The sequence below is a fragment of the Anticarsia gemmatalis genome, chromosome 26 (assembly GCF_050436995.1).
Source record: "Anticarsia gemmatalis isolate Benzon Research Colony breed Stoneville strain chromosome 26, ilAntGemm2 primary, whole genome shotgun sequence".
Taxonomy (NCBI): Eukaryota; Metazoa; Arthropoda; class Insecta; order Lepidoptera; family Erebidae; genus Anticarsia; species Anticarsia gemmatalis.
In genome coordinates, this window is record NC_134770.1 from 6,930,889 (window position 1) to 7,507,604 (window position 576,716).

General features: G+C 34.9%; 22 protein-coding genes across 33 annotated transcripts; 12 read left to right on the forward strand and 10 right to left on the reverse strand.

Moving 5' to 3' along the window:
* The first annotated feature begins 13,958 nt into the window (after window positions 1-13,958).
* On the forward strand, window positions 13,959-19,659 carry Tbce (Tubulin-binding cofactor E). Its single transcript, XM_076131672.1, has 7 exons — window positions 13,959-14,402; window positions 15,726-15,832; window positions 16,701-16,880; window positions 17,355-17,766; window positions 18,214-18,345; window positions 18,659-18,815; window positions 19,163-19,659. Exons 1-7 carry the CDS (start codon window positions 14,055-14,057, stop codon window positions 19,477-19,479), a joined length of 1,653 nt encoding a protein of 550 aa, XP_075987787.1. The 5' UTR covers window positions 13,959-14,054; the 3' UTR covers window positions 19,480-19,659.
* Window positions 19,660-20,466: 807 nt separating this feature from the next.
* On the forward strand, window positions 20,467-27,681 carry LOC142984328 (uncharacterized). Its single transcript, XM_076131854.1, has 7 exons — window positions 20,467-20,979; window positions 23,934-24,033; window positions 24,435-25,038; window positions 25,366-25,543; window positions 26,052-26,195; window positions 26,589-26,712; window positions 27,270-27,681. The coding sequence occupies exons 1-6, from the start codon at window positions 20,628-20,630 to the stop codon at window positions 26,702-26,704; spliced, it is 1,494 nt and encodes a 497-aa protein (XP_075987969.1). The 5' UTR covers window positions 20,467-20,627; the 3' UTR covers window positions 26,705-26,712; window positions 27,270-27,681.
* Window positions 27,682-29,593: 1,912 nt separating this feature from the next.
* Window positions 29,594-44,270, reverse strand: LOC142984323 (transmembrane channel-like protein 7). Of its 2 annotated transcripts, XM_076131847.1 has the most exons (6): window positions 43,555-44,270; window positions 43,363-43,458; window positions 41,194-41,387; window positions 39,676-39,783; window positions 37,520-37,620; window positions 29,594-36,687 (listed from the first exon to the last, which is right to left on the reverse strand). In XM_076131847.1, the coding sequence occupies exons 3-6, from the start codon at window positions 41,372-41,374 to the stop codon at window positions 34,699-34,701; spliced, it is 2,379 nt and encodes a 792-aa protein (XP_075987962.1). In that variant the 5' UTR covers window positions 41,375-41,387; window positions 43,363-43,458; window positions 43,555-44,270; the 3' UTR covers window positions 29,594-34,698. The 2 variants fall into 2 exon arrangements, with proteins under 2 accessions (XP_075987962.1, XP_075987961.1); XM_076131846.1 differs by having other exon boundaries at window positions 43,363-44,270.
* Window positions 44,271-44,401: 131 nt separating this feature from the next.
* On the forward strand, window positions 44,402-89,641 carry Alk (Anaplastic lymphoma kinase). Its single transcript, XM_076131848.1, has 29 exons — window positions 44,402-45,659; window positions 63,588-63,676; window positions 64,329-64,447; window positions 65,480-65,675; window positions 66,123-66,204; window positions 66,523-66,595; window positions 66,877-67,195; window positions 67,821-67,987; window positions 68,856-69,043; window positions 69,776-69,935; window positions 70,364-70,511; window positions 71,821-71,964; window positions 72,656-72,815; window positions 73,991-74,170; window positions 74,605-74,750; window positions 75,161-75,272; window positions 75,760-75,861; window positions 77,064-77,277; window positions 79,357-79,572; window positions 80,098-80,265; window positions 80,733-80,927; window positions 81,850-81,968; window positions 82,248-82,354; window positions 82,916-83,005; window positions 84,616-84,680; window positions 87,010-87,104; window positions 87,531-87,663; window positions 88,238-88,376; window positions 88,884-89,641. Exons 1-29 carry the CDS (start codon window positions 45,041-45,043, stop codon window positions 89,496-89,498), a joined length of 5,160 nt encoding a protein of 1,719 aa, XP_075987963.1. The 5' UTR covers window positions 44,402-45,040; the 3' UTR covers window positions 89,499-89,641.
* A 5,003-nt stretch (window positions 89,642-94,644) lies between these two features.
* On the reverse strand, window positions 94,645-167,327 carry LOC142984310 (uncharacterized). Of its 4 annotated transcripts, none has more exons than XR_012960147.1 (10): window positions 165,265-167,327; window positions 154,150-154,223; window positions 107,279-108,455; window positions 102,807-102,984; window positions 101,388-101,634; window positions 100,644-100,984; window positions 99,890-100,095; window positions 99,336-99,441; window positions 98,538-98,607; window positions 97,501-97,638 (listed from the first exon to the last, which is right to left on the reverse strand). XR_012960147.1 is itself a non-coding variant. In XM_076131829.1 (9 exons), the coding sequence occupies exons 1-9, from the start codon at window positions 167,051-167,053 to the stop codon at window positions 97,518-97,520; spliced, it is 4,239 nt and encodes a 1,412-aa protein (XP_075987944.1). In that variant the 5' UTR covers window positions 167,054-167,327; the 3' UTR covers window positions 94,645-97,517. The 4 variants fall into 4 exon arrangements, 2 of the variants coding, with proteins under 2 accessions (XP_075987944.1, XP_075987943.1); XR_012960146.1 differs by having other exon boundaries at window positions 97,503-97,641; XM_076131829.1 differs by lacking the exon at window positions 98,538-98,607 and having other exon boundaries at window positions 94,645-97,638.
* A 540-nt stretch (window positions 167,328-167,867) lies between these two features.
* LOC142984312 (WD repeat-containing protein 43) lies at window positions 167,868-178,101 on the forward strand. Its single transcript, XM_076131830.1, has 11 exons — window positions 167,868-168,071; window positions 168,903-169,229; window positions 169,963-170,129; window positions 170,608-170,877; window positions 172,119-172,266; window positions 172,786-172,950; window positions 173,321-173,445; window positions 173,880-174,008; window positions 174,418-174,540; window positions 176,530-176,642; window positions 177,928-178,101. Exons 1-11 carry the CDS (start codon window positions 167,898-167,900, stop codon window positions 178,074-178,076), a joined length of 1,890 nt encoding a protein of 629 aa, XP_075987945.1. The 5' UTR covers window positions 167,868-167,897; the 3' UTR covers window positions 178,077-178,101.
* A 384-nt stretch (window positions 178,102-178,485) lies between these two features.
* Window positions 178,486-185,025, reverse strand: Fib (rRNA 2'-O-methyltransferase fibrillarin). Its single transcript, XM_076131836.1, has 8 exons — window positions 184,866-185,025; window positions 183,001-183,207; window positions 182,409-182,493; window positions 181,270-181,372; window positions 180,564-180,734; window positions 179,969-180,090; window positions 179,383-179,506; window positions 178,486-179,007 (listed from the first exon to the last, which is right to left on the reverse strand). The coding sequence occupies exons 1-8, from the start codon at window positions 184,876-184,878 to the stop codon at window positions 178,840-178,842; spliced, it is 993 nt and encodes a 330-aa protein (XP_075987951.1). The 5' UTR covers window positions 184,879-185,025; the 3' UTR covers window positions 178,486-178,839.
* Window positions 178,927-187,445, forward strand: LOC142984317 (uncharacterized). The gene is made up of 4 exons (XM_076131838.1): window positions 178,927-179,061; window positions 185,285-185,802; window positions 186,175-186,331; window positions 186,687-187,445. Exons 2-4 carry the CDS (start codon window positions 185,602-185,604, stop codon window positions 186,926-186,928), a joined length of 600 nt encoding a protein of 199 aa, XP_075987953.1. The 5' UTR covers window positions 178,927-179,061; window positions 185,285-185,601; the 3' UTR covers window positions 186,929-187,445.
* Window positions 187,446-187,471: 26 nt separating this feature from the next.
* On the reverse strand, window positions 187,472-263,212 carry LOC142984314 (uncharacterized). 2 transcript variants are annotated; one of them, XM_076131835.1, is made up of 6 exons: window positions 262,843-263,212; window positions 191,884-192,040; window positions 190,549-191,086; window positions 190,253-190,315; window positions 189,678-189,824; window positions 187,472-189,159 (listed from the first exon to the last, which is right to left on the reverse strand). In XM_076131835.1, exons 1-6 carry the CDS (start codon window positions 263,036-263,038, stop codon window positions 189,061-189,063), a joined length of 1,200 nt encoding a protein of 399 aa, XP_075987950.1. In that variant the 5' UTR covers window positions 263,039-263,212; the 3' UTR covers window positions 187,472-189,060. The 2 variants fall into 2 exon arrangements, with proteins under 2 accessions (XP_075987950.1, XP_075987949.1); XM_076131834.1 differs by lacking the exon at window positions 262,843-263,212 and adding an exon at window positions 217,754-218,292 and having other exon boundaries at window positions 187,477-189,159.
* A 9,820-nt stretch (window positions 263,213-273,032) lies between these two features.
* Window positions 273,033-274,324, reverse strand: LOC142984318 (uncharacterized). The gene is made up of 4 exons (XM_076131839.1): window positions 274,116-274,324; window positions 273,846-273,930; window positions 273,437-273,573; window positions 273,033-273,161 (listed from the first exon to the last, which is right to left on the reverse strand). The coding sequence occupies exons 1-4, from the start codon at window positions 274,197-274,199 to the stop codon at window positions 273,117-273,119; spliced, it is 351 nt and encodes a 116-aa protein (XP_075987954.1). The 5' UTR covers window positions 274,200-274,324; the 3' UTR covers window positions 273,033-273,116.
* Window positions 274,325-274,797: 473 nt separating this feature from the next.
* icln (chloride nucleotide-sensitive channel icln) lies at window positions 274,798-281,044 on the forward strand. The gene is made up of 6 exons (XM_076131588.1): window positions 274,798-275,083; window positions 276,094-276,216; window positions 276,629-276,733; window positions 277,215-277,354; window positions 277,712-277,813; window positions 278,233-281,044. The coding sequence occupies exons 1-6, from the start codon at window positions 274,962-274,964 to the stop codon at window positions 278,265-278,267; spliced, it is 627 nt and encodes a 208-aa protein (XP_075987703.1). The 5' UTR covers window positions 274,798-274,961; the 3' UTR covers window positions 278,268-281,044.
* A 316-nt stretch (window positions 281,045-281,360) lies between these two features.
* Window positions 281,361-297,115, reverse strand: Rcc1 (Regulator of chromosome condensation 1). 3 transcript variants are annotated; one of them, XM_076131405.1, is made up of 15 exons: window positions 296,962-297,115; window positions 296,579-296,674; window positions 292,584-292,695; window positions 292,106-292,193; window positions 291,806-291,985; window positions 291,265-291,396; window positions 290,691-290,787; window positions 290,213-290,350; window positions 289,559-289,724; window positions 289,045-289,166; window positions 288,551-288,705; window positions 287,993-288,199; window positions 287,351-287,422; window positions 285,219-285,270; window positions 281,361-284,810 (listed from the first exon to the last, which is right to left on the reverse strand). In XM_076131405.1, the coding sequence occupies exons 2-15, from the start codon at window positions 296,667-296,669 to the stop codon at window positions 284,497-284,499; spliced, it is 1,926 nt and encodes a 641-aa protein (XP_075987520.1). In that variant the 5' UTR covers window positions 296,670-296,674; window positions 296,962-297,115; the 3' UTR covers window positions 281,361-284,496. The 3 variants fall into 3 exon arrangements, 2 of the variants coding, with proteins under 2 accessions (XP_075987520.1, XP_075987521.1); XR_012960133.1 differs by having other exon boundaries at window positions 284,723-284,810; window positions 287,336-287,422; XM_076131406.1 differs by lacking the exon at window positions 287,351-287,422.
* Window positions 297,116-309,185: 12,070 nt separating this feature from the next.
* Window positions 309,186-343,327, forward strand: LOC142984316 (homeobox protein six1-like). Its single transcript, XM_076131837.1, has 7 exons — window positions 309,186-309,452; window positions 317,085-317,715; window positions 326,116-326,326; window positions 326,834-326,961; window positions 328,553-328,657; window positions 330,012-330,070; window positions 338,185-343,327. The coding sequence occupies exons 2-7, from the start codon at window positions 317,611-317,613 to the stop codon at window positions 338,342-338,344; spliced, it is 768 nt and encodes a 255-aa protein (XP_075987952.1). The 5' UTR covers window positions 309,186-309,452; window positions 317,085-317,610; the 3' UTR covers window positions 338,345-343,327.
* Window positions 343,328-343,412: 85 nt separating this feature from the next.
* LOC142984313 (U-megalopygitoxin(8)-Mo12-like) lies at window positions 343,413-348,458 on the reverse strand. Of its 2 annotated transcripts, none has more exons than XM_076131831.1 (2): window positions 348,253-348,458; window positions 343,413-344,621 (listed from the first exon to the last, which is right to left on the reverse strand). In XM_076131831.1, exons 1-2 carry the CDS (start codon window positions 348,443-348,445, stop codon window positions 343,729-343,731), a joined length of 1,086 nt encoding a protein of 361 aa, XP_075987946.1. In that variant the 5' UTR covers window positions 348,446-348,458; the 3' UTR covers window positions 343,413-343,728. The 2 variants fall into 2 exon arrangements, with proteins under 2 accessions (XP_075987946.1, XP_075987947.1); XM_076131832.1 differs by lacking the exon at window positions 348,253-348,458 and adding an exon at window positions 347,068-347,169.
* A 2,887-nt stretch (window positions 348,459-351,345) lies between these two features.
* LOC142984300 (U-megalopygitoxin(8)-Mc8-like) lies at window positions 351,346-355,939 on the forward strand. Its single transcript, XM_076131795.1, has 2 exons — window positions 351,346-351,368; window positions 354,448-355,939. The coding sequence occupies exon 2, from the start codon at window positions 354,454-354,456 to the stop codon at window positions 355,381-355,383; it is 930 nt and encodes a 309-aa protein (XP_075987910.1). The 5' UTR covers window positions 351,346-351,368; window positions 354,448-354,453; the 3' UTR covers window positions 355,384-355,939.
* An 11,419-nt stretch (window positions 355,940-367,358) lies between these two features.
* Window positions 367,359-384,321, reverse strand: LOC142984084 (RNA polymerase-associated protein Rtf1-like). The gene is made up of 19 exons (XM_076131401.1): window positions 384,167-384,321; window positions 383,158-383,281; window positions 382,275-382,493; window positions 381,661-381,724; window positions 380,406-380,525; window positions 379,870-380,030; window positions 379,512-379,610; window positions 378,914-379,092; window positions 378,002-378,113; window positions 377,398-377,518; window positions 376,922-377,027; window positions 376,335-376,466; window positions 375,659-375,787; window positions 375,212-375,324; window positions 374,472-374,640; window positions 374,066-374,161; window positions 373,572-373,667; window positions 373,027-373,138; window positions 367,359-372,475 (listed from the first exon to the last, which is right to left on the reverse strand). Exons 1-19 carry the CDS (start codon window positions 384,233-384,235, stop codon window positions 372,369-372,371), a joined length of 2,328 nt encoding a protein of 775 aa, XP_075987516.1. The 5' UTR covers window positions 384,236-384,321; the 3' UTR covers window positions 367,359-372,368.
* Window positions 384,322-384,570: 249 nt separating this feature from the next.
* Window positions 384,571-396,046, forward strand: maf-S (MAF bZIP transcription factor K). 2 transcript variants are annotated; one of them, XM_076131403.1, is made up of 4 exons: window positions 384,571-384,865; window positions 391,696-391,814; window positions 392,727-392,829; window positions 394,101-396,046. In XM_076131403.1, the coding sequence occupies exons 1-4, from the start codon at window positions 384,821-384,823 to the stop codon at window positions 394,245-394,247; spliced, it is 414 nt and encodes a 137-aa protein (XP_075987518.1). In that variant the 5' UTR covers window positions 384,571-384,820; the 3' UTR covers window positions 394,248-396,046. The 2 variants fall into 2 exon arrangements, with proteins under 2 accessions (XP_075987518.1, XP_075987517.1); XM_076131402.1 differs by lacking the exon at window positions 384,571-384,865 and adding an exon at window positions 389,174-389,312.
* A 76,907-nt stretch (window positions 396,047-472,953) lies between these two features.
* LOC142984163 (ecdysone oxidase-like) lies at window positions 472,954-477,565 on the reverse strand. Of its 2 annotated transcripts, none has more exons than XM_076131580.1 (4): window positions 477,096-477,128; window positions 476,647-476,768; window positions 475,194-475,336; window positions 472,954-474,820 (listed from the first exon to the last, which is right to left on the reverse strand). In XM_076131580.1, the coding sequence occupies exons 2-4, from the start codon at window positions 476,756-476,758 to the stop codon at window positions 473,309-473,311; spliced, it is 1,767 nt and encodes a 588-aa protein (XP_075987695.1). In that variant the 5' UTR covers window positions 476,759-476,768; window positions 477,096-477,128; the 3' UTR covers window positions 472,954-473,308. The 2 variants fall into 2 exon arrangements, with proteins under 2 accessions (XP_075987695.1, XP_075987694.1); XM_076131579.1 differs by lacking the exon at window positions 477,096-477,128 and adding an exon at window positions 477,467-477,565 and having other exon boundaries at window positions 472,955-474,820.
* Window positions 477,566-481,384: 3,819 nt separating this feature from the next.
* LOC142984231 (serine protease SP24D-like) lies at window positions 481,385-483,082 on the reverse strand. 2 transcript variants are annotated; one of them, XM_076131681.1, is made up of 2 exons: window positions 482,981-483,082; window positions 481,385-482,481 (listed from the first exon to the last, which is right to left on the reverse strand). In XM_076131681.1, exon 2 carries the CDS (start codon window positions 482,181-482,183, stop codon window positions 481,410-481,412), a length of 774 nt encoding a protein of 257 aa, XP_075987796.1. In that variant the 5' UTR covers window positions 482,184-482,481; window positions 482,981-483,082; the 3' UTR covers window positions 481,385-481,409. The 2 variants fall into 2 exon arrangements, with proteins under 2 accessions (XP_075987796.1, XP_075987797.1); XM_076131682.1 differs by lacking the exon at window positions 482,981-483,082 and adding an exon at window positions 482,855-482,979.
* A 53,328-nt stretch (window positions 483,083-536,410) lies between these two features.
* LOC142984076 (ecdysone oxidase-like) lies at window positions 536,411-539,396 on the forward strand. The gene is made up of 4 exons (XM_076131387.1): window positions 536,411-536,528; window positions 537,014-537,147; window positions 537,451-538,913; window positions 539,291-539,396. The coding sequence occupies exons 1-4, from the start codon at window positions 536,411-536,413 to the stop codon at window positions 539,394-539,396; spliced, it is 1,821 nt and encodes a 606-aa protein (XP_075987502.1).
* An 11-nt stretch (window positions 539,397-539,407) lies between these two features.
* LOC142984077 (ecdysone oxidase-like) lies at window positions 539,408-540,799 on the forward strand. The gene is made up of 2 exons (XM_076131388.1): window positions 539,408-539,714; window positions 539,976-540,799. The coding sequence occupies exons 1-2, from the start codon at window positions 539,408-539,410 to the stop codon at window positions 540,797-540,799; spliced, it is 1,131 nt and encodes a 376-aa protein (XP_075987503.1).
* Window positions 540,800-542,992: 2,193 nt separating this feature from the next.
* On the forward strand, window positions 542,993-545,922 carry LOC142984265 (ecdysone oxidase-like). The gene is made up of 4 exons (XM_076131740.1): window positions 542,993-543,129; window positions 543,515-543,610; window positions 543,975-544,108; window positions 544,409-545,922. The coding sequence occupies exons 2-4, from the start codon at window positions 543,526-543,528 to the stop codon at window positions 545,915-545,917; spliced, it is 1,728 nt and encodes a 575-aa protein (XP_075987855.1). The 5' UTR covers window positions 542,993-543,129; window positions 543,515-543,525; the 3' UTR covers window positions 545,918-545,922.
* Window positions 545,923-576,716: the final 30,794 nt, after the last annotated feature.

Consider the following 576,716-nt stretch of genomic DNA (forward strand, 5'->3'; position numbering starts at 1 on the left):
CGTTACTGGTAATGTCGTACATTGCGTTGTAAGTGGAGCAGCGGAAGGTAATAGCTCACGAGACGGGGAGATGGTTGCAACATTCTTTTTTAGTATCGTTAAAGATCGATCGCTTTGTAGTTTGTAAATAAAATTGTGTAGGTTATTTTGACGTGTGGTTCTGGGGCGTAAAAGAATAGGTCAACTGGTGGTTGACTTAATTAGTACTTACATTAAAAAACTAAATAAAGTGGTGATAAACTTGTTGATAGTAGGCACCAAGGGAAGGCACTATAAAACAATCCCATAGATGCAAGGAAATTCATCCTGAAGTCTGCCAACTACTCTCGTTAATTCTTCAAAACAGTTGGGGGCGGAAACGTCACCACAAAAAAACTTTTTCTTGTAGAAACTAGAATTATTACCCCTAAAATCTGTAATATCATCTCATTTTATGTTATAATGTTTATGGTAAACATAGTGTCAAAGCCCAAACCTAGGACTTTACTTCCGAAGTTTACGAAATAGAACTGACCTACCGTGGTACAATGATTCTAATCCTACCAATTGAAAACAGACTGTCAAGTATTAAAATAGACTATCTATACTATGTAAGTAAGAGCTTTAAAACCCTTGAACATCAATGACAACGTTTAAACTCAATGTTGACATTGCAATCGAATGGAAGCTAAAACGCGATACAGAATCGATCCAGTCGAGTCGCAATAGTTAGAACAAGCTGCTCATAGTTATTGTTTGCTATGAGGTTTACTTATCAAGACTATTACTACGAATTCGTACGTCCGTTACGGGGTTTCCTACCTAACTGATAGGTAGGAAGAATAAAAAGAAAGGACTGTCCCTGTGGTCTCCGCGATAGTGTATACTAGCTGACCCGCGCAATTTCGCTTGCGTCACATAAGAGAGAATGGGTCATAATTTTCCCCGTTTTTGTAACATTTTTCGTTGCTACTCCGCTCCGAATAGTTGCAACGTGACGTTATATAGCCTTAAGTCTTCCTCGATAAATGGTCTACCCATGATGTTGCCTTAGTATTTACCTATGTTATAAATGGTATAGTTCTCTATATTACATGGTGTGTTATTATTATCGATTATAACGTATCTGCTACTAATAATATACGTACACCTGCCTCTGAATCATCTGTTTACGACTGACAATATAGATTTGAGTGACGTCATCTTTGTTATCCATAATCCCTGAATTTACTAACCCTTCAGCTTATACACTTAAATACGATTCAATTTATTTGGGTAATACGGTAAATACAAACCTTACATCCATTTTAGTGTCACACTATGCAGCAATATCTTGTTCAGGGGTAATCTACGGAAAACCACATCGTGGTAGGCTAAGAATATGTTAGCGTGCCGACTAGGACACCTATTTGGATTATTGGCAAAAAATAGCTGATGCTATAGACAAGTGGAAGAACTTGAAGGAAAAAAAATCCGGAGCTGCTAAACTGATTCTAGGTAGGTATCTTTTCACCAATATAAATCTTTATTATTCACAGCTTTCCTCTACTCACTGTTGGGTAAAAACCACCTCCCATTCACATCAACCATTCCTGTTCCATGGAACTCTTGGGTTTCATAACAAACGTTACTTATCCCTGATTAAAATACCTACCTTAGGTCATAATATTATATCTCGAAATTAACCCACATACATAATGATAAATCTTTCAATGCGCCATTCTTATAATAAATCTATAGCATAATTCTCTCATTCAGAGTCCTGTTGCATACAATATGCATAGGTAACATGTTTACATCCATATATACATACATACATACACACATACATACATGAAATCTGTTCTATATACCACCACATTTAATATTGTCTATCGCAACAATCAGCATCATCTTCATCCATCATCGATCGAGACGAGATATGATTCACTCACGTATTCCTCATTATAATATAACTAAATGTAATAACTTGTATTGGTACTAATAGATCGTTAACGAGATTTCGTTGTACCGTGGGTCTGTGGTAATGATGAAATTAAGACAGTAGTTTAAGTTAGGAGTGTCGTAGCAAATTGAGACTTTAGATAACTGTTTAGGCAATAGGCAGTAAAAGAACAATCAAATACGGTATACTAACTACTAACAACAGTCCATACCGTGCCACGGATGGAAAGCCTGACCTTCCCTCTTCAATCACTAATTAAATATTATTTTTAACTAGTGACAAGATCAAGGATAGCATACTTATTCATAAAACTACGTAAATATCTTACATTTAAAAAACGTTTTCCATAACGCATATTGTTTAAGACCAAGGACGGGATCAACGGCTACATTAATTACAAACTCATATTATTATACACTTTCATTCATATAAATACAAATAGATTATCTTAGTCTCTATATTTTTTTATTTGTACAAAACACAATTAACTCAAAACAAAACCGTATTGCTGTACAAACAGCACTTGAGCTGGATATTCCACTGACACGACAGCTCGGAAAGTCGAGTGGCGTGAAAAGCTTATAACTTAGTTTCGAAACTACGTAGCCCAGTTACAAAAAATATAAGCACGTGAAAATTCCATGCAAATGAAACGTCAGGCAAGTTTTTCAGTTAACTTTTGAAACCGCAGTCAAGGGCTGGGGAGGATTTTTTTTGCAATTCATTATGTCACAGCCTCGTTATGGCTTGGCATGGATTTAAAGCCGGGGTTATTTTTTAGGGTAGTGTTAATTTGTGCAGATTTATGTGGTAGACAATAGGTGTTAGGAGATAAGTGACTAGAAGGAAAATAATAAATGATTCAAATTCAGCAGAGGATCTGTGCGAAATCTGTAAGTAGTATCCACTCCAGGTTTCCAACAAAGGTAAGGTTTAATTAAAAAATCGAGACCTTACTAAGCAGCAAAAGGCTGTAACATCGCAAAAAAATCATCTTCATCATCATTTTTTTGCTATGTAAATAAATAAAAAAAAAATCCCACTAGTAATCTAAATTTTTGTTACTTAGACTTGTGCTATACCTGTCATGTGACAATATTGGAAATTGACTAATAAAACGTTAATTAGAAACCGTTTAAGTTCATTTTTAACCTTGACATATAAAAAGTAATAGCCCTTCTATGAGTAATGACGACATTTTACTAGAAGTGTGACTCGACAATCAATACTAACTAGTATAACAAATATGGATGTGTGTCTGTCTGTAACGCCTTTACTCCTGTATAGCTGAACATAGGTTCAGCGATCTTTTGCAGGACTAAAAATACATATACACCGCAGAAGGCAATGTGTTTTCTTTACAAAAATATCAACGTAAGCAGTTTCTTTTCTCTCTTTATAAAAATCATCTCTCGCATTAAGAACTACTGCTGTTTTGCGACGACTTTTACAAACATACAAACAATGGACACAAAAACAAAAACTAGACTCGAAACAACTATTTGTGGGTCGCACAAATATTGGAATCGAAACGCAATGGTAAACTTTTAACGCAATGGTATTGGCGTGGCGACAAACTTAACCATTGCGACACGGAGTACATGCAATATTACGTACCTGGTATTAATCAGGTAGGTATTACGGAAAAGTTTATTTAAATATCTGGATAATTGATTGTCCCATATTCCTAGTACTACAATTATAGCTCGGATAATAATGTTCGACCTCATTAACTGCTACTAAAACGGTAATATTGTGTATTTTCCCTGTCTGGTACAAAGGTATTTGCATTTAATTGCTCATTTACTAAAACAATCACTAATGCATTATGCAAGTGACTTTCGCTTAGGCACTGTAGAGATACCAAGCAAATCAACGAGATGAGTTGGTGAACTAGGTATGCCCTTGCGCAAACAACGTTTCAGTTGTCATTCTAATCTATGACTACCAGAACTGACTTCGCCATATGGCAAAGAAGGAATTATTTCCAGATATTCACAACGTCTTATGAAGAACCCATCATTAACTTGCATATTCTTCGTACCGATTATTCATTACCTTTGCGCGAAAGAAATTATTCACTCCTTATGCCTGAACCATCTTTAAAACAAAGATAGGTACGCAAAAACAACTCCTTCCTTACAGACAAGTAAAAAGTGTAAATGTAAATGTGACACAGTTTAAATTGTCAGCACTTACTAGAGCTGGTACGTAGGCAGGTAGGATAAGTGAAGCCAGTTGCACTGACTGGTTTGTTTACTATACATCATGGAACTTGAAATAGGTGACCGTTTAGATAGGTAATTAAGTGTAGTTCGTGTAAAAAAAAATGTGTCTTCATGTTTTAAACGGTGCGTTGAAAATCAATCCCGTTTTTCAGTTAGGACAGCCGTCTTTAACCCATCCAAAATACATTCCGGACATTAGAAAAACTTAGCACCTGTTTTATGGTTCATGGATAAGTGTAGAAAAACCTATCCGACACATTAAAGTGACCGGTAAATGTATGAAAGCAACTGCCTAATTTCCACCTGAAAAGCTAACCGATTTATTTATTTTACAAGTGACACCAGATGACACTGGGGTTTAAAAAGTGGAGTTTCTTAGTATCGCGGCCCTATGTTGAAAAGACGGGATTTTATTATATAAAAATAGCGCAGGTTATCCTCACAATAATCAAAGAAACAGCTACACAAAGAATCACAAACGCATTAAACACAGATTTATATAATTAAACGGTGAGTAATAAAGCAAGTGATCTTTCAATTGTATACTGCATCACACCAATTACACTCGTGACCTATCAATTAGTCACAAACTCGCGTTTTTCTCAGTACACGCTACGCACAACATCATGAATGAATGGCACTTCCTTGAACCCGCTCCCACTGCTTCTATTTACATTTTTTTTAACGAAAGTATATAGAGCGGTTTATGATTTACACGATTGATTGGTCGCATTGATTGATTAGTACGTCAGTGTGGTGTTTATAAATGTGTGATTGTTAAGTGAATCGGAACAGAGATTTGAAGCTAGATTCCGAGGTCAGGCTAAGTGCTATTTTACAAATTCCGGTACATTACTAATGGTAGCCGGAAGCTTGGTTAGTTATTGGACCATTAGACTGGTCTAATATTACAAACGAATAACTTTATAGTTCTATCCGTTTTTTCTTTTCACTACATTTTCATTTATCTTTAAACCCATTAATGTCCCACTGCTGGACAAGGGTCTCCTTCAAAACGAGGAAGGGGTTAGGCCTTGAGTCTACATCAATGGCCAAGTGCGGGTCTTTGCATGCCTTCAATAAACGAATTTTAGGTATGCAAGCCTACTTACACTTCTTACTTACGTTACTAATATTAAGAGAGCTTTCGTACACGACTTCCAAGCAAAGCTACTCCGCATTTAAAATGAAAGTCTTACACGGTACGAGAAATAACCGAAAAGCCCGCAATCCTTAACTTCGCCTAACGGTTATGCGGTTTCACTTCGTCGAGAGCCTAAAGATTAGCTCAATCAAACTGTACCACTTCGGAGCAGGAACCACAAAACCACAGGTGAGCTGCGTGTGTAAGGTAAAGACTTCTTGGTTTAGTAATTAAAGGTACTCAAGAGAACTGTTCTGACACAGAAATACGTTTTTTTAGATAATTCAAATGTCCTTTTTCATCCTATGTATGATATATAGGATCAATTAGAGTAAGATGGATAGACAGACGCGAATACGTCTAATTGGGCACAATTATTGAAAATGATGAGAGAAATAAATAAAAAAATAGCAAGGCTCGTGAAAATTTAAATCCTTGATCAGTCAATGGCGGTATCCTTGCTTCGTATTTGCTACGTAGGTAAGAAAAAAACATTATTATGTTATTCTAGAAGCACCAATATCAAAACAAAGCAATAACACGCTAACTCTGTAATAAACCTAATTTTTGAACTTCACATTTTCCGCGCCAAAACATCAAACAATTCAAGGTAAAATGAACTTCTAACCAGTATTTTTCAATCACAATACGACGACTGAATAAATAAAAAATAGATAGGTACTTTACCGAACTAAAAACCTCACTTTACACTTCATCATTGTAACACACTATAACCACAACAAAACAGCACTACACAACTGTCATAATAATATAAATTTGTCCATTTGTTTATGTTCCCAAAAATGTTGTCAAAAGTCCTTCACAGAGCAGTCAGCAAACTATGTAAAATAATATTAATTGGAGTTAATTGTGTCCGTCCGTTGTGGAAGTACGAGTTATGTCATGTAATTTCGGCATTTTATGCGTTTTGGTACTTACTTTACTTCATCGTATGGTTAGTGGTGAAGATTAAAAAGAGTGGCCAGGAGTTTGTTGCCAGCTTCTCATTGGCCCTACCTTCCGAACTGGCGGTAAATTCACTCTCTGTATCATTCACTATCATAAGTGTCAGTATTTGACTTAAATAAATATGTAAATGATTTGATTTTGATCAGAGAAGCAGTTACATCACCTATTATGTGATCCTAAGGGTCCATTTTTAGTTCTAAAAAGCAGGCAATAACTTACAATAACTTTTTGTCGTATGGTTAGTGGTCAACCTAGTGTTGTTGTTCAAGCGAAAAGCCTTTGACATGACTTAATGATGATCTATACAACTTATAACAGAACACAAAATTTATGAAGGCACGTTAGATATAGCGATTTTATGTAATCTAGATATATTGTGTACGCCAAGGATCTCATGTCCGTATACCCAGCAGGGCCCTTCGTCTGATTCGATTGAATACTAAAGTTTCACTTAGGTAATATTTTATACCTTCCGAATAGTGTAAGTAAAATAATTGTACCTCAACAGTTATGCGAGAAAATTGAATTAATTTCCAGCAGGGCCCTCCGTGGTTTGAAGGTCTTCAGACCTGTAGTGTATGTGCCTGTATAGCGGTGCATTAGTACCTTTAGATTATCTTCGTTTTCTTGAAAAAAAGTTATTAGTTTATAAGAAATATACCTACAAAATGTTTATAATGCCAGCAGGGCCCTTTTTTGTTTTGGGGGTTTCAGTCCAAACAATCATATTTCCTAGCAGCATTCTATTTGTACTTTTCAAAAAACTTATCGCTTAATTCAAATAATGAATAATAATAAGTAAATAAATCAGATAAAAAAAATCTAAAAAAATAAAATTACTCTGATATCTAAAGATGGCTATACTTATTATTTGATTATTTATGTGATGCGACCAATGAAATAAAAATCAGTTTGTATGTTATACTAGCTGTTGCCAGCGACTCCACCCGCGTGGTCAAATGAATGAGAGGTTTTACCGCGGTAAAAAGTAGCCTATGTCGCTCTCCAGTCTCCTAACTATCTATCTATAAAAAAAATCATAATTACCATAACATCGCTACATAATACATAAACAAACTAACAAACACACTTTCGCATTTATAATATTAGTAAGGTTTAGGCAGGTACGTAGTTGAATATCTTCGAAAAACATATAGAATTGAATAATATAAAAAATTGAGGGTAGATGATAAAATTTGCCGATACCGTAGTGTATGGATGTCGCACATCAGTTACAGAGTTTCATTTGTGAGATTACGTATTGTCATTTAGAACTTATTTGTGATAAAAATGGTTAGAAGAAAGAAGCTAGTGAAAAAAATACCTGTGAAAAGAGGTAAAAGAGCAGCAGTTAGTTTCATCGAACAAAAAATAGTGATTGAACAGTTTGAAGACAAATTTAAAAATTCATTACCGCCACCCAGTGACGTAGTTTATAGTGACATTGTGCGGCAACTTAACAAACGTATGACGGTTAAAGCAGTTTATTTATCTATTAAAAGAAACTATGAACTATGTAGGTACTTTTTTCGAAGATATTAATATACGTACCTGATATAACATACGAACTGATTTTTATTTAATTGCTTGCATCACATAAATAATACAACAATAAGTATATGCGATGTTATGGTAATTATGATTTTGGAGATTTATGAGACTGGAGAGTGACATAGGCTACTTTTTACCGCGGTAAAACCTCTCATTCATTTGACCACGCGGGTGGAGTCGCTGGCAACAGCTAGTATAACATACAAACTGATTTTTATTTCATTGGTCGCATCACATAAATAATCAAATAATAAGTATAGCCATCTTTAGATATCAGAGTAATTTTATTTTTTTAGATTTTTTTTATCTGATTTATTTACTTATTATTATTCATTATTTGAATTAAGCGATAAGTTTTTTGAAAAGTACAAATAGAATGCTGCTAGGAAATATGATTGTTTGGACTGAAACCCCCAAAACAAAAAAGGGCCCTGCTGGCATTATAAACATTTTGTAGGTATATTTCTTATAAACTAATAACTTTTTTTCAAGAAAACGAAGATAATCTAAAGGTACTAATGCACCGCTATACAGGCACATACACTACAGGTCTGAAGACCTTCAAACCACGGAGGGCCCTGCTGGAAATTAATTCAATTTTCTCGCATAACTGTTGAGGTACAATTATTTTACTTACACTATTCGGAAGGTATAAAATATTACCTAAGTGAAACTTTAGTATTCAATCGAATCAGACGAAGGGCCCTGCTGGGTATACGGACATAAGGATCTCTACTAAAATTTTCGGACTATAACACACTACCAGTTAGATTTCGAACTCGTCTATCTATAAAACTAAAAGTCGGATTTGAAAAAATCTTTTGGCATATGATAGCCACGTTTATTAAGAAGGCTGTAATCTATCTAACATCACGCTATAACCCAAAGTGGAGTAATCATCGTAAACACGAGTGAAATAGCGAGGCAGATCTATAGCTCATAAACCCTAAGGGCCTTGAACACGATGCCTTCGGCTACGCACGTTTTTGATAAGTAATCAGTGTGTCTTATATGTGAAGTATTGTTTATAGATACACTTTGTTTTGTTCTAGCGTACAGTAATAAAAGCTTTAGATACATAATACATACATAAAATCACGCCCTTTTGCCCATAGGAGTAGAAATTTAGTTACATACATACATAAAATCAAGACATTTTCCCATAGGGGTAGAAAATGACAAGAGAACGCAACTTGGTACGACCCTTACAAACTTCCTTAGCCTCATTTTTACCTTACAAACATACAAACAACGGACACGAAGCACAACCACACTCGAAACAATTATTTCTGTATCGCACAAATAATAGTCCCATGTGGGAATCGAACCCACGACCTCCCGGCGAGGTGACTTAAACCACCGTGCCACGGAGGCATTCATCATTCACATCCACACATCTTGTCATACAATCCTGTCACTATGCATCGGACCTTTTTGCAAGACATTGATATGATTTGTGTATGAACAAGCAATATCTATAAGCTTTAGTTTTGCTATTTAATTCTAGCTTATAGAAAGAACCAAGGACTGCGTTGTTACGTCTCCATCACACTGTCTTCCATATCTCTTGTTTTAATTATTATCTTCCTAAAAACTGCTGTTATAATCAAACAAAAAGTGGCGTTTTCTTTACCCCTATAATGATAATAAACGCGACTCAATTTCTGACTGTAAACCTATTGCACATTTAACTTAAACCTTGCAATATTAACGACATAATAAAATAATGTATCAATCTCATAAATCGTAATACAAGTGCGTTAAAGTACCAAAACGAGAAATCACTTCATCAAACGCTAAAAAACTTTGGACATTTATAAATGCAATTTTAAGAAGAGCATAAACTCATAACTACTTCATACTATAGTACTTATATGTGTACCATACGTTTTTGAGTTAAAAACGCCGCGTGGGCGAGACGGTTGGTCGAGTGTAAAATATGAATGTGAGTTATGTACGGCAGGATATAACTGCCACATGTATGGAGTCACAGGAACTGGCCTGACATTGCTCAATCATAGTCTTTAGCTATTCTGACTGCCTATGTAACTTTACAAACATTTAGTTCTCATGGTGCATAACAGCATATATTTCTAGGAAGATTATATCAAAAGAGTTAAAAAGGAATGGCCAGAATAGTCATGAATGCACTTTGCTGAATAAAGTGCATTCTACTGCTGAAATGGTTTAGCAGGCATTTCTTATCTAGTTTAGCGTGCCAAAACACCTGAGATTATTTTTATGAAGTTGGAAGCTCCACACAAAACAGACTGAATAAACCTGGTTATCAATAAGTTTCAAAAGAATGAGTATAATCAGGGAATTTATGATCAGACATATGGGAATTCTATGGGGTAGGGATGTACAATGCTATATTCAGCAATTGATGAGTTTTAGTTGACATGATGATGATAACACAATAGGTACTCAGGTAAAGCTCATATCATTCAAAAGTTTAAGCTAAAGATTCACCACTGATGATCAGAGACTTTCATATAAAGAAAACATGTTACAAAAATGACGAAATAACTACAGCCATAATAAATAATGTCCATCAATTATTTCAACAGAACAGAATACAAATTAATATGAATATAACTGTGAACTACCTTGAACAGAACCAGTTAAAGGATGGACATATGACAGGTGGGAGCGGCCATTTAAACACAATTGTTTTGCAATAATTAAATACATGACTCTAGGGTTTACTTGTTTGTCATATTTGGTACTAGTTTTTAAATTAATTACCTAGATTGGTAGGTATGGTAAAAGATATTTTATATGACAAGTGCTAGATATCTGAGGCACATTTAGCGGTAGTTTATCTATTCAAACTGTCATATTTTATGAGCTTAAAAGCACCCAGAAAATGACCTAGAAAAGCACCTAGAAACCGGGGGTAGGTAATCTAGGTGTGTTTTTGGTATTAAACTCTGTTTAACTATTGCATCTTTTACACCTTATTTAACTGTAAATGGGTCCTATATAAGAATGTACACTTTCATTTAATCTATAGGAAAAGGACAGTATTATTGTATTATTGTATGTTCAGAACAATTGATTTGCTATTCAATTGCGAGGATACAATAAATAATGCATTCAGGATGCATACATGAATTAAGTCAAAGCCTCATTAGAATTTTTTATGATTCTAGACTGGTACTGAAATAGAAGTCATTAATAAGTCTATTTAGTATAAGTAGATCTTAAATATATCTTTCTATTATCGCATTACATCAATACTAACTCATTTCTTTTACATACTATAGTCACAAACATCCTAAATATCACTAAAGCCTATATTAACAAATAAGTAAACCACAAACTAACCGTTAACTTTACATTACTTTATTTGGCATTTGAGAATAACTTGATTACTCACTCACACTCAAGCTAACCGAGGGATGAGTCATCTAAAATATTGCATGAGTTAGCTTGAAAATTGTCATACTAATATATAAAGTATACAATCCATTATGTACAATATTAATGAAACTATTGGGGCCAAGGTTGGCAATGCAAGTTATTATGAAAACTTTTAATCAAATATGGCCGGTTCAATTTAAAAAATTGGTTGCATTACAGCCAGTGTGTAATGATATTTTTATGCATGGATTCTGTTTTACAGAGTTGGTAAACAACTTACAGTAACTATTTTTACTTTGGTTAAATGCATCGCGGACTTCTTTTTCAGGAGATGGATCTAGTGGTATAGAAAATGGTCTAGTAGACTTAGATAATAATATGATAACAGACTTTTATGCGAACATGAATCCTGGATTTAATTTTCTATTAAGGGTGTTGATTTTTTGGTTCTGTTTCATGTAATAAGAGAATATTGCCCATGCTGTATTAATGATTGTTTCATGCTTTGAAATTCCACTTATAATTGAATGGCTAAGTCTAGTAAAAGCCAATTGCATGTTGACAAACTATGCACTATCAAAAACTTTAAAATATCTAGTTTCCCAATTAAACTGCCTTAGTTTTTAAGCAATAAACATATTACCAAACTTAACTGTTTTCCTGTGATTTTTTTATAAATTGAGATGATAATAAACCACTCTGATTTAAATAAATGTGTAACTAAATATTTTCTATGGACCAATAATGGTTTGATAAAAGACTATTTCCTCTATTATTAAAATTTAAATCAATCAATTATATATTTAATTGATTATGTTTTATTTATCATGTAACACATTGTTTGTTTCTTTGATAAAACATCATTAACTAATTAGATAGATGATAGTAAATAAATATGTACTTATTATTGTTTTAGTAATTGTTAATGACTGATAATAAATAATAGAGCTTTTACAACTAAGTAGGTAAATAAATAACATTTCTAAGAATTGTAACTTTTGTACAACAGGTAAATGATAACAGATTTAGAATAAATTTATATGAATCACTTATATATTTTTTCCATAAAGTGACTCAAACTTTATGCAAATAAGAATGAATGGGCTACAAAACTGGAATTTCTTGAATGGGTTTAGCAGTTTCGTCTTATTGTTTGCTAACTGAATTTTCATGATGTCATCAAAACAATTGTGACACTATTGTCCCCTGATAAGGGCTTCAAATCACAATCAATCATTACAATAACGTGACTCAAGAACTACGTAATTACGACAGGTTACAAACGTTTATCTATAGAAACAATTACAATTCTTAGTATCAACTGATTAAAATAAAGATAACATACCAAATTACTGAAATAACTTATTGCATTCAAGAATTTAAGTTTATTTTTACGCGGCTGTAACGTTAGGGTGTGTATTATTAGTCATATGCAGCCGAGACACCCTTCCTGGGGGTCCCAAACACCCCATTTCGCCGAAACATTACGCATATGGTCATCCCCTACGTACAGAACGTGCCCCAATTTAACAAATTACCTCTGAACTTGCGCAAGGTCATTACTAAATCGCTATTGCAATACCCAAAAAGAAAATAATACTACATCAACACCGTGTGGGGTCACCCTTCACGATGCAAAGAAAAAATCAATATGAACCACAAATATCTTCATCTTTAACACAAATGCATCGAAGAATGACTGAGGCACACTTTTTTACAGCCTTTAATTACGATGTCATTCATAAACGTGTGTAATTATGATCGTAATCAACTAATCGATGAACCGTAACCACCGCACGCCCGTGCAGTGTTTACGTTCTCTATCTATGAAAAAAACACCCGGAGAACAAAAAGGAACCCCGACGATGCAGTAAATACTATATGGACGTAAATAGATCGACGCGTGCAAGATGATCGTTGTAATTATTTATTTGTTTTGCTAACGAAAGCTCTGGTACGATGAACTCGATGTACATACCTCATTTTGACGCTCTTATCCTTTGTCGTGACCAATCCGTATGCACTACTGCACAGCACGAAACAATTGTTCACTTATAAACTGCATATTTCCACTGACACAAACGGACATTTCCGTATTATCGACTGGCGTATACGGCTGGGACACTTTCGGTAGCCATTTTTGTCAAAAAACACTTTTTACGTCCCGATTCCCGATTTCGGAAAACTATGAGCGAGATGACGCTAGCGCCGCACCGAGACAACGAATGAAAATAAATGGAACATTGAACCGGGCGGTTGCAAATCCTAGTGTAGTAATGTCCGATTCACACAATAAAACTAACTTAGCTTCCGTCAAAAGCTTCCACGTCGAACGTTATGCGCCTGCTTTCTGATAGACCAACTGGCAGCTTTAAAGATCAGTATGCGCTCCGGAACGCAAATTTACATTTTTCGTCCTTATTCGGTGTTTCCACCATACTTGGGCGGATAATATACTATTCCCGTCGACCGCCAATCACCTTTCAAGCAACTATTCCAAAATGAGGTACACATCGCCATCTGTTGAGTAATAGCTAAACTATCACATATCCAACAACAATGACATATTTTATGCATGGCAACATCGTTATAATTCAATCAAAAAGTTCTGTTATACTTTGTTGCAGTTTTTTTATCAATAAAAAATACAGAAGATATCCTGGTCAGTAAACACTAAGCTAATCTAGACACCCTTGAATACACTTGAATTTAGTTATTTAATTTTAATGAAATCGACTTTATGTTTAAAATATCATAGGACAACCCTACTACGTACAATAAGTTTGACAAGTGATTGACAACAGTTTTCGGGAAAAGAAGTCAGCCTGTTTTTCTTTTGATAAACAGTTCCTTTTTCGAAAACACAAAAATAATGGTGGGCGCAATGCCTGTTAACTTGATACCAAAATTTTGCAACGGTACCATGGACAGTCACAATGGTACTGACGAAAGCGAAATTCAAGTTCACATCGGTAGTCGCGTAAAGTGTAACGACGATTTTGGTACGGTGAAATATATTGGTGAAGTGCAAGGATATAAAGGTGTTTGGTATGGAGTGGAATGGGATGATCCTGCTAGAGGAAAGCATGATGGATCTTTGGATGACGTCCAGTATTTTAAGACGTCAAAACCTGGTGCTGGTTCTTTCATTCGTCCGAACAAAATTAGTCCATTTAGGACTTGCGCTGAAGCCATTCAGAAGTATTACGGAGATCGCGAAGTAAGTTGATCAAGTTTAACTTTTTAAAATATTTTTTTTAAATTGTCCTATAGTGGTAAAGGTAGATTAGGTCATACCACCTACACTAAAAAGTCTTGTTGAATAAGTTAGTATTTGTGTGGGTGTAGTGTGTTGTTGCTTGTTTTGGTTGAGTTTCAGCATGTCAAGGCCTCTTATTGTTTAATTTACTTGTTATTCAAGCTAAAAAGGTTTATTTTGAGGTTCTATATCAATTCTTGTCTAGTAAAATACTGTTAGTTAACTTGTTATGAGTCACACTTATTTTCTTTTGTATGATAACAACAAAACAAAGAAAAAAGTTGTGCCAAAAAGTTGTTAAACTACATTTTAGATCTGAATGTTGCTATTCTAGCTTCAGTTGATCAAACTGTAGTGATTCATGTTTACTTTTACAATGTATGAGTCATTCATCTAATTTAAATTTGTGCAAACAACTCAACATTAATGTACCTATGTGATGTTGTTGTTTATAAACCAATGTTAATGTCACACAGAATTAATATTCCATTATGATTTTCTGTGCTTGCATCATCATTTGAATGTATCTGTGGATTTTTAGATTCTTGTTATAAAAAAAATACTTGCACCTATGTTACTACAAATATGTGATATTTTGTAGCAAAAAATAATAAAAGTATTTTTCAAATATATTTTTGACAGAAAATCTATTAACACATGACTTATTTTTACAACATATATTTGAACAAGTTTTATGTATCCAATTTTTTCAGATTTCTATTCAACCAGTCTCTATAGAAATCTACTGAAAAAAAAAAACTACAAATGACGTATCTTATAACTAGGTAGTGAAATGAATGTATACATTATTAAAGTTTGGCATAACAATGGCAGGATATAGGAGTGGGAACTAACTGTCATAGTTATAAACAGATTATGATGCCATTTGCTATGAATGATTGAACTAAGATTGTTATCATGTGGATACTTATCTAAAAACTGTCTAGTAGGTTTAGTAGTAGTCAAAAAGAGTATAATGTTGTTTTGTTTTTATGTACCTGCTGCAATGTCCAATTTGGTTGATCAATAACATGACATTATTTGTAGCAGAAAGTACCTTTTTCATATTTAATTTGTCAGGTTTTTGGCCTATATGACCTCCAAACCTATAGAATACAGATTGATTTTCTCTCAAACTGATGTTTCATTTAAAAAAGACAAGCAGTATGTATTAGTAATATACACATAAATCCATTTTTGGTTTAGTTAATTCTGCCAATAATCTATCTAAGTTAACTTATCCAAAGAAATAGCAGAAATATAGATTTATTTGTATAATTTCAGGATGAGACAGTGGCTGCTCACCGAAGGACTGTTATCAATGAGTGGAAGAGAGAAATGGGAGCCCCCTTCATTGAGATGGTGGGCTTCGAGAAAATACATCAGAAACAGTGAGTTTTTCATTATTTACATTATAAAAATACATCTACTGTTTTTTTAATCTGCCAACTAGGTATTCCGAGTTTGTGTATAGGTAAATAGGTAGTTTTTAATGACCTAGTGTGTGCAAAACAGACAAGTAGGTACACTCCTTACCCTCTTATAACCCAATGGGACATTATTCCAAGACAACCAGTAGGAGGGCAGGCACTGGACTGAAAGCATTTTACGTGGTCTTCGAGGCATAAAGGTCTTCAATCGATAGTAATACCGATCGACAGTGTATCGCTACATTGGCAAGAAGTCACTATCAATACTTCGTAAATATCGTTGGATCGGCATCGTTGGTTTGCGACCTTAACTCCCCTTCTTAGGGCCTGAGAATTTCGTAGCAGAGAAACTCAGGAATAACTTTTCGGCAGATATGAAACTGGCGACGGCTACGCGGCATTCACGTACACTGCCCATAGAGCCCAAGCGCCTCAGAGGCCGTCAGTAACTTAAATAATCCAATAAGTATTGAACAAATCTTTTTTTATTTAGTACAAGACCTTATGTAAACTTATTTTATTATGTCAATACTTTTTCCTTGTCAAGTCAAGCTAATGACTCTATTAAGAGGAGAATGACCTATAATGTATATTTATACTACATAGCTGACCAACGGGCCTCTATTCGAGTGAAGTTTGAATAAAATAAAATACAGATCGAGGGATTGATTTTTGACAAGAAAATTCGCCATGACCCCATGTTCCTTTACTATTCCTAAACCAAAGTTCACAAAAATCTGCTCTACACTAAGACTTAAGCTGTATATGCCTAACAGACACGATATGGTATTCATAGAAAGTTTTAAATCTGTAACTCAAAATGTTGCAGAAAATTCGACCGGCTGTTAGAAGTGTGCGTGCACGACCAGAACGTGGCGAAGCCGGGCGACGTGGCGGGGCTGTGCCCCAACGTCCGCAGCCTGGACGTGTCGCGCAACTTGTTCTCCAACTGGCGCGAGGTCATACAGCTGTCGGCGCAGTTGCCCGACCTGAGGGAACTCGATGTCAGGTATATACACTCGTTTACATTTGTTGAGTATCCTATCTGCGTTGGAACTATGAAAATGTTTAGTATTGATGCAGTTTTTTATCCATTTAATCATACATACATAAAAATAAACGATTTTCTTATGACAGCAGGGAATGGGTTATAGTCTTAGCCTTTTTTTAGCCCTTTTCAAAAAGACATACAAGTGGTAATTTGGTTTTATCACACGTTATCTCGATTAGGATAGCTTAAAGGCATGGTAGGTGTAGATATGCCTTTAATAAAAAACTTTTGGTTTCCACTCTCCTTATTAACTTATTCCAGATAATTCGTTTTATATAATTTATACCGTGAATTTCGATGATCGGTCGCGAAACGCAGTTCCAAAATAGACTATACTTTGGACCCTACTCTTGCACTCTTATAGCATCATAAATGTATTTTATATACTTACTTCTTCACTGTAATAATTAATTACTTTTATTCATCTTCCAGCAAAAACCGCATGGCAATCGACATGCCAGAGGAAACATTAACCCAACTATCAATCAACTTTGCAAGCTTGGAGAAACTCAACATTTCTGTCTGTGACTATGAATGGGCAGACATTCTCTCCCTCTCACACCTATGGCCGAAAATATCAGAAATAATTGCAGCGTACAACAGAATTAAAACCATCATACCACCATCAGTTACTATGAGAACGTTGACTACTATAAGGCTGGATGGAAACCCGTTAGACTCTTGGTATGAAATCATGAACCTCGGTTTACTGAAAAACTTGAAGATTTTGAGCTTAAACGACTGTCAGATTGCTGAAATACGGTTTAACGATGATCCTAATGAGAAGGTTGATGTGTTTGAGAATTTGGAAGTGCTGTTCTTGAATAGAAATAGGGTTAATGATGTGAGTATTGCATGTTTATTATTTAAATATTTCTTACTTTCGCATTATACTGAATGCGCATGACAATCTACAAAGTACACAGAACCAATAAATCTATGGTATAGGTGGCAGTAAAATATTAGTGGTCAGTATGGCTAAAAACTAGATTACTGTTATTGTCAGTCATTAAAACATCTTCAAAGGCCTTTAAAGTTGTATGTTGTAAAAGTACCAATAATAAGGGATGTGATGCAGAGTACACTTGTTTAGTTTCTTACGTAATAGTAGGCCTAGGGCACTACTTTTTGAATCAATCTCTCCTGGATTCCTGATTTCGGCATTCACGGGTATCAAAGTATCAGCTTACAAGACAAAAGTTCCTAATGTGGGTACACTGTTGTGTTATGAACATATTAGTGATGTTATAATGTCAGAAATGTAATTACTGACTGTATTGTATTGTTACAGTGGCGATCTCTGAGCGAACTGAACAAGCTGCACCGGTTGAGGAAGCTGTACTTCTTGAAGAACCCTATACAGAACACTGAGGACTACGACACGGGATCACAACTTATTATTGCCAAGATTGACACGCTACAGGTAACATATCATAAAACATGCATACATAATGCATAATCATTATGCCTGTTATAATGATTAGGCAGAGGTGTATGAAATACACCCACGTTCCGCCATTTACTATGTTAGTCCCTTGTAATCGGGTGCGACATTATTGCTATATACCAGGCATGTAATGAAACTTCGAACTACTATTACGACAAGACATTGAAAAATCCTGCAGCACTCTCTGACCCGAAAATACAAAGAGATCTCATGTTTAATAGTCTTTTACCGTGCTGCTAGACCACATGCAGTCTTTAAAAGTATAATGATATATTGATTTGTGTTTCAGGAACTGAACGGGTCGACAATAACGCGTGAGCTGCGTCGCGGCGCGGAGTACGACTACATGAAACGTTACGGCGCCGAGTGGAAGCTGGCGCAGACAGACATGCAGCTACAGCGAGCCTTCTGTCTCGAACACTGCAGATTTACACAACTTATTAACAGTACGTATTATTGAAAATTTCACTTGAATCCCATTTATGCTCCATTTTGACGGCATAATAACTGGATTAAAAAAGAAGAACCGTTTTGAAGTTGACATATTCTCCATTAACGATGACTTTATCTATCGTAATGTATTTTCCACATACATACATAAAATCAAGCTATTTTCCCATTTTTAACTCTGTGTTGTTCCATTATCTTACTAAAAAACTTCCCTGAATCTGAATTTTCTTACCCACCCATATGAATGCTCAATATGTAATGCACATTTGTTCGTTTTATATGATTTTATTGTTTTGAAACGTTTTTTATTGTATTTGCTAATGCATTGTTTTATAAATTACAGAATACGGCATCCCAGAAGACAGCTTACTCGTAAAACAACCGAAAACAATGACGCTCACCTCACAACTACTAGAAATTATACTGCGAGACGAAACCGGCAAAACTTTGAAAAAGAAATTCCCGTCTTCCATGCTTGTACAAAAACTGGTAACACTGGCGCAAAGACTGTTCAACAAGGCTGGCCGCACTGGAAGTCCTATATTATATTTACTTGACGACCAGATGCAAGGGGCTGAAATATGTTTAGATAATGTCATGAAAGATCTCGCCTATTTTTCAGTCAAAAATGGCGACACAATCCTCGTGAGATTCAGATAATTTTATTTCCCCAACTGGCAACACAGAACAAGATGGCCGTTGATTTTAATTGGCGCGCATTTTAATGTATTTATTTAATAAATCATATTGAGCTTTGTAAATAATGTTATGTCGAAATTGTACCTGTATTTATGGTGAATATTATTTTTCTCAAAATAAATGTTCAATTATGTATTTTTATTGGTTCGTTTTATTTCGTTAACGTCAAAAAATAATGTAACTAGCACATACCTACACATAGATAGTACTTAAACTAAATAGACATAAACACTTTTTTTATAAAGTACACTTAGAATAGAAAAAAGACGTCTACGGCCGAGAGGTTGAGGCGTACCACGCCTGTCTATAACACGTGAAGAATAAGGTTCTAAAAATCTGCGTCATTAGAAATCAATAGGTCTACGCGTAAAATACAAGATACTATTAATTAAAGTATCAACTTAAAATATTACGCTGTACGTTTAATCCATTCAATGAAGTTATAAACAGACAGATATTTGAAGGACACTACAGTTACTACGAAACAGCTGTGACCTTTAACTTACAATGATTATTGTGAAATTGAATAAATACAGATGTCGCCTTGAAGTAGTCAAGTTTAATACAATCGCAATCAATTTCATATCAGTATACGTTCTGGAAACTATAGTGAGAGATCAATTAAATATATTTAACATAGCAGTGACATTCATGTGATAGGTAAAACGTGAAAGTCGATTCCTTGAAAATATCTAGAAATAACAGAAAGAAAGAAGTGGATCTCGACCTCTTTGACTAAGATAATTATGCTAAAATAGACAATAGATATTTTTTTTATCATCAGGTTAATTAAAAAAGCACAAAGGACTTTATTTAAACGACATTCACTTTCATTATATTTTAATGTTTATTAATACCATAAAAGTGCAATTTAATTTATTTCATCATTTTAATGTCGATAAAAATGAGAATAAAAATAAATGGGGTAACGAAAACGAACCATGATAACACTGGCCACATTCAACTCGATCGCTATTGGTAACCGTTGTGTCAACAAAAGTTTTTTGTTTACAAATGGCTACTAGTGACAAATTCAAATTTGAAACACGTATTTGTGATATGAAAAGTGATTTTTTATCGTTAATCTAGTTGTATAAGTGGTGTATAAAATGGGAAATTGTTTCGGTAGTATTTTTCGTCGTCGTAAACAGCGCCGTCAGATCGTATTGATATTGATAGGTTTAGATAACGCGGGAAAAACAAAAACTGTGAACAATTTGGCTGGTGAAAAAGATGACAAGGTTTTGCCGACTGTGGGATTTAAAGCTGTGAATCTTGTGCATAAAGATACGCCTGTGACGATATACGACTTGGGCGGAGGGCCACACTTTCGTCAAATATGGTCTCAGTACTACAGCGAAGTACATGGAGTGATTTTTGTTATCGATTCAAGTGATTTTTCACGGTTGGACGAATGCAGAGCTGTACTTGAAGAGGTTTTATCGCACGACAAAATATCAGGTGTGTTATTTTTACAATATTTTGCTGTAATATCGCCATGGTTACCGGAATACCGGTGATTCAATGTACCATGTGAAAATGCGAAGTACTCGAGATTTTTGGGGAAATTACACATTTTTACAAGAATCGCAAACTCTTTAAACATTAAACAACAATAATTTAACTAAACAAGAAGTATTGCAAGTGTACAAACATCGAGTCTGCTCTGGTTTATTATACCTACCTACTTACCTACATCTATGAAGGGGCTAACTGAAATGTTATGCTAACAAATTGATTCATCCAATTAGCCTTGATTTCACGTATCAATAATTCAAAGCTACCACTGAATCCACCTACTACATAAACCATGCATTAAGCCTATTATTTGCAGTCGGAAAATAAGCTAATAAGAAAACACTAGTCGTTTCCAAAATGTACTTTAAATATGATCGGTTAAAACAATATTTTCTCGTTAATGTCTATCACCTACCGAATTAAGGAATCTATTAATCAAGATTGATGCGGTCCTGTATGACAAGATGTATGGATGTGAATGTAGCAAGGGAAGTTTGTAAGGATCGTACCAAGTGCCGTTCTTTGGTCTTTGCCTACCACTATGGGAAAAAGGCGTGATACTATGTATTAACCAAGAAACCCTAGTCGAAAAAATCGCCTATATTGATTAACGAAGTGCTCAACCCGCACTTGGCTACCGTGGTGGGAATAAGGCCTAACCCATCATTCGAAAATTTCGAGCCAAGACCCTTGTACAACATTAGGTCAGCACTGGGTTTTCACATTTATTTCCTCTAACGTTATCAGCACTCAGGAAAAACAGTCTTGATAATATAAGGATAAAAAAAACGTACAAAATAAGTAAGTAGGTACCTAAGTGGGTATTAAACTTAAATATCAGATTTTATCGCTCAAATCCAGTTTCACCACTTCTGAAAAAGTGCCAGTTAAATTTTCAAGGAGAATATGTTAACAACAGTGTTATTGTAACTAGTTGTAATCTGTATCGATCTGTTAAGTCAACGCGCAGGTCATGGGATGAATCACACGGACTTAGTCAGCGGCTTAACACCGGCCGTGTGTAAAGTAGGTCGTATACATGCCCTACAGCCATACTAACCTTCTTTTTTTACTTCGTTGTTGTGGAAAACTGAATTTTAGATGAGAACTACCTGACCCGTAAAAGTTTCATTGCCATATAAAAAAAATTGTGTCACTTAGGTGTATGAAAAATATGTAGATGTTGGCCGATTCTCAGACCTAGTCAATATGCTCACAAAATTTCATGAGAATCGGTCGAAAACTGTGACGCGAGAATTTTATATATTAGATAACGCACGTAAAGCCGTCGGTCCTGCACCTGACCTCTCACTGGTCGTGTCGGTTATCCGTCCCACCGGACTGTGACAGTGACGGAATAGAGAGTGTACCTGTGTATTGTGCACACACTTGGACACTAAAAACCAAGTCCTGCACCGTTGGCCAGTTTCAATGAGACTGACCGCTGTAGCCGGATACCGGCTAGGACAATACTATTATTATTTTACCTAAAAGCCTTTCTTCCTTGAGGGTAGGCAAAGATTGGCAGAGACCGAAGAATGTAATTTCCACGATAGATTTTTTCGTGAAAGTGTAACCAACATATATTATTATGTCCATTCATCCACACAAACTTTTGCATTAAAATGTATGATTAAACAAAAGGAAAAAAATTTGAAAAAATAGGTACCTATTATTATTGAACGTAGTTTTTCCTAAAACACCATTATGCGTACAAGTCGGTAATACACTGATAAAGTTAATTTTAATTAAATCGCTTATCACCTCGATGTGAAAATAAGTTGGTTATTATCGAAGCGTTATACCGTAACAATGTCGGCTATAAAATATAAATATATCTTAGTTCCGTGCACGTTTTTCTAGTATACATACTAGCTTTTTTAAATACGAGTTGATCTGTTAAGAAAGATTTTTCATGATATACTTAGGTAGATACTCGTCTACACCTGTGTAATACATAAGTAGACGGATTTTGAGTAATGCTTGCTATACACATATTTGGTTCGGCGTTAATCGGCCAAGTCAGGCAGCAAAACCGAATATGACTAGATGAACCTGATCAGCACAAGCCGAATGATTGAGTGGAGTCAGTTTTGTTGTTCGATAAATATTGCCGAACGTGCCGAACCGAATTGGTATGTATGTACTAAGGCGGAATTCTTACTTCGAAAACGGCACAAAACTATAAGTAACTTGACAAAGCAAATATACGAAATCCCGACCATTGCAGTCCTCTTAAAAATACGTCTACCACTAGAAGATACTACACTATGCAAATATTTCTTCTAGCCCTTGAAAACTTGAACTTTTACTAGATTCACTCTAAAATACAAAATATCGATCAGTCCTAAAGTTCGTGACTAAACCTTCTAAAACACCACTATTTTAATGAGGTCTCTGACCTTAGACAGGCGTCTTGAACGAGTAATGTACAAGTCAATTACTATAGGTGCGATAAACTCAGACAGAAGTAACGATAAGGTTTCTAACCTTACTAAGTTTATTATCCAGTTGCGCTCACCGGTCGGTAAACGACCTGTGGGTTAAGCAAACCTTGGCGCAGTCATTCCATAGATGGGTAACCACGTATTGGTATTCGAGCTGGGTGTCTCCGTGCTTCAGTTTTGCACGTAAAAAGTCGGTCCCGATTGTTGTCAATTAAGATAACAGTCGTTAAGCCACGTCAAAGGGCGGCGTGGACAACTTTGACACTAGGTTGACTACGATAAAAGAAGAATTCATAAAGTTAACTGGCTATAACTACTGGCAGTTACTTCACAAGAGTGTATAAGAGTTTAAATATACAATACTTACTCTGTTAAAAATGGGAGAGAATCGATCCACTTACTTTGTTAAAATCGTGTCTTGAGAGAATTGATGAGAGGTTCCATCATCAGGTAAACCGGTGCTGGTGTTGGCCAACAAGCAGGACAAGTCTGGTGCGCTGGATGACATCGATGTTGTGGATAAACTTAATATTGAACCACTCGTTAACAAGTAAGTTATGAAATAGTTAAATATTTATGATTATTCAATAATGTGTCATGTGTAAGACAGTTTAATGATTTTTGTGGGTAGTTTGACAAAAATGTAAGACGTAGTGAGAATAATGTAGCTTTTATAGTTTTTGTCAGATAGTTTCTTTAATAGGTATGTCAAAAGAAATTATTTTCTACCCCCCTCAAATCTACAAGGATAATGATTCGATGAGGTGGATAGTTATGAAAAAAAATTTTGATTTGTTAAAAGATTCGTAATGATATTGACAAAGTTTTATTTCTTATCTGAGCAAATTAAATTCTAGCATAATAAGTTTGATTTCATTTGAGATTAAAATGTATGGGGCCTTTTCTTAATATTTCTCAGCATTGTGATTATCTACTAATTTTCATTTTCAGATACCGTTGCCCAACTTTAGTAGAATCCTACAGCGCTTACACAGACAACACAAGATCTAAAAAACTGAAAATAGACCCGGGCTTGCGAAAAGGCTACCATTGGCTTCTAAACTACATTATACGTCGTTACGGCGACATCAATTTACGGGTACAGACAGACATCCACGCAGACCTGGAGCGACGCAAACGAATGCTGAACAAGGCATCGAACACCACACTACAGACTTTCACAGCCGTCAGTGACGACATAGCAACACAGACAGGTTTCGAAAACCCAAATTTCGATTTGGATAAATCGACTAAAATCGATTCGGATGATATGCAACACGGTTTGATTATCGTGAAACCGATTACTCACAATCCTAATAGTATCGATTCGACTATAACGATTGAGAGTGTTGAGTCCGATGTTGCCAAGCCTAAATTATCGCCGTTGTTCGGTAGAGCTAGCAACTCTACCGTGGAGACGGTTCGAATAGAGTTGGAGCCACGGAGTGAGTTTAGGAAACTGTCGCCGATTGTTAGAAACAAGAGCGGTGCTAATCAACATATTGATTTCAAGAATAGACCACAGTCTAGTCCTACTTTTAAGAAGCAGAATAAGGTAAATATTTATATTTTTTGGAGCTTTATATTTTACACGATTACCTCGACAGCGACAGTTACGTGTAGTGCATTAACTTCACAGTGGTCTCGGGTTTGATTCCCAAGTTTGCATAGTTATTTTGCCTGAGTATTTTTAGATAGTCGACGTAAAAATGTAGTATGATTCTGATTCTTGGCTTTGCTTAAAGCTAAAATGCTTAAAGCTAAATTAATTTACTCTCATAAAAAACTTTGTGCCCTTTCCTTTAGAGTTTAGAAAGTCCTTAATTTTAGCAGGAGAATAATTAATTTTATGAAAAGTCTAATTTTACTTTTATACCCTCAGTTGGAAGTCCTAAGCAAGAACTCATCTCTTCAAGACGATGATCTGAAGCCGGACGGTGACCTCGCGTACATCGGCGACAGGAACCGAACCTGGGACGTGCTGGACAAGAAGCACACGGTGCTCGTCAACGATGCTGAACTGTCGCAGATGCATAGAGAGATTGTGTTAACTGAGAGAGGTAAGTATGAGATATATTTTATTCGTTTCTATAAAATTGAGAACTTAGATTAGGGATTATTCACACACAGGATCGCGATAATAGAGTGCAGGTCTTATCGTTAGCCTATCACCCAAGTCGTCGACGGTTCGAACCCAAGCCAACACATCAATTTCTTCTCCAAGCCTGTATTAGAAATCTGTGTCACGGGATCTAAAGGAACACGAATAAATGTGTATTTGAAGTAATTGTCACTTGTTCTAACGGTAAAGGAAAACATCGTGCTGGAATATTGCAATATTTCAGCACGATGTTTTCCTTTACAAAAACTCTCAGACTGTCAGTCTGAGAGTCAGTCGTGAGTGTCAGTCTGAGAGATTTTTAATACAGGCCTTTTGAGTCCCCAACTCGCACTTGGCAAGCGATCATGCAATTACGGCGTAGCCTCTCCTTCATTATGGAAGAAGACCCTTGCCCAGTAAAGGGAACTATTTTTATTCAATTACTAACAATGATCTCTTTCCACCAGACTTCACCAACAAGACGGCATGCTCGGAGGTGACCCTGCAGGCGGCCACGCTCCCGCTGAGCCCGCGGCCCGCCTCCGCCTCGGCGCTGGTGCGGCGACAGCTGGAGCTGTGCTCGCAACACAAGCGCAGGCTTAGTCTTAGATGTGAGTACTTAGGACATCAGCTGACCAGCAAAGAAATAAAATATGGACGTTTAGTCTAATAAGTATTGTGGTACTGATCACAGTTGGCTAGATTAAAGGAAAAAATAGATCCTTAAGTTTACATTTTAGTTCTATGTTAGTTGACTGACTATATGGCGCGGTCTGTAGTCCCAACTGCCGCGCAGAAGTCTCAGGTTTCATTCCCAGACCGGGCCGAAATTAATTTCTTAATGACTGCTAAATGTAAGGAACCTGTAGTTGTATAACGGTAGTTTATCTATTCATTAGCGTTTTTTTGTATAAGTTTTAACGCTATTGAATAGATAAACTATCGCTAAATGTACCTCAGAAACCGGGGGTTAGTGACGTAATGAACGATTAATTTTGTTATAGACATGCAGCGCAACAAGACAAGTCCGGAGCGCGTGTCGATGTTGATCTACGAGCCGAAGGCGCCGCAGCGTCACCTCGACAAGGGCGACTTCACACACTCCGCCACCATCAACTGATTATATACGTGAGTTTTATATACTATAACTACCCTACCCACTAAACCACCAAGGTGTTGCCTCCTCGCCGCATAGTGCCGAGGCCACGGGAACGCCTTAGGGCACACATCCGCGGCCCCGACGCGGCCGTCCACAGTGTGGGACGACACCCCAACACACGGGTGCCGTCCCTACACGTGCCCCCTTGTACAATGGTCGGAAAACTCCCCCGAGTTCGCCAGCCAGGGGGTATTATAACTACCCTACTTTTACTTCCATATGCTATACTGCCAGAAAATGTAGGCAAGGATTTTTCAGTCAGGATTTTTTATGTGGCAACACTGGAGTTTTCAAATGAGATATGTGTTTGTATGCGGGTATGTTCCTCTGAAGTAAAATAATGTCACTTTTAGTAAGCACTGAAAATAATCAAGTATTTCTTGAAGCTCCAAAATAAATATTTATAGATATTTAAGAATAGGTTCAATATTTTCAGTGCATACTGGATGCACCATCCCCCATTAAGTAAATATACATTGTTAATTACAAAAAAGTACAGTAACTTCAAATACTTGTTCTGTTTCAGGTATACGTGAATTTCGTGATTCGAATATGTTATCTAGAACTAATATTAATAATTATTATTTAGTACTTGTTGATTAGTAAGCAAATATTGTTGAAACACACAACAGGGTATAGATATAATAGCAAAGGTGCTCCGAATTTGGATACTTTACTGCGCTAGCAAGAACTACCCAAGACAACCCTATAAAAAAACATAAATTATAATCTGACAGCTGTCAAATTTGACACATGTCAACATGACAGCTGTCATTCTTTGTATGATTGGTCGTTTTAAGGGTTAATTATACATTTTAGTGTTAAAAACAAGCCCCATAGTATATATTTAGTTATAGATAAATTTAAATGCAAAGTATATCGGATAGAAATAATTTAGTTTTGTATTTTGTGTACTGCAAGATTATTCCTAATAAAAGTTATGTTATGATATTATTGTTTTATTTTAACTTTAAGACACTCAGCTAAGTATTACTATTTTAGCATCTTACTGTGAACTAAGTCTTACCAGAAATTAGAAGTAACATTCTGTCTTTGCATCATTATTCTGAACATTTTCAGTGTTCTAAGCGGGAATCAAACCCGCTATATTTTGAAAAGCAAGGTTTATCAATATTAATTAAGTATCTTATCCAGCTCGTTACAATATTTGGTGTGAATTAAAAGTCGAAAGTCAAGTGTACAATTATTTATTTCCATAATTACGTTTAGGATAATTATTTATAATAAATACAGTCCCTGGCCAAATTATTAGACGCACTATAACATTTTATATTAAATGTTAATTGTCAGGTCATATTATACAGATCTATGGTTTTTGCTAGATATAATGTAATTTTTTTTATTATTCACCTATTTATCTCACTTTTCAATATAAATAAAACATCATACATAGAAAAAAAATGTATTTATTAGACATTGAAAATAAATTTAATGGATGTGAGTAAATTTTAATATTTTGTTGGGCCACCTTTAGCCGCTATAAGAGCTTTTATTCTGCGTGGCATACTATTAATGCATGACTGCACCATCTCCTGCATTCGAGAATGATGATTCCACACATGTATGATCTTTCCTAAGACCTGGGTTTTGTTAATGATCACATCTTTAGCCACTTCTCTTTTCATGAGCTCCCCACGATTTCAATTGGATTCATATCGGGGCTATTGCCCGGCCAATCCAACAGAGGGATGTTTTGTTCTAAATATGCTTTGCTAAATATGCTTTGACAGACCGAGCTGTATGACAGGGAGCTCCGTCTTGCATAAAAGTGAAGAGTTCTCCATTTGGAAACCACTCTTGGAGCTGCGGAATCAATCGATTTTGTAAGACTTCCTTGTACTGATCCTGTCTCATCATGCCATTTACCACGTACAGACGTCCAGTACCCTTGCCACAGATGACTGACCAAATCATAACTTTTGTAGGATGCTTTACAGTCTGTAGGACACAGTCAGGATGAAACTTTTCTCCATGACGACGCCGCACAAATTGAGCTTTAGTTTGTAAAATTTCAAATGCACATTCATCACTAAAGCAGACCTGAAAACAATAGAAAAAAATAACATAAACATCAAGAGTTGCACATACTCTTGCTTAATTTCATAGAGAATTATGAAAAATACCACTTCTGATGAAATAATAACATCTTACCGATCTTCAGAAGTCCACATCTTTATCACACCACCGTTTGGCCCATTTCAGTCGCTTTGCCTTCATTGCAGCTGTTAATTTGGGTTTCCTGGTGGGGCGGCAGGCCTTAAAACCTAAATCATTCAATTTCCTTCTAACACTGCGCTCAGAAGTATTGACATTAGCTTCTTGGAGTTGCGATGTTATCAGTTTCGTGGTGGCAAATCGGCTTTCCAGGCATATTTTCTTTAAACAAACTTTCTGACCTTCGAGTGAAAATAGGCTTTCTGCCGCATCTCTTCTTTCTTTCGGGCTCAATTCCTCCCCTGACTAATTTTCTTCTTTATGCGACGACACTAGCTTCAGAATTTTTCAGTCTTCGTGATATTTCTCGGTTTGAGAAAATGTTAGCATTCACGAGGGCCTTTACTTCAGCTCTTTTACGTGGTGAAAGATCGCCTTTTTTATCCATGTTGAAAATGCTATTATCGATTATTTAAACTGTGCACACGAAATAAACAAATAACTGCATAGCATAAAACTACGAAACAAATAACACAGCGCATAAAGTCACAAAAATACATCCGCAACTCAAAAACACGCGCGAACGCGACTAGAACAGGTTTGGACTTACTTACGTTCGTTTTTCTAAAGTTTAACATAGTATTGCCATACCTTCAAATAAATACAAATACGAAGTATAAAACAAATCTCTTTAATAAACTAATTATTTTATTAATGTGAAAATACAAAAATACTACATTAAAACTAGTATAAAATACTAATCATTCAAAATACTACAGTGCGTCTAATAATTTGGCCAGGGACGGTATATTATGTTGTTATGGCAGTGTGTCGTGGTAACGTTCTGTAGCTCCTAACTGTAAAACTTACAATATTACTACATACAACCCGCGACTTCTCCTTATTTTTACTACTGAGATGAAATTACTATGAACATTTATAAAAAAAAATCACTTTGATTTTACCCCCCGAGTGTGATTTTCGATGACTATTCCATCAATTCTATATTAAAGATATTTAAGTTTTTTTTTCGTTTTTATAATTTAATGGGTACTTTAAATTGATTTTTTGACAGACTTACCTGTATGAAGTTGTTATATTGACTTTCCGTAAATCAGGGATTTTACAATTTGAGCTTAATTTCTGCTTTACATAATTTTCATAGTAATTTCCTATCAGTAGTAAATAATTACAAAAAAAATCTAGAAAAATTAAATTAGGGGATACATTTTATATCTTAAAATGTAGGTTTACTTTATATTCATAAAAATCTTTGCCATTTATTTTGTATTTAATATTAAATGCGTTTATAGGATAATTGATTAACTTATGTAAAATATTTTTATGAATAAAAGTGTAATTTCGGTCAAAATTATTATTACGAAATTTAATTTTAACCGAAGATTGTTTACTTAATATTTTTGAGACATAGTTTAATCTCTATAAATGGTATTAACCATTTAATAGTATATTAATTACAACAGAAATAAATTATGCAAAATTTACAAACACCAATTTATAATACATAGATCTTTATACAATTATTATGTCATGAATCAATTGACAATATTTTTATTTTATATTTCCATAATTTCCTTTATTAAATTAAAAGTACGGTCGAATTGAAAACCTCCTTCTTTAATTGAAGCCGGTTCAAAATACACGAAAGAAAATCGCAATGAGGAATAACTTTTCATATTTTTTTGACATATAAAGTTTTCAGAATATCATAGACCTGTACCTTCTTTCTTGAGTAAAACAGGCGTAATGTTATGAATGTAAAGTATATTATTTATAAATTTATTCTTTAAACTGATGATGAAATATAAAATAATACTATTAGTACTATTACACTAATAGGAGACAACATAAAACTACAATTTCTACTACACATACAAAAATTGGGGCTATTTGGGGTACATAACTTTTAGAGTATTTTCAATTAATTTTATAAATATTATAAGCCATAATATGCTTAAACAAAATATTCAAAACATATAGAAGTTGTTAGTTTTTCCATCTAATAATACAAGTAAAAAAAAAATACTAAAAATGTTTTCTGACTAGACATTTTAAAACGCCATCAAAATAAATAGATAAGGTACTAGTAGTATATAACACATAATATACAATTTAAAATAAATATAACTTAGCATTTAAAATAATTGCCTACATTGTACTTAAAGAAAATTAATTAATTTCGTTTCTATATACGTTTAACTAAATAGACCACCATTTTGAAAGATCTTTGCCGAACAGTGGGACAAACCCTTCGTACACAAGGCTACGCAAATGTCCGATATTCAATGATTATTATGATAATGAATTAGTATTCAAGCGACTATCGATTCATACAAATCTATTGGCGAGGCGAGAGGGTAGGCGTAGAAACTCGCGTCGCAAGGAGACGACGCTTAGCAGCCACGTCAGTCAGCCCGTGACAACGGTCGATGTAACTCGATCGAAACGTCGGGTGAACAAATAAGGCTCATAGCCAGTTGTGCTCATCAGTCGGTCAACGATCTGTGGGATCAGATGGGTGACCGCATAGTGGTATTTGAACTGAGCGTCTCCGTGCATCGGTGGGCACGTAAAAAGTCGGTCCCGGTTGTTGTCAATCAAGATAACAGTCGTTAAGCCATGTCAAAGGTCTTTCGGGTGGCTTGAACAACTTTGACACTAGGTTGACCACTAACCATATGATAGATAGAAACCTTTGACTTTCTATCGCGTTTAAGCCGCGTTGCATTATAATATTGTGTGTACAAGTCGCAAAAGTTTTAAAACATTACATTGAGGTTGAGTCGCGTTACCGACATACATATGTCTCGCGTGTAGATTTGTATAGCGGTGGTCGAAATCATTGAGTATCGAAGACTTGCGTAATCACTAGTCGGCCTAATAGGTTAGTAAAATATAGTTAAAGACAGGCGTAGCCACGGGCTGTCCTAGTATACAATGAATCTATACTGAGATCACTAAAAAACCTACTTATTCTAATAAATGCTAAAACGTAGGTATGTACAGATTTACATGAGAGCCTCGTATGATATAATGTTGATAAATTGATAAAAAACACTAATAAATTGATTACAAAAATTTTGAATGAGCGTTAAGTAAAATTAGTAATGGTTTTTACATACTAGACTTGAATATTTTGAGCCAAATTATGTGTCTATAATAAATTATAGGGTACATAGTAAAAATGACATCATTACAAAACAACTAATTTATTCAATATTTTTGGCATCATTTTCAATTGAATGAAACAATGGTCCTAATTATATAAGAAAACAAATCTATGAAAGTTTTTCTTTCCTGGAAATCTATAAAAATGGATGAAAATGTTAATATACAAAATTAATAGGTACTAATAAAAAATTGTAAACCATCTTACGTCTTACATAATTTTTATTTTTGCAATTTCAACCGCTAAACCGCGCGTCTAAGCGTCTAGTGTGTAAAAACCGTAAACATATCTAAACAATGTACAATAAGTCTTAGAATTGAGCAAGACATTAAATTATGAATTTTTAGAAACAGTCTTGCTTAATAAATAACATATACATATAAAATTTTAATTATCATACAATATATTTTATTTTTAACATATACATCGATAATTTGTAGTCGTTTTGCAACCGAAACGAATTTTAGGATATTTTAAAGTGCCTGTGTGGTCTTGTTGGGGAAGATGTGACTTCTGATCACGAAGTCTCGGTTTCGGATCCTGGGTCGAAGCAGGTCTATTTAGTTATTTCAATTACTCTTACAATTATCTAAATAGAAGCAGTGTGGTAACTTCTGTGGTGGACAATACAGGGTTTTTATTATTATTTATGAAATCCTGAAGTTAAGATTGCAAGGATCATACCAAGTGGTGTTTTTTGGTCTCTGCCTACCCGTTTGAAGAAAAAGTCGTAACTTTACGTATTATTTAGTCGTACCTTTGGTTAAAGGCGTGTTATTGTTAAAAATGAACATACCTTCAACATTTTTCTTTACAGCTATATAAAATCATCGCTTCTGATACAAAATTGAAATGCTGTTTCAAAACGACTACAAACGTGTGTATCATAAGAATTTGTCGAAAATTTTCACCGAATAAACGAAAGGTGCATGAAGTGATGTTTATTTAAGATGGCTACTACGAGTAATTTCGTTCGTTCAGTCTTAACATTGGGTTGTAGGAAGGCTGTGGCGGAATGTGGGTGAAATGTTAAGTTAATGGCTACGTAGAGTGGATGTGTGTTTTATTTCAAGAGTTTCAGATCTGACGGACGCTTTATAATGTTTTGAGTACTAGGGATCAGACCTTTTGCCTGCAGTGAGACAGTAATGTGTTTAAGTTAATGATACTGGTTGTCCATGTGTATGGTTGCCATTGGTTCCCAAACTTTGTGTGTATTTATAAGGAAATAAGTCCAGCTTAACATAGTTATATTTTTTTATGTTATTAATCATATGTTTTTGTGCATTCATGAATAGCTTTACCATCTAGAAGGTAGGTCCATATTAGGAACCTATGGCATGTGAGTTAAATATAGAGAGTTGTCTGCATGATGTCTTTTATAAATGAGACATGACAAATACGATTAAATAAAGCCTAATATTTGACGCAAAATATTGTCTTAAAAACGCGGTAAACGTAGAAGTATGTCTTCAATTTCTTCTTCTTTCTTGTACGTATAAGGGAAGTCCTTAGTGATTTAAATTTGATCAAAAAAATCATCTACGTAATGCAGAAAAATTGGTATAATGGTCTACTGTCTTATGCATTATAGGTAAATTTATATGAATAATTATAGTAATTATCTCAGCAATTATTCATATAATTATGATCTTAAATAATGATTATTGCAAATTACCAATATTATTAATGAAATTAATTTTCTATAATCGTCCGTCAGAATCTTAGATATAGTATTATCAATGAATAGAGATATTTGTATCTTACTGATTTTATTTATTACGTGTCATGGTTTGCGAATTATCAATAACTTAAGTAAGAGAAGTAAGATTTGTGACAATTTTGTTTTACACTAAATAAATTTTAATTTCTTTAATGCTAATTTTTAACTGTGAACTTTTCATACATTTGGCGTAGAATATTGAAAATTAGCAATTCGAAATAACATTTAATAATTCGTCAAACACGCACTTGGTCAGGTAGACTCAAGGCCTTACCTCTCCCTTATTCCGAGAGGAGACCCTTACCCAAACGTAATGGGTCCTTATAAATTTTAAGACAATGAAATTAAAATTTATTTAATGTAATACCAAATAAGTATATTTTTTGTTATAATTTGAGCACTCCAAGAGACAGTAAAAAGTAATGAAATATAAAAAATCATGACTAAATATTTTTTCAGATGGCAACACACCACTAGAGGGGTCATAAATAATGGCATTTATAATCTATATCGATATTTAACATACTTTTATTATTATGTACTTATAAAAACGTTTTGTCGGATATTTGTGTTTAAATTTCATGTTATATAAGAAAGATTAACTTCTGACTCACAGGATAATCCATTCAATCTATCCTTATCTGTAGATAGATTATTGAAACCGGCCGATGGTAAGTTCAAACACTGTCTGTTTGTGACGCATTATCTCCAAAATGGCTACAATTATTTTGACTAGATTTCCACTGTCAGCTGATGTCATAAAGACTTAGATTCTTCGATAAAAATCTACGCGAAAGTTTCAAAAATTTCCAATACAACATGATTTTCAAACACAATCCCAGACAAATAATTAATCTAGACAATATTTTACCTAGAACTCTGCCTAATATCTGAATCATCGTCCGCAAAACTAGCCCGATTCCGTCTCTCACATCTTTTCTGATGCTGCCTTATGAAAGCGCTGAGCCTGTTCAATAGAAACTGTTTATCATGCCCTTCTAACACCAACTGGTTTTTCAGAACAGTCACCATATGCCTATTAGCGGCCGCCACAGCCCAATAATAATATAAAAAGAATAATAAAATCGCGAATGCTGGGACTGCGAAGTTTGAAGTCCCTATAAGGAAGATAATCTCTCTTATAAAGGTAGGGAAGCCGTCGAAGGTCGTGACTACGAACAACCAGACTGTTTCATAACCTCTATATGGGCCGCAGTTGATGGAAGGAAGAATTTCAGCCACGGAGTAAGCAACAGGAGCTATGGATACTACAAAACCTAGTAGCAACACAGACATGAACAAAGATTTTGACTTAGAAGCTTTATAAACCACTGGCGAAGGCGTACAGTTAATCAAGCAAGTAAACTTTTTAATATAAAATATCATAAAGTAGAACACAGTGCCAATTATTGGTAAAAATGGGCAGAAAAAGGACCCCATCCATATAATAGTTTGTGTATAAACTATGTCTAAAACATGTTTTGGCAAGTAGAAGTCTTGTTCACCGATAATTTTCAAGCAACGACTGTTCGTATGCCTCGCTATAAAAGCCCTAGGCAAGTTAATAAAGAAAGTTGTAACAAATTGTACGGCAAAATCTGTTAGAATCAATTTGTACAGTTGCTGCCCAACATAAGTCTCCCAGCATTCCAGTTTCTTAGCATCAGTATTAGTTGACGAACAGACAAACCCATTTGTCGATATATATCTGTACATTTGACTTAGTAAGACTGCAAGCGAAGACAGCCTTAACAAGACAGTCCTTAGTAAAGTCACTATGATAATGCTCGGGGGCATGAAATTCTCAAATTTTATTAAATAACTAAATATCTCCGGGACTATTAAGTTTAATACTACTATAGTTATAAACGGGAGGAATTCTAGCACTGTGTTTTGTAGCTGACCGAATATCATTTGCTCTTTATACTGACTGAAGATCAAACCGGCGTTGGTCGAGTTGATCACTTCAGTAAAACTGGGCTCAGATAATTCCTGATTCAATTTATCAGTGGAATAATTAAACGTGACATATATAAGTATGCCTGACGCTATTAATATGATAAACACTATAATATTAATGAGTAACCGTTTCAAATGTAACAAGATCTGTGTTTCTCGACTCCGTAGTTGCTTTTCTTCTTTAAAACGTTCCTCTTCGAGACAGCCTTTGACTTCGTTATATAAAGCTTTATGTTTTATTTTAGCTGACTTATCATTATGTATACAGAAGTCCCAGCCACCAAACACTAGATTACAGTACATATAAAATTGTCCTTCGCTCTCTACTAACCGTTCCTTGAATCCTTTAGCTGCAGTCTTGACTATAGCGACTAAAGATAACAACACCCATGAAATAGCTACGAGAATATAAGCCATAGGGTTGTTGTAATAAAGCTCACTGTCCCATAACTTTGGCAGGTTGTACGAGTAGATTTGATCTGAGTATACTCCGTAGAATAAAATGGTACGTTCCATCCATCCAGTGCCTTGAATGACATCAAGCACTAGGTTGTCATATGACATGTTTTGTGATAAATAATGATTAGAACAACACCCTGATGTGTTCTGATTTGGATTGTCACAGAAATACTCGGTTTCTGTCAATAAAGTTTTTGGTAAAATCATAAAAGTAATTATAAGTAAAGATATAGTTATGTTGAGAAATAATAACCATCTTAGGAATATAAAGTATGAGACTACGCCGGTACCGAACTTTCCTTCTATTTCCCTCATGGGTGACTGCCATAGTTCTAACTTGCCGACTATTTCGGAGAATCGAATGCTGAACCGGTGCCACACTTTGCGCTGTCGCCATTGAAGCTGCTCTAGACCTTGGAGACGGAGTTTTGTTGCGTTCTGTAAGTAGAAAAGAGAGAAATATAATATAGATTGTACTATTTACTAAATACTTATACATAAATAGATGAGTTTAATCTATCCATGTCCCATTACAATGCAAATGTTTACACCCGGAATTATTTAAGCATGGAGGTCTTGCAGTGTTTCAAGAACCGTTTTGAAAAAACTCTTAGGTACTGATTCATTGCGATGTTTTCTTACAGCATTAGAAAAAGTATATCTAATACACACATAACGTCGAAAAAGTAGATATTGCAATGGGTTCGAAGCCTCGACCACATTCGCGAATATTGAAAGCGTATACCACTGGGCATCTAGCGAAATAGAACCTACAATCCCATGACAAAGTTATATAAGTTTATTTGGCACTTATTTCAATATTTATATGATATTGAGATACAGATGATTTTAAATCTGTTGTTTTCATAACTGCAATTTTCGTTTAATTTTCGTTAGGTAGGTATAGCCGTGACCTCGAAAGTTAAATGTATGCGAGTCAAGGCGATGTTATAATGATACAAACCAAACTACATGTAGGTACCACGCGGTTTTGCTCGCATATTACCTATGTCAATATCATATAGACTTTATTTATTTATTTACAGGTACAGACCTGAAGACATGTTGTAAAGATTTCGCTCAGAAAATAAGTATTATTGGACAACTTACACACAATCATTTGATTCCAAACTAAGCAGAGCTTGTACTATGGTGACCAGACAACTGATAAACATACTTATATACTTCTAAATATATACTTACTATACTATACTCTATATCAAATAGCCGTGTGTAAATTGCCAGAAAAATATATTTTCGTGAAAATTACCTGTAGCCTGGCTTTCAGTTCACGTTTCTGATTCATGGGCACCGGCATCGCTTTGATCTGCATAATCTCTTCCCAGGTTCGTTCCTCGTTCGATAAGTTTTCTGAAAATTACAATTACAAATTAAGTTTACTATTTTGTAATTAATTTCGAGTTAAGTATGTCTGCGCTTTGTTGTACACAATATATTAGGTCGGGGAAAAAGTCTTTTCGCATTATAGTATGTATGAACTTGTAATAAAATCTTTTCTCTACACAAAAAAGCTTGATATTTAGGTACCTCACGAGCCTACTGAAAGAAACCTAATGAATCGTGTACTCATTTGTGATTCTTGAAGCCAAAGAGATTTTATTACAAGTTCATACATACTATAATGCGAAAATACTTTTTCCCCGACCTAATAGTTAATTTCCAGTGGGACGGATAACCGATACGACCAGTGAAAGGTCAGATGCAGGACCGACGGCACGGAAGTCTACAGCAATAACTTCGTAACTTAGAGCATTGGCAAATTTTGAAAAATATTTTTTTTGTTTCGACCCGGGATCTGAACCTTGGACCACAGCGCAGCAGTCACATATACTACCCACTACGACCTAGATCAGATCAGTCTCAATCAGACTCAAAACTACTATCACTGAATTTCGAAAACATCTGTCTCGTATAGAAATTGAACTCACGACACTTGATGCAAGAGTCGCGATCACCTTAGTTGCGTCACACACGTGCAGTTCAATGCAATTACAAATGCATTGTTAATTATTATTCTATAAATGACATTGAATTGTGTATTGTAATTTTCAAATTGCAATTCAACAATTGTATCTCAAATCATCGAGCACTATTAACTTTTTTTTTAAGTAAAATAGTTAAATGTCTCGATAATTGCAACATAAATGTATACTATCGTTATAAATTCATAATAATTATACAAAAATTGTTAGTCAATTACTTAAAAAATAATAAATTATTAAATATATCCTCATGAACCACTTTTTTTAGTGATATGATTCAATTATTTAGAGGCAACCGTCAAACACATTAACCGATGCGATTGTTTTTTTTGTTAAATAACAGCATCCGAAAAATTTTGGCAATGTGAAAACGCAAATCATTATTATAAGTTAAAAAATACCTGTCACATTTTGACACGAATTTTCCAAAGAAATCGCACTATACATTGCAACAACTCCAATATTTTTGCACCAAATATTTTAAAATTTACTATTAAAAAAGGACACCATGAAAAGGTACGAAATTGTTTATCTATTCCATAAAAAATCGCCCAATTGTAGGTAAATTGTAGGTAAAATGTATTCCAAAAAAATTTCGCACTAAAATTGTCAAGATATAGGTACTATCGGAAGGAAGCACAATAAAACCGTATTCCCACGTTCAATTCCGTTCAGCGCCGTACCTTGAATGTTTCTCAAGCATTGTCTTAGTGATAATTGTTCGTTCGTTCACATTACACGTCATAACTGTACGTTATTGAACTGTAATTAATGAGAATTGAGGTAATAACCTGGCAAATTAATCTAGGATGTTATCGGTCAGAATCTGTAAGTTCGCTCTAAGAGTATCTATACTAATATTATAAAGCTGAAGAGTTTGTTTCTTTGAACGCGCTAATCTCAGGAACTACTGGTCCAATTTGAAAAATTCTTTCAGTGTTAGATAGCCCATTTATCGAGGCAGGCTATAGGCTATATATCATCACGCTACGACAAATAGGAGCAGAGTACCAGTAAAAAACATTACAAAAATGGGGAAAGTTATCACCCATTCTCTCTTATGTGTCGCAAGCGAAGTTGCGGGGGTCAGCTAGTACTTAATAATACTGGATATTTGGATTAAAGGTGCTATATCAGGACTCTTAAAATTTCAGTAGTTCGTAATATGAAAATGTCTATTTGAAAACTTACAGTGAAGGAAAACAAAAAAACGTGATCATTTGAAAACATTGTGATGAAACCTGACAGTACCTACTTTAATACACTTCAGGAGTTTAAAGTTCTCAAACCTCTTAGAAGGTTTAATCTCTGCTTTATTTCGGGAGCCGATACCTACCGTACCTAGCCGGGAGTTAGCAATAACTTTTTGGCCTAGCCCGGGACATATGTATATTTATTTATTTATCAAAACTATATGTGTTACCTGAGAGGTCCGGCAACATAGACAGGTGTATGTCGCGGCTCTGCGTGGTGCGCGCGTACGTCGACTGTCGCCTCTCATTCTGAGAGCGGGCGCGCTTCACCGTCGTCGCTACAAACATACAAACAAACATGTTATTTCCTTAATAATACGAGACAAACGACTATATCCAACAAAGAATGTAACACACCAAGTAGTTCTATGTATTCATAATAAAGTAAAGGACACTTTGTAAAACATTTTTACAAATAAAAACCATAACCAGAGTTAAAAAAGTTTGGTATAATTATTGTTTAGCATAGGAATCGAACCCACGATCTCCTAACACTGTTGCAGCAGTAACTTCAAATTCTGGGAATGCCCTACAAGTAGGATAAATTTAGGTTATATTTTTTAAAAATGTACCTACCTAACTCTAGACTTAATTTAGTAGCCACAGGAAAGTATTAAGTCAAATAGGTTATTAACCTATCATAATAATAAATCGATAATTATATGCAAACATAGATTACTTAGAATTCCTTTATCAATACCGACAATGTTATCAATGATTAGCTTTTTTTATCATAATTGGGAATTGCGTCTAGGTAGGTACCTATATTATCAATGACTATTAGAGTCCGAGACAATTTTCCGTATTAATTTTAGGATTTCCGGATTCTGATTGGATCAAGAACAGAACTCTATTACTGAGACTTTGCTGTTTATTTGTCTGCCACCAGGCTGTACCTCGTGAACCGTGATAATTATTTACAGTTAGTTTGCATTTCACCGCTTAATGGATTCGTTTTTCTTTAAAATCTATAGAAATCTTATAAACGCGAGAGGACTTACTACACCAATCAAAATAAATGAAGTCAATATTTTATTTGTTAAAATGGGTTAAAGTTATTTAGTTCCAAATACTCGGTTTTCAGGCCAAGTACCTATGCAAAATAGTGTATTTTTAGATAGACAGAACTAATTGATATAAACATTTAACTTTTATAACTTTATTACAATCCATGTTTACGTTTATTGAGCTTATCGTGTCAATATTTATTGCGTATATCAAAATAATTCGCCGAGACGGTCATAGTTGTTATTTGTGTTAGATTTTTCATCATAATTGCACAATATATTTTATCAAAGACATAGGTAGGTACATACATACATGATTATTCAGTCCACTTTAAAAACTAAAAAAACCTAACATACATAATATCACGCCTGTTATACTTGAAGGTGTAGGTAAAAATGAATTAAATACAACTACATTTTCCCATTATCAATGTTAGTCCCATGACTCCCATGCAATAGGAGGCGAGCCTATTGCCATTGTACGGTCACGTTACACGTGAATGAGAAAAGATCAATACGACTTTACCAGACCGCCTTAGACTTCATAATCAGTAGTCAACCACTCCACAGAGGCAGTCATAACATACTCAAATAAACTGAAACCCGTATTCCAGAAAGAGACTTTAGCCCAGCAGTGAAAAAATAATAAATTAAAATTTATTAAATGTTTTTGTAACTTACTATTCCTAGCCTGTTTAGAAGGCAGTAACGTAGCAAGCTTTGCAGCATCAGCTCTCTGGAGGTTATCAAAGAGTTCCTGCTCCGCCCCAGGGTACAGCTCCTGATAGAACTCCCCTCCAGCCTCCTCCCAGCCCTCCTGTTTCTTGCTGCGAGCTTTGTTCTTTGAGTTGCCGCCTGACATCTTTTTAGTTCATCTGAAATTGCATCATGATTGAGAAAATTATGATTTATGTGGTAAAAGGCTGGTATATGTGATAGTATTTAATGTTATCTTAGCTAATATTTGTCAATGGCAGCATGTTTTAACTGAAATAATTTAAAAACAGGTTTTTGGTAGGGATACCTGAGTATTTTGTATGCAAGGAGTAATAGTTAGTTAACCACGATGTGTATAAGAGATTTGTATTTGAAACCTGGTGCATAAAGAATTATTTAAAACTAAACTTATCATGATTAAATTCAAATGAATACAAGGCTTTATTTTTTTTTATTGTCAATAGAGCAACCTATTTATAAAAATAACAACTTTTATGTTTTTTTTAAACAAAAAACATGTTATTATACCTAGTTGTAGCAAAATGAGGTCTTAACTAGATGACAAAAATAAACAAATTGTTTCTGACTAACTTACAACATATTATCCTCTCGAGCGCCCAACGTCAAAATTCAAATATACCGTTAAGCGTCCAGGCCAAAAATGGCGCGCGAAATTGAATTGGCGGTTGGCGTTTAAGCGCCGATTCCGTCATATTTTGATACTAACACCCTAGTCATACCTTATATATTTGAAATCTACATAAAATTTGCTATATATTAAAAAAATAAACCACAAATAATATTTGATAGTGGTGGTACAATAGTCGGTTTAATCTGAATATTGTGTGCTTTAGGCATGTGTTTGAAGAAAGTCTAATAAATATTTTTAGGCATAAAAAATAATATGACGGAAGGTCTTATCGTGTAGTTAATGAATAATGACATTAAAATCCAACTGTAAAATATACTCAAATCTTTAAAATTAGTTAAAAAAAGTATTTACAATATTGGTCATAAAGGAACATGTCGTTGGGTCAGATGTTGTTTAAGGTGCTCTCTGGCCTATATCAACCACTTATTTAAGTGTGTGCATTAGATCGTCGTCTCGTTTCATCAGCTTCAATGTCAAATATGTTTGAAAGGGATAAACATAGTTTTAGCATTTAATTTCTACGTTTTTTTAATGTAAGATCGTTTTGCCGTACCACGGTGGCGGGACGCTTGACGGGGGTAGCACATTCAACCGTGACACGGTGGCCGGGCGCTTGAGAGGTTATTACAGTGAAAGTAGGTTACAAATGACAAAACAATCAATCTCACTCATTAGGCTATTATGTACTTAGAAAGCTGTACATAATAAACTATCTAGCCAAGTAAATGTAGGTAATAATGTAGCATAAACTTAACAAGGATTTTAAATAAAATACCATTGCCTAAAATATTTCAGTAAATGTAAAAATAAATTAACTTGTCTATGCTGTTAGTCATTCTCAGCAACAAAAAATGATGCAGTTTTTTCTTAAGATTTAAATGCTTAGTCATATTATTCAATTGTAATTGCTATTTCTGGATTTAAAAGAGTTTTGTATTGTGTGAATTTCGTATCATATTGTGATCCTCAAGCTTGAGTGTAATAAGTAAGGATTTATGACGAAAATGGAAATCCATCAATTGTGGTGAGTAAAAAAAACAACCACTATATTGTTCTAATTTTAATAGGTTAATTTCAAATTAAATTATGACCAACATGTTTCCTGTTTAATCATACACATAGAAATGTGGAATGGACTAAAATAATTGTTGTTTTACCTGTTATGTCAACTATTAGCACAATAAACGCGTGTACAATGAAATTTGACGAATGGCGATCGCTAGTTTACAATATCTAAAATAAACATCGGTGATTATTATTCAGAGTGATTAGATTATCTCAATAAACAACGGTTTTAATTTATGATTCATCGTAATTGGCATTCCAACTTTCCTATGTTAAAACGACAGTTATCATAAATAAATCGTAATTTATTGCGCTGAGCACAATGAAAATACCATTTCATATTTAGAACACAAAGCACTGATAAACGATTCAGCTTTTTTTTTCAAAATAAGGGCAAAGGTACTGTTAACACTCACCGTATAACATAAACAATAGATTTCAATCCAACTATCACACCACACACGTCACTCCGCGACTGCCAGACATCGTTACAAGATAGTTATTCAAAAACTCTGCAAGATAAATAATTTAACGTTAATTTGATGTAAAAAATCTAGGTATACGAGACCAAAATAGTCTACATTCAAAGCCCAAGGAGTGGTACGTACTGCATTGGCTGACTGTCTGCATTCGTTCTGAAACCGATGTGATTTATTTTTTATCTGTCAAAGTCACTATTTATAGATTTAATAAAAATGGAATAAAAATTATTTATATCTTATTTAACGTTAATATTATCTAAAATTACTAGTCTATAGTATTTACACAGTATTTAATTATGTTTATTATTTACAAGTTGATATTTATAGAAACACAGTTACGTGATTCGGAATGTACATTTTTAATTGCGGTAATCTGTCACTGCACTGATTTAAATTGTTCAATTGTTTATGTTAGCATTAATCCACACACTCACAATACATTGCGATTTAATTGTACACAGAAACCAAAAACACTAGCTATCCATTATTCAAAAACATTATTTTTAATTCAGCAGATAAACAATAGGAGTCTTTATCGATCACTTTTATAAATGGAACGAGTCTGTCGCCGTTCTATGAGATGAGATTAGCATCAGTCTCTCCGCACTGATCGTAACGACGTTTTTCTAAGGAATTGAATAGTCATGGAGCCGATAAAAACACCAATCTGATATCCGCAGTCGGCAAAAAATCGACGACCGCCCGCCGTTCACGTAAACAAATTTCTGAGGAAATTTTCTTTATACAATATCCGGTTTTGCTCGCGATTGGTAAGTTTTCGCGGCATTTCCACCGGCAGCCAATGGCAGCGGGCCACCTGTAGATACAGCCAATAGTGCGCGTCTGACGTGAGCGGTGATCCTAATTGAGCCAATGCAATATCCGGTGTGCGATGCGACTACATCCTGCGCGAAAAGCCCGGGAACGGGCCGGGGCGGGACTACACCTGCGCAGCATCCCTTCAGACGCCGCTCCAAGATCACATCTCGCGAAAAGTAATGATTATTTCTGTCCTCGGGCGTTTAGTTCCGCATACTCCCGCGGTGGCGCTGCGCACGGGAGCCCGACCTCGGCGTACGTACTTCGTTATATGGATTTTAAAACGTATTAACAGTATTGTAAATTGATAAATTACGTGTTATAATTTGTTTAAGTGGAAATAAAACATATAACAGTGTGTTGTGGTGAAGATAGTAGCAGTGGGAGCGTACAGTAGTGTCGGATCGCACAGTGTCACGCAGCTCGGTGTCCTCCATTAGCGAAGGTTTTCCAGGGGCTGCGAGGGTGTGCGAGATAAAAGTGTATTGTGATGTGCGGAGTGAGACAGTGGTGTTGTTAGATGGTGGCGACGGTACAGATGAGTGTTGTTGCAGCATGTGTGTGTGCGGGAGAGTATCGACCGAGCGGGCCGCACGGCTGGCCGTTTTCCAACACGGCGCGGCTCGCGCTCCAGATCACACGCGCTTAACAAGATAATCGCGTACCTATTTCGCACTGAACTTTGGTGTTAACTATTGTTATGAGTGTATACGACGCACCGAACGATAATGCATCCGATACGAGCGACCGCGTCGCGCGGCATACACATCTGAAAACAATATTGTATCACTAAATGGCGTTTGGCAAGTTTATTATCACCGTACTGGTCGTGGTTGCGATCGTGCTGGCCGACCATGATGTCGAGAAAGAAGTTAAAGCGAAGAAAACCATGGCGCCGGAGAAGGAACAAAAGTTTAGAAGCGCTAATCCGGGGAAAGAGAAGGGCTCATTCCACAAACTGAGCTCTATGATGAACCGCACGGAGGACAGGCGACAGAACCGACGGAACGGCGAGAAATGGGGTGTGGATAAAGTGCTCGGTCGATTGAATAACAAGAAGTACAACAACGACATAATGAACGACAATCAAGGAGCGGTCACCGTCAATCAGAAGAGTAAAAACAATGAATCGCTAACGTTGACGGATAAGATAATAGCTCTGCGCCCCAACGGGCCGATGTACGAGGCGGTGAACAAGAACAACTATGTGTCTCAGGCGAGGGGGGTGTACTGTGGCTTCGAGAACGGCACAGATGGTGGGGACATGTGTCTGTGGTCGTGGAACTCCACGGTCTCGAGCCACGGCCTCGGGTTCCGGGTGGTGACGGCCGCAGACCTGGTGGTCATGAACCAGACGACCAGAGGGCTGAGGTTCACTGGCCCCACGACTGACGGGGACGAGAACGCAGGAGGTGGGTTGTGTCGTGAGGCCTTAGACCCTGCGGTCTTGGCAATTGGAAAGGTATAAGGTTTTCTTCTAAATATAGAACGGGGGATATTATTTCTTGCCGTGGGTGTGGAAGGTTTATGCAAAGGAAAACTTTATACTCTTCCAATTTGTGATTGGCTTGTTTGTTTGTTGTAAGCTGGATTTGCAGTAAAAATAACAAGACGGTTATATTTATAGTGTTCGGAGAAAACAATGATACAATTTATGACCACTTCTTATATCAATACCTGATTTTAGTTGATATATCTACGTTTTCTAAGGTCCATCTGTATTGGAGGAACAATTTTAACTTTTTGACAGATAATGTATGCAGTTTCTGTTAAAAATGTTAAAACGAATTTAACTAAAATTATTACATGATAACAAAATCTACTCTAGCCTATATAAAACCAGTTATAATACAAAATTGTTACTTCAAGTATCATCACAAGACTTAACAATGGAAATATGAATGAAGCAAAATAAGAAGTAGAAATAGTACAATGAGTCGAAAAGATCTTAAATACATAAAATGACAAAACTAAAGATTTAATAAACTTACAAGTTTCAGAAAATATCCTTTCAATAATAAATATAACACACAATAGTATTATCTGTAAATATTGCGGCAGATAATTTCAGATTATAACAAAACCCAAGTTGTCATTTTGTGATTTATCAATGGAATGCATAAGAGTATGAAACATTTTATACACTAGTTTACACACGTGTATAAATCTTTAAGTAGAAGTAAAATGAGTAAAAACTATTCTATGAAATAAATTTATCCTTTATTTAGAGGTGAATCGAAAATCATCAGTATCATCAACCTTATTTAATACCTGTGACAAGCTTCAAGCAATTGAAGCTGACATTTGAATTTTCCCATAACAACACACCTGTTATACCCGAAGGTGTAGACAGAGGTGTATAAAATACAACCACGTTTCGCCACTAACATTGTTATTACTATGTTATAGTGAGCCTGTTGCCATAAACCGGGCACAAATAAGTAAAATAAAATTTGAAAATACCGTATTTTGCCAGGTCCAAGAATCGAACTCGAGACATCACGATCAGCAGTCGATTATACTATCAACCACGCCACAGATTCTGATAGATAGATAATATTCTGATTTAATTATTTATAAAATTAATTACTTACAATCAGAGAAAAGGCTACATCATTTCGTATCTTCCCAACGACAAATGGGCCATCAGTTTTGGACATAAATTACATTGTTTTATCTCTACCATTATGGTCACGCCTGTTGCACAGGGTGTAAGCGTAGGTGTATAGACAACCATGCTTCTTTTGTATCAACTTTCTGATGTAACAGGCGCGAATGTTGCCATATCTAACTATCTTTGAAGCCTACTTCTCCCAACTGTTTTGTAAAGACCTCCTTCACAACATGCAAATCTCATAAACTGCTTTTAGTCCATTGAAGAGTTACATTTTGGGTAGCGTTGCTCTGAAAAACGCAAATATTTTTTTTTACTTTTCAGTGGACCATGAACAAGTTTGATGATGCTTTATTACTATAATGAAATAGTTCAGGCTTATTTAGATTACTAAATTGAATGAACGAGTAAACAAAAATTATATGGTTGTCAAAGTTACAGATAGTGCCTGTGTGTCATTTCGAAAGTTAGGGAAGGGAAGAGAGAGTTCTAATATATAAAGTTCTCGCGTCACAGTTTTCGTGACCATACTCCTCCGAAACGGCTTGACCGATTCTTATGAAATTTTGTGAGCATATTGAGTAGGTCTGAGAATCGGCCAACACCTATTTTTTATACCCCTAAGTGACACTTTTTTATATGGCAGAACAACGTCTGCCGGGTCAGCTAGTATTATTATAAATCTTGGCCACTATCTATTTCAGAATGTATTTTTTTCTATTTCTCTTTGATATCGACAATATTTAATTTTTACTCGTAAACCAATAGCTGTCTCGATTAAAGTAAGGTGACAGAAAAATTACTAAATTAGAGCAATATAACAATTCTCGTGAAACTACTTTTAGTTGGTATCCGATCTTAAGTTGAAAAGGCGAGGAATCGATGATCAATCTTTTAACATAATTCCTGGCTCGATTAGCGCCAGTTTATTCTTGTAATTAACCTTGTAAAAGCTGTAATTTTACCACAAAATTCATTTTAGTCACAACTTTGTGCAATAATGTAGGTACGGAACAAAGACGTGACCGTTTAAAAGAATCCACGTGTTAGCTTTTTTTGCAGTCATTAAGTGATTTTAGAGTTGGATTGTAACACATATGCAACTCTATGCCTGTATCTAGTATCTGTATCTTGGGGCTAATAAGGATAGAATTATTATATTATAGACAGATATTATTGTTACTTACTGTTTAATTTATTCATCTTGGCAATATAGAGACTAATAATATTGGTATAATATGTAAACATATGTTAAAGTTTAAGAAATAAAGCGTACCTATTTGACTTTGACTTACCATATAAACACATAGCACACTTTTTACCCTGTTAAATCTTTTCTCGAAACCATTTGCTATTAAAAATATTGTAATCAATATTTGGACAACTCACACACGGTCATCTAATTCCAAACTGAGCAGAGCTTGTACTATGGTAACCAGACAACTGATAAACATACTTATATACTTCTAAATACATACTTATATACATAAATTAACATCCAGGCTCAGAACAAATGCTCGTGCTCATCACACAAAGATTTGTCCCGGGTGGGATTCGAACCCGCCACACGCGGCGCTACGGTTATTGCAGCGAGGTGACCGCTTAAACCACTGCGCCAAACGTAATCGCAAAAGCCACTAAAACAAACACATATTTTGGTTAAAAATATACAAACAGCATCATAAAGTGTTCCGCTCAAATCTGTAGTAGTGAGCGCTGAGTATCATTCAGTTATGACGGCTTAAATGTCAGAGGTTAGTTATGTAAGCCACGTTCAACAGATGGTACTGTTGCTTTACCTACCTAAATGTTCTATGTCGCGATTGAAAAACCATGCTAGGTAGCTGTAAAAGAAAATTATTCGTATTTTAACAAAATGTTAACTAAATGAGTTAGTTAAGTAGGTACGCTACGAAATCCAGTAGTTTAAGCTCAAGTTAATTAAACTATAGACTATTTTATATTGCCTGTAAATGGATGAAAATTATCGGTGTGATTTTTGTGAAAATTATTTATTTAACTGGACTTCAACGTTTTTTATTGAAAGGTATGCGGACAAGGAATGAGAATGACAACTAGTATACATATATTACGTCGGGGAAAAAGTCTTTTCGCATTATAGTATGTATGAACTTGTAATTAAATCTTTTCTCTACACAAAAAGCTCGATATTTGGGTACCTCACGAGCTCACTGAAAGAAACCTATTGAACCGTGTACTCATTTGTGATTCTTGAAGCTAAAGAGATGTTATTACAAGTTCATACATACTGTAATGCGAAAAGACTTTTTCCCCGACCTAATATTATACTATACTCTCAAAAACATGCTACACTTTTCTCTTCTCTCTTGATCTTCTAATATTATGCAGCTATGGCCTATACCCAAAGCCGAGCCGTGCTTGTCATCCAGCTGAAATTCTTAATGTCGAGCTGGGAGGGAATGTTTAAACCAAGAAGCTCAAGTTCCATAGCCAAGACAGCCCTCCTAGATCTATTAATTGACACAACTAGTTGACCAAATGTCGGGAGGTCGAAGCTTGGGTTCGATTCCCACACGGAACAATTATATTGTGTGATCCGCAAATAATTGTTTCGGGTCTGGTTGTACTTTGTGTCCGTTGTTTATATGTTTGTAAAAGGCCCCGCGACACAATAGCAATTCTTAGAGGGAGTTGTCTTTAAAATATGAAATGAATACCTAGGCGTGTGCCTGTACCGCCAATTCAAAACTTTCACAAGTGTGTTTTCAGAATTCTGTCATATCAGCTTTCTATATTTTCAGTAACTTAACCAAAATGGCTGTAAAAATTCGCCATTTGTTTTTTTCTAAACAATGCCTATAGCCAGTGAATTCAATTTGACATTCCAATTTCCAACGTCCAGTTCATCGGACCGCCAAAATGGACTGTCAAAGTTCGTTTCACTAAAGCCGTTTCTAGGAATGGCATAGATGTTTAGATTCTGCCAATGGCTATTTAATCCGAGGGATGCATTCATGGGAAATGTACGGCTTTATTTACGCTGAAATGCAGAATGTTTTTGAAAGAAAATCGTGCTATTTTTATTTCTTTGTTTATAGTTGGAATGGATGATATAATGGTTGTTTGGATTTGTTTGAAGACTTATATTACAGTGCTTTTTATAAATGAAATAAATGCTGTATCTATGAAATTATGTAAAAGTTGAAAAACTTTTACATCTTTTTACAATATCTATGATTAGGTACTTCTCAATATATTGATAAGAGTTTGTGGACACTATCAATACTCAATCACGCAAAAACTAAACAGATTTAGATAATTACCAGACATGCTGCTACGACAGTAAGAACCAGTTTCACGGCTTATTGATAAACTATCCAGAAGATAAAGTGACAGTTAGTGTATGAACACAACTGTAAAAAAATTCTTGATCACCTACAGTCCAACAACTTAGTAAAGAACCTTGTGTGCAAGATTTAAGGCCGCCTATGCATACATAATTTAGAATTTAAAACTTCTGTTAGTAGACTTATGCAGCTGACGGTAGCCCGTTTGATGCAGCTACTTTATTTTGGCCATACACAAAAGTATTAATTTAATATAACACAAATCTTGCATGTCGAAACTACTAAGTTGTCGGATTTAGTAAGTTATCCAGAAGTAAGAGAAAATGGGCATAAAAATGCCTGAAAGAAAATATTAAATTTTGACCTATCACCTTTCCACACAAGCCTTTTGTGAAACAATACAATATTTACATTTACAATGCTATAAATACATTATAGCGATTCCGGTGACGCAGCGTGGCAATGTTTTTACAAGTTAATTTAATTTCATCGTGTATGCCTTTTAATTTATCATTTATTGATTAAATTGTGGTACTCGTTGATACTATTTCCATTTTCCGGCTTTTCAACTGGATTCTGTGAATTCGGAGCTTTATATGGAGTAGTTCAGGAATGTATGAATCCAAAAACTTACTTATTAGTACGTGTTTTACGAACACAAGACTTTTTGTGTGGCATAGGGTATTTTAGGTTAAAACAAAAAAAATGCTTGTGTTATGGATAAAATGTAGGAAATAATAATATGCTTAAATTATATTATTTAGGTCTGCACGGATTTTAATAAAGTTATCCAGTATTTAAACACACATCCATACTAATATTATAAATGCGAAAGTAACTCTGTCTGTCTGTTACTCAATCACGCCTAAACTACTGAACCAATTTGCATAAAATTCGCGCGGGTAAAAGCTAGTAGTTTATAATCTGGATAAACACACGATTCTTTTTACCCCGGGTAATCTTTCCACACGGACGAAGTAGCGGGCAGAAGTTAGTTAAATATATTTTCTAAGCTAAAATACACAATGTCTGTAAAAAAAGTCTTTCACGGCAAGAGTTAGAGATTTTCTTAGTATTATAGTTATTTCCGTGCACTACAAAGCGCTCAGCTTAGTCTTTTTACACAAAAAGCGTGAAGCAACGAGCTCGGCGCATCAAGTTCTAAACGACGATATATTTAGACATTCTTTGTTATGTGCATTTAATTAACTAGGCAGGCACGGACTTGGGTTAAAATGTTTAAAATTTTTAAGCCATTTCTTCGCTACAAGTACGCCTATGCACTCGACTTTGCTTGAGTAGTCTGTAGAATCGGTTCTTTTGGGATATGAGGCATACAAACTTTCATATAAATGCCTGGTTAGGGAGCTGGCATAAAAAAATATATCAGAGAGGGTTAATTATTCGTCTCTAAAGGTGTCATTGATTGGAATTTTGGTTGCTGTAGCCCATCTCGGAAAGGCTCTTGCAAATGACTGCCTCCGTGGCACAGTAGTTTAGGTCGCCACGCCGATACCACTGCGTCGGGAGGTCGTGGGTGCGATCCACGAATGATTGTTTCGGGTCTGGTTGTACTTTGTGTCCGTTGTTTGTAAAAGTCCCCGCGACACAAGAGCAATTGTTAGTGCGGGAGATGTCTTTAAAAAAAAGTAATGGTCAGGGGCTCAACCTTATACAACACACTAAAGATTTTTCCAAGTTAATATGTAATTTATATAATTACTAGCTGACTCGCGCAACTTCGCTTGCGTCACATAAGAGAGAATGGGTCATAATGTTCCCCGTTTTTGTAAAATTTTTTACTGATACTCTGATCCTATTGGTCGTAGCGTGATGATATATAGCCTATAGCCTTCCTCGATAAATGGGCTATCTAACACTGAAATCATTTTTCAAATCGGACCAGTAGTTCTTGAGATTAGCGCGTTCAAACAAATAAACTCTTCAGCTTTATAATATTAGTATACATAGATTAGTATAGATCATTCGCATTAACCGTGAAAGAGAACCTAAGTCTTTGAGATCTAAAAACGGTAACTAAAGAAATAAGTACAAAGTACTTATTTAAGTTGACAATAAATAAATTAACTACACATGCCGTAACACTACATTTTCTATTATCATTGTGCAGTTTATCTGAAAAACGTATGACGCATTTTACTCCGGCGTAGCTCGTGACCTTATGAAGTAATGACCTTTTTCATTGAGATGTTTCATGCGTCTATGGAAGCTAAAGATTTGAACACGGATTGCAGTGTGCAAAGAAATTACAGTCAATTTGAAGGAACAATCAGTTGTGTGATCTTAAGTTTGGTTTGTTCAACTTCTTGTTAAATTATTTACTGCTTAGTAGTTTACGAAGGTATAAATAATTTAAATAAAATAGCACTATGATTGTCAATTGACTCCATAATCATTTTGCACATGCATTGAATTACGCATGGTCTTTTCTAGACTAAATTGAATATTTCAGCTAAAATCTGTTGATTTTCCTCATTTTGATAATGAGGACTGAATTTCTCTTGTTTCACTAGTTAGAAATTACGGATGTATATTTAAAAACAACTTACCAATCAATTTCACTTTAATTTTCACTATCAATGTGAGTGTTATCAAATCATAAAACATTTTTTTAAGGCCCTACCCTCATTCGAAACTGTGTTCAGGTGCATCCGGTGAGATTGGAGGAAAGGCTAGTCTGATAATTAATTATTCTACAAGCTAACATAATTTCTAAGAGCCCAATATCTAAGAATTTTATTCCGATTTTTAACACTTATCGCAAAAATCTTCTTTACATCCTGTTTAAATTCATGTGCATTTCCCGCTATAACTTAATAACACTAACGATCATAGAGTAATTCACTCAGCGCTACTCACTTTTATACGGCGGCCATTTATTAATCCTATTATGTATCCGAGTAATTCACACGCGTATCTCACAACAAGATAATGTGCAACTTTAACGAAAATCTTTGAATGCAAGTAACATTATGCTTAGAAATAAAGGCATTTTGGGATTCAGTCAATTGAGATATTTTCAATATTTCAAATAGTTTCCCTCGATGCCCCAACATATTTCCACAGGGTGGAAAAAAAATCCACCCTGTATAGATAAGTTTTACTTATAAAAACAAACATAACATTTTTTTTAAAATTTATGATCCCCATATCGCAATTGACCAGTTTGGACTCAAGGCCTTATCCCTCCCTCATTACGGGAGGAGACCCTTGCCCAGCAGTGGGACATTAATGGGTTAAATTTATTGTTATTTTATGATCATCTTATACAGATTTAGATACTTGAATTCTTAATGTTAAGAATATTTAGCGAGTTCTCTACAATTAACAAAAATCTTTACGTAATTAATAAACAAACCAAACACATTTTTAACTACAAATACCGAGACGACATTGAAACACAAATATAAACATAACAAGACATTCGTCTGTGATGAAAGGAAGTGACCTATAAAATCTATTTGAGACCATTACGTTGATCGTGATTCTCTGTCCACTGGCTCTGCGGTCCGCCGGCTTATCACGTATCTCAGTTGACAACTAGTGTACGTCAAATTGATGGTCACTATTCATAACACTATAATCTAAAGGAGCAATGTACAGCATAGTAGCTTTGAAATAGTTGTCAACTGAGTCTGGTGGGTCTATTATGTATTTCAGTTGACAACTAGCGTACCCTCCCCCTGAGAAAATAATCTATACTAATATTATAAAGCTGAAGAGTTTATTTGTTTGTTTGAACGCGCTAATCTCAGGAACTACTGGTCCGATTTAAAAAAATCTTTCACTGTTAGATAGCTCATTTATCGAGGAAGGCTATAGGCTTTATAATCATCACGCTACGACCAATAGGAGCAGAGTACCAGTTAAAAATGTTACAAAAACGGGGAAAATTATGACCCATCCTCTCTTATGTGACGCAAGCGAAGTTGCGCGGGTCAGCTAGTGACAAAATATAAATAGTCGAGGACTGCATTTTTTTGCCAACAATCTGTCATAAACCGCCAAAATATTCTGATTCAAACCTTACAAAGTTCGTCCCTGTTCACGTCGGTCTAAAACTCCGCCATTTTCGAGCAATTATTTTGGATGCAGCGTCGCCTTTCTATTAATAGTTAAAACTGTTACTTACGCGAATTGCTCCTAATATACTCCGTTGACGTTAACGTTCCGTTAGAGCGAGATAGATATATATAACTAGCGTTGGAGAGAAGAAGACGGAACGATGTGGGTGTAATTCCTTTTTACTGTCAGTTAAAATTAAAACGTGGTTGTTATTTAGGGTTCCTTGTCTAAATGGTAAAGGCGGAACCCTATTACTGAGACTTCGCTGTCTTTCTTTCACCAAGCTGTACTCCATAAACCGTGATACAGTTGGCATTTTCACAGTTGATGTATTTCTGTTACCACTTTATTAATAAATACTAATACTAAAAAGCAGAATAAAATAAATATTTAAAGGGGCTCCCGTTCAGTAGCCGGAATTTATTTCATAAAAGTAAAAATAAATGAAATAGTAAAAAGCACATAGGTATTAGGCAAAACTTTTAGTTGAACAACGTCTTCACATCTAAAGTATAAATCCCGGTTTTACCACATTCAGATAACTTTGAGATAGCTTATGAAATGGAATTTTGTCAGTCATTATTTCACCCATTTGCTGTCACTTTATTTATCAGTTAAGTTAACTGACACTTTTTAAGCTGTGCAACAGATTCTAAACAACGAGAAGAACCGGGCTAGTCAGCAAGAGTTAAAATAAAGTTAAATAAATAAAAGCAGTGATAACTGGTACATTACATTAATTCCTACGCGTTCGAACTGAAGACAATCACCTCTGACTTTTACAAGTTGTGTGGGTATTTGTTAATTGTACGCTGCTCAGAAAATATTGAGAGCACAAGCACGTATTATACTAGCTATAGCATAATGTCTAGCTGTAGGTAATCATTGATTCTGTCTTAAATATCTATTACTCGAAGGTGACTGACTGACATACCCCCGATTTCTGAGGTACATTTAATTTCAAAACCGTCTAAAATCATTTAAAATATGCTATTGGGTAGATAAACTACTGCTGAATGTACTCAGAAACCGGGCAATAGTGATTTATCAAGCACAGCCCAAACCACTGGACGGATCGGGTCGAAATTTGGCATGCAGGTAGATGTTATGACGTAGGCAACCTTTAAGACAGGATTTTGAAAACGCATATCGCGGTCGTTACCATGCATGCGGGGAGTTCCTGCATTCGGAAGTGTGCGTTACAGCAGGGAGTTTCATACAAATAATACTGATGAACAGCTCGAGTTGATACGGCAACGATTAGTCTCTTAGTTGATACGTGTGCTACGACCTTAAAACAACTTCAAAGTGGTCGCTTTACAATGGCAATAGCTTCAGATAGTTAATTCTAGCAATATCAATCATTATTTTATGTTTTACAGCACTTTCCGAAATGAAAAACTGTTTGAAAATGATGAATCTTCAAACTTGTATAACTCGGTTCAAAGTGATTCTACAGATTTTGTGCCATACTAATTATTGCTCTAAATGGCTATTCTATCGATATATGCCATTTTTTGTTGGCCGGCACTTTAAAAATAGGCCTAAAATGGTTGATCTCCTTTGAATCTAATTTGACATGCTCACCATATGACAAAAAACCCCTGACACCACGCTCAACATTGAACCATTAGTACAAAGTTACCCAACAGCAACATTTTACAAGCTATATTGAGTGGTCCACATCTTCGCTGCAGCCTCACGAACTGGGTTAAGCATATTGACTTTTTGAAAGGGGTGAATGTGTCGTTGAAGCACTGTTTAATGTTGCAACGGTAGTAGAAAATGGGTTGAAAAGTTTTCTGTTTAGTTGAGTTGTAGTATTTTTATTATGCAGTTTATCTATAACATTGCCATAGACTAAGCCCCTGTTTCGCGACTACTAGATAAATATCCGATAGATTACGGAATATTGGCAGTTTTTTTATACATTTCCTCATTGCACGTTTGGCACAATGGTTAACGTGGTCAACTCTCTGCAACAAACGAAACTTTCTTTCTATCGTATGGTTAGTGGTCAACCTAATAGTGTCAAAGTTGTTAAAAAACCGCCCGAAAGCTTTTGACATGGCTTAACGACTGTTATCTTGATTGACAACAACCGGGACCGAGTTTTTACGTGCCCTCCGAATCACGGAGATGCCCAGTTCAAATACCACTATGCGGTCACCCATCTATGGAATGAGTGCGCCAGAGGTTAATTAACCCACGAATCGAAATCGAAATCGAATCGTTTAGCGACTGGTGAGCGCAGCTGGCTATGGGCGCCTCAAATGTACGTCAGGCTGGCCCGGCCCCATGGAATTTCATAATGAGATTGTTATCAATCCAATGTACCCGGGTATACTAATATATGTAACACCTTCATTTTCAATGTAACTCTTTTTAAAAGAAATTACGTGCACTTCTTAGTGGCCGGGCCAGCCTGACGTTTTCAGCCCGGCCACCTTGTTTCCCACTAATCTACAAAAAATACTGGCAATATTGTGCTACAGATGAAATATACCCTATAATTTATGCATATGTAACACAAAATCGAATCCTAAAATGCAATAGCATACGAAATATTAGCGGTTGCAGGTGGCCGGGCTGAAATTATTTCGTTAATATAAAACAGTAAAACTGCAACACCTACCAAAAACTAATACCAGTACATAATGAGATATAGAGATATAGAATACATGTAACGCTTTCATTTTAAATTATAATACATATTTAGAAAGAATAATCACTTGAAATTATATTTCAGCCCGGCCACCTAAAAGCGGTAATATTCCCTAAAATCTTATGCCAATTTGTACAGTAAAACCTGATACAGCTATGAAATGAAAGTTACATTCGTTTCGTTTTAGTCGTATACCTTTAAGCCTTCTGTTTGACTAGATTATCAAAATCTGAGAAACTTGCCGAAGAGTGACTATCATTTATTAACTAATTCCAGGACATTTGGTTTGTTGAGTGAAACAAAATTGGTAATTGTCATATTTTTTTAATAATCATTTTTGAAATTAGTTAGACAACATTTGTACTTATATTAATTAGGTACTATAACAATTGTTAATTATAAATAATGTAAAAAAAGGTTACACATCGATAATAACACAGTTATCAAAAAATTATAGTAATATCAATATTACCTTAACATCGAACATTCATTCATTCAGAATATAGACGTTATTTCGAAGGATTGTGAACACGATTGCCCGGGCACTGTTTTGTCCAGCTATAATGTAAAGAATATTATATCTTTTGATTTAAATGGAACAGATCAAATAATATTGAACGATATACCTTTATCTATCAAAGTTAGAACTAATATTTATGTGATTGTAGGTGCTTAAGTGTGTATTTAAGAATTGTTGTAATAATTATATTAGCATAATTTTAATTGAAAGTTTTCAAAACTTTAAATTCAAAGTTGATGTAAAAATCATCATGAAAATCTGTGATTTTTTACCAAGGTATAATAAGTATTTAACCAAAAATTATCTTCTAATATTCTGAATGAATGAATGTTCGATGTTAAGGTAATATTGATATTACTATAATTTTTTGATAACTGTGTTATTATCAATGTGTAACCTTTTTTTACATTATTTATAATTAACAATTGTTATAGTACCTAATTAATATAAGTACAAATGTTGTCTAACTAATTTCAAAAATGATTATTAAAAAAATATGACAATTACCAATTTTGTTTCACTCAACAAACCAAATGTCCTGAAATTAGTTAATAAATGATAGTCACTCTTCGGCAAGTTTCTCAGATTTTGATAATCTAGTCAAACAGAAGGCTTAAAGGTATACGACTAAAACGAAACGAATGTAACTTTCATTTCATAGCTGTATCAGGTTTTACTGTACAAATTGGCATAAGTTTTTGGGGAATATTACCGCTTTTAGGTGGCCGGGCTGAAATATAATTTCAAGTGATTATTCTTTCTAAATATGTATTATAATTTAAAATGAAAGCGTTACATGTATTCTATATCTCTATATCTCATTATGTACTGGTATTAGTTTTTGGTAGGTGTTGCAGTTTTACTGTTTTATATTAACGAAATAATTTCAGCCCGGCCACCTGCAACCGCTAATATTTCGTATGCTATTGCATTTTAGGATTCGATTTTGTGTTACATTTGCATAAATTATAGGGTACATTTCATCTGTAGCACAATATTGCCAGTATTTTTTGTAGATTAGTGGGAAACAAGGTGGCCGGGCTGAAAACGTCAGGCTGGCCCGGCCACTAAGAAGTGCACGTAATTTCTTTTAAAAAGAGTTACATTGAAAATGAAGGTGTTACATATATTAGTATACCCGGGTACATTGGATTGATAACAATCTCATTATGAAATTCCATGGGGCCGGGCCAGCCTGACGTACATCGCCTCAAACATATGAATATAAAACAGATTTTTCTATGGCATTATCTAGCGCTACGTGTGATGGGTTCGAATACTACCCGGGACAAATATTTTTGTGATGAGCACGAGTGTTACAATGGTATATGGCAAGAGATAAAATAAGTACCTATATTATAAAAAATATCAGAAGAAAAGAAGAAAATTCCCAGTTGTTCTTTCTTACACTGTCCCCCGGGCTGACAACTGGGTCTTCTTTTCCTCCTACTGGGTGTTAGTCTATTTAAAAAGGAAACCGATCGATATTTTTTTATAATATAAGTACCTAGGTACTTATTTTATCTCTTGCTAGTAAATCTCAGTAACGTAGGGTTTCTAAGAAATTCTCGAAGATCTTGAAATATGAGAAAAAAGCATCCGAACGTCGCCGTGGGCGAAGTGTAGTATTGATTTTATACCGAGAAATAATGAGAGAGCAACTTTTTATATGATAGGTATTATTTTATATTTCTAGAATATGGGCATAAATCAAGGCGTTTAATTTTTCAGACCCTTCATTCAATTTAGGTACTTATTCATATAGAAGTCATTGTAGAAAACGCATTGACCAATTTGGATAAAAGTTTTGTAAAAGAAAATTCAGTACATTGATTTGTTCGAAGCGTACTTGTTTAGTTTTTTTTTTTTCCATTACAAGATTTTTTGCCATCCCATAGGTAGCTTTCGAAAAGCAATCAAGAAATGTTATATGAAAAACTGATATCTACTACTTCTACTTTCTGACTTACTTATTGAAACACTAATTAAATTGTCAAATTCTCGAAAAATAGTACCAAGTGTAGCAAATACATAAAATATTAACTTGTTTTAACTCTAACCCTCTTATTATAACCCTATAAGACAAAATTTTATCTAGACCCAGCACAGATACTCATGTTCATCACACACTACATCCAACAATGCAATAATCTTAGGTGTAATTTATCAAAACTCGTTCTCTGACTGCACGTCAAAAAGTAATACGAAAATAATCAAAATTTGGAAATCTCCATCCCCCATTTCCCATATCATCCCTTACACCGTTGCTTGCAATCAACCCTCATTTAGGGGTGTAGCAACCCCAACACGATGATGTTTTAATTAGCGCTCATTCACTCACTTTGTATTTATTATCTCAATTGATCGCCGCTCTCCGGCCACTCGGCCAGATGTCCTTGTGTTACTGTACAGGTTTGTTACAGAAGGTTAACTTGGAATTACTTTGAAAATATGAAAATTGGGATTTGAGAATTGTACTACTTAAGTAAGTACATATTGTGGCATAATTTTCAATGGTCGCTTTATAGCAAGTTCATGGCTTTTACTGATGCAATTTAAAATTAATTAATATAAAGGTAATAAGTAGTTTTTTTATTCTCATTAACTTTTCATCTCTTCTTTTTCTTGCGAGGAGCATAGATGAAGTACACGAATATTAGCCTAGTATACTCAAGAACTACGGTTAAACACGGTTCAACTAGACTACGGTTTAAACTATTAACGAAACAGGAATCTGTCCTCTTACATTTTGTCAGCTTTAAATTCAAGAGGGGTCAAGTAAGCTTATGTAGGTCAACTGAAAAATAGGTTAATTTTAAAATACAGTAACAACTTCTGTAAATCTGTATACGTAACTAAGTCGGACAACTTAGTATAATGATTGATCCTAAGTGTTTCCGAGATAAAGTGGCTGTATCACAAAGAACATAGTCGGCTGCCTAAGCTGAATCACTGATGTCCTAAAGTTCTGAATTTTGTATAATAATATACATGTATATTTTATAGTATAGGATCCCGCTATACATCGAACTTCACCGAACTGATTAATGTATGCATTTTTTATCAAATAAAATATTATGTCAAGAAATACACTCAGCGGCAGAAAAAGTGGCCCAAAGCAAAACTACGATAAAACTTTTTAGAATATTAATATATGGTTATTATTTTGGCTATAACTATTAGTTAAACAGTTTATACATAAGTTTAGTTACAATTTACACTAAATAGTCGTAATTTTTAATCAAAAATGGGAAAAATTTAAAAATACAGCTTTTGTTGAAATCGCTTATTGAAAGTTTATGCAAAAAACTAATTCTGCACCAAAGAAAAAATCTAGTTTATACCGCGTGTTAACTCCTCTAGCATTTATGGTGACCTGCATGCATTCTGGCATGCTTTGGAGGATGTTTTAATTACTTCTTGAAGAACTTTATCCCACACTCTGACTAGAGCGGTTCTTCGCTCACCAAGTGATTCTGATGGGTTGGGCAGTGCACATACACTGTTTTTTAGCATGTGCCAGACATGTTCTATGGGGTTGATGTCTGGACTGCGAGCAGGCTAAGCCAGTTTTTGAATCCCGATATCAGCAAGGTGCGATTCCACAACGCGGGCGCTACGAGCGCGCGCATAAAACTGCATTAGAGTTAATCCTCCGGACCAATGAAATCCATAAGTGGTACAACATGGTCTTGGAAGATTTCTTCAAAGTACCCGGCTGCTGTTAGGCGCTGATCTACGATGACAAGCTCCGTACGTGCCTCCAAACATACATCTCTTCATACCATAACAGACCTACCTTTGTAACTGACCGTCTGACGTGTTGTGTTGGGAAAAAACCGTCCTTAATGGCGTCTTTACACTCTATCACGACCATTTGGTGCTCTTAATGCTACTCAACACTCATCGGTAAACAAGAAGTTGCTCCATTGGTCGATAGCCAATTCACATGTTTACGAGCAAATCATAATCGCGCAACTCGATGGTGTCTCTCGAGTTCTGGTACTCGGGTTGGTCTTCCTGCCCGTAAATTACGTTCTTTTATCCTTCGCCTCATGTTCCGTTCACTAAGAATGACTCTGCGTGCCGCTTGAAGCCTCTATTGAATCTCAAACGCTGTTGGAAAGCGATTTCTCAGCACCTCGAGGTTAACAAATCGGTCATCTCTTGCGGATGTACATCGTGTTCGTCCAATTCCTGGTCGCCGCGTGTAGAGACCAGTCTCACGATACCTCCTAATCGCAGACCTTAAAGTGGTACGCGATACATTGAAAAATGCAGCCACCTCTCAATGGTAATGGCCCTGATCGGACAACAAGACCACCTAAGCCACTTGTTCAGCAGTAAGTGGCATCTTCAAATCTTTTCTAAATTCTAAATAGACCAATAATCAATAAAAATCATAAAGAAAATCGTTTCCGTGCAGCAATATTTCAAAATACAGAATTCAACTGACCTCTCGAATCAACACTGAATTCAGTTCTAACACACATTGTTAGAAAAAGTCATCCGTCACTTAAATTAATCTGAAATTCAACACTTCATAACACTAAACAGATCACTTCGCAACTACTTACAACAATATATCTTTCATATATTACTTAATTTGTTTACAAATTCACTATAAGCGCTTGGGCCACTTTTTCTGCCGCTGAGTGTATATTGCGAACGGGTTGTCGAAAAAATTCAGTCCAGAATATGTTTTTTTTTACTACTAATAATACCTCTACAAGCTGCGAAGCTTTCATACAAGGCCCCCTATAACATTTTTGGATTATAGTAATAGAAGCTTATACTAAACCTTCTGTGTCGCATCTGTACATTGTACGTACATTTAAATCTCATTTCTCCCACGTGCGTCTCGTATCGTCTTAAACTTAACATGGTTGTAATAGTCCAATGTCGGACATATTGAGAATATCTTACAACCATATTGGTTATTAGACATGGATAAAGGAAAATTTTATTGAGAACGGGTGCTTTTAGTATTGTAGTAGCATGTTTTCTGTTAAACGTGAGACAAAACTTTAAACCAAAGAGAGAAATTAAGTGCAAGTTTTATTGCGAATTCTATAATACAAACCGAGTTCCTCCGTGTCTCGCAAGGCACGTTAAATTGTGAAGTCATTTTCAAAGATCTTTCACAGTCGTTACCAGTTGTCCGAAGCTAGAAAGTCTGACAACCAGTCTTACCTAAAACCTATCGCGTTACATCCCAGGTAAAAGGGTTCTGGAAGTCCGATAGGCAGTCGCTCCATGTAAATCATTGGCCTTTGGTGAGACTGGAAGCCGACTCCAACATAGTTGGAAGAAAGACTAGGCTGATGAAAGTTTCATTGCAAATGTGTATTTATAATTTAAGATGGCTGTCTTCTAATACATGGGACAACAGTTTACCTAAAGAATTATATTAGGGCTAGTTAGTTTCCTTTTAAATAAAAACTAATGACTTCATCAGAGCGTTACAAACGGTTCATGATTGATCTCAGATTACCTAGGTATCAAAACATGTCCTAGACCTTAGTAAAGATATGCGTAGCAAACTCTACAAGGTTTGTTTACATAGGAAATCAACTCCCTGTGGAGAAAATTATAGAAATTGTTGCCAATTAGGTTATACAGCGTTGTAAAGTCTTGTTTACATCTTTGCTATTAGGTATTACGTATTATTATCGTTAGAAAGTAATTTGTCAAGGTTTGTAAATATGTTATTTGATTTATTTGTTACTTACGACATTCTTCGGTAAAAATATGCTAAGAACCTTATAGCCACTTAACCGGTCACGTAATCGAACCCTGGACTTTCATTGGTATTCACTATGGTCTACTAAAGACTTGGTGTTTTTGATCTGAGCCGATCTATATACTTTGAATAGATACATCTTAATTGCTTTCAGCAAAATGATATATCTATATTATTAATAATATCGTGTACATTTAAAATACATTTACTATATCTATCATCTATATCTTCTACTTTGCTTCATTCATATTTCGTCACTGCAAATTGAAAATACGCAGTATAAAATCTTGAAGATTGTTGTGTATGTGTGCTTAGAAAATCTGGTAATGATAAAGAACTTTGTATGGTGAAACAAAACTGTAAGATTGTATTTTCTGTTACAGGACACTTCCTATACTTGGCTGTAGATCCCACCATGGAGAACATGGTGATCAAATCACCACCCTTCAGAGGATTATGGGATTTCTGCAAGGTAAGTAGTAGACACTGAGCTTTGGTATTATCTATACTAATATAATAAAGCTGAAGAGTTTGTTTGTTTGTTTGTTTGAACGCGCTAATCTCAGGAACTACTGGTCCGATTTGAAAAATTCTTTCAGTGTTAGATAGCCCATTTATCGAGGAAGGCTATAGGCTATATAACATCACGCTACAGTCATTAGGAGCGGAGTAGCAACGAAAAATGTTACAAAAACGGGGAAAATTTTGACCCATTCTCTTAGGTTACGCAAGCGAAGTTGCGCGGGTCAGCTAGTTACAATTATTTAGCATTGTTATAGATACTACTTTTGCAAATAATTTATTGATTGTTGTGGATTTGATACCTACATGTGAAAAATATTTGATCTAGAAATATTTTTTTCGTCATAAACCGTAATATTTTTGTTACGTTAACATTATATGTTTATTGGTATGTCCTTTCTTACCCTTACCGGCAGCCTTGGCAACCAGCTTGCCATGGCTTTCCTCCTTCACGAGAGAGTATAGGTCTTTAAAACTCAACACTTAATTGTTTTTGTACCATTTTCATGGTTTCTAAAGCTAATATTCTCCTAGGTCCGTATAATCTCACTATACATACAACTTACTTGATTTTATTACTAATGTATCCTTTCTTCTCTCAGTTCGAAGCCAGACTCCACCAGAGCAAGATGCAGAACGCAAGCATCCGCCTGGTGGCCGAGTCCACGGAGTCAGGAGTGCAATGGTTGCTGCAGGAGATGGCTGGAGACAACTATGGGACGTAAGTGCTGTTACTACTTATCCATTCAAACTTCAAAGTTAGGTAGTGTCAGTTTCAAAACCCGGTTACAAGTAAATCTATACTAATATAATAAAGCTAAAGAGTTTGTTTGTTTGTTTGTTTGTTTGTTTGTTTGTTTGAACGCGCTAATCTCAGGAACTACTGATCCGATTTGAAAAATTCTTTCAGTGTTAGATAGCCCATTTATCGAGGAAGGTTATAGGCTATATAACATCACGCTACGACCAATAGGAGCGGAGTAGCAACGAGAAATGTTACAAAAACGGGAAAAATTATCTATACTAATATAATAAAGCTAAAGAGTTTGTTTGTTTGTTTGTTTGTTTGTTTGTTTGAACGCGCTAATCTCAGGAACTACTGATCCGATTTGAAAAATTCTTTCAGTGTTAGATAGCCCATTTATCGAGGAAGGTTATAGGCTATATAACATCACGCTACGACCAATAGGAGCGGAGTAGCAACGAGAAATGTTACAAAAACGGGAAAAATTATGACGCATTCTCTCTTATGTGACGCAAGCGAAGTTGCGCGGGTCAGCTAGTACATTATATGAGTAAAAGATACTTACTGCCTTTTTTACACAGTGATTCAACATGTACCTATAGATTTCCCAGTAGATAGTGTTAAAAAAGAGATGGATCACATAATAGGTAATGTAACAGCATCTTATCGCAGCTATTTTATTTTAAACATGTCATCATTCTGCTTTGAAAAAATTTTGCAGGTCATTTATTTGATCGGTTGAATTTCAGTGAGAAAACTTACATACCTGATCTAGCTGCCACTTTTTCAAATCCTGAGTTGTTATAAGCAATATTTCTAACGAAAAAAAGAACAATTAAATTGCTGGATTCACGAACGTAAAATAACATTACCAATGCCGAGCAGCTTAAAAGCATAAAAAATATAAACTTCTAAGGACACGATCTACCGCTTTTTTGAAGCAGCATAAACATACAGGGTTACAACCTCGGATCATAAAACAATAGTAACACAATTTTTCTTTTCCAGTTGGAACCTGATGCGCTTCACGATCGGCAAGGTGTTCCAGAAGGTCCGCATCATCATCGAGATCACTCGCCCCAACTACGTCAACCTGAGTCAGACGCTGCCGCATCTGGCCATAGACAATATACGCATGATCGACTGCGTGCCAGAGCCGCCGGGGAACTGCGAACCTGGCCAGATGAAGTGCAAGATTATGAGTGTGAGTTGATGACTGGTTTTTATTTTAAAGACTTGCCGACCCCGCTAAATCTGTATCGCCTAATAGCCGACTTCTAATTATTAAGTAAAAATAAGTAAGAAATCTTTTGTAAAAGAATTAGTGAATTCCAGGTCCAGCCGTTCACGCGTAATGGCATGACCAAAAGAAATAGGGATTATTTTTTTTTATTTGTAAGGCTAATTTCTCTTTTAAGTGATGTAATGTAGTGTTTACCTGTGTACGGTGCAGACATATACTCTAGGACATTATTAGTATATTGCAAAGATATTTATACTTAATTACTAAGTGCATTTAGAAAAAAAAATACGATATACCTTCTTTCGATAAATTACAGTTGACCTCTAAATGCTAAATATAGTCAAATAAAGGTTTTAAACCACACACTCTTACTAGAAATATTTATCACAAGGTATTTTATCTTTGCAGAAAGACTCATGCATCAAGCAGCAGCAAGTGTGTGACCTCGTCAAGGACTGTGATGATGACTCCGACGAGAATCAGAGTTGTGGTGAGTACCTTTAAGATCTGGCGTATAACTTGTCCCTGGTCCCCACGGAATAAGATGTACTTACTTGCTTTACTGATTTAGCAAGAGTCTTGACTTCAAAAACTCTTCGCTAACAGATTTGTGAATTCAATTTGTAGTTTGACATACGTAATTATGTCTTAAAGGTGTTGAATTATACTTTTAAATGTAAGACCAGCCATAAATTTTGATTATTTCGCAATCTTTACCTTCACAATTAAAATACGATAAATCATCACAGGGAAGGAACTTCACTGGTATAACTATTTTTCTGTTTCTACATATTTGATTTTGTTCCAGATAAAATGCCATATGGATCATATTGCAACTTTGAGCTGGACACGTGTGGTTTCGAAAATGTTTTTGAAGCGCAGTAAGTATATATTTCTATTATAGATATATGTAAAACTTAAGAATAATTCAATTTAAATTAGTTTTGGTAAGAAAGATACTAAAAGCCCGATAAGGCTATACACATATTCGGCATATAGCCGGGCGGCAAAACTGAATACGTGTAGTGTACCTACGGCTCAAGCCGAACATGTGAGTCAAGTCAGTTTTGTTGTTCGATAATTATTACCGAACCGTTAAGACATATAAACTAGATTTTAAAATCCACCGTACAAGAAGCTAAATAACATATTCTCCCAACAGCTCAATCCTCAAATGGTCCCGCCACTACGGGCCAACGCCAACCGACAACACGGGGCCAAACTACGACCACACTTGCCATCCTGCCATCCCGCACCTTGCCATCCCGGTCCCAACTCTCATGATGCCGCCACTGGTCCCTGCCCACATGGAGTCTAACACCCAGTGTGTGGGCTACTATATGTTCGTGAATATGAATGTGACTGGCCCTAACCAGGAGAGACCGGACTTCGCCTCCACGGCTGTGATGAGGACAGTCGTCTTTAATCCACCGCCCCAAGTCCATGGGAATATTACGTCAAGATATTATAATTGTTGTATTGTAAGTATTGTTTGTTTTTGTAGTTGTATTTTGAATTTAGTGTTATCATTTACATAAGAATATTTGCGATTTATGAAAGGTATTTTAACTAAACTCTATATTAATGTATTAATACAATATATTTTGTTATTGTTTAAGAAATTGGCTAGTATTTTTTAAAATCAGTAAATTACGCGTGTTGAAGTTTTACATGACGTCATCTTTTCGTGTACTTTTTTACAAAAAAAGCTTTTTAAAAATAAGTATGAATGTTTTGCACTTATTTTAAAAAACCTACAAAATGATATTGACTGACTACAAAATGCGATTTGGAGACTTAGCATGCCTTCTAGATCTGATAAGTTTCTAGTTTCTATACATATGATATTTTTTTTCAACGGTAGAGCAAGCGATTTATATTTTTAACAAATTTATTACGCCCTGGGTAGTTTTCTGAATCTTTCTGCACTTTTGTTAGGTACCTATACATAAAAATTATTGACTAAAACAATGTCTGTGACCATAACTTTTAAACTCTCGCGTTGCATGTTTAATGTATAATAGAATATGGGAATTAACGCGAACACGCATTTTACCTTAATGTCTGTGACTTTCTTAGTCATTCTAACTCCCTCTTCCCCCCCAGATTCGCTTCTACTACCAGCAGAACGGGCGCAACTACGGCTCGCTGAGCCTCAACGTGGTGGAGCTGACGAACCGCGGCAACATCACCACGCCGCTCTGGTTCTCCACCAAGGATAAGGGAGAGTTCTGGTACAGGGCCTCCATTATACTACCTAATATTACCAGAAGGTGAGTAACCAAATACATTTTTTACAGTGTTTTAAGGAAAAAATTAAATAAATATACGGCTTTTTCGCAGATTTTTTATATAGATTGTAAAGATCTTGTATGTTCCAGAATTACTTAAAAAATTGTTTATGGTCACTTGATTGCGCTCGAAAGTTTGTTTTAGGAGTAGTCGTTACGCAACTCGTGGGATTTGAACTTACGTCTTTTCAGAGTTTTATAGTGTGTTTTTGAGAACTATTATTTTATCATTATATAAGGTCGTAGGAGAAGTAATATGAAACACGAAAAATTTTGAGTACTTTTAGTTTCTTAAGCAGGTTTTTAATATTATTTCGGCCAGACTTAGTTGCTTAAGGAATATCACATACTGTTTTTTCATAAGCCGATCAAAGCTAAGCTCACTAGAAAATGTAATTGTCCAAAATTATTTGGCAAAATGGCAACGAACTTGATCATGCATAAGAACCGTTAGCACTAAACTATATACGTCTATTACAAAACTAAAACTACGAGGCGCATAAAACGAGTAGGTTAAGAAACCTTTGTGCGGACATTCCAAGGGTGGGTTGCCGGTTACCTACTGGTATTTTAGCTGATCGTCTCCATGTTTCTGCAGGCACGTAAAGACCTGCGGACTTATCACGTATCTCAGTTGACAACTAGTGTACGTCAAATTGATAGCCACTATGATGTACATTGCTGCTTTGACGTAACATGTTAATCATTATATTTAAAGCGAGAAAACAATGTACAGCATAGTGACTTTCAGATAGTTGTCAACAGAGATACGTGATAGCCCCCCAAGTTTCAAACTAGTTTTACTATTTAGCTCCTTAAAAATATTCTACAACAAAATTTTCTTTCACAGATATTACCTAGAATTTAAGACTCGTCGCGGCATGCGTATCTACTCGGACTCGGCGATAGACGACTTCTCGATGGCGCCGGAGTGCTTCGGTCTGAACATGGACCCTGATGAGCTGGGCGAGTACAACTACTATGATCCCGTGTTCGACGAGAAGACCACGCCGCATGATGCGTTTGCTGATAAAACTTGTAAGTCGTTTTCTATATATTCCATTTGTCGCTCTTTGAGTAGGTTTTATAATAAAAATATTAATTTCAATTACATAAGTGCAAAACATTACAAAACATGGTTTGGAGTCGCCATTTAAGCAAAGGGATTGCTTGTATTAGGAAAACTCCGCTCTACCACTTAACATAATCTAAGAATATTCAATTAATTAGTGACTTAAATTTTCTCCTTAGTAAGACTCATGTACATCCATATTTTGAGTAATAAATGGTAAACATTTAGTTGCAATGTGGCATCGTCATCTTATGTCCAATATATTCAGCCCACTGTTGCCCAATGGTGTATTATTGAATATAAGGATCCCCTTTCATTAGCCTTTTCGTAGTCCTAATGTCAGTCTCTTTTATTGTAGCTCAACATTTCGACGATATTATCAATTAGGTCTTCCCTAAAAGCTTACGTTACCTCTTAATATGAGTAACTTTATACTGATAAAAAGTTAAACCACTGTTCAAATACTGTTTGCAACTTTACTAGAAAAGTTAAAGGAATATTTCTTGATTTCTCTATCTTTATTACTGTGGAGGGCTGTTCTTTGTTACATTTCAAGTACATATCATTTAACACAATAAAATAATATTATTATCTCCGGCATTTAGAAACCAATGAGCTACTCTGTAGACAGTTGCTAACCCGTCAATCACAGTCAAACATTCAAAAAGAACAGCTCCTCAAAATTCATATTTCCTCAGACTACCGTTTCACAACGTGCGGTGCAACTGGTCGCTTTGGTCCCAACCAGACGATGTGCGACGTGGCGTACAACAACACGGCCGTGACCGTCAGCGTGGTGCAGGACCCGCCCTACCAGGGGATACAAGTGTGGGAGGTGCCTGCTGAAGGACTTTATACGTAAGTGTTATTCACTTATGGCTTTTTACATTGAGAAGGTATTAGTTAAAAGATATTGTGCTGGAGAATTGTGAGTTAAAGCGTCATTTTGTCGCACTCACTACCAAGCTTGTTAACTTGCATTTTGTTATCAAAGTTGTTCAAGCCGCCCGAAGGCCTTTGACGTGGCTTAACGACTGTTATCTTAATTGACAACAACCGGGACCGACTTTTTACGTGCCCTCCGAAGCACGGAGACGCCCAATTTAAATACCACTATGCGGTCACCATCAATATATGGAATGAGCGCGCCAAGGTTTACTTAACCCCCCGATCGATTACCGACCGGTGAGCGCAACTGGCTATGGGCGCCTTGAACTCGACTTGAACGATTTACTATAACGTTTTAATAAATCACTAGCTTCTTACTTATATACTTCTGTCACCAGTATAATAGCGACCGGCGCGAGTGGTGGCCTGGGCTCAGCGTGGGCCGGAGTCTCCCACGCTGCCAGTGTGAGGATCCTCATAGAACTACACAAGGCTGAACGTCTTTATGTACTCGTTGGACAACAGGGCCATAATGCGTGCAAGAAGGTGAGTTGCTACCAGTTTGACTGTCTTACCCCCGGTTTCTGAGGTACATTTAGCGGTAGTTTATCTATTCAATAGCGTTTAAAGTCATACAAAAAAAGAATGCTATTGAATAGATAAACTACCGCTAAATGTACCTCAGAAACCGGGGGTCATCCCCAGTTTCTGAGGTACAGCGGTAGTTTATCTATTCAAAATGTCGTGTTTATACAAGCTTAAACGCTATTAAATAGATAAACTACCGCAAAATTTGCCTCAGAATTCGGGCATTACTGATGCATTGCAGGGTCTTTGAATAGGAAAGGCTAGAGCTCTACTTTTATGTATCAAAGTCTATCCAGACGGTGGACACTGTTCAGGACTGTTCTGGCAGAAGCTCGGGCAATTTTAGCCTTTCTAAAGACTTCATTTCATCATCATCGGTTCATCCTGATGTTCATTTTTACGCTATATCGACTTATCACGATTTAGCTTATTTCTCTTTTAACTATCTGTAGAAATAGTTAGTTAGTTAGTTTTTTTTTTTTTCTTTTTAAATTAATACATACTAGTTAGTTAGTTTTTTTTTAACAATTAAAGAACCGGTTTCATAACTTATGAATAAACTGTTTAATAGATACTTACTTAGCGTGGTGAATTCAAGATCATCACGGGAGGAATCTCGCGCTTAACAGTGCGACAGCAAATGGGGTTATTTCTGTTACACCTTTTATTAAGAAGCTAAATTCTCGTCTGACACAAAACGCCTGTTAGAAACCGCTCCGTCTAGTGTGGTTAGACTAAAGACCTTATTACGGTAAAAACCCGTGTTTAACAATTGGTTTCAAGTATTTCGTGGAAAATCCACAACTATCGTAGATTTAATGCATTTTACTTTTTAATGTCGGACATTCCAACGCTGGTTATAATAATGTCCTCCTAGCCGATATACGGCTACGGCGGTCAGTTTCATTGAAACTGGCCATCTGTGCAGGACTTTGTTTATAGTGTGCAAGTGTGTGCACAATACACAGGTACACTCTCTATTCCATCACTCTCATAGTCTGGTGGGACGGATAACCGACACAACCAGTGAGAGGTCAGGCGCAGGACCGACGGCTTTACGTGCTCTCCGAGGCACGGAGGTCTTCGACCTCAACTTCCCAACTCCGGGCAATCTCTAAGAAATTCTGAACAGAAAATCTCAGAAAAGACTTTTTGGCCCGACCCAGGATTCGAACCCGAGACCTCTCGCACGGCAGCCGCATATACTACCGACCGCGCCACAATACACAATTACAATAGTCTTCACTAAGGAACTGTTCTTCCACAGACACTATCAGCTCAAGAGAGTCATGAGTGCTCTCGTCGTCAGTTCAACTCGTCGGTGGTGTTCACGAGCAAGGCGCAGGAGGTGCGCAACACCACCGTGTCGGACGGCGGCGGCGGGGGAGGCGGCGCCACCTATGTGTTCTTTGTAAGTCACTTTTATTTCGCTCTTTATTTATTTGACCAGCTTTTGCCCGTGGTTTGTGACTTAGGACAGAATTTTCATACAAACTTTCATCCTCTATTTTATCCTCTTGGGTGTAGAAATGATCAAAAACCTGTCTTAGTGGATAGCACCTACCTGCATGCCAAATTTCAGCCCGATCCGTCCAGTGGTTTGGGCTCTACATTGATAGATCACTGTGTCAGTCGGTCACCTTTGAATACCTCTATATGTTACAAGTAATAGGAAGACAGGTGCAGTAGAATTCGTGGTGAAGAGATAATAGAAGAAGAGGATTTTTATGGTTAAATTATGATGAGTGGTATACAAATGCTTTGTATTAAGAGAATAAAGTAGATTTTGAAAGCAGATACTTAAGTGTAATAGTAATCTTCAGAGCTAGAGCTAGAGCAGAGCAGGTGCATAGGTTAAATCAGCCTCGCACACCAGTCGTCACTTCTTTGAGCAAAATGACAGTTAAATTGGGCTTGCTTTACATAGGAAGTCTTGTATATTTTCTACTATTCGGTAACTGTGGTAGACGTTCCTCACGTCTGTTTATAAAGTCCCCAGTCACAAACGTTTGATTAATTGAAAAGTCATGTTTAAAAAAATATGCCATCGCGTAACTTTCGGAATAATTTTCTTAATCTTATGGTATTGATTCTTCTCGTAGCTGGACAAAGAAGGGCAAGCAGTACCGCTGGTGGTGGCTGGCGGTGGTGGTGGAATATCAGTGGGCAGCTTCAGAGACGACGGCTCTCAGTACGCGAGAGCACTCACTAACGCTACTCCCGAGTCTGGCTACATGTATGGACAGCCAGGGAAGACTTCAGGTGGGTTGCAGATTTAATTGTTATTTTTAGTGTCCGACCGAATGTTCGGTCTTTTAACGGCCGAAACGCAAATTTCGCTTTAGTTTCTTTTTCGACGACAAACCTGCCGAAACAATGGCCAAAACCGAAAGTGCATTCGGGAGATTTCGGGCTTGATCGGCCATCAGCGCGTTGAATTAATGACTCCTATCGATTTGTCTTAAATTGATTGATTATAAACGGTTTTTTTTTATTTTCCCTCAAAAAATGATCTTTGTAAGGAAGTTTCGGTTTCGGCCGAATCTAAACTGTTGCCGAAATTCAGTTTCAGTTTCTACTAGTTATTTTTTGTTTGTGATATAGGTACATAATATGACGCAATATTGCTATTTTAATTAAACTTCCATGTTAAGGTAGTGTGACATCGTTAGTTTTTACTTACAGTCGGTGACTAAATTTTCTTTGTTTTCATAATATGCCTACCACTGTATAATCATCTTCTTCGTCAAAAAAAATTCAACCGTTTTATTCAGTATCTTAACTACACAGCTCAATACGTCATCATCGTTATATCAGCTAAATTACGTAAAGGTAATGATGGTCGTTCTTTCATAAAATCATTTCAATAGAGGAGTAGACCATGGCTTGATACGGGCCTATATGCCGCGCTTACTATCAAAATCAAATCATTTATTCATATAGGTCAAATGCTGACACTTATGATAATCAATGATACAGAGAGTGAATTTACCGCCAGTTCGGAAGGTAGGGAATAAGAAGAGCTGGCAAGAAACTCCAGGCCACTCTTTTTAATCGCCAAATAGTTTTAACAATATTTCTAATAGGTATAAATCATTATCGAGGCTCTTAAAGGATTAGTAATGGTTTGTGGGCTGATATTCAAACAAAAGATCCGGAATTTATGCAGGGTTTGTTCATAGCGCGTTTATGCAAAATTCAGAAGTAGTCTTGTTTCCCACACTAAGAGTTCGATGGAACGATATAATATCGACCGGTGACTGATCAATTGGTTGTGATATAAACTCATGAATCATTATAAGGCCTGGCCTGGGAAAAATTGAATCAACCCTTGGGGGACAATATTTCTAATAATATAAATCTATCATATCAGGCAGACCGTGTGTTTGTCCACCAGAGTTGGTCAAGCATACCTTCAATTTCCTTTCTCTTCCTAGGTGCGGGTGGCGGCTGGCTGGCCCGGCCCGGCCCGTCGACGCCCGGCTTCGAGCTGGTGCGCGGCGCCGCGCTGCAGGACGGCGGCGCGGGCGGCGCGGCCTGCGAGGGGGGGGCTCATGGAGGGTTCGGCGGGGGAGGGGGCGGCTGTCTGCGGGGCGGCGGCGGCGGGGGCTGGCTGGGTATGTGACTACTTTCGTAGTAGTGTAGTATATTATGAAACTGATATGTAGTCAAAACGTCATTGATGTAGACTTCATTTAAGGGCCGCCAAAAACTTCCACACACTTTAATTTTGTGTGATTGTTTTAAAGTAAAAAAGAATTTTGCCTACTAATAATCTCTTATGTAAAAAAATGTAGGTATTGGCTTTAATACATAATTCTTCAATGTTTTATTTAAATTTTTGCCAAAAGTCATCATCTTATAAGTGTTCTATAAACTGTGTGCTGTATATAAAAACCGCTACCTTGCCACATCGAACTTCTGTTTGTATTGACACAATAGTCAGACAAAGGTCATCTTCGCCAGACTTCGGCTAACTTCGTAAATCTTCGTACACTCTCGTCAACCTTCGTACCCTTTCGTCAAAAGTCTCTTCTACCTCGTTGTGCAGGAGGCAACACAGCCGAAGGTGGTGGTCTCCACGGCGGGGGAGGCTGGTCGTACGTGGCAGCCTCCAGGGTCATACGAGACTACAGCCAAGCCGCCGTCCTGCCCAGGACCGGCCCCGGAGAACTGCTCATCATACCCGCTATACATGTAAGTATTCAACATAATGTCATTTTGTTTTTTGTTAGGATTACGTTTAGAATTGAGCTGTTATACTCAGGCCATTCAAACGTGCGAACTAAGTCATGTCATTATATCGAAGTCTTTCGCTTGCACTTACACATTGCGACACTCTTATGTTTTTTATGATTACGACGTAGTTCGTACGTTTGTAACAGTGAGTATAGCCGAAATGCTGAAACCCTCTAGTCACAGTTTGGCGTGGTAAAAGTCAAAACAGTAACAGATCTGTTTCCAATTTTATTGAATCTAGATGAAAACTTACGACTGCTGCAATTTGGCTGAAAAATCTTTATTGCAGAAATGTTACCTTACTATCTTTTTGAAAGGATCTTTTTATTGTACTGTTTTCTTTATATAAAATTCGTGCTTTCTACTAGAACTGTGGCTGCGACTACCGCTGCGTGTCGTTGAACGAGTACCGCAGCGAGGTGAAGTGCTACTGCCCCGCCACCTGGACCACTGACGCTCATGATCCCACCAAGTGTATCCGTGAGTATATTTTTACTACTACATATTTCTTTATTACTATCTGAAACTTCAGGTGACAATTGACTGCAATATTTTACGACATATTATATTTTACTCATGTCATATTATGTATTTTAATCGTGCTCTACTAAATAATCGACACTTAAATACAGAGATTCCGTGTCTTCTTTTCAAGCCAGTGATTCCATTTCGCTGCAAATCAAATAGAGGGTGTATTGAAATATGGAAACTACGTGTTTATTCTCTATATTTCATTGCTGGGCACAGGCCTCTTCTTTTCTTTCCAAATCACCTTGTCGCCCTCAACTCCATGGGAATCGTAGTTTTAGCGAAGCTCAACCAGCAGATATTTGAAATCTAATTTCAAAACCCGAAATAGTTAAGTAATTCTGAATGTCTTTTAAAAATTACTTCAGAAGAGAGAGCGTTAAAAGAAATAGCAGCAATTTAATGGAATATGTGATAATGTGTTTGTTTGTATGTATAGTGGAGAACTCATGGCCGCGCACGCCGTGGGTGGTGATCATCGTGCTGTCCGTCGCCGTGTTCGTGTGCGCGCTCGCCGTGCTCTGCGTCTGTCTGTACCTGTGTAAGTATTATATACTTAGCAGATATAGCTTTGTATTATGTACTGTAGAGTTACTGACAATTGCTGCCACAAAGAGAAGATGCCTGATGATGTTAAATGTTAAGATTTGCGTGCATATTCATATTGGTGGTAGCAGAGCAAACAATATGAAGAATATCACAACATTTTATTTAAGAGAGTATTTAAGACCGTTTTGAAAAATGAATTTATTTTTCTTAGTTTTTCATCGTGTTAGAAAATACATTTACGATTCCGGTTACGGTCCTAAATTGAAGCAAGGTCAGTGGGACTTGAAAATCCATCCGACTTTTAAAGAACAATTTATAATAGAAAAATTAATCGCTAAATGTTTTGCTAAACGCAACTCTCGAGAGCGGCTGAACGCATTTTTTTTTGATAATAGTCCTTGAAGTACGAGAACGGTTTTTACGGAGAAAAAAAATTTAAATAGCAAAAAAAAATAAATGAAAGAATCGTCTGTTAGGCAGTACGAAGTTCATCGGGTCAGTTAGCCTGAAGTATAAAGTGTATCAAAAATATATATTTTATTTTATTTATTTATTTAAGGAAACTTAACAGCTTATTATTTTACATTAACATGATACTAAATTATTGCTCACTCAACTGTCAGCCACCTCCGAACACACCGCACCCATAGTTCACAGTTAAAAGCTACAAGAAAAAATAAAAATAGGACACACATGTAAGGGTAGCGACCGACAACAGAGCAGCATACATAAACACTTAAGCCTATAACAAAGTTTCACTACATGCATGTAAATAAATGTTGAAGTAACATACAAGTATTTCCAGTTGCTGAACAGACTGACTTATAAACTATTACACATACATAAACGCAACCATGGCTAAAATTGTGTTCTTAATATGAGCAGAAATTTAGAACGAAATAAAAAAGTTAACTTAAACCATGTAAACTGGGCTAGATTCATTTACCAATGAGTATGTCCATAATTTCTTTGCGGTATGAGTTTTTAGATAGATGAAATATATCAACGTTTTCAAAACTTTCGGTGTAAGTGCGAACCAGTCGAGTCATAACTGCATTCTTGCCGTAATTGGTACGGTGGTGGGGTATACTGAATAAATGAGTATGTCTAGTGCGAAACCTTGGAGTACAGAACTCTACACATGACAACAGATCACTACTGTCCAATCTAACAGTTCAAAACTCTTTCTCCCAGACAACACGTACCAGCGTAAAAAAGAAGCTGAACAGCAACAGAAGCGTCTCCTGGAGCAAGACGTGCAGTTACAGCGCCTGCGCACCAACCCCAGCGGCACCGACAACATGACCATGGCCTTCAACCCGCACTACGGCAGCGAGAGCATGCTGCCCAAGGGCATCGACGTCAGGGGCCTGCCGCAAGTGTCCCGGGAGAGCTTGAAGCTTGTCAAGTAAGTTGTAGTTTTAAGGTGTTTATTTGACTTTTTGAAGCCGTAGGAAGGCACGTTAAATTGTGGGTCCCGGCTGTCATTTACGAAGATCTTTAACAGTCGTTAACAGTAGTCAGAAGCTTGAAAGTCTGACAACCAGTCTTACCGAAAGGGTATCGTGTTATAACCCAGGTATTGGGTTGTGGAGGTCAGATAGGCAGTCGCTTCATGTAAACAATGGTATCCAGCTGCATCCGGTGAGACTGGAAGCCGACTCCAAAAAGAATCCGCAACCGTTCTCCTATGACCGGTTCGCCATTGGACTGTTCGTCGACAGGATGATTCATTTATTTCCTTTTCCCCAACAGAGTCTTTCACCTATGGACATTGCGTCGACAGAAACTATCATCTATGTCAATTTCGACGACAGGTCTTTCCAGCTACAGAATATTCCACCGACACGACGATAAACCTATTACTCTGGTAACTACAGACCTTTTCATCTAAGGAGAATAGGCTGTCAGCAGAGTCGTGTCTTTACCACGTTTAGATTTCACTATTTCACACTTACTCATTTTAAAAGCATCAAATAATTGTTAAGACGAAGATGCACTACACCCAGAAACAAGTAAAGAAAAATGTTACTGATAATATGAAACTACCCACTTTTATTTACAATTATTCGTTATGTGCAAGCACCTACTCACAAATAAATTAAAATTTGCTACCTATAAATATGTTCGTAGTATGTAAAATAAATGAATTGTAACGCAATATTAACATAGATCATTTCCGGTGCAATACATAGTAAGTAAAGGATGCAACTGTGGTATCTATGCACATGCAATAAAATTATCACTACAATACTTATGTATAAGATAATTTTGTTGTTTTATTTTCATAGAATCGAATAGGATGTAAGTAATCAAAACTACATAAATTAGTAGTTAATGCTTTTTTATAGGTAAGACTAACTCATTTTGAGAATTAAGTTCTTTATGTTGTAAGCAAAGTTTGACTTCTCTAAGGCAAGTAACCAACCCTGTTCTCTTAGTAAAGATACAGTAAGCTGTAGCTGTTAGATATGTATATTTTTGTTTTATCGCTTGTGTTAAAATTGACAGCCTATTCTCCTTAGATGAAAAGGTCTGTAGTTACCAGAGTAATAGGTTTATCGTCGTGTCGGTGGAATATTCTGTAGCTGGAAAGACCTGTCGTCGAAATTGACATAGATGAAAGTTTCTGTCGACGCAATGTCCATAGGTGAAAGACTCTGTTGGGGAAAAGGAAATAAATGAATCATCCTGTCGACGAACAGTCCAATGGCGAACCGGTCATAGGAGAACGGTTGCGGATTCCTCCAAAAAAGTTTGGAACAAAGGCTAAGCCAGCTAATATATATAGGTATGATTGAAATAATATATCAGAGAATATGATGAACTTAATATGGGCGAGTGATGTTCCTCTATTACTTTTTAGTATTGTAATGAGGACTTAAATAGATAATAGACAATGATAAAGAGTTGTATTAAATTTTTCCCTGCAATACAGCGATAAAGAAGATGTATTTACGAGACAAACTATGTATTTTCATAAGATTGTGTCCTTGACAACAATTGTGTTAAAAAATTTATACATGCAAGGTTTCATCACGATGTTTTCCTTTAACACATTTCTAGAGGGCATGCAAAGTGCCCGTACGACAAAGTACCCGCATTAGGCTAGCTTGGTAGACTCAAGGCCCTACCTCTCCCTCGGTTGGGAGGAGACCCTTGCCCAGCAGTGGGACAGCATTGAGTTAAAAAAAGTCATTTTACAGAAACTTGTGCTATCACAAGTTTCTGTAAAATTACTTTTTTTTTGGGAAATGGGAATTTTGCAATGGGACTGTTGGGTCTATATCCAACAGTCCCATTGCGTTGCCCGTGACAACTGACACTATTTTGGTAGCAGAAATTCCATTTGCATTTACATTATGGTACTATTCTTTCGAAATCACATATTTAAATAACCTATAATTTTGTTACCAGCTTCTCAACTACGACAAAGTCACAATTCAGCCACTTTCCTTTCATAAGTATAAATATCTTTTCCTCCCAGGGCTCTGGGGCAGGGTGCATTCGGCGAGGTGTACCAAGGCCTCTACCGGCACCGAACCGGCGACACGGTGGAGATGCCGGTCGCGGTGAAGACTCTCCCGGAGTTGTCCACCGGCCAGGCCGAGTCTGACTTCCTCATGGAGGCGGCCATCATGGCCAAGTTCAGCCATCCTAATATCGTACACCTAATTGGTGTCTGTTTTGATAGACATCCCAGGTATGTGTTTTATAAAGCTACTATTATTTTTGTTTAGTAATTTAATTATAAGTAAATACATACTTAAAATTACGCCTTTTTCCCATAGGGGTAGACCAAAGATTAGTAATTATTAGAGAGTAATTTAATTATTTTGTACTAAATAGTTATACCTAACTTATTTTTGATGTACATGATAAATGAACAGCTAAAATAAATATAACGTATTTGATCTAGAAACAATACAAAATTACCAACACATTTGCATTGCTTTACACATTTTCCTGAAATTAAACTGCACTTCATAGAAAAGGACTCTTCAGGCAAAAGAGACCGAGGACTTTTTAGAAGAATATTATGCATAAATGAACTGCAGAATTAAAACCCTATAATCCAAAATCCTAACCATTAAACAGAATAAAATAATTAACATGCACTTAAATGATATAAATGTCTGAAAGCAGAATTATAACTAGGTTAAAAATCTGCTTTCATGAATAAAATTTTGATTATGTTATCCCAATCTGCCCCTTTTCCTCCTAACAGGTTCATAGTCCTGGAGCTGCTAGCGGGAGGGGATCTGAAGAACTTCCTCCGCGAGAGCAGGCCCAAGCCTGAGCGAGCCAGCGCGCTCACCATGAAGGACCTCCTGCTGTGCTCCCTCGACGTCTGCAAGGGATGCAGATATCTGGAGACCAAGCGGTTTATACACAGGTAACTTGGAAACATCACTGTTTTATTGCTAGTTTATTAAGCTGGGTGTCTTTTTAATGCTGTAAAGGAGCTCGTGGCTTAGTTAACAACAGCCGTGTATCGATCTCTGAGATTAAGCTACGCTTGACGAAGTTGATCTTATGCATATCGAGTTCCTCCGTGTTTCGGAAGACACGTTAAATTGTGAGTTCCGGCTATCATTTTCGAAGATCTTTGACGGTCGTTAACAGTAGTCAGAAAATTTAAAGTCTGACCATTATAACCGAGGGGTAGAATTGATCAAAATACTGATGATTACGTCATAACATCTACCTGCATGCCAAATTTCAGCTCGATCCGTCCAGTGGTTTGGGCTGTGCGTTGATAGATCACTGTGTCAATCAGTCACCTTTGAGTTACATTATATTTAGATAGTATTGGAACATAAAAGACTATAAAACCTTACTGACACTCAATTTCTCCCCCAGGGATATAGCAGCGCGCAACTGCCTGCTGACGTCCCGCGGGCCGGGCCGCGTGGTGAAGATCGCGGACTTCGGCATGGCGCGCGACATCTACCGCTCCGACTACTACAAGAAGGGCGGCAAGGCCATGCTGCCCATCAAGTGGATGCCGCCCGAGGCCTACATCGATGGCGTCTTCACCATCAAAACTGATGTCTGGTGAGTTGTACACAGTTTTTCTTGACTTCACACACTGTCTCCCAGGCTTAAACCTAGTTTGGTCATCATCAATACCTTTTGTAACATATTTTGAAAGACCTCTTATTTGTATCGTTGATGTGACTTTTGATAACTTTCCTATGAAAACAGTCTGAAGCAAGAACTTTTTTTTAGTCTAAAATAATAATATCGAGAAGTCGAATATAGGAAATCACACCAAAGTTTTTAAAACGGAATGTATTTATTTAATGTCCGGTTTCTGAGTACATTTAGCAGTAGTCGTCTATTCAATGGCATTCTTTTTGTATGAGTTTAAACGCTATCAAATAGTTAAACTACCGCTATATGTACCTCAGAATCGGGGGTAAACCGTTTCTAATAAATATTTATCAAGGATATTATAATGTCGTTCTTTACTAATCTGTCTTTTAACTAACTGCCATTTGCGAGCATCAATACAGAAGTCGCCAAAGGTTTGATTCAATTATCCCAGGCCAGGCCTAATAATGATTCATGCAATTTGCAAAATTGCAATTGATTAGTCATCGGTCGATATATCGTTCCATCGGACTCTTAGTGCGGGAAACGAGACTACTTGTGTATTTTGCTCACACATGCTATTAACAAACCCTGCAAAATTCACTGATCTTTTGTATGTATACCAGCCAAGAAACCATTACTAATCCTTTAAGAGCCTCGATAATGATTTATACCTAATAGAAATATTGTTAAAACTATTTGGCGATTAAAAAGAGTAGCCAGGAGTTTCTTGCTAGCTCTTCTCATTCCCTACCTTCCGAACTGGCGGTAAATTCACTCTCTGTATCATTGACTGTCATAAGTGTCAGCATTTGACCTATATGAATAAATGATTTGGTTTAGATTTTTTGATTTTGATAAAAACTGTGAGTGTATGGTGCAGGTCGTTCGGCGTGTTGCTATGGGAGGTGTTCTCTCTGGGCGTGATGCCGTACACGGGCTGCGCCAACCGCGAGGTCATGGAGATGGTCTCCGGCGGGGGACGACTCGAGAAACCATACGGTGAGTACATCAGTAGAATATTCAGCTTTTACCCGCGACTTCGTTCGCCACTGAATTTTCTCCTGGGAATGTGTCATTTTCCCGGGGTAAAAAGTAGCCTATGTCCTTGTATGCAAAAAAACTACTTAGTAGTTTTAGCAAACATTGGTGCTTTGATTCCATAGATGGATAGCCTTTTAGTGGTATTTGAACTAAGCTACGTGCTCCTTAAGAGCAAAAATCAGCTTTAACTTGTTAATATGTTAATAATATTTTAATATGTCTGTCTGTTATGTACAGGGTGTCCACAAGAAATATACAGGCTGATGTGTGAGTGTTGGAACCCCACACCCACCGCACGGCCTGCCTTCCAAGCAATGTTCGAGACGCTACAGTCGTTCTTACAGGTAAATACATAAATATGGACAACTTACGCACGAATCTAAACTTAGCAGAGTTTTTAACGGGCGCTCATAGCCATTCGTACTCGTCCGTCCGTAAACGATTAGGTTAAGCAACTTTGGATATGGACGTCTCACTGATGGGTGGACGCTTGCTAATATGTTAAGATAAATTACGCAAGGAGTGCAAGTGATTGTGCGAAAAGATGCCGTCTTTAATAGATCTTTATAATCTGCAGTATCTTGATTTATATTTTCGTCTTCAGATGCATAGAATCATTTGGTGATCAAAATTTATAATGGATCAATCTAATTTCCTTAATGAACCAAAAAAATAATAAAATAAAAAACCAACTTATCCATTTCTACAAAAATGGCCATATTATTAGATTGGGTTAAGATATAGGAATATTTGTTAGACCAAAAGATGCGGCATATATTGGATTACGAAAATGGTAAAAAGTCAATTTGGCCAAAATCAGAGTTATTTAGTTCTCCTATTATAACGATGATATTTTGAACCTGACTTTCTTCATTATAATAAAAACCCTTGTATTTGTACACCAGGACGCAGCCATAGTGGGCGCGCCACTGCCCGTGGTCCGCTCGCTGCTGCCGCCGCCGGCCGACGTGCAGTACAACGCCAACGGGCCGCAGGTGAGACAACACCTTTATTTGTTACATATATTACATTTATAGTTACAATATGGGAGGCGTTGTTCTTTATACCAGTTAAGAGATATATGAGTTTTGTTTGATGAAGAGAGATGACATTTTTGAGATATACTTTGTATATATGTACTTGGATAGAGACACAGTATTTTTATTATTTTAGAAATTATACTGTTGAGAGATATTCATAAAAGATATAGTATTGAATGAAATCTGTGGGTTACTAAATATAATAGAAGGAGATATTTTAAATTACATTTACATAACTAGATCCGATTGATTTAAACAGTTATTATGATATTTTGCTTATATACAACTTCGATTTTATCTAGACAAAATAGCACAATATTTGATTTACTTACATACATACTAATAAGTCAATTTAAATTACAAAAGGAAACTTAATTCATGCTACTTTTAGTTATTATTGAATTTAACATCAATTTTATTTTTATAGTTGTACTTGTGAGCATCTATTAAAACACAACAATATTCTAAGGTACAAAGTAACCCAGCACCCACTCGTCTCGACCCAGAACAACGCCTCTACCAATATGTCATGATAACCCAAAAGAACCCGACCCCAAATGTACAAACCTCCCCTCTGTAAAAAAAACAATAACAAAATTAAAAAAAGCAAAAATACTAATTCGTAACTACGTTTTTTTTCTCTTTTTCCAAATGTTTTCGCTCTGGCTACTAGAAGCAAGTAAATGGATTTTTTTATATATATAAAACTTTTACTAAAATTACAAATTTAAAATAAATATCTTTAATTCGGTGTTAGTGGTCCTTTCTGAGCCCGTGCTTAAGAGTTCGCATGACGTCCATTTTGTTTTTATTTATCATTTTTTTTCTAACTATTCCTCCCCATATCCTGAATGAAAAATCGCGTAGAAATTAGTTCCCCTGTAGTTAGACGGAGATTCATTGGAATGTTTCATAAGATGCATGTTACATTGAACATGTTGGTTAACACATTATTTTTTCACTTCGGCCATATTGCTTTTGACATTTCAAAGAATCTCTCAAGTCGGTTTATTAAGAAACTTGGGTGTTTACTTGCCTAGTAGCTATAGCGGGAATCTATTACCTATATCTATTTTCTTTATTTTACCTTTGTCCCTGCCATTGGGTTTTATAAAAGAATATTTACTTAAGAATAAAAATAAACTTCAATAAACGAAATTTTATAAAAGCCAATGGTATGCACGCGTAGTATTTAAAGGAACACAGGGTGATTTGTAATAATTAAACAAATATAACATACGAAGAGCTTTTCCGCGATTTTTAACAAAGCTTTAACCAGAAACTAAGTATCATTACTTAATACAATAAATTAAGTCCTTCAACTTGACACAATAGCAGAAAACTTAACCTTATCTTTAACAAAAACGAATTCAACAACATTTATTGAATTAAATCAAGTCTGATCAACTAACAACTGAATTTTACTTCAAACATCAGACAATTATTAATAAATTTAATTACCAAAAGCTTTGCTCACATTATAAAAGTCCCGGAAAGCTTATAAACATATGAGAAGGTGACTCGATCCCCCTGTGTGATGTGAACTGAGAATGGCATGTTGGCAGCGAGCGCCGGCGTGTGACTACCTCGTGCCGATGTCGCCGCAGGACAACGCGCCGACAACCAATAGGTAACACCGCATTCTATATGCGAGGAAACTGGCAGATAACTGGCTGATAAAATACATACATTTATATAAAGTCTTTACCACCTTTACCCCCGGTTTCTGTACGTTTAGCGGTAGTTTATCTGTTCAATAACGTTAAATCTATACCAATATTATAATCTATACCAATATTATAAAGCTGAAGAGTTTGTTTGTTAGAACGCGCAAATCTCAGGAACTACTGGTCCGATTTGAAAATTATTTCAGTTTTAGATAGCCCATTTATCGAAGAAGGCTATAGGCTATATAACATCACGCTAGGGCCATTAGGAGCAGAGTAGTAACGAGAAATGTTACAAAAACGGGGAAAATTATTACCCATTCTCTCTTATGTGACGCAAGCGAAGTTGAGCGAGTCAGTTAGTCGTTAATAACGTCCAGTTGCACTCACAGTTCGATAAACGATCTGTGGGTTAAGCAAACGTTGGCACGGTCATTCCATAGTTGGGTGACCGCATAGTGGTATTTGAACTGGACGTCTCTGTGCTTCGGAGGGCACGTAAAAAGTCGGTCCCGGTTGTTGTCAGTTAAGATAACAGTCGTTAAGCCACGTCAAAGGCCTTCGGCTTGAACAACTTTGACACTAGGTTGACTACTAACTATACGATGAGAGAGAGAATAACGTTTAAACTCACATAAAAAACGCTATTGAATAGATAAACTACGGTTAAATGTACTCAGAAACCGCGGGTAGTTATGTGTTGATTAGTTTATTTAGTGAAATTACAGATAATGTGGCTAAAGTATTTCGGTAATGTCTGTCTTTTCATTAGGTACGCTATTTGACGCGAAGGTGGGAAAAAGTGAGCTTAAATGCACTGAATAATATGAAAAATGGAGATTGTTTTCAAAATTATAAATTGTGAAATATATGCGTTTGGAAGTTTCACAATGTTTTGTTAATTCTACTTTTTGTTTTACGAACAAATTGAATGGTGATCGGTTAAAATGAATTTAAGGTTGATGAATGCTATGCGCTAATATAATGATATCGTCTGAATACAAGTTGAAATCAACTCAAAATAAATACGGCTTTACCGTACACAGATTGTATATAGAGTCTTTTGTCACAATTTTATAGAAGCCGAACACAAAAACTAGTGTTTGATTTTAAAGAACCAATATAATACTCTCGAAACTGCGTAACTTTTGTCCAACTTAACTTGGTGATACGAAATTTTCACATCTACATTGCCTCATCAGAATGTAACCTACGGGCCTGTCCAGTATCTGTTAACAACTAGTGTACGTATGTAGTCACTATTCAGTACATTGCTGATTTGACATAACTTGATGGTCACTATAATCTAAGGGAGAAAACAATGTACAGCATAGTGGCTTTCAAATAGTTGTCAACTGAATTACGTGATCTGGTGTGTGCTTCCAAACTTAATTGGCTATTAAAACAATAACTGCCAGTATCCTCGAATACTAATAAACAAGCTATTTCTAAATCTAACTCTATGTGGCACCTCCTTTCACAATTTGATGTCGTATAGTAACAAAATTCTATGATTGTCAAACTACTTTTTTGTGCATCGAAACTTTCTCAAAGCTTAACATAAACATTCGTAAATTTTATCCAAATTCAATATTGAAATTTAAAACTAAATCTTTTTTATTATATTAATGAAGATTGCAAGTAATTTGATAAGGTAATTTGGTTTTTTAAAAACGTTTTCTTTGAGAAAGTTTCGATATAAAACCGAGCAGTAACAGAATAAAACTGCTTTACACAGACAGAGCAGTGGCAGCATGTTAGTCGCCGATCTATCCTTACCACAAACTTCCGATAAAAGCGACCCATAAACAAACTAATAAAACACTACACTAAATAGCTGCAGAAAGAAAACAGAGCGATATTTTACATTTCAGTTGAAAAAGCCAGAAATTATTATTTCAAAGTACATCAATTCACATTTGCAAATCTTTGCTTATTGCAGTCACGATATTTCGGCTTGTAAATCATTCCTGCACAGATATATCTAGGGTCGGCAGACTAAAGAACATAAGTCAAAAAGTCAAACTTTACAGGAACAAAAAAAACCGTTTTTTATTCCGTCTTGGAATTTTCAAATTGTGCGAGGCTGATAAGGTACACCACTTAGTATGCTGGGAATTATTTCTCAGTGACTTAAGTGCTTTAGTCAGATGGCGTATTGAATTATTTGAAGTCGAGAGACCTAATAAAAAAATATCGTTTTTTTTTACTTATGTTCGTTAGTCCGCCGATCCTACATATATGTTTGTATTTGTTGTATTATTGTGTATTAAGATGAAGGTATTGTTATAGCTCAACGGATCAGCTGGTACTTCATAGCAAATCGCCAACGGCGGCACAGGACAAGCCCGAAACGGAGGATTTACAATATCCACCTCTACTGAGAGGTAAATACAATTTAAAATCATTTGTTTCAATATAATTGTTTCATGTTTTTCTTCGCCAGCTCACTCAAGGGATCGTAGTTAAGTATATTTGCTGTTTAGATATTTTCTTATACATTTTTATGATTTTATTCACTTTTAAACATTATTATGTCCCAAAATATAGCCTATTTTTATGAACCTTAATATAACCGAATATTATACCTTCTCCTCATTCTACGGTTTGTCATAATTATGTTAAGATTACTACGTTTAGATAGTTATATCTTCACAATAAATATTATATTATTAAAAACTGCAAACTGAAGCAGGTATTAAAATTAATTAGTGTGCGATCTACTAACCTTTTGAAACATTTCTTTTGATGCTATTTATTCTTGTGTATCAAGAATTAGATGTAACACATGGTAACATTATATTTTGATCCAGCATCACAAGAATATGGCAACATTCCAATGGTGTGCCGGAGCGGCAGCGTCGGCGCAAGGCGCGATGCCTCGGCTACCTCCGGCGCAGAGACAAGGACCAACACAAAGTTTCTGCCGTCTAATTCCACCGATAGGTAACGAATAACGATCACTTCTTACAAACTTACATATTAATAGAAATAGTTTTTGTCTGCGTGGTTTGTGATTTAGGACAAAATTTTCATACAAACTTTCATCTCCTTTTTTATGTCCTTGGGGATAGAATTGATCAAAATCCTTTCTTAGCGGATGCCTTTGTCATAACACCTAACTGCATGCAAGAGGAGATCATTCAGGCTCCATATATTTTCTAAAGCTGCATATATTCATGGACTAGTTTCAATGAGACTGACCGCCATAGCTAGGACAATATTATTATTAAAATAGCATTTCAGCACTATGTCAGTTTTCATTTAGAAAAGATCTTGCAGTGAGTTATGCGGAACATTTTCGGTAGTATTTTCGCTTCTACCATAATTGTATCGTATTTGACATAAGGAAGCAAATACTTGGGCAATCTATGTATTGCAGATTGTGGTGGCTAGACTGGCTAGTCTAAAAAACATACAAGACTACTACGTTTAATCTCATCGCTAGATTCACTCTTAACTTGTTGCATAGACCAATTTAAATGCAATAAAATTTTAACTCGATCTCTTCTTATCTAAGGTTGCTAAGCTCAGTAGGAGGGCCGTCACTGGATGATGAAACAGCCTCGGAGGCCTCCGAGAGGCCTGTCATATGGGAGACGTCGTTCACCGAGAAACCCAAGCCCGAGCCGCGACGGAGCGTCGACAACGGACCAGCCGTGAGTCTCACACATACTTATCTCTCTTTATTAATATTGTTTTTGTAGGACAATAATTTTTATTGAAAACATCACCTTGACCGCATACTGGTCATCATCAGTTCAATCTCAGACAAAATCATGGTCACTATTCAGTACATTGCTGCTTTTGATTTAACGTGTAATCTAAGGGAGAAATTAATGTACAGCATAGTAGCTTTCAAATAGTTGTCAACTGTGATACGTGATAGCCTATCCAAGAATGTGTATTTAATGCAACTAAAAACTAAGACGATTAATACAATACGCTTCCTGAAATTAATAGGAATATTGCTCGTATCATCTACGTATAATCCCTGATGTTAACATTTTTTTCAGAATGGATTAACTCTGTCCTTCAAGTTTTGTCTATTAAAATAAGTCGAGATTTTATGTATATTTTATTGTGCGATTACAGAATAGTTGGCAGAGAGAAGCATACAACACACAATTTTTTTCAATATTAACTTGATGATATCCTCCTTCCAGGTCGAGAAACTAATAAGCATAACTCCTACATCACCCAAACCGCCTGAGAACCCGCTATCAATAGCAATCGAATCAAACGTCATTGACAAAACTAACCACAAGAACACGCTCGTACCGGAACGGAAAACCGCTCCCATCGCGTCACCAGACCCACCGCGAATCAACGCGTGGGCTAAAGAGCCACCCAAATACAACCCTAAGCCAAAACCACTGTGCTTAGATGCCGCACAACTAGAGCAAAACCTTAACGCGTTAAAGAAAAACAGCGGTTCCGTTAACCTTACTACAATGAACATACTCCCACCCTACATCAATGTCGTCACACCGAACAAACTATCAGAATCAAAAACCATACAAATTGATCCTAAAAAAGCCGTAATAGATGATTTACCGAAGGAAATAGAGCCTAAAGAAGAAAAAGTCAAACTGAAACAGTCTAATTCAGCGGCCAGCTTGCTAAATGGACCCATGACAGACGTTCCTTATGCTGACAGTGATAACGCCTCCTCCAGCTCGGGGAGCAATACTGTCAGCAAGAAATACGATGACAGGAATATAGTGATCAAACAGGGTAGCAACGGTGAATACGTCGGGGACTCCGAGATCAGCTGTTAATTCTGACAGTTGACAGTTGACAGTGACAGGTTGTGTGCCGCCGTGACACTTAGTGCAATGTTACCTAATATTAGTTGTAAATATTTTTTTAAAATAAATAGACTTTGTGGAGATTAATATTAAAGAATATATTTATTTTGAAATTTGTATTTTTATTGATACGTGTACAAATGTTTTTTGGTTGTGTAGTTTATTTGATGAAATGGCTTCCTGATCGCTTTTAGTCATAGTTTATTGTTGCTCAATTTACTCGGATGTTTTGCAAAAATTAGGTGAAATATAATAAACAGTTAGTTTTTCTACTTAGATATTTTAAATGACGATCAGTTGAACATATTCTAAAATACTTTTTATAAACAAATTGGGCTTGGTAGCTATTGTTTTATACAAATTCTAGTCTAATTATTTATGCCATCTTTGAAGACATTCAGAACTAACGTTTGTTGTCAAATACTTAACGATATGTCGCGAGAATTAGTATAAGAATTCAAATTTATATAAAAATTTTAAACAAATTTACAGGCGCGACTGATTCATTACAATATTTGACAACAAGCGTTGTCTGTGGAACTACATATTGTGAGAACTAACGCACATGCGAACATTTTGCTTCAGAAATATCTAAGAATAAGGCAAATATACGAATTATCTACGGATCTGTATATTTTGTTCAATCTTCGGGACCTTTCGTTGATTTTGGTATTTTATTAAAACATAAATAACGTACAATGTATAAGATTGCATTGTAACAATTTTTCGTATTATATATTAATTTTATTTATACTATTTACATGAAAAATCTCGGAAGGTCCATTTTTCACTTCTAGACTAATTAGATAACTGTAGTATCGCTTAAAATGTTTGTACATAATATAAAAGGAATGTAGAGATTGGTGTAAATCCGCCCTAAAATACATTTTATTTAAATATTATAAGATATATATATTACGTTTCGTAGTTGTAAATTGTATGTACATGTAATTTCATTTGTAAAAAAGTTTATGTGATGTTAAAATTAAATTTTTCATTAGAGTTAAAATGCATTGTTAGTATTGCCACATAAGAATATACACTTAGCAGGTATAAAAAAATAGTTTTATTATATATATATGTATGAAATTAAACATGTGAAAAACATGGATGCTTTAATTATCGTAAGATAGTGTAAGAAATAAAGGACCTTTGTTTTTGATTTCACTCTGAGTAGTGCCATTATGTTGTGTTACTGCCCACATGATATGCATTTAGTTATATTGAGGCATGAAATCACAGGGTATAATTCCTTTCTTTTCCCGGATTTAAAATAATAACATCTTCAAGCATTATATTTAAAATATTTGTAAGTTTGATATGTTCCTTGGTGCCAAATTTTATTAATTTTAAACTGAATAAAAAAATACAAATTTGAACTGAGTTGTCCGCTTGTAAACCGCCCATTTTTTCTGGCTACATTTGTCTGTCAACCTTTTACATAGTGCCTGTCTTTTCCTTACCCAATGTTACCAAAATTACAAAAAAAAAACAGTTATAAACATTTTCTTGGTACATTGGTCCGTTTCTCTCAAGACTAAATTCTAAATCAATAAATGTTTTCGTGCCAAGTAGTTGTATGTCGCATCCAGTCTCTCTCATTTCGGATCCAATTGAATGACAAATTGTTTAATTTGAAAACCATTTTGACAATTGATATTCGCGCTATTTTGCCGCCATTGTTTTCAACGACAACTGTCAAAGATTTGAAAAATCAAATGTCAGTAATAAAAAAAATGTAGACAGCCAATATTTTTAATCACTTTTTTTGTAATGTTCATTCAAATGGATCCTTTATCTCCAACTTGACACGAGAGGCTGGAAGCGTCACGAATAAAACCTCCATGTTAAAATTAAGATATCCATGAACATGTAATATAGGATAATGAATGTTCCAGTTAGTCTGAGACCGACATTTGTAATCAAGAGATACAAAACATGATAAAATTACGTGAAAATACTGGTTTTATAGACATACCAACCAACATGCTTAAAAACAAAAATAAACTCGAAATCCAGTGATCTATAGAATGACCAAAATATTTTTATTCTTTTTTTCTGAAAATATGACAATTCTCTTCCAATTAAGTTAATTTATGATTGTTTAATACAAAAGTGTAATAGCTGGTATACGAACCTACGTAGTCTAGATTGTAAGTTCCATTGGGAAGTATTGAGCCATTGCCATTGGGCTTCCAATCCTTTCAAAAGAGAGTAACTATCCATTTGCTGAAATTAAAATTTTTCCCATTTTAAGCCACCTTTAGACACATCCTCTATCGCGCATGAAACAACAATCGCGCGTGAAAGAGCGAGTGTATAAAGGGTGAGCAAGGAGAAAGGAAAGACCAAGCGCTGCGCCCATCTGTCAAGCCCGCGAAGAAAATCGCGAGCGAAGAGCGCCCTGACTTTCCCGCGCGTAATCCTATACGCTCCTAAGAACGAGCGATAGAGTGTGTGTAAAGCTGGCTATTCTATTAAATTGATGGAAGGGAACAAAGATATGTATACATAAATTGTACAATATAAATAACATATAAAGCATCAAGTTATTAAAATACGATGCAATTACAACTTATTAAATCGAATGCAATTTTTTTTTATGTGCGTTTCGTTTCGCCATCTTGGTGTGTCTATAAAATCAGTGTACAAAAGCCATATTGTAGTTTAGATTGTAAAAACTATGTACAGATACATAAAATGTGTTAAAATATTTCCTGTGCAGTGTGCCAACAGATAGTAATTTAATGCTCAACAAATAATCAGTTTTTACCTTTGCTATTTATTTTTATTTACATTTTTTAACGCGTAATGCGTTTGGTTTTGATGATAAACATCTTTTTTTTTCGTGATGTATTGTATTGTTTATACAAAATAAGTGGGGTTTTATTTGTGCCGCTAAAGTTACTTTTTCTTTCGCCGTTTTACTATTGCGTGGAGTGTCAAGGGCTCGATACTCACTCAATTAAACTTTTTTTTTTCTAAGAGCGGGAAATTTTCCCTTCTGATTTATTTTTAAAGATTTTATCGTTTATCATCAATTCCACTTTCAACGCTAAATAAGACCTATATTATAAAAATCTTCAAATTACGAATTAAGTCAATCGGAGTCGTAAAACTGACTTTAAATTCCAAAAAAATATGTCTTTGATGAATAACGTTTGATTGTCACTTTCTAACGTTGCTCAATTTAGTAATTACTTTGAAACTAGAAATTGAATCTTTTTAAACCTTTTTTTAATAAAAAAAGTGTATAATGTGGTTGTGACTTACGTATAGCTACGGTTGAACACGAGAATGAGACAAAAGAGTTCCTTTTTAATTAAAAAATAAAGAGTGACTCTGAAATGTTATTCTTCATGTTTTAAGTTTTTAAATTGTAAGTACTGGTTTAGAACAACGAAAAAGATTTGTGAAAAAAAATAATATCAGGACCTTTTGTAATTTATTTTTTAAATAAAAGCACTGTTTTAGTTTATGGTTTCCCTATATTTTGTATGAAGCTATTAGTAATGTGTTAAGTAATGTAATGCTAAATTCTAGAGAAAGCACATTTATATATTACATAATATATAAAATACGAAATGAAATGTAAAATTTATAAAATAACAATAACAAGTGTAATTGATATTCAAGAATAAAATCATTATTAATAAATGTATATCGTGTTTTATTTTGTCGTTTTAATGTTGCTTTTTATATCTATGAAGCTAAGACAATCAGCCTAATTGCAATAGAACATCTACCGTCATTGTCATATCAACGTGCCGTAGGACTAGAGGCCAGTCTCAGTCATATTAAATACAACAATAATTGTTTATTAATAATTATTTGTATTATTATTATTAATTAAAGAGTTATCAAATATAACCAACAAATATGATTGAATAATTAGGTAAAATAGGTATAAAGAAATTTCCACAGCCTGTACGTAATCAACTTTGACATAAAGTTCGTTCACCCGGCTCTAGAGTCATATGATATTCGAATCAATGAAACTAAAATGAGAGAGAATGCTACTACAATCAAGCCTCTCTTTCCTAGCGTCCTGCTATTGGGCGGGCGGCGCACGCGACGCTGCGGCTCCGTTTGATGTACCTACAAACTTTGATCTATTCCGCCAGTGCCGCACGAACCTGTGGTACTTTAGTACTTAATATTCTGTGCCTGTGGCCTTGACAAATTAATTTCCGCGCGCTAAAAACAAAAAAAAAGTTAACTTTACGAAAAAGGACGCACATTTGCAGTTTTGTATTAGTTTTTAGTGTAAGCAAATAGTAATCGTTACTGTTTTGTGTAGTAAAGACTTTTCTATAATAAGTGTTTACCTACCTACTGCGATAAGGACGCCATAGTGTTATTGATGGTTTATCATTAATAGGGAGTGAGTGTTTGTGTTGTTTTTCTCGGTGCTTATACACACCGTATACGTTCTTTGGATTCGGCGCGAGATTTGTTATTAGCAATTGCTCGGTAATATGCAACACCGATTAGAACTTTGTATCCGTCGAGATGGCGATCACATTTAGCACGTTTAAATTTAAACATTGTGCATTGCTTTTCCAAAATAAGTGCTTAAAGTGATTAGTGATGATTAATAAGTAATAAGTAACAACATATACCTAAGTGATAATAACTAGTAAGTAGGTAATGCATTCGCCGCACGAAGTGTCAGTGTCGTCACAGGGTCGAGACGCGCCGGCGCCGAGCTCGCGAGCCTTGCTTCGTTGCCGCCATTGCTCCAGCGTACAGGTAAGTAATAATAATAATAATATGTAGTCATGGCCGAATAATACTTACTTATGTTATGAATAAATGTTTGTACAGAGTGATACTGTTTTGACTAGGTACATTACTTTATTATTTAGTACGCGTAACGTTTAATTATTTCAATTAGCCAACTGTGTTATTTTTCTGCTTGTCACATGATCATTGTTGACCTCTAGCCCTAACCATACGTTGAAAGAAACAAGCCATGGTAGCAGCACGTTGTATAATGCCATATTAATAGACGTGTAAAACAGCCATAAGGTTCTATTTCAGTATGTCAAATGGATACTCAAAACCTTGCTCCCTAGTTTATTTATTCGAAGGTATCAAAATGAAACAACAAAGGTAATTTTAAACATTGTTTTTATTCGTTTCCTATTTAAATAATATTTTTACAAAACTCTAAACATCAATTGTTTACAAATATCAACGCTTCCAGCGTTTATGTTACAATTTCCGCGTTCATTTAAATAAAGCCAGGCCTACTGCTAGTTTATATTTTAATTCTACACAAAATTGAGATAATATGCTTAGAATTATAGCTAAAATCTCGAAATTCGCAATTTTCACTATAATTTTAAGATACTTAGAATTATTCATAAATAATAGCAGACTTATTTTTATTAGACTTTAGATGTGTACTCTTTGCGTAAAAATGTAAAAAAGCATTTGAAAACATTATTCTTTTTACAGAAAATATAAAACTAAAGATTGGTCTGCGACAGAAAATAATACTTGGATATAAAGTTACATATTTTCTACTATTTTCAGCAAAGAGTCGAAAGTTCTACATGCGTAAAGCTTAGGTATGTGCGGTGTCTATAGCCTGGCAACATTAAACCAACGTCAAATGTACCACCTCATTTCTCTTGTATTTCATAAACTTTAAAAATCGCCAAAAATACTGTGCTTAGCTTTCAAACGAAAAAATAATTCTTTAATCCATCATATTGAGTATTTTATCTGCATAATACATATCAAATACTCGAAAAATACAAAAATATCAGTAAACGAATACTTTGTTCTTATTTTAAGCTTGACATATGTGATGTGGTATTGCACTATACAAAAACTAAAAAGGTTAAATACTTCTAAAATACATCGATGTATGAATGATATGAGCAATATAAAAAGGATATTTTAATATGATATAATTAAAGAAAACTTTACCTAAATCGGATATCATTGAAAAAGTAATCTCATACACTTTTAGTGGTAAATAATAATGATAGCCAATCCTAAAGATATCGTAGGCATTATTAATTAAATCACATTTAATTATTATTTAATATGTTATCCTAATCATATCTTAAGTTTACGAGAAAATTATATTTTACAAAAAGACATCAAGAACTTGAAAGTAAAAAAAAAGATATTTAAAAAGCTGACGTCTGAACAGAATTTTCAATTTGTGCGGAATAACTTAAAACGTAATAAAAAAATTGCATCGCTCCCAATCTATGAACATTTCATAAAAATCGTCAAGTGATTAAAATCAATAATACAATCAGGCCGGTAAAGCATCAACACTAAATTCTGTATTTGGCGGGAAATCTGACAGCTGTCAAAATTTATTTTTTAATTCCATGCGATTCTGCCCCAGCAATTTCATCTACAATTCCTAATTTGGACAGACTACGATAATACGTCAACTCATTAAGATTTAAATCGACTAATTTATAATTTAGTAACACAGAATCTCACATGACGCCAACAGAATTACTACAATACCGTTTGAAACATAATTTTAACCGAGGATAACGGTTTAAAAAGAGAAATAACAATATATTTTATAGTTTCGCAGTATTGTAGCATCACACACACGGTAATAAATTAAAAAAACGCTCTTTTCTTTGACTAATAATCGCATTACACAAGTCCCTCTCTTATTTCTGGTCTGACATCAAAATGATACAAATTTTAAATTATTTTTATAAAATTTGCATCGTTGACATTTAATTATTATGAACACACTTGTACTTAAATGTGTCGATGCAAGAATAATCGTAGGCCTTTGTAATCGATAGTTGAAACTGACTAGGAAGACCACTTAATTTCATTAAATTATATTGTACTACGTATAGTACTAACTCAATGCTTTTCTTGTGATATTTAAATACTTATATGGTTTTCGTTTTAAGCCATATTTTAATTTTTTTAAAGTAAGTTTGAATTTTGCGTCATATGATTTTATTTTTCACTGAACTGGACTGGAAAATCTTTAATTTATTGTTATGTTTTGTCATAATCGTAACGATTTTACCATAATAAAACACTGTTAGACTTAACCATTAAGTATGCAATACATTTTTTTATCTCAAATGCAAATTTTGTAACAACATTCATAATTCATTGAAAATCGTTACCACATTGAGATCAGCATATTCCCGCCAACGACTATTATTGCATCGACACAGCACTAAACGACCATAGACTAGTCTATCTCGATACAAGTAACGCGCTACCATCACAAGTCGTAGTCGACAACTGAACTTGAAACTCGAAACTTATGAAATAGTCAACTTACAGCACAATACTATGGTAAAGCAACACAATAGCCTTTGCAAACGCCCCTAAAATTTATTTCCAAGCGGACCTAAGTCGTTCACTAAGATATAGAGAAATTGTTCAAGTTGTATGGCTACTGACACCAGATAAAAATTCGAAGCAAAACCTTTATAGGTACTGACCAACGCATAAAACTGACTTCCCATTTGCATTTTTCGCATGCCGTCGCATTGCGCTTGTCGTTGACATTAGACAAAAGTTTAAATAATATTGACATCCTGTTTGCATTATCATAGTATTGTATTGAAGCCTGGTATCTGCATTATAAGACATTGACTTTACATTCCAGAATTGGCATACAAATATTGTTTTTAATTGATTTTGTAAATAAAATCTGCCGGATAAATTAAAAAATGACGAAAATGGATCGACTGGGAGTTTAACGAGGTCATAAATGGGTCCGTTTTCCGGCGATTGAAACGAGGCTTCACGAAGAGAGCATCGGTCGTGAAAAATCTAGGGTCTTCTATTTGTAATCGCCTTTTCATTCCCACTGTCAGAGTCATATTGATCAAATGGTTATGATTTTCGATTTAATTTGCTATTTATTTACTCACAGAAATATCTTATAATAACAGCTGACCATATGAGACTGTAAGTTGAAGTCAATACAAGTCGTTATCGACAAATAAGTCAAAGTCGACGTTATCGTTAGAAGTCGTTGTCGCTGGACGCGTCGTACGCCCCACAGATCTGGTCCGGCGGGGGGCGAAGCCCTGGTGACGTCATCGGCGTCATCACCGGCCCGTGGAACGATTGTGAACGGAGCACACTACTGAAATAATAACAAGTTTTAGTTGTTAAGTTAATGTTGGGTAAATGAAATTTTTAGTGTGTCATTTTGATAGAATTATTTGCTTTTTTGAGCCTCTGTAAGGAATATTATCTTCTATTTTATTATATTTTTTTTGTGATTGTTCTTGTGTGTTTAGAACAACTTTCGATCATGGTCCTTTATTTTTTTGTTATTGAAGGCAGAAAGTAGGCTTTAATTTTGTTACTGTTTGTAGGGAGTATTTGTATCGTTTCAATTATGAATGGTTAATTAGTAGTAGAAATTACACAGTGTCATTGTAGTGCTGGAAATTACTATAGTGTTAAGTGTAGGTCACAAACAGTGTAAACTATAAAAACCCTTGTGATCTAAAATAAAGCGTTTTTTTTTTCATGGCAACATCGACAAACTAAAAATTTCATTCTTCTGTGCATTTTGTGAAAATATTTGGGTTAGTTATTAGTTGCTAGCGGTACACCATTTAGAATGTAAAATAGTAGAAATAGGGGATAGATTTAGCCATTAACCACACTTAATAAAGCGTTAATAATAAAAAAATGGCCAAAACAGGACGCTATTTACAACTGCACCTAGAAACCAGAAAGGAAACCTAACGATAAAAAACACGAATTTCAATTTTTATTTACCAATCAGAAAAAAGCAAGTGAAATCTTGATTTTTCATACACAATACATAGATAGATATAAAAAAAGTAAAAATCACAACATCTATATTTAAAAATAATAAATAAAATGAAAAACCAAGACAAAAATGAAACGTGTAAGCATTTGAAGCAAAAATTAAATTAAACCACCAATAGTGCCCAGCAGGATTTGACAGCTTGTCAGTTTGACAGCTGGCTGACGTCACAGCTGTCACTTTGACATTAGACTAACCTTACACATCAAGATGGCGGCTCGAATGTCACTTACACGGAATTGCATGCATTTTGAGTATTGTCACGCTCTAAAATTTACAACAAACGATTTAAAATCTTATATTAAACTTAATGTTATGTAAGTAAATAAAAAGGAAAATGTTAACAAAAGAATATTTACAAATAAAAGGTATATATTTTTACAGGAAATCAAAGTTATATTGATATAATGGCGAACTGAAAATGTAAAACACCTCCACTTAGTAGCTAGTATAATTAAGTTTGTATTAGACATTAGTTCATTTTAGTTGTTTAATGAACATCCATGTTATTTAATAATTAAAGAATTGGTATCAATTAAGGTCTTAAATTCTGAATTACTTATTTGACCAATGGTTTCCTAGAATGTTCCAAATAGGTGAGTTTGCCGATGCCCTTTTGTGATAAGTAGGTACACAAGTTTATTTATTTTTCGCTCTTTATTGATGTAGGTCCTCAACCCGCACTTGGTTAGCGTGGTGGACTAAAGGTCTTACTACTCCCTCATTCACAACACACAACAGTGGGATAATTATGGGTTAAATGTACCTATTAATTCTTAATAGAAACTATTTAAAAGAATCTCTTAACGACTTTACGCAAAAATACATTTTGACTCATAAATCAAAATCGACTTAGTATATAAATACAAAGTTCAGTGTATTTTTTGTTTTTCAAACCTAAATCTTGTTTCATTAGCTTGTGGGTACATCGGCAAACGTATCATTCTATTCATCCTACCATAGACAATACATAGAATAGATGATAGACAGCTCACCTGGCGGTCTTCGAGGGAGTCTTGGTGGTCTTGCCAAGGGCCGCCGCCTTCCTCGGGTCGTATGAAGCCCTACGTTTCCACTTCTCTAACTCTTGCTTCTTTTGTTCTGAAAATATATATTATTTGTTATTAAATGAATACCTTTGTAAACGAAATATACCGATACTTTTTCTGTTAAACTGTCTTTTTAAATGAATAAAAAAGTCTCAATAATATAAGAAACATCTCGAATGAAAAACAAGAGTTGTTTCATTTTACTAATCAAATAACTCAGTATTATATTGTTGGTTGCGCTCTCCAGTCGGTAAACTAAAAGGGGGTTTAACAACCAATTCTGAGTACGGGCATAACATAGATGTGTGGCCACTAAGTGGCATTTAATCTAGGCGTCTTTATGCTTCGAAAGGCACGTAAAAAATCGGTCACCGTTGTTGTCAATTCAGATAAAACAGTTTGCAAGCCACGTATTTTATATGGCATAGTTATTCAATCTTCGGGCGGATTGAACAACTATGCCATATAAAATAAATAAATAACAGTGTTCATAAACTGACCCATTTCATAATGCTGTGCACTACCCTTGCTGACGGGCTTGACATCGCCGAGCACGCCGACGTACGTCTTGCTCGGGTCCCGGCGCAGGAAGTTCTTGGGACTCTGCTCGTTCTTGTACTTGGAGATGTCCAGGTAGCGCGGCTGCACCGGCTGCTTGCGGCTGATTGAGGTCGTCGACGATGACATGGAGTAGTCACCGCTGTACCTGCGTATTAAGATGGTCATTTTTGTGTCAATTCTCATTCTCCTAAGTCTTGATATATCCTTTAATCACGCCTTTAGTCATAATTTAACCTTTGAATCAGTATTAACGGCCAGTTTATTTGTCATAAGTAACAACCAAAATATAGGGGTAACGTAAAAATGTCTGCCAAAATTGGCTTTAGTAGTTACTTTAAATTACTGTGAAGAAACTAGCCGTAAGTCTTTGATCGAAAACACAAAGTAATTTACGTAAGTATACTTACTAGGAGGCAAAAATGTAACAAATTTCATAAGAAACAGGACCCGAGTATTTCAATGTGAAAACGATAGCAAGTATTCCCCAAAACATAAGCGTTAAATTCGAGGAAAACTGAATGCCGCAGGACATTCCAGAAAACTCTAGTCCTATCTCATTTTCAGCAGTAAAACCGAAATTGCATTCATACTGTAGTTTAGGATTCTTTGAAATATGGTGAAAGCTGTTAATAGATCCATGTTTCAAATCCATTTCGAAGTCATTCTAAATCTACGGGAGAAAATAACACTCACCTCTGTTTAGCCTGCACGGGCGCACTCCTCTTCCCTCCCGGATGCCTCATCACAACAGGAGCACTCTCCGTCCCGCTCTCGCCCTCCGTGTCACTAGTCCCCGTCGTCAAAGAATTCTTCTCATGACTAAATATTGAAGAGTTCCTCGGGCTGCTGCCATTTGTCGTAGAATTAGTATCACTATCGAGAATGAAAGTCTTTCGTTTATCTGTGGCGCACTCCTCTCTTGTCTTTGTAAGAAAGTCTATGTTCTCTTTGGTCGGAGTTATGTCGTCTATGATGAATGTTTTACGCTTGTCTATGTCGCTGCGGTGTTTTTTGTCGCGAGTGTGTTGGTTTACCTGTAATACAAACATACAAACATAACATTATGTATGTTATACTCGCAGATGTAGGCTGAGGTGTATGAAATCCACCAATTTCACCATTAATAACCGTAACGCCGCATGTGGCGGATTCGAGTCCCACCCGGGACATTTTTGGGGCCACGAACGGAATCAGAGTTTTGGTCACTGGCCCGAGACTACACAAAGTATCGTAGTATCGAAACTTTGTAAAAATACTAGTATTTTTTCATTCCGGGGCAGCAAAAGTTAACGTGGTCACCTCGTCGCAATAATCGTAGCGTATTTAGAAGTACAAAAGTATGTTTATCAGTTATCTGATTATCACAGTACTCTGTTTAGTATGAAATTGGATGACCATGTGTGAATTGTCCCAAAATATTCAATTCAATAAAGTTACCTGGAAGTTAGTGACGTATTCCCTGGATAGCACCACATCATTGGTCATGGCCTGCCTCCTCAAGTTCTCCCTGTAGTCTTTACCCCTCAGGTCGAGGATATCGGAGTGGGTGGACGTGATCATGGGGTCCACCGGCAGCGTCACCACCTGGTCGTCTTCCGTCTCCTCGGAGGAGTAGTCCAGGGTCTCCAGGTCGGCGATGTTGGTCGTGTGGAAGGATTGAGAGCGGTGGACGGGGGATGAGTGGCTGGAAGACAGAAATTTTTAAAATTAGTTTTGGAAATAAAGTTGAGTAAGTTTTTGGGAAGTATCGATCAACAAATGCATATTTTTTAGATTGCATTAATATTTGCAAAATAGTAACAAATTTATTAAGGACTAGCTGACCCGCGCAACTTCGCTTGCGTAACATAAGAGAGAATGGGTCAAAATTTTCCACGTTTTTGTAACACTTTTTACTGTTACTCTGCTCCTATTGGTCGTAGCGTGATGATATAAAATATGCTTTTTTTCACGAAAAATATTCTCAAAATTATTTATATCTCTTAATATAACGACGTTGCGCTAAGGCATATCCGCCATTTAAACAGTTGCCATGACAACGGAATTTTGTTAATTCAATTGTCATTATAATATTGATTACTCGCGACTTCGTCCCCCACCTGAATTTTCCCGGGAAATGCGTCATTTTCCCGGGGTAAAAAGTAGCCTATGTCCTTTCTCGGATATTAAAATATCTCCATACCAAATTTCATGCAAATTGGTTCAGTAGTTTAGGCGTGATTGAGTAGCAGACAGACAGACAGACAGACAGACAGATTTACTTTCGCATTTATAATATTAGTATGGATTGAGAATGACAAAATGAAGTTGTTTTGTAAGTACAAAAGACGAGATGAATTGTCAAATATTTAAAAAAGAACTTTATAATAACACAGGTTTCTTCTCATGATTATCATTTGCTCAAATCGTGAAAGAAAACATCGTGATGGACACTTGCATGCAATTCCAACAACCCACACTAGGCCAGCGGGGTGGACACTCACCACGAGGAGACTTGCGTAGGACTGGGATAGTAACCGGATAATTTTATTTTTACTAATGTATTGATGTTTGCAGTGATCGCCGAGTGGTTTAAGTTGGCACCTCCAGGTCGCAGGTTCGAATCCGATGCAACACACCAATGACTTCTCGAAGATATGTGTGTATTAGAAATAAATATCACTTGTTCCAACGGTGAAGGAAAACATCGTGAGAAAACCTTGCTTGCCTAAAATTCATTTCTTGAGGTCATGCAAAGTCCCTTGTACTTGGCCAGCGTAGTGGACTCAAGGCTTAACCCCTCCCCCTCGTTTGGGAGGAGACCCTTGCCCAGCAGTGGGACATTAATGGGTTAAATGTAAATATATTTATGTTTACCTTGGCGAGCTAAGATCATCCTTGTTACAATCCTGCCGCTTGGCCATCTGTTGCCGTCTCCTTCCCTCCTGGGCCGCCTTCATCGGGTCGTACGAGGAGCGCTTCTTCCAGTTGGAGAACTCTATCTCTTTGGACGCTAGGGCTGACGATGAACGGTGCTGGCTGGGTTTCTTTGGCCCTGGAGAGAAAATAATTGTTTAGAAATGATTCCGGATTTATTAGTTTAACAAGTAATTAAATAACGGGCTACTAAATGCTAAGATATAAAATTACGAGTAGTCCATTGAAATGTTACATGAGATTTACATTTATTAGAGGACGCAATTTTATTTTTGGAACATGTACGGGGGGTCAATAGAAGCTTAACTTGAAGTTTGTGGGGTCGCCACCCTTGTCCCCCGGCCGCCATCTTGGAAAAGGGGGTGGAAACACTTTTTTCGCTATATCTCGGAAACTATGCGTCTTACAATAAAATTGCAAAAGCATAATTTGTAGCAAATTATTTTGTCTACAAATATTTTTAATAACTTTTTGCCCTAAATTAACAATTAAGGAAGTTATAAGCAAAAAAGTGCAATGTTTTTTATAATTATTTTCTTTATTGCTCTATAACTTTTCATAGCGACAGCCGCGCGGATGGATCTCTGAGGTTAAGCCACGCTTGCCGAGGTTGTTTTGTGGATGGGTGACCATCTTACACACATCGAGTTCCTCCCTGTTTCGGAAGGCACGTTAAATTGTTGGTCCCGGCTGTCATTTTCGAAGATATTTGACAGTCGTTAACAGTACTCAGAAGCTTGAAAGTCTGACAACCAGTCTTAACCAGGGGTATCGTTTTATATCCCAGGTAAATGGGTTGTAGAGGTCAGATAGGCAGTCGCTCCATGTAAAACACTGGTATTGAGCTGCGTCTGGTGAGACTGGAAGCCGACTCTAACATAGTTTGGAAAAAAGGCTAAGCTGATATGAATAAATTAAAAAAAATAACTCAGACCAATCTTGTAGAGTATTTTTCGAGGAAAATTTTGCCTAATATTTTTTTTTAATTTCATTAATTAGAAACTCAGTAACAGCGCTCCGAAATAGACCACATTTGGAAAGAAAATTTTTGTGAAAAAAATTTCACTATTTTGCTTATAACTTCTTTAATTGTTAATTTAGGACAAAAAGTTTTTAGACATATTTGTAAGCAAAATAATTTGCTACAAATTAAGCTTTGACAATTTTATTGTAAGACGCATAGTTTCCGAGATATAGCGAAAAAAGTGTTTCTACCCCCTTTTCCAAGATGGCGGCCGGGGGACAAGGGTGGCGACCCCACAAACTTCAAGTTAAGCTTCTATTGACCTCCCCTACATGTTCCAAAAATAAAATTGCGTCCTCTAAGAAATGCAATATTCGGCCCTCAAATTGTAACATTTCAATGGACTAGAGTTCTTGGTAAGAAGATTGTAACAGAAAAACCTAGGTACGTTTTTATTTCTTTATTTGTTGTATAGATCGTACCAAGTGGCATTCTTTGGTCTCTGCCTACACCTAAGCGAAAAAACCATGATATTATGTATGTATGTATATGTTACTGTAAAAGCCCGAACTGTGGTAAATCCTAAGATTTTCCAGTAAAACCTAAGATTTACCAACTCTCAATGGTAAAAGTCCGAACAAGCCAGAGTTTAAAAACTATGTTACGATATATAAAAAGATCCTTCTTCATAACTATGTTTATAACTATTTCACGGTATAATTATATACTGTGACATTGTTATAAAGAAGGAGTTTTGGGCATAGCGACATGGGTAGGTTAGGTTAGAAGGCTAAGGTGGGAGCGAGCGAAGCGAAGCTCCCACCTTAGCCTTCGTGGTTATTTTTTTTTAACCACCCAGAAGGAGGAGCCCCGCGAAGCGGGGCTCCGGCGACATCTCGATATCATCAAGTGAATATAGGTAAAAGTTCGAAATAAAAGAATTGTTCGGACTTTTACCAATGCGAGTTGGTAAATCTTAGGTTATACCGGAAAATCTTAGGATTTACCAGCGTTCGGGCTTTTACAGTAACATATATAATTTCTGAGTTCATCCATTACAAACAAACAAAAAAAAAACAAATCTAACCTTTTCTATGATAATATTAGTATAGACATAGATTAAGTAGGATTACTAAAGTAATTAATCGCATCAACACATTCAGCCCAAACACCATTTTAAAAAATCAATGAATATAAATGACTAACAATAAAACCATATCGAGCACCATACAAAGCTTGTCATTGCCGGTGTTAATACGATTACACCATCAGTCATGGCCCCCTTATGGGGATTATAGGGCAACACTTAACATTTATGAGATCATTTTATTGCCGTATCTAAAAATTTAACTTTTGCTTTTTAATTGATGTGCTTCTGTAGTTCCGTTTACGTAAAAATGTATTGTTTAGAATGTTTTATTGGCTAATAAAGCGATCTGTGGGTGAAGCAACCGTCGGCGCGGTCATTCTATAGATGGGTGACCGCATAGTGGTATTTGAGCTGGGCGTCTCCGTGCTTCGGAGGGCACGTAAAAAGTCGGTCCCGGTTGTTGTCTACTAAGATAACAGTCGTTAAGCCACGTCAAAGGTAGGTTGACCACTAACCATACGATAAGAAGAAGAATTGGCTAATATAATTTTGTTAGAGCAACTATTTGTGGCTTTTGACGTTGCTATATACATTGTCCTTCCAAAATGAAAACATATTCTTCAATTCAGTCAAATTGGTGATGGAAAGAGCAAGCAGATTATGGTTGTTTGTTAAAGATAACTGAAAAAATGTTAAATAGGGATCCGAACCCCTAACTTGACAATATCAAATTCTTGTAAAAGTTTAGGACATAAAATATAGTTGTTTAAGCCAATTTGTTAGGTAAAACTTTAGTAATAGACGGACGAACGAATGATAAAAAAAATGAATTCTATTTTCAAAAAACTGGTGATAAACTTTCCCTTTTTAATCTTTTTAAATATTTCGCCATTAATAAGCACCATTCAACAATAGGTGTTAGACAAATAAAATATTAATCTATGACATAACCTAAATCTAACCAAAAACTAATACAGTAACTGTCAGTCAAGTCGCAATTTGGCGGCAAATTGCATTCCAACATGGCCGCCGGTGTTGCAAGCGTGACGAATTATTAAACGGCTGCCTCAAGGATAACTCGATTCTATATTAGCCACGGCGTGTGTTCAATAGAAATTATCAATTGTATTGTTACTTGTGAAATTCTTGAATCAATGGAGGCAACCTCCTTTTCCCTTCCGTTATTTTTATAAGGAAATAAGACCTTAGATATTTGTGTAAGATTAGGTCATCAAAAACAAAATCTTGAATAATATGGAAACGAAACTATTCTATCCATAGAGTAAATTATTCAATATTTGCGTCCTACATAAAAGAATAATTTCTAGACTTACTTTTTACTTTGTGCATTTTTAACCCCTTAAAAGTAGACCACTGTGGGATAACGAAAAGCCCCATGTAATAATAGAGAACAAGCTACTATGTATTTGCTTTATTAACATCCATACATAACTTCATCCACGCCTTTCCCATACGAAGAGACCAAATAACGCCAGATAGTACGGACCTTACAAACTTCCCTTGTCTCATGCACGTCCATACATCTTTTCTTCATGAAATCCCAATAATAATACTATTAAATGGAACTCTTGAACGCCTACCTCTTAGACAACTAAGGCATCTTTTTATCCAATAATTCACTATTTTTATCCTAAGTTAAACATTCTGCTAACTAGTTTTAAAACTTTAATTCAAAATGGCGATCAGTTCTAGTTTAGCTCTTAGTTTAGAAGCAATAAATAAAACTGTTTAAGGTCAGTTAAACGATGTGCGACAAAAACATTGCCAATTAATTAATCCTTTCACCAATGTTTTAATCTATTGATCGAGATAATGTATTTTTTATTATGTAATGAACTGTTGCATATTAAAAAGTTATGCATTTGGATTGAGGCAAATAACAAAACGATTTGTCGTGCATATTGGTGTTTCTTTTTTAACAAGATATGAATAGGTCTGACTAATGGGTAATAAGATGGCATTTCTGCATCTTTATTATAGGTTTCCGAGAAAGGCTATAATTATATTTGGATACATTTTTCTTAGTTAAGTAAGTATGGAATTTCTTTTGGAAAAAGTTGATTCTTAAGGCAAAGAATCCAATTTGAAATCGAAAATCAGAAGAATCCTTTAGGCCATGTTTGCCAATAGTAATGTTAATAAACTAAGCAAATAGCATCGATATACTTGAAATATATAAGTAATCTGGGTAATTTTACAGAAAAAACTACGGCTTGACAGGTTACAAAAAAATAAATCGACACCTGAAGAAATCAAAGCGAAAACCTATTTTTTACAGCTATCCACAATATTGCCACACCAATCATTGTTAACGTACAAACAAAAAATGATACCAACCTTTATCTAGGTGTTTAGGCTGACTGACTTCTCTCGTCGAAGACCTAGATTTCGTCAACCGACTTAAAGTCGTTGGCCGGGGCTCCGCTGACCTCCTACTTTGATGATTCGTGGGCTTAGACCTCTCTTCCCTCACAATCGGCTGCTCAGGCACTCTAGGACTCAGCCTCTCCTTATTCGTCACTCTGACCGAATTTCTAACCAACCCTGGGCCAAATTTCCTTTGCATCTCAGGTGTGTTCGGACATCTAGGCGAATTAGCCGGCGCTATAGACTTCAAATCGGGCGAATCTATCCTTCCTCGATTAATAATCTGTCTTTTGTATCTAAAATCTTGCGATTTGTCGTAAGACCCGTTGTCAGATTCATCGGAATAATCCTTGTATTCCTCAGAATGGCCGCTCGAACGCCTCGACGTTATCCTCGGGTCTATATAATTGTTGTTCTTATTAACAGTGTTGAAAGAACTCGATCTTTTAATCGATGATCCAAAACCGATGTTACTCGATTTAAACTTAATACTATCACTAGAAACTCTCTGGTGAACTTTCTTATCTCCAAGACAACGCGTTGGATCGATTCTTGGGTATTTCGATTCAATCGCGTTGTTTTTCAGCACATTCTTGAGACAGACTGTAGGGTTCGCGTTGCTAACGTCACTCAGTTCCATATTTCGGCCGTCGATAGACCTGTTCCTGGAGTGAGACTTTCTATGTGGTGATAGAATAGCTTCTACATCGTACTGAGGTCTATTAGACAGTGTTTTATCATCAGAACTATTGCTTAGTAACCCTTTATCTGAAGAAGGACTGTTCATATTCGAGTCATGCCGTCTATCAGTGTCTAAAGACCTGGACGCGGAATTGAGTAGTATTTTCGTACTTTCTGGGACTTTGGAAGAGCCAGTGATGACGTAATGGCCGGGACTTCTTAAAGGACTGCTGTCGGTCGAGTGGTCTTTTCTTCTGAGACGATAATTGAGTGAGTTTGAGCGACTGAGCTGTGAGATCGGGAGGCGGGAGATGGCTGTCTTCTCGCTGATGAGACTGGACGTGAGCTGGGAAGGAATGCTGCTGAAGTTGTTCGTTCTAGAAGACTGCAGTTTCGCTTGCAGGTTCGTGATAGCGTTTTGAGTTTTCAGAAGGTAGGATTCTGTGTCTTGTGCGGGGATGAGGTCCTGTAACAAATGAAAGATCATGTTAATTTGTTGATTTGAACATAAAAATTGAGTAAACCCTAAACAATACATATTACGAATGATGAATCATAACAATAATAAATAAGTTAACTTATAAATATGTTATACCAAATAGTTCGTTTTCGCATTATCATTTTGCGTATTTTAAGCAAATTAAGGTTTGTTTGTTTCGGTTAATCTGTCAAACGGCTAGACCTATTTTATCAAGAGTTTAAATAGTACTTCGGCATAATATAAGTAAGATAATAAGTTATTTATATAGTTTTTTTTATCAAAATAAGATTTTTTTTGAGTTGCGGGACAGCTAGTACTATATCCTTGAACCAAAATCAGCTTGATTAATTTAATAGTAATTAATTAACTAACTAATTCAAAAGTCGTGTTTTCAACATAAACAAGATAACTAATTAACAGGTTATTCTCAACACCGGTAATGGTTGATTATAAAACCTTAATTAATACATATTGTTATATACGACCGTGAAAACACCCACGTTACATTCCATACAAGTTACATTCATATAATGTTGCTACATGTCATAATATGACACATGTCACTTGAAAGGCCAAAAGCACTCGTGCTTAAATTGTTTATTATTCTCAAGTCCCAATTTCCTTAAAATAAGCCAGAAAATCCCGGTTACTTTTAATTCTAGTCTCATATTTAGGTTTCTTTGACTTACAAGCTTCAAAAAACAAATAAAATATTTTGGAAATATTTGAGCTGAACGTCTCCGTGCTTCGGAAGGCATGTAAAAAGTCCCAGTTGCGCTCACCAGTCGGTAAATGATCTTAAAGTTAAGTAAACCTTGGCGTGGTCATTCCATAGATGGGTGATCGCATAGTGGTATTTGAACTGAGCTTCTCCGTGCTTCGGAGGGCATATAAAAAGACCCGGTTGTCGTCAAATAAGATAACAGTTGTTAAGCCATGTTAATGGCATGTCGGGTGGCTAGAACAACTTTGACACTAGGTTGACCACTAACCATACGATATAATAAAATGAATATTATTTACTCCCGGTTACTGAGTACATTTAGCGGCAGATTATCTGTTGAATAGCGTTTTTTTATATGAGTTTCAACGCTATTGAATAGATAAACTACCGCTAAATGTACCTCAGAAACCGGGGGTTAGTAATATAAACTAAACAGTATTATAACTTAGTTGGCAGGTAAATGTCAAAGCGGCATGCGGTTGTATTAAGTGGTTTTGTATCGATTAAACGTCGCCATTGTAAATGTTCAGTGTTGTTTGTATGCAACATTCTGCACTAGAAGATATCGTATTTACGTTATTTCAATGTTTATGATGAGTTTATGTCATTCTATCCGACTTGATACGTTTTTGGAGAAAGAAAACTAACAATAATACTATTTTGAAGGCAAAGATCAATAGATACTTAAGTCACAAAAATTTTAAATTTTATTTTATAAACAAGTTAGTCTTGTAATCTGCAGTAATATCGAAGAGAGAACCCGAGTTACGGCCGGATTCCTAACTTCTGGATATCTAAAGTATTGGTTAGCTCAAAGCTAAGATAGACAGACACTTATCCTTAATTCGCATATTATTATTTTAATTTATTCCTTCAATGGTCAGGTGCGTAGTACTCGTAACTGGCGGTCCTGTATGACAAGATGTATGGATGTGAATAAAGCAAGGGAAATTTGTAGGGATTGGCAAGTGGCAAGACTGGTAGCCTACCCCTATGGAAAAAGGCGAGATTTTATGTATGCTTGATTACTTGTACTTCTTGTTATTTTAGTTTCATCACAGTAGGTACCTATTTTTCAAATGATCTAACTAACAAAATCTTTTATTACCTAATAGAAAGCCTAAACAATTATTTAATAGTCCATTACGAGACAATATGTAAAAAACAATAAAAAAAAACAAACAATGCTACACATACGTTCCATGTATTTAAATCCTTGTCAAGATATTTAACTTAAATAATAGTTGTTTAAACAATAGACGTGTTTGAAATTCTCTAGTCTATTGTTCAAAATGGCCGACAGTTATCTCAATATTATGTATTGTAGTTTAAATTCTAGTGAAAATGTTATGATGTGTGATTAAAACTGTTATTATTATAATTAAAGATGACTTCCGATTGACAAACATATACAAATCATAGACATTTATTGCTTACATCCAAGATTGCGATGATTTGTGTTCACATTTTTGTTTTTTTTTGCCATTCAAATATGGCGTCTTAGCTACAACAATATCTACTAGGTACTTTCTGCGTATCACATACATTTAAAACACCATGCCCGTTATATCCCAAGGTGTAGGCAAAGATGTTTAAGGTACACCCTCGGTTCTCTATTTATAATGTCCCCATGTACCATGATATGTTAACAATCTAGTAAAACTAACTAAACTTAATAAATACCAACAATACTTCGCCCGGAATTGAAGTCGAGACCTCGAGATCATCAGTCTTATACTCTTACGCCCAGAGATTTTTTTGTAATAATATTTGTTCGGAACATGTAGTAATAGGACTTCATTGTATCATGACACCATTACACTTTTATAGTTGAAATAAAACGCCAATCTATAAATATTCCATTCCTTTTCAATTGCTGCGAAATGTAGCGAGCCAAAAATAAAGTTTTCTACTCGACATTCATTTCCGAACAACCATTTGGCCTAACATTTTGGCAGAAAACACGTTCCGTTTCACGTATTGAGAATCCTGCAATGCGATAGTTACGTCAGATACTGAATTTGCGGCCATATTCCCGCGTTTTTACTGTGACCCAAATAAGTGAGGTTATTTTAAGGTAGGTCGTGACATTCTTAAAGAGCTCGTGTTACAACGAATTAGATCAAAACGATGAATTAATTCAGAGAATCTTGCGTTTAAATCGCGGGTTAAAATTAAATCCGACTCGCGGGAGTACTTTGCTTCTAATCTGTGGATTATTCCAACTAGTTCAACTTTAAATTGAAAATAATTAATGAATTATGTAAATATAATTTGGCAAAAACCTTTATAGAGATTAAGGAAAGACCCTAACAAATACACAACGACAGATTTTAGACAAACTTTCGCATTTATAATATGATTCTAAGCTAAGTTTAATAAAAAAAGATTCTCGAGGTTAACTATAAAAAGAAAGGATTAATAATAAACACAGTATATATGATTAAAATTAAATGTCAAAATTGCACTCATAGATAACATTACCCGAAGATATAGAAGCTTATGTAAGCTTTTAAACTTACATGTCTTCGCAAATAGCAACAATAATTCAAAAATATATTCAGTTACTATACACTACGTTTATATTTGTTTATTTATTCTAAACAGCGAAGTTCTGAGTCAGTGTACACTGAACAGACGGACAGGCGGAACACATGACTATAACCAGAGCTAACGAATTAGGCCTCCGTTCATAATCCGATACAAATTATTAGACGCTTCTGATAAATTCAGTTCGATGTATATAAGTCATGATTTTGATATCTTCGAGCATTCATTATAATAAATTTAACCCATTTTTGTCCCACTGGGCTAGGGTCTCCTCCTATAATAAGGAAGGGGTTAGGCCTTGAGTCCACCATGCTGGCCAATTGCGGGTTGAAGACTTTGCATACCTTCAAGAACTGTTCTAGAGAACTCTCAGGCATGCAAGGTTGCATCAAGATGTTTTCCTTCACCGTTAGAGCAAGTGATAATTATTTCTAATACACAACTTCGAAAAGTCATTGGTGTGTTGCTTCGGGTTCGTACCTGCAACCACTTGTTTAGGAGGTGCCAACTTATACCACTCGGCTATCACTGCTCTATTATTTAATGTATCCATTATAATGAGTGAAGGAAAACATAGTGATGAAACCTTGCATGCCTAAAATTTGTTTAATACATTTATTGAGGGCATGCAAAGTCCCCAACCCGCACTTGGTCAGCGTGGTGGACTCAAGGCAAAATCCCAGTAGTGGGACAGTTATGGGTTAAAAAAATATATCAACAAATAATTTAAATAAGCGTTCAATACTCTAAATTCCATAACAGAACTATTATAATAGTAGTGAATAAAATGAAACACACATAAAAGAGAAAGTGATTACGTGTCGGAATGCGACGACTAAACACAATTGTGAAATATTTGTATCGATGATATCGTAACACAGATTATAAAAGCGCTAAAATAATAAACTAACTGCCTCTATGGTTCAGGTAGTACTGTATACAACTGCTGATCATGAGGCCTCGAGTTCCATTCCCGAGTCAGAGAAAGTGCAATTTTTTTTTTCTCTATTTTATTGAAGTTTGATAACGTGCACGGTATATGGCAATAGGTTCGCCACATATCACAAGAAACTATTATTGCAAATCTCATATTATTATCATCATCTCCGCCTATAAGTATTTATATGCAATAGTCTGACAACCTGGTAGAGAGCCACAGCATGCAGGGTATATGTAGATTATAATAACGAAATTGTGGATATTGAAAAAATATGTAACTCCTCTAATCTATGCTTCAGACAGCCGATAACTTTGCATACAAGACTCTCTACTAAATTGTTGAACTACAAGATTTCCTGTTTGCAGTGTGGGAGCTTAAATAAATAGATTTACTTCAGTCATTCTAGTTGTTATATAAGACTAGCTGACCCGCGCAACTTCCCTTGCGTCACCTAAGATAATGGGTCAAAATTTTCCCCGTTTTTGTAACGTTTTTCGTTGCTGCTCCGCTCCTAACGACCGTAGCGTGATGTTATATAGCCTATGTCCTTTCTCGGGTATCAAACTATCTCCATACCAAATTTCATGCAAATTGGTTCAGTAGTTTAGGCGTGATTGAGTAGCAGACAGACAGACAGACAGACAGAGTTACTTTCGCATTTATAATATTAGTATGGATGAATATGAATACTTAGATACTTAAGAACAAAGTGCTTAAGTTCTTTTAGTTATCATAAAAAACAAGTTTTATGAGTTTGTTTTTATTGTTGTGAGGAAAACATGTCATCCGTTTATGTACATACATGCCTATTATTGTCTTTATTTATAGACATATGATATAGTTATAATTCATTACTTTTAACCACAAAATAAAATATTAACTTATTTTAATTTCCTCTATACCTAGGGTATAGCCTACCTTATCGCAAAAACAAAAATAATAATCCACTACCTGTTCCTTACAAAAATATTTTTTCATAATCAGTTGCGCCCCCCGGTTGGTAAACGATCTGTGGGTTAACCAAACTTTGTTGCGTGGTCATTCTGTGGATGGGTGACCGCATAGTGGTATTTGAAAGGCTGAAGTTGCTCCACAAATCGTTGTTTCGGATCTAGTTGTATTTTGTCTCCGTAGTTTGTATGTTTGTAAAAGCCCCCGCAACACAAAACCAAACATAGTGCGAGAGTTGACTAAAAAAACTATTATTAAGCAGTTTAGCCGTGAAAGCATAACAAACCTACATACTTTCGCACTTATAATATTAGTAGATCTAATGGTACAAATAAACGTATATAACACCAAAACGCAGTAGTCATAAGGTCATTTACCAGTAAGCTCTATTAGAAAGTGACATTACATATAACATCGTAATATTCCTCTATTGTGAAACTAATCCGTTTCGAATCACCGTGAAACACCTGTCTCATCATAGCAATACATTGACGACTAGACAGCATAGAGCAATATATTGCCGAATATCGGGCAACAGTCTCTCTCTGAATTATTAGCATTTTTAATATGTATTCTTATATTATTACTACTCTTATATCATTAGCCTGAAATAAATAAATATTATTGGAAAAGTCACAGGTCATTTGATTCCAAACTAAGCAGAGCCTGTACCATGGTAACCAAATAACTAATAAACATTCTAAAAGACTGCCTCTGTGGCGCAGTGGTTTAGGTCGCCACGCCTAAATCGTGGGGAGGTCGTGGGTTCGATTCCCACACGGAACAATTATTTGTGCGATCCACAAAAAACTGTCTAAATACATTCAAAAGATTAGATTGATTGTAAAATTAGTGACTGTTTATCAAATATCAAAAACATATTTTAGTTTAGAAATACAATATAGTGACGTCACAAGTTCGTATTCTTGTTGGAATTGAGTGCCTAATTTAATGGTCTAACCCGTAATAGCATTCATTTCAAAATAGTTAACCAGGTTTACAAAGGGTTAATGAAAAAAATTTACATAGCATGAACATTTTGGATGAACCATTTATGAGTACAAGTTGAATAAGTTTTTTTTTAACGTAAGGACGCAATAACAAAGACAAAAGGCGAGCTACAAATTTTGGCATGTCCATTTCCAATTTAAAATGGAAGGCGACAAGTTGTTTGGCGATTAGTCCTTATGTCGTAAATGTATGGTGTGGAAGCGTTATCTTAGAATATTATGACACAGTTAGTGGGTATCACAAGGTTGAGTGAAAGTGACGGTCATTGTCATACTGAACTAGACGGATTTATATGTTAGACCTAGTTTATGTTCAGATGCAAACGTGAATAAGTTATTGCTTAGTTAATTAATAAGATTCCATACCCGATGAGGAACCGTATTATAAAGACTTCGCTGTCTGTCTGTCACCAGAATGTGAATCTTAAACCGTGATAGTTAGACAGTTGACATATTGTTGTTGTTGCTTCAACAAATACAAAAACAAGAATAAAAAGAAACAGTGTACGATAATCCATTTGTAGAAATAAATACAAAAGTGGGCTCATATACAACAAACGAGTGTTTTTATTGTTAAGCCATAGAGCGTTTTATGTAGTTTATAAAAGAAATATGACGATATTCGACAATCTGTATAGGTACATAGCATTTCAAAAATCAGTCATAACCATAAATAAAAATAATATTTAAATATAAATAAAACAGTTAAAACACGTAATTATAACTAATTTAAAGATTTCAGATAGCATCTCATAAGATACAAGTTTAAACAGTTATTATCTTTTCGTTGTTTGTTACATGTAATATAATGTTGTATTTACAACTGCGAAATAGAATGTGCAAACAAGTAAGCTAATTATATTCAAATTAACTTAACAAAATAAAATCAATATTCCACCATGTAAAGTTTTACAAATAAAGCCATGACAACAATATGATGTCATGATTGACTCAACTCTGACTCAGTGATTGCCAAAAATGGCTGACCGCTGAGAATCTCCTCCCGCGATACTTTTGAACTTGGCCTTCAATTTTATTATGGTTTTAAAGCCTTATTCTTTTGTATGGTGGGTTGAAAACAAGATAAATATTAGGTCGGGGAAAAAGTCTTTTCGCATTATAGTATGTATGAACTTGTAAAAAAATCTCTTTGGCTTCAAGAATCACAAATGAGTACACGGTTCATTAGGTTTCTTTCAGTGAGCTCGTGAGGTACCCAAATATCGAGCTTTTTTGTGTAGAGAAGATTTTATTACAAGTTCATACATACTATAATGCGAAAAGACTTTTTCCCCGACCTAATATTTTAAAACTATTATTATACCATTATAATGTACTAGTTTCCTTAGTAGATATGATTTATGAGACACACTGGTTAATCGTAATCTTAGAAACTAAATGTGAAACAAATTTTACAAAATCATCCCAGAGTAATACAACTTTACCGTTAACTATGAAAAAATCACGGGGAATTCTATCATTCGACTAGCTGACCCGCACAACTTCGCTTGCGTCACATAAGAGAGAATGCGTCATAATTTTCCCCGTTTTTGTAACATTTCTCGTTGCTACTCCGCTCCTATTGGTCGTAGCGTGATGATATATAGCCTTTAGCCTTCCTCAATAAATAGGCTATCTAACACTGAAATAATTTTTCAAATCGGATCAGTAGTTCCTGAGATTAGCGCGTTCAAACAAACAAACAAACTCTTCAGCTTTATAATATTAGTATAGATTGAATCTTATTTATTAAAGTGTCTTTAGAAAGTGCTTTTAAATAAATATTAAAGTAAAGAAACAAGTTTTTATAAATGGATGTATTTATCTATTTTGGTAGTATAACGTATTAGTGAATTCTCTACATTTGGTATTCAAACAGTTAGTTCGTTAGAAATGTGCTATACCGTTCACATTTGCGAATAATAATGTTCTGTTTGTGTTCAAAATAAAAGTATCTCTCGGCTTTGTAAGCCATTTAATAGGCCTTCGCGCGGTTTGAACAATTTTGACACTTGACCAGTATAGTTCGACAACTAAGTAGAGTTTTTGCATGCTCGGTTTATCCAGATTATAATTCTGTGTATTTGGAAAAATAAAATAGCTGTATTAAACAGACAACTGACGGTGCAGCTGCATAAGTCAGCGGGTCACTGATGTTTTAAGTTCTCAATTTTGTATACCGCCGCCAAGCCTTGCACATAAGGCACTTTACTTAGTTGTTAGGGCCATGTTAGGAGCTAAAAATTGTTTAGTATCAATTAAATCTTGTGGTTAAGGTGGTCGCCACGCCACTACCAGTGCGTCGATACGTCGTAAGTTGGATTCCCACACGGTGCAAACATTTGTGTTACCAAATAGTCGTTCCGCGTCTGGTTATACTTTGCATCCGTTGTTTGTATGTATGATTGAGAGTCGAAATCCCATAAAAAAATAACTCCGTGTCGACATCTGCGATATATTTTATCAGAAATTCTAAGTCTAGAATATAGCATGAAACATTCTAAAGACCCTTGCGCCATTGCGCAGCGCGTTAGTTTCTTTATATCACACAAATAAACAAGAGAAAAAACGAAAATAAAATTCAAATCAGGTTAAAAATTAAGGTCAATGTTTGTAATAGACAAAACAATGTAATAATAAAAGTGTTATATTGTTTTAGGCACAAAGGGTACAATGTGCGGATATGACGTCACCGGCAGGTGCATGGTATATTAGACTGCCCTACACCACAATACTTGTGGTATAAGTTGAAAAAAATTAGCGATTTACGCGGTTGTCCAACAACTTAGTAAAGCGGCTTGGCATGCTTGATTTATCTAGATGATAATTAATAATTCTACCCCTGTGGCGCGGTCGGTAGTGTTGCGACTGTTGCGCAAGAGATCTCGGGTTCGAATCCCGGGTCGGGCAAAAAAGTATTTTCTGAGATTTTCTGTTAAGAATTTCTCACAGATTGCTTGGAGTTAAGAAGTTGAGTCTTAGATCTCCGTACCTCGGAGAACACGTAGAGCTGACGGTCCCACTGACCCCTCACTGGTCGTGTCACTTATCTGTCCCAACAGTCTATGAGAGTGAAAAAATAGCGAGTGCATCTGTGTATTGTGCAGTTTCAAATTATTTTTTTTTTACTTTATAAGTGGTTTTGGTGAAACATATACTTACATACATATATACCGCGATACAAAAGCCATTCTTAGCACCAACATTTTATAACAATAATATCAACGAGACTACGTAATCGTTTACCAACGGGCGGTCTGCTCAAATAGACATACAAATACATTATTTCTATCATAATGGGTGCAGCCAATAATGAAGTCAATGTCATATTTTCACGTAGATTAGATTAACCCACAATCATACTGACCCATAAACAAAATACATGACTCATGCGATAGACAGACGAGCATATTTTTTATATAAATGAGGACAGACACGCCTACTTAGCGTCTGACAGAAAATAATGACTTTTGTTACACTGTTTAGTTCTTTGTATAAGTTAATTATAGATTTGTGCAAGTGATGAGCTGAGTGGTCTAACCCCCGGTTTCTGAGTACATTTAGCGGTAGTTTATATATTCAATAACGTTTAAGCTCATATAAAAATGACAGTTTGAATAGATAAACTACCGCTAAATGTACCTAAGAAACCGGGGGTTAGAAATTGCGATATTTATTGTTCTCCTAACCGATATCTTGCAGGTGCGATATCGGTTTCTGAGGCACATTTAGCGGTAGTTTATCAAACTGTCATTTTTATATGTTTAAACGCTATTGAATAGATAAACTACCGCTAAATGTACCTCAGAAACTGGGGGTTTGTCCTGGATGTATAACAAGTCCAGTGAGAGGTCAGACGCAAGACAGACAGATTTATGTGCTCTCCGAGGCACGGAGATGCACTTCAACTGAAAAGACATTGGTGTGTTGCCTTGGGTTCGATTTCTTGCCACTTGTGTAGGAGGTGCCTGCTTACCCCCGGTTTCTTAGATACATTCAGCGGCAGTTTTTCTATTCAATAGCATTAAAACTCATATAAAGCAAACGCTATTGAATAGATAAACTACCGCTAAATGTACTCAGAAACCGGGGGTAAGTGATGACGCTCGCAGTTAACTTAAACTTTAACATATAACTAAGCATAAGTTTTTAACTTACACCATAAAGCTCCCAACACATCGTGACCAGCGGAGCGTGATACCTCAATCGTTATTGTTATTGACAATTCGTGTCAAGTTACTCTAGCCATAGACACGTCACGTCTTATCCGTGTCATTCGTCACTTCCGTTAATGTCTATGGTAGTATAGGTTATGTTACGAGGCCTTTTTAGATTAGGGGGTGAAAGTTTGTAGTCAAAAAAATATTTGTGTCATTTACATATAATGCTCCTTTTTGTATAGCTTATAATAATGAGTGTTTATATCCATTAACAGTTTTAACGAAGATAATATTGTTTAATGAGCCTTTAAATCTTACTTTTGTATCAGGGGCATGACATTATTTGTCTTTGTGATGTGGTCGGTACTTTATCCAGCAGACTAAAGGTCTCGAGTTCTATTCCCGGGTTGGGTAAAGAGCTATAGGTCTTTTTTGATTTGTATTAAATAATTTTCAGTAGTCATTCGGTATACGGCAGCAGGCTCGCCCCCTATTACATGGGACTAACATTGTTAATGGCGAAAACAGAGTGTATTTCATTTCGTGATATTATGTATACAATGTATGTAAGTGTAAAGAAAAATACCATACCTACCTATGTGTACACGAGGCTTTCTCGTGATTTTATCATTAATTTACATTTCTAAATATAATTCTAAAACAAAAAATATTTTAAACTAGTTTTACCAAATACAAGTGACCTTTCATCATATTATATCAAAACTACTAAATCTAGATCTATATAGATAAACTTAATTAAATTCATTCATATTCTCAACAAGATTACTGATAATGTTATCTTAGCTAGGCTTTAATTCTTGATAATTACTTCGAAATAGTCTTGAAATAAAAAAACCTTATTTCATTTTGTAAACTTGAATTTGCCATTAAAAAAATGGTGCTTAGACTGTCAAAAAGGGGCGAAAGGCATACAGGCGCTCATAGCTAGTTGCGCTCACCGGTCGGTAAACGATCTTTGGGTTAAGCAACCGTTGGCACGGTCATTCTATAGATGGGTGACCACATAGTGGTATTTAAGTTGAGCGCCTCCGTGCTTCGGAGGGCACGTAAAAAGTCGGTCCCGGCTGTAGTTTACTAAGATAATAGTCGTTAAGCCATGTCAAAGGCCTCTCGGACGGCTTGAACAATTTTGACACTAGGTTGACCACTAACCTTACGACAAACAACTAACAAAACAACAGCAAGGCATATTTTAATCTTCATAAAAGTAACCTTACTTGTTACAGCGGCCTTGGTGAAGTCATTAGGCAAATATGAAATTAGTGTAATTTCACCACCGCACGAGGTTACGGACAAGCCTTATTGTTGCATGATATGGTACACATGGAATATCGTATGACTTGTGTTTTTATAATATGGTGATATACTATTTGACTTATTTGCCCTTATTTAATCTTGTGCCTTTTGCATTTAAAATTATGGCGATAGAATTAGCTAACTTTATGTTTACGCAATGTCTTTATCTACGTGTGTATCTTAAATAATTATATTTTTTGCGACAAAGGAAGGGAACTTTTTTGTGGTAATACAAGAAATTTCATATTATACTAAGATAATAACTAACTATAACTAATTTACAAAAAGAAGTACAAAATATAGTAACTTACATTAGCTATCTTAGTAAGAAAAGAGAATAGGATTTTTTCTTTTATCTATTCCATACAATAGGACTGCTTTAAGAACTCTGCTAAAATTGACTTCACAAACCAACTGCGGACTCATCAGGTCATCAGTGCTGCCGGTCAGATAAAGAGTCGAAGCAGTCGCTATCTTCGAAATCGGTTGGATAAATCATAATAGGCGTGAAAAACTTTCATATCATTATTTTGATACATTTTTTTTTGTTGTCCTGTACCTACTGTCTCACTGCTGGGCAAATGCCATTTTTCAGTCCTCCCTATCTCCAGTTGTGCGTCTCCAATTAGCTTAGTAAAAAAAACGTAGTCATTTTCATTTCCTTCAAAAAAAGTACATTTAAAAGTAAAAGTTTAACATTGCAATGTCATAGTATATACCTACATACATAAGTATATAAGTACATACATACATATGTACATGTAACACGCTTGCAAATCGTTTGAACGCAACTGTTGCGTGTTTATTACATAATATAAATATGTAACTTATTTACAAACGACCTTTTATATAAATAAGTGTCACCTCTAAAACATACTTGTTGCCTTACTTATGACTTGTTGGGTTTGAATCCCGAGTTGAACAAAGTGGAAGAGGGTTTTTTCAATTTTTGTTTTGGTACATACTTAATAGTTCGGAGTATAGTTAAGTAAGGATACAGAAATAATTTGAGTATCGCTTGAAATTGATTGTATTTTAACATTAAGGGGCTTGTTATCGTCATTTACAAGGAAAAGGATCCTTTGGCATCCCTACCACTTGCATGTGTGCCGCAAAATCCTTTTTCTTGCATACATAAAATCACGCCTTTTTCCCATAGTGGTAGGCAGAGATCCTTACAAATTTTCTTTGTTTCATTCACATCCCACAACACATTAATGGCCGCCGGGCGTTTATATCAAAATGTCTTTGATTAAAATCATAAAAGACATTCACAACTCATAAAATAACACATAATAATCACGATCAGAGATTATAAATATAAAACAATATGAACAATCGTAAGAGATTCGATAGCATTGTCGATCCACTTTCTGTTCAATGTCAAAGCACACGTTCCGCTGTTTAGTTGAAAATGGCGTCGTATGCACTACTTGTGTCTTATTATAGCGTCTTGACATCGATATTGTAAGATTACTGTGATTTACTGTGATCTTCTTATCGTATCTATGGTTAGTGTTCAACCTAGTGTCAAAGTTGTTCAATCTGAAGGCCTTTGACGTGGTTTACCGACTGTTATCTTAATTGACTACAACCGGGACCGACTTTTTACTTGCCCTCTGAAGCATGGAGACGCGCAGTTCAAATACCAATATGCGGTCACCTATGGAATTACCGCGGCAAGGTTTGCGTAACTTTATTTAGTCTAATGAAATTAGTTATTCTAAAAACAGATTGCTGCTGTAAAACTGGCTTTAAGCGGTTAGTTGCTTAAAAAATGAAAATTGTCCAGACCTATAGTATTTTTTGTAATAAACACAAAACTTGACTTATTAAATTTTACATTAAGGGAAAAGTTGGGTTAGCGGATGCTGACGTCTGCCTTTTATAATAAAAAGCGTAGTTCCTCATTACAACGTTATAGTTAAGAAATATACTAAAATTATTCCACACGGTTACTTTCTAAAAACGAAACAAAATTCGCGCCATTTTGTCAATGACATTTTTATTTTTTTACACATTATGGCAACGGACATTACTTCAACGGCCAATAAAATAGACAATTCTTATTCCGCGTTTGTGCAACATTTGGCAAGAATACGTTAACTTGTTTTTATTTCTATTAATTTTAGAGTGTAATTGTTAATGAGCGGTTACGGTTCGATCCCACCATAGCGGGACCGATGAGTCAACCGTACTTGTACCGACAGAAGTTTTTACGGTTTTTTAGCAGTAAAAGGAGGTCATTGATTATAATTTTCGTATTAAATGGTTATTTATACTTTGGCTTTATTGTATTTAAAGTTTGATTGCGAAATATTTGGCACGTATTTTTTATAAAAATGCGAGATTTTAGGATGTAGGTTTTCAAGCTAATCTAGCCTTAACCATAGACAAACCCATAAATTGAAACTTCTTCGTTTTTAACACATGACTTATACTTAAATATACAGAAAAACACTAAAATAAAGAGTATTTCCAGTAAATAAAACGCTTATAACTAATTTTAAAAGATAATTCATCTCTTTATCGACACGAAAGTTACACAGAACGTATATTTGAATGAAATGAGACCTCAATACCTTGAACTATCGTAAAACTGTTTTATTTCCGTAGATTGTAAAGTCTCACATCAATGCCAACGTTTACATCTGGACAAGGTTGGTTTCAAGACGAATGATTTAAGAAAGTACGTTAATATGTAATCGTATGTTTGTAATTTTTGACAGCGTAGATTAAGCGCGGGAAAAAAATTACAATTAGTCCTTTATTTTTATTGGATATAAAGATTATTAGTTACTAGTTGACCAGCACAACTTGCGTCATATAAGCGAGAATGGGTGATAATTTTCCCCGTTTTTTTAAGACATTTTTTTTTGATATGGTTGTTTCGTTGTGTTAGTAAATTAGTAATTTTTTAAAGTCGTTTTTAATATTAAATAAAGTTATCTCTTAGTAGTCCACCTGAAAATAGTGTTAAAAAGTATTGATATTTACTTACGATGCGTATTTTTATATTTTTACATGCATTATTAATTATTGGCTTTTATTTCAGGAAACATCGTCTTAATAACTTTTAATAATACATCGCACGTTTCCGCATACTATACACATAAACCGCTAATTTTGGTAATTCAATAAATTAATTAAATACAGTAATAAGTGTTATAACACATAAAACTTACGTACTATAAATAAATCGTAAAAAAAAATAGAATTTCACAAACATTTTAATATATTTATTTAAAACACATACACAGATAATATCAGTGATGTCTTGCAAAAATGTCAGGTGCGTAGTACTCGTAACCGGCGGCGGTTCTGTATGACAAGATGTACAGATGTGAATAAAGCAAGGTAAATTTCTAAGGGTCGTTAATGGCGATCTCTGGTCTTAGCCTACCCGCTAAAAAATGCGTAATTTTATATATCTATCACTTAATTGTAAGCTTATTTAAATTGCAACCGAATAATTTGTATATGTTACTGTAAAAGCCCGAACGGTGGTAAATCCTAAGATTTTCCGGTATAACCTAAGATTTACCAACTCGCAATGGTTAAAGTCCGAACAATTCTTTTCTTTCGAACTTTTACCTATATTCACTTGATGATGTCGAGATGTCGCCGGAGGCCCGCTACGCGGGGCTCCTCCTTCTGGGTGGTTAAAAAAAATAACCACGAAAGCTAAGGTGGGAGCTTCGCTTCGCTCGCTCCCACCTTAGCCTTCTAACCTAACCTACCCATGTCGCTTTGCCCAAAACTCCTTCTTTATAAGTATGTCACAGTATATAGTTATACCGTGAAATGGTTATAAACATAGTTATGAAGAAGGATTTTTTTATATATCGTAACATAGTTTTTAAACTCTGGCTTGTTCGGACTTTTACCATTGAGAGTTGGTAAATCTTAGGTTTTACCGGAAAATCTTAGGATTTACCACAGTTCGGGCTTTTACAGTAACATATACATATCAAGACTACGTATATTTCTCATTTCAAACAATCAACTACCTACATTTTATTGCTTCATTTTAACCGTCATAATACGGAGAAACTATATTATTACACATTTAAGTCACCGAGTGTACATTAAAAGATGATTTTAGATAAAACATGGCGGAAGACTGAGCTCGCGCGTGACGGCACTGGATTTATACCACTTTCCTTTGCTCTTACATATGTTAAGTATAAACTTCGTGTCTATGGATACATGTTAGACGTTTACGCGCTTTTTTCGTGTATTTTTTAGGTTATGTTAAATTCGGATCGTGTTTCACTTTTTCATCTACAAAATAATAGGTACCTACTGAGGTTTATTGAAGACAAGATACAAAAAATTTGTTAGTTTTTGGTAATATTGCTTAAAATACAAAAATAGTATTATCTGCGTCTATTTCAATCCGATCCTTGTTCAATACAAATTTAATTTACATTTAATTTAGAGAATAGCGATCGTAAAGTTTTGAATACACATTTATTAGGTCGGGGAAAAAGTCTTTTCGCATGATAGTATGTATGAACTTGTAATAAAATCTATTTGGCTTCAAGAATCACAAATGAGTACACGGTTTATTAGGTTTCTTTCAGTAAGCTCGTGAGGTACCCAAATATCAAGTTCATACATACTATAATGCGAAAAGACTTTTTCCCCGACCTAATATTTGGACCTCCACAAACCGTAGGTATAACATGATATCTCTCGGTAAGACTGTATGTCAGATATTTCAGCTTTTGACACTAGTAACAGCTGTCAAAGACCTTTCAAAACGACATCTACGATGTAACGTTCCTAAACACGGAAGAACTCAGTAGGTATGTATAATACGGTCAACCATCCACTAACCAACCTAGGCAAGCGTAGCTTAGCCTCAAAAATAGTTCCGCACGATTATTACCTACCCAAGAACTTTTCTAAGGAGATAAAGTAAATAAATGTGTTTTCATAATAAATATCTTGAAAGTTATTCTCTATCATGTTTTCCGACATCGTGAGCGCTCGGGAATGTTCGTAAGTGTTCGTAAACACTCGTAATTGTCAACTTCCTTGCTCTCATAACTTATGTTGTGTAATTTATTCACTGGCAACATCTTAAAGAAAATAGTTTGTGAACTAATCAGACTAGTCATTCGTTTTTCTTTTTATGATTATTGGATTGAGAAAAATAGGCTGTTTGATAAAGTTATAGAGTTAATTATTGCTTGTTTTTTTTATTTGTTTGATTTGTATAAAGAATATAATAATTCTAGACTTTTATTAAACTTATCGTACTGAATCGTTCCTTAGACAGCTAATGAAACGAATCAAATACTTAAGTCTATTTATAGTTGGAGGTTTGGACTATTTCCTTGCAGAAGTAATTATGTTTAACTAGGTAAAAAAACTTGGTTTTATCTTCTGACTTCTGATCGTATGGTTAGTGGTCAACCTAGTGTCAAAGTTGTTCAAGCCGCCCGAATGCCTTTGACATGGCTTAACGACTGTTATCCTAATTGACAACAATCGGGCCGACTTTTTACTTGTCCTCCGAAACACGGAGACGCCCAGTTCAAATACCACTATGCGGTCACCCATCTATGGAATGACCGCGCCAACGGTTGCTTAACCCACAGATCGTTTACCGAACGGTGAGCGCAACTGGCTATATAAGCTATTTATAATTTTTTCAGATACTTAATTTGAAAACGTTTCGACAGTTCAAGCTTTTCTTTAATACGACTCCATAGTCAATATGTTATAGGTAAAACATCAACAAAGAATGTCCAATAAATAAATAATATCTATACTAATATTATAAAGCTGAAGAGTTTGTTTGTTTGTTTGTTTGATTGTTTGTTTGTTTGTTTGTTTGAACGCGCTAATCTCAGGAACTACTGGACCGATTTGAAAAATTCTTTCACTGTTAGATAGCCCATTTATCGAGGAAGGCTATATATCATCAGGCCACGACCAATAATAGCAGAGTACCAGTAAAAAATGTTACAAAAACGGGGAAAAATTTCGCCCATTCACTTATGTGACGCAAGCGAAGTTGCGCGGGTCAGCTAGTGAGTCATACTAATCCCAAAACCTCTTTTTTAAAGTCCGTTTATTAACACCCACATGTAAATAATATTAACGGTAATACATACGATTAATATTGACATTGTTCAGTTGCAATCACGTAACGGTTTCTGAACGGAATAAAAAATAAACTCCCACGTTCCTGATCTATGGTACAGAATAAACAGTCTAGCTTTTCTTCCAACTACGTTGGAGTCGGCTTCCAGTCTCACCGGATGCAGCTGAACACTTGTATTTTATATGTATATATGGAGCGACTGCCTATCTGACCTCCGCAACCCAGTTACCTAGGTTACACAATACTCCTTGGTAAGACTGGTTGCTAGACTTTCAAGCTTCTGACTACTGTAATTAACGACTGTCAAAGATCTTCGAAAATGACAGCCGGGACCCACAATTTAACGTGCTATCCAAAACACGGAGGAACTCGATATGTATAAGATGGTCACCCATCCACAGAAGAACCTCGTCAAGATTAACTGCAGAGATCCGTGGGGCTTAGGGATTGCAATCCGGTATCATTTATAATCCGGCCGGATTTTACCGTATTGTCGCCAATCCGATTTAGATGATAATATATCATATAATTTAAACTCTCGCGTTGCATGTTTAATGTATAATAGGATACGGGAATTAACGCAAACACGCATTTTACCTTAAATTGCCTAAAATTTCGTCGCAGGTTGCACCAAGATGATAGTACCTATAGTTATGGCCGGCAGATAATTGCTTGTTTTATAGCTTTACTTACTTTTCACTGTGACATATACGGTAAAATAAAACAATACATTAGTTCTACAATACTAAAACATTATTCATACTTAAATTAAAATAACTTTGAAAGCTCAAAGGAGTGGCAATACTAAGCTTGATGTCATAATTCAACAAATAACCTAAAATCAACTCTAAATATAAGTTGATAAGGTTTAATTTACATTAACGTGATGACAGACAAGGCGCGGTTACGATGATCACGAATTGAAAATGGAATTTAACGTTTGACATTTTGTTTTGTTGTTTTAGAACATGTTTTTTTAGGTTAGAATGTAAGAAGTCATGTTAAATCCGGTTATATGTGTTGATATTATGATTTTTTGCGTTGTTTTCCAATATAAGTATTTGTTTTTTTACCTGATTTATATTTTGATCTTTCTATTAGCACTTATACCAGTTTAAACTATCTGTGTACCAAATTTCACCAAATTTTGGTACAATCAAGTAAAAAACATCCAAACCGTCGCATTTTCACGTTATAAGTAACATTGACTCAGCATTTAATCATTATTTCGTACTGTACGAAAGTCAAGTACCTACATAATAAAGTTTCCCTTTTTAATTTTAACAACAAATTTACCCATTTACATCAACAAACTCAGAAAAGAATATTAAAATAACACCTATGCTTATACATACTAAAAAAAAAAGGATTTTTACTACCAAATTTTAGACCAAACTACTGACATCAGTTAAATCCTGCAACTTAATAGGATACCCCAGATTCTACACTTATCTATTTAAATCTAAAATCTCAAGTTACCTACTTAACCCTACTCAGAATGCAACAAACATAACAGTTTTCAAGGACCACCATTCTTTTTTAAACAGTCAAAGACAATAATGCACGTCGCTTCGTCATAACGGAAGTGTGAACAATGACCATTGACAATATTACTACGAGCAACCGCCATTCAAAGACAACACGTCATTTTTATCTTAGAAAATGAGGTATTGTTGTATTTCCTTAAGTTTCGACAGTCGTGAAATAATGTCAACTGAAATTACTGAAATAGTAATAGAAATAGGTACTACTGACTACCTCTGTGGTGTGGTCGGTAGTGTATCGGACTACTTATCATGAAGTTTAGGTTCGAATTAGGGGCGAAATAAAATTAGGAATTAGTCTTTTCTAATTTACCTTTGAAATATTTTTGAAAAGTAGCCCAGTGTTTGATAAAATGCCCGGTATATGACAATAGACTCGCCCCCTATCACATGAGATTGTATTGGCGTGAAACGTGTATGCGTTTTTACATCTTTGGGATAACACGCGTAATATAGTGCATGTATGTATGGAGTAATATCTCCAAAACCATATTTTGTTTAGTAGGAAAAATTACTTAATCTTAGTATAGTCGGAAAATCACAGGATATCTGTACCTATACATGGAAAAAGCTAGTAAATTTTGATTTAAAAATAAACATGAGGTCATCTTCATCACTGACCAAATAACCCCCTTTACTACCAAATTTTGAAAACTGGTTTCTTAAAACATGCGCGTGCATTCTAACTTTATGGTAATTGAAAAAAAATATACAGGTTTTACTAGTTATTTGAGGTCTTAGATAAAAAATTGGCCTATGGCGAAAAATATTTGAATATCTGTTAGTTGGCCTCATTATTTGGTCCAAAATAACATTTTGGGAACACGTGTGAGACCATTGAATAGTCAAATTGCCCTGAGATCCACAATAGTCCTGGAATCTGTTTCAATAGTAACCATTTTATTACAATGTTTAGGTAATAGGCACAATAATTGCCCCGGAAATCATAAATTAAATTTAATTAACTATTAATTATCCTAATTCACAGCTTTTTCTCCATCCACAACATATGACTCCTCAAAAGCCCTTCAATTGTAAACGGATTATGAATATTATGTACGGTCTACACGGGAAGTTTATGACCCGGTTTGACACATAGGACACTTTTTAGCCCCAAGCGATCTTTTCACAGCAACGAAGTCGCAGGCAAAAGCTATTCTACTCTACAATGTGCAAAATCATAAGATTAAACAATCATAATATTACTCCGCCTTTTTAAAGTAAGGTGTTACCGGACATAATATCAACAATAATGAGATAATTTTATGACTAAGCATCAATAACTGAACATAATTTCAAGTGTGATTTGACAGCAAAAAACCCGCCATTTTTTCAACCACAGATATTGAAACATCAAATCATAGACAACATGATGAATCATTGTAACGGTAAAGTAATAATGGCCGGTAGCACTCTATCTCAATAATTATTGTAATTTTCGAATCTGTTACGCTATTTTACTTGTGTAAATTGAAAATATTAAAGTTTTAATACCACGGTAAGTTTATATTCAATTAATGTCAAAGTTATGTAATTTCACGATTTGGTTGAAACCTTGGCTGAATGAAGATAATTTGGTACAAGATCTTTTGTTCTAATGAAAATTCAATCGGCAAATATTTTATTAGAATGAAGATTTAATATCCGTTAATAAAAAAATTTAAAAAGAATGTTCTTAAAGAGATATATGCACATTGCACACCAATTATATCTTTGATGTTCTTTAGAAAGGTCAGGTGCATAGTACACGTAACCGGCGACTTTGTTCGCGTGAAAACATTACCCAGGAAAAAAGTATCCCATGTTATAAACTATCTGTGTACGAAAATTCATGTAAATTAATTCAGTAGTATTTTTATCTTACAAACTTTCGCATTCATAATATTTAGTAGGAGTAACGGATAAAGTTGGAACAGTACTGAAGACATACTCCATAAAGACTGTATATAGTCCGTTCTCCAAAGTAGCTAACCATTTGCGCACGCCAAAGGATGTAATTCCTCTTCAGACACCTGGCGTTTACAAGGTGGATTGTAGCTGCGGTAGTTCATACATCGGACAGACCAAAAGAACAATAGCTGAAAGGGTCAAGGAACATATCGCAGCTGTCAAGAACCGGCAAGTCAACAAATCCGCGATAGCTGAGCACTTGTTGGAAGCAGGAACCAATCACTGGATCGAGCTACATCAACCCCGGGTCCTCTCCACAGATCGTCACTATTACTCCAGGATAGTACGAGAAGCGGTTGAAATCAAAAAACATCCCAATTTCAACCGTGAAGAGGGATACCGTTTATCATCTACGTGGAATCCTGTCATCAGCAAGTGCAGCCGTCGCCGGCATGACGTAACGCGCCAGTGTAAAGACGTCGTTAGTGTTGTGTGTCGAAGTACCGACAATTCCGAACAATCTACATTAAGTGAAAACCAAGTGAGGGTAGGCGTCGAAACTCGCGCCGCAAGAAGACGACGCTTAGCAGCCACATCAGTCAGTTCGTGACCACGGTCGTTGTAATGCGATCGAAACGTCGGGCAGCAAATAAGGTATCCAAACCTTTAAATTTTCAATCGCGTATAAGACCCGTTGCATTATAATATTATTTATCTACAGAGATGAGAGATGATAAAATCACGACTTATTCTAGACAGAGACTAAAGAACGCCACTTGTTTCGATCCTTACAAACTTTTTTCACTTCATTCACATCCATACATCTTGTCATACAGGACCGCCGGTTACGAGTACTACGCACCCGATCTTTTTCAAATAAAATAATCTATCTTAAACGTCCAATTCAATTTACAAAAACAGATTTTTCAAGTGGCAACACTAGCCTACAGATTAAATATTTATTCCTTGTTCCAAAGCACACTCTTCCCTGAATATGTATATCTTTAACAATTTAAGCAAATCTAGACCCTATTACATTAAACCTAAAGTTCAAAATACATTTTCACTTCTATAGCTGGAATTGTCAAAGGAATTTAAACCTTATTGTTTAGGTAATAGAGTAAGTATTTCTATAGTGTTGTTTTTCATTGTTAATTCAGTTGTATGCTGGCACATTTTTGGCGGCAAATAGGTGCATAGGGAAAACTTGGGTGTTAGTGAAACTCCTTGGCACGTTATAGAGGAATTTATTTAAAAGTAATTAGATAGGTAGTTGTACTTTATATTGAAAACATTTTTTATATTTTCCTTGATTCTTTTCGTTGATTATTTTAAGACTTAATGTTGACTACTTTACATTAACTGTGGTTATTTTTAAGATTCTTCATACCAAGATAATCGCCTGATTGTGGCCAGTCTATACATAATGAACAACTTAGAGAATGAAGCTGAGTGTCTACGTGCTTTGGAGGGCACGAAAAGAACCAGTCCAGCGGGCTTATCACGTATCTCAGTTGACAGCTAGTATACGTCAAATCTATGGTCACTATTCAGTACATTGCTGCTTTGACGTAAAGTATTAATCACTATAATCTAAGTGAGAAAACAATGGACAGCATAGTGTCTTTCAAATGGCTGTCAACTGAGATACGTGATAGCCCCCCTGATTTGAGTAGGTATTAGTCGTTAAGCCATCTCAAAGGCTTTTCGGGACCATTAATCGTACGAATAATAAAAATTTTCCTTTTAAATGAAATACAAAATTGACGCTATTATTCGTTTTAACTATAATTAATAGTAAGTAATATATGTACTACGCATTTTCCTTCTAAATTCTAATGAATTAAATAAGGAAAATAATTGCAATTAAATTTCACAGTAACTGCACAACTAGGCTTGTTACAAATTATGAATGAAATGAGTAAAATATTATATTGTAATTTCTTTCCTTCATTCTCTTACTACGGCCATGAAACTTGTTTGAAAATAAATATAAGTAAAACATACATACATATTCGTCAACATACATCTATACTATACTATAATATTATAAAGCTGAAGAGTTTGTTTGTTTGAACGCGCTAATCTCAGGAACTACTACTGGTCCGATTTGAAAAATTATGTGTCTGCAATAGATAGCCCATTTATCAAGAAAAGCTATCATCATCATCATTGGCCTGAATACATCTATTGCAGATGATTTAAAGAAAAAAAAAAGAAAAGCTATAGGCTATACATATATCATCACGCTACGACCAATAGGAGCAGAGTACCAGTAAAAAATGTTACAAAATCGGGGAAAATTATGACCCATTCTCTCTTATGTGACGCAAGCGAAGTTACGCGGGTCAGCTAGTACTTACATAATATCACGCCTTTTTCCCGTAGGGGTAGGAACTAAAAAGCGCCACTTGATACGCTGGTAATTTAAAACACATCTATAAAAAATACTGTTATTAGTATATGCTACCTAATAAAATAATTCAAGTCGACGCCAAGGCCTGAACCAAACAAATCTTGTTAAAATAAAAAAGGCTCAATATTAGAAATCTCCTCCTTTTTCAAGAAGCTTAATAAAAAAATAACTCCAACAATTTATTTCGCTAACTGCGCCCAAATTATAAAAATATAATAAATAGAATCTGAAAAACCTTTTTCGCAGATAAAATAAAAAGAACAAATCCCTTTTAGTCAGAGACAAAATAAACGGCTGAATTCGGACAAAGACTCACTTAAAGAGAGTACAGATAATAAATCTTATTTCACTTTGATAACTAGACTGTATGAAAGTCTGACAAGCAGTCTTACCGAAGGGTATCATGTTATAACCCAGGTAACTGGGTTGTGGAGGTCCGATATGCAGTCGCTCCATGTAAAATACTGGTATCCAGCTGCATCCGGTGAGATTGGAAGCCGACTCCAACATAGTTGGAAGAAAGGCTAGGCTGATATAATACTAGGATGTAAGAATTTTTTTCGGTGTATTTTAATATTTGAAACATTCAAAATGGCGGTCGCCGCGAATTGTGCTTGTTACTTTAAAATTAAATTGAAACACAGATGGACCGTAAAAGCGTCTATATTGCGTGGCGAAATTAAAATTCTGGTAATAGGATTCGTTATGAACGCAATTTTATTTGGCGTTATTGTTCTTTTTGCTAAAAACTTATGTTTTATAAACCTAAGTACTGAATTTGACTTAAGTATTTTCATTGCCTATACCTTCATGAAAGATTTATCACTACAACAAATTGTCAACAGATAGTTCCAAGAAGGCCGTATAACTGTCCAAAGATATTTATTAATTTAATTAAACTTCTACACATCGCGAGTTTAAAATGTTTTTCCCTTTTATTTTTTCTACTTTCGAAATTAATTTGGCGTCCAGTCAACATTGGAGCAACGACCTTTAGTTGCAGAAAACTAATTGCATATGAACTCTTCTCTGAAAACTCTTTAGTAGGCAAGTCATTGCAAAACTAGCAATGCGTATCGAGAATTCATGTTAAGTCATGAATCCGTCTATGGAAGTATAGTTAATTAATTAAAGACAATGTATTTGGATATTAATGATTACATGGATGCATCTATATTTATAAAATAAACACGAAGATAACTGTGTTTCAGACTCTAATAGCGTTTCGCTAAATAAGTAGACTAAGATTTTTTTTAGATAAATAAAAAAGCTAATACAAAAACCAAAAAATATACCATAAATTTTTTGGCGATCGAAGAGAGTGCTAGCTCTTCTCATAAGGCGGTACCCCCTTTCCGAGCTAGTGGTAGATTCAGTTTGTCAACTTTAAATGTTTAAATCAGACAGTTATCATGAAAACAGTCATTCCTTTTTTTTCATAAAGACACTCGAACGCCTGAAAACTAAACACAATTCTAAGAGTTAATGAACAAATTCTTGGCCAGCACTTAGCCTGTATTTGAGCTGGCTTTAGTATTAGGTCACCGCTTGGGTCAATATCTCCCTGAATACATACAGTATGGTAAATTGAGCCATGACCTGAAAACATGCTTCACCCCCGGGCTGCGCTGTGCGGACGTTTAGTGGTCACTATTTGAAAATATTTCAGCCGGAATTGGAGGGTTAAATGAATTTGGTCAATAAAGAACGATATTTTTACGGCCAAACTGCATCAAAAAATGTAAGTAAGAATTTTATATACTTGATAATTTATTAATTGCGAGGAATGGTAAAAATATAGCAGTTAGAACCATTAAACAAGACGAAATAATATAAAAAATATGTTCGTATTCATCTTACTGACCTTTTTTTTAATATAAACACAAAAAATGTTTACCTATCATTCTGATTTAGAAATTTATAATTTTTTTATCATAAACATTAGAAATTGTAGTTATTTAATACAGTTTAAGCAAATTTAAAGCTTTGTAGCAGTTCTTACAGGTGCATAAAAAATTATATAGCTCTTCTTAATTCTTAATTTCAGGACGATTGAAAACTCACAATGCATAATAATATCAACTTCACATAACATTAATAACAAGATATTCGCCCACAAACGTACCACACTATATCGAAGGTTTAAACTTTCGTGCACATTCCACGAATCATGTGGAACTGATGCCGTGTAATCGTACATCGCGATTATAATCGTAAGTCCCATCACTGATTCACCGTGACGCCATCTTGGTTACGTAATCAACGTGTTTTCGCGGTATTTTTGCTAATGTCACTTAATTTAGCAAGGAATTTTTAATGGCGTAAAATTTGGTTTTTATGTTTTACATGACTTTTAGACCTGAAATTAAAGCCGAAATTAAAGACAACTTAGTAGATAGCCTCGAAATTCATGATTTATTTAGATTACATTGAATATACATAAACATAAAATTACGCCTTATTCCCATAGGGGTAGGCAGAGACCGAAGAATGCCACTTGGTACGATCCTTACGAACTTCCTTTGATTGTCAAATAATTTTCAAATAAGATACTTCTCTACTGCTGAGTTGCAGTACAGACCCTTTAATAGGACACTGTAGTCATCTTCTGCTTTCTATTAACACATAAAAAGTCCAAAGACTTGTGTCTTTCTTCACACATAGACTGTTTGAACTAGTGTCCAAATAATAGCAAGCAAATCTCAAACCCAGGCGATTTACAAAACCATATTACCTAATCATAAATTACACTTCGCTTTTTATCCAAATATTTAAATCCCCGTAAAACAGCCATCAAATCTAAATTCAAATACTCAAAAACAAACATTATCTATGGTAATCTGTCAAATTTGAACATACGTCATATGACGTCATGTAGAACGAAAGGCACTCGCTTTCATAAGAAAACGCAAGTGCTCTCAGTTATGTTTCGTTGTGTACGAATATTGTAAGATATTGTACGATTATTTACACGTACAACATATTTACGGTGAATTACGATTATTATCATTGCTGGAATGTTTTTAAACTGTTGAGGTTCTTAGTTGGAGTACTTAGAAACATACAGCCTTGGCCAAAAGTATTAGGCACCCTATAAATTACTGCATATTTCAAGATTACAGAGAAATAAAACTAATTGTAATGATTAAAGTACTTTATTTCCATTAGAACATTATAAAAACACCAATACTTTGTTGAGTCACCCTTTGATTTTATGACAGCAGCATCTCTGTGGTCATACTACGTACAAGTTTCGTACAATCCTCTGTTGAAAATGCATCCCATTTTTGCACTAACGCGTTTTTTGAAGCAGTTTTTGATGTTTTCGAGTGTTCTGTTATTGTTTCTTCTTAAAATACATCACAAATGCTTAATAGGGCTTAGGCCCAGGGACTGGACAAGCCATTCCAACGGATCAATACAATTATCAGTAAACCAGCGCAATGTGGTGGCTGACTTGTGATACAAAGCATTGCCTTGATGGAATTTCACCATTTAGGTTAGTGTCACAAAAAAAAACCCCAAAACGAAGGTACGAGAGCAGTTTCCAGGACATTAATGTACTTTTAACTTTTTATGCGAGTTTTGCAATTGAACATTTGGCCGACTCCATCAGCAGCCATTCAACCCCAAATCATTACACTGTCTGCGCCGTGTTTTATGCGTGGGACTACGCAATCTAGGTGATAATCTTCACCTCTGCGTCGCCTCACGAACGCCACACCTGGTGTTTAAAATACCTGTAAATTAGAAAAAAAATCACACATTACAAACCCTTCTAACATTTTAGATTGCAGACTAGCATTACATTGATCGTTGTTATTGTGTTATAGACTGAATTAGTAAAACTAACCTCAAGTTGGAATTCATCACACCACAGCACATTAGACCAATCCTCCTCCGTGAAATGTTGGTGTCTCAGAGCCCACTCAAGTCGTTTTCTTTTGTCGCCTCCTGAAAGCCACGGCTGCTTCCTGGCTTTGCAACCTTTTAAGCCTTCTTCTACCAGCCTCTGTCTTGCAGTTCGAGCGCTTATCGGGTTTCTAATCTCTTCAGTTAAAGCGGCAGCGAGCTTCAAAGAAGTTTTTTTTCTGTATTTTACAGACCCACAGATAAGTTACCTATTCTAACGGCTAGTAGGCACTCGTTTTCTGCCTGTTCTTGGTTTATTTGTGGGAATGCTAGTCTCAGCGAATTGTTTAATAGCTGATTGCACTGAACACCACGAACATTTCACCAACTGCGCGATATCTTTCTGATTCTTACCTTGCTCATGGAAAAGTTCGAAATTAACACGATTTTTAAAACTAATTTCGTTTGTTTTTGGCATTTTCAAATAGATTTCTTCTTGCTTTAATCACAAAACCACAAATGTTCTAGCTTTAAGCTTAGACTTTCAAATGCAGACTGACAAAACATCAAAAACAAAGTTGTAAGAAATTATGATATTTGGTCATTGTTGCACCAGTTGTTAATCGACCACTAAAATTTGCCACTCATTGTTTTTAATAGTGATTTAAGACACCAAGATCAATTTTCAATAGAATATTTATTCATTATTCAAATAGCACAAGTGTGTTGTAACTTTATTGGGGGTGCCTAATACTTCTGGCCAAGGCTGTATTTCTTTGTATTCCGGAACAAAAACTTCCAAAAAAATATATATTTGCCTAATTTTGTACTCAAGACTTAACTGAAGCGTTCCATTTACAGTGAAATAGGTTTAAATGGGCCAGTATCTGAGTGGTTTTACGATTTTTGAAGCAATGCATTACATAAAAAAAATTATATGTACCTGGTTTTATTTTGCAGTTTAGTATGTTTCCAGTCAATGGCGCATTCTTAATTGCCGAGAAAATCTCAGAAAATACTTTTTGGCTCGACCCAGGGTTTGAACCCGAAGTCAGCCGAAGATCGTGTTACAAGCCTTGTAACGTTTCATACAACTATAAGTATGACTATTAGAATGTTAATGCCTAAACATTTGCAAGAAAACCACAAACAACCACAGTTTCTTCACGTCCTAAGTAAAAAGATATTAAAATTCTGTCTTTTGCCAATTAGCGTAACCTCGTAACTAATTTGTTGTAATTTATTCTTTTTCCGTACTTATACTGACTTCCATCTTGAAAAAAGGACTGCAAAATAAACGTCGTTTAATTTTACGTGGTACTCAAAAGTAGTTTTATTTTCATTACAAAGTTAACGCCAGATATTCTAGTTTGGCTACTAGTTGTTTACAATTATTTGACATTGAAATGTATAAAAACTATGTTTTGGTACGTGATTTATCTATGTTCTTAAAAGAACACCATGTCATACATTGTTTAATTTTTACCTATCCTAGTATTTTTAACAGAATAAGTAAGGAAAGAATAATCATGACTGCAACAATGATACACGAATGAAAACCCATATTTACTAGTAAAAGCAATAAATACTTTTGTGTTTTATCGAAAAAGTAAATTTAGAAAGACTCAAAGACTGACCCCTTCCTCGTTTGGGAGGAGACCCTAGCCCAAAAGTTAAGACAGTAATGAGTAAAAAAAAAATTGAAAAAATCTTTGTACTTAAAAAAAGTAAAATACAACAACTGCGTCGTTTTCTTAAATAAATTTTAACATCAGCTGTTGACCAAATAGCAACAAACCGAGAAATTACTATTAAAGTTTATATCCACAAACAAAATTTCCCACATTCTAAATAAAAAGCCTAGTTCAAGTTTGTTCAGAGATTATAATCTGTGCTCATCTTCTCACGAGGAAAACAAAATAATGACATAAGACTGACATCATCTGTGTTTCTTAGAAGTTAATACTTAGTTTATGATCTAGGATATAATGATACTAGGTAACGGTACATGGAAATTTAGTAATCGCAATGTAGAAAAGTAAAACGAGATGTTAGAGTGAATAAAATTAAATATGAAAATGTCATATGTTGGTAGAGAGATGGCTTACTTGCTTCGATTTATTTATCATATTAATATTATTAGATTTCGATTAGTTCTTTGGTTTTTTCCTACCACTATGAGAAAAAGGTGTGATATGTATGTATGTTTGTTTGTATATGAGATTCTTACGACCCCCTTGCTTTAAATAAAAACGTGTGGTCTATGTTCCGTTTTAGTGGCAAAATGCCGAACTTATTTTAATAAACTTAGATAAGGTGAAAATTTATTTACACCATGAGTAATTAAGGACGTAGGAGCGCACAGGGAATAGGGAATAGGACATCAGCTAGCTACCTTAGCTTTTATTTCATTTACTATTTTTTATCAAAAATAATAATATGAGATACAATATCCTTCGCTAGGAAAAAATACTACGAGCTACGACCCAAACATCTTTCACATAGAATCATACATTAATCTTCTTTAAATCTATTAAATAAATAAAATCCTACTCCATCATTCCATTTGTCTACCAAGAAAACAGATTTAACTCCGGATAAACCAATAAACAATAATTTGAAACTGTCATTTCTTTCCCGCCATAACAACCACGCACTATGTCAAAATGTACTTTTTTAATTCGTTTGACACACTCATACCTCTGAAGTGTCAAGACAATGCTTGAGTCATAGACTAGAGAGCGTTGCCCCCGACTCCCGCGCAGCAAGATGGCGCAGGGATGGCTTCCGGCACACATTGTTTATTTATTTAACTTTATGATTTATTAAATATAAATTTTATGTCGTTAATTTTTATTACTCAACTAGCTTATTTCCGTGACTACGTCCGCGTGGTTTGTGACTTAGAACAGAATTTTCATCCCCTTTTTTATCTTGGGAAAAGAATGAATAAAAATCCTTTCTTAGCTGATGCCTACGTCATAACATCTACCTGCATGCCAAATTTCAGCCCGATCCGTCCAGCGGTTTGGACTGTGCGTTGATAGATCACTATGTCAGTCAGTCACCTTTGAGTTTTATTTATTTAGATTAAATATAAATATTAATAAGTCGATAAAGTTTATAAGTTAATTCTTCTTTTTATGATAGTGGTTTAGTTAGTTGTGTATAGTTGTTCTTATTACGAGAATATTATTATCAAACGTTAAAGATAATCTTGACATAATAATTAATAATCACAAATATCATATAAACATATTATCTTATATGTAAACAAATCACTTGCTTTGACCTATTGACATACATTCACAGATAATTAATATTATAACCTCATCCGTTTACACACTTGTATAACATTATGTACTGCAAGTACATGTATATTAAGTAATATATAACAGATGACGTTCTCTTTAAGATATTGGGAAATAAGTTCTATGTGACGTTGGTTATATATACATAATAAATGTCGCTTTTTCTCATTGGGGTAGGTCAAGGCCAAAGAACGACACTTGCTAGAATCCTTACAAACTTCTTTTGCTTAATTCCCATTAATACATCTTGTAATACACAATAAAATAATATGTTTGGTCATAAAATATTCTATAATTATACTATATACTATCTTATATAGTCTTGTATATTTGCGTGAAATATGCATACTCACAAACTTTCGCATTTAGTAGGATAGTAGGATATGAGTAAACAAAACCAAATTACTTTTAATTCTAACGTATATTTTATAGAGTATTATTTCTATAGAATACTCTAAGTGAATGTAGGATTAAAACTAGTTTATTTTAAGGTTATTCAAATAATTGTTTTGAGTTAAGAGATGGCACATTACATCATTGTTTGCAAAGGTTGAATTAAGAGGCACCATTGCCTGATACGGAAGTCATTTAGAAAAAAAAACAACGTTGTTATAACAATCTTTTACAAAATTGGTATTTTTAGGTAGTTTTTGATGTCTCTCTCCCCAAACATTTTATGTCCTTTCGTGTTATGTACTAACCTACTACCTTTACTACTAATATTATAAATGCTATATTTTCTGAAGATGGATTATGTATGTTTGTTATTCTTTCACGGCAAAACTACTGAACGGACCTTGATAAAATTTGGCACACAGATAGTTTATAACTTGGATTAACACATAGGATACTTTTGACTCGGGAAAATCTGTCCATGTGTACATATTCTCGAATTTTATCATTAGGTAACGGCAATTATGATAGCAAAAAATATCAAAACCTCTAATTAAGCCGATCAGTAATAAATAACGAATGCATTAAACGTTAAGCTACTTACCGTATAATCCAGACATTGATACGACGGCAAATGCACGCAATACATCAAATACTAAAAAAACTATAAATGATTAAATCAACAGTGAAATAATTGTAAGAACCAGTTGTATTGTGTAACTTGCGCTAGTTTTTACTACAATTGGTCAAGGTGCTGAATTTGTGCGTTTTAGTTGCTTTAGTAAGTCTAAGTTAAATTAAACTAACTAAACCTCGATTTCTGAGGTACATTTGGCGGTAGTTTATCTATTCAATAGCGTAAGTAACAGCTCAAATTCAAACATTACATCAGTAAAGGCAGTCAAGCGAGCATTACAATTATTTAGGTGTTAAAAAGAGAAGAATATGCTCCTTTTGTGTTTAGACATTTAGCAATCTCCATAGAACTAACTTATTAACTCAAACAAGGCATTCAAATGTCAAACTCATACACACTAAATTTTTATACATAGATTACATCACTAACTATCAAAGTAAAAAAAACAGTGCGTAATCTATATTTATATTTTTTAACCATTAATATTCTAAACCGCATCCAATTTTAGTTTAACACCGCATAAAATAAACTTTAATAGACTAATAGTCTACTTTATAAGATGAACCATTAACACCTTAGCCGCAGTTTCACTGCTCGGCGGCCATTTTGCCGTCAACGTTTCAATTTACGCAGTTTATGTCAGCAACAGAAAGTAATAACGCTAATAACAACGTTTTATAGCATAAAATATTAAGGTTTTAAAAGAGAAAGTCATATCAAAATCGGTTCAGTGATTTTCAAGATTAAATACGTGTGCGTGCAAAAATAATTGTGATTTTATGTTAATGTACACTAGTATTACGGTAGTTATACTTTTGCCAAGGTTGATCCTTGGCAAAGTAATTATAACTACGTAAATTACTTTTGCACATTTTATTTTATTGCTAGCTCTTGTCCGCCGCGCTGTCCGCATGGACGATTTTATTGTTAAGCCAGCTCTTTTTAATATTTCTAAAACCAGCAAAGTTAATCTAGTAAATAAGCATCAACACTGTTAAAGGGCAAAAATCATTTAAATCCGTTCAGTAGTTTTGGCGTGTTTGAGCAACAAACATCCATCCGAGCTCTTAAACATTCAAACTTTTGCATTTACAATATAAGCAGTATGAATCATATAAATACTTCAAATCGGGGGGGAATTAAGACGTCCCTCCAGAAAATTTGTATTAACCTGGTAATGGAAAAAGACTCTCCAATGTGCTATATAATATATGAAAAAAAAAATGTTTTACATCAGGCACGGTTACCAAAATGATCAACCATGCAAAAAAAGTAACCATAAAAATATGCAGTTGGTAGCATTGAAAAAAAAGTTCATCGCATAATGTTGGTAACAATCGCTTAACGCAAAGGTATTCGCCATTCAGTTTCATGGATATAAAACGTACAATTGTCAGGCATTATCACACGATCGGAATGCACAGTTCCACTCTTCAAGATAAAATGACTCACGTTTGCAGTAAACCAAAATACCTTTACAAAACTGGAAATTTAACTTAACACGCATTCCATTGCGCTTTTGCGAAACAATTGTTTAACAAACGCGGTGCAAATGGGTCAATGGACTTAGTAATGTAGTAAGTAAATATTGTTTGGAATTAATTGTGACGAATTCTATGAATCAGGCTGTTTAGGCTTTGTGATTATTCAACCTAGATATTTGAATTAAATAAATAGCCTAGTTTAAACAGGAAATTGTTTAGTATTTGTATTACGAAAATGTATTTTTTGTGTTTTTACCCGACTTCACAAAAGTAGGAGGTTCTCAAGTCGTCTGTACTTTTTATGTTTATTATTGCATAACTTTTTATTGGATTGACCGATTTTGATCGTTCTTTTTTTATATCTATGCTAGTAAGAAATGTTTGCTAGGATAAGAAAAAATAAATTCAAATCGGACTTTAAATACTAGTTATCTGCGTACAAACATTAAAGAATTGAGTAACCTCTTCCTTTTTATAAGTCGGTTAAATATAAGTCCGAAATCCGTTTTATTGGTTAGATAGTAGTAGATATATTAGATAGTAGGTCACTATTTCCAAATATTAAATAAAAAACTAATATTAGTTTAGAAAAAGGCGACTGTTTTTATCAGTCGGATTTAGCGGTTAATTCTTTAGCTACAATTTCAGCAAAGTTTATCAGCAAATAAGAGATTACTCTGAATCTAGGGCACTTGAAGTATTATCTAAAATACACAAGGGTTATCAAGATGCAGTTTATATGCATAAATATAATACAGTGAAGTAAAATTACTATTAATTTGTGTACATTTCATTTTTAAAGTATGTATTTTTGGAACGGGCATGTCGGGCAATAAGATAGTTAAGTATTTTTTTCATTATGTTTGGTAACATGCCACGCTGTAGCTAACATTGTTTATGGCGAAAAGTGAGCGTATTGCACTTCTGCCTACACCTTCGGGTATAATATATGTGTAAAGGTAAAAGTCATTCACAATCAAGTAAAATCAAGGTGTTTAATAATGGCAACACGTTTTACTTAGTGTTGCCAATACTAAACTAATTATGACTTTAAAATGAAGCAAGGCCTGGATCGTTAACTAAATTGTGGTCCTGTTAATAGAGGAAGCGTTTGACACTAAGTAAAAGTACCTAGCGAAGTTTGCTATTTTATAAAACTAAGCTATTTCAATTAATTTCTGGGCGACGGACGTTTAAAAAGATATTCACCAAAAACCTAGTTATTATTTTTTTTATCAATGTTATTTAAAAACCTAGCATTTTGAGTGTAACTCTGATTTCGTTGAATTTCTCTTATTATGGCTGTCGATTGTCATACTCCATTGACACTCGAAATAAAAAAGAAAATAAAATATTTTCAATTGAACGAAAGCTACTTTCACTGAAAAATAAGCAATTTATTTGCACTAACTTCTACAACTTGCGCGTAAACTTAAAAAAAATAGCAACCAAAGACAAAAATTCACTTCAAAAAATAATATTAATAACTTTCACCCAAAAAGTCGATTAGCAACAGTTTAATGGCGATAAATCTTTAATTTTCTTTCGAGACAGAACAAAAAATATACATTCCATTGCAGAATGTAGAAATAAAAGAGTTGAACCGCAATCATCATGATTCAGTGGCCACCGTAACAGCGCCATTTTTGTTATTCACCCGCCATTTTTCCCGCGCGAAAGTTTGACAGGTGAATCACGTTTGACATTCTTAGGGTTGCCAATACCAATATACTTTGTTGCACTGCTGGTTACGCATTCTGTTTACTGATTGATTGTTTTGAATTATTTATGACAGCTGCGTGCAATACTATGTAGGTGTAATTATATTGCATTGTTGCTGGCTGCGTATAACTATGTATGTTGAATGAAATTTTATTTTATTGTTTGGTTCAATTTAAAATTAGCCCACTCGATATAACTTTGACTTATTTTTCTAACTTAAATTCTAACTTCCAAACAACTTACGTTAAATTATTATTGAAAGGTTAACTAATATTAAAAAGATTTTATCAAAAACTGAACTTTGGGCACATGACATCGTTAATTTTGTAAGTAAACCGCTGTTTTAAAATGGCAACCACACAAGACGTGAAATATAGTCACATTGACATTCTAACATCTATCCGTCACTTCCAAGACCGACATTACATAAATCTAATTAAAACAGTGAAAGAAAAACAAAAACACAATTAACATAAACTTAAATATTTCTCATAATTTTCTTGTTCGTTCCGCCATAATCGCGAACAATATAGTACAATTATGACGTAAGAGATTTGTTTAAAGATAAGTAATGATGCAGCGTATCCCGCACGTGTTCAAACACTGGCACTATCGCGGCGCTCCTTGAGTAAACAAAACAAACGTCAAATTAGATTACAAGTGCTTAATTAGATATTTTTTTGAGTACCGTTATAGTAGCGCCGTGGGTGGAATTGTGGGAAAAGATGTATGTTCTTGACTGTGTTAATGAGTAGTGAGTACCTATATCTTTAATACATACATTTTTCATACATTTTGTTGAAACTAAAAAACCACAAGATTGAACCACTTTGAATTCGATAAAAATAAAAATAAAACATTTCTATCGAATTTAAGAACATATATTATATTAAATCACACCTTGTTTACATATGGGTATACAGACACGGTTTATATAAATTTTCGATAATAATACGAATTGTTTTTATTCGATAATGTCATTGTGAGTGTTAACAAATTATTCAAGTTCACTTGACTTATGAGATGACAGCCAAAAAGAGTGAAAATGTTCTTCGTTTCAATCAAAAACTTTGTTTAAATGGATTTTTTTTAAATCAATTTAAGATCGTTTGTTATCTTGTCAAAAACATTAAACTACTAATTAAGAACAATAACCGATTAAAATAAAAGAACATTATTGCGATATTTTTAACTAATAACACATTAGCGGTCAACCACATAAAAAAATCAATAACAATAAAAAATGTCAAATCGATTTCAAAACGTTCATACTGACAGCCCTACAACGTACAAGTTGAACCAATTTAACATTTTTTTTGCGCGGTGAAGACGTTGGCATTTCGCTGTACAGCCAACCCATTGTTTCGATTCCATCTCTCCATAGTAATTATGTTACTATGAGACTAATTCAACGTAGAATCGTAACTCAGCGTGTAATTAAATACTGAATTGTTTTATTACAACATTTTTGTTTTGGAAACTTTATTATAACATCTTTTTTAAATGGCAACTCCCGCAAGAATTGCTCTTGTGTCGCGGGGACCTTTACAAACATACAAACAACGAACACAAAGTACAACTAGACCCGAAACAATTATTATTTGTGGATCGCACAAATAATTGTTCCGTGTGGGAATCGAACCCACGACTTCCCAACGCAATGGTAGTGGCGTGATGGCTTAAACCACTGCGCCACTGAGTCAGTCAAGTATCATATTTCGTGGCTTAGTAATCTGTGGAACAATTTTGTCGAAACTAAAAAACCACAAGATTGATTTTGAATCACTTTGAATGCGATAAAAATAGAACTGAAACATTTCAATCGAATTTAAGAAACAATTTGACAACTTTACCATTATCTCAGAAAGTCAGAACTAACGGCTAAAGTTAGCCGACTTTGTCAAAAGTAATTTTTACCAATATTTTCCAACTTCTAGAAATACGCTTATAATTTAGACATCTAGAGAATAAATAAACAATAAATAACACAAGACTGGAGTAAATTACGAAAAATTCTTAAAAAATAGTACATTATCACAGTTCCTATCAATTATTAACTTATATTTCAAATAGAATGTCATGAGGCAATCCGCCATTAAACAAACCATAAATTTTCGCGCTAAAACGCTTTCAAAATGGCGGCGGTGAAAATTATTTATATCCAAATGACACAGTAACAAAGCTTCCTTGTTTAGTCACGTATTAAAATTAAAACAAAACGATAGAATTAAACGTTCAACTAATTTTAGAGTTAATCGTGTAGTGAATAATGGCGTTTCCAGAGCGCTGCACTTGTGTTTTGTTCTTTCAAGCTTTGCAATAGACAATGTTAGTATTTTTATAATAATCGACTAAAAACTGCAATTGAACTAATTAATTGGTTTTATCTTGATACTGCATTGTTTCGTGAAAATATGTTTTTAAAGAAAATTATTGAATAAATTTTGCCGATTCTTTGCACCTAAATCAACAGGAATCATGAATCTATACTAATATTATAAAGCTAATGAGTTTGTTTGTTTGAACGCGCTAATCTCAGGAACTACGTCCGATTTGAAAAATTATTTCAGTGTTAGATAGCCCATTTATAGAGGAAGGCTATAGGCTATATATCATAACGCTACGACGATTAGGAGCAGAGCACCAGTAAAAAAAGTTACAAAAACGGAGAAAAACTTCACCCATTCTCTCTTATGTGACGCAAGCGAAGTTGCGTGGGTCAGCTAGTTATACTATAGGATTTGAACTAATATTATAGAATATTGATTCAATGTTTAACATAGTTTTTATTTCAATATAAGGGCTCTTTCAATTTAGCCGTATCGTGTCGGACCGCAGCAGTGCCGAAACGGTGCGTTTGTCGTACGGTGCACGGACGGTCATTTGTTTTCATACAAATCGCACGGTGCGGCAACAGTGCGGTGTCGGTACCGAGAACGCACGACGACAGGACGGCAACGTCGCAAGCTCCACGTGTTCATTTCGCTGTTGAATAGTGCGGTGACTAAACGTGACAGCTAATTTCATTGAATTTTCATGTTTATTATTTGCTTAAAATGGATGATATATACGAGGAAGAATTTATAAATGAAATTGAATTATTGAGTAATTCGTAGAAACATTCTCTTGACATTCTTAAGTAATTAAAAAATTAGCTTGGGTCTTGTTTTAACCTAGGATAAAGAATATGGAAATCACGAAAATTACATGTTAATGAAAACATCGGTAGTGTTCTTTTACGGGCGCGGCGTTTTTGTTTCTGTTTGATAATTTTTAACAGGAGCACTAACAGTAATGTTTCTTCGTCAGAGTCCATGGCTACACTGCTGTCACATGAATTTAAAACAACACTAACATACAAACGCACGGCAGTCAGATACGCTTTCAATTTAGGCGTTTGGTGTCGGACGGCTAACGTACCGCAGCGGTACGGCAGCGGGCTATAACCAGCGGCACGGTTAACGTGCGGCAGCCGTACGACACGAAACGTCTAAATTGAAAGAGCCCTAAAGAAGGACATTATGATTATAACGCATACATGTAGGGACTGTAAAACATTTTCCTTACTGAATGAGATACTTGACTGACTGATGGACAACGCCAAGCCGAAACAACCGCGGAAACAACTGAGCGTAGATGTAGATAGTTGAAATTTGCTATGAAGATAGGTACTTTAAGAAGTGTAGAGGAGCGCTAAGAGATTCTACCCTTAAGAGGGCGAATGAGGAGTAATATTATATCCACTATTGGTGACGCAATAAATGAAATACATATAATGTTCGCGTACCCCTGAGGTCACTGAAATTATAATAGTCAAGCGTAAAATTTTAATTCTAACTAATGCCTGTCAAAGTCTTACGAAATGCAAACAAAAAGTCAACCAAGCTTCAATTCTTACAAATCCTAAGACGTTGTCAAAATTTAAATATTTATTTTAATAAATAAAATTATAATATTTCGAAGGCAGCATAGACAATAAACATTTTACTTCCTTTAAGTTAGATTCTAATTTCAAAACGGTTCTAAATATAAATGTAGCCTACGTAACGGCAGGAGTTGTTCTAAATTTAAAACACAGTAATGAGTAAGTTCGTTGTAAACTTGTAACACAGTCCAAGTAACAGTGTTTACTAGAAAAGAGTGAAAATAAAAAATCTTTTTAAAGTTATGTATGTATTAGAAATAATTATTACTTGTTCTAACGGATAAGGAAGACATGACAAAAAACTGTACAAGCTGAAAAATATTGTTAAACAGATTTTGAACGAATGCGAAATACCACACTTGGTCAACAAAAATGACTCAAAGCATATCTTTCAATCCGGGAGGAGATTCTTACCCGGCAATGTAGAGTAATAAAAAATGCATCCATATTGTTATTTTAAATATACATTCTAGTAATTCATCGTTTCTGCGAAATAGTTTAATCAAAAAACATTTTAACGATATAATTTATACTACCCGACTTTAATTACCAACTTCAAAATAACAAGGTACTATTAAAATCAAAGATAATTCTGTTATTTAATTATGCAAGCCGCCATTCAGAGCAGAACAGTGAAAATCATATGATTTCACTTAGCGCTATCATTATTCGTAATCTGTATTTAGTGAAAGAAACCTATGTCGGCCATTTTGCCGGACATGTTGCGAAGTTACGCTAAAGAACTGTCATTACTGTCATTTAAAAAAAAGTAATTGGTTTATGAAAACTGCGGATATTTTTTTTTGTTTCTCCCACGTTTATCTTTGTAACTGTTCAAATTTGTAAAACAATCCTTTTATTTATTGCGTGGAATTTCATACCCTTAAGGGGGATTTTCCTAAAATCCTCTCTTAACCCCGGTTTCTGAGGTACATTTAGCGGTAGTTTATCTTTTCAATAGCATTAAAACTCATATAAAAAAACACTATTGTATAGATAAACTACCGCTAAATGTACTTAGAAACCGGGCGTTAGTGCTTCTCTGCACTTCCTAAGGAATCTTCATACCAAATAGTAACTTTCTTCACTCAGTAGTTTCGACTGTGCGTTGTCTATTAGTAAGTTAGTAACTGAAGAGTTTTATAAATATTGATAAGTATTTTCACGAGAGACAATACTATAATTTATTATAAATTATCTTTCACCACGCTACTATTTAGGGAGGTGAGGTAATTAATCTGACGGCCTCTGTGGTGCTGTGTTTAAGGTGGGTCACCACGCCACCACCAGTGCGTCGAGAAGTCGTGGGTTCGATTCCCACACGTAGCAAATATTTGTGCGATCCACAAATTTTGTTTCGGGTCTGGTTGTACTTTGTGTCCTTTGTTTGTATGATTGTAAAAGTCCCCGCGACACAATAGCAATTCTTAGTGCGGGAGTTATATTTTGAAAAAAAGCGAATTAAAAATACACAGATAGTTAATAATAAAGTTAATTTAATTGATAAGAATTTTATTCGAAAAGAGTAACAATAAACTAAGAATACAGAATACAACGTTTGATATCAGATATCGCTTGTTAAGTCTTGTGGGAACGTAACAGGACTCCATATGACATGTCGTTACGAAACCGCTAACTGTCAATAACTTGAAGTATGCATAGGTATTTATTGTAAACAAAATTAAATACAGTCAATTTGGGTAACATTGAACGTGGGAATTTGAACTAGTTTCGATTATTTTTTCATATGGTTGACTGTACAGCATTTTGTAGTTTTACAAACCACTGAATTTCACGGATGAATTTTTTTTATTATTGTTATCCCTGAAACAGCTCTTTCAACTACTGGAAACTTTAATTAAAACCACTGGGACTGAATTAGACACTTTAAGTAAACAAGTAACAGTGTTATTGTCGCATTCAAATGGTGAAATAATTTCTAAAATCGGTCCAATACATTTTGAGCCCACAATTTTTTCGTCTTATAATATTAACATAAAAAGTGTAGACAAAACTAAATCATTTAATGTTTAAATAAAAGACTACAAGATCATAGATCATTAATATATTTTTAATAATGATTTAATATTACTTGTTTTATTAACTTGCTTCGTAAACGCCCACATAATAGCTGTATTTGTAAACGAGCAATAAAATATGGCCGGTGATCTCAGACACAATGGCATAATATGTGTATTTAACGTGTATTAGAAGTCAATTATCACTTGCTATAACAGTAAAAAAAGCATAGATTTCTAAGAATATTTCAAAAGAAATGAAGCAAACTACTAATTTTGGCACTCAAAACAAACTTACAACATTTGCTAAATCATTATTTTTGTTCATATAGTCTTACTTTAAAGTTATTATGTTGTATTTAATAAATCCTTATTTTTTGTTATTCAGGCATACTTTAAAGACTTAGGACTTGCTTTAGTCTATAGATGGGTGACCGTATTAGAGGTCTTCTTGCTTCAGAAGGCATGTAAAAAGTCGACCTCAGTATTCAACTAATATAACAGTCGTTAAACCGTGTCAAAGGGATTCGGGTGGCTTGAACAACTATGATACTAGGTTGACCACTAACCATACGATAAATAAAATGATTGAATAATGACTAAAGACCCAACTAATACCAATAATTTTGCATCATCCAAATCTTGTCTTTGCCAAACTTTTTTTATCCAACTGACCTCTATTCTAAAAGATTGCCATATCTAAATATAGATTTTACGATGTTGCCATACAGTAGCGTAGGAAAGATTAAGAGTGGACATAAAAGGTATTTTATGAGACAATCGTAGTTATTACATGTTATTAAAACCGATTTGGGAAAACATGACACCTTCAAAATGGCTTTAATTCAGAAATATGTTTCTAAGATTTGGTTAATAGACTCTCGATTTTTCTTAACAACTTTATGTTAATAAACTAACGAAACTGGACGTATTAGGTCGGGAAAAAAGTCTTTTCGCGTTATAGTATGTATGAACTTGTAATAAAATCTTTTCTCTGCACAAAAAAGCTCGATATTTGGGTAACTCACGTGCTCACTGAAAGAAACCTAATGAACCGTATACTCATTTGTGATTCTTGAAGCCAAAGAGATTTTATTGCAAGTTCATACATACTTTAATGCGAAAATACTTTTTCCCCGACCTAATATGTACACTATGGTCTAAAGGTATGTCTTCGTATGAAATAGCATCCCTTATTTCGATTAGGGGTTGATGTTTGAATAATAGCTTATGTTTGGTTTCGAGTGTAAACTATATGCTTTTGACTAAACTCGACTTTAAGCCGTTATAGCTTAACAGACAAACGAACAGACTTACGCACTTGTAATACTTGCTTCTGCGAATCCGTCTGCGTGAAATTAATTTTCAGGATGAAAAAGCGTCATTAATCTAGGCTACAAACTTACTGTGTACCGAATTTCATCAAAATTCATGGAGTTATTTTGGCATGAGAGAAGAAAAACATCCCAACATTCGTATATACAAAATTATAGTATACATTTAAACGTAAGCGACACTTAGCTTGAACTACATCCACCATCTTTACTTCAATCCGTTGTAATATTTCAGCTTTCAGCAAAAATAACTAGAATCAGTAACAATAAAAAATCGCCTGTTCAATTACTTTCGCTCCACAAATACTCGCTGTAACTGTAAACTGAAAGTGTGTCCGCAATAAAACTAACCTTGATCTTATAATAGCACAAACGTATTAATAAACATGCATTTATTTGTGAAACGAATCAAGAAATTTCAATTAAAAACAGTACAGTGAATCTGGGTAACTTTGAATCATATGGGTAACATTGACAGTGGGAATTTGAACTAGTTTCGATTATTTTTTCATATGAAACCATAGTTCCCGAGTTTCCGCCAGTTTGCGCTTGTATGGGGGGATGCCAAAGAATCCTACTCCTTGCCAATACCGATATAATCCGAACTGGTTCGTATACCTATTGTTTTGGCAATAAACTCACTCGTTAAACGGTATAAAGATTATTCTCTTAATAGTTAATAGTAAGAACATAAAACCAGATATTTTATATTACATTTATTCAATAAAACTTTAAAATACAAACTAATTAAAAACTATCTAAAACACTAATTCTTCAAACTAAAACAATAGAAACAGAATTTAATAAAATATTATCTAAAATTAATTGTAAATATCAATCAACAATAATAATTAGGTGTTTATTAAGAATTCATCTATCAACATTAATTGGCACATTTTATCTAATATTGAGGCGCCCATAGCCAGTTGCGCTCACCGGTCGGTAAACGATCTGTGGGTTAAGCAACCATTGGCGCGGTCATTCTATAGATGGGTGACCGCATAGTGGTATTTGAAATGGGCGTCTCCGTGCTTCGGAGGGTACGTTAAAAGTCGGACCCGGTTGTTGTCTACTAAGATAACAGTCTTTAAGCCACGTCACGAACAACTTTGACACTAGGTTGACCACTAACCATACGACAAACAAACAAACAAATCTAGTATTTAGCGTCTTCAGGTAAGCTAGAAGGCTTGATAAGGCTCTTCAATCATCCATAGGAAAGAACATAGTAAATATTCTCAAATTCTTGGGAGGAGGTACCTAGAAAATAGAGTATAGTTAGGTTGGGAATATAAGGAATAGGAAATGAGGAGAGAGTTGTCGCTTTGATGTCCACCAGGAACAAATATTAGTGTGACTATTCAGTACTGTCTGGTACTAACATTTTTGTGTATATAAATCGTATGGTTATAGCCCGAAACCAAATTATTCTTATGGAAAGATGGGCAGTCGACCAAACATTTTCCCCGTTGCTGAAACCCTTGCTAAAGACGCAATTAAATAATTAATCTCTACATTTTCTAATATCTATCTAACTTTAAAATAGCTCAAACATATTGTAACTAATAATTTTGCAAGCAGTTCTAATTATCTCTGACCTAAATAATCACACAAGTTGTGCTGTCAATCATTTTATTAGGTTCAAAGTTGAACTAACAATATTGCAATTACTATTCTGTTATAGGCGCCCATAGCCAGTTGCGCTCACCGATCGGTCTACGATCTGTGAGTTAAGCAACCCTTGGCGCGGTCATTCTATAGATGGGCATAAACATTTTGGCAGTACATTCTAAATGTCAAAATGTCGATAGCCAGCCGGTTGTCGGTAGTCGATAGTAGTAGAGAATTGAAGTACTGGTTCGAACCGTCGACCACCAACATGGGAATTCAAACCCCTTGGTTATCATTACTTCTTATCCGAGGTCACACCATGTTTATTAGTAAGACAGTATATATATTTACAAAACAACACTACCTACATAAATCTATTTACAATACGACTAACTCTTTTCCGCCTGCTCCGTATGACGGTGGTGCGAGCGGGAGAGAGTGACCCTGAGTCATGACTCTCACTGCTGCTTGAAGATAGCACCATAGTCTTGGACATGGAATGTGAGGACTTGGGAGTAGAGGTGTGAGGAGGTTGAGGGCATTCGGTATTCTCCTGGAAATAGGAAGGATTAGGATTTTTTCGGATGTCTACTACTGAACTTATAACCTTTTTTTTGCGGGAGTAAAGGTCCTTTGCCACTGGTCGTGTTCCGTCCCACAGGGCTATGTGAGTGAAGGAATAGAGAGTGTACTTGTATATTGTGCACACACTTAGACACCATAAACAAAGTTTTTTTTATTTTATTTTTAAGACAACTTCTGCACTAGGAATTGCTCTTGTGTCGCGGGGACTTTTACAAACATACAAACAACGGACACAAAGCACAACCAGACCCGAAACAATTGTTTGTGGATCGCACAAATAATTGCTCCGTGTGGGAATCGAACACACGACCTCCCGACGCAATGGTATTGGCGTGGTGACTTAAACCACAGTCAGTGTTGGCCGGTTTCAATAAAAGCTGTAGCCGACTATCGGCTAGGAGGACATTATTTTCAGTATAATTACTTGAAGCGTATTTTTGCCGAAGATCTTAAAAAAATACTAAACAAATCAAGAACACATAATAGAATAAGCTTTGCCTTAAAAAGTGTCACTATTTCAAAACTAATATCTTCCTCTAACGTACAATATAAGATCCGTTTTCTCGCCATCTTAGTTTATAAACACAGGCCACTTCACACGAGTATATACGAGTACGGCAGATGAAACATTCCACGATTAGTATGGATTGTAGCGATTGTAAAGCTTACAACTTCTCACGGTCGTTGTAGCGATGAGGAATATCGATGAGTCTATGTTATCGGTGATCTAGAGTTCATAGAGAGACTAGCTGAACCGGCAAACGTTGTTTTGCCACATTTTTTTAATGTTGGGGTTGGGTATGAAAAATATATGTTTCTGGTGAATGAGATTCTCAGACCTACTCAATATGCTCACAAAATTTCGTGAGAATCGGTCAAGCCTTTTCGGAGGAGTACGGGAACGAATATTGTGACACGAGAATTTTATATATAAGGCAAACGCAACTCAATACATAAGAGCTTCCAGATTATTTCTTATACGTGTGTATATCTGGTGTGTATTAAATGATACTTCTTCATATAAAAATCTTCTTATCACTTTTACACCTGTTTGAAGATAAAATATTTTCTCCTCAGTGTCTATTTCTTGCGTTCCTAACTAAACAGTTCTTAAAAGCTAGATATCTAAAGTAGTTATAAAGGTAATGATACCTAAAAGGCTAAATAGATATAAAGTATTAACTTACCGGAGTTCTCCTATGCATGAGTGTGCCGACCGGGCTCGGTATCTTTGTCGGAGTACCCGCATGCGGGCTGCGAGCTGCAACAATACAGTTATCATTAGTTTTGATAGTACATGAAAGTTCGTGTATTATTAAGTTAATTTGTCATAAGTGGGAGAAATTATAATTTAAATAACGTAAAGTCCCCAACCCGCACTTGGCCAGCGTGGTGGACTCAAGGCCAAAACCCTCCCTCATTACGGGAGGAGACCCTTGCCCTGCAGTGGGACATTAATGGGTTAAATTTATTTATTTTATTTATTATAGTTCAAGAACTAAGTACAGAGTCTTGTGTGATAGGTAGCCGTTCGATGCCGTTTGGTACAGCTTCAGTTTGAAATAAAACCGGATGTTTAATTATAATCTAGATAAATTATACATGCCAATGCTTTCTACGAAGTTGTAAAATTGAAGGTGCAATTGAGAGTTTGCCTAAATCTTAAAATACTGCCTTTTTAGTACATCGATCGGTCATTCATAGATGGGTGACCGCATAGTGGTATTTGAACTGGGCGTCTCCGTGCTTCGGAGGGCACGTAAAAAGTTAAGCCATGTCAAAAGCCTTCGGGCGGCTTGAACAACTTTGACACTAGGTTGACCACTGACCATACGATAAGAAGAAGAAGTACATCGATGAATCTTTTATGCCAAGGCCCTCTATAAAGTTGTCGTGCAATTTTGGTAAAAGCGAATAAGACTCTCAATTTGAAAATAAATATAACCCATTAATGTCCCACTGCTGGGCAAGAGTTTCCTCCCGTAATGAGGGAGGGGTTAGGCCTTGAGTCCACCACGCTGGCCAAGTGCGGGTTGGGCTATTTACGTGTAACAATTTGAAAATACTGTAAGTATTTTTATTAAGTTTTACAAATAATTTACCTCCTCTACACAAAGCTGATGTTACCTATCGGCTATCGATTACCCATCAATAATTAAACCTAGCTTAAATAACTGCTCGTTTACAGGTGAGTGCAACTGGCTAATGTTTGACGATAATCCCTAGTTAGTTAGTCTAAAATGCGCCTTTCCCGCTTGGCAATGTTCCAGACTCCTCGCTACACACAATTTCCTGATAATAAACCTAATTAACTCTTAGAAAACCAACTTTTAGACCTCAAAGCTCTGAACCTAAAAGGTATGAACACCACTGTCAAAATTTCATTTGATAAGCTATCTGTATAGATATCCAGAAATGGTGAAACCGGGCTTTGATTCGCGCTATTTTAATTTTTTCAAAGCATGCTGAATCTTCACTTAATTTTAAATTGGTCTCTATAGTAATTCTGTCGCTACAAAGCTCGCGAAAAAAGACAATTTTATATTTAGACATAACTATAATGATTTTGTATATATTAGCTTTTAACCGCGACTTCGTCCGCCACCTGAATTTTCCCATGGGAAGGCGTCATTTTCCCAGGGTAAAAAGTAGCCTATGTCCTTTCTCGGGTATCAAAATATCTCCATACCAAATTTCATGCAAATTGGTTCAGTAGTTTAGGCGTGATTGAGTAATGGACAGACAGACAGACAGAGTTACTTTCGCATTTATAATATTAGTATGGAAGTATTGATGAGTACATCAAGATATTTCGACAAACAGATACAATATTCGGAAAAAAAATAAAAATTACGTCGCCTAGACACCTTTAAAAAATCCCAAAAAATATTATGAATCTTCTGATTTATACGTACCATCATTTGCTTAACCTATTCAGATGGAGGTAAAGACAAGTCAAAACAATATGAATCAGATATCTAATTATTATCCTGTGTTGGTGTCAGCCATATTAAGTGCTAGGCTACAGTATATAGTGACTACCTGCCGTCACTGCTAGCTTCCGTGAATAAATATACTCAATGTGGGTGTAAGATGTTAAATCAATCTTTGTTTCTATGATCTTTGTTAAGTAATGTAGCTTCTGCCCGTAAATTATTGGGTTTTTCTAGGTGTTATTTATATTGTCCCCACTTTAAAAGATCTGTGGGTTAAGCAACCGTTGGCGCGGTCATTCCATAGATGGGTGACTGCATAGTCGTATTTGAACTTGGTGTCTCCGTGCTTCGAAGAGCACGTTACAATTCGGTTGTTGTCAATTAAGATAACAGTCGTTAAGCCATGTAAAAGGCCTTCGGTCGGCTTGAACAACTTTGAAACTAGGTTGACCACTAGCCATACGATTAGTAGTTGTAGTAGCTGTAGTAGTATCGGGAAAAAGAACGAGTACACCTAATCTATCAACTAGTGGGCCCTCAAATCACGCAATTTGTTGTTTGTTTACAACCAGCAATTTTTATAACCCACTATCCTTGATCACCAAGGTACACCAAATCTACCTACTAGTCGGGCAACAGATCGCATCATTTGTTTCACGAGTGAGGTAATGACTGCCATCAAATTACCATAATGACCATGAAATGTTATTTTGGCGGTGTTATGCTAAGTTGGCATATACTTGTCAATATTATTTTAAATACGGGCTTCGTAACTTGTAGGATATATGTAAATTTCACCTTGAAATTAAAACAATAGGATTTTGTATAGAAAAATAAATCTTACTAATGTTATAAATGCGAAGGTTTGTGAGGATGGATGTTCACTTTGTATCTATGTTTGTTTGTTACTCTTTCACGACAAAACGACAGAACGGATTTCAATGAAATTTCACAGGCAGATAGTTTATAACCTAGATTAACACATAGGATACTTTTTACCAAGCGTTTTTTTTGTTGCACGCTGAAAAAGTCGAGTGCGAAAGCTAGTTTAAAGTTGTGTGAATCAAGTGAGTTTCGAAACCAATTGTGTCCTTAAATTGTGATAATAAGCAAATCAAGGAAAACCATTGACCGGGGAACATCAGTAAATAAGAACCAGAATTGCTTTTTCAAAAAAATCTAGGTATCTAACATGGTGAAATCTTATAAAATGGATCCAAATCCAAAATCTTTTCTAGCTGAAAAGTTAGCACAAATGCACAGACATAAATCGTCGTTTAAAGATTTAATAAATTCGATTATCCATATCTAAAATCCAATAATGGCCGATTTCCCGCCACTATTAAGTTAGGTTAGAAAAGGCGGGAGAAAAACAAAATGGCGCCGACTGGAATGCTGACAGGGTAATATTGCAATGTGTCGTAGTTTTATTAGATTTTTATATGAGAGTAGGTTTTATTTATAAGATAAAATGTAGTTTATTTTTACTAAGCTCCATCTTGAGATTATTTTATCTTATTAACCCCCGGTTTCTGAGGAACATTAGCGGTAGTTTATCTATTCAATAGCGTTTAAACTCATATAAAATACATAAACTACTGCAAAATGTACTCAGAAACCGGAGGTTAGTGATTTAGTTTTCTCTCAAGTATTCATCATCTAGATAATTATAATGTCAAGTAGTACTATGTACTGTACAATAAAATGTACCCACTGCAATAACTCAGATATTTTTCTATACAAAAATACTTATTATACATCTCATGCAAAGATAATTAGTATAGTCTCTTATAAAAGACAACTCCCGCACTAAGAATTGCTCTTGTGTCGCGAGTACTTTTACAGACATACAAACAACGAACACAAAGTACAACCAGTCCCTAAACAACTATTTGTGAAGCGCACAAAAGTTGTTCCGTGTGGGAATCGAACCCTCTCGAACGACCTTTCGACACACTAGTAGAGGCGTAGTGGCGGCGACCTAAACCACTGCACCACTTATCCCCGGTTTCTGAGTACATTAAGCAGTAGTTTATCTATTCGATAGCGTTTCTTTTATATGTGTTTAAGGGTTATTGAATAGATAAACTACCGCCAAATGTACCTCAGATACCGGGAGTTAGATCGTCAAAATCATACTAAATAACTGAAATAACACAACACTATCCCTCCACAATCTCAATTACAAAGATATCGACATCTCCAGTTCAGAAGCTCAGCCGTTTAGGAGATAAACGTACACAAACAAACAGACTGCAGTACAAATTGAAAATCTAAACATTTACATTAGTAACTTTGATGTTCAGTATTTACTGAACATGTTATAAATAAAATAAATTTAACCCATTACTGTCCCACTGCTGGGCAAGGGTCTCCTCCCGTAATGAGGGAGGGGTTAGGCCTTGAGTCCACCACGCTGGCCAAGTGCGGGTTGGGGACTTTGCATGCCCTCAATAAAAGTATTAAACAAATTTTAGGCATGCAAGGTTTCCTCACGATGTTTTCCTTCACCGTTGGAGCATGTGACAATTATTTCTAATACACACATAACTTCAAAAAGTCATTGGTGTGTTGCCTCGGGTTCGAACCTGCGACCACTTGCGTGGGAGGTGTCAACTTATACCACTCGGCTATCACTGCTCTTTTATATTATAGTTTATTTAAACAAGATTTCTTTGTTATAGTTTATTTTCATAGTAAAGTGTGAAGTGATGTGATAATTATGATAATTGTACTATAAGAAAGAGTTGTAACTATGAGAGATTGTTGAACTAAACACACGAGTATCTGTTCTAAATGCATACATCTATACTTATTACTTATATTATAAAGCTGAAGAGTTTGTTTGTTTGTTTGAACGCGCTAATCTCAGGAACTACTGGTCCGATTTCAAAAAATCTTTCAGTGTTAGATAGCCCCTTTATCGAAGAAGGCTATAGGCTATATATCATCACGCTACGACAAATAGGAGTAGAGTACCAGTGAAAAATGTTACAAAAACGGGGAAAATTATGATATATTCTCTCTTATGTGATATTAGGTATATTAGGACCACATAATTACCTAATATCTGACCTCCACAACCAAGTTACCTGGGTTATAACACGATACCTTTCGGTAAGACTTTCAAGCTTCTGACTACTGTTAACGACTGTCAAAGATTTTTAAAAACGACAGCCCATAATTTAACGTGCCTTACGATACACGGAGGAACTCGATATGTATAAGATGATCACCCATCCACAGAACAACCTCGGCAAGCGTTGCTTAACCTCAGATCGATCCGCGCGGCTGTTGTTAACTAAGCCACGAGCTCCTCTATAATAAAAACAAATACCATAGACAAAAAAACTTGGTACCATAGAGCACAATAAAAAGGTCAATGTAACTGGCACTAATGTTCATTGATTAGTGCGCCCTTAGTCCGACGTGCCAGGTTCAATGCTCGCGCGTAGCTTTATTTATACAGCTGATTAGTGCGTTTATAATCTGTCATGGCGGATTGAGATATTTTTATTTATGACTATTTTGCCTAGTGGTTAACATTGAATTGTTTAAACAATTTGAAAAAGTTCAAACATAAGATAAATACCGTAATTTTTTAAGGTTAGGTACAAAACTCAAATGCTTCGGTTGCAAAATGGTAGTGAATTCAACTTCTATACAGAGAGGTATTGGGTTCAAATCCCAGGTTTGCAAGCAAGAAACTTATTAGGCGTTATTAGTAACAGACAGACAGAGTTACTTTCGTATTTCTAATATTAGTATGGGTATGGATTTCAATAAATTTTCTAAAAAACCAACACCTGTCTATGACTAATTCTTTAAAGAAAAAATATTTAAAGAACCATCCATTAACTTGCATACAAAGTCAATTTCCCTTTACAATCGTGTGGTGAAACATTTATGAGGTGGCACGTACCATACATACATAATACATTGACCCTTAGAACAAAGGGAACACACATTGTTCAAATAGTTACAATGAGAGCAGGTTCGAGGTCTGTACAAAGCTTTTTTTAAGATTTGAATAGGGTTTTTTTGGTACTTTTGTTTGAAGTACTTATTAGATTTGTTTTAAATTACTTTGAAAAACGAAAGATTTTTTAATGTGACATTGATTTCAAAATCTAGTTGTGTTTATATTAGGTCGGGGCAAAAGTCTTTTCGCATTATAGTATATGTATGAACTTGTAATAAAATCTCTTTGGCTTCAAGAATCACAAATGAGTACACGGTTCATAAGCTTCTTTCAGTGAGCTCGTGAGGTACCCAAATTTCGAGCTTTTTTGTGTAGGGAAAAGATTTTATTACAAGTTCATACATACTATAATGCGAAAAGACTTTTTCCCCGACCTAAGATTTCGGCGTAATGGTCAATAATAAGGACCTCTTAGTTAAAGACTGACAGGAAGAGGTTATGCGTAGTAAATCGGGTCATATTTAATTATACTCAAATTAATTGCCGTTTCATAACTACATATAAAATACACACATAAATACACAAAAAACAGACATATAGTTTGTAAAACATTTCTTCCCCTTTTTCATTTTTTAAGCACATGCTCAATTCATCGAAATCAGTGCAGCGGTTTCCTTATACGTCAATCAGACTTATTACTAACGAAATATAGTTGATCTATACATAATTTTACTAAAGCAGACAAGCTCTTTTCTCTTTAGATAGTCTTTTTTTTAACTATACTGGTAGAGCCGCAAGAATAAGACAGTTTCTCGTAATAAACAAATGTACAAAGAAATAACAATCATCTTTATGTCCAAAAGTGCAATAAAAACCAGTGTGTAGGAACTAATGTGTAGCACATTACTATCACCATATTATTATATGTGTATGTCGCGCTCTGCTTACCCCCTATGGCGAAATTGTTACGTATTCATATACCTAAGTCAGTAGTGTAATTTGTGCGAAATCTCTTGTTAAAGAAGCTGTGGGTCGTCTTGTCGTACAGTTTTTTTGACTGCCTCCGTGGCGCAGTGGCTTAGGTCACCACGCCGATACCACTGCATCGGGAGGTCGTGGGTTCGATTTCCACAGGGAGCAATTATTTGTGCGATCCACAAATAGTTGTTTCGGGTCTGGTTGTGCTTTGTGTCCGTTGTTTGTATGTTTGTAAAAGTCCCCGCGACACAAGACCAATTTTTAGTGTGGGAGTTGTCTTTTAAAAAGAAAAAAATAAAGAAGAAAGTTTAATAACTTATGCCCCATACGTTGACAAAATCAAAATCAAATTATTCATATAGGTCAAATGCTAACTTAGATAGTCAATGATACAGAGAATGAATTTACCGCCATTTCGGAAGGTAGGGCAAATGAGAAGAGCTGGCAACAAACTCCTGGCCACTTCTTTTAATCATCAAACGGTTTAACAATATTTATGTTTGGTATAAATATATAACTTTTTTCACACAGTGATTTGAAATAAGCTCCAATAGTAACTATTATAGTACACTAGCCAACCCGCGCAACTTCGCTTGCGTCACATAAGAGAGAATGGGTCAAAATTTTCCCCGTTTTTGTAACATTTTTCGTTGCTACTTCGCTCCTATTGGTCGTAGCGTGATGAAATATAGCCTATAGCCTTTCTCGATAAATGGACTGTCTAACACTGAAAGAATTTTTCAAATCGGACCAGTAGTTCCTGAGATCAGCGCGTTCAAACAAACAAACAAACAAACTCTTCAGATTTATAATATTAGTATAGATTAGTATAGATAGTATAGATTATAAGACCTTTCTTATCACATATGCCACGTCGTTATTGGTTCTTGGACCAGCTACCATACATTTTGCCGGTCCTTCCTTTCTAGTAGATAAACCTAATTATGTATTTCACCCGGTCTTTAGCAACTCAAGAGATTGAGACCCGACAGAAGGCTACCATTGCAACACTAAACCACTTAATTCTTATCACACAAATATTACATAAGTGCAGTTTTCTAATTATACCGCTGTTATCTGAAGTGACAGTCCGATAACTTTATCAGTGTGCATTTAGATAACACTGAATAAATTAATCTTAGGTTTCTAACAAAGGATATTTATGCGTAGTTGTGAGAGTAGGTGCTAAGTAGTTTTATAGTACTTAAGTACGTATATTATGATATTAGCTGACCCGCGCAACTTCGCTTGCGTCCAATAAGAGAGAATGGGTAAAATTTTCCCCCATTTTTGTAACATTAATTACTAGTACTCTGCTGCTTTTGGTCATAGCGTGATGATATATAGCATATGTCCTTTCTCGGGTATCAAAATATCTCCATATCAAATTTCATGCAAATTGGTTCCGTAGTTTAGGCGTGATTGAGTAGCAGACAGACAGAGTTACTTTCGCATTTATAATATTAGTACGGATTGTATTTGTACATTGCTTACTAGGTAGTTTCGAAGTACATAAGTACATAATAATATTGTGTGCGGCCATTGCCCCACTGATTGCATGTGTAAAAGCAAAGTTCTTGGCTATTATGATGGCTAAATACTGAATTACTTTTTTACAGATTACAGCCCAGAACCTTTTTTTTTAAAGACAACTCCTGCTCTAAGAATTGTTCTCGTGTCGCGGGCACTTTTACAAACATACATACAACGGACACAAAGCATAACCAGACCCGAAACAGTTATTTGTGGATCCCTCAAATAATTGCTCCGGGTGGGAAACGAACCCACGACCTCCCGTTGCAATGGTAGCGGCGTGACGACCTAAACCACTGCACCACGGGGGCTGTCAAGGACTTATTTTATAACAGATTTTTATTTTTCGGAATTTTTAAATAATATGTTTAGTTCATTAATTTCGATTGTCGTTTCTGTATCACAATATGTTTGAATATAGATAAAGCAAAAGTAGTTTAATTGGGAAAATGGCATAAGTTTACGTATATAGTAGCGGACCCGACAGGCGTTGTCCTGTCTATACGTCTTTAATTTGAAAAAATTGACAATTTAAACCATTCTCAGATCTCCTTGAACACAGACAAAAAAATCGTCAAAATCAGTCCAGTCGTTTAAGAGAAGTTCAGTGACATACACACTTACAACAACAAAAAAATTGCACCTTACAAGCCAGCCGACTCAGAAATGACGAGAGAAACGACTCAGAAGTGGATAAGAGTTTCATAGACATACTCCTGGCTGTCTTGCCAAGCTTACAAATTAACCTATCCTTCTATACATCAATACAAACGCATTGCAAGCTTAAGCTATGATTAATAGTCTCTTGCGATCACACTTCACAGTTGATTGCTAAATGTCAAGCTAGCGACATGTTGCCACATGTTGCTAAGCTATTGATGTACTGTTGCGACACGGCTTGCAAATAACACATACGTTGGAATTTGATTGCTGTATCATATATTTCGATAGCATTAAGCAATAGTTAAACTACACCCTTTAACATGGGTAGTTGATTAACCCCTGGTTTCTGAGGCACATTTAGCGGTAGTTTATCTTTTCATTTGCGTTTTTTTTAGATAAGTTTTAACGGTATTGAATAGATAAACTACCGCTAATGGTACCTCAGACACCGGGGGTTAAACACCACTGAATGAGGATCGGTTTGTTTATTAAAAGAAAAACATAAAATCATGCTTTCTTTCCATAGGGAGACCAGGGAACGCTACTTCGTACGACCCTTACATTTGCTGTCTTTATCCATCGGATAGGTTATCCGTATCTTATATGGTCAAGTGTTTATAGTTACGTCTATTGCTTTTGTCATCAATAGGCATTATTTAGAAAAAATATCAATCTTAGAGGTTTACTAAGTATTTACCACTGCACTTGGCTAGCGTGATGTTCTAAGAACCTGACTCCTCTTTCATAGCGGGAGGAGACATTTACTTAGCAGCTGAACAGTAAAAAACTACGTTTATAGGTATTTTAATAAAGGAAACCCTTAAGAGAAGGGAGTAAATTATTGCATTAATCAGGTAGGTAATATGTATCTGTTAGCCCAACTTGACTGTCCTATAAGACGGCTTCATAACTGCCGGTTATAAGCATAGCGTGATATTATTTACGTTAAATAAGTTTACATTAACAGTAATAAGAAAGTCTATTAAGATTAGTTAATCGCCGTACCAATTAACTAAAAACATTCCGACAAAAAATAACTAGGCATACAACAATTACTTATTTACAGCCATAAATACAAATTACACAGGAACGTTATACTGGTATAATTAGGTTTGTTTGTTACGCTTTTACTGTGAAACGGATGGACCGATTTTGATAACATTTTGCTATCATATAGCCCGTATTCCGTTGTGAAATGGCATTTCAAATAGGTTTAAGGTACTTGATTTTGGGACTAATCTAGAGGCTTACTCCCGACGGAATTGAATTTGAATCGATGGACATGGATTCGAGTATTTCGAGTTAATGTAAAATCGTACCCTCTTACCCGCACTTGGCCAGAGTGGTGGAGTCAAGACCTAACCCCTTCCGCGTTTAGAAGGAGACCCTTGCCCAGCAGAGGGACAATTAAGGTCAAAAAAACAAAAGAGAAGATCACAAACTTCAGATTAAACCAACATTCAAACATGTGCTAGTTTGTAATTTAGGAGTACGATCTGATAAGAACTCGAATCTGACTGATCAATTTCTAATTAGATCCTGTCCAGAGCAAGCCACTTGTTTATGTTTTATTACAGAGTATGTTTTTATAAGAATGCAATGAGGACCAATAGGAAATGATTATCATCATTTGTAGTAGCCTATAAATTCTATGATTTCATTTGCTATGAATTCTAACCCAAATCTTTCCTCCCTATTTAACACTAAAATACAATTGCTAAAAGGTAAATAATAAGGATATTTTCGTACATTTTGTGAGTGAATCACTCAAAAATCGCTATACCAATATTGCCTTCACAAATGGTTAACTTATGGTGTCATGGTCGGTATACGGTAAATCAAATACACAGAATTAAGACCAAATAAGACTATAGTACTTATTATAATACCTAAGGTTACATTTAGTGCTAAAATTAAAATTATTGGTATTTATTTTCCTCTATAGTACTTAACAATAAGACTGAACACTATGCACTTATAGATAGGTAGGTATGCATTATTATTTAAACAAATTATTAAGGCAAAAATATCTTGCCCACCAAGCTTACCAAATTTTTCATACTTTTCTGTATTTTGTAGAGAGCTAAGTGATCCATATGGCTTTGGTCGCCTAAATTGCTAATTTCAGGTGTTTAGTGGTGAATTTTGAGAAAAAATTACCTAAATAAGCTTAAAAGATAGACAGTCTCAGGTCTCTTAATAAATCTAATATTCTCATAACAAAGGATTTAAGATTCATGCAAGTAGTTAAGTGGTACAAAATAACTTACGTTTGCCAGCCAGTGTCCTCGGACTCAACGGTGGTCTATCATTGTCCAAAACTAGCACCGTTCCTTCGCTAGTCAAAGTATTATTGTTATACTTTTTAGCACTCTCCGCCCAGTCCTGGATCCACGTCTTGTCCCCTTTACACCTGTTCAAGCTCAAATAAGACAGCTTTCCTACCACTTGGTCCGCAGTAATATCTGAAGAAACACCACTGTCTTCTCTCAACGCCTTTTGAGCGAATTTTAAAGCACTACTCTCAAATGTAGCCGTTTCTAAAGTGAGTTTATTACTCGGTAGTGATACGGGTACAGATGATTCCCTTGATAGTCTGTGTACGTAGTCCGTTTGATCAATCTCAGACTTTGTTAAACTACATCTTCGTTTAACGGGCACCATTTTTGGTATCTTGTTAGAACTTAGTACACCGGACGTTGTGACAGAAGTGAAGCTACCAATGTCTACCTCATCGTCATGCTTCGGTGGTGATTTAGCAAACGTCTTCTCTGTTATAGTCCTGACTCTATTTTTTATTTTTTCTAAATAACTCCTTGTAGATTTGATTTGTTTAGACGTTTGTGCTGCCAAATCGTTTTCAGTCGGTGATTCGTAACAGCATGAGATCTCTAGAACGTTTTTGTCTTTAGAAACTTTTGTAGGTAGATCAAATGTTTGGTTTAACAACGGACTACGTAAGCCTATTTCTCTTCTAGGCTCTTTCGTTATCACTTTTGGAAAGTCAAACACTAATTCTGGGTCTTTTTCTGGAACCGATTTCTTTAATGTGTCTTCAATAACACTTGATAACAAATCTGTACCGAAACTCCTGTCGATACTCATTCTAGCTTTCTGTTCTTCTGTGTAATTGTCTCCTTCTATTGTGTACGTACCTGTTGATGAGTTATTTGACTGATTGTCTACATCATCGTCAATGTACAACGGTTCATTTGCAATGCATTTCTTAAACAAGTCTGGAGTTTCTGAAACAGCCCTGCCCTTCCTTGTCAAAGGGCTTTTAGACTGCTCAGGAGTAGACAAACCGTTATCGGGTGTCAAAATATCTAATTCTGGACTTGATATGTCTGTCAACATCACAACTTCAGGGCTCTGGTCAATAATATCGGCCATTGCATGCTTATTAATGTTACCGTAACTAGGTGTTCTATGTACTTCTCTCATATACGTGTTATTCTTAAGTGGCAGGTTCAGACCTTGTCGGGAAGTGAAGTTATCACTTCTAGACATTATACTATCAACTACAGGACTTTTGGACGTGCGTTTTGGCAGGACAGTGTCTGTTATAGGGGACTTTATATGTCTATTTGTTATTGGACTGGTTATGTGCGTAGCGTTTTGTGCTAGAGGACTGTTGCGGAGCTTCACGGAGCCTGATAGACCACTGTCTTCCTGATCCGAGGAGAAATAGCCTTCAGAGTTGTAGCCTTGAGCTTTACGAGGGAGTTTGGCGCTCATCGGAGGCCTTTGAAGCGTCGGGCTAGGCCGTGTCGTGCCCGCAGACATCGACTGCACCCGCTGGTGACGAGCCTGCGATTTCTTCGCTAGCTCCTCCAGTCTGCTGTTGTTAACAGACTTTCCCTCACCAAAGTCAATGGTGAAAGCCATCGGGTGCACCTTCGGAGTGCTCGGCTCTGATTTCTCATCCTGACCTGCCTCAACCTCCTCGTTTTTCAAGCTGTGGCTATCTGAAGACGATTTCGATATCGTGCGGTCCAGAGTCGCGTCCTGCCCGTCCGACAGAGGGCTAGACACGTCTGCTTCAACACTAACACTCATGTTTTCAAGGTATCACGTATAATAATGACATCATAATCACAATATACTGTCTTGTAAACAGCCTTCACACATCACTTTAGACACGAAATTACAAGAAATTAACAGCACAAAGCGTTGAATTTTGAAACTAGAAAAGAATACTTTCAAAAAGTGGAACGAGAGCACAAAAACTAAAAAAATTACGAGCTCCGCCTACAACATTCGCGAGCACAGATGAACGCGAAAGGGTACGAATTCTCAATAATAATGTCAGACGTGACAGGTGTTTGTGACGTCCAACACGAAACTGGGATTGGTAATTGATTATTTTATCGATTTGGCAACACCACCATTGTGCAAGGATGCAAGATCAGTGACCTTCTTTTCCTGTAATTAATGTTTCGAAATTCAGTGAAAAAGAGTTATTTTTTGCATAATTTGATAGTTATTGCAAAAATACAAAACTACTGGTACCCTCAATCATAAATTCAGATTGTAAGAATATTTTCTTTTGTTATTTCGCTGATTAAAATTAAGATTAGAACTTAAAACAGAACGCATCTTACTTATTTTTCATTCTAAGAACACCGACGTTCAAATGTCAGTTACTGAGGTGAACGTTACAATAAACGCAGATGCTATTACAAAACATAATGAATTTCAATTTACAATTATGAAGTGACGTAATTTTACAACTTATTATTCCATTTTTATTATTTTACAAGTAACTGTTTCTTAGATGTTTCATTGAAATATTAAAATTCATCAAAATTTTCAGATTTTTCTAGCATGTCCCACTATGTCACGTGGAGAGGTTTGGAACTGCTGACGGAACGAAACGTTAGCTGTCAGTCAGCAATGAAACATGGCAGAGGCGGCGTTTTCCGAAGATGGAAAATATTATTCTGCCATCACACAAGACGGCAGATTACGAATATGGGACACAGAAACTAACGTTCTCAAACAGGAGTACACGCCAGACCTACATTTGACCTCACCGCCTTCATGTTTGCAATGGATTTCGGCTTCGCTGTCCGCTGTAAGTAGCAACACGTGGTGTATAGTTTTTTAGCGGTTATATATGTTTCTCGCGGTATTGTGTTGTAAAAACAACTTGCCTAAGCTAGCTTGATAGTTATTGAAGGAGTCTGCATTAATAAGATTATCAGGACACACACATAATGTAAGAAAGTATTTGTTTTGGTGTGTCCGTCTAACCCTACTGAGTCTTGTTATACACGCTTAAATATCTTGTCAGCGTAAAACTTTAAGTTCCAAAACGTTAATATATGTATGTTTTAGTAGTTTCAAACGCGTATTCTATCGAAAATCACACTAAAATGATAGTCTAACCTCAAAACGTATGTTTACGATGTATTTTTCACATAACCTTGAGAAATTCGTTGAACAATGGCCGTATTATCGCAACAAATGTAATAGTAAACTTATCAAAGATTATAGTAAGCAATCTTCTTTATGTTGTTACTTAAAAGCATTGTTTTTGTTACCTATTTCTCTGCTTGACATATTTTCATGTTTACAACACATTATTTGTTTCACATAAATGCGCGTAGGAAAAATATTTGAACTTTCAATATAAAATGGTGTCATTTGATAATGTATTAAGGACTTTGTCATTTTTGTTAACTTTTATAACATACATTCATACATTTAACTTCATTATCTTTACAGTACAATAACCTATTCTGATTATGAATGGAAACAAACAACACACTATTTTGTACTCTGAAAACAAAATTTTTTTTCTCACGATTTGTGTGAAAAGCAAAACTTGGTTGTGAAAAAGCATTATAAACACATCATCAATCATAAATTTACATAAATCCAACTAACTAATTATTATTTTCAGGTAACACCTTCAAAAGGTGGCAAACGCAAAAGTATTTCAGAAGAAACGCACTGCATAGCCCTCGGTACAACCAGCGGAAAGATCCTCATATATTCAGTCGCACAAGCTAAAGTAGAAACCGTACTATCAAACGAGTCCAATCAGACCAGTATAACTACGTTAGATTGGCAAAGGAAATACGGACTGTACAGTTGTAATAAGGAGAATTTTGTGTACGAATGGGATTTGAATAAATCGTCAGTTAAATATAAGTATAATGTAAATGTCGAGAGTAAGAATAAACATGGGAATAATGTCAGTGCTATTAAAATTGTACCACATAAGCAGGTGAGTTTAATACTATGCCATTAATATATTTTATTAATAGAACTGGTGTAGGCGCCCGTAGCCTGTTGCGCTCACCGGTCGGTAAACGATCTGTGGGTTAAGCAAACCTTGGCGCGGTCATTCCATAGATGGGTGACCGCATAGTGGTATTTGAACAGGGCATTTCCGTGCTTCGGAGGGCACGTAAAAAGTCGGTCCCGGTTGATGTCAATGAGATAACAGTCGTTAAGCCACGTCAAAGGCCTTCGGGCGGCTTGAACAACTTTGACACTAGGTTGACCACTAACCATACGATAAGAAGAAGAAAAAGAAGACTGGTGTAGAAATTTTCTGGGTGAATAGAGTCATAGAGTGAGTGGAGCTCGCTAAATCTTTAACACGAAGAAGAAGATAGAGTGAATAGACTACAGCCTTCCTAGATCTCTTAAAAACACTGATAATAGCTTAACCTTAGCTTGCCATTTCATCTTCTCTGGCAAAAGAGGCTGATATATTGATTTTCTTTGATGGACAGTCTCTCTATCTTCAATTATTTTTGTTTCTCCACACCCACTTCTATCATTTACCATTTAAAACTCAATTTAAAAAAGCCTTAAACTGTTTTTTTTTGGATAGACATTAGACAGATAAATACATGCATTGCTCCCATAGGGGTAGGCAGAAAGACATTGAATACTATTCAATTTACTATCCAAAATTATCTTCAAATCCTTATAATTCTTGTATTCTTCAGAACACACCAGCTCGCTACCTAGTGGCAGCATCATACCAGGTCAGAGTATGGCGCCTACACGACGGAGACGCGAGCGTCATCAAGAACCTGGGACATAACGCAGCTCCCACCGCACTGCTCAGTATAGCCACTATCAATGATGTGTGCTGGCTTATTGAGGGCTCGCAGTGAGTACTCATTGGCTTTATTACATTGTATTTACATGCATTTTCCTTTATTATAAATGAAACATTGTAAATTCGTAGATTTTTATGTAAAAGAAATGCAATCCAATAAATAATAAAAACTATGATACTTTTTGCTTGCTACACTTCTTGGCGAATTTAAGCGTAAAGTACCCTGATAGCTTTTATTACAAAGTCGATAGAATTTTCCACAATTACAAATATGTAATTGCAGATGTTAGTTAAAAATAGCATATTTATGAAAACTTCTGACAATAATGTTTGATTCAAAACATGTATTCTTTATTTACTGGGAATGAATTTTATGCCATTAAACAAATACTTAAGTGGTGTCTGGAAATCCGTACACATATATATATAATCACGTCTCTCCCATGGGACCGGCAGAACAAATAATGCATACACACTACAAACTTAATTCACCTAAAACAAAACCCACTCATTAAAAATTCTCTTTCAGAAACGAGCGCCTCCTATCATTCTGGGACATAACAATAACCTCAGAGAACGTGCCACAACAGAACGGAGACGAGCCTCACAAGAAACAACGCAGGAAATCAATCTCCAAGGCACCAGTAACCACCATCACTTCCACTTATAACTTTGTGCTGGAAGATGCTCCGAAGATCATCGATGTGGATCTGAAGCAGGAGGACGGAGCTACAAGGTTACGCCTCGCCGCGGCCACTAGGAGCGGTGTTGTACATTATTATGGACACATGTTGAATGGGTGAGTGATTCGATAAGTTAAAGTCAAAGTCAAATGCTTTATTTTAAACAAATATTTGAAATCGTCAAAATATTTTTTATCTACCACTGTTTCGGAAAAGCTGTTGCTCGTGAAAAGAAACGGCATGAAACTCGCTTTTTAATGTCAATTTCCATAATACTGTAAGACCTTACAATGCAAACATTTGAATGAAAAGCTTTGAAATATCGGAAAACCATGCATATTTTTATGTATTTAAGCAGATTGCACATATTGTCCACGTCTCGGCTCTTTCATCTGCCAAAAATGCGGTCGCCGTTGTCACTCCCGCATAGGCCTATTAAGTCACGAACGAAGATGTTCTCTCATTACAAATATTTCTCTATCTGACGCCACCTGAATCATCTGCAATAGATGGACATAGGCCAATGATGACGATGATGACATACTGTGTGTGTACAATATTTGGGCATTATGAATGTTATGTTATTTATGTATTAAGTAGAGTTCTTTATATTGTTTGGGATTGGTTGGGAAAAATATGAATCGTAAATATAAGTTGTTATTTCAAAACTGCCTCAGCTAGATTGATTACTATATATAATCTGTTTGTTGTTTTTATAAAATCAATACTTTAACGTTCCCATGATATCACTCATGCCATGTGTCATGTAATTAGGTACTTGATCATTATCTGATACTGAACTGCAATTATGATAAATATCAAAGTGCAGAAATACCTATTTTCCTACAGTTTTTATACATAATACAAAATTTTATTTAACCAAGAATTTAATTAGTCACTAATACTCGCTACCCATATGAGGTTTGCTAAATATTGACCCCAAAGTAACGAACGCAATAAATAGGTCAAATTTGAAAACCAACGCACGAAATTTTTGTTTCAATCGGAGTCAAACATTTTCGGGGTTTTACGAGACTGATATAAGTTAATTATGCCATTGTTGGCAACTTTCGGGTCTTTACGACCACCACGCAACCTCAGGCATGCATTGTCGTCCACGTTGAAACCTTTCCCGTGTAAATCCCGATCCCTCGGGAACTCCGGGATAAAAAGTAGCCTATGTGTTATTCTGGGTCTTCAGCTACCTGCATACCAAATTTCATCGTAATCGATTCAGTAGTATTTGCGTGAAAGAGTATCAATCATCCATACATACTCACAAACTTTCGCATTTATAGTATTGGTAGGATGTTGATAGTATATTGGCTTAGATTTAAACCTTAATCCTTTTTTCTAGGTCATCAAGCAAGCCAATAAAGCCCACAGTGACGATCCAGGTGTCGAGTGATGAAGCCAGGCCGTTACCGCTGCAGTGCTGTCGACTTACCGCTACAGATCTACTGCTAGGATACACAGACCCGCCCGTACTGCTGTTTGAGAGAGTGGTATGTAGGGATAGGCTTTAAAGTATTATTACACTCTGTTGAGAAGACATAATGGTCAACGCCTTTAGGTGACTAAACTTATGAGACTCAAAGGTTCTGGCTTGACTTAGGAAGCGAAAATTATATAGAGTATAAGTGCTACAATGGTAGTAATAAAATGTTCTCTATTTTTATTCCGCTGCGCAAGGGCCTCCTTCCGCGTTTGGGATGCGTTCAGAAATCAAATTATAATCGAATAATGACTTTCTCCGTCGGAAGGTCGTGGGGTCTATTCCCACTCGAAGCAATATTATTTGTGCGATCTGCTAAATATTGTTTCGGGTCTGATTGTACTTTATGTCCGTTGATATGTTTGTAAAAGCCCCGCGATACAAGAAACATTCTTATTGCGGGAATCTTCTTAAAATAAGAAAGACTTTCTTCTTTTGTCGAATTCCCAACTGTTCCTAACGTAAATCTCAACAAGCCTATTAAAATTTTACAGCAACACACTTAACTTTATGCTTTTTCTGTCCACAGACGCCAGATTTAAAATCAAAGACTCAGATTTTAATCCGCGAGACCAAGAAGAAGCACAAACAGACGGACAACGTGAACAAGACGCGGTCTGATGACTCCGCGCAGGTCACGTACGTGGAGCCCATGGGCGGAGTCGCCAGGAAACGAAACGCGCCCGGAGACAAGGTGCGTATATCACTTTATAGACATACTTTAAACTTTTGAAACTGGTGTGACATAGTTTGATTCACACGTAATAGGTACTGTTAGAGCTACCACTGCATTATAATTTGTTCATATTTTCAGAAACTGAAATTTTGTTATATAAATTCAAAAATAACTCCTTATTAGCTCTTTTTGCTCAGTCGGTTTACAAAATTTAACGGAAATTATAACCTAATACCAACGAAAAACGTTACTTCTCATAACCAGTAAGTACTATAATATGAGAAGGACAGTCTAAAAGAGAGAGAGAGCTAATATATATGTATATTAAGATCAAATAGTGTAAGTGGTTTTGTTCAATAAATAAATAATTATCTCCTTATGTTTGTAGGTGGAAGTCCCGATGGAAGCGCGCCTGGCGAACCTGGCGCTGGACGTGAAGGGTCGCGGCAAGTCAGCTGTCAGTCAGAACCTCACCAAGCTGCTCATGCAGGGACTACACTCCAAAGACAAAGCGTAAGTTACTTTAATATCATTTTATTAACATAATTGGCCAATAAAGTTTAAATAATGTCCTGGACGTAACAGGACAGATCTTAAGCATCGCATGCTTCTGACTGCCAATCAGAAGGTCTCGGGTTCGATACCCCTGGTCGAGCAAAGTGCTATTGGTTTTTTTTCTATATTTATATTAGATTATTTACTAGTATTATTTTGTAACGTGCCCGGTATATGACAAAAGACCCCCAATTACATAAGACTAACATATTTTGATTGTTAATGGCGAAACATGGGAGTATTATATACATCTCTACCTACACCTTCGGATGTAACAAGTGTTATATTGTATGTATGTAAATAAAATAATAGACTGTGTCATTACCATAGACTGGTGATGAAACCAAAAAAGTTGCCTAGTAAATAATTAATGTGTCTGCTGTTTGTTTCAGTATAATACTGACAGTGCTACAGAAGGACGACCCCGGCGTAGCTCTGCGCACGGTGAGCAACCTGCCCGCCGACCACGTGCCGCTGTTACTGGAGCAACTAGCCGACATGGCCACCAGGAAGACTAGCCAGTAAGTATTTACACTTACCATCTAACCTTCTATTATGTAGAGAGAAAAATATTTTGATGTTGCGAATAAGAATCACTGGCACATGTAGACGAAATTTATGAAGAGCTTAGAATAGTACGTTTGAGTAACGCTTTTTACTGACTGACATAGGTTTACTCGATTATGCAATGAGTAATACTTGTCTTGAAGAAGTGGCTCGAGCGACTGTTTTTTTTTACGGTGTCCGCCTTCATTTACCGGATTTTGCAATACATACGTTGATTTATGAGTATAGTATGTGACTGTACACGGATACTTAAAAGCTTTTGTCATGATTCCACAGTAGTCGATCAATTCGCAGTAGTTATTTAAAAAAAAAAAACTCCCTTTAATTTCAATGAAACAAACTAACTGATATTTATACCAACAGATGCGCAGCGGTATGCACATGGCTTTCAGCAGTGGTTCGATGTCACTCGGCGCTCCTCCTCGCCACGATGGGCTCCAGCGCAGCTGACCACCTCACGCAACTACTAGCTATATTTACACACAGGTAATATCTAAACTTACTTACTTTTATAATGCATTAACATTTGGAGCGAAAATTGCTTTAATTTGAAAGGCAAACATAGAAAATAAAAATGAGAGTCAAAATGGCGGGTGTACCATAGCGAATTAAATTATACCAATTACCAAACAAATGTACCTATAACGTACTAATTTGTACCTAGCTCTAAAAAATCTGTACCTCTTTCAGAACGAAATTATTTCGAAATTAAGGTACACCCGCCATATTGACATCAAGATGGCGGGTGTTCTATAGTATTTTATTATTTAAACATTACTCATAAAATCTGATTACACCAAAAAATTGTACCTAAAAAGTACCTCAAGTAAATAGTAACACAAACTTGATCAGTGGGATAGTTCCTGAGAAATGAAACAACCGTTTCTCGTTTACTTGAGTTTATTATTATTATGAATGATTGATCTAGGTACATATTTTTATATATTTTAGGGATAGTTATTAAATTATAAATCATGAATTTTAATATAAAGTTTACAGTTTTAAAGAGAATCATGTACGAATACTGAATGTAACATTAACAATCTACAAAGAAAAAATGCTTTTTTGCCACTTAATTTTAACATGCCAAATATATCAATGCTCAATCAATCGGCAGAGTCCATGTTATGTGAAGAAAGTAATATTGTACAATGTATAGACGTAATGACTGCATCGGTATACGAACATTAAAATACGAACTAAGTAATACAATAGCTTTTGAGCTGAATCAAACAGATGTAATTTGTCTTAAAGACATACCTATGGAAATAACATTAAATAATACAAAATACGAAGTTCTTGGATTAATTGAGTTTTTACCGTCCGGCGGCGATGTTACAGACATCCACAAAATTGGTCACTATCGGGCTCATTGTCGTCGTAATGCTCAATGGAAATGTTTTGATAATCTCAATAATTTTATAACCAAAACTCCGAATTCACTTATCGCTAATTGCATTATGTATGGACGAAAATAAATAGGTACCTACTTCGTAACTTTGACGCGTTATTAAAATTATTGAGATTATCAAAACATTTCCATTGAGCATTACGACGACAATGAGCCCGATAGTGACCAATTTTGTGGATGTCTGTAACATCGCCGCCGGACGGTAAAAACTCAATTAATCCAAGAACTTCGTATTTTGTATTATTTAATGTTATTTCCATAGGTATGTCTTTAAGACAAATTACATCTGTTTGATTCAGCTCAAAAGCTATTGTATTACTTAGTTCGTATTTTAATGTTCGTATACCGATGCAGTCATTACGTCTATACATTGTACAATATTACTTTCTTCACATAACATGGACTCTGCCGATTGATTGAGCATTGATATATTTGGCATGTTAAAATTAAGTGGCAAAAAAGCATTTTTTCTTTGTAGATTGTTAATGTTACATTCAGTATTCGTACATGATTCTCTTTAAAACTGTAAACTTTATATTAAAATTCATGATTTATAATTTAATAACTATCCCTAAAATATATAAAAATATGTACCTAGATCAATCATTCATAATAATAATAAACTCAAGTAAACGAGAAACGGTTGTTTCATTTCTCAGGAACTATCCCACTGATCAAGTTTGTGTTACTATTTACTTGAGGTACTTTTTAGGTACAATTTTTTGGTGTAATCAGATTTTATGAGTAATGTTTAAATAATAAAATACTATAGAACACCCGCCATCTTGATGTCAATATGGCGGGTGTACCTTAATTTCGAAATAATTTCGTTCTGAAAGAGGTACAGATTTTTTAGAGCTAGGTACAAATTAGTACGTTATAGGTACATTTGTTTGGTAATTGGTATAATTTAATTCGCTATGGTACACCCGCCATTTTGACTCTCATAAATAAAATTATACTAAATACTATGAAAGCATATAAAATTGTACTAAACGCGAGTGTATTCCATACACCTTAGGATATAACTGGCGTGATGATAACTAATTCATTTTCTATTACAGACGGTCCCACCTATGTCAGCTATTAAATCTAAAAGGTCGTTTAGATCTTACAATATCGCAGCGCAGCGCAGATAACATGCAAACTGAACAGGAGCCCGTACTCGAGTATAATGGTAAGAATTATAATTATTATAAACATCGTACAAGTACAGTTGAAGACACCACGGGTTCGATTCCCAAATAAGAAAAAAGCTATTGGAGTTTCCTAGTTTTATTAGATAATTCTTAGTAGTAACCTAGATTCTGGTTGTTTACCCTGTATATGAAAAGCTTGGCTTCTTTTTAACCGATTCATGGCCAGTGACTCAACAGTTGAGTCATTAAAAAACCTTTAGGAAGGCCGATGGCTCAATTGGTGAGTCAAACCAAAATTGTATAAAAACGGATATTAAAAAAAAAAAAACACTTAAACTACCATTTTTCAGATCTCATTAAACATTTCCGTGAATATCAGACCTGGCCCTTCAATTTAGAGAATATTTTTATTAGTCAGGTGTCATAAACCTTTTGTATAACTGCCGCAAAACATCTTGAATATTTTTTAAATCGCTATACAAGCATTTGTTGCATATATTTAACTAAATATATATATATATATTTATAAAATTTATAAACACAATAATTGCTCGTTCGTTTTCTTTTATTATCTTCGTCTTCATCAGAGTCCAAAATTTCTTCAATGCTAGTATCTGAACTGTTGTTAGAAAGTACATTGCAACTATTACGAGATTGAGTGAATGGACGCTTCTTTGGTACACTTTTTTGTAAAATCGATTGACTACAGCTTGGAAAACCTTGATTTTCTTTATCTTCAATTTGTTGATCATGGAAATCAGTAAACATTGCCTGGCTACATTTAGTAAAATCGTCGTAGTTCTGATTATCTACAAATAATATTACAATAATAAATAATGATTGAATACTACTAAAATGTTTACTACCTCTGCAATATTTCATTAAAACCAACAAATACTACCTTGAAACGCCATATTAACTTTTATTATCCACAAATTCGAATAGAACACAGTAACACGTTTCTGGTTGTCAGATTGGCTCGAATGCTGGCGAAAAGCATTAAATCATTACAAGGAGCCAATGACTCATCAGTTGAGTCATCCTTCAGGGAGGCCGATGGCTCAAATGGTGAGCCACCGACCAATGAATGGGGCCTGGCTGAAATGTTCACGAAAATGAAGGTGGCAATGAATCGGTTAAGGGGACTAACTTTACGATACAACGTTGTTCATATATTTCCTGTTATACCTTCGGGTGTAACAGGCGTGATGTTTTAAATTAATAAAAAGAAGCACCGTTCTAGTAACATTTCCTAGACAGTTATAAAAACAATAATAAGTTATTTCTGTCTATTATTTTAATTATAAAATGTCTTGTCACTAGATACGTCATCGGACGAGGAAATGGAGGCGGAAGCGTACGCGTCAGACAGTGGCGCGTCGTGGGGAGACGACAAGTTCGACAGTGATCATGAACAAGATGATCAAGACGACCAGGGAGAGCAGCAGGACGATGACTCGGACGGAGATTGACCATAATATACATAGTCACTTTTTATATAGCAGTTTTATTTATCCCCCTGATATTCACTCGAATAAAATAGATAGGCTAACGGATTTGGAGCTACTGAAAAGTTTATTATATCAGTTATTTCACGTTTTTTGACACGCGACGTCTATTCTCCCCACCCCTATCGTAATATGAATTACTTGTAAATTGGATTCGTGATTCTGGTTTATCACGTTTTTTTCATATTACTACGTCCCTTAGTTGCTAACTCCGAACACAGACAATAAATACGTGCGACCGTGTAAAAGAAACTACATTCCTGAAAATTAAAACATCTGTCGTTGGATGGGAAATAGCTACTCATAAAGCAAAATATCTTAATACCTTGTTTGTAGGAACGCATTGGATTATCAAAAGAATATTATCCTCAAATAGTCATTCTCACCATCATATATTTCATTCAACACTTATCTAATAACATACAGCTCGTATGTCATACAACTTACAAACTAATACTTTAAGAACTTTACAAAAATAGCTCTTTACACTGAGAGGGAATGAAGTCAAAAATGGTTTTACAAATGTCTTAAAAACGGCGATTATATATCACTATTACACATTTTACTACAGTGATTTACTTGGATATTTAGTAGTCCTTATAATAAAAATAAAATGTTAATATTTTTACAGAATTTGGCACCTTAGAAGTTCTTTCTGCAAAAATAGTGACATTTCAAAATGGCGCGCTTTTTTGGCGCTTAAAATTACAGATTATAAAACTTATGTCTATGCTTTCTTGGCCGGTGGTCTGAATATACCGACTACGACGGCGTGATCTCTTTCGTAAGGCTCTAGAGTTAACTGTTCTTGTGGTTTTAGTTTATCGGCTTGTAATTTCTTTACTTCGGCGGCGAATACAGCTTCGGGTTGGGCTGTTGAATCAATACAGGAAGCCTGTGGAGTAAGAAATAAGTGGTTAGTTTTGAGAACATTTTAATTTTAATATTGGTGAGTATTGGGAATCCTCAGTGAGAGAGTTCAATTTTATCAACATGAAAAATTTAGATTGTTTTTATCATCATAGGAAATATAATACTTATTATAACAATAGAATATACCCAAGGTTTTCTATTTTGTCACTCATATTCATTGTTAAGACAAAATAGGTTAAATTTACACATTAATATACATTTAACCCAAATTACAGTGTTACACTAATCTTATTATCAAATCTAATTCATAATCAGAGAACTTAAAACCTTACTTTTTAGTATACCCTTGATATATTCTGCTACAAAAAATCTTTGACAAACTTAAAGAAAGACTTACCTTAATAGAAATAACGAAATGTCCTCCATTCTTCAAGAAGTGTTGTGCGTTTAGACTAACAATCCTAGCTTGGTCCGGTTGAGCGACATCAGCGAATATGCAGTCTACCATGCCTACCAGCATTCTGTGAACAAAATACTTGATTTAGATAGGAAATAGGCGAAATATGGAGTCTTGTTGAAGGGTTATATCAGAGAGAGAGTTCAAATGTTTCAACATGAAAAATTTAGCTGAACGAATTCATCATGAAAGTTATAAGTGGCTACTTTAGGTGCGTTTATTTATAGACTATCCCGCTGTAAAAGTCTTGCGCCATGGGAGACATGACCGCCCAAAGAAAAACGTCTCGAGCCTCTCATAAGAAAGGCGTATTTACTAGTATAGAGTACAACCAGACCCTAGAAAGCGTTGGTCGTGAAAATATTTGTACCCTGTGTGTTTCCAACCCTTGTACTGTTGGGTGATAACAGGGAGTTAAAATCTAATCCACAGTCGGGCATTATTATCACAATAATAAAAATCAAGACTCGAAGAAAATGTACCACAATTTTACAAATATGCGTTATCAAGTATGTAAAATTCTTACCTGTATTTCAATGGATGCCTAGCATCTTCAATAATAGGTATAATGTTGGTCCTTTTCTTGGCTACATTGATTAGATCTCTGCCCGACCTGTGTGAGAACTCCACTGCGTACACCAGACCTTCCTGCAAGTAACTTAGTTGATTAGTAAAGGGGTTTAAAAGTGGGTGCTTTAGAGGTTAATTTGGGGTGTATCAGAAGTGGGTATGTGGACATAGTCTTCACGAATAGGTCAAGATTAGAGGGACCACAATCATCATTTAGGTGTAGTAACTGTAAATAATATGCTGTGTTTATATATGCTTGTTTGTATTTGTGTATAAAACGAAATTGCTTGAATTGAAGCCACAACACAGTGTGGTTCAGTAGCAGTTTAACCCAGTTTTATAGCAGTGGCAATAACCACTGTTGGTTAAGAGTATCACTCCAAAAATGAAGAAAAAGCTAAGCCTTAAGTAGGTACTTAGAAAATTTATAATTAAGCTACTATCAACTAAAAAACCTCATTAGTAAATATACGAAACTCAGAAGCAACAGCATATTAATATTAACAATAGATTGCTATTTTTATACAATAACATACATCAGTTTAACTTACCGGTCCAACAATATCGGAGACATGACTGACAGTAGTTCCACTAGCAGCTCCGAGGTACAGCACCCTGGACCCTGGGGGCATATGTATGGCATCCACTCCACCCATGATAGCTGCAGCCAACTTCGATCTGAACGGATTCCATACTCTGTATTCAACCTTTTCTCCTTCATTCTGTAAAATTTAGGGGGTTTTAGCAAAGGGTTGTAAAGGGGGTGTTTTAGGGTTGAATTTAGGGGTTATCAGAAGTGGGTATGTGGACATAGTCTTCATGAATAGGTCTAGATTAGAGGGACCACAATCATCATTTAGAAATTCTTTATTAAGATATTTTATAGGTGCTGTTGATATGCTAGTTCAAGTGAACCAAACATGATTAATGATCAACAAACATGACAAGACTAAATTTTACTATTTAACCGATTCATTGCCACCTTCATTTTCGTGATTTTTTAATGACTCAACTGTTGAGTCATTGGCCATGAATCGGTTAAAGTTACCTTAGCTTTAACTGCATTGTTATACAGTTACACTCAATTTAGTTACTTCCTATTTATAAAATGGCTGTTCTAAAACTATAAAAATATGCTGCTACACTTTTGTATATAAACTACACCTAGAGCACCCTTCTAACATTCCATAAATCTCAGTTATCTATCTCTAACATTTATCCTATCCTTTTCCCTGTCAATATAAACTGTATAAATACCTCTACAGAGATCCTCTTCTCTCCGTACACCTCAGACCCAGGCACCAAGTTCTTAGTGACGAGAGCGTCTTCTTTGCCTCTCGCGATAAACACTCCCGCATGTCTGAACAATAACACGAACTTGTATTAAAATGAAATAAAACATGTACAAATATTGGTAATAATGTGTTAAATTATCAGAAATATATTTTGGCTTCAAGCATTCGCTTTCAGAAGAACGAAAGTTATATTAAATAACATCATTTTATGATTGGGATGCGATTATGAGCTATTTGACCTAAATGTGTTGATAAAAATATCTCAAATACCCCACACATACTAAAAATATTTTAGACAAAATAATGTGTTTATTGCCACACACAAAGATAGCATCCATACTAATATTATAAATGCGAAAGTAACTCTGTCTGTCTGTCTGTCTGTCTGTCTGTCTGTCTGCTACTCAATCACGCCCAAACTACCGAACCAATTTGCATGAAATTTGGTATGGAGATAGTTTGATACCCGAGAAAGGACAATGGCTACTTTTTACCCCGGGAAAATGACGCATTTCCCGGGAAAATTCAGGTTTCGCCACCGAAGTCGCGAATAATCAATATTATAATGACATTGAATTAACAAAATTCCGTTGTCATGGCAACAGTTTTAATGGCGGATATGCTTTAGCGCGAGTTATATGAGATATAAATAATTTTGAGAATATTTTTCGTGAAAAAAGCATATTTTGTTGTTAAGGAATAATTAAGCTTTGTATTAGTAAAAAAAAATCATTCACGCGAGCGGAGCCGCACGGGTCAGCTAGTTTAATATAATTTTAATACTGATTAACTTTATATGGGAATGTAACCAAAATACATTTCAGTTGGCTATTGAACCCATAATAATTCATCCACTTGAAACATAGATTTAAATTTTAAAAGTACATTAGTTACTTAACCATACTTAGAACAGTTTTAAAACCCTCCCACAAACAAAAACTCTTAAATTAATAGCTTCCTAGCAGTTATACATACTATCAGCCCTATATATAACACAACAACCAATAGTGAACATTTTCTTTGCATGTTCAGCAATTTCACTTATAATCAACTCTTAATTCGATGCCTAATACACAAGAAACAGAAGTAATTTCTACATACCTGTGTGGTTCAATGATAACTTGTTTTCCACCCTTAAAACCGCCTCCGCCTCCTCTTCCGCGTCCGCCACCTCCGCGGCCACGGCCTTATAACAAAAATAACTAAGTTTAATACTAATAGTTGAATGTATTTGAATGGAAATTTGTATGTTTGTATCAGAAGTGGGTATGTGGACATAGTCTTCATGAATAGGTCTAGATTAGAGGGACCACAATCATCATTTAGAATACCTAACTGTAGTATTCATAGAATAAGTAATTTATAATATTATGTAATAGAAGAATTTTGACAATTTTCACAATTTCAAGTTTGGCATGAGTCTATTATCCAAACAATTGTTTCACAGTAAAAACATTCTGTGAGTTTTCCAATTTGATAAAATTTATTCTGTAATAGGAAAAGTACTTCCTTATCTTCTTAATCGAAATTTTACTCCATAACTTTATTTATAGATTTTTATCGAGTTGTGAATAGATTCAGTTCCATTCCACAAATACTTGTGTATCATTGAAATATTAACTTGCAAGTATCTGTACTATCAAAAACATCTCGGCAATTTCATAGCAAATCATTTAAAACAGTTTCAACTTACCACCACCACGGCCTCCGCCGCCTCCTCCAAATCCTCTACCACCTCCCCTCTTCTCGAATCCCCCGCGGCCTGAACCGAGGCCGCCCCGGCCTCCGCCTCCGAAGCCCCCGCGGCCACCGCCGCCGCCCCGGCCTCCGAAGCCGCCTCTACCACCACCGCCGCGTCCGCCTCCACGGCCACCGCCGCCGCCACGACCTCCGTTAAATTCTGAAAGAGAATAATAACTTGTTAAACAACGTGATTTACATTACTTTAGTTTGTTAAAGACATAGATACCTGAGCTGACATATGTTAAACTGTATAATGACCTATATAAATGGCAACTCAGCAGTGTTAATTTCTATACTAATATTGTCATTGAATCCTTGATCTTGATATCTTACAATATTGTACTATACTCGGGTCATTTCAAATATGCAAACTAAGTGATGTCATTTTATCGGAGTCTCGCACTCGCACTTACACATTGTCGCATTCCTATGTCTCTTTTGATTATGATGTAGCTCACATGTTTGAAAAATTGAAAAATCATTTGTAAGAATATAAATCAAGTATGCTTCATAAGCAAAGATTATAATTTTCAGCAGCCAATCACACAAATTGCTGACAATTTAATGTAACCATTACATATTAGGTTTCACTACAGAGCAAAATATAAGTAATTTGCTGAAAGAATCATTTAATATGAAAGCAGCAAATACTAGACAAAGTACTAGAAAGCTGTTTAAACTGTAGTCGGTGAACTGATAAGGCTGTTTAATACGAAGTTACATTAGCTATTGTTACCATGCTCCGTAATACAATGGATTTAGGTCATTGATAACAGAAAGAATGTGTGTATTGAAACACAAATGGCATTTTGTCAAAATAAGTACAGGTTTATAATACTTAGGGATGGTTTCATTGCTCAGGGGTATCACCACTTAGGGGTAGTTGTCCATTCATCCATTTGGTAGATAGCATAATAGGATTAAATGAAAACTCTGTTATACAAAATGCCACAAGAAAAGCATAACAATAGTAATTATGTGTACCTATAGTGGTGATTTACCGTTTAAAATTACTACCTCCTGCTATACTTAAAACTATTCCTAAGTAAAAAGAAACTGCTCCAAAGATAAGAGATTTATGTCAGTGGTTTAGGTATTATAGGGCTTAAGTCAAACTCAAGAAAAAATCTATGCCTAAAAAAATTAAAATAGGCTAAGCCCCTAACATGTGCAACCATTTAGATCGGTACACCTATATACAATGCCATGAGCACTAGGTTATATTTAGCGACAGTATACAAACACCACACGTGGTTTTTCAAACGAAACCTTGATAACCAAACAAGCATGGGATTATAATGACATTACTTAATTTGTAGGATAGTTTTAGTTACCGAAACAAAAATAATATATTAAAGGCAGTTATAGTTGGCATGTGCTCACACTATTGATAGACTATGATAACCCACATGGAATTTGATAACATAGCGTGGTGGCGGCATGTGGACAAAATAAACATTTCCTGACAGCTATTTATTCAGCAAATCCTAGCAACCACATGGTCTACATAAACGTAAAACAGCTATTAGAAGTAAATAGTAGCAGTAGTTACTGTAATATGTAGAAGAATGGTGATAAAACCCATGCTGGTTGCTGTAACCTAACCTAAAAGTCACACGCGAAATTATTCTGATAATACCTATTTCTGGCTGTATTTGACTAATTAATATCAATGCATAGCTATTAATTTACTAGAATGGGATATTACATTGGAAATCTAAATGTAATCTATAACAAAACCATGGATTTTCCATGCGGCGACCATGCGTAGACCATAATTGCCGTATTAGACGAATATCTGAATAAATAACTCACCTGGCTTTCCCATTTTGATATCACTGGTTATTTAAACTATATCCTGCAGTTTAAACAAATAACTTCAGCTATCTAAACACAAATATAAACTGTAATTTCTTCATAAACCGCGCGGAGCCATCACGCCGCGCAGCCGTCTCCGGAAATGACGCCATTTTAAATGATCGATGTTGCTGCTTTCGTCAAAAAATAATTATTTTTATAAATCTTATGGCGGGAGGCCAATTGTTGCCAGTATATGAATTATTTTTACTTATTTGCGAATGAAAGTGGGTACCCCTTTTTATGATATTTTATTAGATATATATGATATGAATTACTAGCTGTTTTATTTCATTTATACAAAGTCTACAATAATATTCAGCCATTTCAAAAATGTTGATGAATTTTTATTTACTGAAGTCAAACATTTGTTGCAGGTATGTGTATGCGCATCATATAGTAGGTATACGTACATATTTAATATACCTACGTTCATAATATTGGCATATCACAACGCCTCTCATATGTTGTTGATAAAAGATCAACGGCTCTAAATAATAAGAACAATTAAGTGGGTAGAGCGACTAGTTATTATCTTAGTGCCCATACGGTCCAAGATTGATTTATAAGAGTATCCATATCTTATCTTTCTCAGTAACACAATAGTACTGAGTGTTTATAGAAATATTTTCCTTGAGAGCCAATCTTGAAGAGTATATGCAGTTTGTTCCGTGTAATTGTAAATTTCAAGAAAATGGAAGCAAGTAATTTCGGCCGTATAACATTCAATGATTTCAAATGGCTAAATAAGCCGGGTAAATGGAGTGCAACGGCTGATACTCTTGAATTAACCACGGATAACAAGACGGATTTCTGGCAAGGAACTTGGTACAATTTCTTTCATAATTCTGGCCATGTTTTTGGAGTTACTATCAAGGATGACTTTTCTTTGTCGGTAAGTTTTTTAAGCTTAATTTATTTTTAATTTCTTTTCTTTTTGTATGCAAGTTATAGATAGAAATCAAACATTATGATATTTATATTATGTTATTATTATGAATAATAAGCATTTTTTTTTGTGTTGTGAATTCGATTCTTGTTTGATGTAGAAAGTTTAACTATTTGTGTGTGGTTTCTTTAGAAAAATACAGAAGATGTCGCTGTAGGCACTGAAAATATATCTGCTGTATAAAGTAACAAAGATTTAAAACAAATTCAATTTAAGGCACATTCAGTTCTCTTGATGATTATAAATTTTACTCGGACAATTTTTGACAAAATAACGCTCATTTCTTTACTTAACAAAATTAAGATACTTTTGTTTCAGGCGTGCATTGAAGCCGACTTCACAACACTGTACGATCAGGCTGGTCTCATGATATACCTAGATGAGAAGCACTGGCTGAAGGCAGGCATAGAGTTCAATGATGGCCAGCCCATGATAGGCAGTGTACTTACTAATGATATTTCTGATTGGGCTACAGGTTGGTAACAGAAAAGCACTCGGAGGGGAAAGTGCTTATAGCAATAACAACATAACTATGATTTCGATAAAATTGTGTTTTTAGGCAGTTTATTAGTTCCATTCAATGGCTTTGAAGGCTTATTATATGAGAAGGTTATTTGACGTAAATGGTCTATTTTTTCCCGTCTCGATTCAGATTTATATCGATGAAGGTTTCTCATCGAAAAGTGCCAGCGTGCCAGTTTAGTAAGTGCCAAGGCCTGTCGCGAGTTATCTAAGACAAGCTTTGATGAAGCCATGCATAACAGAAAAGTTCTTACAAAAGCAGCGTAGGTATCTCAACAAACGGCTCAAATAGATTGTCTTTTTCACAGGTGTCTTTCCCGGAAACGCCCGCAAGTTCTACCTCCGCATGACAAGGAAAGGCGACGTGATTTGCGTGAAATACTCCACAGATAATAACACTTGGACTCTATTGAGATTATGTTCTCTGCCCATGAAAGAAACATGCTTTATCGGCCCCATGGCCTGCACGCCCACGAGAGAGGGGCTCGATGTTAAGTTTACTGAGATATCTGTTACCGTGCCTGGTAAAGATATATTGCATTCTAATTAAAATGTCTTTATATAAAGTTTTCATAAGGCTATTTTATAAAGAAGGCAAGCGGACTAGCGGACTGGCCCGACTTTGACCGGTTATAGAACAGTTTTATCCCGTTGATTGCATTCCTGTCGAAATTTTGATCCCATACAAACCTTGTCCCGACAGTTACAAACATATTAAAAAAATAATAATCTAATTTAGTTTAGTTGTTTAAAAGTTATGCGCGTACGTACGTTTCGGTGATTCATTTTTATTTATATAGATTTGTCTTCCTTTTGGGGTAAACCACTTAGTATAAAATAGGTTAAAAAAATGTGCCTTAAAGTGTTCAAAATAGCCTGTTTTTTTAAAATGAATATTGCTTCTAGACTTGAGCGTAGTCGTGAAATACACAAATATACAAAATAATGTAAGATTTTTAAAAGAACATATTTTTATACACACAATTACACAGTTGTTGCTGTAATATAAACTACAGAATTTACAAATAAAACAATATTATTTTTATAAAATATTTATTTTTCATTTCCGCGGTACAAGTTCCGCAACATTGTTTATTCTACAAAATCCCTAACTAAAGGAATGTACAGACAATTAACACGATTGTGTCAAACACATAAAATATCCTTATGTACTAGACTTTACATACAACATAAATGGCCGCCATTCGACCCCACTATAATATTCCAACACTAAACTTAACAACTAGAAAATGCTTTTGGATAATCTAACATTAATATTTTTTACATCAAATAACTAATAATACACGTTCATACATTTTTCTTTCGTAAAAACACCAATTTAAAAAAGAACATTTTGGCGCCACAATACAAAATGGCTACTATAGTCATAGACAAGAGACTAGCTACCATAGTTCTTTTCACGCTTGTTCGCGCGCTTTCTGAGATCTGTCATTTTGATCGATGTTATTATTACATTTTGATTTTCTTAAAAACAATGATATTGTTTCGTAAAAAAATTGTTAGGCCATTGTAATTTATTAAGGAAGTAAACAGAGTAAAAAGTAATTTTATAAACCCACTCGTTTCATTTTCAGTGAAATAAAGGCGTAAGATCAAACCAAGATTAAATCACTTATGACCTTCTTAATCTGAGTTATAGTGTTTAAAAATTGTTTTAGTTTGAAAATGAAAGTGTTTACACACAAATTACATGGCAAAACTAAAATTATATCACATTTCACTCACCACAAGCATATCAATGAAGATATCGGCCTATTTTATCACTTACAAATAAGTATTAGATAACCTATAGATAAAAAAATATCAAAATGATTTCCAACCCTATTATAAGCGATAAAACAGGTTATAGTACATTTCATCTCTTTCACTCTTAGCGTACTAAACATAAGCTAGAAAGGGACAAAACATACCAATATAAATAAAACAAAATAAGCTTTTTCTTTGAAGACATATTAAATAACCTATTACGATAATCACCGTATTCACATATAAAATCAACATTGTATGTCTTTTTCACTTGTTCTTACTTTTAGTAGAAGAACAGCGTAACCGCCTACATTTGAAGACATTTTACCGTATACGTTAATGTTCGTACACTTTTTATATACCAGTATAATAATACCAAGGTTTGAATTCACCACTAATGGATAACTGCCAGATTGCCTATCTGATGGAATTTTGACAATATTTTTTACTTCATTTAGCAAATATGTTATGACACTTCTTTATGCAAAAGTTGGGTAAGCTATCTTTATGTTAAAAAAAAAACTCCCGCACTAAGAATTGCTCTTGTGTCGCGGGGACTTTTACAAACATACAAACAACGGACACAAAGTACAATCAGACCCGAAACAACTATTTGTTGATCGCACAAATAATTGTTCCGTGTGGGAATCGAAACCCACGACCTTCCGACGCTGTGATAGCGGCGTGGCAACCTTTTACCATAATTTTTAAAGGTCGTGTTATGACGGGTCTTAAGGGTAGCTTATAGTTAAGTTTCAGATAAGCTATGCACTAGATAAAGTGACATTAAATTTATAAAAAGCAGTTGTCAAAATTCCATCAGTTTAGCTAACCAGTACTTATTCAGTAGTTGTAAAACGTGTCCTATGTGTTCTTAACAAAGACATTATAAAACCTTATAGTACAGTGGTTAGTTTAGCTCGGCTGCGGTTCTGGGCTCGCAGGTTCGGTTTTGACTGAGACCACCATGTTTTGTGGTGATGTCGGAACTTTTGTCCGTTCTAGGTTGTACATCTGAAAGTAAAATTAGTTTTTGTAAATAATTGGCATAGATCATGCACACGGGAAACTACTTTAAATATTAAAGTTATTTTAATAAATTTTAACGAGGCAATCCTTCAACGTAAATATAACTGGAATAAAATATTTTTGATCAAGGAAAACACTAATAGAAAATCACATCTGAACTCACAAAATTTTAAATATACTTATTAAAACCTCGCTTTTTTCCTATAGTCGTACGCAGAGAGTATAAGATTGGTTTAACATCAAGTGAGTTAAGGTCAATTTGGGCAACTTTGAATCATTTGGGTAACATTGACATTGGGAATTTGAACTAGTTTCGATTTTTTCATATGAAACTAACACAATTGATAAAGGTTTATTGTAGTTTTGCAAACTTTTATCAATTGTGTTGGTTTCATATGAAAAAAATAATCGAAACTAGTTCAAATTCCCACTGTCAATGTTACCCAAATGATTCAAAGTTACCCAGGTTGACTGTAATAAAAACTACATATATGGTATGGTACCTTCATAAACATAGGCGTGGACAGTTGTGCGACGCTGGTGGCGTTGCCCAGGGAGTCTTCATCTAAGGTCTCCGTCACCTTCAGCTTCGGGAGACGTTTCCTCGTCACCTGGTGGTCCTCATCTGAGTCTGACGGTGGCGGACGGATCTGGAATAAGAGGCTTATGTAAATGGACTAGTTTGGACTAGCTTAATGGAAACGGGTGATTTGAACTTTTGGCTGGATGTCTGACTATATTTTTTGTGTGTAAATTGTTTAATGGATTTATATTTCTGACAAGATTAGATTATATTTCGAAGATTTATAGGATACAACTTTAAAAAAAATAGAACGCGGTCGAAGCTGCAAGTTGAATTAGAATGCCACGTTTTGATTTAGCATGAAATGTTACCTATTTTAGACATGTAGACTTATACAACGGGCTAAATTTAATTGTAAATTTGGAAATGAATTTATTTATTGAAATCAGCAGCTATAGGAAGGAGATAGGTAAAGATTGTAGTAGATCAGTTGCACATAAAAAGTAAAATGACCTAATTGTGTAATGTCTCATGATAGTGATAATTAATGCTTACCTTCCTAGGACGGCCTGGACCCCTCTTTTTGGTTGGAACTGGCAGTGGTGAGGGCGACCGGGCCTGGAAAAAAAAACACCATATTTAAGAACAGGACAAATAATGTATTAGATCATAACTTCCTTCATATAATACAAAGATGGGGTCAAAAACACAAAACAAATACTTCGGCTACTGGTAGCCAAGATTCCCTGACAAGATTTAAATTTTCATTGCAGTTACATTACGAACATCAAAAGACTACCAACACCTTTTTCATATTAATCAACTAAAAAGGATTTAATTATAATACTCACTCTCCGTTTCCTAACAGGTCTACTGCCATCAGCAGACCGCGTAGTCATCGACAGCTTGGACTCCGTAACCTTTTGCGAGGAGGTCGACACGTCCTCCTCCTTAGCAAGAATACCACTCATACGATCCTTGAAATAATTGTCTTCCGCCGTCTTCAACGCCTCAAAACACTTATGTCCTTGTAACGCATAACGTATTATCTTTAAAACTTCAATTCTACATAACAACCGCGTATCATCGTTCATTTTCTTAAACAAAGGTATTAGGGAGTTCATGAAAAGCTTGTCATCGTCAAAATGGTCTTCTGGGAGTATAGAATTCGCATCGATTTTTATCTCCAGACTGTTTGGTGTGTCTATACAGTTAACTTGATGGCATTTGTCTGATGTCTGCTTCTCTTCAGGCTTGGTCTTCAAGTCCAGTGGTTTGTCTATGATTTCGTTCTTTATTTTTGGTAGGATGTCCTCTGGTGGGGGGTGTTGCGGCGAGTTTGACAGTTCGGAGAATGATTCGTATTTGTCTTGGGAGTATCTTGGTTTTCTGAAATGGAAATAAGGAGTTTATGAATGCTTATGTAACTAATATTGTTGTTAAAGTATTGTTAGGTGGTTACTGTTAAAGAATAATATGTCCGAAACCGAAATGACGAACACACGATTTTGGAGTGGGAATTAAATGGTTATGGTTATCATATCAGGCTATTAGTTACACAATTCTATTAATTGTTGAACTATGTATATATTTTGCACCTTTTTTTACTTTTATGTAGTTAACTATACAATAATAGTTTAGTTAAAAATTCCTAACAGTCTCGTGTATACAAGTTTTGGCATTGAAGCGAAATGTTTGAGGCCTTGAATTGCATAATATGATGACATAACAGTCTAACATCTTTGTTTTCTGTTATTTACTTAACGTGTTAAAAGAGCCAAATTCTCTTCTTTATTAAACCATATTATTACTTATTCTAATCCTTTGTAAAACCACTGCTGTGTTTGGATGCCCTACCGTTATATGATATTGTAGGGAGAGTCCATCACTCAGCTTAATTGTGTATTAGATAGGTACTTAGCTAGGCTACTTAGCATTCTTTCAAGAATAATTTATACTTATAAAATATAGCTGAAGAGTTTGCTTGTTTGAACGTTCTATTCTCAGGAACTGCTAGTTCAAATTGAAAAATAGTTTTATTAAGGAAGGATTTATTAAGGAAGGCTATATCCCTTATATCATCACGCAATGACTCATAGGAGAGAGGCAACCATACAAAAATGTCGTGAAAACATAAAAACTAAAGTCCACGCGGTCGCTGTTGTGGTAGTAATTAATATACTAACTTGTTCTGCAAAGCTTTCAGCAAGAAGGACATTTGCTGGTGGTACTGGTAGCGCCTGCTGCCCGGGGGGCACTGCTCCGGGAGCACGCACTTGCCCTGCCTGAAGGTCTTCGTGTAAGAGTCCCGGATGGAACGCCATCGTTTTTGTACTTCTTTACCTAAGGACAAATGGAACAGCTGGTTATTAAGGGTCTTGATAGAAGAATCTGGTACCCAAAAATGGATTAAAATGTAGCTTTTTTTAAAGATATTCTGTAATAGTTGACGTTGCTCTGCTAACGTTCAAAGCTACACCCTCGTAGAAGTTTTATTTTAAATAAAAAGTATTCTGTTAGATCCCGGGTCCCATCAAAATCGGTGCAGTAGTTTAGGTGTGAAAGCGTATCATTTCACAGACAGACTTTTGTATTCAATTTGATAAAATGGTACTTAATTTGATAATAGCATTTAAATAAACGATATTAGTATGGATTACTAGCTGACCCGCGCAACTTCGCTTGCGTCACATAAGAGAATCATAATTTTCCCCGTTTTTGTAACATTTTTCACTGGTACTCTGCTCCTATTGGTCGTAGCGTGATGATATATAGCCTATAGCCTTCCTCGATAAATGGGCTATCTAACACTGAAAGGATTTTTCAAATCGGACCAGTAGCACAGAATAAGTAATAGTACTACCGTACAGAAGGTCCACTTCCGAACAAAAGTGAAGTTTAGGCATAAAAAATTACCTACACTAACGACTGCCACACGAAATTGAATCTTATCGCGCTGCGCGAGCGTTCATAGTCCATTGGGTATCGCCGCGCGTCTCCGGTTTCACCGCCGGAACACAGGGTTATCACTAGTCGATATAAATATTAAAATAAATCAATAAAGAGAACAGTGTGTAGGTACCTATGCAAATACAATACTTCAAAACATGTTAATCTGTTCCTAATAGTGTTCGAAAAACCCATTAACCATTATAAAATAAAATTATAATTGTATTGCTGTCTGGCCATTAAATAAATATAGGTAGCTTTACTAACACGCAACATAACTTTACTATAGGTAAAATCAAAGAAGCGAATAGAACGAACGATTGGCCGCCGCCACTTTTTTAATAGGTAGGTATTCCGTGGATTGCGCCGACGATATTAAAAAATTATATTTATATAGTTATTATATTATTATGATATTTTCGATTCTGTATTGTCTTTGTTCACACATAAACACTACAGTATCTTTTAGCTTTTTTACGGGATTTTTTGTTGTTTAGTTGACATTTTTTTTATTTAAACAGAAAACAGATGAAGACAATAGATAAGTGTAGCTAGCACTAAATCGCGCGACGCGGTTAGCGAGCGCGCCAAGTGGCAACCTACTGAGATAGGCCGCATATGCGGCCCGGCGGCCGATCATACCTACTCTGCGGAGTGGAACCCCCCTGCCAGTAGTTCTCGAGATTAGCGCGTTCAAACAAACAAACAAACTCTTCAGCTTTATAATATTAGTATAGATGTAACCATAGCCGGAAAAACTTCGTTTTTTTTTTGTTTTCTATCAAGGATGTCAAAATCAATCCTATCGACTCACTTTAAAAGTATTAAGTTTTATATGCTAAGTATATTTTTAAATAGAATGTCACTAGTAATTCTATACTAGTCCCAGATATAGCAATAACACAAGAACGATGACGCGGCCCATTTCCCTCTTAACCGGGTTATATCGCAAATTGTATCGAAACGCCGAGCAAGCCGTGATAAAATACCTAGAAATATTCACCATTCTTATGAAAACTATCGGTAAGTTAAGTATTGAAAGATTTACCGTGATATTTCTTAAATATCTTTTCTAAAGTAAAAGTTATGATATTGCTTTGTTTTGTGTATTTTAGTATTTTTTTTTTTAATTTTCGTTTTGTACTAAATGACGAGTCGGTCTTGAAAATTGTTGGTTAGAGATATTTCCTTATCCAGGTTTTTAATCGAAGAAAGAAATTGTTTATTGTATTTTCCTCTAATATTGTAAATGCGAAAGTGTGTGAGAATGAATGTTTACTACTTTTGTACAATAAAAATACTGGACGGGTTTTACCGAAATATGATACACCTAGATACTTTTTATCCCGAGAAATCTTTTCACACGAACGAAGTCGCAGGCAGGATCTCGTTTATTATAAAAATCGGAAGCCTGGATAGATATTTGTAACTCAACTACTACAAAAAATGTATACACCTTTTGACAAAAGTCTTGTAGCTGTATGTATGAGTCTTAAGGTATATAACCACGCAGACGGAGTCATGGGCAAGTACGAGTGAAGTAAAAATCACAAAATAGTTCAAAATGCTCTCACACAAACACGTATTTCCAAATTTTCAAGGAAACATCGCGAACTTTAGTTATATAAAAACAAAAAATATATAAAATTACTTGTAAATTTACCGAGTGGGTTCGATAACACGATAACGTATGTCGAAAGCGTATTCGAGGTCGCCAGGCCGTGGCAGTCAAGTTGAAGGCCACTATGTACCGAGTGTTAACAAATAAATAGAATATAGACTACTAGCTGACCCGTGCGGCTCCGCTCGCGTGAATGATTTTTTTTACTAATACAAAGCTTAATTATTCCTTAACAACAAAATATGCTTTTTTTCACGAAAAATATTCTCAAAATTATTTATATCTCATATAACTCGCGCTAAAGCATATCCGCCATTAAAACTGTTGCCATGACAACGGAATTTTGTTAATTCAATGTCATTATAATATTTATTATTCGCAACTTCGGTGGCGAAACCTGAATTTTCCCGGGAAATGCGTCATTTTCCCGGGGTAAAAAGTAGCCTATGTCCTTTCTCGGGTATCAAACTATCTCTATACCAAATTTCATGCAAATTGGTTCAGTAGTTTAGGCGTGATTGAGTAGCAGACAGACAGACAGACAGACAGACAGACAGACAGACAGACAGACAGACAGACAGACAGACAGACAGACAGACAGACAGACAGACAGACAGACAGACAGAGTTACTTTCGCATTTATAATATTAAGTATGGATTCAAATCGAAGATTTTTTGGAAGATTTAAATTGACAGGCATTTTTACCTTTTTATTATTATAATTATAATTTACACTTTATAATCTTACTTAATTTTATAAATGCGAAAGTTTTTATGTTTGTTACTATTTCGTGAACAGCTGACGCCAATGACATGATATTATTTTATAGAAAGGATTTTATCGAATTTTGACACACAGATGCTTATAACCTGGATTAACTCATAGAAAACTTATAACCCTGAGAAATCTTTTCTATACCAGAATTTAGTCTATGCAAATAAATCTCATAATACAAAGCTGCAGACTGTTTGTTTATACGCGCTAATCGCAGGAACTACTTTGCTGAATGATGTGGTTTGAATTTAAAAAGTTTAACTGAAAAGTACAATCACCTAAAAGTATGAATGAAAATGCCTGTAAAATTGCCTCTTTTTATCTGGAAAAATATTCAAGAACAATCTCAATGTCAAACGACGGCCATTTTGAAAAAAAATAATCCACAAAGATTTATTTTTCTATTGTTTCATTTTGGCAATCTATTTTAACTGAGTTTACGATTATAAATCTAAATAATTGCTTCGCTTGAGATTATAATAATAATCCGGACATTTTGATAAGATAAGATTATTTACCAACATCCGTTATTGAAACTATAAGATTAATATATTATAGTAAATGTAATTATTTCCTTTCTATATAAAAAGTATCCTATATGACAAAATGTATGGATGTGAATGAGGCAAGGGAAGCTCGTAAAGATCGTACCAAGTGGCGTTCTTTGGTCCTCTGCCTACTCCTATGGGAAAAAGACGTGAAATTATGTATAAAATAAATAGGTAAGTTATAAAAAACTTACAAAAATATGTTTATTTAGGTTATTTATAAGTAGTTTAATGTAGTCTTTACGTTTTAATGTGTAATTATTACTAACTTTGTAATTTTCAATTGAAGCAACGTAAATTACTGTCGTTTAGATATTTTTATTCAGAAAAAGAAATTATACGAAAATCCAAACATCTTGCCATACGTAGTGTTACGTATGATGTCCAAAATAAAAGATTCTAGAAATAATTCTAAGTACTTCTTCTTATTCTTGTCGTATGGTTAGTGGTCAACCTAGTGTCAAAGTTGTTCAAGCCGCCCGAAGGCCTTTGACGTGGCTTAATGACTGTTATCTTATTGACAACAACCGGGACCGCCTTTTTCGTGCCCCCCGAAGCACGGAGACGCCCAGTCCAAATACCACATTAGGTACTATCTTGTTTAAGTTCAAACTAACGTTAATTAATTTCTCATAAATAATGTTTCAGTGACAAACGCGAGCTTGCGGCGACAGGACGCATAGAACCGGTTCTGTTTGTTATCGCGCGACTTGTTGAGATTTTATTCATTACTTACGATCTTACGATGCGCTGTGTATCTACTGGCTATGGATAGTGATATTATGCAGTTAACGGCTGACGGAGGCGATCGAGAGTACGAAATGAATAACTCGTTAGAAATTGGCGCGGAAAATAACAATATGGAGAATGAAGCGTTATTAGAGATGAGCGTAGAACATACATATGGAGATTCAGGTAACATTAGAGCAGAGAAGAGAACTAGGAGTGTAAATGAAGAAGAATTATGGACGGAGGTGGGGCGGAGAGTGAAAATTATGGCGCGGGGTATTAATAAAGACAATAATACTATAAGACTGCCGGCGGAACACATTGAAGTAAGCATTGTGTCCAAAAAAGAGATATTACCTAAGCAAATAGGTTTGGCGCGCATTTTAAAAAGTGAGAACATATCAGACATTGTTAAAATAAAATATGTTAACTCATATAAAGTATTGGTACAATTTAGCAATGAGGATAGTGCCGATAAATTAATTCAATGTAAATACTTTATCGATAAGGAGTTCAAATGTCAGAAAACATACGAAATGGGCGTGTCCTATGGTATCATTAAAAACATAGAACTCGAATTGAGTGAAAAGGATATTATAGATGAATTGGAGTGTACCATTCCTATTATAAGTGCTAAACGTTTGCAACGTCGTAATTTTGATAGTGGCTTGCTTGAAAATAGCGAATGTGTGAGGCTCTGTTTTAAAGGCTCGTCCTTACCTTCATACGTGCTAGCGTGTGGGATGCAAATAAAAGTGGACGCTTATATTTTTCCGGTCACCCAATGCTCCAAATGCTGGCGATATGGCCATAACTATAAAACATGCTCGTTAATTACCAATGTATGTCCTAAGTGTGGCAAATCACATCCAAATTGCGAAACCACTAATTTTAAATGTGTTAATTGTGCTGGTAAACACATGGCCTTATCAAAACTTTGCCCTATTTTTCTAAAGGAAAAGCGACTGCGGGTATTGATGGCTGAGTTTAATTGTAGTTACAAGCGCGCTCTCACGTTATACGTTCCACCTTCACCGCCTGCTATGAATGGTAACCAGTCAAGCATAGATGACGTCAACATTTTGCCACTTGATCCGACTCCACGTCATGACTGCAGTCCATCGTACGCAGAGATAGTAAAACAGAGCACAATTAACCACTACTCTCTACAACAATTAGTGAAACCCTCCACAAGTTCTACTACAGTAACGAAAAAGTCGACCAGGAAGAAAACAAGTAAACAGCGTAAACCTATGGAAATTAATTATGAAGAGGAATTACATTCAGTACTAAGTGATAGTTCAACACCCATCGAAGAAACTCAAGAAAGTACAGAACAAGCGGGAAAAAAGGAGTTAGATATTTTACAGTTAGTGCAAAAGTTAAAGGATATCATTTTTATGCAGAAGGTAGATTTTAAGGAGAAACTAAAGTCTTGTGGTAAGATAATATATAAATGGATTATAAGTTTTATAGTAAGTTATTTTTCGGAGTGGACTGCTTTCAAAATATTTTTTAAAAATGGCTCTTCAGACTCATAATAATTTCAATATAATACAATGGAACTGCCAAAGTATCCGACCAAAAGTAACAGAATTTGAATCATTATTGTCACAGGAAAAGATTCACATAGCCGTTTTGAGTGAGACATGGCTCGAGCCTGATGTGCCGCTGAGATTATCTGGATATGATATTGTTCGACAAGATCGAAACGATGGTTATGGGGGAGTAGCTATCATTATTCACTCTTCTATCAGATATCAAGTCTACCCAGTGCCACCACATTTCAATCCTGGTATACAAATGGTTTATGTAAAGATTCTGAATTGCTCTAATGTTGAGAACATCATCGGCATATATTGCCCATCGACTGTCTATACACAAACGAATGATTGGGAAAACATCTTCAGTCTTTGTTCAAGGAAAACGTTAATAACTGGAGATTTTAATGGCCACCATTCCAGCTGGTCTTATAAAACGGATGCCAGGGGTACTCAGTTATTTAACGCAATGCTAGATAAACATTATGTGACTCTGAATGACAGCTCGCCAACCAGAATCCGTTTAGTCAATGGCAGACTTCAGAAATCATCTCCAGATGTTACCATGGCTACCAATGATGTTGCATTAAGACTTGCATGGAAAGTTTTTAATGAAAATCTCGGCAGCGATCATCTTGTTATAAAGATATGCACCTTTATTACCCCAAGCCTTACCTCAGAGAGAAAGCGCAACTTCAAAAAAGCTAGATGGAACGAATATACCAGTTCACTTCATGATGTGTTCGCCACCATATCTTTACCAGATGACCCGCAGAGCTCTTATGATCAGTTCATCAATGAAATAAATATTGCTGCAAACAATTTCATTCCCTCTGTGAGAGTCTGTCAAGATCCGCTTCGTCTCGAAAAATTTACTCCAAAGCCCTATTGGAACTCTGATACTTCTCGTGCAGTTGCAGAAAGAAGACTGGCTTTATCTACCTTCAGGAGAAATCCCACACCTCAAAATCTAACCATTCTTCAGACAAAGGTGGCATCGGCACAAAGAATCATTCGTAGGGCCAAGACCAAAGCCTGGAGGGAATTTTGCAGCAGTGTAAACGAATCTACGTCTTCGAGTGACATGTGGCGTCGCATGAGATGGCTAAAAGGATATCGTTCACCAAAATCACAAGTCAACATTGATGTAGCTAGTGAATTATTGCATAATTTATGTCCAGACTATGTTTCACCCGAGCCGCCGATATTTTCATCCACCAACGATATGCTTAGCGCCGACATTTCGATTCATGAGCTAAATCGTGCAACAAAAACCAAAGATACTGCTCCTGGTGAGGACGATATTTCTTTCTCAATGATTAGACACCTCCCTCTCACAGGTAAACTTACCTTAGTTAAAATTTATAACAAATTCCTAGCGCTGGGATATACGCCCGATCAGTGGCGCAAAACTAAGATTGTTCCGATACCAAAACGAAGTGGAGACGGCCAGATTACCTCTAAGGTCCGGCCGATAGCCCTTATGTCTTGCCCTGGTAAAATTTTTCATACAATTTTAAAACATAGATTGGAATGGTTTTTAGAAGTTAAAGGTTGCTTTTCGGCATATACTGTAGGGTTCAGAAAATCTCGATCTTGTATGGACAGTCTTGTGCGATTAGTTAGCCAAATCCAATTAGGATTTTGTAATAATTTAAAAACGTTGGCTTGTTTTGTTGACATTGACAATGCGTACAACAATGTCGATATCAAGATATTGTTGTATGCCTTGAATAATCTCGACGTTGGGAGTAAAATTTGTAATTATTTGTGGGCTTTTTTCAAACAAAGAGAATTGGTTATTCAATGTCAAAATGCTGTAATGAGAACCACAGGGCGCGGGTTAGCCCAAGGCGACCCGTTATCTCCTCTATTATTTAATGTAGCTACCATGCACATATGTCACAAAATTGTTAATGTTTATATTTCTCAATACGCCGATGATTTTGTGTTGTATGGTACATACAGATCAATAGAACAGGGATGCCTAAGCATACAATCCGCCTTGGATGTCATGTGCCATCTAGTTGAAGACATTGGCTTAGAGATTTCTGAAAAAAAGACTAAAATTTGTTTGTTTAAAAAAGGCGTTAATAGACAAGATGTTACTGTTAATCTTAAAGGGACTCGTTTACAATTATTGGACTGTGTAAAGTATTTGGGTGTATGGCTTGATCGGTCGCTAAAATGGGGTAAACATATAAATGAAGTTACTCATAAATGCTACAAGTATACAAATGTGCTAAAAATATTGGCTGGTGCCGATTGGGGTATACATCCCAAATATTTGAGAACTTTATATATATCTGTTATACGTAGCCGCTTGGATTATGGCAGCTTTCTTTATGATGCAAGTGTTAAGAGTCATTTATATAAAATCGATAAGGTTCAAAATCAATGCATGCGTATAATAGGTGGGTTCATAAAAAGTACCCCGATACATGTTATGCAGAACGAACTCTGCCTACAACCCCTTTATTTGCGAAGACACTACCTTGGTGGCAAATTCTGGTTGAAGAACCGTTCATTTCAAAATAATGATATTATTGGTAACCTTAATGAACTTTCTGATCAATGTTGTCTATCAACGAACTGGACTCGAAAGAAGGTTCCATTATTGGCTGCTATACATAAATCTTTAAAACCGATCCAAATACATAGTTCAGAAAAAATAGAGCTATTTAATCTAGACACCTGGGTTCAAAATATCAATTTAGATAACTGCATAAGTTGTTACATAGACGGCATATCTGGCGCTAAGAAAAGTTTAGGTAGTAATTATTTAAAAGACAAATGTCGAGAGTTAATAGATTGTAAATTTAGTAATTATTATAAAATTTATACAGACGGCTCAAAAGAAAAGGGGGTTGTAGGAGCAGCAGTATTCGATCCACAGACGTTGACTAGAATTAAATTCAAAATTGATATTGATATTTCTATTATGTATGCAGAATTATTTGCCTTATCTGAAGCACTGTCCTATGTAAGTAATATAGAACACAATAAATTTGTAATAATGTCGGATGCTAGAAGTGCTTTACAACATGTGGCTCGGTGCACCTCGAATTTTCGAGGAGTACCGATAGCCTATACCATTATTGAGACAATCCGTAAAATCGAAGCTGGTGGTAAGAACATTACCTTACAGTGGATTCCGTCTCACGTGGGCATATGGGGTAATGAAGAGGTAGACCGACTAGCTAAGGAAGCTTTGTCGGATGGCATTCCGATAAATTATATTTCAATGTTTTATTCTGATTATTTACCTGTGCTAAATGACAATATTCATAAACTTTGGTTAAAATACTTGGAATCTTGCTCAATAAATAAAGGTATTTGGTATAATACCATCCAACCCAAACCTTACCGGCATCCCTGGTTTGAGAAAATAAAAATGAGTAGAAGGAATATAGTCACGGCTCTTCGGATTCGATCTGGTCACATTCCACTGAACAAATTTGGATTTCTAATGAAAAAAGTTCCCTCTCCAAACTGTGTAGAATGTGGTATTATAGAAGACGTTCATCATGCTATGATGGAATGTGTCCGGAATGAGGCCCTCAGGGTGACTTTATTCAACAACATAATAGGAATTTCTCATAATGTCGGTGTTTGTAACAGCATATTGTCTCAACCAGAATCCGAAGTTGCTCAAATACTGTATAAATTAGTTAATTTTATTTTGAAATCCAGGCGTATTTAGATATATTTATGGTTAAGTGAATTGTAATGTAGTTTATACGAGGACGACATGGTCGCTTTTTTTGTGAACCAAGTTCTCTAAAAATAAAGATTAAAAAAAAAAAAAAAAAAAAAAAAAAAAAATGTTTATAAAATCGGCTAATGGTATTTGAAACACTTGAATATTTTTTTATTGTTACTTAACTATGAATGGAGACTTGACCTCTACAAGGCCACACACAATTCTTCAATGATCGTTTAGAAACCAATCATACATTAGTTGTTATTTTTACCGAAAGATAGACAGTAGTGCCAACATAACGTATGTTTATTATGTCACTAGCTGACCCGCGCAACTTCGCTTGCGTCACATAAGAGATAATGCGTTATAATTTCCCCCGTTTTTGTAACATTTCTCGTTGCTACTCCGCTCCTATTGGTTGTAGCGTGATGATATATAGCCTATAACCTTCCTCGATAAATGGGCTATCTAACACTGAAAGAATTTTTCAAATCGGATCAGTAGTTTCTGAGATTAGCGCGTTCAAACAAACAAACAAACAAACTCTTCAGCTTTATAATATTAGTATAGATATATGTATGTTACTAAATGTTTGCAGCTACACCCGGGAAAAAGTAGCTTTAGTCGATTCCTGATCTACAATATCTACCCTGCCACTGAATTTTATCTAATTCAGTCCAGCAGTTTTGTCGTAAAAAACTTAAATGTCATATTCTTTATTGTGCAGTTTCTATAAGTGCAGGCTCCTAACCAAGATATATCTAGATATATAGATATAGCCAATACCAAGGATAGTTAGAACACGTTATCCTTGAGGTATCTACATAGCTTTATTGCAACCCTAGATTGGATTAAAGCTAAGTAATTGTAAACCACTGGATATCCCGTGAGGATAACCTGATTTCTATTCCATTTTCAGTCAGTCTTGAAGCTAAGGTTTACTTTATCTGACTCGTTAGTAATTTAATACAAACCATATATACTACTACGTATGCGCAACTTCGCTTGCGTCACTTAAGATAATCATAATTTTCCCCGTTTTTGTAACATTTTTCACTGTTACTCTGCTCCTATTGGTCGTAGCGTGATGATATATAGCCTATAGCCTTCCTCGATAAATGGGCTATCTAACACTGAAAGAATTTTTCAAATCGGACCAGTAGTTCCCGAGATTAGCGCGTCCAAACAAACAAACAAACACACTTTTCAGCTTTATAATATTAGTATAGATTTAAACCATGTTCATACCAATATAAACCATGTTCTATTTGTTTATGTATACAAGGGAAGGAAAAGGGATAGATTCTCTAGGAGGTTAAATCAGCCTACAATCCAGTACATCATAGGCTGGTTTCACCTCCCAGCATTTGATGTGGCAAAAGGAGGGGGGTGAAAAAGATCAACAGTATTGGAAAAGTCAGTATTTTTCTAAGATAAGACCCTTATTTATATTATAAATAAGTAAGTAGGTATGTGAAAATTTGTTTGTTTGATCTTCTTCGACTTGAAAACAGCTGAACCGATTGGACAAAAACTTACAGAGAGATAGATATTTTAGTCCAGAAAACGACTTATCCCCGGTTTCTGAGGTACATTTGACGGTAGTTTATCTATTCAATAGCGTTTAAACTCACATAAAAAAACGATACTGAATAGATAATCTTCGGTTAAATGTACTCAGAAACCGGGCGTATAACTTCTTTTTCCTAAGCATAGCCGCTACCATTTTAATCACGACTTAAACATAATTATATGTATAACCTATTCTATAAATAGAAATGAAGACCCATATTTTTATTTGAACGTAACCAAACTTAAGCAAAAGGGCTCATTACGTATTAGGACCGCGAAGGTTTCTCGTAGGCGTCTCAAACGTTTCTTGTGAAATGTACCGGCTATAATTAGCGCGTTGCTTAATACTATTGCTATGTTAAGTCATTAAGATTATTATTGAATAGACCACCATTTTATTTCTGGCAACATTAGGGGAACGAAAAATAATGAGATAGATTTTTTTCTTTTTAATCGATTACTGTCCCACTGCTGGGGTTTCCTCCCAAAAGAGGAGGGGTTAGACCTTGAGTCCACCACGGTTACCAAGTGCGGGTTGGGAATTTTGCATTATAAATTTGATTTAGATTTTAGATTTGGAAAATATGGTTTACATTTAAGACTCCGATTTTTTAAAATTTAAATACAAAATGAGTGGAAATTTTGACTCATTCTTTGTACCTAATAACATTATGAAACTCTTTCATTTTTTCTTTATTTTGTTACTTTAGGTAAGGTAGTCTACGTCACTCATTTATCACTCTACCAAAATTTATCCCCATCAGTATAGCGGTTTTTACATAACGAAGTTACTACCACTTCATATTTATATTACTAGTATAGATTTTAACCAATCATAGACGAATTTCGAGCATCCAATTAACAACTCTAATTGTCAAAGAGATACCGATCGTGAAGTATTTCGCAGTACTCATAGTTACCGGGTATCGGGTATTATTGTACCTTCTAACTAATTAGTTAGAGACCGCTGTCCGAAATACGGAGAGAAAACTAGCAACTGGTAACTAACCACATTTATTTTGAGGGTAGTGACTATTTTAGAGAAATATTATTTTAATATTATTTTGATATATTTCTTTGATTTTTGTATCTAACTGACTGTGTCGTATGGGTCTTTGTTTTATAATAATAATGTCTGAATTTACCAAAATTGGCTCAGCCGTTTAACCTTGTGTTCTTAACAGGCAAACCTTTTCTTTTATATAATTAGTATGGAAGTATGGATTAATAGTACGTCACTGTGTGCTATCAAACTCCAGGTTATTTATTATTGAGAACTTTTACTAACAAAGAAACAATGGACACCAAGTACAACCAGGCCCGAAACAACCATTTGTGGATCGCACAAATAATTGCTTCGTGTGGGATCGAAACTACGACCTCCAATGCAATGGTAGAAGTGTGACGACCACCTCAACCACTGGGCCACAAAAGTCAAAATCTCATTTCTAAATATTATCCCAATGACTTAAGGAAAACCCAAGGGCAATCACTCAAAATCTTCTTCAACCTTGAACTTCAAAATACTGATGTAAGTTCTATCAAAATCCGTGCAATATTTGAAGGTTGTCTTTCACACAGTTAGTTAGAATAAATACTTGAATGGTGATACAGGTCATCGCCATATGGGACCGTGACTCACAAACAAGATGATTCTCATACGCTTGTGTGTAGCTCAAAAATATCGTGATATTGGCCGCACATTCATTTTATAAATTTAGTGGTACAAATAACATGTTTTGAAAATTAATGTTGCTAGAGATAATTCGGGAATAAGAAATTTTATTGAGAAAATGACCACTACCTCAGTTCCAAATAAAAAGTTATGAGGTAACAAACAGAAAAAATAACAAACATTCAGTCGAATTGAGATCCTCCTCCTTTTTTGCAGTCAGTTAAAAATCACGTATAGACAAATTATTTTTAAAGCAAAAAGAATAAATGCGTATTTAGGACCACTAAAGACTGAAAACTTTCATGAGCAAATTATATTATCCAAAAACCTTAATTAAGATTTCTTTCTGCTTATTTTGCCTTAAGAGTTCATTAAACTGTTCCTTAATGGCAACGCCACCCTCTACTAAATAAAAAAGCTAACGAAACAACACAAAAAAATAACTATAAAATAATATTTTATATGAAAAACAAAACCTAATTTCAAGTCACTATATTTTTATAAAAAGCAATTACGTCACAAGGCTTCCTGTTACCTAGTTTTACCTTTCTAAAGAACCCAGACTATTTCAAAGCTCGTTATTCTAGGAAACTCTTGCACGTGTCTATCATAGTCCTAGAAAATGTGCTTTTATTGTAAATCTGTGCATTTTGTATAGAAACCCTTTTATTTGAAGCACAAGCACAATAGACATGATACTCCGACGGACGCCAGCTAATCTTTTGTTTACAGGGAATAATGCAATATTCGTACGGTATTTTATAGTTTAGGTTTAGGTAACAGAACAGATAATAATATTATAAATTAGTCAGTCAGATAATTTAAAAATATTAGAAACATATTTTATTTTCATGAAATAACCAATAAAGTGACTTACTTAAAAAGCATTTAGGTTTTGGAGTGGGGGCTAATGACGTCACCTTTCATTCGGCAAGTTCATGCATGCTATAATGCGAAGACTTTTTCCCCGACCTAATATTTTTTGGCTATGGAAGAGCGAGGTCTTACCGAGGCATAATATTTGCTTAAAAGGAGTCTCCAATCACAACCACCCATTATTGTAATAAAATGCAGTTTTTTTTATAGTAGGTATGTACGGATAAGAAACCTAAAACACGTTTTGAAAACGTTTGGTATGAGTATTAGATAGATTAACAGTTAGTAATTTGACAGTAAATTTGAAAAACCTTCTGTCGCTGTAAATAAGATGTCAGTAGAACAAGTAGGGTAACTACCAGTGTTGGGCAAAATTTAGTTTGATTGATGATTGATGATTAAGATTAAATTATTTATTCATGACTAATGAATAATGACTAAAAATTCAATCATGAGTCGTGATTGATGATTGATTAGTGTTAGTGTTAGTTATTCAATCATGACTAAAATTTTCATGACTAAAAATAATAGTTAAATAAAACTAAGCTTTTCAAGTCTACGTTCCATGACTGTTGATTTGTTAATCACTGGTTTTTAATTAAAGCTAGTTTTACAACAGAATCAGTTTTTTTTTTTTTAATTTACACAGGTACACATTTGTAAAAATAAGTTCGGGCTAATTTAGTCTAAAATAATTTAAATTGATTTTTAAAACTACGCGTTTTGAAAATCAAATTTATAAAATATAATTTCCCCCGTTTTTGTAACATTTCTCGTTGCTACTCCGCTCCTATTGGTTGTAGCGTGATGATATATAGCCTATAACCTTCCTCGATAAATGGGCTATCTAACACTGAAAGAATTTTTCAAATCGGATCAGTAGTTTCTGAGATTAGCGCGTTCAAACAAACAAACAAACAAACTCTTCAGCTTTATAATATTAGTATAGATATATGTATGTTACTAAATGTTTGCAGCTACACCCGGGAAAAAGTAGCTTTAGTCGATTCCTGATCTACAATATCTACCCTGCCACTGAATTTTATCTAATTCAGTCCAGCAGTTTTGTCGTAAAAAACTTAAATGTCATATTCTTTATTGTGCAGTTTCTATAAGTGCAGGCTCCTAACCAAGATATATCTAGATATATAGATATAGCCAATACCAAGGATAGTTAGAACACGTTATCCTTGAGGTATCTACATAGCTTTATTGCAACCCTAGATTGGATTAAAGCTAAGTAATTGTAAACCACTGGATATCCCGTGAGGATAACCTGATTTCTATTCCATTTTCAGTCAGTCTTGAAGCTAAGGTTTACTTTATCTGACTCGTTAGTAATTTAATACAAACCATATATACTACTACGTATGCGCAACTTCGCTTGCGTCACTTAAGATAATCATAATTTTCCCCGTTTTTGTAACATTTTTCACTGTTACTCTGCTCCTATTGGTCGTAGCGTGATGATATATAGCCTATAGCCTTCCTCGATAAATGGGCTATCTAACACTGAAAGAATTTTTCAAATCGGACCAGTAGTTCCCGAGATTAGCGCGTCCAAACAAACAAACAAACACACTTTTCAGCTTTATAATATTAGTATAGATTTAAACCATGTTCATACCAATATAAACCATGTTCTATTTGTTTATGTATACAAGGGAAGGAAAAGGGATAGATTCTCTAGGAGGTTAAATCAGCCTACAATCCAGTACATCATAGGCTGGTTTCACCTCCCAGCATTTGATGTGGCAAAAGGAGGGGGGTGAAAAAGATCAACAGTATTGGAAAAGTCAGTATTTTTCTAAGATAAGACCCTTATTTATATTATAAATAAGTAAGTAGGTATGTGAAAATTTGTTTGTTTGATCTTCTTCGACTTGAAAACAGCTGAACCGATTGGACAAAAACTTACAGAGAGATAGATATTTTAGTCCAGAAAACGACTTATCCCCGGTTTCTGAGGTACATTTGACGGTAGTTTATCTATTCAATAGCGTTTAAACTCACATAAAAAAACGATACTGAATAGATAATCTTCGGTTAAATGTACTCAGAAACCGGGCGTATAACTTCTTTTTCCTAAGCATAGCCGCTACCATTTTAATCACGACTTAAACATAATTATATGTATAACCTATTCTATAAATAGAAATGAAGACCCATATTTTTATTTGAACGTAACCAAACTTAAGCAAAAGGGCTCATTACGTATTAGGACCGCGAAGGTTTCTCGTAGGCGTCTCAAACGTTTCTTGTGAAATGTACCGGCTATAATTAGCGCGTTGCTTAATACTATTGCTATGTTAAGTCATTAAGATTATTATTGAATAGACCACCATTTTATTTCTGGCAACATTAGGGGAACGAAAAATAATGAGATAGATTTTTTTCTTTTTAATCGATTACTGTCCCACTGCTGGGGTTTCCTCCCAAAAGAGGAGGGGTTAGACCTTGAGTCCACCACGGTTACCAAGTGCGGGTTGGGAATTTTGCATTATAAATTTGATTTAGATTTTAGATTTGGAAAATATGGTTTACATTTAAGACTCCGATTTTTTAAAATTTAAATACAAAATGAGTGGAAATTTTGACTCATTCTTTGTACCTAATAACATTATGAAACTCTTTCATTTTTTCTTTATTTTGTTACTTTAGGTAAGGTAGTCTACGTCACTCATTTATCACTCTACCAAAATTTATCCCCATCAGTATAGCGGTTTTTACATAACGAAGTTACTACCACTTCATATTTATATTACTAGTATAGATTTTAACCAATCATAGACGAATTTCGAGCATCCAATTAACAACTCTAATTGTCAAAGAGATACCGATCGTGAAGTATTTCGCAGTACTCATAGTTACCGGGTATCGGGTATTATTGTACCTTCTAACTAATTAGTTAGAGACCGCTGTCCGAAATACGGAGAGAAAACTAGCAACTGGTAACTAACCACATTTATTTTGAGGGTAGTGACTATTTTAGAGAAATATTATTTTAATATTATTTTGATATATTTCTTTGATTTTTGTATCTAACTGACTGTGTCGTATGGGTCTTTGTTTTATAATAATAATGTCTGAATTTACCAAAATTGGCTCAGCCGTTTAACCTTGTGTTCTTAACAGGCAAACCTTTTCTTTTATATAATTAGTATGGAAGTATGGATTAATAGTACGTCACTGTGTGCTATCAAACTCCAGGTTATTTATTATTGAGAACTTTTACTAACAAAGAAACAATGGACACCAAGTACAACCAGGCCCGAAACAACCATTTGTGGATCGCACAAATAATTGCTTCGTGTGGGATCGAAACTACGACCTCCAATGCAATGGTAGAAGTGTGACGACCACCTCAACCACTGGGCCACAAAAGTCAAAATCTCATTTCTAAATATTATCCCAATGACTTAAGGAAAACCCAAGGGCAATCACTCAAAATCTTCTTCAACCTTGAACTTCAAAATACTGATGTAAGTTCTATCAAAATCCGTGCAATATTTGAAGGTTGTCTTTCACACAGTTAGTTAGAATAAATACTTGAATGGTGATACAGGTCATCGCCATATGGGACCGTGACTCACAAACAAGATGATTCTCATACGCTTGTGTGTAGCTCAAAAATATCGTGATATTGGCCGCACATTCATTTTATAAATTTAGTGGTACAAATAACATGTTTTGAAAATTAATGTTGCTAGAGATAATTCGGGAATAAGAAATTTTATTGAGAAAATGACCACTACCTCAGTTCCAAATAAAAAGTTATGAGGTAACAAACAGAAAAAATAACAAACATTCAGTCGAATTGAGATCCTCCTCCTTTTTTGCAGTCAGTTAAAAATCACGTATAGACAAATTATTTTTAAAGCAAAAAGAATAAATGCGTATTTAGGACCACTAAAGACTGAAAACTTTCATGAGCAAATTATATTATCCAAAAACCTTAATTAAGATTTCTTTCTGCTTATTTTGCCTTAAGAGTTCATTAAACTGTTCCTTAATGGCAACGCCACCCTCTACTAAATAAAAAAGCTAACGAAACAACACAAAAAAATAACTATAAAATAATATTTTATATGAAAAACAAAACCTAATTTCAAGTCACTATATTTTTATAAAAAGCAATTACGTCACAAGGCTTCCTGTTACCTAGTTTTACCTTTCTAAAGAACCCAGACTATTTCAAAGCTCGTTATTCTAGGAAACTCTTGCACGTGTCTATCATAGTCCTAGAAAATGTGCTTTTATTGTAAATCTGTGCATTTTGTATAGAAACCCTTTTATTTGAAGCACAAGCACAATAGACATGATACTCCGACGGACGCCAGCTAATCTTTTGTTTACAGGGAATAATGCAATATTCGTACGGTATTTTATAGTTTAGGTTTAGGTAACAGAACAGATAATAATATTATAAATTAGTCAGTCAGATAATTTAAAAATATTAGAAACATATTTTATTTTCATGAAATAACCAATAAAGTGACTTACTTAAAAAGCATTTAGGTTTTGGAGTGGGGGCTAATGACGTCACCTTTCATTCGGCAAGTTCATGCATGCTATAATGCGAAGACTTTTTCCCCGACCTAATATTTTTTGGCTATGGAAGAGCGAGGTCTTACCGAGGCATAATATTTGCTTAAAAGGAGTCTCCAATCACAACCACCCATTATTGTAATAAAATGCAGTTTTTTTTATAGTAGGTATGTACGGATAAGAAACCTAAAACACGTTTTGAAAACGTTTGGTATGAGTATTAGATAGATTAACAGTTAGTAATTTGACAGTAAATTTGAAAAACCTTCTGTCGCTGTAAATAAGATGTCAGTAGAACAAGTAGGGTAACTACCAGTGTTGGGCAAAATTTAGTTTGATTGATGATTGATGATTAAGATTAAATTATTTATTCATGACTAATGAATAATGACTAAAAATTCAATCATGAGTCGTGATTGATGATTGATTAGTGTTAGTGTTAGTTATTCAATCATGACTAAAATTTTCATGACTAAAAATAATAGTTAAATAAAACTAAGCTTTTCAAGTCTACGTTCCATGACTGTTGATTTGTTAATCACTGGTTTTTAATTAAAGCTAGTTTTACAACAGAATCAGTTTTTTTTTTTTTAATTTACACAGGTACACATTTGTAAAAATAAGTTCGGGCTAATTTAGTCTAAAATAATTTAAATTGATTTTTAAAACTACGCGTTTTGAAAATCAAATTTTATAAATAATGGAATTATCTTCTTTCAGTCAACTTAAGGTGGTGATCAGTTATAGTTTTATAGATGTGTTCAATTAAACTAAAATTATGTCACCTGAATTAATTTTTTTAGTTTAATCATCATACAAAAATACAATAAATTAGTCATCAGTCATTTAATCATTAAATGATTGATGACTAATTTATTTAATCATGATTATGATTATTATTTTTACTCATGATTAATTCAATCATGACTAAATAATTCATGACTAAATTAGTCATGACTAATCAATTGATTGAAAAAATTAGTTGATTGACCCAACACTGGTAACTACCTATTAATTGCGACATGTGGATGTATTACATACACCCCAACCTACACCTTCGAATATAACAGGCATAATATTATAAACTATTAAATACTTATCGTCGTTTAAGTTCTATCACCACGTGAGTCATTTTTAGCAACTTTTCAGGAGACACAAATTTCAATTTCGTCTTTCAAAATGTCAAAACTGCCAAAAAATTACTTAGGTACGTGTTGATAGAACTTAAACGACGTTATAAAAAAAAGATATTTAAAAATATCAAAGAATCTAGAACAAGTTGTTGTTGAATAACAAAATAGTTGAATATCTCATAGGCATAAACGCGTAGGCCGTGAGTTTTTACCGAACACAATACGTAGAGTTATCGCAACAAATTCTTTATGTTATCAATAAACATATTGTATCGCACAAAAGATATCTGTTTTGTTAACAAAGTAATACGACACGCCGACGAAAAGCATACACACTTGTAAAAACAAACGACGCCATTTTATGTTATTCTTTTTTTTAAATAGCGGACGCCATTACTGTTTATTTTTTTTAACAAATTGTAATTCTGCAATTATTTGCACTAATTGTATTTCTAAGGCTGAAAGGTAACATAAAATTTTGTATAATATAACATTTTTTCAAGATTTTTTAACCGTTTCCAATATTAAATTCAGGTTACTTGTTTTCTTAATTGTGTATAAATTACCTAGATTATTTAAACAATAATACAGCTCAAGGTTTAAGACATTTTTAATTAACGATTAAACACGAATATTAACTGTGTTAGTTAAAATATTGATTGCTATTTCATCATCATTTATTGAGAACTATTTACTGCGGTATTCAATGGTAAGTAATTATTTTTTATGACCCTACAATCTACGATTACTAAGATAATCTAATGTTTAAATAATGTTCAGACTAGTACGTATTTCTGTCGATGTCCATGTGAAAAATAACCTGTAATCTTCAGCTTAGCCTTTCTTCCAACTATGTTGTAGTCGGCTTCCAGTCTTAAGGCATGCAGTTGAATACCAGTATTTTACACACAGCCAGGTTACCTGGGTTATAACACGATACCCTTCAATAAGACTGCTTGTCGGACTTTCAAGCTTCTGACTAATGTGACTGACACAGTACTTTAAAAATGATAGCCAGGACCCACAACTTAACGTGCCTTCAGAAATACGGAGGAACCCGATATGTATAAAATGGTCACCTATCCACAGATCAGCCTCAGCTAGCGTAGCTACACCACGTGCCCCTCTAATCTATCTACAAATATAGAAAAATAATCTCCTGTAATATGATTGATTCTCATGATTCGTATTTAAATTCTACAACAATTTAAGTAGCCAGACAAGGTATCTATTCGGTCACGATTTTAACTTAACAGTCAGTAAACACAATGGTAGCGGAACTACTTGTATACAATATAGTTTAAATGTAGCAAATAATTGCAGACCGTTGGAGCTTTCTTCTTTATTGCGACATTTTAAGTAATTATGTAACGTTATTGTAATTGGGAAACGAGTGAAGGAATAGGAAACGTTAAAATTTATTATTATTGCTTCTTAACTGATAATTGCAACTTGTATGTTACTATTGCAAGTGATTTTTTTTACATAAAATAATCTCAGAAACTATAACTAATATTTAAAATATTACTTCAAACTAGTCTAATCTAGACTAGTGCCCTCTATTTCGCCAGCAGAAAAAACCTATGTCATATCCTAGGATTTAATATACTACAAAATTCACCAAAATCTTTGAGACATTTTGACGTGATGGAACAAACGAACTTTTAGATTAATAATGGAAGCAAGAGTATTTTATTAAATTAAAGGTCACTTTCTTAACCAAGAAAATAATAAAAAAGGGCATGATTAAATCAAATACAACGAGGGCAATAGGTAACAGTGAAAACCTAGTTACATTATATACAAATTCAGCATTTAAAGTTGCTTATGAAAATACACAGCAAAGTAAATAAATGTAGTTTCTCCTGGCCTCATTCCCAGCTGTATTGTTGGCATCTAGTCCGACCAGAATAGGCTTAAACACTATTTCAAAGAACCGGCAGCCATGACCGCAGCCCAAATGGACAAATCTATAATTTTATATACAAAACTGAGGAAAGTATTCATAATTGTATAGTTATGGGTTGTTTTTCGTTACTTGTTCTCGTAAAACGTTCATTTTAAATCATCAGGCTATGTTTTTTTCTTTATTAATGTTGAAATTGTAACTATTACATACACGCATTTATTAGGCACTAATTTGATACATACGAAACGGTGACGTCACTACACCGTATTGATATACTAAAATGTGTTTTTGACATTTCATAAAGAGTGTGTGACATATGTGAATGTGTTTTTGACATATCTATTCAATAGCGTCTTTTATATGAGTTTTGACATTATTGAATAGATAAACTACCGCTAAATGTACGTCAAAAATCGGGGGTAAATCTACCAGTCTTAATATACGTGTCTACTGAGGGTTAGGCAGCTATCTAGATTATAACGAAAACCAGCAACCTTAGGTAAAGGATCGATGGACTAGTTTACCCAATAATGAGTCAGTAGGTATAGGTTACCAAAACAGTACCTACACTAATAAAGCCGTCCTTGTTCTGTAGCTCGGGCTGTGCGTGGTGAATCAGTCAAATAACTATTTATACCAATTAAATATTGCTCAAATATTATAACCAGTGACTCATTTAAAAGAGAGATTGTAAATTCTTTAATAATTAATCGAAGAGAAATCTAAAAATACTAATTAAAATTGAGTTGCATGCAGCCATTTGCGTTTAAATATTTTAATTAGAAAATTGATTTTCTTCGTGACCTTTAAAAGTAAGTAGAGAAAACTGATAAAGTTTACATAATAATATCAAAATAGATACTATTTAAAATCCCCGGATTTAAAACTAACAATCGTGTGTATATTATATTATTTTTTTATACTGTAACTCTTCTTCTTTCACTATTTCCTGATTTGTATTTCCAATTACTACCAAAGGTATCTAGACCGTCACGCCAGTGCCTCTCTTAAAATTGATTATCAGTCAATTAAAAAATTACTTCAATATCATTTTAACAATAAAATATACTCCTTGCCTAAGTAACGCCATCTTGTGAACAAAAATAACAACTCCAACGACTCGTGTAACGGCTTATAAACGATACATTATAATAATATTGGTATTATACAAATTGCGCAATAAGCGGCTTACACTTCAAACAGATTATTATATTACGATATTCATACCAATTATAATATTTTTAGCGCGTAAATACATTTTTAAGGGTTCTTGTAATAATGGAAAATATATTTTGTAACCCAATATTTATACATCGTTAGGCTCGGAATATAAATAAAATGTATCGCGAAATGTATTGTTAGGAGCAAAATTTGAAAAATGGCCCCGAGCAATTTTTTTAAATTATATTTATTTTCGAAAATCAAGTGTTTTTCAAAATTTTTCATTAAGCAAAGAAAAATTTTAAAAATTGCAGAGGATATAGTAAAAAACATATGTATCGCATCTACATCTCAACGGGGCCTCACGGGTCATCTAATTCAAGATACAACAAATATAGTAATTTATAAAGAATAATATATTTTCTAAAGATTTTGGGACTTGATAAAAACTACTAAAATTGATAAACATCGCTACGCTCCCATTTCAGAAAAGCAAATAAAATTATATTTTATTAGCCGTAAAATGAGGTTAAATACATTTGAAAATGGCGGCTTTAAATTCGGCTAACAATTCAAGCCAAACAATCTCATGTGGCAGTGACAACATGTGTTTGTCTTTTTCTTTTGTTCATATTATTGTATTGCTGTCTCGCTCACTCACAAATGACATTGCAATGCACTTGTTTATGTATCTGTTATATTTACCATTTCATTGTTAATTTTGTATTTCTTTTATTGAATAAGTTTTTCTGTAGCGAATATTTTAGTATGACTTTGGTAATGAGAAAATAAATATTATTTTAAGTAGCGGCTCCTAAGAGGCGGTCTTCGATGAAACACTGTTTATAAAATATGAAAGTATAGTTTTTATAAATCTACCTTTACAACCATTAAAACTACCTTTTAATTTCGATTATAACTATTAAAAACATTAATAAAATAATCCTCAGTGGATCTGACTATTTTTCCGAACGTACTGAAACGTATGTGAAATTTCAATTCAATATATTATGTATCTACCTACTGTTTTACGGAAACTAATTCGTACTACTCAAAATATATTTGCAACAAAATAAGACTACATATCTTCAGCTAATTTCATTAACCTATTATTACGTTTAAACATAAGACTTAATTTATGAATATTATCATTCTACGATAAAGCATTTCATTTTCGAAGAAAAAAGGTGTCTTTTCTTAACCATTGAATATAACTAAATAGTTAGGTTTTAAACTGTATTTTACTTAAATATAAACAGATAAAACCAAAAAGACCTTGAATATAAGTTACAAATATCAAAAATATCAACTTAATTTTTGACAAAGTTTAATTTTAAAGCTTTAAGTACTTAGTTTCCGAATAAGGAGATACTTAAACATATAATAAATCAGTATTACATAAGCGACAATATACATTATAATAATTATATTTCCTCATTCGGCCATTATATTTCTACTATTACATTTTTTACAGTCCAAAGTTTGCTTTTCAAAATTGCTTCACGTTGCCCTTTGTACACACATTATAATTTTTTTTTGTACATACATACATACATAATATCAGGCTTCTTTTACCGGTAGGTAGAGAAGCATGAAATATACCCACGTTTCGTTATTAGTATAATTGGTGCCATGTAATAGGGGGTCTACTGTTATATACCAGGCACCAAAATCCGGGCTACTATTGATAAATGTTTTAATATACATAAGAATAAGAAATACCAATAGCACTTTCCTCGACCAAAATCAACATCAAATCATTTATTCATTTAGGTCAAATATTGACACTTATGATAGTAGTTACAATTACTGAATCTACCACTAGCTCGGAAAGGGGGTAGAGCCTTATGAGAAGAGCTAGCAACAAACTCACGGCCTCTCTTTTCAATCGCCAAAAGTTTTACAATTACCGAGATTCGAAACGAAGACCTCGTGATCAGCAGCACACACTACCAACTGGACTAACGAGACAGAGAGAAAGAAGTTTGTAAGGGTCGTAGATACCAAGTGGCGTTCTTTGGTCTCTGCCTACCCCTATGGGAAAAAGGGGTGATATTACATATTTATGTATTGTTTAAAACATTCTAACTAATATATATTTAACAATACTCAGTATCGTATTATAATCTGTACTAGTCTTCAGTTCCAAAAACGCGTAAGCGATTCTAGTTAAATATGATCTTACGTCTTTATTCTTCCAAAGACATCTTGGCATTGTGGCATCTTTACTTTGCCATGTTAATTTAGTTACTGAAAAATATGTATTTGTATTCGGTAATATTTAATATAAATCATATTTTTTACTTCATCATCAAACTTAAACACATCATTAACCCCCGGTTTCTGAGGTACAGTTAGCGGTAGTTTATCTATTCAATGGTGTCAAAACTCATATAAAAAAACGCTATTGAATAGATAAACTACCGCTAAATGTACTCAGAAACCGGGGGTTAATAATGTATAGGTAAAATAACCATGACAAAGTTAAGATTCCCTAGTGGAAGGTACTTTATTATAGTATATTTATTATTACAGTCTTATATAAAACATATCCATTATAGAAAAGTACACGAGTACATTTCAGAAGAGGGAAAAGGGAATGTCTGAAATTAGCATCGTGCCCTTTCGCAGACGGCTGGGGGGTGAGGAGGGGGGAGGAGGTAGGGAGGGCTTGGTAGTTATCAAATGCAGTAGACTTGTTATATAAACATTCAATGTAATTGCTTCGACATACACAAAGATTTTGTTTATATTTATATTATAATGTTTGGCGATCGGAATCAGTTTTGTTTTTACAAGACATGTTTGGTTAATATTGTGTCTTGTGTTAAAATATATTTTAGCAGTATTTTTTTTTAAAGTCTTTATTTAATAAAAGAGTTTTAAATATAGGTACATACATATATACCTATGGGATTCGTTCAAAATAATTTTGATCTACTTTAAAATGTATTTTTAAAGCCGAAAAAAATAAAATTACAGTCTTTTTTATAAACTCAAATGAGCATACTGATGTGTTTTAAAACTATAATAAATGATAATGTCTAATTTAATTAAAGACGTCTACATAACGCTTGAGGTACAATAAAAAACTGATAATAAAGCTATTAAGAAATAAATCATATTTAATTACTTACATCAGACTATAGAAAAAGCAAATAAAATATGTAATAGCCAACTAATTAGTCATTCTTGAAAAACACAAATGCAAATTATATTTCATTGTCATTCAAAAGGACAATGGCGGAAAAATAAAGTTTTTATCAAAACAATTTCTGTTTAAAATTAACTACGTAAATAAAAACTCTTTACTTACTCATTATTTTCTTTTTCATTGCACTAGCCACGGTTGGTTGGTTGAGCAATAAATTATGTAAAAAAAAAACAACTAAGACTCCATTTGCCGCAGAGTTAATGCAACACTATGAAACCGTCACTAAAGGCAAAAGAAAGGAAACTTGATCAAATGAAACGAACAAAACTAGTTTAATTATTAAAACAATTTCGCCCCGTTTTCCTTGTCGAAAACAATTTAATCCAACCAAAGACCACTCGATGAAAAATTATGTGAATTACACTAAAAATAAACTCGCAAACACTGGCACAAATATTCACAATCGGTGCGTTCTAAAAAAAAAAAACTTAATTGACAGCTAACAAAAAAACGCGCGAACAGAAATTAAATATGGCGTAAATATTTTTTTCAATGTATAAATTGTTTATTTGATATTAAATGGAGCGTTATTATTGGCGTTCGGTTAAAATGTTTTTGGTATATTGAGCGCGCGGCGGGACGGCCAAGACTGCCGGAGAACTAGTCTGCCGTTAGTATGAGGCTTCGGTCGCTCGCTGCCTCATACAACCGTTTCCAAGTATATAAATAACCTAACTCCATTCTCTCGTCCGCGTTTAAAGTAAATTAAATTGAAATATTTTATGTGTATGGCTTTTTATTTTCCTGTGCGAGTAGATATTATCGTAGTTATATTTATAATTATTTCAAGTGCTATTTTATTTATATATACAATTATTCGTTTGAGTAATTCGTAATAATATATTAACTTAATAACACGTCAAAGTTTAACTTTACAAAAGAATTGGCGTCCATTTTGTATTCGCATTTCGAACGAAATAAAAACATATTGACGTTACGCTCTATAAAGCAGCTTTGATTAAAATCCTCGCTGAATATCGTACCTATTTATAAGTTCAATGGTTTTTCCTGGAGCGGTGCAGTTTTACATGGACGTAGCTCGGTGGAGTATCGATTGAATTATATTATGAACAGAAGAGCCCTTGGACCTTTAATGAGGATTTTGCGTTGAAAATATCTGTATGAAGAGATGTATGGATGTGAATGAGGCAAGGGAAGTTTGTAACGATCGTACCAAGAGGCGTTCTTTGGTCTCTGCCTATCCACAAGGCGTTTTTGATTTATATTTATATGTTATACCTGTTTGCAACTGTTACATATTTTTTTCACAGCTCTCACAGTCACATTTGACACATTTTCTGAGCCGTTTTATACAATTATTTCGATGAAATTGCAAATATTATTTTGCTTACATTGTCACTAAATCTATCAGTTATGATATCCGGCATTTATTGGTAAGTCGTTAAACAAATAAATATTAACTACTCAATATTTCCTAGCTGCTAGCTTGTTCCGTTCATTAGTTGCGTAATTATTTATGCACGTAAGCAAATTAAAATGGCCATGCCGTTCCGAATTTCTAGCAATTATCAATATTTTAAAATGCCTTCTAAATAACATTACAATATTTTACATTACGACATGCGCTCTGAGTGACAAATCCATACTAATCCATACTAATATTATAAACACGAAAGTAACTCTGTCTGTCTGTCTGCTACTCAAGCACGCCTAAACTACTGAACCAATTTGCATGAAATTTGGTATGGAGATATTTTGATACTCGAGAAAGGACATAGGCTATATATCATCGCGCTACGACCAAAAGGAGCAGAGTACCAGTAATTAATGTTACAAAACCGGGGAAAAATTTCACCCATTCTCTCTTATTGGACGCAAGCGAAGTTGCGCGGGTCAGCTATATCTTTATAATTTCCAATCTAACTAAATGCCTTTCGTTTATAACCTATTTTTCTATATTATATATATTTATTTGCTATATAAAACGGACTGGTTGTAATATTATTAGTAAAACGTGTTGTTAAGCGAGACCACTTTTCGTATTGCAATACTCGGGTAGAGCCAATCCAGTTTGCTTCTATCTGTGCACTTAACAAAACTTAATATAGTTTAACATAATTTTAGTTTAAATCTTAAAAACAAGGTATATTATTTGATTAAAAAATCTGATTGTATCTCATGTTCTATGTGAAGATCTGTGTTTGTCTTTTACGCTTTCACAGTAAAACTACTTAACTGATGTTAAATAAATGTATCATGTAATTATTCGAAGTTTGAGGTTAAAACATAGGCTCACTTTTTTCAAAAAATATGCCCCGTAATGTATAAAATGGCCGCTGACAGCTAGTTTTAATTAGAATGAACTACTCTACCGAATTCTTAACTAAACATTCAAAGAAAACTATTACGCAATCAATTGCAATTTGTCGAAAACATCATTTGTTTTCACTGGAACTATTTATTGTATTTACTACATTCAAATTACTGTAGCACGATTCTGCACAGTCGGTACTGTCGAGTATCGAAATTTTGACATTTAGAATGTACTGCCAAAATATATCCTATGACAACTGTCAGAGGCGCTGATCAGATTTTCATACAAAATTTCTCGATGACAGATCGGTTGTCTGTAGTCGATAGTAGTAAAGAATCGAGCTACTAAGCAGTCTGTCTTATACTGAGAAGAATAATTATTATCGAAAGGGTATTCTACTGCATTCGAATTACACAGTAATCTCTCTCACTTCGAGATGAATGAGAGGAAAACGGTGGCCAGTAAGATAGTATAGATAGTAAACTAGATAGTTTAAACACTATAATTATGTCTTAATAACGTGAATTAGTATTCAAGTTAATATATTCATATGTATCTGTTGTTCTCAATTACAGCAAGTTCGGCTTTCAGTCCAACCTGATTATGTAGATCACTTCAAGGCTGTATTATCTATACTAATATTATAAAGCTGAAGAGTTTGTTTGTTTGTTTGTTTGTTTGTTTGAACGCGCTAATCTCAGGAACTACCGGTCCGATTTGAAAATTTCTTTCAGTGTTAGATAGCCCATTTATCGAGGAAGGTTATAGGCTATATATCATCACGCTACGACCAATAGGAGCAGAGTACCAGTAAAAAATGTTGCAAAAACGGGGAAAATTTTGACTCATTCTCTCTTATGTGACGCAAGCGAAGTTGCGCGGGTCAGCTAGTTGTTACATATAAGGCTATAGCTAGCTTACACGAGGGTAAACGATCGATATGTTAAGCAACCTTAGCACGGACATTCGATAGATGGGTGGCCGTTTAGAGATATTTGAGCATCGATTAGGAGGGAATGTAAAAAGTCGGTTGTTGTCAATTATAACAGTCGTTAAGCCATGTCAGTCTTTCGGACTTAAACAACTTTGACAATAGGTTGACCACTAACCATACGATGAATGAAAACTATTCTTGTATTACTAACACCCGATTTCTGAGTACATTAAGCGGTAGTTTATCTATTCAATAGCGCTTTTTATATGAGTTTTAACGCTATTGAATTAGTAAACTATCGCTTAATGTTCGTCCACAATCGCATTTCAGAGGTACGTGTCAATCATACAAATTCAGGGGTTTCATTGCGATTATTCTAGCCAGTGGGATTCATTGGTAAACAGTAAAGGCATTTTCAGCACACCTAGTCTATAGGCTACTAAATAGATGAGTTTCATCAATACTAATCTTATAAATACGATAGTTTCGATACTTGGATGTTTGTTACTCAATCACGCAAAAAAATACTAAACAGGTTTAGATAAAATTTGGTACACAGTTAGTTTATAACTTGGAACATATACGATACTTTTCACCCCAATAAATCTTTTCATCGAGACTCAGTCGTGGGCAGGTAGCTTGGCTAATCCAATATGTAACTTTTAAGACTTTTGAATTGGGCATTGAGAAAAGATTTTCGGAAGGAGGAGCAAAAGATAGAGTCCCTCTGAACCTAAACTTCTATTTACTTAGAACATTGTTAAAAGCTGATCTCCAAAAAAAATCTGGTAAAATCAAATATTTTATTCAAAAGTCTCCAAGCTATAATAACCAAACGAGAAAGAGGAGCTCCTTTTCAAGCTGTTTCTTCAAACCAAATATAAAGACAGTTCATAATGTTTTAATAAATGTACTGATTGTAATCATTACTATAGGGTCGTTATGGTCACTTCCGCTATCATTAAGGTTTCTTAATTACCTGATAAGATGTAGAGAGAGTTACGAGGTCTGTCATTGTTATCTCTTTGATAAATATCTCTCAACTTAAGGGTTTTGGATTGAATAATTGAGTTGATAGTTACGTTCGTCAATTTTTTTCTTTCAGAAGTATCAAGGAATTTGGAGTTTGTCGGTCATAGTTTTTTTTAATTATGTTTTTTGGGGAAGGAAAACCAGTCCATATAGAATACAACATTTCTTTTAATTTTAAAGGAATAAAGTCTTAAAATAACTTAATTTGAAGAACTAGGCCCACAATTTCCCAAATTGTGTGTTGATACTCTTCGAAAAAATACTATAATAATAATAAACTATATAAATAATAAAGTTTTTATATTTTTTTCAAAATATTCCATGGGTTACCCATATAATGCCATATATTAAACCAAAAATAAATATTTTTTCCAAATTGATATAGTTTTTTCACAAAATTACCACTCGGTACTACAAGAATAACTAAAACCAAAATTATCCCCAAATCTTGAGGAAAACACAAAACCTAATTCAAAAAGTCGGAAAATCCAACTTCAAACTAAGCTATTTGTGCAAATCATTGTTCAGTATAAATATTTTTTCGTCTTCTATTCAACGTACATAAGTAATTGTATTTTCACACCGTTATAGGCGTTGCCATAGAAACCGGTTTTATTTATGAACAACGATCATTATAATTAACTGTAGAGTTCAAATACACTATATTTGCTTTTATATTGAAAGAGTAAAGAAATTAGAGAAATAAATTGTTTAAACAAATGGTTTTTTTACTGTTCCTGTGGCGTGGGAGGTAATGTAACTGTTGATCATGAGGTCCCGGATTCAATTACCGTTTAAAGTACTATTTATTACCTCCCGGTTTCTGAGGTACATTAAGCGGTAGTTTATCTATTCAATAGCGTTGAAACTCATATAAACATGACAGTTTGAATAGATGAACTACCTCTAAATGTGCCTTTTTTAAGTTTAATTAAGTATCAAGTTGTTTTTGTCACTCGAAATACTTAAAGCATAACTTTTAATTGTGTCTTTAAGTATTCAGCCATTAAAGTTGAAATTTCAGTCGTCAAATAAACTACCAATGTTATTTTGACGTTTCTACAGATAATATGTTTAAACAGAAATTATACGTCGTTAAAGTTTCAGACAGCGAAATAATATATAGCGAATGATAAATCGGTATTTAAATATTATTATGTAGACAATAATATAAATTTATATTTATAAAGTACCTATGTTATTTATTACAGTCTTTACTCATAAGTTTTAAATAAACCTTCATAATATTTATTAGTAATTCTATTAATAGATTATTTATGACGTCATTATTTCTGACGTTTAATCTGAATATCCCCTCAAACGTCCGTGGAGGGTATTGTAATATAATTATGGATACAGGAAAAATACACTTAATTAAAGTATTTCTATAAACATATACATTTTCGAATTGCATAAATTATTGTAAATAAAAATAAATTACATTAATTAAAATAAGAATACATTTATAGAAAATCAAGATGACAAAGGTTCAGCTTAAATAAGTTAAATCGTTAAAAATACTCAATAAAACATGTAACATTTTGTTTAAAAAATAATAACATTTTATTGCAATAAGGAAAATATAATGATTATATAATACCTACTCTTACGTTAAAAGTAACAAAGTGTGAAAGTGCTGCCATCTATTAGCGGCCACGCCAACTATTTTTGCTTCACAAAAATTAAACAAACATACCTATTTCATGAAAAATATAATTTATTGTTATTGATGAACATTGATTTGCCTTCGCATTAATATGGAGATAAAAAAAAAATAATTAAGTACCTGAATATTAGGTCGGGGAAAAGTATTTTCGCATTATAGTATGTATGAACTTGTAATAAAATCTTTTCTCTACACAAAAAAGCTCGATATTTGGGTACCTCACGAGCTCACTGAAAGAAACCTAATGAACCGTGTACTCATTTGTGATTCTTGAAGCCAAAGAGATTTTATTACAAGTTCATACATACTATAATGCGAAAAGACTTTTTCCCCGACGTAATATGACTAACACATGAATGAAATTAATGACTCATACAATGGTTCAGTTTAAGTCCGCCATCTTAGTTATAATTAGTGAATGTCATAAATTGTAATTAAACTTCTATTTTGAACTGGTGACTTGAGTCATGACACTTTTATATTGATCCATAAATAGCTGTTTTGCATCTCACTGTATCTTGTACAGTTATATGTACGTTTGTAAAAATCCCATTTAAAAATATACTTAGTGCAGATTTTTTGTTTAAATTTTTAAGTAATATGTGTGGGAATCGAACCCACGACCTCCCGACGCAATGGTAGCAGCGTGGCGACTTTGACCACTGAGTCACGGAACCAGCCAATCCCTAATTTCGTACTTTAATTTAATTCAGTTTGAATAACTATCTGCTATTCAAACTATTTCGTTCCTATTTGTAGATAGTAATTGATATGTTATCGTTATACATAATTTAATAAGATAAAGATTACATAGTCTTGATTAGAAGTAATATGAAATTGACGTGAGTAATTAATATGAATTAGCCATCCATACTAATATTATAAATGCGAAAGTAACTCTGTCTGTCTGTCTGTCTGTCTGTCTGTCTGTCTGTCTGTCTGCTACTCAATCACGTCTAAACTACTGAACCAATTTGCATGAAATTTGGTATGGAGATATTTTGATACCCGAGAAAGGACATAGGCTACTTTTTACCCCGGGAAAATGACGCATTTCCCGGGAAAATTCAGAAAATTCAACGAAGTCGCGAAAAATCAATATTATAATGACATTGAATTAACAAAATTCCGTTGCCAAGGCAACTGTTTTAATGGCGGATATGATTTAGCGCGATTTCGTTATACTAAGAGATATAAATAATTTTGAGAATATTTTTCGTGAAAAAAAAGCATATTTTATATCATCACGCTACGACCAATAGGAGCAGAGTAGGTAACAGTAAAAAGTGTTACAAAAACATGGAAAATTCTGACCCATTCTCTCTTATATGACGCAAGCGAAGTTGCGCGGGTCAGCTAGTTTACTATAAAAAAACATAATGATACATTGAGTATAAAAGAAAATCTTTAGTAAATAAATTATCTTTGCTTTTGCACTGATTTCTTCAGGCCAATAAAAAACTAAGCCATTTTTTTTAACCTAAAGCAAAGTATATCAACATACAGCCATATTAATAATTATTAAAATAAAATAACATATTATGAAAACCATTTAATTAACTATACATAGAATCACGACTTGTTCTTAAATGCATAGTGAGAGTCAAAATATTAAATATCTAACACACTCAGCTACAATTCCTGCACACCTTAATTTTACACATTTACATAAAATAACGCCTTTTTCCCATAAGAGTAGGCAGAGACCAGAAAACGCACTTGGTAAGAACGAAATTTACAAACTTCCCTTGCCTCATTCACATCCATACACCTTGTCATACAAGACCACTGGTTACCTACAACTACAAGTACTACACACTACACAGTTTTTTTTTTCAAACAAATAATTTCAATATTAATCACCGCCTAATTTCCAAATCAACATATGATTAGGGTGAATCACCCAGTACCCGTCCTTGCCCTTGAACTCTTCTTAGAAAATATAATACATTTAAAATGTGCCACTACATATACACAATACGTCACAGTACATTAACTTGCCACTGTTCACGATCTTTTGTTATTGCTGATATACTTACAGATAAGGCCTACTCAGATTTTACTACTAAGTTATGGGTAAGAATATGAAAATAATGTTTTCAATGGAATTTGTACCAGATTTTCAAGAATTTTAGCAAAATCACGTCTTCATTGTAACTTAGAATATTAAACTGAAAAAAAATTGTCAAAAAATTGTTTCATACATGTATTGAGGGCATGCAAAGTTCCCAACCCGCACTTGGCCAGCGTGGTGGACTTAAGGTATAACCCCTCCGTCATTTGGGAGGAGACCCTTGCCCAGCAGTGGGACAATAAAAAGTTAAAAAAAACTAGTATTTTTATGTATCTTTTGTATGTTTGTTACGAAAGTGCATTTCAGAAAAACCGGTGAAACTTGTAAATTATGCTATTAGACATAAAATATACCTAAAAATAAAAGATATAAGATATTTGTCTATTTAAAGAAACTGGTAGCTCAATAAAAAACAACCTACGCGACATAATTATATTCTGTCATTCGTACTAACAACCAATCAAAACATAGAATAATATGTGTTGTCGAATTACGTCTTGTAGATCGTAATCATACAATCTCTGCTTAGTTTGGAATCAGACGACCGCGTATAAGTTTTACAAAAATTTTATAAATAGATAACTTTTTATGAGATAGGTACCTTCTTAAGAAGTTAAATGTTAAACGACTTTCGTTCTGTTGAGATCGATTACAAACTCAAGTACAACAATGTCAGTGACAAAATTACTATCAATTTACGATAAGATAAAAATTATTCAGAGTCAAGACCTATAAACGCAAGGAAAGAGAGGACTTCAGGTGTATCAGAAAATCTTTTCACAATATAAACACAAATATAAACAAGTTTGCCTCATATAAGCCTAAAAACGACATTTAATTTTATTTATTTAACTAACTCCCTCCCTTCTTACGGGAGGAGACCCTGACCCAGTGGGACATTAATTGTTTATAACTAGCTTCAACCCGCGACTTCGTCCTGTTTTGCGCGAAGTCCTTAGCGAGTTTTTAAAAAAAAAACTATTTATTAAAACCCGAAATATATTTATTAAGAGACCCAAAATTACACTACTACACGAACTCAAACCGTTGCACCCGGGAGATGTTAATGGAATTACTGAGTGATGCTAACTGCTAACAACAACTGACTACTGGCCGCGTGGCGGTGACGCTTTTATAATAATTATGTATTGCTTGCACAGCAAAACTTATTAACTAATTTCGGATATAACACGTCCCCCCTTGAAAACGGAGCTTCATCTTAAATAAGAAGAACGCGAAGTTTTAAAAACTAAACAGCGTGCAAGAGCTTGAGTTTTACAATCATATAAACATTTTAGTTATTACTAAGAAATAGAAAACATTAGTTTTATATTAAAATCATAGTGATATATATAAAAGATCACTTTATATAATAAAACTTAAGATAAATCATGAAACAAAATGGAAAAGTAAATTTTACTTCTAGAATATAGATTAGAGATAGTAATTATAAGTAGTTACCTAATAAATGCTTAGGTTGCGATTAGATTTTTCAAAAGGTCTAAATTTTACATTCTTATTCATTTTATTTATTTCAATTTCAGGTAAGCTTTGAATTGACCTTCTGTCAAATCCTTCAGAGTTTTCGGATACATTAGTTAATTCCATAGAGTGATTTATTGAAGTTTCATTACTACTTTTACTATCATTATAACAATGGTTATATATCTGTATACAACAGGATGGGTTAATGCATTTAGCAAAACATTTTTTATATAATTTATATAGTGAGTAAATGACAATTATACCAACTATTACATAAGTTAATGTTGAATAGTAATGACCATATTTAATAATGTGAGATTGATTCTTTACATTATTTATCTGATTTTCTAAACTGTCTAATTTATGCGAAGCTAATTTAAATGATTCTAAATCTATGTTTGTCAATGAAATAGGAGAAATTTCGTGTAAACTGTCATTTAGTATATTAAATTTGCAACAATCATCTTCTGTTATGTCATAATTGATTGACAATTGACTCGGTAAAATTCTTTTATAAGTATGTGATGGATAGAATTGCAAGGTTTGGAAATACGCAATACAATCATTTTCCAAAGATAACAGGCCAGTGCCTTGCAGAGAATAATCTTTAATATTATGATTACATTTTAATGTTAACTTATTAGGTTTGGATTGGACAAATATGTATTTTCCATTATTTAGTTTTTGCCAAATATTAATGTTACCATAAATAAGCTTATTGTGACAAATATCAGGAAGTGACAAGGTTACTTCCGTTAACAGTTTTGACTCACAGGAAGGATTATTGATCGTTGACAAAATAGAAGGTAAAGGACATATCATATAATTTGTATTGACACTCTTACAACTAGTTATATCATCTAACATTGCGTAGTTTAATCTATCATCAGTTATTGCTATATAGAGTTTAGATGGGTGAATCAATACATATGTTAAAAAGTTATTACCTTCTTGAGGAGTAGGTAACGGTAGGTTTTTGTACACATTGAACCTCATAGGGTTAATCAGAGGAATTTGGATTACAAACATAATCTTATTATTATAATAATACGCAATTAATTGTGACAGATCTATAATATTATGTATATTTTGTAAAGATAAGGTTACAGGAAATTCAACATTCGATTTAAATTGTTTACTATTTGAAAGTTCGTTATATAATTTTGTAGGAGATAGGACATAGGGATGTAAAATATTTGCTTTTGCAAATAAAATAGAATTTAAAATTGTATCAAGAATATTAGAGATTGACAATAATGATCCTTCTAAAACATTAAATAGGGAATTAATTTTCTCAATATTCATTAAATTAGTATTTGTTTTATGATTTTCAGTAAATATGTAATTAAGTTTTTGTATTTGCTTATCTAATTTAATTTCATTTTCATTTAATTTGTGTATGGAAATATTAAAGTTACTGATGGTGGACTGAACAACGTGTATGTTGTCCTTCATGAGGGAAAATATTTGATTTTCATTTTCTTGACAAGATGTAATAGCTTGATCGTATTTTCTAGCGTCATCTGCGTCTAGAGTACCGAAAAAGAACTTTAATATTTCGCCACCTAATTCGAGTGACCTTTTAGAACGATCATTGAATCTTTCAGAGATAAGGTGAGATAAAGAGTTATACTTAAGAAAATTAGCATTAATTAATATTTCTAAAGGGTCAATCGCATTTTTACAATCTAACGAAATTATAGCTAAATTCTTTGCTTTTTCACAGAAAGCAGATACACTTAAAATAGATTTTTGGATTTTATCTAAATAAGGTTTGATAGGGGCGACTTCGACGTGAGTTATCACATTCCAGAAGTCGTTGTAAAAATATGCAATTGATGACGGGTCAAAGTATATACCCGGACTATGAGAGATATATTCGATGGGGTCAGCCAAAACCAATCTGTAACAATGGCAAATCACGCTGGTTTAATTTCGTTAACATGATATTTGACATGTTTTCTATTTATGCTTAAAGAAACATTGTTTTTACCATGAATTTTTACTATTTTATAGGGACCTTTCCAAATTGGAGATAAGGCTTTCCTTAACCTATGATGATGTTTTAAATAGACCATATCGCCGACTTTGTAAGTTTTAGATGAGGAATTTGTATCATAATATTTCTTTGATGCTTCTTTACTTTTAGTTATATTTTCTAAGGCCCTTTCGCGAGCAAAACGCATCCTGTATTGTAAGGCGCGAATATAGTCGTGATAGGTAGTGCTATCATTTGATTCATATAAACTACTGGGTATGGAAGGTTTGTGGCCAAATAATAACTCAAAGGGAGTATATTCTGTTGTACAATGAGGCGTTGTATTATAGGACAAGATGGCAGTCGCTAAATAGCAATGCCAGTCGTCGTGATTTTCGTTTACGAACGACTTTAGATACTCCTTGAGAGTGGCGTGGCTCCTTTCTAGAGCGCCATTAGTTTGAGGGTGATACGGGGTTGAAAATAGATTTTTAATTTTAAGAATTTCTGTTAATTGTTTGAAGAGATCGGAGGTAAAACAGGTACCTTGATCAGTAAGAATCATTTTTGGAAAACCGAATAGAGAAAAGAAATGAATTAGATTTCGTGCTACTTCGTCAGTCGAACATGTTATCATAGGATAAGCGGAAGAAAACTTGGTCAAATCGTCCTGAAGCGTTAGTATATACCTGAATTTTTGAAGGCCAGCTTCGGGCAGAGTACCGACAATGTCGAGAGCTAATCTCTCAAACGGTTTGGTACTGGAGGAGGTAATGACCATTGGTGCTTTGTTTGAAGAGCGCATAGGTTTGTTTATTTGACATAGCCTACAATCTTTTACAAATCGTTCAATATCTGAACGCATAGATTTCCAGTAATAGGATGCTTTTATCCTATTGTACATCCTTTTTACGCCTGGGTGACCAGCAATAGTGGTACCATGATTTTCTTTTAAAATATTCGGGACCTCAGCGGGAGTAGGATATATGATTTTATTTTTATAGATATGCACTTTAATTTGAGTGCCATGAAAAATATACGATATCATATTATAAATTTTAACATACACTAATTTTGTAAAAGGCTCTGAAAAATCGGATATAGCTAATTCTTTTTCATAATTTTCGTTAGAAATAATTTTGTTCCGTAATTCCATAAGTAATTTATATATTATTTTATAACTTGTTTCGTCGTAATGATGTATTTTAGTATAAAGAAAATAAAACGTTCTATTATTAGAATCTACAGTGTGAACGGTTTCAAGTTCACGTTCACGAGCGCGTAACTCGTCAGCATTTTCTACGAGTGATAACAACTGCTCACAATGTGGCATAGAGTAATCAAGGTCCAGAGACATCGGGCATGCTATACATTTTTGTTTGGCTAAATGAAGGGATTGACTATGCTCTTCTATGACAGTATCGTTGTTTGATGCGGTTTTTAAAAATTGCTTTTTGAAGTATTGTTCATAAGTTGATTTATTTAAATTTGAGTTAGAAGTTAAGGCGTTTACGGGATATCTAGATAAAGTATCGACATTAGAATTTAGTCTACCTTGTTTATAGACGATTTCGTAATTATATTCCTCTAGTTTGAGTCGCCATCGTATAAGACGACTACCTGGATCTTTGACATTGAACAACCAAACTAAAGGTCTGTGATCCGTAACGATTTTGAATTGGTAGCCATATAAATAGGGGCGGAACGTTTTCACACCGAAAAGAATAGCTAAAAGTTCTTTTTCCGTTGTGGAATAGTTTCCTTCTGCTTTGTTCAAGGTCCTTGACGCATAGGCTATCGGTTTATCCTTGCCGATTTCACCTTGGGAAAGAATGGCTCCAATGGCATAATTAGATGCGTCAGTGGTAAGAATGAATGGCTTTGAATAATCAGGATATTGTAACAAAGGTGCTGAGACTAATTTATTTTTTAACGTTTGGAAAGCAAGTTCTTGTTCTTGCGTCCAATGGAAATTAACGTCCTTCTTTAAAAGAGAAGTAAGAGGTTTAGTAATCTTTGAAAAGTTTTCGATAAATCTGCGGTAGTATCCGACTAAGCCTAGAAATGATTTTATATCCTTGGCGTTTTTGGGAGATGGAAGACCTTCGATGGCTTTTATTTTGTCGGGATTAGGCGAGACACCTTTATCAGTGATTACGTGACCGAGATAAGTCACTTCTCGGCGTAAGAACTCGCACTTGTCTGGTTGTAGTTTTAAATTATGTTGCCGAAATCTTTCAAGGACAAATTTTAGCTTATCGAGGTGACTAGGAAGATCTGGAGAGTACAAAATACAGTCATCTAAGTAGACGTAACAGTGTAATCCTTGAAGACCAGATAGTACTGTATTCATAAGACGCTGAAAGGTGCTAGGGGCATTTTTAAGCCCAAAAGGCATTCTGTTGAACTCATAGTGACCAGATGTTTCGTTTGTGCCAACAATTGTGAATCCTGTTTTTGCTGCGTCAGCAGGATTTAATAAAATTTGGTGAAATCCACTTACAAGGTCTAAGGTTGTAAAATATTTAGAATGCCCTAATTGGTCAAGAATATCTGTTATCAGAGGTATAGGATAAATTTCGGACACCGTGACATCGTTAAGACGACGATAATCTATGACGATACGCCATTTACGTTTACCTGAGGCATCTGCCTTCTTTGGGACCACCCATACAGGGGCACTCCATGGTGATTGAGAGGGGCGTATGATATTTTGTTTCAGCATTTTAGTTATTTGATTGTCCACTTCTTCCTTGTGGCATTCCGGGAAGCGGTAAGATTTTACGTGAATTGGAGCGGCATTTCCCGTATTTATAGAATGATCGATAGTGCTTGTATAGGTGAGGGGTTCACCTTCGATATGGAAAATATCTGTGAATTGAGAACAACAGTCTAACAAAGCTGCTTTTTCTTCAGGATTTAAGTGAGAGGTTCGTATTTGATTTAGAACTAGATTTTGTCTATCAGTAAGAGAAAGAGAAGTTTTATTTACAGTTTCGATATTTGAAATTGGCAGACACTCTGTGAGGCTATTATCCACAGGTGTGAGATTAACGGAATAATTATTAACTTCAATTTCAGATTCAGTTGTATTTAGAATTGAAACATTTACTCTACGATTTGGCTTTAAGGTGACAACACAATTCGCGACATATACTCCTTCAGATATTTTATGATCAAGAACTAAGGCTTCTTTAAGAAGAGGTAACTCATCTGCACTGTTTGACACTCCACATTCGATTACAGCTTCGGAACGAGCAGGGATTTTATAAATTGGCAGTTTGAAACGTAAAGGTAAAGTATGATTTTGCATTATTAAACATTGCTTATCATAATCTATGACAGCTTTAAGATAACCTAGACAATCAGTACCGATTATGCCATCATATTCAAGATGAACATTATTAACAACATGAAACTTATAAGAAAACACGTCTGAAGATAAATAGAATTGCATTTGAAAAGTACCTAATGTTTGGCAATATGTACCGCTATCATTGATTCCTTTAAGTCTCACTATTTCTGGAGATAGATTAGGTTTTTGATAAAGACTTTCTTCTTTTACTAAAGAAACGCTAGATCCGGTGTCGATTAGTAGAACGAGTGACCGGTTAGTATGCTTAGTTAATAAGAAAACATGCGGAAGTGTTACCTTTTTATTAAACGAACTCGTTTCGTAAACTGGTATATTATTTTGATGAGATTTGGGACATTTTAAGGACTGGGACAAATCATCCGACGGAAAAGAGGTAAGTTTGCCTGCTGAATTATCATCATTTTCCTTACAAGGTAAGTCGTTTGTGTAGTACTTAAGAGAGTTATTATAAGATTTAGATTTATCATAAGATTTAGTATTATCATAAGATTTAGAATTATCGTAAGATTTAGTATAGGATTTAAGATAATCATAAGATGTAGTATAAGATTTAGTATCATTATAAGATTTAGTATAAGATTTAGGATTATCATATGATTTTGTATAAGATTTAGGATTATCATACGATTTAGTATAAGATTTAGGATTATCATATGATTTTGTATAAGATTTAGTATCATTATAAGATTTAGTATAAGATTTAGGATTATCATATGATTTTGTATAAGATTTAGGATTATCATACGATTTAGTATAAGATTTAGGATTATCATATGATTTTGTATAAGATTTAGGATTATCATACGATTTAGTATAAGATTTAGGATTATCATATGATTTTGTATAAGATTTAGGATTATCATACGATTTAGTATAAGATTTAGGATTATCATATGATTTTGTATAAGATTTAGGATTATCATACGATTTAGTATAAGATTTAGGATTATCATATGATTTTGTATAAGATTTAGGATTATCATACGATTTAGTATAAGATTTAGGATTATCATATGATTTTGTATAAGATTTAGGATTATCATACGATTTAGTATAAGATTTAGGATTATCATATGATTTTGTATAAGATTTAGGATTATCATACGATTTAGTATAAGATTTAGGATTATCATATGATTTTGTATAAGATTTAGGATTATCATACGATTTAGTATAAGATTTAGGATTATCATATGATTTTGTATAAGATTTAGGATTATCATACGATTTAGTATAAGATTTAGGATTATCATATGATTTTGTATAAGATTTAGGATTATCATACGATTTAGTATAAGATTTAGGATTATCATATGATTTTGTATAAGATTTAGGATTATCATACGATTTAGTATAAGATTTAGGATTATCATATGATTTTGTATAAGATTTAGGATTATCATACGATTTAGTATAAGATTTAGGATTATCATATGATTTTGTATAAGATTTAGGATTATCATACGATTTAGTATAAGATTTAGGATTATCATATGATTTTGTATAAGATTTAGGATTATCATACGATTTAGTATAAGATTTAGGATTATCATATGATTTTGTATAAGATTTAGGATTATCATACGATTTAGTATAAGATTTAGGATTATCATATGATTTTGTATAAGATTTAGGATTATCATACGATTTAGTATAAGATTTAGGATTATCATATGATTTTGTATAAGATTTAGGATTATCATACGATTTAGTATAAGATTTAGGATTATCATATGATTTTGTATAAGATTTAGGATTATCATACGATTTAGTATAAGATTTAGGATTATCATATGATTTTGTATAAGATTTAGAAATAATTGTGTCATTTTTGAATCCTATGGATTCCGATCGACACGCATTCGGAATCCGATTTAGTTTAAAGGTTCGGGAATTAATGTTTCATTAACGCTTGAATGGTTCATGGCCGTATCATTCGTATGGCAAAAATTTACATTTGCGTTGCCTCTATGTACATCACTACTCTGTGCATGAGTATTATTACGGTGTTGATTATTGTACTGCCGCTTGCGACACTCGGTTATCAAATGACCGGGTCTTTTGCAATATGCGCAACTTTTACGTGGGAAATTATTAGGAATTTGTGACGATTGAATTTGCATGGGAAAACGATTTTGATTTGAAAGATTTGAATTAGAAAAATTTGTATTATAAGATTTTACATTTTTGTTCTTATTTCGATAGCATTCTGAAGACAAGTGACCTTGTTTGTTACACGTCGAACATGTCTTCGGTGATTTAGAAGAAAGTTTGGTAGCGTTAAATAATTTTTCTTCTTCGATAGCATGTGTGACCGCCTCGTTTAGTGTTTTAGGGTTACGACATCGAACTATATGCGAAAAACTCGGATTTAGACCCATAAGGAAGGTATTGAGTGCTAAATCTTCAATACCGGCGACTCTACCGACTAATTCGTCCTTTTTATCACATGAGAAATGCACATCTGCTAACAACCGCGTAAGACATGATTCTATTCTCAAGGAAAATTGCGTGACTGTCTCCGACGGCGAGTTTTGTTTGCAATTTTGTAAGTCGGACAAAAGATGTGATGAATGTTTCTTCTCACTAAAGTTCTGTTTTAAGAAATCCTTGAGTTCTGACCACTTACTAAAAGTTTTTAAAGAACATGCTACTTGTGCCTTACCTTCCAATTGGGAAATAATAAATTTACATAAGATAGTTTGTTGTTCAACGGAGGCAAGTGAAATGGCATTGTCACAGTTTGTAAGAAAAGCGGGGAGCGTTTCCCTTTTACCATCATATGGTTTAATAAATTTGGTAAGGAAATTAAGAGTTATAGCATTGGACATTTTTGTAGGATTTTTATTTTCCTTTTCAGATTTTACTGAAAGTTCGGAATCCGTCATTGATAATCAACAATAATAATAATAGGTATATGTTTAGATAACCTTGAGATTTAGTAGATATAAATTTCTAATATAATAATTAGATTATAAGATTTAGATATACAGATTATTTGTTGTTACACGGCTAATTTAAAATAAAGTTTTATAATAAGATTTTCTTTTCAGGGTTGCAGAACGATGCACAAATTATTTCGAATACTTTTATCACAAAATTTCACTGCACACACAACACAGAAAGTTAAGACTTACGTTGATGATGATTTCGTGTTCCAGATGAAGGCGAAGAGGATCAGGTGAGTTAGCTGCATCATGGGAACTGGCAACAGTTGAAGACGTTGACAACACGGAGCTGCTCTACACCCAGAGGGTTTTATAGGCTCAGTAGAATTTGAGTATAAAAAATTCAGATTGAAGACGTAGGTAATTCAGGTCAGGGTTCAAGGTCTCGATTGCTGCGGCGCCGGCTCACGCTTACTAGCGGAGGCTGAAGGTCGGCTGCAGTCTAGTCAAGGTCAAGACTAGAATTTGGTTGACGGGCTAGCGCTGGCTCACGCTACAAAGCGGAGGCTGACAGTCGGCTAAGGGGTGTACTTGCGTGTCTGATGCGGGCTCACGCTGCGTGGGGCGGAGACTTATCGTCGATCTGACGTGATGCGGGCTCACGCTGCAAGAGCGGAGGCTTACCGTCGACCTTGCGCTGCTAGTACACACTCACTAAGAACTGTCCGAATGCTGTGGTCTGAACACGGGTCCAGAAAGCCAACAGCATCCCACTTCTGACACCAAATGTTTTGCGCGAAGTCCTTAGCGAGTTTTTAAAAAAAAAACTATTTATTAAAACCCGAAATATATTTATTAAGAGACCCAAAATTACACTACTACACGAACTCAAACCGTTGCACCCGGGAGATGTTAATGGAATTACTGAGTGATGCTAACTGCTAACAACAACTGACTACTGGCCGCGTGGCGGTGACGCTTTTATAATAATTATGTATTGCTTGCACAGCAAAACTTATTAACTAATTTCGGATATAACAGTCCGCACGTAAAATGTCCTGGAGTAATAAGCTTAAGAAGTATCCTATGTGTTAATCAAGGTTATAAGCTATCAGTGTACCAAATTTCATCAAATTACGTCCAGTTGTTTTATCGTGAAATTGTAACAAACAATGTGTTTTAAATTTTTGTTTCAATTCCATTCTTACAAAACTTTCGCATTCATAACATTAGTAGGATTAGCGACCACCGTCACCATAGTGCTATACCGTCAATAAAAACATACATACAAATCAAATTCTATATATTTTTTACCTACAAGTACATGGTAACGTGATTTCCAATAAAGTATCGTTGAAACACTTATCAGATAACATCGGTACTAGTTCTTGTATCTCTACATGATATTCATCAATTAAACTGATAATTACTACAGATACCGGTTGTTAGTTATAAAAATATATTTTTATGTGGACGTGAATTGGTTAGTTCACCTCGTATATGTAAATATACTTATATTAATTAATAAGTTCTGAAGGAAGGCTTTCAGGTTTTTAATTCCCGGAATGTGAATGTACTGTTAAAGAAATATACCAACTGTGAAAATGTTAACTATATAACTTTCACATATTATGAAAATTGAGATACATCCCGGTGACAGACGGCTAGCGAAAATTTACTAACAGGGTCCCGTTCTACTATTTGAAGACCATTGGAAACGTAAAAATACACTTGGAATAAGCGATACATACATACATGAGAAATATCCAGGTAAAAGACAGACAAACAGACAGACAGATAGTCTTAGTAACAGGGTTTTAGGTTAAGGGAAGGGTCCCGTTTTCCTTGGTTACAAAACCAAAAAAAAAACAACGGCCTAACCTATACCCATGCGAACATTGATAAACTGTCTAAATTTTGTTAATATCCTATGCAACCAATAACGTCAATATGATGACGTCACGATCTACCACGCGACAACGCGTAGGATCTTTGCACGCGTGTCCACTCACGTCTACATCCAACATGTATGAATATGACTCATTACAGTCTATTAACGATGAGATACAGGTGTTTTGATTTAAAAGCAGATGTTATAGTGCTAATAGGACATTAGTGGATCTAGGATTTTGGTTTCGGTATTGACATTTCAGAGAGAAAGAATATAGTTTGTTTTTGGTGCAATTAGCAATAGCTGAATGCTTAAGTTACGAAAAGTCCATTTTTTTTTTAATAATCGTTGCACAGTTGCACTGGCTGTGGTTGCAAGCACATAGCTTTTGAAGGTGACTGTTTTTGTAAACTGCGTCGAAACCTCAAGAAATTCAAGATAAAAGCCTGTTCACGTTTATTTTCATAAATTCCCCCCTAGGCTTAAAATTTTGAATGTCGGCTTGCCCTGAATGAAAATAAAAAATTCAGAAAATAGATCTAAATCGAAAATAACATCCGATCACTTATTTGAAGGGCGTAAAAAGGGGTAGGTTGTGGAATCTAGGCCATACGTAAATACGATGATTTTTGCGACAGTTTTTAACAAATTTAAGATTACGCACTATGCTCATACTATCGGTCGGTAACTTCTTACCTCAGAAAGTTGTTTTCAAAGATAATAGAAACTGCATAGAAGCTTACCTGTAACAAAAAGAATAATAAATCAAATAATATTTCAAAACATGTATTTTCCAATTTAATAACATTAATTATCTCTAACAAGCTACAACTGGGTCAACTCACCCTGTTGCTTTCAAAATAAATAAAACTCAAGAGTTAAACTGTTTAAACGCTCATATCTTTAAAACCAGCAGTCAGATTTCAAAAAATCTTTTAGCATATAATAGCTAAATTAATAAAGAAAGCTATACGCTATCTATCATCACGCTATACCATACAGGAGTTGAGTAATCACCAAAAACACAAGTAAAGCAACATCAGTATAATTTGTAATATCAGTATTACTAGAGGTAAATATAATACATTTTTCTGTAAGTTTTTGTTCTGATTCTCTTTCTTATAACCAAATGCGTTATGTCGTACATAATTGAACAAGTTTAAATATAATATCGTGCGTCAATGCAGGCCAATACATCGTCATAAGGTGAGAATTATAAAAAGTGGGGCGCATGGCGAATTGGCGACGGAAAATATTGATCATATCTAAATATGAAATGTCATTTAGAAGTACTTAACTTGAAGTATTTAACTATTTTGATTTATTTATATTAATAATAATGTAATATTTTGTAGCAATATAGATTAATATTAGGGAAGATTTTTTTTCACTTCAGTATTGCTGAAACTTTTATATTTATTATATAATTTTTTATTTCATTTTCAGGTAAACGGCCAGCTTAGAAAACGTAACCATCTTGGATTCAATTTCTAGAAAGCACTGAAACAGTCCTTGATTATCTACCTGCTTTTCCCCGAAATATTGACTGAAACTGTGGGAAGACAATTCATACTAGACAATCAATATTAAAATTAATTCAAGGGTAAATATGTATCTGTAAGGATCATTTACAGGGCAGCACATCCATTTTTCCAACTTTATATAATTTCTATGTACCAAAAAACGATGAAAATAAATAAATATCATTGGACAACTCACACACGGTCATTTGATTCCAAACTAAGCAGAGCTTGTACTATGGTAACCAAATAATTGATAAACATACTTATATATTTCTAAATACATACTTATATAGATAAATAAATACTGTAAACCTTTCAATATCGTGTGCAAAAGTAAGTGTTAATTAGAATAGCTAATTGTCAGTACAGAGATAGTGACACGACCCATTTCTAAGTCAGTTTAGTATGCACACAGATAACGTGACGAACAAACATACTATCACTTTATTCACCATGTCATTTTCAAAGATCTTTGACAGTAGTCAGAAGCTTATGATATAGCTTGTTTTATATAATAATATGAAGTATAAACATCCGAATTAAAAAATAATTGGCTGTGATACATTTTTTGACTGGGTTTTAGGCTAAACCCATCACCCCGGCAGATCTGCAACTTCACGCTACATTTCGTATATAAGTAATTTCGACTTAGGACTTCAAATCGCAATAAACCGGTTACAAAAATGCATTGAAATCAATAAACTCATTAAATCGTATACTTAACACTCGCTGACAAACCACGGGGTTATGATACGATAACCTGATGTTAACCGACTGCGTACAACAAAGAGAAGTAATGTATACACGCTGGCGCCGAGAGGATTTAGTTTTAAGTCTGTTTAACTATCATGATTGAGCATATCTGCGAACTAGCTAACGTCTGCGGCACTGCTTTAATTTTTTTTTGTCGTATGGTTAGTGGTCAACCTAGTGTCAAAGTTGTTCAAGCCGCCCGAGAGGCCTTTGACATGGCTTAACGACTGTTATCTAAGTAGTTCAACAGCCGGGACCGACTTTTTACGTGCCCTCCGAAGCACGGAGACGTCTAGCTCAAATACCACTATGCGGTCACCCATCTATGGAATGACCGTGCCAAGAGTTGCTTAACCCACAGATCGTTTACCGACCGGTGAGCGCAACTGGCTATGGGCGCCTCACTGCTTAAATAGTAACCTATGTTGGATCTAGGGTTGTCAGATCCAGGCTGATCATTTCCTGGACCTGACCTGGCCATCTGGGGGCACAAACGGAATCAGAGATTAGGTCTTCGATCCGAGACTGCAATAACATTTTTTTAACCCATTACTGTCCTACTCCAGGATTAAGGTCTCCTCCCAAACGATGGGGAGGGGTTAGGCCTTGAGTCCACCACGCTGGCCAAGTGCGGGTTCAGGACTTCGCATGGCCTCAATAATGTATTAAGCAATTTATTTTTGGCTTGCAAAAAAAACGACATAGCATTGTAACTTTGCGAAAAACTGGTATTTTTTCATACCGGGACAGCACGCAAAATTCCGGGACAATCCCGGAAATCCCGGGTATTTAGCCACCCTCATTGGATCCTAGGTCTTTAAGCTATCTCTATGGCATTTCATAAAAATCGGTACAGTAGATTAATCGCGCAAGTGTGATAGACGTACATAGGTTCTGATGGTAAACATAGCTTTTTTTATGGGCGTGGTCGTCTCTGTTTTGTTTTCTTTAAATTGTGAGCATAACATAACAATTCCATAAAATAAAGATTATAACTGGTTGATAAAAATAGCTTGTATTCGTAAAAGGACGCTCGGTTATCCATGAGTCATGATATTCGCGAGTTGCGACGTTCCGGCCGCCATTACGGAATGTAATTTTATTATTGAATTTTGTCATACTAAAATTTATTAAAACTTAACTTAATTTGTTTACCATACATAATTTTATGATTGATGCCTGTTACTTATAACCGAAGGTGCAGGCAGAGGAATATAAAATGCAGCCACGCCATTAAGAAGTTAGTCCCATGTAACATGGGGTGAGCCAATTGCCATATTGTAATTTTTTTCTTCAAAAATATTGAAATCAAATTTATTACGGATAAAACATTATTTGATCATTTGATTTCAGCGGTAATACGATATTGTGACGTCACTTTCTCGTATTTCTAATTCTATACAAAAATGTGTTCTAAACTCTTCATAAAGAGTAGCTAATTTGACTGCAACTGTGTTTCCTGTGTAGAAAAATACTTTATCTATTACCTTAACCAAAAAAATGTTTTGTGTTCAGTATAAATGCCTAAAATAAATTAATTATCTACTATTACACAATAGTACATAAGTATAAAACCTGGCTAGTAAGCTGCTATGGAAACTGTCGGCTCTGCAGAACATAATAACATGCATTTTGCTGACCGGCGAGTGCAAACGCGACGCTCATTTAATTGATAGTGCCGGTATGAGTTTACTACAGTTTTGTTATACCTAATAATGTTATTATAGACTTTTGTAGTTTAATTGAGTGATAACTTTGTATAATGATTGAAAATCTTTTGTTTAAATTAATAAAATAATCCATACTTAATATTACAAATGCGAAAGTAACTCTGTCTTTCTGTCTGTTCAAAGTCAAAGTCAAATATTCTTTATTTCATAAACTTTAACAAGTATTTGAAATCGTCAAAATATTTTTTATCTACCACCGTTTCGGAAAAGCTGTTGCTCGTGAGAAGAAACGGCAAGAAACTCACGGCTTGCTCTTTTTAAATGTCAATGTTACTCAATCACGCCTAAACTATTAAATCAATTTCCATAAAATTTGGTATAGATATATTTTGATACCTGAGAAAGGACATAGGCTACTTTTTACCCCGAGAAAATGATGCATTCCAATGGGAAATTTTGGTGGCGGACGAAGTCGCAGGTAAAAGCTAGTATTATTATAATATTAATGACGGATGAAAATATAAAAAAATCAACGTGCATCTAAGAAACCTAGAAAATGTTAGAAATCATATCAATATAAATAACGCCCAAGATAATATTATAATGTCATATTATTGCTATTGTCAGTACCTGTCTTGAAATAAACTTATTACCTACTGAAATACTGGACAACTATGACATTTTTTTTTCATAACATTTTTCGTTTAAATTTATGTTACGTAACCATTTATTAAAAAAAAAAACAAAAGCGCAAAGGAAACATTAAAAACGCTCAGGCCATTGACATTAAAACGAGACTTAAAACGACTTTAACTAAATAAGCCTGTCCTACTTCTCATGAAACAAAGTGTTGAATATTAAATTAAATAATAAAATACATAATTAATTATCTTCCTTATATAAATACTTATAATATTCATTGTTATAAAATAGGCATTTATAATAATATAATAATACCTCTTACCCCCGGTTTCTGAGTACATTTAGCGGTAGTTTATCTATTCAATAGCGTTTTTTTCTGTATGAGTTTCGACACTATTGAATAGATAAACTACCGCTAAATGTAGCTCAGAAACCGGGGATTAGTTCTTCAAACGTCCGCTGTGTCAACAAGCGTAAGTAGTTCGAACATTAAATAACAGATGGCAGCACTAGTAGCTTAGGAAATAATTCCCGGCAATTTTCTTTGACGCAAGGTGAAAAGGTTAAAACTACGTAATATTTACTTTAAAATCTATATAAATAAAATAAATCACATAAGTATGCGTGTTTGTTACTGTTATGATATAAGTCGTATCATATTAAATGGGAAACTCCCGCAATCACAATTTTGTAATAAGTACATGTAGATTGAATAATTACTTTATTACATAGATATTGGTGTTATTTATACAAATACGCTCATAATTATTATAGAAATACTATCAAGCATTCAGTAAGAATCATTGTTTATATTGTTACATTTTACGCTGTGGAGTAGGCAGAGAGAGCATTAGATAAGTAAGTATAATGCTTTTTGAAAACACAATTAACAGATTTTTTTACGGCGCACCCTGAAAGCAGCTAGGTTCGGTATCGCAAAACCTAGCCTGACTAATCTTTTTACCAATGGTACAAAAAAACATTGACATCATCAACCTAGCCTTTCTTCAAACTATGTTGGAGTCGGCTTCCAGTCTCACCGTATGCAGCTGGATACCAGTGTTTTACATGGAACGACTGCCTATCAGACTTCCACAACCCAGCTACCCGGGCTATAATACGATACCCTACGGTAAGACTGGTTGTCAGAGTTTCAAGCTTCTGACCACTATTAACGACTGTCAAAGATCTTTGAAAATTAGGGTCTATCCCACTAGTCCCGTTGAGTTGTCCCGTGACGGGACAAATGGCACTTTTTTGTCCCAGTTGTCCCGTGGCGGGACAAGTGACACTGTTTTGGTGCCAGTTGTCCCGTTGCAGAAAAATCACGGGACTAATGGGACAGACGGAAGGGTCAAAGCAACTGGTTCCATTGAGTTGTTGTGTGACAACAGGCACTTGGTACTTTGGTAAGATAGCAGACGTTACACAAACTAGTACATTTTACCAAGGGTAGATATCTCAAATGGAATATGCACTATACTTGTGTAGATAAATTATAAAACTCAGGGTATTTAAACCTATATCTTAGTAATAATACTCAAAGTGTACACAGGGATAGTTACCGGATTGTGTCCCATTACATCTTTATTATACTAAAACTGTCTAAAAGGGTCTCTGCGAGTTTGCTTACTATACAAGCCTAAATGGTAAAAAAAAACTTCTTGTGAATTTGAAGTTTACATAGATAAGCGTACAATTCATCATCTGCTACCTAACTAAAGTACCAAGTACCTGTTGTCACACAACAACTCAATGGAACCAGTTGCTTTGACCCTTCCGTCTGTCCCATTAGTCCCGTGATTTTTCTGCAACGGGACAACTGGCACCAAAACAGTGTCACTTGTCCCGCCACGGGACAACTGGGACAAAATAGTGCCAGTTGTCCCGTCACGGGACAACTCAACGGGACTAGTGGGATAGACCCGAAAATTACAGCCGGGACACACAATTTAACGTGCCTTCCGAAAAACGGAGGAATTCGATTTGTATAAGATGGTCACCCATCCATAGAGCAACCTCGACAAGCGCAACTTAACGTCAGAGATCGATCCGCGCGACTGTTGTTAAATACACACATTGACACGAAGAAGAAAAATAATTATTGAAATAAATATATTTATATACTTGATTTCAAGGTAATAATTTGCTAGCTGCATAAGTATTATATTAGTTTAATGAGTTACAATGGCTGACTTGTGGTTAAAAACATGACTAAAAAATTATGCAAATCAGTTTCCTTAAACGTATCCAATGAAGTTTTCTTCTTATATTTTTACTATTGATAATATTTTGTTACGGTAATGTAAACAGAAAAAATATAGAATATTTGACTACTTCATACGAATAAATATTTATTAATTAATAAAATATAATATTAATATATGACTAATAAAATATATTAGTTATAACAATAATTAGATTATCAATGTAAACAATTATGAAATATTCAAATAATACGTTTACAAATAATAATTAATAATTTTATTAGGAAATTTAAGTAAATAGTAAAATATAAACGCTTTTTCTTTCTTCTTCTGTTCTTTCTAGTATTTTTCTTAATTTCTTAAAATCACAAGTATCTAAATAAACGATTACGATTTACGTTTTTACTATGCCGAGAAAAAAATAAAATAAAAATGTTTAATTTTTATTTCAATCCTGTTTTACATTAAAAAGATTTTTAAACAGAAAAGGACATAATAGAAGCAGTTTTACAAATAGAATTAAACATTTTCACAGTAAAGGATATTTTGCGTTATTTCGTACGCAGGCATTATATTGAGTCGGAGAGGTCACGTGCAACGAAACGTGGCCGGTTCCAATTTCAATGGTGTGCAATGGTAACTAAAATGTTTTTGGGTAGCCTGAGCTTCTATATACTTTACTGTAGGCAACACTTCCGTTTTCCTCTTTTTTTTCATGGTATGGTTACATATTTAAATAATATAAATCCAAATTAATTATAAATGCGAGAGTCTGTCTCTCTGTTACAGTTTTCCGCTTTAACTACTGAACTGAATTTGATGCAATTTTGCTTGACGGTAGATGAAGATCCGGTGATAAATAAGGGTTCATTATTTTACAAAAATCGTTCCCTAAATGACAAATATCGATGAAAGATTAGAGCTGCGCAAATCAGCTAATTATTTCACTTTATTAATATAATATTAAACGCATTCTTGTTCCACTGCTGAACCAGTTTCCTTTCATAATATTTGTAGTTCTCCCGCAAGCTTTACTCTCATAAGTATTAAGAGTTCTATGAAAGCCTTACTGTTAGGCATTCACCGTATTTGGCAACAAACCGGAACACATTTCTGGCAAAATAAGAGATTGTATTTCCGAGGTTATTGTAAATTAAATAAAATGTTGTATAAATGATTTGTTAGATCCGCCTCCGTTATTTTTTTAAACAGCGGGCCACGGCGGTTATATTGTAGTCTGTCTTTGCCTATTTAGCTTACGTAGAGCTAAACATGCGGAATCATTTTTCACATTAAAAATTAAGGATCGTTCAGATAATTTATCATAATTTGATTTATCATTAGATTAATTTATCATTTCATCCCGCTTAAAACTTATCCCGCGGGATAAGATGTCCACGTTAATATTTTTATTAATTTTCTTTAGTCAACTCATCCCGCTTTTAAAAAAAGGTAAAATGTACTGTATTATTTGAAATATTTGTACATTCGTGAACAAAAGTGTTTGTTTGTTTGTTATAGTTGCTATAAATGTGGTCTTAAGTTTATTACAGTAGGAGATGAGGTTAAATAAATGTTCTTTTTGTGTTTTAAGCTGTATATTCAAAAATGTCTGATGAATATTATTTCTCTATATATTACTCACTTATTTATTAATAAATTTTATTTTCTTTCTTATTGAAAGGACAACTCCCGCTCTAAGAATTGCTCCTGTGTCGCGGGGACTTTTACAAACATACAAACAACGGACACAAATTACAACCAGACCCGAAAGAATCATTTATGGAAAGCAAAAATAATTGTTCCGTGTCAACCCAGGACCTACCGACGGGATGGTATCGGCGTGGCGACCTAAACCACTGCGCCACAGAGGCAGTCAAATCAATATGTTTAATTGATAGTATTTTGGACATTGAATTTGTGGCTTGGCGGGGCGGGCACGGCGAAGTGTTTATATATTTTTTGATATGCCCGTTCCATATTTCTACAACATTATTTATCTTATTCATCTGCTGGAATTTACACCAAGTGCCTGAGAGTGCCGAATTTTCGAATGAGATTTTTTTTTTCACACTGAGAATTAGCCCTAATCCGCGTGAACCACTTTTTTTCAAGTCTGTACAAATCGTAAAATATATCAGTGGGATGAGTTGTCCGATTAAAAAATTGTACTAGGACAACTCATCCCGCGGGATGAGATCGAGCGGGATGAGTTGACCAAAGCCTCCATAATTTCTTAATACATAGAGTTAGTACACTGTCTTATAATCGCCAAATAATTTAATTTTCGCAGGTTATGAACAGTAGCTAGAAGAAACACAGATTTAACAATAATTTAGAAATCAGTCGGAAACACGAACAAATTGACATGTATAGGTATTTGACATATTAAATATTTACATCACATATGTACCAGTCAAAACGCGACACAGTAATTTATCTAAAAGAAAAAAGTCATCAGACGATGGAAAAATCGTGTGTGTAAGAAAAATAAAGGCAACACGTAATTCCACCTACGTTTTAAACCCACTTATAATGTGTTTGTACAATTTTCATCTTATTTACAACCCTATGTAAGATGCTGGACGCAGCTTCCTTTCCACGTCAATTGTTCAATTGTGCTTCGTGGAAAATCTCGTCCTAAGTTAGAAACGTCTATGTTAATTAAGGATACGTCTGACAGATTTCATCGGCACTTTGTTGTATTTGCCCCTTTACCCCTCTTCAGTCTAAGGTTCCACCCCTATAGAGCTAGTGGTAGAATCAGTAATTGTAACGACTATCAAAAATGTCTATATTTGATTTCAATGAGAGATTGACTTATTTTATTTTTTAAATAGATGCACGGTACCTATTTTATGGCTAATAAATATTATAAAATATAACAAAAAAATATTTTCTACGGGCTTTGGCAGGTACTATGTGTTTTGGTCGTTCAGTTTTATTTATACATCAAAAGTCCGTTAGACAAAAACCAAAGTCAAAATAATGGAAAATACGAAATTAAAAAAATATTTAATACGACTTTTGTATAAATATTCACTTTATCTTTTAAAGCACAGGTGACGAATTCTTCCGATCGGAATAATGACTACGACGATAGGAATCTGAGCGTATATTGCACAATGAAATATTGAGTTATCATTCCATTCATTCAATTATTTATCGTAAAATTGGACATGATAATAATAACACCGTGTCATACATAAAAATATATGTTTTAACTATTAATAAAGTCTGACAACAAGTATTACCGAAGAGTAACATGTTATAATCCAGGGAAATAAGTTGTGTAGGTCCGATAGACAGTCGCTCCATGTAAAGTGCTGATGCGGTGAGACTGGAAGCCGACTCCAACACAGTTGGGAGAAAGTTTAGGCTAATTTGGCATTTAACAATTGAATAATATTACTTTTACGTTCATTATTCACAATATATAAATTTTATGGCAAATAAATGTATTCCCTGAAACAGACTCTTTTATTTCAGGGTATTCTTTTCTAACTTCGCTGAACATAATTTTGGAAACTAAGATCATTACTTGCTCTATATTAAAATGTAAACCTTTTTAAGATTTTTCTAACAGCGAAAAAAAGAGCACATGTTATAATTTTTTTAACCCATTACTGTACAAGTCCAGCCGGGCAAGGGTCTCCTCCCGAACGAGGGAGGGATAAGGCCTTGAGTCCACCACGCTGGCCAAGCGCCGGTGACGAACATTGCATGCCCTAAAGACAATTTAAAACATAACTACATAAATATTTTAGTACAAGTAGTCCTAAATTGTAATAAAACTACTTACATTAGTCAGAGAGTCGAGAGTCACAGTCAATAATACAAGTCGTACAGAGCGAAGGTTGCCGCGAACAAACGCGTACACAAATTAGGTCGACACATCTCTCGTACACGATATACTTACAACAAATTGTAACCGTATGACATATTATTTTGCCGCGACTTCGTCCACGTAACCACGTCCCACAATTTTGTGTGCCTTCCGAAACACGGAGGACCTCAATATGTAAAAGATGGTCACCCATCTACGGAACAACCGCGGCAAGCGTAGCTTGACCTCAGTTCTCGATCAGCGCGGGTATTTTACCTCTGAGCTATTTATATTTCGATTTTCATTAACATTGCAACTGATCATTAAAATTTCCGGAAGAACGTACCTACTTCAATCCTTTTGATTAGGCTACGAATAATACAAAAAGTATACACAAAAGGTGATTTAGAAAAACCGTTGTATTTAATATATTTATAATTATATTTGTTGCGTAACTACCCGTAATATAGTCATTACTGCGACGTAGAAAGTAAACTCATAATACAGATTCACGCATTTTTTACACTTTCATTTTTTAAGATAAAAAGTAAAGACGCTAGTTTTAATGCTACTTTATATGAAAATATTTGCTGAAAGATTTAAGTTATAATTATTTACTATTAAATAGAAATACATGACAACATAAAAGATCATGATCATTTTGAATAGTTAAAAATAGTACAAAAAAGTATTTCATTTGTATAAAAAAAGGAATGAGATTTTGTCGATCAACAATAATAATAAATGATAATTATATAAACTAATCGCGAACGGAAACAAAAACAAAATATTTCGGAATTTCCGATTAAATGCTAAATGCATTGACAATTTAACATCTCGTCTAGAGCAAGACAAAAAATATCAATCTTTAGCGAGTAAACTAAAACGATATTTATAAAAATCAAACAACAAATCAAATAGCACAGCGAGCACAAAACAAATAATAACCCGCATTATCTAACACCATCGATCATCATTAGTCAGCCGGCCATAGACAACGGCCACAGATATCGGACCTCTCCCAAGTTGCGTCACTCCCGCCTTCCGCCTCTACGCTCTATGGTTCACCCTTACTTTAACGTTTATCATTTATTTACTCACTATTTCAACTCTGTGGTTCGAGGTCACAGTTTCAAATTCTGATTCGGATAAAATGCTATATGGATTTCACAAACTTCAGTTAAATGCTGTCACAAGTCGTCAAAAAAATATCTCAAAGTCCCAGTTGTACCCTCTAACACTGTCCCCCGAGGTGACAATTGGGAATAAAATACCCAGGACAGCGTAGAAGTGTTAATTCCCATAAGAGGCCGTCGTTTACATGACATTGACAAGCGATGAAGGCGTTTTGATAACGCGCGTTTCCACCTACATATGTACATACATTTAATTTTAGCTAAAGCGCGTTAGCATGTGTACGGTCTGGCTATAAATTGTTCTCTTAAGACAATACTTTTTTCTAGCCTAAAGATGAAAAACTTTGAAGCAAGTATCGATACTCCCCTCTCGCAGCTCTCATTTTAATGCGAGAGAAAGTATCGACCAAAATGGATTTCAAATTTTATAACAGTCTCCAGGTCCTTTTTCATTCAAAAGTATTCTCAGTCAGTCAGTCAAAAACATGTTCAACCGAAATCCGGTCAGACTGGATAACCCTAATCCTAAAAAAAGTTAGGAATAATGGCAGACGAATAAAAAAAAATTGCAATTGAGAATAATATCTCGTTCTTCTTGAAAGAACGCGAAAGTTCTTGAAATATTTTTTATTCTTATTTTATAAGAATGATGAAGCTGAGAATGGCGTAACTTGATTTTATTATCTGTGCACATGTCAATGTCAAGTTTTCTATTATATCTGTTTAGATGCAGGTCTCTTCCCACAATAAGGAAAGGGGTTAAGATGACTTCACCGCGACCAAGTTTCGGTTAAGGACTTAAGACGAAAAAATCAAATTTATAATTTTGAAACTGTCTTTTAATTATTGCTTTTGTATCACGTCCTTATAATGGTTGCCCGTATTATCACTATTAAATAAGAGCTGGATAACCTATCCATAAGATAGAATAACAGCAAAATTTGCACATATTCCGTTTGATAAACTAAAATACTTATCCGTTAAACTGGACCTAAATATTTTCATTCTGTCCCCTAATTTATGAAAGTAACCATATCCTTACTTATCTAATAAAATAAACCTATTGTACTTTTACACAATACTTCTTATTAAAACAGAACGTCGGCACAAAACTAAGTTACGTCGGTCAACCATGGTTGCTAACCACGGTAAGATTGTTGCGTCACTCGTCATTATGCACTTGACCGCTTTTATAACACTAATGACGATTAGATAGTAAAGGAAACCATCTTAATGGCTGGTTTTTTTTAAATTTTGTTTTCTCAATTCAATTCATTTATTAAGCAAAAAACAAATTTACAGTGGAATCACCAAATCGTTTGCATGCATACTTTTATATAAATTACTTACAATATATCTAGTAAAGTTTGTCACAAGATTAAATATTGAAATGAGATAGTGAACATAACAATAAAATTTAGCTACATTTCATAGTTTAGAATTACACACTATTAATACATTTGTTTAGTAAAATTACGGAATTGATATGTCGTATAATACTCGTGAAAATGACGCGTGGTTTATCAAAGAATATATCTTTTGTCTAAATTTTGTGGACTGTGTGTGTAAATTAGTGTTATAGGCTACGGTGGGGGACTGGGGGTCATGGAATGTTAATATTGTCATCGTTACTCTTATAATATTTCAAATTTAGTAATTATTACAGAAAAACGGAAGATCCTACCGTATGTAATAATAATTATAACCAATAGTTAACCTTTGTGTCCGTTGTTTGTATGTTTGTAAAAGTTCCCGCGACACAAGACCAATTCTCAATGCGGGAGTTGTCTTTAAAAAAAGAAATACTCGTCATATAATATGATGGTTTAAAAGCTAAGCTAGTCAAAGTTCAGGAGTGTACAATGAATCAGGCGCAGCACCTGCCTCGGTGTTCTACTGTAGAGCGTAGAGCATAACATGACTCACTGCACACAACCGTCACTTTACATTAAAGTTGACGAAACGATTTATAATATTAAAGACAATAATACGCTTTGCGCAGTCGGGTAAAAAGAGATGAAACTTTCTTGTTTCGTATGAATCCTTGTAATATTTTTTTATGGAAATATTGTTTTTATTTGTGACTGACTTCTGAAATGGTAGATGTTTGCAATTTGTTTAATTTATTTCAAAATTTATAATTTATTATTTTAAATCCAAAAGTTTATTTTGTTCAAAAGTCATCTGCTTCTAATCTGACTTCAAGGAAGGAAGATGTTACAGATCGACTGTATTTTTTTATTTAATATAAAAAAAAGAACAATATTTTAAATCAATTGATAGAGATATTTGAAGGATTAGGTTCATAATTTGTTAAGTTTTGTGTACATTTCTAATGCGGGTGAAACCGGGTCGCTTTGTAATAACTATAACAGATATAATAATAATTTATCTATAATATGTTTCGCACGGTGTTATACTCGTGACTTTATCCTTAACAATGATAAAACCAAGCAGGAAATAATTACTTACGGAAAAAACGTCATACAATTTATTTTTCCCTCCTCTAACGGTAAAGCCAAAAAAATATATATGTTACTGTAAAAGCCCGAACGGTGGTAAATCCTAAGATTTTCCGGTATAACCTAAGATTTACCAACTCGCAATGGTAAAAGTCCGAACAATTCTTTTATTTCGAACTTTTACCTATATTCACTTGATGATATCGAGATGTCGCCGGAGCCCCGCTTCGCGGGGCTCCTCCTTCTGGGTGGTTAAAAAAAAATAACCACGAAGGCTAAGGTGGGAGCTTCGCTTCGCTCGCTCCCACCTTAGCCTTCTAACCTAACCTACCCATGTCGCTATGCCCAAAACTCCTTCTTTATAACAATGTCACAGTATATAATTATACCGTGAAATAGTTATAAACATAGTTATGAGGGAGGATTTTTTTATATATCGTAATATAGTTTTTAAACTCTGGCTTGTTCGGACTTTTACCATTGAGGGTTGGTAAATCTTAGGTTTTACCGGAAAATCTTAGGATTTACCACAGTTCGGGCTTTTACAGTAACATATACATACATAAAATCACGCCTTTTTCCCATAGCGGTATGCAGACACCAGAGAACACCACTTGTAACGATCCTTACAAACTTCCTTTGCTCTTATCATAAAGGACTATCCATTTACCAGCTTAGCCTTTCTTCCAAGCTATGTTGGAGTCGGCTTCCAGTCTCACCGGATGCAGCTGAATACCAGTGTTTTACATGGAGCGACTGCCTATCTGGCCTCCATAACCCAGTTACCTGGGTTATAACACGATACCCTTCGGTAAGACTGGTTGTCAGACTTTCAAGCTTCTGACTACTATTAACGACTGTCAAAGATTTTCGAAAATGACAGCCGGGACCCACCGTTCAGACTTGTTGCTCCATTTCTAACATTCGTAGTAAAATCAGTTTGTTTCATATATCATGTAATACTTTGACGTAGGTAAGACAACAGTGACGTCATCATGCACCAGTCTCATTAGCTTGCATTCACTTTTTACTAGTTTCTTGAGCTAATATCTAGTTACACTAATATAGACTAATCCATAGAAAACTATCAGTTAAGTATGTCTTTTCGAAACGTTCACGAACTACAATGATTATGTTAGCCCCATGTAATAGGGGTCAAGATTAGTCGTATACCGGGCAGGTTACTAAACTCCGGGGTACTATTAAAATTTTTCTCATACTAATTAAGATTATTAACACTGCCTGACCCAGGTATCGAACCCGAGACGTACTCCGGGCTACGAAAGAAAAAATCTTATATTTTTAATAAGACTAATAACACTTTGCTTTGATAAGGAGACGCAACAGTTTATATATTTTGACGTAATAAGATGGCTATAGGTTGCATTCCATTATGAATGACCAGCGTAATTTTCATAGGACAGAATGTAAAGCAGGTGTGTTTATGTATGTATGTACAAAGTTTTTGGCGCGTTTTATTGAGTGGTGATTAAATAGAATTCGCGACGCATGCAGCCGCGGCGCGCGCATCGCTTTGTGTTTGTCGCTTGCATAGGGCAACGCCTGATTCCACCCTTAGTTAGCTATGCGTAGCACCCGCCCTTTTCAGGTGGTAATCTAGCCTAAAGTCAAAATTTTCAAGTTTCCTGTCTGAACTTATTAAACTAGGGTTTTTTTACCGTCAAGGTTCTTACAATAATTCATAATCAGTCTAGCCTCTTCCAACTATGTTGGAGTCGGCTTTCAGTCTCATCAGATGCAGCTCTGTATCTTATATGGAGCGATTACCTATCGGATCTCCACAACACACTTACATGCTCCAACCATTGCGACTTACAAAAAATAATATTTTTTCTGTTAATGGCGGGAATATTAATTTTGAAGTTTACTATGGTTCGTAAAAACGATATTTAGTCAAATATTAAAGATGTTTTTCATGACTTTTATCTATTCTATTTGATACAGAGTAAGAAATATTGGATAATCATGCTTTAAGTTGCGATACGTGGTTCTACCAACATTTTACAACTGATAGAATTGTTTTAAGAAATTTTAACGAAAATTCGTTTTCATTGATTAAATAATTAAGGCCTCAAGATCGTCATTAAACTGAACAAAAAAAAAATATTTTGACATAATATGACATTACTAGTGATGTAACAATACAGTAACGTATTAGTATTCGTACTCGCTAGTTTTAACACTACGGATCGTACGTGGTTCCATATTCCGTCAATGCACATGGGAAATATGTTGTTATGGTAACATACACTTACATTGTGTTGTGCAGTTGTGGACAGGTATACTACTAATAATACTAGGTACTGAGTTTTATTGATCTTATTAAATACGCAGATCCTACTAATATTGTAAATACGAAAGTTTGTGAGTATGTTTGTATGTATGGATGTTTGTTACTCTTTCGCGCAAATACTACCGAATCGATTACGATGAAGTTTGGTATGTAGGTAGCTGTAGACCCAGAATAACACGTAGGCTACTTTTATCCCGGAGTTCCCGAGTGATCGGGATTTCCACGCGGACGAAGTCGCAGGCGGTCTCTACTATAGAGGTATAATATAAAAAGGCTTTGTCAAGCAAAAATATAAAGATTAAACATATTTAGATAGAATTTAGCAAAAGTGGCACAGTTACTTTATAAACTAAATTAACGCTTAGGATTCTTTAGTTTAGGTAGAAAAAACTCGTCTAGTTAAATTAGTTTAGTTCAGTTTAATTTTTGAGTAAGTTACATACTTGATCCTAATTTAACATGTAAGAAAATAGATACCATTTAGCCTCACTCTTTTTAAATCCTAGAAAATATATGGTAATTCAAATAACTTGTAGTGAGAATAATGTTAGCGTATAGTTTAGACTAGCTAAATTGTTAGTTTGATGATATCTTTGAATTGAATAAAATAACTTGTTCATATAGAGGTCATTTGGTTTGCATTAAATAATCTTTAAGTTTTTTTCCGGTAGCGGTTATTTGAATTAGAATATACATACGTAAAAAAATTGGGTGCGATAAATAATATTATATTATTATTGGTTTGGACATTATTATTTTTGTGAAATGCAATTACAATTGGTAAACATCATGAAAAATATTGTTTCTTTTTTATAATATTTTCTTTGTAACTTATACTTTATAAAAAAAACGCACATCACCGATTTTCAAGAACAAATATTTTAGATTTTTTTTGTATTTTATAATTAAAGCATATTTTTTTAATTTCTACTAATGCGCTAATTATAATCGATGCTACCAACATTTGATTGATAAATTAATTCATTAGCAGTGCTATTTCGCAATGACATTAACGAACGTTAGAAAAACTGACCTTTAAACTAAAATAACAAGAGCCAGGTATAATGCGATTGTATAACTTGTTTATAAAGTAACTAGATATCACTGCTTACGGAACGAATACTTTTCAAACTGATTATGTCAGAAAATGCAAAATAAAATATATTTTATAAAACGGCTCTTTGAAGTTCTGTACGTTCATCTACACTAATATTATAAAGCTGAAGAGTTTGTTTGTTTGTTTGTTTGTTTGTTTGAACGCGCTAATCTCAGAAACTACTGGTCCGATTTGAAAAAATATTTCAGTGTTAGATAGCCCATTTATCGAGGAAGGCTATAGGCTAATAAGTGTGCAACGAGTAATAAATGGAACCCTATTACTTAGACTTTGTTGTCTGTCTGTCTGTCGGTCACCAGGCTGTATCTCATAAACTCTGACAGTTAGAAAGTTGAAATTCACACAGATTATGTTTTTCTGTTCCTATAACAACAAACATGAAAAAAATAGGACAATAATAACTATTTTAGGGTGCCTACAACTATCGTGATTTTTTAACGATTTATCTATACTAATATAATACTAACATAATAAAGCTGAAGAGTTTGTTTGTTTCTTTGTTTGTTTGAACGCGCTAATCTCAGGAACTACTGGTTCGATTTGAAAAATTATTTCAGTGTTAGATAGTGCATTCATCGAGGAAGGCTATAGGGTATATTTCATCACGCTACGACCAATAGGAGCGGAGAAGCAACGAAAAATGTTACAAAAACGGTGAAAATTTTGAGCCTCTCTTATGTGACGCAAGCGAAGTTGCGCGGGTCAGCTAGTCATAAATAATGATAAGGAACTATTAGTGCACGAGTTCAACTCCCACTTGGCATGTTTTTTTACATTTTGGTATCAATGTTAATTACTTAACATTACTATTTAGTTTTATGGCATTCCGAATTTGTCAAAGTAAAAACAAAACTTAGTGTGTATTAGAAATAATTATCACATGCTCCAACGGTGAAGGAAAACATCGTGAGGAAACCTTGCATGCCTAAAATTTGTTTATTATACTTATTGAGGGCATGCAAAGTCCCCAACCCGCATTTGGCTAGCGTGGTGGACTCAAGGCCTAACCCCTCCCTGATTAGGGGAGGAGACCCTTGCCCAGCAGTGGGACAGTAATGGGTTAAATTTATTTATATAAATACAAAACAAATAATTTTAAAATTCATACTGCGTATAATTTCACCTCACGTGAGTCTACGTCACTCGTTTCTTTTTAATTGATTATTTAAGCTGAAATATCAAATAACACAGCCAAATAAATCCTTTCATTTTACTTCTTAAATATAAAATTCTTGTGTCACAATGTTCGTTCCCGTACTCCTGCGAAACGGCTTGACCGATTCTCATGAAAATTTGTGAGCATATTAAGTAGGTCTGAGTATTCGCCAATATTTATTTTTCATACCCCCTAAGTGATAAGGGTTGCCCGACATTTTTTTTTTTTTTCAATTTTAATGGCTAACTTTAACTAACTGACAAACGTAGTTTACGTTTGCCGGGTCAGCTAGCTCTGATATAAATATCTTCACCATGTTTTTATGTTCAGACTCATGAGTGCAATATTTTCCTTAAACACTTCTGAATAAATTTCTTAAAGGAATTTCCACAAAGTCATACGCAAGCATTAAGTATAACGAACAATTTTGAGCCGCATTTCTTTTCCGCTTTCCGCTGTGTAGAGCAATTCTCTTCAATCGGTATAATGAAATATTAAGGATTTGACATTTAAAATGTACTTCGAAAATAGTTCCTTTGACGTCCCCTAGAGGCGCTGATCAGAGGGCCTACCATGGTTCGTGAAAACGAAATCTTCAAATATTTAAGGTATTAGTTTATAACCATTCTCTATTTCATTTTAACACGGAGAAGACAGTAGCGGATAAATTTGCATTATACTCTAGTACTATATTTCGACCGACATTTTTATAACGGATAGAATTGTGATAGGAAACAAACGAAATTTCAACGAATTGTCGTTTTCGTTGACTAAAGTAAGTAAGGCCTCAGATCTTTATACAAAATTTCTCGATAGCTAGCCGATTGTCGATAGTCGATAGTATTAGAGAATCGTGGTACAAATCGCCAAATAAGTACAATGAAAGAACCTTGATTGTGCTTACATAACTAGTTTACTAATCGTTGTTAATTATGAACCGGTGACTTTTAACTAGACAAGTTATAAAAACAGACTAATGTTCAATATTTAGTTTTATTACAAATACGTCTATGACAGATGGAGTGCGGCCATTTTTATTAAATGTCAACGTGAATAATCTCGAATACGTACTTATTTTTTATTAAATAAACTAAATCGAATTATTATTTACAATACAACGGAAGTCTTAATTGTATAAGTAATTTACAAACCAAAACAAAAAAGTTGATTAAACAAATAAAATATTATTTCATAATGATTTGAACTCCTTTTAAAACGCGACGACCGAGAGTTAGCCGTCAGTCGATAAGCGAAGTTGATTTCAAACGACATTCACGCGCCATATTTCCATTTCGCTGTACATTGACGGGTTCACCCACATTTGTGTCTAATGAACGTCTTGTTCGTAGCGCAATGGACATTATCAAAGCTAGTCTAGTTGAGTGTGTTACTGGTTTATGAATAAGCGGGTGCGGGCCGGCCCCTTGCGTCGATTGAGTCACGAACACCGCACTGTTTCCTACCACTGCATTATTTTACGATAATTCGAACGTACCGTTTTCATTGTAAACGATATACATTGCTTTGTTACTTCTATATTCTTGTTTAGTTACAGGTTTAATGAAGTAATGTAGTGTGAGTGTTATAAATATTTACGTTTAAATAAAAGGTGTTTATTAGAACGGCGGGTTTTGAGTTGACACGTCTCCGTCGAGACAGTTTTTTTTCCTAGCCTGATAATTACAATACCTTTGCGTTTATGAGTAAATTAGAGGTCGCCTGCGTCTTCGTTTGCGTGGAAACCGTTCCCGTGTAAATCCCGATCCCTCGGGAACTCAGGGATAAAATGTAGCCTATGAGTTATTCTGGGTCTTCAGATACCTATATACCAAATTTCATCGTAATCGGTTTGGTAGTACTTGCGTGAAAGAGTGACAAACATCCATACATACATACATTTTCACAAACTTTAGCATTTATAATATCAGCGGGATTGATATATCACGCGGGAAATTTTAAAAATCGAATGTTTAGCATAGACAATGCGGATTTGTGTCGCACGTTTTTAAAAACAAAAGATTTAAATCTGCCTATTCATTAGGGTGCTATTTGTTCGTTGTTTCTTTCTGGTTGTGAATTAAGTGCGGCCATTCAATATTGAGACGCAACGTATGAGCAATTGAGAATATTGAGATGGACACTCGAGACGTTAATGTTTTGAATTCGCAAATTGCGTAACATTGAGAACTTATTACTTATTGAGGTTATAAAGGCCATACGATTTAAAGAATAATGAAAATATGGTACATATTTTAATGAAACCAGTTTAAATAAATGTATAGAAAATCACGTAGGTTAATGACCGTATATTATATTCAACATTTTTTTCTCTCTCTTCTGAAGGAGAGAAGAGTGAGACAGAAGAGTTTTTTTTTACCCGTTACCGTCCCACTGGGCAAGGGTCTCCTCTCTGACGAGGGAGGGTTTAGGCCTGAGTCCACCACGCTGGCCAAGTGCGGGTTGGGGACTTTGCATGCCGTCAGGAAATGTATTAAACAAATTCTAGGCAGGTAAGGTTCACGATGTTTTCCTTCACCGTTAGAGTAAGTAATACTCATTCTTATCAATTTATTAACATTTTATTAAACTCAACAAATTAATTTAAATGAAACATTATAACAATGTGTTAAACTAATTCCAATTTATCTAATTTGCATAGAAATGATACATCAAATGCGGTTTGCAGACAAATGTTATTCCGTCGTTGCTTTTTAAGTGGAAAGGATAAAAACGCAGTAAAAATTCGGATTGGAAAGGACGAAGACATTGATGGTAATAGTACTAAACCAACTGAAGTTGGAACGTGAATAGACAGTTTTAAATTTCAACAAGATATTTTTTTATTTCGATTTTAACTAATAATATATACTTTTCTTATTTAAAAAAGTCCGTTTGAAATGGTTCTAAATAACTTATCAAAAAGCTAATTTGATAGATTTGTTAATCTGTTATTTTAGAAAATCAACTGAAATTGGAACATGAACAGATCGTTTTAAAAATACCAAATTATGATGCAAGTTTTTTTTGAAATATTACGATATAAATTAAAAATAATTACCGAATTATTTGAATAGTCTGTTTCAAATCGTTCTAGTACGTTCTATAGAATTGTACGAGCCGGTTTTACGGTTTATATTTAAGTTTCAGATAACCTATCTTCCAAATACAGTAACAGCAAACGTAAGAAAACTGTCAAAGTTTCACCTGATAAGTTATCTGCCTATATTTAGAACTTAAAAAACCGGTCCTTTAACTCCTTCTTTTGGTTAATTTTAGAAATAAAATACATCTATTTTGGTCTATATTTTAAATCACTATCTTTAAAGTACAGATAACTATTGATAAATATCCAAATATAACAAAAACAAATTCTTCCGCCATGACACGATTGCGTATTTTCACATATTATTATACTATACAATTTTCCTTTTAGAGATGTGAACTGCGTCGCATGAATTATGACGCATAGGGCACCTCTACAGCTCAGGCTTGAACTTATTAAGAATAATGTTTGTATTATAAAATAACACGCAAGAATTGAGACGTCCATAGGCAGTTGCACCTACGGTCAGTAAAGCAGCAAATGCTAGGCTGATGATGAAATATGAAATGTAGTTTTTGAAGAAAACTAATACTATTTTTTTAACTAATTACTGTCCCGCTGTTGAGCGAGTCTTCCCGAATTGGTGAGGGCATAGGCCTCTAGTGCGCCGACTTTGCATGCTCTCAAGAAATGTGTGAAACAATTATAAATCATAAAAAAGTATATTGAAAGTTATATTTAAAAATTATCATTTATTTCAAAACGGTAGGAAAATCCATGACGTCGTCGTATCATCGTAACTTTAGTTAATAATTTTCCCATTTTACTAAAATTACGACAAAATAATATTTTTCCTTCCGCCGAAAGCAACGGTGTTCTCGTTAAAAGGATAAAATAGGAGAAGGAATAAATTTTTGTCTTTGCTTCTTTTACATATGGCGGGAACATACTGAAACAATGCTGCAATGCGTAATGTGGGGTATTTTTGAAAATAAATTGAAAACTATCTATGTAGAGTATTGTAGAGCCAGCCCGTGACCACGGTCGATGCAATTTGTTCGAAACGTCCGGTAAAAAAGGTATCATAACCTTTGATTTTCAATCACGTTTTAGGCCAGTTGCATTATAATATTAATTGTACATATATCTGTAAGTACGAATTTATGAAATTAATAGATCTTTTGCTATGTGTAAGACTTAATACTACATAATTATTAAATACTAAAACTTTATCAGCGAAAGAAATTCAGTTTGTGTCCATTAATTTTCCCAATATATCTACAATTTTCTGTAGTAAAACAGAATGAAAACAAAATTAACTGTTTGAGTGTAATTAATGTAATAAGACTAATCTCACAATAATAAATTTACACCAGAAATGACTTTTCACCCGCAGAGCGACAACCTGTCAAAAACGCGCGGGAAATCTTATAACGCTATTAGTTTTTTTCTTAATATTTCTTAGTTTAAAAACAAGTATTTAATGCTCAATTAACGGTACGGTCGTCCAGCCAGTAACAGCTCAATGGCGAAGCAAAAATAGACATTTTTCTTTACAATTCGACCTTGAGTTAGTTAATTCTAAACGATTTTCTTTAATTGTTTAAAACTATGTTGTCAACATTCTTTGGTATAAGATATTCAGTGCGTAAATACACAAAATGTTTTGTGTCCAATAATTTAGAATACACATCCAAAAATAATCTTTATTAGTGTAATGGCGTATTTCTCGGATATTTTTATGTAAATTTCAACAATTTTCCGTCGTATTTTTCCGCAACGCGGGAAATCTCAAGTAGTCTAGTCTCTTTGTGAACATTTTAAACATTTCCGCAATTTCTAAGAATTATGAGATCTAGTTTAAATTCTGAAATCTTACTCGAAAAACATTGACTTAACTTACTTTAACATGATCGTTTTAAAATATATTTAAATTAACACTTTAGGAACATTGTAAAAAAAAAACTAATAAACTAAGTATGTATTTTAACATTAAACGTAACATTTTTTTAGCACCATAAACTACTACTATTACCTATATTATATCTGTGATCAAAAACAATGCGATAAAATCCATGATCAAAAATAATGACGTCACTTTTGACAACCAAAACAAACCTTCCATTCTCCCTCAAATATCTATTCCAACAGTAATTATAATTTCTAAAAACAATATAAACAATATAATAAAAGTGTATATAAAACAATAATAAGTGTTATTCAAGTAAAACATCGAGACGGGCGTCGTCGGTCGCATCGCTTTGCACGTGATGCAAAATTATCCGCATTTATTGATGACGCAACATTACTGAAAATCAACGAAACTTGTGGACTTTGATTATATCACATCAATCTGTTAGTTTGTTTCGTGTTCATCTATGAAACTGCTGAACCTATTACAAAATAATTTACATAACTTTTACTTTTTAAATTATGTTGTTTTAGGGACTTTTCTGCTTTTAAACAACATTCATACAAACATAAATACATACAACAAAGGCGTGAATTTATGTACATTACATACATGCACATAATCACCCCTTCTTCCTATAGGGACAAAAAAACATAAAAACGTATTTTTTACGTTTGTTTTAAACAATATCAGCATAAAATTTCAAAACATCCCATTTATTTATAGAAAATATATTTAGATATGGAAAAATTAGTCCCCTGTACCGTCAGGTTAATTTTTCTACAGAAAGATAGTCATGGGAAATCTTACTACGTGATCTAAGTCGCGTATTAAAAGCGGTTTTTTCTACTCTTAGATTGACGTGTTCAAACCGTAGACCGGCTATTGGGCAAGGTTGAGGCCAAAATCTATTACGATATGATTAAGTATTAGACTTTATTCACCTTCAAGTTTTCTTTACTCAGTAAAAACTTGTAAAACATTCGGTTCTAGGTTAATTTTTATGACTTCAAGGCCCATTACATAATTTTGATAAAACAGTGATTAAAATTTGTCTTTTTTTTTGTATAGAGCAACTTTATACGTAGGTGTTATTCATCTAGTTTTAATATAAATACTTGAGAGTTCCGGGTAAAGGCGGCACTAAGCTCCTCCCTGCATCCCCACCCGGAGGAAAATTTTCAACGTCGCAGCAAAATATTCAGCTACACTTCATAATTACTTCATGTTTTTATAAAAACGTCGGCCACGGTTTTTACCGCACCGCCACGTATTAAATATTATTTTTTATTGATAAGTACTCCGATCCTACTTAACCCTTTGTATGCATACGTGGATAAGTATTAAAAATACGTTTGACCGCATGACGCGCGATATTGTAAAATAATTTTATCGCCGGGTGTGTAAACGTATTATCTAAATGACGCATTGAACGTTTCTAAGTACATAAAACCTGACAAATATTTTTGTTACTCTAATATTTTCGAATGAAATCGCAAACATTATGATGTAACGCAATTTATTTATTTTGCGAAGACGAGTCATCATACGGAAAACCTGTGGAGAAAAAAACAATCCGCATCAAAATGGCGTTCGCGAAATCCATATTTAAAATATATAAATGTCAGATACACCACGTGCCATATAAATTGGAACGTTATTTCGAACTAGGTACATTTCGAAAGCATCCGAACGTTCGAACAAAGAGCACGCAACTTGAACGCGACAATTACAAGGCGACCGGTTTCCGTGAGCGCGACTGACGTCCGCGCGTCGACCGCGAGCCGACATCCGCGAATCGCTCGGTTTATAAAAACGTCACTCAACATACCGGCCGCAAACTTCTCCGGCGGCCCGAGCGCAACCCAGCCGGGCACGACACACTCGCAAACTTCCTCCCAGCATCGCGCCTTCTCCGCTCGGTCACCGTAGTTAGGATCGTTCGTATCAAACAAACAAGGTCTCTTCTTCACCTCGGTGATAATGGAACTACTCTTAATACCGTCCCCGTCTTTGGTCCTGACCATGTCTAAAATTATAAAAAACGTAGCAGCGCGCCGCGACGTATGTTTGTTGGTATCGCGTGCGTGTAGTGAGTGCGGGCGCGAAGTGAACGTGAGCGGTGTGCGCGTCTCAGTGCCCGCGTGAAACTGGCGGGCTCGTGCGGACGGTGCGGCGCATCGGCCAACATGGCCGCCACACGCCGGCGAAACAAAATAGGTGTGAGCGTAGCGCTATGAGGCCGTTGCGATATCGCCTTCCTCGCGCTAATAAATAAATAACATGCATGCAACCTATCCATACTTTATTTATTGTACTCGAGCAAAAATATGTATAAATTCATGCTTAATTACAATGTTATTTTGCGGTTAAAAGTACGAGTAGGTACTAATAAATCCAGGTGATAAGTATCTATCTAAGTTGGCAAATATGCAGATATGATACAAAATGTCGGTTGTACAATTGAGTTAGACATAAGATTGTATGTCGCGTTACGTAAGTTACTTAGCCGCGGTGCGTATCTTTTGGTAGGTGGGTACATTCATCGCGTAGATTTTTTATCATATTTATTATTCGCTTCTGACGCGAGTTAAACTTAGTTTTTTTTGTGTGTATATTACCTATCCAAATTACGAATATAGTAGTGTTTGAAGTAGGCAGCATATATCGCATGATAACAATTTTATCAAGTCGTTCCATTTCGTTCGTACTGCGGCAATTGTTCACTGTTCAACTCTAGTATTCAGCCGTGCCGTATTACAATAATTTATAACTAGCTAGTGAAAACAACACTGTTTTGAGTCTAACTATTGTTATACTAGTTCTGACTTGGTGCAATTAAAACTTAACAAGTCTTGACGGACGATAATTAACCCTACTCTGTCAACTTAAACTGAATGTTAAATTATTTTGCTGCTGAATAAGTAAATTCAAATCAAGTTATATTTAATTTTGCGAGTTTCTTGAGATATTGACAGAACTTGTTTATTTAATTTTACTTCTGCGATTATGTAATACAATAATATTCGAAAACAAAAAACAACAACAAAAATACACTAAAAATACCTAGCTGGTTTATAAAGTTGGTACCGCCTAAAACGATGACCTCATAGGAATTGATCAGGCTTTTCCCAATCTGAGTCAAAAGGTATAGTCATTGCCCACATCCGGTCCATCTTACATCAATATTTTGGCACACAATTAAAAACCTGATATTTGATTCATATATGAAATCACGACTTTTTCCCGTTGGGATAGGCATTGACCAAAGAACACCACTTGCTACGATCCCTACAAACTTCTGCTTGTATCCAGAACACATCCATACATCTAATAATTCAAGCAATATTTATCAAAAAACAAATTCCTTTACGCAAAATTATTTTCAGTAAAAGACTGCCTTTTACTTAGCGTAAGAATATACCGCGGATACCACAAAGCATTTATTTATTTATTTACTTTATATACAAAAGTTGTATAAGCATTCCTCTACTCTTCTTAATTTTCACTGCATAGGCGCCCATAGCCAGTTGTGCTCACTGGTGAACGATTTGTGTGTTAAGCAAACCTTGGCGCGGTCATTCCATAGATGGGTGACCGCATAGTGCTATTAACTTAACTGGGCGTCGTGCTTCGGAGGGCACGTAAAAAGTCGGTCCCGGTTGTTGTCAATTAAGATAACAGTCGTTAAGCCACGTCAAAGGTGTAGAGGCTTGAACAACTTTGACTCTAGGTTGACCACTAACCATACGATAAGAAGAAGAAGACTGCATTTGGGGCTTCTATATTATACAATATTAATGGTTTTTTCCCAAAATTATAAGAGGGTGTTTATTTCCATAACACGTATAGGAGTATCACAAATTATGACGTCACAGTGTCAATAATCTCGCATCTTTAACCTTGAACCGCAAGTCGGTGTAACGAAAAAATAAACAAATATATATTATATATTATATTAGGCACTTGATAATATAAATAAAGGTCAGGTGCGTAGTACTCGTAACCGGCGGTCCTGTATGACAAGATGTATGGATGTGAATGAGGCAAAGGAAGTTTGTAAGGATTGTACCAAGTGGCGTTCTCTAGTGTCTGAATACCCCTTTGGGAAGAAAGCGTGATTTTATGTATGTAAGTAATATTCTTCTTATCGTATGGCTAGTGGTCAACCTATTGTCAAAGTTGTTCAAGCCGCCCGAAGACCTTTGACGTGGCTTAACGACTGTAATCTTCATTGACAACAACCGGGACCGACTTTTTCCGTGCCCTCCGAAGCACGGAGACGCCCAGTTCAAATACCACTATGCGGTCACCCATCTATGGAAAGACCGCGCCAAGGTTTGCTTAACCCGCAGATCGTTTACCGACCGGTGAGCACGACTGACTATGTATGTAATAAATACGATACACAGTATCAAGAGGCTCAAAAAGGGCAGTGAAAATTTGGAAGCGTGGAAGAAACCTTTGCAGTATCCGCAGTATACTTATAAGTGAGCTTAAGAATGACTTGCTAGAGTTCCGTGTTGCGTTTTTGTGCCATAAGTTTTCATTTAGTCACTTTTCGAAGTTATGTCTGTATTAAAAATAATTATCACTTGTTCCAACGGTGAAGGAAAACATCGTGATGCCATCTAAATTGCATGCCTGAGAGTTCTTTAGACCAGTTCTTGAAGTTAAGCAAAGTCCCCAACCCGCACTTGGCCAGCTTGGGCAATAGTGAGATATTAACGGGTTAAATTAATAAGATTTTATTTTGTTCTTGTGCCCATATTGTAAATCGTTTCATTTTGTATTTTGTAATTTTGATGTTTTTTTTTATTTTCTTTCGTTTTCCTTACTGATGCAGTAAACTTACAAAAAAATATATTTTATAAAATGCTTTTTATACGTGTTTATTAATATAATAAATCTTTTATTTTCTTAGAGATAGTGTATAAAAATATGAAAAATAGAGGTACCTTCTGAATATTAGTAGATTTTTTAAGTATAATAACAAAAAAACATTAAAGAAAAGCAAATTACTACAGAATACCTCCTTTTCGAAGTCGGTTAAAAAAGAAACGCCCAATTATTATATTTTGATAATTATTTATTTGAAAACAAGTCATTTAAATATTAGTATTTAAATTACTTGTTTTCAATTGTTATTTTTACAATTTTGACAGCAACTCTAAAACAAGATGGACGTCTTTTATGCGTCACATTACTATCAACCAATAGCCGATATGTTTAGTGGAATCAACTCTTGTTTATTACAATAGAGGGACATTATTAGTGATTAGTAATAATTAGTAATAACGACGTAAGCGACAGAACAACAATATGGTTTATTAGTTTATTGAGGACCTTTTGGAATTGGTCTACAAATATTTTTTTAAAGGTTTTGCTTTTGAAAATTGTTTGTGTAGTTAATTAATGATGTTTTGTTGTTAATAATAAGTTATAGTTATAGCAAAAAACCTATTTGCCTAGGTTCTTATAGGTGATAATAATAGTATTTTTAAAGGATTTACAAAAAAAACACTGCTGGGCTAGGGTCTTCTCCCGGAAAGAGGGAAGGATGAGGCCTTGACTCCACCACGCTGGTCAAGTGCGGGTCGGGAAAAGGATTTAAAGAGTTAAAATAAATAAGCAAGTATTTACAAAATTCCCAAAAAATTGAATTAATTTTATTCAACAAAATAAATTTATATTTAAAATATTTAAAATAAATGAATAAAAAGAGGTCTAAAAATACCTAGCCTAAACTTAACTACAATAATTATAACCTTAATTAAGTAGAAAATAACTAACAATAAACAACACGTTTTGACAATAAACAGCAAATTTTCTGCAACTATTTCCTTGCAGAATTACAGAAAACCGAAAACAGTTGCTCAATTCCATAATATTTCTCCTCGTTTCCTATGTAGTGTATGTACCGTCGCTGAACGTCATAATGTAATTTATTAAAGCCGGTGAATGCAAATCGGTACGAACGCTGCGCTACTTTTGCTTTACAGGTGCAAATATGACAGTATTTTACACATGAGAGCATAGTTCGAAGAGTTATGGAGGAAATAATCTGAATAGAAAACGAGTGAATTAATTTCTTATGTTAAACATAACAAAATAATTCAATTGTAAGGACGTCTGTATATATTTTTACATTTATATAGATAGAATAATTATCACATGCTCCAACGGTGAAGGAAAACATCGTGAGGAAACCTTGCATGCCTAAAAATTTGTTTAATACATTTATTGAGAGCATGCAAAGTCCCCAACCCGCACTTGGCCGCGTGGTGGACTTAAGGCCTAACCCCTCCCTCATTACGGGAGGAGACCCTTGCCCAGCAGTGGGACAGTAATGGGTTAAATTTATTTATTTATTTATTATTATATAGATAAAAAAAACATGTTTGATATATCTACGATATAAGTATATGAAAAAAATACTCTATCATATTTGATCGGATTAATAAAAAGTAAATAAAAAAATATCGACATTACTTTATGTAACACCAATGTAATGTGCATTATTAATTGTGATAAAATAACAATTAACATAAATTAACAAAAAATACATTTTTTTAAATGCCTACATCCTTACATAATACTCTATAACAATGCAATGCAAAATCGAAGCAGCATTAATTATTTACAATCGTATTTCTAAAATCTTCATGTAACAGTTTTTCGCAATTCCATAGCTAAGAATGTTTACTATCAAAATGACAGTAAGTCTCTTAGCGTTTTTTTTTGTATTAGTTTTGACGCTATTAAAAAGATAAACTACCGCTAAATGTACCTCAGAAACCGGGGGTTAGTCAGGCAATAGAAATATTTACACGTAGTTAGTTTCTCATGGTAAAACAATATAAAGTGACTCAGTTAGAATATCAAAGTGACGTAGTTGCGGCTAATGACGTCACGGTTTGTATGCTTAGAACTTTTAAACTACGCAACGGATTTTGATGTGGTTTTTATAGTTCCGTACCCAAAGGGTAAAAAAGGAACCTTATGACTAAGCCTACGCTGTCTGTCCTTCTGTCACTAGGCTGTATCTCATGAACCATAATAGCTAGGAAGCTGAAATTTTCACAATTTATGTATTTCTGTTGCCGATGTAACAGAAAAAAAATTAAAAAGCAAAATATAAAGGGGAGTCAAATTACAAACGGGGATTTTCGTATTTTTTTAAATACGGAACGCACTAAAATACCTGGCACTTTCGCACTTGGCCGTTTTTTTTAAATAGACTGGTACAGTGATTCAAAAGTAAGGTTTTTGTGTAAAAATAATACAAAATAACTTTTAAACCGCACAAAGGTAGAGCGGGCCGCTAGTTAGGAATAAAACTACTGCGGTATCGTAAAAAATAATAAACGTATTATTGTATTTATGCATTATGGTGAGTCGTTGACACGAAAGAAGAAGATCGTAAAAAAATACTACTAAACTTAATTTACTCAGCTCCCAACATCCATATTAATTGTAATTCAAACATGTCGTCATTCCCGTCTGTCAGTAGCGGGCACCACGCACCTGTCCCATCGAAGGATGTTGCCTATTAGATACCTGCGTTTCTAAGATACCGACTGTATTATAATAAATCCCTTTTATATTAAAAGGGTAGTTATGTACTTAAAAGGGTAGTTCTGTAACTCGATTCTCTACTACTATCGACTACCGACAACCGATCTGTCATCGAGAAATTTTGTATGATATTCTGATCAGCACCTCTGACGGGCGTCGTAGGAAACATTTTGCAGTACATTGTAAATGTCAAAATGTCGATAGCCAGCCGGTTGTCGGTAGGCGATAGTGGTACAGAATCGAGGTACTGTGCTTCTAGTGACAAAGTTAGTCCGATTTTGTCGAAAATGAGTTAAGTATACCAAATGTTCAGAAAAAATGCTCTATCGATTGGCGAAAACAGATTTTGTTTGTATTTAAAAATGAGAAAGTTATTTATGTAAGGGGTTAATTGTAATTCAAACATTTCGTCATATACGTTTGTCAGTAGCGGGCACCACGCACCTGTCCCTTCAAAGGATGTCGCCCATTAGATGTGTGCACCTTTCTAAGACTCCGAATAAAAAGGATTTATTCCAATACAGAACATATCCTTTTTTCATTTATAGAGTATTTGACTAGCATAATGAAAAACATTATGCCTCTGTGACTGCAAGCCACGACGTCCCGGGTTCGGCTTAGTACGTGTTTCGGCCGCTGAGTTTCGTCGGATCCGGTCGAAACGGGAATTTCATTATTATTAATATTTTTGAGTGGTGTTTCGGGCCAATACGTAAAACGACTTTACGTAAAAAATGAAGCTTATCATATTTTTCAAATTTTTCTGAAAATATAAACCCTATCTAAGAAATATAATTAGAAACACCTACTAAGCCCCGGGTTCGATTCCCGGGTCGGACAACGTGCTTTTGATGTTTATTAATTCTTATTGACAGAATAGTTACTATTGGCACAAAAAAACGAATAAGATTACAACGCGCAGAAATAGCCATAAGTTTATAAAGTTGTAACTGGCAAAATAAACAATAAAAAAAATTATGAATGTAAATAAACTTATTTTTTGTTTTTAGATATCTTTTTTTTATTATTGTAGAATATTTTTTGAAACTCGTCGTGTACAAAATACCTACGCGGGCCTACGCCAAGTGTAAACACTTAATTTATTTTTTAAGGTCTGAGTTCCAAATTGTAATCACAAAAAGTTTGCCTAGTCCCACTCGTTAAGCTAACTAATAAGTACATCATTTGAGGTTATGAAAAGCCGTGATTCTTCCAAAACTTTATAAAACAACCTCATTTATGATAACTGGATGCAATGGCGCTGATATTTTGACGGATGCCAAAGGGGCGAGTATTTGAATGCAGCGCTCGGCTCATTTGAATACGAATAAATAATAATTTCCCGCGCACTGCTTGAGTGCCGCGAATAATTCTATTATATGCGCGGGAAAATTGTGAATTTTTCATTCCCTTTTTCTAATGGGGAATTTTATGAATATTTTTTAGTGCAAGGCCTTTTGCGTCTGTGGTGGGAGGACTATTACTTCTTATGTACCTTGGTATAATAACTCATAATAAGTAATCACAGCGGCAAAGATCGATCTCAGAGGTTAAGCTGCGCTTAAGGAGGTTGTTCTGCGGATGGACGTCCATCTTATACATATTCAGTTCTTAAGTATGTCGGAAGGCACGTTAAGTTGTGAGCGACTGTCTATCAGACGTCCACAACACTGAACACAGTTACCTGTGTTATAACACGATACCCCTCAGTAAGACTGGTTGTCAGTCTTTCAAGCTTCTGACTACTGTTAACGATGTCAAAGTTCTTCGAAAATGACAGCCGGGACCCACAATTTAACGTGCCTTCCGAAAAACGGAGGAACCCGATGTGTGTAAGATGGCCACCCGTCCACAGAACAACTAGGGCAAGCGTAACTGGTAACCAGTTATATCGATATAGTCTCCGTATTCCCACTGCTGGGTAAAGATTTTTACTTCTAGATAGTTTGCCTGAATACTAGTCTTTTTGCCGAGGTTAATATATCGTCAGTCTCACGGCCGCACTACAATGTCAATTAAATGATAATACACTATCGCGGTAATAAATAAACAATCGTTATATGATATTATTTAATTTAATTATTCACTGCCTATCAGCTGACCGTGAAGGTTCGTATTTGATTCCCAGATTGTTAATAGGTACAAAGGAATAGCAAATAAGTATTCGAGTTTTGAAGTCTGAGTCGTTATTTTCCGCAAAAATATCGGATTTGTTTCTAAGATTACCTCGCGTTCTTTAAGATTTTATAGCAGTCTGACTTTCTTAAATAATAGACAACAATAAGGCGAGGTTTTTTGGCATGTACGATTTTTTTTTGCCGATTACTGTTTTATTTTCTTTCCTTGACCCTTAGAGCAAGTGATAATTATTTCTAATACACACATAACTTCGAAAAGTCATTGGTGTGTTGCCTCGGATTGGAACCTGCGACCACTTGCCGAGTTGCCAACTTAAACCACTCGGCTACCACTGTTTTTGCATGTACTATATAAACACACGATACAGATAATCACTATTCTGCTAACATACTTAGATTCACTGCGGCAAGTTAAGAGGTATCTACAAGTTCCCGTCCAGAAAGTTTGTCTTTAATATTTGATTTTTTAATCCCTAGCTTCCCATATGGATGCTGTTAAAATGATTTAGACTAGATACAGAAAAATAGATACCTAGTATGTACCAGAACCTACGTAAAGAAGCGATATTATTTTTTATTGGGGCAACTTCCTTTTTCGCGTATATTCGTGATCGATTTCTTGTGCAGGTAGATTTTCAGTTTTTTAAATAAGGATAATGAATCTTTTAATATAATATGTATTTCCTAACCCTAAATTACCCTACAAGCTTTCATAGTGTTTTAATAAACTACGTCCAATAAAACCCCTATATTCATTAAGGGTTGATCTCCCCATCTTCACCGGAAGAGTAGCAGACAGGATGCCGATCAAGAAATAAAATTTAAAATGTTATTAAAAAGACTGTATTACAGTACTGTAGGCTACTTTAGTTTCTGACCGAAGAAAAGGCAGTAATACAGACGATTTTTACATCGTAGAATAATTTGAGAAATAATTTTGGTATTTACATAACAACAGGCCTGTACTACCTGGGTTATGATATTACACAGTTTTTTAGATTTTTAGTAAATTACGTGGACCCAAATTTATGTTGAAGTTTAGGTATAACTTCGATTAATGGAATACTTTTTTACCACGGGAGATCATTTCACGCGGACGAAGTCGCGGGCGGAAACTAGTAATAAATATTTCATTTTCGTGCCCGACAAATCAGATATTTATTTATATTTAAATTTAGACTTACCAATTTAACTGTAGTCAATGGAGCCTGCCGTCTTGCTTGCTCGTTTGTCGGTGCGACGAAATGTGCTGTGTCAGTTGGCAACGCGTCGCAAACCTGGCACAATACAAAGCACTCAACTCCCGCACTAAGAATTTATCTTGTATCGTGAGGACTTTTACAAACATAGAAACAACGGACACAAAGCACAACTAGACCCGAAACAACTATTTGTGGATCGCACAAATAATTGTCCCTTGAGGGAAACGAACCCCCGATTTCCCGACGCAATGGTGGCGGCGTAGTGACCTTAAACACTGCGCCACGGAGGCAGTCTTGTTTTTAACGGAGACGATGTATCAATGTTTCCATCCCTTAAATGCAAACTCAAGCTCTAGATCCCAACTGAATCCAACAAAAGCAAACATTTTTAAATTGATTAACAGACATGACCTTTTTAAACATTAAAATAAAAATTTCTCACCTTTTATCATTTGGCACATTGCAGCTGATTCCCTTTATGTACAGACTTGACGTGCGTCTTCAACGTCGCCTTGCGCAAGAACGACTTGTAGCAGATAGAACACGTGTGCGGTTTGATGCCCAAGTGGGTACGTAGATGGGACTTAAGACTGTCAACAAAGAAAACATATATGTAAGACTAGTAGTTCCTGAGATTAGCGCGTTCAAACAAACAAACAAACTCTTCAGCTTTATAATATTAGTAGAGATGAAGATTACTGAAAATGTAGTAATGAAACACTGTACATGATGGCCAGCAATGGCCCATAACCCACACTTGGCCAGTGTGGTGGACTCTAGGCCTAAACCCTCCCTCATTTTGTAAGGAGGCCTTGGGCCCGCCATGATACAGTACTGGTTTTTTATTTAAATTACTATGTATATGTATGTATTATAAGACTGCAACCCACACTCGTCTAGTGTGGTGGACTCAAGGCCTAAACCCACCCTCAATCCCGAAAGAGACCCTTGCCCAGTGGGACTGTAACAATTTTTTTTACAATTATAATGTAGGTATGTATAACAAAACTAATACAAACCTGTTTCTCCCGCAAGTGACATCACACACATGACATTTAACCATCTCTCCGCTATGTACAGCTGAATGTCTCTTCAACAAGTACGGACTACTGAATGTAGACCCACATGTATCACACATGTGAGTCTTCATTGCACAGTGCACTTTACGTATATGAGCTTTTAGCAGTTTAATTGTGGAGAACTTGCGATTGCAGTTTGTCTAAAACAAAAAACTTAATTTCTTTTATTTTACTCATCAAATTGTGCCTATATGAAAATTAAATGCTTCAACATTTATTTTAAATTTTACATGTAAAGGGATGTGGGGCTATTGCCATATGCTCAACACTTTATCAAATAGTGTGTGATAATAAATAATTGCATTTAAAAAATTGAAAAAAAAATTTGCACTCAAATGTGACATGAAATGTTTGCTATGAAGAAAAACATTTTTAAAACTTTAATAAGTTATTGCTGTGATTATAGCTGTGACAATATAACAAATTACCTGTGGACAACTCAAGTCAGATGTATCTTCCATATTAATATGATATTTCTTATACTTCATGCCGGACCTCTTTTGTACCACCACATTATCTATGGTAACTATCTCATCCTGTACATTATCTAAATTATCTGCTTTACCTAAAAAAAAAAAAAAATATTTGAAGTATTTCACAGCTTATAGATAAGTGTCAGATAATCTATCTGATAGATAAAGTAACAGCCAACTTGTGAAAAAAGCTGTCTAATAATCATCTCATAAGTCATCTGATACTCTTTCTTCTAAAATACTTAATACAGGGAAAGTTTAAGCAATCAGCATTCTGCATAGTATTTCTGTCTATGTTTTAAAAAAATGTATTTTGACATTTATGACAGATTTTTAGAATAGGATGTGCTTTCTTATATTTTACCTTTTATGTCCAAGGGTTCGCAGAAAACTACAGTGTTGATTCTTTGGCATTTTGGTTCAACATCATTGCCTATTCCTTGCAAAGGCTAAAAAACAAGTCACTTTTAAAAACGAAACAGTTAGTATTATGGATCCACATTTAAAAGAAATCATAATTTGTAAGTAAGGTACTGAAGTTTCGGTACAGTCAAAAATTCATAACGATACACAAAATATGTAGTTAAAGTCCTAATGTATTCAAATAAATAATAAATGCGATCAATTCACTAACATCACTGGTTTCTGCGCAAGTTGCATTATTCCATTCAAAGTTTTTCTGACACGATACATTAACGAAGTGAACACTCAAACTCATATTTTTCTTTGTATTTTATTTAGCAAGCGTCGCTAACAAGGTTTGGTTAATAAGACGATTAAAATTAAATATTCGAACCAAACACCTTGCCAAACTACGAATTCCGATTTCCGATATTCCGATGACCCAAATGTCAAATAAAAACAATAATAAATTTTTTGACATATATCAAATATGTTGCCAAGAAATAAATCTAAGCTTACAGATTTTAGTGAAAATTACATTGTTCAAAACTATAATTATCATTTTAGAAATTAGGACAAAAAAGCCTTTTCGAATTAAATTAATATTGGTAATAAGGTTCAAAGACCATGGAAATAAATATTAAAATGAATAAATATGCAGTGTTACCAAAGTTTAAATTCACTAAACTTCGTTTCGTTATCATTAAGAAGTTTCTTAACGAATTTTGTGATAACTTATTTATGAAGGTGTTGTTTTACAATACTTGTTTTTCAAACCAATATCTAATAAAATTGGATAAAAATTTGGTAGTTTAATTGCTTTTAGTCATTTAATATCAAAACTTTTAATTGCAAGTTCTTCCTACTGATTTCATGATAAGGCTTACTCAAGGAGAAAAAAGAGGCGACAACTAAACGCATTTATTCTTTCGCAAAGCGTGTTTCGCCTGTGAATTTATTTTGTTATTCCGTTTTTTGTCGTTACTCATGTGCTAAATACTTTATGTGCGCATAAAAGTTGAATTAGCGCGCAAGTATTGTTTGATTAATTACTGAATTGTTTGTCTATATTTGCAAAATGGTTGTTGTTTCGTCAACATTTTCGGTGCCGGCCGAGGGAGTTTTATCCCAAACCCCACAAACTAAACTAATTATTGACGATACTGAAGTGGGCACAGGCACTTTATACGTCACGGAGAGGTAAATAATTGTGTTTTGTAATAGCTTATGTATGTTGGTAAAGTTTTACGTGAATGCAGCATTTTTAACAGTCCATATTTTCATCACAATGTGTATGGATGACAGGCTAACATAACAAAGACACAACAATACAAATAATCAAAATAAAATAAAAAATAATTTCTTTGTTTTTTCTACTTGTACTAGAAGTAACACAAACCAGATTGTTGCATAATCACAGTTGAATAATACTCTCCACAGTACAGAATTCTAACAGGAAAAATAACGATTGTTATGTTCGATAAGTCCATTGTTAATATGCAAGTTAATTTCATAACAAGAAGAATTTCACTGTTTTTCTTCTTCATTTATTGTAACAAATGAGGGTTGCTATTTGTGGTGTTTTTGAATTTTTCTTACTTTCCATATGGGTGTAGGCAGAGATAAAAAAAACGCCAATTGGTATAATCCCAAACTACCCTTGCTTCATTCGCATTCATACATCTTGTATATTTATTGACTTACATACCTTACATACCATACGGTGTGGATCAGAGTATTAATAAAATAACATTTCTTGTAATAATTTTGTGCCAAAAAATATCCACAAGGCACTGGAAATATAAACAAAATATTTACAAGACATGCTTTAAAAAAAAGAATGAAATGGGTAGTTGGAGACACCATCATTATTACATAAAACTATTTAAAGTTAAGTTATCGTTTAAATCCATCAGGCCTAAACTGCGTTAGACCCTCGTGACGGGCATTCGTTGTGTGAACACGTGCACGCGTGCGGTTTCCGTGTGGCCGCAAAAGTACCCATCATAGGGGCGGGATTATTATGCAGTATTACTAGTTCAAGGCACTGTCCAGAGCGAGTGCCCCTGTGCGGGCCTCTGTAGCACGGAGACGGGACAACAGAGAACTTTCACCACACGCATCAGATGAACGCTGCTTCGGGCCTCATTCCTCTGTAAAATCACGATCTGTCGTATAACAATATTAATTTCGAGTATCTGTTTCCCCAGCAATGTAGTGTGGGGTGGAGTGGACGCACCAACAATCGTGCTGCGATATCCTTCTATTGCTATGCACGCGATACAGAGAACACCTTCCCCTGCCTTGTACTTAGCCATCAATTATGAACTCAGGTAGGTATACTAACATTTAAGTTTACTCATATAAAGTAAAGTAGTAAAGTAGAGTACTACTATATGCATTGGTTAACTGATAAAAATAATTTATGAGTGTTTGTGGTCTGTCCAAAGATATGTTACTGTAGGGTATTAAACTACCAGTTTAATTGGCTTCTCTTTATGGAATGTCAGAAACACATTTTACTATTGAAATACGAGATAGTCACGTCACAATTTCGAAATACGACAAGAGACGTTCCTAGTATCGTATTTTCGTTGGGATCAAATGAGTGCCTTAAATCATTTTTGGTCTATTATAATTATAATTCTTAGAAAACAACCTGGATCAATCAATACATAAGATACTTAAACTTACTTGTCTACAGCAACCATGCTTTGTAATAATAACATCATATCTTTGTAACAGATTACCAGGACAAGACAACCAACAATCTGGTGGTGGTGATGCTAATGATGATGACGACGATGAAGACAATGCGTTCGACGGGGAAGAGGCGTCCACACAACTGCGGTAAATATACATTCATACATAATACACACACCATACCGAACGGTGTAGGCAGAGATGTAAAGATACATTTGTGTTTTACTATTTAGAATGTTAGTCCCATGTAATAGAGAGCTAGCCTATAACTATATACCAGACACCTTATCTAACTCTCATTCAAGAAATCCACGCCTCTTTAGCGCAGTTAATATGCTTGCCGCACCCCTACCTGCATGTGATCATGTGAGTTCGATTTCCACATGGCACAACAATTTCAGCAAGTTTAATGTAACATGAGTATCTGAAAAAGAAAAAACATACCGTCGAATTGAGAACGTCTTCCTTTTTTGAAGTTGGTCAATAATTAAATGGTAATTTAGCTACATCATTTTCATTTTCACTGATATTCTAAATTTTGTATAACTCTATCATACTCAAACTTTACATACAGGGATCTACTAAGGTATTGGTATATTATATATTAACAACATTGTATTCTGTTTAGATTTGTACCAGAAAATGAGAATGATCTGCAAGGGATGTATAACGCGATGACGCAAGGCCAGACCCTGAACCCAGACCCCAACGTGGACTCCTGCGGGGAAGATGAGGACCACTACATGGATGGAGAGGAGTTTGATGATGGTTATTAACTAATTATTTAAATATTTACTGCTTCTCAAGCACATGGGTATAGTTTGCCAATGCCACGCTCTGGGCCTCGGGTTCAGTTTCTGGTGAAAAAGTCGATACTGAGTGTTTTAAAAAAAAAAGAGGAATAACAAATTCTCTGTAAATACTAATGTGGCACTAAATATAGGAAAACAGGTGTCAAAATTCTTAAGTGTGAAATAAGTCTTGATAATGTATAATAGAATACTTGAATTAACGCAAACACGCTGACTCTGTGGGTCAGCCTGCCAGACCACGGCGAGTGCAACCTGCGCAGAAACGTTAGGCATTTTAAGGTAAAGGGTTAATAATAAGTGTTATCATATTCAGGTGAGGATGAGTTCGAAGACGCTGAGGAGAGCAATATGGGCGGCGAGGACCCCGTGGTTATGTTACGACAGATGAGGCTCAAGAATGGACATCCACCAAATGGTTAGTGTCATAATATTTAAAACTTTTGCTTTATATGAGTGTTTTACATTAACCAATCTGTTTTGCAGATTATTTAGTTACACGTGTTTTATACAGACATCTTCCACATAAAATAATCGAAAAGCGACGTAATTTAGAAAACATAAACAATTTTAAAACTTTTGAAGCCTTATTACTTGAAAAAGTTTAGGTTTGTGGTGGAAATTTTGTCCCAAAGAAAGGTCTGTTAATTTCAACAGTAACAAAATCAAAATCAAATCATTTATTCATTTAGGTCAAATATTGACACTTATGATAGTCGTTACAATTACTGAATCTACCACTAGCTCGGAAAGGGGGTGGAGCCTTATGAGAAGAGCTAGCTAACCTTGTACAAATAAATTATAGTATGAATTTAAATACCTTATTTATATTCGCAGAAACAGAGAACGATGACGCGGACGTCGGCGAGTGATGTCACAACTATATTATATACAATCACTGCTTCATATATGTGTACATGGCACACATACCAACATACATATATAAGACATATACATAACTATGAACAAAACACCCTCTTTTTTGTGGTTTAAAAGTTACTAACTATATATAGAACTACTATATAATAAATTTATATAGTAAATTAGTCAACATCATTAGATATATTATATTTAATGAATATACCAACATTTTTATATATCCTATTACATGAATAAAACAAAAGGGTCCTTCTTTGTTACTTAAGATGTTAAAGCTTATGATTTGATTTTAAAAAGGGTTTGTTTAAAATTTCCTTGTTATGTGTTAGTATGTGTGCCAGCTTATATTTTCCACAAATAGTTGTTTTCTCGATGTTTCTGTATTATTTGTATGAATACGTTAAAATGATAGACCAATGATCATTTAAGATAAATTTCTTTAAATAAATATTCTTTGGTTGTAATATAGACATTTGATTTTTAAAACCTATGTGCAGTGTTATGAAATATGAAGAAAATAAAATTTTGAAGTGAAATAAAATGTGACTCGGTCCAAAAACTTAATATGATAAAACAACTGATTGGTTTCTGCATTTATAGGAATTTCTAAATAATTTAAAAGCTTAAGTGAAATTAAAATATGTTGGTCTGTCATTTTAATGTATTAAAAACTATGTTAATATGGTGCTGATCTTTTTGTATTGAAGTTGATTTATTTTAATATTATCTCCTTCTCAAACATTGGAAAAGTATTTTAATATATTAATTCAAACCATTATTCGGTATCAGTCGTCTCATAAAATGTCAGAGGTCTTAAGTAAGTCTTTTTCATAAAAAATATATGTAATATTGCAATTGAATATGTTCTCTATACCACGTTTTGCCTGACTTACATCGGCCTTACCTTTTCCTAAACAAGGAGATGTAATATTAAAATAAATTTAACTTCAAAAAATTCAGTACTAAAACAGTTAAACTAAGTCCACATTAGAAGCGATAGGGCTTTGCCACCGGACTTGTAGTCCTACAATTACAATCTCAATTATATATGTCATTTTACTAACTATGGATATCAATAACCTATCGTCAGTTAGGGATAACTACTATAGTTAGTCTATCGCTTGTTACGGATACCTACTATGCTTAGCTACAGACAGTTTATAGAGAAACTTTTTACTAGTAATTTTCAGTAAACAGTTACTGTTAAACTATAGTAAGTCTATCCCTAATCGACGATAGGTTATAAATATCGTGTATGTATTAAGTGTCCAAAAAAATTCATGTATGTCGTGTATCTTTCTATCTGTGTCAGTATATTATGGAATATTGACTAAACCGCCATTTTTAATGGTCAAATAACTTTTTCAATTAATAAAATATTGTGTTTTGACACAAATTTTGAAAATGTTTACTGATAATTGAAATTTGTCTTAAACGTGTATTATATTTAAAAGACGTATAAATAAAATTTGTCAAATTGGACGTAAATTGATTCCTAATTAGTGCCAATGTTTTTCGCGGGCGAAATCAACTTTCTTTCTAAGTCAAAATTAGGTACTATATTCCAAAATAAATTATTCCGTTCAAGAAAAGAATCTAGAAAAACTTGTCAATAGTACACATAATAATATACATAACATCACACCTACTACCAACAGGTGTAGTGAGAATAGTATTCTGATGAATTATAAAATATAATGATTATTGATTAAAATGGCACAAGAAAATTCGCGTTTACCAAAAAATCGTGCCAAGATTAAATAAAATTTATTAGACAACAAAAGACATCTTTTAAATATTTTACTCAAGACGTCTTTATTCCATAAAACATATTTATGTGATATTTTTGTACGGAGTGGCTTCGTGCACAGCCGCTTTAGTTTAGACGCTAATACTACTAAAACTAACATGTTTTTATTGTCACATTTGATTTTATACACCAAAGAACGGTATGCTTGTTTATACGTACAAAATTAGGTAAAATGGACAATTTTCGTACGATTTTTTACAGTAACATTGGTTGAATTTGTATGTATTTAAGTACTATTATTATATTTGTATGTTTGTAAAGGCATAGTCAGCACAATAAATGAAAACTACATTTAGAAAACACACCTTATTCCCATAGGGGTACTGGCAGACAAATGAAATCTAAAATAAATTTATATAAGAAAACCCAAATATTATCAAAAAATTATAGTTCCTATTGCAATAAAGATCAAATGTGACAATCAAAATATAAACAAGTTATTCCAAAAGAATGATTTTCAAAGCTTTTTCCACGATCACACATGACAGTAGGTGTAATATAAATTGTTAGTTTTGTAAATTCTTTATGTGTAATCGTATAAAGCTGTGGAGATATCCTTACTATATACTACTAATTGTATGCACTACCATTGAATAAAAATGATTTAAAAATATCATTTGAATTGATAAAAATATGGACTGATAATGGTAAAAATCTTTAAGTTACTGCAAAAATGGTCTGTCAAATTATTTTTCCTGTCACTTTATCTGACAGTTTGGTTATCCGACACTGCCTTTTAACCGTTATTCAGTCATTATGTTTTGATTAAACAAAAATACGCACATACTGTATCTCGAATATAAGTTGTTCAATGGTAGTGCGTTCAATATTGATAAAGAAGTAACATTGTAAGTTACAGACTGTCGTTATTTGAACGAACGCTCAAGACGCGAGTAGCGTAGTATTTGTATTCCAAATGTGTAGTTACTGCAACTTGAATAAATAAACCATATCGATAAATGTTGTTTCTTTTACCTTTAACCACACAATGATCCTAGCTGACGTTCGGCTTTGGATTATAAGCTCCAGATTCACTTCTGATAAGTATTGGTTAACTTATCAAGGAGAATTTTAAGCTTTCATATGTTTGCTGTCACGATAACTACCGGATAGGTTAACTAACATTTATCTATAATCCGTAAAGTCAAGCTTAGTTAAATTGAGATAAGGTTGCAAAATGATGGTAGGTTCATATTTTTATTTGCTTTTGCTTTTATTATGCACATGGTGGGTGTTGTTCAACTTTTATGACGAAAATAAATAAATAAAACACATATTACACTACTATTTTATTAGGAAAACACAATACATTATAGTTCATCTTTATTTTAACAATTAAGAAATATAGCGTCGTGTGAAGAACTAGTACATTTTGTACTTTTTAGAATCATGCACGAAAAACGTTACTATAAAATAATTAAAAAAAACTTTCAACATAACGTTTACTTAACTGATTTCAATGTTTTTACTAAGAAATACTTAACTATCTCCCGTTATTGTTATTTTGTACCAGTCGAAGGACACGCACATACAACAATTCGCTTATCATTATTTATTTATATCATATTTTTTACTCTAGCAACCTCATACTATCAATAAGGCGATGATTCGCAAAAAGATACTATTTTACAAATTGTTTGGTCGCGAATGCGCGCGTATTATATTTATAACACTGTATTTTGTTCGTATAAATTATATATATGTGTCTTACAATTTGGGCAAGGGCCTACTCTCTCAAGACTGTAGGTTCCAGTACCTCATAGTAGACAGTTGAAAAGAGTTATTATCTTTCAATTAAACGAATTTGAAAGTAATTTATACTTTCTCGGCATCGCCCATTCATAAATTCGGGCTATATTCCTTACTTTACCTATCAGTCGGTAGATATGTCAGTCAAAACACGTTACCACTAATATTATGCTTACAACAATATCTTTATAATAATCCACTAATTTTTGGAAATAAATAATAATAAAAAATTATATAATGTCATGAAGTTTGTGCAATCACAACCTAGATGTCGCTTTGTGATGTTTAAAATCTAACAATTTTGATGAAATTTTAATGGAAATTGGTTATTTATGCGAACAAAATGTCAGCATATTATGATAAAACGTATAACAAAATATCAACGCGCATATTCGCTGGACCGTTGTAATATTCGAAGTTGAATAAACTACACTATGTGAATTGCAGAGTGCGATACGAAAAGACGGTTTGACATCATTTAAAAAGCTTTGTTTAGTGACGACCGGAGGTAAAGAACTGAGAAATTACTAATAAATTATTAAGCTGTTTTTGATGCCATATTTTTGGCACCAAAAATCAATGTAGAACTTAAATCGAAATGAAATTAAGACCAAAAATAACTTTATTTCTACCGAAAAGAAAATTGAAACTTACGAAAAAATAGATACGCTTTATAAGCTACAAAACAGCAAATAACACTGTTGAAATAGTAATTTCTCACTTCTGCTTATAATATCGTCAGCAAATATATTAATTATTTATTATCAAGTTACATTTAAATATTTATATAAAATTCAACAAACCATATTTTCGTTTACGCTCTACACATTTAAACATTAAATTGTACAACACGTGAACTGTGGACTATGCTAACACTGCCATCTATTGGAGAAATGTGAAAACTTTGAATTATCCAATGGTAAAGTTAATGACAAAAAACATTATCTAAATCCTCTAAGAAGATAGATATTTCGCTTTATTTCTTAAGTAAATTTGTATACGAGAGTTAGACAAATTTTTTAGACCATTTGACTACGTATTACCCCTTTTGTCGTCGCGCAGTCGGGTAAAAATGAGACGTAATAACGACAATGTCTTTCCGTTCCTTACCTATATCGCTTGGCTTTAAATTTCGCCTTCAGCGAAGCAGCTTGTTTTTATTTTCATACACACAATAGTTCTCTATTGTCATATAAACTAATTTGCCATTTCAAGAAAATACTTCGGTATTTCATATACCATTTTAAAGAAATAAAGCTTTAAAAACTAATAATTCGTGTCGTAATAACTTTACCATTATATTGAACAGTACCTACCAAATTGTCAACTTCGAATATAATTTTAATTATTGTAAATATACATTGTATAATACAACAATACAAAAACAATCAGTACATCAATACTCGAATAAATTAAACGGTTATTTTAAACGCCAAATGTGAAAGTGAAATGAAATTGTATGCTTTCTCAAGAAAATGTATTTATGAAAATATTGGTAGTAACTTTTTTCTAAGTTGGATGTATCAATTTGAGCAAGTCTTTTCTAGAAAGTGTGAAAATGTATTTATTCTGATTAAGTATACATTTCAGGAACACATTTTAGCTTATGTTTAATCAATGAATAAGTTATATTTTTGTTTATCAACAATAAAAAAAACATAAATTATGACTTAAGTTCTGACCAAATGATAGATGATAAATATTTTTTTTAAAGTTAACGTATGTATGCGTAAAAATAACCGTTTTCCATAATCAAGCGAAAGATATTAATTTGGTACCTTTTGATGTTAACTCTTAGTGTCAAAATGTACTGTATACATGTTTCAGTCAATCACTACGTTGGGGTTAAGCGACAGTTTGCAAGGTTCAGAAAAAGATGGGTCGACAGAGTAGTAGTTATTGAAAAACACCGATTTATGTAACATCTAGTTTACATACATTTATTAAAATTCTATGTAAATTGTGAATTACCTGGACACATTTTCAGACATCAAACTGACAAAATGCAGACAGAAAATCATACTCAACTCGGTAATCGAACTCCAGACCATTGGATTACATTTTTGGCAATTGTGTACTTCCAATAATAAAATATAACAAAACAAATGTTAAAATGTTCATATCCTGTGCCGAAATTAACAAAAAAATATATTTTCGTTCATTTTCCACCATTTTCTCATGTTGTTAAAGGCACAATCACCTTAAGGCAAGCTTTTAATACTACATTCACCATCAATGAATAAACTCAAAATAAAAAATTGTACTAAAAGTAAAGATTTACATAACATCCAACATTACTGACTTGTTGGAAACTAATTAATTTTAATATTACGCATGTTTTTTAAAGAAGTTTTTTTTGCTAGCTTTAAAAAGGCCAAAACTGACATCTTATACAATATTTATTAAAACAATCAAAAGGATACAAATACATCTGCAAATATAAAAAGAAAAAGTCAATCTCCAGTTAAATGAATTAATTAAGAATTTGAAAACAATCACAAACCATTAGCACTTAAAACATTTACAATTTCAAATCTCCTTAAAAAACAACATGTAGCACTAAAACAAATAAACTACCAACAACTTAAGGAACATACCTTTCAACTGCCAAGCGTAACCACCAACGTACAAACGAAAACATACAGTCAAATCACAATGCACTATCACGCAGTGGTCGTTAACGGGTTACCACTAAGCACTTCCATGGGTTTTGTTTCAACGGCTTCAATTTTACTCTCAGGGGTACCGTTGACCTCTGTTCTTGCCTCTTGCATCTCTACGTCCTTGGTCTCAGGCTGTTCTTCTTGTGACTTGGTGTCGCTGTCAGTGGTCTCCTGGCTGGAGGTGTCCGTTGTTTCAGGCTTGCTGTCTTCGATCTGTGTCTGGTCAGCTTCTGTCTGCTCTGCTTCTGGTGTTTGTTCTTCTGGTTTTGCTTCTGTGTCCTCTTTCTGGTTTTCTGTTGTCTCTTGGGAATTGTCTATGGAGAAGATTGTTGCGTTAGGTCATAGTTAAACAGTGCGGTGCGTATAACGTATACGTTGTAATAGTATATAATATATTCTGTACGAACATACTTGATGTATAAGACACGCGAACTAAGAATTATGAAGACATATTCGTAGTGCAGTGAGTAATTAAAGAAATCAATAATGCACACTAATTTAGTCACCAAACAAACTAATCGTGGAGAATTACAATCATATTCAGGAAAAAAACAAAAATAAAAGCAACTGCCGCAATAAGAATTGCTCTTGTGTCGCGGGGTCTTTTTACAAACATACAAACAACGGATATAAGGTACAACCAAATAATTGTTCCAAGTGGGAATCGAACTTAACCACTGCGCCACAGACGCAATCATAAAATCATAGAGTGTCATTCTTACCAGTTTCATCAACTTCCATTGGCGTCTCCTTCTTTTCGTCACCATTCACCTTCTGAAATATAAATATACTTATTATAATCACAATACAGACAGTATCTTATCTCAAGATCTATGAAAATAGTATCCTACAAAACAAATGTTTTTCTCCTCGTTCATTAACCTTACTTAATTAGTTAATATATTGCTGATGTAAACTTTACCTTCCACACATAGACCATACTTAATTAGTTAATATAATATTTCTAGTGTAATGTTTACCTACCAACATTTAAATACCAAGGGAAAAAGACGGCAATTAATTTTCTAAATTAGAATATCTGGTCTTCGTCCAGGTATAGTACAATTTTATCCCATTGTTTCAATTTCTATGGGTATATTGATCCTATCAACACCATACAAACCTTGTATCAACAGTTACAAACATAATAAATAAAGAATTATGCAATTTAGTTTAGTTGTTCATAAGTTATGTTATGCATGTACATACATATTGGTGATTCATTCCTTTTTTATTATCTTTTTCATGGAAGAATCTGTCTTTTCCCCTTTGGTATTTATATTTAATAATAATATCATAATGATCAAATTGTACCATTACCTATACACATTCCAGGCTTACAACTAATAAAAAAATAACTAAAAACAACAAATAAGACGACACAAACAAAAATAAATAAATATAAATAACTAAAAAGCCATCCAAGCCACCTCTTTATCGTAAGATAATAACAAAAATCTTTGAAACAAGGATTAGTTTAATAAATGTATGAATGTAAATGAAGCAATAAATAGTTGTGTATGTATAAAGCAAATAGGTAGTTGTTGAAATAATCTTATGATACTATTCAAATGGGTTTCATGAAATGAAAAATACCGATATATGCAGATACTAGTGCCGATGTAATTTGGCCAAAATGTCGACAAATTAATAGCCATCGTAGCCTACTATTAGCTAGGGAATAAACTGATAAATTTATATTGCATTGCTCAAGCGAAATTTTCCTCAATTAAAATAACTTCAGTTAATTGCTTTAGTAACAATATTTTATTAACAATTATTATTAAAAGTAATTGTTCGTAATATAACATTTAATAATATATTTTTGTTATTATCATACGACATTCTATCTACGTTTTAGCCCCAACCTCTAATTACTGATGTTCATGTATGTTGCACTTGTCGAAATAATTATTATAAAGAAATATTTACAGTAGTACTGAAATATATTAATTTTCAATACTGATGAAGTAGTCTTCAAATGAACATTATACATGCATTTATTTATTTACATTAAAGTATTTAAACAATATCTATAATATCTAAATAACTCTGAAATACTGTTATTAAAATTAATTTTTTCTGAATTAAAGTAAAATATGAAAACTAAAAATGATAAATAAATAAAATTAAATAAATTTCCAACCAGTTTTTAGACTATTAAAATTATCTTTGCATATCTACAGAGAAGCTGTGTTAAATAAAATTGTAATATAATAATAAAATATTTCTACAAGTGCAACTTTGTTTATATACCGATAATTATAACCAGCCAAACAGACTCACGTTCTTTATATATTTTCTTTCAATATTGAATCGTTTTTTTAAATCAATAAAACCTTTAAAAATAAAGGTATTTTAAAGGTATTGCAAGATGTTTTTATAGTTAAGGTCAATGTCCTATAACCACAAAAGTGTTAATAATAATTCAATATCATTTCGACTTTTGTAAGAACTAGTTAGGACTGATTAATTACTTTTAAAATATTATCTATTCTTTTTAACACTGCTGCTAAATAACTAAATGTATGCAGAATGATTATTCAATAGGATACTGTATATTACCAACCCCCGGTTTCTGAGTACATTTAACAGTAGTTTATCTATTCAATAGCGTTTTTTTTTAATGAATTTTGACGCTATTGAATAGATAAACTACCGCTAAATGTAGCTCAGAAACCGGGGGTTAGTCAGTCAAACTTTTACAAAGAAATTGACTGAAAAAGTACTTAAAAGTTGCAGCAGTTAGTATTTAAGAGTGATAAATAAGTAATTAATATAATAGTTAGACTGTATATAATTATCGGTATATAGATTGTGTGATATAATCATGTAGAACCTAGGTCCGTCGTGCCTTTTTTCTGGCGGTCGTCTTGGCGTTACTCGACTTTGTCGTCGATGTTGCGCCGCGCTTTTTCTTATTGCCCTATAGTAATAGCAATATGTTTAATTTTATTGCATTTGTAGGTTATTAAATGACTTCTGGAAGTCAGTATTTAACCTGTGGCAAGCATTAACGATTATAGTTCTGATGGCAAGGTACCAAAGCTAAATAAATACAAATAGTTCCCATAATAAGATGGATTTCTTGATAGCATTCTTAGAAAAAGCAAAAGAAAAATAAATAATGCAAGTTTAGAAAGCAGCATCTTTCAATAATAACTTAACCTATTGTGCAACAGTCAGAATGAGTAAACATTTTAGTCTTGAGTAAAGAACCCTTATACTTGAAAGTTTATAAAACGATTGCAACAATCGAATTGCGCAGATTGTTGCTTTTAAATATGTTCTTTATAGGGGGCTATTTATTAAAATTTCATACAACTAGGATGCTATTTAACGCTAAAGAAGAGCATTCAATCTGGATTCTTTGACAATAGTAAAATTCACTTCGGCAAAGTGAAAAAGAACTTTATTGTAAACTCTATCACCAAGAATACAGCCCTATAAACAAAAATAGACCAGAATATAAAGATTTTTCATATTTTTAACATACCTGTGGTTTATTCTCCTCTCCCTGTTCACTGATCTGTGCACTGCTCGTGCTGGAGATCTCTCCTTCTTGCTCAGACTTCTGTTTTTTACTTTTAGGCTCGTCTTCCTCCTGCGATTCTTGGGAGTCCTGCGAGTCTTGCTCCGTCTTTTGTTCTGATGTCTCGCTTTCTGGCGGCGGCGAGTCCTCTTTTTGAGGGTTTGGGTCCTCCTGTACAAGTAAGATTATAATACCTGAAGTTTATTTTCTGGAATTAATGTTTTGTGCTGCATGTTACTTATTTCGAATTATGCGAGGAAGGAGTGTGGATCACTGTTTGCACAGCATTTCTTATCTACACCACTTGTTCTTATTTATGGTCTTCAGCGCATAGGTTTGTTGTTGTATTCAGGCACACAAAAGTTTAGTGGCGCACATTTAGGGTGAGAAACACCTGAATTCTTATCTAAATACAATTATAACCAGCTGTAAAAATGGGATGGTATAGACCAAAGATGAGCGAGAGATCCATCCCACAGATTTGAATGGGATTAAATAAAATAAAATATTTTCAGTACATACCACAAGCAGCACGGTGTGCTGTCCGCCGGCGGACACGTGCACGGGCACGCGCGGCGCCAGCGCGGGCGTGACGGCGGCGGTGGGCGCGGCGCAGTCGCGGCTGTGGCCCGTGCCCAGCGTGCCCTCCGACCCCATGCCCCACGACACCACCTCGCCTGGGGAACATACGGAACATAAGTATCGCTGAAGGACAATGTCGACTAATAAAATTGTATAGCAAAACCAAATACGGGTCTTAAGTTTACCATCAAGTGAATGTGAGTGAATTCGATCGAAACAGCTGGGAAACAATTAAAATATAGTTATCATAAATGTTGAATCGTGTTTTAGACGAGATGCAACGGGCATTACAATTATGTATCTACAAGACTAATATTGATTAATACTTAATTTTCTACTTTACTCAGTTTAAAAATGAACTTTAATTCAAGATCAAATATAGCTTGTTTTTAGTACTTTTATTAGCAAAATATAGCAATAATACTGTGACTTACCGGTGTGTGTGACAGCAAAGGAGTTGCTAGTGCCGGCTGCTATGCTGATACACTTTTTGTTCTGCAACGCCGGGATAGGCTCCAACACCTCCGCGTCGCCTGGACGATCGCCCAGACCCAATCTGACAAAAACAAAAAATATTATAGAAGGAAAATGTAAGGTTTTTAAAGTTTGCGACCACTTGTTGCTTCTATAAATAGGTATTTGTTATTGAATGTAGTAATTTAAGGTCAAATACAGAAATTATAAGGCAAAATTACCTGCTGTAATTTTATTTAGACTGTATAACACGGGACATTGACTTCAACTATAAGCTCTTATAAGTACTGACAAGTACCTAGATTAGGTATTACAAGAAGGTGAAGATAAGTAGTGACAACTATTTAAAAATCTGTCATCCAGATAATTACTTTTCACTTCTAACAAACTAGACCAAAGTTTTAACACCACTCTTTTAAATGTAGGTCTCATAAAACCTTTATTTTCAGGGTTTTAGTATGGTGTGCTATTTACCTGCCATACTCGCACCGGCCGATGGCATAGACGAGTCCGTTAGCATCCAGAGCCAGCGAGTGGTGTTGTCCGGGCGCCACGCGCTGCCAGTTGGTGCCGCGGGAACTGAACGCGTCGCACTCCGACGGAGCGTACAGCGCTGTCTTGCGCTTTTCACCTGTTATACCTGAGCGAAACAATGATAAAATTATATTATGCGCAATTATACATTGACCGAAAACTTAAATATAGGCATATAACTCTCGACTTGATGCATTTAATTGCCACTGCAGAAAGGCTCACAGTGCATAGTTATTTTAATATTTCTTAACAGTAGCCTAGAATTTAGAAACGTGTCGACACCTTCGTGAGTCAAGAAACTATTCTAGTGACCTTGCGGTCGAATTGTAACCAGCCTCCTTAGCTGAATCTGACAATAGTCAGCTCAATGATAAAATCATAGTTCATTGAAATATGTGGATGTTTTTTATATGTGGAGAATATAGTTGGTAGCATATTTATAAGACTTATAGTTATATTAATTTGTAAAAAAACAATATGTTACTGTTTGTTTTCCCAAATAAAACAAAAAATGAAATACTTTATGCAAACAGTCATATGATGTGATATAATTGATCTAGATTTCTTTATTTTTAGAGTATTGTGTGTACATACCAAGTTGTCCATAATTATTGAGTCCCCAGGCGAACATCTTTTCGTTGTTGGCGTCCAGCACGAAGGTGGCGTGGTACCCCGCCCAGATGCGGGACGCGCCTGCCTTCAGGGTCACCTTGGATGGAACTAGCAGGGCACCTGGACAAATAACCATATATTAATATGTGAGTTTTTACAATAAAAGCAAGAACTGAGAGTCATCCTAATATTTTTATTAACAAATATATGAGAAATAATGAGATAGGTACTCGTAACATGTCAATAAATGACTATTCCCTTTTTTTGTGATTGGTATTTAACTTTTACTTAATAATATATTTCTTTATTAGGTTGGAAAATATCGACTTAAGAACCAAATTTAATTTTGTTTTTTTTTAGTAATGGGCATGTGTATTGTTTCGTACTAGGTAACTTAGTCAAATATTTGCATAATATTTGATAATTTGCTATAGGAGTAAATGAAATAGTGTGTACTTACTTAGTCCCTGGCGGGCGTCCCTGGAGGCGGACCGCTGCGACAGTCTGCCGAGCTGGCCCTGCTCGCCGCAACCCATTGTGTACACCGCGCCTGACGTCTGCAATAACAACATACGTTAATTAACTCAGACATAAAGCAAACGGCTTTAACTTCAAAAAAATATGTTCATTTCTAATTGGTCGAATGACAAAGTAAGCATATTATATGAATTACTTTTACTAATAAATCAACTTTTAGTCATGCTAGTCGCAATTAAACAATACCAGACGCAACAGATTTTTTTTATAGCGTTGACAATGCTTTTGTCACGAAAAGGTACTGATATCCCTAAATTAGACATTGAATTTATGGTATATTCCCAGTAGTCCTTTCTACGCTGACACCCAGGGTGACAACTGGGAATTTTTTTCCTATTTTTATTCCCAGTCACCCCGGGGACAGTGTTAGAGGGGACTACTGGGAATATACCGAATTTATAAAGCACTTATCGTTAACTTGCTTTTGGGTGCAGAATAGATAATAAGAAAATGTGTATCTTTTTCAGTTTTTCGGTGTTCTTGTGTTTGTAACTTACAGATAATATAACAAGATGGTCTCCGCCGGACGCGAGCGCGGCGCCGGGCTCTCCGATGTCTATTTTGACGGGAGACTTGCTTGACTTGCCTTCACGACCGCGGACTATGAGGCCCATGCTGCCGTGAGAGTCCTGTACGAAACAAATATAAACATTTATAATATGAAAATTATAACTAGTGAAATAAATTATATTGATTTTAGGGAATTCTGGAGTGATTATAAATATTGAAAAATATATTGTTTTAATATACGCATTTATATTGTTGTTTTATATTCGTAAGAATGTGGTATATGATTTAGATAGGTGAAATTGTTTTTAAGACCTTTTTTACTAAAATCAATTTTATTTATTTTTCATTCATTACTTTACTTAAAGTGAATTAAGTTGTTTGATGGTTTTTGATATGGTTCAACAATCTCTTATTGCAAAAGTTACTGATCATTTACATATTTTTTGTAGTATGGAGATACTTTTTAAGCTTAAATATGATTAAAAACGTATGTAAAGTGATTAAGTATAGGAGTTATATGCTCCATACCCGGAAGGCCCCCCAGGCGTATACATCTCCGTTGTTGAGCAGCGCGGCGGAGTGCGAGTCCCCGGCGCTGACGGCTACAGCTGGAGCAGGCAGCGCCACGGCCCGCGCCGCGCCCTCCTCGCTGTCATCAGCGGTGGCGCGGCCCAGAGCACCCTCGTCGTTACAGCCGAACGTCCACACCTGACATACACACAAACATTTTACTTATTACTATCCCACCACTCTCCAGCACATTAAACTAATAAATTTCTCAACACATAAGCTTATGAGCTATGATATGAAATATAAAGCAATACAAACCTTCCCACTACTGTCTAGTGCAATAGTGTGCATGCCGCCTGCATACACATCTACTATTTTGTCACCCAGTGCTGTCACAAACTTGAACCTGAAACAAACACGTAATAACATTACACACTTAGAATTTAAACAACGTAACAAAATTACCTATGTTTTGAATTTTGAATCAACAAACATAAATAATAAATCTAAGACATTACTGCAGCGAAAGTACATTAATATTTCTCCAAGTCATTTACTTATCAATTCCTACACTAAGATCAAAATACAAACACTACTCTAAACTTTATTTCTAATGCAATATTCCAAACGGAAGCCACAATACCTCTTAGTAGACACTAAAGATATTCACAACAATCTTCACCAAAAAATATAAAATTAATATACCTATATGTGGTCTTTGACTTTTTTTCTTTCTCGAAAAGGGGACATAAGTACAGAAAAGGTTAGGGTTACCTTGTGCTAAAAGTACACTTACTTTGAAGTCTCAATAACATCTTCTCCAAGACCGAGCTGGCCCACATCGCCTTGTCCACAAGTGAGCACGCGACCTCTGCGCTTCGGGGCCGTCGGGATCTCCAACTGGATCGCTGGAGGGAAACAATATAGTATTAATAAGTAAACTTTACTCTCTTACTGCTGGGCAAGGGACTCTTCATGGGTTGAGGGAAGGGTCTATGAGTCCTTTATGTTGAACAATACGAGTTGAGGACTTAGCATTCACTCAAGATTTGTATTATATTATGTCTTCCGCCTTCTGTAATAAATAAGTATTCTTTTGGTTGAACTGGAGATCTGATAGGCAATCTCTCCATGTAAAATGCATCATCACCTGCATCCGGTACGACTGAAAGCTGACTCCAACATAGTTGGAAGCTAGGCTGATCATGAATAATTTTGTGATTGTAAATTGTATGTATATAATGTAAATTAATTTGATTTGTAAATGTAATTTGAAAAACCTGAATACTTTTATAAAATATGACTTGTATTCTTTAACATAAATTTTAAAATTTTGATTCAGTGGTGATCTAGTTTGGAGTAATGATGATGCTGTATTTTCTGTTATAGATACCTATAAAAAAACTTCAAATGATCTCTTACATCATAATTACACAAATTGTGTAATTTGGTATTATCATTCTTTTGCCATTTATTTATTCTGATTATTTGGATATTTTCTGCATATTTTTGTAGTCGTAATAATAATGGGCCAATTTTGATTATATTTTAATTAATTTTCTGTCTAACTTGTACAGTATTCAAAACTTGTTTGTAAGCCACAAAGTTGTCTACGACAGTATAAAAAGAAAAATTTTAAGAAATTAACAAACCACTTTTTTTTCTAAGAATCTTCAATCTATTAAACAAGAAAGAATTTTTTGCATAGGACTCCATTATTTGTTCTGGAGGAGACTCTTGCCCAAATTGTGTTTAAACTTAATTATTTTAAACAGAAATCAAACCTAGAAACTTAACAACGACCTTGCACCTACTCTAAAGATAAATAAATATAAAATATTGTTTACCCATCACATGACTCATTCAAAGATTGTATAGATATGGTTCAATAGCAGTTATATCTAGTTAAAGTTTGACATTTCATATATGGTGGAGACTACATACAGACGATTGCATAATATATTAGCTAAATCTGTAGGTGTATTTATGAATTGTTCATTGTTATTTTAATATGTTGTGTCTGTGATGTTATTGTGAAATTGTCTTTATTTTTTAAGTTTATTGTGGCTCTGTATATACAAGAGATAGTAGATAATTGTTTGTTTATTTGCTTTAAAAAATATAATAAGGAAAAGTTGGTAGTATATATTTTGCCTCTTAAGTAAGTTTTTACATTATGGTTAGGAGCTAAAACTTAGAAGATAAAAAAGTCATGATCTCAAATATTGCTAATGTATTGATTATTTGTTTTAATATTATATTTATAGGATAAATATTAAGTAGCGAGTACATTGCAAACCTGAAACACTGTTTTTTATAATATGCTGCCCTATGATTTTTGGCCTAAGATCTTGCCCAGTATCTTCAAACTCTCTCTGTCATTGCTCGGACAAATCTCCAGTTAAGCTTGACATTTTTTAAGAAAATAGTGTAATATTAAAAATAAATTACATCAAACTAGTCTCGTTCTCAATGCACTTGCAGGAAATACACACACAAACTAAAATATGTGTAAATTGGCCACAACTTACGATAAGGTCATTCTTATCAAGTGACTTAAATAATATATTGCATGACATAATCTGTTTGCAAACTTTTGAGTAGTTTGTGTAGACATGACTACACTTTAAGTGGTTTAATGTCAAATATTATAATGAATGGAGAATATTTTAGTAATTAAAACGCTTATTTTGTGTTTCTACTTAGTTGTGAGTCTGGGAATTCAAGATTAACCTCGAGTGTAAGATTTATTTACAAGTATAACATAAGTAAAGGTGAAAAGTAAGGTGAATGTTATTCTAAATATTGGACACAAGGCTTTCTACTAAGATGTAGGACTTTATTTTGCCCACTAAAAGATGTGCATGTTCTAACTTACAGCTAGGGAATGCAATCCCGACTCGAGATCGTCAACTCGAGATCCCTCGCGATCAGAAATATAAATCCCGCGGGATCCCGAGATTTTCGGGATCCCGTCTAGTTAGTAAAAATAATACAATTCGAACGGCTTGTTTAACGTAATATGTGTGTGATAGTGTGGTGAATGCAATAAATTATTATTTGAAAGAAAATAAAAGCCTTTATTTTTCAATATTACTAACAACGTAACATAATTAACAGGTGTAATAACATGAACATAATCAAAATAGTAGGTGTAGCTCCAGGAGATCAAAATAAAAAGTAATCACATGGCATTTTGATAGTAGCCTCTTAAAATACAAAGTGTATCAATAGTACGAGCTTCTAATCGGCATCTTAAATCTATTGCAATGTACCCAGCTGCTGAAAAAACCCTCTCCGACAATCCCGAACAGGATCTCGCCATATTATGCTTCGGGATTGATCCCGAAAAAATACACGGGATCTCGCGAGATCGGGATCCCGCGAGATCGGGATTGCATTCACTACTTACAGCATGAGAAAATGATCAAATAGGCAAACATGCCTGTTTGTCAAAATATTATTTTAGTTTTACTATGTTTCTCTGTGCTGTTTGTTTAAGAATTTCAGATATCTTTGTGGATTAAATAATAAAAATTACATACATTTTTGCACAGATTATTGGGTAATATACTACACTTATAAGAGTGCAAACTACGGATACACCAGTAAGCTAAATATGACATACCATCTTTCAAAGATATAATGGATATTGCCAAACACATCAATATACAATATTCCCTAATATTTCATCGGGAATCATAACATCCAGCATTTCAAGTAAAAGAAATAAACGGCATAGTAACAATTTTATTGCCATGTAATTATACTTGGTTGCTATGAATCAAGGGTCAAGGTCATTGCTTAGTGTTGCCAGGTACAATTTCCTTATTTTGATGGCAAAAAAAGTATACAAATATTGTAAATATTGTTTTGTTCTTAACTTGAAAGTTGACTATAACTTAGTATATAAATTATTCTTGATGTGGATAGCCCATTGATGATGTGTGAGTATTAATTGTAACTGTTTAGTTGTCATGAGATTTTTGCTCCGAGATAGCATCTTTGTTAATTTTGGAAACAATGGCTATTTATGACTTGCAGTATACATGTGTTTGTGTGTTTCTACACCTCTTGTTTTATGTATGGGGTTTTTAATGTTAAGATTTTGAGCATAATACTTAGTATCTAATATGTAACACATGGCCAGTTTAAACTTGTATGAAGATTTTTACAGTTATGTCTCCAAACAAAGATTATTATGACTGAGTGAGTTGTAAATATTGTCTTGTGGTACAATTACAGTGCACTAGAAAACAAGGAGTAATAAAAATCATTGTATAATACAACAATGAAGATAGCTTACAAACTATGGCGTTTCCTTCACGCTTATCTCTATGGTAGCTATTGGTAATGACACAATAATAGCCCCTTTTATCCTCGTTAGCTAATTTTATACCAAATTACATAGATAAACACATTCTTATAAACGTTATTCGACGCATTATGAACGTAAATTAGTCACACTTATTCGTGGATATCACTAATTTGTGTGAAAAGTACATTTGTAAATATACCGAGCGTCACCTTATAGGAGACTAACCTCAAAAATATTCCATTCGCGCCCAACGCTTACATAACCAACGCGACATTTAAGCGTAAACATGATCTCAACTACCTAAACACAGCAACCGAAATCTTAATTCGAGTACAGTTATGTTGTAAACATAAAAAGAAAACTTCTATGGCGAGAGTTCGCGCCTCTCGTTTCCCGCCATCGCGTTTGACAGGTCATTGACATAGGCAAAAATGTAAAGAAAACAATTGCAAAATGCCTTTACAGGAACTCACCTCCACGTTTTTTCTTGTTTTTGGGCCCCGTCGACGCCGTGGGGGCGGACGATTTAGACGCTGCACGTTTAACGCCCCGCGCCGCCGGCATTATGCCTGCAATATTGCAACCAACGCGTCAATAAACACAGCACACAGCGCGGCAAAACACCCGGACTCGATGGCTTCACAACGATGACGTTTTAACTACTTTTTATAATCGCATTATCGCCTTATTTCCACATCGGCTGCATCTGCATCAATTACAAGGCTGCGGCCTCATAGATTTATGCAAAGCGCAGATAGGTTATATTATGCATTTGTATAGGCACTGCACAGGGAACCAAACAACGCGTCAGTAACATACAGCCACGCATGTGAACACGCAAGAATTATTTACTTACTGTTTTATAATAAATTTCTAAGCGGAACCGCAAATAAATATACTGATATCACTTTAGAATAAGAGATGACGTATTAAATTTAACACAGTACGAATCTCGTACATCTCCCTCCGCTCGCTTCGCTTGGCCCGAGTGACGTAATCACGTGAATCGGAATCAGTCATACAATCGGTATGCCAGTTCTCGAGTATCAAATTCCCCGCAACTATATCAATAAATGTGCGTTTATAGAAGAACTATATATTTGTTATTTACAATAACCTCAATTCATATTTAATTTAGAAGACTGCTAAGTGCATAAAATTATTTGAAAGATTTAATGAACTCGATACAAATCTAAGAGAATCGATTATTAATTGTGATCTTCACGTACAGCCCTAGAGGAATTCCATAGACAAAAGTATCTGGAAAGTTTTTAGAGATCGGTATTGCCATGGGCTTTATTTCGTTTTCGCCATTTTTAATTTGTCCTTCGTCAAAATTAAAATAATAAACAAAATTATGTACTTTCTTCACTCAAACCGTGGTGCAAACTAAAGTTGCGATCGTAAGCTTGATACCACGTAGAATCGTTGTTGTAACGTGTTGCAATGGAGTTAATAAAACGGGGGAAATTGTAGATAAAGTGTAGAGAGTAATAAGTTCATCATATAAGTATAGGAAAATCAACACAAATACTTCGTAACTAAAAGATGTGTGTAACTTATAAATATAACTGTATTTATTTAATTTTTCCAAGCGCAAATATTAACTGCTTAGGAACAATTATAAAAATAATTCAGATGTTAATTTCATACAGTTTACTAGTAGTCTATTTAGTCGTTGTTAGTCTCTAGTTTTGTATTAATATTTAAATATTGAATACTGATAGATTATAATAATTAAAACTCCCATCTTTAGGAAAGCAATTTAAAAATATGGCAATGTTTACACACTGCAATCAACTTCTACCTTGTTTATGGCACGAATGACGCGCGCCGAGCTCACGGCGCAAGTTCAATCTATAGATAAAGATAGGTAGATTAAAATAATATGCAATTGTGTAAATATTTAGAAAATGAAGTATTTTTATAAATAAAGGCATTATCTATGAATATAATTCTAATTTACATCACACTAGAAGGCTTTGAACAATTCAAAGAAACCTATAACAGCAATACATTTAAGCGAGTCGGGTACATTTTGGTACAAGAAACTTCACGGGAGAGGAGTAAAAATAAGTATTTTTATACAGAGGCATACCTCCCGCTGCGTTCTTTGTTTCCTTATTCGCGTTGAAATGATTTCACGGAGTTATTTTCGTAAAAAAAGTACTGTCGACGTCAAACGGACGTCATAAACCAAACCACTTGAATTGTTTCGTTTCGTTCAGTGATAATAGATGGCGTTAGTGTTGTACAACAACAAATTCAATAATAACGCTTGAACGAGATTGAATGAAGGGAAACTTGTAAAACTAAATAAATAAATGAATATTAGAAGTTTATACATCGTTTCGGGCTAATTTGAATTTATTCTGTACTTTTCCTTAAGTAACTTTATATCATCAGCCGCTTAAACAGACGAATTCGTAAAGTCTTAGCGTAAGTTTGTTCAATTCATAAATCACTTGGTTTCAGAAGGTATTTTTAAAACCTAAATGAATGGTTACCTTTAATTATTAATCTAGTCTCTATAGAAGTTCTTTTTTCAATCATATCCTAGCTCAATCATAGTTCTAAAAAATTAGAGCGGAACAAAAATATAATTTGTTTCGTACAGGAATCGAATCCACGGAATTGCAACACTTTAACCATTGCACCATGGACGAAAGCAATTTATTTTCATAAGTCAATATACCATATACCCTGGTACAAGTTGGTACAAAAATGGCGGTAGAATTATGATAAACAGAATATTTGCATTTATATTAGTTGTAATTTCGTACCATACAGTGTCGTGTATGAATAAACAGCTGGTCTTAGGAACAAGGAACAAGGGTTTTTAAATGATGACCAGCCATTCCCATCAACTTTTGACAATACTTAAATGGGTTCTTTAAATTTCATAAAAAATATCGTAGTGTTCTTTAAAACAGTTTGTGAATGTGAAATTTGAAAAAGTGTTAGGAGGTCATGGGTTTGTTTTCAACATGATTACTAATATGATAATTTCCTGGACATTTCTAGGGCCACGAACGAAATCAGACTTTTGGTCCCCGGACCGAAACTACTCCTACACTAAGTAGGAGTGACCAAAAAAAAGGTTTATGAAAACAATAAAAATCGTATCTTTTTTAAAACTAGTAGGTTTTCATTCCTCCACACGGGACAACACGCAAAAATCCAGGACGAGTCCGGAAATTTATATCGTATTTTTTTTTCTATTCTTTTTAAAATACAACTCCCGCACTAAACTTGTGTCGCTGGGACTTTTACAAACATACAAACAACGGACATAAAGTACAATCAGAATCAAAACAATTATTTGACTAATAATAATTGCTCTTCTGTCGCTGGGACTTCACAAACATACAAACAACGGACATAAAGTACAATCAGAATTGAAACAACTATTTGTGGATCGCACAAATAATTGCTCCGTGTGGGAATAGAACCTACAACGCTTACATCTTCAGCTTTAACAAGCGTGATATAATAAAAAGGCCACTTTACACAAAGTCTTAATTCAATTTAACAATGTATGAGTTAAAACTCTTTTGTTTATATTGCTCGGTGGTCTCAGAAGTAAAACGTCGTATATCACACGGTGTCACGTTACACGGGACCTGCATGTTACTATGAGAGTTATTAAATATATAACGTTTTTAATTTTATTCACTGCCTCTGTGGTCTGGTGGTGTATGTGTAATGTGAGGTCTCCGGTTTGGGACCCGAGTCGGGCAAAGTCTATTGGGTGGTTTATCAGTTACTATAACTAAGTATTTTTATTTTATTTGACTTACGTTTGTAGTTCTATTCCCGAGTCGGGTAAAATTTGTATCTAGCCTGAGTTTGGTAACTAGCACAATTTGTTGTAAAAGGCTCGCCCTCTTTTACATGGGGCGGAATTATGCAGCAGATTTGTATAAATACAAAGTTTTTAACTTAGAGTCGGTCTGTCTGTTACGCTTTAACGGTTAAACCCGAATTAAATTATATTTTCTATGGAATTCATTTAATACCCTAGAGTTCAAACATAATTAAGTAACTCATCAAAATCTTTTCTTATGCGACTGAAAATGAAAACGAAACATTGAACGCATATTATATTTTTGATTTCAACTTTACAAATCAAAAGTCAATATATACCCCATAAAACTCCATAAATTTACTGTTACAGAACAGTGAATTATTCGCCAAAATCCACCTCTTAATTACAATTTGTATAGAAAGTCCTGCTGAGCCCATTACGGGCTGGTTTGATGGTGGTCTCGATACAGGTGTCATATTACGGAGGGAGCCGTGAACGGAGGGACTGTATTATACATATACACTTATTATTATGTATATCATCGCGTTTTTGTCTCTAGAGGGTATGGTAGAGGTGTGAGTGGAAAGTTTTGTTTGACGAATAATTTTGAGTAGTTGATAATGTTCCTTTGAATGCAGAAATTTTGTTAAGTTTAGAAAAATTGCCACTTTTTTAGTATTTAAAAACAGTTTATTATTTTTAGTGATGTTGTAACTATAAAAAAACGCTATCAAGAAGAATAATTGAATTTGAATTTTGAGGGGTTTATGTGAGATTAGCTTCTGCCTGCAATATAGTCTGCGTGAAAGATTTCGCCGCGTAGAAACTAGCTTTTGTATTAATCTAGGTAGGTGCGTTATTAACTGTATGTGAACCAAATGTCATTAAAAACAGTTCAGTACTTATTGCGTGAGAGGGCAACAAACCTCATCCATTCTCACAAACTTCAGCATTTCTAATATCAATAGGAGAAAAAAAGATACTACTTAATAGGACTTTACCAGACCCTGAAATCAAACTCAAGACCTCGTGACCAGCAGGCACAAACTACTGCTAAGATACAGGGCCAAAGAATATTTCAAACTTTCGACCATAGAATAATTCAATCCTTAAAAATGCTCTCAGGTTACATAAAACAAGATATAAACGAGATAGCGCGAGTTAGTCAATAAAACAGATAATTTGATTGTCCCGCCCGCGATACAAACATTCCTTACATTCTTGTGTAATGGCGCCTACAGAATAATTTATTTCATTATCAATATCAAAACTGATCACGAGGTCTCAAGTTTGATTCCTGGGTTGAGTAGAGAATTTGTATTGGAATATTTAATAAGAGTAGCCAGAAGTTTAGTAACGTGCTCGGTATATGGGACGCATTGTATGTGACTAACATTGTTTAACGCATTTTTTGAGGTCATTAAAAGTCTAGTGGCTAGTGTAGTGGACTCTAGGCCTCAAGGGCAAAGGTCTCCTCCCTTATTTCGAGAGGCCAAGCCAAATATCCTACTCGGACCTCCAACAAGATTCGTTGTATTTTTTTCTTCTGGACTTCATGCGTACCTGTTAAGATATTTATGAAAGAATTTGCATGCATGCATAACATCACGCTTTTTTCCCATAGGAGTAGGCAGAGACCAAAGAACGCCACTTGGTACGATCCTTACAAACTTTCCTTGCTTCATTCATATCCTTACATCTTGTCATACAGGACCGCAGGTTAAGTAACTACGCACCTGACATTTTTTTCAAGACGTCGCCGATGTGATCTGTGTATGAAGAATTTCTAGACATAATAATCAATTTTCTTATAAGATAAATAACTGTAGTAACTACTAGAAATATTTTCTAGTAAGAAGTAGAATAGAATTATTCCCTGTACTTATACAAATTTTACTCAACAAGTATTTTTTACTGTTGGAATGGAGTTTTATTCCATCAAACCTTTTTCTGGTGAGATTCTTTTGGCACCTTTAAGTTCTGAATTTAGTGCACTCGTTTTCGAGTATAGCTTAGTATAAGCTTAAAAAACGTAACGTTAAGGTTAGTACAATATATATAACATAGTTTATAAAAATCATCTGTCAAATATTGTGACACATTTTTAACTGGTTTTTAAAATCGATAACGTTAGTGACTACTACGTACTAATTATTGCTCTTGTGTCACGGGGACTTTTACAAACAACGGAAACAAAGTACTACCAGACCCGAAACCACTATTTCTGGGAATTGAACGATAAAATTGAAATTTCAATTATTGAGTGAAATATCAATTCTGTTTGTCTAAATTTAGCATTAATTATTTTACATTACAATGGCTTCAATTACTTTACAATTGAAACTTCGATTTAATTATAAAATGAAAAACAAGCGGAAAATAATTAAAAGATATTTTTGGATAAAACAATTACAAGTCTAATTTTATTACGCATCCGTTTATAATAAAACAATAAATTATAATTCCAATATTATTTTCAACAATTATATTTTAATATAGAATCGATTGACGCACCTGTAAGAGTGAGATAGCAAGTGTGAAAGAGACAGGTGGCGAAGGCTTTCGAGGTGGGCGTGGTTAACTCTGACTCCACCTACTCGTCTATTTGAGAAAAGATTTTTGAGAAAATTATTTAATCGATTTGACCGAGTTCAGGAGGAGGTGAGTTTTTAAATAGGTTTTTTCTAACAAGTATTTAAAGTAATTTGGTGTTTGATAAAATTCACATGCATGTGTATGTTTAAGATGAACATATATGATATTTTTCTTTTAATTATAGTGCGTTTTTTATTATAAATAGAAACACAATTTTATTTCCGCAATTGATTTGAATAAAAATATTTCCTTACTGGTGACGTAATTAAATTTTCAATCACTGATTTTATGCCATAATTATATTAATCTGTTTGTGTATGGTGTGTCGAATTTATGGCACACGAAGAATCTTCTATTTCGCCATTTATTCAAGCGATTTAGTCGCAAACATTTTATCATATTTTAAGTCTGAAAACCAATCATACCTAAAGATATCGTATATAATCAAGGTAACTGGATTGTGGAGGTCAGTCAATCATTTATGATATTTCAAAAGAAATTTAAAAAAATCTTATTTCTACCAAATAGGGATTGTAACCAACTCTAAAAAAAAATATAGAATTTACTTGCAACCTAAAAAAATCTACTTGAAAAAACGTTCTTCACTTACCCTTCAATTACGAGAGGTACTCGACTTTACAAGGGTTTTTTTTATAATAATTCATACTGTAATTATTGCGCTATTGTGAGGTTTATGGTGTACCATATTGTATGTTTTATTACGGCAATGTTTTTTATCTATGGTCATTGAAATGATGGGCCTGTGAAAATAGTTTTTTCTGATATTTTTTTTTAGGGAAAGTACTTATTTATAGTTCGACAACTTACTGTAGAGCTTTAGCACGCACGATTTATCTATAGTAAGACAACTTAGTAGAGAGTCTTGGCATCCACGATTTGTCTATAGTAAGACAACTTAGTAGAGAGTCTTAGCATACACGATTTCTTTATAGACCAACAACATGGTAAAGAGTCTTAGCATGTACGATTTATATATAGCAAGACAACTTAGTAATGAGCCTTGGTAAGCACGATTTATGTAGACTATGAAAGAAAGGAATGAAATATCGGTGTATTTCTAAAATAAAGTAGCTGTAGCGAACAGGCCACCGTAAACATGCATATGCATGCGGGTCACTGATGTTCTAAATTCTGAGTTTTGTTAATTCCAATCGCGAACCTTGCATCGGCATACTAAGTTGTCAAACGATAGTTAAGTACTTTTTTTATGAAGCACGTCAATATAAATTGAGACAGTCTATGGAAAATCTACAGAATTTATCATGTATACTGGGGCCATTTTAACCATGCGAACTAAGTTATAAATATGTATGTCATTTTATCAGTCTCTCGCTCGCAAAAAATTACACTTTGTCACATTTATTATATTATGATTCTCACGTTTAGTTCACACGTTTATAAAAGCCTGAGTATAAACAAATAGATACCAAATATCACGCCTTTTCCTAAAGGGGTAGGCAGAGACCTAAGAACTAAAAAAAAACTACTTTAAAAAGTAAAAAACATACATACTTTACTCACCCCTCATAACAAGAGGTACTCGACCCTACAAGGGCTTTTTTAAAATAACTCATACGGTAATTATTATACTATTGTGTATTTTATTAGAGCAATATTTCTTATCTATGGTCATTGGAATGATGGGCTTGTGAGAAGGTTTTTTTATGATTTTTTAAGCTTTTTTCTGAGCCTCATCGAAATATTGAAAAAGAAACGCCTTCTATATTTTACAGGGTTTTATTGTTATGTTAATTAAGTGCCAGATTTTTCTAAATATCGGTTTTTCTCTCTGCCTAGTCACTACTAGTCATGCAAAGCCTTCATAGTTGTATTTCCTAAATTTGTTCATCTGTGACTTCGTACCGTAATATAACGCCCTCCGCCATTTATTGTGGTCAGTTTCGGAAATTACCTTTATAATAAGTAATGCACTCACCTGGTTTACGAGTACATAATCTACATATACATAGCGTTTTTTTATATGAGTTTAATCGTTATTGAATAGATAAACTACCGCTAAATGTACCTCAGAAACCGGGGGTAAGTATTGGTTAGTTTATCAGTTTTACTTATTTTTTATAGAATTAAAATACATCACTTTATCTATTAAATAGTTTATTTGCCACTAATTAAAAGCGTGAAACTTGCCCTAATAGGCATAGACAATACAACCATAAACAACAATTTGATTAGCCACACCTTTTCAAAGCAGCCTTTTCCCAGTTCACAGTTTATTAAACACATTCATAACTTTATGGCCCCTTATCCTATGGTTATGGGGCTCTTATGTCATTATTCAGCATATTGTTAGCACCCTATTCATGGGGTTGATCCACCCCTAGTTGCTATACTTTTAATAAAGGATCATTTTTTTCTGGTGAGGTTTTTTGTGAGTTGTTTGTTAGTTTAGGGTTTCGAATTGGGAGTGATTGATTTTGTGATAGATAGAATTATGAATTACGTTTTTTTTAAGTTAGGTTAGGAAGTTTGAAGAAGGTAATATTTCTTCAGCAAGATAGAAATAATTGTCATCAGTGAACGAAAACATCGCGATGCAAGTTCTTGAAGGGATGTAAGGTCCCCAACCCGCATTTGGACAGAGTGGTGGACTTAACCTCTCCCTCATTACAAGATAAGGCCCTATCACTGTCCATTTGATGACTGTCAGATGATTAATACATACCGTAAAACGGGGTGAATAGAAATGATTTTCAACTTTGTCCTAATTTGTTGCAGTACCTATCTTTACTAATATTATAAAGCTGAAGAGTTTGTTTATTTGTTTGAACGCGCGAATCTCAGGAACTACTGGTCCGATTTGAAAAATTCTTTCAGTGTTAGATAGTCCATTTATCGAGGAAGGCTATTATAAAATCACGCTACGGCCATTAGGAGCGGAGTAGCAACTAAAAATGTTACAAAAACGGGTAATATTATGATCCATTCTCTCTTCGGTGACGCAAGCGAAGTTGCGCGGGTCAGCTAGTATAACATAATGCTTATTGTACTCGAAGGTTTAAACAGATTTTTAGCCGATTAATCTATTTTAAAAAAATCATGTAAAGTTTAAATACTAGTTGTATTTACCATCCAAGCGTTTTCAAAGAAATCGGCCCTGTAGCTCACAGATCATTTTAAAAGTTGTTCTACAGGATTATTCCTTATTTTATCTCCCCATCTAAATAGTGCGGAAGGCGAAATAAACTACATAATGAATTTATTAGTATCAAAGTAACCGACATTGCTGTTATCTTGTAATCTCAGACTATTATACGTATTGTGAAGATATCTTGACTGTTGTTGAGCCCCTTTTTATAAGTGCTTGGGGAAGCAAGCAAGCCTTTGTAAGGGTTCTGTAGCAGTTTTGAGGGATGTTTTTGTTGGCCTGACTTTGGTACCTTTGCTGATGAAAGTTTATTATTTTAAAAACAGGGCCCTTAAAGTGAAAGCAAGTACATTAGTTTTGTTACTGTATGTTTGTAGACTTTGTAGGTATCTATGTTTGTCCTCAAAAAGTCTTTTTAAGCACTCTTGCCTGGATAGATTTTGTAATTTAAAGCCCATGTAAGACTCGGCTGATCTTTTTTGTTTTCCTCAATTTATTCAAACCTATTTTCATGTTATTTAATAAGTTCGGTATATTTCAAATTATTTTGAAGCGTTTAAGTAACATTGTGTAATGCAGACAAAAGGTACTTTGTAATACATGCGCGGTTTTTTACTGATACAAGCAATGAAAAGAATTATATTTTAGCTGCTCATAATATTATTACATAGACCTCTGGAAGATTTAAAATAAAATGTAGGTATAACCATCTATCTAAACAAAAAACTAAACCCAAAACTCTATGGAACCCCAAACGTCATCCGTTTCCCGCCAAAAAAACATGGCTGCCACTCTCAAGACAGACAATGATGCAGACGACGACAAATACTCGAACAAAAGACGCCAAATAACGCCGTATAATTATTACATTCATTGCATTGTACAAGTAATAAAATGTTTTGTTAAAGATTTCGGCCATTTTAGGCCTTAGTGACTATGATTACTTATATAATTTTTGTTTGAAGGGGCGATGTAGGTAATTGATTTTATACGATGATTAATGATTTGATTTGGTTTCGAGTAAGTAATTGTAGTTATTAATTACTTGTTAAGTTGTGTTTTTAATCTATTTTCACTATTATTATAAATTCTTAAGTAGGGCTGTTTATATTTCGCGGGTTTTAACGCTCAGCGGGTAGACTGATTTTATAGAAATGCATGGTCTTAGAACATTTTGTAAGACATTAGTTTCTAAAACATTTAACGTGTGAAAAAAACTAGTTATTTAATTAGAATTCTAGTTTTATTGGCTAAAATCGTATTGAAAACATGACACAAACATATTTTAATCATGACTAATACGACTACACATAGCTCTAATTAAAACGCGGTATTTGTATTATAAAGGTGTGTGTACACTGTGTATAAAGAATAGGAGCGAAATGAGCAAACGTCGGACATCGCTTTGATATTATTCACGGTATAGTTCTTTTAAGTGAATTGTAGGGTTGTTTAGACGTGACGGGACGGGGACGACACGACGGTTTATTTTACCAGCCTTATTTCCAAACTACTGGATTATATTTCATAAAATATAATACTAGCCTGTGTGTTCTTCACTGAAAAGCTCAAAATTATATCTTGAAAGTGTTTATTTAATATTATGTTGCTTTCACTTTTGATTTACTCTATTAACGATGATCTCTTTATGTGAAAATTGTAAAAGCGGTTAATTTTTCAATAAAATTTTAGTATCTTTTGTATTTTCTTATGCTGTCTTCAATTTGTATGTATTTTTTGGTTTAAACTTCGTTATATTAATCAATCATAATCTAAATTATTGCTAAACTCTAGGAATTATTCCATAACATAATTTTTTTAGGTTTTTTTTATAAACGTTAACTCCATAATTTCTTTTTTTTACTGCACTCTTTTATTGTCTTGTCCTGTCTTCCTATTTAAGTCGATTACAGATCGTCACGTCCCCGTCTCGTATCTACTAAACATCCCTGTTCAAATTCCTTAACAAATAGAAACAATATTTGTACACGTGCTCATAATCTGAGCGTCTTCATCAACTTGAGTTCACACTCCGACGGGAACACAGTCTGAAATACTATCGCTTTATAAAGCCGACTGGTTACATTGTTCTATGTTCTAAGACCATCATAGCTAAGTTACTTTTGATTTTTTTGCTTCCCTTCTTTTATATTCTTATTTTTTTTTATACATTTGTTTTTTTTTCGTCAATGTGTATATAAGTTTTAATTTTAATAATCCAATGTAAATATTTAGTTATTTAAGTTCTGTACCTACTGTAAAATAATCTTATTTATTAGTAATTAATTATAATTGTATGAAAAAAAAAACTTTTGATTTTTGAGAGCCTAGTTTCTGCTCGTGACATTATGTATAAGGAAGGATTCCTCTGGATAATAACAGTGTGTGTTTATGTACAGTTCAACAACTTACCAGAGAACCTTGGCAAACACGATTAATTTAGATTACAATAATAAAAATATGTGTGTCTAAAATATCTGTATCAGCGGCATGAACCTAAGGGTCAATGATGTTTGAAAATCTGCATTTTGTATATTTCCACTAGCCGTGAACCTTGCATATAAAGCTTTCTGTTAAGTTTTTGGACAAAAGGCTATTTTAAAAAGTTTATATTAAAAGCTTAAAATGATGAACAAGGATTTAATAAAAATATAATTATATAAAGTAATAGGCATCTTCATACGCCAATAACTTTTTAAAGTTTTGAGTGTCATATTTTAGCGGGGAAGGAAACTGTTAGAAAAGTGCCTGAGTGTTCTTTAAAATAACTACCTAGTTTTTTAAAGGATGCAATGTTTAAGGCCATTTGGCTATCATGGTGGACTTTGCTCATAATCTTTTCATGTGGCATTGCAGACTACTTTTTTGTTTCTGTGTCAGGTTTAAACCTTCCTAAATAATAGGAATCAGTTTTAGACATGTAGTAACTATTCAAGAGCAACGCGACGCAAAAATTAGACGAAAAGTAGAGTCAACGTGAAAGTAACTATACTACATATTTTCAAACAAGTTTAAATAATAAGGTGCACTAAACCAGCCTTATTAGCAATAGTGTTATCTTGTATTATATGACTGACAGTACTTTAGCTAGCTTTAGCTTAGCTGTTAACAGCAGCCGTAAATAAAACAAAACAGAAAAAGTACTCCATTTAAAAGGCACAACTCCGTGCCCGCATCTCCCACGTTCAGCTTAAATCAAATTTAGCAAGCGATTGACCGAGAAAGCCACTTTCTTACAATTACATCACTACTCTTGCCTTGATTTAAACATCGTCAGCTGCAAACACCCTATTTCCCGATATTGGGACGATACCAAAAATATCTGCGGAATTCACACAAACCGCTAAACGCTCATAGTCAACCATACGCCTACATAACAAACACAATTGTTTCACAAAAACTGAAAAATGGCGAGCTACACACCAACCAATAAGAGGCGTCACCCTTCAACGGGCAAACACGACCTCATTGGTCGAATCGACCTCTTTAATTCATCACGACCAATGGGAGGGCCGGACGGAAGTTGTATTCAAACCAGTTCCATTTTAGCCGCCGAGCTGCGCGCACGCGTTTCAAATTTGGTTTTAATATTTTAAAAAAATCGCATTTCGAACTGATTTCGTGTTTGCGGCCAGTGTTTTTGAGTTTTGTAGTGTGTGTGTTTTGTAAAACCGTTACCGGTTTTGTTTCAGTTTCGTTATTTGATTGTAATTAGGTTGTGTTTCGTCACCGGTGGGGGTGATATTTTTAGCATTTAGCTTGTTTGAAGCTGTTGGTGTGATGCGGGACTGGTCTTAAATTAGCGTTGCACACGACTGTGAGTATATCTTCCTTATTTTTAAGCTCGGCCGTCGGCAGACGTATATTTGTCGACATTTTTATAGGATGCTACTAATTTAGCCTTAATTTGTGAGAAAATATGAGTCATACTGTCTTTAAATTAGCATGTAGACGAGACAAATTTTGCAATAAGTCTACATGAACAAAATTGCACGATTGAATGAATGTATGTATGAAATGAACCTTGATTGGGTTATTCTAAACATGTGTGTATGAGAGAAGCACTCCATAATGCAAACAGACACGTTTAAAATATATAAACAATAATATTATTGATATAAATCATGCAGCAATAAATTATACTGTTTATTTAAAAAGCTTTTAACCCATTATTATAATAAAAACAATTTACATACCTATTTATTGACCCAGGTTAAATTTTCTGAAAAATGCTGAGCAGAATTTAGTTAGGTTGCTTTTAAAAAATGTAATGTAATAAAGAAATCATTATTGGTTGATAGTATTGAATAATTTAGATTGTTACACAAGACAATTAAAACAACCTGCCATTTATGGAATGATATCTATCTACATGAATAAATAGACGTTTAAAAAAATGTAGAGCCGATTTTTATTTTTAAAATTTATCACAAACATGATAGCGCAAGACAACTCAATAAAAATACCTGGATATTTAAAAGAAATAACTATACTTAAAAAGGTATTTGATCGTCATTTTTACTAACATTAAATAAACAACATCAAGAAAAGTCTGTGGGAAGAGCGAAATTACTATTGATTTATAGGTCTAGTAAAAAATCTTGAGTGAAGTTAGAACAAAAACTTATGTAGGTCTTCTTCTTCTTGTCGTATGGTTACTTATATAATCCTAAATACATCGAGATAAATTAACAACCAGGTTCAGATCAAATACCCGTGCTCATCACACAATTATTTGTCCCGGGTGGGATTCGGACCATACGGGGCGTTACGGTTATTGCGGCAAGGCGACCACTTTAACCACTGCGCCAAATGTGCAGTTCAACACATTTCAGTTCAAATCAAGAAGTATAAACCATGGCGCTAAGTCCGCTAATTCTTTTCTTGTGTTCTCATAAGTATTTGTTTTTAAACACTTAATTCTTGGATTGCCCTTGGCCAGCAGTGGTGAAGGCCGGCCATTTTCTATAGTAAAACGTAAAGTTCAAAGAGCGACGGCCGTTGTATCACGGAATAAAATACCCTCAATGTCTTTTTTCAGCTCTTGAAGGGATGCAATTTTGCTAATAAAAAGCACTTAGGAACCATTAAAAGTGCAACGAAACAATGCCTTATGAAGAAAATGAATTTGGCCCTTTTCTCTTGCCACTAGATTCTAAAATGTGGTGGTTTTGAAAAAGTTAATGTATAAATTCTATATTATATAAGTCTTTACCACATTTCGGGATTATAGAATCTCGGAATTTTCGGAGGAGTGCTTGGGACCGCGTACATATTTAAAAAAATGTATGGATTCACAATCCGTTGAAAATGATAAATTCACAATTCTATATTATGGTATCATAAAGGAAGGAAAACAGCTATTTTATTAGTTAGATAATAGCCATAATTTAAAGTTATGTCTGTATTAATATGACTGGTTGTTTGTATACACCCACATTTCGATAGATATGTCTGGTGGCATGTAGGAGGCTAGATTATAAGATAAATAACGTATATATGCATGTAAACAGGGTATTATTTCATTATTTCTTGAATAAGCAAAGATAAACTATAAAATACGGCTAAAAATACGGTTGGCGTAAATAAAATGAGATCGGCCCTACACATTTCACGTACTTTTACCGATTTTTCAAAATCAAATAAATAAAACGTAGGTATTTTATCCGTAACATTACAATGTCAAAAAATATTAAAAGATAAAGTAAAAGTCTATAAAATATTATCTAGTGTAATAACTAATTAATAATACAAAGCGGTGTACAAAATACAGCCAAATTCCCAATTTTCAGGCATCTCTCTCATATACCTTCAAACCCAAAAAACAAGCTTTCAAACCATTAAAACAAACATCACATTCAACTCTTTAAATTCTAATTAAATACCTTTAAAAATTTTATACACATTTGACAAAACTATCAATTATGTAAACGCTCTGTCCGAGTCAAATAGGCCTAACTCAATTCCCCTGATGTTATCAGATGCTCATAAAACCGTACTTTTACGTTTCGAGACCTCGGGGGGTTAATTAATGGTCTTGTAAGACCATATTACACCACAAGTTACTGCTATACCAACATAATAAACTTGGGAACATTCGAAACACATGTTCAAGGGATAATATTATTGAAAAATTTAATTAATTGCCCAATAAAATAACGTCTCAGAGATTTTTTCGAAGATTTCGATCTTTTATACCCTTGACAAAAAGTTTAAAAAGTTGTTGATATATTTTGGGGCGCTAGTAAAGTGACATGTTATAGTTTTTTGGCGATTCGAAAACCGTAATTGAGGATTTCTTTGATTGAAGATAATAACAATGTGTTCCGTGAATTTTTGATGTTTTTTGTCTGAGATTAAGTGATTCAATCAACTCTTTTGTTGTTTATGTAGATGATATTATACCAAATACTTAATCTATGCAATATTTCACGTTCTACATACATAAAATCACGCCTGTTATATCAAAAGTGTAGGTAGAGGAATAAGATAAACACCCAGGTTTTGCCATTTAAAATGTTAGTCTCATGTAATAGAGGGCAAGTCCAGTTTTTAACCGGGTACGTTACCAAAGTCCGAGCTACTATAGAAAAAAAAAATCTAAATCGAAAAGATTCAGGAGTTTTTTATGACCCGGGAATCAAAGCTAAGACCTCGTGATCTGCAGGCGTATGCAGCTACACTCAAACTACGGGGACAGACTTGACATTTTACAAAAAAACCATGCAATATTTCATGTTTTGTCTTAAAAATATGCATGTTGTCGTGATGTGTGCCAACTCGTATTATGCCACTGAAGCGGATATTAGCCTCACTTCCTGTCACTTTGAACACTGGCTAAAGGACAGTGGCTACTGTGATTTATGACTGCTAATAATAATGTAATTGTTGGTAAAATCTATGAAAAATATTACATATTATGTGTTTTTCTATGTATGGGATTGAAATTTGAATTGGAGGGTTCAAAATACGATAAAAACGGACCAGGTTTTTGTGTAAAAAGTTACTCGTAATGTTAGTTTATTAATAAAGTTTTATACCACAGCTGGGCAAGGGTCTCCTCCCGAATTGAGGGAGGGATTAGGCCTTGAGTCCACCACGCCGGCGAAGTGCGGGTTAAGGATATTGCAAGGCCTCAAGAAATGCGTAATTTTATTTTGTGACGCCTAGAATTGTCTTATTTAATAGGATTCAAATAAACCTAGGAATTTGAAAATACAGATAACGCAAAGCCGCAGAGTGGCAGTCAGGAAATACGTGAACAGGAATTTTGTTACAGTAACAAAAAAACGTTTTTAGTCAAACATTTAAAAACCACGTTAATAGACTAATGACCAAACATTCCTAATAAAATCCTTCCCATTTAAACTTAAACAATCATTTAATTAATTCAGACATTTTATCACAGCGATTATCGGTAAAAACCGATTTTTATCAGCAACCAAACTCACAACCGAATAATTGGTATATCGAGGAATCACATCACTAAATAGTGTAGTGATTTGTTCGGCCATCGAAGAGTGGTAAGTTGTCGATAAATCTTATGTTTTACAGCTGGTGTTGTGCGATAAGGATCGTACACCACGTGGGGTATACACGTAGTGATGGGCACGTATCGATACAAGTTATAATAAATGTACTGGTGGCGCCAGCAGTTCGGTGCCGGAATGCTAATTGGAAAATTATCGGTTATCGTGAAGTCTCTATGACTTTTATAAAGCTTATTATATTTTACGGTTTTTGCAAAATGACGAGAGTTACGGTTTTTGGTGCGTGAATGGTTGTTTTGTTTTTACAAATTACTTGAAGAATTTGGTTGTCATTTTTGTCAATTCTCCATACTATTTGCTGTCAAATGTATTCATAAAGTATGTTAGGTTTTTAAAGTATTTGTTTGGAATTCGTATATTTTTTATATTGCTATTTATGATGATTACTTTATATGTCTCTTTAAATCGTTTCCTAGAGAACGACCATGTTTTAAAAAATGTCACGGACATATATTTTTATTGCTGCATTAACATTTGTTTGTTTCACACAGAAAGCTATAAAATAAAAGGGAATGGAATGTGTTTTTGTAGATATTATTACTGTGACAAATCGTCCTGTGAATCTACCCGTTTTGCTTTCGTAAAATGTATATTTGCAACAAGAACATTTCCTAGCAGTTTTAATTTCTTTTATTTAAAATGGTGATCGTTATCAACTTAATTTGAATATCATCATCATCTCACATATTTGAATATCAACTTAATTTGAATATCAACCGCAAATAGCGGATTGGAACCATTTTTATGTATTGCTAAAGACTACACTTTCAATTATTTTTACTTAAGAACTTATTTTTTAACGCCTTAGTTAGCACTTAACACTTAGAGAGCCTAGTCCCTCTTTCATTCCAGCAGAAGTTCCACGTGTAACAACCAGGCCCATACTTCTAGGCAAAGGCTATATTTCCATACTACCACGATTGGTAAAAACAACCAGAATTTCATGCAGACAAAACAACATTATCTCACTACATACAAAACAACTTGGAAATCATCCAATAGTAACACAAAGGCAACCTAAATTTCTTCAATGATTCTATATTTATAATATTTAGTAGTTTGTACGCGTTCGAGATTGTCTCCACGTCTCAGACATTTACGTTTTGACCCGATTACGTGTATTTTTGCTTTACCTACTATTGTTTATTTTTGGTTTTTGAGATGAACTTTTAAGAGTTCATGTGTAACGTCATTGAGATTTCGAAATTGTGTGGCAATGGTTCAGTTTAAGAATCGCAAGAAAACCTCCGAAATTGTTTTTAGGCCTATCTCTACATTGTCAGCCTTCGGTTCAGGTTTTTGTTATATAAATAAATATACATGGACAGCTCACACACGACCATCTAATTCCAAACTAAGCAAAGCTTGTAGGTACTATGATAACCAGCCAACCAATAAACATACCTATATACTTACTTCTAAATACATACTTGTTTATATAGAAAAATATACATAACCAAAGCAACAGTTGACTTTTTTTTTATATATATCTAGAGTCTAGAGGAAATAAATATTTCTTTATCCTAGCAATTTTCAAACATTTTCGGTTGATACATGCCTGAGATGTTTAACTACTTTACGAACCATTATACAAAGCTTTTAAAAACTAAAATAACCACAGCTTTTAAATTAATTGACCTGTCATAAGCGCCAACATTTCCGACAAACAAATAAAAAACAATGTTAAAGCGCCACACGTCGTTGCAATTTAAAAACAATTGTCCAAAGACAAGACAAATAGCGAACTGTCATTTCTGACACATTCGAAATTCAAAAAACAAAACCATCGACAATAAATGTACATCACTGTTGAGCCGTCAACTCCATATATCAACAGCCCTCCTTTGAGATTGTGTCGATGATAAAAATTACTTAAACACCAAACATTTAACATTGTGGCCCCAAGCGACCCTTATCTATCTCTCTCACGCTTCATTTAACGCGTAGGTTAGAAAGAGACAACCATATATATAAAGTTTATTTTAAAATTTGAGTCTTTATAAAAATTTGGGATTGTTTTATAGAAATTGTGAAGTAAATCTTGCGTTGTCTCGTCACAGAATCTAAGTAATACTTCAAAGTACGTGGTGGAATTCTGTTGGTAATAAAAATATGGAAAATTGATGGTAGGGTCCAAGATGTTGTGTTTTGATTCCGTTTAGAAATTGATTTAATGTGCCTTCACTGTTTTTGTTTGAAGGGGAATGGGGTTTTTGTGACAGTCATGTTCTTTTGGAGTATTAAAGGAAAATTATGTTCTTTCCAAGTTTGTCCTATTACTGGGCGTAAAAGAAATAGGCTACCAGTTTGAAATGGTAGTGTATAAGACTATAAGACCTCCATGAATTGGCTGCCTTATTATTTCTATAGTTTCGGAACCCTAAAAAACCTAAGTTCGCAAATACACCTCCCACTTGACCGTTTTTTTAAACCATATTATCCTATATAATAACTTGCTGACCCGGCAAACGGTGTTTTGCCATAAAAATTAAAATAAAAAGTGTCACTTAGGGGCATGAAAAATATTCGGAAAACAGCTATAGTCGAAAATGAACTTTATGAAGAAAATACAAACATCGTACAAATACTTCCTTAGCATACTAGGTCAATATATTACTGTACTTAGATATCAGGCTCCCGTTTACAAAACTTTCATTACACTGTTGTAGAGTGTTGCCAGGTGCATTAAACTAAATAAAAGGTGCGAAACCTTGCCGCAATATGTGTAAACGTTTACGAAGATAGCAGATTAATTGACTGTTGTAATATTGGGTTATATTTCCTTTGAAACTGATGGATATCTGACATCATTTGTCTTGTTTTGATGTATTTTTAATACACATAATATATATTTAAAAGTAGCTGATCCGCGCAACTTCGCTTGCGTCACATAAGAGAGAACAGGTCAAAATTTTCCCCGTTTTTGTAACATTTTTTACTGGTATTCTGCTCCTATTGGTCGTAGCGTGATGATATATAGCCTATAGCCTTCCTCGATAAATGGGCTATCTAACACTGAAAGAATTTTTCAAATCAGACCAGTAGTTCCCGTGATTAGCGCGTTCAAACAAACAAACAAACAAGCAAACAAACAAACAATATCTTCAGCTTTATAATATTAGTATAGAAGTATAGATAACGCCTTTTTCCCAAAGGCATGGGCAGGTACTACAACTTTAGTGTATTTTCAAAATAATATGAAATATTTTGACACACTTTTAGCTTTTAGATTTGAGATATTTACTTGGATTTTATTTTTAGTGAAAATGTTTCTCAAGACACGCTAATAAGAAATATGAGTTATTGTGATGCAGAATACTAACATACTAGTTAGCTGATTTCCATTTGAATGTCCTTTTTCTACTGTTATTTCAAGTCCTTCCATTTTAAGGCCTTCCTTTTTGTTAAACTGCCCCATTCTGAGCCAATTTTTTTATAAATTTAACCCATTAATGTCCCACTGCTGGGCAAGGGTCTTCTCCAGGAATGAGGGTGGGGTTAGGCCTTAAGGTCCAAATTAATTACAAGAATGCAACAACTAATAGAATCTTATAATGAAAAGTACAAGAAGAAACAGGTACATAAATAATAATATGATTTAACCGTAATGTGGTTATTTCATGTTATAATAGAATTGTAGATAAGAGTTATGAAGTTCAATTCCAGTCTTTCATCTTTACACGTATTCAGATAGCTAGACAGATTTATAGGCTTTTGCTGGCAACACTATACAATTGTAATTTTAGTATTACAAGTGCAAATAAATTAACATTTGCTACTTGATACGTGCAATTTAAAATAGGATACAACACACAATATTTCAAAAACTATCGCTTATTTATGCCAAGGCTTTTTAATTAAGATTAATAAATACTAATCGTCATTTTCTCTTGTTACAGGTGAACGTACCAGTCAAAATAAAATGAAAAAGAAGAGAAAACCAATAAGTGAAATTTAAAACAGTAATTTTAGGAGCATTTAATTAAAAATACTGTCTGAAAACCAGACAGTCTGTTTAAAAATAAAACGTGACTTTATAAACAACTTACTCGTTCATAAACAAACTTAAACCATTTTCGAAATCGGAACACAAATAAGTAATCGTCGTTTAAAAGGTGATCGCTTTTGTTCAAACATTTTTGGGACTGCCGCCTTTTTGTTTATTTAACTTTTAAAAAGTATTTTCCCAAAACAGTGGGAAACGAAACGCAAACACTATTAAAATCGTGTTGACATTTAAAATAAAAAAAGGAAGAAAAAAAGTGCGCGTAATTTTGACAGTTCTTTTTTTTTAATAGATCGAATTGAATCGCGCGGGAAAGTGATCAAGTGACAGTTTTCAAGTTTACAAAGCTAGTTTTGATTATTTTTCTTGTGTGATTTGTGTGAAATTGTGTCAAAGTGGCTGGGGACGAGCATTTGGACATGTTGGGGGGCCCCGAGTGGGGGCAGCGGGAGTCCAGCCCCCCTAGAGACGCTCCCCTGCCGAGTTTCGGTTTTACACAGGAGCAAGTGGCGTGCGTTTGTGAGGTAAGTTATGATTTTTATTAATAGTTATTAGTTTTTATTAATATGGCTGTTGTATTTACTTGGGTAAGTATTATTAAGTACCAATTAATGTTTTATTTGGTCTAGTAAAATTAATTTAGGCTTATATTGGTCATTATTACGTTGATCTGAACATAAAATCGTCTAAAACATATTTGAAATATTAAAGTAGTATCTACGTTGTTGCATTTAGCCAAAAGTCGAAAATTCTATGGCCTAGAGATATAATGGATACTTAATTCTCATACCATATAGAAACAACCAAAAGGCACATTTATCTCAGGTCACAAAAATATTTTCTGAAATATCAAATCGTTAACGCAGCTTCATTTAAACGTTACATTGTAAGCAAAATCAAATTGAGTTCAAGTCATTTATTGTTTAATTATAACAACAGTCGCTTAGTAAGCATTCTTAGTAAACGATTAAGTAGGTCCGGCTTAAGTTGAGAGTAAGCATTTATGCTCAAACAAGTACAGGCAAGAGCATAAATGTGCATATGCCATTTTTGTTTATAATCGCTAGGCAATTGCCATAAAAATGTTGCTTTCGAAATAGAAAAGACAGAGTCACCAGTCGACTGGCTATCGTTAGTATGTGCGCTATAGTTACAGTGCTAAAGCTCCTGAAATATCTAAATGTAAAAATGTACAAAAAATTTCGCTATTCTTTCTACTAATACTGATAAATATAACAATAACCTATTACTGACCTGCTGTTGAGCAAGTATTTACTTTCGAAAAGAGATAAGAAGTCAGGGCTTGCATACACCACGCTGGTCAAGTGGAATTGCTAGACATTTTGACACTAAGTTTTCTTAATTGATCTGCAGTTCATGACCTCACTGAATAAACGCGCAACACATTTTTTTAAATGCAGTTATAGATACATATATTATGTAGTTGAAAACAGAAATATGTCATACGTAGGTATTTGTGTTTATGACTGTACATACATAGTTGCTTGTAAAAGTACTTATCTGGTTTGATTTTAACAAACATATAAGTATCTAATTAGATTTGACTGCACGTGTCAAATAAACATAGGACCGAAGTGGTCATCTCGCCATAATGATGTAATTATCGTTGACTTAGCATTATTTTTGAAAAAGACTTATCGCGTAGTTAGACACAGTCATAATAAATTAAGGCTTGCTCGAATAAAATTCATTGGACACACGGTCATTTGAATCCAAACTAAGCAGAGCTTGTTCTATGGTACCACAAAAGACATACTCAATTTGATCGTTTTTTTTTTTTTTTTTATTATTTTTTTTTTTTTAAGACAACTCCCGCACTAAGAGTTGCTCTTGTGTCGCGGGGACTTTTACAAACATACAAACAACGGACACAAAGCACAACCAGACCCGAAACAATTATTCGTGGATCGCACAAATAAATTCCTCCGTGTGGGAATCGAACCCACGACCTCCCGTTGCAGTGGTATCGGCGTGGCGACCTAAACCACTGCGCCACGGAGGCAGTCAATTAAACATCAAAGAAACAAAAACTTACGTGTAACTTAAAATTGAGTATCGTTTGAGTATTCAGCCATAAATACTTCATTTATATCATACATCTTTTCCTATAAGAACCACTATAGTTATGTTAAAAGCATATGTTTTTAAAGGTATAAAAACATATTATATTACAAAACAGCGTAGTCTTGACTACGGGGTTTCAACCCGGATATCCGGTTACTTGGGGCGTGGTGGATAGGGGGTGAAACCGCCAATGATATTGCGAAGTACTGAGGGTGTCTGTCTGTCTGTGTGCTGTCTGAAATTGATGGTTTAATGATGATTTATGATAGCGAAAATTTCTCTTTTAAAATCAGCACTTATGACCGATTTTTGAAGTACATTTAGCGATAGTTTATCTATTCAATCTGTCATGTTTAAATAACGCTCTTGAATAGATAAACTACCGCTAAATGAACCTCAGAAATCGGGCATTTGGCATTTTCAATATAGTCACAAAATGACTCACAAACTGAATATACATATTTCTCCATAATTCGGATTGCCTATTGCCAAAAATGTTATAAAATTCTGTTTGGTGGTTTTTGAGTTAGTCCTGTACAGACGTATACAATTGACCCCCAGTTTCTGAGGTACGTTTAGCGGTAGTTTATCTGTTCAATAGAGTTTAAGCTCATATAAAACTGATAGTTTGAATAGATAAACTACCGCTAAATGTACCTCAGAAATCGGGTATAAGAAACCAAAATTGTATAAACGATATAGGGATGTTGTTGGATGTGAATGAAGTAAGGGAAGTTTGTACAGATCGTACCAAGTGGCTTTCTCTCACGTCTTTTCTGTGTTTCGCTGTTACCTAGGCAACTCTAGGTCTCTTTTATTACTTGGTTCAAAACACTAACACAATAGGTAGGAATCTAAACGTGGAACATTTAAATCATAACTGTTTTATCTAAAAACATTGTAGAATCGCTGCTTGAAATTTTTGTAAGATAACATCAAGGAATTTCTGCTTGAAGATTTTGTTAGTAATTAATGAAGTTTGGACGTTCCCTGTTGGCAATTGGTGATGTTTTTCACACGACAAATATACAACATGATTTATACATTTGTTGTTTTGTATATGAGTGTATTTCTAACACATTTCCGGTACTAAAAATTCTATTTTTCAGCGAACTTTGGTTTGTTTTCTCAATCAGGAGTAAGTTCTGACAAGGTTTTTTTTTTGCTTTTTAGCTTTTTTCTATTAATTGTAGGGGTTAATTCTCTCGCTGTCCCTTTTCGATAGACATTACGATTTCTTTACCTTTTGTTATAAATAACCAAAGCTCTCCATTATTATCGAACGATTCTAAGAATCGTATTTAAGTAAATACTTTGTAATTTCGGAGATTGACCTTAGTGAATTAAATATTATGCATTCTTCTTCCTATTAACCAAAATTGCTTGAAAATCCGTTCAGTAGTCTCTGAAATTATCATGATCAGGCGGAATGGATTTTTTATTCAATATTAAAGTTTTTTACATACATACATAAAATCATGCCTTTTCCCCATATTACATGTTTTGCAAATGGAAAAACCGATTATCTATCTATACTCCAATTTTTCACCCAAAAACTTATTCTTATACTACCAAAATAATTTTAATCAAAAACTACACCTACTATCTTTATAATCCCATAACAATGATATTTTGATCCATCACATTTCACCGTGCGCCCTCCGGTAGTCATGGCACAAATTGAATGGGATGGACCCCTAATGGCGGATCGGTTACATAATTTGCGTTAGGACGCCGCTCATAATGAGATGTTTCACTCGTTATCTAACAATGGGATTAGTTTTTGTTATGGTTTTAAAAGAGAGGTAGCCATACGCCTCCCTTGTACCAGACAAAAGATTCAGACTAAAAGTTTATTCTGTCTTTTCGAAGAGATACGATTCCTGATTCTAGTTAAAAAACTGGCCAAGTGCGAGTCGGACTCGCACACATAGGGTTCCGTTCTATCATCTTTAATAGAAAATTACGTTTTGGGTACACCCCTCAATATATATATTTTTTTAATTTTATTATTTGTTGTTATAGTGGCAACGGAAATACATAATTTGTGATAGATATCACCGTTTATGAGATACAGACTGGAGACAGACAAACAGACAGCGAAGTCTTAGTAATAGGGTCTCGTTTTACCTTTTGGATACGGAACCTTAAAATGACGATGTTTTACTTAAATTTACAATTATAACTATTGATTATTGCTGAGCTCTGAATCCAGTTCCTTAATTTACCACTTTTAAGAAGTTTAAAATAAGAAGCTACAGCGAAGTGAATAAATGTTCCCCTCTTTCTCCTTTAAAATTAAAAAGAAGAGACTTAAACAATTTACTTTTGAAAAAGTGCCGGTTAGCTTATCAACTGGAATGGCGAAAGTTGTCCTAATACGTTGATGAATTTTATTATAAATTATTTTAGTGTTGGATTGCCTATTTATTGAGGAAGTCTATAGGCTATGATATAACATCACGCTACGACCAATAAGAGCTGAGTACCAGTAAAAAATGTTACAAAAACGGGGAAAATTTTGACCCATTCCCTCTTATGCGACGCAAGCGAAGTTGCGCGAGTCAGCTAGTTTCTAATACACACATAAAAGTTCGCTATTTTCATATTATCAATGAATAAAGACAAAACGTTGGCAAAGTTAATTTGATAAACCTACGTTTCAAATACAATTCTGCAAGCTACACTCAGTCTAATGCAGTGCAACTAATGAGATGAAAACATATGATAAATGTACACGTGTATTGCCCCACTACGAGTTGCACCGTACAATGTATGTACAATTGTACATATATTAGGTACTTGGCACTTATTTAACTGATATTATATTTGTATACTAGCTTTACTAGCTTAGCTTTAGCTCGTGACTTTTCTGCGTGGTAGCATTTGCATGGGAAACATAATCGTATGCGTTAATGCAGGTTATGAATTAAGAATCTGTGTACTTATTAAATGAAAAGAAAGGTAGTTCTATTGTCCTCCAATCCAAAATATCTCATCCGTCTAGTTACATTAAAATTAGCTGTGCACTGTGCGGGATTTAGTTAACAGTATCCAAGTCTGTGAACAATACACAGGTACACTCTAATCCTTACAGGCTGATGGTACAGATAACCGATACGACCGGAGAGAGGTCAGGCGCGGGACAAACGACTTTACTTTTTCTCTGAGGCACAAATTTAAGCACTCCTTGACAGAAAGCCTCACGAGTGAATACCTTATTAGTCCATTGAAATGTTACATGAGTTTTACATTTCTTAGAGGACGCAATTTTATTTTTGGAATATGTAGGGGGGGTCAATAGAAGCTTAACTTGAAGTTTGTGGGGTCGCCACTGTTATCCCCCAGCCGCCATCTTGGAAAAGGGAACTTCAAGTTAAGCTTCTATTGACCCCCCCTACAAGTTCCAAAAATAAAATTGCGTCCTCTAAGAAATGCAATATTCAGCCCTAAAATTGTAACATTTCAATGGACTAAATGTCCGAAACTGTGGCAGTCTTCCGATCGCGCCACACAGAGAAGAGTAAAATACATCCTTATATACAAACTATACATTAACTATAATAGTAAGAATAAACTGCCAAGCGTGTGTTTTGGCATTCTTGGATCATTAGAAATGAAGAATTGTGAATAATGTATGCATGTGGTGAATGCAATACGGCGTGACTGGGACTGGCAAGAGGTACTGAAAAGTTCAGTGTTATAGGTACAATTTCGACAATATGTTGCTATTGGGAGTGCAGTGTATATAATTCGAAGATTGTTGTTTGTATTAAAACGTGTAGTTTTGATATTTCCAATGTTTCCTGTTAAATTGAACAATGTGCTTTCTTTACCATGTCGTGCTGCTTCGTCAATGTCCTACTATATTTTTTTGTAGATACTTTTGATACCTAGCATGCCTAAAATTGGTTTAATACATGGAGAGCATGCAAAATTCCCAAAACCGCACTTGGCCAGCATGGAGGACTCAAGGCCTCCCTCGTTTGGGAGGAGACCCTTGACAGCAGTGGGACAGTTATGGGTAAAAAAAGACCGTGCCTACTTAAATCACTCGGGTATCACTGCTTGTAGTATTATTTAGGCAAAGAAACAATGGTTAGAGAAAATAACTAAGCAAAATAAATAAATTTAAAAAGAAAGGAAGAGTGCGTTAAGCAATTGATTGACTTATAGAAAAAAAAATAATGATGAACCGTCGCGCCAGTGCTTTCAAAGTAATGTTTCGTAGAGGTGGTATTTTTGTTTGTATCATAAAAAGTCTAGCAATTCACGAGATAAACTCGTGTAACAAATATTTGAACACGCGACTGTAATGATTGTTTTCGATGTTTTTCAGTCGCGCGATGTTTGAAACTAAGCCAAATGATTTGTGTATAGTACAACGAAAATATGCGGTACTGGCTGAAAAATAGGACTTTTTATTACAAGCATTAAGAAAATTTACGGAAATGGGACATAATCTATACTAATATTATAAATGTAATATATTTTACTTTAGCTTGCTTTACTTTTGAAACTCTAAAATACAAGTTTATCAACGTAAATTACTGATTCGAAGTCCATTTATTTTTATCGTTACATATTCTAATTAAAGTGAGGTTATCTAAGTTAGTTAGGGTCCTGTATGACAAGATGCAAGAAGTAAGGAAAGTTTGTAAAGGATCGTATCCAGTGGCATTCTTTGGTCTCCCTCCCATTTTGGAGAAAAAGGGGTGATATTATGTATGTATGTTTAAGTACGTATCTATAATTTGAGTTAAGTTCTCAATATGCACTATCAACTGTTTATTTCTTTGTGTTTTTATCACACATTTGACAATGACAAACGGTATGATTTCTAAGTACACGAGTCGAACTGCGCAGGATAGCTAGTTTTAAATAACACTGACATTAGTGATTGGTTTTAAGATTGCACAAAAAACGCTATTGTTGTATAATAGGCTCTCAACTATAACCATGAGTGTCGGTCGAGTAGTACTTGCTTTCCACACAAGTGGTCGAGGGTTGAAACTCGGGGCCACACACGAATTTATCGGAAAGTTGTGTGGAATATTTATTATTTCACCAGCTGAATGACGAGATCAAAGATTCATTATCAAACCCGGCAGATGCACTTTAGAAAAAAACTTGCTTATGTCAAATCCTAGATTTTCGCGTATCATCATGCTAAATTTCATTAAAATCGTTTCAGGCGTTTAACCTTAACGAGTAATAGAATATTAATTCTTTAATTTCTATGTGACAGTGTAATGACTATATTAGCTTTATGTAAGGTTGTATAACCTAGCGAAAGGCAATATTAAATTTTAACTACACAAAAACTAATAATAAGCCAATTTTTTTTTTACTCTTGACTTTGACTGTATCAACGCATTCAACGCACAATCCAGACCACTGGACGGATCGAACTTAATTTTGTATGCAGGTAGATGCTATGACAAAGTGCTTGTTCACGTTGGAACTCGCGGGCGCGGTGGCGGTCGCGAGCGCGGGGACGTGGCGATTTGTGTTCACGTTGGCCGCCAGGCGGGCGTTTGGCTCAAACTGGCTCAAACTGGTTGATCTTACTTGACATCGCGAGTGGATCGCGCCCGCCACCGCTAGTTCGACGTGAACACACACGAACATCTTCACTTGTTTGATATTGGCGCGAGCGCGCCACGCGGGCCGCGCGCGACGCCGCTAGCTCGCCCGCGACTTAGACCGCGCGAACGGTTTGTACGTGAACACTTCGGTACATCGCCATATGTTTGATATTTCGCGACCGCGCCCGCCACCGCGCCCGTGAGTCAACGTGAATGAGCACATAGGCATCCGCTAAGAAGGATTTTGATCAATTCTACCCCCAAGGCGATTAAATAGGGGATGAAAAAAAATCTGTCCTAAGACCCAAACCATGCGGACAAAGCGGGTAAAAGCTAGTACCTTATATTTGCAACCATAGTTAGCGGGATATTTGTATATCTGCTACACTTTCGTTCCTAAAAGTTTTTCTAAGAAACAAATTAAAAAAAAATTGGCAAGTAATATTAGTTTAGTGTATTGATTTAGGCTGCACTAGCCGGATGTGAGCTGTTGTGACCACATGTGTTTGAGCCCACCCTTGTATTGTTGACAGATGATAAGAACTGCACTGATGATGTTTTTTGTTAAATGGCAACATTTTGGAATGTTTTTTTTAGGAGTTGTTACGTGATAGGTCGATAGGAAATTGGCGTTAATAGTTACCGATGACAGATAATGTAATAAGTTAGTTACTTACTTAATTTCTAGGTAATTATATTTTTTCGACTTCGTCGGGGTATGGTACAATTTCATACCATTGATTTTATTCTCGTGGCAAGTCTGATCCCGTCGATCCCATACAAACATTGTCCCGACAGTTACAAACATTTAAAAAAACAATTTAGTTTATTTGTTCAAATGTTACGCGCGTACATACATTTCAGTGAGTTATTTTTATTTATATAGATGTGATTTTGGTGGAAATAATCTTTTTACCTTTTATCTAATTAAATGTAATTACATTCAGAAGTTGTATATCTAGAGATCTATTAAACACTATTTCTAGCTTAAAATACCTTTAAGAAGTCGAGTAGTTGGTGCATCTGACTTTTACATCTCTCACGTTTTTCTCACGTAGCGTTTTTTATGAGTTTTGACGCTATTGAATAGATAAACTACCGCTAAATTTACTCAGACACCGGGGGTCAATGCTATAGACAGCTTCGAAAGTTAGTTACCTGCAAAATACTCCTAATTAAATGGCATCCACATCTTTTAGTTTCACCAAAATCTTAATCTTGGCAACTTTTTCACCAGTTTTCTTTTCCCAGGTCCTCCAACAAGCGGGTAACATCGAGCGACTAGGTCGGTTTCTGTGGTCGCTCCCAGCCTGCGAGCGCCTCCACGCGCACGAGTCCGTGCTCAAAGCCAAAGCCATGGTGGCCTTCCACCGAGGGAACTTCAAGGAGCTGTACCGGCTGTTAGAGTCACATACATTCAGTCCACATAATCATCCTAAGTTGCAGAGTTTGTGGTTGAAAGGTACTTTAAGATTATTTTACTAATAGTTGAACTAAGAAGCGTCGTTCAATACTGTTGCTGTTTATCTGTCGCTACGAATCATTAAAATTGACAGTACCAATAGCGCGGTTCTCTATTGTTACTGTACTTACTAACAATAATCGAAAATCTCGGTATCTAGTAATCTGGATCTGAATCTCGGTAGCTAGTAAGATGGTACAGAATCGACCTCAGTATTATAAGTGTCGGTTATAGTTAAGGGACGTTTCGGTCGTAATGCTCAATCTATTTCTAGAAGAAGTTTTGATCTTGCCTTGATGGGCTGTTCATTTTCTGAGGTATTTTTTGTGAATTTTGCAGCCATTCATAAGCTTACCAAAGTTCCGTTTCAACCCTAGTTAAAAGGAACGAATTTCTCGTCATAAACAGCATTTTAACTTTGTAGCATTTACCTAACACCACGGAACCTTCCTTTTTTCTACTTCTTTTGTTTAATTGTCTCCTGCTAATTCTCTACTTTTCTTTCAGCACATTATATGGAAGCTGAGAGGCTTCGAGGGCGGCCGCTCGGCGCCGTCGGTAAATACCGAGTGCGTCGCAAGTTCCCCCTGCCCAGGACCATATGGGACGGAGAAGAAACTTCCTACTGCTTTAAAGTAAGTAAAAGTGTGCATTTTATTAACGAAATCCATACATATATACAAAACGGAACTGCCATTGCTGCAACTGCTGATCATGAGATTTCGGGTTCGATTATCGAGGAAGGCTATAGGCTATATATCATCACGCTATGCTACAAAGAGCAGAGTACCAGTAAATATAGTTAGAAAAACGGGGAAAATTTTGACCCACTCTCTCTTATGTGACACCAGCGAAGTTGCTTAAGTCCGCTAGTATTAGAATATTTCTCAAAGTAGCCCGGAGTCTGGTAACGTGCCCAGCCAGTTATCAATAGGCTTGTTCTCTACTAAGTTACTTGGGAGTAACTTAATTTAAACGACTAACTAAGGTGAAACGTGGGTGTATTTCATATTCCTTCAAGTTCAGGTACATATAAAGGGCATGATTTTATGTATGTAAATTCTATAGTTTTTACTCCTATTAATTGTAAAGTTTCTTGTTAAAATGCAATAAGCACGTGAATATAATTACGAGTGGTCACAAACATGCTGACGTACAAATAATAAGTGGGTGAACATTTTAGTTGATTGTGTAACATTGACATGTGTTGTCCAGTTATGTTTAGATAGCAATTAAAATACTATGATTAGTCATTACTTCATAGACCAGGGGTTCCCAACCTTTTCTTAGTCCGGGACCACTTTCATATTATTCTTGTTAGCAGGGACCACTATGTAAGTATCTTAAAAATAAAGTGTAATAATAATCCTGAAAATTTTAAGTTTTAAAATCATTCGCGGACCATATTTTGACTTTCACGGACCACCGGTGGTCCGCGGACCACTGGTTGGGAACCACTGTCACAGATGAATTACAGACGCAAACTATTTTTCCTTTTGTATCCATATTTTATATTGTAAATATATTGTATAATTGTAAGTATGTAAATATTTTGTTTTTTTAAATTATTTCTAGTTTAGTTTAGTTTTTAAAAGTTACTTATAGTTAAGTTTTATTGTAAGAAATTTCTGTACTCCTATAATTTAAAAACATGTCAATTAAAGGTTTTTGTATAGTCTGTTTTTTATCGTCATGTCATTTGTCAGCAATATTCTTGTCCTTATCATTAAGTTACCATAAATCAGGTACATACAAATAAAAAGAATTAGACCTAGTTTCACCATTGCTAATTATCTATCAGATACTTTAAATAATTTCGACAGTTGTTTCCATACATTTTCTGACACTTTATTTAGTAGATATAGGTTATCTGACGGTAATACAGTTAACACCCTTCTTCAAGAACGATTGTAAATAACTCTTAAGCCTACCTTTCAATATTTTCTTTCACCCTTTAATTAATTGATTATAATGAGTAAAAACTATAGATTTCCATTCTTAAAGGCAGTTTAGTCATATAGCATAAGAAACACAAAAATCATGGAAGTCATTGTCCACTAAACCCGTATAATTATTGTAATTTCTCAGTTCCATACCATGCCATATGCATTTACCGCCAGTTTGGGAGGTAGGGCGATTGCGAGAGCTGCCAAGAAGCTCTTGGTGACTATTGCAGGGCTTAAAAAGTAAAATGACGTCATCTTATGCTATTTACTTTGTACACAGGAAAAATCCCGGTCAGTACTTCGAGATTGGTATCTTCACAACCCTTACCCATCACCTCGAGAGAAGCGAGAACTAGCTGAGACAACAGGACTAACCACTGTACAGGTTTGTAAACTTTATACATAGTTTTATAGTCCAACGCTAAGTAGGTATATGTTGTATGCATTTGATTCAATGTGTAGTTATTTAGTAAAGAGATTAACTTCTTCTAAAGAAATGTATATTATGAAAAACGGTAGATCGTTGGTAATTTACAAGGCATGTAATCCTAGCAGTATAATAAGGAGTGGACTGATTCAACTCATATGTATGTAATTTTGTATGTAATTTCGTTCGCGTCGTTTGTGGCTTAGGACAGAATTTTCATACAAACTTTCATATCCTAGTTTATCCCCATAGGGGTAGAACTGATCAAAAACATCTAACTGCATTTCAAACAGCCCAATCCGTTAAGTGGTCTGGCCATTTCTGTAGAAATGGATAACTACGATTTTGTTTTTTTCTGGTTTTAGATTGATCCATCATAAAATTGAGAATAGACGCTATATTACGCATGTAAAGCATATAAAATTGTCGACGGTAAAATGTTCCCCGTTTGTCGGTGATGTTAAAAATAGTGGCAAAAAAACGGTACCGAAATCGCGAATTTCTCGAAACTTCAAATATTGAGTTATTTAGTTCTCCCATTATACCGACGATATTTCCACGTTGTATGTCGGGTATTCCCAATTGATGCACACAACACATCTACGTATACTGACTAGTAACCTGACACGGTGTAATTCAAGGAAGTATTGAATAACGACCGCAGCTCACCGGCCAGTTGATGCAGCTTTTTATGAACCTATCTTATCCTAATAAATTAACTCATTTAGTTTGATACAGCTCTCGTAATATCTATCATGATAAATTCTGCCTAAATAGAGACAGTCCCTAAATACCTAGAACTCTACTCTCATTAAACGATCAGTAGCTCCGTTAATCTGAAGTCTTATATTATGAGAACTTAGAAATACATACAAGGATCATATCGGTGATGACTTTCAATAAGGTCAGGTGCGTAGTACTCGTAACCGGCGGTCCTGTATGACAACATGTTTGTATGTGAATGAGGCAAGGGACGTTTATAAGGATCGTACCAAGTGGCGTTCTTTGGTCTCTGCCTTCCCCTGTGGGGAAAAGGCGTAATATTATGTATGCATGTGTTATAGGTTTGTTCTCGCTAACTAAGAAAATCTTAGTTTTGTGATTGTTCCTGGTTCAAATCGTGATTCAACATTTTATTCTTGGGTACTATCATGTCGCTACAATTCTGGTACTATGCGTTATAAAACTTGTCCTTTGGCTACTCCTGCTACGAAAATCTTTTTCTTTTGGCAGCAGCGAATGAGCAGTAAAATGTAGAAATTATGGTGAATAAATTAGGTTTTGGTTATCAATATGTACTTTTAATTTACAGGTTTCAAATTGGTTCAAAAATAGACGACAGAGGGATAGACAAGCAGAACACAAAGACAGGTGAGTGATTTATACTTTTATACATATTTAGGACTCCTTTGTAAAAAAACTTTTTTTTTTAATAACTCCCGCACTAAAGATTGCTCTTGTGTCGCGGGGACTTTTACAAACATACTAACAACGGACACAAAGTACAACCAAACCCGAAACCACTATTTGTGGATCGCACAAATAACTTGACTTTTGGTATTCTTGTCCAAATCTCGCATTTTAAAGTTGGCGTAGTAGCGGCTGCGTATGTTCTAAGATTCTTTCGCAATTAATCATATTGCAACACATCATCAAAATCTGTAATAATACCTACTTAAAACAAATATAATTACAATATAGGAAGTAATTAATACAAGTTAACCTACAAACCTACATTCACTTGGAAATCAATAGTGATGACTAATATTACGAGTATAAGCTAAGTAATATAATATTGTGACATTTCTAACTTACTCTTTTCTTTTTTTTCGTATGAGTGGTTCGCTGTACCGATGCTATAAATAGCTAAAATGTTAGATTAATAATTCTGGAACTACTGCAAGCTCTTTAATAGAAACCTTTTAGAGAAAAATCGTTATTTCCCCGTTTTTGATAACATTTTTTACTGGTACTCTACTCTTATTGGTCGTAGCGCTTATAACCTCAATAAAAAGGCTGTCCAAGAGTAAAATATTTTTTCAATTCGCAACAGTAGTTCCTGAGATTAGCGCGTTCAAACAAACAAACTCTACAATTTTTGAATATTAGTATAGACTAGCTGACCCGCGCAACTTCGCTTGCGTTACATAAGAGAATCATAATTTTCCCCGTTTTTGTAACATTATTCACTGGTACTCTGCTCCTATTGGTCGTAGCGTAATGATATATAGCCTATAGCCTTTCTCGATAAATGGGCTATCTAACACTGAAAGAATTTTTCAAATCGGACCAGTAGTTACCGAGATTAGCGCGTTCAAACAAACAAACAAACAAACAAACAAACTCTTCAGCTTTATAATATTAGTATAGATTTCAATACCTTATCAGTATTAAGGGTCTAAAAACCCACAACTAAAGTACAGAAAAAATGGTTTGCGTCTTTCTCTAGGTCCAACAGAGTAATATTTAATCGAAATTGGTGCAGTCGTTAAGGGCTCAAAACCTAATAGACTGACAAACTTACTTTCACTTTTATAATAATATTAAGGATTAAGTATAGATAGGAATTGAACCGGGAACAACCCAACAGATGTTTTTCATTATAATAATATATTATAACAAATCACACTCTCCTTTTATCACACAAATCATATCAAAATCCAAAATATTTTCAAAATCAAATCCCATACAAATATGGTCTAATATTTATCGAGGTGTAAAATCTCTTATTTTATCTACATCTCATAGTCGCATCTGTTTCGGTCCAGCGGTTACGGAGTCCGGGGTTCGACACCCGGAAAAAATGGTGTGGGTGGTCCAGTTAGTGATGAGAATTTGAATCAATTGTTGATATGTTAATAATATTAACGTTTTTAGAAAGTAAAAACTATATATTTAGTTATCTTATTTTTGCAATATCGTTCTTTTTAAAGACAATGTCTATCGCACTATTTATTTTTTTATTTAAGAAAGGAAAATCAGACTGACCAACATTTATTATAAATTTCTAGTAACTAATAATAGTAAGTTATAATACAATTATAATAAATAGTAGTTAAACATTTGTGATAATAGTATAAGGAGAAAGTAAATATGTTTTTTTATAAAGACAGATTGAATTGGTTATTTTTGGAAAAAGTGTTTGTACGTGAAAGAGGTGTTGCCTACTTCAGTTTTTCCATAGAAATAAGACAAACAGTACATAAACATATAGTTTACTATGAAACCTGAAATAACTAATACTGAAGCTGTAATTGCTGTATTAATACTGCGAGCACGGCGAGTGCAACCTGCACCGAAACGTTAAGCATTTTAAGGTAAAATACGTGTTCGCGTTAATTCCCGTATTCTATTATACATTAAACATGCAACGCGAGTTTAAAAGTTATCTATACTAATATTATAAAGCTGAAGAGTTTGTTTGTTTGTTTGTTTGAACGCGCTAATCTCAGTTAGTTAGTTAGTCTCTCGCGCTAGTTTCAGTGTTAGAAAGCCCATTTATCGAGGAAGGCTATAGGCTATATATCATCACGCTACGACCGACGACGACGAATAGGAGCCGAGTAGCAATAAAAAATGTTATAAAAACGGGGAAAATTTTGACCCATTCTCTCTTATGTGACGCAAGCGAAGTTGCGCGGTTCAGCTAGTGGCTTTATAATAGTCGCAGATCTAGTCACAAAAACAAAACTATGACCGAAACAATAAACTAAAAGTTCATGTTAAAATCACCGAACACATAAAAAGCAATTTTATCCGTACCTAAACAATACACAAGTACACAAACACACAATACACAATACACATAGGTACTATAACACACAATGAGGGAGTACCCGTTTGCCTATCCATTTGGCTGGCTTCGAAACGAAATTTGATACCAGTACATCCCTGGCTACATAAATACAATAGATTATAGACCTTTTTATACAGGAATAAGGTTCAAATTGTATCGTGGTAACGAAACTAGTGCGAGCAACGGTTACTTTATTATAATTTCCAATTTAGAATATGGTTTTAACTAGTTGTTCTTGCGACTTCGTTTGTAAATTGATTGGGATTGTTGTAATAATGTAATTTCAAGGCATTATTTTGATGCTTCTGTCACCGGAACGGTACGATTGCAGATTATGAGACCTTGATTCCCAAATGAGACATAATTATTAAAATTTCGATGTAGATGTTCAGATTTGAATAAGACAAGGGAAGTTTGTAAGGATCGTACCAAGTGGTGTTCTCTTTACCCCTATGGAAAAAGGTGTGCGTGTGACTATGTAAGTCTTCAAGTCAGTAAGTCTTCCATATAAACAAGATTTATTGACGGAAAAATAAGTTTTAGCCATCGCAGGTTTTTTGGTCTCAGCCTGTCTTCATAGCAAAATTGAAATATCTATATAATCATATATGCATGAGTATGCAACTCGAAGATTAGTCAACCGTCCGATGTATCTCATAACTAGTTGTTTACAAAATGTAAAACCAGATATTAAACACAGATTTTTAAGCCTAACTTCTCTGTTTGTTTGTATGTTATAATCTCTGAAACTACTGAACCAATTTCAAAACCTTTTTACTACTACCACTACTACTTTTCTTACTTTATATCTTCATTTACCATATTCGGGGCCACGTGATAATTTAGTAGCATACATGATACCACGCCTTTTTCGCCTAGGGGTAGGCAGAGACCAAAGAACGCCACTACGATCCTTACAAACTTCCCTTGCCTCATTCACATCCATGTATCTTGTCATACAGGACCGCCGGTATATATGTTACTGTAAAAGCCCGAACTGTGGTAAATCCTAAGATTTTCCGGTAAAACCTAAGATTTACCAACTCTCAATGGTAAAAGTCCGAACAAGCCAGAGTTTAAAAACTATGTTACGATATATAAAGAAATCCTCCCTCATAACTATGTTTATAACTATTTCACGGTGTAATTATATACTGTGACATTGTTATAAAGAAGGAGTTTTGGGCATAGCGACATGGGTAGGTTAGGTTAGAAGGCTAAGGCGAGCGAGCGAAGCGAAGCTCCCACCTTAGCCTTCGTGGTTATTTTTTTTTAACCACCCAGAAGGAGGAGCCCCGCGAAGCGGGGCTCCGGCGACATCTCGATATCATCAAGTGAATATAGGTAAAAGTTCGAAATAAAATAATTATTCGGACTTTTACCATTGCCAGTTGGTAAATCTTAGGTTATACCGGAAAATCTTAGGATTTACCACCGTTCGGGCTTTTACAGTAACATATATATTTTTAGTAATATATTTTTATTCTAGCCCATTGCCGTCCCACTGCTGGGCAAGGGTCTCCTCCCAAACAAGAGAGGAATCAGGCCTAGAGTCCACCACGCTAGCCAAGTGCGGGTTGGGGAATTTGCCCTCAATAAATGTCATAAACAAATTTTAGGCATGCAAGGTTTAATCACGATGTTTTCCTTCACCGTTAAAGCAAGTGATAATTATTTCTAATACATACATAACTTAGAAAAGTTTTAAGTTTTAGTAACATAGGGACATATTATTATGAAGGACTTACCCCCGGTTTCTGAGGTACAGCGGTAGTTTATCTATTCAATAGCGTTTAAACTCATATAAAAAAACGCTATTGAATAGATAAACTACCGCTAAATGTACTCAGAAACCGGGGTTATAAGCCTAAAGCAGGAAAACTATAGTTATAGTTTCAACTACTAGTATCTCATTACCACTTTACTATAACCGACAAATTTCATTTACTTTGCCCAGCTGTGGGTAGACAGGGTATCTATATTGGTAGTGAAGTGAGACAACGATATATGTGCGAGCGAGACGACTATATGTAACCTGACACCGGCACATCTGCGGACTAAAAGCGAACAGGCACGCACTTGGGACTTTTGTTGTTGAAATTATTGTTGTTTTTTTCTTACTGTACTTATTTTGAGTGTTTCAGCTGCTTGTAAAGGTTTCATAATATTAGTATTTTTAGATTGTGTAAAGTACTAAGTTTAATTTATGCTAAGAGTTACATTGTGTAGTTATAATAGAGTTGATTTGAAACGGAATCGTAATTTGCGTTTGGGTTCGCGATAAAGGCGTAATTTCTAGTGTCCCTATTATGTCTGAAAATGAGTGGGATTTCATACACCTCGTACATAATTATTATAAAATGATAACATACCCTTTTCTAGTCTCAGGGAAATCAGACGTGAAGTCATTAAAACGAAAACATAATGTAGACGATATTTTATAAATTTCTTCATGTAAATCCATGAAATGCAAATATTATTCCATTTATATCATTAAATTATCTACAGCTACTACCAAGAAGTACTACTACCCAATATAAAAACAATATGCCTTTAAATTAAATGAACTGAAAAACAAAAAAGGGACTGTGTCCCTTATGAAACTAGACAACGAAATCTTTCCGCTACTTCTTCAAACTTAACCGAAAACAACCGAATCTGTAAGAAAATATTATCTATTACACAACAAAAGTATTATATTTCAACAAACAAAAATGTTTTTTTTTTCTCAATATTTCAAACAAAAAGGTTCTAATACGTTAAATCCTGTTCGTATTTGATCAAGTGGAAGCTCTCGGCTGAATGGACAGGAGACCTGGATCTTTGCCGACTTTGAAAAAAAAAACAATCTTTTTAATCTGTGGCGGTGGACAAAGGACTTTTGTTTTGGCGCGCAAATTTTGTTTTTGACTATTTTTTGTGATTTTAATAAGTTGCTTTAAAAGAATAATTTAATTGTTTTTATGTAAATTGTATGTGGTGCTTAACAATTATATTATTGGTACTGTCGGGAGATTACACCACTTTTTAAGAATACTGCACAGTTGGTTAGTTTCAATCAAATTGGCCGCTGTGGCCGAATATCGGCCATATAAGGTCATTTACAATGTAGTTTGGTAATCAATACTTCTATACTAATATTATAAAATTGTAGAGTTTGTTTGGTTGAGCGCGCTAATCTCAGGAACTACTGGTACGAATTGAAAAAATATTTTACTGTTGGATAGGCTATAGGCTATATAACATCACGCTACGACCAATAGGAGCAGAGAACCAGTAAAAATGATACAAAAACGGGGAAAATTATGATCCATTCTCTCTCATCAGACGCAAGCGAAGTTGCGCGGGTCAGTTAGTACAATACAGTAATACTTATTCATAAATATATATGAAGTTATGAAAGGCTTAAAAAGAGTTTTCTTTCTGTCACTCCTTAGCGAAATGAAAAAGAGAAAACATATTTTAGTATTTTTTTAACTAAAATAGGTTTATAGTGTGTTTATGATAAGAGGGTATCTTAGCAAAAGCATCGTTAAACTGGACATAATTACGACAAAGTCTTAAACATAACCAAAACACATGTCTATTATTATAACTTACGACCTTTATAGACAAACGGCATACTGTTCGGCTGCCAAACAGACGGTTCCGCGTTCTATTCCCGGTAGGGCTACAGTAACTATTGTGATATATTTATGTACAAGTAGGCGGGTGGAGCAACATGTTTTACTTGTTTAAACAGGCCTTATAAGATTAATAAATTGGCAGAATATGGTATATTGAACAATATTATAGACCATTTATGATTTACTAGCCTTTACCCGCGATTTCGTCTGCATGTAGCGGCAAAGTAGCCTATATTTTCAAATAGGTTATAAGATATCAATGTACTAAATTTCATTAAAATCCGTCTAGTAGTATTCTTACAAACTTTCGCATTTATAATATTAGTAGGATATTGTGGAATTTTTTAGCCATTTTCAATATCATAAAGTAAAGGTAACGTTTTTGTATTTGCAACATTTGATATATTATGCATAGAAATTATTGAAAAAAAATGCGTTTTTACAATGTTTGTCCTAAGTATTAAGGATTATTTTGTGCTAATCAGACTCGATCCCAAAAAAGAGGGAGGAGGGTTTCACTGTTCTTGTAGTGTATTTTTACCTTTAACTACCGCGCAACGTGAAATCATTATGGCAATTCCGCCCCCTATTACATGGGACTAAACAACACACGTGGCTAAAATGTGGGTGTATTATACATCATTATCTAATCCTATAATACAATGATGACACGTGTGCCATAACATGCTGATGGATAAATTATCGCCACGTTTTCACCAATGACGGTCTTAAACCATTACTTTTATCATATGTTTGTACATATCAAATCATTTATTCATCTAGCGGTATAATATTGACACTTATGATAGTCGCTATAATTACTGAATCTACCACTAGCTCGGAAACGAAATAGAGCCTTATGAGAAGAGCTAGCAAGAAACTCACGACCACTCTTTTCAATATAAAAATACATACAATATCATGCCTTTCTCCCTTAAGGGTAGATAGAGTTCAAAGAACGTCACTTGGTACTATCCTTACAAATTTCTCTTGCCTCATTCACATCCATACATCCTATGCTTGTATAATTTTAGAAATATTCCCTTTTTTTTACTATCCTTGTCTTACTGCTGGGTGTGGGGATTGAGGGAGGTACTAGTACCTTGAGTCTACCACGCTGGCCAACTGCGTATTGGAGACTTTTACCCTGAAGAAATACGTTAAACATCTTTTACCTATGCAAGGTTTGCTCACGACGAAAGCGTCGTAAGCACGTTCTGATATGTCGAGTATAGCCGACCGTGGCGGTCAAAGGGTTAAGAAGTTTTCCTTCACCGTTGAAACAAGTGATAATTATTTCTAAAACACACATACCTCCCGGAAAGTTTCTCAATTTTCATATTAATTGTAACATCCTTCATACGGTAGTTGAAGTAGTGTATTGAACACTACTTCAACTACCGTATAAAACAAACTTGTAAAAACCTCCACGAGTTTTTTCTATCGAGACAAAAAGCGAGCGATCGAGTTTCATTCTGTCATTACATATTACGTCACACTGTGTTTACCCCTCATTGCATTAAGCTTGAATATATGGGAATTTCTAAAAGGATGCACCTTGAATCTGTTTTTTTATGTGGCAAGACCACCGTAACGATTTTTTTTGGGTGTTGCCAGTCTATATTGTTTATAGATAATAATTATTTTTTATTAAAAAATGTGAATGCTTTCAAAGATTTTTCATGCTTTTTTGATTAGAGGTTAGACTCTTTCATGTGAAAAGCTCCATTACAATTTATAAGGATTGTCTTTAAGAGGATGATTTTGAGATTGCCTATGTAGCGCGGACGGTAGGGCGATTGCGACGCAGAGGTCTCGGGTGCGAGTCTCGAATCGAGCTAAAAAAATTACTCATAAGTTTTTATCAAGAATTTTTGATAGATTTAGTAGAGGAAACCACGTTAAGTCTGTCTTACGTCTGACCTGTCAACGAGCAATGTTGGTTGTTATCGCGGATAATTTTCGACTCCTATTTCTATAGAAGTCTATCTTTGGGGGGTATCTTCCAATAAAAAAGGACATAATTACGATACCTATTCTAATTTAACTTTCTTTCTTTCCAGTGGCGGCACAGGAGACAAGCAGCTGGACTCGTCAACGGACGACGACAGCGACGCGCCGGCGCACGCGCCGCAACCCCACGCGATGCCGACCCACGCGCCGCAACCCCTCTACCCCCTCTACGAACACCCCCTAGCGCATCTACAGTATCATCATACGTGACCTCACTGAATGTGTGTATATAATAACGTGTTTTTGTAATTTTATTTTTAGTCTGTTGCCAGCGTTTTTGAAAAAGGATTTTTTTTGTGAAATTAAATTGGGAATCTTGTTTTGAAAGTGTAATAAATTGTAGGGAACCAGAAAATTGCTTAAAATTTTGATTCTTGAATTTTTATTATTGACAAAGTTTGTCAAAGAAGAATTTTGCCAAAAAGGCACCTAACTTACCCTATTTAGGGATTAGGTGCCCTTTTTGGACCCAGGGTGCCCTGTGAAGGACGAAAAATCTAAAGAACTGGCAACGCTGAATTCAACTCTCATAACATTTGACTAAATTGTGGCAAAATGCTAATTTATAGACCTAATTGCTTTCAATTCGAATCAAACACTGAATAAATCAAGCATCTACAGTACTCAAATTCATATAACAATTACAGTTAATACACCTACATAATGATAAATTTCAATAAAACAACTATTTATTTATACACTACCCAATATAATCAATAATAGAGCACACTAGTCGATATCTCTTCAAAATAATAACCAGTCTAAATAATCGCATTTTTATATAATTCTACACTTACTACAGCTGAATTTTATATAATTGTCAATAGAAATAAATAGGAAAACACTACTTGCTTAGGCTTCATTTCCTCTTACGCTGACGTCGGCCGAGTGTCGGTCGGACACAGAAACGTGTGCTCGTCAACGCCACTTGTACAGTATCACATAAAGCGGAGTTTCTTAATCTTTTCCAGTACACTTATAGGAAGAAAAGTACAATTTCAAAGACTTTCAAATAACGAAAAGAAAAAAGACCTTTGATACTAAAGAAATTAGCGTTTACTTGCTAGTATGTATCCTTAGGTTGACTAAAAAACTCATTACTTGTTAAATTTGTAAGTATCGCGGCCCCCCTAAACACTAGCAAGTCTCTTACTCTTCCTAGAGGTCCGTGATCCACAAGTTAAGAAACACTGCTAGCCATCGGTTTCTGAGGTACATTTAGCGGTAGTTTATCTATTCAACGGCGTTTTTTTTATATGAGTTTAAACGCTATTGAATAGATAAACTACCGCTGAATATACCTCAGAAACCGGGGGTGAGAAGCATATGTTTATAAGCGTATAAGCTATATGTTTATTCGTACGACCGACGTCAGCGTAGAAAGAAATCCAGCCTTACACCTTTCTAGATAATAATCAATTTTATAATAAACTTCGAAGGCAATTAGTTTCAGTATTTATAATTAATATTAAGTTGTATAGGACCATTTTAATTTGTAATTATTTTGTATTTAACTTGTATATTATAGTTCATAACTAATAATAATAATGTAATCTTTTATTTATTTAATAAAACAATAGGATTTTTCTCAATTTACTGAATATTTAAATATTTCACCATTTATATTATTATACAGAAATATTAACCCATTTAAACAAATTAATAGTTACTATAATTCATTCATACATACATACATAAAATATACCTTCTTTTCATAAGGATAGGCAGAGACCAGATAACACCACTTGGTACGATCCTTACAAACTTCCCTTGCTTCATTCACATCCATACATCTTGTCATACAGGATATATATGGATGCTTTGCTCATATAATTCAGTACATATATAAATATATAGAGTATCATATTAATTTAAAACATCTTTATTAGTTTCCTCATTATATAATAATATGCAAGATTATATCTCAAAAATATAATATACGAAATACAAGCAATCAGTAGCAAAATGGCCGGTTTTACATAAAATTATAAAAAAAATCAAGAATTATATATAAATTTATACAATAATAATTGGTTGTTCTGCCAATTATAATAATGTCAAACATACTTCATTATAATAAATGAACTATTAATTTAAAGTATGCAAAAATTATATGAGAACCTCATTTGTAGAGGACGAATATCGGTAGAAATATAATAATGTAATTCAAACCAAATAATATCGCATTTTTAACAAATATTTATATTACTAAAAGCGTTGCCTATTTAGTGCAATATGACAGTAATAAAGTTGGTATGCGAAATATTATTTTCTATCTTTTATATCTAAGATATTATCAGAAGATTTTATGTTTTTTTATGATTACAGCAGGTAAATATTTAAAACAGACTGAATAAAAAAAACCGTTTTACCCTAAGGGTACGGAACCCTAAAAATCTAAAGAACATATTAAAAAGTTTGTTCAAATTGGCAATTAATAGTTAACCTAGTGTCAAAGCTGTTCAAGCCGTCCGAAGACCTTTGCCGACTCCTTAAGTGCCCTTCAAAGCAAGGAGACGCTCAGCTCAAATACTACTAAACGGTTATAATAATATGCTAGCTTTTGCCCGCAACTTCGTCCGCGTGGTTCGTGACTTATGACAGAATATTTATACAAACTTTCATCCCAAATTTATCCCCTTGGAGGTAGAACTGATCAAAATCCCTTCTTAACGGATGCCTACGTCATAACATCTACCTGCACGCCAAATTTCAGCCCAACCTTCCAGTGGTTCGGGCTGTGCGTTGATAGAACGCTATCCCCCGGTTTCTGAGTACATTTAGCGGTAGTTTATCTATTCAATAGCGTGTTTTTTATATGACTTTAAGCGCTATTGAATAGATAAACTACCGCTAAATGTACTCCGAAACATGGGGTATGTCAGTCAGTCAGTCACCTTTGCGTTTATTCTATTAAGATTCCTAAAATTTGTATAACTGAATGTCCAAAATTTAAATCTAGTGACCTTTCAACGCTATCTGTTGTCATCTAGATCGTTATCTCATCTGATAATAAATGGTCAATGAAAAAAGGTTAATATAAGCAGATATTTGACATAACAACTTGTATACCAATGTTACAAGTCCAATTAGATTTTATCTAGATGAATCTATACTAATATTATAAAGCTGAAGAGTTTGTTTGTTTGAACGCGCTAATCTCAGGAACTACTGGTCTGATTTGAAAAATTCTTTCAGTGAGGAAGGCTTATCGAGGTAGGCTATAGGCTATATATCATCACGCTACGACCAATAGGAGCAGAGTACCAGTGAAAAATGATCTAAACACGGGGAAAATTATGATTTTCTTATGTGACGCAAGCGAAGTTGCGCGGGTCAGCTAGTAATATATAAAAATATAGGCATTCATAGTCACCGGTAAGCGAGCTGAGTGTTAAGTTTCTTGCCGTGTCAAGCAACCAGCTTTTCCTAAACAGTCAAAAAATGTTAATGAGGACTTTAGTTATCCATTTTCTAATTCGCCATTTTTTTGCATTTCATTTTTTTCTTTTCTCTCCATAAAAACGTCTCTCGGGTCCTAAAGACGAGAAAATTGGTTGGTGAGAAAATCGAAAGAAATTGGTTGAGCTGTGCTTGAACCTAGCAACATATTTGACGATCATTTCTGATCTGATCTGATCAGATTTAGAAATTTTCTTTAATATATTATTTTCGTGTTATAAAAATATAGCCTTAATAAGGCTATATTTTTGAGATATAATACTTGCATATATTATTATGTATTATCATTTGATAAAATTATATTCAAAAGCATTTATTCCCTTCAGTTATAATGTAATTAATAAATTATATACATATCACAATACAACAATAATATATATTATATTTTAGATTATAATTTGTTTGTAAATAACTCTAAGTCACTGTTCGTCCTTATATTATATGTGATTATATTATGGCTTCCTTTGGTATATAGTTTAAGAATAATATTATTAAAACATTTATATAAAAATGGCTCACCTTATCTTTTTGTACTCAATAAGCCTTTTTTTAATATCTTCAATTATAAATTTACAATTTCGGTAATAAATCTTTTAGCGTCAGTTTGACAGCTTATGAATAAGTATTAGATAACCTATTTGACAGATAAAGTGACAGCTAATATAATATATCACAAGTAGAATCCTAATTTTAACTAAACACTGTTATGTGTTCATAATATTTAAATTTTACCATTTTACATTTCGCATTTCAATATGGCAACCATATCTAGTACATTTTTGCAGCAATAATTCTTTATAATATATTTCTTTGTAATTATTGTAATCCTACTGTTTTACTAATAAACATCTCGTAAGCTTTAATTAGTTATGCAGTTGACAATTTCAATCAATTTTGAAACTGTATATGAGTGAAAAAGAAGAAACACTGTACCTACAACTCATACTCTCTTGACACTCTACATGATAGCCCCGTATCGTGTAGGTATCTCAGTTGTCAACTATTTGAAAGCCATGCTGTACATTGTTTTCTCTCTTATATTATAATGATTAACACGTTACGTTAAAAGCAGCAATGTACTGAATCGTGACTATTAAATTGACGTACACTTGTTGTCAACTGAGATACGTAATACGCAAGAGCTTCATTATCAGTCTAGCCTTTCTTCCAACTATGTTGGAATCGGCTTCCAGTCTCACCAGATGCAGCTGAGTACCAGTATTTTACATGGAGCGACTGCCTATCTGACCTCCACAAAACCCAGTTACCTGGGATATAACACGATACCCTTCGGTAAGACTGGTTGTCAGACTTTCAAGCTTCTGACTACTGTAAACGACTGTCACTGTGGTTACTTAGCCATAAGCTTATCCGATGTTTATTAGTAAACAAATTAATAATAGAACATGTAAATTAATTATAAATCTTCCTAATAATTATTATAATATTACTTATTAGCATTTCACAAAAACACACTGTCATTTAAACCATTTCAATGAAACAAATTAAAATTATTTTTAGTCTGTGTAATTACAAAAAATAATGATTATAATGAAAAAATGTGTTTCAATAAAAATAAACGTTTAAGTTCAAGTTATTTATTTATTAAGTTATAATAATAATGTATAATTTATTTAATAATAACATTTATAACGTGCTGTACAATACGTATTTAGTTATTAAAAATAATTTTCAAAATAATTTACATTTATTTTGTATTTTTTAAAACAAGTGTGTTGTTATAATGTTGTTTCATTTACCCAACTAGATAAAGGAGGATTTTTACATTAAACGTACATTATATAAAATGAAATAAATTTACCCCATGACTGTCCCACTGTTGGACAAGGAGTCTCTTCCCGAAATGAGGGAGGGGTTAGACCTTAAGTCCACAACGCTGGCCAAGTGCGGGTTGGGGACCTTGCATCAGAAAGGATTCTTCGGCATCCAAGGTTCATCACGATGTTTTCCTTCACCGTTGAAACAAGTCATAATTATTTCTAATACACAAGTAACTTTGAGAAATCATTATGATCACTCTGCAACCAATGTGGGACACAAATGCTTAGGCTATACTTTTTAGCACGAGGATATTTTCGGACGAAGTCACGGAATAAAGCTAGTGGACTTAACTAAAAATAGTTTAAAATATCATTAGTATTACGATCACGGAAAACTATCTCCGATTCTGAATAATAACCAAGTGTAATGACTTCAGACGACAACAAAGATCTTTGCATACCCCCTGCGAGCAGCACCGAATTCACATCTAACGCTGAAAAATGATGATTTTTATAAATATTCTCATAATTCACAGCTATAAAACCATCTAGTGATGCTTCATAATCTATCTGGACTTCCATACGACCGACAGTCGCAAATATTTCCACAATAGCGCTCTGATTTGGATGTAAAGTCATTTCGAGAGCAGTTTCAGAGCCTACGGTAACCATTTCTGATTTCATAACGCTTTCGCCCCAGTTAGACGTGTATGTAATCGTTGCTGTGCCTGACACTGATGTGGCTATCAAGTCGAACCCGTAAGATATGTTCAAAGATGTAAGCAATTCTTCTTTGGTGTTCCATGTCGATGCGATTGTGTTCTCCACATTCTGCCGCGCGTACTCTTTAATTATCATAGGATTGGAGCTTGTATTGTTAAATATCTTAGTTAAAACCAACAAAGGTTTGTATTTAACTCCTAACATTTTAGCTGAAATTGGTTTCAGAATCCTAGAAACGGGTTTCCAGCCGTATTTTTTGTACAAATCGCCGAGTGGTGGAGTGGGACTTTTTAGGAAAATGTCGTCGGGTTCTTTGCCGTAGTAATTTTTGACAGCTTCTTTCAACTTTCCCTCGTAAAGGTTGAAGGTTTGTATCTCGTTGTCGCCGACGACTGTTACGTCGCTGCCAGATACATGGATCTGTCTCTGAGAGTCATCTTCGGTGGCAATGACTTGCACTTCAATCTTTGCCGTGATTAAAACGGGAAGTAGCAGAAGAAAATAAAACTGCATGATGACTTCTGAAATAAAATAATAAATAAATTTAATGTCCCACTGCTGGACAAGGGTCTCCTCCCGTAATGAGGGAGGGGTTAGGTCTTAAGTCCACCACGCTGGCCAAGTGCGGATTGGGGACTTTGCATGCTCTCAATAAATGAATTAAACAAATTTTAGGCATGCAAGGTTTCCTCACGATGTAAAAATGGAACAGTTTATGATAATATCCATGTATAATATTACGCCTTTTTCCCATAGGGGTAGGGTAGAGACCAAAGAACGCCAGTACCGACTGTAGAGAATCACGCTAGAGTATTGTTATTAAATTCAAATGCATAAAGTATTTAGTATGTTTTATGTTTTAAAAAATGAACTCCCGCACTAAGGATTGTGTTTGTGTCGCGGGGATTTCTACAAATACACAAACAACGGACACAAAGTACAACCAGACACGAAACAACTATTTGTGGATCGCACAAATATTTGTTCCGTGTGGGTATCGAACGCACGACCTCCCGACGCTTTAATAGTAGCGTGGCGACTGCCTTAACCACTGCGCTAAGCCGTCAATCTCCCATACACCATTTTGACTCCCATAAAAATTAGAACGTTTTATATCATGCATCATTATCTTACAAAATAAAGAAGTCTTTCTTCTCCTCAGAATAAAATATTGTTTGTGTTAGTGCACGTATTAAATGGGCTATAAAATGAAATATCTCACAACTTCAATTGATAATCACGTTTATATTTTAGCTAGTGATTGCCCGTGGCTTCACTCAGATATAATACACTCGAAATAAAATAATAAATTTAACCCATTAATGTCCCACTGCTGGGCAAGGGTCTCCTCCCGTAATGAGGGAGGGATTAGGCCTTGAGACTAATAGGGGTATAATACACATATCCATGCTTTTATTTTTCTGAGTGTACTTATTATTTTTTAACAGACCTATCGCCCTCTTTTCTCTGCTTACACCTATCGGAAATAAGGCGTGATTTTATGTATGTTTGTATGTATGTATGTGCTACAATAATGTTTTGTTAACTATGACTAGATATGCTATGCTATGATATGCATTTAGCAAACTGTAGAATTTTCACTTATGCTGATGACACGGCCCTGATTGTGGAGGGCTCGAACTGGGAAACTGCACGGTTAAATGCCGAAGCGTGTTTTACCGAAGTCAGAACATGCCTCTCTAAAAATCTTCTAACTATAAACCTGCAAAAAACAGTATTCATACCATTCAACTTCAGATCTACGAGTACTCTACGCTCTAACGTTCTCACTATAAAAGCCCGTGATTGTCCGACACCAACACCAGACTGTACCTGTTTGACTGTGGAGAGGGTAACCGAGGTGAAATATTTAGGCGTTATCATCGACCAACAATTGAGATGGATACAGCACATAAGCACACTTTCCGCCAGAATCAGAAAACTCATATATGTATTTAAAAACCTGCGCCACGTAGCTGATATGAAACTTCTATTAATGACCTATACCTCACTATGCGAGTCCTTGTTACTTTACTGTAATACAGTCTGGGGTGGTGCAGCTAAGTGTCATCTCCTAAAGTTAGAACGAGCACAAAGGGCTGTTCTCAAGGTCATAACCAAAAAGCCCTACCGATACCCAACCGCCAAATTATATGAAGACGTGCCTGTACTCACTGTAAGACAACTGTTTGTTTTGCAAATCGTTCTTCAAAAACATGCCACTATAAAATATGACCCAACAATTTATAAATGCAAACGAAGGAACGACAGGGTATGTGCTATAAAAAAGTGTAGAACAACCTTGGCCAAACAACAATCATACTTTTTAAGCGACCACCTGTACAATAAACTTAACAGAGTGCTTAACATTTACCCAATGACCAGGCTCCAAGCGAAGAAGAAAATACGCGATTGGCTCCAACAACATGATTATGAAACCACCGAGACTCTTATAAAATAAAACTAAAATAGGTACACATACACAGGCACACTTTCGAATACTACACATAACATCACACAGTACCCTCTCACCCAAATACACAAACACATCGCACCATCACATTACATGCACATATAATCACATGAGCACACTCACATGAACACACACTCACGAACATACACACACACACACACACACACACACACACACACACACACACACACACACACACACACACACACACACACAAAATATATTATTCTAGTTTGTACTGTATTATTGATTTATATACTGTATACAATGCTTAGTTATCCAAATATAACTTTATATTATATTATAAACGGTCAGACCGATGAACCCCTGAAGACTCAAAACACAGGCAATAGCCTAGTTTGAGAGTCAGAGGCACACCAGTCTCACATGTCTATGTGTTATAGCCTAAATAGTGATCTAAAAGCATTCTGTACCTAGTTTTAAGTTTTTGGCTGAATAAAGTATTTTATTATTATTTTTATGAAAGTCTGTACCTCATCTCGGGACTATGGAGTCCCGGATTTTTGGTAGGCGTGCGTGGGGCCGAAGCCAACACGTAGAGGCCCTTTTCGACTGCTTTAATATTTCAAAAATGTATGATGTCACAATCCGGTGATTATCCCTGTTTACACTATAAAGTGCACCCAAGGACAATCGCCGGACTGTGTGGAACTATGGCAAAACGAATGGAAAAAACTACTTGGGCTATTGGGATGGGTTGCTTGTGGACTGGAGTGTTGGTGATCTATAGGGACTATGGCGCCTGCCGATAACTATGTTAAAAACATGTAAAAGTGGCAGACGGAGACTTGCCAACTCACAAACTGGGCCCCCTAAACTAGTCGCTGAAAATGCAACAAGGGGGCAACAGGGACGTGAGCGGCTGAAGGACGGAGAGGCCTCGCTGGACGTTAAACTCAGATCATTTGCTCCCTGAGGGTCCGGCATCACTGGCCCACTAGCCACTTACGCTCAGCATCCGTCCTCCGAACAGAGTGGGAGCTCTGCTCTTGCGACTCCACTCTGGACGGCCAATGAAGGCAAGCCAGAGGCGGGGGACCGCTTCCTCGTCAGTTTTCACTCCGACCAGCCAACTAAGGCAAGCCGGAGATGAGGAAGGGTGTCTTCCCCCTGGAGCACTCAGGTACCGCGGGGTCGCTACTCCCCGTCACCTCGCCTCGAGGTGCCCTGCGGGCTTATTATTATTATTATTATATTTATAAAGGAAATCACACGACAGATTAACGGGCTAACAGGAAACTGAGGGATTTAAAAACTCTATGCAATAATTTATTCTATTTATAAACAAGCATTACTCATTCATTAAACACGAACAAAGACACAAGCAAAACAAATAAGTGTAAATAAGTTCAAAGTGAACTCAATAAGGCCATTCCTTTTTTTTCGTAAGAAGGATTCCATACAAGAAATCATAACTGTTGTATAGGAGCCCCCTCAAATATTTATTTAATTTTTATTCTATAGTATTTTTTGTTGAGAAATACATATAGTTCTTCAATTATTTCTATGCTAAATTCCATCAAAATCGGTTCAGATGTTTAGTGGACAGACTTTCTCACTCACCACTACATTTTATTAGTAAGGAATTGAAAATAAGGTTAGCGTGGATTAGTAAAATATACCTACACTGAGAGATATAATACAAAAAATATACTTACTTATGCTTAGAAAGTCCAAAATTAAACAATTGTTTTCTTCAATCACGCGCCCGTGTTGTGTGAAAGACCGCGATGGACTGAACGCAAGTTCACACTTCACATTGAAACGTGCATACAACGTACTTAATAATATGTACCTATTATAAAACTTATAAACAAACGTACAAATATAACTCGGGTCTCCCCCCAGCATGGAAGTAATTTTATTAAAGACTCCTTCTTTATGTGACCTGATTGGTGAATCAGAATTTATTTTGATTACTCCTAAGTATGCTGAATTATCTAACTAGGTATTTTATTATTATACTAGCTGACCCGGGCAACTTCGCTTGCGTCACATAAGAGAGAATGGGTCAGAATTTTCCTCGTTTTTGTAACACTTTTTATTGTTACTCTGCTCCAATTGGTCGTAGCGTGATGATATAAAATATGTTTTTTTTTCACGAAAAATATTCTCAAAATTATTTATATCTCTTAATATAACGAAGTCGCGCTAAGGCATATCCGCCATTAAAACAGTTGCCATGACAACGGAATTTTGTTATTTCAATGTCATTATAATATTGACTATTCGCGACTTAGTTCGCCACTTGAATTTTCCCGGGAAATGCGTCATTTTCCCGGGGTAAAAAGTAGCCTATGTCCTTTCTCGGGTATCAAAATATCTCCATACCAAATTTCATGCAATTTGGTTCAGTAGTTTAGGCGTGATTGAGTAGCAGACAGACAGACAGACAGACAGACAGACAGACAGAGTTACTTTCGCATTTATAATATTAGTATGGAAGTATGGATTATACGCAATAAAACGTTCAGTGGTATTTAGATTGTATCGCAAACAGAAGAAAATAATAAAATAGTTTAGAAAAAATTGTCATAATCAGACTGTCCGTATTTATGCAAAATAGAACCACACTATTTTTAGCGAATACTAATATGAAAGTGTTCTAAAACCTTATACAAAAAAAAAACTACACGATTCTCGCCTCAGAAATAGGGTTTATAAATGCAGAACAGAACCAACTGCAACTGATAGAGCCGCACATGTTATTGCAAAATTTTGATATCTTAAAAGTACGTATTTGCTTTGTGGTTCCTTCTTGCATAAATACGGGCAACTGTAAAAGTCAATTCTAGATTTTTCTATGAAAAGTTATGCTTTATGGTTCGGTAAAAACATGACTGTTTTGGTCCATTATTTATAACAATATGTTATTGTATTGTGTTATAATGAATATATTTAACTGAAGATATGGTTTCAATTATGCCATTAACCCAGTTAGGTACGCTCTCTGATAAAACCCGCAAATAAATACCATTCATTGAATGTAGATAAAAGATTATATTAAACATATTACTTATGATACATGTATAAATATTAGGTCAGGGAAAGTCTTTTCGCATTATAGTACGTATGAACTTATAATAAAATATCTTTGACTTCAAGAATCACAAATGAGTACACGGTTCATTAGGTTTCTTTCAGTGAGCTCGTAAGGTACCAATACAATAATATATAGATAAGGTACAAGTTCATACATACTGTAATGCGAAAAGACTTTTTCCGCGACCTAATATTATTAATATTATGTGACATACATAACAGCAAACCTGTTATACCCAAGGAAGAGGTCTTTGAAATAATCCAGCGTTTTGCCATTTACAATGTTAACCCTACGAAACATTTTTAGAATACAATAGAATAATTATTTATTTGCGTAAAATGTGGTAACAAGACATGGTAGAAAAATAAAAATAGGTACAAGACACATTTTGCCATTTACAATAACGTGCAAATATACAAATAGGTTTTGACATAGAGAAAGAAAAATAGAAAGATATAATTTAATTGAGTTTTAATCATGTTAATGACATTGTTGTAGGGTGGGTAGGACATGAGGGTAAAACAATGTTTTACCTTCATAAGATATTTTTGAGAGCCTACTCAAATATGGTAACCCGTTTTACGATAGTGCAACAAACTATGAATATTCTTACAGGCGCAACTTGGAACAGTTTGCTAAGACAATTAGGTTAGGCGCTTGGCATCGACAAGAAAACGATCGCTTTATGTTGCTTTGCTTCAGTGCTTCGTACCTGTACGTCCACTATTACCCTGAATAGTGGTGGACTCAAGGCCTATCCCCTCCCTCGTCTAAGAGGAGACCCTCATCGAGCAGTGGGAGTGTTAAGGAAAATAACGGTTTTTATGATTAGTGAGGTTTCAATGGTCGGCAAAACCGAATTAGGAAGTAGGAATAATCAGAACATTATATTATTTATAGCACATCCAATCCCTTGCATTGAGAATAATATTGAGGATAATAAAAACGTTGTCCTGGCCGCTGTCGGCTGCGGCGACCAGTTTCATTGAAACCAGACAACTGTGCAGGACTTTGTTTAAAGTGGCTAAGTTTGTGCACTATACACAGGTATACTCTCTATTCCTTTACTCTCATAGTCCTGTGGGACTAGGTCAGGACTTACGTTCTCTCCGAGGCACGGAGGTTTACGACCTCAACTACCTAACTCCGGGCAATCTCCGAGAATTTTTTAACAGAAAATATTGAGAATATTAATATGACTGTGTAGTACGTAGGTATAGACGTCGCCAAACAACTTGAACTTAATTTGCTGTATTAGAAAGTAAACAGAATGTAGACCCAGTGCAGAGGACACTTGGTTGGCTGTTATACCAGTCTGGTGGTCGAAGCTGAAACGCCCTCGCCTTTGCGCAAATCTATTATACCTAAACTGACCTAAAAATCGTTCACTAAGATGTAGCGAAATTGTTCAAGGTGTTTGGCGGCACCTATACACTAGTAATAGTTTAAGAATGTGTTGCATAAGTTTTAAATCCTGTCCACTTTCGGGAGAGAAGAATGCTTTACCATTCGATTATCACTGCTTTTCCTTATTAATAGTATCTATCATGTTTATGGTTTTTAAATAAATTAATTGTTATTTAATTATAGTTTTATTATTATAGTCGTTATTTGTCACCGCAAATATGAGTTTAATAGTATTCTGCTCTTACTACGAGATAAAAAAGTAATAATGAAGTTATATATTTTTTTCAATTCAGTAATTTTTTGTATTTGGATATCAGCTGTCAGGTATGTACCCAATAAATATATTTTTCCACTCGTTCTTGCTCTCATTAATCCACTTATTCTATTTAATAACAAAAATAGCTTTTGTTGCCTATAAATTCATGAAAATCTTACATTTCAGTGAATGTGTTTCTTACAGACCGAGTTAATTTTAGTTTTCATAATTTTATTATTATTATAAACAAACTGTTAGAAACGTCTTATGACCGATCATACATACATAAACAATTGCGGGTTACATTTTTCACCATAGGGGAACCTGTTGTACCTTGGCACTATGTGTACCTAGGCCACTGGGCTCGTTTTCAAATATTCGCGCGATACTAAATTCTACTGTTTACGGTATTCAATACGTCACTACAGACTATTCAATGTGCATTTAGTCGCATACCGCCATTAAGCCGGTGTTTGGTGTTATCGACGCTGAAACTTTTTTGTGTGAAAAAGTAAGTATTTCTAATATATTTTGAAGTCGAATAGTTTTAAAAGTTTTCTAATAGTCACTTAACTGTAATATGCTATCGGTTCTTTGATTTTACAAGTCTCAACACAATAAAAAACTTACGAGATACTTACTTAAATTCTAAACTATATAAAATCACCGTTTTAGTGAAGTTGGAGTAGTGTTGTACCTTGGCCACTGGCCAAGGTACAACCTGGATGTTATACTTTGGCCAGGAGAATGTTTTATTAAATTATTTCACATTTACGTAATAATATTCCTAATTAAATATCTTTATTATTTCAGAAATCGATGCAAAAATCACTTAAAAACTGGAAATAGCCTGAAAAAGAGGAGATTAAAACCCCGCAAAAAGTTAACAAGAACAGAGAAATTTATTATGTTCCAGAGATACAGAAGTACTGGGATTTCTACTAAATGCTTAAGGCTGAATAATATATCTACATTATTGATAGTGTTTTTATAATAGCTAGTCCAAATGACTGATTAAAATTTAAGAGAGAAATAATAATTTATATATAGGTAAAGATAATCTATACTAATCTATACTAATATTATAAAGCTGAAGAGTTTGTTTGTTTGTTTGAACGCGCTAATCTCAGGAACTACTGGTCCGATTTGAAAAATTCTTTCAGTTTTAGATAGCCCATTTATCGAGGAAGGCTATAGGCTATATATCATCACGCTATGACCAATAGGAGCAGAGTACCAGTAAAAAATGTTACAAGAACGGGGAAAATTATGACCCATTCTTTCTTATGTGAAGCAAGGGAAGTTGCGCGGGTCAGCTAGTTGTTTCAATATTTTGTTTTCCGTTGCTATGCTATATAGGTATATTGATTTGTTATATTATATTATGTGATATCGTCGCTGCGCCTGCCAAGTTCCACATGTGTCTTTTGTGAGATTTTGAAAAACATTTTTTTTTTATTTGGGACACAATATTCATTTTTTTTAACATCAAAATACACATATGGAGTTTGGCAGGCGCAGCGATGTGATGTTACGAAACGGTGGCCAAAGTTAGTTGTTTTTGTTTAAATATTTTGTTTGAAAAGCATAAAAAAAGCTATGAATATTATTTTAATTTTTATCATTTTTAAATTTTGATCATTTGACATTTTTTTAAATGTTTTGTTAAATACTGTATACTGTAATAATACTGTGTACTGTAATAAATCAAATAAAATGATTTTAGTTAACAAAACTTGATAATTTGCTTAAATTACCCCTAAATTTCAATGTGGCCTAGGTACAACGTACTACTGGCCTAGGTACTATCGAACCAACTGATTCATGACCCATTTTGCCGATAATTCGCTTGACACCGTCAAAACAGTAAGAATTTCGTCTCTATCGTCAAAGTTGCACTTAGGACATTTTAAACATGCATACGACTGTGTTATGATGTATCCACGACTACAGACAACTTTGACCTTTGTTATTACAGTGCGTAGATACGTTTTCGATAAATCACTCTTAATTTGAATGTAGAATATAAATAGTCTAAACTCTTTTCACTACGAAAAAATCTATTTGTGTCAAATATCAAATAGCACGTCATTTAGTAATCTGTGAAACGATTAGGGTAACCATTATAGTCGTTGCCCATCATACAGTGACTGCCAATGTTAAGGAATAATACGTTTCTTTTAATTTCTAAAGTAACCAGTTCAAATTAGTTGTATATGTCACTTTCAGAATATTGGTAACATTTTTAATTTATAGAACTCATGTCCGACGTTTGTGCGACAGGTGTGTAATTCGAAAAGAAAAAGTAAAAGTTTGTTGCAATATTTGTTAAGGATAACACATTTGAATTAACAGTATTCGCTAGTATTTCTGGTTTTTAAGTGTTTTATATTGAATTAGTATAAAGTTATTGAAACAAAGGACTGATGTTCTTTTAGAAAGAATATTTAAGTTGCGTTTATAAAAGAATTTATGTCAATGTTTTACTAAATAAAGATACTATTGACCAAAATTGTGTTTCAATTCCTTAACCGGGTAATAACTATGCTGGTTACCCTATATTATTTAATTTTTATAGTTATATTATTTCCTATAATGGCTGAATAAACCATGCCCTGAGTGGGTATCGAACCCACTCCTGACGCGTCGCGGTCGTAAAATCAACCCACTACGCCACGGAGCCTGTTGAAAACGGTAGCAAAGCATTTTTGTATTGACGCACAAAGATTTGTCGCAATAATGACAGATAACAAATTCATTACCAAGGAAACGAAGGTTCAAGCCAATTTCGACCTACGCGTATATAGACGCGTTTTAGAAAATGAGCACATGGTGGGTCATGATTCAGTTTGTTCGATAGTACATAGGGTATGTTGTACCTTGGCCACATTTCCCATTTTTTTTTAAATTTAAAAATATTATGTAAATATTAAATATACATTTCTGATATTTTTTTGGTGAGTACCCAAATAATTGACATTTCAAACTATGCAAATATGATTTGTGTGCTGCACGTCAAATCACAATAAAAAATATATTTCTAAAAAACCGGCCTAGGTACAACAGGTTCCCTTATTCGTTAAAGAAAGTAGCCAACAATAACCAAAATATGTACAAAATAATCAGTCGATTCGTTTATATTTCCAGTTCAACATGTTAACCAAATACCTCCTACTAGCGTTACTACCAATCGCATACGCTCGTATAGCGGTGAGAATAAAAGCCGGGAAATCAGCAGCCGTAGCCACAGTGGACTACAATGGAGAAGACGTGGCCATCATCAGCGATCCTGAACGTAGAGCCTTCCAGCTTACTGACGACAAGGTGAAAGACGCTTCAAAAGTATTCTCCGGAGCGAGATGCACTGATGTGTTCTTCAAAAGACCGACTCCATGGGAAGATGTTTATCACAAATTTGGCTGGGACCAGGTCCAAAGAACTTTAAGACCGGTCCGCGCGAGAGTCTTGGCTGTTAAATCGAAGCCGGAAGCTGTAGCAACAGCCGAGTATGTCAACGATCATCCTACCATAACCGCAAAGTATAGTACTTCAGTAACTCAGTCAGTCGAAGAATCAACCACTCATACGTGGAGCATAGGCGGGGAACTGACTGTAGGCCAAGAAATTGAGTACAGCGTGTCTGTAGGCGCTGGAAACGTAGGAGGTAAAACTAGCATGTCTTATGCCGCTAACTGGGGCAATGATACCATGAAAGGTAATACTATTACCTTAGGAGCTACTTCGAATGTAGAAGTTAATGTACCGCCGGGAAAAGGAGTCCTGGCTACCCTTACTGCTACGAGGGGTACGATGGAAATTGAAATAGATTACGAAGCGACGGTCCGAGGGGATGTTTTCTGCAACTATCATAGAGGATATAAAAACCATCACTGGTGGGCGTATCCGGTACAAGTTTTACAACGCTTCGGTCACTTGCCAGAAACTGTCAAGTCTACGGAAAAGATATCGATTGGTTTCTACACTAGCGCGAGGATTGTCATCTCTGATCTGAAGAGGAAGACGTACCTTCAAGATGTACCGGCCGGGATTATTAATGTTGGTAGGATGCATGATAGAGCGTAAACATAGCAGCGGAAAACTTTTAACGGCCAGGTTTACCACTTCCGTATCGGATAACATAACAATTAAAATATTGCCACATATTTTCACAAATAGTAAATTTAACACATTTTAACACTTATTAGTCGCAAACTGGTCGTTAGTGTTTATAATAAATTGGTGTATTTCAAAATTAAAATCAAATCATTAATTCATTTAGGTCAAGTGCTGACACTTGTGATAGTCAATGATATAGAGAGTGAATTTACCGCCAGTTCGGAAGGTAGGGCCAATGAGAAGAGCTGGCAAGAAACTCCTGGACACTCTTTTTAATCGCCAAATGGTTTTATGCTATAGTTATTTGCTAATGGATAGGTTATCAGGATAGGAAACTAGTATACCAACATTATACCATTAGTATAATTTTGGTATGATAGTCTTAGCCCCGGTTTCTGAGTAGGTACATTTAGCGGTAGTTTATCTATTCAAAAGCGTTTTTTTTTGTATGAGTAAGTCAACCTCTTTGTGACGTCACCAAGACTGAACAATATTTTTTACACATTTTAATTAAAACATGTTGCAAAAAGTTGTTTTATTTACACTGAGTCACTAGACAATGACCTTATCTATGATTTTAGTGGTAAGTTCTGAAACCAAAACGCAGGCCAAGTGCATTGTGGTTTAGGGACATAACATTTAAGAAATTTGCGATATGCAAAGTTTTATTGCGATGTTTTCCTTATGCGTTGAAGCATGTAGCTATTTCACTTACTTTTAAATATTAAAAAAGTAAGTATACCATTAAAACAAAAATAGACAAAGATAATTGTCTTTCCCTCGTATGTGTCATTTGGTTTTTATTATTCTTATCTCACTTCTAATCATTTTGATTAAAATATTGTTATCCCTATTTGTTCAACTCCATCAAAAAATAAAATTATGCATTACCTATACCAAAATAACATAAAATCATGGCATAGCCCCTTGCGCTCACCGGTCGGTAAACAATATGTGGGTTAAGCAACCCTTGGCGCGGTGATTCCATAGATGGGTAACCGCATTGGTATTTGAACTGGGCGTTTCCGTGCTTCGGACGGCACAAAAATAGTAGGTCCTGGTTGTTGTCAATTAAGATAACAGCTGTTAAGCTACGTCATACCTTGAACAACTTTGACGCTAGGTTGACCACTAACCATACGATAAGAAGAAGAATTGCATTAAAAAAAACCAACAATTACGTTATACCAAAGGTGAATAACATGAAATCATGGTATTTATTATGTGTTCATGGGAAATAAATAATCGAACGTCATAGGAAATGTTAACAGGTTTATGAAATGGGGAAAATGTTTTTCCCATAAGCATATTGTAATTGTATGTTGAATATTTCCGTAATTTCCAGGAAACCAATACTGGCTAAAAATTGCGCAATATTAGTATGAATGTGTAGGTAAATCTCTTATTTTCTCCATTTGACACCTATGATGAAATATCGTGAAAATTTCAGCCCTGTGATAGTGATAATGTGTTTCATAATACTTACAGACATATCTATACTAATATTATATAGCTGAAGAGTTTCTTTGTTTGAATGGTCCGATCTGAAAAATTCTTTTAGTGTTAGATAGCCCATTTATCGAGGAAGGCTATAGGCTATATATCATCACGCTACGATCAATAGAAGCAGAATACCAGTGAAAAATGTTACAAAAACGAGGAAAAATTTTGCCCATTCTCTAACGAGACGCAAGCGAAGTTGCGCGGTTCAGCTAGTACCAACTAAAAGGCCGCTTGACACTTTGTTTTTCTTAGTAAAATCTCTTATGAGGTGGAGAAATGTATTTAACATTTAGATTTATTTAATTTTAGACAGAAAGTAATCACAATTATATTTCAGAAATATAGATTATTTTGAGAACTTATTTATTTAATAGTATTACGTATCTGGGTTTTACCTACTCATGCCGTTTAGTTACCAAGGCCCTAGTCAGATTTTTACCTAAGGCACATGACCATCCTTCAACAGAAGGCAACAGAAGGCCAAAAATCATCTAGCAACTATACAACGGGCCCCTTTTACCAATAAAAAAAAATTATGTACACTCTTCCCTTGGTCCCTTTTCAGGCTTTTCAGGGATAAGATGTCCCTTATTTTATTTATAACGCACTAGTAGTTGAGTAATTAAAACGACATTTCCAAGTTACCCATAATTTTGCTTCGCATTCGTAGTGGGGACCGGGACCCCCCGTTCGGGAGGAGTTCCTTACCCAGCAGTGAGACAGGGTTATAAAAAAAACAGTAGTGGGAATCCCGTATTCTAAATCAAAACTATACTAAAGTCCACATTTTGACCTTAGAGTTCTATTAAACTTGAATGTCAAAGTTCATATATTATTTTGATACATGTTTACAAGATGTCTCTGTGGTTTTCCTTGAGTCATCTTAAAAAATGACCTAATGATTTTAGCTCTAACGTTGCATCATTTATATTGTACAATATTTATTGAAATACAATAATATTGTTATCAGTAGACAGGTATTATAGCTGAATCACTGATAAGATTTTGTACACTATGTTTACCAAGGTTCTAGTCATATTTTTCAGGACAAAATGTCGTGATTGTGTACAGGGCATTATTGACGATATTTTCAACATAACAATTAATGTCGTACTTCAGTTAATTTACACAAATATTATTTAAACACGAATCTTTCTTGTAAATGATTCCGACAACCATTTAATGTTTAACATTTAGAAACCAGACAAAAAGACTTGATGATGAATTTTAAGTCACCAAATGTTGCGCAACTTAAACTGAACGAAACAAAAATGATGCCTATATTTAGATTAAGATTGGATTATATAGTATTTTAGAATTCGTCTCATTTATAAATCTTTGAGATAATCAATATTTATGAGCCAAAGCTAAAAAAAGGACGAATAGTAATATAGTATTCAGAATGATATTTACTACTGGGTCTGCTTGGTGGATCCATGCAGGCGTTGCATAGATATAATACATAGTTTCGAGATACGTAGATAAACTAGTCTTCTCCCAAAAGATGGGAGAGAAGAGACTTTGAGTCCACCACACTGACCAAGTGCGTATTAGACAAATTTTAGGCTTACAAGGTTTCATCGCGATGTTTTCCTTCACCGTTAGAGCAAGTGATAATTATTTCTAAAACACATATAATAATCACGTTAATCACATACATCAATAAAATCATATCTACAGTTTTACAAGACATGTAGCCACCGGTACATAAATAGGTTATGTAATGTCCACGCAAGTTGTATGTATAAATACATAGTGTTTTGTTGTATAGAGCACATTTCATTCAGCGCTCTCGGCTGAGTTACATTGAAAGTTGAAAGGACTTAGGATTGTAAAGAAATTTTGTGAAATTGTTTTGTGAAAGTTTATAGTGTTGTTTTACATATGTAAGTATAGTTCTTATTTAATTATTATAATTAATTAAGTAGGTGTTATAATTAATTAATTAAGTGTTAGTGAAGATGATTTGTTACTTTACGTTATTTTCAATTGCATTGATTTTTCTTAGACTGTGCAATTATTCTGAAAGTTTTAACTTTTACTTTTAACAAATGAGGGTTAAGGATTCTATTTTCTTCATTCTATTTAAATATCTTTTAGACAGTGTCAGGCATTTGAAGTTACCTCACAGTTTCCAATTATGTACCACTTTTCATGGTCCTAGACTGCTGTATTGACTGCGATTACGAGGTTTTGGGTTTGATTCCCGAGTATAACTCTTTCTTTTCTGTTCATCCAACATTTTTATAAAGGCGAAGACGCAGGACATACAACAGGAATAAAAATAAAAAATCCGTATATTTGTTTCAGACCAACACATCTAAAAACTATTAAAATGGCGACCTCTTCTATCAAAGTTCCTATAGGTGGAACTAACCAATCAGTACTATCAACCACCAGAAATACAAGACCCCTCTGTCCAAAGACTTTCACTGCCACCGGAGGTCAAGTTAAAATGGACACCGAATTTGTGAAAATTTTCCAAAAGCATAGTTTTGGTTGAAAATTTACTAAAAACTATGGATTTTTTACCATGACTGGACAGTCAGTAATATATTAATGATGAAAGTAGACCTGAAGGAAAATAGTGACGTCAGAATGATGACGTAATGAACTATAGAAGCAATACGAGGGGAAATCCTTGCAGAACTTTTGTTGGCGTTTACGAAAGATGTGAAGAAGTTTAAAGAATTGAGAAGATTATTTATTTTAATTGTAAGGTAAGATTAGATTAAGTATGATATAAAGTATGATATAGTTCTAGAGATTATTGTTAACGTTATCGTAGATTTATTGATTGCCGAAAACAACAATAGCAGGGATTTAAACTCAAGATTTTGAAATACGTCAATACGGTAACTTTGCCAGGGCATAAAAACCAGCAATTATAGAAGAACAGTTAATTACATCATAATCACACACTTATTTAAATCCTGTCTTGGCAATAATTGCATGTACTTATGTAAATAAAGTGTGATTTCAGTATAATTAACTATTATTTCTTAGCAGGTAAAGTTGACATGCTATGGCAAAATTTACAAGTTGACAGACCAGTTTTCTTCATACTGCTTATAATATTTAATATCCGTTTGTATAAAATCACAAATAATTTTGAGATAAATAGCCAAGTCTAGAGCATATCTATTTATTAAAAGTAATAGCTGTTTATTACTTAACTCGCTTTGTCAATTAATACGAAGCTATTTATGTTAAAATTTTTCATACGAAATCTTAATTTTGTATGAAAATAATTATGTAGAATCGGATTTATTGATATGACAACGAGTTCTGTAATAATGGCTTTTACAACAATAGCCGTTTAAATTTTATTTAGATTTCTATTAATTACTTTAATTTTAGTGCAAATGGTTGAATACTAAAATCGTGAATCGATTTTAAATAACACTCAATTTATTGCTGTCACTACCATATTTGTTACAGTGAGGTATCGTGGAAATTTAAGTGTTCTTTAAAATTGGTTAATTTTAGTATTCCGCTACAAACCAATTATTTTGTTACAAACGTGATAAGGAATTTACAGTGATTAAGCAGTTGCTGTAAATTATTCTAATTCAAATAAGAGCCATAGGAAAAGGTTAATTTATTTTTTATTGGTTACTCCTAGAGTCATAAGAAAAGATAAGTAATTCATTTTTTATTGGCTAAGATAATGTAATAGTTTTTTTAATGTAAAATTAATCTCCTACGTCTAGACTTTGAAATTACAAATATGTTAATCTCTTAAATTATGAAACACATTATCAGCACGAATTAATATTTTACCTGATAAAGGGAAACTTCCTGTCTAAAGATGCGTAATCATTAAAACTAGGTTCTTACCCTTTATCTTGATAAAAATGAAAATAAGAATTATTTGATATTTGTTTAATAACATATTTCCGTTTTTATTTTAAACTATTTTAAAGTAAATGATAAGTAAAAACACTATAGACAGCCAGAATAAAAGCAACCGTTTCGTTTTCGTAAAGCTACATTAAATTTGAATTTCTACATCATTTGCTCTTCAATAATTAAACCTAAATAGAATGTTATATTGACAATATATTCAAGTTTATACTTTGAAATGATTTTGTAATGTGAGTATATGAATTAAATCACCTGCAATGTATCATTTTGACAGTTGTCTCTATATTTCAACAGTTATTCTACTAATGGGGCTGTTTTGGCCTGGTCTAGATCGAATATTAAAGATAGAGTCACTCCTATCAAGTTGAAGTTAAGGGACTTTTGTCAGATGTATATTAAAGGTGGTTTAGTTTGTTTATTGATGTATATTAACCAATAGGGTAGATAACTACAGGTCAAATCAACTTTTCTTTATGAAATGACAAAAATAGATTCTGATATAGAAATACGAAATAGTGCCGTCACAGTTTCATATTTTCGTTGGTATCTATCAAATTAGTGCCTAATAAAATGTTTTAGTCTGTATTAATAGCAATTTCAACTCCATTTACCAGCAATACTACGTAGCCTGGGCATTTTAAATGAACCTTTTACGAAAACAAGTTTAATAATTTTTCGTTAACCCAGTCAACTACCAGTATTTGTATTTGTGTATTCATTGTTGTCAGATAAATACACAAATACAAGTAACAGGTCAAGTATTAATACAATAATTTAAATATTTTCAAACCGTAACATTAGATAGGTACTGAAGGATTATGAAAACAAGAATTGTGTTTTTTTATTTGACATGATCATTCTATAAAGAATACATTATTCACATTTTTAATGCTAATCGATTAAGAAATATTTTATTTTATGGGATTAAAGAATGCAAACGGCAAAAATGGTTCAGAATCGACAATAAGATCGAAAGATTTTTATAAAAACGAGTCTACTAGTCTGAAGAGATTGCTTCTAGATTTTTCTTTCAATCTTATTTTCGAGCTCAAAAAACAAAAATATTTTCATATAATTTGTATAAATGTATTTCGAAAAGATCGGTAAATAACATTATTGCTTTAGTGAATGCTTAATTCTAAAAAGCGGCGGTAGCCCAATGGTTAAGACATCGGACTTGCTATCGAGAGATCGTGAGTTTGAAACCCACCCATTGCACTACTGACGTGAACCTCTAACATAAGTCTTTGAAGCTTAGGTGAAGGGGTTAGCAGGATTCCTAGTATTGTGTCATACATAATGCTAGTAATCTTTAAGGAATATCTGACTTTATTTTGAGCTATACAGGATTAGTCTAGTTTCAAAATACTTTCAGTACTTAAGAACCAATTTTGATTGATTGGTTAAGGTAGTCGCCACGCCACTACTAGTGCGTCGTCAAGTCGTGGGTTCGAATCCCACACGGAACAACTATTTGTGCGATCCACAAATAGTTGTTCCGAGTCTAGTTGCACTTTGTGTCCGTTGTTTGTATGTTTGTAAAAGTCCCCGCGACGCAAGAGCAACTCTTAGTGCGGGAGTTGACCTAAATAAAGGCCTCTCATATGATGTGAAAGTACCTAAATATAAAGTAAAAAAATATTTAGGTACTGAAAGTATTTTGGAACATGAACATACCTTTATAGACCAAAGTAAAGAATGTAAGGCTTTTAGTAACACAATAATCGTATTTACAGAATCTATATGCATAGTAACTTTGCCGCGAAAGATTAATTTTCCCTGTATGTTAAAATAGTGCATTACATCTAAATCGCATTTATTTATTATTCATAATATGCCATAGACAAACGTGTAATACGTGGGCCACTACTTATATTTTGAGCCTAACTATGAAAAACGGTAAATATGTGAGTGAAAACTACTTTATCGTGTTCTCGGGTATTCTTATGCATGATCTAGATAGATTTTTATCCGATCGAAATATTTTTTTAATATTTTTTTTTCTTTCCCGAAGACCCCTCAAAAACAGGGTGTTTAAAAGCATAACCTGTTTCTTGTGCCGATGAAAAATCAAGGTTAATGCTATTTATTCTTGAGGTTTTGGAACTAAATAAAGTCATTTGATGTCAAACTGTAGTGTATGGCGAGAAACTAATTTATTCGATTATTTTCGTGCACATAACAGCCGGTTGTTTAACAAGATGTGTTAGGGCGGGCATTGTCATTATGGCACTCGACCTGTAGGATTCTGTGGTTTTTCCATACTTTAAACCAGTCTTTCGGTAAACTTTTGATTATAAATCAATAAGAATTAACCATTCTACATTTTTCTAAAGACATTTTGGGCCGTGACAAAGTTTTTATAAAAAATAAAGGGACTATTTGTTTCGAAGTGCTTCGAGCGCGAAAAACTTTTTCTGGATTTGGTTCATTTTAAAGCATCCATAAAGTCGACTGACGTTTACTTTTCGGCTCATGCGCATAGATCCTAGATCTGTGTTCTGTCACGATTTGATACTTGTATTTTGAAGCAAAACGATAGAATTTTCAAGCATTTGTTCGCACTAATCGGCGCGAGTACCTTTGCGAATTCTTGTAGAAAAAAAATTGGCTCATTTAGAAAAAACCTTCTAAACGGAAATGTTCTCTCCAAATATTTTATATCTGAGAGTGGAAATAATGTATAGGATTGTATCGATCTATTGATGTGTCAGGAAACGAAAATGCATAATTAATTTTCGCACAGCATCGATTTTTCCGGACACAACTGGTGACTTTGGACGACCTTCAGGAATTTCATTGGTGAGGGAAAAATAATCATGATAGAACTCTATATATTAGCGTTTTAAATTTTCAAAAGATCGGACTTTATCACCAAAATAATAAATAAGTCGATATAGACACGACTGTTCCTATAAGTCACGTCGAAAGTCGTAAAAAATATTTGCACGAAAATGTTAACATCCTAATACCATTTTCCCGCACACTTACAATTTTCGATCGACGATATTGAAAATATTTTCAGCGCAGATTTCAAAACTTTCTTAGGAATGTAGTAGTCAAAAAGGTCAAACTTTACGATGAAAAAACCAAATGGGGTCTAAAACAATCAGATTCGTCAAGGCTCAAAATATAAGTAGTGACCTAAGTACGTTTGTTTATGTCAAATATTTGCGATAAATAAATGATATTTGGCTGTAATTAACTATTTTGTTCAATAGGTTAGGTTAAAGTCTCGTGGCGAAGTTACCAAGTTTAAATTGGTACAAATTCTATAAAAATATTTTTTGTTATTTGCTGATTTTTGCTGTTTCTATTTTTGATCAGATATTATAAAATGTTACTTTAATATTTTGGCATTAAAAGTATTAATGTTATATATTTTATGGAACGTTAATTATGGTCGATTAAAATACTACCATTTTTATTTTCTTAAAACATCAGTAGCTATGCGTTATGTATAAGGGTTTTTCTGAATTTTCTAAAATTTCTAATTTACAGTTCAACGAAAAAAGGTATATTAAAATGAAAGCAGGCACATGTAGGTACATGAAAAGCAACCTACAGATTCTATAAAATCTTATTATTTTTAAATCTGCTTTATTAAAAATGAGATTTTTTAGAATCCCATGGTTGAATCAATAAAGTTTTCATCAAGATTTTTGTTGTGAAAAAACAAAAAAATACGCTTTTTTGATATCGCTTATAGGCTCTTTTATAATTCTGCTGTCTAATGAAGTTTCTTGTATTTCGCAGAACACACAATTTATTATACATCGCACATTTTACTGTTAACGGAAACCAATTTTCTATCAACTGTAGGATCCCTATCTCAAGCCTCCCCATTGCAGTTGTACTTATTGAATACATACTTAATGTGCTCTGCTAACTACAATTAACAGTAAGGGTTCAGAATTTTAAAAGCGCTGGTTGGAGTGTAGCAAAGGGTGTGCAAGGCGATTAGGACTTAGAAAAATTTTCACGATTTTTGAAAATTTCATTAATCGTGTTTCTTTTGCTTTTATCGTATAGATTGGCTAAAAATAAGCACTTTTTGCCCCTTGAGTTTTTTTGATCCGACTCACCGTTTGCCGACAAAATGGGTTTGAAGTTCTCTCGTTACTATAGGAAGCTGGACTTAGAAAATTTATCGACGAAAATTAAAAAGTCTCAAAATGTTGCTGTTTTTGGTTTTTATCGTATAGATTGGCTAAAAATAAACACTTTTTATCCCTTGGAATTTTTTGATTAAATCAACCGTTCGCCGACAAAATCAAAATGAAACTCCAAAAACGGAGTTTTTGGCAAACCGTATTTAATAGATAAACTACCGCTAAATAGACGTCAGAAATCGGGCATGAAAGTCGTATTAATAAACAATTAACAAATAATTTCTAGCAGATTTGATGGGCAGTTTCGACGAACGATGATTTTACATTAAAAACATGTACGTATTACGTTTATTATTGCGGATAAAAAATATTTAATAGTTTCACTATAAGTAACTCTTATTAAGAAGTGAATTATGTTTGAGATAAAACATTGGTTTCAATGACGAAATTAAAGTCAATTCATTGAAATGTTGATAAAAACTGGCTTAATAGATAGATATGTAAAAAATGATGATTTCTATTTATGTCAAGATAAGTTACCCCCGGTTTTGTGCACATTTAGCGGTAGTTTATCTGTTCAATAGCGTTTTTATGAGTTTAAACACTATTAATAGATAAACTACCGCTAAATGTGCCTCAGAAACCGGGAGTTAATTGTGTAGATATTTACAGTAGAAGTGTCTCATGGAAAACTATAGTTAACTATCAAAATTGTAAACCGTATTGTGTAAAATAAAATACGCAATTCGTTTAAAGTGCTACATCAAATTGTGATAATAGTCGTTTCATTTGTTTGTAAAACAATCTTGTATTTTAGGACTTGTGAATGGTTTTGTTTTTCTAAAGATTTATGTTATCGGAATGTTCTTTTTATTAGAATAAGTAGTAAATAAATCGAATTTGGGGTAATATCATGATTAGCCGGGAACTGACTGAGCGAGCGACCTCGCGAGGCAATACCTCGGTCCCGCTCATTTCGATCTGAAAGAAAAGAGACCTAGATATTGCTTCGCGAGGCTGCTCGGTCATTCAGTACGCGGCTAATTACTAATAAAGTTAAGTTAGCCCAAACTCAATAGATTTACTCGTAATGTCAACATTGCCTGCAGACTTCATGGGCAAGGTTGTCACGCCGAGGTAAAGTTGCCAAGCTTTAAGATAGGTATTCTTATAACATCATATTAAAATAACATTGATCCGTGTAGAAATCATTCGTGATTTCTTACTCACATTAATGTTTTACAATCAAAATAAACTATCTACTGTAAAAAACCAAATTAAATTGACGTATATACTGTATATTACATAAGTTGCTTATGTGCCTATATTTTAATAATTGTATTTACTTTCGAAGCGGCGGTAGCGCAATGGTTAAGATGATCGACACGCGATCGTAAGGTCTCGGGTTTGATATAAACCATTGCACTACCGACGTAAACCCCTAATAGCCTTCAAGATTAGTTGAAGGGGGTAGCAGTATTCCTAGTATTGTGTCATATATAATGCTAGTAATCTTTATTCTAATATAGTTTAAGAAAACATTGTATTTGTACGTAATAAATGATAAAAACTTACTTGTGTATTTTCTTAATCCTTTACTCGACTGTGAAACGTCTCCCAACAAAATCCACTCAGAAGTCCGTTGCACAACAAAACACACTTATATGTTTAAAACATGCACTTTTTTCCATCACTATTTAATTTTATAGTTTGCACTTAAGAGTTATCAGGTTAGTATCCCGAGTTGAACAAAATCAAAAAAGTTTTTGTTTAAGGCGTGCGTGTTCCACCGGGCTATGATAATGGACTGAACATAATGAGGGTACCTGTATATTGTAAACATGACACACTAGATATAATCAAACGGTAGGGTAGTTTGAAATTAAAGTAGTGGGTAGATGGATAATTATATAACAAATTAAACTATCTATATAAAAATGAATCACCGAAATGTATGCACGCATGACTTTTGGACAACTAAATGGGATAATTCTTTTTTTGATGTTTGTTACTGCCGAAACAAGGTTTGTAATGGAAACCATAACCACGGTAATGGAATTAACAGGATGAAATTGTACTATATCTGGATGAAGTCGGGCCAGTCCACTAGTCTACGTCAAATAAATCACCGAAGTAAGGTCAATTTGGGTAACTTTGATCATTTGGGTAGCATTAGCAGTGGGAATATGAACTAGTTTCGATTATTTTTTCATAAGAAACCACACAACTGATAAAGGTTTATTTTAGTTTTGCAAACTTTTATCAATTGTGTTGTTAGTTACCCAAGTTGACTGTAATCTAAATTTGATGTTTTTTAAAATATGTTGTACTGTTAGGAAAAGGTTTGTATGGGATCGATTGGATCAAAATTTCCACGAGAATGGAATCAACGGGATAAACTTATACTATACCAGGACGAAGTAGGGCATGTCCGCTAGAAAGAAATATAATAAAACCATAGTCGTTTTATGAAATTTAATCAAGCATTTCGCTTCAATTTACAATGTATTAAGTAATAACCATAATCATTTGTTCATAGTCAAAATAAATAAAACTTAACATCGTGTAACAATAACGATGTACGCTTACTTCCTTCACTTGTATTGGATGTGCAATTTAGAAAACCATCACATAGGGGCCTCTTAGACTGGCTAAACTTATATTACTGTCGGGACTTTTAGTACGGCAATATTTATATCAACAAAACCGACTCGAAACAATTAGGTACTTTACTTGTTCAGCTTGAGCCGACCAGCGAGCTTATCACGTATCTCAGTTGACAGCTAGTATATGTCAAATCGATAGTCACTATTCAGTACATTGCTGCTTTGAAGTAACATGTTAATCACAATGTTCTAAGGGAGAAAACAATGTACAGCGTAGTGGCTTTCAAATAGTTGTCAAATGAGATACGTGATAGCCTCCCTAGAGTTCAAAATTCAGAACATTCAGCGAAATGCGAATAGCCAGCTTACAACACACTCTATCGCACGTTCTTAGGACAGGATTATGTGCGAGAAAGCAGTGCGCTCTTTGCTCGCGATTTTCTTCACGGGTTTGACAGATGAGCACGCACTCTTTCAGGCGCTATTGTTGTTTCATGCGAGATAGAGTGTGTCGCCGTAGCTGTATATCGGCTAGGAGGACATTATGTAAAGGTGGCTAATTAATTCGCCCTTTCTGTAAAAGGTCTTAGGCATGGAACGCCACGATGTTTTCCTTCAATATGAAGCTTCAAAGATACTTCAATACCTAGACATTTTGTTAACTAGTTCTTGTAGATTTATTTATTTTATTAAACCATCTCTTCATCAGGCGGTAAATTCACTAAACTTGAAAGAGTGTCCGTGATTTGATTGTCTAAATTGCATACCCACACGTGTACAGTATAAAAAATCGCTAGAGAAACCTAGCCTAACCATGCATTTAAAATTACTAACGCAATTATTGCTTACTGTGCGAATAGGTACATTGCGTTTCGTAAAAATATAGTCTTTTTATTATCTAAATTTATTAAATACACATTTTTTTTATTGCTTTTTGCAATTTTCTGATATACAGTGAAAGGAATACTAAGCTATTGTTATTATATCGTTGGAGTATTATTTCGAGTTGTTCAAGCCAAGGGCTTAAGGCCGAATGCAGGAACGTCCAATCTTAAAAGACTGTCTTACTAATAAACGTCGTATAAACCTTGAATAGTTATAGAGTGTTTTGTTACTTTCAATCAATTTTGATATGAGTGAAAAAGACAAAACATTGCAACTAATCAGAGCTTATACGACGTTTATTAATATCACAGTATTTCTTAACCAGAGCTGTTATTGATCTCCGTAAATGTATCCGAAACCGATAAACCGTTCTTAGTATATTCGGATTCGAAACTTAAGCAATAGCAACTATTCTTTTAAGATAAGCTTGTCAGACGGAATTTTGTCAATATTTATACATCTGCACTTTACCTAGCAGATATGATATCTAGCACTTATTCATAAGGCAAAATTTGGGCCATATATGGTATAATTCTTAAGTATCATGTTGTTTATGTCACATTGACGCGTTTCGTAGCGCCAGAAATACTTTTAAACATCATTTAAAATTGTTCTATTTCTGCATTCGGCCGTTTTACAATAGGCAATGCTTAAGAGGTACTGAATGGTCACCCATCTTGAAGTTGACCGTAGTAAAGTTCCTTAACCCACTGATCGTCTACAAATCAGAATGTAACGATTTTTATTACAATTTGGTTTAATCACAAAATAATGAAAAATACTTTATAAAAGCTTTTATTATTATTTTTATAAAAGTCATCATATTTTGTACAATTATAAAAGAAACAAATAGCATGGATATATTTAAACAACTTTTACGTACCCTGCAAAGCACGTAACAATATCATCAAGAGCTGTTTTGAGTCAAACTTTCAAAAGTACATACGTGTTTTTTGAGATGATTTTTCCGCTATTTTTTTCACGTACCCTCCAAAGCACTTACTCCAGCGATATAATAAACAAGAGCAACAATAAATAAGTAACAACTACTTACATTAATTAAGGCTAGAGGCTTACGCCGAGGTAATTATTTATAACCTAACAATATTATAACCTAGGTATTACAGAAATGGAGAGTGTAACATTAAATGTATAGATTCTTTAAACAAAATCTATGAAAGGCTATCTTTTGAAAATTGCTGCGAAATATCATCGAAATCGATTTATCATTTGGTTAGTGGTCAACCTAGTGTCAAAGTTGTTGAAGCCGCCCGAATACCTTAGACATGGCTTAACGGCTGTTATCGTAGTAGATAACAACGGGGACCGACTTTTAACGTGCCCTCTGAAGCACGGAGACGCCCCGTACAAATACCACTATGCGGTCACCCATATATGGAATGACCGCGCCAAGAGTTGCTTAACCCACAGATCGTTAACCGACCGGTGAGCGCAACTGGTTATAGGCGCCTCACAATTCAGTAAGTGTCATAATATAGAAATTTCTTTCTTTACAAATGGATCTCAAATATTTGTCACGTATGGGACTTGAACCGACGTCTCTCTGCATCATCTAGATCGGCTAAGAGGGCATTTATTTAATTTCATCACGCCTTCCTGTGAGGGTAAGGCAGAGACCAAACAACGTCACTAGCTACAATTTCAACTAAACAAACTCAAAATAAAAGATTTGAGTGTATAATTTACTAACGATCCCAGTAAAATAACTTTTTTTAAGCCCGGGTGAAACCGGGACAGTGTTTTAGAAAATATTCTAGTAAGCAGTATTATCTATTAAATATGTCCGTCCCTTTACCTCTCGCAACACTCTATATATGATAAAAAGAGACAAATATATTTTAATACCGCTTTTAATATTAATTTACACTCTCCATTTATTTAGGTACTTTTAACTTGACTTCAATTTTACCCGATTATTGTTAAAAAACCTATACTCGAAATACGTTATTATTTCTTTTTATTTTATGTCTTAAAAGACCACTCTCGCACTAAGAATAGCTCTTGTGTCGCAGGGACTTTTCAAACATACAAACAACGGATACAAAGTACAATCAGACCCGAAACAACATTTCCTCCGTGTAGGAATCGAATTCACGATCTCTGGCCACAATGGTAGTGCCATAATGACAACCTTAACCACTACGCCACGGAGTCCGTTATCTAATATCATTTAAAGGAATTAATGAGATATTTACTTTAGTTTGGGAAACTTGTGCCGAAACATCAAGAAACACGGTAAGAATCTACTACTATTTAGAATATCCCAAAAGAAATTGGGAATACCCAATAGCAGTCTGCCCGACTCTAACATCTTACTATAGAATAAAACTTTTTCAAGCAAGTAGCCAAACCGAGAATCAAACCCAGGACTTTATTTATCGAAGATGTTGGCTGATTCTCATTCTCTATATGCTCACAAGATTTCATAAGAATCGGTCAAGCCGTTTCGGAGGAATACGGGAACGAACATTGTTACACGAGAATTTTATAAGATAATCGGATAAAATTTAAGTAATTTGTCATAATAATATTATGTATATAAAGCTTTGCACATAACAAATTGGGCTACACGCGACCGGAGTAATTAACTACTTATATATCAAATTAACTTGAATATAACCAGTAGATTAGTTGCGGATATCATAACAACTTTAACTGAAGCTTATTTTAGTGTTACTTTACTTGGTTATTTTTATTTTTATCAGAACCGTACATTTAGACCCGAGGTTGTAAAATTCAAAATTCAAACATTTTTCAACCCATAGAGGGCTATTTTTGGAAGAAAGGCAATCAAAATTCATCGATTTCTTTACAAAATTTTATCAATTTGTGTTTAGCTATTTAGACCAGGTAATGGTCCATAAATTACGTGAGGTGTTTTTATTTTATTTTCTGAAATACACACATATAACCAAGTATAGTAACATATAACTTGCAATACAAAAAAATACATTAAATTATTTAGAAAAAATGCGTTTTATCACTTTAATAATTAATAACAATTTCTTATTTATTGCATGAACTATACCAATTGTGTGCCAATCACGATATATCTATACCAATTAATATAATATTCTAGCGTTTAATTGTGGCAACATTGACTGTTTTGTGGAGTATGGCAACACTGGAAACATCGTGATAGAATATTATTTGTGATGATTCTAGCATGATTTTTGAGCACGTGCCAGTTAACTTTGTGTGCCTGAATATAGCTGCGAAAAAACAAAAATCAAGTGCGAGGTGCACTCGCGCTGGATTTATTCTATACCTTTATCAATAAAACCTTCAATTAATCATGTCTTTCACGGAAAAATACCTGCCGAACGCATTAAAATTCAGTGCTATAGTCCAACAAATTAGTAAATTGTTCGCGTTAATTCCCGTATTCTATTATACATTAAACATGCAACGCGAGAGTTTAAAAGTCATGAACTTAGTAAAGAGTTTGTATGCACGATGTGTTAAGATTTTAATTAGAAATTCTGTGTATTTCAGAAAAGAAGTAGCTGTATAATACATCTGCATAAGCCTGCGAGTCACTAATATTCTTAATTCTGAATTTAGTATCAATTATTTAGTCGCCAACCTTGCATTAAACGCTCTGTACTAAATTGTTTAACTATTAAAGTGTTTATAACTAAATTCATTCAAAGTCAAATATGTTGTATTTCACTTCTAACAAGTATTTAAAATCGTCATAGTATTTTAAATCTACTATACTCTTAAAATAAGATGTTTATTTGCAGGCAGTGGCCTGAAATATGATTTGAATTGAGTTCAATCTATTGGAAATGTCTCTAAAACCTTCTACATAGAGTTTTATAGCTATATTCACAGACACAAAGTTACCTGGCACGTGTTAATATCAGAGTGGTAGTCGCCTACTGACGTCACAATTGCCACAACGTCCAGTCCCCGGTCACGAGCACTCAATCTGTTTGTGTGTGTTGTACAACACTCATATGAGCCCGTGGCGTTTCTTGTATTCTTCTAAGTTTAATGAACGCTTCGGGCCCGTCTCTTTCACTTTTGTCGCTACTTGTTTCGGTTGCGATGATACGGATTCTGAAAAGAAAATAGTATTTGTAGGGAAGACTATAAAATATCCTGTAAATAAGGTTTCTTATAAGGAGCCAAGCTTAGTTATTTATATCCAAGTGGCAAATCTAGATGATAATATATTGCAAAACAAAGCAGACGCCGTCAGTGGTCGTTGGTTCATCCCGATTGTTTAATATTTAAAATTTCTTATTGTAACCTCGCTCCAAGTAAATATATAGGCAGCATAAGAAAGGACATAGGGTACGTTCGTATTAAAGCAGAGTGGAGTGTAGCGGAATGTAAATGCACTAATGATAAATAGCTAAAATAGCACTTCCACATTTGTCATGTTTGTTTCCTGGTGCTAATAAAGTGACATCACTTTGCTTTAAAGTCGTTTCTTTAGCAAGTTACGTAGATGGCGTGACGATCGAACGGAATTTGCGGGTCCATCGTGACGAATTATTGCACATTAAGGTTTGAAGGAAAGAGGGAAAGCCTTTGCCCAGCAGGGGGCACATAAAGGGCTAATAAAGAAAATAAAATAAAGCTACAGTAGTAAGATGTGTACTGACTGGCGATGGGCAGGTCGAGCTCGATGTTGATGTCGAAGTCGTGCAGCGAGTACAGGCTGCTGCTGTCGCCGCGGGGACGAGGGGCCGCTGCTGCTGCCGCCGCCTGGGACGCCTGACGACAGACATACATACATACAAAATGTCACTTACAAAAATGATAAAAAACGTCGTTAAAATCGGTGATGTCTTGCAAAAAAAGTACTTGTAACCAGCGGTCCTGTATGACAACATGTATGGATGTGAATAACACAAGGAGATTTTGTAAGGATCGTACCAAGTGGGGTTTTTTGGTATCTGAATAACCTTGTGAGAAGTCGTGATTTCATGTAATAGATATATCGCCCGTTCAGTAGATTTTAAGTTCATTGCAAACAGAAAAGCGGACATGGCGAGGTGCCTTATTTTCTAATACGTAGTGATATAAATTGTATTTTTAACAAAGGTAAGAATTTAAATGATCCTGGTTCCTTAAACATAATTTAAAAAAAATTACATGTCTAAACTTAATCATTTTTTGTAAAATGTAAAAAACTGAGTGCACATACCGCAAGTCTTTCTCTCTCCTCTCTTTCATGTGCCGCCTTCTCTTCTTCCTCTCTTATCTTCTGTTCTTCTTCGTCTTCTTGCTGACCTATTAGCTCCTGCAAACAAAATTACAACATTTAAAATTTACAGGGTACAAAATGACAGCCGGGAAACACAATTTAATATGCCTTCCGAAACACGGAGTTAACTCTATATGTCTAACCCCCGGTTTCTGAGTACATTTAGCGGTAGTTCATCGTTTTTTTATATGAGTTTAAACGCTACTGAATAGATAAACTACCGCTATATGTACCTCAGAAATCGGGGGTAAGATGGTCACCCATCCACAGAACAACCTCAGCAAAGGTAGCTTAGCTTAACCTCAGAGATAGATCCGTGAGACTGTTAGCCACGAGCTCCACTTGAGAAATTGTTAAGTAAAATAAACAGTCATTTAAATGACCGTCGTAGTGACATTTAAAAATTAAATTCAATGAATAATGTAAGTACTTACATTAGCTTTCTGATTCTGTGATTTGAAGTTCATGACAGGTTTTGTGCTCCGCCTCGTGAACGGGTCGTCTGCCTTCTTGCCTTTCATCGCTTTCACCTAAAACAAACGATAAATAACATTATAGAGATATATCTTTGCTACTGTAAAGAGAAGATAAAGATACTCTCATGAAACAAGAACACATTTTAGTATAGAATTACGACGTAATGACGACACTATGTCATATTTTCGTTAGTATCAATTAGTGTCTAATAAAATGTTTCACTCTGTAATAATTACAATTTTAACATTATTTACGAAAAAAGCTACATAGTCTGAGCATTTTAGATGAACCTTTTACGAGTACGAGTTTAATATTTTTTCGTTAAGCAAGTCAACTACCCAATTTAAGAGTAAGTGTGTTTACCTCTTCCATGATAGCTTTCTCAGCGGTTTCGACGTTAAGCTTCCTGTTTCTATTGTTGATGTATGAGATACTCTGTATGGAGGATGTTCGGGTCTTGTCGAGCTGACTGGCGCGCTCCTCCAACTCCTGGATCTTGGCGTTCAGCTCCATCGCTGTTTCGTCGTCACCTCTGTACATAGAAAACAATTTGTATTAAAAAACAAAGTTAATTTTGCACAATTTTCTTTTGGAAGTTAGGCCACCAGGCTTACTCCTGACAGTAAGGTTAATTTGGGTAACTTTGAATCATTTGGGTATTTTTTTCATATCGAAAAAAATAATCGAAACTAGTTCAAATTCCCACTGTCAATGTTACCCAAACGATTCAAAGTTACCCAGGTTGACTGTAAATGAAAATAATCTACATTCAAACAATCGTATTAGTTTTATTTTAAACCCGTGTTTGATAAAACTACGATTTGATATTTGTTCGAACTAATCGAATTTGATTTTCGACTCGATACTATCAGGAGTAAGCCTGCGAATTACTTACAATTACTAATTTAGAACATTTTCAATTACGAGAAGTCTTTTTCCAGGATATTTTAATAAAATTAACATGCATAATATCACGCCTGTTATACCCGAAGGTGTACGAAAGACACCCATTTGATTAAAAATAATGTTAGTTCCATGTTTGTACAAGGCGAGACTATGACCATATGTACGGTTTGTAATGAAATAATGTTAATTTCAATTACCTTAATTGTGCTACATCTCTCTCCTTCATGAGTTGTGTTTTCTTCATCGCGTAGTTGGTGGGATGTGATCGGAAACGTTCCTTTTCCGCTACTATTTTTTCTATATCCTCTTCCTGTTGCATAAAAATATATATTTAGACGTGATGTTTGTTAGTTTGTCAATATTTTGTGTGTAAAGTTGTTTCGCTTAAATTTGACAGAGTATTAGATGTTATAGAAAGTATTATGATCTCGTAAAAAAAACTAAATTCATACCCGTTTTCCCCTTTGCCTACCCATATACGAAAAGAAGGCGTGATTTAATGAATTAATGTATTTATTTCTCTATAAGTTTTCCCCTTCCGGGTATAAAACCTTAAAAAAAAGCGCGTTAGAGTCCCGGGCATAAAAGAAAACAAAAAATATCTATAAATATTACCTATATCTCAAAATAAATGTAAAGTTTACCTTAAACTCATACATAAGCGCCTCTTTAACTTCAGTGATCTTGTTCCTCACAAACTCCATGGTGGGAGGCTTCTTGCCCGCGTCCTTTATCGCTTTGTGCCATTTCTGAAACTCGCTCTCTGTGAATTCCTGAAAACATTACAAATATATTAATATTGATGTTTGAATGATTTAAAATTGTATTTATATAACAATATGATCCATCCTCTCCCATTTAAAAAAAGAGTTTTAATTCAATTGATTGTATTAAGAACTCATTTATGCATTTTAGAGGTACCATCCGGTATTGGATGCTGCCTCGGTAAATTAGGCAGACGGTAATCTTTTCATCATTCTATGTGAAATATCAATAAAATTTACCCATAAGTAATGGCAATTTAAATTGTTTATTTTCACGGCTAAATCTATTTGTATAAAATTTTACGACGATAGATAGTATCCCAAAAGAACATTTTCTGTCATAGATTAACAGAAATATGAACCGTGTGGTCATGTAGAGCCGCAGACCTACACTACACTCGGGCCATTACAAACGTGCGAACTACGTCATGATTAAAATAATCATTGAATGCGACATTGTGTGAGTGCGAGCGAGAGAGCGCGACAAAATAACATGACATAGTTCGTACGTTTGTAATGGCCCAGTTATAATCACAAAATAGTAATGTATTCTCACCTGATTGCTAACAAACTCAAGTCGGAACACTCTGTCCTGCGTGCCGTGCCGCAGCTTGAGTCCCTTGTTGGTCCTGGTGTTGCCCAGGTTGTACACCTTCGCTGTTTCGTACACGTCGATGATCTCTGCTACCTGACAAATAAACACACAAATAAATTATATATAAGGATAGTTTTGTGATCAACTTTTCATACGATACTGTAATAAAAATGTTACCGAAGCAAAAACTTTTTTTTTATAAAATTATAATTTTAGGGCTAGTTTCACAGCTTGTGGTTCAATGGTTATGATTAGGTGTCTGATATATTATGCTACACATAAAGTGACAGCAAATATCTAGCGACGAAATATTAACGTTATTAAAACGATAATTATTTTGCAATTATTGCATTTAAGTGACAATATTTGTTAAAAAAAATGTTTCAGTAGTTTAATACTGTATTTTTATCTCGGTTTGAAAAATCGACAGTTAGTCGGTTTCGTACTTTCACCGACCCGGGAAACGAACCCTCGTGATCAGTAGTACCACTTAATCCAGACTACCTTATTTTAGAATATTAGTAGTTCTATATAAACAAATATCTTACCCTGTAGACCGGGTTGCCATTATTATTTCCTATGCCGATCCTCACGAAGCAGCCGTTGACGACCCGCGAGAAGAACGGTAGATGTACTAACCGTTCTAGTTTAAACCTAAAATACAAATACAACATACATAATATATAGTTACTAATATTTATAAAACCGGCCAAGTGCGAGTCGGACTCGCGCAAGTAGGGTACCGTACCAAGAAAAAAATTCGAAAAAATCACGTTTATTGTATGAGGAACTACTTATTTTTTTATAATTTTTAGTATTTGATGTTAGAGAGGGAACGGAAATACATATTTGAGCTTCCTAGCTATCACAGACAGACGGCGGAGGCTTAGTAGTAAGACTAATAAGGTTTCGTTTTTACCCTTTGGATACGGAACTCTAAAACAGGTGTTAAACAAATGTTTGTCAATCTTGTCCTTAATACTATAAAACCCGTGGTTTATGGAAAATTGTATCGTGAGTTTACCTGCTAAGCCTAAGTTTATTGATTTGATCCTTAGAGTCTGCGTATTTGATCTCGACTTCCTCGCGTTTCTTCTCCTCTTCCTCACCGCCCGATGATGATGAAGATGATGAACTGCGACGACCTGCACACAAAAGATTTAATTTACATACATACATGCATACCACAACTCATATACCTATTATTAAAAACATTCCAAAAGCTATTGAAAGCACTGCCCGATGCGAGAATCGAAACCAAGACTTTGTGATTGACAGCTGCATATATTACCAAAAGGTTTTTTTATTAGAAGCATAATTAGTAGAAAGCGACAGCCGTCAATTTGCAATTGATCTGCACAGTTGATTGAGGCCTAACTCCCAATTGATTACGGGAGGAAACCAATAGCATGATTTTCTACAGTCGATGTTTCTATCAATAGTTTGACATTTAAAATGTATTTAAAAAAATAGTTCCGGCGACACCCGCTGAGGGCGTTGATCAGGATTTCATACAAAAATGGTAGCTAGCCGGTTGTCGGGAGTCAATAGAGGTAGAAATCGCGATACCGTGTCCAGCAGTGGTCCATTACTGTTTTAAATGAACTTTTACTTTATGTATGTGTTACCTTGTGACTTGTTATCATCGGAGTCGGAGCCCGAGTCGTCGGAGTATATGTCTGATGCCTTCAACTTGACGCTCTGTTTGCTTGTGCCGCTGATTATTTCTGTGTCCGCATCCTGTATACATAAAACACATTATTTATTATACAAAATGATGTAAACTTAAGGTTTCTATTCATCAACCACTGTCACTAGTATAGGCACCTGTACCTACCCTATAGTTAATATATTATTGTCATTGTTAACACATAAATTATTTGTTTATATAAAAATAATATTTATTATAATTATAACTTAATTATAATAAATATTATTATTACTAATATGTTATGTGTAAAATTATTTCATTTTAAAGATTTGTATGTCACTTATGACAAAACATAGCGGACTATTTACATGTAAGATCATATATAAAATACCTATGTTTGACAAATAAACAATTTTGACTTGATTTGATTTGATTTGATTTAAACTTATAATTATCTATAGGGTTTGCCTGTGCACCAAAAATACAAAAATCCACTGGTAATATACTAGAAATTAGAGTTGTTAGCTATATTGAGCTATAAACTAGAAATTTTAGGTTTGTTATGAGTGAATTTCCTTAGTCTATCTGCCCAGTTGTGTCCAATTATAATAAGGGGTAACTTGTGGCCACACTTTCCCAACAGTGACAAAATATGCACATTATCACAACAGTAAAAACTTGTACCCACGTTTTCCCAACAACGAAAACTATTGCCTAAATTTGCCCAACAGCGAAAAAATATACCCACGCCTTCCCTATAATAGGAACTTTTAGCCGCAATCACCAAATATTAGCCCACACTTATCTAAATTTTGCCCACACTTGCCCAAAGTTTGCTCACACATTCCCAACAATTGGAATTTTTGGCCACACTTAGCCCACTACTTACATCCTGTTCCTCTTTCTTCTGCTCCTCAAGTTTCCGCTTCTGTTTGATGTGTTCGACCCTCGTAGCCTTGGCGTCTCGCTGGGCTCGGAGCGCCGCCATGGCGTTCTGTCGTTTGTCGTCCACGTTACGTTTGCGTTCCGTCTTCGCACCGAATAGCGGGGAGGCGGAACGTTCGGGGTCTAAGGAAAAGATACCTTCATTTTAGAAATAATAATCTGAGAGTTAAACTTTTGTCTTAGTTATTTTTTGCAAAAATACTATTTTATTAAGGCTACTCAAGAGATTATCTATCAAAAGTCTCTTTGGTTCCAAAATTTCTAACTTGAGTAATTGACTGTAGTACTAAAGAGAACACGTAAAGCCGTCAATTTGTACAACATCTCTCGCCTGTCGTATCCAGTATAACCAAACATATTTTGTACTTTGTCCGCTCTTAAGAGGTAGGTACTTTGAAGGCAATGAAGCCTTCAAAGTACCTATCAACTTTAATAAATGTTTAGTACAGATGTCATCTATATGATAACTGTTACTACATAATGAACGTACGAATTTTTCAAAATAATAATGGCAGGTACTAAAGCCCGTATTGAAAGCTTACCTGTATCTTTAGAATCGTCCATGATTTCACCAGGACTTGGTGGCGGTGGTTCTTTCTCCTTTTCTGGCTCTTTTGGTTCGGGACGCTCAGCTTCAGCTTCTGTTAGATTAAACCAATTTGATTTATTATGTCTATTTCCCTAACCCACAGTTGGCCAGAGTGGTGGACTCAAGGCAAATCCAAAAAAATACACTTAAACATTTTAAATTAACTTTTTACAAGTTCACTTAATTGACGAAAAAAATTGTTGAGCTTTGCTAACTAATTTTTGCGGGACGCGAACCCGAGACCTCGGATTATTATTAACTACCGACAGCTTCACAGAGGCAGTTAGTAAGGAAGATAATCAGTGTAATACCGCGAGCCTCTTTCCTCTCCCTCTCCCGCTCCCTCTGTCGTTGTTCCCGCAGCGCTCGTCTCCGCCTCCTCGCTTCACGTCGTCGCTGTATCTCGCCCGGAGATGCCGAACGTTCCGCCGCTGAACGACGGGCTAGACGGAGCTTGCGTTCTATCTCCCATCTGATCAAACAAAAATTGTGTGAGATACTTATTTACTGATCTCGTGAAAAAGTATTAATAATGTAAGCTTATTTGATTATTTTCGAATATTAAGCCCCTTGTAGATCCGCCGATGATGGATCGAAGGGATTTTGATACTATCAATCGTATTGTAAGTATAAATAACTAGCTGACCCGGCAAATGTTGTTATGCCATATACCTAAATAAAAAAAGTGTCACCTAGGGGTATGAAAAATAGATGTTGGCCGATTCTCAGACCTACTCAATATGTTCACAAAATTTCATGAGAATCGGTCAAGCCGTTTCGGAGGAGTATGGCAACGAAAACTGTGACGCGAGAATTTTATATATTAGATATTATTTCATTAACTTACCTAGTTTTCATGAGATCTCTCCTCTCGATTCGTTTGAATATTTCTTGTTCTCTCTCCTTCTCCGACATAGCGGCCAAGCGCGCCCTGTCATCTTCGTCGCCCATGAGATTTTCGTCGTACCTGCAGAAATATATTCAGTAAGTAATTGATACTAAACTGGTTACTACACTAAAAATCACAATGATATTGATGACAAAATTGTGGCGACAAGATAGTCGAAAAACATTGCATTTTAATTTGATAGTAAAAATATATTTGAATATCAGTTAGTAACTAAATAAAACGGGATTATTCGGAAATAATGCGTCTTGCCCTACGTCCTACATGTTTTGCGATTGCCTCTAGGGACAAAATAGATTTGTTACCAATATAGTTTTCTAATATTTAAGGCCCGTTTAGCAATTTATTATGTGTACTGACCGATTGTTTAAAAATGCCTTAAATTAGTCAAAATAATAAGCTGGACTTAGTAATTTGATGCAGACAAAATCCGCCAAACATACCACCAAGCTTTCTTTGGTGTTTCGTCATAATCAGGTTCGTATTCAATACAAGGGAGTCTTTTTAAAAGTCTGCTTGATAATTACTCACAAATTTCAAGGTCATGATTAAATCTAGTGAAAAACAGTACAAGAGGCCACCGCCACCTATTATTCTAAATAGTTTGTTTGTTGACATTTTACAAATAAAACTTGGATGCAGTCCAAATAGCGTTGCACTGTTTAAAAACCGTGTTGTTTATAATGTTTTTATCAAGATAGTATGTACTTTATCTAAGTGAAGATAGTTTTTAACCGACTTAAAAAAGGAGGACGTGTGTTGTTCAATAATATTATTTATTTAATACTAGCTTTTACCCGCGACTTCGTCCGCCACCTGAATTTTCTCATAAAAAAAGTAGCGTATGTCTTTTCTCGGGTATCAAAATATCTCTATACCAAATTTCATGCAAATTGGTTAAGTAGTTTAGGCGTGATTGAGTAACAGTCAGACAGACAGACAGAGTTACTTTCGCATTTATAATATTAAGTATGGATTTTACGGTTCCAGCTGCACTTACGATACATGACTTTGCTGCCTTCGCCTATTGATACCGTTTGTTTGGGCGACTTAAAATTTCGTCATCGAAAGTTAACAGATCTCCAATATAATTTCTAGTCTAGCGTGCGAACAAAGGAGTGCACGTTCATACGTGCACGCTCGTGCACGTACAGAAGTTACAGTATAGTTGTTAGATAGAGCGATAAAAACTTACCCATCATCAAATTCTTCTTCTGAATCAATTGAGTCATTGTCTGATGAGTGTGATGATACTTCACCTAAAAGTAATTACACTAATTACTAATTGAATTCCAACTTCATCCAGACATAAATGAGTCAAAGTAAGGCTATCTTTTTCCATATGGTACATTCCCAGTAAAGAAAAACATCATGATGAAACCTAGCATGCTGAGACTTGGTTTAATTCATTTTTTGCGAGAATGCAGTCCAACCAGCATTTTCACAACATGGTGGTGACAAGGCCAAACCCCTCCTTCATTTAGGAGAAGACACTTGCCCAGCATTGGGGCAGTAACAGGTACAAAATTATTCCCAGTAGTGCCCTCTAGCATGGTAACTGGGAATTTTCTTCCCAGTTATTACCAGGGTGGTCGATTTTCCAATGTTTCCTTCCAAATAGTGTTAATGGTACACATTTCGAATTTGTTTTGTCATTCATACATAATATGATGCCTCTTTCCCATAGGAGATAGAAACAGAAGAATATACTTCTACATTCACATACTTCATATTTATTGCCTAATTTTGATTTCACATTTTCAGTCTTCAATACACTTTACCTAACGTCCTTACAGTTCAAAAACATACCTTCTTCAGGTTCACTATAAGTATCTTTCTTCTTTCCAGATCCAGCACTGTCAGTGCTCCGTCGACTCTCAGTCTTCTTAGGCTCTGGTTTCTTTCTACTGTCAGCCTCAGAGTGATCGGAGGAAGACTTCCTATTACTCCGAGCCGGAGATTTCTTTTTAGAAGTGTCGCTACGAGCATCGCTTTCTGAATCTGAGCCTGATGATGAGGAAGATTTTGCTGGAAAAGAAATAAGGATTAGTGTTAAACTATTTGTTTATAAGTAGTACTAATCAAAGATAATGAATAAGGCCCCTCGCCCACGGCGACTTGTTATAGCATCGCTTCTAACGCGTGTTAGGCGCCTTCGCAACGCGCTACAGTAGCGATGCCAACGTGCTACTGCAGCGCGACTGTATTGATACAAGCGCGATCGCTTCGGGTGACATCGGGGAGAAAACAATGGGTGTAATACCTAAACTAAAACATGGAATAACTCTACCTAAAATGTCAGTAATGTAAGCAATGTCATACACAAGGCACCTTCAAGTGTTCTCAGAACACAATGAACCTGAGAAGACTGCATTAAGTAAAATTCTAACTATTAAATTGTGTAAAATAAGTGAGTAATAGTCTCAGTTGAGTCTCAAATGAGATCTTATTACAATATAGGAGACCAGTCAGACAAGAAAACTGTTTGGAAATACATAAATGATTTTGATATGTAGGTTGAAATTTGGTATGTAGGTAGCTGAATACTTAGAATAACACAGAGGCTACTTTTTATCCCGGAGTTTCTGAGGGATCAGGATTTACACAGGAAGGGTTTCCACGCGGACAAAGTTGCGGGAGGTCTCTATTGCCTGAATAAATGTGAAAGTGGCCATGGCCACTGTATACTTACAGTTATTCTTCTTATTGTCATCATCATCCCAGTCTGATTCACTGTCTGAGGATTTGCTTTTAGACTTTGCAGGAGGAGGGGAGTCTCCAGTTTTCTTCTTTTTCTTTGTCAAGTTTAGAAATTGCTGGAAAAAAGAATTTTTTTGGTTGTTAACTACTTATTTTGGTAATTATATTTAACTTATCCTGTTTGCACATAATATAATTTCTAGTGTAAGAAATAATTGTTTTTTTTTTAAGTTATAAAGTCACTAGATGTGAAAAAAAAAATTGATTCCTAAACAAAATAATCTCTAATCTTATCTTTTATAATGTCAATAATAAAATATGATTGTAAGGTTTTAAATATTTGGAATCTCCACACACTAAGTAATCAATACATAATTATATATAAGAAACATGTATAGATAAACATACTTTGACATTGTGAGTCCCAAACACCAGAATCTACAAAAATATTTGCCTCTTTTTTAACATAATGGCTGGCAATTACATCTGAATGCTAGTGAAGACCCAAAAGTGAAAGTCTAGATCAAAAATTACATAACCAACCGACAATTCTTGGCTGAACCACTAACAACAGTGGCATGTTTATTTTTTTTTCTCCAAAAACTTATTTGCAATGTTATAAACTCGTCTAAGCGACTTTAAACAAATTATAACAATTTAAATTTTAAATTAGTAGGTCAGGTGTGGCGAAAATAAAGGCGGGAATGTACATTTTCATTCATTTTTACATGACTCACGCCAAAGAGGCCATTAAATGATATTGTAACGTAAACAACAACGATTTCTAAGAACACGATGAGGATTGAATTTTTCGACGATTTTTGGTGTACGAAACATGCTGCATACGTTTGTTTTACAAGTAATGCGCAAAAGATCAATTTAGAACTAAGGGACATTGATCTTGGCCTATTTACGCAGTCAAATTATTGAAGAATGCCGTCAAATCGTTACGTACAGACGTGAACTTATAACCTAAGGATTTTTAAAGAAATATGACTTACAGAGTCCAAATCTGAACACTCGCTGCTGGAGTCGGAATCTATCAGCGGTTTGTTCTTTCTTTTAGCCATTTTGCATTGATATAAAACTGTAAAACGATAATTAAATGCGTCTGCTTGCTTTTTCCTTCTTCACGAAGTCGTCAATCAACCACAGACTAAAAAGAAGAAAACGTTTTTTTCTTCATAAGTTACGTTTGATGAAAGGACAACATTCAAAATGATTTTGACGCTACATTTGTTTTTGTATTATATTCCTACGAAATATAACAATACATAATTGAATTAAAATATGTTAAACAATCTAAAAACCCATTAAAAAGCTACATGACTCAGCATTAAACGAAAATGTTCCAGAATAAAACGTTAGTTTTTTAGATATGGTGGAATGACATCATGCTTATAGTAAAACTAAAGTGACAACACTAGCAAAAAATATTTTTCTGCGAATGTAGATTCGTGAATACGCTATTGTTTACTTTTCTTAATTAATTCAAGAAATACTTGATAATTCATTGAAACTTGTTTATTATTGTGAGGTTCATAAGTTAAACATCAGTTGATTCTGTGTATGAGGTTGCAAGTGCAAAGCAAATAAGTAATTCAGGCTAATAACGGGGTATCCCGTTATTGTATCAATTTCACCAAAAACTTATTATGCCTCATGATCTTAAGGAGTTGGGTGGAAGGAAACCAGTAATGGTAAGTCAGTAAACTCTAAAACTACTATACATTACGTCTATTTTGCCACTTATCAGTAAATTATAACCTATTTACAAAGCATAGTACGTCTTGGACGATGTAAACGTCAGTCAGAAGTTGAGTATTTTGTGTCCTTATCCTTCAAAGTTCAAAGATGTGTATGGGTTTCTTATATTCCTGTGTTGGCGTCAAAACACCGCGGGAAATATTGATAAAATGACCACAACAGATCAAATTGACAGATCAAAGATCACAAAGATACAATAGACTTTATTCCTGACAGTCTTAATCTAGAACTTAAACACAATCTTCAAAAACTATTTGGTCGGGGAAAAAGTCTTTTCGCATTATAGTATGCATGAACTTGTAATAAAATCTCTTTGGCTTCAAGAATCACAAATAAGTACATGGTTCATTATGTTTCTTTCAGTGAGCTCGTGAGGTACCCTAATATCGAGCTTTGTTGTGTAGAGAAAAGATTTTATTACATGTTAATACTATAATGCGAAAAGACTTTTTCCCCAACCTAATGAGAAAAGAACTAAGATCTTTACAGTAGATAATCATAGTATACCTTTTATTTGATTACATGCTCTGTGGCTTGAAAAACTAAAGAACCTTAACATCCTACATATATATTATTTCAATAAAGCCTCTTTTCTGTTAGTTAGCCTAAGTTTAGTGAATTTAATTTTAACAGTATTCCATTGTAAAATATGTTGTACATCATTTATGTAAATAAAATTAGAGCCATTATTAACCATATCTTATCTGATTCGTTTATTTGATGTCATCGATAACTTTGTAGTATTACTCATGTTTTGATAAAAAGTAACACTAAAAGTTAGTGTTGTCACATGCATAGACTTTTTAATTGATAAGGAGACAGCAAGAATATAAAATGTATGATTTTTTAAAAGTTTTGTATGTTTCAATTATTAAGTTGTGGTAACATTTTTATTGTATTGTTTTGTATATTGGTTACAATGGTTACCTCTGTGGCACAGTTATAGTATACCTTACTGCTGATTGTATGGTATCGGGTTAAAGTACTACTGGTCTTTTTTAATTTAACTAGCTAGAGTTTAGTCAGGAAGTGTATGGAGTTCACTGCTGATTGTGAGGTGCCAGGTCAAAATACAATAAATTGGTATTTTCTAATTGAACTTGCTAGCAGTTAGGTTATATGCCTAGTAAATGGCAATAGGGTATAGGCACTTCTAATCACATGAGTTGAAATTCAAATTTAAATATCATTAATTTCATAAACTTTCTACAAGTATTTAAATTTTTCATAATATTTTTGATCTACCACCATTATGGTAAGGCTGTAGCGCATGAAAAGAAACAGCGAGAAACTCACAAGATTGTTAATGGTAAATGTGGAAGTATTTCGCACATGTCACAAGCACATAACTTAATTTCATTGGGAACAGATATGAATAGTTGACCGAGAACCTGGACATTCACAACCTTAACCTGTGTGTCTTACTTCGTAGGGAATCTCTCTGTTTGTTTGTATACTACATGGCTATAATAAATTGGCGTTGTAGTATTTGAGTTTATCATGAACAGGTGGTTAGTATTTTCATATCAGAAGACTATTATTGATAAGAGTACTACCTTCTTCCTGCCACTTCACCTGAAGTAAATCATTAGGCATATAAACATATGCCTAATTGATATGCAAATAAACTATATCATCGTTTAAGTTCTATCACCACATAAGTAATTTTTACCAACTTTTCCAGAGAGACAAATTCTATTTCGTCTTTCGATTCTCTAGCCAATGACATCAAAATGTCAAAACTGCCAAAAAATTACTTACGTGGTGATAGTGCTTAAACAACTATATGTATATTACAGTAGTAGTTTAGCGCAAAAGAGAAACAAACATACGTCCATCTTTTCTATCTTTCAACATAATAAGATAGTAAGATGTAATGATGAATGTTTAAAAATAATGAAAAACACTCTTGTTGTCTAGTTACATCAGAAATTTCAAGTAAAAATTCCCATACAACTGAAATTAAGCATGATAATCTTAATTATTATCTATGCTATGACAACATAGGTTCTTAAGTTAATGAATCTTATTTGTGTTATTTAAATAATCTTATCATATTTGTAATTGAATAATTAAATTACATAGACACAAATTAAAAACATAGTAGTAATAGGTATAAAATAAAATTTAAATTAATATTCTGTATATTTTCAATGGATTGAAAAGGCACTCACAGTCTTGCACTAACTGGTAGGTAAATCTGCAATCATATGGGGTTCATCGTTTGATGGAATTAATATATAAATAGGTGGTAGCTTAGTGATATAAAGTCCCAGTTTTTGATAATCACTATTTGAACAACTTTGATACTAATCTGACCACCATAATAATAATATATGATAAAAAAAACCATTTGATTATACAGTTGAAAGTAATGCTACGAAATTAAATATTTTTATGTAACTTGAACTAAAAAGGAATTAATGGCATCCAACTGGTATTAGATGAAGTAGTCCTCTGGCATTGTTTTTCTCAATTTGGCTTCAGTAACAAGTCCTTAATCTTAGCCTTATCTTAGGCAATAATAAAACACCTTCAATATTTAGATAAGGGTGTGCAAGGTAATATAATAAGGACATTATGTAAATCTTCAGTATTGAAACATATTTTTTTTTGGTATCAACCTATCATCTAAAACTTGTAAAGGTAAAAAAGCTTGCAGGGATTGTAGCAAATGGCGTTATTTAGTCTCTACCTAGTCTACATACTCCTGTGGCAATGAGGCGCGATTTTATAAATGTAGTAATGAATAATTAAGACAAAATATAATCATAGCAAAAAATTTCATACTCACTTGATTCCCATAGTGAACAGTAAACTACAGTATGTAGCAGATCTCATCCATTACTCTCTTCCTAATATAAGCACATCTTGCACATTCATTGTCGTGCAGCAATGGTTTCATCTTACCTTTAAGCACCAACACTGATTATTTATCAACACATGTACACATAATTATCAAAAAAAAACTAAGAATCACTGAAAAGTCTTGTTCAAAGTGTCCCACGCGAGGAAAATTTGTCGGACCACATCTACGTCACACTTACGTACTATTACCACATGAGGTGATAAGCCGCACTTTTTATCACTTACCCAAAGGGTGTTTAAAGCTATATAAACAGCTTCTTTTTAAGATCACAGATGTTTTTCTATATGCCCGGTTTCACCACTAGATATCTAGATATCCTAGATAAGTGACAATACCTGAGCTTAGATAGAAATTTTGACAATTGCTTTTTTACAAATTCCGTCAATTTATCTATCTATAGGTTGTATGACACTTATCCATTGGATATGAAACTGGTTAGTCTTTTAACTGAGAAGGGAATGTGTTTGAGGCAAATAATTATCTTAAAGTACTATGTTTATATTAAAGAAATAGCACAAATTTCGCATCTGGGTGATGTTTGCGTGTGTGCGTTTTGTACCGCCAGCATGACTGTCATGTTTTCTTATCAAAATATTATAATATGATAAAGCAAATATCATGAATGGAAATATTTTTCTACTTAAATATTATTTTTTTAATTTGCAGTTCATTCAATAGATTATACTAGTTGTTACCTGTGGGTCTACACACCTATACCATTAATGCCCAACCTTTTAAAGACTAGAGCTCTACAATGGGAAACATTCTAGCACCGCTTTTTTGAGTGGTTACACTAATGATATTTTTCTCTCCTCTACGATAGGCTCTAGTACTCACTAGAGGGCGGTACTGCCCGCGTAAGTAACGTGTTATTCATACCTGCTTCAATTTTGTACACCTGTTAAATCAAAACATTTATTAATTTAGATCAAATATTGACACTAAACTTTGACAGGTAAAGATTTATCCACTGCCTGGAAGATCCCAGGCCATTCTTATAGGTTTTTTATTTGGTTAAATTAAGGCCAACCGCTAGTTGACGCTGGACCGTCAATCAGTAGCTGGCCTGGAGGTAAGTAAATCCTTATATTTGGAAAATACTGATCATTGTGTCCTGCAAATCAGTCCTTTAAAACAAAGAATAAGGAATGCTTCCATGTGACGCTACAATATTCCATTTACATATCGATTTTTAATGCTAAAAAGACCTATGCCCAGCAGTGGGACTACAATCAGTCATAAAAAAAAAACTAGTAACATAAATCTCATGTTTCTCATAAGTCATAATTACTTGCATGAACTAAAAAATGTTTTGTCACATGCAACACATACGAACACACACACATAACCGCGCATATACGTACACTGATAAAGAATTTCTGCTTATCATCGTGACTGGTATAAAATTGCCAAACTCTTGAAAAGCGTAATTTAAAATTCACTGTAAACCATCTGTACTCATGAAGCTCCGAAGTATGGATTTGGAACCTCCGGACTACGATGATCATTTCGTAAGTGATTTTTTTAAAAATTATCTGTGGTTTACGAGTGCTCGATTTTTTTTATCCTTTTTTAAATTAAGGAAGTGCTTAATAAAAAAAGTGTTTTATATTTTTAAATTAAGGAAGTGCGCTTTGAACAGTTGATTTAAAAAAATAGTGATTGTGTTTTTTTGGAATTAATGAGTTAATGGCCGCGCGAAAAATTGTTTGGTAATTTTTAATTAATATTTTGTTGTTTATAAATAACAGTCGCTTTATTAAATTATTATTATTTTTAAATTAAATTAAATCACTTATTTTATTAGTGGTACCTACTGAGGTTTTTGTCATAATCCCCTGCCTTTATTTTATTTGAGACTTCATTGGATTTTCGTTTTTACCAATTTTCATTACTTCTTTATGATGTCAGTATTTTAATTGATTAAATTTTATCATTTTTTATATTTCATGAAATGATTGCGTTTGCCTTTGCTATTTTAATTTATTCGCATCTTTTAAATTTTATAAACCTTAAAGTTAAACAGGACTTAAAGGCTTTTATTTATTGTTCAAAAGTTTTTTTAGCACGAAAGTAGACCATCCAATATTTCTCTACGTAATCGCATTGTTGTACGCAATTCCTTTAATTTTACGATATTTTTGCTAGAAATAAATATTTTAAAATCTTACCTTTATGTTAAACTTAATAAAACTATCAGACAAATCATTATTTTCATCCTTTCATCAAAACTGCGCATTAACACACCCCACGTTTTGCTATCATGAGTCAATCGCGTCATGATAAATTCTCTTATACGTGGCACTCGAAACCTTCATTTTTGCATTATTTATTAATAATATACATAAATAAAGCCTGTTTTAACTAAAAAGTGTAAGAAGAAGTATATAAAATAGACCCATGTTTCGCTATTTGCAATTTTAGTCCCATGGCTTCGAGTCTATAGGCGTAAATTTATAAATGAATGTGTTATAAATGCAAGAAAACACGTTATGCGTAAAATGTAAGTTTTCTAGACTTTTTAAGTCACTTCTTTTCAAATAGTATCTGAAGATTTAGTCATTAACTTTACCTTAATACGTTCCTGTCCCACTGCTGGGAAAGGGTCACCTTCCGAGCGAGGGAGGGGTTAGACCTTCAGACCACCACGTTGGCAAAGTGCGGGTTGGGGACTTTGCATGCCCTCAATAAATGTATTAAACAAATACTAGACATGTTTTTTACTTATAGTAAACGGTTTTTTCCAAGTTTAGTGTTTTTACGTAAAAAGTTTAGACCCACTTTCTCTTATTATAAAAGGACCTTCAAACATGCGAACAGATTTTACATCATAACTATAGGTTTATTGCGTATTTGCAGTAAATAATAGTATTGTAAAGAGGTCAATTTTGATCTTGTTATGTAATGAGCAGCAGCAACCAGCAAGCGAAATGGTGAGTCTTCGCTGCATGACACAGGGGCGTCGGTATTTATTTAAAACAGGATGTTATTAAGAATCTAAGTGGTCTCTGATTAGGAAATGATTTAAAGGACATAAGCACATTCTTTTTATCGTATGGTTAGTGGTCAACCTAGTATCAAAGTTGTTCAAGCCGAAGTTCTTTGACGTGGCTAACTACTGTTATCTTAATTGACAACAATCGGGACCGACTTCTTAAGTGACGGAGACGCCCAGTTCAAAAACCACTATGTGGTCACCAATCTATGAAATGACCGCGCCAAGGGTTGCTTAACCCGCAGATCGTTTACCGACTGGTTTGCGCAACTGGCTAGGCCGCATGAGGGCGCGTTCCCACTATGTCGTGACGACAGATAATCGTGTAGTCTTAAGTGTCGTGGCTTATATGTTTAAATGAAGGTGTTCACATATAGAACGACACGATTTCCATCGTTACGACAGTAAGTAGTTTAGTGTCACTATGTCGTAACGATTAATTTATCGTTGGACGACTGTCGTCTCTAGCTGTTCCCACTGTCACGATAATCTGTCGTCACTGCAAAAATGTCGTAGACGACAGTAAGTCGTGTCGTTCTATATGGGAACACCTCCATTTAAACATATAAGCCACGACACTTAAAACTACACGATTATCTGTCGTCACGACACAGTGGGAACGCGCCCTCAGTCTTCATAGGGTCGGCGCAAACGGGCCACCGACCACAGCCACTGGTGGCCAGCGACACCCACTTAACACGTTTTTCGCGCCGAGTGGCCGCCACCGGCTACACGTGTGCGGTGTGTCTATACAAAATATATGGAAAAACGTGTTAAGTGGGTGTCGCTGGCCACCAGTAGCTGTGGTCGGTGACCCGTTTGCGCCGACCCATATTCTCAGTGTGTCTGTCTACCCACCCACCTTACAAGTTGTTTCTTAACATATGTGTTGTTCCCAGGCTCCCTTGTCGCCGACGCCGTGTGCGGAGATCAGCGATGACGAGCTGGTCTCCATCTCTGTCCGGGACCTGAACAGACAGCTCAAGATGAGGGGACTCACCAGGGATCAGATTGTTAGGTAATTAATCAAGTCTTTTCGTTGTAAACATCATGATTTGATTAGGGCGGCTCCGCTCGCGTGTGCAAAAAAATTATATCTATAAGTAGATATCCTACTAAAATAATAATTGCGAAAGTTTGTGAGAATGTATGTATGTATGTATGTATATTTGTTACTCTTTCACGCAAATACTTCTGAACCGATTAACATGAAATTTGGTATAAAGGTAGCTGAAGACCCAGAATAACACAGGCAACTTTTTACCCCGGAGTTGAGGTTGAGGCGCCCGTAGCCAGTTGCGCTCACCGGTCGGTAAACGATCTGTGGGTTAAGCAAACCTTGGCGCGGTCATTCCATAGATGGGTGACCGCATAGTGGTATTTGAACAGGGCGTCTCCGTGCTTCGGAGGGCACGTAAAAAGTCGGTCCCGGTTTTTGTCAATTGAGATAACAGTCGTTAAGCCACGTCAAAGGTCTTCACATTAGGCCGCGAGGGGACCTCACTTTAGGCATTAAAGCCTCCACCAGACGGCTTGCGCCGCTTTAAGATAGCCAACTGACACGTCATGTTACACCAAGACACACGTGCAGGGGCGAATCTCCTTCGCAGTGAACTGCGTATACACACAATTAGCTTGACACCCTGAGCTATATTGCGTCACGATGGAAGTGGGCGGCTTAAACAACTTTGACACTAGGTTGACCACTTGGAGTTCCCGAGGGATCAGGATTTACACGGGAATAACGAGAATTTTCACGCGGAAGAAGTCGCGGGCGGCCTCTAGTTTGTTATAAAGCAGAGTCGTGTTGGACAAATAGTACTTATCATAGAAAATAATATGACATAACAAAAATCGCTCTATTATCTAATATCTATTTAAACAGGATGTGGAAATCTAATCTGAACAAAATAAATATGTTTGCTTTCAGAATGAAACAACGTCGCCGTACGTTGAAGAACCGTGGTTATGCTGCCTCGTGCAGGATCAAACGAATTGAACAGAAAGATGAACTTGAGACTGAAAAAAGCCAGGTTTGTATTTTTTTTTTATACCAAGACGGTGGCAAACAGGCATGCGGCCCGCCTGATGGTAAGCGGTTACCGCAGCCTATGGACGCCTGCAACACCAGGGGCGTCACGTGCGCGTTGCCGACCCTTCAAAAACCTATTTACCCCCTTCTTGAAGAACCCCATACTGTAGTTCCCAGGGAAAACCTCGGCAGGGAGCTCATTCCATAGCGGGATCGTTCGCGGGAGAAAATTGTATACTTTTACATTAGTATCGTAGTGTAAATATAGAGGTCTCAGGTTCAAAGCTCGGGTCGAGAGTACACTCAGTATTCCTTTTCACTCATAGTCCGGTGGGACGGCTAGACCGACACGATCAGTGAGAGGTCAGAACCGACGACTTACTTTCCTAACTCCGGGCATTTGCCCGGAGTTAGGAAAGTAATAATAAACTAAGAATATTTTAAAAACAGAAAATTCTGAAAAAATCTTTTAATATCGACCCGGGATTTGAACCTGAGAATTCTTGCGCGGCAGACGCATACACGATCGCGCCACAGAGGCCGGGATTCGAACCCAAAACCTCTTGCGCGACAGTCGCATACACGATCGCGCCACAGAGAAAAATAAATAATTATTTGTATCTCTGTAGGTTACACTATATTTAATGTTTACTCCGTGTGAAACAAAATACAATGAGTCAATGACGAAGCTAATTTTTGACATAGTTTTCACTTATCGAAATATAAGTAAAGTGTTAAAAAAAAAAAATTAGCTGAGTCATGTACTGCCATCTCTTATCCGCTTTCTAAACTTGACCCACTAACACCATCCCTTATCAATACTGGGAACTAAATAACGTAAGCGCTTTGTCATGTTCGTACCCGGAATAAATTCCTCAGGCCATCTATTATCAAGAGCTAAAACTATTTTTAGAAAGTATGTAGGTACTTTTCGTTTATTATTTTTGCACTATGTTTTTGCATTAGAAGAAATGGTTTCGTGTACTTTTTTTTACAAAGATACTTACTTTTACCCACAATTTTGTTTACGAAAATAGATTTCGTGGGATAAAATTTATTCTGTACTAATATAGGCCTTTGCCCAACAGCGGGACATAAAAAGCTTATATATGTTGTAACTATCTCTGTACTGTATTTCATAAAAATCCTTTCAGTAGATTTCGCGTGATTGAGTAACAAACATCAAAAAAGGCAAATATCCAAACTTAACCCACATAGTACGAAGTAAACAGTCTAACAAATAAGTAACACTATATTTTCCTTTATTTCCAGGAATGGCACGACATGGAACTAATGCAGGACGAAAACAATCGCATAAGAGAAGAAGTAGAAGCTCTTAGAGGGAAATACGACGCTCTCAAACGTTTCGCTGTAATGAAGAACATTCCCCTACCTCCCGAACTGGAGATCTTACCCTGATTCTGTGCTTGGTTGTCTGTCTGTAGTGTTTTAAGTAAGGAGTGCGAGAAATTGAGGGAGAGTGCACCCAAAAATGAGGAAACTACTGATAGTGATTGATGTGATGTGAAAATTGTGATTATGCATTATTTATGTTAATCTTAAGCATTGGCAAAATATTAGCCTAGACCAATTTAAAAAAAAGACGCGAAAATAAATTATACAATACTAGCGGACCCGACAGACGTTGTCCTGTCTAATAAATTAAAAATTAATAAAAAAACATTGTCCAGCGGACGAAATTGGGAATCTTAATCATTCTCAGATCCCCTTGAACACACACAAAAAATTCATCAAAATCGGTCCAGTCGTTTATGAGAAGTTCAGTGACATACACACTTACAGAAAAAATATATATTATACAATATTGGCAAACATATTGCCATAGTCCATAAAAAGGGGAGAGGGAAACTAGAAGGTGGAAATGATAAATATCAATTTGCTAAGGCTAGTTCATAATGCTTTCGGATGCTAAAACAAAAATCGGAGATGCAATTAGTATTGCTCGCGAAAAAGCAAGCTTCTGCTACCAATTTGGGCCGGGTTAAATGATTATATTAATTCAAAGGCTATAAGCTCGAGTCGTTTTTACTTGACGATTGAGCTGAGTCCGTCGAATTAAGACTTGTCTGAAGTCCTTGCCAACATAAGTATAAAGCATATTCTTTCTACAAATGTAGTATGCTTATCTTAAAAAGTGGTATAAGTTTATCTCCCAAGCGAGTGGTCGACAATTCGAACCCGAGGCAACACACCAATGACTTTACGAACTTATGTGTGTATTAGAAATAATTATCACTTGCTCTAACGGCGAAGGAAAACAAGAGGAAACCTTGCATGCCGAAAATTTGTTTAATACATTTATTGATGGCATGCAAGGTTCCCAACCCGCACTTGGCTCCTTTGTTTGGGCGGAGACCCTTGCCCAGTAGTGGGACAGTAATGGGTTAAAAAATCTTAAAAATACATAATAATGCATGATCATGTTAATTCTTATGACAAGACAAATATCACAATTAAGTTATTGATATTAAAGGTATATTCCCGGTGTCCACCCCCTGCTTGTCCACCCCGGGTGGACAGAGACACAAATCTTTTAAAAAGTTCTCTTTTTTCTTTTAAAAAGTATTCCCGCTGGCCACCCGGGGTGGCCAGCGGGAATAATTTAAATTAATTCTCACTATCCCCCAGGGGTGGACACCGAGAATATACCATTTTATATAGTAGTGCAATAATGTAAGTTACGATTAGCGTATGGTATTTTACTGCTGGGAAAATATATAATAACTTATTGTTTTATAAGTACTGTAGTACATTCCAAGTTTATACTCCATTACTAACGTGCGAATTACGTCATCAACGTCGCAACGTCCGGAGGTCGTGGGTTCGATTCCCACACGTAAATATTTGTGCGATCGACAAATAATTGTTTCGGGTCTGATTGTACTTTGTGTCCGTTGTTTGTATATTTGTTAAAGTCCCCGCGACACAAAAGCAATTCTTAGTGCGGGAGTTGTCTTTAAAAAAATGTTGATAATGAATATTTTTTAAACCATTGATTTTGGTGAATTAAACACCTCTCATTTTGAGAGACCTATGCCCAGCAGTGGGAAGAAAACTATTAATTATATTGCCATAATGTATAAGTTTATAAAGATAGTAGATATCTTATAAGTAATGTAATACAGACAGCCAATCGTTTAGTTATAAGGATATGTACAAGTGATCAAATTATATTTATGAATATAGGTATTAGGGGATTTGTTGTTTTATTTCTTTCAAACACCTTCAAGTCTCGTAGTAAATTTGTTTCTAAATATCGAATGATCTGTTAAAACCCGAAATAATGGCCGCAAACGTCACTATTCAGTAAGTATCGGACATTATCAGTATTGCCAGTAATTATTTATACATTTGCTGTTACTGTCTGTCGGGTACGTTGTCTACCTCTTGAATGTACTAATAAAATTGTCATTCAGAACTTAAGTAAATTAAATTTCAACACCTGCATTCTATTCACACTGAGAACAATAAAATTTATGTCAGAAATCTCTCGTGGTTTAATTTGTGAATCGATAAGGTACTTTATCATATATTCAAAAGAAATAGGGTACTTTTTATTAAACAAACGTGTTAGGTCGATTTCTACAGGCCATTAGACCTTATACAAAATCAACGACAACTACTTGCAAACTGACTTCTTTATACAGATTCCACTAATTAGCTAGACCCGACATGTTTTATTCCTATCAATATTTTATAAGGCACCTTAGCAAGTAGATACCTAAAAAGGAAAGTCTGCAAAAGTTGGCATGTGGATTCAGCCAATGAACACTGAAAAGTTAATACCTTTTTAAAAGAATGTATTTTCTTGATAAAGTCAATAAAAACTAGGCACACACTGAAAATTATAAGTGGATTATTATTTGCTATAAAAATATCGCATAAATTTCAAACAAATTGTTTTAAAAAGATTAATAAATATTTCGTTCTGAGTAATTTTCAAATAAACAAAGAATTTTAGAAATTAAGAAAGTGATGACTTTTGCTTTTATCACTAAAAGCTTTCCTAACTAGAACTATAGTCAATAATTACATTTCCGATTAAATTGGAAGATAAAAGCGTTTTTTAAATACAAAATAAATTGTTTTTTTAGGTAAATAGATTATTGGTTAAAATTATTTGTGGAGTAATTATGCTATTTGTTTTTGTTTTTTTTTGCTTTTATAAGTAAAATTTGTAATAGTGGAAAAGTACTTTTTTTTATTGCGAAAGGTTAAAAAAGCTTCTAAAACAATTAGTTCGTGAACTAAAGTCACCCAATTACCAATCTTGCCAGTTCTTTCCCGTGGTTCTTTCCTAGAATACGGGCAATTTTAAAGCAGTTAGTTCCAGCTAGTCAGAACGTGTAAGCATACGCCATACTATAAATACATGATATAAGATCCACAGAATTGATTTATACTAAACTGAACTTTATTTACAGTAGAGAGTAAAAAGTTGAATGACTTTTTTCATGAAAGTACGTTTAGTTAGCGTTAAATATTGATTTGTAACTTCGTTATGTTTTTTAAATTAAATTTAAATTTTATTGCATTTAAAACGACACATTTGAAGTAATCGGGCATAAAGCAACTATTTAACTAAAATCTGAGTTAGCGTAGTATAAATAACTGCATCGAAATATATTTATTTGTTATCTATGAAAATTAATGACTCAAGGTTTTAAGGGCCGTTTCAGAAATTTTACCGTAACTATTCTACTGGCAAAATATAATCAACAAAGTGAACTAACTGTGGAAAAACTGGTCTTATATAACGAACATTGTTTTATAGCTGAAATAGAATAATCATTTGATAATTTAAATTCTTTTAACAGAGGCAAATCTCCAAATCAAAACCTAGTTTCCCGATTAGCGAACTTAACTTCTCTCATTAAACAATCGTTCCAATTAAACCTAGTCTACATCTAGGTCCAAACCTTTGTGACTAATTAGCTAGTTTAGCCATACCTAGGCGTACAAACATACAAATTGATTCAGTGCTAAGCCCTTAGGTAGTAATTAACCCGTCGGCCGCTGCGGCGCAACTCGTTAGCGATCAACCCTAAACTTGCTGGTTTTCGGGGCACGTTGGGCTGGTTGTACACTCGCGATTGTGCGACTGTGTATACGAGACATGCTGACTTACTTGGTAAAACTGTAATGTGTGATTGTGTATCCTTCAGAATAATAAGTTGAAGAAATTACGTGGTGGTGGCGCTAAAATTGATTTTGAGTTTAATCTTTACTTACTTTTCCTTAGGTTCAAAGTAGATTACACGGGTATTTTGGCCGTGTTTTTTCTTACAACACATAAATTTGTATTAGTCTGCCAATAAATCAATTTTCCTAACTATTATTTCTTAGAAAATCAAAAGTTTTAACGCGTTATGAGAAATAATTTCTTCCCATGTCATTTATCTTCATCCGACTCCAAAAAAGAAGTAGGTTCTCAGTACACCGCGATTATTATTTAATAAAACGTTGTCTAATGTCTACACTTAAATGCCCTTTATTTCGTAATCCTAACATTTTTTTCTCTATGACCCACTTGAAAAGATTCGCACGACTTTTAATCGGAACTGTTCAACTAGCCTAAGACTAGTTTCCCTCAAACTGTCTGCGTCAATTTAATGATAGATTGGATAATTGGGGATGATCGTGTAAGGACCAGTATGTGTCGTTTCCCGCTCACTCACGACACACTACACTCTGCTCTCACGACACTCACGGCTCTCCCAGTACTCTCTGAGATTTGGTTTCTGAGAGAAGATTTCGAGTTTCGAGAACTCGGTTAATTGTTGAAGATGTATTTTGTAAGATAGTATAGACGTATAGGTAGGTCTGTCTACAACTAAGTAATTGTGCATTGTTACAAATAAATGTATTGTTGTAATCATCTATACTTACTAATATTATAAAGCTGACGAGTTTGCTTGTTTGATTGTTTGAACGCGCTAATCTCAGGAACTACTAGTCCGATTTGAAAAATTCTTTCAGTGTTAGATAGCCCATTCATCGAGAAAGGCTATAGGCCATATAACATCACGCTACGACCAATAGGAGCAGAGTACCGGTAAAAAATGTTACAAAAACGGGGAAAATTATGACATATTCTCTCTTATGTGACGCAAGCGAAGTTGCGCGAGTTAGCTAGTAAATAATGTGTCTCTTAGATAGACATGTAATATTCTTGTTTTCATAGTAACTTATCATCAGGTGAGATGAATGAATGAATATTGAATTAAAAAACATAAACCAGGTCTGGCTAACTAATTGTGTAATGAACTTCTGCGCTAAAAACTAATAATTTCTACAATGTAGATGTATGAAAATGACAGCATTTACTTAGACTTAGTAAAAACATGTCAAGAGAGGGAATTGTATAGAACAATATAATCTGAAGTTAATTCACAGAGGGATATGATCGTTTTGTGACTGACTCTTATTTTTGTGTGACGAAATTAATTAATATTTTCACAATGGATGGAATCATTTGTTACCGGTCTGATGACTATGAAGAGAAGGGACTTGGCCCTTTTTTGAGTTTATATTAAAATTCTGTATAATAGAATACGGGAATTATAGCGCATTTTACCTTAAAGTGCCTAACGTTTCGGCGCAGGTTGCACTCGCCGTGGTCGCAGGCTGACTGGTCAATTAGTAATTAGTTAATTCCCGTATTCTCTTATACATTAAACATGCAACGAGAGAGTTTAGAAGTTGTGAAATTAAAATTCTGTTTATCATAGATTAATATTACAATGTCGAATGTGTTGGAAGCAGTGATAGCCGATTGGTTTAAGTTGCACCTCTCACACAAGTGGTCGAGGGTTCGTACGGCAACACACCAATGACTTTTCTAAGTTATGTGTGTATCTATGTATACTAATATTATAAAGCTGAAGAGTTTGTTTGTTTGTTTGAACGCGCTAATCTCAGGAACTACTGGTCCGATTTGAAAAATTCTTTCACTATTAGATAGCCCATTTATCGAGGAAGGTTATAGGCTATATTATTATATCATCACGCTACGGCCATTAAGAGCGGAGTAGTAACGAAAAATGTTACAAAAACGGGGAAAATTTTGACCCATTCTCTCTTACGTGACGCAAGCGAAGTTGCGCGGGTCAGCTAGTTGCAAATAAAAATTAAGTACCTACTTGTTCTGATGGTGAAAGAAAACATCGTGATGCAATTTTGCATGCCTAGAGTTCTTTAGAACAAACAGTTCCTGAGTTAAGTAGGCTTTTAATTCACACACCATTTAACTACCTAATCCGATTTTTTAACTAGATTTTTTATCTTTAACCAGTTGTATGGTAGACAAATAAAGCATACTACTAAAAATAACAGTCGAATTGAGAACCTCCTTCTTTTTTTGAAGTCGGTTAAAAATACCAATACCGTAATTAAACTTGCGAGCCTACTCTCGGAAACGATATCCTGTAAACTGATTGTCTTGTATGAGTATTTCTTATATTTTTTTACCATGGTAAGAATAAAATTTGTAAACAAATGGAATTATGGAAAGCATCACACGAAATGTCATCGAAAATTTTTCTTTGAATTAGAATAAACCCACAGGGTCGCGATACGCCATTGCTTAATATTCATATTTCCCAATCTTTCCAAGAATAAACCGATATAGGTTGTAGCAAGCTATAAGAAATTCACTCTTTTTATAACCAAAATGGCATTATTTTTCCATTTCTAGATTCCTAGAACAGAATTACTTTATTTTATCATCCAATAAAAAAACTCCCGCGTAAATCTATTTCAGTTGACATTTGACATTTAGCTTTTTTTTTTCTCAAGCCCGTAGTGTCAGCGGTCGTCGCACAGTGAGCCAGGCAAAGACAAATTACTTTATTCCACCCCCACCTATTTATTTATTGTGCTTCCTCTGCTTTCATTATTTTTTTGTTTATAACTGTCCTCCCTATTTCCGAATCCACTTTACCGAAATTCTCATCAAGTTTTGTTATTGTATTAATTGTTTTTTTATTGGAGCACAATGGTATGCTGCGGGTTTGCCTTTTGTGCTCGGTTGGGGAAATGGTTAGGAAGGTTTATTATTTATTTTTAAAATGGTTCTTCCTTTACTGAAAAAGGTATAGCAACAAAGATATTGATCTACATTTTTTCAATTGATATCTTTTCTAAAAAAAAACCTTTCTCCTTTACTTTACCTTTTATGAGCTTCAAATTCCCGTAACTTTTTATTCTTTAATTCTTTTAACGTTAAAAAATATAATATGAATACAAAAACATAGGTAGGTATTGCTTATTTCGTCTAACCGCTGGAGTTAATCCAATTTCTTTATCCGATCTAAAAACAAATTTATAAACGGACAAACATCTCAAAAATATCTATCAACATTTTTGTACGAAAAGTTTTAAAAATATTTTCCACAAGATGGCGGTCGGTTTCCCGCCTTTTTAAGCATTCGGAATGCAGGTGTAACAATATTCTAACTTCCAACATTCTTTTAACTTCGGAAACTTTTCTTGAAATATTTTTGGAAACAATTTTGCCTACAAAATAGGTATACGGTATTCTTAATAATAAGTAAGCCTTTAAGATTATCAACTCAATGAACTGTAAGAGATACCCAATGAAATTTTTGACTGCCTCCGTGGCGCAGTGGTTTAGGTCGCCACGCCGATACTACTGCAACGGGAGGTCGTGGGTTCGATTCCCACACGGAGCAATTATTTGTGCGATCCACAAATAATTGCTTCGGGTCTGGTTGTGCTTTGTGTCCTTTATTTGTATGTTTGTAAAAGTCCCCGCGACACAAGAGCAATTCTTAGTGCGGGAGTTGTCTTTTAAAAAATAAAAAAAAACTAGGTTCACTAAATATGAAGTCTAACGGCCCGCCCTATCATTATAACTATTGTTAATTTGCACACTCATCCATAATATATGTATTACTATATAAATTTTGCTATCATCTGTCACTGACTTCTCATGGAAAACATTTCTAGGGTAAAAAGTATCCTACCTATATGCTAATTCATCTTCTACGTTCCTAGCTTATGCCCGCGAATTCGTCCGCGTGCGGGAAATATACTTTAGCTAAGCTAGCTAGCTAATTACTGGATGGATTTTAATGTCATTTTGGTACACTGATAGCTTATAACCTGGATGTTTTGTTTGTTTGTCGTATGGTTAGTGGTCAACCTAGTGTCAAAGTTGTTCAAGCCGCCTGAGAGGCCTTTGACGTGGCTTAACGACTGTTATCTTAGTAGACAACAACCGGGACCGACTTATAACGTGCCCTCCGAAGCACGGGGACGCCCAGTTCGAATACCACTATGCGGTCACCCATCTATGGAATGACCGCGCCAATGGTTGCTTAACACACATATCGTTCACAGACCGGTGAGCGCAACTGGCTATGGGCGCCTGGATAAACACATAGCATACTACGACTCCGTGAAGTCTTTTCAGACAAAGTCGCGGGCCCAAGCTAGTAGTATAAAGGTAGGAGGCCACTATTAATAAATGCAATAATTGAAGCCCTACTCGATAGCGGACGGTGTCTCATTAACAACTCGCCGCGTCGCAACCAAATTAAAATTAATTTATTGCAAGTCTATTTGTTTACTTTTACTTGCTTGTTTGTGGAGAATCAGATACTTATCGAGTTTTATGCAAATGGAGAGGAAAAACCTACTTCCTATTTCCCTAATGACTTTAAGAATTTATATCACGCCTGTTATACCCGTAGAGGCAGGTAGAGGTATATGAAATACACTCACGTTTCGCCATTATCAATGTTAGTTACATGTATTATGAGGCGAGCCTATTGCTACGTACCGCTCGTTATCAAACTCCGGCCCACTAGTATAAATTATAAATAAATAAATTTAACCTATTAATGTCCCACTGCTGGGCAAGGGTCTCCTCCCGTAATGAGGGAGGGGTTAGGCCTTGAGTCTACCACGCTGGCCAACTGCAATAAATTACGCAATAAAAATTAGAAAAGACCGGTACTTATTACTTTTCACGTAGTACGAGTATAACACAGAAATGGAATTGACTAAATTAGATGCAATGCTTGTCCCAGAATTTGGTCCAACAAAATACTCAAATTAGATTTAGGTACCTACTACAACAATAGCAAATTTAATCAAAACATAGTAACCTTATTTGCTTTTATGGAAGCACATATGTGGCACAGTGCGTTTAATTAAACTCCTCTCACATAGCGACAGGATATAACAAAAATTGTAAAACAAACTGCGCCTGAAATACTAACATTAAATGTGAACCGAAAAGTTGCGAATCCAACAGTTTTTAAACGTACAAAAAACTGCTTATCATACTTAAATATGATAGCTTAAACAAAACGTTAGCGGGGACAATTTCGCGGGCTTTTTTTTCAACTTTTGTACAGTGTTTCAATTCAGCAGACGTTACGCATGTATAATTCGAACTCATTTCGGACGGCCGCCATTTTTTCTCACTTGTTGTCCAACAATCAAGAGGCAGAAGTTGCGATGCCTTTGCCTCACTGTTTTGTTTTTTCCTTCTTTTTTTTAAGTTCGTTAAAGTGAAGGCTCAGGCAATCAGCTAGGCAGCCTCGTCCGTTGATTGTTAAGTCTTTGAAAGTTTTTTTTACTCTGTGGAGTTTTATCAAAAGGTAAAGTATTACCTGTTTGTCTCTGGTGTATATTTTGTCGTGACTAAGGACTGTAATTATGGTTTGTTTTCTTTGTGACAATAGTTTGTTTAGCGGAGCTTGTGGTTCAAAGTGGTTCGTTATAAAACACCTTTTAAGAAAATGTTGCGAGGATTTTTCATTAGATCTTTGTTAGTTTCTGGGTTAATGATAAAGTAAGTAGTTTTATCACTATTTATATACACTATCTGCACAAATTCAGAAAATATAGCTAATATTAAATGCTTGGTTACATTTTCGAAACTTGCCCAATGCGAGTGCGTTTACCGCGTGTAAAATTATTCGTAGCACGGCTACATTGTAGCAAAGTGTAGCACGTACGCGTAGCATTGTTTCGGAAGCGTAGCATGTGCGTAGAACATTCATATCGGAGAATCTCCTTATGTATATTATGTATTTTTTTATTTAAGGCATCAGTTAAAATAGACAAAAAAGAATGAGCCGTTGCTTTGGTGTACAAACCTTGGTTTTCGGGGATAAAATTGAGTCTCATAATAATATCCATACATTTTCATTGGGCACAATGTAATAAGATATTTTAAAAGTTTGTATATACTTAGTATCCCTAACTCGTATCTTTCATATTATTTCACGACACAAAAATAAAATAACACGGTCAAAATGTTGTAAAAATTGTTTTTAAACAAAACTAATGCATTTTATTCCTAAAAAAAAGAAAATATTTTTTTTATTAGCAGCCAGACTTATAAATTGCTACAAATAATAATACAAACCTTAAAAGGATCTAAAAAATATAAATGTAATAAAAACGTAATGGCATTATAATGATATTAGATATAATAACTACTATTTTTCTTTATTATCTTACTCTGGTACCTTTACACTTGTCAAATTGCTTTAATGCAAAGACGCCATATTTTTTGTGAATTTCGCGAGCTAACTAATGTGTAGTATTACGATGCACAATGTTTGTATTGTAGGTTATTATGCTTATCAAATTAAATTATATCAAGGTTAATTCAAATTTAATACAATTTTGTGTATTATTACCGTACCTACACTTGAGAATTTTATTTGATTAAGTAATATTGAAACAGGTGACCTATTGAGAATTTCTTTCTTTTTTCGAAATCGCTTAATTGCTCATGAATAAACTATTTTTATATTTATAATCAATTATTAAGTTTTTTCATTATACACTGATTATATTGAATATGCTAGTATACTTAATACATTAAGGAGAAAGGTTTTAATCTCTTAAAAAAAATAAACGTAAAGAAAAACAAATTCTACGACGGTACCATTAGATTAATTCATGTTTGCAGCATTTTTTTTATATTCTTTGTATTATTGTACATAGTATCAATAAAATTACTAATATCGTTTGTATACCAATAACAACACGATTAAACTTCAAAAGATATTTAAATAAAATAACATTGGAAAAATCTTAATTCAATTTTCTTGCGCCGTAACGGCCCATTGTGCATCATAAGAGTAATTGAGCATTGCACCACATTTTACATTGATGGTTTAAACTTAATATACCATTAGGTATTATATATGGTATACAGTGAGCTACCATATTATTATTGTTTCCTTCAATAAATGGGCTGGGTTAGAGAACGTGAAATACAACAATTTGTATAATCATTATTTTATTGCTTACCGAATTATTACCAACCGGCGACCCCAACGTCGTCCAGTTTAAAAAGTAATTTCACAAAAAAACATTTAAATTTATACACATAATCAACTTTAGCATAAAGTTCGTTCACCTGGCTCACGAGTCATATGATATTCGAATCAATGGAACTAAAATGAGAAAGAATGCTACTACAATAAAGCCTCTCTTTCTTGCCGACTCTGCTATTGGGCGGGCGGCGCACGCGACGCTGACACTCTGTTTGATGTAGTTTAAACTTTTTAAGTTTTCGCCAGTGCCGCGCGAACTCGTGCCCTTGACACAATTATTGGTGCATTCCGCGCTAAAAAACTTAAATTTAAGGTTATCTTTAGCAAAAAGGATGTTTATTTCTTGTTTTTGTTTTAGTTTTGAGTGTAATTAAATCGTAATAGTTAGTGCTTTCTGTATTAAAGACGACATTTCAATAATAAGTGTTAATAACCTACTGTGGTAAAGACGCCATAGTGTTTTCGATGGTTTATCATTATTAAGTAATGAGTGTTTGTGCTATTTTCACAGTGGCGAATACAAATCGTATACGTTCTTTGTACCTATTTGGCGGGAGATTTGTTATTAATTAGCAAAGGTGCGCGGTAATTTGCATAGCGATTAAAACTTTTGTATCCGTTGCTTTTGATCCGGCGATCACATTAAACACGTCTAAATTAAAAAATCATGCATTGCTTTTCCATGATAAGTGTTTTAAAGTGATTAGTGATGATTATTAAGTAATACCTAAGTGATAATCACTCGTAAGTAGGTAATGCATTTGGCGCACGAAGTGTCAGTGTCGTCACAGGATCGAGACGCGCCGGCGCCGAGCTCGCGAGCCTTGCTTCGTTGCCGCTGTTGCTCCTGCGTAGGTGTATAGGTAAGTAATAATGTGTAGTCATGGCGGAATTATATGTATGAATGAATGTTTTTACAGGGTGATACTGTTTTGAATACATCATTTTATTGTTAAGTATGTGTTATATTTTAATTCAGTTAACCAACTAAGTTATATTTTTGTTTGTCACACGACTATTGACCGATTTAATTACCTTTTCTTACGTTGAAAAAGATAAGAAACAAGCCATATCGACTGGTTGTTTAATTACTGTTCTGTAGAAATTTCAAAAGGGCATAAGAGGTAGGTAGGTACCTATATGTTATAAGATACCTACCTAGGATGACTTTCTTGCTTCGACCGCGCCACAAAGGGCAGTCAAGCGGCTAGGAGATTTTGATTACGCAATTGCTTAAAGAATTCATATCTCCAATTACAAAATCATATGAAGGTAGGTACCTACTTAGGTAGGTATATACGTGTTCACCACATCATTTTCCTATAAGAATGTAACTCTTAGATATTGCATCCTTTTCAAACTTACATAACAATATTCAATCATATCTCCCTACACCCGATCTCTAGGAAATCAAACAACGTATGTATGTATATAACACATAACTTATGTTTGTACATAATGATAGGTAAACTAATACGCTACCGTTACTGAGAATCTGTTGAGAGATTAGTTCCTGATCCCGTCTGTGATTAGCAGTTAGTACGAGATGCTGTGCTGATTGATTGTACATTGTGTTATTGTGTATTAAACTACCTAGCTTCTGCCCGCGAATTCGTACGCGTGAACACATTTTTCGGGATAAAAAATATCCTATACATATATTAATCTAGGTTATAAACTATATGTGTAATGTACATGGAAATTAGTTGAGTAGTTTTTGCGTGAAAGAGTAACACACATGCTTACATACAAACCTTTCCTCTTTATAACATTAAAGATGGTTAATATAGAAGTATAGATATGTATTACTTACATATAGGTAGGTACCTACTTAAAATTTTATACGAATCTCTCTCTTATTTAAATTAGAATATTTGTCAATAGGCTTTATATTAATGAGAATATTTTTTGTCCTGTTGACTTAAAATAAAACTACAACCCTGATTAACTTGATCAAGCGATAACTATTTCAACTAATCCGCTTATTAAAATAGAATTAGCCAAATTATTTGAGCTATAACATTTTAATTGCCATACTTAATCCATTTACCGTTAATGAGGTGTTACCCACCTGTTAGTTAGTTCACGTTTCATGTGGTCTGCAGCTAACTTTATAGCTAATAGCAATTTAGACAATTTGCAACTAACTTCATAGCTAATAGAAGGTAATTTTGTTAGCGTATACGGTGTAGTTTTTAACAGATTTTGATTTAACTAAATCTGGTAGCCAGTGTTGATTTTTTAATTGAAACTAGCGCTAACGTCGGCTTCGCTCGTAGTATACTGTGTAATGCTAAACAAATTAGGTATATGCTTGAACTTTCTTTGAGGACCACTTTATCTATTGGTGAAAATCCGTTCAGTAGATTTCGCGTTTATCGCGAACAGACAGACCAACGAACATAAAGACGTGGCGTGGGGACTTACATTGAAAAATATAATAATATAGCGATTTTGTAAACATGTACTTATTTAGTTCGTTTGGGTCCTTAACTATCTCTATTTCAGATTTATTCAAATCGGTTTTGCGGTTACACCATAAAAGTCAAACAGACAAACAGACAGTCTTTCTAATTTATAATATAGACGGCCTCAGTGGCGTAGCGGTTTAGGTGGCCGCCACGCCACGACGTGGAATCCATTCCCACACAGAAAAAATATTTGTGCGATCCACAAATAGTTGTTTCGGGCCTGGTTATGCTTTGTGTCCGTCGTTTGTGTGTTTGCAAAAGTCCCCGCGACACAAGAGCAATTCTTAGTTCGGTGTCTTTTAAATAAATAATAGAAATAATAATATTAGTATGGATTACGTGAATGTTATTCAATTCGCATTCTCCTAACATTTTTCAAAAATGATATATCAAAAATATTTAATTCCCTACAGACTGAATGATAGTATAAAGCTTTTCGTATCTGTTATAAGATGCAGCATCCGTCTGATCTCGCGGGATCTAGTCCCTTAGTCCCAGGTATCCTTAGTACATATTGAATATACTAGAATATACTAGGATACGCTTGAATAAAGCTTGAAGCACACGTATCTGTTGGTAAACAGATCTAAAATTAAAGATATTATTAGGCTGGGGAAAAAGTCTTTTCGCATTATACTACATTATACTACTACAGCCTAGCCTTTCTTCCAACTATGTTGGAGTTTGTTTCCAGTATTTTACATGGAGCGACTGCCTATCGCACCTCCACAACTAAGTTACTTAGGTAACGAGATAACCCTCGCAAAGACTGTTTGTCAGACTTTCAAGCTTCTGATTACTGTCAAAGATCTTTAAAAATGTCAGCTGGGTCCCACAATTTAATGTGCCTTCCGAAACACGGAGGAACTCGATTTGTATAAGACAGTCACCCGTCCACAGAAAAACCTCGTCAAGCGTAGCTTAACCTCAGAGATCGCTCCGCGCGGCTGTGGTTAACTAAGCCACGAGTTAAATTGAGTAAAAGGCGATATTAAAACGATTTATTTCCGATAGATATGTGTGCTGTTCTGATAGGAAACTGTTAGTAATCCCTAGTTACCTCTCGTAACGCCGTGATACATTGTATGCTAAACTTTTCATATTAAATATATCAGTGATGTAGACTGGACACTTTTAGTTGCGTAGTTTTTGTTTCAAGCCAGTGTTTTTAGGACCAAAAATATCAGCCGTAGTCTGGTTTAAGAAATTTTATCTTCTCTTTTAAGGCTAATGACTTGAAAATAAACTTATTTTTCTTTGAAAAGGATTTTATACTGGACGGGAAATAACTATAAATTAACCACTCTTATATTTGTTCTTAGAACCCACTATTATGTTTAAGCCTATTTTACATGGAAAAGAAAAAAAACCAAGGGCGAATCATCATTCACACTTTTTTGTTTCTTTCGCTAAGAACCTATGACTTTTTACTAGCCTATAAATTGAACCCATGATCCTATTGGCGGATCGTATGCTATGCTGTCTTCTAAATAGTTTTGTGACGAATCGTTGATTTAAATACAAAAAGTATCCCGTGTAGATAGTTCGTAATATCAATGGTAGATATCTAGCGATTACGTCAATATAAATCGATTTGAACATTCGAAGAGTTAAAAGTGGGGAAAATTTCACAATCTGATATCTCCACTACTATTGTAACTCCGTCGACTCTGGTCGAAAATTATTACTAGAGGGTTGAACAGAAAATACGTGTAAAAACGACAATTGCCATAGTTCGGGTTCGAATCCTGGGTCGGCCTTAAAAGTCTACTTGACTTTTCTGTTTAGAATTTCTTAAGGAATTAAGAACGGTCGTAGACTTGCGTGTCTTAGAGTGATCGTAAAACTATCGGTCCTGCGCCTGCAATAGGGAGTCTACCAGTGTAATTGTGCAATCACTTCACTTTAGCCATCTCTTCGGCACTCTAAACAAAGTCTTGCACCGTTGGCCGAATCCAAAGAAATTGGCCGCTGTAGCCGAATGTCGGCTGGGACATAAATAATACATATTAGTATATGATAATGCCTGTGTATTAGGTCGGGGAAAAAGATTTTTCGCATTATAGTATGTATGAACTTATAATAAAATCTTTTTCTACCCAAAAAAGCTCGATATTTGGGTATCCACGAGCTCACTGAAAGAAACCTAATGAACCGTGTACTCATTGTGATTCTTGAAGCCAAAGAGATATTATTACAAATTCATACATACTATAATGCGAAAAGACTTATTCCCCGACCTAATATTATTTAGTTTAAGAATTTCAACATAGTCCTCTGTTAAGTAAAAGACTCAAAAAATAGGTAAAACAATAGAAGATTATAGAAATAAAACAATCGAGAGCACGTAGTAGTGGTGTAACAATATAAATGGCTGGAATGGAACTATTGCCAGCGTCCATAACTCTCGGTGTAGCGGCGTGATAAAACTCGCGCTTTGATCTAACCGCCCCGCCGCCCCGCGCCATCGCTGGCTTTTGTTCTGCTATGAGAGTTCAAATCAAATGATTCAATAACTATGCTAAATAATAATTATATGCACCTACACTTATACTTATTATCCTTCTAATATTACAAATCGTCGCTTAGGTAACAATACCGCGTAAGTCGAAAATTGGTCATATGACGTTTTATACTTCATTGGATAGATTTTGTCAGCGCGCATTGAATGATGTTAGATTTTTTTTAAATTGTCCAATCTTGAACGAACTTAATATCTACCTATTTATGTATTCAGTACACATGTCAGAAGTATTTCAAAGATAATAATCAGTTTTTTATCTCTCCTGGAAACATGTCAAATTTAACTTGCGCGGTATTGTTACCTAAGCGACGAAATGCAAAAGTTCGTAAGTATGGATCGATGTATGTTTGTTACTCTTTCACCAAAAAACTACTGGACGCGAACGAAGTCACGGGCAGAAGTTAGTAATTAAATAATGCCAACTAACATTCAGTAGCACTGTATACTAATTTACTCATTACTTGCTTCGACCCGCGACTTCGTTCGTATCCGGTAGTTTATTCGTGAAAGAGTAACAAACATCCATACACACATTCTCACAAACTTTCGCATTTATAATATTAGTAGGATGTTTATATCACAACTTCGAAATGTCATCGGTGTATGTTTTAAGGTTTGAACACTCAACCAATGAGTCACACCAGCACATCAAAATATGACTATTAAACATACTGCATTTAATTTGTGTACTTATGCTGATAATAATAGTTTTTGTTTTATCAAAATCGGGTCAAAATTACCGAAGTTACAGCGTTATAAAGTTTCACTGCTTTTTTAAATTTGCGTTGCTTCGCGCGCTATGCGCTGACGTCACGTCGCGACAGACCCGCTTGTTCGACTGCGGGTGATGCGGAGTTTTGATTTGAAAAGTGATTTGGATTTAATATTTAAAGAGTCTGTGTATGTGTATGTGTTATAAAAATCATCGTGTTTTTTGTAAAATAAGCCTCCACTAAGATATCCTCGATCTCGGTCTAGTTGATGATTATGTGCGTGGCGATACGCACATAATCATTAACTAGACCCATGTAAAGAAAGTTGAACTCGTATAAATAGGTACTACTAATAATATTTTTGTGTGTAGTTAACAATAAAATTGAAAGTTTGTAACAACTGGCATTACAAATAATGAGTGTTACGTACCTACCAAGTGTAAATTTGGAAAACATAGTTTTAAAATAATATTATAAAAAAATAATTGTCACCCCTGCCTCTGACTTTAGTCAGGTTGATGGCTATCATATGAACGCATGAATCTACTCTGTAGGTAGTCTTATATGATTGGGTGTGTAATGAGAACTTTTAATTAAACTAACATTTTAATTTTGATATTATTAGATTTAATAAACATGGGTTCTTTTTTCAAAACAAAAAACTCAACCGCCGCGCTCGGCTCGCCGCCGCCTGTGAGGTCAATGAACTGCTCATTAAATAGTATCAACTGTTTAGTAGAAGTTCATTGCTAGGTTTAATGTTCATTATTGTATGAACAATAATGAACATGATATGGCATCTTGATCTTGAGGAAGTGTTCAAAAGGCAATAAACTTCTATTTAACATTTGCGCTTGACAGTATCTGAACCGGGCTTTAAGTTTTAGATTAGGTGTCTTTTGCAAAAATATAAAACAGTTTACATGGTACAGAAAAAAACAATTTTTGGGGTGTTTTTTCACTGGAGTTAGTACACATAGGAACAATACAATATTTTCTAACCATTTTGTTTGTCCACTATAAGCAAAACAAATTATTTAAAGCGAAACCGCGAGAGCGCAACGAGCCTATGTAGGTACCGGCAAGTACTGACGAAATAGCAGTGTCGCGAGATGACGTCACACGTCCAAGCGACCGCTTCGCCGGAGTTTGGCGCGAAGGCCATACTTTGACGTTTAATATCTCGGTCATTTTTGAAGATACGAAAAAAATAAAAACAGATTTTTTATCCTTGAAGTACATAGGGTAAAGCACCCAGTAGTCAGCCCCCAACCAGTAGTCAGCCTTTACAGGCTTTATATCCATGTAATTAGTGTAGAAAATAGTATAGACCAATAAAATAATCATTAATCGAATCTGTATAATCTTATTGACTAATATGCACAATTACGATTCGATAGCATGGCAGGTTGACGTGTTACACTCATTCTTATGAGCTGCCATCAAAGACATGGCCAAAAACGTCGCCATTACTATTTTTTTGTTAAGGATTCGTGTTTTAGTTTTTGGCATGTTTTTAAATAAATTTGATGCAATATGGAACGAATTGATATTTTATGCTAGTATTTAATAGTTTATCTTCGATAAAATCATGCATTGCAGGCGTTTTATTTGTCTTTTGTATTATAAATTAACGTGGCCGACTATTGGGTGTGCAAAATATGAGGTTGATCCAGTACTCGGCCATGAGTGGCTGACTACTGGTTTTTTTGCAATTCTCATATATGTGGTTGAAATTAACAGGGCGAATACTTCTCAACATAACTATTGCGTTGAGCTAAACTCTTCTAAGACAAAAATAGTATTTTACCAGTAGTCGGCCGTATATAAAGTCAGTGAATTTCATGAGGCCGACCATTGGACCTACATATCCCATAGTCGGCCGTCAGTTTTGCTAAATGAAATTGGGTCTTAAATCCTTTCATTAAGGTTCAAATTTGTGGACGGCTATGTTGGCACAAAACTTAGTTACTTGTTTTCGAATAGAATCGTATCAAAAAGACCAAAAGTTCTGTATAAAGAGGAATAATTGTCATGTGCTATGGTGGCAATCAAAAACGTTATGAAAATCATGGAAACGAGTCGAGTACTTGGCATTTCACACATTATTATGACACTACAAGTCCGAAATCGTTTAATAGTCGCACAAATGCCCCGTACCATTGAGCTAGACTAAGTGCACTCCCAAAAACAAATGGCTGCCCTAAGAAACTGGTCACAATATGCTGGAATCAGATATCCAGTTTCACCGGATGCAGCTGAATACCAGTGTTTTACATGAAGCAACTGCCAATATGACCTCCACAATCCAGATACCTGGGCTATACCACGACTACCATAAGACTAGTTGTCAGATTTTCAAGCTTCTGACTAATGGCAACGATTGCCAGAGATCCTTGAATGCCCGCCGGGACCTACAATTTACCATGCCTTCCGAAACACGAAGGAATTTTGGGAAATGAGAAAAGAAAGGAATGATACCAGTTATTTCTATCATCTACCTTCTATTTCCTAGCCTACCATTGACTTATGTATCAACACATCAAGAAAGCTAAAATAGTTTTATAGAAGAGAGCATCTTTTGTAGATTGGGGAGAGTTGAGAAACAGAAGGAATAAAGGAACAGAAAATAAACTTTTATCGCTGTGAACCGTGTGAAGAAAGATTGACTAGAAAACATTTAGAAATCAATTACCTAAGTGCTAATAACTATAAATGTAAATCTTGAAAACCCCCGGTTTCACAATATATTTTTTTATTTCATATTTTTTATAGGTTGGTGGTTAGGTTAAGCCATCCTGACTTTCCCACCACCAACTTTCTCAGCATGCGAAGCCATTTGAGACCCCGTCCGAGTAAATTTGCAGACATTCGGTTAATCTCCCCACTTTAACCCACTACAACTTTTAAACGGCTCCACCGATTTTCATCAAACATGTCTAAAAACACTCGCACATATGTCACCTTTAATTTAAAAAAAACTAAATTGAAATCACTGCATCCTTTCGGGAGTTATGATGCCATAGACAGACAGACACACAGACAGACACGTCGAACGTTATAACACCCCTCTTTTTGCGTCAGGGGTTAAAAATTAATGGATGTATAAATTGTACTGCATGGTATTATTGCGAATGTGCTTTATTTCCTGGAGATTTCAATAAAAATATATTTAAAATAGAACATTGTATTGAGTAAGTAAGAGGCTGACTACTGGGTAAGACATGGCTGACTACTGGCGAAATGGGGCTGACTACTGGTAAAAAGTGCCATATTTTGTTTAATGTGGATTTTTTCCATAATAAACTTATGAATATGATATTTTGTTATTTTTTTCTTAAAGTTTAATAAATTACCTTTCATACAATGACTAATGATTTTACATCTAGTTGTAAATGTTAAAAATATGGCTAAATCAAATTGACATTTTCACTAAAAGGCTGACTACTGGGTGCTTTACCCTACTTTTTAAATATGCTCATAACAAAAATCATTGGTGTGACTCATTGCGTGCAGATTTCGTAATACCATTTGTACTTAATTTTCAAATGCAAATCTTACAAATAAGTTAACTGGTATTATAATACCTTTTATTTCGTTTAATTTGGCCGTCTAGCGTCTATATAAGTACTTACCTATAATTTTCAAAGGGCTTCCCAGAAAATTCCTAACCAGCCTAGCAATGGAAAGGCAATGTGTTTTATATCATTATGACACTAATAAATGAAAAACTCCCACCTCATATTGTTTTCAAAGACTTTTAGTAAATATTTTCACCCTCAATCTACCGCCAGATAACCCATAAAGAATAACTGCTGAACTCGTATTTTCAAAAACCAATTCAGAGCAGCAGTAAGATGCAAATTCGGTCATTGTGCAAACAAACCGTGTTGCATTCAAACAGTAGATCGGCGAGTATTCGCTGAAACTGCATTTCCACCTATTAACCTTATGTTGTAGGTGGAGTTTGAAACTTTACAAATGAAAAAGTGTCTGTATTATTATCAGATGTTGTTTGTTGAAAACTGGTTTTATTGAGGGGAATTAGAATGTACTGTAATACATATTTTATGCTTTATACAACTCATGAAACATGTTGACGATTTTATGATTGAATTTAATATATGTGTGGTTACGAGTTTGTCTGTACAAATATAACGTTATTCTGTAGATATAGCTTTCTAAAATTCTCCGCAAGTCTAAATCTTATTGCGGTAGATGTACAAATCATTCCATATTATAAAATGAAGTTCCATCTGTTTGCGATTAACTCAAAATCTCCGAAACGGATTTTTATGCGGTTTTGAAATAGTTAGTTTCAGTATATTATTTGTTAAGGTTAATTCTGCAACGGGTAAGTCTGGGACGGGCCGTTAATAATAGAATCAATGTATTAAATAAGTAAGTATATCCTTTTAGATATATTATTAAGCCCACTTCCTTCTTGGAACTCGACGCCGAAGATCGTTATAAAATTACATAAAACTCAAATCAAAATAAATCTATGATGTTCAATTTATTAGAATATTATATTACATCTATATACTAATATTATAAAGCTGAAGAGTTTGTTTGTTTGTTTGTTTGAACGCGCTAATCTCAGGAACTACAGGTCCGATTAGAAACATTCTTTCAGTGTTAGATAGCCCATGTATCGAGGAAGGCTATAGGCTATATATCATCACGCTACGACCAATAGGAGCAGAGCAGCAGTGAAAAATGTTACAAAAACGGGGAAAATTTTGACCCATTTTCTCTTATGACGCAAGCGAAGTTGCGCGGGTCCGCTAGTTACTTCTAAAATAAGACTTTGCCAACACACGATACGAAGCTTACCGTTTCACAGAAATTTTCGGTAATCGAAAATTTAATTGGTATTTTAAGGAATATTTGTTTCTACGTTAAATGTGAATTATATTTTCGAAATTAGGTTAAGATTAATTTGTTGAAGCAAGAAATACAACGGTTTGAAGGTCTTAATTTTCAGTTAATAATTTAAGATATTTAAAGAATCGGTAGATTATACTGCTATTTTAAAGATACTAAGGTTTTATCAGTATTGAATAACTGTCAGAATTTTAACAGTTGTTGCTGTAATCACTTAATCTTCCAGGTAGGTTATACAACACTTAATCATAAGATGTGAAACAGCTTATCAGTATTTAATCTGTATAAGAATCAAGTTTGCATTGATTTTACAAACAGCCACAATTATTAGTACAATTTACAATCATAAACAAAAAAATATATATTTGGGTTTAATAATTGGATGTTTGGAAGAGTTAGAAGTCTTATCGTTAGCATATCAGGCAATTTAAAGGTTTCTGTAAACTAAAAAGATTACTTTCTAGCGCTCTTCTATAAATACTGAAAAGTAACATAAACTTTAAAAAAAACCTTTTTTCCATAAACAGTAAAAGGTACCATACAAAACTTATTCGTACAGTAAATTTATACGTAAAACAAAATATTACTAACCAGTATTTCAACAAAACGCCCAAATCCCAACCTGTACAGCAACATCAATAAATCATGAGCAAAATTGAGAATAGGTCCGCAGTTTCCACTCATTATCGGAGCTCTATTGTCTACTCTAACTTGTTTATTAACTACCCATTGAACTACATTTATTTATTGATGTAACCACCGAACATTACAGAGGAAATTTCTAGAAAATGCATTCCATTTCTAGTTGAAATAGGCAAGGTTTCGCTCGCTCGTTGATTGAAAACTAATGCAACGCGAAAGTTTAAAAGCTATTAAAAATATTATTGTTTTTTTGAATAAAATAGTAGATTTTCCTTATTTCATATTCTATTATGTCGATGCTGAAATCCAGCTTAATTGATTCTGTAGATAAGTTGATAGTTGTTGTGATAGTTGTGTATGTGTAACAAAGAGACAGCTTAACAAGCTGTCAGCTTGAACATTCTAGGTAATATTGTTAGTATGGATAATAAGAAGTATGGAGGTTCTTTGCTAAATATGAAGATGACATCATTATTTTTAAAATTGTTGCAAAATGTATATCGATATTAGTATTTTAATGATTATCATTTTCTTGAACGGCTAAGATAGACATCTAAACGAAATCTTTTCAGCCAGACATTTCTATAAACAGTTTAAAGGCTTTATGGCTAGCGTAGAATACCTAAAGTCTCATCTTTAAAATTATATGACACTTGTAATGTACTGTAATAATTTAAATGATTTCTAGGCGATATTTCACATGTCGTTTTACAAACTTGTACCGTAACAGTATAAATCACAGCAGTACAGTCGGCAGTTCCGACTCATTAGCTAGACCCATTGTCTATGGTCTCGTTAGACCCATAGATTAGCCAGCGACAATGATAGCCCCACTATTCTGGCTATACTTTTTAGTGGGATAATTACTTTATGTATTTTGAAATTAAATTTTAAACATACTTGAAAGTATATTATATTGTAAATGATGAAAGAAATTAATAGAAAAATAAAGTAGGTTAATAAAATGGTAAAAAGAGTGCAGGCAAGTTTTCATCACGTTGTTTTCCTTCATAGTTGGAACAATACAAAACAAACAACAATTTAACTCATTAATATCCCACTGCTGGGCAAGGGTCTCCTCCCGTAATGAGGGCGGGGTTAGGCCTTGAGTCCATCACGTTGGCCAAGTGCGGGTTGGGGACTAGCATACCTTTAAGAACTGTTCTAAAGAAATCTTACTCATGAATGGTTGCATCACGATGTTTTCTTTCATAAAATTCTCGCGTCAGTTTTCGTTACCGTACTCCTCCGAAACGGCTTGACCGATTTTGATGAAATTTTGTGAGCATATTGAGTAGGTCTGAGAATCGGCCACATCTATTTTTCGTACTCCTAAGTGACACTATTTTTTTTATTTTAATTTATATGTCAAAACAACGTTTGCCGGGTCAGCTAGTTATTTCTCATATACACATAACTTTGAAAAGTCATTGGTGGGTAGCCCCGGGTTCGAAGCATCGACCACTTGCGTGGGAGGTCCAACATTAAGGATATTGCACTTAATAATGTAGGTATCTTAACGGTCACGTTTCTAACGTTAAAAGTAAACTTACGGGCTTGTGTGCTTTCTATAATTAGTTTGGAGAATATAGAAAGATACTAAGATTCATGTAAAAAGAGGGTTAGTAATAGATGTACTAAAATTAGATCGAATCGAGCATGTTTGAAAAAAAAATTACGAGTAGTTAAGTAATAAGTCTTTTTGAAAGAATACACGCGTTTAAGAACCTCCTACTTTTTTAAGTACGTTTAAAATATGTTAAGAACCGTGCAACATTTTTAATGTAAACCATTTTCTCATGATAGTCAAAGTTAAGACATTTGTTATACATTCATGCCAAAGTTTATGAAATTAGACAGATTTTAAATTAATTAAATACATATTGGATCTATTTTTTTTTCGTTGTTAGACAATATATGCATAATATGAGTGTATCGGACTTATTCTCAACTAGCTGACCCGCGCAACTTCGCTTGCGTCACATAAGAGAATCATAATTTTCCTCGTTTTTGTAACATTTTTCACTGGTACTCTGCTCCTATTGGTCGTAGCGTGATGATATATAGCCTATAGCCTTCCTCGATAAATGGGCTATCTAACAGTGAAAGAATTTTTCAAATCGGAGCAGTAGTTCTCGAGATTAGCGCGTTCAAACAAACAAACAAACAAACAAACTCTTCAGCTTTATAATATTAGTATAGATTGATCTTTCAAATTTTGTCCAAAACGTTTTAGCCGTTTTCACGTCAAAGAAGTACAAACTAACATACTATCACATTTATAATATCAATACAGAATTACTATCAAAATGGTTACTACAAAAATCTTCCCAACAGTCCCGCATTTTGTAACCAATTACTCTGCCTACCTTTTAATTAAAGTCAGTCGTAATCATTCCCTAGAGCCTCCCGCCTTGAAAGCTAATAATTAGGAAATTGAGTCTATCCAGGCCGAACTTACTTAGGCATTAGGTAATTAGCAAAGATCTAGATATTGTATCTGTACAAACTTGATAACGGTAAAGGACCGGTGTTATGATGTTTAAGTTGCTGATAAGTGAGAGATAAGGTATCTGACGATCTTAAAGGCAAATGAAGACAGTCTTAGTATTATTTTTGGAACGATTTTTTGAGAAAGTAACTTAGGTTTGATTCTCGGGTTGGGTTAAATGATTTCTACCAATTTTTTTTATTAGTAGCATTGAAATTTGCTCATTAAACAGTTAAATGGCAACAGACATGGGAATTATAAGACTAAATACACTGTCACTATGATGCGGTCGGTATTGTACCCGATTGTTGAACATAAAGTCTTGGGTTCGATTCGACTCTGGACTACTATTCAGAATAATCTATACTAATATCATAAAATTGTAGAGTTTGTTTGGTTGAACGCGCTAGATAAACTAGAAAAATACCAAAAGTATCTATCAGGAATCGAACCCGGGACTTCGTGTTAGCCGTCGGCTACAGCGACTGCGCCACAGCAGCACTTGTAACTTTCTTTATTGTATTTAAAGATGGGTGTATTATCTCATTCCTGCTTACCCCACAGTTATAAGTTAAGCGTAATATTAATAAATATAAAGCAGAACTAAACAGATATTAAATTACAAGCTCCGTACACAAAGATAGCAAATAGTCTAAGGAAAAAGAAAGCCTTATTCTCTTCGTTCGAATGCATGACAGATGTAAAATGTAACTAGAAATGAGAAATCTCTCAGAATGAGGAGATAGTATGGACATGATAAAAGTAGACCACCTTACGTTGGCAACCAGGTACTGGAGCTGTCCATCCCCGGGACAAGACCAAGCGGGAGACCCAAGCCCATGTGGGCAGAAGTCTCTTCTCTTGTCTTGTCGTATGGTTAGTGGTCAACCTAGTGTCAAAGTTGTTCAAGCCCGCAGGCCTTTGACGTGGCTTAACGACTGTTATCTTAATTGACAACAACCGGGACCGACATTTTACGTGCCTTCGTCTTACGCCCTGTTTTAATACCACTATGCGGTAACCCATCTATGGAAAGACCGCGCCAAGGTTTGCTTAACCCGCAGATCGTTTACCGACCGGTGGTGTTAAGGAAGACGACTTCAAGGATAGGGCGAAGTGGAGAAAGAGTGAAAGGAGGGCTGACCCCACTAAAATATGAGACGAATAGCCTGAAAGAGAGAGAGAGATGGTCAACTAGTGTACGTCAAATTGCTGGTCACTATTCAGTACATTGCTGCTTTGACTTAACGTGTCAATTGCTGTAATTTAAGGGAGAAAACAATGTACAGCATATTAAAGTTTTTAAACTACCGCGGTTTGTACACATAAGAGTGCTAATGGGTCTTAAACGTAATGATAATTTTAAAGTTTATAAATAAATAAAATAAATTTAGCCCACTAATGTCCCACTTGTTGGCAAGGGTCTTCTCCCGTAATGAGGCAGGGCTTAGACCTTGAGTCCACCACGCTGGCCAAGTGCGGTTTGGAGACTTTGCATACCTTCAAGAACACTCCTAAAGAACTTTCAGGCATGCGAGGTTGCAACACGATGTATTCCTTCACCGCTGGAACAAGTGATAATTATTTCTAATACACACAGAACTTCGAAAACTCCCTCGAGTTCGAACCTGCAACCACTTGCGTGGGAGGTACCAAAATATACCGCTCGGCTATCACTGCTCTTAATTTAGTACTTATTTTACATTATTTTATGCAAACATTAACGAAATTACTACAAAATGTTGGGGTCAAAAATTCCCTTATTCATGAGAGTAAATGAGTCTAATCCAGTGATTAGTACATCTGTAATTCTTTACATAAAAAGGTGTCTGTGTCAGAGGTACGGTGCGCAAAAACGTCGCCTGCAGTGCTACGTTTCACTGAAGTGAGCTCTTGGTACAGTCAGCAGAAAAACTCTGAAAATATTTGGGATTTTTATGAAGTTCTTGCATGTGTCGTGATGAAAATTGCGATGTTTGGCATATGATTTTAATACTGAGAGACGTAGTAAAACCAATTTAACTGGGGTAAATGTTTTGCTTGTGTGTGTTTAGAGGATGATTTTAGATGATTAGTTTTCTTTTTGATATGCGATTGTAGAGTGAACCTATTACTAGAATCAAAGGCGCTTTATTTTGTAGTTACATATGAACTATTACTAGGCTATGACATCCGCAATTTTCCTTATAATACTGTGATAATACCCGAACCCCAAATCAAGTAATGCCTACTCAGTCCAGTCAAAAATCGAGTAACTATCGTCATTTTTAGTTAGAAAAATATTCAGTACCCCTAGCGAATTCCGCGAAAACTAACTTTTGAAGTAATTGCAGGCGCTGAACACTCTTTACTGAATAACACGTCTGCAATAAATACTTTAGAATTTTTGAGTATAAACCACAAAAATATAAAAATTTAGTCTAAAACCACAAAAAAAACTGAAAATTTCAGCTCTTACAGTCCCTTTACATGTCAACGGTACGTCTAATAATTTGCGCCAAGCGAAGCATCACTTTTAATCTCAATATTGAGATGAGGACAATATGAAACTACGGCTGTCTCCCTCTCGCTCGCACCCGTCATGTCGCAGATACACCCGTCTCTGTCTAACACGGCACATCTAGGTATAAAGTGTAACTTCCAAATATTTAGACAGTTTTTAATGAAATTCGCTTATAGAATTATAGTTTTGTTGAAATAAAGCTCAATATTCGCAAAAGCTTTTGGATAATGAAGTAAGTTTGCTAACAAACGAGATGTATAATTATTGGTATAGTTAAGTACGGCTGTTAAGGCCAAGAAATGGATGGGTGATCGTTTTTATAGAACTGGATTTTACTTGCATTCGTAAAAATGGAGCCTGTCTCTTTTTGATTTAATTTATTTAACATCAAGCCTAGATTTTTACCGTCGGAAAATCTATCCGAGCGAATTCTTAGGTAAGGTGCTGCCAATGACAGTAGCAGCAAAAATCCTGCTAATAATATAAATGTATACTATTCTTATATGCAAAAACTATCGAATGAAATTCCATGAAGTTTGGCAATAGATAGTTTATAATAATATTAACTAACAAATAATACATAAGATACTATTTACTGACTTCAAAAAGAAAGATGTATTATTTTCGAATTTGTGTATTTTTTATTAATTTATGTTCATAATGGATTTTCAACATATTTTTTTTTCACATCCCGAAATACTTTTTACGTGGATGTAATCGCGGACAAAAGCTAGAGAAAACATAAATAGGATTTGAACCTGTGACCTCGTGATAAACAATAAGCTGATAAAGTGATTAAAATGTTAAAAGATACATATTTGTTTCAAGTTTGTCAGACGAAGTAATTAAGATCAGGATATTAATGAACAGACGATAAACAATTGTTTTATCTGTTTGATTTATACAGAATACTTAGAAATGTAGATTAAAATTAAATTCTAGGTAATTTACTGAAGAAATAGAAAATCCAGAATACACGAGGTTTATTTTTTTATACGCTTACTTGAATTGAAGCAGTGATAGTGATGGTTTAAGTTGGCACCTCCCACGCAAGTGGTCGCAGGGTCCAATCCGAGGCAACACACCAATGACTTTTCGAAAGTTATGTGTGTATTAGAAATAATTATCACTAGCTCTAACGGTGAAGGAAAACATCGTGAGGAAATCTTGCATGCCTAAAAATTTGTTTAACACATTTCTTGAAGGTATGCAAAGACTCCAACCCGCACTTGGCCAGCGTGGTGGACTTTAAGCCTTACCCCTCCCTCGTTCGGGAGGAGACCTTGCCCAGCAGTGGGACAGAAAGGGGTTAAACAAAATCCGTAGCGCAGTGGTCGGCACGCTATTGTATTGTGAGGTCATGAGTTTGATTTCCATACTTAGGTGTCTGGTTTATTTATGTCTGTTATTTTGTATGTTTGTAAAAGAACAAAATACAAGGGCCATTTTAATGCGGGAGGTGTCTTTATCTTTTTGTATTCATCATGCATGCTTACAAACTTTTAGCTTTTTTTTTATTCAAATAAAGGTATTTTTACATACCCTGCAGTAACAAATAAAATTTGTTCGCCAAATTTACAAGCTTAAATCTTATTAATAGGAAGTTTGGATATTTATTTATAACAACAAGTAAATCCATGTGTAATGCCTAGTCAACCTCCCAAAACCAAAGCCTATCCAATAATAGTGTTGTGACAAATGTCATCTAATTTGTAAGTATCGACTATCGATTAATCGGTGCGATAGTGTTGCGCGTGTATCGATTATACGTCATCGATGACAATGATTTGTGCTAGTGATGTGTTTATATCGAATATGTTCAATATTGAATGCTAGAATTAATTTCACGTCGGTTTAGTCAATGTCTGTTGTAAGGAGCTCAGGTTTCAGACGATTAATGGGTGAACTATATATTACTATACTCTATATAGGTATTAAATGTCTTGCTACTATAAACGTTTTTATAAACAAAGCAAATATTACTGAATGTCCAACGAATATTATAAATGCGAAAGTTTGTGAGAATGGACGTACTCGTATGTATGTTTGTTATTCTTTCATGCAAAAATACTGAACGGATTTTCATTAACACGTCATAGGCTACTTTTTGCTCTGGAAAATTGGTTTACGCGGACGAAGTCGCGGCCAGAAGCTAGTGTTTTAATAAACCTAGTCGCACATATAGCTTTATAAGCTGGATTGACTTAGTTTTTATCTCGTGAAACCTATACACGCGGACGAAGTCGCGGTTAGAAATAAGTACTTTTCAACCTTCTTCTTAACTTATACTCATAGATTTTTTAATAAAACATTTACCTCATTTAATCCTTGCATCACTCCACGGTAGACTGGAAGAATATACTTAAGTTCACCTGTAAACATCTTTGTATGTGACCTTATAATAAATACATAACCTCATTTTCATTCTTTTATTATTACTTCACTCTCCTTATCTCTGTTTGACGTATTTCAGCCTGTCTATTCTCATACAAAGAATAAAAACCACAAATAAAATCTGTTTAAATACTACCTACTGTATACAACATACCTAATTACTTACACCCATACAATTTCCTCAAAAGTTAAAGACCTCTTTCAAAAACCCGTGGAAACATGAAAATGATGAGAAACGTTATTCATTAACAATTGTACAAAAACTCCCCCTATCTCCCCCCCACTCTGTACAAGGATTAACTTGTTAAACAGACGGACAGGCGATTTGTGAGCCCCATATTGGGCTCATAACACCACGCGGGTGGATTTAAATGTGAAATACTTACTATTTGTTTGTTTTTCAGGCGAGTTTTTAGTGAGATTTTGGAGCGAGTTTTGATCGACATTTTTTATGAGAGAGATCATGAAAGTGATGTTCAAGAGATTTTTTGCATTGTTAGTACGACACGTAAGTAACAGTTAAAAGTCATCCTCAGCTTAGTCTTTCTTGCATTGAAGAGATTAAGTTATCAACGAGAGAGAGAGAGAGTATTGAGTGTAAGTAATTTATGAATTAAAATTTAAAAATACTGCCTTAATTTGTCGCAATATTGTACCTATCTATTGTTGAATAAGATTACTGTGTTAAGTTTATGTTCTAAAGAAATAGCATTAATCATGATATCTAGGTGACAAATACTCTACAATATATATGTACATAGATAGAGTGGATCAAATTATTCTTTGAGTATGCCCTTACTCTCAAAGCTCAAATCGACTCGCTAGAATACTCGATTCTATTTTAACAAATAACCACAACCTGTTTCCTATAAGCAAGAAGTAGGGGTGGCATGAAAGCAAAACTTTTTAATGCTTGCAAAGTTAGAGAGCGATATTTCAACGTGGCCCGTAAACTGCCGCAATGCTTAATTGTTCTGACGCTTTTTATTTTGTTTGTTTGTATGCTAAATGTAAGAACTATTCATTATGGGGGCTTTATTGACGGAGGGCTTTTTACGGGAAGGAGTTTGGTGACGTTGTGTAGGTAGATCTAGGATGTTAATATAGGTAGAGCTTGAGTTTTGAAACATTAGGAAATCTGATTATGTATGTAAGAGCGATTTACTCCTTAGGTACATACATAAGTAAATATAACTGGACAACACACACATGGTCATTTGATTCAAAACTAAGCGCAGCTTGTGCTATGGGGACCATATAACTGATAAACAGACTTAAATATTTCTAAGTACATACTTATATAGATAAATTGACTCAGAACAAATACTTGCGCTCACCACACAAAGGTTTGTCCCGGGTGGGATTCGAACCCACCAGACATAACTTTTACTCATAAAAAAATTTCGATGGTATTCCGTTTGTTTTTCTTATAAATAAAATCATGGGTTCTTTAATTTCTCCAATATGGTTATTCATGACTTGTCTACGTATTTTTGGGTCGTCATCTATACTAATATTATAAAGCGGAAGAGTTTGTTTGTTTGTATGAACGCGCTCATCTCAGGAACTGCTACTTCGATTTGAAAAATACTTTAAGTGTTAGATAACCCATTTATCGAGGAAGTTTAAAGGCAAGGAAAGCCAGGGAAATCATCACGCTACGACCAACAGGAGCAGAGTACCAGTAAAAATGTTCCAAAAACGGGGAAAATTTTGACCCATTCTCTCTTATTTTATATTTGAAGCCCTAGTAAAAAGGTCTAATAGATAAAAGTACTATTGTAACATGGCACGTTCGTTTAAAACAATGTAAGAAGCAACAGTGCACCGTGTGTTGACTGAGTGTTGATACAATCAGACTCAATACTTCAGATGCGCTTAGTTATTTGAGATAGTGATGCACTGGGAACTAGCCCACACACTTATTTACTTCAACTTGACTCTAAAAAGAACCTTAGCCATATTGGACCTTAGACTCTAGGACCTACAACGTTCTAAGTATTTTAAATTATTTTTTTAAACCCATTACTGTCCCACTGCTGGGCAAGGGTCTCCTCCCAAAGGAGGTAGTAGTTAGGCCTTGAGTCCACTACGCTGGGCAAGTACGGGTTTGGGTCCTTGCATGTTCTTAATAAATGTAATTAGATAAATATGGCCAAATTTTCTTTTAAGTAATTTGTGTTTTCTTATTTCCGACTACCGCCACAAGAACAAAGTTGGTAGCCACAAAGAAAAGCTTATGTATGTGTATGTAATTATGTATCTGATGGTTGGATATGTGTATTATTATAAATGTCAAAACCTGTCTGGTTGTCTATTGCGATATCACAGATCAACAGCTGTGCCAACATTGATGAAATGTAGCGTGGATATAGTTAACTAGCTGACCCGGGCAACTTCGCTTGCGTCACATAACAGAGAATGGGTCAAAATTTTCCCCGTTTTTGAAACATTTTTCACTGGTACTCTGCTTCTTTTGGTAGTAGCGTGATGATATAGCCTATAACCTTCCTCGATGAATGAACTATCTAACACTGAAATAATTTTTCAAAGCGGACCAGTAGTTCCTGAGATTAGTGCGTTCAAACAAACAAACAAACAAACTCTTCAGCTTTATAATATTAAGTATTAGTATAGTATAGATAGTATAGATATAATTCAAGACTCGGAGAAAATCAAACTATTTTCTTTTAAGTTTAACCTGAAGTGCCTGAAATAGGGACTATTTAATACAACATTGACCGCATGTTTTTTTTTTTCAATTTACTACGAAGAGATTTTACCACTTTCTACAAACCCAGTAAAAGTTCGCCATCGTTTCAACATGTAAAGATAACCACTAAATATAATAATGAATATTTTACAACATTCCCTACACAAACTATCTATTGTACAGCAATGTATAAACTGCGATAAGCGATATGACTGATAGTAATCCGTCGGATGGATTATCAAGCAGCTAGAGTGGTGGGGATTAGCAGAATACCAGCCAGCTTCGCTGTACCGAATGTAATATTAATATTGTTACTGATTTTAGTACCTGGGGTTGTTTGTGCGCGAATATTATAGATGTGGTGTGTTTGAGAGCAGTGTTATGTTAGAAGTTTGTGTAATTAATAGGTGTGTATAAATTGTATTGAAGTTAGAAGATTTACTTTTGCTAATGGGTATAATTCTTCTGCTAGAGAATTAAAAAAAGCTTTTTACAGCTTTAGCTTTTGCTTCTTGTAGTGTGCTCTCAATTAGCACCTTAATACAAAAGCGGTTCATTTACATGGAAAATGTGTTAATCATAACTGTCTTAAGTTTATTCGGAAAAAATCTAACGATACGTAGAAAATACCAGTAGAACAATTCTCTACAGTCGGTACCGTCGAGTATCGAGAGATAGAAATTTAAAATGACTGCCAAAATAGTTCATACGGAGCCCGCTAGAGGCGCTGGTCAGATTTTGGTGCAAAATTTCTAGATAGCTAGCCGGTTGTCGGTAGTCGATAGTGGTAGAGAATAGAGCTACTACAATAATCACGAAGATCTGGTTCGTAGTATATACATATATATCAGTTTAACCTTTTTTCTGAACTATGTTGGAATCGGCTTCCAGTCTCACCGGAAGCAGCTGAATACCAGTGTTTTACACGTCACGTACGTGTAAAACACTGGTGTTACGTTACGTGTTCTACGGTTCGTAGTATAGACCAATATCTAAGTAGTATAGAACAATATCTGTTCTAGTTAATAGTATAAAAGTATAGTTCCCAGTACATCTCAGTGTTTAACCGGTAGCCACCGTTCTTTATTGTTGCAAGGTTTTCCTTTATAATCCTGTACCCACTGCCCCCGGCTCTAGCTAGTGATGTGCTAACTATCGATACTTTTACTGGGTTATGTTTTGTTAGACGATGTTCGTTGATAGGAGGCAGTGCATGTGTGAGATAGTATTTACATTAATTTGGAGGATTGTGGTATTGTGTATACCATGGGTTTCTAACTTATTTAGACTACCGCCTCCGTTTCTAGGAAAAATAAATTCGGCGCCCCTTACTAGATATTTATACAACAGTACAACTGTGTAAATGAAGTAAACGTTTGTAGGGTTCATAGCAAGTGGTCCAGTACAACTGTCACATCTAAATGTCATGACGTCACGATTTAGAGCACTCATAGGATCACCGATCCGCTGTGATCGGTCGAGTTGTGACGTCAGATCGTGTGATACGGATTGTTATCTGTTTGTAGAGTTGAAAATGTACTGGTGAAATGGTTTAGTGAGAGTAGAGTTAAGTTGATGTTATTTGATATGGCGTTTGTATTTTATTGTTTTGTCCAGGTGTTATTTTAAATGTATGTATGAATGTAAGTGAAGTAAACGTTTGTAGGGTACATAGCAAGTGACTTTTTGTGGTGTTTGCCAACCCATAGGTAAACATTCTAGGTAATGCAAAAGATTTAAACTTCAATTCATCTCTTTTGTTATGAAAATCAACGATATGTATATTATCAATAAGGTATCTCACAGTTTGAAGGTTAAAGGTTGAAGGTTTATAAGGCTTTTTTTTACCACGGGCCAAGACTTAAACGAACTACTACTTTAACATTAAGTTAATCTCTAGATAGTTAACTAGTTTAAAGAAATTTGCCCAGGACTTCATAATCAACACTAAGTTAAGTCGTCAATAATATCACTTAAAATATAAATGTCGATATCGATGTTCACTGTGTCCCATCCCTAGTTATTATAACCAATACAAAGCGTACTGTCTATATTGTGTACTCGAGAAATCGTCGTATTATCGACGAAACAAGAATACTCTTGTAAAAAACTACTGCGACACAAGTATTCAGTTTCAAGTCTTTATATCTCGATTTACGAGTTCTATTTAAAGGTTATTAGGGTTCTGTTTAACTGGGGTTTTTGGGGTTATTGACCTACTATTAGGTTGAGTAATATCTTTGTTTTAATTTGGTGTTAAAAATGGTTTATTATGAGATGTTAGATTTGCTAAATGTCTGTGTAGAGTGCGAATGATAAATTGTTTATAATAATTATGTGCTGCAAAGTGGCAAGTGTTAGTGGCTAACGCATGTGACATGTGTTAGTGGTTAGTTCAAGTGAAAAGTTAGTGACTTGTAGGTATAAGTGGAATGTAAGTGGCTAGTGAAAGTGACGAGTGCAAGTTTGCTACTTGCACTCGTCACTTTCACTAGCCACTAACATTCCACTGGTGACACGTGTAATTGGCTAGTCTCTGAGATAAGTGCAAGTAACAAGTGCATGTGTGCATGTCATAAGTGTTAGTGGCAAAAAATAGTTCAAAGGACTAGTATGTCTAACAGGTAAATTTGTCACTAGCCTGACAGGCATTTGAACCAACGATTTTAAACTTTCGCGACTTGTTCACATAATATTATAATGTCAAACGTCGGGTGAACAAATAAGGTATTTTAACCTTTAATTTTCAATCGCGTTTAAGACCTGATACATTATAATATTAGAGGCAGTTGAAAGCAATTCTTGAAGGAATCTTCCATTTTGGACAGCGGAGTGGACTTAAAACCCTACATTTCAGTTCCGGAAGAGACTCTCGCCCAGTAGTGGGACAATACCCAACACGTTTTTATTTTTCATCTTTCTGACGTAATATTTCAAACGCAATAGCAGATACACTGCAGCCGGCAATAAATCAACGCGATGTGAACGGCACTGAGAGTTGAACAATACGCGACAAAGAATGTGCCCAACGTATTGGAATTACTAAATCAGTACTGGAATTTTATAGGAAAACATACCTTCTGAAAAACTGTTTTTAAAATTATAAGATACGCAGAAGGAGAGAATATGCTTATCTAAATTGTGTGAGTAGTTCATTTTTTAAATTTTACTTTCTATAAGTACTATACGCAAAACTGTACATAGATAAACATATCCGTATTTCACCGGTATCTATGTAAAGAGTGGAAATGGAAAATTCTAAAAACTCTGGGATCGTATCCGAGACATCATGGAAAATTTATTTATGTATTAACATTGTTATTCATAAAAATATATGAAATTATGAAAGGCTTAGTGTTTGGTTTCTTCCACTCCTTAGCAAAATGAAAAAGAGAAAACATATTATAGTAGTTGTATAACTAAAATAGGAAAGGTCATTTAAAGTGATTCACAAACCTTAAATAAAGACTATTTCGCTTCAAAAGATACCTAAGAATTTTAGTCGTAAAATATTTTTAGGTTTTGTCAGATTTTCCTCACATTATCTATCAGTTAAATCAATCCTTAACTGTTTATAAATACTGTTAGTTAACTAAATAAAAGTGTATTTAGCGTCGTACGTCGTACCGTACCGTACGAGGTAGAGCTAGTGATGTATGTTACAGTCAATATCTCACGTGGGATGCTCAGTACGTTTCACGCCTAGCCGCACAGGGCGAGGTGTGGAGTCGCTGCTGAATATTTGTTGTACAGGTATTTTTGTTTGTTGTTGGATAGTTTGATCTGTTTGTAAAACAGTGATTAAATTGACAATTGTTAGAACAAATTATATAACTTTTGATTGAAGATTTTGTGTAAAAACTAGCTCGCGAACTACCTGCGTCAATACGTCGAGATATTAGCGAGCAAATGTTTGATTGCGTTTATAACCGTGCGTATTTACAGATCATTAAAAACTACGTAAAAATGCGTTTAAAAAACTTTGGTCTCCATTTTTGACTATTAAAAATAACCCTCATTAACTCTTGTTTAATGCCTATGAATGACTTGAACAACGTTGACACTAGGTTACCCACTAATCATACAAAAAGCAAAATGTGCCAAAATGATATAAAAATAAATAAACATATCCAAGAAACGGCCGCTCCACGTATTTTCCAATTCTTTTTCGAGGCACGCACAGGACACCAATAAAACGGACATTAGGCTACACCTAACTAACTGGCACGGTACATCGATTTAACTTCAACAGCTATTGCCAACTGCTACTATATACTACTACTAGTGGACTCACCCGGCTTCGCTTGCTTATATCTTAGGAATTAAAATTCAAAATAATATCCTTTATTTCGTTAATTCGTACAAAGTATTTGAAATAGTCCTATATTGTATTCTTTTGGGATATAGGAAAAATAAAAGTTGACTTTCAACTACCTATTCTAACTGGGATTGATTTTGATCGATCTCCAGCCAGTGTTTGTAATGTAAGGTTTAAATGGTAAGCGCAGTTTTTTTTATTTACGACATTCCATTTGAAATTTTAAAATTATTCGTAGTTCTCTTATATATTAAGCATGTTATTATACATATAAACCTGCCTCTTGAATCATTCTATCTAGTAAAAAAACTGCATTAAAATCCGTTGTGTAGTTTTAAAGATATAAGCATACATACATACAGACATAGAGACAGACACGGAAACGTCTTAGCTTTGCACTATATAGTGAAATACCACTATATGGTAGCGGTACTATATAGAACTTTGCTATGTGGATAATGGATTCACATAGCTTATGTTAGTCTCCAAGGTGTTGGTATTGTGAACTTTGGCCTTATGCTTACCTGATAATGTTCAGAAGGGTGATTTCCTACTCTCTATTAACTGTCGACAACCGGCTAGCTATTGACAATTTTTTGCTCCTTTAGCGGGTGCCGTAGGAACAAAGTTTTGCAGTACATATTAAATAAAAGTTGACTTTCAACCACCCATTTTAACTGGGGGATGATTGATTTTGATCTATCTCGTAGAGTCCAGACAACGTTTGCAATGTAAATGCAAAAAAAACTTTTATTCACGTCTTTACAAAATAAATCTTGAAAATATCAATAGTTCTCTAATATATTTAGCATGTTACATAAATACTCTTGCCACTCGACAGTATAGTAGAGAAACATGCTGCAATTTCTTAAGGTACTTTTGAAACGAACATTCTAACAATCACGACAGTGGCGTTTTAATTGAACGTTTCTGACCTCAGTTAAAAAGGCAATATTTAAATTAGTTTTTTTCCCTTTTTAATATAGCAATTTATCAGTTAGTGATTAGTCTGAGCACCGTTATAATATTTGTCAAAGAATAATCACTCAACCGATATAACGGATCCCATCTTAAAACTAGCCGTAAATGTAATCGATTAACCCCATTGAGTGATTATCAATAAGCTAGTGAAACTTATAGGAACTTATAATAAATAACTACCCTATAGGATAAGACTCTTTACTTCCCTGATCGTTTTCCAATTGCCAAGTGCATTTACAGTTGCGGCTTTATTAAAACTTTACAATGGTCACCGCTCCAATTCCAACCCCTTCAAAATTTGCTTAACCCAGAACGCAGCACTCCATTCGGAACTCGCCACTGAATAGAAAACCAGTATTAAAACTCAATATCTTGGGAGCATTCGCCGATATCCACACAAAAACTGTTCGGACGTGTAATCCTCACAGATTTGACTAAAACCATCTAATGCCCGCACTCCGATCGCATTTGTATGGTTTGGGTACGAGTTATAGTGCAAGATATGCTATTGTGATGATATTTTACTTTTGTTTAAAAACTAAATTGATTTATGATGCCGCAGAAAGACCGACACACGGACAACAGACAGACACATAAACAGACACACATACAGATAGATAGACACACAGACGGACAGACTCATAGACAAACAGACACGTCGAAATTATAACACTTTTTGCGTCGGGGGTTAAAAACGACGAAGCTGTCTGTCCGAGAATTCGTCCGTGTAAAATCATTTCTATAGTAAAGAGTGAGTAATGTGTATCTTGGTTATAAATTATTATCCGTGCCAAACACTCAAATATATACAGTATTTTTTGCGTCAAAGTAAAACAAACATTGCTTTCATTTTAGTAAAGAAATTTCAAAGAAATTTATATTTCTCAGAAGGATTTTACTTACTGTTACACACAAGTGATAATAATATTTCTAATACATACAACTTCCAAAAAATTATTGATGTGCTACTCTAAAAAAAAATCTATAATGCATCAAAAAATATTTTCCTTGTTTAAGTACTGTTTTTTTTTCAGATTATGTATAAAAAAGCTGTTATAACTTCACAGAAATTCATTGAAAAAAGATACCGAACAATGGTAAAATCCCATAGCCATATTTGTAATCTTTCATAGCTATCAGTGGATCACTCTCTTAATCCCCGAAACCTACGACGGTTAGGAGCTCTGATTTATTAGACACCAATTTGTTATAGTCCACAAAATTCCTATCTTGTCTACCTATTTTGATAGGAAATTTGTCAAACGCGAGGATATTTGACAATTTGCCGATAGTAAAACATATTTCATTGTCCGATATTGGTTCATTTCTTGTATGATTTTGGAAAGATTTTATTAAGAGTTTTGATTTTGTGATATTAGTTTTGAAAGGGTTTATGCCCGGTTTCTGAGTACATTTAGCGGTAGTTTATCTATTCAATAGCGTTTTTATATGAGTTTAAACGCTATTGAATGGATAAACAACCGCTAAATGTTCCTCAGAAACCCGGGGTTAGTATTATGATAAGATATCTGTGGTGTAGTGGTTTAAATAACCAGCAAGTTGCTATCAATTCGTGAGGGTCGTGGATTCGATCTCTAAACAGAACAATTAGTATTTGTGCGATCCACTAATTGTTGATGGAATTTATAAAAATCTTTGGTCAACTGATATTGTATTTGATTTATTTTGTATCAAGTAAGTTTTTGCCCATGATTGAAGAGATTATTTAAGAGTTGTAAGTAATTGTAACACCTATCCTATTATTTGAGCCCTAAATTAATTAATTACATTTGCGAATTAAAAGGAAAAATCTCCGTAATATTCTTCATTACCGAACACTTCTCTGCCCACCTTATCATAGCCAGAACAGGCGTGATATAACAAAAAGTCCTTAATACCTTCTACATAATAGTTTGACCCTATACCCGTGCGAGGGTAAAGGGTAAAATCTTAAAATGTAAAAAGACAAAGAGCAGCGTCAGTCGCGGGGTTTTTATTACGAAAGGTATTATTACCGTGGGGCTATCATCAAATTTTCATGTGTTGATGTCCCGAAGACCATAGGCAGAGAATACCAGAAATACCAGTGGGGTTGTCCTTAAATACGGATTTTCCTCTCTCTCCTCTGAGCTCTGCAATAATTTACCTTATAGTTTTCTACAGCAGAAAATAGAAGTCAATGTCGTTTTTGTGGATGTGATTTATCATACGATCAATAGCCGTTTTGAAGTGAAAGGTGCACATAAACTAAGACATTTTCACATACAATAATTAGGTATTTGTATCAACTAGAATATGATTTCATGAGTCAATCAGCTTAGCCTTTTATTCAACTACGTTGGAGTCGGCTTCAGTATTTTATACGGAACGACTGCCGATGAGACCTCCACAACCCAGTTACCTGGGTAATAACTCGATACCCCTCGGTAAGGCCGGGACTCCACCAAAGCGGAGACGAGACGAGCGGAGAGGAGATGTTTTTTAAACAACCAATAGAATTGAGTTATTGACACGTCTCCTCTCCGCTCAGCTTCAGTGGAGATCGCTGTGCGGAGATGTGTAATATTTGTATGTCGCGATGGAAGCGGAGATGTGAGCTGTGCGCGGACGACGCGCAGTGGAGACGAGAGATGTGAGCGGCGTGCAGTGAGCGATGTCACCCTCCCCCCTCTCGCCCGCTAGCAACCCGCAGAACCCCGCGCGCGCGCCGGCCGGCCATCTTGCTAGTACCGTGCGCGCGAGCACACGCTTTTATCGCACAGCACACAGCACACCGCACACATCTCCGCTTTGGTGGAGTCCCTCGAGCTGAAAAACATCTCTTCTCGCACAGCACACAGCACACCGCACACATCTCTGCTTTGGTGGAGTCCCGGCCTAAGACTCGTTGTCAGGCCTTATAAATTAAGTTATCTATGTAGTGTGACTAAATAGAGTTATGCAAGTTAAAACGTTAAATTTTGTTAAGTTTAAGTTGTTGACAACCCCGCCATTGAGTACACTACTTACGCTACTTTAAATTCCAAAGAAACAATATAAATACTACACATATATACGGCAAAGTGTTTGTGAAGTGAAGTTTTCTCCGCAAATAACCGGTGTTATCGTTATCTACGTTCAATACCACCTGGGAGTCCCTGGATTTAACAAAGATAAGTCATAATTTTATACCCGCGAACTGATAATATATGGAATCACCTATTGACAGATACGATATACCCCCAATAATTCATTTTCGCAATTGTCAAGATCAATTGACACTGTCAAATTTCAATTTGACAAGTGTCAAACTCAATTGACAGTACCAGTTTTGCATTTGGCATTAAGTTAGTGTTGCCAGAGCTGCAGAAGATTTGGTTTGTGGTAGAATTAAAATATGTCGGTGTGCAGCAAATGTAACAAACCAATTAAAGCTAGCGATCTGAAAGCTTGCAGTAAATGTAAAAGCCCCTATCATTACCAATGCCTGGGCATCTCAGCTGATAATTTTCTGAAGGAATCAAAAACGTATAAGGCTACATGGAAGTGCATTGATTGCAAAGCAACCGTCAAACAAACTGATCACTTTACTTCACCTGAAACACCTAAACAGGATATTATATCTACGGACACAAACGAGGAACTGAAGCATTATATTGACAAAAAGCTTGAAGAATCTTTTTCACGTCTCCTTAAAGATATCAGAACCGATTTCACGACAGAAAGCTCTAACACTCGCAGTATAATTCAGGAACTTACAGAGAGCATCAATTTCATGACTACTCAGTACGAGCAACTTAAGCACGACCTGGGCATCAAAACTAAGAAAATTGAAGGCTTGGAGGACGAAAACAATACATTAAAAGCTAAAGTAACCGATCTAAGTTATAGACTAGACCAATTTGAACAGCAGTCTCGAGATTGCAACCTAGAAATTCAATGTGTACCCGAGCATAAGTCAGAGAATATAGGCACCATTGTACGACAACTTGCAACTATAGTGGGTAATCCCCTGCAAGAACACGAGCTGTTAAACTATCATCGCGTCGCCAAGATAAACCAAGATACCAACAGGCCCCGCAATATTGTAGTAAAACTATCTAGCCCTCTAGTACGAGACAAAATCATAGCAGCGGCAAAAACCTTCAATAGGGGTCATCAAAACGACAAGCTTAACTCGTCGCATTTGGGTCTTGCAGGCGATAAGAAGCCAATCTACGTCTCGGAGCATTTGTCACCGACTAATAAACATTTACACGCAGCTGCTCGCCGAGTCGCAAAGGATAAGAAATTTCAGTTCGTATGGGTGCGGAACGGTCGGATCTATATAAAAAAGGACATAAACTCAAATAGTATATTTGTGAAAAACATAGATTCTCTTAGCTCTTTATAAATTTAACTGTAACTCAGTCAATGTTTTCATCTTTATATTCATCATACAAATGTACTAACTTTAACTTATTGTATCAGAATGTTCGGGGTCTCAAGACCAAAACCCAGACCATTTTCACTAATGCTCTCAAGCAGGAGGCGGACGTTATTCTTTTGACGGAGACATGGCTGAATGACTCGGTATTTGATCATGAGTTGTTTGACAACAGGTACACGATATTTAGGCGCGATCGTAGTAGTACCCGTTCTGATAAAAACGAAGGAGGTGGCGTCCTAATTGCTGTCCAAAAAAAGTATGAACCTGTTAGGAAGCTAAATTGGGAATCACCAAACGAGGATCTATGGGTTGTAATCAAAGTTAAGCAAAGTAACATAACGTTCTCTCTTTGTATTTGCGCTCTCTACTTACCACCACCTGTTACTCGCGATCGCTTAGATATAGTTACATCTACCCTTTCTAATATTATCCAACATAAACTACCTCGTCATTCCATACTTTTACTGACAGGCGATTTCAATCTACCCAATCTGCAATGGCAATACGATTCTGCTTTAAATTGTTTGCATCCAATCAATAACCTAACTGATTTAGACAGCCGGTTTGTAGAATTTCTTTCGTTTAATAACATTAATCAAATAAATCAAGTTTGCAACGCGAACTCACGTACACTAGATTTGATACTTACTAACACAAATAATGCGTTTTCAATCTCCAACTGTACGTCACCTCTCTTAAAAGAGGATATTCATCATCCTGCTCTAGCGGTTACATTAAAACTCAAGCCATTTAAGAATCCAAAAGTTAACAAATCTACTGGTTTCAATTTTGTCAAAGCCAATTACACGGAAATAAATGCAGCCTTAGATAAAATACAGTGGCATGAACATTTTAGACAAGAGTATAGTATAGACGAAACTGTTGAAATATTTTACAACCTTATTACTCCAATAATTAAAAAAAACACTCCGATAAGCCACAAAGGCAATAATCAATATCCGATCTGGTTCAATCGTCAATTGATTAAAGGATTAAAAGAGAAAGCTAAGTTCCACTCTCGATTTAAAAAATACGGCAACCCTAGAGACTTGTTGGTGTACCAGTCACTCCGCGACCAATGTGACAAAATGATTCATAACTGTCTTAACAATTTCAAATCGGAAGCAAAAGACCTTATTAAAAATCGTCCAAAATTTTTCTGGACATTTATCAAATCGATAAGATCAAATAGTAGCGACATACCTGACGAGATGTACCTCAATGCTGAGAATGTTCAAGGTGGACAAGCAATAAGTAATCTCTTTTCGGAGTATTTTCAATCGATATACCCTAAAGATCAAATATCGTCGACTAATGTCCCTAATGAACCAGTCCATATAATCAGATCCCTTAATAAAATTTATCTTTCGGAATCAGATATTTCAAAAGCACTTCGTCAAATCAACACTAACAAAGGACCGGGCCCTGACTGTATTCCTCCAATTTTCCTAAAAAATTGCTCAATGCAACTCATAAAACCATTGCACTACATCTTTAATAAGTCTCTTTGTAGCGGAGTCTTTCCCAACAAATGGAAATTGGCCCACATCACACCCATACATAAAACAGGAGATCTAGCTAACGTTGCCAACTACCGACCAATTTCCATCTTATCTTCTTTGGGCAAATTATTTGAATCCATGGTACAACAACATATTCATTATCATCTAAGACCGATGTTTGATATCCATCAACATGGTTTCCTTTCAGGGAGGTCTACCGTATCAAATCTCCTCGAGTATGTAACCGACATAAATGAAGCGCTGGAGGATAAGCTGGAAGTACATGCTATATATACTGACTTCTCGAGGGCGTTTGATGTGGTTGACCACAGATTGCTTTTAGAGAAACTCTACCGTGCCGGTATATGTGGCTCTTTGCTAAGATGGTGTGAATCCTACATTAGAAATCGAACACAGCTTGTTTCAGTTAGAAATTATAAATCTGACACAAATGTAGTGCCAACAGGGGTACCACAAGGTTCGCACCTTGGTCCTCTATTCTTCCTAGTATTTGTAAATGACTTGTGTAATGATATTTTATGTCGCTATCAAATATTTGCCGACGATCTCAAACTTTACCGAGTTATCCGTGGTCCGAACGATGTAATAGCTTTACAAAACGATATTAATAGTATTTGCAAGTGGTGCTCAGTCAATAGAATGACTATTAATCCATCTAAGTGCTCTCATATCAAGTTCACCAGAAAGAGAAATCCGACGCCTGCTAATTATTATATAAATGATATAATTCTTACCGAAATCACACATGTGCGTGACCTAGGAATAATAATGGACACACAGTTGGACTTTCGTAGGCATATTGATTCTATTACCAATAAAGGTGCACGGCTAGCTGGTTTTGTAATTCGTCAAACAAAGCTGTTCAAAGAACCCGAAATTCCAATTCTCCTATTTAACTGTTACGTTCGATCTCTTTTAGAATACTGTTGTCAAATCTGGAGTCCTTCTTATGCTGTACATATCCACCGCATAGAAAGACCTCAAAAACAATTTTTATACCACTTATCATATGCTAATAATCTTTGCGGCAATCTCACATCGTATGAGTCTAGACTGAAATATTTTAAAATGGTTCCACTCGAGTACAGACGTAACTTAGCCGATATCTTATTTTTACATAAAATAGTGACTAGTAAAATCGACAGCCCAAGCTTACTTGCAAAATGTAATTTACAAATACCCCGTTCCAGTAGCCGTCTCCACAACAGAGTGACGTTCAACCTCCCTTTCTGCCACACTAACTATCAACAACACGCACCTTTGTATCGTATGCTATCCTCTTACAATAAAATATGCAATAATTTGGATTTGTTCAGTGAAACACCAGTTACTATAAAGAAATACATTTTGAAACAATATGGCAGTTAACTGTATTAGTTGATTTCATTTTTTTTATCTTCATTTTTTGTGTTTGTAGTGTACTCTAACCTTATATTGTAATAATTTTGCATGCAGTGTTCATATCTAGAAGGTCGTACATTTACATGTATTTCATTAACATAGAATATAAGTATGTACTATGTAACGTCCAGTTTTATGAACCAATAAAAAAAAAAAAAAAAAAAAAAAAAAAAAGTTGAGTGAAAACGTTGTGTGTGAATATATTTGAAACACACTCTCAATTTGTACTTCTGTTAACAATCTTGCCCAGTATCCTAGATATGAGAGGGCGAGTTTACGGCAATCGGAGGGTAGAACATCCCTTTATGCTCACTACTAACGCGAACTACCTTACCTTACTACTTTCATACTGTCTTAGTACTATTGTGTTATACCGTTTATACCTACTATGTAGGCTGGCTGAAATTCGGCCACGGCCAATTTTATTGAAACTAACCATTAGTGTAAGAGTTGGTTTATGGTTTGGTTAAAGTAAAATTATAATATAAAAAATTCCAATGACTAAATTTGGAGCTAAATAAAACCGTTTAAATAGTCCCTTTTTGAACTTGGGTCTTTAACTATGTTTGCGTTTTCTGGTCTTTGACTACCCCTATGGGAAGAAGACGCCATTTTATGTATATCTTCAACTATATAGTTGTTAAGCCGTAGAAGCGTGCCAACAGAGACCGTCTCGCCTTATTCCATAGAGGTAGGCAGACACCAAAGAACAAAAAAAGAAATAATAGAAAAATTTAAATATTATCACAAAAATTCTCTCCAATCTTTCCCAAAAGTAATCTTGTTATACAATCATTGTCAAATCGATATTCTTTAAGAGACATCGATACAAAGCGTGCTCAGTAATCCAGGGTCTTTTGTACCCTCCCCTGGGTACAGACGTTTTAAATATTTGATCCCAAGCAATGTCTTCGGAGAAATAACAAAAAAGAAAATAGTTAGGTCCAAAATTGGGTTCTCTAGCGTTTCGTGATTGGGGACCACTTGGTTTATAAAATATTGGACTTTTAGGGTCACATAATGTTTTTCTATAGATTTTATTACTAGATTTTGCACGCGACTTCGTTCGTGTTAAATGTTTTGCCGTGGTAAAAAAGTATATATACACATAATATCACCCTTGTTTTATCGGAAGGTAAAAGCAGAGTTGTATGAATTATACCTGCGTTTTGCCATCAACAATATTAGTCACATGAGGGCGAGAAAAAAAGAAGGTAAAGGTAATTTAGGTTATTAACTATCTGTGTCGCTTTCATTAAATTACGATTAATAGTTTTGGAGTGTTTCAGTAATAAAAATACAACAAACACCTGAACTTATAATTGTAACGACTAGACGTCAATATTTAACCTATGTATGTATGTATGTATGTATGTCTTATGGTTAGTGGTCAACCTAGTGTCAAAGTTATTCAAGCCGTCCGAGAGGCCTTTGACGTGGCATAACGACTGTTATCTTAGTAGACAACAACCGGGACCGACTTTTAGCGTGCCCTCCGAAGCCCGGAGACGCCCAGTTTAAATACCACTATGCGGTCACCCATCTATGGAATGACCGCGCCAATGGTTGCTTTTGGCTATGGGCGCCTTTAACCTATTTTAATTAACCTCAGTGAATAAATGATTTGATTTGACTGCGCTACAGAGTCGTAAAAATACCTCGATCTAAAACCACTTTAGAACATTAAGAAACAAACAAAAAAATGTACGCAACATTAAAAGTGGCGCTACTATCGCGCAACAACGGACATTTATGATAAATTAGCTTCGTAATTAAGAAAAATCACAAAAGTTCCGACAATTTTACTTTGCTACCATTTATCTTGAATAAGAAAGAGTTCTCACAAAATATGAATTTATGAAAACGACCCCTAATGAGTTGAACGAAAACATTTTTTAATAACTTGATTGTTTAAAATTAAATAACTTTAGTCATGGATGTTTTGTTTCATTTATTTTCTTAGTTATTTATTTATTTATTTATTTATTTGGGACATAAAACAGTTACAAGTTCAAACTTAACACTATAGTAATAATCATACCAATTATCTACCTTTATTAGTTATCTACCTTTAGTAAGAAATAAGGCTACTATAGTTGAGATTATATTATAGATGAGATTAAAGGCGCCCATAGCCAGTTGCGCTCACCGGTCGGTAAACGATCTGTGGGTGAAGCTAACCTTGGCGCGATCAGTCCAAAGATGGTTGAACACATAGCTACTTATAATTACGTCGAAATTATAGAGATAAATTAACTAACAATAATATATTGTGCAATTTCAGAATCGATTTCAGTACCTCGTAAATTCCACGACTATTAAGAACACACCACGTTTAAATAATTGCCTAAATAATACCAATTTTGCACAAGAACCGAACAATAAATATTAAATCTGCCACAGAATATGAATAAAACAACGTCTGGCAACCCTGTAAAGCGAGTAGTTTTAAATCGGAGAACAATTTTTAAATTTCATTTTTATACGGCAACACTCGCTTTAGCCGTGTCCAAATTTGTAATTCGAATTTGCGAATCGCAAACAGTTTTTAACGGTTTCCCGTTTTTCTTTTTAATTCGTGTTCTGTATTCGAATTTGTTTGTTTTTTTTTTTGATGAGTTGCATAAATCTTGGCTGTTATTGTTTTAGTCTATGGTTTCAAGTTTTGTTTATGTTTTGAGGGTATGTTTAAATTTTGGTGTTGATTTTATTAAATAAATAACGCGCAGTTTGGTGCTAGACGCTTATTAAGCGATATGAGTTATTGAGAAGCTTAGTCTAAATTTAATTAAGACTTAAATATTGATTTACAACAATTCATATCTTATAAATATTATGTTATTTAATGGAGTAATAGACTTCACCATGATATTATCAGATGGAATTTTAGTATCATCATAATATTATCATAGTTGTTTTCAACATTATTACCACTTTATCTAGCAGATATTTTATCTGGCGCTTATAATGTATGAAACTGGCTAAGTTTGAAATAAAGCAACCAACTTAACAGTGCCTAGCAAAATGCCTTAAACCATTTTTCCCTCAAGAACTTTCCACAAGTTTTAGGTTAAATTCATCACGGTATCCCATCAAAAGAAGCAACAATAAAACGGCCGACACCAGCTAAGCCAGCCCGAGGGTAGCCACCCTCAACCCCTACATAATGGGGGCTGAAGTAAAACTTACATAAAGTCGACCACGACCTTTTATTTTCATGACACTCGCTTTCTTGGGGTTATGTTTGTTTCCATTTGTTCACGGGAAGAGAACTTTTGGGAGTATTTTCGTAATGAAGAGTTAATATTATTTGTTTTTGTAAGAGCAGTATCAATTCAAAAGTTAATCGAAAAACGCAATTCTGGTAACTGATTTCATAATCTCGGATAAGAACTTAAACTTAACGGACGTACGGTGCGTATTTATAGACCAATCTTAATACTGGTCTTACAACCACGGTCTGAGACCTGGCATTTCAAATGTCACAATAATTGAAATAATAAACTGTTACGTTTAATATCTGCTTTGTATAGTGCTGCGTGTGGTGGGTTCGAATCCCTCGCAGGAATAATATTTGTGTGATGAGCACGAGATTCTGTTCTGAAAGACAGGATATTTTAAGAATATGTTTGTCAGTTATTAGGTTACCATATACAAGCTCTGCTTAGTATGGATTCAAATGACCACATCTGAGTTCTCCAAAGATATTGATGTATTTATGATTTTGATACGTCTTACTTTTTCAAAAGTGCGTATTATTCTCGTGTAACAATGGACACATTCCCGCGACTGACAGCATTTGACATGTGCAGAGTATTCGCGGCTTTACGACCGACAATGTAGACGGGCCACTGCCAAATAAAATAGTTCCTTCACTCATACTGTTACCCGTAGAATATGTTGCGCTGTTATGTGTGTGCGTAATTGCAGAAATGTGTGTGTTTAATTTTGACCATCGAATAATATAGCGTTTCTACCAACTATGTTGGGGTCGGCTTTCAGCCTCATTGGATGCAGTTGGATACCAGTATTTTATATAGAGCGACTCTATCGGACCTCAACAACCCAGTTACCTCGGTTATAACACGATACTCTTCGGTACAACTGGTTGTCAGACTTTCTAGTACCCACAATTTTATGTGCCTTCCGAACGATATGTATTAGATGGTCACCCATCCACAAAACAACCTCGGCGAGCTTAGCTTACCCTCAGAGATCGATCCGCCCGGCTGTTGTTAACTAAGCCTAGTGTATTTATGATCAACGAAATCAGTCTTACCGAAGGGTTTCGTGTTATTAACCAGGTAACTGGGTTCTGAAGGTCCCACAGACAGTCGCTCCTAGTAAAATACTGGTATTCAGCTGCATCCGGTGAGACTGGAAGCCGACTAGACATATTTACGGTCTTTGCATAAACGGCTACCCATCAATGAAAAGATCTCGATAAAGTTGCTTAGCGTTCTTATCGTTTGCCAACTGGTGAATGCAACTTTCTATGAGCTCAGAATCAAACCAAAAGTCATTGTCAATTTTTTTTTCTTGACAATAATTGAAAGAGTAAATATTGGTTTGAGTATGTGTGTGTGTGTGTGTGTAATTATTTCCCTATGTGTGTGTGTGTGTGTGCAATAAAAGTGTATTTCTGTTGATGTGTGAAACTGTGTTTATTATTGTTAAGGGTATAAAACAACCTCATATGCATAATGAAGTTTATGTCGTTCGAGGAGTCCGCGTTTATGGGGTACCGAGTTAGATTGGGATGTAAAGTCAAAATAAATACGAGTATGTGCTATTTTAGTGCAGTGTTTCTAATAAGTGTTCGATTTGGATATAAGATATAATAATATGTCATTTCAAATTAGGTATCTATCATTTCATATTTGCCTAGATGGTTATTAAAATAACTCCAAAACAGAACTTAATATTTTGATGTCTTCGTATTTTAATGATAGTTTTCCACTGGAAAATAAAATAGTTTATAGCTACATGTAGGCTATAATATCTCATGGACAAATTTAACGTTCTTTAAGAAAATCGAAAAATGCTAAAAATAATTGCAAGGTAAGCTTTTTTGCATAATATAATATTATTTTAACTATAGCCCAACAACTTAATATATTTATAAGTTAGTTTTGTATGTAAGGTTCGCTACTGGCGGATATAAACTAAATCCAGAATTAAGAACATCAGTGACACGTTGACTTATGTAGCGATTTATTTTAAAAATACTCAGAATCAATTATTATAATTAACATAATTCGTGTATGCTAAGACTCTATGGAAGTAAATAAACTAAGTTGTCAAGCTGTAAAATCTATACTGTAGAAAATATACTAAAAATATGATATTTTTTTATATAATTTTACCTAACTATTACGCTGAATTGTTTTTATTCTTATTTAAAGTTGTAAGGATAGTGGAAAGCAATCACTTATGGAGTCCTCAGTGCTCACGTGAACTCACACGAATCGGCTTATATAGCACAAAACTGTTCAGAAACTATTGCAAATATACGGGACAATATTACAAGCAGTTACGAATATATCTTAATATTCTAGATTTTTTCAAAGGTTTTAAGCCGTTTTAAACCAGTTTTGTGGGGTGAATTCTGGTTATCTTAATTTTAAAGCCAGACCAACCAGTTTAAATCGCTTTTAAACTAGTTGTATAGATTATGTTGTAATAGTTGTATGTCCGTGTATGTTTCGTAAAAAATAGAGCTTAGGTAGGAACATGATTTTGAATGACACGTCAATGATAACAAGACTTAAAGTTATAATAATTGAGAAACCTGTAAACTAAAGATACCTACCTATACATATATTACCGTTTAGCTATGTGGGCAATCAAGAACTCCTTAGTTCTATTTTAAACTAGTTTTATTATATAGTTAAACCGCATACTTATACAAAACTATTTGTACCTACAAAAACCTTATCAAAAAGCCAAACAACATTAACAAAATCTACCAGAAAACGTGTCAATTTCCCACTCGTATGTATAAAGCCTAAAATGACGAACAGGTTAGCTGGCAAGCCGTAAATTTGCTCGCCACCCGGACGAATGGTAACCGATAATTTATGTTTGACGACGCACTACCAATACGACTATACACGTTATAGTCCGGCTTTTACTGTCTAGACGTGGCTGGGGTTTCCGATCGATATCATTATTAGGATATGTTTTTGTTAGTAATAATAATAAAAAAGAAATGCTCTAACGGTGAAGCGAAATATCGTGATGCAACCTTGCACGTCTGAGAGGTCTTTAAAACAGTTTTTGAAGGTATGCAAAGTCCCCAACCTGCTCTTGGTCTGCGTGACGGACTTAAGGCCTAACCCCTCTCTTATTACGAGAGGAGACCCTTGCCCAGCAGTGGGGCATTCATGGGTTAAATATTTTTATAGACTAAAGTGAAAGCCGAAAGTAGTTAAAGCCGTTTGGTCTTAGCATCCTGCAATACAAATTTAAAATTAATTTATTTATGTTCCTTAAAACTATGTGGGGGACAGATATGCAATTCCCCTTCTACCCTTCCTTCATTCCTGGAGGCGATCCTTACCAGCAATGGGACCACTCTTTGGCCAACCCAGCATAGGTATTTTAACGATTTTAAACGCTCGCGACCTGTACACATATAAGAACTCAGCCCGTGCCCGCGGTCGATGCTACTCGATCGAAACGTTGGGTAAACAAATAAAGTAACCTACCTAACTTTTAATTTTCAATCGCGTTTAAGACCCGTTGCATTAGAAATATTATATGTATTCTAATTAAATTTTATTTCTTTTCATCACAATTCCAAAAATACATATAACACTTTAATCCCATTTTATAACAACAACCACCAATAAATAACCCCTAAAAACAAACAGCTCTCCAATGATTTGATTCAACGCAACTTTCAAAAGCACTTCATTGAAATGCATCGTAACATAGCGAACAAGAGCCTACAATTGGCTACAATTGACGTCACACGATACAAATACAAAATTTGTATTCCGCACACTTGTGGCTACACCCTGTGTATGGTTTTTAATTGAAGTTGACGTATACAGCGTGTTTCTCTTATTTATTGCGGGTGAATACGCGGTAAATTGTTACTGTTGTTGTAATATACGCGCTTTATGATGTTTGTTAGTTATTTATGGGGTTTTCGTACAAGTGGCAAAGTGGATGTGTGTTTGCGTTTTGTACATGAATAGTCTATCTCATTAACTAAATTCGAAGTTAAAATGGTTCATTTGACTAACTAGGAATGAAATTGAATAAAACCCCATTTCTCTCCTACTCTTGGGCAAGGGTGGGGGACGGGTTAGGCCTTGAGTCCACAAGGCTGGCTTAGTGCAGGTTGAAGACTTTGCATGCCTTCAATAACTGCTTGAAAGAACTTTTTAGGCTTGCAAGATTCATCGTGATGTTTCCCTTAACCGTTTGAACTAATTATAATGATTTTTAATCCACGGGACTTGTTATCTGATTACTCCTTTTAATCTTAAAAATCTACGTTTTCAAAGCCTTTATTACAAAAATCAATTCTAAGGAAATTATATATTTATTTCTCGCATCCATATTTCCGTCCCAAACCGTTCCTTGAAAAAACCAAAAAACTCATAACAAAATCTCAAAAGTCTGTATTCCGGGAAGCTTTCACAAGTGATGTGATTAGAAATACCGGTTCTCATAACCGGGCCCGGATCAAGCCGGATAAGCCCTTCAAAGGTCCACGGGCTTAAGGCGACGAAACGGCATCTCAAATTCTAGGAACATGTTTGTATTATGGGCTATCCTGTTTGAACGATTTAGGATATTTAGCGGTGGATATTTCCGTTTTTCAATAGGAAATAATTGACCGGTTTCTTAAGAATAATATCTTAGCTTATTTTATTTATAAGACCTGACCTAACCTAAACCGTTATGCTCGTAAATAAACTTCCATACAAAAAATCATGCCTTTGAAATTGTAATTATTACAGACTGAAACATTTTATTATTTATTAATACGAAACTGTGACGTCACTACACCGAATTTCTTTATGTGTTTTTGATATTTCATAAAGAGTAGCTAAGCACTAAGCAAAATAAAGCTACTACCTACGTATCCAAATAGAGTACTCCTAGTCCTCTAGTGGGAGGTGCTAACTTAAACTACTGGGCTATCACTGCCTGAAAGCATTAATACATAATAATATACACATTGGAACTTTTACATTTGTGCATTCGCAAATACAGCTACCATTCTGTCTTGTTACCTTGTCCATACATCGATAGTGTCCACGCCTCGCTAGCTACAGACCTGACCGAGCCTGACCGGTACTGACCGGTACTGACCGCCAGTGACCAACACTGACCTATGATGTACCACTTATCTATTATCTATTGGGGTGCTTGTAACGGGAATAGGGTTCCATGTACCGGCAGGGTTTTTTGAGAAAATTGTTTGCAAGATTTTTTGATAGTTGTTGTTGATACGCGCGATTTTGCTGGCATAGAATTGGGGTAAAATATGAAAATATCTTAATTAAGATTGATTTTTGGAAAAAAGTAGGTTATCATTCATTCCGAGATTTCTACTATCTATGATACAATTATTTACTAAATTGCTTCAATAGTTTTGCTTTCAAAGCGTAACTGACGTATAACCAGACATTTTAATATAATATTGATATGCAGGGTGAAAAAAAATTGGTCTTGTAGGGAGACTTATTAAAATATTAATGACATCTAAGTGCACTGATCGGAAGCTTGCTTTCAGTGAATTTAGTTGTCTTTATATATGATTCTAATTCCTTTATTTTGGAAAATAATCACCAGTGAAATAATAATGATTTTTAATAAATGGTCAAGACTCACAAGGGTCGTCTTTTATGTACATATATTGTCCTTACAAATCCTTTACATAAAAACACATATTATTACAACGAATAGGGAATAGATCCTGCCACCCACGGTTCACTGGGAATACTGGGAATATTCCCAATGATCCAATGCAGCCAACTAAATATCTCTTTGTTGTGACAGATGCTGCGCCGCCATATTGTCGGCCCCACTTCCGGTCAGTGGGCGGATGTGACGTATTGATGCTATATAACTTCCATTATGTACGGTTACCATATGTATTATGCATTATGTATTTGTCGTATGGTTTGTGGTTAACCTAGTGTCAATTTGTTTAAGCCTAAAGGCCTTTGGTTGTTATCTTAGCGAAAGCCTTTCAAAAATGTCTAAATGACGCGGTACTTTTTAAGTAATATACAATAACACCTTTTTCTGCAGTTGTTACTATTAAGTATTGAGCAATGATTATTTATATATATTTTTTATTACTCTAAATATTAGTAACATTTTTGTTACAAACAATTTTTTTATTTAGGCTGTTTTTACTACATAATTTCAAGTTAATTCGTAAACTTATAAATTCCAACATTATACTTATTAAATATTTACAATATAAGTAACAAAATAATTGTTCCTACGGCAACCGCAAGCGGCATTGATCTGATTTTCATATAAAATATTACCTTCAATCAAGACTTTCAGGCCTTTATCAGTCTGACAAGTGGCTACAAAGTTGAGCTAGCAAGAGCCAGTATAAACATGGTCCTATTAGGAACACAGCAGCTCCGTTGTACCCTGAGGTCCATTAATTCATCAAGCGCAGTGCATTCTGATTAGTGTCACATGTTCTAAGACTAGGGGCCAATTGGACTCGTGATTTACGATCACTACGTTACGTCGCTACGTGTTAGTATCTAATATATTCGTTTTTGAATATCTATGTACTGCAGTGAATACAACTGTCACCTCGAGGTCTCGGGTTTGAATCTGTAAGAAAGTATTTTTGAGTTTTTCTGTCACGTTTTTTCCTTTTGTTTAATAACAACTCCCGCCCCAACCCCCCAGTCTCTGAGTACATTTAGCGGTAGTTTATTTATTCAATAGGTTTTTTTTAATAGATAAACTACCGCTAAATATTGCTTAGAAATTGGGGGTAAGACTTGCTCTTGTGTCTCAGTGACTTTTACAAACATACAATCAACGGACACAAAGTACTACCAGACACGAAACAACTATTTATGTATCGCATAAATATTTGTTGTTGTTGGGAATCGAGCTCACGATCTCTTGACGCACTGGTAGTGGCGTGGTGACAGCCTTTACCACTGCGCTAAAGTGGCTGTTGATTTCTTAGTAAAATGCCCTGAGTTAGGAAGTTGAGGTTTCAGACCTCTGTGCCTTAGAGAACACGTAACCTACGGTTCTGTGACTGTCTTTTCTCCGGTCGTGTTAGTTATTTGTCCCACCGGGCTGTGGGAGTGAAGGAATAGAGAGTGTACCTGTGTATTGTGCACACACTAAGACACTATAAACAAAGTCCTGCACTGTCGGTCGGTTTCATTGAAAGGCCGTCGAAGCTGAATATCGTCTAGAAGGACTTTATTGTATCTAGTTCGACCCTATGGTGAAAGGACTGACGGATAGCTTAATCGAAACTTATCTGCTGGACTACGTTGAATTTTGACAAATAAATTCCTTAGATGGAACAAATCTTTGTGTGATGAGCACGAGTATTTGTTCTGAGGCTGGCTGTTCATGTATCTATTTATTTATAAGTATAATTGTATTTAGAAGTATAAAGTATGTTGATCAGTTATTTGGTTACCATAGTACAAGCTCTGCTTAGTTTGGGATCAGATGACCGTGTGTGCGTTGTCCAATGATACTTAGTATTTATTTATTTACCCAAAGAAAAACTTAAATACACTAGTAAATACAACATCACACTTTTAATAACAAAGGAAATAGGCAGAAGCATGTAATACTTAATTTATAAACCACCTAAGACTAATTTCACACCCAAACGCAGTCAAATTCATTTATTATTTAATTCAAAACTCAAAATATGTACGTCAAAACAGTAAATTTTAAGATAAAAGAAACAGCATCTATCAAGTCAGACGCAATGCTTGAAAACAAAGAGAAGAAGCTTCTATTAACTGGTCACATAAATAACTTAGGGTTTTCGAAACAATAGGACTTGTCATAGAAATTTCAACCTTATGGTGAAGTGTTAAGAGCGCCTGAAAATGACGGTTGTGGCATCTTTTGCCAGTTTACACGATGGTGGTGATGTGGAGGAGGTAATTTTGATATTTTTTTAAGGTTTTTGAATTTGTTTTGGGCAACATTGTAAGGTTTTTTTTGGCGGTTACTTAATTTTGCCTGTTGTAGATGGTAATTGTTTAAGCTAAAAGTAGTTTTGAGGACTTAAAAAAAGGACTAGTTAAAATAAAAAAAATCGTATAATAGTTCTCTATAAAGCTATTTAATATTAAAATTTCTGATTATCATTTAAAATTTCGGCATGCTTTTATAAGAAGATCAATTATGCATTTTGTTGAAACATTAGTTCTATGTTAACTTGAATGGATTTTCGTCAGGCAATAGTTTAACCCGCGGTTAAATATAGACTTTATTATGACAAAAAAATATTTATATTTCGGTTACTATCTCATTAGTGCCCGGTTTCTGAGGCACATTTAGCTGTAGTTTATCTATTCAAACTGTCTTGTTTAAACTTAAACGCTATTGATTAGATACACTACCGTTAAATGTATCTCAGAAACCGGACATTGATCAAGTAAATGCAACGCAAAAGATTTTAACTTATAATTACCACCTCCTTATATTTTCAGCTCGTTCTATTATGAAATCAGTTGTCTGAGGAGTATTAATCTTCACCGTTACTTGTGTTATTGCATATTGTTTGGCCTCTTTTGAGAAAACACAGACAGAGCCGCGGGGTGAACTTGTATGGTGACTATTGTAGACACTATGATGAAAATATCACGCTTATAATATTATTTTATCCATAGTGATATTAAAAATGTGAAGTTTATAAACATGTCGCTAAACAGCTAAATAGACTTTTATGAAATTTAATGTAGCTTGGACACAATTAGTTTTCTTAACAAAATATTACTCATAAGATTTTTTTTTTCAAAAACTATTTTGGTTTAGTGAGATTTTGTTCTTCTCTGTTACCCTTTAATGGCTAAATCACTTACCTCCGGTTCTGAGTACATTTAAAGGTAGTTTATCTATTCAATACCGTTTTTTTTGTATGAGTTTTGACACTATTGAATGGATAAACAACCGCTAAACGTACCTCAGAAACCGGGGGATGACAAATTGTGATGAAAATCATATCGTACGTTTTTCTTTAAATAACACGTAGAGTCTTGTAGTCAGCTAATACAATACAGCTGAATTACAAATCAACTGCAGATCTATTTGAAGTCGAAGCAAACGTATAAAGTAAGTAACAACCAATCGCAGCGAGCTCATCGCGTCCGATCTTACAACTTTACTGATCGACTCCGAATTCTGACTATTTGTAAAATAACTGTTCTACCAGACTGACGACGCGGTGTGTAATACTTCTGTCACAAACTTCAATACCAGCTTCTACCAGCGACTTCTCCCGTGTAGAGGACATGTTTGTGTAGGTGCTCTATGATTTAATACGGGTATAAATTCCATCAAATTCTTATCATTGTCCTTGCTGCATAAAATACTAGTCCGGTTGCTGAGGCACATTTAGCGGTAGTTTATCTATTCAAACTGTCATTTTTATATCAGCTTAAACGCTATTGAATAGTTAAACGACCGCTAAGATTACACACATCCATTATCTCAAAGTTACGCATTTATAATATTTATTAACTTTTCGTCGAACGCGCGGTTTCCCGCACCGCGCCTTCAGTCTGTTACTCCCTTAACTAGGGGTAAAGATAACCTTGTTTTTAAGTGCAAGAGTTTGGTCGTTGCGTTTTTCTTTCGTGTTTCATTTGGCGTGTAATTGAGGTCGGTGTGGTTAATTTTACAAATGAATTTTCCTTCTGATACTGTTTTAATGTGTTCTGTGTATTGAATTTGAGAATTTTGAAATGTTTAAATGAAGCTTTTTAGCGTGGTAGGCTTTTTAGCCACGAAAGAAGATAATTATGGAGAAAATTATCTTTTTCTGAAGTCATCCGCATTAGAAAGACACAGGTCAGTGATGTTGTTGATGATGATATTAGTGTGCAGTCGTATGAGAATTTTACAAACATACATAATATATCACAGACACGAGGTGGATAAATTTAAACTTAAAAGTAACAACTAACTTAAAACAGCTGTTTTGTCTTTATTTGGGTCACGTATCCCCTGCAAATGTCATCGAAATCACCGATTTTGATGACATTTTGCATGGAGATTAACGCTGGAAACTAAAGATTAATACCTACGTATTCAATTATTAGTACATACTTGCATAATATCATGTCTTTTCCCCATAGGGGTAGGCAGAGATCAGATAACGCCACTTGGTACGATTCTTAGAAACTTCCAGATCAATATGTTATTTATTTTTTACATCTGTACCTTAAAGTTACACCAGAATATGAAGATGCAAACAACCTGATTAACTAGAGAAAACATAAAGAAATCCCTTCCTTATTCCTTCAAGACTAAACGTATTAACCCAACCTAGTCATTTCGTAACTTTCCCTACACAAGTATATAACTACAACATTGACTCAGCGAATGTGAAAAGGAAAAGAGAATCCCATCTTATGAAATATAATCAAACTTTTTGCCAAAATTAGTTTCCCTTAACTTACGATCTGATATGTTAAGGTTTTGGGGTAAGCAGGGGTATTTGTTTGAATTCTGTTTTAGGAGCAATGACCTTTTTGTAGATGTAAATAGAAATGTAAGAATTGTACATATTGTTATGTGTTAAGTTTCTAAGCTATGTAGTATGTGCTTGTCAAATTAGGTCTCGGGTTCCAATACTAAGTTCGTCCTAGTCGGGAAAATGTCACTGTGAAAAACCACTTTTGTAAAATAGAATGAAGCTGAAAATATGTTTATTTTCAGAGCACAGCACACATGCCATACACCTTAGAAATATGTTCATGAATATGTAGGTATCATTATTGAATAATAATCATTTAATACTAAGAAAGTCAAAGAAAACAATTAATTTACGGAATTCAAGACAATATAAGGAGTAATTAAAAAAAAAGTAATCATTCGATGTCTTTTAAACTTATTCTTAGTGTTTTTTGTTATTTTTAATTCCTAGCCTGAGTTTGGTAACATATCCGGTAGGTATATGACAATGAGTTTTCAGGTACGTAACCAAAACCTTGCGTGACTATTGAGACTATTCCAATAGAAATGAGTGAACATTTGCTGGCTAACAATTGAGAAGTATTTTTAACCCCCAACGCAAAAAAGAGAGGTGGTATAAGTTTGACATGTCTGTGTGTCTGTCTGTGGCATCATGACTCCCGAACAGACGCATTGATTTCATTTTTTTTGTTTTATTATACGTATTTTAATTTATATTAGAAAATACAATAAGAACTTTGTTCTGTCATGAATTGAACCCGAGACCTCTTGCTCAGTAGTCACTAGCCTAGAACATTGTACTACATCTCTCGTACTATTAAGCCGTCATGTGAGCGTCAAGTCAAGCCGTGGCTTAAGCCGAGACACGAGGACATAAGTCAACTGTTCCTAATTGTTTGAACTAGATTGGTGTAAAGCCTTTATCCAATTAGTGCTATACGGGATATGTAAAGAATATTGACTAGTTGAAGCGCCCATAGCCTTTTGCGCTCACCGGTCGATAAACGATCTGTGGGTTAAGTAAACCTTGGCGCGGTCTTTCCATAGATGGTGACCGCATAGTGGTATTTGAACTGGGGGTCTCCGTGCTTCGAGAGGGCACGTAAAAGTCGGTCCCGGTTGTTATGTAATGTATTAAAACTGTCGTATTGGATTCTACGTATTATGAAAGTATGTATGTTGTAAATAAATAAATAATAATATTCTGTTAAACTGTTTTGACGTTCTGTTAGACGTCAAAGGCCTTCGGGTGACTTGAACAACTTTGACACCAGGTTGACCACTAACCATAAATAATAAAAAGAAGAGAGAAATTTAATAAAAAGAAGAAGAAGACTTTTTTGGCGCAGGCTTCACTAGCTGTGGTCGCATTCAAGGCAACGTCATAACCCCAAAAGTTTGTCTTTTGTTTCCCCATAATTTTTTACAAAATATTTTGAAAACAATCACAATGAAAAGGTGCTAAATCTCATTAGGGGGTCACAATGGGTGCATGCATTAGTTCGCTTGGCGGATCGCCAGGGCTGAGTTTTATTGGCCTCGGTGAATTTTCAGCGCGAATTATAGCCGGCTCCGATAGACATTCGGCGGTTTGACTTGTGGAGACGACTTCGAGTAGTAAAATTTCGAAATCGAAACGTAGTGCCAAATAAGCTATATTTTTTTATTTTTTTACGCCCCGTTACTGTCCCACTGCAAGGCAAGGGTCGCTTCCCAATTTTAGATCGCGTTTAGGAGCCGTTGCGTTATAGGATTTTGGTTATAGATTAATAAAAGCTTATTTACTTGTACTAATACATATGTATTTTGGAGTCATAGCCAAATTCCTTTCTTGTTTTGGGAGAAGACCCTTGGCCAACAGTGAGACAGTATAGCTAAATATATAATTTTATATCTATACATAAACACAAAAAAATAAGTGTCCCGACTAATTAATTGACTGACGTAAAGTTTAAATTATGAAATCGAAAGACAAAGTTATTGCATTTTTATAAGTAAGACGTAACGTTTTAATTTAACGCTAAAGACAAGATTCTAAAAAACATTTTAGTATAGAAAAAGATGAAATAGCGAAGTAAATTGAAACACAACTAAACAGTCGATCATTAATTAATAAAGTAAATTTTGGGATCCAAAAAATGCAGCACAAATTCGACTCCATGACTCTCTCATTTCCATTGTTTGAAGTGTAGGTAATTAAAATTGGTGCGATATTAGTTCCTACCTGGGTGGTAAGGGGTGACAGGCTGAATTACATGTATAGATAGCAATAGTCAGCTTTTTGATCAAGTCTGATTACCATTGGACATGAAAAGAACAAAATAATAATATTATTGTCGTCCTAGCCGATATTCAACTCGGGCGACATGTTTCATTGAAACCAGTTAACTGTGCAGGACTTTGTTTATAGTGTCCAAGTGTGTGCACAATACACAGGTACAGTCTTTATTCTATCATTACCATAGTCTGGTGGGACAGATAACCAACACGACCAGTGAAAGGTCAGGAGCATAACCGACGGCTTTACGTGTTACCTGAGGCATAAGGGCCTACAACCTGAACTTTCTAACTCCGGGCAAGTCATGAAAAAAAAAACTCATGATCTATTTTTGCTCGACCCGTGATCTGAATCTGAGACTATTGCGTAACATACTACTGAAGCCACACAGAAAGTTCATAATAATTAGATAGCCATTAATTAAAAATTGATAGCAACTCATTAAACATCGCAATTGTAACACGTAATAGGAGCCCCGAAAGATTTTCATTTGAGAAATGCCGACCGAATTCCATATGCTTTAGCAATTCAATAGAGATAAAGCTGAGAGTTAAATGAATATTTAAGTCTTTGGCCGACATGCTTTATGGTATAATCAAGCTATACGATTTATGGGGTAGGCAGAAAGAGATGAAGGAAGAAAGATTAACTACCGCGCAAAAAAATTGCGGTATAGGGTATTCAATCCCGGTTTGGACTAGAAAAAACTTTCCCATGAAAATCAAAATAGTATGAAGACATAACTGTTCCACTAGTAGTCAAAAGGTCTTCTCCTGGAATAAGAGAGGTTTTGACTTTCCAATTCCACATGCTGGTCAAGTGTGAAGGAATCTTCAAGAACTATTTCAATCAACTCTGAAATATAGGTATTGATTCAAAATCAAATCATTTATTCATCTAAATCATTTTTAACTGCGCGTTTGGCGCAATGGTTTATGTGGTCACCTCGCCGCAATAACCGTAGCGCCGCGTGTAGTGGGTTCGACTCCACCCGGGACAAATTTCGCCGTTTCGAACAATAGGGCTAATGAAAAGAGCTGGCAAGAAATTCTTAAACGCCAAATAAAAAACTATTTTTCTTCTTCTACTATTTGAAAGAAATATACAAGAGTCGTTGAACTTCATCTTCAGGTCATTTCATACATAACTTCTCGGTAGGTATCGAGAATTATACGTAGTCCATAATATCGATAGTGGTAGAAAATATCTCTACAGTAGAATAGTACTACATAACGTTGGGGTTTATAAAATTCCGTTTCAGAGGGTCAAGTCAATTTGAACGTGTGTTGTTAAACCAATAAACGGGTAGCATCCGGTTTTGACCACGACTGGGTTAATACACGAACTGTTAGCGATGGGAATGTACAAGCTAAGTACGTTTTCCGGAGAGCACGTAAGGCCGTCGGTCCTGCGCCTGACCTCTCACTGGCCGTGTCGGTTATCCGTCCCACCGGACTATGAGAGTGAAGGAATAGAGATTGCACCTGTGTATTGTGCACACTTGGACACTATAAACAAAGTCCTGCATCGTTGGCCAGTTTCAATGGAACTGACCATCGTAGCCTGATCGGCAAGGACATATTATTATTACGTTTGCCGAGGTTGTTCTCGGGATTGGGACCCAAATTATGCAAGAAATCATAAGAGCTCGAGGCTTAGTTAACAATGGCCGCGCAGATCGTGTGGTAAAGCTACCTTTGCCGAGGTTATTCTCTGGATAAGTGACATTTTTATATACATAATAGGTCCTCCGTATTCCGGAACACGTTAAATTATGGGACCCGGCTGTCATTTTTGAAGATCTTTGACAGTCGTTAACAGTAACGTTGTCAAGTCCGACAACCAGTCTTACCAAGGGGTATCGTGTTATAACCCAGGTAACTGTGTTGTAGAGGTCAGATAGACAGTCGCTCCATGGAAAATACTGGTATTCAGCTTATTCAATGAGACTGGAAGCCGACCCCAACTTAATTGAGGCTTAGAAGAATGGCTAGGCTGATTAAGAGAAATGAAGTAGAAGTAAGAACTAGAGTGGAGCGTATTTCAGTCTTCGTATCTCGCTTCCTCTTTTAACTTAAACCACCACCGGAGGGAGTGATTGGGTATGAAATTTTAATGCTTTTGTAGTGCATCGGACCAATCACTTACATAGAGATAACCCGACTGATTAATACATCACAAGTTTATATACAAACAATACTACGCTATGTACTTTTTAATTTAACCACCTATAAATTTATATACCTACGTCAATCTATACTAATATTATAAAATTGTAGAGTTTGTATGTTTTAACGCACTAGTCTCAGGAACTGCTGGTGCGAATTGAAAAAATATTTAACTGTTGGATAGCCTATTTATTGAGAAAGGCTATAGGCTATATAACATAACGCTGCAAACATTAGGAGCGGAGTAGCATCGAAATATGTTTTCACCTGTCACTCATCCAAAGGACGACCTCGGCAAGCGTAACTTAACCTTTTACTTACTAAGCTACGAGTTTCTTACTTTTAAATACTAAATAGTTTGAAATCAGGAACGACTAAGTGCCTTGAACCGAGACTCAAGATTGTAACTTAGTTTTTAGTTTCAGTAGACCCTCCGCTAGTTGAAGAAATTGTTTCATAATATGATATCAAGGACTAAGAATTATTAACTTGCTTGTCTATCCTTTTGGACGTTAAAGGCTGTATTTTTTATATCAAAGCATGTTATACCCGAAGGTGTAGGTAGAGGTGTATGAAATTTCGTGTTTGGCTAGTACCTAACAATGTTAGTCCTATGTAGTAGGGGGCGTGGTCGACCCTGCAGTTCTTGCTTTCTTGCTCGTATATACATATTTTTATATACTTCAATTTATGTGTATTATGTGAATATTTTTTTATATCTTCGCTTTTGATTGAGTAAACCGATTATATAGATTCTTTTAATTTGAAAACTGATGCTTTCCATGTAGTCCCATTACAATTTGATCTAGGCGTGACGAATACTAAATTACATTTTCTTAAAAATTCGTTACTTTGTCTACATTGACTATATGGCCGTGTTTTGTGTCGAAGTCGATGCTTTAAAGCTATTTCTTTTTGTCTAGGAATGTCTTTCAATAAACGGCTTGTTGCTATCTTCAGACACATAAAGTTATATAGCGCGTACAATACAAACCAAAACAATAGGGTCAGTTGAAAGCGGCTGGTTTTTAATGCATTAATTAGATTCTATCCCTTTCAACTACTGGCTTTCCTATAACGCCCTTCAACAAAGCTAAGCTATATGTATAATTGTATACCTATTTGATAAGGGCGTTGTTTGTATTAGGCGTATTGTTTGCGGCAAACTCTTTGCACATTTATATATTAGACGTCGTAAATTATACATGATGTAGGTAATTCCTGTTAAATATCTAACACCTTTTTCTTCTGATTCTCTTGAGAAATCTTTCACACTAATATTAAGAGTTTAACAATAAAACGGTGAAAAGTAAGTGAACTGCATACACGTCTGTTATAAAAAAGGCCTTGCGGGATACGCTAGTGCTAGGTTCGTATTGTTTAGGCTTTTTTTTTCAATCTCAAAGACTCATTCTTGTCATTCAAAAATATACATTTTAAAATCATTTGTTTTTGTTGTAATCGGATCGAATCGAAATGGAATCAACACTGAATTGGAATAATATTTTAAACGTTTTACAACTAGCTGCAAAAAACAATTGTTGGTGGTTTTTATGTTATCTATAGAGGATATATGTACCTATATGCAATATTAAGCTGATTATACGCCTACTGTGTACAAGCCCTTAAGCAAACAATATCTGCGTCCATGAATAATGCATTAGTTTTCCAGTCGTCCCTCATTATGGGTGTTTCTGTAATTTGATTGTTTATTCAGAATCGGCTCGTTACATCTCGAACGGCTGCACTAATATTGTTATAGTAATGCCTTATAAATAGGCTTCGTTTGGGAGAAGAGTAAACAGTAGGTAGTGTCTCAATACCTATACATATTGGTACTGGTAGTTCAGTGCTTTTCCAAAGAAATTTTTATGATGAACCTCTCTTATTCGCCGGTAATTTTATTAAGTAAAGTGATCGTCAAAAATACGTATATACACTGTCAGTTGTCACGGATTCATGAAAAAGCCGGTTTATTTACTAAGTAGGCACATAGCAGTACTTTTATACTATTTTCATTGTATTAATTAACTATTTTCATTGATTGAAATGCTGTTAAAATGTGACAGTGTTAACATATTTGCTATTGTTCGATATTAATACGTTCACTGAAAACACTCTCATTTCTGTAATAATACCTTATTTGATTAGTGTTTACTACTTGATCTTGAGGTTATGGGTTCTCATGTCGGGTATAATACAGTAGCCCGGAGTTTGGTGACGTGCCCGTTGGGCGGTGGCTATCGGATTGCCCCTTATAACATGGGACTAACGTTTTAGTAACGTTTTATTACTGGCGCATCCTATACCTTTAGATATAAAATGTATGTAAAACAAATAAAAATTGTAACTGTAGTACAGACTACCGAAACAATACCGCCACTCAAAGGTAAATAAAAGTCAAATAAAAATAAAGAAAGAGACAAAAAATTGTCACAGCAACCTACCAATCAATTTTCATTCGAAAATACTAAAGAAACAACCACTTGACAGACGGACAGACAAAAAAGCCGGGACAAAACAACTAGAACATTGGAAGCTTATAAAAGTTTCCCGTCACGGTTCGGCTTGTATTTTTTATTATTAGTTTGTACCGGCTTCCCGGCTTTAATTGTTGCCACACGTCACTTAAGGCTAGTGTTTGTAGACCTTCCTGTGGTGCGATTTCCTATTACTATAGAGTCTATAGACGATCGCCATCCGGCTACATATAGACAACTTTTATGTGAAAATCTGATCTGCGCCTATAGCGGATGCTACGGGAATTTATAATGTACTAGCTGACCCGCGCAACTTCGCTTGCGTCACCTAAGAGAATGGGTCAAAATTTTCCCCGTTTTTGTAACATTTTTCGTTGCTACTCCGCTTTTAATGACCGTAGCGTGATGATATATAGCCTATAACCTTCCTCGATAAATGGGCTATCTAACACTGAAAGATTTTTTCTAATCCGTCCAGTAGTTCCTGAGATTAGCGCGTTCAAACAAACAAACAAACAAACAAACAAACAAACAAACAATCAAACAAACAAACTCTTCAGCTTTATTATATTAGTATAGATTAGTATAGATTAGGTCTCCTATTTTTGAGCTAAGTCAAAATAAATCAGTGACGGTACTGATGTGATATTCCGTTTTCGATACCAAGAGCAAGTTGGTACAGTCATGGTTTCTATGCTTAATCACTTATCCGTATTATCCCACATATTATATGTTATATGACATTAGTGTGTGGAGCGCCGCACGCGTTTAAAGTATTCTCGCCTTCGTAGTTTAGTAGCTTCTTTGTAGTTTTAAGTATTTTAGCCATTAGGGTGGGTTTTCAATGGTATAAGAAGCATTTATTTAATCCGGGATTTATAAATCTCATCAAAATAGGTTTGTGAAACAGACAGGCAAAATTGCGCACACCTACATAATTTTCAGAGTGGAAAAATGAATTAGTTAGGTAAGTCATGAAATCTTAATATTTCAGCATTTTTATATCCTTAAAACTATCCAGAAGGTCCACAATATTCTTTCTACAAACGGGAATCCAAATAATTTGTTGAAAACAATACAGGGAGCACTATTGTTACCGAGTTACCGATTTTTTGACGTATCAATACTATTAAAAAAAATGTATTTTTTGTGCGCCATTCTCTTTCATATCTCGATATGGCAGATTGATTTTGCGATGGATAACTTTTTATAGATTGTGAAGTATTTTTGAAAAGTTTGTTATTGCATTGTAAATTCGTGCAAACACGATGATCGAAATTGAGTGTAATACCTTTTTTCTGTTCCATTGCTTTTTACGGGTCTTCTCCCTTAATAGAAAAAAATTAAAACTCTGTCGAAACTCATAATCTTTACAATTGTTTATATTAGTATTACAAAAAATAAGGTAATATAATAGCCGTATGGTCTAAGCATCTGATTATCTCGCAAGTGGTCGATGCTTTAATCCTAAGGCAATCCACCAATGTCTTTTCGAACTTGTGTGTAAGAAATAACTATAACTTGCTGTAAGAGTAAAGAAAAATATCTCGCATGCCTAATGCCCGGTTTCTGAGGACCATTTAGCGGTGGTTTATCAATTCAAACTGTCATTTTTATTCATATAAACGCTTTTGAATAGATAAACTACCTAGACTTAAACACGACTCGTGAAGGGACGCAAAGTCCGCATCCTGCCTTTGGCCTGCGAGCTGGACTCAAGACCTAGCCTCTCTCTTAAAATAAGATAATAGTCGGTAAGTCATGTCAATAGGCTTTTCGGTGGCTTGAACGACATAACACTAGACTTAACACTAGGTACTAAAAACTCCAATACCAAAAATTGTTTTATTCTATACATAAATATAAAAAAACATTGAAACAAACAATGTCATACATCAAAACGCATACAACTTGTATTCTAACGGTCGTATTCAAATATTTAGAACACCGCCATCTGTCGACATTCCTCATGAACTGTAGGGTTGAACCGTAAATTAGGGTGTAAAAAATTCATGGACAGAGTACGTTTCGTAAGCAGTTACATATTACTTATTTATAGTAAACCTTATGTTTCTTTTATGGGTGTGTTGAGCAAGTGTCAATGAGAGATTATTTTTATAGTGTAGGTACTAGTCGACCCGTGTAACTTTGCTCGTATAGTATTTGAGTTTTAAAAAATACTTTTAAGGTATCATAACTTTTAAACTGTCGCGTTGTATGTTTTATCTTTATATATATATTGTATGTCACTGAACTTCTCTTAAACGACTGGACCGATTTTGATGAAATTTTTTGTGTGTGTTCAAGGGGTTCTGACAATGGTTTAGATTCACAATTTTGTCCGCTGGACAGTGTTTTTTTTATTAATTTTTAATTTATTAGACAGGACAACGTCTGTCGGGTCCGCTAGTATACATATAATAGAATACGGGAATTAACGCGAACACGCATTTTACCTTGAAATGCCTAACATTTCGGCGCAGGTCGCCACCTGACTATTAAGTAATACCTAAGCTTTATAGTTTCAACTAGATTCGTTTAGTAATTTTGGCTTCAAAGAGTAGTAATATATGTACATCCACTCTCGAAAACTATCGCATTTATAACATTTGCTTTATCTAAGCGAAACTACGGAGGTTAAAATCAGTTAAAAGCTAGCCGTGGTCATAGGCTAACTGAATCTGCGATGACAGTGTAACCTTTAGCGGTTAAAATAGGGATTGTATGGTCATGTCATAAATGCAATAGAAAATAAAAGGTTACTATCATGCCTCCTTTTCTCAGCGTTTAGGCGACATAATACCTCAGTCATTATCCAAAAAAAATCCTAAAAAAGCACCCCTATTAAACTTAATATAACACATTTAATCCCTAATAGGAGGGGGGTAGAATACCATACGGGCTGAAGGGTGAGGGGGAGGGGGGGTGAGATGTATTAGTGAAATTCCGACAGGGGACGGGGTTGTCGACTTTCCAAAGCTTTAATGGGCTAAATATCTCGAGCCCAGATAATTCCGAGATAGTACCGTTGACAACAAAATGTTGAATATATTTATTTGTACGGGAAAAAATTTGACCGATTTTCTTATCGATTTTGCACGAATGTGTGCAATTTTGAATAATGTTCAATATTTGTTTCGAGTAATGCTTTAAGACATTAATTTAATCATTGCTAGCGGCCTGGGTTACACCGGGTTACCCTTAACAAATAATACAACAACCTTCTTCACGAATCACTATAATAATATCAAAGGCAAAAAGGGAATTTGTTCAGCAGATTTTGAGTTTATCGCGAATAGACAGACAATCAGATGCTGTGAGGGGAGACTTCATTTGATAATTGTGATATTGATCACGTAATCCTTTTTTTTGGGTAAACATGCGAAATACAATATTATATAAAAAACGTAAAATAATAACGATGAAATAAATGTTTTGCTTTAATTTTCTATCGCTACAAGTTCCAGCAAAGTATTAGTAAAGATTGGGCGCAAGTCGCGCCATTCGCCAGAGGCGTTGTCGATACTCGATTGCGTATTGTGATCGAGAATACAACGACAAACACTCTGTTATTCTATATTAAACAACACAACAAGTAAACAATACTTTTACACTTTCACTCTCGCGACTACTGTGACCTAAAATGCCTGAAAAACAGCTTCTGAAGCACACAGAATGGCTATGATGATAAGTCAGTCAATCAGCCTAGACTTTATTCCCTATTTTTATTCGCGCGGATATTGTTACTAAGGTGCAAGTTAAATTAATACATTTAAGCCATTAATGCCCCACTGCTGAACAAGGATCTACTCCCACACTGTTCAGTTGCGGGTTGAGGACTGTGCATACCTTCAAGAACTCATGTAAATAACCCTCAGACCTGCAAGGTTGCATCACGATGTGTTCCTTCATCGTTGGAACAAGTGATAATTATTTCTATTCACACATAACTTCAAAAAGTCATTGGTGTGTTGTCTCAGGTACGAACCATCGACCACTTACATGGGAGGTACAAACTTATAGGCCTCGGCTATCACTGCCCAAATACCCTCTCAAAGTTGACGTAAACAGTAAATGTCGTTTCCAATTCAAAGCATTCTGGTCCATCACAGATGGCAATTAAACGGCACAGAACAAACGCGAGTGACGTAACGCCGGTGACGTCACGGCTCACGTCAAATGCCCAGTGACGTATCGGCTTGCTTTGATTTGTTTCAGTGGAGCACTTGAAAACGTTGATTGTTTTCCAGTTTGTAATACTACGCTAGTTTTGTGGTTTTTTGTATAGTTTTTCAGGCTCGGTAACTAAAGGGTTGAAATGGGATCTTATCCTACTATCCTACTAATATTATAAATGTGAAAGCTTGTGAGTATGTATGTTTGTTTGTTACTATTTCACGCAAATACTACTGAATCGATTACAATGAAATTTGGTATGTAGGTAACTGAAAACCCAGAATAACACATAGGCGTTACACACTACAAGTTCATACATACTATAATACGAAAAGACTTTTTCCCCGACTTAATATTTATGTATGTATGCAAGTCTAATCAAAAACAGTATATTCTCCTTCTTATTCCTTTTTCTATATGACATAACAGTAAAATGGCGTTGTTTTTTTCTTAATTTCATTCTTCCGTACAACTATTTAGAAAGCCATCCACGAAAATTTTATTTGAAGTCGCAATTCGACAAATTCTTCATCCCATTTCGCATACAAGCAAAACGTTGGCCTAAAAAAGGCAAAGAGTAGGAATTCCTTCGTAATTGAAGCGTGTGTGCGATTCATAAAAACATAGCGAAACAAATTGTAATAACAATATTTGTGAGCGTCTCCGCTGCTTTATTGTTGCAATATGGCCGCCTCATTCTGTTTAGGGCTGTCACTTTACGATTTTTGTATAAAAACTATCTTATTCCTTTTTTATGTTATGGCTAGTGGTCAACCTGGTGCCAAAGATTTTCCAGCCGCTCGAAGGCTTTTGACGTGGCTTGACGACTGTTATCTTAATAGACAACAGCCGGGGCTGACTTTTTACTTTACTGGCCCTCCGAAGCACAGATCGAGATGCCCTGTTCAAATCCCACTATGTGGTTAACCCATCTATGGAATGACCGCGTCAAGGGTTGCTCAATCAACAGATCAGTTTATGAACCGGTGAGCGCAACTAGCCACTATTGTATTCTTATATGTTTCAATCTTCTTCACTTCTACGAAATTTTCATATTCTACATCTTGTAGTTGCCAGACGCAAACATTGCATACAAGGCTCTCTACTGACTATAGTTCGTGGCAGCCCTAACGTTGTAAGACGTAATATCAGGAACATATTCGTATTCGCTTTGATTAGGTGTCCGTATACGAATGTGCGTTTATCAGACGATCGGCGACTCCATGCCACTCTGTTCTCTCCAATATATCTTGTATATTGACTGTCCATCATATTTTGTTAGAAATTAAATAAATCAATATTTTTGGACAACTCACACACGGTCATCTAATTCTAAATTAAGCAAAGCTTGTACTATGGTAACCAGACAACTGATAAACATACTCATATACTTCTAAATATACATTTATTTAGAAAAATTAACATCCAGGCTCAAAATAACAGTACTAGTTCGTGACAACCCTAACTCTGTAAGACGTAATATCAGGAACATATTCGTACACGCTTTGATTAGGTGTCCGTATACGAATGTGCGTTTATCAGACGATCGGCGACTCCATGCCACTTTGTTCTTTCCAATATATCTTGTATATTGACTGTCCATCATGTTTTGTTAGAAATTAGATACTGCGTACGACTATACTTGGTATTTTATAAATATTTTCTTAAGCGGTTGCATGTATTTTAGGTCCAAAATTAGGCTAGATTCCACCTAAATATATCCTCCATACAAAATTTCACGGAGACGCTCAGTTCAGTGGTTTAGCTGTAACAGATAAATATAAAGACTTTTCCTTTTATAATATGAGTATTGATGGATATAAGTCTCATACTCTTATTTCTCGATTATAAAATAGTTTTTCATTTGGAGTAATGTAGGTAATCACTGTAATATAATTCTTCGGTAGTGTGACATACTGTATATGGCTTAAAAAATCAACCTTTTGGCATTGAAGAAATAAAAAAGCGTAGATTTTTAAAGAGAATACAGTACATATATTACTCTTGTTTAAATATATTTTTTTTATCTTCCATGCATGCGTATACAACTGGCAACTATCAAATCGGCACTTAACTCATTAATTTTCGAAATTAATTATTGTACGTAGATTGTACTTATATTAAATTAAAATTTAATTCAAAACAAACAATTCATACCTAACTCCAATCTATTATTAAAAAGCCCTTTTAAAGTAATAAAGATTTGGATCATCCATTGGATTCTCATTCCATCTGTGGAATAAGGGCCAAATTAGTGATGCATAAAACCTTTTTCCAGTGAATTCCATTTGCTAATTGGAATGAAATTGCTTGAGATTTTTTTTTCATTCTTATACACAAGTTTACTATAGGTAATTTTAACGATTGTAACTGTAGTTAAGATGTAGATGCGTAGTCTTTAAACTGTTGTGTAAGGTAGTCCTAATATCGTTCTAATTTCTTACGATTTATTTATTATGTGAGGTGAACCTGTTTGATTTTAATCTAACAAATTATTTTTTCCGGCTTTAATGGCCAAGAGTTACTTGCCAGATCTTTTTACTGACTCTGTGTAAAAACTTCAGGTTTACAAGGTCTCGGGCTCGATTCCCGGGCAATGCGCTATTGGGTTTCTCTTATTCAGTCTGTTAATGTGCTCGGTGCATGGCAGTAGACACGCCCCATTACACATGGGACCTTGATTATGATTGGCAAAACATGTACTTGGTGTATTTTATACACCTCAGCTTTCACCTTCGTGTATAATTGATGTAATTTGATTATGATTTAAACAAAAATAGCACAGATCAAAACCATTATAGCCGAAAGTTCACTATAGTTTAAACTTTAACTACAATAGTTAGCAAAAAGTTAATAGTACGGGAATAGAACCTTGAGATGTGATACGGATTGATTACTGGATATTTGAGAGACTGTTTGGCAATGAGCCAGATGGGAATTAAAGGATAATTACGTTCTTTGATGACTGTTACTTGCGAAACACTGATTTTTTGACGTTTTTGTAAAATGTTGGGTATATCAGTGTACATGCCCTCTTCATATACATACCCCTAGTTCTTATCGAATAGAATATATAATTGTCCAAAATAACAACGATTTACTTTCAAGTCATGTAATACGTACTTACATTGATAAAGTAACAGCCAGTCTTAGATCAAATACTCATGCTCATTACACAAAAAAATGTCCTGGGTGGTGTACGAAACGACCACACGCTGCCCTACAGTTATTGCGACGAGGTGATCACGTTAACCACTGCGACAAATAAAATGAATTTCAGTCCTACGTGGGCCGAGGAAAAAAATAGTTTAGACTGAAAAAATCAGATAAGTAATGTTTTGTATAACTGCATCGAATCGTCAGCTAATATTTCGTATACAGCTAAATTATCTTTCTTTTCCATAAATCCACAGCCAATTTGTTTTTACAAAGCTATAAGAAAGAGGCCAATCAATCTCCCTTCAATCCTGCGTTATGTCTATAAAGAGTCATAAAAAATCACTACCAACTAAAAAATAAGGTAGAAAAAAGCAAATGGCTGCCGCTCGGCGCCTATAAATCAATTGTTAGATAAATTGGTGAATCAAATCCAATAATTCGGAGTTATGAGATAAGTTTACGAACGAATGGCCGTTAATATGAAAAATTTTGTACCAAGTGCGGGTAGATTTAGTAAAACTTTTGCTACCATCATTGTGCCCTTAGGGTATGCGTTGCCTTTTAGAATTTTATAATGCAAGCGTATATTTTGCATGTTCAAATGGTTTTATTCTGACATCACGAGCGTAGTGCAGGGACCGCTGTTTAAATTGCAATGTATAATGAGAACAACTTTAATAAATTAACCCGAGGCAACATATCAATGACTTTTCGAAGTTATCCGTGTATTAGAAATAATTTTCATTCGTTCCAACGGTGAAGAAGAACATGATGCAACCTTGCATGTCTGAGAGTTCTTTAGGACAGTTATTGAAAGTACCCAAAGTACCCAACCCGCACTTGGCCTGCGTTGTGGACTAAAAGCCTAATCCCTACCTCATTCGGGGACCTTTGCCCAGTGGGACTTGTAGGTTTATTCTTATAATTTCGTATAGAACGAGGATAACGTCTGAAACTTAAATAATTCATTTGACGAACTTTATAAAAAAAGTTTAAGTGCTGCCATCTATGACAGTATTGAGAGACTAATTCTCATGTAAGATCGCTTCGAACTTATAGCGACATCTATACATTAACATGCAAACAGTTTATTGATCAACTCAATAAGTTCTATAATTCATTAGCAGATGGCGTTACAGTGATGAAAAGACAGTGATTATTGGCTTTCTTTGCGTGCGTTTCGTTTTAATTAGATTATTGTTTGAAAGAATGAAGAAACTAAAAAACGAAGGAACTAAAGAGCGAAAGAACGAAGGAACGAATGGACGAATGGATGAAAAAACGTAAGAACGAAGGAAGGAATGAACGAAAGAGCGAATTAATAAAAAACGAATGACCGAAAGAACGAATGTACGAATGAATGAAGGAACGAAAGAACGAAAGAGTGAAAGAAAGAATGAGCGAGCAAATTAATGAAAGTACGAAAGATCGAAAGAGTGAATGTACGAGAGAACGAAAGAATGAAGGAACGAAAGAGTGAAAGAACGATAAAACGAAAAAAATCATGAAGAACGAATATGTGCATGAATTACTTAAAATATTAATTAATGTCTAAGATCATATTATAGTAACGGCAAAGTTTCTAACAAATGTAATGACTGCAGTTTTGGTTTCATTCATTCATCATTTAACCGTAGCAATAGTAAGTAGAAAGCTATTAAACTCAGACAAGCTAGCAATGTAGTAGGGATGTTACGGATATAGAGATTCGGATATTTGGATACGAATATAACAACATTACAACAATAATAATAATATAATGTTTTCGGATACGTTTAATGATTTATATTGGTCGTTAGTTTTAGCTAGTTTTGGTTACTTAATGAAATAATTAGTAAACAATTTAGTCTTTGTCATATCCGAATCTTTTATGTTTATAGTTTTATTTCGGATATGGGATAGTTTCGTATACGGTTATGGAGCGACGTCCCTGGCATGCAGCTTCCCTAATCTCTTACTAAGTCTAGCTGACTCGCACAGATCCATTTATGACGAATTTCGGACGTATACACACACACAAACGTGAAGTTTGTCCAATAATCTGATTGAAATTGTACAGTTTAATAGTTTTAATTAAGAATGGACTTGGTTTCGATTTCCGTGCAGGGCATTTTCAAATCTACTACTTTACTTACTTAACATCTTTGGTAAAATAATTTTGGTGGGGTAGGTATTTGTGAATAATGAAGTAAGTATCGAAGAACAATATTTTTTGCACATACGAATTCATTGTTTGACTGACACGGGAATTGAACCCTAGACCTCTTGATTGTCAGTTAATTTAGCTATTGTTTAATTAACACCATGATCCATAATGCAAAAAGTACAAGTAAAGTAATATTAAAATTACCCCAATACCAATCGTCTCACTGATGGGTAAGGGTCTCCTCGACAGGAGACCCTTACCCAATTTAAATATAACTTGGTAATCGAACCCGGGCTTACAATAATAAGTTGAAGCACAGCACACATGTCCTGAAAAGTAATATTTAATGGGATATTTTTACCATCATATTAATGCTACAACCGTTCAAAAAATTGCCAAAATACCGTAAAGAAATACAAAAAAAAGCTACAATTTCAAAAGACATAGTATCAAAGATTCTGTTAAGAGTGGAGGCGTTTCGTAATAAGTATTGATTAAAGTATAAAACAGCGAGCCACGGGAAGTGGTTACATTTTTATTATCATTACGACTTACAACTGGTTCATGGGCAGAGATGGATGTGGTGTAAGTTTAAGGCTTAGCGATTGTTGTGTACTAAACCTATTGGCAGATTGAGATTTGATTGGTGTATTTAGGAAAATATGACATTTGAAAGCCAGCGATTGACGCCTTGGTTTTAAGTATCTCCATGATTAAAAATTTGGTGGAATCATAATCGGAAGATAGTCGCCAATTTACATGCCAAAATAGATACATTAAAATTAGTTCATCGATATGAAGTGAACTAACAGACAAAAACTCAAAAACAAAATTGAATAAAATTTAATAACGAATTGTTTTTAAAAAGTTGTGTTTCAACTTTTTGTGTTGTGATCTATTTTCTACGATATTGTCTTCTTTCAGTTTTCAGTTTCGTTACATTAAGTAAATACATTGAGTCTTTCCTAATACATATCTCCTTAGCAGTCCTTAAAAGTCTGCTTTATGATGAGAAATAAATAAACTCTCTTAATGCCTCTTACATTATAATTAAAATAATAAATAATTTTTTTCACGCTTCAATGGCTCATAGATATACACCTTACAAACTAACACATATTATATGTATTAAGTATAACATACTGTTATTAACACTTAAGCGCAATGTCTTTGGTTATGTATCGCTGCCGCTTATAACTTGAAACTACTATTAAATAGGAACCGGTTCCGTTCGCCACGAGAATGGAGAGCTGAATGGAAAGGAAACCAACGGTTTAGCGATCCACCTCTGTTACACCGTAACGTAACATTAATAACTTAATATCGATATGAATCTATGTTTACAGCGGTATTGTCGACGACTGTTGATCATAAGGTCTCGGGTTCCGTTCCCGGGTCGGTTAAAATGCTGTTGTTATTTTACACTAAACTTTACTAAAACCGTCCATGAGAGTCGCTGTTTCTATTTTTTTACTTTATCGCAAATAGACAAACAGACGCGGTGAGGTGATTTTATTAGGGTATGGAATGATTAAACTTTTTACTACATTTTGAAATCCGACGAAAGTACCACTTCTTTGACGAATTTTCCAGCACTTGCAAATTTTACGAAAAATAAACATATGATTAATAATTTATACTGAAATGTTTCAGGGTTCGAATCCATAGTAGTTTGTTTTTCAGCTAGTTAGTGAATTCTCGGTAGAGTCGGTAGCAATTCCAATTTTTTCGGTTCATTGTTTGTTACTGAACGAGTTGTTTACATAACTTTAAATTGGCTGCCCTTGTACCGTGATTCAGGAACCTTGTGTACCTTGAGTTCGATTCCCAGATGAAACTGCTTGCAAGCTACTAAATAGTTTTATATGCATATTTGTATATTTCGCTAAAAATAATAGATTACACACTAATAATTTTAATGCGTAAGCCGTGTGTGATACGCTTTCACTCCAAAGCGGCTCAACCGATTTTGATGAATTTATAGAGATAGATAACCCGGATTTAGCCTATATTTTATTACAAAATTCACCTAAAAGATCGTAAAAAGGTAACGAAAGTTTGAATTAACTAGTTATCACTAAAAACTCATCAAAATATTTATAATCGAACATATTTATAATTTGTTCGCGAACACAATCAATATACGTTTTCATACTACAGTTTCGCTCGCTTCGGTGTGATAGCCTTCCATCGTGAGATTCATTCATAAACCAGTAAGATATAAATTAACGTGCTGTGTATTACTATGTATTATTGTGTTTCATTGATTGTATTGCTATACTGTGTATGGAGGTAGGAAATTGATGTTTGAATGATTGCTTCATGTTATATTTTGATGTTGGCGATTTGTAACAAGTACTAGGTAATTGGTAATAAGTAAAACAGACTTTGTAAAAAAAACTATGCTAAAATAATAATCTTTATTTGTCGCAGAGATTTTGGTAAATAGTACTATGGAAGAATCACATATACTGTGTGGGACTCAACCCAAGTCCCAAGTAGCTATCAGCTTAAAGCCCACTACGCTACTGCCGTAAATTTGAAACGATATATTAAATTATATGGGACAAAGGTGTTATATTACATATATGTATATGTATAAAGAAAGCGAAGAGACCTTTGCTCAGCAGTGACGTACAAGTCATTATTATAACAAAATTAAAATAAAAGAATTAGTTTACGTTTAAGACGCACGATCCCGCCATACGTCACCATAAGTTTGATAGTCAGAGTGACAAGCGTTGGCCCGGTGCTGCCAACATCAACTTCGGTCGCCTATACATTACAAGGGTGTACCACCCTTATTTATAGGCTAAAGCAAAATAAAATATTGAACTAGTTTCGAAAAATGACTTAAATGTTTATTATTTAGGTGGCCAAGAGCTTTAGAGATCTAGTAAAAACTAATTGAGGCTACACTGATCAAGTCCCTAGTTAGATATGAATGAGGTCACAAAAATGATTCAACCCTGCCCTCATTTGAAGCCCTACATATCTAAAAATAACTTATACATAGGTAATGTATTAGTAAGAGTTATCAAAGATATACCTCCTGTCCTATTAAGTCCCTTTTGTATCTATTTTTGTATTTCCACGTCAGTCGTTCACTTATACGATGATATTAAGCTTTATTCAATTACTTTCGTTATTAAGCTTTGCGAATAATTAAGTATTATGTTGAGAAAAAGCCTCTGTCTGGGCGGTAGTGTATACGACTGTTGACCACGAGGACTTGGGTTCGATTCTTGAGTTGGATAGTGCTGTTGGACTGCTATTTTAGTTTTTATTAAAGGATTTTGAAAGCATTTACGGTGCCCCTTTCTTTAATTTATATAAGAGTGTTTCTCAATTCCCGGAGTTTAGCAAAGTGCCCTATATATGGCAATAGATTCCCTCACACTTACATGGGAATAACATTGTTAATGACACGTGGGTTGTGGCTTTATTTCTCACATCTCTGTATATATGTGTTGCTAGCATTTACCCGCAACTTCGTCCGCCACCTGAATTTTCCCATTTTCATCATTTTCCCGGGGTAAAAAGTAGCTTATGTCCTTTCTTGGGTATCAAAATATCTCCATACCAAATTTCATGCAAATTGGTTCAGTAGTTTAGGCGTGATTGAGTAACAGACAGACAGACAGAGTTACTTTCGCTTTTATAATATTAGTATGGATGTGTGTAAAGAAAACACTGTTTGTGTAGTGTCAGGAGTTTATTTATGACGTCTGAAACAATAATAATGTTGAGTAGATGGTACTTTTGTAATACAAAAGTACCATCTACTAAAGGGTGAAAAAGACAATTAGAGGATATAAACCGGGAACTAGGAATATCGAGATGAACTAAAGGACAAATGTCCTACGTCATGTGATGCCAACACGTTAAACAAAGCAGGACAATGTCGCTTGACATGTATAGCAACATTGCACAACTGATATCCGTAGCGAGAAGAAAGCATAGCATGTTGAGCGAAGTCTAGCAACATCGCATCACTTTCCGCGTCGTTTGCGATACCTGCTGCAAGACATTTGTCTATTAGTCCATCCCTGGCTTAAAAACATTAAATGAAAATCAATATTTATTTCTATTGGCGTCCTCCAAAATCATATCAGCTGCTTTTTCAGCAACCGCCATTACAGCAGCCTGGGTGTCTCCGCTAGTGATCGCTGGTATCACACTAGCATCCACGACCCTCAGACCAGCAGTCCCATAGACCTTAAGCCTGTTATCAACCACCCTACCCATAGAACAGGTACTGGTATAGTGATAACCACTGCCAACTAAGTTCAAGGCGTAACATTTCCAATAAGCACTTCCAGGATAATTCTCACAATTGTCTGTTGCGCCCCTAAAGCTTGGATGAACAAGTTCTGCGCCAAATTTCTTGAAGATACTCGTCTGAGTGACTTTTAAAAAGTCTGCTATATAATCCGTGAATTTCTTCAAATCGTCATCGTGGGAAAAGAACCCAGATAAAATCATTGGTTGGTCTTTATAATCGTTACTTTGTAAAAGCACATGGCCTCTAGAAGATGGATGGAGCAGAAGAATTTTGGAAACCATCGTTTCGTGGCCTTTCGTTTGATTGTAAAAAGACTGGCAAAGCTCATTATTGTAAGAATAATCAACAGAACATAGTAGTAGAAGTCTATCAGAATCGCTTGGTATAATATAGTTTACTGATTGATATTCCGGATACGTTTTGGACTTGTCTACAGCTACGTTTCCTATGAACACGTTTAAAGGATATTCGTGAGGGTCTGGCAGTGGTGATTTGTGATGATGGATCTTCAATTTGTGTACCAAAATCACGCTTAAATGATCTTGATAGTATTTACCAACTGGTAGAGATACTTTCACTGATATATTGTAGCTCCTCAAATGATCTTTCAAACCTATTCCTGACAGCATCAAAAGTTGAGGAGTTTTGTGCGCTCCGGCTGAAATTATCACTTCTTTTTTAGCTTTGACATTGAATTTTTTGTTATTTTTCACAGCAGTCACACCTACAGCTTTGTTGTCAACAAAATTGATTTCAATTGCTTCTGTATGTTTCATTAAGTGAAGATTTCTTCTATGTCTAATAGGAGTTAAGAACGCGTAGGGCGTACTCTGTCGAATACCATCTTTGACCATGAACATTGGTTCATAATACCCGAGAGTATGATCACCATTCCCATCCATCAAAATATGGTTACCAGCTTCCTTGAAAGCGTGGAGATACTTCTTATTTATGTGTTTAAGATCTCTAGTTACGCCTACACTGCCTTTAGTACCATGAAATCTTCCATAATTTGATTCCATGACTTTTTCATCGTCCAAATTTTCCGATCGTTTGAAGTATGGAAGTAGATTTTGATAGTTCCAGGATTGGTCTTTGGTTATTTCTGCCCACAGGTCGTAGTCGTGAGGGTCTCCTCGTACATAGAGCTGGTGGCCTAAAGAACTGTCTCCTCCAAGCATTTTGCCGCTAGTTAGATGGAGAACGTGGTTTCGGTGACCTTTGGCTGTGTATAAATCGTTGATGGTGGTGAAATTCCAGTCGTATTTCGAGTTGGTTAGGTAGGAGAACATGCTTGGATACTGAAAAAAGTTTTTAACATTAATCAAACATCATTTTGGATATTAATTATGTACTTGCAGTAATAGTGTCGTCTTCTAGCGAGTGACAAGAAGTCAACTGTGCAGAAGTTAGTTTTTATGGAGTCCTATGTGAAGCGACCGGGTAGATGTCAGACATTCACTGCCATGCTAAGCTGCACTACATGACGTGAAAAGGACCGATGTTCTACATTAGGTACTGTTGAATAGCGATTGTTTGACGAAAGAAGTTCTTGCAGATTGCGCAAAAGGCTCTGCGTTAAGCAGACTTAAATTTAATAGGAGTTGGTAGTGCTATGATATCGCGCCACAGTACCTACATTGCCATAAGAAAATGCTAGATGTAGTTCCTTACAATAGATTCCATAGGCGGATCTCCACCAGCTTCAATGACCAGAACCTGATGCTCTCCGCTCTGTGTCAGTCTGTTGGCGAGGATGCTGCCCGCTGTACCACAACCCACTATGATGTAGTCGTAGTATACTTGTTTCTCTACCTCTGGAAAAGAAAAGTATTAAAGGATTAGAGTTGTTCTAATTCTTTATGCGTATGACGCATCACAGTTGACAACTAGTGTACGTCAAATTGATAGTCACTATTCAGTACTTTGCTGTTTTGATATTACGTGTTAATCACTATCATGTGGCTTTCAAATAGTTGTCAACTGATATACGTGATGCAAGGTTACTGATATGAAGATGTGATATTTTCTGTAGTTTCTGATCTATTAGTTTATACAATCATATGTGTGTGGTTAACGTGATTGCATCGCTGCACGTATGTAGTGGGTTTAAATCTCACTTGGGACAAATGTTTATATCATGATCTCAAGTATCTGTTCTGAGTTTGGATGTTTTAAGTATCATATTTGGAAGGACATGCGTATATTTATTATTTTCTTAGTTTCTATAGTACGTACTCTACTTAGTTTGGAATGAAATGACCATTTGTAAGTTCTCCAAAGATATTTATTATCATCACTTTTTATTCGACAGTTTAACAGTGAAAGCGAACAGACAGACATACTAAGGTAATATTACGGAATTGCAAAACTCCATACAATATCCATACACTTTAAGCACATACATTCAAAGCCATACACAAGGTAATTCCCCCAATAACGTCGCTTAGTAAGCGACAATGACACGCCCCCATTTACCCCCTAAATAAAGCAAGCTGGCTTTGAACCCCCTAATCGTTTGTTACGACCCCATTGAAAGATATCACCGGTTTAAGCAGATATAGGTAAGCAGAGGAATTTAGAAAACAGTTTTTCGTGATATTGAAAAATACACATGTCGTTTTGTTTGCAGATTTTGAATCACTTTATCTAATTCTTTTTTTTGACAAAAACCCTTTGATATATTTTTTGGTCTATTCCCGGGATTTGAACTCGCTCTACTAGGCTATATGTGCCTGTCAATCACTGAAATATGTACATACGCGCACAACTTAATTTGCTTGCTTTAATAAACGCCGTATTTGTATGAAGGTAGACCACGTTAACCACTGCGCCAAACGTGCAAATAGCATAATTATTTATTTTCTTATAGACATCTCCCGCATTTAGCATTGCTCTTGTGTCGCGGGGACTTTTACAAACATACAAACAACGGACACAAAGTACAACCAGACTCGAAACAACTATAATTATGAATCGCACGAATATTTGTTCTGTGTGGGAATCGAATCCACGACATCTCGATGGCCACGGAGGCCATCAAATTGTTTCCATACATTTACTTTATCTATCGGATAGGTTAACCAACACTCAACCATCAGTTAAAATTACTCTTAACTATACTAACCTGAGATCGAAGTGTCATGTGGCCACAAATACGACGTCATTTGTAAAAACAATATCAACTGCAAGCCCAGTTGAACCACTTTAGTCCTTAATTGTACGGCAATAGCGTCCATATTTGAAGAGCTGAAATATAATATTGTCACAACTGTATTGAATGATTTTGACAAAATTAGGTTTTTACCTGTTTTAAAGCTTTTATTAAAATTTGGTTTGACTGAAAAAAAAATGAATTTTTGTTTAGTTTCTCAAGGCTTAAGTGGACTCAAGGCTTAAACCCTCCCTCATTACGGGAGGAGACCCTTGCCCAGCAGTGGGACAGTAATGGGTTAAATTTATTTATTTATTTATTTAAGTTTGCATCTAGCACTTGGCTAGCGTGGTGGACTCAAAGCCTAATCCCTTCCTTTTTCGATAGACCTTTGTCCAGCAGTAAGACATTTATTTACTTACCTATTTTAAGAAAAAATATTGAAGACTAGCTGATTGAAAAAAATGGTTTCTGAAAAAAAATGTTTAATCTTGTATCTTCTACTATCTGTTTGGCAAAGTCTTTTACAAAAAACTACTGAACGTATTTTTATGAAACTTTTCCTAATATAAATATAATATGGAATGTATAAGGACAGGTGCGTAGTACTCGTAACACTACAACATGTATGTATGTGAATGAAGCCAAGGAAAGTTTGTAAGGATCGTATCAAATGGCGTTCTTTGGTCTCTGCCTAGCCCTATGGGAAAAGGGGTGATATTATGTATAATGCATTGTGCTTGTAAGCAGAAAAGAAAATTAATGTAGAAGTTAATAATAGTATGCTACTCACTCGTCAGATCCGTTCAAAAGGATATTTCAGTATTGAAATCATGAATTTCACTAATAATTAATATTTAACAGTCGACTCATTTGGCGTCCATATTCGATACAAATGGTCCACTGATTTACATAATAATAAATAATTTATTATAATTTTCGGGAGTGCAATGGGCAAAAATCATCAACAATACATCTTTCTTTCAACTATGTAGGAGTCCGCTTCCAGTCTCACTGGATGCAGCTGAATACAAGTATTTTTCATGGAGCGACTTCCTATCGGACCTTCACAACCCAGTCACCTTGTCTATAACACGATACTCCTCAGTAAAACTGGCTATCAGGGCAAAATAAGTTGTATGTATTTATAATATTTACTTTAAGATCTTTTGAAGGAACCCTGAGCAAGCAAGATTTCTTTTACTGTTTGATAAATGAATATTTTATGATGTATCCTTTGACCCCATTGTCCTCGAAGCAATCTTATTATAACAGCTGTTACCAATACGTATCTGTTTCATAATTAAATAAATAATTACTTATATATGTTACTGTCAAAGTACGAACTGATGTTATACCAAATAATTACTTGTTATACATGCTTCACTTACCCGTTGCGGTAAAAGTTGAAATTTTTAAAACTTATATCAGCATTTAATTAAAACTAAGAATTTCAATTCTTTACTATAGTATGGATAAAAGTGCGAAATAACATTAAATAAATTACAAATTGTTTCTGTGGTGAAAAAAGACTGCCTCCGTGGCGCAGTGATTTAGGTCGCCATGCCGCTACCATTGCGTCGGGAGGTCGTGGGTTTGATTCCCACACGGGACAATTATTTGTGCGATCCAGAAATTGTTTCGGGTCTGGTTCCAAAGTCCCCGCGACACAAGAGCAATGTTTAGTACGGGAGTTGTCTTTAAATAAAAAATGATTGCTTCTGTGGTTTAAGCAATATTCATATGCAACTACTAGGTAGTGAGGTCTCGGCTTCGATTCCTATTTGATCTCAATAGTGGTCCGGAGTTTGGTAGCATGCCTGGTATATGGCAATAGGCTCGCCCCCTATTACATGTGCCTAACAATGTAAATAGCAAAATATGGGTGTATTTCATTCTTTTTTGCCAATATTTTTGGCTGTAAACCATTTTTTTTCTGCTTGCATGGAAAAAGAAAATACAAAAACACTGATTTAAATTTTTTTCCTCAAAGACTTATTTGTTTACTAATTAATTAATGAGCCGTGTAAATATCTGTATATTAATTAGTTATGAGTCAGTGCTGTGATTTGTTGTTTTTGTTATTTAATACATATGGTTTATGACCTAGTTGAAAGTACATTGCACCATGACTGAAAATTTCAGGTTTTAATCTATGTTTTGATGCTCTGCTCGTTAGCGTATCTAACTGCAAGGTTCTGGGTTCATTTCCCGGGTCGGACAAAGCGCTTTTTATAATTTAAATGATTAATTTTGATAGTACTAAATCACCTGTGAGCGAAACCAAATGATCCAGCTAGTGTACCATAAATAATGTATAACAATATTTAACCTTAATTAAATAAAAATCATTTTAATTCTTGATTTCTACAAAGAGCTAATAAATACTTACTTCTGTAACTGCACGTAGTTTAATATCTCATTTAACTTTATACGCTTGTAGTTTTCAGTGCTTTTCAGTTTCATTCGTAAGTTTAACTTAACTTTAACTGTTAGTCATAAATAAACATAACTGTCTTGTACAACAATGGAGATAGTTGCCGCTTTTAAATAACAAAATGTCTACTTTTCATTCATTTTTCATTTTAATAAAGAGCTGAACATCCTAGTTTTACATGATTTTTAACCCGTTACAGTCCCACTGCTGGGCAAGGGTCTCCCTCTGATCGAGGGAGGGGTTAGGCCTCAGTCCAACACGCTGGCCAAGTGCGGGTTGAGGACTTTACATACCCTCAAGAAATGTATTAAACAAATTTTGACGCATGCAACGTTTTATCACGATGTTTTCCTCCACCGTTCGAGCAAGTGATTTTCTAAAGCCGGTAATATCGAGTATCGAAACTTTGACATTTAAAATGCACATCAAAATTAGTTCCTAAAGCAACCGCTAGAGGCGCTGATTAGTTTTTCATACAACATTTTGTTGGTAGCTACCCGGTTTGTCGATTGTAGAAGGAAATCCAGCCTCTAAGAGTATGATAGTAACCCATCATAATGCGGTATTACCCTAAATAGTTCTTAGCCGTATCGATACGCTAACGATACGTAGCTCGGAATAGTTTGTAAACTTACGCATTTATTACGAACAATATAACCAACTTGATGGACCCGAAATAATTAGCAAAATCGCTGTGTTTAGAATTAACGGGACGACACCGACACGACTTTTAACCGACTTAAAAAAGTAATAGGTTCTCAAGTTATCTATAAATATGACAGCCTATGTGGCGCTGTAGATAAAAGAAAAATATACAATTTAAAAAAGTAAAATAATATAATATTACTAGCTGACCCGCGCAACTTCGCATGCGACGCATTAGAGAGAATGGGTTAAGATTTTCCCCGTTTTTGTATTTTTTTTACTGATACTCTGCTACTATTGGTAGTAGCGTGATAGCGCGTAGCGTATATATATATATATATATATATATATATATATATCTAATATATATATATATATATATATATATATATATATAAGATATCTAATCTATCTAACACTGAAAGAATTTTTCAAATCGGACCAGAAGTTCCTGAGATTAGCGCGTTCAAACAAACAAACAAACTCTTCAGCTTTATAATATTTATTAGTAGATAGATACGGAACTTCGGGATAGCTGTAGCACAATTCTTTACAGTCGAGTATCGAGAGTTTGACATTTAAAATGAACTGTCAAAATAGTTCTTGCGCAGCCCGATAGAGGCGCAAGACAGATTTTCTTGAAAAAATTTCGATACCTAGCCGGTTGTCGGTAGTCGATAGTAGTAGAGAATCGATCTATTGTACCGCGATTTTCTACGACTGTGGGTGGGTGGTTGTGGAGGTCTGATAAGCAGTCGCTCCATGTAAAATACTGGTATTCAGCTGCATCTGGTAAGACTGGAAGCCGTCTCCAACATAGTGGGCTAGGCTCATGATGTTAATAAATAAAAGTCCGATTCCATCTTGTCGTTTAAAACGAAAGAAATCTCAAGAAACCCTCCCCTTGAATAATATAAGTGGGCAAAGCTGATGAATAATTACCCACTTTAACTGAAATTGCCAGTTAATGCTGTCATTAACCGAATTCCCTTCATCAACTTGAGTTGGCTCATTATGCTGTTGCGATTATCAACTGGCTTTTTGGATTCCCAGGTTTGATTCTTCTTTCGTGTTTATTTACATTATTTTTTTATGCCTCGTCGCGTAATCAGAAGTGTAACTAACTACTGACCATGATGTCTTCGGTTGGATTCCCGGGTTGGGCAAATTACTACTGGTCTATACTAACTTACTGGCTGTATCTCATGAACTTTAATAGTTAGGTTGATGCAATTTCCACAATAAATGTATTTTGGTAAATACACTTCGACAGTAGATAAAGAGCTCGTGGCTTAGTTAACAACAGCGGTGTGGATCGTTCTCTGAGGTTAAGTTAAGCTTACCGAGGTTGTTCTGCGGATGGGTGACCACCTTATACATATCGAGTTCGCCGGTGTTTCGAAAGGCACGTTAAATTAAAGGTCCCGAAGTCATTTTCGAAGATCTTTGGCAGTCGTTAATATACTGGTACTCAGGGCACCAAAAGTACAAAAAGACGGCAAGGGTCTCTTCTAAACGAGGGAGGGGTTAGGCGTTGAGTCCACCACGCTTGTCAAGTGGGGGTGGGGGCTTAAAAGTCATAAATTATAATGATGTATGTACAGAAAATAAAACAAAGCAATGTTTTCATTATATTCCTTTACGATGTTTCTGATCATTGATTGGAAGAAATTACTTCAAATATCCAATTTAAATACGGGCTAACTGGTGTATATAAAAATTCTCCACTGTTAGCAAATCTGCCTTTCAATACAGCATACGCGACTGCTACTACCTTATTTCCAAGGAACAATGGACCACCAGAGTCTCCGGACATTGCGTGTTGTCGTCTCGTACATTTGGGCGAGAGACATATAACTCCTTGAAACATACTAGCACATGTCTTGACCACTGCTTCGCCTACTTGTAGAGGCCTAGACCCATCTTCCTCCTTTCGTTTGCGGTCCAGTTTGATGAACTTATTATAAGTCGATCCGAAGCCAGCAAACACAACTGAAGCACCTACCAATGTACTAGAATCAACGGCTGACAGACGACCGTATACATCCATGGAGACTGGATTAACAATAAATATTGCAATATCAGTCCTCTCAAAATACTCGTAGTTTGGATGACGTATTTGTTTCAGAATTAAACTCTTAGATTGAGTCTCGTTCAGTTTTAAAGACATGTCTCCCCACTGTATATATTGTTCTGGAATATTTAAAACGCAATGAGCGGCTGTAAGGACTAAGTTCGGTTTGATTAAGGTGCCGGTACAAAATCTTTGGTTTCTCATTAGTAACAGCAGACATACTACGTAAGGGTATTTTGGGGGTATGTCGTCGTTGCCGTTGATGACCCGCAGTCCTTTGTTGAGGGGGGGCACAGGTGCATGTGTCACCTTCAGCAAAGATAGTACTGTGAGTAGTGTCTTTGTGGAGTACATGGTCCTGGGAACCTATGACGTATTCAGTTGACAACTAGTGGACGGCAAATTGATGGTCACTTTCAGTACACTGCTGCTTTGACGTAACGTGTTTTTCACTAGTATCTAAGAGAGAATCTATGTACACGATAGTGACTGAATAGTTGTCAACTGAGATAGGTGATAGTCCCACTGATCTTTTATGCTGCACTCTGTAGAACTGCGTGTGCTGGCTGTTACGTGGAACCATGAACTTGAAACTTGTGTATGTCCAGTGTTTGGTGATCGAAGTTTTTTCTGAAGTCTTCGAAGAATGATGCTGTACAAAAGAAACAAAGTATTAAAATTAAATACTTTACTTTTTAAACATAATACTGATGTTTTGTAATAGGCTTACTTATGCCCGTAACGAATTAGTCAGATATAACTGTTCATTGTATTATTGAACATTACATGTGTGTATGAGGCGTATACATACGTCTGAAGGGGAGACTTGTGCTTTCTTTAAAAAGACAACTCCCGCACCTAATGCTCTTGTGTCGCGGGGACTGTTACGAACAAACTAACAACGGACACAAAGTACAACCAGACCCGAAACAACTATTTTTGGCTCGCACAATATCAAAATATTTATTCCGTGTGCGAATCGACTCCGGGACCTCTCGACGCACTAATAGGGGCATGGCGATCACCTCAACCACTGCGCCACCGAGGCCGTTTGGAGGTATTTGGCATCAGCTTCACAGATTGAACCTATGTGACGGATATCCTACAGATAAATTGACTAAATTCCTCTTGATACGGTATCCGATACTTACTCGTGGTGTAACTGGCCGTTAAAGATCTTGAAGTAAAGACTGAAAAAGTAATGGTAAGTTTATATTGAAATAAAATCAATAATTTTACGATTGTACTTTTATTATATGTTGCTCAACTTCTGCAAGTAAATATGTGGCGCGGTCAGTAGTGTATGCGACTGCCACGCAATTGGTCTAGGTTCGAATCCGAGGCACTACACCAAAGAACTTTCAAAGCTTCGAAGAAATAATTATCACTTGCTCTAACGGCGAAGGAATACATAGTTAATCTGTTAAACATTAACTGCACAAGAGGATAAAATAGGGAATTAAAGTTTGTATGAAAATTCTGTCCTAAGTCACAAACCACGCGGACGAGGGGGGCATATATAGCTTTTACCCGCAACTTCGTCCGCCATCTGAATTTTCCCATGGGAATTCATTTTTCCGGGTAAAAAGTAGCCTATCTCCATACCAAATTTCATGCAAATTGGTTCAGTAGTTTAGTCGTGATTGAGTAACAGACAGACAGACAGAGTTACTTTCGCATTTATAATATGTATTGTTAGAGGAAGAAAAAGAAATGCCATATGTATTAGAGGAAGTAAAAGAAATGACGTTGGTCACGTGACCGAGTCCATAAAAGGGCTGCGAGCTCATTCTGAGCTCTCTTTTCCATAGGATTCACTAGCTAAGGGGTACCTCTGCCCGTTTGAATGGTCACGCTGTATTTTTCTCATTATTCATTCAATTTAATTTGTCTGTAATTGATTTTTGAAGTGATTCTGTTTGTATGTGTAAAGAGCTTGTTAATTTGCTAAAGATTGTGACTTATAGTAAAACTGTTCTATGTGTTTAGTATTTTCTTTTATTTGCTTCCACTTCTGGTTATCCTAAAATCAGAAGTGGGATACACCATACGCCTTCTATTCCGCTCTGACCATTGAATACGGCAGTTTGACATTTCTTTTGACATTTTCGTTTATGAGATTTTACAAAAGCGTATTTTATTGTTATAAATACGGATTATGTGAGTTATTGAGCTACATGTAAGTATCGTGTACTTCAGTGAGATCTGGTGAGTGTTCCAAACTTATTCTTGTGCACAACATCGCTATTGAAGCTAATTGTCCTAAACTTTCGCTTGCTTGGTTTATAAAGAAAAATGTTGTAAATATGCCCAATAGCGGTTGTGAAAGCAGGAGCCGCCCTGGAAGACCCGAGTTGCGTTGTCATTGGCGTGATTTACGCTCTGGAAATGGCGAGTTCTGTTTTAGAAGTCGCGATACGTGTTGCGGCTGTCATAATTCAATGGCAGACCATATGTTTCTCTAATCCACCTACTAATTCAACAAATTTAACATGTTCTAGATCGTTTGTCGATGTCTATGATGGTTGGGGAACAACAGCGTACGCCTTGCGAGCCGACGGCTGCCAATGTGTCACATGCAACTCCATCGCTGCAATCACCGCGGCTGCGGCAGCGCGCGTGCATGACGCAAGCACGGTTGGGTGTGGTGCGGTGCTTCTTCAGGTTCATGAAAACGGACTCAAGCGAGTGGTTGGCTATTTTAGTAAGCGAATTTAGGGAGCGGTGTCTTGATACCATTCGTGTGAGCTCGAGACTCTAGCAGCTGTTAAGATCTTGCAGCACTACAGACATTATTTAGGCTGTATTCTCTTCAAAGTGGTTACTGACTGTAAAGCACTTAAGTTCACGCAACTGAAAAATAAATCTATTGCTACGTGTTGCCGGATAGTGGATGTATTTACATGATTTTAACTCTACCTTGGAGTACCGTTAGGGTAAAGGACATGAATGTCACGTGCAGACTATTTTAGTCGTAATCCAGTTAATGTTTAGTCTTCTTAGAATCTTCCACGATGAACATGGACTTTAGAGATTGTTAGAAATAATTTTTGATTCCCTTGCTTAAGATCATTTGTGCAGAAATACACAAATCATTGTCTTATTTGTTACACGCATAGAAAGGTACCGAGTGCTCCACAACAACCAATACACTCTTGGTATAAACCTTATGTCTCTTAGACATACATAGTTCATGCAGATGTATTAGGTCCTCTACCTCAATCAAATGGTTAGCGATATGTTCTGATTGTAATAGATGCTTTTTAGGGTTCTTACCCAAAGGGAAAAACGGGACCCTATTGCAAAGCCTGCGCTGTCTATTTGTCTCCAGGCAGTATCTCGTAATTAGATCAGTAGTATTTGTGTGAAAGAGTAACAAACATGCATACATACGTTCATACGTACATGCATACATACACGCATTCTCACAAACTTTCGCGTTTATAATATTAGTAGGATGGTGGTACGGAACCCTTCTTGCGCGATTCTGACTTGTATATAGCCGGTTTTTAAAAAATATTATTCGCTGTGTCCTGTGCTTGGTCAAGGCACTAATGAGTTAAAGCGACTCTTTACAATTGTTGTTTCTTTATTCGGTACACCAGAATTAATAGTAACAGACTGTGGTAGAATGTTTCAGAGTTCAGTGTTTTCGAAATTTGTATCAGAGTTAGGTAACGATTCATATGTCATTATACCGGAGATGCATCATTCAAACAGGCAGGTAGAACGTTGTCGTTGAACGTTACTGAACGTGATCGTAAACATTGTAATTATCGTCGAGATGAATGGGCAGACATGTTGATCCTTAGCTACTGCGACGATAGTAAGGAACCCTACAGCAATATCACATGACGCGACGGGCTCCATACCCGGCCTGTCGTGGGACGAGGGGCGGACGAGCCTTCTGTGCGATGGAGATCAACTCGGTTCGTCATGAGGTTTTGTTGACAAAAGACTTGAGCTAGCTGTCCACGGTCCATGATGAACGTTGACTATGGATTGAGTTATTAGTGTTTAAAAAATAGGGCAGTATGTGTCATCATTGGCCTGTGTTCATCTATTGCAGATGATTCAGGTGGCGTCAGATAGAGGAATGAATTAGTAATGAGGGAACATCTTCGTTCGTGACTTAAAAATGTCGTGGTGTCCGTTTATGTGCTAACTTGTTGAGCCAGGTGCTGTCGTGAGTAGTGACGCCGTCAGCTAGTGTCCTTTTCCATGCATTATGTTCCTTAGCTTGGCTCACCCAGGTCAAGTGATCAATGCCAAGTGATGCCATGTCGCGTTTGGTGCAAACGAGAAACGTCCATCCGATGCACGTGTCCTAGCCAACGAAGGTGTCTTTGTTTTAGTAAAGCCATGACACTAGGTAGCTTAGCGATAGCAAGTATCTCGCCGTTTGTAAACTTCTCCTCCCATTTAATGCCCAAGATTTTGCGAAGACAGCGCATGTGAAAGTTATTGAGCTTTCGTTCCTGCTTAGCATATGATGTCCACGTCTCAGCTCCGTACAAGAGTATGCTTAAGACGCAAGCTTGGTAAACAAGCATTTTTGCGATTGTGCGATTTGTTAGATGTGGCTATGGTCGCCACGCCGCTATCATTGTGACGAGAGATTGTGAGTTCAATCCCCACACAGAACAATTATTTGTGCTTTGCACGATTAGTGGTTTTGAGTCCAGTTATACTTTGTGACCGTTGTTTGAATGATTGCAAAAGTCCCCGTGACACAAGAGTAATTCTTAATGCGGGAGTTGTCTTTTAAAAAAGAACTCAGTAGGATAATTAGTCCATCGCGTTCATATCCATCACGGACGAACGCGGACCAGCTCGCGCACGACACTCCATGGGAAGGGTCTTGTCCGTGGTAGCGCAGATCGTCTGTGGCTGTGCGCCGGTATCCGTCGCGAGGCAGTAACTTCAAAGGTGTGGTGCGACGGGATCCGAGTGTGTCTCATATTATGATAAGATTTTCCGAACCCTTCTCCATGATCCCACTGGAAGGATCACAGAACAGAGAATGTTATCTACTGTGATCAAGTGTGCGTTCGCGCAGCGGAATGTTGTTGAATTTAAAGATATTAATTATGCAGATATTTAGTGTATGACGTCGTATAATTGTGTGTGGTAAAAAAAAAATTGTGTACGCAGCCATTGTGGAGAAATTCACCAAAAACTGATTCCGCTGGGCGAACGTTGTCCTGGCGGAACTTATTTTAATCCATAGACTTTAGAAGAAAAGAGGTGTGTCCAAAAATTAGTGTGTATTTGTGTGTAATTGTGTATGTATGAATAAAATGAGTGCATGCATAAACTTCGGAGAAATTCAAGTTTCCGCTACGCGAACGTTTGGCCATTAGCTAGTTTTCATATAAAGCGCTTACATAGAGAGCTGTAGATTTTGTGTGTGTGTGAATTGAGTGAGCACCCTAAATAAAATTTAATAATATATACTAGTCATTTAGTAAAAGGTGTGAAACAATTGTAAAAACAATCTTACAATTTGTAAAAAGATAAAACATGAGATATATCAGTTAATGAATGCTCACTCAGTTCGCACATACGACCACCCTGGATCTCAGAACGTATGAAGAATTCATGTAAGATTTATGTACTACTCTTTAGTAAAACCTTTATAAAGTTGTCGTTTTAGATATCAATCGCCAAGGGCCGTATAAAAAAAAATTACAAATACTTTCATATGCTCACTCAATTCACACACTTTGAAAGGACCCGATTTCTTATGAACAAACCATAATTTCATTTTGTTATAAATCTTGTTTTATTAAAAGGTATACACGTGATTTTGTAAAATACAAAGCGAACCATAAATGTAGCACGTTTTGTAATAGTTAATTAATATAAGTGCTCACTCAATCCACACAATTCTGAAAAGTTATAAACGTTAATATCTTTGAATTTATAAGGATTAGAAAGCTATAAATTGTGCTAGTTTTAGTAAAGAAATGTTACTAAAGATTTGCCATTTTACATTTAGTACTCTCAGTTTACTCTAAAAGATATTCAACTGTTTGTGTTTCAATGAAAATCTGCCATACTGTAGGGTTGTCACGGTATTTCCGAACGCAGCCTTATCCATATTTTGTTAATTTTACTAAACTACCCTCATAATAATATGCACCTAGTTTCGGATTATTCAATCCTGTTTGTTTGTTAAGTTTGTCATTTAACATTAATCGTATTATTGTGTGGCATACGTAGTACAGTGCAATAATGTACCTATTATCAATGTTATTGTTTTTCCTGGTGACTATAACGTAAGTATATTTAGCTAATAAATAACAATATTTTGTTCTTTTTTTATTTGTTCAATGCATTTTTTACGGTTCCGTAATACGTACTACTATAAAAATATCGTTCAGAGTACATATACGGCTTCTATGACGATTCAGTGATATGTATAATGCCATCGGGGACATTTTATTCTCAAGTTCTTCAGACATCTTAGAAAATATTGGGTCGTTATATTTAATGTTGGGAGCTTGTAAGTATTCAGCATGTTTTAGAAATATTTTTTTCTGATTTTCGAAACTTATCAGAGGTTTTCGACCTCTTCCAATTATTACTCTGTAATGCAATAGTTAATTTTTATAGTAGTACGTATTACGGAACCGTAAAAAATGCATTGAACAAATAAAAAAAGAACAAAATATTGTTATTTATTAGCTAAATATACTTACGTTATAGTCACCAGGAAAAACAATAACATTGATAATAGGTACATTATTGCACTGTACTACGTATGCCACACAATAATACGATTAATGTTAAATGACAAACTTAACAAACAAACAGGATTGAATAATCCGAAACTAGGTGCATATTATTATGAGGGTAGTTTAGTAAAATTAACAAAATATGGATAAGGCTGCGTTCGGAAATACCGTGACAACCCTACAGTATGGCAGATTTTCATTGAAACACAAACAGTTGAATATCTTTTAGAGTAAACTGAGAGTACTAAATGTAAAATGGCAAATCTTTAGTAACATTTCTTTACTAAAACTAGCACAATTTATAGCTTTCTAATCCTTATAAATTCAAAGATATTAACGTTTATAACTTTTCAGAATTGTGTGGATTGAGTGAGCACTTATATTAATTAACTATTACAAAACGTGCTACATTTATGGTTCGCTTTGTATTTTACAAAATCACGTGTATACCTTTTAATAAAACAAGATTTATAACAAAATGAAATTATGGTTTGTTCATAAGAAATCGGGTCCTTTCAAAGTGTGTGAATTGAGTGAGCATATGAAAGTATTTGTAATTTTTTTTTATACGGCCCTTGGCGATTGATATCTAAAACGACAACTTTATAAAGGTTTTACTAAAGAGTAGTACATAAATCTTACATGAATTCTTCATACGTTCTGAGATCCAGGGTGGTCGTATGTGCGAACTGAGTGAGCATTCATTAACTGATATATCTCATGTTTTATCTTTTTACAAATTGTAAGATTGTTTTTACAATTGTTTCACACCTTTTACTAAATGACTAGTATATATTATTAAATTTTATTTAGGGTGCTCACTCAATTCACACACACACGTAGATTTTTACATACGTTGTTTTGAATTTGTTTATATTTGTTTAAAAAACAGATTTAGAAAAAATCGTAGGACTTAAAAGATAAAAATATAAACGTAAAATACACTTAATAGGTCTTAGTTCTTAAAGTATGCACTTTGGGGTCTAGATTTTCACGTTTATACAAACCTTGTAAGTATCTGAAACATGTTGCCAAGTATCAATGATGTTCCGTTATTAATTAAAGAGTTAAAGGACAATTTTACCATGAATAGATCACTGTTTACAAAACAGTCAAATATCACGACGTTCTAAAGGAATTGCATGGTAAAATGTATGCCAAAAATTAGTTTATTCATTCAACTATTCACATGCAAAATTTCATGTCATTAAATTTAGTAATTAAAGAAATCAATTAAAATACTGACGAAGCATCGAAAACCTACATAACCCGACCAAGTTCGGATAGCTACAAAAAAGCGGCCCAGCCATATATCTAAGAGACGTTCTTAACCTTCCAATATAGTATTTACTAATATGGTACAGTTCCGTACACAAGCGTTAGGAAAAAATAAAACAATTGCATTTCTTGAATTAAAAATATTTTTTTAATAATAACCCAACTATCTACGATAAAAACAAATCTTCAATTAACAAGTACTTTTCTATTTAAATATCCGTGTACAAAAAATTTTTTTATTAAGTACATACTTAATTATGTTTCATTACACACTTAAATAAGTAATTATAATAACGTTAACAAACGCTTGCAACGACAGCAATAAACTTAAATTTGTTTTAACTAACATTTGGTGTACAAAAATAAATGACCTTTAAATTATATCGAAACAACAATTGTGTTATCACCTATACCAATTCAATACCGGTATTATACGGTAAATTTTGGGATGTTACCTAAATATATTGCATGGACGCTTTTTTGTAGCTATCCGAACTTGGTCGGGTTATGTAGGTTTTCGATGCTTCGTCAGTATTTTAATTGATTTCTTTAATTACTAAATTTAATGACATGAAATTTTGCATGTGAATAGTTGAATGAATAAACTAATTTTTGGCATACATTTTACCATGCAATTCCTTTAGAACGTCGTGATATTTGACTGTTTTGTAAACAGTGATCTATTCATGGTAAAATTGTCCTTTAACTCTTTAATTAATAACGGAACATCATTGATACTTGGCAACATGTTTCAGATACTTACAAGGTTTGTATAAACGTGAAAATCTAGACCCCAAAGTGCATACTTTAAGAACTAAGACCTATTAAGTGTATTTTACGTTTATATTTTTATCTTTTAAGTCCTACGATTTTTTCTAAATCTGTTTTTTAAACAAATATAAACAAATTCAAAACAACGTATGTAAAAATCTACAGCTCTCTATGTAAGCGCTTTATATGAAAACTAGCTAATGGCCAAACGTTCGCGTAGCGGAAACTTGAATTTCTCCGAAGTTTATGCATGCACTCATTTTATTCATACATACACAATTACACACAAATACACACTAATTTTTGGACACACCTCTTTTCTTCTAAAGTCTATGGATTAAAATAAGTTCCGCCAGGACAACGTTCGCCCAGCGGAATCAGTTTTTGGTGAATTTCTCCACAATGGCTGCGTACACAATTTTTTTTTTACCATACACAATTATACGACGTCATACACTAAATATCTGCATAATTAATATCTTTAAATTCAACAACATTCCGCTGCGCGAACGCACACTGTGATCAAACAAGGTTTCGTTTTAATTTTGTTGGAACGCATAATAGTTTAGTAATTGTTAATTGTTATTACAGCCGCAGTTGCTGCGACGATATGTACTTTCATTTTGGAATGAAGATTTACACAGACCAACGTGTACCGTTGAAAGAGCCCTGTCTGTGTGCGTTGCCGTCCGTGGTCGTCGGCTGTGAGTGATCCAGAGAACCACGTACCGTGGCAATCCAGCGTAAGAAAGATGGGTGTCCGTGTGGCGGCTGTCCTTGCGGCACCGTGTGGGCCGTGCGCACCCTGCGGTCCTTGCAGGCCTTCTGGACCGTGCTGCCTGTGTGGCTCAGGCGGTCAATGCAAACCGAGGTGGAGTGGCTAATTGCGGTTATGCGGCTTTGTCTTCGTTCGGAAGTTGTGTGAGTGTCGTCACTGTACACGATGTTAGCCTGATTGAGCGACTGATCGACGCAATACTTTTTGGTCAACACCACAGATGATAAAAGTCATGTTTTTTTCTGGTAAAGAGCCAATGCCATTGTTTAGATAAACGTCTCTTTCTGCTTGTGTATTATTTTCTGGTAACGGAGGTAATGTAAGGTATGGTAAGGTATAAGGTATTCTGGTAATGATGGTAAATAATTATGGCTACAGCTTATTTAAAGCTACTCTCTTAGTTTGATACCTACTGTGCTACGAGTAGGATTTCATCATCTATAGAATGACTGCGCCAAGGTTGTTTGTTTACAGTTTACTGGCTCGCCTCACTGGAGTGGCAACGTGTTTGTCTCGCAATGGTGGTTGCGAGTGGATGGCCGATGCGGCGTTCTAGATGACCTGATGAGAAGTGCTTTCCTCGCATTGGTGGTTGCGAGTGGCTGGCCGAAGCGGTTTCCCGGATGACATGTTGGCGTTTGGCTGCTGTCTACGTCTGCTGTTGTTGTGTGAAGTGAACGTGCCTCTGTCTATATCTTCCCTCGGTGTGATGACCTGAGGTGGTAACCAGTGGTTGGTGTTGGTGAGAAATATGCGAGTGGCCTCTATTTCTCACACCGGAGATAGCGAACGCAGGGCTTCCTCTCTGTGGTTTGTTTTGACTTTATAGACTTTATTGTGTGTGACTTTATTGACTTTATTATGTATGACTTTATGACTTTGTATATGACTTTGTATATGACTTTGTGTTTGGCTTTGTGTTTGGCTTTGTGTGGCTTTGTGTGGCTTTGTGTTTGGCTTTGTGTTTGACCTTGTGTACGGCTTTGTGTACGGCTTTGTGTACGGCTTTGTGTACGACTTTGTGTACGACTTTGTGTACGACTTTATTGTGTATAACTATATGTCTAAAACAAAATAGATTTTGTCTTCATTGTTTTACAACTGGTGTTATGTTCTCAGATGATGTCAAGGTGACCTGAAATCAACGTCTAGGCTAGCTGCCACGTACGAGAGATTGACTAGGCCTATGCCTAGCACCTCCGTAGCTGCGGAGCCCCTGCGGAGCCCCTGCGGTGCCCCTGCGGAGCCCCTGCGGAGCCCCTGCGGTGCCCCTGCGGTGCCCCTGCGGTGCCCCTGCGGTGCCCCTGCGGAATCTAAGAGGAGTCCGAGAACGTCCTCCTGTCAGGAGAGGCCGTGTTAGAGGAAGAAAAAGAAATGCCATATGTATTAGAGGAAGTAAAAGAAATGACGTTGGTCACGTGACCGAGTCCATAAAAGGGCTGCGAGCTCATTCTGAGCTCTCTTTTCCATAGGATTCACTAGCTAAGGGGTACCTCTGCCCGTTTGAATGGTCACGCTGTATTTTTCTCATTATTCATTCAATTTAATTTGTCTGTAATTGATTTTTGAAGTGATTCTGTTTGTATGTGTAAAGAGCTTGTTAATTTGCTAAAGATTGTGACTTATAGTAAAACTGTTCTATGTGTTTAGTATTTTCTTTTATTTGCTTCCACTTCTGGTTATCCTAAAAGTATAGTATAAATAAATATAATAATAATATATGGTTTTTGAAATATACATTGAAATTGAACACAAAGCCGTAATACAATTTATATATCGCACACAAGTCCCCGGGAATTGTGTGTGTTTTGAATCATTTAAAATAAATGTTATATACATAAGACGTGTATATAGGTATATTATGTACACTGGGGCACGTATGTACGCTGTAAAAACAATTAAACAAGCTTCAAGTATGTGATAAGACAATGGCTTGGAGTTTCAATGTAGAGATTGGTTGCTTTTACACTGCAGTGCAAAATTATTAGCCATATTGTAATATAATAAACGTATTGGGTGTAGGGTATCGCGTTAAAACTGTAATGATGGTAGTAATAAAAAAATAAACGCTATCTTTATGTTTGTCACATTATGGAATAATTATATATAATTTTTTTAGGAAAATATATATTTTCCTAAAAAAATTATATATATATAATGCACATCTGCCAAGATTAGATTTCAATTTCGTTTCTGAATCACTTCAAATTCCCTGCTGCATACTGTATCACGGCCTGCAATGTAGAGCACAAGTAATTAATTAAACTTGTATAAGTCGAGGCTGTTTGTCTGGCGACCCAGCGCCTAAGTCAACTGGATCGAATGCTCTACTAATTACTTCATACTGCTTTAACAACTCTACACTTGATGTTAGAGACTCTATGTAGAGTTTTACTTAAACTAGGCACCCATAGCCAGTTGCGCTCACCGGTCGGTAAACGATCTGTGGGTTAAGCAAACCTTGGCGCGGTCATTCCATAGATGGGTGAAAGCATAGTGGTATTTGAATTGGGCGTGTCCGTGCTGCGAGGGCACGTAAAAAGTCGGTCCCGGTTGTTGTCTACTATGATAATAGTCGTTATGCCACGTCAAAGGCCTTCAGGCGGCTTGAACAACTTTGACACTAGGTTGACCACTAAACATACGGTAAGAAGAAGAAGACTTGAACTATGTACTCTATGTTTTCAATCTTAAGTCTACATTGATTTTTAATATTATTGTAATAGAGTTATATTATCAGTCCGCACTTGTCCAGCATGGTGGACTGAAGGCCTAACTCTTCCTAGTAGTGGGACGGTTATGTTGAAAAAAAATTATTATGACTACTATAACACTCTGTTAGTTAAAGATTATCTTTGAGTCTCAATATTTTCCTAATTAATCCTGCTCATATGAAAAACCAAAGTCCAAAAGGTTTGAATTTCTCCCAGCTGAAATAGGGGTTCCAAACAAAATCTTATTAAAATCGGTTCAGTAGTTTCGCTTTAAAGCCACGACTACGACAAACAGGACAGTGTACGCCAATAACAATGTTAGTCCCATGTAATAGGGGCGGGCTTACTGCCATATACCTCCGGACTACTATTAAGAACAACGAATGAATTAGAAAAAGACCTGTTACACTTTGTTAAACTTGAGACGGAACCCTGTACCTCGTGATCAGCAGTACATACACTACCGACCGCGCCACAGAGGCAGTAACTCATAAGATAACTTTCTTAAACTAAAACCAGCTTACCAATTCACGAAGTAAAGCTAGATTCTAGTTTCAGACAAGTAGATTTCATGTAACTAATTAAAAACCTGTCTGCCTCACTTCTAATGAAAATTCAGCGAAACCGACGTTTCGTGGTGCGAGAGTGTATGAGACATGTTATAGCAAAGTTTTATATAAAAACCATTTTAGGTGAGGTTCGCCAGATAACTTTGTGTGTCGGAATATAGTTGGAAGAGAGCTGTTGTCCACGTGAAGAGATTTCCCGCGGTAAAAGTATTTATGACTATCTGTACATCAACTTTCATCATTTTTCGCTGAATATCAAGTATTTTACATGGAGCGACTGCCCATTTGACCTCCACAACCCAGTTACCTGGGTTATAACTCGATATTCTTCGATAAGTCTGCTTGCTAGACTTTCAAGCTTCCGACTACTGTTAACGACTCTCTCTCTCTTCCATGCTATGAATCCCATATGGTAGTGGGGTCAGCCTTCCTGGTCTTTCTCCTCCACTTCGCTCTGTCCTGGACATCGTCTTCGGAAACCTCAAACTACTCGACTGTCAAAGTTTATTGAAAATGATAGTCGGTGCGCAATGTAACGTTCCTTCCGCCTACCCATCGACTGACCAACCTCAACTTAAGAGACAACGTAGCTTAACTTAAGAGATCGATCCGCGCGGCTATTATAACTTAGCATTAATGATCGTTAATTATAATTAGTTGATATTAGCTCGTCAATAGCAAATAACATAGATTATAACAGTCGTCACTGTTGCAGCTAAATTAGGAGTTATATTCATAACCTAATAAACCATTATTATTAATCCTACAAGGCGCTAGAGCCAGTTGCGCTCACCGGTCGGTAAACGGTCGGTTAAGCAACCTTTCGCGCGGCCATTCTATAGATGGGTGACCGCATAATGGTATATGAATTGGTCTTCGAAGCACGGAGCACGTAAAAAGTCGAGGCCTAACCATTTCTCATTCCGGGAGACCCTTGCACAGCCGGTGGGACAGCTATGGGTTTCAATTTGTTACTAAATATTTACTATTACCCTAAAACCGGGCACGTTACCTAATTCCGGGCTATTTGAGAAATATTCTTAACCAAAATTTGAAAAGATTAAGGGCACTTTGTGTTACCCGGGAATCAAACCCTTTGAATATAAATTAGAAAATACCTTAGATAATTAAGCTTTTTGGTATTTATTATCTCATACCATAAATACTATAAATAATAACTTCATATATGTACATACAAAAAAGAATTAAATATAAATCTAATTAAAATAAGGCATAAACCTTAGATCAGAAAATATTTTCTACTACATTTATCCGACTCGAGAATCGAACCCGAGACCTCGGGATCACCAGTCGGTTATACCACCGTACCATAGAGAAAAGTTACAAATAGTATGAATCTATCTAATCCATACATTCTTATCATTAACGGGTCATTAGGCACGCTGCAGTAAATAAAAGGAAACAGACTATTTTAATTACGGCCACGCATCATTACACCTGTGGCTATGAGAACGGTTCAGATATTAACGAGATATAGACGATTTAGCATTTTATCTAGTTTATATTAGGTTAGAGAAAAAGTCTTTTCGCATTATAGTATGTATAAACTTGTAATAAAATCTTTTCTCTACACATAAAAGCTCGATATTTGGGTATCTCACGAGCTCAGTGAAAGAAACCTAATGAACCGTGTACTCATTTGTGATTCTTGAAGACAAAGAGATTGTATTACAAGTTCATACATACTATAATGCAAAAACACTTTTTCCCCGACCTAAATACATATAATATTTTCTTAGCAAGACAATTCCCGCACTATAAATTGCTCTTGTGTCGCGGGGACTTTTACTAACATACAAACAACGGATACAAAGTACAACCAGACCCGAAACAATAATTTGTCGATCGCACAAATAATTGTTCCGTGTGGGAATCGCACCCACGACCTCTCGACGCACTGGTAATGGCACGGTAACCACCTTAACCACTGCGCAACGGAGGTCGTTTGAAGGTATATGATCGATCTCTGAGGTTAAGCTACACTTGCCATAGTAGTTCTGTGGATGGGTGACCATTTTATACATACCGAGTTGCGCCGTGTTTCAGAAAGCACGTTAAATTGTGGGTCCTGACTGTCCTTACCAATAGTCAGAAGCTTGAAAGTCTGACAACCAGTCTTATCGAAGGGTATCGTGTTAGGACCCAGGCAACTAGGTTGTGGAGGTCAGATAGACAGTCGCTCCATGTAAAACACTGATATTCAGCTGCATCCGGTGAGACTGGAAGCCGACTCCAACATGGCTTGGAAGAAAGGCTAAGCTGATATATAATAGACTAAGTTACATTATGAATATACCACACTGCCGCATTGGGTACAAACCTGTAAAGATAGTTTTAAGGAAGATAAATAAATAAATAAATAATTTTGATTATGACGTAGTTCACACGTTTGTAATGCCTCGATAGTTAAGTATTCAAATCTCCGAAACATAGTACTATTAAGCTCTTAGTGACATATTCGCATTAATTATCAACACAATACGGTGTCAACGCGCCGTGACAGGTGTTGACGTGACGTCACCGTTATGACGTAATCATGTGAAGATATGCGGGCATTAATAGTGGAGTACTTGGTTAATGGTTTACGATGTTCGGATAGGTTTTCTCTAGGTGTAATATACACCTACTATGGTTCTATGGTTCCGAACTGTCTGTCTGTCTTACTGATTGTCTGTCTGTCTGTCTGTTTGTTTGTCTGTCTGCTTGTCAGTCAATTGAAATTTTTACATAAGACGTATTTATGTTGCTGCCGATGTTTTTGCCGTATTTTTATGAATAATGGTACGAAACCATTCGTGCGCGAGTCCAACTCTCACTTCGCCAATTTGTCGTTTATGGTGAAAATAAAGAAACAAGATTGGAAATTTTGTTTGTATTAATTATCCATTGAAAAGTTACATTTAGAGTTGTGTGTTCAAATAATAAAATTGCGTCCTGAAAATCGCAAGCGAGGGCTCACAAAATATACATTTTAATTGCTTTGTGTATTTGCAGGAGTAAACATATTTAAATAATTCATTTGTTTGCATTTCAAAGAAATATGTATCAATTGAAAGAATTTCCTTTAAAATACAAAAGTCAGGAGTGTTAAGGGTGGTCTTAGATACAAACACACAAAATTAATATTCCAACACATGTACGGTGTAATAATAAACGTGTTATTATAAACAAACGTATGTATCCGACTGTAGCGTTCATTCATAGAATTATGTAATAAAAATATATTTAGATATTTCGACTCTCCCTGCGCGGTCGGCAGTGCATCCGATTGCTCACCACGAGGTTCTGGGTTTAATTCCCGTGTAAGGCAAAGTGGTAAAGGTTTTTTCTAATTTATATTAGAGTTTTGATATAAAGTACTTCTTTACTATACATTCGTATTTTATAAAAGTGTGGGTTACTTTCTTTTAGCTGCACTAACATGGATTTATAATTTGTCAGGACTATCAATCAATTAATATTTATAAAATTCTTACCTTACCGAGCGCCTGACTGACTGATGGACAAAGCACAGCCAAAACTACTGAGCGTAGAAAGTTGAAATTTTGGTATGAAGATTCATTAGAAAGTGTAGAGGAGCACTAAGAAAGGATTTTTGAGAATGTCTGCCCGAAGGGAGTAATAATGGACATTCCTTAGGAAGTGTAGAGGAGCAGGAAAAGATAGGATACGCGGACAAAGCTGCAGTTGAAAAGCTAGCATATTATAAAAACGAATTACTTAGAAAAAAACCAAGCGCAGACGCGTGCAAAAGCTACGCAAAATAAAAACAATATAAACAATTTTAATGGCTAAATACAAACTAAAACAGTCCTGAACCCACAATGATTAAATAAATGCGGATTAATAGTCGTAACGGCAAGAGGTCGGTTTAATTTAATACCGCCTCAACCGTATACGAGCTTAAGCTGGCATTATGTTGAGGGTCCCAAACAGATATATTTGTACTGGAAAAGACATTATAACAGAATTTCCATGAATATAAAAACAATAAATAAATATAGTATTTATCAAGAAATAATTAGATTTTGCGCAAAAGCTAAGCTGATTAATACTGGAACGAATATGTGTGTAGCAAGCTTTATATTCGAAGATGTAGGCAGAGGTGTATGGAATACACCCACGTTTCACTAACAGTGCTAGTACAATGAAAATATAGGGGTTGAGTCTATTGATTTACACAAGATCCGTTACCAATAAATTCCTGGCAACTATTGAGAAATACTCTAATGTAAACTAGAAAACATCAGTAGTACTTTTCCCGACCTGGGAAACGAATCTCGTGATCAGTAGTCCTATATATTACCAAAATACAGCGGAAGTCTGTTTTTATATGTACGTATTTTGTATATGGCTATAGGCTTGCCCCCTATTACAGTGGACTTACATTGCTAATGACGAAACCCGGGTGTACTTCATATACTTCAACGGCACTATTTTTCTACACAACGTTATTTATAGATCTAAATATAGTTTATTTGCCTAGACATATGTCTAGAAAAATAAACTATATTTAGATCTCTTCCATTTACTTGTAGTAGTATGTAATTGTTTAATATGACATAGAGGGAGTGTTGTGATCACAAAGGTCCGTTACTTGAACACTAGTTATTTTGTTTGTTCTGCATTAATGCCCGCAACATTATCTAATGCTACGCTTTATATAAAATAGTTGATTGACTGTACCTACTGTACTGACGGTGCCTCGGAGAGCACGTAAAGCCGTCGGTCCTGCGCCTGACCTCTCACTGGTCGTGTCGTCCCACTGACAATGACAGTGAAGGAATAGAGAGTGTACCTGTTTATTGTGCACACACTTGAACACTATAAAATAAGTCCTGTACCGTTGGTCTGTCTGTCTGTCTGTCTGTCTGTCTGTCTGTCTGTCTGTCTGTCTGTCTGTCTGTCTGCTACTCAATCACGCTTAAACTACTGAACCAATTTGCATGAAATTTGGTATGGAGATATTTTGATACCCGAGAAAGGACATAGGCTACTTTTTACCCCGGGAAAATCGCGCATTTCCCGGGAAAATTTACGTGGCGAACGAAGTCGCGAATATTCTACATGATAATGACACTGAATTAACAAAATTCCGTTGTCATGGCAACTGTTTTAATGGCGGATATGCCTTAGCGCGATTTCGATATATTAAGAGGTATAAATAATTTTGAGAATATTTTTCGTGAAAAAAAAGCATATTTTATATCATCACGCTACGACCAATAGGAGTAGAGTAACAGTAAAAAGTGTTACAAAAACCTGGAAAATTCTGACCCATTCTCTCTTATGTGACGCAAGCGAAGTTGCGCGGGTCAGCTAGTTTACTATATAATGGTCAATACTCTTTTGCTTTTGGTTTAATGCATTGACAGTCGCTAACAGTAGTCAGTAACTTGAAGGTCTGACAACCAGTCTTACCGAAGGATATCGTGTTATAACCCAGATAACTGAGTTGTGGAGGTCAGATAGGCAGTCGCTTTATGTAAAACACTAGTATTCAGCTGCATCCAGTGAGACTGGAAGCCGACTCCAACATAGCTTGGAAGAAAGGCCAAGCTGTTATATTAGTAATAAGATCGTTTTGTATAGAAACTCGAACTTGGGCAGGGAACTTCTTTATAACTTGGTATAAAACGTATTGAGAACTAACGAGTGAAGATGTAGTGTGTCAACGCTGTAGGCGAGAGGTCACTGGTCATCACTGTGGTACAAAGTACAAGCGATAGCGGGGCGAGTAGCGATTTGAGTGTGGGCGACATGGGTACAAAAAGGAAGTCTTTAATCTGAAAGTGCTGTATTTGCTTTTTTTACCTATTACCGTCCCACTGCTGTGCAAAAATCTCTTTCTGATTGGGGTAGGGGTTGGGCCGCTGGGTTTTTTTACGATGTTTTCCTTCACCGTTGGAACAAATAATAACTATTTCTAATACACATAACTTCGAAAACTCATTGGTGTATTGAAATTGCTTAATATACTAAAAAACAACCCAAAGTTACTTAGCAAAATATTCATAGAGGCGATTCAGTTCAGTGTCTTAATCAAATCTTTTCTTACATTGTCTTTAGTGCCTTGGTAGAGATGCACGATTCATTCATAATATTTCCACTATAAAGAATGTAGCTGGATCACACAAGTTCTACATTCTGAATTTTGTATATCTCCGACAGCCACGAACTCTTCTAACTTATTAAGATAGTAGAGCGATTTTAAAATCGCTTCCTCTTATAACTTACCCCACAACCATATTAACTTCACATCATGTAGGTGTCTCAAACTTACTAATAAGTATACAATTGCTAAATCTTTATGATTTCATGTCTATACGTGATGAGATGATTACTGCTCACCATTATAGGAGAGAAAGCTTGATTATACGCTAATTTGTCGTTTATTTATTGCAGGATTAATTGGTTAGAGAGTTATAGTGTTGATAGTTGCGGCACCCATAGCCAATTGCGTTCACCGGTCGGTAAACGATCTGTGGGTTAAGCAAACCTTGGCGCGGTCATTCCATAGATGGGTGACTGCATAGTGGTATTTGAACTAGGCGTCTCCGTGCTTTGGAGGGCACGTAAAAAGTCGGTCCCGGTTGTTGTCTATTAAGATAACAGTCGTTAAGCCACGTCAAAGGCCTTCAGGTGGCTTGCACAACTTTGACACTAGGTTGACCACTAACCATACGATAAGAAGAAGAAGACCTTTATAGGAGAGAAAGCTTGATTATACGCTAATTTGTCGTTTATTTATTGCAGGATTAATTGGTTTTAGAGTTATAGTGTTGATAGTGTGATGTTTTGTTATTGTGTGATGATGAAAGGCTCGGGTTTGAATTCCGAATTCGACTTATGTGAAACTCAAAGCTTTATATAATTTGGAAATACTTAGATAGTTTAGTTGTTTATTTCGATATAACTTAGGAGCATTGATAAAGAATATTATTTTGTTTGGTTAACTTACACAAAATTTTCGGTTGCAATTTTTGTACAAGTTGCCTTATGTGTTTTCTTGGGGACCACATTTCAATTAAAATGCATGTTTTAAATTGTTACATAATATATGTTTTTTTAAAATAATCTCTTTAATTGCGAGCTTATAATTAGCCTTCCATCATATAAGTTTCACAAATGCATAAAACTTTAAAATAACTTTTAACCTTTATTCTTTTATTCTAACCTTTACTGCAGTTGAACTCTAAAAATATAGTTACAATAACGACCAAATCCGTATACTTGCACTAGTATATTAAACATAAATAAAACATAATAAAGACACGTTTTCTATAACGTATTACAAACAAACAGACAGACACATGTTGTACATATGTTGTAGTTTATAGCTATCATTCTCTATAATAAAATATTTGTGGGTGGTCACTTTTAGTATATTTCTGGGAACAAAAATATATATTAGTATCTTTATTTTATACATACATACATACATACACGATAACATCATACCTTTTACCCGAGAGTATAGGTAGAGGTGTAGTTTATTTTTCTTCTTGCACTGATAATTGCTCTTGTATCGTAGGGACTTTAACAAACATACAATCAAAGAACACAAAGTACACCCAGACCCGAAACATGTGGATCGCACAAATATTTGTTTCCTATGAGTATCGAACCCACGATCTCTCGACGCATTGGTGAGACGTGTAGCAAAGCCTCAGGTTCGATTTCCGAAAACAATTTTTAATTTAAGTCGATGATTTTACAACATAGATCAATTTCCACCCACGTGTAAGTGTATGCTGACACCTTCCTAATACAGGGTCATCGGTTACATGTCACGATGCGTGGGCGCAGCGTGGGCGATATACTAGTATGTGTGCGAATAGCGAAATTGTACATACATATCGTTTAAGTTCCAGGGAAAACATTTTTTGGCAGTTTTGTCATTTTGATGTTGGTCATTGGCTAGAGGATCGAAAGACGAAATTGAAATTTGTTTCTCCTAAACGTTGCTAAAAATGACTTACGTGGTAATAGAACTTAAACGACGGTATGTGTTTCCGTTATAACAACAATTTGGTAGAGAACCTTGAATACAGGGTTCGCGGCTGGTAGACGTATTAAAAATATATTTTAAAGATTGATAAGAATTTAGATTATCAGTGACTTGCAAGCTTATGCAGCTGACGGTAACCTGTTTGATACAGATACTTTGTATTGCAAATACAGATAATTATTGTTTAACTAGCTGACCCGGCAAACGTCGTTTTGCCATATAAAAAAAAGTGTTACTTAGGGGTATGAAAAATAGATGTTGGCCGATTCTTAGTCCTACTCAATATGTTCACAAAATTTCATGAGAATCGGTCAAGCCGTTTCGAAGGAGTACGGTAACGAAAACTGTGACGCGAGAATTTTATATATTAGATTTTAAATTGTACATTTCAAGCTTCTTTATTAAATTGCCGAGCTAATATTTTGGATTTATTTTTCTTAATTAATAAAGTACCTTCTTGTTTTGTATAGAGATTCACGCCTGTTATACTTTGAGGTATAGGCAAAGATTTGATGTTTAAAGTTTTTGCCTCCTCTATCATACTCACCGTATATCACACGTCACCGTACTCCAGACTACTACCGTTGAAATTCTAAAAAAGTAGAAAAAATCTATATCTCTTTGCCTATCACGGGAATGGAACCCAGGACTAAGTAAACTGCAGTCGTATATTTAAAAAGGCAAAAGATTTTCTCAGTATAGACTGCATTATATTATAGATTGCTATGACCTTAGCTGAGAATCGAACTGGGTAAAGTCCGGTAGCCAAGCAGAAAATGACCCATTAGCCCAAATAACAGTTACGAGTACATTCAAAATTTATCTTATTTTCTTTGTAATATAACCTCAGCCTATAAAAACTTTTAAAAGTAATAAAAAGACAAAAAGTTTAATACTTTGGTCCATTAAACGTGATTGATGGTAATGCTGTGCCTTTAATGATGTGATTCTGTATAGATTATAGGCGGATTTTAATATTCATAGTGTTTTTAAATATCTACTGTTAAGATATTTAGTTTTATGTCACTATTTGCATATTTGTGAATGAAATTGTTTAAAGGTGGGGCCAAATATGAACCAAAACGTCAAGCTTTTCAAGGTAATCGCGTTAATTCCCGAATCCGATTATATAAATTTTTTTATTGATTCAGGTCAACATTTTTGACACTTATGATAGTCGTTACAATTACTAAATCTATTACCAGCTCGGAAAGGGTGTTAAGAGTACAAAAACACGAAAGAACCGTAGCCAATTAGTTACTTCCCAATTCCGATGAAAACTTATTTTAACGTTAAAATTATAAAATGAAAAAATAAAACTGTTCTTGTATCATTCGCTCAAAGTGCTGATGATTTAAAAGACTACTTCAAAATATAACCTATATTAGGCATCATTTTGGAACTAACTTCGTAGTAAATTGTATACTTTGCTTAATTATGGTTTAATTATGACCCAGACTAAAACTATAGGTAACTGCCATAAAAAATACTGATTAAATTTTATTATGGATTACAAAATAATTGCTTTGAAACGTCGAAATCTGCTGATGTTTTTTTAGTTGTTTAAAGTTATGTTACAAGTGATTGTGCGGGTATGTACACACCTTTAAATATTTGTTTTTCGTATTTTCCTAAATTAAATGTCACCTTTGACTTGTATAGACAAAAAGATTTTATCTCCTAATAATATTTAGTTGTAAATTTAAATTAAATATTGTACTACGTGGGTGTTTGAAATATAACTAAATTAATATTAAATCTATACTAATCTATACTAATATAATAAAGCTGAAGAGTTTGTTTGTTTGTTTGTTTGAACGCGCTAATCTCAGGAACTACTGGTCCGATTTGAAAAATTCTTTCAGTGTTAGATAGCCCATTTATCGAGGAAGGCTATAGGCTATATAACATCACGCTACGGTCATTAGGAGCGGAGTAGCAACGAAAAATGTTACAAAAACGGGGAAAATTTTGACCCATTCTCTTATGTGACGCAAGCGAAGTTGCGCGGGTCAGCTAGTCATTAATAATATTTAAATAAGATTTAGCCTTGAACTCTTTCATTCATAAAATTAAGAGAATCTTGTATCAATATTGTAAATGTTAAAGTTTGGAAGAATGTTTGTTCCTCTTTCCGGTAAAAAACACTGAATAGCTTTCGATGATATTTTACACACAGATAGTTTATAACTCGGAGTAAAATAATGGATTTTTACCAGTAAAAATTTAATTCACATATTAAAAAAAAATTGAGGAGTTGGAAGTTTTAAGTTCGAATCCCAAATCAGTTATTTATTTGGAAGTTTAAAGTCTACTATGAATTTATTGTCATAAAAGCGAAACATTTAATTCGTACAAAAAAATCAATGAACCAAGATGACATTATATGACAAATTCTGACATATTTTATCGCTCATACTGATTTATCTGTAACATAGATTATTCGATACTTATAGTAAGTAAATAAAACAAAATTATTTTTTTTCTCCGAAAAAAGTAATAGAAAAATACAAAATGGTTATGCTCCGAATGTAACTCTACTTAAATTAAAGCTCTAGTGCAAATATCTCAAAAGATACTCTACTCCCGTGAGAAACTTGTAACTTGAATGAAATAAGCTAAATTCTCATGGTATCAATTATTTACTTTATCGTTCACGATACATCGTGATAGGTTACACTTACTGTTCAGTTTTAATTAGATATATTGTTTTCGTGTCTAAATTATCGACTTTTGAAGCTTTTTGTACGGGAACAGTAATTGGCTAATTGCTTAATGAAGTACTTTTTATGAACTTTTATAATTATTAATTGATGAGGCATTTGTGTTGGGTTGGTTAGGAAATTGTCGAGCTTATTTAAAAACTATACTTAAGTATGTAATAGTTTTTTCCTATGCAGTTAGCTCATTCACGATATAAATATTTCAATATACCATTTTATCAAAAGAAAGTCATATAATATTTTAAATGGGAAAACGAATTTATAAGGTTACTTGTGCTATCAAAATAAACAAATTTTAATAATCACATTCTTTTGACACCATAGCTTCAAATTCTTTATTTTTTAAATACTATTAACTTACTACAACGAAATGCATACAAAAACAAATTCCAAAATTAAAAAAGCGCGAATAAAAAAACCTTCGAAAGCCGTTTAACGCTTGAAAAAGTACAATTTGAAAAAAGAACAACTCAGTCAAGGATACGACCGGTAGCAAGGAACAGGTTGTAAAGACGAAGGCGAAGATAGCCGAACGATTACGAACATTCCCGAGTGTTCCCGAAGTTGGTAGACCGACGCGTGTCCCGAACGTGTCACGGAGATTGCCGAACGGTGGCGGAAATAGCCGAAGCTGGCGCGTGGGAGCAAGTTTGACTTTAGTTTTGTTTTTAGTGCATTTTTATGATGGCGCATAAAATTATGGAAAGGGAAAGATGGAGATAAAGGTTTGGTATTTTTTGAATTGGTAATTGTTTATTTGCTGATGTAGCTTCTGGATCAAATTTTATTCTTGAACGACATAAAGTTATTCTTAAGTGAAATATTCTGCGAATTTTTCTAGATCAGATGGAGTAGTTAATTATTTTTATCTTTTAGTCATACTGTGCTGTGAGCAATGAGGCCTACATTAGTTGTTTTTTACCAAAGAACCATTCAATTACCTTGACCCAAACAGTAGACTTATTAACTGCTTACGACAAAGTTCGATTCTTGGATAAGGTACCTATTGATTCAACGTTAATTTTAGTTAGCTAATGGCTTCTTTTACTCACTGGTACATGAAAACCTAATTTTATTTATATTATTTCATTTCATTCTATTTCTAATCGGCTTACCATCTAAGTAACATCCTCGCCATCGCTTCCTTTACTTGTAAACCATAACAAAACGTAAAAAAATAAAGTTTTAATACAATAATATATAGAAACATAATATTAAATATAATTTCCAATACAGACGCAAGAATTCCGACACATGTGCTAAACTGCAAGCGATATTTTTAATTTTGTTTTCAAGCCATAATAAATTGTCTGCCCTTTGCGAATTTTGTTAATACATCACATACCAAATTAAACCTTATTCTTATGCTGGTAAAGTTCAAAATAAACTTCAAATGGCTCATGAAAATATACGTCAAAGTTGCAAAGGAATTAAGACTTTATTTTTTGGTGCAAAAAGTTGGTTTTTGTATAAAAATGTTTTGTATAGTATTCGTTCTCACGATGCTCTGATAAAAAGATAAGTAGTTGTAAAAGATAAATGTTTTGGACACAAATAAAATGTTTAATGTATTGATTTTTGTTTATTAAGTTATTTTTTGTTGAAAACTTCATAATTAATTAACGAATTTTAAGTTTCAGTGCGTGTGAATGTGTTTGTTTGAGAATCTGGGCCGTGACTTCGATTCCTGTTCGTAATAAAAATAATCGACTTGAGGTAAATTGCTTCATGTTTGAGATTTGTATGTTTGTACAATAATTCATGGCATAGTAAGATATAATATACAAAAATATGTAGTGAGTGCCAATTACGGGGTTTTTAAGTTAGATTCTTAAGTCAGGTAAAGTGCTAATATTAATAGGTTTTTTGATTTATGCTAGAGTATTTTACGTAGTATAGCCCGGAGTTTGGGAACGTGCCCCTATTACATTGGACTAACAGTCTACATTGCTAATTAGTCGTACATTGCTAATGTCAATACGCGGGTATAGACGTTCACCTCTGCATACATCTTCTGGTATTTCAGGCGTGATAGTTTGTAAAAATCGTACCAAGTGGCGTTCTCTGACCTTCCCCTATGCGAAGAATGTATGATTTCATGTATGTATTTCTTGCTATATAGATAGTCTCGCCCTCTATTACATGGGACTAACATATAGTCTTAAAGTTCAAACGAGTTCACACACCCACAGCACGCATGCTAATTAGTACTAGTTGATATCATAATATGTTCATTTTCTTAGAAAATATGATGCAACAAGTTTGTAAAGTCTTTATATGGCGGTTCGTATAGAACTGGTTTAAACGTTCATTATGATATGTGGACATTATCGTGCGTATAGATTAGAATAACGTAAGGTAATCTTGAATAATCGTTTACTAGGTAATGCTTGCAACGGGTAAATTATAAGTATAGGTACATTTTCTTTTAAAGACAACTCCCGCGCAATGATTTGCTCTTGCGTCGCGGGGACTTTTACAAACATACAAACAACGGACACAAAGTACAACCAGACACGAAACAACTAGTTGGGGATCGCACAAATAAATATCGAAATGCCGTTCTTATGACCTTTAAGAGGTTCTAAGCTCATTATTTAATCCTAATAATATTACAAATGCGAAAGTTTATGAAGATGTTTGTATTTATGTATGATTGTTACTCTTTATCGAAAGAACTACTGTACAGTTTTTAATGAAATTTGATATACTTACGAATAGTCTACAACCTAGATAATACATAGAATACTTTTCTACTACTCTCCAGGAAACCTTTTCACGTCGACATAGTCACGGGCAGATGCTAGTTTTTTTATCTAAATTCGTAAAATTCACATGAAAATATTGAAACTGCTGAACAATTGAATATTGTTGGAGGCTATTCAAAAAACAAAGAGTCATCAAAATCAGTTAAATGCATTAAGAGGTTGATGTGACAGACATAGGAAAAGACAGGCTAATTGAGAACATCCTCTTTGTTTGCAGTCGGTTAAAATTAGGATGAACTCGTAAAGTAGACGTTATATCTTTTCTTACACATATTTATTTGTATATAAATAAATGGAGCAAGCTTTGTTACGCATTCATATTTTATTGAGGGACTGGTTGCATATCGTAGACTAGATTAAGTTGAAGATGAAAGCAGATATGACATAGTAATTTATTGTGCCTACGGGATTTAAAATTGATCTTAATATTTATAAAACACTAAAACAGTCGGTAAACAATCTGCGGATTTAGGAATTTTTAGCGCGGTCATACTATAGATGGGTGGCCACGTATTGGTATTAGAGCTCAGTGCTTAGAAAGGCACTGAAAATGTTGGCCCCGGTTAATGTCAAGTAAGAAGACAGTCGTTAAGTCATGTCAAAACCATTTTGGCTTGAACACCTTTGACACTAGATTGACCGTTAAAATCAATAATTTATTTATTTTGCAACTGCTTCCAAAAACTACAACTTACTTGCCGCCAATTATCAAAAAATAAGTGTGTCGCCCTGTCTTTAAAAACAAAAATAATGAAAAATAAAGCAGTATTATCAAATTACAGGACAAAACATATTTAATATCAGATATGATTTTACAAAACCAGTTTTTATAATTTATATGGTTAATAATAATTTTAATTGCTTTCTATTAGCATATTAAATTAATTTTTATTACACGTCGGTGGGCGACAAGACATTTGTTTTTTGTAAATAACAGATAAATCTGGGAGCCTGTTATCTGCTTCCTTTAAGTAACTGATAAAATCTTGCTGACTGCGTGTAGGTAGACTTTACGTACCTTCAAGAAAAAAACTTTTTTTATTAACAAATTAATACAAGCAAGGGATTAGGTAATCCATGGTAGGGATATAGAATAGTCTAATGCCGGCTTTGTTGGCCCCAATATAGGCCCCAACGCTATTCGTCCAACGTATGGATCTAGAAAATGGCATTGGTCCCAACGTTGGGGCGAGCGTTGGTAGTTGGCCGGCTCGTGACGGTTTCATCGAAGGAATCTGCGCCAACGCTCACGATCTGATGGGACAGAATTAGGTTATTTGCCAACGTGAGTACGTCTCACCAAGTTTGCAATCCAACGTTGGTGCGAGCGTTGGGGCCAACGTGTGGTGCCGCTGTAAGATTTTTTTTAACCCATTGTTGTCCCACTGATGGGCAAACGTTTCCTCCCAAACGAGGGAGGGGTAAGGCCTTGAGTCCACCACGCTGGCCAAGTGCGGGTAGCGGACTTTGCATGCCCTCAAGAAATGTTCTAAACAATTTTTAGGCATGCAAGGTTTCATCACGATGTTTTCCTTCACCGTCAGACCATGTGATAATTATTTCTAATACACACATACCTTCGTTGGTGTGTTGTTACAGGTTCAAATAATGGGTTAAATAGTGTCACATCTACAATATTATATTTAATCTTCCCAGTGTTATGCAATCAGTGTACCGTCAGTAATGCAACTGTATGGCTCGACGCACTTAAATGAGTAATCATTCCGTTATTATGCACAACTATAACATACAAACATACATACATACAGACATACAGACATAACAACAAATTGTATGCTTGACTTCGTAGATACCTTTGGATCTACGGACAATTGATTTTAAACTAAGCAGAGTTTGTACTGTAACTGGGCATAGTTAAATGTGCATCTGCAGCCTCGAGTTCGATTCCCGGGTCAGATAAATGGCTAGTTCGTTTTTTTAATGGCACAGTGGTTAAGGTGGTCGCTACAACCATTGCGCCGAAAAGTCGTGGGTTCGATCTACAGGGAACAATTATATATGCGATCCACCAATAGTTGTTGCGGCTCTGGTTGTACTGTATGTCTGTTGTTTGTATGTTTGTAAAAGTCCCCGCGACACGAAAGCAATTCTCAGTGCGGGAGTTGTGTTTTAAAAAACCCTGGATTTTGGTTAAAAAAATACCGCAATAATATTAAAGCCATGAATATAAAAAAACGCCTTCTTATTTCATCACTAAGTATGCCCTAGATTTAATCTAGAACCTTATCTAAAGCCTAAATATTTATAACGTCCTTATAATAATTATTTTATGATCGCACAAAACAATGATTTATTCATAGGAATCTAAATGAAACCTAATTTTGGACTAGGCATTAATCTTAAGAACTAGGTCTTAGACAATAGCCTAGATCTATTTCAGACTGAAATTATGTAAGCACTAAGTTTTGGTATGGGTTTGAAACCTCAAAGGACAGACATTGGGTTATGTAGCAGAAATATTTCTTGCGCTAAGGTAGTGTTTGCTTTTTGTGTTGGGTTTGATTCAGCTTAGGCATAAGAGATATCACGCCAGGAGTTGTTTAATCCTCGCAATATACCGAACTGAGAAACCGACATCGTTGATCAAAATTTTTAAAACCTTTTTTATATTTTACTAGCTTTCCGCCCGCAGCTTTGCCTGTGTGGAATTTCACCCCCATCGGAATGGAATTTCTAAAAATCCTCTTTTAGTGCTTCTCTACACTTCCTAAGGAATCTTCACGCCAAATTTTAATTTCAATTTAATATCATAATGATGATATAATGAAAGCCTAGCCGTCACAAATAAAATACTACAAAAGCAATAATTCGAATTAACTTCTTTTTGAAGTCGGTAAAAATAAGTAGGACAAGAATTTAGACTTAACTTTGTAGAATTCTTGTAAAAATGTTCACCGAGTTACAACTGAAAGTATGTGTAAAACGGTTTCAAGTTTCCTACAGGCTCGCTTTGGCTTTGTGGGCTAATACTCCGCTTTGTGGGCTAAATGCTCGGTGCTGGGCTAAACTAGTGTTGAGGAATTTTGTAAGTGGGTTAGAAATGTACTGTATGAAATATTTGAGAGTAAATAGTAGGTTGAAAGTGCAAGGAATATATCTTATGAGTTCGTTTGGCATTATCTTTATCTTATCCGATGTTAAAAATGGTCGGTACTGCATATAAAAAAAAGTGATAACTTCAGATCCAGCTGTAATTTTTTTTATTCTAACAGAAAATCTGTATCTACAAATACAGATTTTCTGTTTAAAGATAATTTTAAATATTTACATCTAGTCATATATTGTTTCATACAGATATCTACTAATACGTAAGCTGAAATAAATAGACCTTAAAAAAAAGGTTTTAAAAAGCATCTAATACCAAAAAATCACTAATTCTATGAGTAACGACAATCAGTAGATACTTTAATTGTTCAAATAGACATGTTATTTTTGTAGATGTTATGATGAATGTATTAATTTAATCTGTAATCTGTCAATACAAATTGAAAGATTAGATGTAACAGCCTTTTAGTACATACTAGCTGACCCGCGCAACTTCGCTTGCGTCACGTAAGAGAGAATGGGTCATAATTTTCCCCGTTTTTGTAACATTTTTCGTTACTACTCCGCTCCTAATAGTCGTAGCGTGATGATATATATATAGCCTTCCTCGATAAATGGGCTATCTAACAGTGAAAGAATTTTTCAAATCGGACCAGTAGTTCCTGAGATTAGCGCGTTCAAACAAACAAACAAACAAACTCTTCAGCTTTATATATTAGTAAGTATAGATAAAAGTTTCAAATACTACCGCCAAATGTACCTCAGAAACCGGGCATAAGTCACACTTGTAAAAAGAGACCTTTTTTTTAAAATACACAGTTAAGTAAACTACTGTATATTATCGGTGAAGAAAGCGTCAGAAATTCTCAGTTAAATACAAAAACTACTGCAGATTATCGGTGAAGTAGTAAAGCATCAATAAATCAATCAATGCCTGTGATTGTTCCAACGTTTCCTTAATAACTTGTCGTTTTATTGCACTCGCCAACGATGTGATGATAAGAGTAGCTTGAGAGCTAGGATTCTGTTTGTATTTTTTTTTTGGTATAAATGTTTTATAGGTGACTTCTGTGTTGTCTTGATATTAGTTGTATTTATTTAGACTTACTTTGAACAAGGTGTTGGCTTTTAATTCGTCTATAAATAATAATAATTCGTCTATATTGTTTTTTTATTATTTAATACATCATATTTTTTTTTGGTGTGTCATGTAGTTCCATCTTAATTTAGTCGATATTTTTTCATTTTGATTTTGAGATATATTTAAAACTAGCTGACCCGCGCAACTTCGCTTGCGTCACATATTACGCCATGTTTTTGTAACACTTTTTACTGTTACCTACTCTGCTCCTATTGGTCGTAGCGTGATGATATAAAATATCCTTTTTTTTAACGAAAAATATTTTCAAAATTATTTATATCTCTTAGTATAACGAAGTCGCGCTAAGACATATCCGCCATTAAAACAGTTGCCATGGCAACGAAATTTTGTTAATTCAATGTCACTATAATATTGATATTTCGCGACTTCGTTGAATTTTCTGAATTTTCCCGGGAAATGCGTCATTTTCCCGGGGTAAAAAGTAGCCTATGTCCTTTCTCGGGTATCAAAATATCTCCGTACCAAATTTCATGCAAATTGGTTCAGTAGTTTAGAAGTGATTGAGTAGCAGACAGACAGACAGACAGACAGACAGACAGACAGAGTTACTTTCGCATTTATAATATTAGTATGGACTACGTATTTTTTAATACATTATCGTTTTCTGTGCTTGTAAAGTGACATTCTGTTTTAAAGTCGCTATTTTGTCTGGTTTCCCGTTACATTTTCTCGCAAAAACATTCTCGTTTTGACAAAAAAAAAAAACAGTTGAAATGTGCTACTCGTCGTAAGCTCTCGGGTTATGGTCAAGTAATATACCCAGTACATTGTTGAGTTCAATATAGTTACAGTTAGCTATTTTTGCAATAAAAATTAGGTAGGCTTTGACAACCACAATCATAGATAAACCTGCTTGTAATAGTTGCAAGCTCTCGGGCTATGGTCAAGTACATTATCGAGATCAATATTGTTTCATAAATCGTTAATCGGCTCAATAAATACCATTGTTTGTACTCATTTGTTACACCTTGACTTCATACCAGTAAACGATCAACGTTTGGTTTTTGTTATCGTATGGTTAGTGGTCAACCTAGTGTCAAAGTTGTTCAAGCTGCTCGATAGGCTTTTGACTTGGCTTAACGACTGTTATCTTAGTAGACAATAACCGGGACCGATACGTGCCCTCCAAAGTACGGAGACGCCTAGTTATAATACCACTAAGCGGTCACCTATATATGGAATGGACCGCGCTAAGGGTTGCTTTACCGACCGGTGAGCGCAACTGGCTATAGGCGCCTCGAGCATTAATCTTTGATTTTTTTTCAAAACCTTGAAGGTATGCAAAGTTTCCAACCAACACTTGGCCAGCGTAGTGGACTCAAGGCCTAACTTTTTCCTTATTACGGAAAAAAATATAGGCACAAAAATTAAATATTAAATCACATTTTATTCATTGTTTGAAGCTTCATTGGTGACAGTGTTAAAAATTTAATGTTTTTATTACATAATGTTATAATACTGTTTGCTTCGTTCACCACAATAAAATAAAAATAAAATAAAATAAAATTTTGGCATTGAACTTGTTAAATAAAGCTAATTTTAACCACTGCATCACCGTGTATTAAACACAGAATGAACAAACCCCTACACCGCATTATGCTGGGTTAACTTTATAAGTTATTTACTTGTACAACTTAGAACAATGGCGGTGGTAATACTAAGTTTATAGCCAAGTAAAGAACTGTTTTGTTCAGGCTTTAAAATTATCATTATAACTAGCTGACCCGCGCACCTTCGCTTGCGTTACATAAGAGAATAGCTCAAAATTTTCCCCGTTTTTGTAACATTTTTTACTGGTACTCTGTTCCTATTGGTCGTAGCGTAATGATATATAGCCTATAACCTCCCTCGATAAATGGGCTATCTAACAGTGAAATAATTTTTGAAATCGGACCAGTAGTTCCTGAGATTAGCGCGTTCAAACAAACAAACAAACAAACTCTTCAGCTTTATAATATTAATTAAAATTAATTAATAATTAATAGTATAGATTAATTTCTTTGATATACAAGCTTGATAATTATAGAAAAAACTATCTTCTATCTGTTAAGTAAATTTAATTATGAAAAGTTTTTTAAATCTTGGGTCAGATACTTCTAAAAATTTAATGGAAATAAATAAACCTATTTTAGGATATTTTATCCGTTATTGTCCCATTGCTGCACCCTATTTTATTAAATAGGGTGATTCAAAAGGAAGGTTTATGTGTTAAAGTTTTAAAGGGTTTTTCGCTCGTTTTGATTTTAGTATTTATCACTAGAATTAAAGCTAATACTAACACGTTAGTCACTAACTATTGTTATTGTTAATTAATTCAGTGTACAGATTCTTGCTTTCATTCCGACAACGGGGGTAAAGAAATGGCAGAAGTTATAAGGTTTACGGTACACAGCAGGGAGGGTGAGGGGTGAGGCCGGAACTCTACTCTCAGAGACGTAGGGCTGCTATGCACAGGACAATATTGTATTTTTTTTTATACGTTCTGAGGTTGGTTTCACGCCTTGGCTGAATATTTAAGGACTATTTTTTTTTGGATGGAGGTTAAGGATAAAGGAAAAAAAATGATTTTTGTTATGTTTTTTGAAAAAAATCTGTATAGTTTAGTAGTTCAAGCTCAGTTACTCTGGCTGCTATTGTGTTGCGGTCGATAGCGTATTTCATTGCTGGTCATAAGGTCTCGAGTTAAATTCTCAGGCTGGGCCGGCATTCGGATTTCGTAATATCTCTTAGAATACACCAATGATAGCCTGGAGTTTGATAACGTGTCACCTTCGTGTGTAACATAATAAAATTTAAAACAAGTAAAAAGTTTTTCTTCGGCAATGAAATGGCTAGGATTCGAACCTTCTGCCGTTAGACTGTAAAACCGACACTGAAATCATTACACCGAACCAAATTTAATCAAAAACTTTTTTGTTTACGAAACAAAACTAGTATTTTTTTTATTCACAATAAATAGTAGTAGTGTCAACCCTACTCACCGGTGCATTTATCCCTCAAAGCGTAAGAGGGGATATAACGGACGGACCAGGTAAACAGCTACATGTATTATATTATACAAAGTTCTTTAACAACAATGCACTGTGTTTTTACTATGAAAAACTAAACCCATCTATAAAAATACAAGATTCTTAAGAAAATCTTGGGAGAAAACTTTGTAAATGCTGTTTAATCTATACGTTTATAGGTTAAGTTTGTTTGTTGAAACTACTGAAGGCAACATACATAGAATCACGCCTGAAATACCTGAAAGTGTAGGCAGAGGTATGTGAAATACATGCTTTTAGCCATTTATTTAAAGCGAGCCATATACATAGATGAAATAGATGAAAGTGTGTAACTACAGGACATATTTGGGTGTAATTTAAAACACAAAATTAATATTTAAAAAGAAAGAAAAAGAAGAATCAATCATAGAAAGCAAATCTTGGCGCGGCCATTCTATAAATCGGTGAGCGCATACTGATATTTGAACTGAGCGTCTCCGTGCTTCGAAAGGCACGTAAAAGTCGGTCCCGGTTGTTGTCAATAAAGATAATAGTCGTCAAGCCACGTCAAAGGCATTTTGGGCGGCTTGAACAACTTTGACACTAGGTTGACCACTAACCATACGACAAGATGAAGACCGCGGAAAATCTTTACGCGAAGAGTCGCAGGTAGAAGCTAGTTGATTATAATCGTGATGAATCATGCATGCCAAGTTTCCGAGCTACATTTAGCGGTAGTTTATCTCTTCAATAGCGTTTAAACTCATATAAAAAAACGCTATTGGATAGATAAACTACCGATAAATGTATCTCAGAAACCGGGGGCTAGTTGTTGGCCTATAACCCTACATGACTGAATAAAACGTTAGTAATTCAACATTAATAGTTTGAAATGTTCCTAAAACGACCATTTACACCACTAATGCAGTCATTTACGCACCTACATAATCACGGACGATTTGGCCACAATTGTATGCCGGGTTCGAATCCCAGTTGATGAAGGTGACCTGTTAAATTGAGTTATTAGGTGTGTTAATAGCTGGTGTCCTAATGGTATGGGGTTCGAATCGTTTTGTGGATACGAATGTATAGACAAAAGTAGTTGTGTGAATTAGGTTAAGTAATCTAAGCGCGGTATAGATTTGGATGGGTGGGCATTTTGTCTTTGATATTCTACGAAGTGACGATGGTGAATTCAGTTCTTAGGGACTTTTTTATAATATGACGCTTATAATGGGGGTAATTAACATTAGAGGCAGGCAAAGCTGTATGAAATAGACCCACTTTTTTATTTTAGTTTACGTGGGTAATAGGATGCAAGCTTATTGCCTTATAACTGGCATTACAGTATTTCAGCTTCTAAAGGGAATATTTTAAGAAGTAAGAAACCTATTTTAACTAAACATAATTGCATTTTGTCCGACCCAGGACTCGAACCGAAAACCTCGTGATCAACTGTCGCATACAGTACCACTCAGACAACAATTCACTCTAATATTTTCTAAAACCTAATTTATATATAATTTATATACTATTAAAAAACTGCTCTAAAATTCACAAATTTTAAGTACTAAATTCCCGCGCGTGTTAGTTCTTAGCGTCAAATAATTTTGCCTGGAGAATAATTAAACGTGCACACCCTGTATACTAGCGCTGAATAAAGGAACTTCTTCAAGGTATTTCTTCTTTATAGTTACAGGGTGATGTTTTTATTAGTATGAGAGTTCAGTTTATTTGTTAGTCTTGGATATTGTTGGGATAGCAAGAATTTAAATATGAATAAATATAATTAAATAGTGATATTATTATAAGATTGGACCTGAAGTTTGTTAAAAAAAAATATTTATTCGTCGTCCACGTGAATAATTTCTCGTCATAATCTAAGTAAAAAAATATCTGTGCATCAAATTTTATTAATATCTGTCCATTAGTTTTTTCGTGAAAGAGATGCAAACATAGATACATACATCCATGCTTACAAACTTCCGCATCTGTAATATTAGTAGGGTTAAGTGACATAAAGTGTAAAGTTATATTTCAAGGAAAGACAAAAGGTTCATTTTTAACAAAAAGAAATACAGTTTAATTAAGGCCCTCCTCCGTTTTTGAAGTCGGTAAAAAACACGAGCAGAGTCGCGGTTACAAGCTATCGTTTACATAACCTAGGCATCAAACTCCTGCCTAGTAGTTTAATAGGTAATAATACAAATACACTAAGATATTATCCAATACAAATGTTATTGTTTCCCAGTATGTCCGCCATTCCTGTTCCCATGTCCAAACAAAAGTCTTTCATACAATAGGACGGGTAAAGACTGTGGTATTCACTAGCTATGATATAGAAAGCTATATGTTGATTGACTATTTGTGGTTTAGGTGTTAGTGTATAATACAGTTGATCAAAAGGTCTCGGGTTCGATTTGCGGGTCAAAGTGCTAAATAACCACTTCATGTTTTTCAATAGTAGCCCGAAATTCGGTAATTGCTCGATAAATGGCAGTAGCGAGTTACTCCTATTATACATATATGACTGGTGTCTTAAATGGCAAAAGACTGGTTGTATTTTGTACATCTCAGATTACGCCTTTAGGTATAATATTACTATGTATTTATTTATGACATTTTTTTTAAATCAACTCCCCTATTGAGTATTGCTCTTATGATAAAAATTACGTGTTAACCTGGTGATAAATCAGTCATTTCATAGTTTTTGCGTGAAAAAGTAACACACAATTATACATACATTCATTTTCACAAACTTTCGAATTTACAATACTCGTTTTAGTAAGATAAGTAGCGTATATCGCATTCAAATAGTATATCTATCACTACAACGTAAACTTAACAAGTGCGAAATTATCAAAAGAAAACAATACGTCGGCCATTGGCGAAATTTCCCAGACATGTTACTGAGAAACAACAAATATGTGTTATTAGACAAAATGTCCATTTTTAATTATTACCTTATTTATGGGAAACAATGCTATCTCACGAGGTTCTAGATAACTTCACGGGTGTTATTTTTTAAGTGGGTAAGTAGACGTTTCACACTTATTTTGATGGTGTTCTATGTTAAACCGTTATACACATTGTTTGTTTGTCGTATGGTTAGTGGTCAACCTAGTGTCAAAGTTGTTCAAGCCGCCCGAGAGGCCTTTCACGTGGCTGTGACTGTTATTTTAGTAGACAACAACCGGGACCGACTTTTAAGGTTCCCTCCGAAGCACGGAGACGCCCAGTTTAAATAACACTATGCGGTCACCCATCTATGGAATGACCGCAACAATGGTTGCTTAACCCACAGTTCGTTTACCGACCGGTGAGCGCAACTATCTATGGGCAAATACGCACTAAGACCCGCCGACCTATTATGTCGGCATCTTTTTGTCGGCGTGTTAGTTGACCAGCTGAGCTTTTGTACGTAGGCCGCCGACATGGTGGAAGTGTCGGCGTTCGATGTACGATGAGTTCATTCCCTTATCTATAATTAATAATTTCGTTAAGGGGTACGGTAGACTCAATTCAAACCTTACCTGAATAATAAAACAAAAAATTTCGAGTCGACAAAGAAAAAAGTCGATAACCGCAAAATTCGGATTCTCGAGTATTTTGTTAAATTCTAATGTATTGACAGACCAATCACAGTCGCCATTTTGGGTAGTTAATAAACGTCATTGACGTTTCGCGAAAATATTGTTTTTGACACTTTTTTATGATATACTCTTTGTTATGTATGTTTTCTTTAAACCTGAGATTGGCCGATTGCGATAACAGTCATAAAATTATGAGTATGTACGTGTGTATTATGAGTTATATTTGACCCGAGCGAAGCCGGGTTTTCGTCTAGTAGAATAATAATAGTTATTAGTGTTACCTATTGCACATTTTTCCACCCGACTGCGCAAAGTATGTCTAAGAAGGTCTATGTGATTAACCGGCCATGTATGTATGTATGTATGTATGTAACCATGATGTCCTTGAAGTCGTATTAGTTTAGGTTTTCTAACTATTATGAGGATTCAATACAATTGAGACAAATTGAGAAATAAAAAAATCTTTACATGACAACAAAAATACTAGATTTTCTTTCATTTCTGAGGAAAATACTTTCGAATAAATTGCGGGATTCTCAGAAAATGTTGCGACCATCATCACGCTTGATATTTCTCATAAATGTAGACGAAACAATATGCCCACAGTTTCACATCCCTTATAGAAACGGATGCTGTATTTTACCCTTCTAGTTACTATAAAACATAGCGTTGCAGTAAAAACATTATTTTATGAGTAATGCTTACTAGTAAATGATAGGTGTGATAGGTAGGTACATATGCCGCGGTCAAGTAATGGATGGGTGACCGCTTAGTAATTTTGACCGTCTGCATGCTAATAGAATGCTGAAAGACAGAGTTTTTTTCCCAGTCGAGTTGATTATAGTATGAAATTAAAACAAAACTGCCGTATATCATAGAGTTCATTGTTCATGGTTTGAATAACTTCGACACTAGGTTAACCATCACACCATATTAGTCTCTATTGGTTTTTTTTTCTTGAAGTAAACATTCAGCTCCAATAGTATCTTAACTCAAGAGAGATGTCTTACATTTACGTCTACGAAATGCAAAAAGGCTCTTCATTTATTTTAATAAATCTAAGTAGCATCTCTTCTCAAATCAAAAACAAACTACCCCACTTTACCCGAAAGATATTTTACCAACCAATTGAACAGGAAGCGAACGAAAGCATTTCAAACTTCAAATATATACTTACAAGTGATTTGGTACACTGCCTCCTGAAGAGACAATAGCCAAACTTGTACTAAAGAAAAAACAACCGTTTTCAACCCCAAACATTTAAAATACAACCCTAGTACACGAAAAATAGAGTTGAAATCGGAGTGTTTGGGGAAACAACATTTTATAGCACTTATTCTAAAAGAATAAAGTCGAAATTCGTTCAGCCGAATCGTTTTTCAACAAGACTAAAGAATGTATAAAAAATACAGAACGACAAACTTGTATTTGCGTTTCACACAACAGTTTACCGAACAAGTTTGTTTGTGTAAACATTTTGCGGAATGCAAAGTTAAGTTTGTCGATTCAACCCTTTCAGTGTTCAAGTTTTGTGAATGCACGTTTTTGAGTGTAAAAGATAAAAGCGGGTTATCGGGTACACTATAAAATCTTTATCGATTGATAAGGGTAATGTTTAATTTGTTTGCAAGTGTTCCGAGATAACAAAAGGTTGGAAGACTTACAAACTTAGAAATTGTTTGAGTAAGGTAATAAGGGAAGTTTTGGGAATAAATATAGGCTTTCCTATTTACTTGAGTTTACTTTCGGCGTGAGAGGGGTTAAGGTCGAAGTTTGTCATTTTGACTGAAAGCTTTGAAGGCATAGTTTTGTGTTGTTTGTTAACTTTGCCATTGAAAATGTAAAGGATTTTACAAACAAATAAATTGTGAATACAAAGCACTGTTATTGTGACTTTAAGAATATTTTGCGTATGGAATATAATTATGAAACCATGACTGTCGTGTGGTATCGCATACAGCAGAAAACGGGTAAAGCAATAAATATAGTTATAGGTAGGTCTATAGTAGTCTATACCTATAACTATACCTATTGTTTTTAAACTACACGTTAAATAACTGCGTAATATAAACACTGCTTTCATACACAAATTATTTCTAAATCTAATATTATGATCTGCACTGAAGCTATCTCCATTAAAAGCATAAACCCCATACATTAACATAAGTACAGTCAGCATAATACACTCTCACTAAATAATTAGCAATGCGGCTGCTGACGGTACCGCGTCGACACAGATTGATGGAGAACACAACTAAGATAATTAATGTCACGGACTGACAACTGTTACATTGAAAATTTTCAGTCTAAGTTCTCTGTTTAGGTATATATTTTACCGACTGTACTTTTGGTAGTAAGTGGTTTAAGTTAACCTTAGAAAATTGTATGTTTGTAATGATGTCCTGGTTTTAGAACAATATTATACTGGTAATGGGCTTTTTAACCATTTTTGGCTTTTAAATACTTTTCAATACACATAATTACTGAATAAACATCTTACCATGATATTGATTTATCAATCTCTGTCCAAATATTGTCTCATTTACCCAAACATTTAATATGAAACTTTCCTTACAAACATTTATTCACAAAAAAGAACAACTTTCTGTACGTCTTTCAATGTATATATTCAGTCTGAAATAACTAAAACATTGCATTTCTTTTCTTATTTCTCGTGATTGACATTGCATTTCATTTCATTTAAAGCGGTAAAGATATCTCAGTATTTACGTACATTTCTAAACACAAACACATTTTATTTAGTCGTTTATTATGAAAGAATTTATTATAACATTTCTCAGAAACTGCTTGGATTCCAACCGTGTAGTTTTACTTAGAAAATTCTTAGTAACAACTCGTTTCGTATTACTTTGGACTTACTTTATTTATAGAAATGTGAACTGACCTAAGCATTCATAACATACTAAGAAAATGAAAATAAATTGTGGAAAAATAATTATGTCACCCTGATCAATATTCGACCACGGCGGCCAGTTTCATTGAAACCAGCCAACTGTGCAGGACTTTGTTTATAGTGTACAAGTGTTTATAGAAATGCGAATTGACCTAAGCATTCATAACATACTAAGAAAATGAAAATAAATTGTGGAAAAATAATTATGTCACCCTGATCAATATTCGACCACGGCGGCCAGTTTCATTGAAACCAGCCAACTGTGCAGGACTTTGTTTATAGTGTACAAGTGTTTATAGAAATGCGAATTGACCTAAGCATTCATAACATACTAAGAAAATGAAAATAAATTGTGGAAAAATAATTATGTCACCCTGATCAATATTCGACCACGGCGGCCAGTTTCATTGAAACCAGCCAACTGTGCAGGACTTTGTTTATAGTGTACAAGTGTTTATAGAAATGCGAATTGACCTAAGCATTCATAACATACTAAGAAAATGAAAATAAATTGTGGAAAAATAATTATGTCACCCTGATCAATATTCGACCACGGCGGCCAGTTTCATTGAAACCAGCCAACTGTGCAGGACTTTGTTTATAGTGTACAAGTGTTTATAGAAATGCGAATTGACCTAAGCATTCATAACATACTAAGAAAATGAAAATAAATTGTGGAAAAATAATTATGTCACCCTGATCAATATTCGACCACGGCGGCCAGTTTCATTGAAACCAGCCAACTGTGCAGGACTTTGTTTATAGTGTACAAGTGTTTATAGAAATGCGAATTGACCTAAGCATTCATAACATACTAAGAAAATGAAAATAAATTGTGGAAAAATAATTATGTCACCCTGATCAATATTCGACCACGGCGGCCAGTTTCATTGAAACCAGCCAACTGTGCAGGACTTTGTTTATAGTGTACAAGTGTTTATAGAAATGCGAATTGACCTAAGCATTCATAACATACTAAGAAAATGAAAATAAATTGTGGAAAAATAATTATGTCACCCTGATCAATATTCGACCACGGCGGCCAGTTTCATTGAAACCAGCCAACTGTGCAGGACTTTGTTTATAGTGTACAAGTGTGCACAATACACAGGTACACTCTATATTTTCACTCTCATAGCCAGGTGGGACGGCTAACCCGACGCGACCAGAGAGTTCAGTCGCAGAACCGACGGCTCTTAGTGCTAAAAAAGAACTGAATTCAAGGTCTAACACCTTCTTTATTCTAGCCTTGTACCTAGTGTTAGATTGAAAAAATATTAGCTGCGGGCAATATGTTCGTTCCCTATTATCTGGACACGGAATTTTCTAACTAAAACTGTTTCTGTAAATGGTGAGCGTATTCAATATATAGTTTACTGTTTAATTACTTAACGGCATTTTTCCCCGGAATCCCGGGACGTTGTTAACGGCAGTATAAAAGCTGTATAAAATAAATTAAAATATTTACTAATAGAATTTAATTAAAATATTATACCGGTAGTAAAACATATCTTTAAACTACAAACCCCAATTTCAACCCTTGGGAAATTCTTTCAAAATTTAAGAAGTAACATTCCATGTTTTGCTATAACCCTTAAGGGTGGTACTAAGAGTTATCACCGACTGACAGGGACCTTGTTATTGAAATACTTCAGCTAAACTTTGTTAGCGTGTAGTTTGGTTAAATACCTTCTTGTCTAAAGGTACGATGTTTGAGGGGTTGAATTACTTGGCTATTTCCGTGAACACGATTAGGTGCAGGGTTGTTTTCGGGGGTAATTTTGAATTAGGTGTCTTGGATACAAATTGCTGGATTGACATTTTTGGAGTTTACGCTTGGATAGTGAGAATGAAAATTTTAGATAACATTTTGTATAATATAAGCTCTGTATTTGAAACTAGCTCAACTAACGTATAATTTAATTTTTGACTATTTTATTTGCATTGTTTGTTTTTTTTCAATAAGCACCTTATTCGTGCCAATAATATTCTAGTCATTCTCGAGTTTCACGCTTTGCAACTTATTTAGTGATTAGTTTTTATTTATTAAATATACAAAAAAAAAGAGCTTTGATTAGGACATTTGAGCAACATCATACACTATCTTTATCAAATCGGCTAATAAAATAACCTTAATCAGGTCACTCGTATTACTGGTCTTTTAGACAACATTTTCCATTTTGCAAGTCCTTTACTAATGGAAAAATGCTGAATATCGTCCCAAAACCTAATTTCGGCCCTTTTCCATTTTTTTCACCCAACGGGCATTCCTTTATGACTGGGACTTGGTATTAACTAGTAGCCGAATCGATTTTTAATACAATTCTGTCGAACTTTAATAGACGTACTATTTAAACTGCATATGTTAGAAATTGTGTGAGGATGTTTGTCAGTTGTATAGTTACAAGCATAGTACAAGCATTGTTTAGTGTCGAAACGATGACCGTGCGTATTTTCCGACTATCAAAATTACATTTATAATAATTTCGTCCCCTTCGCGCTAAGGCAGCATTGACGTGATTTTCCCAAAATTTTCAAACCATAAGACCCTTTAATCCAATAAATTGTACATTTAAGGAACCCCAAAATGTCAATCGGCGGGGTTCCGCAGTAGCAAATAAATAGCTTCCATCGAACCGCAGATTAGGGGTCCACGACATCCTTAGGGGTAGATTGGGGGCGCATTAGCATAATTAACTAAATTCTAAGTGCATTCGAACGAAAAATAAGATGGGTTATTTTAAGATGGGTTATTTTAAGTCGGTTATGGTTATGGTGTCGTAAATAATATAGGATTTGGTTTGTTCTTATGTATTTGATGATATACTCACAAGAAACTGTTAGGTCTGTTAGCACAGTGGTTAAGACATTACACTTAGAAACAAAAGGTCGTGTGATATATAGGTTCAAATTGTATTCATGGCATAACCAAGTAAGTCTGGAAACAAAGTTGTTTTCTGTAAGTTTACCTCAAATAAGCATCAATTACTTAGATTACTTATTTTTCTAAAGTTACCTGGTAATCGGAATTTTCTGAACCTCTCTAAATATCGGGCACATAACAGCTTTACGAGGAAAATAATTTAATATAATATTATAATATTTCAGCTTTACTATTGTAGAAGTACCAACACAAGTTGTATAGATTACAACCTTATTAAAAACCAGTAAAAAGTCTTGCCAAAGCCTTTCATAAGATATTTTTATCGTCAAGAATCCTATGCTTTGACATATACCTTCCCTACTTCCTTTATGAAGCAGGTATATAACAAAACGTATGTAATATATATTTATATATCATGTACAAAGGTTACGCTTGTAGCGGAGTTCAATTATTCAGCCCACACATCGTCAACTATTACCTTGAAATATTAGAGGAGTTTTACAATACCCGATGTTAAGATTTTTCTGATAACTTGTAGAATATTTGATGTTCTAAGAAGGCTTTGCGGATACTCGCGTATAGAAAAGAACACGAATTTTGGAGATTTATGCTGGATTTCGATAAAAACATATCTCAAAATTGGTTTTCTATTTTTTCGGATAAAATTATGTTCATCATTTGACTCAGTCACTTATAAATAATATAAATAATAAATTTAACCCATTACTGTCCCACTGCTGGGCAAGGGTCTCCTCCCGTAATTAGGGAGGGGTTAGGCCTGAGTCCACCACGCTGGCCAAGTGCAGGTAGGGGACTTTGCATGCCCTTAATAAATGTATTAAACAAATTGTAGGCATGCAAGGTTTCCTCACGATGTTTTCCTTCACCTTTGGAGCATGTGATATTATTTCTAATACACACATAACTTCGAAAACTCATTGGTGTGTTGCCTCGGGTTCGAACCTGCGACCACTTGCGTGGGAGGTGCCAACTTATACCACTCGGCTATCACTGCTCTTTATAAAAATTTATATGTATATATTATAAATAATAGTTACGCATTTTTTTTAATTTTTGATTTAAGAACATGATAATATTTTTTATATTTAAAGCAATAATATCCCTTCAAAATCTAGACGTTGTACAAAGGAATTTCCTGTATGGAAATTGAAACCAAGAAATGCCAATTTGCATCAATTCTTATGTAACAAAATCCTTGATGACAATACAATCACAAAAAATACAGTACATATAAAGTAAGTAGAATAGATATGCGATATCGTGTCGTACGCTTAAATAGCTCTTGCAAAATATCATGTTTGAGCTGCTACTGAGAATTTCCCATTTATCAATCAAATATCTGTGATCCGGAGCAGTGCATGCCGTAATAAGTTCTAGGGATCTATTCTGTTAGGCGGTATTATTAGCATACAGGGCACGAGAGAGAGACTATAGTATCTCTACGATAGTGCCCACATTGTGCTGTTAGCTGATGACGATTTTTGATAGCGTAGATCCAAGAGTGAGTTCTCGCTAGCTCTTCTCATAATACTCTACCCCCTTTCCTTGCTAGTGATAGATTCAGTAATTGTAACGACTATTATAAGTGTCAATACTTGACCTAAATGAATAAAGGATTTGATTTTGATTTTGACATGTACCTACACAGATGGTAAAATATATTTCGGTTGGGTTGCAATTGGGCTTCTCTAATTTTATTTAAGAATATATATACTAATATTATAAAGCTGAAGAGTTTGTTTGTTTGTTTGAACACGCTAATCTCAGGAACTACTGGTCCAATTTGAAAAGTTCTTTTTCCGTGTTTCCTCGATAAATGGGCTATCTAGCCCATTTATCGAGGAAGGCAGGCTATATAACATCACGCTACGACCAATAGGAGCAGAGTAGCAGTAAAAAATGTTACAAAAACGGGGAAAACTTTGACCCATTCTCTTATGTGACGCAAGCGAAGTTGCGCGGGTCAGCTAGTATTTAATATTTTATCATTGTTATATAATTATGTATGTATATTACTTATCTATATTTATGTACACTCAATTGTCCACATTGTTATTTATTTGTTACTATTTTCTCAACTTAATTTTCCTCCTTTTTATTTTAAACACCTATTTCATTTAATCTTTGCATCACCACAAGGTAGACTGGCAGAAAATGCCTTTGGCATTAAATCCGCCTTTATACAACTTTGTATAAGAAGTTTAAATAAATAAATAATTAAATAGTAGCCTGGAGTTTGGTATTGTGCCATGTATGTTCTGTATGTTGTAATAAACTCTCCCTCTATTACGTGAGACTAACATTGTAAAAGCAAAAGTGTGTGTTAGCCAGCTCTGCCTAACCTCCTATATCCATAGTTCCATACTAGTCCATACTTCTATACTTCCGTACTAATATTATAAATGCGAAAGTAACTCTGTCTGTCTGTTACTCAATCACGCCTAAACTACTTAACCAATTTGCATGAAATTTGCTATGGAGATATTTTGATACCCGAGAAAGGACATAGGCTACTTTTTACCGCGGGAAAATGACGCATTTCCATGGAAAAATTCGTGCGGCGGACGAAGTCGCGGGTAAAAGCCTGTGTCATATAACTATGTTCGCATCTTAAAGTAGAACAAGTTTAATATATCACAAACTTTTCAAGATCAGCAACACCATACAATTTCAATACATCTCTTAGAAGTCTATAATTAATAGTAGAGTCATTTGTATCGTGAGGTCATGACCTTGAGGGCTGAGGGGTGAGGGGTGACAGACAAATGGCAGTCTTCACGACTGCCTTTATTATTAAGGGGTGGACAGGCTCATCATTTAGAGAGAGCAGTTATTGATTTTCAGTTGAAAGATTTTTTTTGTTTTGATGGAGTATCCTATCTTATGAATAAGGGTGGGGCTGGTTTTCGACCTTCAAAATATCTTTCAGTTAGTTTATCAGAAGGAATTTTGATAGTTGTTTTGATGCATTTGCTGTCATTTCATTTGGCAAATAGTTTATCTGACACTTTTAATATGAACTGTCTAACTGAACCGGAATGTTTTTGTTTTGAACATAATAACTTATTTTATAGAATAGTTATAAATAAACATAAAATCTTTAAGTGAATGTATAGGTTAAGAAAATGTATTTTTCCACTTATGTGAACTTATTGTTATCATATTCTTGAATTTACCCGAGACTTTATTTATGTAGCAGATATACCGAAGGAAAAGTTTTTGGTGTGTTATTAAAGACAATAAACTACCTGAGTATCAAATCTCGTTAAAATCTGCTTAGTAATTTTAGCGTAAACAAATTACAAATATATCGATATTTGTAACTTAAAGTTTGTAGTTGCACTAAAACAAACTATCGTGCTTTTACCATTACTAATATTATCTTTCTTGGAAAATGGCTACAATACTTATTAAAATTAAAGCCTTCGGCCAAGAGTAATAACAATCATAAATCAAAATTGTCTTCAATTAAAAACATCTTAAACAAACCCAATCTATCAAACTCCAATCGTAATAAACTATTGAGAACTAATCTCAATGTTCTAGAATAATCTGGATCATCTAAACAATAGCGAAAGTAATTCCATAGTTTTAGGAGGTCTACTACAAATCGACGAAAATTTTGAGTTCTTACTATTGTACAAGCAATAGCTACTGTATGTACTATTATTAAATTTGACACACGGGAAATTTATAACATAAACTAGCTGACCCTGCAAACGTTGTTTTGCCATATAAATTTAAAAAAAAAATAGTGTTACTTAGGGGTATGAAAAATAGATGTTGGCCGATTCTCAGACATACTCAATATGCTCACGAAATTTCATAAGATACGATCAAACCGTTTCGGAGGAGTATGGCAACGAAAACTGTGACGCGAGAATTTTATATATTAGATAAATGTATACTTTTTCGCCCATTTGTATCTGGTTAAAGCTAGGATGATTATGTGTGTGCTTTCTAATAAAATACCCGTACTGTTTCTCCTGATTCTCTGCTGTCAGTACTAACGAGTTTCGAGAAGTGGACATTTCGAATATACTGCAAAAATAGTTCCTACACCGCGCACGTTAGAGGCACTGATTAGATTTTCGTACAAACTTCTCGATAGCTAGCCAGTTGTCAATAGTAGGTAGTGAAATTGACACATAAACATATTTGTAAAGACAACTCAGTGTGATAGCTTATTACAGAGCTAACCCGCCTAAAATTTGTATGGAAAGTGCAGTGGAAGACCTGGCTTTTTAAAGTCTTTTTGGCCGTGGCCAAAATAAGCAGTAACGCTTTTCAAACACTTACATCAAGTGCAAAGTCACAAACGAAAATGATCGTCTTTTCGTATCGAAGCCCACAAGTAGGCGTTCTGTTATGACAACGAACTCTTAATAGCTTCGTCAAATCATCTCGCTGCTCAAGTTTACCGGTGTTCATTTCATGTCGCTTTGATTCCGTGCCTCCATTGTTGTGATTTGAGGTGCTTCATGAATATATTTGATGATTTTATAGGAAATTTGTTTGAACAAGTCTATAGGAATAAGCGAGATTTATTGTTATAGATTGCAAATAAATGAAAAAAAAGATCTGAAATGAAACCCATGTAACTACTAGTTTAAACCAGACTTAATAATTTTTAAAGAGTTACAATATAAAATACCTGATATGTTATACAAAAAAATTAAAACGTACATTTATTGGTTAAAATAAATCTATACTAATATTATAAAGCTGAAGAGTTTGTTTGTTTGATTGTTTGTTTGTTTGTTTGAACGCGCTAATCTCAGGAACTACTGGTCCGATTTGAAAAATTCTTTCAGTGTTAAATAGCCCATTTATCGAGGAAGGTTATAGGCTATATAACATCACGCTACGGTCATTAGGAGCGGAGGAGTAACGAAAAATGTTATAAAAACGGGGAACATTTTTACCAATTCTCTTAGGTGACGCAAGCGAAGTTGCGCGGGTCAGCTTGTGTAGTATATAGTTTCTTGTCAGTGCTTTTCCCTGCTCCAGCTTCCAAACTAGTTGTCCATGAATTAGAGTTAACATTAAGCTAAGTATATTTTTTCATAGTTATATTTAATTGGCCGTAAGTCATTTTATTTCATTTCATTTTCATGTAAGATTTGTTGTAAATAATCTAATATGTGCGATTAAAACCTTCTATTCAAAAGCTTCGTTACAGCTTCTTTTTAAGATATATTTTTAAAATACTGCTCAAGAATATTTCACTGTTCTCACTGAAAACAGTAACAATCTTATTAATTTCAGTGGTTACAACGCCCGTCCGCTTTTGATAAGGCTCGTCTCGCTTCCCATAGTACAAGCTTCATAAAATTGTTTATTTTAGCTTTCATTTTGAATTGAACTGTTTTGTTACTGGAATAGGGCTTAATTAGGCATTAAATGGTTAGTTCTCCAAAAACACCATAAATAAGAAAACAATATAAGTTTAAGTATATGGGATATATTTATAATTCGTAAATGTGACATAACAATGCAATGGTGAAGGAAAACTTGCATATCTAAAATTAGTTTAATACATTTATTGAGGGCATGCAAAGTCCTCAACCCGCACTCGGCCAGCGTGATGGACTCAAGGCCTAAACTTTCTCATGTGACATTATTTATTTATATTTCCTTGGCAACATATCGCACCCTCAGTAATATAAAGGCACAATCCAAAATTATGGTAAACTGAGATTTGAAATCTTACAAGAAGCAGTAAGAGCGGGCGACGGGCGGAGGGAGTGTGAGAGAGACACAACTATAGTTGCCGAGTCATTATTGTTATTTTTCTCTCTCTGTCAGCGCTAACCGGTAGATAATTTGACTTTGTGCCCTTAGCATTTCAAATCTCAGTTTACCATAATTTTGGATTGTGCCTTTATATGACTGAGGGTGCGATATACAGTTATCGATATTTTAAAAACATCATGCTTTTTGCAAAATAATTTCCGAAATTTTCTCAGCAATCATAATAACAACAGCACTTGGTCGACCTCTAGGTATCGTAGGCATAATACTAGCATCTACAACCCACAGGTTCTTAAACCCTATAACTGTCCCATTACTATTGACCACAGAACCCATGGGACAACTGCCTACGAAATGATAAGCACTACAAGTCAGAGTTAAAATATAACACTCCCAATATTTATCAGAGCCATATTGAAAAGATGTACATTCTGGAAGGTCCATACCAACCAACGTAGCACCAATTTCCTTAAAATATTTCGTATCACCTAATTTAACGAAATCTTTAACAAACTTCTTCATATCTTCCAAGTCTCTTTTATTTTTGTAGTAATTAGTAGTGATCAAAGGATCGTCGAAAGGGTTAGTACTTCTCAAGCGAATATGACCTTTAGAAGAAGGATGCATATGGGCTAAAGTTGTGTACATAGAATCTCGTGATTTGACCTGCTTCTGCCAGCGATCGCAAATGTCATTTCGGTAACCGAAAAATGCTTTGCAAACAAAAGTTAAGTACGGTGTATCATGTTGAAGAATAAAATTGTAAGTTTGATAGTTTGGACAAGATTGAGATTTGTTTAAAGCTACAGATCCGACTATTATTGGGAACGGAATCCTTGTCGGGTCTAGCAAGAAGGCTGACGGGGAAGGAATGGGTAAAGGGTATCTTTTCACTTTATGAACTAATGTGACTGACTGATGATCTCTTAAAGTCTTTCCTACTGGTAAATTAGCTTTTACATCTATATTCAATTCTTTTAAATGGTCTTCTGGGCCTATACCAGATAGCATCAGCAGTTGCGGAGTGTTGAAAACCCCAGCACATATAATAATTTCTTTCTTAGCTCTGAATGTGTAAGTTTTTCCTTTAAAAACTGCTGTGACGGCCACAGCGACGTTATTTTCAAAAATTATCTTTGTTACTCGAGTTTTTTTGGACACGTAGAAATTTGGATAGAATTTAATTGGTTTAAGGTACGACCATGCAGGGGTCTGTCTTTTTCTATCAGCAACTGTATACAAAGGTTGTGTATATCCTACACTAACATTAGCGGTTAAATCTAATTCAATATTATTACCAATTTCTGCAAAGGAGTCCATATAATTCTTGACTTCATCATCAAACGGTTCTCTGTTCACTCCTAAAGGACCATTTCTGCCGTGGTAATCAGGATATCTTGTTAAAACTTCATTATCGCGAAGTCCTTCAGCTTTGATAAAGTATTTTAACACATTTTCATATTTCCAAGATGCGTCTTTGGTTATTCTCGCCCAGCAGTCATAGTCAGTAGCTGTTCCTCTAAGGTACATGTAATGGTTGAGAGAAGCACTGCCGCCTAACATTTTTCCGGCAGTGATCATGGTATGTCCTCCTTGCCCTGATGCCGCGTAGTTGTCTGGAGTTGATGTGTAGTTGTAGTCTACGTAGGAAGCTGGTAGGAGATCAAAGAATTCTGGTAACTGTAAAGACATATGGTATTAATAGCAAGAAGGTATGTTTCATTTGAAAAACCGTGCAGGAGATTGTTAATATTAGTCCAGTATGAAGACAATGTTATACATATACACATTGTCTTTACTGCTACTTACGTACTACTTCAAGTACTTGGCTACTACATCTATACGTTTACTTAGTATATCCTCACTACCACAAACCTTTGTATTTCGATACGTTAAGTGAGGGGTCAGACGCATGACTGTTTTTCCAGCTTTCCGAGGCTCGAAAGTCGTTGTTATCAATACCCTGGGTAATTTTTAAGAAATACCCAAGATTAACTTCCCTTGGCCCAGCCTGGGTGCGACAAATAGACTGCCGATGCGCAACAGAGACCATTCTAATTTAACGTGAAATAATATTATACTAAAATTAGTAAGAACATTTACCATAGCAGTAATAGGCGGATCGTCTCCAGCCTCTATCATGAACACGGTGTTGTTCCTCCCTTCAGCAAGTCTTCGCGCCACCACGCACCCTGCTGTCCCACCACCTACTACTATGTAATCGTACTCGGCATCGTCTAGACAAAAATATACATGATTACGAGATGATCCCGCGAATGATTTGCCATATTAATTATGGTCTAGAAAAGTCTGAGACCTGCCAAATGTTCACAAAATATAAATTGCAATCCCTCCAGTATTTTTAAGGATCACTCCTGTTATAGTAAAAAAATGGTAATATCCCCTCATAATAATATCGCCATTTGCAGTATTCTATATATTATTATTATGGGGCTAGTTACCAAACTATGGGTTACTATTGAAAAATATTATAAGCGAAATAAGAAAAGACTAATAATAGCACTTTTACTGACTCGGAAATCGTACCTAAGACCTCGTGATCAGCAGACGTACCACCACCGAAGCAGTCCTGTCAGTCAGTCACTACCTATTCTATCTATCTCTCTTCACATTAATTTTAAACTGGCTTAGTGCTACATAATTATTTATCAACTCTTACCTTCGATTATTGCCTGTTTCGGAAACAAGATACCATCAAGTCCAGTGGCTGCTAACAGGGTCATAGGAATTTGGACTGTCCTCAGAAACCCCACTGATGTCGCAGATCCCATGGTTGCTGAAAATACACTATTATTAGTTGATATTGACGTGAATTGTTATTATATTATTATGAAAATAGTAACTTAAATTTTAACTGTAAAAAAGACAAGTCTAAAGACAAAGTTAGACAACTTACAAACATACAAATAACAGATACAAAGCTATAAAATATTTGGTCCAGGTCCTCAACTATCTTTAAGCCAAATTTCGTTAAAATTGATGCAGTTATGCGTTACAAACACAGATTTTTAGTAACTTTCAAAGTTTGGAAATTCTTCTTCGATAATATTAAGTCCTCAAACCATTAAAACGTCTTTTGGATTATATTTTAATACAGCTACATAAATGACCTACATGAATACAATTAATGCTAAGAACAGTCAATAAAAAAGATAAAAATAAACGGTTTTTATATAAAAAATAAACTAATTTGTTTTCTAAACACAATTTATCGCACATTGTATTTTGTTATCACGGGTAATGTAGGTCAGTTTATTAAAACTAGTTTGTAGCTATGATAACAGATTGAAGCCTATTGGAGAACATACGAGAACTGTGTTTTTTTTCTGTTTCTTTGTACGAGCAACCACCTTTTCCAAATCGGTCAAAAAAAATATGTCAATTACAAATCCGGCGTACTTCGTACGAAGTTTACGACACAAAACAATATTTTAAATTGAATTGAAATTGTTAACTTAAGCAACGTTTTTACGGATTAGAATAAGATGGGTGGTTTATTTAATGACAACACAGTGTCTGCAATTTGGTCTGATTGGACGATAAATCATCGGTTATTTGCTATTCCTATGTGATATGACCCCTTTTATACAAAAGGACGTACGCTGAGGTTGTAAAAACACATGAAAGTAGGACTACAAAGGCATTGAAGAAACAGTTGCCGTAAAATAGTTCAAATAAAAAAAAGACATTTTACTTACCAATGCACTTTAATTTTCAAAACGAACTTATGTATCTCTCTACCAGTATTTTGAAAATAATTGTTTATTTTGAAGAATTTTCTTTTTATATATAGGATAACATTGTCCTAGAAAAAATGTAAAAAAAATTGAGCGATTTTTGTAATTGGATAGTTTTTCATTTTATGTTATCTTATAGTAAATGCGGTCAAGGATTCGAGTCCCAGAATGAGAAATGCAATTTTTTACTGTATTTTTAAAAGGGCAAGGTAGAACAGTGCATTTGCTACGTTATGTACTATGTTCGATTCCGATAGGAATCAAATCTGTTAATATTTTTATTTAGAAAACGTATTTATGTATTAAAGGTTATGCAAGCGTGTTTCTATTTCCTAAAAAAATCTGGTGGTGAATGAACTAGCTAGTACATACTTACATACGTATACCAATGACGCCTTTTTTATTCTTAAGTAAGTAGAAACTAAAGAACTAGCTAGCTAACTACTAGCTATTTGACACAACGTATTGGTTTTGATTCCTAAATTTGTTATTTTTTTATGTATTCATATATTTTTTGAGTTATATTTTTTATTATTCATTATTCTCGAAGACAGAAGTTGGGCAAAGTGTCCATAGAATCGTCTCCTTTCACATAGGACTTACAATCACAACGGAATCGTGTATACGCTCTGTCTACACCTCCAGTTTTAACATATACTTATTTTATAAAGCATTTCGTAATCGTCATTTTATAATCACATGATAACATATTATGTATTTTTGTTTGTCAAAGTATTTTGAGAGAATAAGGCCGCCATAACAGTGTTATCAGTTAATGGTGTTTACAAACAAACAAACAAACCCGAGGTCTATTCAACGATATAAATAGAGACACAGAAATCATGAGATATCAATCTGAAGAAAATAATTGGACTAGAAATAAAAATATTTTGTACAAAAAAAATTGTTTTGAGATTTTGGGAGACTGTGATACTAAGGTAAGTTTGTTTAAGCACACTATATTCGATTCTTTTTCTTATCGTTTGGAAGAAAGGCTAGGCTAATATAATATTTTAAGTATCTCAAACATATCACATCAAATTCAACGTTTTTTTAGTTTTCCATCTATACGTCATTGGGAAAAAACAACCGAAATCGAAAAACATCTGTTTTAGATAAATAAATAGTAAAAAAAAATGCAATTCATTCGACACAACACATGTAATTAAAATTTATTCAGTATGATGTGTAAATAGATTTACTTATATAAAATATTGAAAGTAATACAAAAAAAAATCTATTTTTAGATTTTTTTTTTATTCTACAGTTACTTATTTCTGCCTCTGAACTGACGCAGTGTGAACACGACGGCTAGGATTTGATTTTCATGCAAAGGATTATACATAATCGGTCTCTTCTAACTTATTTTAGAATATAAAAGAATAGTATTCAGAAAGGAGATCGGCAGATTTCGTACAGCTTAAAGTTGGTGTTGTTTCGTTACAGAATTTGTACCACTTATTAAGGGGACTAAGTCAATTATTTTTATATGGGAGTATTATTTTTAGAAGTCCGGATTAATTAATAATTAAGGTAGAAAAATTTGATAAATTACATAATATTTTTTGGTCTATGGCTTATATTTGTCATATTTGTTTGTTATATTTGACAACTAAAGAAAAAGAAAATCTCGTGAGATGTCACTGTTAGTCTGACGTCTACGCATCCGTGTTGTTTTGGATTGTAGTTTTGACAGCATCTGAGCAATTTAGCGAACTATCGGGGCTTCTTAAAATGGACATAACTATTACCTCCCAACTTTTAAAAATATAAGAATTTTATAATATGCTTGTTTATCATATTAGCTATCAATTAAAACAAAAAGTAAACCTAAACATGACATTTTATAAGCTGTACGAATTCTTCATACAAACCTGCCGTTCGCCTTTGTAAAGTGTCCAGTTTATACTAATAGGTACTTTTCCACACTATGGTACTACAATAAAACAGGGATTTCGCATACCTCTATTGCACCTTGGGATATAACAGGCGTGGAAGTTATCTATTCAATTACTAATATTGTTTAGACGTCTGTTACTAAGTTATTATACGTTACAGACCCGAGCACCATGGGTACGGGAACATCGACAGCAGCTATACAAGCGCTGCAGATACCATTCACTCTGCTAACTACCCTCGGCATCGATGGCGGAGACTTCCTCTGGCCTGCACAGACCCAACTAAGAAGTAAGTATTACTGTTATTTCTAAATATTATTTCTATAACAGTGGAGCAGTGATAGCCGAGTGGTATAAGTTGATACCTCGCAAGCAAGTGGTCGCACCCGAAGCAACGCACCAATGACTTTTTGAAGTTATGTGTGTATTAGAAATCATTATCACATGCATAAACATCTATAAATCTCTGTTCTCGGGAGGGAGACCAAGAGGGAGACCCAAAATCACGTGGACAGAAGTTTTGTAGGATGTTTTGCGAGGCATGAAGGCATGTAAGGTTGAGGAAGACGACGTCAAGGATAGAGAAAAGTGGAGGGAGAGTGTAAGGAAGGCCGACCCCACCACCATTTGGGACTAATAGCTGATTTCATACTTTGCCATATTTGGTGCAAAGGACCTTCAGTTGATAATACTACCCGCCTGATTATTTGATTTTCTTTTCTTATTAGTACGTCCCGGAGTTTCTCTTATTATTAAATAAAACATTTATTTCAGATAATACGGCATACGACTACTTAGTGGTCGGTGGTGGTAGTGCAGGATGTGTGGTCGCAACGAGACTAGCTGAAGATCAAAGGAATAGTGTTCTGATGTTGGAGTATGGAGGGAATCCGCCTATAACTGCTGTGGTAAGAAAACGTTTTATTCAAATATTTCATAATTTATTTACTAAGATAACGATAAAACAATAAAATAGAATTAAACACTACAAATATTTTCAACACTGAGATTATGTTTTCTCGCCATTTATCGAGACAACAGTCACTTAAAAAGATTTAAGAATCGGATAAGTAAAAACCATCATCATTCGTATAAAGAGTATTTTCAAAAAAACCAAAACGAAAAATCCATGTAAAATAAATATCTCGAAAATAATATTTACTCTTTGCTTATTCAGAAGTGCCAAAATAAATTAGTGATCATATTTTTAGCTGCCCGGACTATTCAGCACACTACCGAAGACACCAGTGGATTACAACTACAAGTCAACTTACGACCCCTACGCCGCCCGAAGTGAAGGAAACTATACTTCAATGACTGCTGGAAAAATGCTAGGAGGTTCCGATTCACTGAACTACCTAGCCCATACGAGAGGATGCCCAACTGACTTCGACGACTGGGCAGATATAACAGGAGACCCATCTTGGAAATACGAAAACGTACTCAAATACTTCATCAAAAGTGAACGGCTTGAAGACGATGAAATTTTAAGAAAATACCCTCAATATCATGGAACGAAAGGACCTATGGGACTGTCACGACAAACTACAAACAAAGCGAAGAAAATCTTAGAGTCGTTTGCTGCAACTGGTCATCCTACTGTACTAGATTTGAACTACCCAGAAACATCTAACGGGTATTCCCAACCACAGTATATGATAGCCGAAAATAAAAGGCAGACGCCTGCTTTATCTTATTTAAGCAGAGTTAAGGACTTTCCTAACTTTCACGTATCGAAAAATACTAAAGTTACTAAGATCCTTTTTAATGGAAACAGGGCTGTGGGTATCCAAGCTGTTTATAAAAGAAAAACGTATACGTTCTGGGCTAATAAAGAAGTTATTCTAAGTGCTGGTGTGTTTAGCACTCCTCAGATACTGATGCTGTCTGGAGTAGGCCCTAAAGACCATCTACAGTCCAAAGGAATCGAGGTCATTGCCGATTTGCCAGTTGGAGATTCTTTCACAGACCACGTAGCTACATCGCTAGTGTACAGAATGCAGAAATACCGTCTACCAATCGCTAATCCAGCTGATTTGATCATGGATCCAACCAAAATCTCTTTACCTTTAATCGTCGGTTCAGTAGCGTTTGACAAGGAGGCAACCTGCCCTGTGTATCAAGCTTATTGTCTACTCTTCCCCCATGATTCTCCAGCTCTCGCTTTATCCTGTCAAAATAGTTTTGGATATCGTGAAGATATTTGTAATAGATTTCAAAAACAAGCGGCTGGCAGCGAAGTCCTTTACGCTTTCCTTTCAAACCTCGTACCGAAATCAAAAGGAACTATTCGTTTAAACACGACTAATCCTTTCGACAATCCAATAATTGCTACAGGCTATCTAACTGATAGTGAAGATTTAGACACCCTAGTCCAAATGGTAGAAGATCATATCCAAGTATTAGACACTCCATATTTCAGGCAATTAGGAGCTAAAGTGATTGGTCTGGACTTACCTGAATGTGCTAACAAGAGGCAAGGTTCTAGAGAATTTTGGAGATGCTATGTTGAAAATATGGTAACATCTTCTTACCATTATACAGGAACCTGCTCCATGGGTACTGTGGTTGATAGTAACCTGAAGGTTAAAGGTTTAGAAAGATTAAGGGTTATAGATGCAAGTGTGATACCTAATGGAGGTCCTAAAGGTGCGCCCAGTGCGGCCGTTATCATGTTAGCGGAGAAAGGAGCTGATTTTATTAAAAGTGAATCTTATTATTGATTTGTTTTGATTATGTTTGGTTTAATAAATTGTTGATGGCATTTGAACTCTATATTTTATTTTGATATATCACTACACCCCATTGTAAGTTGAAAACGACTATGGCGCAATTGTAATAGTGGCCGATGTGTTTCTTTTATAGGATCAAAGGTCAAAGGTTCCTTTTAAACTTGTAACTGCTAGATTAACTAGTATAATTTCTCAGAGACTTATTTTTTCTTATTCTTTATTGTAAACTATACTTTCTATTAAGAACAGTTTAACCACAATTTCATGATAGTATATAATTTTTCACTATAACGTTTAGTAAGATTTTTTAATTTTCTAGCTTCCTGGATTATTCGTGGCTCTCCCAAAAACCAAATTCGACTACAACTACCGATCCACCTTCGATCCTTACGCTGCAAGAAGTCAAGGGAACTACACGACACTGACAGCAGGAAAAATGCTTGGAGGCTGTGACTCTTTGAACCATCTCATTCACACACGAGGATGTCCACAAGATTTCGATAATTGGGTGGAGATAACTGGAGACGAATCATGGAAATATCAAAACATACTAAAATATTTCATCAAAAGTGAAAACCTGGATGATGAAGAAATTATCAAAAAATACCCAGAATATCACGGTACTAAAGGTCCTATGGGTCTTTCAAGGGAAACTACGGATAAAGTGACAAATTACTTAGAAGCTTTTGCTAAAATAGGTCACCCTACGGTCTTAGACCTTAATTCACCTGAAACGCCAAAAGGTTATTCCCAACCGCAATACATGATAGATGACAACAAACGTCAAACGCCTGCTTTTTCATATCTTAGAAGAGTTAAAGATAATGAAAATTTTCATGTTTCGAAATATACTAAAGTTACTAAGATTATATTTAACGTTACGACAGCTATAGGCGTACAAGCGGTATATAAAGGAAAGATTTATAATTTATTTGCCAAAAAAGAAGTTATTTTAAGTGCTGGTGTTTTCAATACACCACAATTATTAATGTTGTCTGGTATAGGGCCAAGAGACCATCTCCATTCAAAAGAAATCGACGTATTATCTGATCTACCAGTAGGTAATTCATTCACAGATCAAGTGACTACAATATTGGTATATAAAACTCAGAAACATCTTCTCCCTGTACCAAATCCTATAGAATTAGCAGCTAATCCTTCTAAACTACCATTTCCCGTGATAACCGGTTCGGTTGCAATAAATAACTCCCAGTTATGTCCTGATTACCAGACGTATGGTCTCTTACTGCCGCATGATACACCTCAACTAACGTTAGTTTGCCATAACACTTTCTGGTATCGAAAAGATATCTGCGATAGGCTTCAAAAAGAAGCCGCTACCCGAGATACCTTGTTCACGATCCTAGCTAATTTGGTTCCAAAATCTAGAGGTACAGTTAGATTAAATTCTACCAATCCTTTTGATGACCCTATTATCACCACTGGCTTTTTAACTGACAAACAAGATGTTGAAAATATGGCTGATTATATTATCAATCACAAAAGGGTTTTAAACACTCCTTTCTTTAGACAAATGGGAGCTGAATTGATTGGTTTGAAGTTACCTGAATGTAGAAGTAGAAGACCGGGGTCTCGTGATTTTTGGAGGTGTTACGTCACAAATATGGCAGTCACAGCGTATCACTATACAGGTACTTGTGCTATAGGTAGTGTAGTTGATAGTACACTCAAAGTAAAAGGTTTCGATAGGCTTAGAGTGATTGATGCTTCTGTCATTCCTAGTCCACCTAAAGGAGCTCCCAATGCTGCTGTTATAATGATAGCAGAGAAAGCGGCTGATATGATTAAGAGCGAACCTTATTATTAATGTGGAAGTAATAAATGTGATAGAAAAAATTGTGTTATTTATTTATCTGAGCATTTTTGGCGATGCTGTTTTAAGATGTAAACCACAGTCACGACTTCGAACATGTTCTAAATACATTTTATTCTTGCGTTCCTTATTAGCATTATATTTGCTGACAGGCACATATACATCAGTGTACCTGTAGCGTAAAGGTCTATCAAAGAAGACATGAATCTCAGCCGTTCTAGAGGTTTTCTATCAAACAATACTCTGTAATTGACCAGAGTTAGGAAGTTAAAGCGAGGCGCCCATAGCCAGCTGCGCTTACCGATCGGTATAAGATCTGTGGGTTAAGCAAACCTTGGCGCGGTCATTCGATGGGTGACCGCCTAGTAGTATTCTAGTGGTACTGGGCGTGGATGGCACGTAAAAAGTTGGTCCCGTTGTTTTCAATTAAGATAACAGTCGTTAAGCCACGTCAAAGGCCTTCAGGCGGCTTAAACAACTTTGACACTAGGTTGACCACTAGGAATACGAATATTCTTTATATTTAAGCCTTATTTATAATAATAATAAATAAGGAAGTTGAAGTCACAGACCTCCGTAAAACAGCCTGCTTGGGCATGGCATCGAATTGACAGCTCAATTTCGACTTGCATTAGCTATTTTTACCATAAAAAAGATTGAGAAAATGTCTCTCAATATGAAAGCAATGTCAGGAGTAAATTCTTGTTGAGTACATTACCGAAAAATATTTAAACAATTGGTGAATTATGATAAGTTAGCAGACATGTTTATATAGTTCTAGAAAAAGTGACATCATGAAATGCATAATTTATATGAATTTAATTACTGTAATTTCTATCTTAAGTGTATTTCGACAGCTGCTTTGTGATACTATAATATGTTATCAGCACTATAAATAAAAATTCCGACTAATCGTAGATATAAGCGATTAATAATCGCATTGATTTTATGGGTTTCTGATTTGATTTGCGCCGAGTAACTTTATGTGTCGGAATGTAACCGCAAGCCGTTGCAAATTAAAAACAAATCATTCTTAAAATAATTCTTCAACAGAAAAAACCGACGTTTACGTAAAAAGAAATAAGTATTTTCAAGGTTAAAACGTAAGTACTAGTTAGATTCGATCGAATTTTCTCTAACGGTGAAGGAAAACCTTGCATGCCTCAAAGTTTTTTAATTTTTTTTTGTGTTATTCAAAGTCCTTAAGTAAGTTTATATAGAAAGACCCTTGTCCTACAGTAGGGCAGTAATGAATTAAAATATTTTTTTGACGAATAAAATTTACTATCCTACCTTCGTCATTCTATAATTTTATTACCTATATATCACGAATTTTATATACTAGATAAGGACAAACAAAAACTATAAAACATGACGCACTTTATAATTATCAGTCATTTCTAGTACTATACTCTTATAGTTCAGTTATATCAATGAATATACAGTGTTTTAGAAAGAAACGAATATTGCAAATTTGTTTTTACATAAGGTCATTGACCCGAGTAGTGTTTACCAAATTACGGTAATTTTCCTCGTATGATATGAATTGTGTTTTTAAATTCTGTGCTAATAATAGAAAACAATTAGAAATAACTAGTCTTTACCCGCGACTTTGTGCGTGTGAAAAGATTTTCTGGGATAAAAAGTATTTAAAGTGATAATCTAGGTAATAAACTATCTGTGTGCAAGGTTTCATCAAAATCTGTACAGTAGTTTTAACGTGATTGTGTAACAAACATCTATCGGAAAATATTTTTCGCACTAGTTTTGATGATAAATAAACCTTGTATGCCAAAGATATCTAACGGTTCTTTAAGGGATGTCTTCCCAAGTGATTTCTTCACTGTCTTCAATCCCTCTCTCATTACGGGATTAGGTTTGAAGAAAAGAAAGCTATTTTTATTGGATAAGCAATTAAAAAAGTGTTAAATGTGTCTGTGATGGAAGATACACATAAACAAAACTAGTCTTTTGCGAAACCTCTTACTAACTTAACTAAAAAGCAATTGTGAAATTTTCTGTTTTGAAAAATAATCAAAATTTTCCTTATATTCTTCGAAGCATTTAAATACCTATAATTTTAAACAAAATCAATATATTGATTGTATAATACACATTTAAACAATGAAAATAATCTTGCCTTCTTCCGTCTTCAGTGTGAATTCGCCTTTGCTTTATAATATTAATAAATTATTTAAGTCTAATGTAAACACAGCCTAGCGATTGATATATAAGGCATAATTCAACTCAGCTGTTTATCAATTGAGCTAGAATATTCTACAAGTGCTGTATTATAAGTCATAGTAGTAATAAAAGAAAGTTTGGTGAGTATTCTATTTTTATATAAACGAATCTATTTTTGTTTCATGCTGACCCATTGATCCATTCATTATAATTTTGGCAAAAATAAGTATTTATTTTTAAATTAATAGGCCAATGTTTGACTGCAGGGGGACTATAATGTATCGTAGTTGATAACTATTTGAAAGCCGTTATGGTGTACATTGTTTTCTCACTTAGATTATAGTGATTTACACTTCACGTCAAAGCAGCAATGTACTGAATAGGGACCATCAATTTGACGTACTCTAGTAGTTAGATTGGTACAGAGAAATGTTCGCATTTGGAATATTAGTAATATAGTTATTTCCTATTCGACAATTTTTTTCAAACCTTTATAAGTTAAAGATACTTCGTTTACGCTTTTAGAAGCAGAAACAATGGAAGTTCGTCTATTCTTGGCGTTGCTATGTATAGTTGGGACAAATGCATTGGTCACTTATCCTTCCCAGGCTGACCTAGAAGGTATGTACTGTATTTAAATTTTAGATAATCTTTTAATGATAGTTTCCGTGGCCCTAAACTGCCACTGCGTTAAGAAGAAGATATAGTTAATAACTTTGTATTACTACTTGATGCAGGTCTGGTTCTATTTTGAATACATTGTTTTGCACGTAAAACCAATATTTTTACTTGAGAAAATAGGTTTTCATGTAAAAAAATAAAATAGATTTGTACCTTTCTTTTGTAAAGGCCTTTGGGCATACCCTCCTTCATTCCAGAAGTAGATTCTTGTCCAGCAGTGTAACATATAATGAGCTATATTTATATTTTCTTTTTTCTATTATTTGTATGTTTGTATACGCTATTAAATTCCAACTGCTTGCAGATAATGCTTCATACGACTACATAGTCGTGGGTGGTGGGACGGCAGGATGCGTGGTTGCCACCAGATTGGCAGAAGAAGGGGATTGTACCGTTATGATGCTGGAAGCTGGAGGGGATCCACCTGCTAATGCTCTTGTAAGTTTCTTTTAAATGATCTTTTTTCTGTTTAAATAACATGTAAATCTCAAGTGCCAGGTTTTTCTATTCAAATTCAAAATCAAAATATCCTTTATTTCGTAAACTTCGTACAAAACATTTGAAATAGTCATATATTTTTTTAGTATCATATTTAACTTTAGCATACCTTTTCATGAAAAAATCATCTAAATTGCTTCAGTAGTTTAGGCGTGAAAGCATAGCAGAACGATTGACATAATTTTGCATTTGTCATATTATTATATCGTAAATAAAAACTAACTTTTTTATTATCTTTAGCTGGCCGGTACATTCTCCACTCTACCAAAATTACCATCGGACTACGACTACCAATCCATTTACAATCCTTACTCCGCCGGCAGTCAAGGAAACTACTCCACATTGACATCAGGCAAGATGCTCGGAGGAAGTGCTTCCATGAACCATTTCATACACACCAGGGGATGTCCAGAAGACTTTGACAACTGGGCCGAAATATCCGGCGAAACATGTTGGAAATATGACAATGTTCTATCATACTTCATGAAAAGTGAGACTTTAAATGATAAAGAAATCCTCGCTAAATATCCTCAATACCACGGCACTGAAGGTCCCATGGGAATTTCAAGACAAACTTCAAGGAAAACCAAAAAATATTTAGAGTCTTTCAACGAAGTGGGGTATGCTACTGTCCTAGATTTAAATGCTGCAGACACACCTAAAGGATACACACAAACACAGTACATGTTAGCTAACAAACTTAGACAAACGCCCGCAGTTTCATATCTTAGTAGAGTCAAACATAATTCCAACTTTTTCGTTTCCAAAAATACTAAAGGCGTTAAGATTATTTTCAACGGTACTACTGCTATTGGAGTAGAAGCTGTTTATAGAGGGAAAACGTATCAATTATATGCTAATAAAGAGGTGATTATAAGTGCTGGGGTTTTCAACACTCCCCAGTTATTAATGTTGTCAGGTATAGGACCAAAAGACCATTTGACGTCGTTAGGTATTGACTGCTTACTCGATTTACCAGTAGGCGATGGATACACAGACCAAGCAGCTGTCATGTTGGTTTATAAAACGGTGAAATACTTTCTCCCTGTTCCAAATCCTTTAGACTTGATTTCTGATCCTACAAAGATCCCTTTTCCAGTAATCGTAGGTGCTGTTGCATTGAATAATTCACAAACATGTGCTGATTATCAAGACTTTAATCTTTTGTTGCCTCATGACACGCCACAGTTGCTTGCCGCTTGTCGACAAACCTTCTGGTATAGAACAGACATTTGCGCAAAATTGGAGCTAGAAGCTGCTGCTAGAGATATAATGTTCACTTTACTAGTCAATTTGATACCAAAATCTAAAGGTTCCATCCGTTTAGAAAGCTCAGATCCGTTTGGAAACTTACTCATAGATACAGGGTTCCTAAAAGAAGAAGAAGATTTGAAGAATATGGTTGCGTTCGTCAAAAATCATATAAGGATTCTTAAAACAAAATTCTTCTTGAAAAATGATGCTGACTTACTCGATCTTGATTTATATGAATGTAAAGATAAGGAACAGTATTCTCAAGATTTCTGGGAATGTTTTGTTAGAAATAGGGTAGTTAGTCCTTTCCATTATACCAGTACCTGTGAGATGGGTAAAGTTGTTGATGGTCGTTTGAAGGTCAAAGGGTGTGAAAACCTTAGGGTTGTAGATGCTAGTGTTATTCCTAGCACACCTAAGGCTGCGCCGAATGCCGCAGTCATAATGCTGGCTGAGTTAGGAGCTGATTTTATTAAAGGTAAAGGAAGTTGTTAATGTATTTTTAAGTAATAAATAATGTGAACAAATGGAATAGTATTTTTTTTGTTTTTCCTACATCTATACTAATATTGTAAAGTTGAAGAGATTTTGTTTGAACGCGCTAATCTCAGAAACTACAGGTCCGATTTAAAAAAATATTTTACTGTTCGATAGTCACCACGCTACAACCAATAGGAGCAGGATACCAGCAAAAAATGTTACAAAAACGGGGAAAATTTTGACCCATTCTCTTATGTGACGCAAGCGAAGTTGCGCGAGTCAGCTAGTCGTTATTTATGTATTTGAGGAATTATAGCCAGTCACCATTGGCTTAAATACATAAGAACGAAATTTTGGCCGCTTTTTTTGTTTCTTTTATGATATGATATCATACCTGTAATACACTAGTCGTATGCAGAGGTGTATAAAGTACATCAACTCTTAGTCTGTTGATATACATATACCGGGCACGTTACCGAACTCTAGGCTGCTATATTTTAGAATAGACATGCCGAAAACTTTTGGAAAAATAAGTAACTAATTTGAGTACAACACCTGTCAGACACAAACAAGTTATAATTCATATTTATTCATATATTATACAGTCTCTTCAATTTAAACAACATAATCTTATGTAATAATATTCCTATAAATAGCTCTCATTATAATAACAAATAATAATTGTAAAGACAGCTCGTAAAATTAAATATGATAATTTATGAAATTCCATTATATAATTTCTCGACATGTATGATAACACACTAATTACTTAATATGAATTTTATAAATAATTAACATGGTTACTAATGATACACGGGTATTTAGAAGTTATGTAAAATTACGATATCTATACATCCATACAAGCAGACATTTCTTTACTAATAGTACTGATGTTCTCCTAGCTGATATCGGCTATGGCACTATTTTAAATGAAAATGAAATTACGGCCAATTTAAATTTCATTTAAAATAATGCCTCAGGCGAAATGTGCGGTATCCTGTTTGTAGTGTCCAAAAGTGTGCATAATAATAATAATGTCTTCCTCACCGACAATTAGCTACGACGGTAAATTTCATTGAAATCAGCCAACTGTGCAGAACTTTGATTATATTGTCCCAGTGTGTACACAATACACAGGTACACTCTCTATTCCTTCACTCTCATAGCACGGGAAGGTTAACCCGACACGACCAGAGGTCAGGTGCAAGACCGTCTTTAAGTGCTCTCCTAGGGTCGGAAGCCTACGATCTTGATTTCCTAACACCGAGCAAATTGTTAAAAATTCTAAGAAAATTTTTGGCTCGATCCAGAATTCAAATCCGAGACCTATCAGTTGCATATAGCACTACGAACCAGCAAAGCATAATCAACTTACAAATGCATTCTGAAATCTTTTGAAACATTGCTCATAAGTTTCCAAGTTTTTCAGCTATAAAACTAGGTTCACATCTACCTGAGTTTGCCTGCGTCAGATATTGTATGTAAAACAAAAGTAAAGTGAACACAAGCAAGCATACGGGCCCGACTTTGTGCGCCTCCGGTCTTAGTAGATACACCAAGCTGTAGGAAATTGTAAGATAGTCTTTTAAGATAAACTTATTTTGCTTTGACTATGTTTTCGGGATCTAAACCGCAAATTGTACAGTTGAATAGACACATATTCATTCAATTATAATCAATTTATTTTCAGTGCAAAAAATAAATAAATAAACATAAAAATAAACAACTCACACACGGTAATTTGATACCAAACTAAGCAGAGCTTGTACTATGGTAACCAAATAACTAATAAACATACTTATATACTTCTAAATACATACTTATATGGATACATTAACATCCAGGCTCAGAACAAATACTCATGCTCATCACACAAGGATTTGTCCCAGGTGGGATTCGAACCCACCGCACGCGCCATATTGTGCACACACTTTGACACTGTAAACAAAATGATTATTAATATTAAATATTTTGTAATAAGGTGTAGAAAATATGTTTCGCTATTTACCGCATGTAACCCATATATGGAACTGCAAAAAACAAGTTTAATCGTTACGTTATACTGTAAAATATTATTACGGTAAAAGTGCAATACCATATAAAGGCCCATGTAGTAGAGGGTAACCCAACAGCGTTCATCCGACCTAGAAATCGAACCTCAAGATAGGTAGACAACGCTACCAGCTAGACCACAAACGCAATAATCCAATCTATAAGACGATAATCTACAACCACTTCCTTATCTCTCTAAGTAAATATAAGGCTTCTAAGGAATTCCTTTCCTTCTCCAAACGTATCACCACTCTACAAAAGACAAACTGCTCGGAAGAAATGGAAAAATAACCAAGTTTAAAACATAGACAACTGGCTTCTACAAAGCAGCCTTATGACAAAGCAAAGAGGCTTTAATTGAAAATGAATGCATGAATATTAGATTTTCCAATCCCTTTGAAGGGTGCATTTCTTTCAGTATTTATTTAAACGGAATTAATTTGTACAAGGATTCTAATTGTTTTCTCGAGTTCGTTGGATTACTTCGAGATGGAATCTGCTAAGCTTTTCTGTATGTCTTTTAGATGAAATAAAAATTACTTTTTGTGTGAGAGAGAATATTTATGTGTTATATGAACTCATTAGCAATATGGTAACAATTTAAATCGATTTTAAACCCGCACTTCAAAGTAAAGATAAAGTCTGGAGTCCAACACGCAGGGTGATGATGGAAAACCTTACCCAACAGTGGGACAACAATGGGTAAAAAAAATTTTTCACTTCATATTTTTATATTAGGTGAACCGATTTTGATGATTCTTTTTTATTTGAAAGCTAGTGCTTCCCCTGTGATCCATTGTTTAGTTTTTTAATTAGTTACACATAGTTTTTAAGGAAATATACCTTAAAAACCGTGTGTATAGAAGCGTCACCTTAAGGAATGATGGAATGGGTAGGATTTGAGTCCACCACGTGCGAAGACTTTCAAAAACACAAAAATAGTATAAATTATATATCTTAAAATCACATTCACAATCTCTACAAATAACATCAAACGCTCAAACTAAAATACCTTCAATCCATGATTTAAAAAGCGTCTTAACTTTATAACAAAACAAGACTAAGTCAGATAATCCCGAACTAGATAAAACACTATTTCTCAAGCTAACTGTAGCATTTCACTGAAGATTAGAAGTAAATTGCTTCTGCCTTGATCTTTGTGTAAAAATAAAAAGGTTTTAGCCGCTTATTGTCCTGTCTGGGGAAGTCTAGAAAAAGGTTATTTTCTACCTGGAATTTGTAGTGTCTTGAAGAAGTAAGGCTTGTTAAGTATTTGTTTTTGTTTTTATAGTAAAGGTTACTTTTTCTGTGTCGCTTTTGCGACTAAATGGTTTCACCGATTGAGGTTATATTTGGCTAGTTGATAGATTCAGTTCAAGAGATTTTATAGTTTTGTCCTATCGAAAATATAATTAAGTAACTATATACAATGTAATTGTTTTCATTGTCTTTAAATGTAAAGCTCGCTACTCGATAGTATCGAATCTCTTTATAAAAATGATGATGTCTCAAAGTCTAACCGTTTCCTTGTTTTAGAGGAGACCCTTGCCCAGCAGTGGGTCAGTAACGGGTGAAATATTTAGCCCGGTAAGTGGGCTTACTCGCCCCCTATTTAATGAGATTAACATTGTTAATAACGAAACGTGGATACTCTGTCACACCTTCGGGTATAACAGGCATGTTATTATGTATGTATGCATGTATGTATGTATTTATGTATCTATGTTTGAATGTATCTATGTATGTATGTAAGTATGTATGATAATAGTTTGAATACGACATTTTTAATTAACCGTGAGATGTAGAATAAGTGAGGGGCTACAAATTTAGGAATTAATTATGTCTCCGAGTCTCAACCTCTTGGCAAGGCGGGAATGCCAGTTGGCAAGGATTTTACTATTATTTAATCCGAATACGGGAGATATTTTGATAACATACGGGAGTTTGTAAGGACTAACTTTTTGTGTCTTGGTTCGGATTTTATAAGACACTTGCTGCCCGGCGCTTACAAAGCTAAATAACTGGTTAGGACTGTGGCTAAAGACTCTTTTAAAGAAGCCTGTATTTAGTTCTTTGATTTTCAATCATCTTAATATTAACTTTAATCGTAGTCACGGAGAAATCAATCACATTATTATTTCAGTTACTACATTACTCACTTTTGTGTAAAAATTGTAAACCAGTTCCCAAATACCTGCCAAGTTTGAACAGTGTTTCGTAAATAGTTTCACATTTATGTGAACTTGCAAATATGGATGGGAGGACACATGCTAAACTAAAATTGTTTATAATGATCGTTTTGTATATTTATTTGTTTACTTAATACTGTACGGGAATTAAAGAGGCGGTGCCATCAAACTGCTCATATATGCACATTAGCTCATGAAAAATATGTTTCGAACTTGCTCTCCCGAATTTCATCCCTTATATTTCCACCCCTAACTCCTAAGGAGAGAGCTATGCCGTGTAAAGCGCGCGTAAATTTACTAGCGTACTATCCTCTGACGTTTTGTTGGGCAGCTACCGAACTATAGCGCTTTGATGGGGTAGGCAGAAGCTATGTACGCACTAGATTACACTAGGCTTAGGAGTTTACATTGAGTTTTGGCGTTGAATAACAAATTTCCAGACTTATTTATAATATTAGTTTAGAGATTTAAATAAGGCGATGTGACGTCATTGTGTCAGTAGACGTACATAAGCCTGTAATACCTGAAGATTTAGGCAGTGGTGTACGAAATACACCCACGTTTCAACATTCACTATGTAAGTCCAATGTAATAGGGGGCGACGCTATTTACCGGGCACGTTTCAAAACCCTGGGCTACTACTGAGAAAATATATTTTAGCAAAGACCGATAGTATTTTGCTTAACCCTGGAGTCGAACCCAAGTCCTCATGATTAACGGTCGGAAACACTACCGACCACACAGAGACAGTATCAAACCATACGTTCATAATATCACGCCTTTTTTCCATAATGGCAGGGACCAGAGAACGCCTTGGTACGATCCTTATAAAGTTCTCTTGCTCCATATATCTATACTAGCTGACCCGCGCAACTTCGCTTGCGTCACCTAAGAGAATGGGTCAACATTTCCCCGTTTTTGTAACATTTTTCGTTGCTATTCCGCTCCTAATGACCGTAGCGTGATGTTATATAGCCTTCCTCGATAAATAGGCTATCTAACATTGATAGAATTTTTCAAATCGGACCAGTAGTTCCCGAGATTAGCGTTCAAACAAACAAACAAACAAACAATCAAAGAAACAAACTCTTCAGCTTTATAATATTAGTATAGATGTACATCTTGTTATACCGCCGGTTACGAAAACCTGAGATTAAAAAATATGAAAAACATGCAGAATGCGAATATAACTTCAATGTAATACAATTAAATAACAAACATACAAAACCAGGAGTGTAGTAGAAAATTGCTTGAAGTATGGATAGCAACAAAAAGAATATAAAATTGAGAGCCACGCGTCTCCACAATAAAATAATCGTAAATACTTCGCGGTACCGTCAGCAACATCACTCAATTAAATGGTTAGGGTTTTATTACTGGGTTTATAGGTAAATGGGTTATTTGAGGGTTGGGTTGGTCAGATTAAGTGACTTAAAAAAAACCCGGTCAAGTACGAGTCGCGTTAGAAATGTCATTAGATACTTATAAAAACGGCTAAAACTGTTGTTTGTTGTATGAGGTACCATTTAAATATTTAATTCATTCTTATCATTTCTTTTTAAAGTTTTGTGTTAGACATATTGTCTTTTGGTCAAACGGTGAAGGAAAACATTGCGATAAAACACGCAAATACATAATAATATGTCCACGAGGAACATTTCTATTGGGAAAAGTATTTTCTATGTTAATCCAGGCTATAAATGACTTATGTGCCTATCAAAATGTGTTGTGTAGTGTTATTATAAAAAGTAGGATAAACACATCTATAATAACAAATTTGCACATTTATAATATTAGTAGGATTTATAGTGAGTTATTTTGTCAACGCTACATAGACATACCAAGACAGCTTATAAAGGTAAGCGCACAAAGATTTACCATTATTACTCTACACTACATATTGTAATATTAAACTAAGTATTTTTACTAACATCATAAGCTAACCGACCGACATATCGTGGTAGCCGAGTGGTCTAAGTTTGCACCTTCACCAAAAGTGGTTAATGGTTCAAACCCGAGGCAATAGACCGATAACTTTTTGAATTTATATGTGTATCAGAAATAATTGTCACTTATACTAACGGTGAAGGCATCAGCGAGATGAAACTTTGTTTATTTATTGAGATTGAATTCAGGCTATAACATATGATTATAGTCCGAGGACTTAGTAAAGAGCCTTGTATGCAAGGGACGCGGCAGATAGAGTAATAAAAAATCTAAATTGTAACATCAATTATAGTTTTATTCAGCTGACGCAGACATATTTGATTCAGCTACTTTATTTTGGATCGAGCTGAAATTTGGCATGCAGGTAGATGTTATGACGTAGGTATCCGCTAAGAAAGGATTTTGATCAATTCCATCCGCAAGGGGATAAAATTCTGTCCTAAGTCACAAATCACGCGGACGAAGTCACGGGCAAAAGTTTTCGTAAGATGTGATGCTCATATCTGCACATTGCCTTACACTTCGCTATGACACAACAACTCACAAAGGGCTCGACTATAATGATGTAAAATTGGATAAATTCCTATCATCGTAGGTAGTGTGCTCACGGTTATATGTTTGTGGGGTGTACAGAGTTATTTCGATCTTAGTAGTGGTAATATTGTTTATAGAGTGGTGTAGAATGGAAGAAATTATTCAGGTTGTAGAGATTTTAATAAATTGAGTAGTTGACTTGGTTAACGAAAAATGATTAAACTTGTACTCGTAAATGGTTCATCTTAAACGCTCAGGCTATGTAATTTTGTTAGTAAATAATTAATTAGGCATTCATTTGATACCAACGACAATATGAAACTGTGACGTCACTACATCGTATTTTTATGCTAAAAATGTGTTTTTGACATTTTATAAAGAGAAGCTGATTTGTCTAGTAGTCAAGTACCCAATAATTTAAAGCTTAGAATAACATACACACATAACATCACGCCTGTTTTATTTGAAAGTGTAGTCAGGGGTGTGATGTATGATGTACAACCATAATGACCTTTTAATTATTAGTCCCATTTAAATAGGTGCGAGTAGAGATTCCTGCCCAATTAAAAGTTCCCAAACTGCAAACTACTATAAAAAATATTCTAATATTAAAAAAACTTTGTAGCACTTTGCGCGACTCTGAAATAGTGCGTTTCGAACAACACTCAATCGAACCAAAATCAAATCTTTTTATTTCTATACATATAACAAAACTAGCCATGGTATGTACCTACACATTGAACACTTATACACGTCCTAACACGCACGAAAATCCTTTCACTTGAAAAACACCTGACACACACAAAGACACACAGACACACACACACAATACAACTGTCTTCTCTATCATCGCAAAGAGTATTCACACTTTTAAGCCTCAAATTGCCGTATTTAGTAAGCTTACACCCCCTACGTAGGGGGTGGACTAAGTACCCTAAGTTCAGAACATCGCTCAACCGTCAAGCTCACCTATGTGCTTCATATTATTTCATGTATATTTACATAGATATGTTAAATAGTTGGCATTGAATAAGATTATTTATTGCGTAGATGTGAAACCAAAAAATATTTTTGTCTAGCCGCTACGGGCCTGGAATGACAGACGGGCAGATTAGCAGATGGGCAATTGGGCAGATGGGCAGACGAACAGATAGACGGACAGTGGAGTCTTTGTAACATGCTTACTTCTCCTTTTGGCAGATATTTTCAAGCGGATTAAGTCCCAAGGCAGTAAAAGTCGTTGCATTATAATATTATGCTAGCCGAACGTTTTTTTCAGCTCTGAGTCTAAAGCCTTACCTATATGGCAATAGCTCGTCACCCATTATATGGGACTAACACTAGGTACATCGAAATAACATTAAATTGCGAAAAGTGATTTTATTTCACAATATTTTGCTTAAGTTTTCAAGTATAATACAGCTTGATGCTTAATTTTTTTTGTATAAAAAGAAAAAAATCTTATATATATATTTTTTCGAAAAACTTAACAAAATCTTCTTTGCAATAATCTTTGACGTTGCTCCCTCAAACAAAACGGAATTCCGGCGCAGACGGACGATAGTTTAAGAGAACGTAGTGCATTTGAGGCACAAAGGGGCGTGAATTAACCCTCACTGTTTACTGAACAGCCTGTATACAACCTACACCCTGTATAGTGTATATAGAAGAGCTTGCCTGATAGAGAGACGACGTGTTTTGGACATCTTTGTCGTGCTCTTAAAGTTTTAGTGCTTTACGATTCGGCCATAGTAGCTTCCTCCATTGCTCAGTGGTTTAGGTCGCCACGCCGATATCATTGTGTCGTGAGTTCGATTCCCACAGGGAGCAATTATTTGTGCTATTTTTTTATTTACTTAGCCTGTTTCTATGTCCCACTGCTGAGCAAAGGCCTCTCCCCTGAGTCCAGTCCCCTCGGTCAATTGTTGCGTCTGGCCATCCATCCAGGAACGCATCCAGGTCATCCCGCCATCTCCGTTTAGGCCTTCCTCTTCGCCGCCGACCATCTTGTGGCGTCCAATTATTTGTGCTATCAACAAATAATTGTTTCGGGTCTGGTTGTGCTTTGTGTCCTTTGTTTGTATGTTTGTGAAAGTTTCCGAGACACAAGAGCTATATTTAGTGGCGGAGTTGTCTTTAAAAAAATGAAGTCAGCTGTCGTTAGTCTACTGTAGAAGTGAATGGCGCCTCTGCTATTAGATTCTTTTAAAAACAAAAACAAAATATATCGTCTTTAAATATTACATCTTCTAATATTTATTTGGTTTTTAACCGACTTCAAAAAAAGAGTAGGTTCTTAATTCGTCGCGATATTTTTTTTTATGTATGTTTGTCTGTTTGTGTAACACGAGCCAATTGTGCAGGGCTAGAGCACGATATAGGGGTACAATATTCCTTCTCACGAACGCAGGCTGGTTTTTCTTGTTCTTCGAAGCACGGAAGTCCTCAACCTGCCATCTCCGGGCAATCGCTAAGAATTTCCTGAAAAACTCAAGTAACTTTTTAGCCTGACCCAGGGTTCGAACTGGAGACCTTTACGCGGTAGCCGTATTCACGAGAGCGTCAAAGATGCAGCCATGAAATTACTCATTTTATACATACAGGCAGAAACCAAATATTTCATTTTATATTTGAAAATGTAATATTTTAAGGAAGATATATTTTGTTTAAAAAAAACTGATATCAGAGGCGCCATTTACTTTTACTATAGAGTAACGACAACGGGCTTCATATCATACATTATTTTTAGTAAAAACTTATAAACGCCCCTAGAGGATGCCATAGGAAGTATGTTATATTATATTCACTTATTCTTTATTCTTTGGCCAGCTTGGTCGACTCAAGGCCTAACCCCTCCCTCATTACTAGGTCATTAATAGGTTTTTATTAATTTTATTTTAACTTATTTAAAAGAAAATACAGGCTAAATTTTCAATACTCCATAGTACCGCCTCTATAGGAAATCGCGCTACTATACTAGGAATCATTCGCTAATATAAATAGGTATCAAGTATGCTTTCATAGAACTAATACTCATACAAGGTGTTATTCCGAGATACTGATTATTCATATTAGATGGAATAGCTTTGAATTATCAGTCGGCGTTCCGTAGCCTCGCACTAATATAAGATTATGGGTTGTGGACCAAGTTCCGTTCATCTTACCATCATATCTTGCTAATATACTTATATAGTAAATTTAACTATATAGATTTTATATACATAGATATCTTACTTTGAAATGAATGAAATTTTTTATGTTTGGATGGATGTTTGTTACTCAATCACGCAAAAACTACTAAGTCGATTTTCATAAAATATGGTATATAGATACTATAGATAGTTTATAGCCTGAATTAACAAACAACATACTTTTATGGACGAAATAGCTTGACGTTTCGGCACAGCTTGCATTTTGCTTCGAGTGCCTATTTCTGTCCCTGTATTTATTTCATCGAAATTGTTTTTTTTCCGCGAAAGCATAAGCTACACACAAACTAACACGTATATAATGTAAGTAACTACTATTTTTTTATCGCTCGAATACTCTAAACTTACTATTATCGCTTTTCTAACTAAACCGCTATATCTTATCAATAGACCACACCCTGTAGCATAACGAACGACGATGATTTACATATTGTATACAGGATGTATCGATATAGCAATGAAGTCGCATCAACTATAACAGGAGTGATGTTTAGTTAACACCTAGTTGTGCTCACCGGCTTACAATCATTGGGTTAAGCAACCTTAGCGAGGACATTACATAGATGGGTGACCGCATTATTTAAACTGTGCGACCCAAATCTTAGGTCCAACTTAACAGTTGCTAAGCCATGTCAAAGCCGTCGAGTTTGAATAATTTAACTCTAGTTACAGGCTATACAAGTCAACCTAGTGTCAAAGTTGTTCAAGCCGCCCGAAAGGCCTTTGACATGGCTTAACGACCATTATTTTAATCGACATTACACGTTCCCTCCGAAGCACGGAGATACCCAATTCAAATACCACGGTCAAATCTGTAGAACAACCGTTCCATGGGTTACTTAACCCACAGATTGTTTACCGACCGGTGAGCGTAAGTACTCTTTATTTCATATATTTAGTTCATTAACTATGAATGCTTTCTTATACATTAAATAAACCACTATTAATTTTTATCCAACGCAATTAAAGTCAAGACCTAAAAGAAATAAAAAGCACACTGCAATAAGGGTAGATACAGAAATACCCTTGGTCCGAGGCCACTTAATTAAAGTGAAAAAACGAAGAGAAACTGACCAAGTGCGAGACGGACTCGTGCACAGAGGGTTCCGTAACATTATCTACAAAAAACAGTTATTTGTAGATATGGGAGCATTTCTTAAATATTTATTTTATTTTGTTTTTAATTGTAATGGTTTCCATAGTATTCTATTCACTGCGATTGTGAACTACCGACAACCGGCTAGCTAAAAAGAAATTTGGAATGAAAATCTGATCAGCGTCTTTAGCGTGCACCGTAGGAAATAATTCTGCAATACATATTAAATCAAACTCTCGATACTCGATAGTACCGACCGTAGAGAAAAGCATTGTAAAATTAAATTTTCTGTGAAAATTTCAACTGTCTATCTATCAGTTCATGAGACACAGCTTGGTGAACGACAGATGGCCGGAAGAGTCTTGGTGATACGGTCCTAATTTTACCCTTTGGTTACGGAACCCTAAGAACTAAGAAAAACTTGACAAAAACAAAGGGTGGTAAAAATCCAATTAATTTGAAATAATGTAAGGAATCTACTGTTAAGGGCTAAATGCATCTAGACGTATTTAATCATTTATTTAATAATAGCCCGTTCTTCTGGATAAGTGTCCTATAAGCTATCTGTCAGATGAAGTGACGCCAAATTTATAAAGATCCCTGCAATAAATCCATTGGTTAAGCTAACCAATACTTATTCACTTATTCTACTGCTCGATTTCGTATGGGTAAATAGGTTTCTTATAGATAGAAGCAGTATCTTATGTGTCAAATAGTTTTTTTATTTATTTATTTAATAAGGTACATAGGACAAGGCAGTAAATTGTAACTAATTGTAAGGTAATATTAAAACAGGTTCTACACTATCTGTGTACCAAATTTTATCCAAATTTGTCCTGCATTTTTTGCGAGGCAGAGAAACAAACTTACAAACATATGTATATCACACATATGTTTGTAAGTTTCTATTAGTAAAAACTTAAATAATAAATAAATATCATTAGACAACACACACACAAGGTCATTTGATTCCAAACTAAGCACTGCTTATACTATGGTAACCAAATAACTGACAAACATACTTATATACTTCTAAATACATACTTATATAGATACATTAACATCCAGGCTCAGAACAAATACTCGTACTCATCATACAAAGATTTGTCCCGGCTGGGATTCGAAACCAGTTTTTAATTATTTCTCACCCGATCATATGTTACACCTCCTTAACTCGGTTTCCAATAGTGGTCAGTTTGTCTTGTTAACTACACCTCGGGAACACTTGAACAGAAAACTTTCATCCAATCATTGGACTTAGAACAATATTGAAACTTAGAAGACTAGTTTTGCGCTATTTTTGAACCGTTTACTAGTATTTTTTTTAGTTTACAGAATTTTGTAAGAAACCTGGGTATTTTTTGTAGCATATACTGATATTATTTAGTATTGAATTTTTTATATGGTTAGTGGTCAACTTAGTGTAAAGAACTTTTACGACCCATCCAGTGAAAGTTCTAGCTAAGGTTTGCTTAACCCAACGGTTGGGGTGAATGCCTTTAACCACCCATCCATAGAAAGTTTTCGGCAAAGTTTGCTTAACCCACTGGTCATTTACCGATTGGTGAGTGCACCTTGCTAAGAGCGTCTACATCTCAATAATGATTTCAAAACCCTTTTATATCAGCAGCTGTAAACAAAGTTTCAGTTAAACATAATACCTTATGATTAAATGATCATATAAATAAGAACACATTTAAACGAGAAACAACTTCAAATATTTTAAAAACATCATCATAATAATCTTTTTCTCATCAAAAGCTGCAAACCCTCAAAACCAAAAGGTAATAAGATGTAGAGAATTTAACGTCACTTATGCACTTATATAGCTGTTCATTCTCAAAAGAAGAAGGTAGTAAAGTACATAGAAAATTGCATCACTTACGCCCTTCCTCGGACATGGAAACAGGAGGACATTTGCTGCAGGTGTGTGCTTATCTCGTTAGGTTAGAACAGGTGATATAAGAACTAATTAGGTTTTTGTTAGTATTACGGTACTGGGATAAATTAGAGGTTTGTGTTATAAGCTGTAGCGGGAGCGAGAATATGCAACTAGTTTTATAAAATGGCGAACTAGGCAGATATTGATATAACTGTGTACCTACTTGGTGTTCGAATCGTAGCACTATCTTCTATGCCATAACTTCATCTTAATCAACTCAGTATTACAGCTCTCTATTTGATCTTAACAGATGGGTAGACAGACATATAACTTCTGCATTGACTACTATAATTATTGTCGGCGTAAAAATCCTTCTCAAGGTAAAAGTACTTACTTACTCCGTTGGCTCAACGACCCAAAATGTGTGTTGGCCTCCGACACGAGAGAACGCCACTTTGCCCGATCTTTGGCCACTTCTTGCCAATCACTGGCTTGAAGCTCCAAGGTAAAAGTAGTTAAGCTTAAAGTTAAGTTAAGCTTAACTATTTGAATGCCAAAATCCGTTGTGGTTTTTGTATGAAAGAGTTACCAACATACGTACATGGGATGTACATAAGTATGTTACATTCACTCATGTTACATACATACATCCTCACGAACTTCCGCATATATAATTATAATTTTATAAGAAAAAGATTAAATATACGGGAATTCACACGAATATGAATTTTGTTTCTGTGATTGTTAAAGATTTTGGCTAAGGTTCTGACCGTGATTTCACGCTAACAGTAAGGTATTGATAGAGATATTGAAAGCTAATAAACCCGCTGTCCTCTTACAACTTATTCGTGTGGTATGATGAAGGCTAGTTGAGATGCAGCCTCCGCGGCACGCGCGACAGTTGCAGCGACGCGTGCGCACTTAAGGCAAAGCACTTCTCAACTATAATACCTTTATTAAATTAGTTTCTTGGTATTTTCTCAGGGCAGCTAGCTTTTCTGAAACGGTCAGAAAATTTTATAATAAGACTATTATGTCAATTATTACGTACGCGGGTTACGAAATAAATAATATTTTGATTTAGATTTTTATATTTGTTACTTTGGTAACGTGTTCTTTATAATGTACTAGTACTCGTATGTATGGCAATAGGCTTGCCCCCTTTTGCATGGACTAACTGGGTGTGTACCCATAGTACCCACGGCTGATTTAGAGGTCTCAGAGTCGATTTCCAGATCGAACATAGTGCTACATGTTAGGTTAATTTAGATAACACTTTAGGGTTTTAAATCACATAGAAATCAGTACTTTTCTCAAAAATAGTGTTCAAAAAGTTATGATATAATTATTTTCATATTATTAATTTCAATACAATTCCTACGCTATTCTTCTCGCAGATATCGCCTACGAAATTGGCGTATTTTCCTTCCTGGAACATCGTGTCACCTGACAACAAAGGGCACCAACGTTTCAGATCGACGGCTTTACCAATACTAGGAAACAAGGAATATTGCAGTTTAAGTTCTACGAAAACTGTAACAATCGGCAATCCAATGTTATTTTTAGTTTATATACGAAATTGTATAATTAATATGAAAAATTTCGCATTTAATAGAAAATTTTAATCCGAAAGTTTGTCATGAAGTTTGTATGTTTTACTCGTAACCGCAAAAACTACTGAACGGATTTTGAATAAGAAAAAAGACGTAGACTTACACATGAAATACTTTCTATCCCGATATAATAATAAAGCAATATAAAACAACCACTGAATGGGTCCCAGTTGACAGAAAACGCCAACGAGGAAGGCCCAGAAAGAGATGGCGATATGAGTTGGACTCTCATACTAAAGATTAGTATCAGATAGCTTTTGACAGATAGATGGAAAAAGGGAAGGGAGGCCTTTGCCCTGCATTGGGACAATATGGGCTGATAATAACAATAGGCGCCCCTGGTTTCCAGTCCATATGCACCCCATCCCAATCGCCCAAGTAGGTTTTCCCGTAAGTTTTTGAATAGTTCCACACAGTCCGGTGATTGTCCTTTGGTGCATTTTATAGTGTAAACAGGGATAATCACCGGATTGTGACACCACACATTATTGAAAGATTAAAACCGTCTAAAAAGGGCCTCTACGTGTTGGCTTCGGCCCCACGCACGCCTTCCAAATGTCCGGGTTCTGTAGTCCCGAGATATGAAAGAGACGTACATAATAATAATATAGCAATAGGTTTACCCTGTACTGCATCTGACTAACAGTGGGAATGGCCGGATGCGGGTGTGTTTCATAGACCTATGTCTTTTATAAGATTAGCCTTAAACAACAGGGGGCGAGCCAATTGCCATCTATCAAGCACGTTACCAAACTCCAGACTACTATTGAGAAATGTTAAATTAGACAAGATTAAGAGTACTTTTCCCTACCCAGGAATCGAAACAGAAAACTGCGGGCTTATCACGTATCTCAGTTGACAGCTAGTTTACGTCAAATTGATAGCTACTATTCAGTACATTACCGCTTTGACGTAACGTGGTAGTCACAATGATATAAGGGAGAAAATAATGTACAGAGTAGTGGCCTTCAAATAGTTGTCAACTGAGATACGTGATAGCCGGTGATCACCAGTCGCGTACTTCCGACCGAGCTATAAAGATAATATTCTAAATGGTCTTCTCTTTAAGCACAACAGTAACTAACAGTAGCAATTATAACCAGGTGAGGAAAGAATTAATATTTTTTAGTTCGTCACCTGCTCGCAAGGTGGGGACTCAGCTGCTCGCCAAATATATGTGTCATTTAGTGCCCTTGACCTTATGTGAGGTATGAGCATTTTGAGGTCGTGGGTTGTACCAGTTATTGTACTATTTACTTTTTACGCAGCTATTTTTTTTTTGATAAAGAAAGGAAAATATTTTTAATTATAATTATATTTTTACAGGGGAAAGAAGTGATGAGTCGTGTAAAGACATCACTTTAAATGTTATAAATATCGTAATTTACTTAAATAAACTAAATATTTATTTATCAATATTTAACTGTATTCGCCATTTATTTAAGGTCTAGTGAAATACACTAACGTTTTACCATTTTCAAAGTTCTTGGATGGACAAGCTTATTACCAAGCATGTTACCAAACTCCGAGCTACTACTAAAAATGATAAAAACCAGTAGCACTTTCAGGACCCGGGAATTAAAACTCAAGATCAGCAGTGTATATACGACCATACCGCAGAAGCAAATACTATAAAATTTAACTCTACGTATCTCATTTTTTCAATAAAAAAAATAATAACATACATACCACATACGTACATAATATCACGACTCTCCTTAAAATTTATAATATTTTTTTATCAAAAGTATTCAAAATGTACTTCATTTCTTTAAAAATAATAAACGCGACACGTGCTCTCATATTCTCGTACAGTAAGAAGAAACAATTAACATTTAGTTCCCCACCTGCTCGCAAGGTGGCAGCACATCTGACGTACAAATACGAATGTGTGTTTAACTTAAAAAAGTGTGACCTTGAACTTAAGACAAAGTTATATATATGTGGGATATTTTAATTGATGTTATATATTGTCTTAAAGGTATTTCTTTATATAATTATACACATATTGTAAGCTTTTAACTGGCTTCAAAAAGGAGGATATTTTTGATTAATGTAATTTTTTATTGAATCTTTGGGTGACTGCATAGTGGTATTTGAACTGGGCATCTTCGTGCTTTGGAGGGCACGTAAAAGGTCGGTCCCGGTTGTTATCAAATAAGTTAACAGTCGTTACCTTAATTGATTTCAAAGTCCTTCGGGCTTGAACAACTTTGACACTAGGTTGACCACTAACCACACGATGAATGAATACTTAAGGCTTGAATATAGTTACATAACCTTACTTTCTGCCTACCCTCTCAGGTCTACGAACTTCAAAATCGATCAATACGTTCCGTGTCAAATTGACAATGGGTTCACAGTTCAATGCCTGTGCGGGTTACTTATTGTCTTAGGGAAAGTGACAAAGGATGCATCTTTTTGTTTAAGTCATGGTGTCTTGGGTTCGACAGTGGGTGATGTAATTTATTTTTAACGGTTTTTTTTAAACTTTGATTTATAATGCTACTAGCTATTGACTCTGTAATGCGGTTGGTAGTGAATTTCAACTGTTGATTGTGCGGTTTCGGATTCAATACCCGAGTCAGCCAAAGTTCTAAATATTGGTCTTTTCTAATTTGTTAAATAGTATCTTTTATGCTAAATCAGAAATATTTATTTCTAAAACAAAGGTAGTTAAATGCTAAATCCCGGTTAATAAATTCGGGTAACTATCCGAGTACCAAATTTCATCAAAATCCGTTCAACCGTAATGGAGTACTAGCTGACCCGCGCAACTTCGCTTGCGTCACATAAGAGAGAATGGACCAAAATGTTCCCCGTTTTTGTAACATTTGGTCGTAGCGTGATAACATATAGCCTATAACCTTCTTCGATAAATGGCCTATCTATCACTGAAAGAATTTTTCAAATCAGACCAGTAGTTCCTCAGATTAGCGCGTTCAAACAAATAAACAAACAAACAAACTCTTCAGCTTTATAATATTAGTATAGATATTAGTATAGATTTAGGTAACAAACATCCGAACTTTCGCATTTAAACTGGTAGATTTTTAAACCGGGAGATCGTTTCACACGGACGAAGTCGCGGCCCAAAGCTTGTACAAGTGTGTTTTAGCCACGTGTATCATCTTAACCCTGTGTAACTGCGTGGGAGGCGAATATTTTATACCACGAGGCTATCATTGCTCTTTTGGCTAAATAAAATCAAATATCTAAAATGTGTGGACACGTGCTCGCTATAAAATATATTACTATATCTATATGTTATCTACCCGAGACTGACTCGATACAGCCTATTTTATGCTACTATCTTATTCACGCTGCTTCATACGCATAATTTCGCTCTCATTTTAGGCATTTTTAGAAGGGCAATATCATATTCATCTTGACTATTACTACTATTGAGTGAAAAAGCCAACACCACTGCGACAGGAGGTCGTGGGTTCGACTCCCACACGGAGCAATTACCATTACCCACAAATTATTGTTTCGGGTCTGGTTGTGCTTTGTGTCCGTTGGTTATGTGTTTGTAAAAGTCCCCGCGACACAAGAGCAACTCTTAGTGAGGGATGTGTCAGAAAAAAACAAAATCTGATCAGCGCCCCTAGCCTCTTTTGAAAGAACTATTTTTTTCATGTAATTTTTAATGTCAAAAGTTCGTAAGTCAATAGAACCGGCTGTAAAAGATCTTGTTGCAGGTTCATTTAAAAAACAGTCTATGTTTGATAGCAAGTCTTCAGCTATTTCAGTGTAAAAATGTAATCGAAATAGTTATAGCGGTTTTGTTACAAAAGCATAAAGATAAACAGAGATGCGCATTTATAATATTATTTTAGATTAATATTCTGTTCTATAAAAAAAAATATTTAATATTATTTCATAGACTTCGCCCGAAGCGTTTTGCCTAAAAGGTCAAAGTTAGTATATTTCTAATTAAGTAATTTAGTTAAAATATTTAAGTATTTCAAATAATATGATAAGATTTTAGATCAAGAGAATTATATTACGTAGCTGTATTATGATACTATGAAAATCAAAACCAAATTTAAAAACAACTATGCGTTGGTTACAATTCCACGCAACTGCTGAACCAATAGGTACAGATGAAATTTAGCATATACATATACATATATGTATAGTTAAAAATGCAAAGACAAATAAAGGTTTCTAAATTTACCCTGTTATTGTAATTTACCCTTTGAATTTTTATAACAGACTAGCTGACCCGCGCAACTTCGCTTGCGTCACATAAGAGAGAATGGGTCAAAATATTCCCCGTTTTTGTAACACTTTTTACTGTTACTCTGCTCCTATTGGTCGTAGCGTGATGATAGATAGCCTATAGCCTTCCTCGATATATGGGCTATCTAACACTGAACTAGTTTTTCAAATCGGACCAGTAGTTCCTGAGATTTGCGCGTTCAAACAAACAAACAAACTCTTCAGCTTTATAATATTAGTATATATTAGTATAGAAGTATAGATATTAAATAAAAATTGAGAGCAAGTTTTAATAAGGGTAGCTATTTTCTTGATAGATTTTCTTTAAATGACTGGTACAAATCTAATTACAGTAAAACGAAACCGCGCAAGTCAGTTAGTTTAAAATAAAGTTCAAAAAGTATTTTCTTAATTCAAATAAAATGGTAGCTCGCAGACCAAACCGGATGCAATCCACCAAAAACGTTTCAAATTGAAATTTTCAGAATTCCCTTTGACATCTACCGGATGTGACGTGTTTCGTGTAAATAAAATGGCGTCACAGTGGAACGCTATATTCCTTTCTTAGTATTTAATTTAACTTTTATATTTCACTTTGATGAAATAGAACGGTAATAAAAATCAATTTCTAGTTATTAATTCTATTAAGAAATATTTTTGTGAAAATGTAGAGGAATAAAATATTTTGTTTTAGAATTTATTGATTTAAGCAGAGCAATTTACTATAACAAAGGCTAGTTGGAAACGAGCTTTTTAGGGTATTTTTAAAACTATTATTTTTCTATACCACAAAATACATTTTATGAACAGAGATATATTTCATATACCAGCGAATCGCTGTCATACATTGTTGTCAAAGTCTTGGCTACCATCGATAATAACCAATAAAAGTATTAAAATTAAGATTATTTTGCAAAAATCTCGATATCTACTGAACAGATTTTCATGTAGTTTTCATCAATAAATATATCGATTCCCCAACTAGCATGAGTGAAGCCTAGACTAACCATACATAAATTAGAAAAAGTAGCACTACTCGGAAATCGAATCTGAGACCTTATGATCAGTACATGTCGTATACATAACCCAAAGCAACAAAGTGAGTGTATCTGTTAAAATGTTCACAAAATTGCTTCATGAAACCCCGTAGAGGTCTTTGAGCTAAATGTTTCAAGTTCGAGAGTTGTTGGATACTCGGGATTGTTCGTAGCGGTTGTTTAAGAGCCTCTGAAGCTGAAACTAGTTGGAAAGAAAAAGTTTTGAAACAATAGGGTGCTTTGCAGTAACAGACGGTGAATCGGTTAAGCGACTGAAAAAAAATGAATGAAAAATGTGAGTTTTATTTTGATGTTTTCTATTTGACTTTTGAATTTATTATACTATATTTCGTACAAAAACTGCCTTAAAAATATTGTGAAATAAATATTGCACTGTTTTTTGTCTCTGCCTTATCGTAATTCGTCACCATAATATTATCATCTAACTACGATTATTATTGTTATCAAAATGTTGGTAATATTTCAAGAACCACTCATCAGATGTAAATTGCATTTAATGCTCATCAATGAGTTAAATTTTCTAACAAAAGAAGAATCATCAAAATCGGTTAACCTAATAAAAAGTTATGAGATAACAAACGAAACAAGAAAAAAATACCGACGAATTAAGAACACCCACCTTTTTCTAATCAGTCAAAAATTAGACCATCAAAAAATTACAACAATTTTTATTATAACTAAAACAAATATACGCATTCTATACTAATTGCAAAATTATTTAAAATATGCTCAAACAAAAATATGTAATTAATACAGAAACGAATTGACAATCGCCTTTTGAATTTAGTTAAAAAATCCAGTCAAACTATCCATAAAAAAAAACTAAACAATTTTCATAGAAACAAACTGAACAAAAGCTATAGAAACATATTCCAATAAGCTGTACATAGTTATACATAGTGTAGCTGTACATAGGGTTGGTGTACAAAGAGTGAAACAGCAACAATCGATAGAGGTCGGAATGCAATATCTTTGAACACTACCACCCGGAGGTATTCGGCCGGTATATTGTGAACTAGCTTTATATATGTAGGGGCTAATGCAGCTCGATTTTGTAAATGATTTGAGTAAAATGTTTTTAAGGTGATGAAATATAATTTTTAATTGCTCCTTCAGTCTTCTGATAATAAAAAATATTAGACAATTTAGACATGCACTTTTTACTAAAGGTAAAAAAACTGAAGTTTTTTTTGTTATCGTACGGTTAGTGGTCAATCTAGTGGACTAACCCCCGGTTTCTGAGTTAGCGGTAGTTTATCTATTGAATAGCCTTGAAACTCATATAAAAAACGCTATTGAATACATAAACTACCGCTAAATGTACTCAGAAACCGGGGGTTAGCCACTGTTATATAAACAATCTGTGAGTTAAGCAACTGTTGGCGCGGTCACTCTATAGATGGGTGACCGCATGGTTTTTGAACTGAGCGTCTCCGTGCTTCCGAGGACACGTAAAAAGTCGGTCCGGTTGTTGTCGATTAAGATAACAGTCGTTACGCCACGTCAAAGGCTTCTTGCGGCTTGAACAACTTTGACACTAGGTTGACCACTAACCATACGATAGATAGATAGAAATAATATATTTTTTAAATTTATATGGCCGTATCAGCTAGTAAAAATTTAAAGCCCAAACACTTTCACCACTACCATTAAACACTAATATATACAAAATGTTGTTTCGAATCAGGCAAGTGATGTCGCAGACAGAGTGGAAATGTGGAGTATTCGCTAAACAACGAACAACACTGCGGCGGCATTTCATAAATACATAGTTGAACTCATGCTAAAAGTTTTAGCGGTAGTACGGTGTTACTATCAGTTCTCGATTCTATTTGAAAATGTGACAAATTTATAGTGATTTTCGCTTGATTTCAATATTCTGTTCATAGGCGGATTACCGTTGAATTCTGTAAAATCTTTCGTTCTTAATTTGTCAAAATTTTACTAATGATAAGTATATTTATGAGCATATCTATTCGCCAATAGTTGTGAATGATCGACAGAATTAGTTAAGTAAGTAGTAGGTGGTGAAATGAAGTTTTTAAGTCATTTGAATAACCGTGTTATTAAGTCGTGTTTTGAGCTGTACTGATTATTATGAGTGCAGTGTTTTTTAGAATAATCTAAATGGATTAACAACCGTGTCAGTGGCGTTTTGCTAAATATACGCAACAAATGAATTGTAAGTGTTAAAGCGACGGGCTATGATTTCAAGCTCCAACAAATAGGTTTCTACTCTCATTATCAAATATCTGACAAGTAGTTTCATTTTATCTCTTCTTTTGGGTTGATTTTGGTAAAAACAGAAGACTTTAGCTTGGCTTAGCAATACTGTACCTACCTTTTTCTAATTTTGAAAGCAAAGAATTGCAACTTACATTTGCCATAGTTTTTCAATAAAACCTTAAGTGAGATACAATCGAGAACCATTAGTACTATGCATGACACTCAGTGAACAAACGTCATGCGTAGTTACATGCTCGCGTTGTATTAACTTACTGTCTTTTGGACACCAACACTGTAGCGCGCAAATTTTTGTATTATTTCGGTTATTGTTTGTGATTGTATGTTTTGTTTGAGAAGATTATGTTAATAGTATCGTGTGTTTTTAGGTATATACTCGCAACTCGCCTTAGTCTGGTTTAAACAGTTATTTTTCAAGAAAACCTTTACAACTTCTACACATAAACGTTTGCATTAAATCATCCTATCTATTAAAAAAAAGCTTTTGATACAAGTACGGGATTTGTATAAACAAACTAAAAAAGTATATAGTAACCAAATTCACTACATAATCTTTTTTAAAATAAGATAAAAGCTTATATTGTATATATAGGTCTTCTCCAGAAACGAGAGAGACTATTTTAGTCTTGAGTCCACAACCCTTTTAATATACGGGTAACGATTTGATGTTCAGTTTAATAGAGAAAACTGGAGGCTAGACATAAGCAACTGTTTTCAAAAACACAGACAGACAGACATGAACATACACATTCATGTATCCTCAACGCAAAAAACACATCAACAATGCCTTCACAAACCACCCTGTATATACTCAACATCAAGAAAGAAGCACCCTGTACATCTATTGTCCCCTAACACATGTCTGTATGTTTGTATGTCTAAAACTCGGAAACATAAATCCCATACAATTTAACACCTCACAACCGCAGCGGAAACGGATGTATTTCGTTTTCCCGCCAAAAAACGCGCGTAATTTTTTTTCCAACGTCGCTTAAGCCGTTATGATGTCGCTTCCGGTTTGGATGTGACGTCACGCGACGCGACTGACGTACTTCCGGATTACGCTTCGTTCGTATGAATATACGAGGCGGTTTAATGTTATTGAGCTTTTAAAATAATGGGGATTTTCGATTTTGCTTTCGTATTGTATTGTTTTCTGTTTGCGCATTTGGTCGGGTGTAAAAATTTACTAATATGTAGCGAAAGTTTGGATGGATGTTTGTTAGTCAGCCACGACAAAAGTACTTAACAAATTTTAAAAATATTTGACATAGGTACATATTAATAGCTTTTAATCTGAATGAATTCAAAGTTTTTCTTACCTAGGAAAATCTCCCATGAACGAAGTGTCAGGCAAAATTTTGTTTTATATAAAAGAAACCTTTATAATTTTGGTGATGAACACAGCAAAATTTTCGCAACATGGTTTTATTAGTTTAGTAGCAAAAGCGTATAAGACGTACTGACAGAGTAGCTTTGAAGGTGTAGCATCTGTATACATGACTTAAATAGCAATGAATCAGTTTGCAATAAAAAAGAAATACATATGCCAGCCATTCTTCAAGTCCATAATAACCATTAAAGCATATAAACGAAGACACTTAATAATACTTAATTTCACAAGAATCGACCCCGCGACCTTCAGGAAGCGAATCATTACTCCACCTATAAGCTCCGCTACGGAAACGATTACTTTAACCGGCGGTTGTTTCAAACCGGTCAGTTCGCGTACAAACCGGGCGATGTAATCACTGGAATTAGTTATCTACATTGTGGGTTATAAATCTGTGACAGTATGAACATCATTTTCCTTCATTAAAAAACATATTGGTAACTAGCTTTTGCTCGCGACTTCGTCCGCGACTGGACAGGATTTTCATACAAACTTTCATCCCCTATTTTATCGCCTTGGGTGTAGAATTGATCAAAATCCTTTCTTAGCGGATGCTTACGTCATAACATCTACCTGCATGCCAAACCAAAAGCTGTGCTGTTATCTATCAACATAGATCACTATCCACCGCTTTCTGAGCTACATTTAACGTTAGTTTATCTATTCAATAGCGTCAAAACTTATACAAAAAAACGCTATTGAATAGATAAACTAGCGCTAAATGAAACCGGGGGTATGTCAGTCAGTCAGTCACCTTTGAGTTATTAGAAGTCAACAGAGACCAGGCCGTAAGTGAATATGTGTTTATACATTTACATATTTACTATACGTTCATCAATATGAAATCATAACAATCAAGACCTATACAATATAGTATAGTATACAATATCAATATTTATCAACTCGTCAAATATCCAAATCAGCTTAGCTGTTTTGACGAAAAAGAAGGACAAATAAACAAAAACACACTCACATACAAGATTACTACAGATTCATCAACAAATCATAACAATCAATTCCTCTACATAGATATATCGTATTCAAGCTCTTAACCCGATTCTGTCTGATATCAACTCGTTAACTTGTTATTACAAGTTATTTGTATCAAACAAAATCATTATAAACTCACTTTGAGTTTAGATACAGGAGGTCTATTCGTAGTACGGTCGAGCATTAATATATCGGTGTACTGATTTAACAATTTCTGCTGAAGTAAGAATATTAGTTTGATAGCGTTTGTATGATGTTGACCTACCTAACAAAAATGCGAAAATTTGTAGGAATTCATGTGTTTGTTCCTTTTTTATATCTATAAACTATCTGTGTATATCTTATCAAAACCCGTCAGTAGTTTTGGCGTGATTATATAAATGATATATTCTGTATAGAAATATGATATATTTTGTATTTAAAATATTAGAGAGAAGTATCAATATTTGGCACACTTACAGTTTATGTGTAGGAGGAGTGCAGAAAGCGAATATTTTTAAATAATAATGCTTATAAAGCACATTATATCAATAAATTAAACATTACACACACTACCATGCATTTGACATTTGTCTATATACATAGAGCACTGACAGAAAGATTACTGTTCGATATGTTTAATGAGATCTTACTAAATGTCATATTTTTACATTAAGTAACTTATAAATTAAATTCATTATAGTCGAATTTCGACTACTGGACGGCTACTAGTATTATTAAACATGCCAACACATACCTTTATAATAACGACTACAAAACGAAAACGTATAGACTATAACTACAGGTCCACATCCTTTCCCGTGAAACCAGTTTGTAGACGGTAGCTAAGGTTTTTGTTGTTCTAAATATACTACCGATATCTTTACTAACTTGCATCTCAAAGGGAATACTAGTTGTGTATTAAATACACGCTACATTCCACTTTTATTTGGACTATATCAGCTTGTTTATGTGTTAAAATATTTGATTTAATATTATATTTTTGTCCAGCGGTGTTGTATGATAAGATGAATTATTCACGTAAATGATCGTACCAAGTAGCGTTCTTTTGTCTCTGCGAGAAAAAGGCGTGATATCATATATGTATGTAAATAAATAAAATAAATTTGACCCATTAATGCCCCACTGCTGGGCAAGGGTCTCCTCCCACAATGAGGGAGGGGTTAGGCCTTGAGTCCACCACGCTGGCCAAGTGCGGGTTGGGGACTCTGCATGCCCTCAATAAGTGTATTAAACAAATTTTAGGCATGCGAGGTTTCCTCACGATGTTTTCCTTCACCGTGGGAGCATGTGATAATTATTTCTATTACACACGTAACTTCGAAAAGTCATTGGTGTGTTGCCTCGGGTTCGAACCTGCGACCACTTGCGTGGGAGGTATCAACTTATACCTATAACACTTTACCAAAAATCTGTGCCTGGGAAATGAAAATTGTGCTCAATAATAGGCCAGTAACGGGTTAAATAGTAATATTTTTATAATACCACGAATTTAAATAATTACTAAATAGAAAAGTTAACCTTTTAGAACAAAACAGCAGTCCATTTTTTTATCACATCTTTACAGAAACGGAGAACCTGAACAAAAGGTACATATTTATAATCTTAATCAGATACATTTGAAAGAGTTTCCACGAAATCTCTTCTGAAAACAGCCCCTAGAAACAAAGGCTTTTAAAAATAAAATATAAAAGGACCTTACCCTTACGTGGGAAGTGCCTTTAATGAATGAAGTAATTAGGAAGACCAATGTTTTATATTTTTACTTTTGATTGCACAAACTTGGTTAGAAGTGACGGGAGTTTGGATTTGGTAATTTCGGTAATGCTGGCTTGGGCTGTGATTTTATGAAGCTACATTTTTGGAAATCATTCGCCTGTTATATATGCAAAAGGGAAAAAATACACCCACGTTTCGACATTTACAATAATAGTCCCATGGAAATAGTGGGCGAGAGGTAAATATTGAAAAATATGTTTATAAAGTTAGAATAAACATAATATCATCCTATCAAAGTTAAAATAAACCATATAAAGATATAGCACTTTTGACTCTGGGATTCGAACTCGAGACTTCATGATCAGCAATTGTGTTTTTCTCATTTCTGTTGAGGTCCCTAAATAACGGTTTTAACATGAGATAAAATATTGTAAATATTGCGAATCATATATGAACATATACCTCATCCTACACCTTTTAGGCTATCCGGCGTGATGTTACATAAACAAAATAAGGTTCCATTCTCCATAACACATTACCTCTACTTTTATCAAGTTGGTTAAATAGAAAGCATTACAAAACCTACTGAATTGTCATAACATGTTAATAGAGCCTTATATGTCGATGTAGACAAATATATTGACACGATAGACTCAGTGTCAATGGCTTTTCTATATTTGGTACTTTCTAATTTAATTATTTAAGTCGTTGCACTGTTTTGTTTTGAAACATTAAAGATAATAGTGATGGGATACGATCTGTAGGCTAAGCAAGGTTTAGCGCGGATGTTTTAAAGATGGGTGGCTGTTTTAGTGTCCCGTGCTTTAAAAGGCATGTTAAAAGTTTAGTCACTTAAAAATTATTATTTTATTTTCGAGTTGTTATTTGCGAACTTTATTGGTTTTATAACGTTATTTTTATTTTAGGGCGTCTTAATTAGCTTTGTATTTGGTTGACAAATAACCACACAAAAAGCAAAAAATAATTTAATTGCAAGTTCGTGAGTTAGATGAACTATTGTTGCTCTTTCATGCACAAACAAATGAACACATATGGACGAAACCTGGCAGTGTTGTAGCTTATATACCAGAATCACTCATAATTTATAGTAATACTAGCTTTTGTCCATGGTTCTGTCTGTGACATAATCTTTAAGTTATATGCCAATAGTCGGACGCGGACAGAGTCACATGCAAGAGCCAGTTTCAAACAAACGCAGCTAGTCCCATCACTCTATACCAAATATAGTAAGTGTCAAAATAGTTACTAGTTGAAATAAAACAAGTTACTATATAAGAAGCACTTAGGTGACTCAATTTCCGATTGTCGTATGACAAGACAATGTAACCGTTTCCTGTTTTTTTTTATTATTATTTAATTGCTTTTTGGTGTAAGGATAATCGGTACTAGTTTAAGCACTAAGATTTAACTTCCTTATAATTTTTTTACGTTATCCCTTATAATATAAAATTTAGTGTCCATACTGGCTCTGTGGTCTATTAGGAGTGTATTGGACTATGGCGCAGAGTTTTTGAGTTTGAATCCCGGGTCAGAATAAAATGTAATTTCTAGTTGAAGTCGCAGACCTTAGTACTTCGGAGAACAGTTAAAGCCCTCGGTCCTGCACCTGACTTCTTGATGGTCGTGTCGTTTACCTGGCCCACCGTGTTATGTGACGTCTCACAGGGCTATGTTCTCTTTGATTGCAACTTCAAATGTTTGACGTTATTCCCATGTTAAAACTGAGTATACTGACATTTATCGGCTATAACGAAATTCCGAGGTACCGTTGAAAGATTTCAACAAAAAAATATAATCTTAGATTTCATTAAAAATAGAAAAATAAAATCATTGATTATATGATTTATCTTCTGAACCCTTCACATTTGCCCTTTTTTGTCAGTAAATCAATTTTCAATATTAATTTATGTTCTCGTTTAACAATACTAACCTTTACTTACAAACTATTTCAATAACTTAACTCTAAACTAAGTGCAACACGTTTAATAGTTAATACGTTCTCACTATTAGTTAAAATGTTGATAAAATAGATACAAAGATATTGTAGAATAAAAAATAGTTCGTCCCGCGTCCGGTCTACAATGCACTTGGAAGGCTTTATGTTAGATGTAACCAAAATGTAAACGAAATATGGAGTACTTAAGATCAGTAGCTCGATTCTCTCGAAAATTTCTCGATGACAGTCGGTTGTCGGTAGTCGATAGTAGTAGAGAATCGAGCTACAGGTTACGCTGTATTTGTACTTGGATGACAGATAATGTTTGTAGATTGAGATCAAGGTAGATTTTTTAAAAGGAGACTTTGCCCTACTTTGAAATAGTACAAAGTAAAAATGTGATTTTCAAAATTTGAGTGGGTAAAAAAGCAATGGCAGGCCATAAAGAAAAAGCTGTTAATGATGGTGATGGAATATATTAAAATTCTTGGCAAAATATTTCTACTCTGCGGTAGGCAGCAAAAGATAATAATGCCCTGTAATGAATTACCAAAAATAATTAAATGCAATCGATCAATAATATTCTTCTACAAAAAACAAACACAAATTGAGAAAAATTTGGATATTTGAAAAGTAACATAAAACAAATAATTATCATAAGTAGCTTGATTCTAACATAAATTAGCGCTATTACTTTGTCATAATATCATTTACTCTTATCAGCTCTAAATACAAAATGTACCGCATTACGCGATACCACAATAAAACTTCTCAAGTCCCCAAATCCTATATACCAATACTAGAAATAACTAGATACACAATAACATTTCTCCCAAATCTTATATACCAATATTATAACTCCCTTTATATAAAATACAAAGTCACTAAGAAAACCATTTTTTCCAGTTGATTGTTTGATGTAAAACGCTTGGTCACGGCTTAGATAGCTTGTGTAAACAAAAAGCGTAATGACTTGGTGATACTGACGCGAAATTGGGCAGGCGTAGTCTTTAAGAAGACTGTACATTGGAGTTTTACATTCCTGTATGACAAGATGTATGGATGTGAATGAAGCAAGGGAAGTTTGTAAGGATTGTACCATGTAACGTTCTTTGGTTTCTGTCTGCTCCTATGGAAAAAAGCTTGATTTTAGCGTATATAAATAACTAGCTTTTACCCGCGACTTCGTCCGCCACCTGAATTTTCCTCGGGTAAAAAGTAATCCAATGTCCTTTCTCGGGTATCAAAATATCTCCATACCAAATTTCATGCAAATTGGTTCAGTAGTTTAGGCGTTATTGAGAAACAGACAGACAGACAGAGTTACTTTCGCATTTATAATATTATTAGTAATTAGTATAGTATTAGTATATTAGTATGGATATCGTGCCTGATAAATGCGATCTACAAAATTAAATAGTTGTTTTGGGTCTGGTTGTACTACTTGCCCTTTGTTCGTATGTTTAAAAAGACACAAGAGCAATTCTTAGAGCGGGAGATGTCATTTTCAAGAAATTTGACTTGAAGGAGGTTTGGACTGTGAGCAAGGGCTTTAAATAATCCGCTTTTTGTCTAAATTCTTAGCAGGTCTTCAGTCTAGGTTTTAGAGATTGAATAGGCTTGTTTGAAAGTCTGTTACTTTAAATAGTAGGTTTTTTAGTAACTAACTTTTGTTAGGTTAACTATCCAGACAGGAATAGTTAACTCGTTGGTAATCTATTTTATACATTGTGGTGAAGATATTTAATATTTTTTGTAAATTTCTAATACATTTACGTAAAATTCTGATCATAAGATAATATAAGAGTATATTTTTAATTTTTTATAATATCATTTTTATATTGCACCGTATTTCATGACTGCCTCCGTGGCGCAGTGGTTTAGGTCGCCACGCCGATACCACTGCGTCGGGAGGTCGTGGGTTCGATTCCCACACGGAGCAATTATTTGTGCGAACCACAAATAATTGTTTCGGGTCTGGTTGTGCTTTGTGTCCGTTGTTTGTATGTTTGTAAAAGTCCCCCCGCAGTTTTTTCGAAATATTGTGGTTACTGATAAACACACTTATATATTTCTAAGTACATACTTATAAAAATAAATTTTCAACCCGGCTCAGAACAGGTACTCGAGCTCATCACACAAATATTTGTCTCGGGTTTATTAATCAAAACTGCCCAAAAACAATTTATAAACTTGCAATAAATTCTTAAAAAATGAATTCAGTATGTACATTATATTAAACCATATGGTAGTTTTTAACCCTCTACTTAACCTTGAAAAACCCTTAAAACAACTAAAACCCTTGATGCTTCTCTACATCATAACACGGTCCGTACTCCTAGGACCGGTTGTTGGCTATAAAAAGAGACAGTGCAGGTCGTCAGCCCGCAGGTGCAGCGCGGACAGATGTGATGCGAATGTTACTGTACTCGTTTGAAGTTAGACATGTGGGGATATGACTAGATGTTGACTGTAAATATGCGTTGATTGAGTTGTAGTTAGGAAATTAGAAATGTAGGGATGAAACTCTTAACTTGTACTAGTGATATTATGTTAGTCTGTGACTACGGTCGATGTAATTCGATCAAAACGTCGGGTAAACAAAATTAAATAAGGTATCTTAACCTTAAATTTTTAATCGCGTTTAAGATATAATTTTACAGTTAATGAATGTTTTTAGGATATGAAATGAAATAAAATGTGTGGG

Bases quoted from the DNA above. Each gene is read 5' to 3' on its own strand.
- Tbce (XM_076131672.1), top strand. From the start codon at position 14,055: ATGGTGGGCGCAATGCCTGTTAACTTGATACCAAAATTTTGCAACGGT. The intron at 14,403-15,725 runs GTAAGTTGATCA...GTATAATTTCAG, and splicing joins AGTATTACGGAGATCGCGAA to GATGAGACAGTGGCTGCTCA. The intron at 16,881-17,354 runs GTATATACACTC...TTCATCTTCCAG, and splicing joins CTGAGGGAACTCGATGTCAG to CAAAAACCGCATGGCAATCG.
- LOC142984328 (XM_076131854.1), top strand. From the start codon at position 20,628: ATGGGAAATTGTTTCGGTAGTATTTTTCGTCGTCGTAAACAGCGCCGT. The intron at 20,980-23,933 runs GTGTGTTATTTT...TTCCATCATCAG, and splicing joins ATCGCACGACAAAATATCAG to GTAAACCGGTGCTGGTGTTG. The intron at 24,034-24,434 runs GTAAGTTATGAA...TTTCATTTTCAG, and splicing joins ATTGAACCACTCGTTAACAA to ATACCGTTGCCCAACTTTAG.
- LOC142984323 (XM_076131847.1), bottom strand. From the start codon at position 41,374: ATGTCAGGCGGCAACTCAAAGAACAAAGCTCGCAGCAAGAAACAGGAG. The intron at 39,784-41,193 runs GTAAGTTACAAA...GTATGTTTGTAG, and splicing joins TTCTAAACAGGCTAGGAATA to CGACGACGGTGAAGCGCGCC. The intron at 37,621-39,675 runs GTAACACATATA...TGTAATTTTCAG, and splicing joins TATGTTGCCGGACCTCTCAG to AAAACTTATCGAACGAGGAA.
- Alk (XM_076131848.1), top strand. From the start codon at position 45,041: ATGGCGTTTGGCAAGTTTATTATCACCGTACTGGTCGTGGTTGCGATC. The intron at 45,660-63,587 runs GTGGGTTGTGTC...TTTCTGTTACAG, and splicing joins CGGGGACGAGAACGCAGGAG to GACACTTCCTATACTTGGCT. The intron at 75,862-77,063 runs GTAAGTATTATA...TCTTTCTCCCAG, and splicing joins CTGCGTCTGTCTGTACCTGT to ACAACACGTACCAGCGTAAA.
- LOC142984310 (XM_076131828.1), bottom strand. From the start codon at position 167,053: ATGAGTGTTAGTGTTGAAGCAGACGTGTCTAGCCCTCTGTCGGACGGG. The intron at 100,985-101,387 runs GTAACTTTATTG...TTTGTATTACAG, and splicing joins AATACGTCACTAACTTCCAG to GTAAACCAACACACTCGCGA. The intron at 99,442-99,889 runs GTCAGTTTATGA...ATATATTTTCAG, and splicing joins TGCACAGCATTATGAAATGG to AACAAAAGAAGCAAGAGTTA.
- LOC142984312 (XM_076131830.1), top strand. From the start codon at position 167,898: ATGGCAGAGGCGGCGTTTTCCGAAGATGGAAAATATTATTCTGCCATC. The intron at 170,878-172,118 runs GTGAGTGATTCG...CCTTTTTTCTAG, and splicing joins TATGGACACATGTTGAATGG to GTCATCAAGCAAGCCAATAA. The intron at 173,446-173,879 runs GTAAGTTACTTT...TGTTTGTTTCAG, and splicing joins CTACACTCCAAAGACAAAGC to TATAATACTGACAGTGCTAC.
- Fib (XM_076131836.1), bottom strand. The intron at 179,507-179,968 runs GTAAGAATTTTA...TTTTGTTCACAG, and splicing joins AGGCATCCATTGAAATACAG to AATGCTGGTAGGCATGGTAG. The intron at 179,008-179,382 runs GTAAGTCTTTCT...CTTACTCCACAG, and splicing joins ATTTCGTTATTTCTATTAAG to GCTTCCTGTATTGATTCAAC.
- LOC142984317 (XM_076131838.1), top strand. From the start codon at position 185,602: ATGGAAGCAAGTAATTTCGGCCGTATAACATTCAATGATTTCAAATGG. The intron at 185,803-186,174 runs GTAAGTTTTTTA...CTTTTGTTTCAG, and splicing joins AGGATGACTTTTCTTTGTCG to GCGTGCATTGAAGCCGACTT. The intron at 186,332-186,686 runs GTTGGTAACAGA...TCTTTTTCACAG, and splicing joins TATTTCTGATTGGGCTACAG to GTGTCTTTCCCGGAAACGCC.
- LOC142984314 (XM_076131835.1), bottom strand. From the start codon at position 263,038: ATGGTCAGGACCAAAGACGGGGACGGTATTAAGAGTAGTTCCATTATC. The intron at 191,087-191,883 runs GTTAGTATATTA...TTTCCATTTCAG, and splicing joins CTGAAAGCTTTGCAGAACAA to AAAACCAAGATACTCCCAAG. The intron at 190,316-190,548 runs GTGAGTATTATA...TTTTTTTTCCAG, and splicing joins GACCTGTTAGGAAACGGAGA to GCCCGGTCGCCCTCACCACT.
- LOC142984318 (XM_076131839.1), bottom strand. From the start codon at position 274,199: ATGAGTTTGAGTGTTCACTTCGTTAATGTATCGTGTCAGAAAAACTTT. The intron at 273,931-274,115 runs GTTAGTGAATTG...CTTGTTTTTTAG, and splicing joins CTTGCGCAGAAACCAGTGAT to CCTTTGCAAGGAATAGGCAA. The intron at 273,574-273,845 runs GTAAAATATAAG...TTTTTTTTTTAG, and splicing joins CGAACCCTTGGACATAAAAG to GTAAAGCAGATAATTTAGAT.
- icln (XM_076131588.1), top strand. From the start codon at position 274,962: ATGGTTGTTGTTTCGTCAACATTTTCGGTGCCGGCCGAGGGAGTTTTA. The intron at 277,355-277,711 runs GTTATTAACTAA...TATCATATTCAG, and splicing joins TGGAGAGGAGTTTGATGATG to GTGAGGATGAGTTCGAAGAC. The intron at 277,814-278,232 runs GTTAGTGTCATA...TTATATTCGCAG, and splicing joins GAATGGACATCCACCAAATG to AAACAGAGAACGATGACGCG.
- Rcc1 (XM_076131405.1), bottom strand. From the start codon at position 296,669: ATGCCGGCGGCGCGGGGCGTTAAACGTGCAGCGTCTAAATCGTCCGCC. The intron at 289,725-290,212 runs GTATGTACACAC...TGTTTCGCTCAG, and splicing joins CAATAATTATGGACAACTTG to GTATAACAGGTGAAAAGCGC. The intron at 287,423-287,992 runs GTATGTTAAAAA...CTATTACTATAG, and splicing joins GAGAGGAGAATAAACCACAG to GGCAATAAGAAAAAGCGCGG.
- LOC142984316 (XM_076131837.1), top strand. From the start codon at position 317,611: ATGTTGGGGGGCCCCGAGTGGGGGCAGCGGGAGTCCAGCCCCCCTAGA. The intron at 326,327-326,833 runs GTACTTTAAGAT...CTTTTCTTTCAG, and splicing joins GCAGAGTTTGTGGTTGAAAG to CACATTATATGGAAGCTGAG. The intron at 330,071-338,184 runs GTGAGTGATTTA...CTTTCTTTCCAG, and splicing joins CAAGCAGAACACAAAGACAG to TGGCGGCACAGGAGACAAGC.
- LOC142984313 (XM_076131831.1), bottom strand. From the start codon at position 348,445: ATGCTGGGGGGAGACCCGAGTTATATTTGTACGTTTGTTTATAAGTTT. The intron at 344,622-348,252 runs GTAAGTATATTT...ATTTTATTTCAG, and splicing joins TTTGGACTTTCTAAGCATAA to AAGTCATCATGCAGTTTTAT.
- LOC142984300 (XM_076131795.1), top strand. From the start codon at position 354,454: ATGTTAACCAAATACCTCCTACTAGCGTTACTACCAATCGCATACGCT.
- LOC142984084 (XM_076131401.1), bottom strand. From the start codon at position 384,235: ATGGCTAAAAGAAAGAACAAACCGCTGATAGATTCCGACTCCAGCAGC. The intron at 382,494-383,157 runs GTAAGTATACAG...TTTCTTTTCCAG, and splicing joins TGACAATAAGAAGAATAACT to CAAAATCTTCCTCATCATCA. The intron at 379,611-379,869 runs GTATTACACTGA...TTAATCTAACAG, and splicing joins GGAGAGGAAAGAGGCTCGCG to AAGCTGAAGCTGAGCGTCCC.
- maf-S (XM_076131402.1), top strand. From the start codon at position 389,262: ATGAAGCTCCGAAGTATGGATTTGGAACCTCCGGACTACGATGATCAT. The intron at 389,313-391,695 runs GTAAGTGATTTT...TGTTGTTCCCAG, and splicing joins CGGACTACGATGATCATTTC to GCTCCCTTGTCGCCGACGCC. The intron at 392,830-394,100 runs GTTTGTATTTTT...CTTTATTTCCAG, and splicing joins TTGAGACTGAAAAAAGCCAG to GAATGGCACGACATGGAACT.
- LOC142984163 (XM_076131580.1), bottom strand. From the start codon at position 476,758: ATGGACGCTATTGCCGTACAATTAAGGACTAAAGTGGTTCAACTGGGC. The intron at 475,337-476,646 runs GTTAGTATAGTT...TTTCTTTTCCAG, and splicing joins ACATGACACTTCGATCTCAG to AGGTAGAGAAACAAGTATAC. The intron at 474,821-475,193 runs GTAAGGAACTAC...AACTTTTTTCAG, and splicing joins ATCCGCCTATGGAATCTATT to TATCCAAGCATGTTCTCCTA.
- LOC142984231 (XM_076131681.1), bottom strand. From the start codon at position 482,183: ATGTACTCCACAAAGACACTACTCACAGTACTATCTTTGCTGAAGGTG.
- LOC142984076 (XM_076131387.1), top strand. From the start codon at position 536,411: ATGGGTACGGGAACATCGACAGCAGCTATACAAGCGCTGCAGATACCA. The intron at 536,529-537,013 runs GTAAGTATTACT...CATTTATTTCAG, and splicing joins TGCACAGACCCAACTAAGAA to ATAATACGGCATACGACTAC. The intron at 538,914-539,290 runs GTTAGCGGAGAA...TTAATTTTCTAG, and splicing joins CCCAGTGCGGCCGTTATCAT to CTTCCTGGATTATTCGTGGC.
- LOC142984077 (XM_076131388.1), top strand. From the start codon at position 539,408: ATGCTTGGAGGCTGTGACTCTTTGAACCATCTCATTCACACACGAGGA. The intron at 539,715-539,975 runs GTTATTCCCAAC...TGTCTGGTATAG, and splicing joins TTCACCTGAAACGCCAAAAG to GGCCAAGAGACCATCTCCAT.
- LOC142984265 (XM_076131740.1), top strand. From the start codon at position 543,526: ATGGAAGTTCGTCTATTCTTGGCGTTGCTATGTATAGTTGGGACAAAT. The intron at 543,611-543,974 runs GTATGTACTGTA...AACTGCTTGCAG, and splicing joins TTCCCAGGCTGACCTAGAAG to ATAATGCTTCATACGACTAC. The intron at 544,109-544,408 runs GTAAGTTTCTTT...TATTATCTTTAG, and splicing joins ATCCACCTGCTAATGCTCTT to CTGGCCGGTACATTCTCCAC.